Source organism: Haemaphysalis longicornis, unplaced genomic scaffold, assembly GCF_048455015.1.
Source record: "Haemaphysalis longicornis isolate Haplotype H1 unplaced genomic scaffold, Haemaphysalis longicornis Haplotype H1 scaffold_6, whole genome shotgun sequence".
In the NCBI taxonomy this organism is placed as follows: Eukaryota; Metazoa; Arthropoda; class Arachnida; order Ixodida; family Ixodidae; genus Haemaphysalis; species Haemaphysalis longicornis.
The window spans coordinates 136,458,989-137,035,704 of record NW_027526407.1 but is presented as its reverse complement, the minus strand read 5'-3'; the positions used below and the strand labels follow the sequence as shown (position 1 = coordinate 137,035,704).

Below are 576,716 nucleotides of genomic sequence, written 5' to 3'. Positions count from 1 at the left end.
CCTAAATGTCATCGAAGAAGCTTCTCACGGAGTCCACGCCATCCGATGCGAGTCCAAACCAAAAAGGATCCCCTGGGTGGTACTCGGCATCGAAGGTTGTAGCGTCCAGCATCCACCAGCTGCTGGTCCGTTATACGAACTCAAGCGAGCTGCCGCGCATCCTCCGCACGTTGAAGGTATCCTTGGACGTCGGTGTTGAGGCCGTCGTCTTCTACGAGCGGAAGCATGTCATCAACCATCGTAGTCGGCCGTCTATCGTAGACAAGCTCGAACGGTGTCATCAGCGTAGTTTCCTGGATAGCCGTGTTGTACGCAAACGTGACATACGGACGGACTTCGTCGCAAGTCTTATGTGCAATGTCGACGTACCGAGACAGCATATCCACGATCGTCTTGTTGAGACGTTCTGTCAGTCCGTTCGTTTGACGGTGGTACGCTGTTGTTCTCTGGTGATCTGTGTTGCTGTAGCGCAAGATTCCTTGCATGAGACCCGCATTGAAGGCCGTTCCGCGGTCCGTGATTAGGACTTCTTGGGCTCAATGTTGCAGCACAACTTGGTTTATGAAGAACTTCACGCCCTATTGTGCAGTCCCCCTCGGAAGAGCAGCCGTCTCTGCATTGCGCGTCATGTAGTCTGTCGCTACGACAATCCACTTGTTCTCTAATCGTGACGTAGGGAAGGGGCCTAGAAGGTCCATTCCAATCTGTTGAAAGGGCCTCGACGGGACGGCGATCGGTTGCAGAAGTCCGGCGGGTCCTTTCGGCGGCGTTTTTCGTCGCTGGCAGTCACGGCAATTCCGAACGTAGTGGGTGACGTCAGGTGCAAGGCGGGGCCAGCAGTACTTCGTCTTGAGTTTTACAATATTGGGAACTATGCCGAGATGTCCGGAAAATGGGTCGTCGTGGCACGCTTCCAAAATTTCGTCACGAAGGTCTGCAGGGAAGGAGGAAGATAATTTGTTCTCATTCCGGGACTGAAATTCTTCACAAGGACCGAATTTTTCAGGCTGAATGCTTGTGAATTCCGTTTGATGGCCCCAGGCATGACGATATTGCGTTTTTCGAGGTCGTCGATCATGACGCATAACTCGGGGTCGGCACGCGGCTGGGCAGGTAGGTCGCTTTCCGTCACAACTCCGAAGAATGCGCCGTCTTGGTCGGAATGTTTTGATGGTGGGTCGACGGGGTCGTGAGACAGGCAGTCGGCGTCGGAGTGTTTCCTGCCGGATTCAGAGACTACTGTAATGTTGAATTCTGTCAGGCGCAATGTTCACCTACCCAGACGTCTAGACGGGTCCTTCCAATTGGCGAACCAACAAAGCGCATTTTGGTCTGTCACAACATTGAACGTTCTTCTATACACGTGTGGGTGAAATTTTGAAATGGCCCTTATGAGAGCCTGGCAGTCTTTCTCGGAGGCAGAGATGTTTTTTTTCCTTCTTCGAAAGACCACGGCAGGCATAGGCGATTATACTTTCGCAAACGCTTTGCTTTGGGACGAGAACGGCACCCGTGCCTCTGTCACTGCCGTCCGTGTGCATTTTTGCTTCGGCATGTTCGTCGAAATGAACGAGCACGGGCGGGCTTTGCAGGCGTTGTTGCAGCTCACAGAATGCTTTCTCTTGGGCACTTTCCCAGCCAGAATGGGTGCAATTTTTCGTGAAGAGTGTGAGTGGCTCGGCAGTGCGTGCTAAGTTTTACACGAAGTGCCGGTAGTATGCCCACAGTTCTAGATACCTTCGCACGACAATCTTGTCTGTTGGTCTTGGGAAGTTAGCTATGGCTGAAGATGTTGCCGGGTCAGGCTTAACTCCCGCGGCGTTGACGACGTGGCCCAAAATCGTCAGCATCTCGTACGCAAACCAGCACTTTTCAGGTTTCAGCGTTAACCCCGACGTACGAATGGCCTCGAGTACAGATTCCAACCTTGTAAGGTAATCGTGGAAAGTCCTGGCGAATGCCACAACGTCGTCGAGGTTTACGAGGCATGTGTGCCACTTCAGCCCAGCCAGCACAGTGTACATGACTCTTTCAAACGTTGGTCGTGCCGTGCATAGCCCACATGGCACCATCTTGAAATCGTATACGCCGTCCGTGGTAATGAATGCAGTCTTTTCTCCGTCTTTCTCATCCACTAAAATTTGCCAGTAGCCGGTCTTAATATCCATCAATGAGAAGTACTTCGCATGGCAGAGGTGGTCGAGGGCATCGTCGATTCGTGGCAGGGGGTACACGTCCTTTTTGGTGATTTTGTTCAGTCGCCGGTAATCAACGCAGAACCTTATTGTGCAGGCTTTTTTCTTCACGACTACGACCGGCGCAGCCCAGGGGCACTTGGATGGCTGTATAATGTCGTCGCTGAGCATGTCTTTGACTTGCATCCGGATGTCGTCCAGCTCATGTGAAGACACCCGGTACGGTGACTGTCGGGTAGGTCTCACTCTATCTTGAGGTGATAACTCAGTGCTTGGCTATGGGTGTCTGACGTTATTTTGAGTTCGACGCATAACGTTCGCTGTGGCGAGGCAGCAAGTCTAGTAATTTGTCCCGATTTCCTGGCGGCAGCGCCGGGTTCACGTCGAAAGGATGCTCCAGCTTTGAAGCATCCGCGCGTGTGCGTTCGAAGTTGGCAACCGCGATAACTTGACTTGTTTCATGCGTTTCTTCGAGGAACGCAATTGCAGCGCACTTGTTTATAATGCTGGTACTCTACGGTGAAATTGGTGACCAATACATGGCAATTGCATTTCATAAAGCATGCAACACCTACGGCGATGGAGACTCCGTGGCCGAGAAGCAAACTTTTGTCACTCTACTATAGCGTCGATGTCAGGAGCAGCATCCTCACAGTAGACGGTGATCATCAAGCTTGAGCGGAGTAGCAGGGTGACTTGATCGTTGGCGATCCCTACAGCGACGTGGTTTTGGTAGTTCGGTAACAGCGTTGTGGAGTGATCGGAGGCAAACGTTATCGAGCTTGCCCACAGATGAATTATAGCACAGTTGTCTATTAAAAAGTGCATTCCAAGTATTACATCGCATGAGCCGTAAGTCAAAATGACGAACGCAGCAGAGTACGTGTTGCCGGCTATGGTGACGCGCGATGTGCATGTTCCACTTCGTGTTGCGAGATGGCCTCATTCGGTGCGCTTGTGCTGACCGTGCCATCTTGTCATAACTTTCTTCAGCTTAGACGCAAATGACCCGCTCATTACTGCGTAGTCGGCTCTCGTGTCGATGAGGGCGACTACATCAAAGCCATCGATGGACACCTTGACGTCGGACCCCACCTTACTAGAGTTCCGGGTGCGGCCGCGTGTCGCATCTCGGCTTGTGCGTGTTGACGGTGGGCACTGTGCGTCGTCGTTGTCGTCGTATTCTACGTGGCAGTCTCGGTGAAGTTGGTTACGCGTCTCGCCGTGTAGCCGTCGTCGTGTGTGGGGGTCTTGTCGTCGGGTCGTCGGGATGACGGCATGCCGTGAATCACGGTCTTCGGCGCGCCCTTGTATTGTTGGAGTGTTTCCTGTTTTTCGCCGTAGAGCAACTTTAGCTGCAGAAGTTGCTGCTTTTAGTTTCCTCGGCGTGGGCTGGGGGACCTTCCCCGTGCGAAGTCAGCATTGCTACGGCGTTTCGGCGACTGGTATGGGTAGGGCGACGGCGAACGGTTCAAACAAGTTGGTCCACGGGTGGTTTTGGATAGCTTTTCATTGATCCCGGGCGCTGGCCGTGTCGGGGACCTGATGCGTCGACGGAAAACCCTCGCCAACCGAGCCTCTTGTAGCTGGCAGCGACGGTAGGTGTGGTCGGCATCTCAGCGGTGGTAGGATAGCGGGCGATTATCGGCGGCACGCCATACGGCGGTCTTCCTTGGGGCTGGGGGTTGCACCACCGGTGGTCGGGCCGGCGACAGGGCAAGACGGTACAGAGCCCCGTGACGATACAGCGCAGGCGGGCGAGGGCGACGGACAGCAGCCCCGTAGGTCATGGCGTGCGGCGCGCGTGGTGCTACTGGCATCGTTGAAGTTCCCAGCGCTTGCTGCACTTCTTCTCTAATGACGTCGGTAAGGGAAGCAACTTGTGGTTGTGGCAGCGTTGGAAGCAGTTTCCGCCGCTACTCCCTAACTATTGCGCGGAGAGTCTAACCTAGGCTTTCTGCGGGAATGCGCATGCTGTCGACACAATTCGTATTTACCTTGCCAATAAAGTTGCGGTTATACTGCGTTGCACGCATTGCGAGTGCTTTTAAGTGCGAATGCACTTTATAAGCGACCCTGAATTCCGTTGACCCCCGTCCGTCCACATAGCAACCGCTGCGGGTGCGCGCGCTCCTCGTCTTCCTTGGCAACGAGGGGAGACGGCACATACCCGCGTGGGGGATTGGCCAGGAATCTCCTCGTCTTCCTTGGCAGTGGGGGGAGATGGGCGCGCGCTGCCTGGCCGCTGACATGGCACATACCCACGTGGGGGATGGCCAGGAATCGGGCGTGAGAAGGCCTAATGCACCCGCTTAAAGGAGTACTGACACGAAATTTCAAAGCTGAGATCCGCTCTAGCAATCAAGTACAACGACAACACAAATAGGTGTCTGTGCATGGCACATACCCACGTGGGGGATTGGCCAGGAATCGGGCGTGAGAAGGGCTAATGCACCTGCTTAAAAGATTACTGACACGAAATTTCAAAGCTGAGATCCGCTCTAGCAATCAAGTACAACGACAACACAAATAGGCGTCTGTAAATAAATGCATCTTTCTTTCTTTGTAGTTGTGTGTGTGTGTGTGTGGTCTCTCTTTCGCAAACATTACCGAACCTCGCAAATTCAACTCCTGCATTCGCACTTTCATATTCTTCCCCTCGGGGAAATGCGGGGAATTTTTTTCAGTGGTGCTGGCTTCGGTAACGAATTTGGTGAAGGTTTTGGGTGGATTACGGACAAACGTCGAGCAAACAGTTAATGCTTGACACCGCGCTTTAAGTAGCGAACTTCTTTTCTTCCGCCATGCAAAGGTCAGCACCCCTGAAAAGCCTATTCATCTCTTCGGCAAACACAACAACGCTTTCGTCAGGGCGTTGCGTCCGCCTTTGCAGCAAGACTTCGGCCCACTCTTTTCGCACAACCGTGGTGAACGTCGTTAAAAATTGCGTTCTGAAATCATTCCAAGTCTCTAGGGAGCTCTCATGGTTTTCGAACCAGATACGTGCCGAATAATCAAAGTAGAACACTTCACTCAGTGTCTCCGCGTGGTTCGATTGGTTAAACAGCCTGACTCATTCGAGGTGCACCAGCCAGTCTTCGGGATCTTCCGAAGGTGACCCATGAAAGGATAGTGGCTCCCTTGGTTGATGAAGAATGACGGCAGGATTGGAAGCACTGGCCATGGTGCCGGCGTTGATTTTGGTGGTTTTCATGACGTCTTCTTTCTTCACGTTATCGGGAACCATTCCAAAGTCTGGCTGAACGCCTTACTGTCGGTGGCTGACACGAATTCGGCTTGCTTCTCGGCTCGACGATGCCTTGGGGTGCATGTACCCAGCACCTCACCAGATGTCATGAAGTCAAAGATGATGCAGTCACCTGAAAGGAAAAACAAGTTTAGGGCAGTGAACTTGTGCTCCCCTAACAACTCAAAAAGTACATAGGCGGCGAAGCAGCAGTCAACAAAGTGATGTGCGTAAGCCAGCGTCAGTGATTGCAGTGCCGCGGCGTCTGCTCTGCAGGCTTTCATCTTTCGGCGCAAGCCTTTCTCGAACTATTGATTTACATCCAGAACATTTTTCCAGGCCAGTTGCGATAGGGCAAAACGCTCTCCTTATCCGAGTGAGATAACCCGTGCGGCATAAAAATAAAGAATTGGATATGCGCTTCGCTTGGGACACTGAAAACACAGCCGGGCGCAGCCGGGCAGTGAAAACAAACCATAAATAAACAAACCCAATGCGCGGTTTGCGGCAATATCACCTTATGTTGGCATTTCCACCCCATGGAAAACAACTCTTAAAATAATTGCTGCACTTGGAGTGGTTTAAGTCAACCGATGATCGATTACTAAAAAACTAAGATCAGAAATTGTATTGATAGTTTATTGTGCTACTTTCGCATGCATAAAACGGAAATTAGGTGACAGTTACCGTAAATTTAGGCTCAATAGCGACGTTACGTAGGGAGCTGCATGGATAAGGGTGGAAAATACGACGCAGCCGGAGACATAAATAAAAAGGAGACTGTATTCGGAGCAATTTACAAGCATTAAGAGAAGAAAAACAATCACAATACAGGGTGAACATAAAGACGTGGTTAAAAATGAATGCGCCGCAGCGAGCGAGGGTATCGCTGCACGTTCCCTGGGGTAAAATCCATAAACCCAAACAGGTTCCAAACCCAAACTGCCACGCGGTTGGAAATTTTTAAGGTGACAATCGGCCCCCAGAAGGCACCACGAAAGCCAGTCGTGCTGGCGGCCAATCATGAATGCACCTGTGGTTGAATTCGTTTAAGATTGTGCGTTGATTTACCAACCTGTCTCTCTCGACGACGCCACCACCCAAATTATGCCCGGCAACTTCTTTAGAGCTTTGACTTCCGCTCTCATCTGATCTTGACGGTCAGAATAAATTCAATGTACTTCCGTGACATTTCGGAGTAAACAAAACAGTGGCTCTGGTGGTTACCATTCTTTTAGCTTCAGAAGACGGAGTAAAACCAAATCTCTATGACACTGTACGTATGACACTGCAGAAGTGCTTCTCTGGTTGGGAGAAGGCAAAAGCTTGTCCGGCTTTCATGCCTCAATGACGACTTATCCACGTAAATATCACCGTCGGGCACTGCTGGTAATGCGTAAAGTACTCTGCGGCCTGCAGCTTGGTGCCGGCGAAGTTCATATCGCTCATCATGGGATTACCTGCCTGGATTAGCCCGCTTCTACCCGCTTCCAAGCTTGCCCGATTTCTACCCCCGGAAATGTCCGATAGATTCTGTGCCGCCAGCAACACAGTTCAGCCGGCTCGGACACGATCCTGAAAGGGTTTTTCAGCAGAAATCTGTTTATCCGCTGTCTCACCAAAATCGTCTGCTCTTACATTGGTTGCATTCCGTGAAGGCCCTTCCCCAGTGGTCTCTCTGTAAGAAAAGGAATATGTAGTGACTCTTTTATTATCCGCTTCCTACAGAATGCGCACTCTTCGGTTCCTTGCGGAACGAATGGCCAGAATCTTTTTAAAGGAAAGCGCCGGACCCGAGATCATCCTAATCTACAAGAAAGGTGACATGAAGAATTTGAAAAATTATAGGCCGATCAGCTTACTGTCACTCGCCTACAAGGTACTATCCAAAGTAATGCTAACACAGTTTCTCCAACCTTACATTTCAGTCAACCTAAAGAACAAGCAGGGTTTCGTAAAGCTTATTAATTCATGGACTATATTCACACGATCATTCAGGTGATAGAGAAGTGCGCTGAGTATATTCAACCCCTATATATTGCCGCGAACCATACATTGGGTTTCTTTATTTGTGTTTTGCTTTTACCGCCCGGCTGCGCCGGTCTGTGTTATCTCTGCGCCAACGAAAGCGCGTCTTCCATTCTTTCTTTCTGTGCCGCATGTGTTATCTGTCGTGACAGGGAGAGTATTCCGATCTAGCGTGAACAGCCCAGAATAATCTTCTTGGATTTACTATGTTCTCGATGTGAATCGACGTTTCGAGAACCACGCGCGCCGAAAGATAAAAAGCCTGCAGTGCGGACGCCGGGGCATTCGATTCGACGACACTCGCCTGTGCAAGTCACTTTTGTTGACCGCTGCTTCGCCGCCTCTGTATTCTTTTGAGTTGTTAGGCGAGCACAAGTTCGCTCCAATAAACGTGTTTTTCATTCAAGACAACTGCATCCTTCTTGTCTTCACGACATCTGGTAGAGGTGCGGAGTACTAAGTCTTTATGCCCTCTACGACATCTCGAAGCCGCCAAGCCAGTCCAACCAGAGAAAGCCCCCGACTGCAAGGATTGCTACCCGAGTTAGGGCTTCTGCCAGAAGGGCCCAAGAGAAGGAACGCTGCAACCTACACCATGGTGCAAGAAACAACGTCGCCAATCCTCCTGCAGCAGCCCCGAGAACCGCCATCGTTCCGGGGAGCCCCCGCTGAAGACCCCGAAGAATGGTTGGAGAAGCTGGAGCGCGTCCGCATCTTCAACAGGTGGGACGACGAAGAAACTTTCCGGCATGTCTTCTTTTACTTAGAAGATGCTGCTCGAACTTGGTTCGAGAACCATGAGAGCTCTTTGACCGACTGGACTTAATTCAAAAGGGAGTTCCTTAAGACTTTCACTACCGTGGTGAGGAAAGAGAGAGCTGCGCTTTTGCTTGAAACTCGAACGCAGCACCCCAACGAAGGAGTCGTGATTTTCGTTGAGGACATGAAGTGACGTTTTCGTCGTGCGGACCCTGAAATGACCGAGGAAAAGAAGCTCAGGTTTCTAATGCGAGGAGTGAAGCAAGAGCTTTTTGCTTGTCTGGTCCGTAACCCTCCGAAGACAGTGGCGGAATTCGCGTCTGAGGCGGCCGCGATGGAGAAGACGCTAGAAATTCGAACGAGGCAGTACGACCGCCCTGTCAACGCGCTGTTCTCGGAGACCATCGGTGCCGCAAATGGAAGCTCCGATACATTGCGAGAGGCCATCCGAGCAGTGGTCAGGGAGGAGCTTCGGAAGCTTTTTCCAACGACGCCGCAACCTCAAGTGGCTTCCCTGACCGACGTAATCCGAGAAGAAGTCCGAAACGCACTGGGAACTTCTACGCCACCGGAAGCACCCTGCGAACCACAAGCCATGACCTACTCCTCGGCTGTTCGTCAACCCCGCCCTGCTCCAACCCGTCGTCAAGAGGCCGAGCCATACCGCCGTCCAATGCCACCCGCCCGACGCCTTGTAGACCAATACCAGACGCCAAGGAAGACCGACGTGTGGCGAACGCCCGATAATCGCCCGCTGTGCTACCACTGCGGAGAGGCCGACCACATCTACCGTCGCTGTCCCTACAAGAGGCTCGGTTTGCGAGGGTTCTCCGTCGACGCCCCACGCCCCCGATACGGCCAGCGCCCTGCTGAGATCGAAGAATACCTCTCCAACACCAACCGAGGACCAGCCCGCTTCAACCGTTCACCGTCGAATACTTAATTACATTGATCTTTGCCCCCTTCTGTTCTTGATGTTTATGAGGAAAAAAGGGTAAAGGTTATCACGGAACAAACACTGGCACCACCAGGAGCCTTTCATTATTGCCTTGCCGACGGACGGGAAAAAACAAAACAAGCTGTCACAAACTCCTCCCCCGGACAATTGCGTCCGCTTGCAAATACCAAAGGAGGGGCGCGAGACAACAGTTATTTATATTTTAGCAGGGTGGCCGGCCCGTGAGTTTTCACGTGTGCCGAGATTGCTGGGGTGAATGAAATCACAACGGAGATGCTCGGCTACGTTTTGGACTATATAGGTTTACTGTACAAACAGAAAAAGACTACAGGGCAACGCCCGACACAAGAAGAGAAAAAAAAACCTTCACAATGCCATCGGCCTGTGCGCGCAGGCACTAATCCGCCGTGGCCTACGACTTAACCTCCTATCTCGAAAACATACTCAGACAGCCGTACGCGACACACTCTAGAGGCAAACACTTGTTTTAACCTCGACAACGCAACTACAACAAAAGTACTAACAAGTACGCAACACGCAAAAACACTCTAGAGGCAAACACTTGTTTAAACCTCAACAACACAAATACCAAAAAATACTAACAATTACACAACACGCAAAACCCTCTAGGGGACAAACATTGTTAGTTACGAGTGACGCTAGAAAAAAAAACTGAAGGCGGATACCTTAACCCGATACGACAAACAATTCCGAAGGAGGGGGCGCGGGAAGAGGAAGTCCCTATGAGGCAAGTAGAACCTGCCGGCTGAACGGCAGAAAGTCACGACGAGGTGGAGACGGCCTCGCCGGGCAGCAGCTCACGTGTTTCGGGGCTCCGGGGTGCAGAAGCTGGTCGGCCATGGGACTCGCGGCGACGGGCGAACTCGAGCGCTGAGCCGAGGCGTGGACCGGTCCGTCGCGAGCCTACCGATGTGCATCTGCTAAAGCGCGTCACCCCCGGGCCTTTCCCCGCGTAGCACGTTCTGAAATCTTCGCCGACTGCCCCAAGCAATTGCTTGCGTCCGCTTAAATAACCTCCGCCGGCCGTCCCGTAGCCCCACTTCGGAGTATTCCCATTGTTCCTCTTTTCCCCCTCCTGGGGGCCCTTGCTTCCTTCGCCACGATCGCAAGCGCGCGTCCACGCCAGCGACCGTGACGTCACCCTCGGACAGCGCTGGAATGCGGCAGCTCGTATTGTCATCCGAGCAGGCAGGGCTAAACAAAGGAGGTGCGCACAAAGCCGAAGGGGGCACCCCGAATTCCCCCGCGCGGCGCAAGATGGCCGACTCCGTCCGGGAGGCCGTCCGAAAATAAAAATGGAGGGTCTGGCCTGCAGTTTGTGACATTTGCCCCCTCCTAAAGAATATTATCCCAGAATATTCTACCACACACAAACACAGGCCACCACACATGCACACTGCTCTATACAGGCAATGAGAAAAAGCAACAAAAAAGTTCGTGTAGAGTCAGTGTCTCTTTTGGTCGCACAGCTCCGAGGAATCGTTGTAACACGCACTCACGGATCGGAGCACGCGCTCACCTGCAGAGCACTTTTGGGCGACTGCACTGCGCAAGTTCACGCGCCACCACATCGCGCACACAACTGTTCAAGTCTCTCTCTTGCACTCCCACACTAGTCTTAAACAGGGAGAACTCAACGCACAACACATCTCCTAAGGGGAACGAAAACAAAATTTTGCATTTCTACACCAACACTCTATCCACGTGCGGAGCAGAAGCACGCGGCACGACACACTCAATAAAAAGACTACACAGTAAATTCAAACATACAAAATTGTACCAAAGGCCACAAAACGGTGAACCCGCGATACCGTCTCTACCCGCCTAGGCAAGTAACTCTGCTTGTCGAACGGCTGGGGTAACTAGCCCCACGAGGGGGTACATACCGAGGGTCACCCGAAATGTTACGGAGCGTCGTCTGCCACGGCGTGGTCAGGCACAGCCGCCCATTTCCCTCTCTCGCGCGAAAATCGGAACTACGCGCGCGCCTTCCTTTACGCGCCTGCTGCAAAGCGACCGTAGCTCTCTCCCGCGCCGGTCGGAACTCGTCGTACCCGGCGCGCTTCCTTGCTGGCCTACTGCCTAACAAGTTCGGTATCGTGCCACTACGCACGCTAGGGGCCAAAGCCCTCTGCTCTCGAGGCTGTTTCTGACCCGCGGCCGTATGCTGAGAAACATCCCTACACGCGCCTGCTCTGTCGCACTGCTCCTGCAACGGCGGCACGAACTCAGGCGGCCCAGCATCGCACGCCCCCAAAGCTGTAGACTCTTCAGGTACTCCGCCTGGACCCTCGAACTCGCGCAGCTGCGAAATGGCATTCGTCCTATCCATTTCTTGGTCTCCCATCTCCGCCTCGCGATCTTTCCTTCCAAAGACTCGCGGAAACTCTTTCTTCTTCTGACCCTCTGGTTGAGTTTCATCAATCTGTAACTGCATCTCCGGTTGCGCTTCCTCCTGCTTCCGCTGCAGCTCTTGTTCTAACTCTTTCCTCTGGATCTCTTGTTCAGCCTCTTCCGGGCTCTTCTGATTCCCCTGTTCAGCCTCTTGCTGTTCTCTCATACTCTCTTCTTTCGCCTCATCTCTCCTCCTCTGTCTATTGCGTTCCAGCTCTTCCAGACTTCTGCACTGGCTAATTAGGTACATCTCCACCTTATGGTTCTCTATCTCTCTTTCAAACCTTGCCCTCTCTCTTTGCCCTTCGGCTTCCGCCTCCTCCTTCTTCCTTTGCCGTTCTTTATTACGCTCATCTCTACGCCTTGCTATCTCCTGCTGGACGAACTCCATCAACTTACTTCCTTCCAGTCCGAAAATTCGGCCCTGTTCGATCAACTTGTCAGTCTCCGCCATCTCGAGCGCCGGGAGAACACAAAAAAAAATCTGCTAGAAGCACCTTGTGTCGCGGCGGCTAGTTCAGCTACTGTGTAGCCTCAAAGAACAAACGCGCGAGCCAGCGGCTAGCGCGCTGCGCTACTACACGTGAGCCTCCCCGATTCCAGCAACCTCAACACGTGGCCGACCGGTCCTGCCGTGGACGCCACTTATTGTCACAAACTCCTCCCCCGAGTAATTGCGTCCGCTTGCAAACACCAAAGGAGGGGCGCGAGACAACAGTTATTTATATTTTAGCAGGGTGGTCGGCCCGTGAGTTTTCACGTGTGCCGAGATTGCTGGGGTGAAGGAAATCACAACGGAGAGGCTCGGCTACGTTTTGAACTATATAGGTTTACTGTACACACAAACAAACAAAAAAAGTACAGGGCAACGCCCGACACAAGAAGGGAAAAAAAAACCTTCACAATGCCATCGGCCTGTGCGCGCAGGCACTAATCCGCCGTGGCCTACGACTTAACCTTCTACCTCGAAAACATACTCAGACAGCCGTACGCGACACACTCTAGAGGCAAACACTGGTTTTAACCCCGACAACGCAACTACAACAAAAGTACTAACAAGTACGCAAAACACTCTAGAGGCAAACACTTGTTTAACCCTCAACAACGTAACTACCAAAAAAAATACTAACAATTACACAACACGCGAAACCCTCTAGGGGACAAACATTGTTAGTTACGAGTGACGCTAGAAAAAAAAACTGAAGGCGGATATTTTAACCCGATACGACGAACAATTGCGAAGGAGGGGGGGCGCGGGAAGAGAAAGTCTCTATGAGGCAAGTAGAACCTGCCGGCTGAACGGCAGAAAGTCACGACGAGGTGGAGACGGCCTCGCCGGGCAGCAGCTCACGTGTTTCGGGGCTCCGGGGTGCAGAAGCTGGTCGGCCATGGGACTCGCGGCGACGGGCGAACTCGAGCGCTGAGCCGAGGCGTGGACCGGTCCGTCGCGAGCCTACCGATGTGCTTCTGCTAAAGCGCGTCACCCCCGGGCCTTTCCCCGCGTAGCACGTTCTGAAATCTTCGCCGACTGCCCCAAGCAATCGCTTGCGTCCGCTTAAGTAACCTCCGCCGGCCGTCCCGTAGCCCCACCTCGAAGTATTCCCATTGTTCCTCTTTTCCCCCTCCTGGGGGCCCTTGCTTCCTTCGCCACGATCGCAAGCGCGCGTCCACGCCAGCGACCGTGACGTCACCCTCGGACAACAGCGCTGGAATGCGGCAGCTCGCATTGTCCTGGTAGCAGGCAGGACGAAACAAAGGAGGTGCGCACAAAGCTGAAGGGGGTACCCCGAATTCCCTCGCGCGGCGCAAAATGGCCGACTCCGTCCGGGAGGCCGTCCGAAAATAAAAAAAATGGAGGGTCTGGCCTGCAGTTTGTGACACAAGCACAAGTAGCGGGAAGACATTCCACAGCCATAGCTAATCAGCGCTGCCTTCAGTACAATCGTCTCCCAATATTGTAAACTAAAACAAAGTCTTGTTCTTTCATTTGTCGATAGACAGGAAGAACAAATATACCCTCCAAGAACTACAAAGTTTGCAGATGTTGCAGGTCTTATGGCCAACCCTTTATTTAGCTAAGGCAAAATATTAGAAGAGCCATGAAAAACGTCCCTCACAATTTTATTTCAACGATTGCGAGAACCCTATCAGTAGTGAAAGACACAGCGCGTGGTAATAAGAATTTTTTGTCGGTACCTGACTCTTTGATCAATTTCGATGGCTGGTAAAAATATTTGGTCAAACATTTACGAATCATCTATACAAATGTGTTGACGCTGAGGTATCAAAACAATGTTATGTGCTTATACTGCACATTTTATACTCTCAATAGAAGTGTAAATTAACTCTTATTTATTACACTTTGTATTAAGATGATTCGTGGGAGATTGCAGAAATCTTCCGTTATTTCGACGTAACCCGCGGCGGTGGCTCAGTGGCTAAGGCGTTTTGCTGCAGAGCCCGGCCGCGGCGGCCTCTTTTCTGCGGGAGACGAAAAGCAAAAACTCAAAAATCCTCAAAGATCCCTAGGTGGTCAAAATTAATTCGGAGCCATTCCCTACGGCGCGCCTTATCGCGTGCGTTGCGTCGGCATGGTAAACACTACAATCAATCAATCAACCTATCACTTAATTTTTCTGTGCACAACCTCATGCACTTTTTTTAATTTGCTTTGTCTGGTTTTCGCGCCACTGCTTTATTTTTTACGCTTTTAGCACATAAAAAGAAATGTCTACCTTGATAATGTCTTGCATGGATGTCAAAAAAAGTTCGGACTAAAATTACGCACTCGGTATTCCAATTTGCGAGAAATCAGGAGGTCGCGTTGAAGTTTTGCGTAACAGTTGAGATGGACTGTCATGCATCGTTGCAATCACGTTTTTATGAGAGCCACACATCAGGCGCTTACAACGCATAATTACTGTAAAATCCTACTTCGGTTGTCAATGAAAATAAGGTAAGATATTTTTATTTATAGTGGTATCTAAATTTTTCGCATCGGTGGTTGCGTATTGTCGTCTTGTCAAAGAGGTAAATCAATATTTAAACATCGATAAAATAGAACTAAACTGAGTTTATGCTATATCAGACGTACTGAAATTGTATATCTGCACTCAGGGCAAACGATAGAAAAAGGAGCAAGCTTAACGGGGATAAAAGTACTATCACAGTTTCTTGCCTCTCTTTTCTCTTATTGAAGCTGGTTCAAATACTAAACACAGTGAAGAGCAGCAATTGTACGAAGGTCAAAACAATCTACCCGGCTGAGAATAGTTTAATTTTTTGTGTGCCACCTAATTTTTGTGCCTAGTTACTGCAATTTCTTTTCTTTGTTGGCAGTTCGGCAGCATGCGTCACGCTGTTGTAATGATTTTGCTAGTTCTAAGGTTTAGTGAATTCGGATGTTCACGTTGGGTATGCTCCGTTCAAAACCCGATATTTTATTTTTTTTCTCTGTTTTAGTTTATGAACGAACCCGATCTTGTTTGGACTGAATATGCAAATGACACCCTGGAAAGAAAGTGCAAGGTAGACAAAGTGGTATCAGATTACAACGGCACATTTCAGTTTGAGAGAAACACAGGGCCATGTAAAGATAGGTAAACTGCGAAATTTCCCCTTACTGCCGACGGGGCGCGCCTGTATTATTTCCTAATGTTAGTTTCTTTTTTGCAGGTATAGTCGCACTATGACGGCAGTGATAGGTGGAGAAATTGGCAAGACCAACGAATATATGAACATTACTAGCCCAGGTGAAATATACACATGAAAAAACTTGCAGTTGTACTTTAAATAGTTACTTTCAATCTTTACATGTTTTGTTGAGTACATTAATTCGCTCAGTTGTACTTTAAATAGTTACTTTCAATCTTTAAATGTTTTTTTGGGTACATTATTTTGCTTAGCCTACTGTGTAGATTATTGTTGATCGAAAAAAAATTAAACTGGAAATTCATGAACTTAGGGCACTATTTGGCGTGTAAATGTAATACACCTTCACTGGCTCCCATCTGTAAGCCTTCTACTGGCAAACAACAACTAAACCTTTATGTATAGTAAGAGCAGTTCCAAGATCATCATCATCGCCAGCCTATCTACGCCCACTGCAGGGCAAAGGCCTCTCCCATTATTCTCCAATTACCTCGGTCCTGTGCCAACTGTGACCAATTTATCCCCGCAAACTTCTTGATCTATCTGCCCATCTAACTTTCTGCCGCCCCCTGCAACGCTTGCCTTCTCTAGGGATCCACTCTGTTACCCTAATGACCAGCGGTTATCTTGCCTTCGCAATTACATGCCCTGCCCACGTCTATTTCTTCTTCTTAATTTCTACTAATATGTCTTTAACACGAGTTTGCTCCCTGACCCACTCCGCTCTCTTCTTGTCCCTTAATGTTACACCTATCATTTTCTGCTCCATTGCCCGCTGAGTCGTTCTCAATTTAATTTGAACCCTCTTAGTGAGCCTCCAAGTTTCTTCCCCGTAGGTGAGTACCGGTAAGATGCAGCTGTCATACACGTTCTTCTTCAGCGACATTGGTAGGCCGCTACTCATTATCTGAGAATGCCTGCCATATGCACTCCACCCCATTCTGATCCTTCTAATTATCTCTGCCTCATGGTTGGGATCTGGGGTCACAACTTGGCCTAAGTAGACATATTCGCCTACCACTTCCACTGCCTCGCCACCTATCTGAAACTGCTGTGCTGTCCCGAGGTTATTGATCATTTCTTTAGTTTTCTGCATATTAATTTTCAGGCCCACGGTTCTACTCTGTTCGCCCAGTGCGGAAAGTATGCTTTGCAATTCTTCCCCCGAGTTACCTAGCAAGGCAATGTCATCAGCAAATCTGAGGTTACTAAGGTATTCTCCATTAACCCTTACTCCCACCTGTTCCCAATCCAACGTTCTGAATTCTTCTTGTAAGCATGCTGTGAATAACATTGGAGAGATTGTGTCTCCTTGTCTGACACCCTTCCTTATAGGTATTTTACTGCTCTCCCTATGGAGGATGATGGTACCGTATAAACCGGAATATAGGTCGAGTTTTAAAAAAAAAAATCCGCACAAAAGTCACCCCTTGTCTTATATAGCGGTCATTGGCAGAATGTAAATCATTGTCTGGCAAAAATGGCAACAATGGGCAAGCATAGTTCGTCGCCATCGCCATTCGTGTCGGGCTGCTCTCGCACTATCAGGCCTTTATTTGATTTCGCTTTTCTCTGGTTTTTCGTCTTTTACTCGTCTGTTGTGCGTGCGCGCCTACATTTCTGTACGTCTCTGTTCCGAGATGAGTGGCGGCATTCGACGCCAGTTCACCGCGGCGATTAAGCTGACGGTGCTGACGGAAATTGAGTCTCCGAGCAAAATTGGAATATGGCGGCGCAACGCCAGTTAGGCGTTTCTACTGGCGGAGCCAGAAAGCTAAGCTGTGCGCGTGCAACCCCCGAAACTGATCGTTCCGAGGACGTCAAGCGGTGCACCCCGAGTTGGAGAACAAAGTGGCGGACTTCGTCCGGGAACTTCGTCCGGGAACTTCGCTCACGATCGCTCCGGAGGCCATGCGCGGACCGGCTCCGCCAACTGTAGAATGAGTGGATAGCCGGCGACAACAAAAAGACCCATACGGGCCGGTTGCGACCGTGTCAAGCTGGGTGTCCTTCTCTGAGCAGTCGCTGCCCGACGACATGGTTACACGAGCGTTCAGGAAGTTCTCCATCAGCAACGCGCCTGATGGCATGGAAGACGACAGTGCGAAGCAGTCATCCTCGGACGACTCTGAGAGCTCGGACGAGTGACTTCGGCAGGCATAGTGAGTGGCAGTAACGGACGGGCGTCGAAAATAAATATAGACATTGTGAGTGCGCTTCTGTGCCGAATTATTTTTCTTGTCAACTTTTCCCACCTGAAGGTAGGGGGTCGACCTATATACCGGGTCGACCTATAATCCGGTTTATACGGTAGCTGTAGACCCATTGTAGATATCCTCTAGTACTCTTACATAATGCTCATTGATATAAATTAACAATAGGAGAGGACCTAACACCGACCCCTGAGGTACTCCAGAGGAAACGCCGACAGGATTAGAAACATGCTCATTTAATTTTACAGATTGCCATCTGTTTATTAAAAAGTTTTCGATCCAAGTTGTTGTTGTTTCATCAAGGTTAAGGTTCCAAATTTTAATCATTAGGCGCTTATGGGGTACTCGATCGAAAGCCTTCAACAAATCAATAAAGATTGCTTACACAGTTCTTGATTGCTTACACAGTTTTTAACTTAGTCCTCTTGACCACGTTCAAAAATCTAAAAATGCTCTAGCATGCAACTATTGTTATCTTTCTGGTTTTGTAAAATGAATTGAATGAATCTGTCTGGTTTTGTAAAAAGTGAAAATTTATGGGAGGCTTAAGTGGCTATATAAGTCTTCTCTATTGGCCCAATACCTTTCTGAGTGAATTCTGTTACTCTACGACACAAAGAACTGCGCCCAAGTTTAAAATAATACTATATTCAGATTCCTTCCTCTATCTAGCACTGTTCTTTACACTGCAAGGCAACAATATAATTTAGAATGCTTAGAGATGTAAATAATATTGTAAAACTAGCCTGTTCTACTTGTAAAATTTTGACAATTTAACCTTTCGAGACATATTTTGCTATTGACATAAAGAGGTGTCCATCCAGTTTTCTTAAATAACAGGCTCTATTTGGCTAAAAAATCCCAGCTCCTCGTGAAAGTACCAGCAATGTTGTTTGACTATATAACTACATTGCCTAATTAGAACACGTGGAACTGACAATGAATGTGAAGAAAAGCCAAAACATATTTGTACTTTGTTCTTCAGTTATGATCCAATCATTCAACAAACAAAAACACTAGTACTGCGCGTATTTTAAAGGTAAAGGAATGGTAACAAGCTAATAAACCCATTTCTTTTAGTTTGACTTCTTCAGCAGATTATTCATTGTTTTTTTCTGTTTCGTCGAGCCATGCCGAGAGAAACAATGGTGATGTTTATCGCCATATGTGTTCTTAAGAAAATCTGAGCAGCAAAATAACTGTATTGGTGTCATCTGGGCGCTGAAATAACTTTACCCTGGCGTCTCTATGATATGGCATGAAGTAGCAATTTGTTGAAGCACCGTTATTATTTGTATATCTATTGATGTCTCTGTCCATATACACAAATATATATACATCACTGGAGGAAACCAGCTCAAACCGTAAACCAGAACCGGACCTCCCTTTTTTCTATCACTGACAGAAACCCCACCACCCAATATGTTTAGACAACTAAACGCCAATCGGAATTGAAATATCCATGTATTAAAAATAAAGTTTGATAAAAGGTGCGATCTTTCCTTATGGACTATTCACGCTCATTGGAATTTAGAACTTTGTTTTTCACGTGCTAGGGGTTCGTATAAATTGGCCCTTAGGCCAAACAACAAACTATCAACGCTATATTTTGGTCCCGACATGAGGAAAGAAAGTTGCACCAATATTTTCATGAGATTTCGCTTGCATGTGGTAACACCTGTACAAGGAAAGTGAAACATCAATTGCGCACTACCAGAACTAGGTGTCACAGTGATTATTAAATTAAAGCTTTCTTGGTCTCTCTGATAGTGGCGTTACTACCAAGAAGCACTGCAGAATAGCCAACTTTACACAATATCCGGGCTAACCCTGACTAAACTAGAAAAAAAAACGTTTCCAGTTGTCGGAATTGAACCTTAATGCGTCGTTTTATAAAAAACCAACGCCAAAAGGATGGTACCATCATCGCATTTACGCCGCTGAGCATGTCATATGGCTTTCTTTCTCTGATGTTGGTTTTGGCATTTGGCTGAGTTGCAGTTGATTTAGGCTTTCTAATTAGGCAGACAGAATTTTGGTTTTAACCAGTGTCGATTTGGGACTTCATTGCGACCCAGTTTACATGAATAAAGCTTTGCATTTTTAGCAACTTTCTCCTGAGAAAAGGGCATTATTTCCCAAACATTAGCCGCTAAGGCAAAGGCAACGACGAACACCAGCAGAATATAGTTATTATTATTTTATATTATGTTTAGGGTTACATGCATGAAACAGCAAAAATTAAGGGTTAATTTACAATTATTTTTTTTTCTGGACTCAGAAGTCAGTTCTTTCTTAATTGGCTGGACTAATAAAAATTTCTGGTGTAGGGTGCGGACATTTTACAACGATCTTCAGGAGCCCTTACTGGAATAGATCTAAAGACTCGCACTTCAAATATGGTAGATGTACATGTTACAAGTTGGAGATTTCACACTTTTTATTGTTGTTACACTGAAGGCCGTGACGGGCATTACCTAGGGGGGGGGATAACAAATTCTCACGGTACACTAAAGTGTCACGAGAGAATACAGGTACTCAATTTCTGGTTAACTTGGGTTTAAACAAAACGTACAAAGGAACAGAAAACTCCGCCTATAAAATACCGTGCAATTACAGAACAGCAGAACATAACATTAGTAACCGAACAGCCCCAATCTCGCTACGCCACGCCTTATCGGCGTATAAACTCAACGTAAAAACGCCGTATAAACTCAACGTCATGAAGGCATCATATACAGTAAAGTGCGTGTTGTTTTCTAGAAAAGGTTGCTAGTAAGGGGAACTCGTAAATATTTAAATGAATAGACAGGCTCATTTTATTGCTAGGAAGGGAATTTTGGAAAAATATTACTTCATTTCGTGTGGTGAAGCGCATAACTTTAGTTTTTTCTAGTATAATACAAATTAGCCAGTCAGCACACCACTTTTTCAATTTACGTAAGTCATTTTGAAGTTCAATACAACTAGACAGTTTAGTTATACGCCGGTAAAGCACGGAGTTGTCTGCGAATTACCTAACGAAAGAAATATTATAAACAGTTATGTCAATATGTAAATGTAAACATGTAAGCCGTTTCACTCAACGTGAAAGCTGTCGGAAGTGGAGAGCAGACATTCGCAGTAATGGTCTCTAGCGCCGTTATACGCTCACATTTGCCACCCAATGAAATTCAAATTTCTCGCCTCCGCAGTGCTCACGCCCCCCTTGCCTGAAACAGCGCCGGCGGGAGTTCTCTTCTTTTTGTTCTTGCTTTTCCTGCCGCAGGTTCCGGCATTGCACTGCCGCATGTCTCACTTACTACCGTAAAAATCAACCCAACGAGTGTTCTGAATTGAATGAAAGTGGCCAATGCAGCTTATTAGCATATATTTTGCCTCAAATGTACCTGCAGTTTTGTTTGCGCTAAACAACGGGGAGATGTGTGACAAGCGCCAGCCGTTCACGAGTGTCGAACGGTTACGACTATTCAAACCGCTTGGTCTTCGTAGTCCTTGCGGGACGCCCTGCGATGGTATGCCGGACTCTACTTGGGTCCATTATCTCGCTGCGCCATTTCATTCAGACAGTCACTTGACATCAAGCGTTACAGCGATCTACGATGACAAGGCGATCCCTTAAAGTGCTCTGCGCATAAAAGAGCGTAGGGCCAAGCACCGACTCCTGAGGAACCCGAGATTTTACTACTTGGTATAAGGATTGTAGGTCCTATATAATAACTTCTTGACGTTTATTTGTTAGGTAGTCTGTAACCCATGTGACCACATTCCTTTCTATCTAAACATTATCCATTTTGCGTGTAAGTTGATTTTAAAGCACATGGTCGATTGCTTTGGAAAAATCAATAAAAATTGCATCAGTAGGTTCACGTTTGTGTTGAGAGTTGCGAATATCAGTTATTAGCTCGAACCGTTGAGTCTCGCAAGAGAGCCCGCGATGGAAACCGCGTTATTTTGGGCATAAAATGTTGTTACTTGTTACGCCTTTCATTAGTTGGGATGAAAGAATGTGCTCAGGAAGCTTACATACGACGGAAGTTAGGATGATTGGTCGGTAGTTGCCGAACTGGTTTATACCGCCTGATTAGAACATCAAAACTACTTGAGCTAGTTTGCAATCATCAGAAATAACTCCCGTGTCTAGAGATGGTTGAATGATGGGCACAAGAAGCAGTGCTGAAAACTCTTTTGTAATTTTTCGGAACTTCATGCTGATTCTTTCAGTACCTGGGCTTGAGTAGGTGGGCAATCGCTGAATCGCTTTCATGATTCCCTTGAAGTTCACCACAGTACAAGGCATGATGGAGTCAGGACAACTAAAAACGCTTGGAGATGGCAGCGTAATATCTTCGTCAAAAACAGTACAAAAATATGAATTGAAGGTGTCGGACAATTTTCGACGACTCGAACCCTATTCCGAGGTAAGCTAAGGCATTTACTTTAAAACGTATGGAGAAATAATTTTCTTGAATCTTTAAGGTTTGGTTTTTATAACACTGGACAAGTCAACATAAAGAATCTATTCTTGGCTTCATCACTGCGCTTCTTATATACTTTAGGATAACCAAGTTACGCAGACCATTCTCGTCTCTTTCCCTTCGCCTGACCTTGGTGTACAAACGTTTCTTCTTCAAACATCGCTTCATATCTTTCGAGATGCATCGCTTGTCGGTCACTACAAAGAGAGATTTACTTTTTCCTGTTGCGCTCTCAGCCTGCTTCGGAATAGCAACCAGTTCTTAGACGCCGAAAGATTTATGAGACTGTATGAGACTGTGAAAAGACGTGCAAAACTGCTCTAGGTCTCTGTTTATGCCGTCGTAGTGTCTTTGTGAAAAATCGTTCCACGCGTTCTTTCGGGAAGGCTTCTTTTTTCTAACATACCTGAAAAGACAATGCGCAATCAGATGATCGCTGATACATTCTAATAAATTCAGCTGAGCGCTGTCAGGGTGTGTGGTAGGAGCCAAATTAAGTACAGCGTCGGCGCGTGTAGGCGTGGTTACCAATTGGGTTAATTGAAAGAACGACACAAAATCCAAGAATTTGGTACATTCAAATATTGGCTGTATGCCATGGGAGACGTTTAAAACGCTTAAGTTAAATCCACAAGTCAAGATAATCGGAGAGTTATGGTATCTGTTTTTAATTTGAACGAGAACGTCGTAAAGTTCGTGAAGGAAATCTTCGGATACGTCTGGAGGTCTGAAGCATGCACCAACAACTATTGTTATGCTTCGCAGATTAAGGGCGACTAACAACATTTCAAACACACAGTTCATATCAATAGACCAAACCGCAGTATGTTCCTTCGTCGTTATTAAAACACCTCCCATTCGCCTACCATCCCGATCTCTACGGAACACCGTAAACGACTTCGAAACTTCAATTTCGCTACTGTCGATCAATGGCGTCAGACCCGTTTTACGGCCACAACAATATCTGCGCTACACGCATGAATAAACGCGGCAAGTTTGCCCAGTTTGCTCATGATTCTGCGAGACATTAGGGCTCCTTGATTATGTTAAGACTGCTTCGTTACAAGGCTGCTTCATTATGGCAAGTTAAATATGTATAAACAATGCTCTTGTGCATAGTGCAAAAGCCGAATTTAATCATTCTTGGCCTTGTGAGTGGAGGCTGTAAAGAATGTTTTAAGCTTTCCAGACATTTTTAGATTTTCGTAATCAAAGCCACTTGGGGAGTTCTGCTTATGATTTCCCTCTCTTAGGCTATAACGATATTGCCTAAATTTGTGGGTAATGCTATTTTTTGCTGAATCTACCAGCATGCCTTGCCTGACACGTCAAAAAAGTAAGAAATTGACATTGAACTGTGATTTACCCAACGAACCTAGTGTTTTGTAAATCACTCATCTCTTTTTCTACCCCGTGAGAAGATGTTTTCACCGCAGTTTTAAAATAAAATTTCAAAACACTTAGGGTACCTATCCCACGTAACGCAGAAATCATGGGGAAAAGAATGCGTTTGCAGAACGCGGACATGACGTGCAAACACGTGCAAACGTTCGAGATTTTTGTCACGTAGTTTTGAACAACACCACACAATTCATACCGCACTGGAAATGTTTACGAAATTTTATATGAAAAAACAATTCAGCGGCTCTGTTATGTTTTAGAATCCTTTTGATGAAATATTGTGAAGTGCTCCACTCTCATCCAGCGTGTTTAGCACGCACAAGCTCTGGAATAAAAGTTTTCCCTCCTTCTCCTACCCATCATGCCAACTTGCAAAACTTGACTGCGCTACACTTTCCCTCTCGTTTCTGTGTGCATAAGGCTTTTTCCGCTATCAAGATCGCTCCCTCAAAATTCAAATGTTCAATATTCAATGGTCGCTTTACAAAATGCAACACACCTAAGTGATCTTTCCACTATTAGCCGCCATAAAATACTCAAAAAACAGAATATTTCCGACGTTTTCTGGGCATTGATTCTGCAGAAAAGCAGAACCAGTTGTTCCTTAACACGTTTTTCTCACTGCAAACTTTAATAAAAGCATTGCAAAAAATGTCGACAAAAAGCTAACTTCTGGGCAAATCCATGTTTAGAAATACAACAAATTCTTAAAGCCTCTTCAAACAGCATAATCGAATACATTCAATATAAGGCTCTTCCCACAGTACTTTTGGCGCACCTAATTCGTTCTTTTGTAATTCGAACTTAAAGGCGAAAGTGACTAATTTGCCGAAGGGCCTGGGTGATCAACGTGTTTTCAATCAAAAAAAGCATGTCGTCCTCACCGTTGACCGCCGAATGAAACCTACCCCAATCTCTAAATCTAGTATTTAGCCGTTGAGAGGTCCAACAGTACGTTCCTATTCCGCGAGTATGCTGCATGTTACCCGGCATGTTGCACGGCATATGCTGAACGGAAATTCAACACTCGGAGGAGACGGACATAACCAGCCTGATCACGACCACCCTAGAGACGGAAGAAATATAGAGGAGCCCTTCGAGCCCAATTTTGCAACTGTGGTGAGTTTCATCAAGAGCAATCGTTACGGAAACACCTCGTGCCTGGAAGCACGGAGATGCTTTCCTCTTCTGCTGTGCCAGGGTAGACGGAAACAGCTCGCTGGGGTGTTCAGCATCTGGTTTGGTGGCGACTAAGGACCGCAAAATGTGTCGCATACCTCCCGCGAACCCTGCTGGACTGCCTTCGACAGCACAAAACGTCGATACAACGGTTGCAAAGCGTACAGTGCCTGCGGTGGCCCTCCAGCCTCTTAGTAGCAATACCGCTCGTACCGTTCCCCTCCACATCCCCCTCTACACTCGGGGCGTGCACAACGTGGACTAGGAGGCACTTGCAGCACCTTCTTACCCTTCCCCACAGGCTGTGCTACGTTGGACACCACCTAAAACCAATCGGTGGTGGCAGCAGCAAAGAGCAAAAAAAAGGGTGCACGGCAAAAGAAACCGTATCCATCGGTAACTCCGATCACAACAGGGATGACAATGTCCTTGCCGTCATAGCAGCGCTTGGTGCAGGCTCTAGCATGGCGGGAAACCTTGCAACCTTGATGTATTTCTAACTGACCCAGCAGTTGCCGACTGCAGGGCACAAACGCATAACCTCCGAGATTAGCTTCCAGGAACGCGAAGCTGCCGGTACAGGTGCCAATTCGTTGTCGCCTCCGAATTCAATCTAACCCTCTTGAAGTATTAACACGCAGCAGCGGTCTTTTTGTTCATTGCACCAGTGTGTTTACAGTCAGGGTGGTGGTGTAACGTTCGAGGGTCTGAGCGTGTCGTGGTCTCATCGGGGTTGTGTCGTGGTCTGATCGTGGTCTGGTGGTCTGAGCTTGCCCAACGTGTCGTGGGACCTCATAGACCAACTCGCTCGCGAACGTACTGACTTCGAAGGTACCGCCATTGCAGTAAGGGCATCTCTGCGGCAAGGGAATACGACGGACGAAGACGACGGCAAGGGAAGACGACTAAGGAAAGACGAGGGTCACGTTGCCAAAGACGACGCAGTCGTCTTCAAGAACGACAAGTTTATTGGAGGGAACTTGTGCTCCCCTAACAACTCAAGGAATACAAGTCGGTAATACAGCAATCAACAAAGTGACGTGCTTAAACTGATTTCGGCGATTCGAATGCCGTGGCGTCTGCTCTGGCGGCTTTGATTTCTTGGCGCGAGGGTTTCGGGAACCGTCGATTTACATCCAGAACATTGTAGATCAAAGAAGATCATTCTGGGCTAGTAAAGTTATGGCAAGACAGTCTGCTTATCTGAATGTGGTAGCCCGTGCGGCATAAAAATAAAGAAAGGAAGACGCGATTCGCTTAAGACGCAGATGACACAGCCGGGCATGGCCGGACAGCAAAAACAAACAATAAACGTATACATGGTACGCGGCATTACCACTCTCTAACAGTGCATCGACCCGAGGCTCAAATAAAATACAGTCCAAATAATAACAACAAAAAAGCCCGTCATCTTGCATGGTAAGGTTTCAAATGAACCACGTGGACGACTTCGGGCCGCGTGCGTCGTCGCGATGTTCCCGAATCACCATCGGGGATCACCTCGTAGGTAAGTTGGCCGACACGTCGTAGACACTTGTAGGGTCCGAAATACCGTCGCAGAAGCTTCTCACTTAGTCCGCATCGTCGGATGGGAGTCCAAACCCAAACAACATCCCCTGGGTGGTTCTCGACGTCTCGGCGTCGGAGGTTGTAGCTCTCGGCATCCACCAGCGGCTGGTCTGTTGTACGAACTCGAGCGAGGTGGCGGGACTCCTCCGCACGCTGAAGGTATCCTTGGACGTCGGGGGTGAGGTCGTCGTCTACTACATGATGAAGCATGGTTTCAAGCATCGTAGTTGGCAGTCTTGCATAGACAAGCTCGAATGGCGTCATCTGCGTAGTTTCCTGGATAGCCGTGTTGTACGCAAACGTGACATACGGGAGCACCTCGTCCCAAGGCTTATGTTCAACGTCGACGTACACTGACAGCATATCCGCGATCGTCTTGTTCAGTCGTTCTGTTAGTCCGTTCGTTTGGGGGTGGTACGCCGTCGTTCTTCGTTGATCTGTGTTGCTCTGTGTTCCGTGATCTGTGTTAACGACTTCAGGGGCTCCATGTCGCAGCACAACTTGGTTTATGAAGAACTTGGCGACTTCTTGTGCAGTCCCCCTCGGAAGAGCGGCGGTCTCTGCGTAGCGCGTCAAGTAGTCTGTCGCTACAACAATCCACTTCTTCTGTGATCGTGACGTAGCGAAAGGGTTCAGAAGGTCCATTCCAATCTATTGGAAGGGCCTCGATGGGACGGGTATCGGTTGCAAAAGTCCGGAGGGTCTTGTCGGCAGTGTTTTTCGTCGCTCGAAATCACGGCAACTCCGAACGTAGTGGGTGACGTCGGATGCAAGGCGGGGCCACAAGTACTTCGCCTTGATTTTTACGATAGTGCGAGCTGTGCAGAGATGTCCGGAAGACGGGTCATTGTGGCACGCTGTCAAAATTTCGTCACGCAGGTCTGTGGGGACGACAAGTAGATAATTCGTTCTCGTTCCAGAGCTGAAATTCTTCTTCACGAGGACGTAGTTTTTTAGGCTGATTGCTGGTAAGTTCCTCTTCAATGCCGTGGGCACGGCGACATTGCGTCTTTTGAGGTATTCTATTATGACGCGCAAGTCGGGGTGGGCACGCTGCTGGGCGGCTAGGTAGCTTTCAGTCATGACTCCGAAGAACGCGCTGTCTTCATTGGAGTCTTCTGGTGGTGGGTCGACGGGGACGCGGGACAGGCAGTCGGCGTCGGAGTGTTTCCTGCCGGATTTGTAGACGATTGAAACGTCAAACTCTTGCAGGCGCAAGCTCCACCGCCCAAGAAGGCCAGAGGGGTCCTTCAAGTTGGCGAGCCAACACAGCGCATGCTGGTCTGTCACAACCTTGAATGGTCTACCATACACGTAAGGGCTAAATTTTGAACTGGCCCATATAATTGCCACCCACTCTTTTTCAGAGGCTGAGTATTTTTACTCCTCTTTCGTCAGATTAATGCTAGCATAGGCGATTACTTTTTCGAAGCCGCTTTGCTATTGGACGAGAACGGCTCATAAGCCTGTATCAGCTTCATCGGTGTGCATTTCAGTTTCGGCGTTTTCTTCGAAATAAGCCAGCACAGGAGGGTTTTGCAGGCGTTGTTGCAGCTCGCAGAATGCTTTTTCTGGGTGTTTTTCCAGGCGAAAGGGGTGCTATCTTTTGTCAGGGGCGTGAGTGGCTCTGCAATGCGTGCGAAGTTTGCGAAGAAGCGCCGGTAGTCTGCGCACAGTCAAAGAAATCTTCGCACGGTCTTTTTGTCTTTCGGTCTGAGGAAGTTCGCTATGGCTGATGTTTTCGCCGGGTCAGGCAGGACTCCTGCGGCGTTGACCACGTGTCCCAAAAACTTGACTTGCTCATAAGCGAAGCGGCACATTTCAGGCTTCAGCGTTAACCCCGACATGCGAATAGCCTCGAGTTCAGACTCTAATCTTGCGAGGTGTTCGTCGACATTTCTGGGGAATACCACAACGTCGTCGAGGTATGCGGGGCAGGTGTACCACTTGAGGCCAGCTAGCACAGTGTCCATGACTCTTTGAAACGTTGCTGGCACCGTGCACAGCCCAAACGGCATCACCTTGAACTCGTATAGACCATCCGGGGTTATAAATGCAGTCGTCTCTTGATCTTTTCCGTCCACATCAATTTGCCAGTAGCCGGTCTTCAGATCCATCGATGAGAAGTACTTCGCATGACAGAGTTGGTCGAGGGCGTCGTCGATTCGTGACAGAGAGTACACGTCCTTTTTGGCAATTTTGTTCAGTCGCCGGTAGTCAATGCAGAACCTTAAGGTGCCGTCTTTTTTCTTCACACGTACGACCGGCGCAGCCCACGGACATTTCGATGGCTGTATAATATCGTCGGTGAGCATGTTGTACGACTTGAGTCTGGATGGCTTCGCGCTCGTGTGAAGAGACGCGGTACTGTGACTGTCGGGTAGGTCGGGCTCCATCTTCGATTATTATCCGGTGCTTCGCCAGAGGTGTCTGACGTAACTGAGTTCGACGAAAAACACTCGATGTAGCGATTAAGCAAAGCCAATAACTGTTTCCTTTCTTCTTGCGGTAGCGCCGGATTCACGTCGAAAGGATGCGTGATCTTGAAGGTATCTTCGGTTGCACATTCAAAGTCTGCGACTGCGATCACGTCACTTCCTTGTTGCGTTTCTTCGAGGAACGCAATTGCAGCGCCCTTTTTAAATGCTGGTAGTCCTCGGTGAAATTGGGGACCAAAACGCGGAATCTGCGTTGCTTAAGCCGCACAATGCCATCTTGCGACAGACAAACCGCGATCGCGAAGCAACCTTTGGTCACTCTCCACGATAGCGTTGACGTCAGGAGCAGCACCTTCACAGTTGACGGTAATCATCAAGCTTGCCCGGGGGGCAGGGTGACAAGGTCATCGGCGATCCTTACAGCTGCACGGTGTTCGGGGTTTGGTTCCGGCGTCATAGAGTGATCGGAGGAAAAGGTTATCGACTTGTTCTGCAGATCAATTATTGCCCCGTTGTCCGTCAAAAAGTCAATTCCGAGAATCACGCGGAGGGAGCAGTTAGGCAAGATACGAACGCGGCAGGGTACGTCGTGCCGTCTATGGTGACGCGGGATGTGTACCTTCCACTGGGCGTCACGAGGTGGATTCCTGCTTTGCGTATGTGCGTAGGTCCCTGGGATGATGGGACCAGTTGGGACAGACGGACGGACCAGATTTGATGGTCTGTCCCATCTGGTCATAACTTTCTTCAGCTTAGCCGCAAATGCTCCGCTCATTATTGAGTAGTCGGCTCCCGTGTCTACGAGGGCAACTACATGAAAGCCGTCGATAGACACCTTGACGTCGGACACCGCCTTCCTCGAGTTCCGGGTGCGTCGGGGCGTCGCATCTCGGCTTCCGCGTGTTGACGGTCGGGCACTCTGCGTCGTCGTCGTCTTCTCCGCGGCAGTCTCGGTCATGTTGGGTACGCGTCGCGCCGTGTAGCTTTCGTTGGGTTCGGGAGTCTCGTCAGGGTTAGGTCAGGTCGTCGGGATGAGGCATGTCGTGAATCACTGTCTTCGGTGCGTCCTTGCGTCGTTGGATGGTTTACGGTTTTTCGCCTTAGAGCAACTTTACCTCCAGAATTTGCTGCTATTAGTTTCTCCCGCGTGGGCTGGGGGACCTTCCGCATGCGAAGTCAGCATTGCTACGGCGGTGCGACGATTGGTACGGGTAGGGCGACGCAGAGGGGTTGAAACGGCCAGGGCCACGGCTTGTTCGAGAGCGGTACTCGTCGATCTCACGTGGTCGTTGGCCAGGGAGAGGGCGAGCTGCGTTGATGGAGAATCCTCGCAAACCTACCCTCTTGTAAGGGCAGTGGCGGTAGATGTGGTCGGCCTCTCCGCAGTGGTAACACAGCGGGCGATTATCGGGCGTTCGCTACACCTCGGTCTTCCTTGGCGCCTGGTTTCGGGTTACAGGGGGTCGGCCGCGCGACATTGGGTGAAGGTACGGCGGGACCTCTCGACGACATGTTGGAACAGGGCGGGGTCGACGAATAGCCCTGGAGTAGGTCACAGCCTTTGGCTCGCGGGGTGCTTTGGACGGAGCAGAAATTTCCAAAGCCTGCTATACTTCTTCCCGGATCACTTCTGTCAGGGACGCGAATTGAGGTTGTGCACTCATCATCGGGAAAAGTTTCCGCAGCTCCTCCCTCACCACTGCACGGATGGTGTCGCGATGTGAGTCGGAGTTAATAGCGCCAGCACTGATCGTCTTGGAAACCAGCGCGTTGATCGGGCGATCGATCGTACTGCCTTGTTCGAACTTACAGTGTCTTCTCCATCGCCGCTGCCTAAGACGCGAATTCGGTCACTGTCTTAGGAGGGTTGCTGACAAGGCAAGCAAAAAGCTCCTGCCTTATTCGTCGCATGACAAACCTTAGTTTCTTTTCTTCTGTCATCTCCGGATCGGCACGTCGAAACAACCTCTTTATATCCTCAAAAAAGATCACTACCGTGTTGCGTGCGTGCTTCTAGCAAAAGTACGGCTCTTTCCTTTCGCATGACAGTGGCGAACGTTTTAAGAACTCGTTCTTGAAGGGAGTCCCGTCACTAAAAGAGCTTTCATGGTTCTTGAACCAAGTTCGAGCTGCATCCTCCAAATAGAAGAAGACATGCCGAAACGTTACTTCGTCATCCAACCTGTTAAAGATCCAAACAAGCTCCACTTTCTCCAACCAGTCCTCAGGATCTTCCGTGGGTGATGCATGAAATGATGGTGGTTCCCGGTGTTGCTACAGAACTACAGGATGGGCAGTGGTCATCGTGGATGCGTTGGTCATGGCAACGGCCTTGACGTTTTCCGCCTTCAATTTATCTGACAGTAGTCCAACCTCCGGCTCTAGGCCGTGCTGTGTGCTACTTGCGCGAGTTGGGCTTGCTTGACGACTTGAAGAGGGTTGAGGATGCATGTACCCTGCACCGCCACCAGATGACACATTGCCAAAGACGAAGCAGTTATCTTCAAGACAGACAAGTTTATTGGAGCGAACTTGTACTCCCCTAACAACTAAAAGAAAACAAGGCGGCGATACAGCAGTCAACAAAGTGACGCGCGTAAACCTGTGTCACCGATTCGAATGGCATGGCGTCGGAACTGCCAGCTTTTATGTCTTTGCGCCAGTGTTTCTGGAACCGTCAATTTACATCCAGAACATTGTAGATCAAAGAAGATCATTCTGGGCCAGTGAAGTTCGGGCGAGACAGTCTGCTTATCTGAATGGGATAGCCCGTGTGCCATAAAAATAAAGAATGGAAGACGCGCTTCTCTTGCGACGCAGATAACACAGCCAGGCATGGCCGGCAAGCAAAAACAAACAATAAACTTATACATGGTACGCGACAATATGTCATGTGCCCAGACATAGGATGGTCGAGCATCGCACATCTACGCACAGTCACCAGCGATACTGACGTCAGAACATAGCAACCCCGATGTATTTCTAACTGACACAGCAACTGCAGACTGCAGGGCACAAAAGCATGACCTCCGAGATTAGCTTCCTAGAACGCGAAGCTGCCGGTATAGGTGCCAACTCGTTGTCGCCTCCGAATTCAATCTAACCCACTTGAAGCCTTACCACGCAGAAGCGCTCTTTTTGTTCATAGCGCCAGTGTGTTTACGGACAGGGTGGTTGTGTAATGTTCGATGGTCTGAGCGTGTCGTGGTCTCATCCTGGTTGCGTCGTAGTCTGAGCATGGTCTGGTGGTCTGAGCGTGCCCCAACGTGTCGTGGGGCCTCATAGACCAACTCGCTCGCGAACTTACTGACCTCGAAGATACCGTCATCGCAGTAAGGGCATCTCTGCGGCAAGGGAAGACGACGGATTTTTTGCTGCCTACCTGCAAGTAAAACCTGTGTGCGTGCGTGCGTGCGTGCGTGCGTGCGTGCGTGTGTGTGTGTGTGTGTGTGTGTGTGTGTGTGTGTGTGCGTGTGCGTGTGCGTGTGCGTGTGCGTGTGCGTGCGCGTGCGCGTGCGTGCGTGCGTGCGTGCGTGCGTGCGTGCGTGCGTGCGTGCGTGCGTGCGTGCGTGCGTGCGTGCGCGCGCGCGCGCGCGCGCGCGCGCGCGCGCGCGCGCGTGCGCTTGAGGGCAATGCGGCGTAGTTGTTTTCCGTCAGCTATGTAGCCGCTAAAGAGGATTGTCGGTTAATCCTTACATCGTGTTAACTGCACCTAAATCTGTTCCTGGCTTGTGTTTTTGCCTAGGGATTCATTTCCCCAAAAAATGAGGGTTGATTTTTTATTTTCTTTTGTAACATGCGTTGTATAAAATTTTTAGAGAAACAAAATCGGGCGGTGCTTTTCAAAGTCCATTAAAATTTTACGAACCTTGCGACAGTGAATCCGGGTGAAAATATGTATCACAATGTGGTTTTCGTTTTTTTTTAGTTTAATGTACGAGATTCCAACCTCGAGTACTTCATCAAGTCATTTACAATATGTCGTCGGAGGCACTCTAGCGATTTAAATTAGGTAATAAAACTATGTTTGTGAAAGTGTGAGACTTCTATACGCATTTATTTTGGTGTCCCGCCATTTATTCACATTCGGACTGATGAATACAGATAATAATTTTCCACTCAGACAACAAGACATGGAATGAAAAACTAATATGGAATGCGGACGGTGAGGTGTGTGCCATATTCATCACAACATATCCGAAGGGAGGTAAGAACATCTACCCACGTTCTGGTAACATGAAAAGCGTTATCGGTAGTAGGCGACACAAAAGCTCAAAATAGCAGCTAATTTTTCTATATGGCGACAAGCAGCTATCCCAGACTTCTAACCTGCAGAAGTGAATTTAAATTCACTCATCTGTGGAAGTTAATCTGCACGAGCAGACGTTCAGCAGTAGTTTTCATCAAGGCATTGGGAGCAATTGAAAAGGCGTCGGCAGTTCTCTCCCTGCAATTTTTTTAATCCCTGGTTTGGTTCCTAATGCGCTATCAGTATGTAAGTTCTTGCTGTCTAGGCACTCAGCGTATGGTCGCAGTGGCTAGCCACCCCGTGCCTTGGAGCAGAAAAACCAACGCTTTCACAGGGCTATTTTCGATCTGGATGTTCAACTTCATGACCTTTGTGGGGTGAGAGGGGCAATGAAGCTTTTAGAGCTATAACGAAAACACAAACGCACTGGGTGCGTATCGAAATACCCGCACATTCATAGCAGCCGTGAATATCTTTTACTGCTGCAATAAATTTTTCCATGGTGTGGCGGGTCTTTACCTGTATCCTATTCGTGACAGGTACAAGCCACACTTTTATTGTTTACCGTTCAATGTCGTGGCGATAATTAGGTGCGTGTAAATTGTCGCCTCCAAATGCCCTAAAAGCCACACAACACTCTCGCATAAACTTGTGGCCGGCCATTTCTATGATGTTAGATTACGAAGTGAGGCTCTTGTGGTTCCATTTTGTTGAACACATCCGCGAAGCAAAACATGAGTGGCCGAGTGGGAGCCCGCAGCACCGCACAAAAATATGCCTCCATCCGCCGGCGTGGCTGGAGTGGCTGCTGTTGGCGTCCATTGGTAGCTGCTGGCTGCTGTTGCTGACGTCCCTGAGTGGCAGGAGGCTTCGGCAGCTGGCGCCTGTCCTGCTGCTGCCTGGAGCGTCGCCTGGCCATCTCCACATAGCTTGGTCGCTGCTCACTACGGACCGACGCTGCGGCCTCACCTCGGTCCAGTGACTGCAGTGCGCGTTTTATAACTGTGACCACCTTGCGTTCGTGCTGCGAGCAGAACAGCGGGAGTCGGTGACTGGGTGGTGTCCACTACAGTTAGTGCAGCGTGGGGTAGAGGCAGGGTACTGCTGTGCTGTGTGGCCTCCACTGCAGCGAGCACACCTCTGTTTATGGGGGCGCTGTGAGCGGTCGCCGGGAACAGACGTGTGTCACCTCGGCTCCGCGAAAAAAACGATATTTCTTGCGGAAGAATTTGCCCCAGCTTCTTCAATTTGTGAGTACTTATTCAGTTCGATCTTCGGCATCGCCCGGAGAAAGAATTTTGAAAATCCGACCATTTTGTTCGGGAATTTATGCCCGATCTCCAACAGCCGATGTGGCTGAACGGCTAACCTAACCGAGCGGCAACGAGGCCTAGCGACGGCTCCGGCCGCCGCGGTGGCAACCATTACTGACGCCGGCCTCGCCGAGACGGGAGGCATGCCTGCGGCGAAGACGGTGGCGGCGGCAACGCCGGAAGACAACCAAGCAGCGATGGAAGTGATTCCAGCGGATGAACTCGACGAATACGTGAACAGAGACTCTGGCCGAATGACTGTTAAAGTGCGCGGTGTGTCGACGGACGAAAATTCGTCGTCGCCGTCATCCGAAGATCATGCGGGGTGGATCGTCGCCACGCGGCGTGGAAGGAAGATTGAGAAAGATTCAACGACCGGGGATGCAACGCAAAAACAGCAGCATCGTCCCCGCTCTCCTGGTAAGCGTACGCCTGCTACGCGAGCACAGATCACGCAGAGAATTAACTCTAAGTTAGCAAGAACAGCACGCATGCCCAATTTGCCAGCCAACGGCCACAGAGTTATCGTCGGACCGCGTTGCGGTTTCGCGATGGGAAGACTAGATCTGCTCGAATTCGTGGCGGCCATGGCCACGTCAGCATGTATACCATTCGAAGCTATGCTCGAAGATACCGTATGCCCGAACTTTGGACAGAATATAATAGTCATCAGCACTCCTAGTCAGGATAGGGCTGGCAAATATGACGAAGTAAGAGAGATCACGATCCAGGGAAACAAGCACGAGATCTATGCGTACCGTGCTGCACCCGATAACACTACGAAAGGGATAATATAAAACATCCCGCTTGCATATACGCAAGCCGACATCGATGCATGCCTGCTTGGAGAACGAAACCCAACGGTGCTGGCCGCACACCGCATGGGAGAGACAACAGCAGTGATCATACTTTTTGACGAGGGCAGGGTCCCACAATACGTCAAGTTTGCGAGCCTCATCGTACGCTGTAAGCTGTACCAACAACACAAGGAAGTGTGCCGCTCGTGCGGTCAGGTCGGCCACCGTAAGGACGTTTGCCCCAGGCCTGACATAAATGTCTGCTTCGCTTGTGGGCTGCATAACCCCCAAGAAGGACACGAAGCAACGTGCAAGCCGGTTTGCAAGTTATGTGGCGGCCCCCACCCGTCCGGCACGGGCAAATGCCGAAACAAGTACAAAACGCCATTTGTCGTGCGGCAGCGCTAGATGGCGGCCAAAAAGGCGGGAGAACACAGGAGCCACGACGGCAAGGTCAGCTTCATGGAAAAAGAGGACTTTCCCCGGCTCCGGCGCGAGGGAAAAGAGAACAACGGGGGTACACGTCAGCGTATGCACAGCGGTAACCGGAGCAAGGGCAGAGAGAAAAGCGCCGAGCGAAGGAGGAGCTTATCAAGCCATCGCGAGACGTGGACAGGTGTCGCAGCACTCAGGAACGCCCCCCTGCCTGACAAGCGCACAGCTGCCGGAGAAACACGAGGTCGCGGGGGAAGGGACAAGTCACCCCTCTCCCATACTTCAGATCGCGCCGACAATGCAGAGGTCAAAGAGCTGCGCGAGCACGTGGCACAGCTCCAGGAAACGGCTAAGAACAGAAGAAAATGATCCAGCAACTTCTTCGATCACAGACTTCACCTGCCACGGCTAGCCAATAACCGTGGCGGTTGGGGAGCGTGCCGCGTCCACCCAGCCTCACCCCAACAGGAGAGAGCGGGGGCGGCCCACTGCAACCACCAGCCAAGATGCGCAAGAGAAATGATGTTGCGGAGACAGAAAACGAGGAACCATGAACGAAGAATCCGTTATGGAGGATAACGAAAGCCACAATGGCGGTAACGCCACAGACGAAAGTCGACCGGCACCGGACGAAACCGGAATCAACTACGGCGTCAGGATACACAAACTCGGGAAACGACTGGACAAGCAAGCTAATCAAATCAAGGTTCTTAGCGAGAAAATGACCAGCATTGAGCAAAACATAGCCAGCATGAAAAGGGAATTCACTGACCTCAAGCAGTTCATAATGGGCCAATTCGCGAATCTGGGAGGAAAAGAACACGGAGGGAACCAGGGAATCAGCGATGGCCCGTAATCAAAACTGCATCAGAATATGGCACTGGAACGCCAACGGTTACCGGTGCCGGAAGGTTCTACTACAGCAAGCAGTTCGTACAGCGGCAGAACCACCAGACATCATCATGATACAGGAGACGCACATGGAGGATCCCCCCAAGCTCCTGGAATATCGCACGCACGCATAGCCCCTTAGCGGCCGTACGCATGGCAAAGGCGCGGCGCAAGGAGTCTGTACATTCATACGGAAAGGCATCACCTTCACCCCACTCGACTCTCCGCTCGGAGGGGCGACATCACTTGAACTATGCGCCACTGAAATTGTGATTGGGAAGCGGGATCGGGAGTCTCTCACCTTCGTCAGCGTGTATAGTAATCCCCAACATAGAGGTCAACGTTTTAGAACTTTCTTCCAAAAGGTCAAGCAAAATGTAAAGGACGCCCCCTGTATTGTTGGTGGAGACTTTAACTCACCACACAAAGAGCTTGGTTATCCCCGCACGACGGCTAAGGGACGGAACCTCCTGGAAGAATCTGACGCAGCTGGCTTTAATCTGCTCACCGACGCCAGTCAACCCTCTAGAATAGGAGCATCCACGGCGCGAGACACGACCCCGGACCTCGTGTTCGCCCAACTCCCGGACGGCAGGTCGGTCACCTGGAAAAATACTGGTCTAAACTTGGGAAGTGACCATTACATATTCGAAGTGAGCCTGGAGCTGAGGGTAAGTCACGTTAACGCCCCCAGTCGCAAACACAAGCTCACGGATTGGGATGCTTTCCGCAAGCAAAACGTTCGGACCACCATTGACGACATCGAAGAATGGACAAGGGACATCACGGCGGCGGTGGGAAATGCGAGCACTGAGATTGACACAAGCGACTCCATTCCCACCATGGACCCGCACCTGGCTCATATGATAGAAGCGAGACAATCCCTTCAACGTCGATGGAAAAGGAATAGAACTAACAGAAATTTACGAAAGCGCATCGCCCGACTTGGACGTGAAATTGAGGCTTACAGTCAGCAACTCTGCCGACAACAATGGCACGCCATTTGTAAGGAGGCAGATGGGCAGCTTCACGCCAGTCGTACTTTGAAGCTCCTGCGTCACCTCCGAGACGAGACGCAGAGTAAATCTTTTCAACGCCACCGGCTAGGACAAATCCTGCACTCGGCAATCAAACATCGCGGAGAACAAGGGGTTCGAGACTACCTCAACAACAAATACCTGCCCAAGGCAGCGCAGTCCACACACCCGGGATATGCAGGAGCCAACAACCCCGAACTGGATGCGGACATAGAGGAAAGCGAGGTGCGTAGAGCCATCCAAGAGCTCAACTGCAAATCCGCCGCCGGCCCTGATCGAGTACACAATAAGACGCTCCGCAACCTCAGCGACGAAGCCATCTCGGCATTCACAGACTATTACAACAGGTGCTGGCGCTCCGGGTACATACCAAAGCAATGGAGAACGGCACGTACAGTTCTAATTCCCAAACCGGGTAAGCCGCCTAGCATTGACAACCTCAGACCCATATCCCTCACGTCGTGTGTAGGGAAGGTTATGGAGCATATACTTAATAATAGGTGGCAGGCGCACATGGAGGAATACGACAAGTACCCCCCTACCATTATTGGATTCAGAAGTAAACTAAGCACTCAAGACGCCATGCTCCTTATCCAGCGCGACCTACTGCACTGCCCGAGCAGCACGGATTGCCGGCGATCTTAGGACTGGACGTCAAGAGCGCTTTTGATAATGTACTCCACTCCGCTATTTTGGCACAAGTCACAAGACTAGGGCTGGGAAAGCGCTCTTATGAATACATCCGAGCCTTTCTCACCGATAGAACAGCGCAGCTCCATGTCGGACACCTCCAGCTAGAAGAGAGAAGATTGGGAAGTAGGGGAACACCGCAGAGAGCGGTGATCTCCCCCTTTCTCTTTAATTTAGTTATGATTCCGGTAGCCGACAGCCTGGCCGACCTGCCCCACGTCCGGCATACCATCTACGCGGACGACGTAACGCTGTGGGTCGCGGGTGGTGCGACCGGACATATCCAAGACCGGTTATAAGAAGCCGTGCACCGGATAGAGGGATGCTTACAAGGAACAGGACTACAGTGTTCCCCCCAGAAATCAGAGTTGTTGATCCTGCCTCCACCAGGGCACTGGAGGAAAAGCGCTGAGGAAGAAGCAGCCAATATCGTCCTCCGAACAGGGGACAATGGCATAATCCCTCACGTCTCTAGCATTCGAGTATTGGGCATGCACATCAACGCAGGCAAAGGAAACACGTTAGCGATTGAACACCTCATCACGAAAATAGGCATCGCCACTCGTCTCATTAAGCAAGTGGCTACGAAAACGCAGGGCATGCGAGAGACCAGCTTGCTGCGATTGGTGCAATCCTTCGTCACAAGTCACGTCGCCTATGTCGGAGCTTTCCACAAATGGTTACAGCATGAAAAGGATAAAATCGATGCGGCCGTCCGTAAGGCGCACAGGGCGGTCCTGGGTCTCCTCCCTAGCACTAGCAACGAAGCCCTAGCATGGCTAGGCGTGCACAATACTTTAGAGGAAATCGGAGAGGCACAGCGCATAGCACAGCTCGTCCGCCTAAACGCCACGAAGGCGGGCAGAATAATACTCCAGAAAGCAGGGATGACCGCACCAAACGAGTTTCCCACTGAAGAAGATCAACCGAACGTGGACAAAAGGCACATTGGCCGCTTGACCCGGCACTTGACCATACCGCCGCTCCCTCGCAACATGCACCCAGAGCAAGACAGAGGGCGACGGGAAGCTAGGGCCAAAGCACTGGCCCGAACGTATGAGGATGACGCCCAGGCATACTACGTTGACGCGGCCATGTACAAGAACAAGCGCCACACCTTCGCACTCTCTGTCATACGGGCCTGCGATGGCAAATGTGTCACAGCCGGTAGCGTATCCGCTCATACGGCAACGCAGGCAGAAGAGGCGGCTATCGCGCTGGCGCTAACTTGTGAGTTGGACAAGGCCATCACAGTATTGAGTGACTCACGCTCCGCCATTGTCGGCTACAGCAGAGGGATCATTGGGCGACCCGCCCATGGACTACTGCCCACAAATAGAATGGCGCGGGCCCACATTAGGTGGTTCCCGGCGCACATGGAAACCACTCTGGGAAGGACGCCAAACCGCAACGAGGAAGCGGACAAAACTGAGCGCGAGCTCGCACACCGCGCAGTCACCTCGCCCCCTCTCTTGCGATCGGAAGGCAACGACGAGGAGACGAGGAAAACGAACTGCACCTGGTATTGAGCTTCGGTGAAGTCCTTGCCTGGTATCGCGAACAACGCCGACAAGCACCAAAGCCTCATTCGCTTCTGAGTAGAAGTGAGGGAGTGTTTCTTCGGCAGCTGCAGACTTGTACAGCGCTCACGCCAGCTCTGGCGCGACACATCTGTCCGGACCTCTACCAGAGTGACGTGTGCTGTGTGTGTAGTGTGGTGCGCGCGGACCTGCCTCACATAATGTGGGGGTGTGACGAACACAGAGTGAGGGGTTACACACCGGAACTACCACAACTTGTCGTGCAAAATATGAACTCCCCGACTAGGGAGCTCCAACTCATGGTGATCCAGCAGCTGGAGACAGCTGTGGCCAGGCAGAAGCGCGGGCGGCTTTCCGATCACGTCAATGGTCGAAGCCCCCAGCGTCGACACCTCCGGCCGGATGCGGCCCCGTGTCCGGATCGGCTTTAACACTAACAGCCGACGGTGAGGGCGGAACCCTGTGTGATGATCCCCCTCACCGATAGTGCAGGATAACCAATAAAAGTCCTTTCTCTCTCTCTCTCACCTCTGTTTATCCCTGCAGTAGGCTGTCACGTGGTAGAGCCGACCACAGCGCGTACACTGCTTGTGCCGCGGCCGACATCCCCGCACAGACAGCAGCAATTTGTACACAGCTACAAACGGGGGAGGAAAATGTGCAGCAAACGTGAGCAGCACAGCCCCATCCGCCTTCCGTGCCACCCCACTAACCATAACCTCGCAGTCGATGTTGGCCTGGATATCCTCGACGGTGAGCTCAGAGTCCATGCCAAAAACAATGCCGCGGGTGGTGCATCGACTGGCGGGACGTCCGGCGCAAACAGAAATGCCAGCCACCCTCGAGTGGCCAGGAGGGCTGCCAGGCACTCGTCCGTCTTGGCGTCCGCAGCAACCACATTTAGTAAGGTATTCATACTCACTTGGGAGACTCCGAGAGTGGCGACGTGCTCGCGGGCGATGGTCTCCCTCGATGCCGTCAGGAGAGAGGCAGCTCGCGACGCCGGGCAGAATAGGCAGGTGCCGGCGGCCGGCCTCGCGATGTCCATCCACGCGGACAGTTTCCTTGCCTTCCGCCGCTAAACCTTGCACGGTTGGAGGGAACACGGGTCCTCGTGTTTCTCGGGAACAAGTTCGAGGCCGAGGAGCCATACGAAGGGCCGCCGCAAGTCGCGACCTCCGTGGGAAGTTGCAACATAGGGAAGTTGTTTTTGTCCTGTGCGCCGCCATTTGTGCGCCGAGGAGAGGGAGGCAGCAGCGGTGCTGCGAGAGGCGGCCGGCGGCGCGCGGCGGCTTGTGGCCCCACAGTGAGAGAGTGCAGAAAGGGGCGGAAGCTCACCCGGGCGAGCGGCGGAGTCGGCAGCTGTGTCGACCGGCGGTAGAGAGGCGAGGAGGGCCGACGACTGGCGTTGACCGCTTCCGCCGGCAGCGCTACAAGAAGCAGGGGCCTGGCGTAGCGCCCTAGAAGACGGCTCGAAGTGGACGCACTGTTCATTCGTGCCGTGGCTGGCAGTGCTGGCTGGTTGAGACACGATATTCGTGAGCTGGCTTGGCCCTGCAACGTCTTCTACAGGCTGTAATTCCAACCCGTCTCAGCATCTGTCCCCCCCCTCACAGTTTCGCCATCCTTTCCTCTTCACCTTTCCTGCTCTTTCTACCTAGTTTGTTTCCCGTGTCAACTTTTATGTTGGGGGGCGGGAGCAAGTCAAGCTGATTCGCGGCCGGTCTATCAACACAGCGCGCGCCGCCGCTTTGGCGCGGCCGTGGATGATTGTACGGCTTTTTTTCCCTGCCTCCCCCATCTCCAAGGATGGAAAATAAAGGAAATATTATTACTTCGGTCACTCACGTCAAAATACGCAAGCCGAAACCATTGGCAGAGCCTAGTAATATTACTTGCACCAAAAAGTACCCTGTTCATCGAAAGTTGATGCAACGACAAAACGGTGCAGTTTCAGAGGCGAGCATTAGCAGGAAGGATGATAATTAGCCCGTCTTTGTGAAAAATTATGCGCGCTGTAGCGCGCTTGTTATGTATATAGCACACCAATGTATAGGGACCTGAGTCAACTTCGCTCGTGGCAGTCTTGCATCGCATGGAAAAGACATGTTCGCGGTTCATCCATTAGCTGTCCAACAATACCAATACATTTTCATACGTTTAACAAGATTGCGTAATTGATGCCTAGCCTTCGTATACTCAACAGGTGGCTGAACCGACGTTTGTGGAAATTAAAGCTGAACCAGACGTTTTTATTTTGGGTCGCTGACCTCTGCCGGCCGTTTCTTGGCCGAGCAGGTTGTCGGCGTAACCAAGGCAACGATGGCCTGGACCAACGAATGAAAAAAACTCCCAAACATTTCCCCGAGGGTGAACATGGGGAAGTGCGAATGCACGGGGTGATGCTATGAGGGGGAGCAAAGTTAAAATCCGTTGGCATTCGCCCGTGAGCGCGCGCGAGCCGACCCACGGAGGTCTGGCAGTTTATCGCTGCATATATAGGGGCGTACGCCGCGCCGAGCGCGCCGAGCCAGGTGGCTGAGAGAGGGAGAGGAGGCGAGCGCAAGGGGAGAGGGACAGCGGCGAACGGCAGCTGCAGCCGAGCGAGGGGGAGAGGAGAGAGTGTGACGTCACGGTAGAAAGAGAGGCGCGCGGCAGCTGCTAGGGAGAGGAGGCGCGCTGTGACGTCATACCATGACGTCACGGCGCGAGGAGCGGTGCGGGGAGCGGCGCGCACCCGCGCAGCCACGGCGAGGAGGCGGAGCGAGCGCGGTCATGTGGTTAAGTGACGTCACCGCGCCGTTGCTACCGACGCTCCTCTCCGCTCCACGCCGTTGCTAGGGAGAGGAGGACTGCGGACACCGCCGCCGCCGGCGGTGGAAGGTTTGGGGTCGCTTATAAAGTGCATTCGCACTTAAAAAAGCGAACCATGACAGAAAGCAAAGGAGGAGCGGGTCGTGAATTTGGGAGGAGAGGGTTGTTGCCATGGCGGCGCGAGACAGCGCTCTCACAAGCTATGCGGGGGGGGGGGTGGAGGGGAGAGGGAAGGGAGCAGTCTGCTGTGCCCGCACGATGCGCTCGACGGCGCGACACTGAGGTGAAAACATGAGTGGGGCGTGTGCATGACTATAGATGTGCGTTCCCTTCCGACGCAGTTCGCGGTCCCTTCCTGAGGCGCACTTCACGCCGCTGCCGCGGAGGCTCACCACAGCTGCCTTCGAGAAAATCCGTGAGTGAGTGCTGCCTTATGCACTGCTGCTGCGCCCAAATACCGCATTAGGGAGTATCGTAATCGCCAGTTGCTTTTTAATTACTCAAACACGGCAGTGCCAGAAAATTTCAGGCATGAAATCTTTAGTAAAGCATGAACCAGAAAGAATTACGGCCCACAAAAGCGTAAATGGTAAAGTTGGTATGTCCACAACAGTAATCCTGTACAGTTTATATGATAGAACACAATTCTTTGGTAGCTGCTTTTACGCGGAAAAGAAATCTATTTTTCATATGAAGATTAATATTCTTTGTGGTAATCTTGTGATATATTGTTTATATGGTTATGCTGTTTTTGTTTTCTTTGCAAAACTACAGTAAGCACACCTTTATTGTATTTTGTTTATATTTTATAATTACTAATTTCCTGCCACGCAATAACATATTTTCCTAAATTCATTTATATATGTTTGTAATATATATCATTTTTATTGTGTCTTCTTATGCTAAATGTGCGTGTGCTTATTTCTAGTTCTTTGTGTTTGTATTAGGCCTTCTATGGTTGCTTCTTTTGTGTCGCTTGTGTAGTCTGGTGCTACATACTTGCTTAGGCGACAATAACCAGGAAATTTCGCCTGCGGCCCATAGCTACTTCTGGTTGTCAAAAGTTTATTCAAAAACCTTATCTGACTTTTTAACACGAAAGTGTTTTATGCTTTATACACCAAGATATCCCTCTCGTCATATCTGTCACCGAAGTGACGACGCCCGAAAAAGTAATCCCCATCTTCCTGTAGGGGAACCCTGAGTTGTATATGAAGCAGCCATGGGGTCGACTCAAGTTCCCATTAGTTTTCAGTTCGATCGCGGCGATAGCGCTCTACCTACTCCGCTACAAGCACAGACGTGAGCATGTCTACTAACGCGTCTAATGTCCTTCTCTGTCACCTATTCAGACGGTGCTGCCGAGTGCGAAGTTGCGCAGCATGGCGCTAATGACCACCCACAGTTGGCGTCTCGATGCCAGCGCCTTTGGTACGGTGGACGCGCGTCAATTTAGGCACACTCCACTGAGACGTTGTTCCCATGACCATTGTGTTCCATGTTGCTGTTTCTGTGCATATGCATTTATAGTTTGGTTGTCCCGGAATAAACCGGTTATTTTTTTGTTTCTTGCCTGTCGGTGTGACTTCCCCTGGCTGGGTCATGCTCCCGAACTCTTCGCACTTGTAGGAGGTTCCTTTAACATTCAACTGGTCCTGTGAAGCCACCTTACACTTTCGTGTTTTACCGATTCGTATGAAAGAGGAATCAGCCACATTTTTCATTCCTATTGATGACCTCGCTACGGTTGTCTTGACATTTATGGGTCAAGCCACAAAAATAGCATCTACGAGAATATCTACACTATTGGTCCTACCACCTCATCCGCCGGTGTATTTGTTGTCTCACCGCTCTTTATCTTCTCACGCTACAGTGATGTGCAAAGTTCCTTTGGAAGTTACTTTTTCTCTAGCAGCTTTTAACAGTATTACCTTGCACAATGAAAAAGCTGCCAAAAACCACCATGCTGAGGTACTCACTTCCAGGCTAGTATCAAGCTCCGCATCCGCAACGGCGCCAAAATATTTGTTGTAATATGTTAAGGAAAATCCAATTTTACCCCATGTGCACAATGTACTTTACATAGAGCATTCGGTTTGGATTTGAAAGACCAACCAAACCAACGTCAACTGCAAGAACAAGCTACTCAAAGACAAAAAAGGATTCCCCAACCAGGCTTTATGTGCAGTGGTCACTACTGTTACATCTTTGCCTGTGTGCATCAAATTCAGTGTCCTCACTGGTACGCTTTCCTTTTCAGGAAGGACTCTACCCTTGTGTGAGCTGCGAGTTCAAGGCATTGCGCGCTGCCATAGGCCACCATCATGTAATCAAATGTTTAAGAAGCTTTGTCAAGGTCATAATTACACAGTCGACTACGAAGATTGTAGAACCAGTGATCAGGAATTACTCGTGAAAAAGTGCTCCAAATGTAGTTCATCGCGCAATAAAAAGGTTTAGGCTGAGATTTTTTATGTGCTTTATAAAGACGGTCGCGAAGAAAACGGGCAAAAAAATATAATTTGAAATTTTTATGTGACTGTTTGGTTTGATGCCATCATTACTCAGCTGTTAAGGTGTCTAGATTTTTTAGCACGCCGGAGAAAAATTTAAACAATTGTTTACCTTTAGCTAACACAACCCTAAAACGATGGAATAAACAAGTCCCTACATTGACAACATCACAACAGTATTGATTTTAATATATTTTGATACTGTCAGCTCCCGTGCATATTTTATTTCTTCCTGCAGTTTTTCGCGCAAACGAGGCAATATTCCTTAGAAATAACTCTCACAAAAACTAGGCGAAAAATAAGCTTAGTAGAACTGCTACAGCATTAAGTCATTTCAAGTTGCCAAAAACGTCTTGTTTGACTGAAGCGAAGCCTTCTTCAACGGATGGTTTTGCTCTGGCATTAACCGTTTTTTTTATACAGCACCATAGGAAGGGAATATAAAAGCTCATCGACTTGAAACAAAACGAGACAAAATGAAGCTTAGGTTCGGTGTGGGCGAGAAGAGAAGAGGAGGCGAATGAAATGTGTTATCAGACGAAAGAAACAAACGGCAATTTGTTATTTCAAAAGACAAGGAATAGTAAAGTTTTGGGCCAGTTGAGGACACGTAATTGTAAAGGGAGAAAGAAGCAGGGGTGAGGTGTTTATTGCAATTTTTTGATGACCACAAATATGACGCTCGGCATTATCTCTGAAACTAACGCAGGGAAGAAGCCCTCCGAGCAAAAGCCCCTTATATACGAAAAACTAGCAAGGCGCACTATGATGGTGCTCCTATAAAAGAAGGTACCCTCGTGCTATACGAGCAAAAAGCAGTCGCACAGATGCGGGAAGAACAGGGCATCATCATCAAGCGTGTCGGCAGGTCGCAGAGGAACGAACAGTAGTTGCCACTCCCGGCCGCTTCGTAAACCTACGGTGTTAACTGCCACTTTATAAATACGGTGCCGAAGACATGTTTCGAAAGAGGTGCGAGATGGCCGCATAATCCGCATGAGAAACCCAATTCAGTGTGAAGGCACGTGCACGTCTCGGGGATACGCACGAGGCCCACCCAAGGGCAAACACCTCTGGCAAACAGGCCAGTCAGAAATCATCCCTCTCATGAGTGATCGTGCTCCCTTATGAGGGATGATGGGTACGCATGCCACTCTAGATCATGCTTTAATAAAGCGCCACTTCCACCAACACCACAGTAAAGCAGTTGATCTACCGCCTCCATAAATCATCCAAAATCAGTGCTGGTCCACTCAAAATCCAGTGCAACACAATCAAAACTGTAGAATAAATAATACTGCTGCTGAACTCTCAGCCTGCCATTATGGGGCCGGGCTGCCACTGCCGTTAATTATGCCTCAGCTTCGAGGTTCGCCATGTCGGTCTCCATCCAAGCAACGATACGGGCTGGCCCAACAAGAAACTGGCGCCTGCGCCGATTTCGCCCCTCCCGCGGATATCTGGGGAGCATAGACATCGTTATTGTTCTCCGCGCGTCAGCTCGCGTAGCTTCCATTTTTCACGACGCGCGCTGACGCGCATCGAAGCGCGAGAACGTCGGCGTGTGAAAACCCGGAAGTGCGCTGGGTGTCGTTGGGCCTTACACAAAGCCGCTGAAACTAGAAAGCACTAAGCTTTATTGAGAAATATAAATCTTTATCTCTCGTTCGTCCAATATACTATGACGTATATGTACTTAACTTGATATGAACCGGTTCCTACAACTGGCCATCGACATTCGCGCCGATGAAGACGGAAGGCTGCGTAGTGGCTGTAGTGCGTTCTGGGCTGGCCTAAACGGTTCTGTGCTGCTACAAACGTTACTTGTGCGCGGTAACACTAAAACACGGCAACGAAGATTTCGAAGTGTTTAGATGGACCTAATCGACACTTCGGTATTGCGTTGAAAGTGATTTTCCTGCGTACGTTACGCCCGAAACACAAAGTAGCACTGTAATCACAAGCAGATCATGCAAAGTCACTCGAGAGCACAGTGGCGCAGCGGAAACTGCTTCTCCGTCACGCCGGGTCCTTCTATGTCTATCCGCGTAGGAACGCGAAGGTGTACGTGTTGCGACGCGCTTCTCCATTTCGGTCAAAGGTCTGCAATATTGTGTTGTAACCCTGAGTAAGCTGTGATGAACGCACATGCGATTTACACATGCGAGGGCAATTAATGTACTGCGAACGTCGAGGAATATTGTTGCATGTGTAGGTATGTAACTACGTATGAATGTATGCACAATCTATGTCAAATTGTTCCAGGCCAAACCCAAGCCTCCTGGACAACAAATATTTTAAAGAATTAGAATAACCTTTACCTGCAACAGACATGTGTTATGATAGTAGAAAAGACTTGTATTTTGTGTTGCTTTACGGCATGATACCTTGAAACATCGTTCGAGACGTAAGCTTATACATATTTGTTGCGGCGTATGCACGTTCGGCGTGGCCTAAAATTTGGCAAAGGCTACGTACGTATGCTTGTGGATGCATATGTGTAGCTCTGAATGCATGTGTGTTTATGTGTGTATGTATGTATTTCTGTATTTATGTATGTGTATTTGTATGTACGCATGTATGTGTATGCTCGTTTGTATTTATATACGTATGTGTGTATGTACGTATGAATGTCATCATCATCATGATCATCACGAGCCTATCTACGCCCCCTTCAGGGCAAAGGCCTATCCCATCATTCCCCAATTACCCCGTTCCTATGCTAACTGCGACCAATTTATCCCGGCAAACTTCTTGATCTCATCAGCCCATTTAACTTTCTGCCATCCCCTGCTACGCTTGCCTTATGTAGGGATCCATTCTTTTACCCTAAGGACCAACGGTTATCTTGCCATTGCATTACATGCCCTGCCTACGTTCATCCATTTCTTCTTCTTAATTTCTACTAATATATCCATAACACGCGTTTTTTTTCGTAACCCACTCCGCTCGCTTCTTGTCGCCTAATGCTAGACCATACTCTTTCCAAAGCCTGGGAAACCGCCACACATCGATCATCTCAGACCCATATCCCTAACATCGTGCCTAGGGAAACTACTAGAGCATGTTGTTTTGACCCGACTCACGGAACACGCCGAAGAGACCCAGCTGTTCCCTCACACCATGCTAGGATTTCGCCCTCGTCTATGCACTCAGGATCTTATGTTGCAGCTACATCACATTTTGGATTCGGCATACGCGCCAAAGCACACAACTAAGGTTATCCTCAGCTTATATCTCCAGGTTATATCTCCAAAGCCTTCGACACTGTGCGACAGTCGGCCATACTACAGATGTTGAACAAGAATGGCTTTGGAGAGCGCACGTACAACTACATTATATCGTTGTTGTAATCTCGTATACTCACTCTTCATTTCGGAAACATCCAATGGGACCCCATTAAACTGGGTAACCTAGGAACATCCCAAGGATCAGTACTGTCACCTTTCTTGTTTAACCTCGCCATGAGGGACCTTCCGGCCCTTCTCGCGGACATACCCTGCCTACATCATTCCATCTATGCAGACGACATCACCCTGTGGGTTGCTCGAGGCTCCGACGGCCAAATCCAGGAAGCCCTGCAACGGGCAACCCAAACCGTTCATGAGTACGCAGCCGTGCGCGCCTTGTCGTGTTCCCCCCAAACATCGGAGCTTTTCATCTACAAACCAAATCATAAAATTCCACCGATAATAACCGTAACCACATCATCAGGAGCCAACCTTCCCATAGTTCATTCGATAAAGGTTTTGGGATTCCGCCTAAATGATAATCGCCGGCATACACATGCACTCAAAGAGATCGAGAAGGGGGTATAGCAAACCACGCGACTCATCTCCATGGTTTCGGCGAGGCACAAGGGCATCAAGGAGTCTAACCTTATAAAGATGGTGCAGGCCTTCGTCATCTCGCGCGTTACATACGCATTGCCGTTTCTCACCCTGCGGAAGACGGAGCAGGAGAAAGTTGATAGCCTCATCCGTACGGCACACAAGCGAGAGCTCGGCGTCTCCCAACACACATAAACTGCAAACCTACTGCTCCTAGGGATACACAATACCCTCTCCGAACTTATCAAGCCACACCGAACCGCACAGCTAGAGAGGCTCTCTCGCAGCTCTGCCGGTCGGTGCATCCTGAGGTCTTTGGGTCTGGTCCCCGAAACACCACACTACACGCGACTTGTTGCCATTCCGTCTCCTCTGAGGAATGTCATCAGAGTGTCCCCAATGCCTAGGCGAATGCACGCCATCCACAATAAGGAACACCGTGAGGCAAGAGCGAGGCCCTTGCCAAACAACACCCTCTGGGGTCTCCTGTGGTAAACACCGATGCCGCCCCATACCAAGACAGGAACGCATCGGTACTAGCGGTGGTCAACTCCAAGGGGAGCCCCCTCGCCACAGCATCTGTAAGCTGCACTTCCTGCACAGAGGCAGAGGAAATGGCAATCGGTCTAGCCATAGCCCACAGCCGGTCTCCGCATCTTAACATCACAACCGATTCTAAATCGGCCGTACTAAATTTTTTAAACGGCAGGGTATGATCTAGAATCTTGGCAACCCTCCCGCAAGGGCCCACACCTCATAGCCGGACCTTCCGCATCATCTGGTCACCGGCACATTCTGGCCGGATGGGAAATGAGAGAGCCAATGAGACTGCTCGAGATTTGCCCAGGGAGCACAGAAAACGTGGCCAGCCTTTGGCTTATTTTTGGCCGATGCTTGGCCTGTTTGGCCATTGGCAAAGTTTGGACTGCCAGAGAACTTATGTTCTTTGGCATGCATTTTGTCACGAAATACTTGTTGTCTGTACGGCCAGCCGAGGTATTTACACCAAAGGCAAGCATCTGGCCACAGAGAACATGTTTTTTCATTGGTCACCATACGTCCGACGACAAACAGCACGTGCCTGGCCACAGATTACTTGTTTCCTTTTTGACCAGGTGAGGTCCGAAGACGAACTGCAAGCGTCTGGCCACGGTAACCGCGTTGTCTGTTTGGCCAATCTAGGTCCCCAGATGAACGGCAAGCATCTGCCAACGGAGTACACGCATTCTCAATTGCCACCACACGTCTGATGACGAACAAAGAGCGTCTGGCCACGCAGTAATCGTTTCCCATTTGGCCAGCGGAAGGCGGAACACGAAGGGCACCAGTCTCGCCACGAATTGCTTCTTTCCTGTTTGGCCAACAAACGTCCGAAGACGAACGATGAGCATCTGGCCACGGAATACTCGTTTTCTCTGCGGCCACCCAGGTAGAAAAGATCTCCGGACGGAGAATTGCGCGCGTGTACGTGACGACCTCTGAAAGAAGGGGTCGCGGTGGGCAGGAAATACAATGGTGCGGAAGAACGAGCCGCTTGTCCACGGGGACTCTATGGCATGCAGTAGCATCGTATGTAGCTTCGCGAGCGCCTGGCGGTGGCAGTGACCTCTACCACGAATCTCCCTTTCTGTAAGTCAGCTAATAATGGCCATTATAGGCAGAAGGATCTCTTCTTTAGTTTATAAGCTCTGATAAAGCAGGTACGGCTGCTGAAATGAGACTTGCTTTAACTGAAATATTAGTGTGAGGCTTGCTAAAGTCTACTTCAAACGTTTTTTCGCGCCAAAGCTGGCTTAAACTAAAAGGCACACCTAAATTCTACGTTTACATCACACGAGGATATTAAGTTAGCGCCGTGAGGGCATTCTTTAAAAAAACAAGAAAAAAACGGCAGCTGTTGCAATGGATCTAAGTAGCATTCGTGTTGTGTTTGGAAGCACCGCGCCACTCTGGTTACTTTAGGCGTGATACCCATTAATAAAAGCAAAAAACAGGCAATGAGCATGTAGACAAGTCATTTAATTTATTTTTTCCAGCCTACCAAGCACATGCATATGCTCCTAGCATACAGCTAAGTGCCCAGGATACACGTGGCGCTACTGATTCACATCAGCATTTCATTTGAGACATGTGCTGTGTTAATAAATAATATTAAATTTGTGTCGTAATAACAAAATTTCCCTTAGCCCTGCTATGCATGACTGCATACTTTCCTGTGCCACAATGTCTTATGACCCAGCTGCTTCGCCGAAAACACGATGTTTCGTCATTGCTGAGTGGAACCTTGACGCTTCATTTCGGCTATATTTACTATGGAATTAAGTATCTGGACAAAAAAAGAACCCTCCGAGGATTCGAAATATGGAATTTACGCTAGAGTCACGCCATGCTGAGGTTTTACGCTCTAATGTATATTTATATGAAACGCGAATGCACTGAAATGACGTGAGTTATTCATCAAAAGTGGTGGGAACCACGGAAAGTGGTGGGAACCACGGAAGTCGCCAAGCCCTATATTTCTGGCACCCAGGGCATAAGAACTCTCCTGACATGCACAGAGGATACAAGCGTTACGAGTTTGCACGCAGGTTGTTGAATCCAAGCTATACATTCGACGATTGTGAATACCTTAATAGTACGAAATCACGTGCTGGGCGCGTCCTGAATTTGGAAATAATGTATTCCGTGGGTGTGATGAAACGCGTATGCGTGTTATAACATAAAGATTTAAAGGAACATTACGCGGTGTTTCCCTGCAACGTCATAGCATGCTTTCAATTATCGCTGTAATAATCTTGTCCATGTCTTTACATATTCTCACCCAGGCAACGTATGTATCACAGCTTTTTTTTCATAGTAGCGCATCTACCGCATTTGAACGGTTTGTACACGTTTTGACTGCCGCCATTTTAACGCAGCCGAGGTGATCAATCTGTCTCCAAAATGAATTATTACGAGAGAATTACGAATAGTTACTTCCGTACAATTTCCTTGTGAGGCTATCAGTTGGCCTAGTAGTTCAATAGTGTAATCGATATCGTCAGTAACATGCCATCTATAAAGTTAACGACACACCAATGGAGGTTACTGGTGACACTGCTGATGAAACACGCGGCATGACGTCGCATCTTGCCTAAACAGAAAAATGTTTGCCCCTACGCCTCCGTACCCCCATCAGGTTTCGCCCACAAGCGCGCTACTCTTGCACCGGTCGCTTCCTAGTTTTTGACGAACATTTCCGGCCTAGCGGACCTATGTGGTTACTAAAACGCTTTTGAGCTACATCTATGGATTTTTCCTCACTCGAAACATAGAAAAAAGAAGCATCGGTTCTGTGCGGGACTATATGCTTGTTTAAAAACTTAGGGCAGGAAGTGAACGTGTACCGTCACTCGTCGCGATGGCTCCGTGGCTAAGGCCTGGCGCTGCTGAGCACGGGGTCGCGGGTTCGATTCCCAGCCACGGCGGCCGCTTTTCTGATGGGGGCAAAAAGCAAAAATGCCCGTGTGTAGAAGATTTCGCCGCACGTTAAAGACCCCCAGGTGGTCGAAATTAATCCGGAGCCCTCCACTACGGCGCACCTAATCGCCTGCGTTGCGTGGGCGCGTTAAACCCTACAATCAATCAATTGAAAGTCTACTGTGGGCTCAAACATCGGGCTGAGTGTTACTGAGGGAAGAGGAGCGGCAGGAGAGGGAGGATAAGGGCCCTTAGCGAAAAGTAATACGTTTTAAATAACTACGAGTATGCTTGAAGTGCACTTCGAATATGCTTTGTATTTGTACATGTATTTCAAGTGCATTAAAAATTGCATTTTCTTAATTTTTAGTAAATATTGAAAATAAATTATTAAAAAGGCTCAGAAAATCCAGTGCTTTTAAGTACTCTGCAAATAGATTAAGAGCGTACTGAACCTCACGAATGCGCGCTTAAGGCATTCAATTTATATTAAAAATGTATTTGTTCCCGCCAAACTATCACGGTGTAAATGCACCTTAAATATTGTAAAAATACCCTTACCTAACTACAATTAGAGCAGCACTCTGAGTATACTTTTAAAGTTTGCTGAAGCATAGAAATATACTCCGAATATATTCAAAATATATTTCAAATGCATTTTACGTTTGTGGAATGAACCTGGCACAGATACACTGTCAATGCAGGAAAAATATTTATTGAAAATACATTTTAAATGTATTAAAAAAGCTTTGCTGAAATACATTTCGAGTACACTACAGTCTCTACTTCAGTTGCTGTGTCGTAAGATTCACGTAAAGCATATCTTAAGTGCCGGAAAAATACATCTCAAATGAATAAACGTACTGAGAATTTCTCCTCGATGTTTACATATAATAAAAGAGACTGAGGGAGATACATTCACTTACTCCGCTCTCTAAGGCAGGCATACATATAAGCTCTCTGTATTAGAGACAAACTCGGCGTACAAATATGTAAGCGGCGGTTTTCCATCGCAATCGGCAAAGCAAAACCATCTAATTAAACTAGTATATATATATATATATATATATATATATATATATATATATATATATATATGTATGAAAACACTAGCACTTTGCCAGCGCTGTTACGACAGTATCGCTATGGAGGCTTTGAAAATTTTGTTTTTCTGAAAAATATCGGCTTTAGATGGACAACGCTGGCTCTGCTTGCGAGGGGAGCAGCTCGGCGCCTCTCACGGCCGCTCCCAACCTCTTCCGGTGTGCCCGGTGCCTGGATTCAGCGGCGCACCCCGCTTTCACGTTTTGTCTGCCCTCACTGCGTTTCTTTTGGCTGTCTTGTGGTGTTACAAGTTTTCGACTCCTCAATGCGCGGCCGTCGTACGGACGGAGTCTCTGCTTGGAGGGCACGTATCAGCGGCGTTTTTATCAGGATTGCCGTCTAGCCAAGGTAAGAACGATTTACCGGCAATTTGCGCGTACGGTGCCGCACAACAAGTAATTGATGTACGTTTGCCTTGGAATAAAAAAGTGTTAATGCCTTTTATGAAATCCGCACGTGGTTGTTAAGCTAACCTCCACCTGCGAGCAAGATTTCCTACCGTAAGTACTCCGTGCAACGGAATGTACCCACAAATCAACGACAGCAAGAAGACGTAAAAAACGGATTTTAGTGCTTCCCTTTTTGCGCCTAATTTTTAGCTCGTGTCCGGCTGAGTTGCCGGGGGACTGTTGCTACGAGTTTTCTTCTAGATCGAGTTATTCTGTTCTGAGCTTTTTGAGGACTAACACTCGCAATAAACAGATAACAGCCAGGAACTTTTTTAGCACAGACTGTTCACAGAAAGTCCGGCATCCATGTTTACGCGCTTAAGAAATTTGCGAAGTGTATTCTTGCTGGGCACGAGGTCGCGGGTTCGATTCACGGCTGTGGCGGCCGCTTTTCTGATGGCGGCGAAAAGCAAAAACGCCCGTATGTACGAGATTTCAACGCACGTTACAGACCCCCAGGTGGTCGAAATTATTCCGGAGCCTTCCACTACGGCGCGCCTCATCGCCTGTGTAGCGTCGGCGCGTTAAACCCTACAGAGTGTGAGAGGGAAAGAGGTTCCCCGCCTGCTCTACATAAGTATCTCACCCTACAACCGATCAACTTAGTGTATTCAGGGACGCAGCTTTCTTTTTTTTTGTCCCCAGCAGCCGCTCACAGCTGCGCATGTTCACAGCAGCCGCCGTTGTACGGGGAAGGAACCCAGTTTGTGGCATACATGTATCCGAGTAATGCGCATGCTCGGGCCATACGGCGAGAAGCCGAGTAGCCTTCGCGATTTTTGTCTGTCGCATGTCGCCATTCTGTCAACCAAAGCCATGAAAGAGTTTATGCCGTCTGTTTGGAAGTGACCAAAAGTGTTAAAAGCCACCCACGTAATCTTCGGTGCAAGTGGCTGTAGCGACACTGAGTGCTGCATGCCCAGGGACTTAAAATGATTTCTCCATCTAAGACAAACTGTATGAGAGTCGCCGCTAAGTTACAATCAGTTTCCGTGCCCAGAACCAAGAACCAGCAAAAGAAGGACGGAGAAGGAAGGGGGGCGGCGAGGGGGACAACCAGCTTCCCGCACAAGACCCCTCGGTTCGCAGAACGGGTCCCCCGGCTGGGTCCGTCTCTCTTTGTTCCTTGGATCGCTCCCCCAAATCATCGTGAAACTTCAGGACCTTCCACCCTCCCTCTTTTGTGTTTCCTTGCAACTCTTCCAGGCCTTGCTGTATTCATTTTGTAGCGCATTTACGAACACGTGTGCGCGTTCCGAGGGGCCCTTAGGCCGCTCGTGGTCGAGTGAGAATTTCAAAAATGTGCGCTTGGGCTGCTTGGGGGTTGTGTGTGTTTAGCAGCCGCAACTGCTCATTTGCGTCAAAAGGGTGTACTTAAACGAGTTTCTTTTAGGTGTCTGGAGTATTTATGACGCCACTACTTTTTCTTGATGGTTCCTGACGTTAACAGGTCTTTATCGGTTTTTGTAAGATAACGACGCGAGCATTTACAATTATTTTCCGCGTTTATACATAATTAAATCATTACGTTGTCTGTGTACAGCAAAAAGTATAAAATTACCGGTCATGTACGGCAGTGAGCAAGAAAAATACATATGTGTGTAAGCAAAAATACACTTTTTATGCTTTGCTTGTTTTAATCGCCTCGGTTAGGTGCCCACCATATCACAGCTTGTAATTTTAAGGACGGCTTGAAAATTCTTTTTTTTTTCGAAATAAACTTACTTTGCCGTTGCCTTGAAGGCATTGTTGAGTGCATACGCCAATCTAATGACTTTTATGTAAGCTTTCTACTACAATCCTTCCCATGCATTTTTAAACTGTTTCGCTGCGCAGTAGTTTTTTAGCACGTAATCTCCGAAGAAGTTGACGCTGAAATACGGAACACATAACAAAAATTAGAGCCAATAAGATTACTGCTTATCTTATATTATTAGCGTCCTGTGAGGGCACAGTCCAGTTTTGTCCAAGTTAGTTCAAAAACTAGAATGGCCACCATTTCAAGTTAACTGAAGTGCCTAGGAAAGAGAAGTAGCGTAACGCTAAGAACTCTGTGGCATGTTTCGTAACGTTGTTATCTTAGCTGTGTCATTTTTGTCTCCTAATTTTCGCTAATTTTTATCCCTAGACAATGTACAAACATAAGCCTACCCCCAACCACCATCCTTTCTTTAGAATGGTAATAAAGATCCAATGTCGCTGCTGCATGATAATATAAACTATGCTTAACATTGCATACAACATCTTACGTCCTTCAAAGGGGCATTGCTTTCATAAAGGTTTTTTTTCTTTGAAGGGGAAACTGAGAAATCCTTGCTCACGAGGAACGTTCGCACGGCTCGAGAAAAGGCCTGGTTGATTTGACATTTATTTGCCTCTAAAAAAGAAGTGTTTCTCTAATATTTCCCCGTGTTTTCTTTTCTTTTCACTGCAGGTGCTGGTGAAATTTCCCGCGTGGAGACACCGAAGTACGAGGATTCTGATGCACAACGCTAAACCTGCGCTGGCTGCAGAGGTGGCTGAAAGGCATTCATTCGTGCTGCTTAGTAATGGTGAAATTCGCCACTTTACTGAGGTGTACAATAAACAAGTTTCAACCTGCCAGTCTGTGCGCATACCTGCAGTTCTTTTCAGTCATTTGCTGGCTCGATATCAGAGCATGGCCAGTTTACATTTTCACAGTGGAGCATATCTTTAGCATAGAGCCTATTAAACTTTTCGAAACCACAAAATGAAATTTTCTAGTTGAACGTTACCAATTCTCCCTGAGACAAGTTGCAAGGCACCTCTCAATGTATTTAGGGTTTTATGTAGTATACACAAGAAACACATTTTGAGTACGTGGGGTACAGAAGAGGACACCCCACGCCTTGTTCTGGGCCTCTCGCGCCCGCCTACAGTCCTCATTCCACCACGGCCTCCGCTGGTTGCGCGGGGCACCAGAGGCGTGGGGAATGGACTTTTCGGTGGCGTCGAGGATGTGCGCCGTGAGCAGTTGGGTAGCTTCTTCAACGTGTAGGTGTCCTATGAATGTGTGGTGTAGTTTGGATGTCTCTGTAAATGTATTCCAGTTAGCTCTTGCTTCATTAAACCTTTTATGGGAAGATGGACTGCTCGGGCCTGTGCCTATATACGTTAATGAAGTAGGGAAATGGTCACTACCATATTGGTCCGTGCCCACACCCCACTCAAGACATGGAAAGAGAATTGCAGAGCCAATAGCCAGGTCAAGGTGTGAGTATCTGTTGTGACCTATGTTATTGTATGTAGGCTGTTTATTGTTGAAAAGGCATGCTCCAGAGAATGTAAGAAACCTCTCTATCAGGCGACCCCGGAAATCCGTACGAGAAGAGCCCCAAAGAGAATTGTGAGCATTAAGGTAGCCTGTTAGAATGTATGGTTCGGGTAGCTGGTCAACCAGCGCCTGGAAGTCAGCGCTCAAAAGTGTAACATCAGGAGGAATGTATAGGGAGCATACCGTTATCAACTTATTAAATATTATTAGGCGTATTGCTACAGCCTCAAGGATAGTGTTCAGGGTGACAGGGTGGCATGCTAAGGATTTCCGGACGATTATGGCCACACCGCCAGAAGAGTGTGTGCAGCCATCCCTGTCTTTCCTGTATACCAGGTAACTATTCAAGAAATTTGTGTGTTTAGAATTCAAATGTGTTTCCTGAACACACATTACATTTGGCTGATTGTTATGCAGAATCTCATACACGTCGTCAAGATTATTCAGAAGGCCTCTGCAGTTCCATTGAACAATATTTTCTCTTCCCATTACTTAGTGTGAGAGCTACTGGAGTGTGTATGTTTATTTGTCGTCTTTCGTGGCTGTGACTCTTGGATTGGGCTTTTTGGGCGGCCTATCTGTAGGCTTGGACGTTGGAGGCCGCTCCTTGCGCTGCGTTGCAGGCAAGAACGGCACGACGTCCATCTCGTCGTCCGATGTCCTGGGTGTGCCCATCGAACCGGGCCCCCCGGACTTGGCCCCTATTCGGGGGCCCTTCGTTTGACCCGCCACCGCCGGTGGTGTCGGAGGCACCAGAAGTGGCACGGGCGGTGCGGTGGCGGTGGGAGCCGGTGCTGGGCTCGTGGTGTCCATGGCACACTCCAACGCACATGACGATGGGGAGGCACGGACGGGAGCGGCACCGGTCCCGACGGAAGAGGTTGCCACCATAACCGCTGGTGCCTGAGCAAGCGGCGTGGTTGCGGGTTGGGCTGCCAGAGGCAACCCAGGGGGGGCGCGGGCGGGACCAGGTCCGACTCGCGGTACTGGGTTCCCGCCGAAACTAGACGCCGCTCCGCCCCCCGGCGAGCTGCGTCGGCATACCTCCCGGGGGAGAAAGAGGCGAACCTCTTTCGCGTCTATGTGAAGGTAAGATTCTCCGTCACTTTAACCTTGATGATCTCCTTCTCCTGTTTGAATTTCTCGCATGTTATAGAGTAGGCCCCGTGGGGTCCCTTGCAGTTAGCACAGATGAGGGTGCGATGGGCAGTTGTCAGATGCATGATCATGTTGTGCAGACTTGGCGCATGTTAGTCGACCACGACAAGCATTATAGCCATGTCCAAACCGCTGTCACTTGTAGCAGCGGCGTGGGTTTGGCACGTAGAGTCGGACCGGACATCTCAGGAAACCTGCGCTGACCGACTCAGGAAGTGTTGAGTGGTCAAATGTCAAGATTATGTGTTTAGTAGCTATTATTTGGTCGTTTCGGCGTATAGTGATTGGCCGCACAGCTGTTACGCCCTGATCGCTAAGGCCGTCCAGCAGATCTGCTTCAGTCTCATTTATTAGATCTCTATCAGAGATCACGCCCTGGCAGCTATTAAGACTGCGATGGGGCGTGATTTTGATGTCGACATCGACCATGCGGGTTTGCTTCAAGAGGTTACAGGATTGCTGTTTGTTTTGGACTTCAATTAGGACTTCTCCCGTTGTGAGCTTTTTAGCTTTGTATGATTTGCCTACAAGCCTTTCAAGTAACTTGGAAATGATAAAGACAGACTGGGAAGTGATGTGTTTTGATTTATGCAGGGATTCCATTACCAGGAAGCGCGAGAAATTATCGGGCTTTTGAATAGAGATCGAAGACAAAGGAGGAAAAGATACTTCGGTGCGGCCCCATTTCAGGGACCGATCACGTTTGGGAGGGGGTTTAGAAAATGCCATATGACACATTGGAAAGCAGGGAGACGGGGGTACTTTCTTTTTCCACCTTAACCTGGTAGTCAAAGAGGTCCCGGAGCTCCGTGCCTGGTAGACAGGCAGGGAGCCCATCGGCCGGAGCTCGACCAAGGCTCCGACGGCCACCGTTCGCGGCTTCTAACCCTTCACCTATAAACACATTGCCACGATTGGATCCAGCGTATGTTTGGGGGCTCGGGGTCCGCGGTATCGCCAGTACCGTCACCAAGATTGCTCAAGGTGCCCCGTGCGGGGTCTATGAAAGAAGCATACTGTTGTTAAAACCACAGAATCCCTTTAGAAACTTTTTTACTTTATGCATTCGTTGAAGTTTGTCCAATATCATGCACGTTTTCTGGGATATATTCAGTTACTTGTCCAAACAACGTACCCAGCGGTCTCTCGGAAATAAGTTCCTAAGAATTATATAGCCGAATTAGGACCAATACGAAAGCAAGCTGTTAAATGTACAACTAAAGCATACGGCCGGTGTTACATTACTAGTCTTCTTAACGGAGTAGACTGTAATTATTTTCTGAAAGAAATCAGATTTGTCATTTATTATATCTTTTTCAGTTCGTAAAAGGCCCATGTCTTGGAAACAGTGCCATATTTGTTTATATCGTGTAGGTTCTGCTACAAGAACACGACACTGGCTCATGATTAAACAACCTGTCCGGCGAAAGGACTGTTTTATTTGTTAACACCTACCACCTTGGAATAGCCTTGAGTTCGCGCTCTGCGAAAAGCTCAATGTTCCTATTTGTGTAGCATTTATTTCCTTTTTTTTAGTTCGTACGGACCCCGTTTCTATAAAACTGGGTTTTTTTCATGTACACATAAAAATGTTGTGCTTACCCTGCTGAACTCGGTCATCCAGATTGGAGTATCTAAAAACAATTAAAGGATATTTTTGTTTTATTGGTGCGTTAATATTTTATGGGTTTATGAAATTTTTGTTTTATTGGTTCATATTTGTTTTATTGGTTAGTCATTTGTTTTATTTTGGTTCAGCTCGTGCCTCGGACTACCCAATAAAACTTTTGTAGGTTATTTGAGACATTTCCAAAACTGGTGCTGTGTGAGGACTACCCTTCCCGAACCCTCGATAGTAATGACACAAACATTTGAAGCCCTGTCCAGATATTTACAGAAATCATGACCGTGATTACTCACTCGGTTGGCAGCAATTCCCCATGCGCAACCACTCAAGCTTTGCAATAAGTCGGGACATTGCAGCAATTCAAATGAAGGAATGAGAGAAAGTCATTTCGAACGTTTGAGCTTTGAGCCGCTGACAACCGCAAATGATGCAGAAACCCAGCTGTCAGAAGGAGAGTTGACGTGCCCTGAACGATATTTATTCTGAATGCCACAGGATTTTGAAAATGAACAAAGTTAACACGTTATGATTCCCCGTTTTTTTTAAGTTTGCGGTGGTTAGATGGATCAGGAAGCAGTGGATAAGACGGTCGTTGCTGGTCAATCCAGCAAACTTGTTTCCAAGTCAAATAAACCATAATTTCAAGAAACTCGTACAAAGTTGCACTAGAATTTTGTGATTAAAATCCGAAGGCTTCAGGAAGTCGCTAAAATATCCCTGTATCGTTTGTTCAACAGCCACGCCCGCGGATGGAGGCACAACCTTCATGGGTTCCCCCGTCTCACCAGCGAATCATGGGGGAGCAGTACTGCCGACTACTGCCAATCAGTTGGAGCTACTGTTCCCATTAGTGTTCCCAAGGTATATACTGTTGCACTTCCCTTGGCATCCCCAGCCGCAATAATCAGTCCACTGACATGCGCTGAATGTGTTACACATCCCGCACAATCGTTTACCGACTTCCTTGAAGAAACCATACCAGTGCATGTGTCGTTCAGACAACAGCACGTCATTAACTTTCAACGTCCCATGCAAGTGCGCGCATAGCAATCGAATCGGCGGCACACACCTGTAAATATCCCTATATGCTACGCCTGGGGACACACGGGACATGTTGCAGACTTCTGTCGTCGTTTACTGCAACGTTGTTAAGTGGTCAATACCCAAAGATACACGCCCAGGCAAGTTCAGCATCGCGTATCATTGCGACCTTCCCTAAAATCATTTGCGCCCGACCAGCTGACGTTTACCACTCGTCGATCGTATTCTCCCCGTCGCCGCTCCCTGTCGCCTATGCGCCGTCAGCCCGCTTTTTTGAAGTGGGAATTTATTTACCGCAGTTCTGGAGGCACGAACGGCGTATTCAGTGAAAATGCGAAGTCCTCGCGGTATGGTATAGATATAGTTGTTGAACGAGACCCTGCCCTCACGCTAGAAGACATGGGTGCAGCCTTTTTCTGTTAGAAATGATGAAAAAATAATACCGCACTTGATCAAAAAATAATACCGCACTTTGTGGAATTTTGCTTCTGGCTACAAGTGCAGCCCACGTGTCCTCGATAGCAGCCTGTGTAGCTGGAGAGGGTATTCAAAGCACTTTCTGCCGCTTAGGATTTGTCGTCTTATCTTCGTGCTCACGTGATGTCTTCCTAGGCTGGGACTTCATCTCATGCCATCACGCTATGATTTACTGTGCCCGGCCTGAACTGCAACTTGTGTGATATCTCGCCGTTTGACACTACTTGTTCTGGTAAAACGGAAATCGTATTTTCCGAAGACGCCACGAAGTTTGGTGTTTGTGGCGCTTTCTTCAATTTCTATGTTGAACAGACATGTTCTATTTATGCCATCCCAAAATTTTGTTCTGAGAAAGGGTATACCTCTGCCTTTGGCCATTCTTAAGCAGCGTGGTGAATAAAAGGATTTTCATTACTAACCCAACAAATCACTCTGTCAGTCTGCTTCAAAGCGAAATAATTTGACAGATGGAACCTACTTCCTCCATTCTCAGCTTCAACATTTGCGGTTATCCGTCTAGCCTGCCGGTAATCGTTCAGACATCATCCAATCTCACTGGTCAGCTTTTATCCGAAGATGTGTCTACGAAGTCTCTTGATGTCAATTTTTGCCCAACCCGGTGTACGCAGCATCTGAACCTTTTGCACGGGTTCCGCTCTTCATTTAACTGCCAAAAAGCTCCCTTGATTAGAACATGGAAGTTAGCCTAACATATCGACACTGGTACGCACGCTTCTTTGAGGCAACGAACTTATTCAGTGTCGGTGTCAAAACGCGGAATTGATTATGAACACGTCACTGACATGCAACAACGCTATGTCATTCGTCCGACACAGCGCCCGTGGTTATCGCCAGTAGTTTTTTTATGCAAAAAGGTGGGCCTTAAAGGTTCGGTGTTGACTGTAAATGCCTTAACCAGATTACCCTTAATGAGCTCTATCCCTTCCCTCAGATTGATGCATCTCTCAATTGTCTACATGATACCGAAATATTTCCCTCCCTAATTTTTTTTTCCGACTCGCAGGTGCCGGTTGCTGAGTGTTACCGGCCCGAAATAGCGTGTGTGACCCCCGATGGTCTGTATAAATTCAACATCACGTCGTTTGGGCGATGCAACGCGCATGCTACGTTTGCAAAACTCGGACATTTTGTGCGGGCTTAAATGGCACATTTGCCTTTCCCGTACACCTGCCATATTGTTGTGTTGTTTTCTAACTTGGGAACATATCTTGCTCGTTTGCACCAAGTACTGACCTGTCTCGCTGCTTCTGTACGACAATGCAATGTTAAAGAGTGTCCTTTTGGTGCACGTATATTCACTATCTTGTGCCAGGTTTGTTTGGAAAAACGGCGTGTCACCCGATCCAAACAAACGACGTGCCCTCGCCAACCTTCCAAAGCCCAAATTCATGAACACCCTCCGCGGCTTGGACAGCGTTGAGTTTATTTCCGGTGACAAACACCCCTTGTTTCTCGAATTCACGTTAGGAGCATCTTGCTCGTTTCGAAAAAAAGGCCTATAATTATATATACATATATATATATATATACATAAATAAAATTCAGGAAGCAGTAGAACTTTGAAGAAGGTAGAGAACACAAGCGAAGAAAAACTTCGAACAAGTTAATAGCGCGATTGTGGCCTACGTTTCAGCAAAGAGAACTTGCTTTCCTCAGGGCCCTGAGGTAAGCAAGTTCTCTTTGCTGAAACGTAGGCCACAATCGTGCTTTTACCTTGTTCGACGTTTTTCTTCTCTTATATATATACATATATATATATATATATATATATATATATATATATATATATATATATATATATATATATATATATATATATATATATATATATATATATATATATATATATATATATATTTATATATATATAATATGGTTTGGAAATGAGGGGCTCGTTAGGAAATACAGAAAGAAATGCCGGCAGTCTACAACGCCAAAGAAGGCATAGGGAAACAGTTAGACGATTTTATTACCGTTAGTGACGTTACATTATTTTTTATTTTATTATTAATTGCGTGAGAAAGAAAGAAAGAAAAACACGCGCCCAGAGTGGGGATTGAACCGATCGAAAGGCGTGGGTTCGGTCCCCACTCTGGGCGCGTGTTTTTCTTTCTTTCTTTCTCACGTAATTAATAATAAAATAAAAAATAATGTAACGTCACTAACGGTAATAAAATCGTCTAACTGTTTCCCTATGCCTTCTTTGGCGTTGTAGACTGCCTTCATTTCTTTCTGTATATATATATATATATATATATATATATATATATATATATATATATATATATATATATATATATATATATATAGTTTACTAGTTGACCGGGCTCTGAGCAGTCGTAAATACAAAACCCCGTCGTATAGTCGAGAAGGGAGTCGCCGCGGAACTAGCTCAATGGTAGAGCACAGCACGCGTTATGCGGAGGTTGTGGGTTCGATTCCCGCTTCCGGAAAAAAATGCGGATTTTTTCTCGGCTTGAATTTTCAAATATTTCTTCCTGCAAAAAAAAAAACACGCAATCATACCTCATTCGGCACTATAAAACACTGTTAAAACGACAAACAGCATTGGCAATAAGCACTGCAACTTAGATATGTATCCTTACGGAATCCCTCGTCCCGTACGTCTCTGTTCTACAAAATGCATTACGAGGGTTCTGGCTTCAGCAGTCTGAAATGCCTTTGCCTATCCCCGACTTCCGACAACGTCTTACGTGCGGCCGCTGGGAAAAGACGTTCTACGTCTTCCCGCGTTGGTCGAGGGGCGGCGCTAGTTGACCGGGCTCTGAGCAGTCGTAAATACAAAACCCCGTCGTATAGTCGAGAAGGGAGTCGCCGCGGAACTAGCTCAATGGTAGAGCACCGCACGCGTTATGCGGAGGTTGTGGGTTCGATTCCCGCTGCCGGAAAAAACGGCGCATTTTTTCTCGACTTGAATTTTCAATTAGTTATTCCTGCAAAAAAATGCAATCACACCTCATTCCGCACTATAAAACACTGTTAAAACGCCAAACAGCACTGGCAATAAGGACTGCAACTTTGATATATATATATATATGTATATATATATATAGTAGAACTTTGAAGATGGTAGAGAACACAAGAGAAGAAAAACTTCGAACAAGGTAAAAACACGATTGTGGCCTACGTTTCAGCAAAGAGAACTTGCTTTCCTCAGGGCAATCTCTTGCCTGGCAGGCAGGGTTTATATAGGGGTAGGACCCCAGGTGAAAGGAGAGGGAAAGATGGAAGGGAAATTGAGCAAGCTGATTGGTTTCGGAGTGTGTCGGGGGAGAGATTGAGGGGCCAAGAAGGTTGTCTAGTTTAAGCCGCGAAGTAGGTCACACGGAAGTCAGCTGGTGGTTGATATTCGTGGAATTTTCGGACAGAAAGGATGAGAGGGTGCTTATTGACCCGCCGCGGGGTATAGGAAAAGGATCTCAGAACCGCCGGAAGCAGAGCAGGCGGTGAGGGTGGGGTCCTTATCTTGCAGATAGTTTCTGATAAGGACCCCACCCTCACCACCTGGTCTGCTTCCGGCGGTTCTGAGATCCTTTTCCTATACCCCGCGGCGGGTCAATAAGCACCCTCTCATCCTTTCTGTCCGAAAATTCCACGAATATCAACCACCAGCTGACTTCCGTGTGACCTACTTCGCGGCTTAAACTAGACAACCTTCTTGGCCCCTCAATCTCTCCCCCGACACACTCCGAAACCAATCAGCTTGCTCAATTACCCTTCCATCTTTCCCTCTCCTTTCACCTGGGGTCCTACCCCTATATAAACCCTGCCTGCCAGGCGAGAGATTGCCCTGAGGAAAGCAAGTTCTCTTTGCTGAAACGTAGGCCACAATCGTGCTTTTACCCTATATATATATATATATATATATATATATATGTATATATATAGCGAATCAGAATAGGAAATGAGGGGCTTGTTGAAAATAATAAAGAAATAAGCGCAGGAAACAAAAACACCTGAACGTAAATACCCCAGAAAGTGGAGGGTAAAGTAGCCCCGCGGTTATCGCACCAGACCGGTATTCTGGAGGACGTGCGTTCGGATCCCACCTGCCGGGCATTTTTTCTCACTTTCTTATTTTCCAAATATCTATCTTGAGCTACTACATCCTTCCCTTTGCTTTCCGAGGTCTTCTTGACTGCCTATTCTTATTTCTGTCACACACACACACACATATATATATATATATCTATATATATATATATATATATAGCGCATCAGAAAATGGGAAATGAGGGGCTCCGTGAAATAGACAGAAAATAACGGTTGGCAGTCACGAAAACCTCGGAAAGCAACGGGGAGGTTGTGGTGGGTCATAGAAAGAGATGCAGAATTTTTGAGTCGCAAAGAAAGCGGTGAAAAAATGCCCGCCGCGTGGGATCCGAACCCACGACCTCCAGAATACCGGTCAGGTGCGATCATCTCTTCAGCTCTTTCTATGACCCACCACAACCTCCGCTTTGCTTTCCGAGGTTTTTTTGACTGCCAACCCTTATTTTCTGTATATATATATGTATATATATATATACAGAAAATAAGGGTTGGCAGTCGAGAAAACCTCGGAAAGCAAAGGGGAGGATGTGGTAGATCATTGAAACAGATTAAGAATTTGGAAAGAAAGAAAGAAAGTGAAGAAAAAATGCCCGCCAGGTGGGATCCGAACCCACGACCTCCAGAATACCGGTCTGGTGCGATAACCACTACGCTACCGGCGGGGCGATTTTCCCATTCACTTTCTGGGGTATTTATGTTAGGTATGTTTGTTTCCTGTGCTTGGGGGTGGTAGCCAGCGCCATTCGGACTAATCGGGGAGAAGGGGACCTTCTTTTTAACCCCCGGGTCGTGACTCGAGTGTCTACGACATGTCCAGAGTGGTCGACCAGCTTTGAACCCTCTTAAGCTCCCTTTGGCAACAAGACTGCCAGAACAGAGGCCCTCGCTATGCATGCAGCGAATCAGAATAGGAAATGAGGGGCTCGTTGAAAATAACACAGAAAATAAGGGTTGGCAGTCGAGAAAACCTCGGAAAGCAAAGGGGAGGATGTGGTAGATCATTGAAACAGATTAAGAATTTGGAAAGAAAGAAAGAAAGTGAAGAAAAAATGCCCGCCAGGTGGGATCCGAACCCACGACCTCCAGAATACCGGTCTGGTGCGCTGGTACCGAATGGCGCTGGCTACCACCCCCAAGCACAGGAAACAAACATACCTAACATAAATACCCCAGAAAGTGAATGGGAAAATCGCCCCGCCGGTAGCGTAGTGGTTATCGCACCAGACCGGTATTCTGGAGGTCGTGGGTTCGGATCCCATCTGGCGGGCATTTTTTCTTCACTTTCTTTCTTTCTTTCCTAATTCTTAATCTGTTTCAATGATCTACCACATCCTCCCCTTTGCTTTCCGAGGTTTTCTCGACTGCCAACCCTTATTTTCTGTGTTATTTTCAACGAGCCCCTCATTTCCTATTCTGATTCGCTGTATATATATATATATATATATATATATATATATATATAGATATATATCCCGTATCACGCATATCACCCGTTTGGACACAACAGTTTCGGTGTTACACACACCTTCTTACGCCTGCCTTTATTCTGGTAAGATTTTTACAATTTTTCTTAAACGACACGTTATTTGACAATGGTGATCCCACTGATTCCTTCGGAAAAGGGCGCAAATATGGTTTAAAATGTCGGTATTTAGCAATGTCCATTTTCGTCGACTCTGCGAGAGCCATGAATGTTCAAAAAACCTTAAAAGGCGAAGACAAACACCATGCAATTTTAAAAACCCATTTGTTGAACACGCTTGCCTCTTCAGTACGGAAGGTACATTTGACAATTTTTACGTTCCAAGACACTTAAGGAGCTCTGCACATTAACAGTGTTCGTCGGGTAAAGTAACTATTGGTAAAACTGCTTCAAATGACTCCTCCAGCCCTCACTGTTCAAACTGCCAAAAGAAGACTCCTTGGTGAGGAATCATGGAGTCCTGTCATATTTTTAGAAGCGAAGTACGCGACGTGAGGAGCCTTTGCGTGTACCTGAAATACATGTACTACTCCCTTCCTTCCTTCCATATGCCCTTGTGTTGCAACCTGTAATGAGGCTATCGACGTGTACGGAAACACAACGTTCTAAAATGATTGGCGTTATGACATGGACGACTTGCTGGTGGGCCCATTATTCTGCTTCGGCATAACTGTCGTGATGCGCAGCAGTGAGGATTACTTCTAGCGGAAGGCGTGTGCGTAGGGTATTCTAAAGTGTCTCCGCATAGTGATATTCTACCTGCTCTCTACTACCGCGGTTTGCAGTTCCTTCTATTGACCTGGCAGTAGTGAAGCCATATTTTGGGTGGACGATTTCATTTTTCTCTGCAAGGGAGCTTGAGGATTTACAAGCGAAGAAGGCAGTATTCTGGAGGCATTCTCAACGGCTCGGACAATGTTCACTCTAACCAATTATTGACAAAAAGCAACGAGGTAGAAATCTCTGTCCACGAATTTACTTTTGGGAGTACCGTGTGCTGGAAATATGCACCACGGTCGCAAAAATGTATCATCCCATTCAACTCCGCCCAATCAAAGGTGGTGAAACGACGTATTGCCGGTGCTGCCTCACAGAATACGGTGTCACGTTCCGGTAGTCACACGACGACAAAGAGCCTCGATTGCCAAGACATCAGTGTGAAACCTGATGGTTGTCCAGTTTCGTTGCTGCGCAGATCCGGGGAATCGGTTCATAGAAGACTTTTCAAACAAGCCAGCAAAATAAAAGCAGCCCGCAGGGGGCCACCTTACCGCATTCTGCACATGTGCGGCATTTCGCACGCCCTCAAGACGATCGACGGAAAGGTTGGCGCCCCCGCACAGGGCACCTTGAGAAATCTTGGTGACAGTACTGGCGATACCGCGGACCCCGAGCACCCAAACATACGCTGGATCCAACCGTGGCAATGTGTTTACAGGTGGAGGGTTAGAAACCATGAACGGTGGCTGTCGGGGCCCAGGTCAATCTCCGGCGGATGGGCCTCCGCCCATCCGCCTGTTCACCAGGCAGGGAGCTCCGGGACCTCTTTGGCTACCAGGGTAAGGTCAAAGAACAAAGTACCCCAGTCTCCCTGCTTTTATACTATGCTATACGGCATTTTCAAACCCCTCCCCCAAACGTGATCGGTCCCTGAAAAGCGGCCGCACCGAAGTATCTTTTCTCCAATTGCCATCTTTGACATTTCCTGAACCGGATAATTTTTCTCGATTTCTTGTGATGGAATCGCTCAATCCAACCCACCCTCTAGCATCTCAGTCAGTCTTCTTGATCGCCAAGTATCTTGAAGCCATAGTAGGAAAATCATATAAGTGCAAAAAACAAAGGTCTGGTGAACTCCTCATCGAAATAAATGACAAGCAGCAGTCCACGAAGCTTCTAGCTCAGACTAGACTGGCTGATCTAGACATCAGGGTCACACCCCATCGGAGCCTCAACAACTCCCAGAGTGTGATATCCGAGACGGATCTCCTGAACGAAACGGATGCGGATCTCCTTGCCGGCTTGAAGGATCAGGGCGTCACTGCCGTGAGACGCATCACTATCCGCAGAGAGGACAAGGAGATTCCCACCAAGCACATTATCTTGACTTTCGACCACGCAGTTCTTCCACAACACATCAATGAAGGTTTTATCCGTTGCTCCATCCGTCCGTACATCCCAAATCCACGGCGCTGTTTTAAGTGCCAGCGGTTCGGGCATGGTACGAACTCTTGCCGTGGCCGAACGACGTGTGCGAAATGCGCGGCGCACTATCATCCGACTGACAACTGTCCATCCGAAACCCTCACTTGTGTGAACTGCGGCGGTCCGCATGCAGCGTACTCCCGCAAGTGCGAAAAATTTCAAATGAAAAAAAGATAATTAACATCAAGGTCACGGAGAACATCACCAGAGGCGCGAAAGAGGTTCGCCTCTTTCCCCCTGGGGAGGTACGCTGACGCGGCTCGCCGGGGGGCGGAGCGGCGTCTCGTTTCTACAGGGACCCAGTTCAGCGAGTGTGACCTGGTCCCTCTGCCGCCCCCCCCCCCTGGGTTGAGTCTGGCAGCCCAACCCGCCATCACGCCGCTTGCTGAGGCAGCAGCGGTTGTGGTGGCAACTTCTTCCGTCGGGACCGGTGCCGCTCCCGCCTCTGTCTCCCCGTCCTCCAGTGCGTTGGAGGGTACCGAGGTGATGGATACCACGGGCCCCGCACCGGTTCCCACCACCACCGCACTGCCCGTGCCACCTCTGGCGCCCCGGACGCCCTCGGCGGGGGCGGCTCCAACGAAGGGCTCCCGAGGGGGGGCCAAGTCCGGGGGGCCCGGTCCGTCGGGCACCCCTCGGACATCCGACGACGACATGGATGTCGGGCCGTTCCTGCTTGCAACGCAGCGCAAGGAACGCGTCCCGACGCCAAAGCCTCCCGACAAGAAAAAAGGCGAGAGTCACAGCCCCGAAAGACGACACATTAACAAACACACACACTCCAGTAGCTCTCACACTAAATAATGGGAAGAGAAAACATAATTCAATGGAACTTTAGAGGCCTTCTTAAAAATCTTGACGATGTATACGAACTACTGCATTCTAATCAGCCAAGTGTGATGTGTGTTCAAGAAACGCATTTGAATTCCAAGCACACCAATTTCTTGAATAGTTACATGTTGTTCAGAAAGGACAGGGATGGCTGCACACACTCTTCTGGCGGTGTGGCCATAATAGCCCGGAAATCCTTAGCCTGCCACCCTGTCACTCTGAGCACTATCCTTGAGGCTGTAGCAATACACTTGATAATATTTAATAGATTGATAACGGTATGCTCCATATACATTCCTCCTGATGTTTCACTTTTAAGCTCTGACTTCGAGGCGCTGGTTGACCAGCTGCCCGAACCATACATCCTGACAGGCGACCTTAATGCTCATAACACTCTTTGGGGCTCTTCTCGCACCGATGCCCGAGGTCGCCTTGTAGAGAAATTCCTTACATCTTCAGGAGCATGCCTTTTCAACAATAAACAGCCTACATACCATAGCATAGGACACAATACATACTCATGTCTTGACTTGGCGATTGGCTCCGCAGTTCTTATTCCTCTCCTTCTTCCCCACCTCACTCACCACTTCCCCACCTCACCACTTCCCCACCTCACTCACATACATAGAGAAAGGCCCATGCAGTCCATCTTCCCATAATAGGTTCAATGAAGCAATAGCTAACTGGAATACATTTACAGAGACATCCAAACTACACCACACATCCATAGGACACCTACACGTCGAAGAAGCTACCCAACTCCTCACGGCGCACATCCTCGACGCCGCCGAAAAGTCTATTCCCCACGCCTCTGGTGCCCCGCGCAACCAGAGGAGGCCGTGGGGGAACGAGGACTGCAGGCAGGCGCGAGAGGCCCAGAACAAGGCGTGGGGTATCCTTCGTCGGTACCCCACGTCGGGAAACCTCCTCTTGTTCAAACGGGCCAAGGCATTAGGAAAACGTGTGCGCCGGGAAGCAAAACGTGAGAGTTGGCGTACATTCATAACATCAATAAACTCCTACACAGACACACGGAAAGTATGGACACGAATACGCAAACTCAAGGGACAACAAACACACAGCCTGCCTCTGGTCAGCACTACAGGGGACACACTCCAAGACCAGGCTGACACACTCGCACAACACTTCCAACACGTTTCTAGTTCAGCACACTACACAAACACTTTCATGAAACACAAACAAACGGCCGAAAAGAAGCCTATACTAGATAACAAAAGGTCAACATCTTCTTATAACTCAGAGTTTTCTCTGCATGAGCTGAGGGCTGCTTTGAGCACGTGTAAACCCTCAGCTCCAGGTCCAGACAACATCACATACACAATGATACAACACCTGCACGCAGACCCTCTTCTAACACTGTTACACCTATATAACAAGATTTGGCTTTCGGGGATCATTCCAAACTCTTGGAAGGAGGCTATAGTTGTAGCTTTCCTGAAGGAGGGAAAGGACCCGTCGTCCCCCTCAAGTTACCGTCCTATTGCCCTGACGAGCTGCCTGTGCAAGCTCTTTGAGAAGATGATAAATCGCAGTCTCGTGTACTGCCTTGAGTACAACGGTCTTCTCGAGGGCTGCCAGGCAGGCTTCAAGGCAGGGCGATCCACGAATGATCAACTTGTAGCCCTTGAATCGTATATTAAGGATGCTTTCGTGCATAAACAGTATTGCGTAACTGTTTTTCGACCTCGAGAAGGCATACGACACCGCTTGCATTATGGAATCCTTAGTGACCTCAAGTCATTCGGTGTTTCGGGTAACATGTTGAACACTCTTGTTAGTTACTTGTCAGACAGAACGTTTCGAGTAAGAGTTGGTTGTGCACTCTCAAACGTTTATGTGCAAGAAAATGACGTTCCACAGGGTGGCGTGTTGAGCTGCACTCTCTTCGTAGTAAAAATGAACTCTCTTGGTAAGGCACTGCCACCCACAATCTCTTATTCCATGTATGTAGATGACGTCCAGATATCCTTTAAATCATGTAATATGTCAATCTGCGAACGTCAAGTCCAGCTTGGTGTCAAGAAACTTGCCGGCTGGGCAGACAAGAATGGCTTTAAATTGAATCCTGCAAAAAGCTCCTGCGTTGTGTTCTCCAGAAAGCCCGGGGTCCATCCGGACCCAGACATTACTCCTAATGGTGAGCCGCTTCCTGTGAATAAGGAGCACAAGTTCTTAGGTGTGGTGTTTGATCACAAACTCACATTCATTCCGCACATCAGGGAACTTAAAAATAAATGTCTCAAAACAATGAATATACTTAAGGTTCTTTCCCACCAATCCTATGGTTCCGACAAAGAACTGTTGCTTCGCTTGTATACTGCTTTGGTTGGGTCTCGTTTGGACTATGGCAGTGTGGTGTATGGGTCGGCGACTAAGACAGCCTTGCGAATTCTTGACCCAGTTCTACACCTGGGCCTTCGTCTTTCGTCGGGTGCTTTCCGCACTAGCCCTGCTGAGAGTCTTTATGTTGAGTGTAATAAGTGGAGCCTTGAGAACCAACGAACATACATGGACTTGCTTTATGCTTTTAAAATTTCATCGCTGAATAATCATCCTTTTTATCCTGTCTCTAACGACACATCCACATCTCTGGTCTTTGTAAATCGCTCATCCGTTCCTCTGCCCTTTTCACTTAGAGTGAACGACCGAGCCTCGGATCTTAGTGCTTCGTTTTTAGATGTGTACAGGTAATCCTTTTCGAACAGTTTACCGCCTTGGCAAGTTGGTCCTGTGTCGTGCGACCTTTCTTTTATGAAACTTCACAAAAATCGGGTACCGCGAGCTGCAATACTGCAGCACTTTCTGACTCTGCAGTTTAAATACCCACTTGCAGAATTTTACAGTGACGCGTCTAAGACCTCCACCATGGTCTCCTGCGCTGCTCATGGCCCGGAGTTCAGTGCAGCCAGAACCATGAGCGTCCACACAACGATTTTTTCAGCAGAAGCGTATGGAATTTTACTGATTGTACGACACATACTTGAAAATCATATTCCAAAGTCTATCATCTACACAGATTCCTTGAGTGTTGTTCGCGCACTGTCTTCGCATACACCCCCCAAAAACCACATAGTTAATCTTGTATTTAACACTATCATGTCTGTGTATGCGCAGAAGAATCAGCTGCTCCTCTGCTGGGTCCCAGGACACGCTGGGATCACTGGAAACGAGTTGGCAGACGAGAGGGCAGCTGCTGCTGCACTCAGGAACACTGTAGACATAACAACCGTACCATATACAGACCTCAAGCCACACATAAGACAACACTTGCGTAGAACATGGCAAACACACTGGAGTGAACAGACAGACAACAAGTTACACGCTATAAAACCAGGCTTGGGACCGTACACCATTGACACACGCAACAGACACACGGAAGTCGCCTTGGGTAGGCTGCGGATAGGGCACACCCATGGGACGCACTCGTATCTGCTGACGGGATCTTCTAGACCCCAGTGCAGCAGGTGCGGAGAGGCCCTATCCGTAGTGCACATACTAAACACATGCAAGGCACTTCACACAACACGACACACACACTTCAGAGAACTCTACAGACAACATATTCCCCTACATGCATCGTTTTTCCTAGGTGATGATGACATTGTTTCCGTGAAACGTGTGTTTGAGTATTTGTCCGACGTCAAGTTTTTAAACCTCATTTCCTATCACGCATCATGAAATCTGGCCCTATACACCAGCCATGCTCATTGTCGTGTTGTGATTTTACTTTTGTTTTTGCTGATTTTACTTAGTGTTTAAGGTTTCATCCCTATCACCGAATATTGTTTTGGCGCTCTTTGCCCCAGTTGGCCTTGCGCCATAAACATCCAACGATCATCATCAAAGGTTGGCGCAATGATGGTTTTGTCTGCGCCGAACTAAATAGGTCTCTCTGTGCCATGGTGAACAATCAAAATGGACACAAAACCACGTGCTGAAAAAACAACGCAAAACAATAAGGGAAACGTCTGGATTTCGTAGTATATGAAATCTCCGTCGAGGACATTAGGGTCTGCACAGCTCCCACGAGCAGGTGCATGAACGAACGTGTAAGGGAACACCGTTTCTACATGTGCACAAATGCCGGTAGCAATCTTGCCGCAGACTGGGGTAAGTGCAAATGCAATGCAAAGAAACACTAAACGCGAATCTTGAAACGATACCTAGACACTCAATCCAGTGAAAAAAACCAGGCATTGGCCATTGGGATTAGGGCAAGTGGTTCTGTAAGTCCGGCTTCTGTGGCACTCATTAGGTAGGAATATACCTATATTCGCGCCTAAATAATAAGAACGACTATTTTTAGATACTGTGTATTTTTACGCAATCCATGGTATTAGTTTTTCCCTTTACGTGTTTTTGACGTACTGTTTGAGGTTACACATGCGCCTGCTTATGTTTTGTGACTTCGAATAAAATTATTGTTAGTTGTTCATAAGCACGTGCTGTACTGTTTTTACGACGTCCTATATTTTCTGCGCTGTTTTTAGCTTCAAACCTAAATTATCATAAGCGCTCGCCAGTATTCTCACATTTTATTACCTCAATGTTATATACCTTAGGGGCCCGCTACAATTATCAGTGGTAGTTACAATATTCCTCATAATCCTTATTGTCATCGCTGTGCTCGAGTACCTCAGCTCGAGTGCCAACATTCGTGTGCCCGAGTGCCTATTTAGCTAGCTGAATCTCCTAGCAGTGCATCGTTATTTTTTCTAGATAATTTTAATGATTCGTTCGGGCTACATCGACGCTATTGATGTTGCTATTTGAGTAACTAAAAAATGTGAAGCACAATGCCTTCGGAATTTATTGGAGGACTTTGTCCCCGCTTGTGTTGTGATTAAAAATGCCTTGTGAACAGAAACCGTGCCTGCAGGCACTTGAACGGTTGATGCACTCCAAACCTGACGACCTCCACTGACGTGCCAATCAAGGCAATCAGTCGAAGAATTTCTACGGGGCAAATACCCAGCATAAGCGAACTTTTCCGACCTTAAAGTAAGCGCAATGACCCTGTCCAAAAGGCAACCTATATTCTGTTTTTCCATCTTAACAGTGTTAACTGCATATGCAGAGGTTTCTGCGAGTTCAACCTACGTTTCAGGGACGGCGTCTCAGAGGACGCACTTTACATGTTTTGTGCCAATAAATAGCTTGCACCTGATGATGGTTGGTATGGACAAGTTCTGAGAAGCTGACGTTTGTTTCGCGTTTTGCCTCGTGGCCGTTTCTAAGTTTGCCTATGTCTGCACTTCTCAGTTAAAGTTCACATGCCCGCCAGGCCCAGAAAGCTCAACGGAATGTTATTACGATGTCGTATAAAATGTTGGAATTAAATACTGTCACTTGTTGACCGAAAAACAAGATGATGAACATTGTGTTCCCAACCTTCCTTGTTTATGCTCCCGCCATCTTTTTGTGCACGCCCATCGTCCGAAGTCCCCCTTGCGTCATATACGCCTGGGTGGTGCTTCTTTAGCCTAATGCTTTTGTGCCTGATTTTAAAGGCAGGTTGAGAAATTTATCTTACCATAGTATCGCTTATCGACACGATTTGTAAAGCATAGAAAAAAAATGCAGGTGTTCACTCAAGCATGCAGTGAAATAGCCACTGAGCTCTGCCGCAATGCTTGAGCCGGTTGATAATTAAATAGGCTTAAACTGTAGTGATGTTGAAATAATTGAACTTTGCACAAAAATTATACAAGCGATGGTCCTATACAACTACACTTGATATGAACGTCGTAAAGCAGGTAAAGGCAAAAACATTTCAGTAAAAAATATTTATATTCAATCACACAACTGGTGCACACAATTTGTGGTTAAGTTCAGTTTAATAAAGGCAGGTTTAAAAACAGAGGTAGTTCATTGTGTGTACTTTGTTAGTAAGCGCAGTTCTTATTACAATCAGCGCTACGGTGTCAGAAGTGTGGTAAGTGGAGATTGGTTGGACTCTCCCGTATGAAGAACGGAAATAATATTGTATGACGAACGGAAAGCTGACCAATGTTCTTAAGAGAAGTTCCGTTCCCCCATGTCGGATCGCACAGTGTTAAACAGATGATCATAGTACCACAGGTGAATGCTTCGTGCACATATTTATTTATCAATTGTCCATAGTTATTTCTAAAAAAACGTTGCTCGTACTCCCGTAGGCGCAACAGCGACAAAAGGTTTATAGGTAGGTACGGGTCATGATTCTCACGGATATAAACGTACTAAGAAGGAAATCCCCGCATCGAGACGCAGGCAGGCGGGTGCCCTACGCAACCTCTCCTCACTAAGGGTACTCAAGTTTTTCTAGAGATATATTTGCTTTAGTCTGACTTTCTCAGCCCAACCAACGCAACTAAAAAGTGCTGCGTGATCCCGAAGTAGCCATCACCCTGAATAGGTGAGAGGCTAAACTAGATATGTTCAACAACGCAGGGAAGGTTCTTTGGTTCACAAACAGCCCTCCCTATTGAAAAAAGGATATTGTCGACCTAGTGCAGTAGTTGCCCGACTTTTCCTGCGACTTGTCAAAGCACATTTTGGTCCGAAGTATCCAGCGGATATACAGCCCCCGACCACGGCAGTAATCATGCCAGCGCTACAGCAGAAGGTGCTAAGATTCTCAATGTCCAGGAAGCCCGCCTGTAGAACATGAATATTGGAACCTCCAACACGAGAACCCTGTCTCCTCAGCGATGCTTTTCGGTACTACTGTAGGAGCTCTCACACATTACAGGAGATATCATTGGGTTAAGGAAAGTTAGAAGAACAAAAAAAACCCTTCATGGAGCTGACTAGCGGGCTTATTTTGTGCTACAGAGTACTATACAGGACGAAAAAAACTTTGTGGGATTCTTAAAATATAAATATTCAGCAGGCAACATTAAAAAATTCGTCAGCATTAACGAAGTTGCAGCTGTTGTGTGCAAACAAAATAGGAATTACAGGCAAAGATACTACAGACTTAAACTCCAATGCCTAGCTACAATGACGAAGCCATAGAAATTTACTACGAGGACGTGAGATCTGCAATAAAGGACCCAACTAAACGGTTCCCGTTTGTGATGGGTGAATTTATCGCAAAAGTTGTTAAGATGCGTTTCAGATAACGGTCAGTGCGACAGTTTGGATTAGGCAATCGCAATAGTCGAGGATATACACTGGTGAGATTTGCGTAAAGGAATATACTGCGGTAGATAAACACACTTTTCCACAACTGAATGAAGAGGAATTGGGCATTAAAATTCCTTATGCTACAACAAAAAACGGAATTCACTTCATCCTAACTAACAGCCCAGGTGTTGTGCCCAATGTCAAGATTCTAAGTAATGTTCAATGCAGCGATCATGGAGGGTTAAGTGCAAGATCAGCATGATTCTCAGAGAGAAAGAAGGACGCTCTCGAAGCGTAGACCAAGCCTGGAGTCAATCATAGCCAGTAAGAAGTTTAAAAACTGTGTGGAAAACAAATGCGCACTTCCAGATGAGGAGAACCAAGCTAGTGTCGGCAATTTAAATGACCGCCTATGAACTGCAATTGCAGAATCGGTAGCAGCTGTTAGAAAAGAAGCATTTAGAAACAAAACAGGAAAAGTGACCAAGGAAACGTCGTAAGTAATGGCGAACTGTAAGCACACGTATGTGTCATGTCCGCCGAATCTAATTGAGTTTGAAAGCTGCCTAAAGTGATAGGCAGAAATTAACAAACTATATTCCTCACATACCATGGCACTCAAACGAAACGCTGCAATTAGGAGGAATTTTGAAAGCAACTAAGCGGAAGCTTTCCATCGAAAATATACAAAATGTACGCACTCAGAGACTAGCAGACTAACATTACGCGCAATATTGACAAGATAATAGGTGTAACAGATCAATTCTACACCTGTATATTCCAGCTACGTTACATCGGGCGAGACACTAGTTCTTGAACAGGAAGTGAGAAAGACTTAGGAACATAAAAAGAGAAAAGGCTGCAGGTGACGATGGCATAAGCGCGCCTTTCTTAAGGAGGGAGGAGACATCGTATTGAAGAAGCTTGCTCACCCTTTTTCGGAGTGCTTAAAGACTCTCAAAACGTGCCCACGGCACAGAAAAACACCAAATTTATTCTGAATGGCAAAAAGAGAGATATCAAGGACTTTATTAAAGCAGCCATGAAGACAAATACAAGTTTGTGTTCTACAAAAGATTAGTGTTTTATAGTCCCTCCAGCGGTTGTCCGAATGCAAACGATGCTTTATTCACTGAGAAATTATTTGATTTAAGTTAAAACTTTGATTTTCCCGCTAAATCGTGTGTTTTCGTGGTCTGCAATGACATCACAGGAACCGACCGCTCTGCAGCCAAGGTCCCTTAATTCACGCGTGCCCCGTCAGGGTGGAGACACGTATACGCTGGCGCCGCCATTTTGGTTCACTCGCTCACGGCCGAAACAAGTCATTGTATCAAAACCGCGCTGAAATTATCACCGCAACGCGGTTAACTGGCGAAGTTTGAATCGTCTTGTCTGTTTCGCGTTGCTGGGTCTCGCGAAAAACAAAGAATGATGTAACAGCGAAAAAAGTAGAAAATACACGAAAGAGGCCATTTCTAATCATACATAATTATATTGATTAGCATCTGCGTTGTTTGAATTGTATGTTTTCCAACTGGCAGGGCAACTGCTATTATTTCTATGCACATAAGATGCCCATGATGTTGCTCCAGTATGTGAATCTTAGGTGGTTACATGCTGATAAAATCCCGGGACGCTCACCGCAGAGTCTGTACACAAAGCAGCCGCATCGGCGGATTGCCTCGAAAGCGCGTCATCCCTATTTCTTATTTGCCGCGCTTTCGAAGCGCTTTTTCAAAGAAAGTGCTACGAGTTGTGCCGCGCCTCTCCCAGATGGCGCCACGGGTCCCGCGACCGAGAGAAGACACAATGAAACATCCCCCTCGCGAGGGGCATGATCAAATGCAGAGCATTTCTGGGGGCACACGACGTTAAGTAGTTTGCGTTACGTTAATGTTGTTGCACTTGTGGCAACTGCTGACGAGAGAGCGCTCGTCAGCAGTAATTTGAATGAGTAAAAAATATAAGGCGCGTTCGTAGCGTCCCATTCTGTGTCGGCTTTGTGGCGCAGTGGGTAGAGCACCATGTACATTGCGTTCCGCCCGCAGGGTCGAGGGATCGAAAACGGGTGCCGGATAGTATTTTTTTATAGTAGGTAGGGGTGCGGTGCGGACTACGGACGTCAACGCGGGTGACATGGTGAGTTACTGAAATGCTCTGCATTTAAAAGAAAAACGCGTTGAACACGTTGATCAAATTGCAGCCGCACGGGACCGTTCAAAGGGGGTCTCCACCCGGTACGGCATTGCTGGCATCCTGGCATCGAGGTAGTCGCGCGTTTGTTTATGTTACGCATGCCATGACTGCTACGCATGCCATGGCACAACGAAGCCTGACCTTCCGCACCTCGTCTGGTCTTGAACGGGCCTTGCCGTGCTTCGCGCCCAACACCGCCCGGCGTGGGTTCATTCCTACGAAGAGTGGATTCGGCCCTGTTGGCGTGTCAAGGACACCTTGACAGCACTCTGGAGCTTTGTCTGTGCGGCGTCGATTGCTGGACAATATTAGCGTCCTTCCTGCCCTCCCTCTTCCCCTGCGGCTTCGGGCCATCCTTTCTTAATAAAGTTTTCTTCCTTCCTTCCTCATGTTACTGCACCTATATGGCGCCACCATACCATGGCAAGCTGTTTTCTGCATTTGATTTTTTTTACCTTATTTAAATCTGGCTTCTTATTGTTGTGGGAGAAGATTGCTTTGCAAAACAGTGCTCGCTCGACAATAATGGTTACGTAAAACACCATTGCGTCAATGGGCAAGTGTCGTCTGAGACAACCCCAAAGTGCAGCTGTGCAGCTGTGCAGTACTGTGCAGCTAAACAGGCATAGTGCGCGCGGTACCAACAGCAGTACGCATCGGTATTTCTACGTTTACATGTGCCTTCGAAACTTACAATGTTTGTTCCACCATTCTTACGGCTTTTAAGAAAATGGGCCCTAAATATAAGCGCGAAAAGTTTGTTCGGCAAGCTTATAAGCTCTGTCTAATTTGCGTTTGCTTTTTTCGCCCTCCGCCAATCCCAGAGCTGTCACATGTGGCATAATAGGTTCTGTTGCAGTAAATGAGCTAGTGGGTCGCATGGCCGTCCATTTTTTTCCTAATTATGTAGCTCATTTGAGCGAAGATTGCATTAAAAGCTGTGTCAGTATGATTTTAATGAGGCAATCTTTTTAATAAAACAAACGTTTTTTCTCTTTATGGCTCCTTCAACCACAGACGCATCAGCCTACAGTCAGTTTTCGGCAGTCGGCAAAGTATAAAGTAACAAAGTAACAAAGTATACTTAAGCGCATTGGAGATAGCCTGAATTTCCAACCCCGAGAGCAGGCTGGGTTTAGGAAGGGGTACTCAACCATACATCACATCCTTGTTGTCAGTCAAGTCATAACAGAATCAACAGAATACACCAAAATCTTTCACACTGAATTTCTCGTCTATTGGAAAACGTATTACTCAGTGCCAACTGCATCTGCCACACAAGCATTAAATAACTACGTAATAGAAGAGACATGCATACCATTTCTATACGACATATAAAGGGGATGTGCGGCCGGGATAACACTTCACACGCCAAGCGAATAATTACCCATGGAAGCGGTAGTAAGACCGATACACTATCTCGCCAAAACTGTTCACAGCATGTCTGGACGGAGTATTCAAAAACCTTGACTTAAATATACCGTGTTATTCATAAGCAGGGAATACTTGATTCATATAAGGTTTCCAGATGACATAGTATTGTTCAGTGAGACTGCAGAAAATCTGCACAATTGCTTGAAGAACTACAAGGAGATAACATGGTCATGGGGCTAAAACCAAATATAAATATATCTAACGTAATGAAGAACAAGCATACAGTAAGCGCCCTCTTCAATTTACGAGATTATGGCTCCAGGAAGTACTAGAACATAATTACCTCGAATAGATGGTTAGTGGTAACCCAAACCACGAGGAACAAATGCGGTCCAGAATAGGTATTGCGTCGAAAACAGTCGGAAACCACTTCGAAATAATGAAAACCAGGCTACCTTTGTCACTCAAAAGAAAAGTAGGCAACCAGTGCACCCTATAGGTTAGGACATTCGTAGCTGAAATTTGTCGCCCTAACAACGGGAAAGCAAAACTTTCATCGGCTAAACGTGTCATGCAGGGAATAATTATTAGAGTAACTCTGGCGCACAGGAAACTAGTTTCATGGATCAGGAAATAAACTCGAGTAGATCATATCTTCGTTCGCGTAACGAAACAAAATGGACTTCGGCTGACGAGGTAGAGAGCCGAACCGACGAAGCGGTGTTCAACTAGAGCCAGAGAGTAGATACCAAAAGATGAGTATAGAAGCACAGGACGACCAATAACACGATGGAGGGATGAATTAAGGACATTCGTTGGCCAAGATGAGACCCTAGCTGCGCAGGACAGAAGCCTTTGGAAGTAATTGGAATGGCTGTCGCCCGGCATAGGCTAGAGCAGGCTGTGATGATGAGGATGAGCTTCATCTTACAGACCACCATTGCCTTTCAAAGAAATATGAACACCAGGGAACGTGATAACAAGTTGTGTCCTTCACTTAGTGCTGTTTAGGTATGGTTCAGGAATATAACATTTATTTGTGTTGCTCCAGCAGACTTGTGAAACCAGAGCGGAGCTACAAATTCCATCGCCTAAGGTGTATATGTCGAAAAAAAAAACAATTCGCCGTCTGTGAATATGGGTCTGCTTTAAAGAAATTCACGTTCTTCTGTTGAAACCCGTTTTTTGGGCCCACTTTAAAGATATATTCTCTTGGCGTGGCTTTTATTTATGGTTGATATGATCAGCTGTTACCAACCAAGGCAGTGTGAGAGGCCTGCTTTTTTCTTAGAGTCTCTGTCACAAGCGTTGCGGCCTTACGGCAGCGTTAGGTTCATTTTAGCCCGTTATAATTTAGTGCTTTTAAGTGTCCAATAAACTCACCCGACCTGCCTTTCTAAAAAAGCACGACAGTAATGTGTTTTACTTTGGGAAGTTACCAAAGCGGAATGTCAAGGGTAGTAAAGAAACGCTGCGAGCTTTTTTTTTTCACATAAGCATTAGAGTCTTACTCAATGGCGATGAATAATGATATCGACGAAAGATTTCACACTACAGCTCAGATATTCGCCTTAGAAAATTTGTTTGATTTCAGTCTCTTCTGAGGAAAATACAAGCCGTTGCATGCGGCTTTCTGGTCGCACGTTTCCAACGGCAAGATCGCTAAAAAAATTCAGAGGTGAGCAAAGATTAGTACATGCTTCGCAGTACCTAACAAGAACAGAAAAATGAATAAAAAAAGAATTTACTACTGTTTTTTCACAAAATATACGATCCATTAAAATGACGTATCGCTGACAATGAAGGAACTGCAAAAGGAGTGTATATTTGAGGGCAGGCCGGATCACTAATGCTAGGTCAAGCTGAATCTTGAAAACGAAGACACAGAATATGTGTTGTTGGCTACAAACGGTTTTAAGCTGTTGTAAGATAAATGATACTGTTTTAGAGATCACAAATAAAGCAAAACGGGATACTTGGTACACACATAATTAGCGCTGAATATAACTTGCTTCTGCAAAAAAGGGAACGTCGAGATCAGAACAAAAAACTCGGTTTTATCTTTGAAGCTTGCTGGAGGTTTCGTTGCCGTTTTGAGTGTGCTAATGAATGTTTAGAAAGCGCTTGACTTGCTCCTTGTCGTTCCAAAATCTGTTAAGGATTGCTTTTAAAAAACTACTCTAAATTCACACGATATCACCGCTGTGATACTTGGTATCCATTCGTCCAATGATATACAGTGCGGATTCAACGAGCTGAGAGTTTGTTTTACCAACAAAAACAAGCTAGCGTGGCTCATGAGAACGTTTTAGGTACTCTTCGACATCGGCGTAGAGGTCTTTGTTACCTTCTACGTGCGGCAGCATGACGTCAAATATTGTAACAAGCTCTGCTCCGTAGACGCGCTTAACCGGAGGCCAACATAACTGCATTGTATGCAAACATCAGCAACAGCTGAATTTTGTCGCATGTCGTACATTCAACGTTGATGTACGGACACAGCATATCCAAGATGGTTTTTTTCAGGCACCCGGTTGATGTGTTCGTGGGGGAACGGTATCTTGCGATTATGCTGTGGGTTGTGTTGCTGTACCTGAAGACTGTTTACATAAGTAGTCTTGGATGTTTCCGTGGGCGTAAGACCTAAAGGAGTCGATGTCACTGGGTAACGTGGTTTCTGCAGACGTTAGCAGCCGTTTCTGCAGTGCCATTAGGCAGTGGGGATAAGTCTCTGGTATGACAATGCACATCTTGACTCCTGACCTCCGAAACACGTCTATATGTTTCATTCCAACATATTTCGAGGTTAAATAAGGTGCGGTCATTTCCGATGGAAGCCCGACAGTTGTCTTCGTTGGTATTTCACAAAACTGGAAATTTCATTGCACCTTGGACAAGCTGAAACACGGAGAAAGTACGCCGGTATAATGGTATTTCGCTTTCGTTTTTTTTTTCAAGTGTGCCTCCTTTGCCGAGGTGACCGGAAGACGCGTCGTTTTAGCGCACTTCAAAATTCGTTCTGGTATCTCTGCGGGCCACACTAGAAAAGCGCATCTTGATCTCAAGAAAAACTACCGTAATATGAGGCGTGGTGTTTTAGTCCGAGAACTGGAAACGGTTTCATGAAATACCATTGGAGCGTCCGTGGTGCATCCTTCAAAGTCATCTATTATAGCGCGCACCGCGTGGTCGGTGCTCTCCTCAGTTTTTTTTTATTCGGCATCCACCGTATGTATAACAAAATGTGGCCTCTTTATTAACGCCCTGTGGTCATGGGTCTTCTGATAACCGAGATGTGGTCTAGTACAGAATGTGTCAACGGGATTGTTCCGATCGCCCATGCTTTGCATCTTTGTTATGCGGATGATAATCGTTACTGAGTTCATTCTCTGACAATTACGAAAATACGGAATCAAGTCAGATCAAGCTAGTAATTTTTTAACTTTCTCACGTGGAGAAAAAAGGCTAAGTCCGATTGCGTAAACTTGCGACTGCCTTAGGCTGCTCTTCCTTGGCTACAGGAATTGCTCGAGCTAGGAGCCCACGTAAGCGGAGTTCGGCGTGCTTTGAAAACGCAAACTATAGGTTAACGCGCTAAATGGATCGAGTTTATTTGCGAGTGAACCTGCAGCACCGGGCCGTGCACTATCATGCTCGGCAGACTGTCAACCGAATTGTTACGTCCAATGCCTGCGCGTTCAGGGCTGCTAAACCAAACGAAGTTTTTATTCCAATGTCTACAATGCCTACAGGCGTATTTATTGTCGTCATCTCAGCTCTCTCCATAGTTTCTTTCCGTTCTCCCGGATTTAGATTTTTATACCTTGGTTGCCTCGAAGCAAAGGCGGAGACTTGCTGATAATTGGACACCATTATTGGCTATGCGGCATAAAACTCATAATCACGGTCCTGTAAACTCTTGCTAGCTTTTCCCTTCCTTTATTTCATTCGCTCATATCTATTTAGAGTTATAAGTGGCTGCGTAAGGGCTGCTTTCTGTCTGTACGGTAAATTGAACCCGCATCGCGCCAAAGAGAGCATGTAATGCAGCTAACCTTAGCTGTGTTATGGTATAGGCCAGACTACAAACTTGTTCTCGTCAATTCTTCCAATTCTAGCTGGTATTCAAGGTACCGCTTCAGTGACAAAACGGCCAATATTTTTTTGGTGGTGATGGTTTAAAATTCTAAAGCGGAATGTAGGTCATGCATATCTATGAACAACTATTGTTGAATAACCAGTACGCAGATGGATATATCTACGCTTTAAAAGTCATACTGCCGACAGACTCTGCGGCGTGCTTTTTTATTAAAAAATTGTTCGACTGCAGAACACCTCTAAATGTTGCTGTTTAAATGTGTTGAAATATATAGGTTGTGTGGGAACGACATGCCCTAAGAATTGTGGTATCATCAGATACGACAAATTTGCTAGGCAGTTTAACAAAAGTTCATGTGTCAGAGCGTGTCCATTGTATCATAAATAAGCCTGTCCCATGTGTTATATTGATATCTGTTTTTGCTTCGGCGTAATTCATTGGCATGCGAGAGACACACAGAAGCGCTATTATGATTCAGAATTTTCCGCCATGACACATTCTTGTTGACGCCTGTTTCACTACATGCGTCATTCGCGCGTTTTTAGACTTAAGCCAGTGCATCGCGACTAGTTGTGAAGTTTTATGGGGAAGATATCACGGCTACGTTCATAGTGTTTGCGTCTTTGCGCTATCACAGACAACATTTTTAACGAGGCTTTAACGTTTATTCGTCGTCGGCAGTGGCGTGCGTCTGTGAGTCTCGGCGGGCTGTGATTAAAAGCAGCCCACAACCATCCGGGGAACGTGCATCGACGTCATCTTCAGCAACTTTAGGGTTCATCCACTACAACAGCCCTTGACTTTACATTTGATGGACCATAAGGCGGTCATAATCAAAGCGGAACGCCAAAACACAGCTCGACGTCACCTACGTTGAACATGATGATGGTCATGCCTAAATAAACACGGACTCATACTACGTACACCGTCTCTTTCTCTTTCTTGATTGCCTCGGCACCCCCTGGGGAGGATTAAAGAGGGAAGGCCGACCCAGACACACGTGCTCGTAAGGAGATGGAACATACTCTGAACAAGGCAGTGGGCGCAGCCTCGTCTTCTTTACCCAAGCTATCGCCCTCGGCCTGCGCACATCTCATTTATTTACAACACACTGCTTCCGGCCAGAAAGCCAAGGACTCGCCTTCAAGCAGACCCTTCTTGTGGGGCGCCTGAATATTGTCCAAGTGATCAGGCGAAAATAAATGATGTCAGACTCTTGTTGCGGACGGTGCTTGAAGAAATGGTTCTCATCTGATGCTGCGTCCCCCATTCCCGGCGCATCAGGATCACGCGCTCCGCAATACAGGTCTTGGCGTAGCCACCGGGGTCGTAAGGGAATAGGATAAGTTTGGGTAGCTTTATGTGATTCTTGATAACAACGACGTTACAGAAAGTGAACTGCTTGCTCGGTGGGCAAACGAGTGTAGCTGCGGCAAACAAAAGAAGTCTAGCATAATTCGTGGTGTTGTTACGGCTGCCACATACGGTTCTCAAGAGGTCTAGTTGACCTGGTGGTGGTTCCGCACTGTGCCGTATTGGACCCGGTCGGGGGAGGCGCCTGACTCGGAAGTGGGATGCGGGCTGGAGCTTCAAAACTTTCCAATTACTCGATTTGGGCAGGCATCTATCGACTCGGTGAAATATCCGGCGTCTAGCTAGGATGTGGTTCCGGTTATCCACGACATGAAGTAAGGCGGTTCTAGTCATCTTACTTCGGGTTGGTGGGTATCGATTCACCTCCTTCTGTCGCGACTTCAAATGGATGGTTTTCTGACCTCTAGGAGTGTCATCTAATTGCAATCTCATGGTCATGTCACCAAGCGACGACATCTTGGTTTGGCAAGAAATCTCGCTGTTATTGCTTTCGCCAGTATCACTGAGCTCCTGGATCTGGTTCGGACGCGGAGATACCTCACAAGAAGGAGTGAAACCATGATCATCGGTTCCAGACGAGGAAAAAAGGAACGCGTCTGCCTTATCGTCACCCTGCTTCCTATTCTTGTCACTCGAACGCAGCGTGCTCTCAATGCCGGGGAAGACGCCAAGGCTTGTACTTAGGGAGAAGATCGGGCCAGTCATTTTACGCTGGGTGATGTCATCTGCTTTTACTGTGCACTGTTTTGTTGCATTATACTCACCGCGAGTGGCGATGACGGCGGAGTCACCAGGCGCCATCCGAATGGATGAACTCATGTTGGCTCTGTGTTTGTCGCGCATGGTGTGCTCGAGCTGTTGTTGGCGCGCCTCTGGCTGAACCGTCGGAAGGGGGACAAAGTGGGTGTTTTGCGGTACGACGAAAACACCCATGGCGTCACGATTGTCACTCCTACAGGTGCTTCAGACGTAGTCACTAGCGGCTGAATTCATAGTGGCTTTGCCAAACGGGTGGGGCAACACGCGCATTTGACATGAGCTTATTTTGCTGTTGAAATGCTTGGATACGGCAATGTCTTTCTTCAGCTTGTCACCGGTCAGGTTTCCTTGAATTGCAGCATCGATGGCCCGTATCTCGCTCGGCGTGTCGTGGAAGTAGACAATCTTGCCGATCAGATCGGTCACGTGCGGAGCCGTGTCCTGGAGAAGGGCGGTGATTGCCGTAATGAGCCCTGTGATTTTCTATCACAGGAGCCAGCGGCGTAGCTTCCGGCGTTCCAATGAAAGGGGTGCCATAGAAAAAACGAGGGTCGGCTGGGGGACGAGCCATGGTGGGCAGCGGTCGAGGGCAAGGCCTCCCGGAACAAGTGGCGCGAAGATTCCAGGCCTCGCGAGCCTCGCAGGCGCTGCGCCTCCAAAGTCCGGTCCACTCGTGCCTCGAATCCCGTGTTTCACGGTATTCGAGAGGAAAGGCCGAACCAGAAACCCGTTCTTGTAAGGCGATGGAACATACTCTGAGCGAGGCACTGGGCGGAGCTTTGTTCACTTCTGGGCCAATGGAGTCCGCCGCTTCATTCAAACCTGTCCGCTTGATTCGCTTAGGCTCGCCTCCGTCGGGGTCATCATTTGATAGCCCACGCTTTCCCGGTCGAGGCAACTTTTTCCCGGTGTCGGATACCTGTCCGGGGGTTGCTAGCCCATGCTCTCCCGGGTGAGGCAGATTGCCCATGCCGTCAGGTTCCTGTGCGGTTTTTTCCTTGATGAAGCATGAAAGCCTAGTTCGGAGGTCCCTGGGCGCCGTCATCACAAAGGCGATCACTGCACTTTACGCTCTCCTCGAGGATCCCGCTGCCCGTGAGACCGTACTTCAGTGCTACGTCACGCTACTTAAAAAGAGGCAGACAGAGCTGCGTGCCCTGGACGCCAAGATCCAGGCTCAACTCTCGCACGAGACCTTTCAGGCGGACTAATCCACAGCATGGGACTACGAGCATAGCATTTGTGAAATTCGGGACCGCGTGCACACCACCTGATCATCGCCTTCTGTCGTGTACGCATTCGCTACATGCATAGTGAGGGCCTCTGTTCTGGCAGTCTTGGTGCCATAGGCAGCTGGTCGACCACGCTGGTCGACCACTCTCGACATGTCGTAGGCACTCGAGTCATTGCTCGGGGGTTAAAAAGAAGGTCCCCTTCACCCCGAGTAGTCCGAGTGGCGCTGGCTACCACCCCCTAGTGCAGGGAACAAAAAATACCTTAAGATAAATACCCGAGAAATTGTTGGGGAAACAGCCCCACCGGTAGCGTAGTGGTTATCGCACCAGACTAGTGTTCTGGATATGGTGTTTTCGGATCCCACTCTGCGGGCATTTTTTCACCACTGTCTTTCTGACTCAAAAAATGCTTTATATCTGTCTATAACACAAGCGCATTCTCCCCTTTTCTTTCCGGGGTTTTCTTGACTGCCTACGCTTATTCTATCTATATATTTACATGTATTTAATATATATATATATATATATATATATATATATATATATATATATATATATATATATATATATATATATATATATATATATATATATATATATATATATATATATATATATATATATTTATATATATATATATATATATATATATATTTATATATATATATATATATATATATTTACATATATATATATATACATATAAATATCAGGTAGCAATAAAACTTGCAAAGTGGTAGAGAACACAAGAAAAGCAACATCGAGCGAGGTAGAAACCTAGCTTGTTGTCAACGTTGTAACAAAGGGACTTGCCTTCTTTAGGGTAAACCCTCGCCTTGCTGGCAGGCTTTATATTGGTGGGGAGCGCGAACATGGTCGGTGCTGCTAAGCGCACCTGCTGACGTCGGCTTAGGGATTCTGGTATTTCTACTCTGCTTCCCTCAGGCTCGCTCTCCCTGCTGTTTCTTAGCCCTCTTTCGGCGTCTGATGCTTGTCCACACAAGAATTGGCGTGTGCATATTTTTTGTCACTATTATTAGGCTTAAAATCGCATACACTAGCTCAACGTGTGAGTTAAAGTAGTGTTTTGGATACTGCTACGGAAGAAATATTGCCGTAGTCTCCCCATATTTTGCGAAGGAGGTCCTGTACGTAGTGCGAAGATTCCGAGCTAGGCGTCAGATTCTGCATTAGGCAATCTTTCGAATAATGGGAATAGCCAGCTGCTAGTAAGCAACAACAGCCAAAATACAAGACCAAAATAATATGTAGGCCTTCAGGGCTCTCGGCTTTGACAGAAGGCATTACAATTCCTGGTATTCCTGTGTAATGTAAAACCTGTTTTGCAACCTGGCCGAATGCTCGAAAGTATTAAACCACATCACCTTACGTTGTCATTGCATGAACGTAAGCCGACATGCACTATGGGCTGCAAAAACTAGGCTGAGTTCCAAATAACGTGCTGTGTGTATGGCTGGTTTCATATCAGGTATCAAACCAGTATGGAGGAATATTGAGCAAACGAGTCACGTATACGGTCAAGATAAAGTAACAATATGTTTGTTCAGACCTGGAAGGATGTTTGGGTACATTTTCCACAGCCATACCTTCCCAATATTCGGGTATGCGTTACAGAAAAAACGCACACGAGAGCAGGAGGATTCGCAGGAGGATGACAAAATTTTATTTAGCAATGAAATCGAGCTGATAAGTTTGCCGGGTCCTGAGTCCAGTACAAGAAAGTAAGAGTACTTTTCTTTAATTCGTAGAACGCCATCCTGAGTAAAATAGGACTTGTTCTTTGCTCCTCGAAGGTTTGGAATCCAACTAAGATCTGCTTGGAAATATTCATCAGTTTGGAATCTTGTAATATTGTTGTGATATATGCCGGTATATTATTTGTAGAAGTAGTTAGCTAGTATACCTTGCCTGCAACTCTGTAATCATGTTATCATTGCTCGCGTTGATAGTCAGGTTGTTATGATAACAAGGGTTTCGATAGAAATTTGCAGCACAAAATCCACCGTGGAGTACTCTGAACAACGTTACCTGGGGCACGATCGCGGTGGCGTAGCAGAAACATTCTCATTGTATTTGCATGTGAATAAGCAACGCAGGCTGCGGATATTAACCTTCTTGCACGTAGTTTTAAATAAAGCCAATTTGTCAAGTAATCCTGAAGAAAATGCCCATACATTTCTTTGTGGCGTCCCAAACATCCCAAACATCCTAATAAGACGGTTGTGAGGGTGAAATCAATAATGCGTTTGGCACAGAAAAAAAAACATTCATCTGATACAAGGCAACAACACCGACAGAAATAGACGACAGAAGTTTTATTTCTTGCTTTGTGATGCACGTGTAGGGGCCTGCTGCTTGGTACGTAGCATAAGACTATTGACCCTTCTTAAAAGCGTCTCAAAAATACTGGAGAGAAGTCTACGCATTTTGAATACTTATCGAGGAGCTGTAAACGCTGATTCTCACGAATGAGCTCGAAAGAGGACGTGCTACCCTCGATCATCTTACCGATGCTCTGAAGAAAGTTGTTCTCTATCTCCTCCTGTGTTGCAGACTTGTGCGAGATACAGATTGGAAATATTTAGATGTGTCAGAAGCTGGCAAAAATAACTGAATTAATATAACTATGATTTTATTGCACTAAAGCAACAAAGCGGGCGATTTCTAGCATAGACACTGCTGCTCCTCACCTGCGGAGTGTAGCAAACGACAGCTGCGCGAGTCCCTAAGCCGACGTCAGAACCCGTGGGCGCCACTCAAACATCTCACAGATAATAGGGGTAGGTCCAGAGGTGAGAGGAGAGAAGGAAGTTGAATACAGAAATCTTATTGGTTCGGGAGTATGCAAGAGGAGATATTGAGTGGAAAAGAAGGTTATATACTTTGAGCTGCCCAGTCGGTAACAGATAAGTCAGCCGGGGGTTAATATTCCCGGACATTCTTGGAGCGAAAGGATGAGATGGTGTGTGTTTCCCCGAGGCGCGCCTTACGGAAATGAACAGGAGTAGCGTAGAAAATTGGCCTAGTTGCTACAGATTCATCTTCGAAGCGCACAAATAACAGGAAATGTTCTTAGAAGCACCGGAAGAACAACAGGCGGTGACAGGAGTCCTTACCAGAAGCTCTCTGCAAGCACCACGTCAAAAAAGGTTGAGAAGAGTAAAAATAACTATTTCATGAAAAAAAGAAATACCACACACACACACACACACACACACCCACACACTAAATAAAACGCAGTAACAGTCCAACTGATATGGCACGTGTCGCCAACAGCAACATTCCTGGAACAGGCCGTTTCTGAAACTCAAAAACAGAAAGATAAAGTTACAGCGACGTAGGGGGTGCAAGACTAAGCGGAGAAGAAAAGACAGAGAAAAATAAAAATAAAATGGAAATCCGGAGAAAAGTTAGAAGGGATGCATGCGTGTACTAAACAGGAAGCTAAGGAATGAAAACAAAAGGAATTAGGTTGCCAAATAAGGAGCAGAGGGAGGGGTTATATTCTTCGGATAAGGCACACCCAAGACAGTGCATAATACTTTATCCCCATTGAATAATGCGAGGATTCCAAGTTTCCTCTAGACGGATTATTCAAGCAAGTTCCACGGAGTTGAATTTGTAAATTATACAAGATTCTAGGTATTTTTCGTCCCTAGAAGACTTAAAAGTGTGACTGAAGTATATAGAACTTAAGGTAATCAAAATTGTGGCCGTATTCGTTGTAATGCTGCGCTACAGCTCTGGAGGTTAGGATATGCTAAGAGTATCTGCCCGGTGACCATTAAGAGGTATGCTAATATGTTCACCTGTTTGTCCTATATAATGTTTGTGATTCGTCGAGCATTGTAACATATATACAATGTTGGATGAAGTTCACGTAAAACTTGAATTCTTTTTGCGAACATAACTACTGGCTGGGGCTTCTACAATGCAGTCGGTCTGCATATGCCTGCCAGTCTTGCATCTAGGTCGGCAGCGGCTGGCTATCACTGGCTTCTTTGAAGGCCTTGTTTTAGGGGGCACTACAATGTCTTTTAAATTTTCTATTCTCCAGTAGATAACCCTTCGGCTTCCGGGAGCGTTGTTGTCAGGCGGTCATTACTACATAAAATGAATAGTAATGGGGGCGTTTGAAAATCTAGGTATTAGGGTAGATGGCCTGGCACCTTCGTTTTTTCAGTGTTTGTTGAGCACGTCATCTCTTTTGAGATTAAATGCACATTGGTACGCCTGATCGAGCGAGATTTTGGGGTAGTTCCTGTACGTCCCTGTCACCATGCATACTTTCCTAATTCTGGTGGCTTTGTCTACAAAGATCTCTTGTTTGCAGTGTCCCTGGTGATGACTTCTATATCTAGATGCTGCCCTCTGTCGGTTGGTTTTCTAAAAAGCGTGGTTTTAGGTTTACTGTTGTCTGGAATGACGGTAGTATCCAGGAAGTTCATTTCTTTTTCAGAGTGCTGGCAGGAGAATTTATTAGTCGGATGCAAAAAATTGAGAGTCGCTCGACAGTGTTCCCAAATCATGATGTTGTCTATGTAGCAGAGGCAAACGTAGGGTTTATGCGGAGAATAGTTTAACAGGATGGCTTTATGTTGCCTCATACTTTTGGCATAGGTGGGGGCGAATAGAATACCCATGCTAGTTTTAAAAACTTGCAAGCAGTAAGACCAGTCAAATTCCCATTATTTGAGAGTTAAAACTAGTTTTAACAAAGGTATGTACACTTCTAGTGCATGTTGTGGTGGGTTCTCTGATAAAGCTTTTGAAATAGCTCAGATTTCTTTGATGGAATGGATACTTGTATACTATGCGGCAACATGAAGAGTAACAAGGAGGCTTCTACTGTGTTGGTGCCCACCATTATTTATCTCTTCTAATAAGCACAGGAAGTGGGCGGGGGTGTTCTCAATGATTGAAGGAAGAAAAGCCGGAATGTCGGATGGGTAATGATTCGTAAACAGAAATTACGGTTCGGATGGGGTATTGTTCCTGCGGCGACTTTGTGGACTTTTGGGAGGAGGGAAGAAATTCCTGCCTGCTTATTATTCGGTTTCAGGACGTTTAAGGCTATGGTCATTACTAATTCTCTCAATAGATCTGTGAAGCTCTGAAGGATTGTTAGGCTGCACTCCTGGCTGGGATCGTTATCTGAGGGCTTGTATTGGCAAGGGGTGTTGAGCTGCCTAGAAGCTTCATCTTTGTATTTTCCCATATGTAATAGAGCTACGCTACCACTTTTGTCGGCTGGCTTTATGAATATGCAGCCTATGACTGTGTCGGTTCTGGCTGAGAGGCTATTCAGGGTAACTTCTTCCTGCGCAATTAGGTGCTGCGCTTGTTAGATTGCTTACTTGCTGTCAATATTCCCTATGATACTGAATTTAATTATAAATATAACTCTGGAGATTGATCTACATGTGGAGTCTGAGTGCTAGGTGGGTGGAGGGTGCCTTCGTTAAAATCAGGTTGGTCCTGTTTTTCCGAAAAAAAATCTTTTTGTCTCATTCTCCTAAAAACTTCAGTGAGATCTTTATGTAGTTTGTATACATTTACTTCGTTATTTGTGAGACAAAAGTTATACCTTGTTCTAGGATGCATTATTCGTCGCCGGTTAGTGTTTTGGAAATGTCAATAACGTTTTCGGGGCAGGTACCGGGGGAGCTTTTGTCTTCAATAGGATAATTGCTTGGGGGAGGAGATTCCACTACGGCAATCTCTGTATCCACGGGGACATTACATGACGTAATACTTCATTGTCCGGAAAATTGAGAACCTGATGTTGTACAGTGAAAGCTGATTTCGCGAGGGAAGCTGGTTACTTTGAAATTTAACCGCTTGCTTATTGGTAAGATCGTTTTCTTCGCGATTTCTAAGATTAAGCTCTAGTTTCTCCTGCTGAGTAGGCACAAGAGCTTCGATGTGGTCATCGAAGAGGCTTATTTGGCTGGCACATTGGTTACTAAGAATTTCTATCAGGGAAAGCGAAGAAATATTCATAATACCTTGCAACATGGCCTCTAGTTCAGGAGGGACGCCCTGGGAACAACTAACAATTAGGCAAAGGCCTTTGGGGATCTTTTTGATTTGGAGATACCAGGAGTACGTTTTGAGGTTATATATGTAGTTGCTTTGCTTGCTGGCTAGTTTTTGAGCTTTGAGGAAAGAGCGGAATTTAGGGGTTGGAGCATCCCGCCTACTCGGTTGTAGTTATTTGTGTTTGTTTCTAGCAGACCTCTAGAGTGACACTTTTTTGCTTCAACTCTGCTGTTTAAATGGGATGCTATGGGTGAGGTACACATCGATGCCGGCTTGGGTGCTTGTCTGCGTTGTAGTGCGGGTTCGGGTTCGCGTGAACACTGAGCCCTTAAAACATTATCCGAGCCAGGTGCACAGCCTAACAATCCTTCAGACCCTCACAGATCTTTGATCTAAAAAATTATTAATGACCACCGACTTAAACTTCATGAAACAGAATGTTAAGCAGGCAGGACGTTTTTACCTCCAGCCAAAAATCCACAAAGTCGCCGTAGAATCATTGTTTACTGCCGAAACTCCCGGAAAAGCCATAGTTTCGAATAGGAATACCCCAACCGGAGCACTATCTCTGTTTCTGAATCATTACCTATCCAACATTCCGGCTCTTCCTTCATACGTTCAGGCTACCCCCAACTTCCTCCGTATAACAGAAGATATAAATAAGGGTGGGCACCTACTCAGTGGAACCCTCTCTTTTATCCTTGACAAGGCCGCATTGTATTCAAATATCTCTTTCGTGGAAGGAATGGAAGCTATTTCATAATATTTACCCCAGAACCCGCACCAACTTGCTCTAGAAGTGTACAAAATTTTGTTAAATCTGGGTTTAGTGTCAAATACTTTGCATTGGATTCGTCTTACTTTCAAGATTTTGGTACCAGCATGGGTACTCTATTCGTGCCAAACTATGCCAATTATTTTATGAGGGAAGTTGAAACTACCCTGTTAAGATCATTTTTCGCATAAACCTCATGTGTTACGTCCGCAACATAGACGTCATTTTCATGATGTGCGAACACGGTCACGCGACTCTAGAAAAATTTATCTCACCTCAATATTTCGCGTCCGAATAATAAATTCTCGTGTCAGCATTCCGAACAAGTGTACTTCCTAGATACTACGGTCAATCTAGACAACGGTAAACTTCAAACCACGCTTTTTAGAAAACCAACCGACAGGCAGGAGTATCTTGATTACAAAGCCATCAACGGAAATATTTTAGTGAATCCTAAAACAGGAAATTCAAAGCAACAAGTTATAGCCAGTTGCTCTGGTCACAGATTAACGACTTGCAGGGACCTGCAGACAGACTGCATTGCTATACGCACAGCAACTAAATAGGTTAACAAGATTAATTGAAATTTTAGGTGCACTTCATCCAATATCGTGTATATGTTATTATTCTGAATATGTCGCAAACAGTGCATAGGCGAAACGAGTAAACCTATTAGCGCACGTCCTAATGGCCACCGGTCAGACACTCTCAGAAAACCCTCCATAGCTGTAGTGCAGCATTTCAATCAACCAGGCCATAATTTTGATGACCTAATTTCTCTATATCTGAGTCAAACTTTAAGTCGGCTAGGGACAGAAAATACCGAGACCGCTATTTAATTCCCAAATTCAACTCCATGGAACCTGCTGGAATATTGCGTCTAATGGAAACCTGGAATTCTGGCAATATTCACAGGAAATACAGCATGAGGCACTGTAGTGCTAGCGTGGGTCTTATCCAAAGAATATGACCCCTCCCTCTGTTCCTTATCTGGCAACCTGATTCCTTTCGTTTTCATTCCTAAGCTTCCAGTTTAGTGCGCGCTTGCATCCCTCAAACCTTTTCTCCTGAGTTTCATTTTTTTATTTTTTTGTGTCTTTTTCTACTTTGTCATGTGCCCGGTACGTGCATCTAGCTTTATATTTTAGTTTTTGTGTTTCAGAAAAGGCCTGTTCTACTGTTCTATGAAAATTGCTGTTGGCGACACCTGCTATTTCAGTTGTGGGATTATGCTTCGGATTTTGTGTTTGTGTGTGTTTTTTGTTTTTTTCCGTGATCTAGTAATATTCCCCCTTTTCGACCTTTTCTTTTCACTTGGTGATTGAAGATACCTTTTCATAAGGACACCTCTCACCGCCTGTTGCGCTTCCAGCGTTTCTGAGAACCTTTCCGTGGGCCGCGTGGTGGGGCAACCAACACCCTCTCATACACTCTCTTTAAGAATTTCCCAGAATATTAACCCCGGCTCACTTTCCTCTTACCGATTTTGCCGTTCAAACTATACAACCTTCTTTATCCTATGTATCTCCCCCTGCATTCTACCGAACAAATCAGCTTCCTGCATTTCACTTCGTTCTCCCCTTCTCACCTCACTCCTGGGTTCCAGCCCTATAAAAATCTTCCCAGCCACAGCCAGGCAAGGGTTAGCCCTCACGAAGAAATCTCTTTGCTGAAATTTTTGCAACAATCGTGGTTTCTCACTTGTTCTAAGTTTCCTTTTTCATCATCATCATTATTATCATCATCATCCTCATCACCAGCCTATTTACGCCCACGGCAGGGCAAAGGCCTCTCCCATTATTCTCCAATTACCCCTGTCCGGTGCCAACTGTGACCAATTTGTCCCTGAAAACATCTTGAACTCATCCGCCCATCTAACTTTCTGCCACCCCCTGCTACGCTTGCCTTCTCTAGGGATCCACTCTGTTACCTTTAATGACCAGCGGTTATCTTGCCTTCGCATTACATGCCCTGCCCACGTCCATTTCTTCTTCTTAATCTCTACTAATATGTACTTAACACGTGTTTGTTCCCTGCCCCACTCCGCTCTCTTATTGTCCCTTAATGTTACACCTACCATTTTATGTTCCATTGCCCGCTGAGCCGTTCTCAATTTAAGTCGAACCCTCTTAGTGAGCCTCGAAGTTTCTGCCCCGTAGGTGAGTACGGGTAAGATGCAGCTGTCATACACTTTCTTCTTCAGCGACACTCGTAGGCTGCTATTCGTTATCTGAGAATGCCTGCCATACGCACCCCACCCCTTTCTGATCCTTCTAATTATCTCTGCCTCATGGTTGGGATCCGGAGTCACAACTTGGCCTAAGTAGATATATTCTTTTACCACTTCTACTGCCTCGCCCCCTATACCAAACTGTTGTGCTGTCCCGAGGTTATTGATCATTACATTAGTTTTCTGCATATTATTTTCAGGGCCACGGTTCTACTCCGTTCATCTAGTGCGGAAAGCATGCTTTGCAATTCATCCCCCCAGTTACTTAGCAAGGCAACCTCATCAGCAAATCTGAGGTTACTGAGGTATTCTCAATTACCCCTTACTCCCACCTGTTCCCAATCCAACGTTCTGAATACTTCTTGTAAACATGCTGTGAACAACATTGGAGAGATTGTGTCTCCTTGTCTGACGCCCTTCCTTATAGGTATTTTACTGCTCTCCTTATGGAGGATGATGGTAGCTGTGGACCCATTGTAGATATTTTCTAGTATTTTTACATATGCTAGTCTACTCCCTGATTCCGTAATGCCTGAATGACTGCTAGGGTTTCGACTGAGTCGAATGCTTTCTCATAATTTACGAAGGCTATATATAGGGTTTCAGAATACTCAGGGCACTTCTCTATCAACTGAGTGATCGTGTGAATATGGTCTATTGTTCAATAACCTTTACGGAACCCGGCTTGTTCTTCAAATTAACCGAAATCTAAGGTAGCAGAAACTCTGTTAGCGAATATCTTGGTGAGTATCTTGTAGACAGCTTACAGTAAGCTGATCGGGCTGTAATGTTTTAGGTCCTTCATGTCCCCTTTCTTATGGATTAGGATGATGTTCGCGTTCTTCCAAGATTCTGGTACGCTTGCGGTAATTAGGTATTGCGTGTACAGGTTTGCCAGTTTTTCAAGTACAATTTCTGCTCCATCCTTCAAGAGGTTTGCTGTCATCTTATCCTCCCCAGGTGCTTTGCCTCCTTTGATTTCTTTCAAAGCCTTCCTCACTTCTTCGGTCGTTACTGGTGAGATGTCTATCTGCTCTGAACTACTTTCTAGTTCGGCATTATCCTGGATGTCCTGGCTACTGTACAGATACCTATAGAACTCCTGGGCCACTTTGACTATGTTATCCCTACTTGTGATGACATTGCCTTGCTTGTCCTTAATTGCATATATCTGATTTTTCCCCACGCCAAGACGCCTCTTTACTGCTTTCAGGCTACCTCCGTTCTTTACAGCGTATTCGATCCTCTCCGTATTATACCTCCGTATGTCAGCTGTCTTGCACCTATTTATTAACTTAGAAAGCTCCGTTAGTTCTATTCTGTCAGCTGGGGTAGAGATTTTTATGGTTTTCCTGTTTCCTAATTAGATCTTTCGTCTCCTGGGAAAGTTTACCAGTATCCTGTCTAGCCATCAAGCGTCCGAGCTCTACTGCACACTCCGTGATATGCGTGTAAGGTTGTCGCTGGCTTCCTGTGTCGTAAACTCGGCTTCCTCGGAAAGAGCTGAGTATCGGTTCTGCGCCGCGATCCTGAATTCTTCTTCTTTATGCCTTACTGTTAGCTCATTAATCGGCTTCTTTCGTACTAGCTTGTTACGGTCCCTTCTCAAATCTAGCTTAATTCAAGAGCTTACCATACAATGGTCACTACACCTTACCCTTCCAAACACTTCCACATCCTTCACAACGCCAGGGTTAGCGCATATTATGAAGTCTATTTCATTTTTATGGTCCCCATTCGGGCTCATCCACGTCCACTTCCGGCTCTCACGTTTACAGAAGAAGGTATTCATTATGCGCAGGTTATTCCGATCTGCAAGCTCAACTAGTAGGTTCCCCCTGCTATTTCTACAGCTTAGACGATATTTCCCAACTGCCTTGTCTCCAGCCTGATGCGTGCCTACTTTAGCATTGAAATCTCCCGCAACTACGTTATATTGTGTTTTTACTTTAGCCAATGCCGATTCCACATCTTCATAGAAGCGTTCCACTGCTTGGTCGTCGTGGCTGGAAGTGGGCGCGTAGCCCTTCACCACCTTGAGCTTGTACCTCTTATTGAGCCTAATTACAAGACCTGCTGCCCTTTCGTTAATGCTATAGTATTCGTCTATGTTGGCAGCTATGCTTTTATTGACTAGAGATCCCACTCCCAGTTTTCTTCTGTCCTCTATACCGCGGTAACATAGAACGTGTCCATTTTTCAGCACCGTAAAGGCTTCACGTGTTCTCCTAACCTCGCTAAGCCCTATGACATCCCATTTGATGCCCTTGAATTCTTCGAACAACACCTCTAGACTCGCTTTACTAGATAAGGTTCTCGTGTTAAACGTTGCCAGTTTCAGATTCCAATGGCGGCCTGTCCAGGTCAAGGGATTCTTAGCACCCCGTGTTGCGTCACAGGTCTGACCGCCGCCGTGGTCAGTTGCTTCGCAGCCACTGGAGACTGAGGGCCGTGAGTTAATTGGCGTATTCATGGGAAGTTGGGGCCGTTACTACACCAGGGTGGGCAATCCTGCTCTGGTGAGGGAGTGCTTTACTGGCAATGGTCGCCGCTGTCAGGCCGCACCAAAAGCCCCAGCTGCAATTCCAGAATATCAAAGGTTTTTTTGGGGGGGATTTTTAAGCACCACGATTTGAACCACAGTCTCTCTACACGCGAGGCGGAAAATCAAAAGTTGCCCGGGAGACATGTGGTAACAAAACACGCAGCTTATTTTCTTCCCCGTCAGAGACTGAATGGGTCCCGGGAATCAGTGCGAACGCGAATGCGCCCGGGGGCACATAACGTAACTTTGTTCTCTGAACACGTGGCGGAGATTGCATGAGCTGGGTCCTTGGCCTCTGTGCGAATGCGAATCCGAGAGACATACCACAGCGTTGATATCTGCACGCGCAGCGTATTTCTTCCCCGCGACGGAGACGATGATGGGCCCATGAAGGCACGAGAACGCGAACGGTTAGTTCGGCTTTCTGAATTTGCTTTTAACTACTCGGCGGGAGGTTGGCGCGTGTCTGGATTCTTCAAAGTTGGCATTTCTAAGCGGCGGGGTGAGATCCCTTGCGAGGAAAAGGAAAAATAAAAAGTTGCGCGAGGCACATATCACCGCTGTGATCTCTGTACGCGCAGCGTATTTCTTCTCCGCGACGGAGACGAAGATGGGCCCACGAAGGGCCCACGCGTTCTGATGCCTTCATGGGCCCATCTTCGTCTCCGTCGCGAGGAAGAAATACGGTGCGCGTGCAGAGATCAAAGCTGTGGTAAGTGCCTCAGGCAACGTTTTATTTTTTCCTTTTCCTCACAAGGGAACTGACCCCGCCGCTTAGAAATGCCAACTTCGAAGCATCCAGGCACGCGGTAATCCCCGCCGAGCAGTTAAAATCCAATTAAGAAAGCTGAACTAACCATTCGCGTTCTCATGGCTTCATGGTCCCATCTTCGTCCTTTCCTTATATGTATATATATATATATATATGCAGTGTGTGTCTGTGTGTGTGTGTGTACACACAAAACGTGGGTTGGCAGTTTATTATGCCTTGACAACCTAGAGGAAGAGTGCGACAGGGCTTTGACACCGATGAAGAATTTTGAAAGACAGAAAAAAAACAACCAGAGGCGTATTCTTGGGGTCGGGGATTCAGATCCCACCCGGCGGGCTTTTTTTGTCACTTTCTTTCTGTCTTTCAAGTCTGTACCTGTTTCATTGACCTACAGCACCCTCGCGTTTGCTTTCTGAGGCATTGTTGACTTTCAACCCTTACTTTTGTCTTAATCAAACGAGCTTCCCTTTTCCCATTCTGTTTCACTATCTATCTCTCTCTCTCTCTCTCCTTCTCTCTCTCTTTATATATATATATAAATATATATATAAATATATATATATATATATATATATATATATATATATATATATATATATATATATATATATATATATATATATATATATATATATATATATATATATATATATATATATATATATATATATATATATATAAATATATATATATTTATATATATTGTTACGAAGCAGATGCGGGCTATTTACACGCTGTGCTTAAAAGCGCTCTATTTTCAAAGAATGAGGCGTGTAGTCCGAAGCCGAGGATACCAGCGTAGCTCGAGCCGGTCTGTCTCTGCGCGACCTCTTCGTCTTCGCTTCGGCTTGCCTTGCACGACCCACTGATGCGGCACGCACCCATAGATGAAATGTACGATGGATTGACCACCAGGTGATCCAGTGCATTGCCATGTGAAATGTCAAGAGGGCCTGACAAGAACCAAGGAGCCGGGCGTAAAGTGGGCGGTGCGGTGTTGCTCGTCATAGCGGTGTTTCTGGGAAGACTGGGAAGCCGCGAGCTTGGAACGAGCAACCTGGCGGGCGACATCAGCGTGAGCGACAGCATCGCGGGCATGTTCGGTAGTCGGAGGTGTCGCATCAGGAATTAGGGTATTTAAGGGAAGAGAGGGTTCACGGCCGTAGAGAAGAAAGAACGGTGAATAACCGGCGGTGTCATGGCGGGATGAGTTGTATGCGAACGTAACATGCGGCAAAGTGATGTCCGAATCCAGTTGGTCCGCGAAAACGTACATCGCGAGCATGTCGGTGATGGTCTTGGTAAGCCTTTCCGTCAAGCCATTAGTGTGGGGATGGTAGGCGGTGGTCAGCTTGTGCTTCGTGTGGCAAGACGGAGGAGGTCGTCAACAACCCGAGACAGGAAGTACCGGCCACGGTCGGTAAGGAGCTGACGGGGAGCACCGTGTTGTAGGATGACGTTGTGAAGCAAGAAATCAGCAACGTCGGTGGCACAACTCGTGGGGAGAGCACGCGTAATAGCGTAGCGGGTCGCGTAATCGGTCGCAACAGCGATCCAGTGATTTCCCGAACGAGAGAGAGGAAAAGGGCCGAGCAGGTCCCAACCGACCCGAAAGAAAGGTTCGGAAGGAATCTCTATCGGTTGAAGCATTCCGGTTGGGCCCAAGGAAGGGGTTTTCCGGCGCTGGCACGGGTCACATGCCGTTACGTAGCGGCGGACTGATCGGTAGAGTCCGGGCCAGTAAAATCGCTTACGTACACGGTCGTAAGTTCGTGCGACGCCAAGGTGGCCAGCCGTCGGCTCGTCGTGCAGCTGATGGAGGACGTCAGATCGGAGGTGTTCAGGAACAACGAGAAGCTCGTCAGGGCCGTCTGCGCGAAAGTTCCGGCGGAACAGCACGCCGTCGCAGAGCAAAAACGCGTTCAATGCAGGGTCTGACGGCATGGTGGTGAGACGTGCAATAATCGACTGCAATGATTGGTCGCGACGCTGGTGGTCGGCGATGTTGAGAAAGTCAGTCACTGCAAGGACACAAGAATCAAGGTCGTTGCCAGCTGTATCAGGTTGGTCGACTGGTTTACGCGACAGGCAGTCGGCGTCACTGTGGAGCCAACCAGACTTGTAGGCCACGGAGTAGTAAAACTCCTGAAGGCGTAAAGCCCAGTGACCAAGACGACAAGTGGGACTTACAAGGAAGCAAGCCAGCATAGGGCATGGTGGTCAGTTACCGCAGAAAAAGGCCTTCCGTATAAATATGGGTGGAATTTGTTCCCGGTCCATACAAGAGCCACGCATTCCCGCTCGGTGATCGAGTAGTTCCTCTCGGAAGGTGACAAAAGGCGACTGGCATACGCTATCACTCGTTCGAGATCGGCGTGTTTCTGAACCAGTACAGCACCTATGCCGTGTCCACTCGCGTCCGTGTGGACTTCGGTCGGAGCGGAAGGGACAAAGTGCGCCAGAATAGGTGGATTAGTGAGATAATTGACGAGTGTTGAAAAAGCGGAAGCTTGCTCAGGGCCCCAGGAAAACGGGTTATCGTGCCGAAGCAGATCCGTGAGGGGCCTGGCAATTTCAGCGAAGTTCTTGACGAAGCGCCGAAAGTAGGAGCAGAGCCCCACAAAGCTTCGAACTTCTTTCACCGATCGAGGAGCAGGAAAGTCTTTTACGGCTCGTATTTTGTCTGGATCAGGTTGGACTCCGGTAGCGTCGACGAGGTGCCCAAGGATCTTTATTTGGCGACAACCGAAGTGGCACTTTGACGAATTTAGCTGAAGTCCAGCTCGGCGAAAAACTGCCACGATGTCGGAAAGGCGATGCAAGTGTGGGGCTCTGCTCCTACTGTACATACCCCGCACCTCCACCATAACAATGTTACGAGGCAGATGCGGGCTATTTACACGCTGTGATTAAAAGCGATCTATTTTTAAAGAATGAGGCGTATAGTCCGAAGCCGAGGATACAAGCGCAGCTCGAGCCAGTCTGTCTCTGCGCGACCTCTTCGTCTTCGCTTCGGCTTGCCTTGCGCGACCCACTGATGCGGCACGTACCCATGGATGAAATGTACGATGGATTGACCAGCAGGTGACCCAGTGCATTGCCATGTGAAATGTCAAGAGGGCCGTGACAATATATGTATATATATATATATATATATATATATATATATATATATATATATATATATATATATATATATATATATATATATATAGCACAGAGACGTAGGGGACGAGGGATTCCGTAAGGACACATATCAAAGTTGCAGTCCTTATTGCTAGTGCTGTTTGGCGTTTTCACAGTGTTTTATAGTGCCGAATGAGGTATGATTGCATTTTTTTTGCAGGAATAAATAATCGAAAGCTCAAGTCGAGAAAAATGCGCGTTTTTTCCTGAAGCGGGAAGCGAACCCACAACCTCCGCATAACGCGTGCGGTGCTCTACCATTGAGCTTGTTCCGCGGCAACTCCCTTCTGTTTTGTATTTACGTTTTGTATTTGTATTTTTGTATTTACAGGGTTTTGTATTTACGACTGCTCAGAGACTAGTTAGCTCTGAGCAGTCGTAAATACAAAACCCCACCGTATAGTCGAAAAAATATATATATATCATAATAAAGTGTCCGATACACAACAAGAATTACTACAAGGAATGTTTACTGACGTAGCGACAACACGACGCCTTTACCAGAGTACAGTTACATGATTTTGCTGTGACAAGCATTAAAAACATATTTCTTATACACAATTGCAGAAAATGTGAGAAGGAGCGCAAGATGTTTCCAAAACAGATGGTATGCATGCTGCAAGGCTATGCCTACGTTACAACAACAAAAAAAAAGTAAAGGAGAGAGGGAGAGAGAGAGAAAGGGCCGAATTAACAAGGGAACTCTCTAAGTTGCACCCCGACGGGGCAACGTACGTGGCGTGGGCTGCAAGTTCAGGCAGCGCGGAAGACTGGGCAATCGCGGCTTCAAAAGGAAGGGATAAGTATACAATAAGATATTCAGTGGGTGGGGAGACTGGCTCGGACGGATCTATACAGGCATGAACGAAGATTGTGTTTTGTGTGTGCTCCCCGTGGATGGATAGAATAGCTACAGTGTGCACAAAAGAGCATTGCACACGAGCTATCTACTGAACAGGGAATAGGTATGGTCCATAGATAACTAAGGATTAAGCGTTTCTAAGGGTGGGGGTACACAGCCTCCTTTCCTCAGACAAATCACATTGTTGAACCGCATTAGAATAATGAAGCTGCGTTATTTGGAGAGTTTCTGCAAATTCTGATAGGAAACTCATGGGTTGGAATAATGAACAATGTGACAACAATTAAGGTCGCCAATTTCAATCGAGGGATAAGCACGTTCGTTTTGAGTAACACTAAAATAATACGAAGCGTCGCTGACCCAACCTTTAGATAAGATTCCCGAACATGGCGGTCTTGGTTGGTTTTCAAGGCCGAGCGGAATAATGTTGCTTTAATATGTTCACATGCATGACCGGCACCATTCACATATCTTGACACGGGCAAATAAGGAGAGCTTTTTGCATGAGAGCATTGAATATTGAACCGTATCCGGACGATCGTTTCAGTTTGGCGAAATATTGCTGTGAACCATATATGGGTTTGTTTATTTATTGTTTGTTTTTACTACCGGGCCACGCTCTGCTGTGCTATCTGCCTTCCAAGCAAAGAGCGTCTTGCATTCTTTATTTCTATGCCGCACGCTCTATCACATTCAGATAAGCAGAGTGTTCTGCCCTGACGTCGCTAGCCAAGAATAATCTTTTGTGATCTACAATGTTCTGGATGTGAATCGACGGTTCTAGAAACACTCGCACAGAAAAATAAAAGCCTGCAGAGCAGACGCCACAGCATTCGGATCAATCACACTCGCCTGCGCAAGTCACTTTGTTGACCGCTGCTTCACCACCTCTGTATTCTTTGGAGTTGTTAGGGAGCCCAAGTTCGCTCCAACAAACTTGTTTGTAATGCAAGACAACTGCGTCGTTCTTTGCTTCGTGACGTCTGGTAAAGGTGCTGCGTACGTGCACCCTAAACCCTCCTCCAGCCGAGAAGCAAACCCGACTCGTGTCAGCCGCCCACAGGAAGGTCTCCAGCCAGTGTTTGAAACCATGACCACCACTCCCAGTCCTGCCTGCCCTCGTTCTACAGCAACCAAGGGAGCCCCCAGCATTCCATGGGTCACCTTGGGAGAACCCCGAAGACTGGTGGGAGCTAGTCGAACGGGTCAGGCTGTTCAATCGATGGGACGACACGGAGACACTGAGGCAAGTGTTCTACAACCTTGAGGACTCAGCAAGAATCTCGTTCGAAAAGCATGAGAGTTCCCTAGAGCCTTGGAACAATTTTCGAACGCTAGATTTAATGACGTTCACCACGGTTGTGCGAAAAGAGCTGGCCGACGTCTTGCAGAAAACGCGGGCACAACACCCTAACGAAAGTGTTGGTGCGTTCGTCTAAGAGATGAAGAGGCTATTCAGGCCGGCTGACCCTTACATGGCGTAAGAAAAGAAGTTACGCTTCCTAATGCGCGGTGTGAAGGAGGAATTGATCGCTGGACCGCACCTTTGTTGGCGCGGCCAAACCGAACTATGTCGACAGCATGCGGATTTCGGCAGACAGCCTACGTGAGACTATCCGCACAATAGTGAGGGAGGACCTGCGAAAACTTCTCCCCACGCCGCCGCAGCCGCAAGTCGCTTCCCTTACCGATATGATAAGGGAAGAAGTGCCGCAAGCGCTTGGTACCTCAACGACGTCAGAAGCACCCCACGACCCGCAAGCCACACCCTACGCGGCTGCTGTTCGCCGGCCTCCCCCACCTGCGCCCTACCGTCACGAGGCTCCGTATCATCGCCCCTTGTCCTGTCGTCGGCCCGACCACCTTGAATGCAAATCCCCGCCCCAAGGAAGACCGAGATGCGGCGAACGCCCGATCATCGTCCGCTGTGCTACCACTGCGGAGAGGCCAACCACATCTACCGTCGCTGCCCCTACAAGAGGCTCGGTTTGCGAGGCTTCTCCATCGACGCACTACGACCCCGACCCGGCTAGCGCGCTACTGAGATCTAAGACCACCTGTCCAACACCAACCGAGGATCAGCCCGATTCAACCGTTCACCATCACCTTACCCGTACCTATCGCCAAACCGCCGCAGCACTGCTGACTTCTCACTTGAAAGTCCCCCAGCCCACGCGGGGGAAACAAAAAGCAGCAACTTCTGGAGGTAAAGTTGCAGGACCGCAGAAAAATGAAAGCCCTCCAACAACGCGGCGACTCATTGAAGACCATGATTCCCTACATGCCCTCAGCCCGACTACCCGATCTAACGCTGACGTGACTTCCGAGCACGACGACAGCAAAATGGCGCGACGCGTACCCGACGTGACCAAACCTGCCGCTGAGAATACGACGAAGAGGACGAAGCATAGTGCCCGACGGTCAACACATATAAGCAGAGACACGACGCCACGACGCACCTGGAACTCGAAACAGGCGGCGTCCGACGTTCAGCTGTCTATCGACGGCTTTGATGTAATCGCCCTCATTGACACGGAAGCCGAATACTCAGTAATGAGTTGCCCATTTGCGTCAAAGCTGAAGAAAGGTATGACCAGATGGGAAGCTCCGCACATACGCACAGCAGGAGGCCACCTCGTGACTCCAAGGGGAACGTACACATCGTGCGTCACCATAGACTGCACAACGTACCCTGCGGCGTTCGTCGTTCTGCCTAACTTCTCCCGTTACGTAATTCTCGGAACTGACTTTTTGACGGACAACGGTGCAATAATTGATCTACAGACCAAGTTCATACATTTTTCTTCCGATCACTTCACGAAGCCGGATAGAATCCCCGTACACCGTGCTGCTTTAAGAATCAGCGATGATCATGTCCCACTGCCACCTAGCGCGAGCTTGATGATCACCGTCTACTTCAAAGATGCCGTTCCTGACGTCGAGGCTATCGTAGAGGGTGACAAAAGGTGTCTTCTCGATTGCGGTGTCTCCGTCGCAAGAGGCATAGCGCCCGTTGCGCAAACCAAATCCACAGTTTTGGTCATTAATTTCAGCGACGAATACCAGCATTTGAACAGGGGCGCTGCAATTGCGTTCTCCAAAGAAACGGAAGAAGCAAGTGACGTGATTGCGGTGGCTGACATTGAACGCGCACCCGAAGATACCTTGAAGCTTCCGAATCACTTCGACGTTAGTCCGGCGTTATCGCAAGAAGAACGGAAGAAATTATTGTATTTGCAGCGTCGCTACAGAGAGCGTTTTTCATCGAACACAAAACTACGTGAGACTCCTCTAGAAAAGCACAGAATATTAACTCAAGATGTAGCCCCACCTACCCGACAGCCACCGTACCGTGTCTCTTCACACGATCGGGAAGCCATCACGACTTAAGTCGACGACACGCTCATCGACGACATTATACAGCCATCGAAAAGCCCCTAGGCTGCACTGGTCGAACTGGTGAAGAAAAAAGACGGCACATTTATGTTGTGCCTTGACTACCGGCGAATGAACAAAATAACCAAGAAGGACGTGTACCCGCTCCTCCGAATCGACGACGCCCTCGACCACCTTTGCCACGTGAAGTACTTCTCATCGATTGATCCGAAGACCGGCTACTGGCAGATTGAAAAGGAAGTGAGACCGAGAAAAGACTTCATTTATAACCCCTGACGGCCTGTACGAGTTCAAGGTGATGCCGTTTCAGTTGTGCACGGCGCCGAAAACGTTTCAACGAGTCGTGGACATGGTGGTAGCTGGCCTGAAAAGGCACACAAGCCTCGTATACCTCGACGATTTTGTGGTATTCTCCCGGACCTTCGGCGAACCCATTGCAAGGTTTGAGTCTGTTCTCGAGGCCATCCTTACGTCGGGGTTAACGCTGAAGCCTGAAAAGAGCCGCTTTGCGTACGACGAACTCACGTTTGTGGGCCATGTTTCTTGACCTTGATGTAACTGTACTCTGATGAACGCAAGTCCCGTTGACGCTCCGTAAGTAAACGTTCTTTGTTAGTGTTCTAGCTGTGTAACCGATTATTTGGTTGTACTATTTCTGAACGCTTTGTGAGTTTTATCTTTCTCTACATTTGTTTCTACCATGAGCGCTGAGAGGACCATTGCAAAGAGCTTCACCTAGAAATTTCGACAGACCGTAACCACAACACCTTTGATCGGGACTCCAGACTAAGTATTTGTATTATCACTTAAATCACCTCTGCCCTAGAACCCCCGCTTTTGTATTACTTCCTGGCGCATGCATTGCTGACGCATGCTCTCTGATCCACTTAATCCCTGCCGGCCAATACAGTTTTTCTGTATGTCTGCACTAATGATCTCAGCTCTACTCCCGCTGAACACGCTTTCTCTGACTACCGCTTACTGACTGACCTCATTTTTGAAGCTCGGCCGAACAGTTCCACTATCTGTGCCAGTCTTATTCTTCCACGCTCTGCTAACCGCCGCCGCAACTACCGCATCTCTTGCTTCTCGCGCGACTCCAACCAGAAGGCACGTCGTTCCACCTCACCTCTCCGGGAATTTAGCTACCCCTCACGCTTTGTCAGATTGATCGATCATGGCTTGGAGATCCTCCATGGCTTCCGAGTCCTCGCTGCTGATGGCTTACACCCAAGTTTCGAGGGTGTGGCCTTGCTGCCTAGCCACATTCGTGCACTCTGCTTAATGCAGCAGCGCGGCAATCCCCTGGGGTGGCGCGACTGCGCATGCACCGCCAACAGAGTTGCAAGCCCGGCTGTCTTTTCAAATGACAGAGACTTTTGACTACTGCCTCCAATTCAATCCAGTGCGAAATCCCCGGAGCAAGATTGGGCCAGCAGCCGACCGCCACTGCGCCCTAGATCCACGGCAACCGCGGTGCCTCGGGTGAACGCCAGCAGCCCTTCCCAGGAGGAGCGTCGCGTGAGCGGCATCCTGCCACACCCACCAAACCTGCAGAAGCCACAACGCTCCCAGCGAACACTCGCGGCGATACTACGAAGCTCCCCTACCAGTATCGCACTGGCACCAAACCACGCCCAACCTCCGAATCTTCAGCGACCACCGAGCCCACGAAAATCAACAGCAGCGTGTCCAAGGCCTTCCGGGGTCAAAACTCCAGCCCTCCCTGCCTCATTCCTATACAACCTTCGCAAGAGTCAGCATAGCAACAACTGATCACAACACAAAAAGCGGGTAACACGGCCTCCTTCCTCGTTTCAAGACAGTTTTTGAAGTTAAAAATATCGCTGAAAAGCGCATACGTTCCGAATTCCATGTTTCTGCTCTCGCATAGTATTTGACTGCCGTGGTGGCTCCCAGGGATCTCAGGATCAGAATAAAACCTATTACTATTGACATTTTCCCATCCAACATGGAAAAGCGGAAACAGGTACTGGATAAGACATCTTTAGAACTAACTCAAATAATCATCAATCACAACGAAACTACGGCCCATTTTCTACAATAGAAACAGGAACTACTCAGTCAGGAACTAGGCAAAAGAGACTTGAACCTATTAGCAACTACGAATCAAGGAATGCTTCCGCCATATCCCGAACAAAAGCCCACACATTTTGCCGAGATCAGATTTCTGACGCTGGCCACACGCGTAAGAATCTAACAAGCTCCAGCACTAGTAACTTCCTCCACTCTGGAAATACAACCGCTAATGTCCCTGCCACTCTAATTATTGTTTCGACTACTGCACCTCAACCAGTTCGGTTATACACCAACACTTAGAACTTTCCCTCGTCGGCCGTCACAAAAGAAAATCTTACCGGGAATTTAATTACCGTTTGAAGTATAACGCTCTCTCCAGTTCAGAAGAACGGTTGTAACAGGTGCTAAATTTCTGCCCGGCCACTGGTGGTTTTGATGAATTCAAACTTTTAAGGATTTCGATAACTTCGCTAGAAACACAAGGCTACGAGAATACTTTTACGAACCCCCTGCGACGGAAGAAACCCGCAGCACCCTACCTAGCTTTGAGCACTGGACCCCTCCCACACAGGATGATAGTTTCCTCGAAATTTACATCAAAGCTGTCCAACCCGATGCGCGAACAGCAAACTAAACACAAATTTCTTTCCACCATGACATGATTACCAACGAAAAGAAAGCCCTAGAGGAACTCGCATGTGGTCCAGACATAATATTAAACCTTCCGATAAGAGAGGCGCTATCGTAATCCTTGAGAAAACCGACTATGTTAACGAGGCCAATAAGCAACTCGCGGTATCGACGTTCTAAAAAGCACTATGCAATTATTACACTCGAGACTATAAGCAAATCGTCAAACACAAACTAGCTAAACTTGTTTAAAATAACACAAAAAATAAAACCACGGCTCGTTCCTTGATCCCTTTAGGCGCAGTAGCTGGTAAATTCCATCTTCTGCAAAAATTCACAAGGTGAACAACCAAGGGCGCCCCATTGTTTCTGTCATTGGCCCTGTTACTGAAAACCTATCGTGCTATGTCGATAATCTCATTTGCGACATTCCGCCACCTTTCCCTCCTTCATTAAGGATAGCAATGATTTTCTCTCACACATGTCAAAAAAGCAAATTCCTGATAACTGCCTCCTAGTCACCCTGGATGTTGCGGCCCGGTATAATAACATACCCCATGAAGGTGCCGTCACCGCTGTATCGCTCGCGTAGGAGCAGTCATCATGCGACAAACCTATCGATTCTTCTACTCTCAAAACTTTCCTTAGGCTTATTCTTCAAATTAACAATTTTGAGTTTGACAGAGTTGATTACGTGCAAGTTAGCGGAACGTCAATGGGAACTCAAATTGGACCCAACTACGCCATTATCCTTGTGGTTCACCAGGAATCAAACTTTCTTTACAGTCAAAACCTAAAGCCACTGTACTATAAAAGGTATATTGATGACATATTCATGATCTGGCAGCACGGTGACGCGGAGCTCCTCACTTTCTTTCAGGCATTTAATCTAGACCATCCCACTCATTCCTATTCGATTCATAGTGTAAACGTTCTGGACGTCAGCGTAACTACTTACAAAGGTCGGCTTCAAACTAAACTGTATAGAAAACCGACAGACACGCGGCAATATTGGCACTTCCAAAGTAGCCATGTCAGACACTTTAAGACAGCAATACCGTGCAGCCAAGCCCATCCTTTTACGAGAATTTGCACGAACCAAGGTGACTTTGACTTGAACTATCGAGAACTCAAGACCACCGTCCTAAACGAGAAATACCCGGAACAAGTTATGGACGACGCTATTGTGCGAGCCCCCCAAATAAACCGCAAAGAAATCTGTTAGAAAAAATCTATGACCCTTAACCCACCCACAAACGTCGTTCTAACAAACCCAGCCCCTGCTCAAATAGTGTCAACCGTACTAAGAAAACATCACAATATCCTAATTCAAAGTGAGCGCTTAAAAAGCGTATTCCCCAAACCACCACGCGTTGTCTACCAGCGCAATAAGTATTTACGTGACTTTCTTACTAACTCTCGTGTCTGCCGACCGGAAACTACTGGTTGCTTGCCCTGTAATAAACCTCCATGTAAAGCTCCCACACAAGAGCACCACACAGCGTGCCACCAGCACTGCTTCAGACTATTACGTAAATATAAAGGGTAATTTCAGCTATGACTCTGCTATTGTCATATACCTTCTAGAGTGCACAGTTTGTAGTCAGCAACATATCGGCCAAAGTGAAACACCCTTCCGCATACGATTCAATATACACTTCTCTTATGCAAAAAGGTGTCCTTCTAGTCCAATGTCAACACATTGGAACGGTCCAGGTCATGCATTTGAACATCTTAAAGCGACAATTTTAGAATCCGCTTTCAAAACACACCACAACCGCGAGGTTCGGGAATCTCATCTCATTTATAAGGTTCGGTCAGTGACGCTTGGTGTTAATTCCTCGATTGATATTGGCAACTGAATAATAATTTTTGTCACATCATTTATTACCCTACCTTTGAGTTTCCCACCAGAACTCGCAGAACATCCGCAAATACTGTACCTTTATCAGCCAGATGCAACTTAACAATGCAATTTGTTTCTTGGAAGGAGGCTGCGTTCCCCCCACCGCTTAAAAACGTTCACCCCTTTGTGATATATGGACCCTACCTTTTTCCTTTTGAGTTGCTAGCTCTTCTGTGTGCTGTATCTATTCTATCCATACGCTGGGGACACTCCCAAAACACACTATCCGTTCATGCCTGTATGGATCCCTCCAAACCAGTCTCCCCACCCACTGAATGCCTTATTGTATACTTTTCCCTTCCTTTTGAAAGCGCGATTGCCTAGGATTCCTCACTGTCTGTACTTGCACACCCTGCCAGGTACGTAGCCCCATCGTGGAGCAACCTTGACAGCTGCCTTCTTAATACGACCCCTTTCTCTCTCTCTCCCTGTCTTCTTTCTTTATTATGTTGTGGTTATTGTCGTATCATTAACCTAGCCCGAAGGCATGGATCTTCTTCCGAACATCTTCCGATCGTTCTCAAAGTTTTCTGCGAATATATCTAAGAATATTGTTCCAAATGTTTGTTACCGCAAAATCATATCACTGTACTCTGATAAAGGCAAGTCCCGTTGCCGCTACGTCAGTAAACGTCATTTGTTATTGTTCTTGCCGTGTATCCTACTGATTACTTATACTATATATATATATATATATATATATATATATATATATTAAAATATATATATATATATATATGTACATATTGTAAGGGCCTTGAAGGACAGCCGGTACAGGACGTTTATTAGGCGTAGCAGCTCTCGCGGAACACACACTGAGCTGGCGGCGAAGAGGCGGACACGAGCCCCGAGGTGGAAGATGATGATGAGGGTGACTGTCAGAGGAAGATGAAGTATGGGATAGTTAACTGTGGTAGCGGTCAATGTACAAAAGGGCGGGCGCACGACTAACTGCTCACATCAACTCCCCACTGTGGACGAGGCGGCCGCCCGGCCGCAAGTGTTGGGGAAGCGCGGCGCACGAACGGCTTGAGCCGTGAGACGTGCACGACTTCCGTACCTTGGTAGCGGCGGTCCAATGGGGCGGAATTAGGGGCGACACGATAGTTCACTGTGGAGGTTTCTTCAAGCACTGTGTAGGGACCCCTGAAGCGGCACAACAATTTCTCACATAATCCTGGCCTACGCGTCGGAGTCCAAAGTAGAACCTCCTCGCCTGGCAGGAAGCGAACAGCATGGTGAGAGGCGTCGTAGCGATTCTTTCGATCCTGTTGGCGGGTTTCTGTATTCAGACGGGCAGCTCGGCGGCAGTGGTTAAGGCGGGACACGAACTGCTCAGAGAGCGGGCTTGATGCGGATACAGGAGCCGATAAAAATGAAGCGTCGAGCATGAATGGTGGGTCGCGGCCGTAGACGAGGAAAAATGGAGAATAGCCGGTCGTTTTTTGAACTGCAGTGTTATAGGCGAACGTAACGAACGGGAGAATCACGTCCCAGTTGGTGTGGTTAGGCTGTATATAAATTGAAATCATATCAGAGAGAGTCCGATGAAATCGTTCAGTCAACCCATTGGTCAGTCGATGATAGGCGGATGTAGTCTTATGAACAGTGTTCGACGTACGCAGAACTTTTTCAACAATAGCCGATAAAAATGTCCTGCCCCGATCGCTTAAAAGGACACGAGGGGCACCATGACGCAGTAGGATGGAACGCAAGAAGAAATCTGCGACCTGTGAAGCACATCTAGAGCGACTGGGTGCTGTCTCCGCATAACGTGTTAAGTGGTCCACGGCGGTTACAATCCAGCGGCAGCCAGAATATGTGCAGGGCAATGGTCCGTAAATGTCTATGCCAATGCTTTAGAATGGCGTAGAAAGGCAAGGAAGTGGCTGCAACAGTCCGGCAGGTGGTGATGTGGATCGTTTGCGCTGCTGACACGAAGTGCACGAAGCGACGTAGCGGGCCACGTAGTTAGAAAGTCCCTGCCAAAAGAAGCGACCGCGGACGCGATCATATGTTTTGTCGAAGCCTAGGTGACCCGCTGTAGCATCGTCGTGAAGGGCTTCGAAAATCTGGGGCTGGATGCCGCGCGGTGCAACGGGAACCCATTCGTGGCCAGATACGTGATGTTTAATACGATGCAGCACACCATTGAAAAGTCGGAAGCTCTGAAGTTGACGACGGGACCGACTGTTGGGAGGCTGCGTTGAGCCGGTAAGACGGTCGATTATCGTACGGCAGTAGAGGTCTTGTCTTTGAAGTTCTGGGAGGCGTGACAGGTCAACCAATGTGCAGTTGATAGGTGCGACAGGGAGCACCTTGTGTTGTGGTGCCGATGTTGAAATAGGGTAAGGCGGCTGCAGTGGGCAACGCCAAAGAACATCGGCATGGAGGTGCTTCTTCCCGGATCAGTACGTGACAGTGAAGTCATATTCCTGAAGTCGAAGTATCCAGCGTCCGAGGCGTCCTGATAAATTCTTGAGCGTCTGCAACCAGCATAGCGTATGGTTGTCCGTCACGACAATAAAGTGCCTGCCGTAGAGGTAGGGTCGAAACTTCTGAACGGCCCAAACCACGGCAAGACACTCCTGCTCGGTGATAGTATAGTTCTTCTCCGCTGAACTGAGGGAGCGACTGGCGGACGAAGTAACCCGCTCCCGACGCTATTGATCCGACTGCAAGAGAACCGCACCGATCCCATGGCCACTAGCGTCAGTATGAAGGATGACAGGCTTCGATTCATCAAAATGACACAGTATAGGCTCTGAAGTGAGCGCGGCCTTCAGCTGCTGAAAAGCCTCTTTACAGTGGTCCGACCACTGAAACGAAGTTCCGGAGTGGAGGAGCCTGTTGAGCGGTGAAGCAACTGTTGCGAAGTTGCGTACAAAACGGCTGAAGTAAGACACAGGCCAACAACGCTACGCAGCGCCTTTTGTTGCTGAGGACGCGGGAACTCGACGACAGCAGCCACCTTCTCTGGGTCAGGTTGGATACCCTCCTTGCTCACGACGTGGCCTAAGACTTGGATACTGCGGGTGGCGAAATGGCATTTATTAGTATTTAGCTGAAGGCCCGCACTGGCGAGGCACGAGAGGACCTCATCCAGCCGTCTCAACTGCTCAGCAAAGCTTGAAAAAAAAAATAACAATATCGTCCAGGTAACAAAGGCAAGTCTTCCATTTAAGGCCGCTGAGTACAGTGTCTATCATACGCTCAAACGTTGCAGGGGCGTTACAAAGTCCAAAAGGCATCACATTGAACTCGTAGAGTCCAACAGGGGTGGCGAAGGCTGTCTTTTCTTTATCGGCCTCGTGCATTGGATTCCGCCAATAACCAGAGCGGAGATGGAGGCTGGAGAAATATTCCGCTCCTTACAGACAGTCCAAGGCATCATCAATGCGAGGCATTGGGTATACGTCCTTCCGGGTGATTTTATTCAGTGCACGGTAATCGATGCAAAATCGAACAGACCCGTCTTTTTTCCGTACCAATACCACAGGGGATGACCAAGGACAATTAAATGGACGTATAATTTTGCGCTGCAGCATGTCGGCAACATTGTCGCTGATGATTTTTCGCTCAGATGAGGATACCCGGTATGGGCGGCGGCGAATAATAAGGGATCCGTCTGTTTCAATACGATGCGTTGCCACGGATGTCTGACCAAGTGTAGGGCATTGAGAGTCAAATAAAGCTTTGTGCCGGTGCAGGAGAGTCAGCAAGCAGTCGGATTGCGGTGGGGAGAGGTCAGAGCTGATTCTCGCGGCAAGGTCAGGGTGGGGAGGCATGGGGCGAGATTCGGAATTGGAGGAAACAGAACAAAGAGGAAGAAAAGAGACGGCTTCGGAGTCCGCAGCGGTAGCGATCGTGGTGCCTTGACGTAGGAGGATCGTTTCCGGTGTAGTGTTCGTGGCGACTAGCAACGCAGACCCATGCGGGAAACGTACAAGACAAGTTGCGACAACGATTCCCCTTGGTAGAAAACGAGCGCTGGGAATTAAGAGCACGTCTCCATCGCGGAAATGGCCACCACAAATAGAAATTCTTGTCTCACAGGCAGGCCTAAGAACAAAATCTGCACTCGCCACCACGCGACACTGCGGAACATCGGGGTTGCTGTCCGTATGCCCGGTACGGTCGATCGCAATGTCCAGATTTCGGCAGGAGATGACAGCAGACGCCGACGAGAGGAAATCCCACCCTTGAATCAATTCATTGGAGCAGCAAGACAAGACCGCGCACTGGATGTGGTGTCGAATTCCCTCAATGAAAAGGCGCACTGTACAGAATCCAGACGGTTCTAGCACAACTTGATTGGCACCACACAATGAGGGGCCAGTGTACGGGGTTCGTACCTTTCGGAGCCGTGAACACAAATTTTCGCTAATGACGGATATGCTGGCTCCAGTGTCAACGAGGGCATCAACATCACAACCTTCAACGTTCACATGTAATGTATTCGACGGTCTTGTTGGAGGAGTTCTTCGCTTTTCGACTAACGCAGTTTCCCCTCCAAAAACTGCAGGCGCTAGTTTTCCGATTGGTAGTTCGTGGGGTCGGACGCGGGTCGTAGGGGCGAGACAGAGCGACGATATGGCGAGGGAGATCGGCGGTGGCGTGACGAACGCTCGTTGTAAGGTGTATCAACTGGGGCCGGAGGCGGCGAGTACCGTCGCGTTGGAGAGACGTACTGGTTTCGCGGAGTGCCCTAGGCAAAGCGGATGTCACGTTCAAAAGGTGCATATCCTCGCCTCTCATCCTGCTGACGTCGTCGACAGAAACGGGAGATGTGTCCGCGGTTCCGCAATAATAGCAGACAGGTCGATCATTAGAAAAAGCCCGGCTGACAGGTCGGACGCCGTTGTAGTAAGTCTGGAAGGGAGCTTCCGATGAGATGGCACTCAAGTGTCCTTGAGCCGGCGGGACTACCATTGGTAAGGGTGGTTTCGCCGCGATCGCCGAATATGACGGCATGGTTGGGACTGGAACCGAAGGCATCGTTGGGACGCTACCCGCCATGGACGCCAACGCCTGTTTTACAAGGTCGCACAAATGAGGGGCGTCCGAGCGAATGCTATCCCGTGAGGAAGCAGGTGGGTCACGCAGCTGCAGCTCTTCACGGATGGTACTGCGTATGAGGGCGCGAATCCACGTCTTCCAGCAGCTCATTGGGGCCAGCGTCCTGATACAGACGAATAGAGTGTAGCTCGTCCAAGCGTTGGCACGTTGTTCGCACATCGCTGACGCTCGCAGGATTTTGGACTGCAAGAGCGTTGAATGCGAAAGGAGCGATGCCCTTAAGGAGGTGGCGAACTTTGTCGGTTTCTGGCATCGCAGCATCCACTCGGCAACAGAGAGCAAAGACATCCTCAATGTATGAGGCGTACGTCTCTTCAGGGTGTTGGACACGGGACGCTAGCTTCCTTTTGGCAATGGCCGAACGGGTGCTTGGAGTGCCGAAAATCTTCCGAATCTCTTCCTTAAAGTAGGTCCAATCAGTGATACGGCTGCCCTCATTTAGGAACCACGTTTTTGCCACCTTTGTCAGGTAGAAACCAATGATGTAGAGCTTGAAGGAGTCGTCCTATCGGTTAAATGCACTCACCCTTATTAACTGGTCCATCCATGTCCTCACCGCGGAGCCCGGCGAAAAACGGTTGGTCGCGCTGGTGGCTGGTGATCGTAAATATCGGAGCCGCAGCAGCGGCGGCGCCAGCGGTTTGGCTCGCGGCTTCACGCTGCATAGCCTTTGGTGGTAAACGGCGTCCGGAACGGAGCTCCAGGGGTGCATTGGGCAGACGTAGAGGTACTGGGATCGAGGTAGACCTCCACCACTTGTAAGGGCTTTAAAGGACAGCCGCTACAGGACGTTTATTAGGCGTAGCAGCTCTCGCGGAACACACACTCAGCTGGCGGCAAAGAGGCGGACACGAGCCCCGAGGTGGAAGATGATGATGAGGATGACTATCAGAGGAAGATGAGGTATGGGATAGTGGCCCCTAGGTAACAGTGGTAGCGGTCAGTGTCCAAAAGGGCTGGCGCACGAACTGCTCACAATATATATATATATATATATATATATATATATATATATATATATATATATATATATATATATAAATATATATATATATATATATATATATATATATATATATATATATATATATATATATATATATATATATATATATATATATATATATATATATATATATATATATATATATATATATATATATATATATATATATATTTATATATATATATATATATATACAGAGAGGGAGAGAGAGAGATCATGAGGTTCGATGGGCCAGTATAAAAATAGTGAAAGAAGTCGACTGACATGAGCTGCCGAGTGATTTGACTATTGGAAGAAGGTGTTAGACAAGTGAGGGGCGGTAGGCTCCCAGCTTGAATTGTCGGGACCCGAACTTCGGGAGTGGATTGAAAACAACCGTGCGGAGGAGAGGGGGAGAGTGGCATTAAAAGGAAAGAGTGGCAGCGGAAAGAGGGAGAGAGTGGCAGCGCAATGAAAAAACAAGCCAACAAAAGAGAGATAGCACTCCTCAAACTGAAGTTCCACTTGCATGTAGGGGCGCAAAACACACCAGTAGTGACTGGAGAGAGTAGCGCTGGACTCAACACACTTGTAATCCACAGAAGTGTTGCGGAATTACCACTCCGGACTTGGAATCACGCCGCATTCCTTCCACCTTTTTGAGGTGCCCGAATGGAATGAGAATAGAATGTGGACAACGGTTGGTTTAATTAAATGGGGCTTGGAAACAGCGCATCATTCCCGAAATGGAATTGGAATTGAATGGTGATTTTTAAACGATCACGTCACCATCGCTGGCGCATTGCGGCTACCTAATTAGTCTGTGTCGATGACTGCGTCGGTACATGGGAAATGGAACTCTGGCGACGAAAACGAGATCGCATACCCGGCATCTGGAGTAACCAAATGCGCTCAGCCTGCGGCAGCGCTGGTGGTATTGAACCCTGAGCAGCGCACGCGCGTCTTCCACCGGGCCGGTGTCGATGTAACGTAGGCTCTTCGTGGTTTTGCCCGATTTTTGAAGCATAGCCTTCTCTGTAAAACTGTCCGTGGCGCCGATGGCGGACCGGGGTTTTAGTTGCAGGCGCAGTGTGTGCAGGCTATCAGGCGGGGATATCGTCGAGAAGCAGGGGGTGAGGAATACAAACGGCACGCATCCGAAGCCGCGGTGTTTCTCACAGCAGCTCATGCTGCAAAATCTTGGAGCTTTCAATATAAAGCGATCGCGCATGATACATAAAACAACTAGACTGCTTAATGTTCTCCTCCGAGTATCCGTCCCTGGCGCGTAATCAATATAGGTGTAGCTTGTACGCCGACCTGGTAAGCATCTCCCCGGAATACTGCGCCAAACTGTGAACCCCTTGTCAGTTGACTGGGCGCCGGGTCTCCAGCAAATCAAAACAGAGGCAGCAAAAAGAAAATTGTCGGTGAGGGCCCTGCGTGCCGGGCACCCGCAATAAACAATGTGTTGCGACGGTAAATGGAACACTTTAAATTTTTTTCCTGAGCGAACCGCCGCTCTGTTCGCGCTCAAACTTGACACGAAGGTCGCATTTTGTGGTTTATTGTGCTTGACACCGACACAACGGCGGTACTTACCTGTTTCTCCTGAAAATAAATAAACACGATTTTCGGCTTTGGGAAAATAGCGGCGATTTGGACGTGTGAGCCCGAAAACCGGCCTTTCTTATCTTCTGTAAGCTCATCTATAGGAGCATTTTCTGATCGTCTGCTCCACTATTTGGCTCCGTACGTAAATCCCAAACGTGAGTTTCACTCTGCAAGTGGTTCCGTCGTTTTAACATCAACTTGCGCTGGCTCACACGTCCAAATCAGCAGCCATTTTCCCTTAGGCGAAAATCGTTTTTATTTATTTTCAGAATACACAGATAAGTACCATCGTTGCTCCCGGAATCAAACAATATAGAACACAAATTGCAACCTTCATGGCAAGTTTGAGCGCGAATAGAACAGCGGTTCGCTCAGGCAAAATTTTTAAAGTGTTCCAATTATCGTCGCAACACCCTGTATAGGCATATGAAGCGGGCTTCGGATGTGTTACTGAACTTTCTATCTCCACATTAGGGTACGGTGGTGGGCAGATGTGATACACGATTTCATTAGATAATAAATACGACAAAGCAGGAGACACGGCTGCCAAAGGGTATTTGTTTCCAACAGTTCCGGCGTTAGCAGGGCCCTTCTTTGCGGCTGCTTTGCCAGCTATCAGCAGTGCGACACCGTGCTTTGCTTCGATCCGAAAGTGCAGAAACCCGCCTAGGTGGCTCCGTGGCTAAGGTGTTGCGCTGCTGAGCACGAGGACGCTGGATCGAATCCCGGCTGCGGCGGCCGCTTTTCTGATGGAGCAAAAGCAAAATCAAAATCAAAAGGAAAAACGCCCTTATGTACGAGATTTCGGTGCACGTTAAAGATCCCCAGTTAGGCAAAATTACCTAGATTCCTCTACTATGGCGCGCCTTATCGCCTCCATATCTCAAAAGTTCGGCCTTCTCCTGAAGTTGCTTCAAACAAGTTCATGGTTTGGTGCCTGTGTTTCTATGCACGTGGCATTTGCGCCCGGGAACAAACGACCTTAATACTGAAGCCTTAGTAGTGGGTTTGAGAGTTGGAGCACCACCACTATTCAGGTAGGGAGGCATCATTTCAAAATTTTGTTCAGGTCCTCGTGCATATTGGTCGCGTGTTAACGGAAACAAACTGTTTGACCATACTTCCTTATTTTGTCAGCGATCTCATCACGAAATGGTTCTCATCTTTGCCAGGGTTCTTTGCCAGGGCTCTCATCACGAAAACAAGACAAATGCGCTCACGCCAGTTCTATGTGCTTGCCTGGGGAGCCGATTTTAGTTCTCGGCAGGCTAACTGGAACAGTCGTTAGTCTATGCGAAGGTCAAGAACGCTCCGTTGCAACGGTTTACGTTTTCTGCGCAAGGGTGCAAGCATTGGTTCCACAAAGCACGAGCTCAGGAAGGGGAAACAGAAAGGCCACTGGCAGTAAGGATATTCGGTTATTTCGACCAATAAATTGAAATGTCTAAGATGAAAAACACGTTTTAGGGTCTCCACGTTCACGTCATTGCGAAGCGGTTGCTTCGCTGTTGCCATCCCAAGCTTGTGGTCTTTTAAAAGAAGCCACTGTGCAAAGCTGTCAATGACTTAGCAGAATATACCGACCGGTTTCTTCAAACTGAAAGTCTCTCAAAATTTGGGAAAGGCCCATGTGACGGGGAGAAACCGCCGAAGAATGCGCAAGACGAGCAGAAGAAGCAACCTGCCAAAAGCTTCCTGTGCGAGCGGCCGCGACAGCGCGCATCACACTTGTGCAGCCCTGCAAGGGATCAACTAAAATGCAGCGCCTGTGGACTTGTCGGACAAAAGTTACAGGATTGCAAGCGCAGGTCAACCGGCAAGGAGCAGGTTTCTGCATGCGCCCTAATAAAATATGTGGGGATCATCCGGTGGCAACCAGCAGAGCTTTTTCTGAGGAAATGCGGATCCTTCACCCACAACCGTGGTAAAGTAACTGAAAAGGATGCGTTTTGCATGAACGGCATGCCTGCCGTCAAAGACCGCGTCCAAGAGAAACCTGCCACAGTTATTCGGGATACTACTGTCACTTGGTTGAAGACAGTTGTTTAACTGGTAAAACTACTGGCTTCTTGCTTCTAGGCGGCTCTAGTAAAGAACTAGCACAGGGAAGGATCCAAGTCGACACTCCGTACTTCGTAGGTGAAAGCACCGTATCCTGTATGGAGCAGCCGATCTAAGATGTTGTGCTCGTGAACCTTACAGACGTGAGAGCGGTGGGAAACCTGGACCTTCATTAGAAAAGTGCAGATGGACGTTCACCCATTTTAGTCAAGGATACCGCTAAGGAGATTCGCTACATGAGAAAAAACACTTTGGTGTTGGCCATCGCCAACGTCACCCCATTGAACATCAAACACTGGAAAGAGCTTGTGGTTCTGACCACCAGCATTGACCTAGAAACGCTGGCCCAGGAGCAGCAAAGCCATCCTTTGCTAAGAAGCTCTCAAAACAAGCTACGTAATATTTCGTCACCTCCACCTTTGAAATGGTAGAAAATTCTAACATTTCGTCTTGCTGAAGTCAAAAATTGAACCAATCCTTGGTTTTGAACAAGAAGACAGAGGTGCTATACATCAGGACCTTCGAAAAACGGCTGGCGCATTTTAGTCGAGTTTTAGAAACGCTTCATGAAATATTGCGACAAAAGAACATGTACGGGGAGGTTATAGAAGCTCTAAAATGTACCCCGAGATTACCTCACATCATCATGTTTCTGTGGGCAGGCCAGAAAATAGCGACATCGGGGGCAATAATGTTTTGCCTAAGGGACAAGACAAAAAAACCAATGAGTTTCCAATATTCGTTTTCGAAAACTTCGCGAAAGCCACGTATTTTTACCAAACCTTCAATGACAAACACAGACCCCATTCAATTTCGCTAAACTGGTGGGTTGAATTCGCTTCCTTACTACATCAAGAAGGCGAAGGGTATACACATTAGGTATTTTTGGTGCCATGAAAAGCACGCTGGTGGGCCCATTTATAGTGTTGGTAATGAAAATTGCACTTGGCGAAATTACTTTGGATACTTCCTCTAGCACTGGGTGTCAAAACCTTCCATAGAAGACTCCTTCTCGGTGAGCAATCGCGGATCTGTCCCCAGATTTTCGGAAGCGCACGCCGCGGGGCTTTTGAAGGGCCCTTGACGGTACCTCTAAGATGTGTACTACTTCCTTATGTCCTGGTACTGCAAGCTGTGACTGAGGCCATCGACATGTAAAAAAATACAAATTTCTAACCTGAATGGTGTATCCCCTTCAGGGCTTTTACAAGGCCCGGTATTCTACATGCGGAAAATTTTTCCGAGGCACGGCAAGGAGCTTTACTTGTAGCTGGAAGGCCTGTGCGTAGATTCTTCTGTAGTGACTGTGATCAGTGGCCGTCTACGTGCTCCGTATCACCGCGGTTTGTATTCCGTTCTGTTTGAAACGGCAGTAGTGAAGACATTTTTTTCTCTGGATGACTTCCTTTTGCTTCTAAAGGGATGCCGAGTAACGCATCCAAAAATCAGGATATTGGCGGCATTCTTATCAGTTAACACGGCGTTCACATTAATCACCCATTCAAAAAGAGCAACGCAATTATAGTATTGGTTCACAAATGGACCTTTGGGAGTTACGTAAGCTGGGAATCGGCCCCACGGTCACAAAAAGGTATCCTTCTGGTAAACTCCGACTAATCAAATGTGGTGAAACAAGGTATACGTGTTGCTGCCATACCGTAGCCGATGTGAACGTCGCGTATTCACACGATTGCAAAGAGCTGAATTTCCAAATCAGCAGGCTGAAATCTGCAGGATATCCGGTTTCATTGCTGCGCACCACCATGGAGTCGGTTTAGAGAAGACTGAGTTCCTCCAACCACCTATGTAAAAAACTGGTTCAGCGAAGACTGAGTTCTTATAACCTGCAATGTAAAAGAAGCCCACCGTGGCCGTCTCACCGCATTACGTACGTGCACGGCGTTCCGCACGCTCTCAAGAAGATCGGAGGACAGGTTGGCAGCGGGACGGTTTTATCTGCGCCAAACAATATGACCACTCTGTTTGGCATGGTGTACAAGCCACCCGAAATAACGCGCAGCAATACCCATGCAAAAGCATACATGAAATTTGTCGATTCCGCTGTATTTAAAGTCCCACTGCCATGCAACCTGTTCTTCATTGAGATATACGGGCAGGTGTATTAACAAACGTGTTATGTTGAATTCCAATGGCACATCCGAAGCACTTTGGGAGCAACTTTTCTGCTCTCTCTGGAGCAGACGCGTTCCCATGGCAGATCGGTAGCGACCAAATCCTGTTTCAATGGCTGATCGGGAGCGCCGTCGCAACCGAGATCGCTCCTTGGAGCACAAAAAGTTGCTCCGCCGCAATCGGCAGAGTCAGCCGGAACTCCCTAGGGCGCTTACGTTTGCCGCGTGACGTCGCCAATGTCGCGGCCGTCTGTGCTTCCGGTCAATGCTAGCCTCCTCTCCTTCCTCCAGCCGCGCAGCGCGACATCAACGCGCTCGCGGGAACCAGACGATTTTGGGGAAGGCGATATGCAAAGGATGCTGGGGATATTGTGCTCCCGTCACGGTTCACCACTTGCTCCGGCGGGAGCGGCTGCGTTTCAAAGGCAGCTTCGGACTACCTGATCTTCGCGGAGTCGGTGCGCTCCGCAGTGGAGCACGGCTACCGTTCCTTGTCTTCCATTGGAATTCAACAATAGAGAACATCCTTACCCCATTTGAACAAATACAGGAAACAATCTTTCAACACACTGGGCTAAGTCCAAATGCCATTCAAAGCTACACCATAAAAGAATCGTGAAACAACAAATACCCAATCCTGTTAATCATGCTAGGCATTGCCTATTGGCAGTAGGTTTATGTTTATGTAATTTAGGCTTCGGTGACAATCACTAAGCGAGATGGCCTAACTTAGCGCCTAAAGAAAAAGAATGGCTCGTTTTAGAAAGCAATACTTTTTAACGTAGTTTAAGATGTTAGTTTTCCTTCATTCTTTGTTCTCGTACTTTTTAAGATTACAAGTGTGCGTGTCTGTATTTTGTCCATTCGAATAAAGTTATTCTTAGTTGTTCGTCAGCACCTGTGGCTTGCTTTCTACGAAGTCCCACTTGTCTGAGCTGTTGTTTCTGGCTTCATCTCCAAACTATCGCCAGTGCTGGCTTTCACTACCTTAACTGTTTGCCATTATTAACAGTTTTATTTGCAACGTTCTCAATCATCATCAACAGAGTCATCATCATCACTTCAACATAAGCGGCAATGTGTAAGGCTGTTTGTGAGCCCGAGCTCTAACTGCTGGCTGACTCATTTATAGCGCACTTTGTTTTGTACAAAAAATAAATCTATTCCAACAGGCTACGTCAACAATATAGATGTCTCTGTGTTCGTAAATTTATATTCAAACAACACATTCGTGATTCATCGAACGACTTTGTGAGTGTTTGTTGTGATTAAAAATTCTTGTGAACAGAAACCATGCCGGCAGTCACTTGACCGGTTGACGCATTCCAAACCTGAAATCCTCTACAGATGTGCCAATTAAGACAATTAGTGCAGCATTTCTACTGTGCAAACAGCAAACAGAAATCTTAAGCGAACTTTGACGGACGTAAAGTAAGCGCAATGACCGTGTCGAGAAGGCAACCTTTATTCTCTTTTTCTACCATGATAGCGTAATTGCACACGCTGAGGTTCACTGACGTCAACTTAAGTTTAAGTGATTCAGACTCAGAGGACCCACATGACAGGTTTTGTGTCAATAAATAGCTTCCACTTTATCATGGCTGGCATGGACGAATTCTGCAATGCTGACGTATGCTTCGCGGTGTTTCTCGTGGCCTTATCCAAGCTACCCTATTTCTACACTTATCAGTTAAAGTTCCCATGCCCGTAAGGCACACATCGCTCAGTGGAATGTTATTCCGCTTTTGTATAAAATGGTGCCATTAAATATTGTGACGTGTGGGCCGAAACACAAGATGAGCAGTTTGGTGTTCCCACATTTACTAGAATATGCGACCGCCGTCTTATTGTGCACGCCCTTGTCCGAAGTCCACGTTCCGTCATATAACCCTGGGTGGTGCAAGGCGATACTGGGTGGTGCAATGCGCCTGCTTTTAAATGCAAGATTAGAAATTAATCTTACCCTTGTATAGCTTACCGACTCATGTTGTAAAGCAGAGAGAAGAAAAATTCAGGTCTTCGCCCAAGCATGCTGTGGAATACTGTCATGAGTCAAGGTCAACACCGCAATGACGCCCGAAAGAATAAGGTGGAGGAAGACGAGGAAGAAAAAACCTCAAGGCAGATGTGGCGGGAAACACCGGTTTTCTGAAGAGCCGAGCTGAAGGTGACGCGACCCGAGGTACCGACGTCGCCACACAAGACTCGGCGGGAGCGGGCCGACGACGCATCAGCTCCGGTCTCGCGACACTCTGCCAATGAACGCCTTGGCGGTTCCAGCGGCGACGGGCGCGTGTTCTCGGCCAGCAGCGTCGAATCGTCGTCCTCTGCTATGACGGCTCCGACAACAGCAACGCTCTCCAACTGAGTCCCACTCCGCCGTTCGCACATCATCGAGACGACAAGACCACTACCTCTTCGTAACATCTTCACGGTGAGTGGTTTTGTTTAAGGTGCTTTGTTTGTTTCGAGGTTTGCATCAATTGTAATAAATGTGTTTCCTGAAGCCTGCACCCGTTTCCTTCTTCTCTGTCGTTGGAGACGTGTGCAAAATAATCCTGGCGGGCTCGCCAAAATTTTCACGTCCATTACCATGCCAAACTAGATGCAGAAAACGAGAAGTTCAATATGTAACGACAATAACGCGCGCGATTCCACACGTCACACCGGTCCACCTGCAGTAGTGTAAAACGCCATGGACGCAAGCACAATACACAGTTAGCTTCCGGTCACTTTCCGATTGATGTCCGTTCATGGTTGTAGCTGTAATCAGTAGGGTCTGGTAGTCGATGACCACTTGAGAAGCTTGCAGGACACGCTGCCGAAGCCCATGGTGTGCAGACCCTGGTTGCGTGCGCTCCTTGTCTCGAGCGTTCAAGCCAGGCAGACCCCTGGTGGTCGTTTCTTAAGCCGCCAAGATTGCAGTGTTCTGCTCACGATCGTTGTCGCGCTCAAAAGGCTGGCTGGGCGCGTTTCCATTTTCGGTACCGAGGGCTTCCGCGCAGGCGTCGCGATTCCTCGCTCTCCTCGCTCAACGCGTCTCTCTCCCTCCTCGCCTTGCTCCACCTTGTTCCTACGGGCATCATTGCGGAGATGACCTCGACTCATGGCAAATACCCACTGAGCTCGTACGCGATGCTTGAGCGGGTTAAAAATAAATAGGCATGAAATCTACTGATGTTGTAATAACTGATCCCCACATAAAAATCATAAAAACGGCCTTGCGCAGCGGCTCTTTTTATATACGTTATTAGGCAAGGAAAGGCAAAGACCATTCCTGTAGAAAATATTTATATCATATGAAACAAACTGGAACATGTTGAATAAAGAGAACGAAGTGTGCCAGCAGCGCAGCTAGTGGGAGCTCGCTCCACAAGCCCGGCTCACGTGGCAGTCGGTCGTAGCCACCTTTGATAGCCGTACGTCTGGTCTCCTCGTTCCCTTTCGCGACAAAAATCTCTTGTGCCGAAACCCCCAGCCGTGCGGTCCCGCCCACTCGCGCCATAAACCGCTTCGACGCCGCGGGGGGTTCTCTGCACCACTGTCACGACGAAGATGGCGGCACTCCGCGCGCTGCTGTAAACTCGGCGGCACCGACCCTCGACTTCAAAACGCATCGGTACATCATTCTTGACCAACAGCGTGCTTTCACTAGTTGGATAGCCAGATTCAGGCGAGTCTCACAAAAGACGAATTTGACGCCGATGTGTTGGGCACAACTGACTACGACGAGCGCATCTGCGGCCTTCGTACGCGCGTGTGCTCCGTTAAGAGCCTGGCCCCTTCAGCAAGCGCAGCTACAGCCGAGTCTGGTTAGGCTTGCGGGAGTGCCCCTCAAAGCCGTGACCAGGACCCCGTCAGGCAACGCAAGGAACCCGCTTCGCCGCACTCCTGAAGCTTCAGATACCGAATTTCGCGGGCTACCATAAGACTGGCAAGGGATCTGGGACCAGTTCTATTACAGCATCCACTAGAGCGCAACCTTGCCACGAATTGATAAGTTCAAGTAAGTGCTGTCGTACTTGACTGGCCCCGCCCAGGACACGATAGATGACTTAAGGCAGGCCAACGACAACTACGACTTCGTCGTCAAAATATTCGTCAACCAATTTGGGTGGAAAGATATTCTCGTGGACGACCACCTAGACAAATTGCTCGCTCTTGAGCTTGTGCAGAATTCGACTGACACCGACTAATGGCGGCTCCACGACAAAGTCACGTTTCGCATATACGCGTTGGAAGCCCTGAGGATCTTCCCAGACCAGCGCTGTGTGGTGCTCCACCGCGTTTTGCTAACGGCCTTACCACACGTCCTGAGACTCCTGTACCAGCAAAAGATGGAGTCGCAGCAAACCTTATCCGACATCTCCGCGTCCCCTTCAGCCAGGTCTAAAGAAATGAAATTCATCTAGGAATTCCTCCGCGCACAGGTGGAAATTCGAGATGAGAGCGCGTTCGATTGTTCTGGCCCATCAACGTTCCGCGTGCAGGAGAGGTGGCAGTCGTCGCCACTGCGTGTCGATCCTCCAACGGCTACGACTCTGAGCGCCCGATGTCCGTTGGCCGGGGGCGCAGGTGTCAACTTCCCGCCACTGAGGAGCGCGTTCTCCCCCACTGCAGAACGGCGGTATCACCAGAGGAGAAGCGTAAGCGACTGCAGGCAAGCAGGTGCTGTCTTACTAGCAAAAAGCACAACGATTTTCAAGACACTGTAAAACAGCAAACAGTCTTGTAGGCAGCCACTGTTCCCATCGGCTCTTTACGTCTCTGTGCGACATCCAGCTCCCTGCGGAAAGTTTTGGGTTCACCAGTCCAGAGTAGGAGAAGCGCCGCAGAAAGGGCAGATATCAATAATGCCAGCGCGGTGTCATCCGCATTGACCCAGGGCGCAGGACCCATGTAAGTGCTCCTTCAGACAGGCCGTGCATGGGGCCTCAGCAAGATTCGCCAGCTGCTTTTTAGCTTCTTCTGAAACACCGGTAGCCAGTGAACGTTCATTCCGCAAGACCTGTCCCGAGCACTTGGTTATAAGGTAAACGTTGTCGAACGTCTAATGCTTGCCATGTTCGGAGACAATACTCCGAGAGCACCTGTTATGTGCAACAGAGTCTCTTTGGCGCCTAAAATCCAGCATGACGACCAGATTATCACAGTTGAGGCCCTCGAGGTACCCAAAATCTGCACCATTTCAAAGCCGGCCATCAGCCAAGAAATCGGTCATGCAGTGGCCGCTTAGTGTCAAGTTTCTGTTGGTACCCGGCTTTCGGCCGTGTTTCAGGAGCATCAAGTGTGCGTGCTGATTAGGTCGCACGCCTATTAGAAGGTGGCAACAGGACAAATTTTTCGAATATCTCCCTCTCTCACGGTCGTGGAGACAGTTAGAGGCTGGACTCCACAAGGTGCCCAACTCGAGGACCCAAGCTCTTCGACCCCTCACTGAAGCGCACTCTTTTGGTACCTTGAAGAATCGCCCTCCTAACGCACCATCGCAGACGTTGATCTCTCCTCCATGTGCCGCCTTGCACCCATCGTAAATGAGTGCACTAGGGCCAACATTATGTTTAACCACCCCGCCGTCCACACCATTCAAAATTGATGATACCGAAATAAACCACCCGGTCGAAGTGCCGCTTTTAAATGAAGAGCCGCGACGTGACGTATCCCACCTTTCTTCATTTCGACACTATTCGGAGCCTGCTTTCAGTGTGCTAGAAGTGGAGTTGAAACGCTCAGACAACAGCATCATCGTCAGCGCGGACGACGTTTAGCCGCAAAGCAGCGCGCAAATGTTTGGTAATTATAACTAGAAAAGGATTTTCAACAGTTTATCAATATGTCATGCCATTACCGCTTGACTTTAAAATTGAGGGCACCTACCTACGTTGTCTTGTTAACGTTTCCTTTTCCGTGCCCTATTTTAGAGCCAATAACCCTTCGAAAGTCTGTGTTTATTTTTCTTTTGATAATATTGTAGAGTGGCTCTTTATGCTTTTGAATATTTGTTTATTTTTACTCCAGCGACTATCCGTAAGAGGTATTAGTGTGCTAACTGTACATTTTTAGTGTCAAGTAAGAGGTAACATGAACTTTTGTATTTCGATTACATGTCTTTATGACGTCGCTCTCTTTACCCTACACAGTGTTGTGTTTTTGCCCGTGCAACTGCCAAATGTAAAGGCGGTTAATCAGTTCTATACTCCAGATCACTTGACACTGGCATGTACGAGGGCCCGCAAGCACTGTTAGCCGCTGTTGCTTGCAGCGTTTTCGATGAGAGACTCCTAAAACTGCTGGAGCTGTAAAAAATAACTGATTTTGCTTTGTTTTTGTACGCCTTACACTCATTTTGTACTTGATGCAGTTGATCCTTTACTGTGCTCAGAAGTCGTCGGACTCACTCATGAGTCCACTCACAGGCTCACTTTAATCTAACTCACGCGTGAGTTTGAGTGAGCGCGAGGCTAGTGTGGCATGGTTAGTTTGAGCGCGAGTGATTTGGAGCCAAACTGAGTTTGAGTACGCCTGAGACCGAGTGAGTTCTGAAGTCCATGTTTAGTAACGAGAGAACCGATGGGAAGTCCGGTTGCCCTAACGGCCTTCGTTTCGAAATTGTCGTCCGCCAATTTTAGATTGAGTTCCCGCATCTTGTCTTTGAAGTTTCTCTCGGGTAGTTAGAGATGGTGGTGTGATATGCTCCTAACTTCGACGGCTTCGACAGCTAAAGCTGACTCTTTTTGTCGACTTATTATCATCACCTTCACAACATCCATAGATTGCAATTTTTTGTTTCCCCCAAAGAATCCATTTCTTTGCTTTTTGTGCCATATAGTTTTTGCACCGATCTTTTTCCCTAGAGATGTTGTGATGAAGGTTTTTTGACTACCTCTATCAAGCAATACTCGACAGGTGTCTTCTGATGCTTCTCCTTGCACCCATGTTATGGCTGTCAGCAGCAACACGTATTTTCTGGTCGGGTTCCCCACTGATTGCAACAGGGACGTTGCTGTTTTTTGTACTGTGGTGGATTCTTGTCTTTTTTTCTTTTGTCTTGCATATTGATGTTGAATGGTGGCCTTTGCATATATTGCAAAACACATTTACTTTGAAAATCCGCACCGTATGCTTCGGCCGAGAAGATCTGAAGGATGACCTGTTCTTGGTTAGCAGCTTTTTTTTGTCTTCCATAGGTATGCTTTGCGTGCAGTCTTCAGTCAGGTAGTTAGATTGCTTGCAGAGGAAGCAGGTCTTGTGTGCCGAACCGTAAAAACTAGCGGTCGGGATGTATGGTTTGTCGTTATCCTGCTTAGGTCCCGTACCTGCTGTCTCCAGCTCCCGCTGAGCTTTCTCGTTTATGCACACCTGTTCCCGAAAGAATTCCATCATTCTTTGCAGCGCATCGGCAGTTTTCTTTCCCACCGATGACGTCGTTTCTTCGCTGTTACCCGTCGACCTGTTTTCCGTTGCCTTCTTTGTCTTGAATTGGTTCAAAATCTCTGCTGGCATCGCCTTCACCAGTCCTGGCATCGACATGGGGTCGTAGCTGTCTGTGTTCACTCCGAGAGCCTGCAGTGCCACTGTGTGCATCTGCACCTTAAGAAAAAGCTTTCGCTTGCCTTCCATGGGATACACTGACGTTACCTTACCATGTCGTAACAGTTCTTTCATGTGAAGGTCCACCAATTGCTTGTGCCTCCAAATGGTTCTTTTAGTATCATGATCGCTTGTTCATAGTAGCTTTCGAGTGAGAACTGAAGTACTTCAATCGCTGCTGCTTCTTTGCCGGCTAGTGTCGACATGAGGTAGTTGAACTTTTGTCCATTGCTCATATTAGGCCTCAAGTTACCTGCTGATTCGTATTGAGTCCAAAATGAAGTCCACTCACAAAAATTTCCTCTCAACCTAATCATTTTTAATTGCGGCAGCTTCAGAAGCTCCGTGGAGTCTGGCGCACCGTGCGTTGCATGAGTCGACGATGTGATTCTCTGTGCTTGCGTTTGAGCTGACAACATGCCTTCCATTGGCTCATTTAAATAATGCTCGAGCTTTTAAGAGATAGCTGCAATTTTCAAGTCATATTCTGTCACTCTCTGGAATTACTGTACTCCACCTCATCGGGTAAATAACCTTCCATCCGCTCGTTGGACTTCGCTAGGCTTGATGCTATAGCCTTCATCTCGGCTTGCGTGGAAATCACATGCTCTCTGTCGAATCGTTGCTGCATTGGAGTCTCCGCCGCATTAATTAGCTGCCTGACTTGGGTTCGCAACGCCTTTCTCTTCTTCCACACGGCTTCCTAGCTCATTTTGTTTTCCGAAGTGAAAATTCCGCTTACGTTCGGGGATCCGTTGGCTCCATGGATGTTCGGCCTGCTGCGATCTTCCCGTCTTCGCCAGGCTGCTTCGCCACTCCTACTCCGTTGTCTTCATGGGGCATGATGGCAGGTTGTCTTCGCTAGGTTGCGGGGTGTTGTATCCTGGTTACGGCGCCATCTCGCCCACCACTCTTGCGTAATGCGACAACGGCTCCTCCAGGCTTCATTATTGTCGCCTCTCTGTTTTTTGCCCGGCGAGTCATGAAGCTGCAGATTGCCGCCAATTATTTCCCCTGGTGTTATAGAAGTGGCTCATCGGCATCGCCGTATACGTATGTCAGTGGACGATTGTTTAGAGCTCCTTCCACCTCGGTTACCACATACCACAATCCGCAGCTCCCCAAGACATCTGATTATCTTGGCGATCACATTGCGTATGGATGCCTTTGTGCTTCGCATGACGAGTTCATAGAAACTGCCCAACCATGGTCCAAACTCCTAAATGTCCTTCACTTGATCTTGTGCACACTGCTGTAACTGGTCACTGGATTATTCACTAATGCGTCAAGTGATGTGTTGATGTCCCTTTCAGCCCGTTTGAAGCTCTTGGTATTGTCCGAGTATATGACATCTGGGATTACGCTTTCAGCTACAAATCGTCGAAACGCTTGTAGGAAACCGTTTGTGGTCACGTCATCTGTCAATTCTTAGTGAACTCGTCTCGTTACTGCACAGGTGAAAATAAGTACATATTGTTGCACTTTTTGTTGGTGTTTGTACGTTGCATAAAGTTCTCCTGTGAAGTCTACTTCGATTACTTCGTATGGCTTCGCTTCGTTTACCTTATCCGCTGGCAGTGCAGGTACTGGCTGTTCTACATGTCTTGCGTTGTGCCTTTTGCATGTAATGCATTTGCTAATAATCCGCTTCACCGCCGGCCATCCTTGTACGGCCCAGAACTTGGTTCGAAGTCTTGTCAGAGTTTCCTGAACACCCCCGTGCAGCACCAGGTTATGAAAGTGCGGGATTACAAGATCCATCGGTCGTGCATCCTTTGGGAGTACTATGACATGCCGATTTTGTAAAGCGCGGAACGGTAGTCACCCTTTGTGTCGTGTCTGCGTCGTCCAGGCACACTTCCTTTCCATGCAGCATAAAAATTCTGTTCTGACGGACGCCTATGTGGGTTAGGAGAGGTTTACAACACTTTTTAGCTTCCTTAATCCAGTACTCTTCGGCCATTGTTATTTCCTCTGCTGTTAGTGCGCCTTTCATACACCTCCTTTTTGTATATCGTACGAAACATCCAGGCTGTCACACGTAGCGGCTTGTTGTAAGAGCCATATCTTTCTATCTGGAGTATTGATGATGCTGCTGAAATTTTGAGTATATTTTGATTTCTGCGTACATTTTGAGTTCTGGGTATATTTTGAGTTTTTAGTACATTTTGAGTGTGAAGTACATTTTGGTTTGGAGAAATTTTTGAGCTTGAGCACATTGTCAGTTTTGAGTACAATTTGAGTTTTGATGCCATTTTGTGTTTTAGTACATTTTGAGTTTTGAGTACATTTTCTGTTTTGAGTACATTTTCAGTTAGAGTCTATTTTGAGTTCTGAGTACATATAAATTTCGAGTTCATTTTGAGTTTTGAGAACATATGAGTAGTCTGGAAGGCAGCTATGGTTGGCTGTTAAGTTTCATGAGTAGGTTTGGGCTCGCAATTCAGGTAACCTGCGGGTACGGCAGCATTGGCGATGTGCATGATCGGTTGGTGGGGAGGTGGTCGTTTGCGGGGTGGGGGTGCCTGATTTTGCGGCTGGGCGTGTGAATGATAATCGACTGCTGAGATCAAGAAAATGGTTATGTCACCTTTTCCTCCTAATGAATCCTCTAAGAAGGTGGGAGAGGGTAGTGGGAAAACACACGGTGATGCTTGCCTGCAGGTTGTTCGCCTTCTTCTGTTAACTGTTTCGCTCAAAAAGAAAGATGTCAGCGCCAGGGGGGGAAGATACGGTGGCGGAATTTCCCTGCGCTGTTTAAATGAGTTTTCAACTGAACTGACTGGGCACCGGCCATTTATATAGAGAAATGACCCTAATATGAGACAGATTGTGTGACAATTCATACTGACATCGCTCAGGCGTGTAAGCTATCAAGGTGAAGGTACCGATTACCAGAATCGCGCAAGCTATATAAAAAATGCTTTATGTGTATAGTCCTCAGGCAGTCATTATAAGTCATATATTAGGTTCAAATTAAAATGTTGCCACGAGGGCGTGTGAGAAATAATATTCAATTTGTAGATGAGGGCAAGACAGAAATGCGTTATGGCTATAATGCCGTGGACCATGCATTTGATTTGTTTATTCTAGGTGTGTTTTTACAGACCCGCAGCGCCCGGCTGTGTAATCTGTGTCCCAGGCGAAGCGCATGTTCCATTCCTTACTTTTTTCTCGCACGGGTTTAACTCATTCGGATAAGGGGAGCCTTTCGCCCTAACGTCCACTGGCCTGGAATAATCACCTTTTACCTACAATGTTCTGGGCGTGTATCGAAGGTTCGAGAAACACTCGCGCCGAAAGATAAAAGCCTGCCGATCAGACGCCGTGACATTCAATCGACTCACTGATGCTCGCCTACGCACGTCATTTTGTTGCCTGCTGCTTCGCCAACTGCGTACTTTTGGAGTGGTTAACTCCACTAGACGTTTTTCCTAGAAGACGACTGTGTCACTTTGGCTTCGTGACACCTGGTAAGGTGCTGGCTACGCACCTTTTATGCTTCCTTCCCCTTCTGGAAACCGACAAGCCAGCCCAAGTGAGCAAGCCGCTGACTTAAATGTTTACTGGCCGAGTTTTGACTTCTACCGGAAAAAAACCAAGAGGAAGACATCCGCATTCGAGAAGATGGTGCATGAAGCTACTTCCCATCATCTTGCAACAGCACTGGGAACTATTATCGTTCCGCGGATCTCCTGGTGAATACCCTACATACTGGCTACGTAAAGTGGATCACGTCCGGATCTTTAAAAAGTGGGGTGACGCCGAAACCTTTCGGCGCGTATTCTTCTATATAGAGCATGTAGCTCGAACTTGGTTCGACAACAACAAAAGCCCCCTGACTAACTGGATCCTCTTTAGGAGCGAGTTTCTGAAAACATTCGGCAGCGTCATGCGGAAGGAGCGAGCCACATCTTTGAAGGAAACGCGCTAACAACTCTCCAACGATGAGTTCGTGATTTTTGTTGAGGGGGGATGCAATTATTTCTCGACCCGGACACCGAAATGGCAGAAGGAAAGAAGTTATGCCTCTCAATGCGCGGTGTGAAGGAGGAATTCTTTGCTGGATTGGTCCTCAATCCGCCCCAAACCATCGCCGAATTCGTGACGGAAGCAAGCACTATTGAAAACGCTTTTTGAATGCGTTATAAGCAGTACGACCGCAACTTCGTTGTCGCTGCCAATGCCAACTACGTCGACTACATGCAGATTGCGGCTTATAGCATATGCGAAACTGTCCGCGAAGTAGTGAGAGAGGAGCCGCGGAAACTTCTCCCAAGGATGCCGCAGCCCCAAGTTGACTCCATTACCGACGTGATTAGGAAGTGCAACACGCGCTGGGAACTGCTACACCGTCCCAAGTACCCCTCGAGCCACAAGCTATGACGTACTGCCGGGCTGTTCTTCGACACCACCCTGCTCCAACACGTCATCAATAGGCCCCACCATACCGCCCCCCACTGTTGCCGCCCACCCCCTGTAGTCGGAAACCACACGCCGAGGAATACAGACGTACGGCGAACTGCCGATAGTCGTCCTCTGTGCTACCACTGCGGAGAAGCCAACCATATCTACCATCGCTGCCCCTTCAAAGGGCTCGGATTGCGAGGGTTCTCCGTCGACGTACCTCGACTCCGACCCGGCGAGCGCCCATCTGAGATCACAGAATACTTCTCAAACACCTGCCGTGAGCCAGCCAGTTCCAACCATTTGCCGTCACCCTATCCAGTCGCCGAACCGCCGTTGCAATGCAGACTTCGCACGTGGAATGTCCCCCAGCCCACGTGTGGCAAACGAAAGGCCGTGGAGTCTGGAGGTGAAGTTGCACAACGGCGGAAAAAAGAAAATCCTCCAACGACTTTATTTATTTGAGTATACTGCAGGTCTTCTCGGTCCAAGCAGGAGTGGTACAATGGGTAGTACAAACAATGTCACGTACAGAAAGGCACAGACACAATCAAAGAAACAAAAAAAAACAACTATTCAGTTCCCAGTAGTAAAAACAACAGTGTTAGAATGCAAAGTTCGGTATTATGCGGAAAAATACAATCCAATCCAAGGGAAAAAGCTGCTTACATTAAATCCCATATTAGTATATTTGCGTCTATTGTTCGAAACTTATAGTTTTATTCGTTTTATTAAGGTATCTACTGTGTCACAGTTCACAGCTATTGATGGAAGTTGATTCCAAAATGCAATTGATGACAGAAAAACGGAGGTTTTGTGGATGTTGTTGTGACTTAATGGCAGTCGTAATTTCTTATTGTGTTTAGTTCTCATGGAATGTCTGAAAGGTTCAAGACGTTGGTCTGATCTGGATATGGTAAAATTCTCATGATGGAGAAGATACAGGAATTTAGGTTTGGAATGTATTCTCCGTTCGGAAAGACAATGAAGTTTGGCTCTTTTACGCAGATTAGTAACACTGGCATACCTGGAGTAATCGGAAAACACAAATCAAACTCCTAAAATTTGCACTCGCTGACTTTTATTATTAAGAAATTTTTGATAAGGACTCCGAATTACATCTGCGTATTCTAGTGCTGGTCTAATCAGTGCCCTATAGGCGGTTAGCTTTACTGCAGGGGAGTGTTACGGAGTTTTCTCTTTAGGAAACCCAGTTTACCTTGCGCTTTTGAACAAATAGCAGTTATATGTGGTACCCAATTAAAGTTGGATTTTAATGCAACTCCCAAATATTTAACTTGATCGCTTTTAGTATTTTACAAATTGTTTATTGTATAGCAAATTTGAGTGTTTTTTTCTTATTCCTGAAAGTTATAGCTACGGTTTTTCTCGCATTCAATGTCGTTCCCCATTGGGAGAACCAGGCTTGAATTTTTGTAATGAGTGATTAAGGTTAATCTGGTCCTCAGTTCGATTTACCCTTGTGTACACGACGCTGTCATCTGCGAAAAGCCTTATTTGAATGGATGAGTCAATGCCCGTAGGAACGTCGTTGATGTACATGAGGAATAAAATTCGTGCTAAGACTGATCATTGTGGTACGCCCGAAAGGACGTTCATGCTATTGGACGTGTGGTTGTTCACAGTAACAAACTGCTTGCGGTTGTGTATATATGACGTTATCCGTGTAATAATGTTATCTTCAATTCCAATTGCGTGCATTTTTGCTAGTAGCTCAGGGTGGCGAACGACGTCAAATGCTTTTGCAAAATCTAGAAACAGTCATCTTTTTGTCCTCTTTCAGTGCATTCTCAATGTCGTTGGTACTCTACGCTAGCTGAGTGACTGTTTATGACTGCGTGACGGAACCATTCGTCGAACACAAGAATCTATGACATACCCTAAGCCCGATGCCCCGAACTAACCTTCATGTGACTCGCGAACACGACGACAGCAACAGGGAGTGACGTGTCCTCGACATGACTGATCCCGCAACTGAGAAGACAATGATGACGCATATGGCCCAACCATAAACACGGAGAAGCTTAGATAAGACGCCGTGATGCACCCGGAACTCTAAAAAGGCGGCGTCCAACGTGCAGTTGTACATCGACGGCTTAATGTACTCGCACCCATAGACATGGGAGCCGACTACTCAGCGATGTGCAGATCATTTGCTTCTAAGCTGAAAGAAGTTACAACTATATGGAACGGTCCACTCATACGCACTGCAGGAGGCCATCTCGTAACGCCAAGTGGAACGCCCACCTCATGCGTCATCATAGACGGCACCATGTACGCTTCCACTTCCGTCATTTTGCTGCACTACTCCCGCGGCGTAATGCTTGGAATGGACATTTTGACGGACAGCGGGGCAATAATTCATCTACAAACCAAGTCGATAACTTTTTCCTCCGATCACTCCATGACGCTGGAGTCAAAACCCGAACACCGTGCCGCTGTTGGAATCGGTGATCATCATGTCACCCTGCCAGCCCGCGCAAGCTTGATGATCACCGTATACTGTGAAGATGATGCTCCTGACGTCGACACTATCATAGAGAGCTACCAAAGGTTGCTTCTCAACCGCGGTGTCTCTGTCGCAAGACGAATTACGTGTTATAAGATATGCAAATTCCACGTTTTCGTCATCAATTTCACTTACGAGTACCAGCCCCTAAACAAGGGAGTTGCAATTGCGTTCCTCGAAGACACAAAGCAAGCAAGTCAAGTGGCCGCGGTTGACAGCTTTGAACGCGCTGGTGCAGATGCTTCCAAGCTGTCGCATTGTTTTGACATTAACCCGGCGGTGCCGCAAGAAAATCGGCACAGATTACTGGATTTGCTTCGTCGCTGAGAGAGTGTTTTTGTCAACCTCAAAAACCTCTGACACCTCCAGCAAAGCAACGAATTATAACCGAAGATGGAGCCCGACCTACCCTACAGTCATCGTACCGCATCTCTTCACATTAGCGGGAAGCCATGCGTACTCAAGTCGATGACATGCTGAGCAAAGACACCGTACAGCCATTGAAACAACTCGGAAAAAAAAGACGGCACATCAGGGTTCGGCGTTGACTACCGGCGATTGAACAAAATCACCAAAATGAACGTCTACCCCCTGCCACGAATGTACGACGTTCTCGACCACATCTGCCATGCGAACTACTTCTCATCGAAGGATCTGAAGACCTGGATGGGTCTGAAGCTTTCATTGTACGTTTCAGAAGATATCGCATGTTTCACTCCGGAATATGTTTCACTCGCATGTTTCACTCGGACTTTCCACCACCCGCTACCTGTTCCCGCCCTTTCACAAGAAGGGTGACGAAAAAGGTGAACTGGTTGTTCTTAATTGTATGGTGAAAGGTACGCTCCACAATTTTGTATTTTATTGATTGTTCAGCTGATTTTCCCTGCCAATTCTTAGGTGGCCGTTTTTCGGCATCTGCGTCGTACACTAAATATTCCATTCGTAGGCAACTCTCGTCATCCACATCCGCTGAATACAAATTTTTCAACGCAGTTTGTTCTCGCAGTCTTTGATATTTTGCAATGACATGATCGTTTATTTGCGTCCCAAAATGTTCCTTTTCGTTCACTTAGTCCTTCCACCTGCAATTCATCATCGCACTTAAGTCATCCCACTTGACAGCAACTTTTCCTCCTGTTTCAATTATTTTTCTTCCAGCGCAAAAATTATTTATAGGAGCATGTAAAACAGGTGCCCTAGAGGGCACTGTAGTTACTTTATTTTCTTTGTGTACGTCAGCGCACAGCTCAATAGGAAAAGTGCGCTTCAGTGGAAATAAAACACTCTTCCGGGGAAGTGTTCAATGTCGTCCAAGTAGGATTTAGCTAAATGTGCTGCATCCATTACCACATTTAATTCCATTTATGTGTCCTGTCAGCCGTGTATAGCCGGTTACAGCAGCCTCTGGTGATCAGCGTGATACACGTAAGTTGACGTGCATGTTGTATATATCACCCTTACTCTACCTAATTACGATGATATTCTGCAATCGAGATTTTTTTATAAAAAGAATTTATTATGAGAAAAACTGCAAATACATACGTCGTCCGCCCTCGAGAGCAACATCGGGTGCTTGGGGTAGTCCATTAGAGTAAACCTGTAAAAAACTACGCAAGAATATTACAAGGCGCCGTTAAACAGAAGCAGGGATATAATCGTGAGTCGGGGAATGTATTGTGGCGCTTGATGAATAAAAATATGACAAAGGACGAGAGAACCTGGCCCGCAGGAGAACTGAACATGGCTGCTCAGTCTCATCGCCTTTTTTAAACTGACTGACCACCGTCACCAGTTGGCGGTGACGGTGGTCAGCCTAACGAATCTAATAAATGCACTAAAAATAGTTCATTCCGACAACCTAAAAGCGCTAATAAAGAAAGTAGGGCAGAACTAAACCGGTAGGGGGACTCCTCTAATCGTTGGAATGCTGGAAAAGGAGCCTCAGGTAACGCATTTTGCAACATTTGTAAGGTGTCTACACCAGACGAAGGGGCTGCGGATTCTGTCGTGTGTTTTCCCGGATCCAAGCTCTTGTGTGGTAACTTCATCAACCAAGCTTTTATAATACAATGGTTGAGCGAACGGGGCATGGCAAGAATGCACTTTTGGCCAGAACCCTTGTAATGGCGCCGAAGAAGGGTGGCTAGGAACCGGTAGAAGTTATCTATTTCACGACAAACATAGCCGTTTGGAGTAGGTAGCTGCCTGTTAAGACGGTAAATGATAACATCAGAACGTAAATTAAAGAAAAATGCAGAATTTGAGACAGCCACAAAAAGGAAAAAGCGCAGCACAGGCGAACACTTGCAGCTGACATTTATGACACCGTAGTCACATATTAGTACAGCTGGAGGCACCGCCACTGCGTATGCGTTAAAACGTTTCCTGTGTTTCCTCCCTCTTTGTGGCACTCTCAAATTTCGCAGTTTTCTACTTTATGATGAAGATGCACCAACTCGCCCACAAATATGTTCTGCATAACATCACAGTGCATGCTCTCTGCGAAGTAAATAGCTTGGAAAGTTTAACTACCCCAGCAGAAGTTATGGTGCCTCAAACACTACGGGGTACGATAGCTGCAGTTCAGAATAAATGAATTGGGAGACCGTGAGGCTAGAGAGACATAGACGTTGTCGAAATGCTTCCGTTCAGACTTATATGTAACGCTCATATTGTGCTGATGAAAGCGGAGAAGCCCGGTGGTCAGATGTCCATACAAGTTCTTGAAAGAAGAAAACCAGCACAGAAAGTCTGGCAATAGAGATAGTAAAATAATGGGCGTGAGTGTATGGGCGCAATATCTGAGCATCATGAACCACTCCTAGGTAACCTTGTTCCTTTATGGCGTAGTTCTACTTCTCATTTGTTGTAGAATAACAAGACTACACAACTACTCCGTTGATACATTGCGTCCTGAAAAAGAAGGGCAGGACTTGAAGCAATATTGCTGGCGCCCACTCGAAATGCTGTGTATTAGCAATGTCGAGGTGAAGCAAAACTGGCCGACACCTGAGAGTATAGTAATGGCTTATAAGGCTCGTAAACTCACTTGTCCAGTTCTATGGCGCTGAAGACTTCATAGGTTACGCAGAGGAAAATAAATCGCCGAAAAGGTCCGCTAAAAAGGATGATTTTGAGCGAGCCCAGGCCAAAAAGACTTTGAGACCTTTTTTTAGGAGTGAGCAAAAAATTCATAACGGGCAATCTAGCCAGGATGGAGCTGTATTGCCTATTTCATCAAGACATTGTCCTGTACCTTTTTCATCTTTTTGCAAGGCAGTTTTCTTCGCATTAGGCTGAAGTGCAGTGCAGGCAAAGCACCCTAACATTTTCTCATGACGGTTCAGGTGGTAGTAAAACGTGGACGATAAAATATCTCTGCCATCAAGGTAATTGAACTACCGCAAGATTTCAAGCAACCGCCCTTCACCACAACAAAGCCAAGAACCCTATACGGATGAAATATTTATTATAATAAAATATCATAATGATCCCCCACCTAAAAACGGTGACTGCTGTGCCGATGTGCTAACAAAGTTCACGCGAGTCATCTATTCACGTGTTGATGCGGCCACTTGTGTCCTTCCTGCACTTGACTTGAAAGTTCGCCCATCAACTATCTTTTTTGTATTATCTTGGCAGTTTTAGAGGCCGGGCTGCACTTTTAGTTTTTAGCGCCTTACTTGAAAGTTCGCAAATTTTGAGGTTTTTACTATAATATATGTACGTTCAGTGCACGTTTTTTCGTTATGTTTAGGTTTTATTCTGTTGCACTTGATTCATTGAACAATGGCAGGGACTCTGTACACTCTCAATGACATCACCATCAAGGCATAGTAGCTCTGGTCGTCGCATATGCAGTTTTATCAGTAGGATTACCCAGTAATCCGACTGAAGATCAAGCCAAAACGGGCAATTGACTTATTGAGGCGCTCAATATCATGGTCAAGGCGTGGTAACGGAATTTATATCCGTCCAAACATTCCAATTAGGTGCCGTGTAACCAACGCAAAAGTGCATTGAACCGACTTTTTCTCCAACAATTTGGGAATTGAGAACCGGGAACTTGGCATGTACTGGATGATGTTGCACATGAGCAACTATGACAGATTCTTTGCAACTGTCTTTCCCGGAGTGATGCGGTAAACTTTCTTTAATTTTAGGACAAACGTGCAGTATGTCGCAAAATATCTTTCGCATGCCGACTCGTTCTGTAGTTGTTTGAAAGTGAGTGCAGTAACTGAAAGACTCGAAAAGATTCAAAATGTAATTTTTTGATGTGGTTTGACTGCTCAAATTGGGATAACTGGTAACTCTCAATGTCACGCAGTCTGAATTGGAAGATATTGATCCCCACACCGAGAAAAAGCACGTCACAAGTGGTTTCAAAGACGCAGTTTACTTGCAGGTCGCCTGCAACCTCTGTGAGTGACGCATCAAGTTGCCAAGCACCGTTGTTGAATGCAGGACTCTATAGGAGCAGGATGTCTCGGTGGCTGTAACTGAGTTCTTGGACAACATCAGATTTGTCCAGTTTGGGTACGGGGAGAGTAAAGACGTGGGTACTATGTACAGTGCGCGCTGCGTGGGGTGGTTACAGTACAATGCGTGCGCGACTAACTCACTTATACACATCAGCCCACTGCGTCCCATGTGCGGCGTGCGCGTATGTAGAATAAACATTGAGCGGTTAACGAAAACGTGTGTAATGGGCATCAAGCCTGTTATATCCGCGCAACGAAAACGTCTCGTAGAAAACCGCACTCGCGTAGCCGGCGAACGCAGTACTACCCAACAGCCCGGCGGCAGCGGATGATCAGCATGGGTGCAGCAAGCAGGATAAATCCGAAAATTAACGTCAAGATTGGGCTAACCAACACATGTGGTTGCACGCACCGTGTGTGGATTGGTACAAGAATTCCGACATGGTCGTCAGTGTGGAGTGAAGTGGCATATAATTTTTTTTTTCACAAATGGTGTTGTGCATTTTTGAGAGTCGCATGCTGTGACGACCATAATCATTTAAAAACCAAGCCTATTTTTCAGCGAATGTCGTCTTTGTTTAGTATTGCTGCCATAAACCGGGGATTTCTGATGTTTCGCTTGTCGCCAAAGTTCGGCTAGGTAAGGTCAGTCTCGGGAACTTTTCGCACATGGAAGAGGTTCCTTCAGGGTGTATAAAAAAGGCTGCTTTTAGAAGGATGTGTCATCATTGATGCGATTTTATGTTTATCAAAAGGCTGACTAATGTTCCGTCATGTGCAAGGCTCTATTTATCTTGTGCGACTAAGTGGCTTTTGACCGCGCACGTGCTGACAGCGCCAGCACATGGTCAAGAATTTTCTGGGATGATTTAGTAGCTGACCTTTAAACAGCAATGTCATATACCATTCGTGTTTCTATCAACATATAATATACACGCAAGAACAGTTGTTCTTTAGCCATCATTTCACCATCATTTATGTTCACCATCACTAGAGAAGGCCGTAGATACATTCTATCGCAGCCACCATCATGTTGGACGGTCTTCCGTATTCAAGGGGAGCACTTCAAAGTTTACAACGTGCTAGCTATTTCGGCTATCACCAAAGTGTTCACCACGACGTAAAGTATTTGTACCATCTCGCATGCGTCGCTGGACATCGGCGTACCTTACAATGAATTCCAGGCTACAGTGTCACCATGGGAAACAAGAAAGCCGATGAGGCTGCCCGTAGGAACCGGCACACGAGAAAAAGAAAGAATTTCTTCCCGAAGCATGATACCGCCACAATGACAAATACACTAGCTCTGACAGAAAGGAACCGTTTACGGTCTTTGCAGCAGTACCATCACGGTTTTTACATTGCATAGACCGGTATATACGAGAATGCGGCAGCCAGAACGTCTACCCTGAAACTTGGAGACGTTGTTTCATACGTTTAGTCTTAATGCAGCGCTAAACAAATTCCAATCTACATCTACATTGGATCGGCGAGGCATCAAGGCCATATTGCGATAATTGTTTGCTTGAAACTGTAAACATATGTTACTGGAGTGATCTGCTTATGCAAACTCTAGTTGCCGTTTACTACATAAAATATTTGCCTCCACTATAGAACATTGACACTAAGATTGGTGCTTCTTCCACCACCCTCTCCCCCCGCTAAGCACAGACATCGTCTGCGCTATTTGAATTTCCCCAGGACATTTGTGTGTCAGCAAAATTGTAGTCGTCCTTTCATTTAAGAAACTTTGAACTCAATGCTGCGTTCTCCTGGCCTTCTGTCGACTTAATTTCTGCTATCACCCTAATTACTGAGTCAACCGACTAACAAAATAAAACAGCGCATCATGTTTCTCTCCCCAATAGCCTTTACAAAATGTTAAAAGCGGCGCTCACCTAGACTTTTAATTCATCTCAACAATCTTTTTGCTGACAGCGTGTTTTCGGTTTACGGACTTTTGAAAGACTTGAGCAGTGTGCGTTGCTGTTCCAAGTGATTTCTGACATCTGCGAAAAAAACGTAGCACAAAACACTACGTTTAAGCAGTGGCTAGAACAGTTTGTCCGCAGCGAAAATAAATAGTTCTGACAAATGGCGGCCTGTACACCATTTGCGTTCCCGGCCATGGAATTAGTGCTGTCGTGCCGCTGCCTAAGAAGGTTGTTGATGTCAGTACCAACGCTCAACCCAAATTTTATAATTTCTTTTTCGAGGTTCGAAACGCTTGGATCATGTATGAAAACGAAGCCCGAAAAACGTTCTCGACCTGGTTTCTTTTTTTTCAGGTAATTCGAAGATATCTAAATTTGTTGAATCCCTGCAAAATTGGCCGTCTCATCTCCGAGTACGATAAAGGAATAAGCGCATATTTATTTAAGACGATATTCTCTCTGATAGGCATAACGGAGATACCAGGAATCTGATTCCTAACTGTTGGGCATAAGTAGGAAGCATTGCCAGAACAGTTTTTGATATTTTTAAGGAAGGCGTCGCTACAAATAATCCGCAGGGGCAGCACGGCTGTAAAGGTATCGTGTTATAAGATAATACAGAGCTTAAATCTAGTCATTCGCTGTCATTGTGGAAACTAAGCAATAGACGTTGCCTTCCACAAAAGTTTACTGTCTCAACGATTGGTGCCACTCGCTTGCGGTGTTCCATGACATTGCAAGAACGCGCAAAGTTTCATATAGACCGCGTACTTTCTTTTGCCAACTTCAGGGCGAGAAAAGATCGCACAAACGCGGGAAAATGGGTCCTACCACAAAGTCTAGCTCTGCGCCTGTACTTTTCACGCCACGCCAGCTGAAATGTCCGCTTTTGTTGAGAATCAGGCATGCTGTTGAAACCGTACGTTCGACGAGAACGCCACGGGAATTTGAGGACCTGGTGCATTGTGACGTCTTCGCATTTTAGGCCATTATGGTTCAGTCCGAGCAATATGGTACCAGCAATATGTAAGAATACTAGAGGATAGTTACAATGGGTGTACAGCTACGATCATCCTCCATATGGACAGCAGTAAAGGGCGTCAGAAAAGGAGACACAATGTCTCCAATGTTATTCCCAGCATGCCTACAAGAAATATTAAGAACATTGGATTGGGAACAGGTGGGAGTAAGGGTTAGTGGAGAATACCTCAGTAACGTCAGATTTCTTTATGACATTGCCTTGCTAAGTAACATGGGGGAGGAATTACAAAGCATGCTTGCCCCATTGGGCAAACAGAGCAGAACCGTGGGCCTGATAAATATAATGCAGAGATATAATGTAATCATCAATAGCCGCGTGGCGCGACAGTGGTTTGAGACAGATAGAGAGGCAGTGGAAGTGGTAAGCGAATATAAGCCAAGTTGTGGCCCCAGATCGCAACCATAGGGCAGATATAATTAAAATGATTAGAATTTGGTTGAGTGCATCTGGCACGCATTCTCACATAATGAATTACCGCCTACCATTGTCCCTAAAGAAGGAAGTTTGTGGAAGCTGCATCTGACCGGTACTCACCTACGGGGCAGGAATTTGGAGGCTTTTTAAGAGGGTTCAACCTAATTTGAGGACGACTCAGGCAGCAATGCAAAGGAAGATGACATGCGTAACATTCAGGGACAAGAAGACAGCGGAGTAGGGGAGGGAACACACCCGTGTTCGGAACACGTAAGCAGAAATTAAGAAAAAAATGGACAAGGCAGGGCTTTCAATACGAAGGAAAGACAACCGTTGGTCATTATTGGTAACAGAGGGGATCCCTAAAGATGCCAAGTGTAGGAGGGGGTGGCAGAAAGTTAAATGGGTAGGTGAGATCAAGAAGTTTGCGTGAGAAAACTTGTCGCACTCAGCACAGGATCGGTGTGATTGGAGGTTGATAGGAGAGGCCTTTCCCCTGCAGTGTGCGTTGATAGGCTGGTGATGATTGTGGTACAGCCCGGTGGCAGGGCGCGTCTCCAAGGTGTGGCATGAAAGAGGGGTATGACACCCGGCAGCAAGTGTCGAAAGGCATAATTGCGCACAGGTGGATGCATCTCCCGACGTCCTTTCCGCATCTGCCGTCGTGTACGTCAAACAGGAAGGCAAGACGATTGGGTGATTCAGGAGAAGTGTGGGATTTCAGTGGTGGTGTGCAACGTGGACTAGGCACTACTTAGGATATTTTCTCGGGTTCGCATCCCTGAAGAAATGCTCGGTGAATGCGGGGCAACTTTACGTACGACCTAATGGAACAGGTTGGCCGCTACCTCTTTAATAAGCTGTACCATACTAACCCTTACCCCGCTATGGCGAACTGCCTCGTTGAAAAGTTCAACGGCACACTGAAAAGAATGCTGAAGACGATGGGCCACGAAAAGTCCTCAACCTGGGACTGCTGCCTTGTGCCTCTTGTTTCCCCCTACCGAAAACGCTGCAGCTAAGGAAAGAAATAACATTCCCTAAGATTAGCACACGCCGCATACTTCAAAAATTAGTAACGCTTGAATCATTACTTCATGGAAACGAACCGAACTTGGTAGCCTGAGCAGAAACGTGCCTGACAAGAGAGACAAATGATTTTGAAGTAACATCCTCCAACCATGTAAGCAATCGTAAAGTCAGGCCGACAGTTGGGGAAGGCGTGGCCATTTTGATAAGGAAAGACATGTCCTTTGAAATACTTCCGTAGGTTGCGTGATTCGAGGGAATATTTTGCAAGCTTCTATTCACTTCTTGACCAGTATTTGTTACCTGTGTTTATCGCAGCCCATTTTCAGACAAAGATAGCTTGCTAGCATTGTACACTGATGTGCATACAAAAGTACTCAGAGCAAGGATAATCTTGCTCGGCGATTGTAACTTACGCTATATAAACTGGCAAACAATGCAACACCACACCACATGCTCGGACGTACTCATTGTAATCATGTTGACGTTTAATCTCTTCCAAATTGTAAAACAGCGTACCCGTGTTCAAGGGTGTTGTTCTAATGTACTTGACTTGGTGTTTTATGTGACTATTTTCCTGCACATCAAGCACAAGTCCAAATTCTTGAGGGCATAAGAGATCACGAAATTCTTCAAGGCTCTGTTTCTATATTTTACATTCCCATGCTCTTATACTGCTTCGCTGAATATCTCGACTTTAACCATGCGGATGAATCCTGCATACTTGATCATCTTTCTCACGAACTCCCTTCTTTTCAGCTACTGGTGAAAGATACAAACACAAATATAGAAATACTATGGGCATGGTTCAAAGCGATCGCAGCACACTGCGTACTTAATTATGTGCCGTCGAAAACAAAGGAAACAAGAAAATATAATCTCTGGATAACGCGTGAAATCATTGATTCCAAAGGTAAAGTAAAACGCCTCAGTAAAACTCTAGAGTCCAAAACCTACGCCTTAAATTCTGAACAAATAAGTGAAGCCTATAGTCACATGAAATCAAAATTAAAAATGTCCAAGGCACAATATTTCTCAAGTACGCCCCCAATTTGTAAAAACGTCCCCATAAAAGTTCTGGAACTACTTTAATCTCAAAATTCGTAATAGGGCTACGCCACCAGAAGAAAGCAGAAGTACAGCCAACTCGCGAAAAAACTATTTCCACTGTCCTGACAATTCATGACTGAAATGTGCCTCGTTTTGACGTTTGCTACAGCCGCCATGTTGAACTGTTTTTTGTGACAGAGACCGGAGAGCTAAATTTGGTGTTAAAGTTCGATACCAAAAACAGTGTGCCGGTCCAGAAAATGTGTCGAATTCACTGGAGATATGCTAAATGGGTAGGCAAATACTTGTGAATATTTTGAATAAGTCGCTAACAACCGGTCCTTCCTAGAGAAGGGAGAATCGTTCATAAATCTGGTAGCGAATCTGACCATTTAGACTTAAGACCTATCTCAATAACACTTAAAACGTGCATAATATTGTAACACATAATTCTTAAACATTTAACGTTGTGCCCTGACAACCAGCACATCTTATCGGCATTACAACACGGCTTAGGGGAAATACAATCTACATTTACCCAATCGGTTAAACCATCTTCCTCAATGTTGACCGTAAAAAACACACTGATATATTTTTACAAAACACCGAGCCTTTGATCGGGTGCCACTAATAAACCTTGTAAAAAACTGGGAAGCAAGAATAGGCACAGGCCCACTTACTAACTCAATCGACTATCTGAGTTACAGGACGCAGTACGTGCAAGTGAATAGCGAAAATTTCACCCTAGCCAATGTTGTGTCAGGTGTACCCCTCTGCTATGTTTCGACGCCCATTTTATTCCGCGTTTTCAATAATAAATTACCTGCTGGTATTGGTGTTATTGTAATGCTTTTCGCCGATGGCTATATTTACCAGGAAAGTAACACCCGAGAAGGTCATGTAAATTTGAACAATGCCTTACCGTAAATATCTTAATCGCTTGGTCTCTGGCAAGTAATCTTGAATGTGAAAAATCTGCTCTCTTGAGGATAACCAGTAGAAAGCATGTATCTGAAATCACTTACCTTATAAAAAACTCTCCACTTCTGATAGTGAATATACACAAATATCTAGGCTTAACGATATCAAAAAATCTTAGGGGGGTATCCACGTGAGCCATGTCACATCAGCTGCAATAAAACGACAGTTTTTTCTTCGTCGAAGTCTCGGTTCAGTACACATTAAACAAACTTTCTCGCCCACAAAACACTCATCGGATCTGTTTTAGAGTGTGCAAACGGGGCGTGGTTTCCCTCTAGAAACAATGTCATATATTCCATTGAACGGATACAACAAAAAGCGATCAGGTTTGTCTATACAAAGTACACTATAAGAGCCGCTTCCACAGAACGTTTTATAAAGTCGGGCATTCTAGCAATAAAAAACCGCGCTAAACTTGCAGGTAAAAAATTTCTCTATCAATTCCCTTACGAACAGCTGAACAGGGATGGGTTAAAGTATATCATCCAAGAAAACACGGCCGACACGACAAAAGCTTTCACAGACCCCGAATGAATATCACTGCCGGACTGCACGTACCCAAGTTTCTTCTTCACCAGCAAGTAGAGAATGGTAGTATTTTCCCATCAGAACAATAAAGAGTCAATCATTGGAAGCCTTTTTATCCTAGCGCGAATGTTATATTTTGCCTTTCGAATTATGATTTTAGGGGCGAAGCTCCTTAGGGCGTGGGTCTGTTCATCCTCGACGTATGTATGTAGCCACCTCTAGTTTAGTTCTTGGATTGTTTACTAGATGGCGTGGCTACCTGTAGTTTAGTTCTTGGATTGTTTACTAGATGGCGGTACTTGTATATAATGAAAAGATGCGCTTGGATTGTTTACTAGATGGCGTGGCTTCCTCTAGTTTAGTTCTTGAATTGTTTACTAGATGTCGGGGAGCGTTGTAATAAAATCCGTTCGCTGTTGGCGCGCGCTCGGAGTCGCCCGATGGATAAGGCTGCAGATGTGCGAGCCCGCGAGGCAGAAGCGCTCCGTGAAGCTGCGCGACGCCGCCGCCAAGATCCTGCCGTACGAGAGCGGGAGGCCGAAGCGTGTCGTCTGGCTGCACGACGACGTCGCCAAGATCCCAGCGTTCGAGAACGAGAGGCCCAAGCGTCACGGCAACGGCGCGAGGACCCTGCCGTACGCGAAGCGGCACGGCTGCGGCGCGAAGAGGATCTCGAAAACGTCAGAGAACGGGAAGCGCCGAGAAAGCGCGCGTATCGGCAGGCAGACCCCGATGCAGTGAGAGCTCGTGAGGCGTCTGCAAAACGCATCAGGCGACCTCAGCCCCAAGGTGCCGACGCGCGGTTTAAGCGAGACTTTCTAGTCGTTACGTTCGGACACAGATGTAGTGGGCGAACTTTCACTGAAGAGTCACGGTTTTACCGATGATTTCCCCTCAGGAGCTTCGCCCACTCATCATCATTCACCCCGTGGATATGCTGTGAATTTTTTTTTCTACTGTCTCAAGTGCTCACTAATATTCTTTAAGCACAACTTGATAGGGATGGGGATGTACAATGGCATTGATGTAGTTATTATTGTCATGGTACGGATGTAGTCGTAAAATGTATTGCTGTTACATTTGCCTCATTCAGTAATGTAATCTTTCACTTGTGACGTGAGTACCCTTTGCATAAATCTTGTCATTTCACAATGAACAAGCCCTTCCGGCAATATTCCCCAATTGGGATTGGCAGTATATGTAAATAATAAATAAAATATATTATTCGTCCATCGACAGAAGATATGGACACTACCAGATAGCCTTCGATAAGCAATGCCGCATAAATACTGCTTTGGCGACACATGGCGGCCTTCATCAATTCTGACTTATGCCCTTTCTTCTGTGCAATGGTGCGGCTATATCCGAGATAATGATGAGCTCTTTTTTCCAAGGTTTCAAGTAGAACACATACTTACGCCACGTAGACGACGTCATTGTATTCTCACTGTTTTATGACGTATCTAGAGCTCCTGCCGGAAGTACTAAAAATATTGAAACGTGCTGGCATCCGGCTACCCTCTGTAATCGCCCCTTTGCCGCCGCCAGTTTACAACTTTTGGCAACCCTGTCAACACTTCTGCAGTTCAATCTAACCCCGAAAAGGTGGGGCAGTCTCCAATTCCCTACGCCCTATTCGACTAAAGATGTTCCCAGCTTTTCAAGACCCTGCTTTTCTTTCTGTTGTTTTATAGAAACTGTGGCAATGTAGCTATCTCTACACAGGCTGTTTGAAGAGAAGCTTTAAGTGTAGTCCCGACCACGACTCTGACTTCGCTCCTAACCTGAACAGGATTTTTATTGCATATCAATGGTTCCGCTTGTATCGAAGCGCGTACGGAATGAAATCGCCAATGGACCAGCGGGCTATTGGCACAATCTCAAGCGGGTTAAAACCGTTTAACTGCGTCTGTCAGATGCTTGCTGGCCAATTGAGAGTGCACCTAATAACATACAGTTAGTGAGTGTCACGCCCTTGTGTGGGCCCTGGCAAACTTTCAACAACATTTGTATGGTTCAACTTTTACAGTTACAACCGAACACTATGCGCGGCTCTGGCTTACCAACTTGAAATGCCAACTGCACGGCTTCGTTCCTCGGAATTACGCATAGAAAAAAATAGATTTCCGGTCGTCTGTAGCTCCGGTCACTTGCATAAAGACGCCTGCTGTCTTTCGCGTCATCCCGTTTATCCCCTCACACAACCCCGCATGAGGGTGTTCGGTGCGTTTATATAACATCTGACTTTCTCAACATCGGTGACGATGAGTGCCGTAACCCTTTGCTACGTTCAATTATTCATCGTCTCAGCTGTCTGCCACCAGACCGTTGCGTGCGCGCAGGCACCCTCCGAAATAGTGCGTTTATTGCCAAAACTTCCGTTCTGACGATTTTCACTTTCTTCTTCCTGTTCCCAGCCCACCTGCGTTCGACCCTCCTGTACCGCTTACTCGACGTATGCGCACCTTTGCTACTCACGATGGCTACAACTTTTGACCTACTGCGGCGGCGGTTCTTATGACCTGACCTTTACCAATGAGCATGCCGCTACGTTTCCTCTGTAACTGCTGCGACGTTGAGAAAAAATTCTTCCACGCATCCTTCTAGAGAACTTCCACTCATCTACATTCCCCATGAGCCGTTCTTTCTCTTGGGCCTGGAACAACGTGGTCCTTTCCCACTGTCCACCTCAAAAAACAAGGGGTCACCGTTGCGACGAATTGCACGATGTGGCACGGAGCCACACATGCCCTAGCAGCCAGCTGCGCAACTGAGGTCGCTGACCTTCTTCTCCAAGGCGTCCTCCTTCATCAGGGCTCTCCCCGTCGGCTTCTAACTCACGGCGGCGGGGAATTTTCGTGCTAAGGTATTGACAATATTCTGCGCTCTTGCTGGACGATACACAAGCTTGCCACCACCTATCACTCACAAAAAAATAATGCAGTCGCGGAACGCTTGAACCTGACGCTGACCGATGTCTATGTAGAGTATTGTTACCCTACAGATTGAGGCCTTGTGTTACAGCTTTACTTTCGCTTAGAAAACCTCCCGCCATGATACCTCCGACCTATCCCCACTTTATCTACTGGTTGGCTATGAACAGGATCCGTACTTTGTGCGTCTTTCTTTCAATAGGCTCGCGAGGCTATTGCTAGGGTCCAACAAGCCTATCAAAATGGTCGTGACAAATTTGCTTCTTTACAGGTATCCCAGAAGACACAATAGGATGATTGTAGCAGCTCTGTCCTCTTTTTTTGGGCTCCCTCGTTCTGTTCTGGTCTCCTGCACGCCATGAGGGCGTCTCCAAAAAACTGTTTCAGCCCCACTTTAAACCATACAAACTATTGTGTTGTGCCATAGACATGCCGTATGAGATCATTGCTACCATCTATCTGGGCCTCGTAAAGCACTGGCCCGCGTACCACAATTTTGCACGTAGCCCGTCTAAAACTCTATCATCCACCTTCTTCCATGCGATCGTAGGAGCAATCCTTGTTTTAGGGACAAACATACAATCTGCACTATGTCACTGGTTCCAAAGCGTACGCTGGGCTCTAAACTCGGCTGCTTGTTACGCCAATGCTTCCTTGGTAGCACAATGCTTTGCAAATAGTTATGAATACAAACCTCCTTGTCCCGTACAATATAAAATTATTCACGGGCCAAATTTTCAGGAGATAATTATTCGTTGCAGACAGCACATTTTTGCTCAATAAGGCATTTTATGCTCCCGAACTAGAAGGGCACTGTAGGTGTGCTTCCTGTATGTGACATAGCAATATCAATAGATAATTACAAGCCACAGGACATGCTGAAAATTTGGTCGTGTATTATTATTTACGCAAGAAGCTTCAGTGCGTAAGCCGAACTATATTCATGACTCCAAAGAGCAATAGAGCATTGGGAATAAACTTTAAATTACTCACTAGGGATATGGACTCTTAGAACACTTTGTGTTAAAAGCTGTCTACAAGAATCATTTGTAGCCCGGAATTCCAATAGCTTGTTTTATTGAAGCACATAAGTGAAACATTCGGGAAAACCCAGCAAAGATTTGCCAACATTGCAGTTCGCTTATTTAAGTTCTCTTTAAATGTGCCAATTCAGTTGGTGTATACCCTATGTGATTGAATATGTTAGGTTAAAACCTTTCTGTGCTCTTAAAGCCGGTGAATAAATTAATTTTTTCAAATCGTTTGAGACAATTTGGTTCAACTCACCTGCTTTTAATTGGCCAGAATAGTTATTATTTCGGTGGAAGTGGTCAATAATTTCTTCTGATACGGCTTGTTTGTGTCTTGGTATTTGACGTTTTTCTTTTCTGGATTTTCTCGAGAATGAGGTTTGCTTGTCGGATTTGCGCAGTAGTTTATGCTAAGCGATGAAGAAACTGGATTTTACACTGACGTAGAAGCCGTTTTGATCTCCCAACAAGTGCGAAATAAATCAAGAAAAGCTGGTGGCATGTTCTTGCAACACAGCGCTGGAACCAGCGTCCTTCGTTCTTGGGTGTACGTATTCTGTTCACATGATCACTTCAGCACTTCTTCATGGGTGGAGCGGCAACAAGCTTCATGGCGTGCAGCAGGCCAGATGCATTATCATAGTTAGTATGCTTGTACTTATTTAGTCACATAGTCTGCGTCTACATTATTTACAATACTGCATGCTAACACTCGTGTGTTCCAGGTCCGTATTTTAATCCTTCAATGTTCAAACTCGGCGGGGTGTCACTCTAGGCAGCTTTTTTAAGTCTGAAGCATGACTGCTATTTAGGCGCTTTTGAAAGCCGATTGTACCCAGCGGATTGCACAAGTTCGGTGAGCAAAAAATCCAACAATTTCTAACGGGTATTTTACCATTTGGAACACAAAAACAAATTTTTTTATTGTAACTCAATTCAAATTTTTGGTCTCTTCTCTCTCTGGTTCTCTCTCTCTCTCTTTCTCTTGGTCTCTCTCTTCTGACGCGTTTCTTCTTTTACCTGAAGTAGCATGTCATAATCTGCGTTAGACAATAGTGTCAGCAATATTAAATAACGTTGTCCCTTTCTCTCACTTGGCATACTTCCTGTAAGACAGGCGAGTGGATCTTGCATGGCACCCAGGAACCGGACTTGTGTAGCGCCATGAACACACAGGTTTCAGCCACACGCGGATCTAAATCATCCAATGTTCTTAGAAAAAATTCCATAAATTGTTTTCATACAACTTTTTGACGAATTGAAATTTCGTGCAAAATTTTGTACGAGCTTTTTTCTTTCCGCTGTCAGCAGTTCCCGTTTGCTTATACTTTACCCGATCGACAACGATGCACGATTTTTTACAATAATGCTTAATACGGCGCTGTTGCAGTGCTAAAACTGTCGACTTAAGCAATATTTGAATTTATTTTCATGACACTCCCTTTATTTAAAAATCATTCCAACTAAGGAACCAGTTTTGAATTGTTCTTACAGCTGTGCACCAAAAACTTTCAACACCATCTGCTTCTGCGGGATGTCTGGCGCTTTTTTTTGCACAAATGTATTTTTTTCTGTCACACCTTGACTCTCAATAACGAGAATAATTACTCAGTTTAGACCACGCGCGGCGGGGTTCAAAAGCTACTCCTATTGAACGTTGCCTACTTCAGTATTTCAACGCGCCTTGGTGGTTCCTTGCTTGTGACGCTATGCTTCTGAGTCAAAGAACGGGTGTTCAATTCCAGCTACGGTGTCTGGTTTTCTGGTGGAGGCGAAAAACTCGTGTGTTTGGAGATTTCGGCGAGAGTTAAAGATCTCGGGTCTTTTAGGCCCAGGTGTAGCTTCGGCGCGATAAAACACTCAAGAAATTCATGAAGCCTTGCGATGCCCCTCCAGTCGCCGCAAAAAGAATACCAAAAGCAGTAATCGCGCCATCATTGACCAGCATTTCACGCATGCAGCATCGTTGTAAAATACCTGTACTTGACATTTTGATTTCGGCGTGGTCTCACAATTTCTCGAACCACAAAGTTACTCGGTCGTCTTGTTAAAGTCATCTTGACGCCCGAGTTTAACTTTCCCGTCCCAAGAAGTCGCCGGTTGTCCACACTTCGGTTTACCAATGACAGGCCTCCTAGCTCGACCGTAACTCTCACCAATCAGGATCAAATAAATGTGCATTCTGTTGAACTGCTCGATCTCATTCAAAACTTCGAGGCACCTTTGGTTGGCCGGGAATTCCGGCTCGGAAAGGCTCACTGCATAAGACTTTTTTGTCAAAATACTCTTTTTTGTAACATGCTCATGCAGTCAATCGAATGTATATCGCCCGAGCAAACACTCGCAGCAGCCGTTCCAACGGCGCTCTAGGTAAGCTCTTTGCTTACCTAGAGCGCCGATGGAACGCTCTAATGGGGTTTATTGAGAACGCGAAGAGGACGAAGATTTGTTTCTTTATTTTTCTTAATCCCGTCACCGTGCTTTCCGAAGCGCTGTACCGATTTGTATAACTATACGCTGTACCATAAGAAAACGCATGTACTACCGGTGTAACTTTTTGATCAGTTGTAAACGTTTTGTTGCTTTTTGTTGGTATCGCTTGTATCAGCTGCTTTATATGATGTGTGAACTTGCTCGTGTATATAGTGGATGTAGTTATTTCCTTGATGTTCTTTTACTGGAGAAGTTGCTTTATATTTTTTGCAAACTTGCTCTGTACAGACACCCAAACTCTTTATATCTTTTGCGTAAAATGCACACGCACCGCTGTTACCCTTTAATATGTCCCTGCAGCACACTATGTATTTGAGTTTCTTAGAATAAAGGATATATGAATAAATGAATGAATCAACGACAGATGCATGTGTGTAAATTGAGACCCCTTGAGATATTGTCAACCTTCTTTTAAAATGTGGCGGGCGCGTTGCAGAGGTCAAATAGCATGACAAATTTACATAACCCAACTTTAGTAACACAGGCTGTTTTCGATTAGTCACATTCAGCCAGTGGCTGCTGCCCAAAGCCAGAAAGTAAATCTAGAGAAAGGACTCCAAACGATGCAAACATTGACCGGCATCGTCAGTTCAAGGCAACGGCTAGAAATTTTAGTGGTGACAATGTTAAGCCTTTGATACTCAACAGACAAGTGTGTGGAGCCACCTTTTTTAGTTACGAGAAACTAACTGCGATCTCCAAGGGCTTCGCGAAGGTTAGATAACACCTCGCCGGCGCATTTTATCCAATTACTCAAGTGGACGACATGTGGCATCCAGAAGGGGGTACATTGTACAAGGGTGGTGATGACGCGGCGTTCAGACGGTGATACAGGATATGAACCTCTGTGCAATGGGGCTGTGCGCCAGTGTCAAAGTGGTCAAAGTACTTGACGTCAGTCCCAAGGGTGCCCTCAAAAGAATGGATGGAACTTAGGAGTGCGACATTTTGTGTGGTTCCATTTTCTTTGCTTGCGTCATACAGAACCATGTTGCACGTATTTCCATCGTATGCCATTCTCATCCCGGCGCACTTTGTGTCGCTGTCAACTCGGCCGTCGTTGGGGTCAAGAGAGGTGAATCCTGTGGTTTTTTTGCCTAAGTAGAATAATTTGAGCTGAAGGTTTCTCCTTCATTAAAATCTTTAAATTTACCAAGCCTCACAAAGCTCGATGGCAAAACTCCTGTTCCTCAAACCCCTAATCAAGTTTCTGTGATGCGGTAGACCACATCGGGAACTGTTTTGTTATAACTGGTTCATTTCCCCGCGCCACCATAAGAAAAGTACTCGACGGTGTCGCACAAAAGCACCGGCTAAGTGTTGACAGAAAAAGTACTACTTTTGTGTGTGTTTTGTTGGCGCAATGTTTTTTTTGTTTTTTTTCTGGTCTGTTGTAAATTCCCGGGCGATTATTGTGATGTACTTGGTAAAAATAATGTATACATCTGTGTAAAGGGCCCGTACGCTAAGAAGCGGAGATGATTAAAATGACGCGTAATGATCACAATAATTAAGTGAAATAATGCTGGGGAGTCATAACATGCCCCTAGCTTGAGCCCTGGCCGTGAAATCCCTGGCACGTGTTATGAAGACGCGTCGAGCCACCGTCACTTCCATCGGTGGGCATGATGTTACACATGGTTTGAGATGAGGGCACACGATCCGCTCTCAGCGAAGTAGGCTAAAAGGCGTTCGCTTATAATCGGGGGTTGATCCGATAAAAACGGCGGAGCTGGTAAGGGTATCATGTAGGCGTATACTTCGGGTAAGTGTAGTTTCCTTGCATCATGCTACGGCAAACATTCCCACAAAACGTGGAGAACTGTAAGTACTTGCCCGCACTTCTCACAAGGTGGTGGAGCGGTTTCCTTTAATAAACATTCGTGTGAATATTCTCCATGTTGATTTTTTTAACCTGTTTTGTTGTTATGTGTTCTATTTACCTATTTGTGATTTTATAATGTGCACTTTGTTTTCGATTTGTGTATCCCACTGTGCCTGCCGGCACCTCCTGAGCATATTCCAAACTAAAGGCTTCAAGTCTAGGTAGAGACAAATGGGATATCTACACCACTGCGCAGAGCAGCAACAGCAGCATTCTGGTCAGCGATTTTCTTGCACAAAATGCCGCTGTGCCCATGTACCCAGTAAACTACTAAAGTCAATTTTCAAGCGTAGGCGAAATTATAAATTTTATTGGGGATTTTAAATGAAGTTTCTGGTTTGTTTTCTTAGTTAAAGAGATAGTATAACGTTAAGGTCGTCTGCAAAAATAACAGAATTTTGTATTCTGCTTTGTTTAATGTGCTTTTGGTGGTTCAAATGTCATATGCCTCTGCGGTATAAATACTTGTACTGTTTATTGTCTTTGTGATCGGAAAGTTTACGTCAATTGCAGCTCCCGACACTGAATAGGGGGATTTGTGGGCATCAGGGTAAAACATGGTGTAAGATTATGAGTGCCGTAGGTGTAGCACGTGCTCTAAGATGAGATCTCTTGGTGTTGTTCTTTTGTTAATGGATCTAAAAGATATAAACCCAGTGATGGGAGACATTCCCCCCACACAGCAACAAGGTCTGTGATCGAAGTTTTGTAAGTGTCGCAATCAGAAATCGCAAGCTTCTCACCTTGCCATTTCACCCGCAACTAAAAGGGCAGAGATAAACAGGACCGATTGAAAAACTAGCGCACGGCAGTAGTGTCGTTGATAATAAACGAGGAAGGTTAGTTTTGTATCGATGTATGGCACTGAATAGATATGTATAGAAGCGCCGGTGTTCCAGGCACCACTGGTAATATGGCACGCATAGGCTTTGTTCAGAACACGCTCGGAAGGCTCCTGACGAAAAGGGAAGCCCCACGTGCGGAATAAGGCAAGCACTTTTAAAGCGGTTTTCGAATTTAGCTCGTATACTACGCTTATTTAGTCCAGCAGTGACTTCACTAAACTGTTGTAGAGACGCAGCTGGCACATCTTATGTGCGCCAAAAGAGTGGTTGGATGGGACGTTTAGGATATTCATTGACTCTATACATTTTATTTTGAGTAGCTTCATATATAAAAAATGAGACTTTCTTATCTAGCAGAATGCCTAAAAACTTGTTCGCTTTTTCCACAGCAACGGTTGTTCCCCTGATCATAATGGCAGGCTCGTGGTTAATAGCATGCCTCTTGAAAAATGCCACACGCTTACTGTTTTGGGGCCTTAACGTAAAGGCATTTTCGTCTGCCCATTTTACAAGAATGCTGGTGCGAAGTGGTAATTGGCCTTCGCAGATATACAGGTGACAGGATCGGAAACTGCTGTGAACATCATCCACATAAATGAAAGAAAGTATTGTACGGGCACGGTTCTTCCAAGTGTGTCAATCGTAGCTATAAAAACTGCGTAACTACATTCTCCACTCTGAGGAACGCCGTTTTCTTGCATATACAGTCCGGCTACTACCGAACCAACCCTCTCTCTCCATGTTTCTTCAAACACGCAGCTGCCAAGGATATTAAGCATGTTCCGACAAATGCCAAACGAGTTTAGGTCCCACAGGATGCCGTAGCACCAGGCAGTGTCCTAGACTTTTCCTAAGTAAAAAATGTGGACATTCAATTCTGTCTGTTAAAAAAGGTATTTTCACAAAGGATTCAAAAGCAACAAGTTCGTCCGTTGTTGATCTTCCCTAGCGAAAGGCTGCCTGACAGCTTTCGGGATTACAATTGTATTCCAGAAAGTAGAGTATACTTCTGTTGATTATATTTTTGACCAGCTAACACGAGCAGCTGGTCAGGGCAATCAGGCGATAACTTAAAACGCACGAAGAATCCTGTAGGCGAAGCGGGGCTCCATGCTGCCGATGTCCGGGTCACCAGTTATGTAAGCGGCAGAATAAAGTGGTGAGGACTAGCCCACATTTAGTCACAGTTTTGTGGGGATCACAACATGAGCCCGAGAATCGAACAGTGCCCCTGGAGTACGACCGAGCAGCGCGGAACCCTTCAATGGCGAAGATGGTTCGGTGTTGTCAGATTGGCCATGTGGCTCGTCCAACTGGTCCATTTGAGTTACATGACTTGTGTCTCGTGACCTTTGCGTCAGTCAGCCATGCTCGTCCCGTTAGAGCTGCACCTTAGAGTCGTGTGGCCGTGGTGTGTTGTGTGAGCCAGAGGGTTGTCGGTGACACAGACCTTGATATCGGCTCGGTTGTAACGGCTGGCCAAACGGGACTGGGGCAGCAGCTCCTCCGAGGATGGGCTTTTACCGTCGCCGGTAACGAGTACCACAGTGTGCTTCTCGAGCGTACAATGCAGCGACTGCAGTGGAGCTAGAGTAGACGCGTCCGCCACATCACAGATGGTAGACATGCGTCGTGAAGCGACGTCTTCGACTGATGCCTCCAGCTGTGTCGACGAAAATGGTGCGGTGGTTGCCGAAAATACACTTGTGTCGACAGGGGTAGCTTTCGCGAAAGGTGGTCAATGCGGTTGCCTAAAACTTCACCCTGGTGGCTCAGCAGGACGTGGAGGCAGAGCAGCTGCGGTGGTGGACAGACTGCTGCACGGGCGGGGGGCACAGTCTGCTCTACACACTACCGCATCGCAGTGGTGCGTGAGGCATGACGGCGCTATCTTTGTCATGGCATCGTTGCTGCATGGCAACGCTGTCGCTGTGAGCGGGCTGTAACGGCTGCAGGTTGGGTGGGGATTGTAATCTGCCGGGTTTTCATGTCGTAGTGGTTGAGGACAGTGTCTGTTATGTCGTCATACCCACTGGGGCCTGGGGTCGGCAGCTCGATCTGCTGAATGAGGTTAGAAGGTAGCATTTGAAATGTTGCGACGTACCTGATTTCCGGGGACCAGATGTCAATCACATAAAAATGGCGCTCCAGGATGACGAACCATGCAGCGTGGTTTGTGAGGGAGTCAAACGGAATCAGCAAGGGAAGGTCTAAGAAGGCACGCAACGTTCTTCACACGCTGTCGTCCACGTTAGGGTTGGGGAGACAGCGTTGTGAAGCCATGGCGAAGCCGCTTTTCTGGGTCACCAAATTGCCGGCGAAGCGGGGCTCCATGCTGCCGACGTCCGGGTCGTCAAATATATAGGCGGTCGAATAAAGTGGTCAGGCCTAGCCCACATTTATTCACAGTTTCGTGGGGACGACAACGTGGACCCGATAATCGGAGAGCGCCCGTGGAGTGCGGCCGAGCAGCGTGGAAGCCATGAGGTTCTGTCTCGCGTGGCTCCCCGTGCCTCTCTAGGCTACGCGCTCCTGACGATTCAGGCAGCAGCCAGTGATGGCAATGGTGGGCGCTTTCAGTCGATGGCGAAGTGGCCGCTACGATCCTTTCCCTCTTTCAGCAGTAGCACAACTACAGCCTGTTTTCATGGCTTAGGAAGGTGCCCAACTTGCCATATTCTGTTGCAAGAGAGGACAGTATTGATTGTTTCTGCATGAAGTTTTATCATGCTGTAGGCAATGGAATCTGCACCTGGCTCCTAAGACTTGCTAGCAGCCAGAGCAGTCATGAGCTCGGGACAAGAGAATAGAGAGTCATTTGATTGCTTGTGTCCACACAAGAACTTCCGCTAAGCTGACTTTTTGTATTGTATAAACATGCTTATGTAATGTGAAGTGCTTGAGACGAGTTCGAAGTGTTGTGCCAACGCATTTGCGTTGTCCTCTAAGGTACCGCCAATGGCGTTAACAGGGGGTAAGCAATGTCCTTTATTCATGATGTTTTCTTCTCTCGCAAACCTTTCGTGTACAGGTGAAAGAAATTATGGAATGGCTATTACTTTTCGGCCTTACGGCGAACGCACGTGCCAAAGAATTTGGTGCCGTTGAATGCAACAACATCTTCCGCCGGTGGGTACCAGCGACGAATGTCCCATGCCTTTTTCTGTGACTTGTGCGCTTGTCGATACTCTTCGTTCCACAAGGCCCGCCTTAGGTTACATGTGTTGCCATAAGTCTGAGGAGTGAAGTTCGCTGCCGCATCAAGAATGTGAGCGATGTCAAAGCTACAAGCTTCATCTACTCCTAAGTGGTATTTGGGAGTGTGTGAAAGCTGAGATTTCTGCTTGAATTTCTCCCAGTCTGCAGCAGTTTCTTTAAACCTTCCAACTGAGGTCTTCCGTCCCATAGGTCTCCCGTTCCATAGTCTGTCCGTCTGAGGTCTTTTGTCCCATAGGTATTCCGTCATGGATCCAGGTGTGTTGACCGGTTTCGCCAAAAGCGGCTTGAGTGGTCGATCGCACTGCCCCGAACGCATGTCCAGCGTCCTAACTAGGGGTTTTGCGCCTCGGTCACGAACTCCGCGAGAGTTTTTTTGTAGCTTGGGAACGGGTCCAGCGAAGACCTTTTGTTTAGCACACCACGTAAGTAAGCGCAGCCTCTTTTGTTCTGCCATTTTGGGGTCTGCGCTTCGCAACAGCATCTCCACCTCCTCAGCGAAACCTACAGCTTTATTGGGCTGTAGAATTCGCTACTGTAACATTAGCTCATCTGGTTCTTTACGCACGACCGTTGTGAACATTTTCAAAAATGTTTGTTTGAGATGCTCTATGATCTTATCATACTCTGGTGATTCCAAAACTAGACTCGCGCCGAATCTCTCATGTAGAAAACACTTGCTTGAAGGTTTTTCGTCATCCCATCGGTTGAAACATCAGACGCGTTCCAGCTTCTCCAGCCACTCTTGCGGGTCTTCACCAGGTTATCCTCGGAATAATGAAGGCTCCGAAGTTTTCTGCAGATTGACGGGAGAATTGGCTTGCCTAATTATGTTGCTGATCGCCACGTCCTCCTTCACTTTCCTTGGTAGTAGACCGTGCTGGGGTGCGAAGCCTCCACCCGAGCACCTCACCAGATGTTACGAAGTCAAAGATAACTACTTGAGTGAACAACAAGTAGTTTGGGGCGAACATGTGCTCTCCTAAAAACTCAAAAATACTCAGGCAGCGAAGCGGAAGTCAACATAGTGACGTGCGCATGCGCGTGTCGGCGAATATAATGCCTCGGCGTCAGAGCTGAGGGCATTTTTCTTTCGGAGAGGGTGTTTCTCGAACCGTCAAATTACATCGAGAATACTCTAGATAAAAGAAGACTATTCTAGGCTTGTGGCCTAGGGCGAAACATTTTTCTTATTAAAAAAGATAATCGGTACAGAATCAGAAATACAAAATGGACCATGCGCTTCACTCACAATACTGATACTACACCCAGGCGCAGCGGGTGGTAAAATCAAGCATATTGACAAACAAATCCAATGCATGGTTTGTAAAAATATGCTGGCTGTTTTTTGTTAAACAAACATGCACCAGACAATTCTAGGAAGTGTTCAATGGGCATCAATTCTCCTATAAACCCACAGTTTGTAGTGTGCATTCAGCTCATCCACCAGGGTCTCGATTTTAGATGTCGACAAAATATGATACGGGTGAATGTGTAGGGGACATACCGCTTTAATCGGAACCGCTTCAAAGCTGATAAGTCGTCTAAACGACTGGGATAGGAAGAATTTTCAGGTTAGAATGGCTGTCTCACCATTTTATTGAGTAAAGGCTTGTCTAGCTTGCTTTGGCACAGTGTAATATTGAAGTAGGTAACTCTGTTCGGGACATAATACTGAATTCAAATTTATAAATGGGTTCACATTTACCAACCACGTTTTTATGATACCCCTATAGTTCCTTATACTTCTGCTTCAAACAGCAAAATGGATTACAAATAACAAATGTAGTTGTCAAGTTGCCTATTTTGGTCCCTGTCAGTGAAGCTTGGTTGGGCGATGTGAGACAAAGAGGTTCTTTGCCCCGCGGCCAAGTGCGCTCCAGCTCTCATTTTGTGTTTGCTGGGCAAGTTGAGATGCTCAAATGTTCACACCCTCTTGTTACAATTCCGGAGTCACCAAAATGGTACCCTCCCGACATTCACCTTGTGGATTCTTCTCTCGTGTTAACGCAGGCTTCTTGGTTGTAACCTCGGCGTTGGGAAGGGAAGGAGTACGCCTGGGGCCTTGTGTGTTCCTGCTCTCAATGCCCTCGGGTGTCGTTTGTGCCAGTAGCCCTGTCTGGAAGAGGACGGACTAGCGTTAACAGCGCACGTCGCCACATCCTCCACGGGCTCAGCAGAAATTGCGGTGCAGTGCTGGACTATTTTGGCAGCCCAGCAGGTTCCTCAACCACCAGGGCGTTCTGCTGTAGAGGCAGGAGGCGGTGGTTCCCCGGAGGCGGGTAACGACAGCGACACATCAGCAAAGCAGCACTGTGTAGCCGCACTAACGAAACGTCGCCCCAAACCCGTGGCGCGCGGTGTCTGCATAGCAGGCAGCATAAAATATCTTGTGCTTTTGGCGTACGTATGGGAAACTGGTGGTTTCGGTTACTTTGATCTGCATGATCCCTTTTTCTTTCTTTAGAGGTAAGCAATATCATGAGTATGCAGCGTGTGAGTGACTCGGCTCGCAGATTTCATCCTTGTGTTTAGGCATTCATCAGAACAGTGATAATTTTCGCCGCATTTAGCATAGGTGCGCTTGCCACGGCAAGATAGTGTTCCATGACCGTAGTGTTTGTATTGAAAAAATCGTCTCGAGTTATTATTGTAGGCGCGTACACGACAGTTAATAAAATCGGCCTTCACTGTCTCGGGTAGGCTAGATCTAGCAAATGTTAGAATGATGCGTCGGGTCTTGATTTCGGCTTCATGTCTTCTCACAACAATTCTAAACGCCAAAATACATTTGTCATGCAGTTCCTCAAGAAGATCATCATCTCCCTCAGGCCGGATTTTTCTGTCGAAAATAACACTTTGTACAGCGTTTAGCTTGCAAGGCGGCATACTGGTCACGTTAAAGTTGGCAAATTATTTCTTGTTTCAGGAGGTTCTTATTTTGTTGTTTTTTTTCGCAACACTTGAAGAAGGAGGTCTCCAGAGGGCATTTGTTGGCGTTTTATACTTTACCAACAATGTTTTGAATGCACTTGGCAATGACTAAGACTAACAGGTCAGTGATAGGTTTTTTGTCGGTCGAGTACCACTGTGTATTTGCTGAAAGCTGCAGGAGGTATTGGATTCGGAGTACTTTGGTGCGACCCCTTTTAGGACATACATCTGTTCGTTTTCTGAGAATGGTGAAGGTAACCATAGAACATGGAGTCACTTCGTTAGCGAGACAACATGTCCAGCACCGAGCCCAACAGGGGAACGTGGCTCTCCAGCAGTTGCAACTGTACCTCGCCACTATAACCTTGTGTTGGGAATCTAACGCTATATCCTCGCAAGGGGTTACCCCTCAGGGCCTGGAAAAGATTGTAGAAATGTTGAATAGAAAAGGCGACCGGAGAGCGTTAGAAAAAACCAGGTAAGAAAAGAGTAAGAAAAAGGACAGGAAAAGGCGACTGGGTGATAATCCCAGGGTGGGTGTGACCTGGGGCATCGTCCACGAGCATCGGGAGCAAACCTGGCGTGTTGCCTTCCCCAGGGGGCCACCAAAGACGAACAAATTTCACCATCTTCCCGCAGAGGAACCCTGAGTAGTATGCAAAAGAGTCGTGGGGTCGGCTCATGGTCCCATTAGTTTTAAGTTCGATCACAGCGATGCGGGAGGAGTATGAGCGGAGTGGAGCACGCGCGCGTGTCATTTATACCGCGGAGCTACAGTGGCGTCCCCAGCGAAGAATGCAGCGTCTACCGTCGCGTCTCTAACCCCAAGCTGCTTCACTTCATCGCACGTTGAGCCGCAGGTCTTGCCATTCGTTGCGCAATCCCGCAGAGGAAGGGAGCTTTGGACAGGACCGAAGGAATGCCTCGCATACTACTCAGTGTTTCCCTACGGGAAGATGACGACGGTCGTTGAACGCGAAGCTATCTAGTGAAGGATTGTTTAGTTGGCCAATCTCTAGGGACATCCTGCCACAATAATCATCAGCGGTGCCTGGTAATGCATAAGCAGTGGGTTCGTGGTACTCAGGGTTCCCCTGTGGAAAGATAACGACGGTGGTTGAACGCGAAGCTATGTCGTGATGGATTCTTTGGTTGGCCCATCCCTAGGTGCATCCTGCCACAATCATCACCAGCGGTGCCTTGCCAGGCATGCTTAGTGGTGGTGCTGACGGCGGACAACGACGAGGGAGGGAGGGACACAGCCCTGAGCATGAGATTCTTCCATTTTAACCAATGTCGACATTCACTCAGACACCAGGATGCCCTTTTCCCCGGACACGGCAAAGCCAGGCACAGCATATGGTGAGCGTGGGCCGAATTTTACCATACCGGTCACTAATTTGCCCAAACCTTGAGTACGCTTCCGCAATACGGGATCACCGGCAGCACACACTATTCACTACACCAGAATCCGTTTAGAACCCTTAGGCTAGTTTATTTGTTCTAATTACTCCCGTACTGCGAGGGTATCCCCAATGGAAACTAACCCTGAACTACCACACCTAACTGTGTAAAGGAAATTGGCACGACTTCACATTTTTCATAAGATAGTCTTTCACAACTCATTATTGAGGCGAGACCTTATTTCAGAACCATCATACCGCTCATCACGCAGTGATCATAAGCATAAGGTTGCCATTCCTTTTTGCAATACAAAACTATTTTCAGCTGCCTTTTTACCCAGAACTTGTGCAGAATGAAACCGCCTAACCTCTTCCATCGTAACCATTCAAGACCCTTCATTGTATAAAATTGTCTTTACTCCGGACTTTTTGTAGCAATTCTGCACTGAACGTTTTCTGTTGTGTTTGTTTTGCTTGTCTGCTTTTTTACATATCCGTTATTTTTGCAGTTTATTTCTATTGTTGTTCTTTTCGCTTCTTCCTTCTTTTCTTGTATTCGATTCTCTTTTTTTCTTTGCGTGTTATAAAATACTGTTACCCACCCCCTCTGTAACACCCCATGTGCCTTGAGGGTATTCCAATAAATAAATAAATAAACCCACATTCGCTCGTGGTCCTGTGTGTCGCCACTAAAGTTACCTTCAATAGACAAGGTGCCCCATCAGCCTTTACAGAAAAAAAAAACATATATTACTGCTTTTATGGGTACCATTGTCTTCCCATCCCGCAGGACCACTCGGTTCGCTCCTCCTTCTTTCTTTGTAATAAAGATATTCCACCAGGCATACCTGTAAAAGTAGCATGGGGAATTCCTAAATTTGAGTCCATAGAGCTTTCGCGCCACACCAAATGTCATGATGCGTCATCACTCTGTAGCATTACAGAACTCATCAATCCCAACAGCTTTTTATTACAACAGCATAAGTGATCGCAACCGTAGGCAAAATACCAGCTAACGGGCTCGGCAAAGTAAATGACTTCGCGTTCAAGCAAGAAGCAGCAGAGACTGCTAACCAACATAAACCTGACCCAACTTTCACAAGTTAGAAACTACATTCTGTTCTGATGATGTCAGAGTCCGGGTGTTGATAAACAATGAGATCCGCACTCTGGACGGGAAAAGGACGAGAGACAGCACGATTCCCCAGGAAACAAAAGTTGCACAATAATGTGAAGCAGCAAAATACCTAGAACGCAAGCAACCAAACAAAGCACACAACTAATAAATATATATAGGAAAACCTAGAACTACGGTATAAGTAGCGACCGTCGTAGCAGTACCCAGACATAAACAGCTAAACAAGTGTCTGCATTTGAACAATGAGAACGGGCTGGCAGAGATCTTCCGATAGAGCTAGTGACGGTCACGGGCTGATTTTCTTGATACGACGTGATCCGATGGCGATGTCGACGTAGACGGATGTGCAGCATTGGTGCCGAAGCCGCTGCCTTGCCTGGCCGGGGCAAGTGATAGACCTGTACAGCGGCAGGAAGAGAAGACGTTCCGGCTTCAAATAGGTCGCACGAGTAGAGGCTCCCCGGCGCACAGCATGGGTACCTCAATGTGTGGGAGCAGCAGGTGGTTATCCCGACAACGTGGCGGCCACCGCAGGAGGGAATGAAGACCAGGCTACTAGGCGAAAAGCTCGGGTGCCTGGAGGTGGGCGGGTGTCCGGCCTCACGGCGCGGGCCCCGCTGTAACGGCAGCAGCTGTCGATGTTGTAAATTGTTGTATACTATACGATATCGGCTGCAATTTCGGCGTAGGCTAAATCTTTCATGTAAACGCAGAAATGTGAATGCCCAAGAGCGCTTCTCTTGGCCATTGCGATACAAACTCTTCGCAGTTCTGAATTATGTTGCATTATACTAATACAGTGCTTGCGGTGCTGAAGGTAGAGTTGTAGGAGCTTTAGAATGCATCTCTTAAACGGCAATGACAGAGTTTCTGTAAAAAGGTTTGGTCGTTGATTATGGCAAATGCCTTAGCCTAATCTACGAATATGCCTAATGTTGACTGTTGTTGAAAAAGATCTTCTTTATTTCCAACTGCGGACGTCTAAGATAAGCCGCTGCTAGATCGGATACTGTAGATGAGCTCTTCTTAAAACGAGATTGAGTAATTGTTACTATTTAGGCCTAATATTAGCGGATGTGTTTAAGCCAAGGTTATCGGTACGTCGCACCAACAAAACTCGCGTAGCCTTAACGTCACCTCGCATTGCCTGGCAACTCCTGGTGCAACTGTGCATAGCTTCACGCTCACTTGGCTAGGGTAGCCATGGCTCCACCCAGCGTAACCAGCGCCGGTTGTAGGGACGAGAGTCACAGTGGCTGTCGGAACACGGAGGTTTGAGAAGGGAAAATGGTATAGATAGCGCTCTAGCGCTGCATGAGCAGGTCTTTCTTCTTTGTCTTCTCCTCGTTCGTTGATGAGAATGTTCTACAGGTTCCCACTCGCGCCAACTAATCTGGGAGCCAGCGCTTCTATTTAAAACAATCATCGAGCGGGTATGTGTTTTTGTAGAGTCAATTAGTGGGTCGGTGTGGCTATTGCGGAGTTGGCACAGCGTAATTACACCGTCCTGTCTGTGATACAACTTTCCAGTTCGACACATCTCCCAGAATTTTTTCCGTCCACGACAATCTAGGAGAACTACGTCCGCTACTGACAGGCCTCTGTTATTGCTGTCTTGTTAAGAACAGTCGCTTCAATCTCCCTCTAGTACTCCCGGTGCAATCTATTCCACGAAGGTCTAATGGTACGAAACCAGCTTTCTGAAGTCGTTTGGATATTCGGGCTTTGTTTCCACCTTCCTCCCTCATGAAGTTTTATTCTTCCTCCAATCACAACCTCCTGTGTTATAGGCAGGAATTCGTCAGGTTCACCGTGCACGTAGGTAAGAGGACGGTTGTTTAGCCGGCTTTCTACTTGGGTGATTATTCTCCCAAGTTCTTCTAAGGATATTGTTGCTTCTCCTATTAACTTCCTGATTCATATTTTGAGGCTCCGTATTAGGCGTCCGTAAAAGCCTCCCCACCAAGGGGTGCACTCCAGGATGGTATTTCGCTGAATCTTGCGTGCAGAGCAGTAATCCTGCGTTGTCTCGTCCTGGACAGCTTGAATCATTCTGTTGACGTCTTTCGCTGCTTTCTTGAATGTATTTGCACTATCCGTGGACTACTGCTGGTGTACCTCTTGTCGCAACAAACTGTCGGAACGCTTGCAAAAAATTGTCGGTGGACGTGTTGGGTACGAACTCTAAATGTACACCCCTTGAGACAGCACAGGTGCAAATGATGACATACACTTTGACCTGCCCGTCGTTCTCTCGGGCGTGTAGTATTCCTGCAAAGTCACCAGCACCTATTTTTAGTGGCTAAGTATCCTTTGACACTTCTTTATTGTAATTGTCACTTCTTTAGATGTAAAACTTCGGCGTACTTCCTCTCACATAAGTGTTTATTCCCTTCGTTTTTATTTCCTTTTTTGTTCTTCCTTCGTAAAACTTGTGATCATTTTTACTTTTATGAAGTTGTGCAAAACTCCACATACGCCGTCACTTCGGACTCATTCCAGTTTTTTTATTTTTTGTTGTTCCATATTACCTCTTTCTCCGGTAATACTCCGGGCCCTTAGGAATGAAAAAATTTCGCCACCTTCCTTAGGGTAACCCTGAGTAGTATGCTAAGCAGCCTTGTCGTCGACTCAAGTTCCCATTAGTTTTCAGTTCGATCGCGGCGTAGCGGGAGGAGAATGAGGGTAGCGGGGCGCGCGCGCGCGCGCGTCATTTATACCACGGAGCTACAGTGGCGCCCCCCGCGGATTATGCAGCGGCTGCCGTCGCGTCTCTAACAATAAGCTGCTTCGCATTATCGCGCGTGGAGCCGCAGGTGTTGCCATTCGTTGCGCATTCACGAGAGGAGCGGAGCTTCGGAGAGGAGAGCAGGAATGCTGGACAGGAGATGAGAATCGGAGAGGAGAGAAGGAATGCCTCGCATAATACTCAGAAGATGATGACGGTGGTTGAACGCGCAGCTATCTTGTGAAGGAGTATTTGGTTGGCCAATCCCTAGGGGCATCCTGCCACAATCATCATCAGCGGTGCCTGGTCAGGCATAAGCAGTGGGTGTCTGGTACTCAGGGTTCCCCTGTGGGATGATGACGACGCTGGTTGAACGCAAAGCTGTCACGTGATGGATTCTTTGTTTGGCTAATCCCTAGGAGCATCCTGCCACAATCATCATCAGCAATTGCTGGCAAGGCCTGCGCAGTAGGGGTGTGGACGGCGGACAAACGAGGGATGGAGAGACACAGCCCCGAGCACGAGATGCATCGCATCTAACAAATGAAATTTACTCAACTGCTGGAAATGGTAGCGTAGCTTGTGTCAGAGGTCTCAGGTTCTGCCTTTTTCAAACAATGCCTTTATTCGCAACTTTCTTCTCCACCTGACGTCTTTTTAGTACCCAAAATCTCCTTTAGGCAACACAATTAGATGCCGGTAAGGTAGTTAGCTATACTTTAGTCGTCCTTTGTACCGAAGCCCCTCTTCATCACCCGAATATACTTCAATTCCACGCAGTGAAATTATTTTTCTCTTATTCTTTGTCTTGCTTGGACTTAATTCAATAATAGTTGATTCTGCTTGCTTTATCCAGTAGGTTTCTATCTGGGCTATCTCAGTTGACTTAACGGCCCGTGTTGGTGTTTTCTTTTCAGACGATTTTAGAATCCAAAAACCGAAGCAGTGACGAGTATTATGCGGTCATATGAACTATTAAGTTCTATCTGCATCACGCACTGTGTAGGTGGATGTGCTCAACATTGATTACATTGGGCGCTTTCTTTCATTTGTGAAGCAGTGCTTAGCTTGGCGATTTCTTGGTTGTTGACGGCAGGTGCAGTCATCCAGCATGGGCTTCTCCACCACCGATCTGAACCTATCAAGGCCTTCGCGCTGATCGCGCGTGTCACAAGGTCCGCCTGGTTATTTTCCCACTGCACGAACAACCAGCAGTCGGCCTTCGTCGTTCTTCGTATTTCCGGCACCCGGTTTTTTACCTATGGCTGTCTATTACTGCTTTCTTTTATCCAATGTAGGATTACCATATAGTGAATCCAAAAGACAGTTTTCTCGAGTCTTCCGATGTAATGCTTATTTATGTATTCGACCAACCTAGCAGCCACCACGCCGCCCGGAAGCTCTAGCCTTGCTAACGTTTGAGTTTTCTTAGGAGCCACTCTGCTTTTTGCTGCCATTAGTTATACTTCTCTTGACCCGTCGTTGTAAGCAAGGACGATGTACACCGCCGGCTCTTCTGCAACAGGACTTGCATCGGCAAACACACGTAGAGTCCTGGTCACGAAGTTTTTTCTTTATGGCCATAACATCGGGACACTTTAAAGTGTTTTAGATTCGGTCTATCTTGAAACAAGAATTTTCACTTTTCCATTTATTCTGCAGGTAGGGGGTCGCCCCAGGCCTCTGCTAACTTCCATAACTTCTGAAATGCTGCTTTCTCTCTGGCGGTGACTGGCGATAAACACCCAAACGGGTGAAATATTCTTGCCGTAGACTGCAGCACGGCTTTTCTTGTCAAAAAAACTTTTTTCTATTGGTGACGCCCTTTGCTCTACTGGAAAGATAGCTTGTCTTCTGAGTGGTGCTACACCATCCAGAGCAATATCCTTATTTCTTTTGATCAGACCATCTCGTGCATTGCATACTTTTCGTCCTTATTAAATATTTTGTTCATTTTATCGTAGTATTATGTCCATTTTTTGAGGTTCTTTGATGGGCTCCAAAACAGTTATTTTGCCTCCTTGTACAATTGTTTGGCTTCATCTATCGTTGATGCACCCAAAAGCACGTCGTCAACGTAAATAGCCTTCAGCCGCTTGTTCACCGTGTCAGAATGTTAGGTTTTCATTGTCTTCAAAGGGGATTGATTGTGGCTGCTAGTGGGGCCGTGCTCCGTGTTGTTCCAAACGTTACTCTGGTCACGTGGTATGTTTCCCTCTCATCTGCCATATTGCCTTCGTCGTCGTTCTTCCATCACAAGAATCTAAGGCATGTCTATCTTCATGAAAAAAACCAGCAAGAATGCTTCTTGAAGTGTGATATGATCGCCACTTTGTAGTTTCTGAAGGCTTATCAGCAGTGATATTACGTTCTCATTCTGAATTGGCCCTTTTTACAAGTAGCCATTCACAGACTTTCCTTTTGTTGAGCAATGTGACGTGTCGAGCATGACTCGGACTGTGGTGGTTTGTATTCTCGAATGGCGGCTTGGTGTGGCATATCGTAGCAAAGCGCTGCGAGCCTTTCTTTTTCACCTTGGACCCTTTCTTCTACATTCGTCATTGCGTTGTCGTAGCGAATGAGCGTATCTCCATTTTTGCTTGATCTTCTTGTTAGCTGCATCAGCCTCTTTTTCGTGATGTCGTAATTAATATTCAATTTGACGTTTTCTTTTCAAGGTAAACTTACTGAATATCTGTCTGCAAGCTTGAATCTTCTATTCTCGAACCCTTCAATTGTGCGGTCATGGTTCATTGAGTCGTTGGTCTTGCTTTCAACTCCTTTTGATTCGAGGCTCCAAAACTTTTGCATTTATTCCTGAAGTCCATCCGCGGTGGCTTCCACATAGAGTACGATCAGCCTGCGCTTGCGTTAGCGTCACTCTTCTGTTGGGCTTGTCCTTGCATAAAATAAGCAAGCTTTGTTTTAAGGACCATAATCTTTCCAACTCGCTTTGATGTTCGCGTAAAGAAGTCCGATTAAGAATCCCATCCTACTAGCATGCCAACGCACTGAAATGCTGCGGGTTGGTCACTTTGATTGGCACTTTGCAAAATTCACGGGCAATGCCATTTTTACACCACCATGATGTGTTGCCTATTACGGTTTTCATATTATTATGGTCATCAGCGTGAACAGTTTGTACCAACACCAATTAGCCGCAAATTGTTGTTTTGCTCAGGGTTGTACGAAAGGGAGTTCCAAGGAACGGTGTTCCTAAAACTAATTCCTTATCGGGGGAACGGAGGAACGCCAGCATTCTATTAGGGGAGGTGGAACAGTAAAGGTAACTCTTTTGTGGTTTTTGAAGGAACAGCCGGAACGGCGTTCTTTCTGCAAACGTGACAGTCATCTAATTTGGACATTGTTGATGTCAAGGCTCGAGTACAAAAATCCAAAAGTCGCTACTGCGTTTTTACTCCTGCAAGCTGGCCAATTCGTCCGCCCCCTTCACTGGAACGTGTTTCATCGAAAGTCAAGGGCAGAAGAATAGCCCCGCAGCGGGCCGCAGCTTGTGCTTGCTTTCGTGCTGGTTGAGCTTACGCTATGTTTGACATGTAAATTACACTGCCACGAGAATGCTTTTAAACTGTCATCTTTCGTCTGGCGAGGCCGGGATGCGCGTCTGGCCGATAGAACTGTTCCCTGCCGAGGAAAGGTTATCCGAGTCCAGGTGGTGCTCCTGACCCCTTGTGAAACCAACGCATCTGTATCATAAAGACTAGTAAGAGAAGATACTTCCATAGAGCCAAGCGGCCGAATTGACTGAGGCACCAAGCGGGTGGACACACAACTGTTCACTTTCGGCTTCTGTTTCGCCGATACCAATATTAGCGGATAGTTTGAATGACTTGAAACAGCTGCACATAGCTACTGGTATCGTTATGGTATTAAGTATATTTCATACAGTAGTTGGCGTTTCTTTGAATATATCTTGGTTAGCGTTGGTGCCCGCATGCTTTTAAAAGAAAAAAATTTTTGGAAATTTTAACTTGCAATTTACAATACTGTTTACGGCCGGTTATAAATTCTGTCCCGTGTTCACATCTTGTCAGGCCACATAGAAGAGACACGCCGTAAATTAGGTATTTTTACTGCATGGTACTATACAGAACGACAAGTACAAATTGTTATCATTCTTTGCAATACACATATAATATTTACCATGGGTATTACACTACAACCGAGACAATAACAACAGTAGTGAGAAGGAAACACGTTTCTAGGAATGAAACAACATGCACAAGTAAAGATAACACAACCACAACGAATTTATCCTCATGGTAATTTAAAACGCTGAGAACCCTGAAGAATCAGCGATCCACAGTTTTACTTTGCCGACGAAACCCTCAGACTGTGTTCGCTGGTGCACTCATACACAAATATCAACCAGAACAAAATGTAGACACTGGGACATTTGCAAGCGTTGACGACCGCAATGTCTGCAGGTAATTTTTAGTGTGGCAATATCTCCAGTTAAGATGTGGAAGAACGGAAACACTTGCGCCCCGCGGCATTTAATTGCTTGCTTATTCGAACTTCAATGAGGTATATTGCTTCTGGGCAACGGCAAATGAATAGCACTAATGCAACAGAAATCACATTTGTTTGGTCATGCACGCGCAAAAATGTTACGAGGAAATAAATGAACTTCCTATTGGTTCTTTGTAAGGGTGGAATTTTCAAAAAAAAAAAAACAGGTTAGCTTACCGAAGCGTTGCCTTCAGAGTAAAGGTGAAGAGTCAGGAGGGGATATTTTATGTCTGTGCACATACTTAAACGACAGGTTCCACTCCACGCACAGTCTAATTTAAGAAACATGGAAACAGTTTATGCTTCTTGTATGTGAGACAATGGCGACGGCACATTACACTGCTATATGGTAACACGAAAACATTTGCGGGACCACGTGCCACATTTTTGTCATTTCGAACACTCATTCGAACACAATTTCAACAATGACGCCCACATACGCGCAACTGGGCTTGACATTACTATGCTTTGCACATCACAATCAGGCACCAGACAGTGAGGAACTACTACAGTACACTTTACACCAGGCATGTTACGCATTCTACCACTAGCTATGAAAAAGGGTAAAAATGTCTTTGCCGCCTATATGCTCGGGGATTACACGGATTATGTGCATTCAACATGGCCTTATACATTTTATCTTCCCTATTACACCCAGAAGAAATACAGTGAAATTTTATTTACGAGGCACATCATGGCAGCACTGCGTATATTAGCAAGCTGTGCTTCGTCTGAAGCAAATAGTCCGGAAAAGGACCACCACACTACACAGTCAGCATACACTGCACTTACAACAGGTGCATATATTTAAAACGATGCGAGTACACAATTGTCCGGAAAAAAAACACCCGAATGAAGTTTTCCCCGTTGAGGGGTTACACTAAGTACCGACGAACTTCTAAAGTTTTGCAAGAGAGCCCTCCTTGCTGAAGATGTTATGAGAGAATTTTACAACGTAGATGCCCACATGCTTTTCTTCCATCTACACCACACCAACAGCACGCGACACGAACGGTGATAAACAATACCATTTTGCACGACCTCTTACCGTGGCAGTCTTCGCATTGTCAAAGGGTATTCGTGGATGTACTGTTTCACAATATAAGTGCTAACAGCAACACTAATTCGGAGTGGAGTTTAGAGACTGAACGCTGTTGTGAGTGGTTTTGACGAGATGGGGCACGTCAGAGATAAAAAACAGTCTATTCCTTGTGTCAACGATATGCTTTTCAGTTGCCACGGCTTCTTGATTGGCGGGACTTGCGTTCAATTAGCGGATTCAATTGCAAGGTTCAAAAGATGGAATGGATTTGCCATACCAACCAGAAGCATCAATCAGGCAGCCATATGCACTGCTGGGAGTCATTATTACAACTAAATAACACTTGGAAACAGTTGGCTAGGCCATTTTTATGAGTCGTGTGAGGGCAGGATCTATGACGTCCTGTGCCATGTAGTGCTTACACCATGTGTGGTATGACGAATGAAGCTGGCTAGTTCACTTCGTATTGATGGCAGAGATGACCTATATTCCTGCTGTAGACCTGTGCAGGTGATAAGGGAAACAGTACACACACTTTGCAATGACACGTAACCTGCGAACAGTCTGTAAATGCATTTGCAACTTGTACTCAAATATATGCTAATTATATAAAAAATATGCGTCTTTGTAATTGCGCAACACTGGATACGCAAATTCTTCACTCAATTCAGCTATAGTTTGGTATACCAAAAATGATAGTGCTGCTCACATTGCCTTAAATTTCCTTGTATTTTTATATTTCCTTGTATTATATTTTCTTATATTTATATTTCCTTGTATTGTATATTTCCTTGAATTTTCTTGTATTTTGAATTTCCTTGTATTTTTCCTTCTACAGCGAGAGCGAAAATAACGTAATACAAATCCCAAACACACCTGTTGCCTCACGTACCCGAGAAAGAAACTCATCCTGAGAGCGGGCACCTCGCGAAGGTTTATTGGCCACCGTGTGGGCACCATGGCCAGCAGTGGTAATAGCCGTACAGATGACTCCCCGAGGTTATGTAAGAAGAACACACACAGCTCAGAGTGAATAGGTGCGATATGTGCAATACGTGTTTAATGAAATTAGCCGAAGCACGACTAGAGGAAAAAGAGCAAACGCTGAAAACAAAGGGCAAGTGTGAAATAGTTTTATGCAATGCCTCCAATACCAGACTTGATATGCAATGTAGAACTAAAACCAGACTTGAAGGTTTTAATTCACCCATCCCGCTTCGAGCAAAGCTGGTATTTGCCAACTATAGACGCATTTTCACCTCACTTGACGCGCCAAAGCGAAACGACGCGTGCATGTCTTTGGCGTCGGCGAGTGGGCTTGCTTGGTAAGCAGGCAGCTTGGTATGCAGACACGTGTAAAACTTTCCTACGAGTCGCTGCTCCGAAGAGGGCATGCGGAGGTGTCGGTGAAGCTCAGAGAGAGAGGTAACAAAGGTGCGGGACAGTCAGGCGATCGGGCGAAGTTTATATAAGTGGTTGCGAACGGTACCTTAGGTGGTTGACTTGAGATTTTTCATCGTTTAACACGGCATGAAGGGTCTGGGGGGACGCGGCTTTAGCTAATTCGGTCCGTAGGACTGCGGCGGAACGACCAGCACCTCATCTACGCGATCTAGTTCGCCTCGTCGTCGCGGTTCTCGAGGCCGGCCAGACTCCGCACCCTGGGTTCCCGCAATACGTAAGCGGCTGTGCGGCGAAGAGGGGTCGACTTCGCCGTGACTTTCCGTCATTGAGCTCGTGGTTACCAAGACCCACCCCAAGAGTTAAGACATATGCCTCCTCCTGGTTTTTCTCGTGTCGATTACAGCTTTCGTACGTCCTATGTTTTTGTTATTGTTGTTGGCGAAGTTTAAGCGGTAAGCTTTCCCGAGAGTGTGTCTGTGCATTCCCCCCATTGTGTATTGGTTTTTTTGGTTGCCGCTTGTCTAGTTAACGCCCTGCGCTAGCTGCCCAGCGCGCGCGTGCGCACATTGCGGTGTCCGCTCCGCGCCTGTAATAATCTCTTAGCGCCCCAGCTGAGTGCCTGCGCGCGCAGGACTGATGTCCACGTAAAGGTTTGGGTTTTAGATGTGACGCTCAGAGCATCTCTGTTCGGCGGCCGTGTCCTTTCTGCGTGCGTCCGTTGTTGTCCCCAGCCACTCTCCCCCTCTCCTCTCCGATAGGGGCATTGGATTGAATTGGATTGGATTGGATTGGATTGGATTGGCTTGGCTTGGCTTGGCTTGGCTTGGCTTGACTTGGATTGAATTGTATTTGGATTGGATTAGAATAAAGTGGATTGTGTTGTATTGTGTTGCGTCATAGCCACGGCACTCTCTCCGCTGTCTCCTCTCTTTCGGGCGCGCTGCGCATATAACCGGTGTGCCGCTCTCCGCCGGCCTTTCGGTCGACGGTTGCTCTCCGTTTGCGCTTGAACCCCCCTCAGCGTCGCATACACCAGGGTTCCCGCGAGGGGAGGTGGGCGTAATTATTTTCCTCGTCAAGAGTTGTATGTTCCCATGTAATCTATGCGTCTTTAGCATGCAGTAAAAGTCTTTTGTTTAAAACTTACTCGTGCAGCCGTGTACCCTCTCATTCACTCCATGAACTTTGGCACACGTCCACACGCACACGAGACTTCGTTATGGCTTCGGCACTTTCATATTCAGGGATTTTGTGTATCACCCCTTTGGCGGTGTTTTCCGGTGGTGCCACGTACGCGGATACCTCATAGGTCTTCTGTCCGATGCGGAGGACTTTGATTGCATTGTACTACTCTACCCGCTCCATGCAGCCGGTACTTGCAACGATGATGTTCTTGGTGGGGTGGGTGCGGAGGACGTCTTCTTCCGCGTCCTCGCATGCGACGCCAGTCGCGTTTAACACGCCGTCGCGCAGACCAGCGAGGCTGATCTTGGTCACGTCCACTGCTTCTTTTGGCCGCAGCACGATCTTTATGTCTTCCTTGGGCAGGTGCGGTTGGCGAGACGTTCGCCGTTGTCTGCGCAGTTGCTGTTGTGCACGTGGCCTGTGGTTCGTTGACCGGGCGCGGCCAGAGTCTTGCCCCCGAGAGGTTAGGTTCATGTTAGTGATCGCGCGAGTGCACGTCGACGATGGCTTGTGAGCCGGCGTGCCTCCTCCGTAATTTATTCTGGCGAGATGGGCTCACCTTCCATTTCGACGCCCTCCATTTTGTGACTCCGGTGCGCCGGGGATGGTCACCCGTGAGTCAAGGTGGGGAGGCGGCCGTCGCCGCCGTTCCTCGGTGCGACGATGTTCGAAGTAGGGTTAGCTTGGCTGAGTTAGCAAGAAGGATGGGCCCTACAACTCGGTCATCATCGCTTTCGAAGGCGATAGTGTACCCCAATACGCCTATTATCGCGGAGCCGAGTACAGATGCTTCCTGCACAAGAAGCAGCATGAGGTATGCGACGCATGCGGCAGAGTGAGACATCGGTCCGATGTGTGCAACATACCAGACAGCAAGGTATGCAAAAACTGTGGCAGTAAAAACCCACCAGAAAACCATCCGTGCGAGACAAAATGGGCTCTGTGTGGACTGGATCATCCCACCGGTGACAAAGAATGCCCGCAACAATTTTCTACTCCCTACTTTATTAAAAAACGACAGTGGGAAAAGAAACAAAGCCAAGAGGACAACGAGAAGGGAAAACACTGCGACCGACGTGGGGACACCTCGTCCATACTCAAGCACAGCAAGAAGTAGGACAAGTTAGGCGATAGGCGTGATGGTTCCAGCTCCTTCCCGCGTCTCAGTCTTCACGAGAGACAGAGCCGGAAGGACTCAAGCCGCGCAACTGTTGTCCGAGGTGATTCCACTGGGAGACAGCACCGGTCGAGATCGAAGTCTCGACGCCGAAGCCCCAGTTCTGTGGGCCGCCAGGACTCGGGGCATCGATCAAGGTCTACGTCTCGTAGCGGAAACTTTCCACAGAGTGGAAACCCACAAAGCAAGGTGAGCTGGGCTACCGCGATCTCCAACAGCGCAGCTCCGCGGACTAACGGGGAAAACGGCGGTAGCAAAGCTACCTCGGCAGACGTAGAACAATCAGAAACCACAAGAATCAAACAGATGATGGAGATAGTACTTAGCCGGGGATAGCGACGGCCGGGGATAGCGACGGCCATGAACAGGACACTCTACAACGGGCGATTGAGGCTGTACAGGGGTATGTAGAACCGACAGGCTTGAGTTGCTCCCCACAAAAATCGAAGCTGCTTATATACCGTCCGACCACCAGAGGGCGCAAAATCGACTCGAACCTGTACCTAATGTATGCAGACGACATATTGTTGACGGCGGACAACCGGACATGTATGCAGGGATTGATGGATATATGGGGTGAAGAAGCGACGCACCTAGGGCTATCCTTTGGCAGAGAAAAATCGGGGATCATGGTCTTTAATGACGGCGAGGAGCACAAAAAAGTATCAGGGCGGCAAGTCGAAATACAATTAGTGGAAGAGTATAAATATTTAGGGGTATGGCTGGACAACAGCAAAGATTACGCGGAGGCGCATAAGGCTCACCGAAAGACGAAAGGAAGACAAAACGCGGCTATAAGGAAGCATACAGCACTCTGGGGATACAGCCAATACGAGGTGTTAAGGGGAGTCTGGGAAGGGGAGTCTGAAGCCAGACACCAAAGCCGGCGTGGAACTAAATCAGAGGGCGGTAGGCAGATTGGCCATAGGGGCCCACAGTAAAACTACAAATGAAGCGGTACAAGGGGATAGGGGCTGGTCGTTTTTTCGAGCCGAGCGAGGCGCAGAGCAACATAAAGTTTGAGGAGCGACTTCGTTACATGGAGGACAAAAAATGGGCCGCGAGGGTGTTTAAGCACCCGTATATGAGGAGCGTAGACACACGGTGGAGACGTAGGACCAGACAGCTGACCAAGTGGTACGGAAAGTCGGTAGATGAAAGCGGGGTTTACACAATAGTTAAAAAGTAGGTAAAGGCAACAGAGACGACGAAGTGGGCACAGAGAATAGAAGCGAAATAAACCCAGAGACGTATAGGGCAGAGAAACGGGGAATTAAGAAGGATGGATTCTATGGCAATACGAGAGGCAGTGCGTTGCTCTTCGAGGCACGGGCAGGGTGGCTGAGAACCCGGGCATACACGGGTAGCTACAGGCAGCAGGTTGAAACGTGTGCATGCGGCGGCAGTAATTGGGAAACTATAAACCATATTGTGAGCAGCTGCACAGAAATACGGCCACCGCGGGGTAAGGGGGAAACGAAGCTGCCGGAGGCTTTGGGATTTGGGGCGAGGGGGAACCTCAACTTCAAGGCCATCGAGGTGGCAAAGAGGCAACTGGAGTGGTAGTGGAAGAAAAGCAGGGAAGGGGTGGATGTGCAGGCAGAGTAATCATACGGATGAGAATTTAGAAGAGCGAAGGGAGAAAAAAGGGGTGTGGGGGCGATGAGTTTAAAACAGACAAGACGGAGAGATGGGGGGAACAAGCGAATCTATAGGTTAGCTTAGAGTAGATCAAGCAAACGTAATAAAACAGGCAAGTCGGTTGCTGACAACCAACGCCCCGAATCAAAGGGAAAGCCACTAATAATACTAATCATCATCATCACTGCAAACATTCACCTTTTTGCACGTGCTACTGGGCGTATTCCTACAGTTCAGAGCATCAGGGTTCTGGGCCTCAGAATTCAGGCCAATGGGCGCAACGTAGAAACCATGGGCCCGCTGAAAAAAAAGCGTCCATCAAGCAATTCGGCTTTTCTCGCGCATCGCTAACAGGCACCACGGAATGAAAGAGTATAACCTAATAAGTTTGGTGCAGGCTTTGGTTTTAAATAGAATCACGAAAGTTACCCCTCACCTGAAGCTAACGCGGGATGAGGAGAACAAAATAAACACTATGATAAGGAGAGCGCACCAACAAGCCCTCTGTATACCTGTACCTGCATCGAACGCAAGCTTTGAAGCGCTCGGCCTCCATAACAACCTTAGTGAGCTCATAGAAACCCAGCTAACCTACCAAAAGGAATGGCTCTCTAAGAGTCAGACAGGAAGGGCAATACTAGATTCTCTCAACATAAACCACAGAGGAGCGCAAGGCGCGAAAGTTGAAATATTGTCACGAATGACACTCGGTACTTCTAGCGATCAAGGCTATAAGGAAGATTTAATGCGTCTAAACTCAAAGCTGCAGCCCAGAGCCCGTGAGGACAAGCGTTTTCCCGAGAGTTCTCGTCTTCTTTTCTACTTCGCTGATGGTGATAGTCGCGGCATTTCTTCCCTGACTTGCTGTTGATGATAGTGGCGGCATTACTCCCCCCCTTCTGAGAGGGCATCGACTCGATGCTACGGAAAGCGAAATGACATTGTCCAACGCGGATCAACATCTGCAAGACGGAACACTTCCAGTTCTATACGTGGGTGCGTAGTCCGTGCCTCAACGTTCGTAGTAAGGCTTGAGCCGCACGACGTGTACCACTTCGGATCTTGGCCTTCGACAGGAGGCTGTGCGCGCTGTGTCAGGTTTCACTTCATAATTGAGGTCACCAATGCGGCGGAGTATTGTATAGGGGCCGAAGTACCGCTTCATAAGCTTCTCGCTCAGACCACGGCGCCGTACCGGTGTCCAAACCCAAACTCGATCACCAGGGGTGAAATGTATTTCTCGTCGACGGAGGTTGTAGCGGTTAGCGTCGATGGATTGTTGATTTTGAATCCTGATCCTTGCGAGTTGTCGTGCTTCCTCAGCGCGCTGTGAGACAACTTCCGCATCTTCGTGGGTCTGGTCGCTGGGCAAGTGGGGCAACATTGCGTCGAGCATGGTGTTTACGTGCCGGCCGTGCGCCAAATAGAATGGAGAAAATCCCGTCGTTTCTTGGATCGCGGTGTTGTACGCAAAGGTCACGAATGGGAGCACTTCGTCCCAAGTTCGGTGCTCGACGTCTGCGTACATGGCTATCATATCTGTCATTGTCTTATTGAGGCGCTCTGTAAGTCCATTTGTTTGGGGATGGTACGGCGTTGTTCGACGGTGGCTGGTGTTACTCAAGCGGAGTATGTCCTGCGTCAGTTTCGACGTGAACGCCGAGCCACGGTCAGTTATTAACACTTTGGGAGCCCCATGCCGCAAAACAATTGACTCGATGAAAAATTTCGCTATTTCAGCGCTTGTTCCGAGTGGCAGCGCCTTAGACTCTGCGAAGCGGGTTAAGTAATCCGTTGCTACCACAATCCACCGATTGCCTGAGTTGGACATGGGGAATGGGCCCAGAAGATCCATGCCAATTTGTTCGAAAGCTGTTAGTGGGGGCTGGATAGGATGTAGGAATCCGGCCGGCTTTGTTGGCGGCTTCTTCCGCCTCTGGCATTCTCGGCATGTTTGCGTGTAGTGACGGACCGATTTCGGAAGACGAGGCCAGTAGTACTTTTCTCGTATCCGGGCTAGTGTGCGGCTATATCCGAGATGTCCGGCGGTGGGGTGGTCATGAGAAGCCTCGATGATTTCGTCGCGAAGGCTGTCTGGCACAACGAGAAGCCACGACCTGCCGTTTGAGTCAAAGCTCTTTTTGTAGAGGACGCCCTGTCGAAGACTGAACGAGGACACGTTACGGGAGAAAACTTTGGGAAGGTCAACTTGTTGGCCTTGAAGGTATGCCGTAAGTTTTTGAAGCTCAGGGTCCTGTTGTTGCAGTGCGGCCATATCAGAGCCATGTAGCACTCCCAGGAAGGCGTCGTCATCATCGACTTCCGGCCGAGCGCTTTCCACGGGGGCCCGAGACAGGCAGTCCGCATCACTGTGTTTGCGGCCCGACTTGTAAATGATGGAAAAATCAAATTCTTGAAGGCGTAGTCCCCAACGAGCGAGTCGTCCGGATGGGTCCCTCAGGTTGGCAAGCCAGCACAGTGAATGATGATCTGTGACTACACGGAATGGACGACCATACAGGTAGGGACGAAACTTTGTAACTGCCCAAATGACTGCAAGGCACTCCTTTTCGGTGGTTGAATAGTTTTGCTCCGCTTTGGTTAGCGTACGGCTCGCGTAAGCGATGACTCGCTCAGCTCCATCCTGCATTTGGATGAGCACAGCACCAAGTCCCGCGCTACTTGCATCGGTATGAACTTCAGTTTCAGCCTCCTGGTCAAAATGGCCTAAGACGGGCGTCGTTTGCAGAGCGGATTTTAAGTCCTCGAATGCGCGATGTTGTTCTTCATTCCACTCGAACGGGACCCGTTCTTTTGTAAGGTAAGTCAGTGGGGCAGCTATCTGGGAGAAGTTCTTAATGAAGCGGCGATAGTAAGCGCACAGACCCAGGAACCTTCTCACTGCCGGCTTGTCAGACGGTGTTGGGAAGGCGCGAACCGCGGCTGTTTTCGCTGGGTCAGCACTTACACCTGCACTACTAACAATGTGGCCTAGGAACTTCAGCTCATCGTACGCGAACCGGCATTTTTTTGGATTGAGCGTAAGGCCGGCAGTTTCTAGAGCCTTCAGTACCTCTCTAAGTCGTCGTAAGTGTTCGTCGAACGTACTTGCAAAGATGACGACGTCATCGAGATAAACGAGGCACGTCTGCCATTTAAGGCCGGCGAGAACGGTGTCCATTACACGCTGGAAGGTCGCTGGTGCTGTACATAGACCGAAAGGCATCACTTTGAACTCATAGAGCCCATCTGGGGTAATAAAGGCCGTCTTTTCTCGGTCCCGCTCGTCAACCTCAATCTGCCAGTACCCACTCTTCAGGTCTATTGACGAGAAGAAGCGGGCATGGCGGAGCCGATCGAGAGTGTCATCGATGCGTGGAAGCGGGTACAGGTCCTTCTTCGTTATTTTGTTTAACCGCCGATAATCTACGCAAAACCGCAGTGTCCCATCCTTCTTCTTTACAAGCACCACTGGTGCAGCCCAGGGACTGTTAGACGGTTGGATGACATCGTCCTTGAGCATGTCTTTCACCTGGGTTTGTATTGCCTCTCGTTCTTTGGGCGAAACTCGATACGGCGGTTGGCGAGTTGGATGTGCGGCGTCATCAGTCAAAATCCGGTGCTTAGCAACGGTGGTTCGGCCAACTCCGGACGGCGTAGCAAAGCAGTGACGAAATTCGTCGAGCAGTGAAAGCAACTCACTCCTTTGTTGACCCGAAAGTTTTGAGTTCACGTCGAGTTCCAGACTTGCTGCCGTTTCCGGCAGAGACGATGTATCGGCGTCGGACACCACGTCAACAGCTGAGATTTCCGCGATGCCTTCCACGTGGGCTACGGCCATGCCCTTGGTCAGGTGCTGCGACTCGTTTCGAAAATTTGTCACCAGAACTTCTGCGCATCGATTTTGAAGCCGCAGTAGGCCTCTGGCGACCCCTATTCCCTTCTCCAGAAGAAGCTGGATACTTCCTTCTAAGAGTGCTTCCCCGTCTGGGAACGTGTCAACTTGCACCAGCAAGAAAACACTGGCCAGCGGAGGCAGCTTCACGTGCTCCTCTAACACCCTGGCCGAGGCGAAACGTGGCGAGGAGTGACTCCGTGGTGCATCCGGCATCCGCAGCGTGAGGCTGTTCGAGCCCAGGTCAATGACGGCACCATACTCGTAGAGGAAGTCCATACCTAGAATGATGTCTCGGGAGCATTTCTCCAGAACGACAAACTTCACAGGGCATGGCTCTCCGTGGATCTCGACGCGGGCAGTGCACAGTCCAACAGGCGTCACCAGGTGTCCTCCGGCGGTACGTATATCCGGGCCATCCCACGCTGTCATCACTTTACGTAGGTGACGGGAAAGCCTACCGCTAAGAACGGAGTAATCAGCACCAGTGTCAATGAGCGCCGTCGCGTCGTAGCCGTCTATAGTGATCGACAGGTTGTTCGATGGCGCCGCAGTACGGATGAAAGGGTTGCGGGAGTCGGAGTGGGAGCTTCGCGGCGTTTGCGGAGGTTCTTGATGGCTTTCGTCGTCGGCAACACCACCTCCAGGCGTTGCCGTACTTAGTTTTCCCGGCGAGGTACGGGCGAAAGGCTTTCGCGGCGAGACGAGCGGAGAGGCGAAGGTGGGCGACGGGGCGACGGCGAACGGGGTCCACGAGGAACGGCTGATAACGGCGGCGTTGAGCGTCGAAGGTATTCTTCGATTTCGCGGGGTTTCTGACCGTAACGTGGGCACGGATCGCTTGGACGGAACCCTGGAAGTCCAAGCTCACGGTAGGGGCAACGGCGAAAGGTGTGGTCTGGCTCCCCACAGTGGAAGCAGAGTGGTCGGTTGTCCCGTGTTCGCCAGACATCCGTTTTTCGCGGGCGGAGCTGCTGTGGTCCCGGCGGGGGAATATTCGACGACTCACCGGCCACCCGCTGTGGTACCAGGTTTGAGTAAGGAGCGGCGACTGACGAGGGCGGCTGGGAAGCCGGCGCGACGTACGTCACAGAGGGACGTTGGGGGACAACGTCGACCGGAATTATGGGTGCAAAGGTCCGCCGCACTTCTTCTCTGACAGCCTCCGCAACCGATACTGAAGCAGGCCGCTCGCGCATTGGGAACAGCTTTTGTAGCTCCTCTTGGAGCACGCCGCGGATGATCTCGCGGAGACAACTATCATTATTGGTGTTCAGGTCGAGGCGAGAAGTAGTAGTGCAAGCAGCAATTGTGAGGGAAGCCACTAACCTGTGGTAATGGTTACTCCTCGCCGCTAGCACCTGTTCAATGTTGGTGGCTTCCGTCACAAACTCATCGACAGTTGTCGGTGGATGGCGAACGAGCCCTCCAAAAATGTCGCTCCTCACGCCTCTCATAAGTGCCCGCACCTTGGTTTCCTCAGTGGCCAGCGGATCCGCCCGTGTGCTCAATTGCAGAACGTCTTCCACGAAGCTCGTCACGCTTTCGGTAGGCCCTTGGGCCCGGGTTCTTAAACGTTCCTCGGCCATCTGACGTCGAAAGCGGTTAGGGAAGGCTCGCCGAAGGTCCTCCTTGAAGGACTCCCATGACTTCAGGCCCGCCTCGTGGTTATTGTACCAGATGCGAGCAGTCTTCTCCAAAGAAAAGTAGACGCTCTTGCGGCACTGGTCTTCCGTCCAACCATTGTGGCGAGCTACACGCTCGTACTGCTCAATCCAGTCTTCTACGTCCTCGAAGTCTTCGCCATAGAACGGGGCAGGATTACGGGGCGCGATCGGCCAGAACATAATCGGAGGCCCGAACGCGTCAGTCTGCTGCGACTGCGACGTCATGCTAACTGCACGTGTCACCTGTGTCCTTTTGGGATTCGCCGTCAACTGCCCGTATTCCGGTGCTTGGCCTTGGAGACGTCGACTGGTGCGGACACCGGGCTCTTCGAGGAAGGCTCGCCGGCCCGGACTCAGTATCGGGCTTGGCTTACGGGGCCTTGAGGGGGTACTCAGCATTAAGGGGGTGTACCCCGGCTCCTCCACCACAAATGTCACGAATGACACTCGGTACTTCTAGCGATCAAGGCTATAAGGAAGATTTAATGCGTCTAAACTCAAAGCTGCAGCCCAGAGCCCGTGAGGACAAGCGTTTTCCCGAGAGTTCTCGTCTTCTTTTCTACTTCGCTGATGGTGATAGTCGCGGCATTTCTTCCCTGACTTGCTGTTGATGATAGTGGCGGCAATATCAGCGGAGATAGGGACCCACATACATATCCCTTCCCTCCCTAAGGACATGCATCCGGTACACAACAAGGAGCTACGACAGGCCACAGCCAGGGCTCTGCTAAAAAGATACGCGAAATCCAAGGACGTTATGTACCTGAACGCCGCCGAATATACCAGCCGCGACGCTATGGCCTTAGCAGTAGGGAATCGACAGGGCCATCGCATCGGTACCGGCTCGGTCTCGACGACGTACCCGAAGGTTGGCGAGGAGGTGGCCATTGCCCTGACAATGGTCGCGTCCTCCAAGACCAAGGTTATAGTAAGCGACTCCAAGTCTGCTAATGCTAAACTACGCGAGGGGCTGCATCTCACCCGAGGCGTTTCGTATTTTAAAATCCGGCTTGTGTATGGAGCGAGACAGTAGAATACAACTGATATGGACACCGACCCACTCTGGCCTGTCCGGGAATGAATGTGCGCATGACGCGGCTCGAGACTTCATTGACCGAGCCGATCTCGAAACTTCTGACACAGACGCGCATTCGATACGACGGTCATGAAGGGACAGGCTGGTGGTCTACAGAGACATAGTTCAGCACTATAGACAGGAAAGGGCCAAACACCCAGCCCCAGACAAGACACTAAGCAAATGGCTGTAAGTACCGTGTCGACGGCTGGAGACAGATTGTTTCCCCAATCCAGTGGCTTACAGGCGGTGTGACCCAGGGCTCTGTTCAGATAAATGCAAGGCGTGTGGTGAAAGGGCTGACCATCACTGAGTAAGGTCTTGCCCTTTCCGGAGAAATGACCCCCAAAGCCGTAAGGCAGGGCAGCCTGCACTCAGCATAAATTCGAAGAAGCAGTGGGAGACCGCGCTACTCAGCTCCGAAACCAGGTATTCAGACCCGGCTCCTCCAGATGGCCACGACTTCCGCCAGGGACCAAGGACTCCTGACCGACGGCTAAGCGACAAATCTGGGCAAATAAAAAGTTGTTCAATGAATCAATCAATCGACACGCACAGGCCGGCCACCCTGCATATAGAAATAACTATTGCGCGCAGCTGGCTAAAGGGGGTTTGTGACAATGAGTGACGTCCATGGCAGGACTGATCGGCCACGTGTCGGTGTTGCTGGGGCCCCAGAGGTTCATTCATAGTTGAGGTAGCCGCGAACTCTGAGCCCTTTCTAGTCAACATGGCGCAGGCAAAGTTGGACAGGTTGATCTCCCTCAGACGGGTGTTAGACTTGAAGGGAGTGTACTTACTGGCATGGTGGGATAGCGAAATAGCACGTGAGCGCGGATGGCGTGATGAGGATTACGAGTATGCGGCACGGCAGACTAGCATCGAACAGACGTGATCCGATAGGGAGCTAGATATTTGGATGGAGCAGGATTGGAGAAAAGAGCTCGGACTAGATATCAAGGGTTACACGCATGTGTTACAGCAGAAAAGGCAGAGATTCGTGGAAGAATGCGAACAAGAGCAGGGAAAACGTTCTCCCCAGAATGCGCATAGAATTCTCCGGGATAAGAGAAAGCTAGAACTAGAGTGTCCAAGAAAGGCTACCATTATAGCACAGGCAAGATTAGACAGTTTGCTCTGCATAGGACAGTTTGATTTGAGGGGAGCGCTTTCGCTGGCATAGTTGAATAGCGAAACAGCACGTGAGTGGGAGTGGCGAAATGAGGATTACGAGTACGCGGGGCGACTAACCAGTGACGAAGAGAAATTATTTGACATGAAGCTAGACATGTGTACTGAACAGGACTGGAGAAAGGAGCTCGGCATATGCGCCATGGGGGACATGGCTGTGCTAGAGCGAGGAAAGGCAAATTCTCTGGGAGAATTACGAAGAGAAGGAGAGGAAACGTTCGGCATAGATCAAACAAAAACGGAAAAGGGAGAAGGAAGTGGAAGAACTAGAGAGTTGAAGGAAGGAGATAGGGTTGGAACAGAAGGTGGAAATATTCCACCCAGAAGCGTTTGAGCTGGAGCTCTCGAGGGAAAACTGTGAGAAGCAGTTCAGAAGACAAGGAGAGTTTGAGCCAGTGTTCGAGAGCAAAGACTGTGAGGTGCAGTCAAGAAGCCAAAGCGAGTTCGAGCCGGGACTCGACAGAAACAAGACTGTGCGGCGCAGTCCCAGAGCCAATTCATGTTTCAGCCAAGGCTGGAAAGAAAAGACTGAGGCGCCGCTAAGGAGCCGTTGAAAGATTGAGCCAGAGGGAAAAAAATAATGTAAGGGTCAGAAACTCCGTCGAGAAGAGTGGGCAGAGGCCCCGAAGTTTCGTCTTAGTGGCGAGCTGCTGATTGTGTTCACCTGTGTTCCGGAACCTGAGGTTGTGTATACCAGTTGGTACATGCGCGTGATTGGGCGATGCTCGCTAGGCGTAAGGGACGTAGAGCCAGCGCTCGCGGTGTTCAGACTCCCGCAGGACAGAGAGATGAGGGCCTGTGGCTGTCAGTCATGCTGGCCACGTCACCACACGTGAGGTTCAGGATTCAGCTGGGTGACTGCTGCTTTGTGCCCCCTCGGGGGACGGGTCAGGTGAACCGTTTGCCGAGAAGTCAACCCTGACCGATTGTGTTGAGACAGCGGGCTGTAGCTTGAGTGTGCATGTTTGGGTATGCTGTATTCTTTTCTTTGTAAGCGTGATGCTGCGTGTGTCTCAAAGCACGAGAATGGAGTTTTGGAGTAGGGTGAATGTTTTTGTGTGTGTATGGGGATGAGTGTTCTTGTGTAGTGCGATTCCTTTCTTTTTTGGGAGCAGTGTAACGTACGTGTATCTTCTAAGCACGTGCATTGTGCTTTAGCGGCGGATGTGTTTGTTTTCTTCATTTCCATGGAGAACGTAGTGTGCGGAGTTTTTTGTTTGGCGTGTTTTTGCGTACGTGGACCTAGGGTTTCTCAGTGGTGAGCACCAACGGTGTCGAAAACCTGGAACAGTTGCGTGCCCGAGCTGGTGGCGTGTCAACTTGCCCACTACAGCCTACTGAAAGAGCTTTTGTGGGGCCGTGCTCGCGTGCATTTTTGCACGCTTCAACTATGCATCGGAGTTGTGCGACTACAGGAACGCTAACTCTCGTTGCGGACTTTTTGCTACTTTTTGTAATTACCTGTATTGTTTGTAGCCTGCTGAGGCCGTGTGTAGGTCTGGTGGCCTGTCGTTGGTCTAGGTTAGAATGTTCTGGTAGAATATTCTTTAGGGGAAGTAGTGTCACAAACGGCTAGCGAGGCCCTCAATTTTTTAGTTCGGGCGGCCGACATGAGTGATTCCTCAGCGGGGGACGACCATTTTTTGTCTCGCTTCGGTACCTGAATCACCCCGTCCGCTTTTCCCACGTTTGTTTGTTTTTCTTTTCTCCTGCCTGTCGTTGTCGCTGCTCCGAAGAGAGCACGTGGTGGGATCGCCGGGGCCCAGGGAGAGATGTAAGAAAGGTGCGGGACAGTCAGGAGATCGGGCGAAGTTTATTTAAGGGGTAGCGACCAGTAGCTTGGGGCGGTCGACTGGAGATTTTGCAAAGTGCAAGACGCCGGGAAGGGTCCGGGGGTAACGCAGCGTTACCGAAGTCCGTCGGTAGGCCCGCGGCACACCGACCAGTGCCTAATCTTCGGGATCGAGTTCGCCTCGTCGTCGCGGGTCTCAAGGCCGACCGGTCTCCGCATCCCGGATCTCCGCAAAACGTCAGCGGCTGCCTGGCGGAGCCGACTCGACTTAGCCTTCACTTTCCGTCATTCAGCTCGCAGTTACTCATAGCCACGCCAAGGGTTAAGGCGCACGCCTCCACCTAGTTGTTCTTGTGTCGCTTACATCTTTCGTACGAGGTATGTTTTGTTGTTATTGTTGGCTAGGGTTAAGAGGTAAGCTTTCTTGAGAGTGTCGCAGTTTTCCCCCTATTGTGTATCGTTTTTTGTGTGTGCGGATGTTGTTGGTGTACTTAACGCCGTGGATTAGCCCCTGACGGCGCACGTGTGCCCATTGTTCGGCGTCTCCCAGATTAGTGCCTGCGAGCACAAGGTTGATGTCCGCGTAAAGGTTTTTTTCTTTTTTTTTCAAGTGCTGTCTATCCCCATGTAATCTCATATTGCCAATGCAGTAAACATATTCAGTTCAAAATGTACTCGTGCACGCCTGTACCCTGTCATTCACTCCAGCAACTTCGGGACACGAGCACACACATGGGCCGCCAACCCTGTAAATATAAGTAACTGGTGTCATGCCTCCTTTGTTTGCACGACCGCGCAAATGGGGCGTGTGACACGTTCTCATTATGATTTCGCAACTTTTGAGACCGCGCCTTTCCCCATCGATGAAGTGTTTAGATAACAAATTCGGTTAGTAATTCCATCGGGGCTAATGAAGACATCTGGGAAGCAGTCGGGTGAACTAGTAAAAAATTGTTCACAATGCTACCACATTGATTGCTCTCAATTGGTTCACCGTCAAATGTTGAGAGTTTGTGTTGTTCGGGTCTGGAATTGGGGGACAGCAATGATCAAAAATTTATTGGAATTTGTTTTAATAAGTGACAGTGGACTGGTGGGAAAATTGGCTTCGTACGTTCGGCAAGTGTTTTAAGTAATATTTCTTGATAACGTGGTTTTTCTGCCATATTTACAGGTTTTTATTTCGAATTTGTAGTTTCTGGAGCCGTTCCTGTTTCCTATAAGATGTATTAAGGTAGCCTACTTGTCATTGGTTGTTTCAATCAGAGGTTACTATCAGTTTTTCAGTCAGAGGTTACAGTGGTACTGCTACCGTTGGTACGAATTTATTCTGTAATTGAAGAACTTGTTTTTAATACAATTCCTCATTGGCATTCATATTTCGGAGCTAAATGCGAGTCCCTAAATGCGTCTTAAAACTCGCATTGAATGCTCAATTGTCCGCTCACTTAGGAATTTCTTTTGGCTTTTTGTTCCAACTGTATGATGAGAGAAATGTGCACATATGCAGTATATCATGGCCACTCAATTGGAACAATGATGTCACACTTATGTAATGGCAGATCGACCTTAATATTCTCTTTGGCCGCGCAGGTTATGGCGTGTTGAAGGTTGAAATGCAATAATAGGTTTGCAAATGAATATGCTTCGTTTCATTTAAATCTGTTCGGCATGGATATATATATATATATATATATATATATATATATATATATATATATATATATATATATATATATATATATATATATATATATATATATATATATATATATATATATATATATATATATATATATATATATATATATACATATCTATATAACTTTATAAAAGAAGGTGCCCCTACTCCAGGGCTCCGGGTATGGAGTAAACAGCCAACTATGCCCGTTCCCTCAGCTGTCGCGTCGCTGGCCTTGAGCGGTGTAGTCGGTCAGCCACTCCTTCCACTTGGCGAAGGTGATGTCAGATATGGGCGGGAGAGCGGGATTCTGTGTGCATGTCTAAAGTGTGTCATACATGTCCGGGTATTCCCCGTAGTGGGGACATTGTGGGGTACCCTCCATTTTAGATGCACCGCAACTCTTTAACTCGCCTTGTCTTGCGTCGTTGTCGCGGCGTAGTCCGCATCCTCGGCGCGGCAGCTGTGCTCTCCGCCGCTCTCACCGCAGCGCCATCTGTGCGTCAGCGCGGTCAGCTCGCTCCCGTCGCTGTGCCAGTTGTGGGTTAGCTCGCAGCTTGCGCTCGCACTTGCGCTCAGTTAACACATGTGCATGCGCTCCTATGCGCCTCCATGCGCTGCTCTCCCGCATTCCGCTGCATATTGGCGGGCAGCGCGAACACGGGCGGCGCTGCGAAGCGCGCCTATGTGCCGTCAGCTTAAGGATTCTCGCATTTGTCTTCTTCACTCAGACTCGCTCTCCCTGCTGTTTCTTTGCACTCCGTCAACTTCTGATGCTTGTCCACACAAGAATTGGCGTGTGGGTAAATTTTTATCATAACAATAGGCTTAAAATGGCATACACTAGCTCATGGTGTGAGGTAAGGTTTAGTTTTGGATACCGCTACGGAAGAAACACTGCTGGCGTCACCCCCTTCCTTGCGAAGCCAGTCCTGTGCGGAGCGCGAAGAGTCGAAGCTAGGCGTACGCTTCTGTATTAAGCAATCTTTCGAACAAAGGGAACAGTCAGCTGCTCATGACCGACAACGGAAAAAATAGAAGACCAAACCGAAATGTAGGCCTTTAGGGCTGCCGGCTTTGGCAGAAAGCATTATGATTCCCGGTAGTTATATCCTAGGTAAAACAGTTTTCGCAACCTTGCCGAACGCTCCAAAGTATTGTACCGCATCGCTTTACGTTGTCACGGCATGAAAGTATGCCGACATACACTATGGGCTGCAAAAACTGTAGGTTATTGAGTTCCAAATAACCCACTGCGTGTATAGGCGCGTGCTAGTTTTCTACCAAGCTTCTAACCAGTGGGAGGGTTATTGAGCAAAACGAGTCACGTCTACGTTAAAGATAAAATAGCAGTATGTTTGTTCAGACCTGGAGGGATATTTCGGTACAGTTTCTACGGCCATAGATCTTCCTGATATTCGGATATGCGTTATAGGAAAACTGCATTCAAAAGGAGGAGAGCGAGAGGTAGAGGAGTAGAAAACTTTGTTGAACAATGAAATTGACCTGGGTTGTGGTCCGGGTCCTCAGACCAAGACAAGAGAGTAAAAGTAATTTTCTTATGTTGATAGAACGCCATCCTGTGTGAAATAGGATTTGTTCTTTGCCCCTGAAAGGGTTGGAAAGCAATAAAGACCTGCTTGTAAATATTCATAGGTTTTGATTCTTGTTATATATGCAGGTATAGTATTTATTGCGTTAGTTAGCGAGTATTTCAGGCCTTCAACACCGTAATCTAGTCATAACTGCTCAGGTTGAGAGTCAGTTCGTTATGACAACGATGGTTGCGATAAAATTCGAAGCACAAAAGCCGCCTTCGAGTACTGCGGACAACTTTATTCGGGGCGCGATCGCGGTGGGGTAGCACAAACCTTGTTATTGTATTTGCATGTGAATAAACAAAGCACGCTGCGGATATCCACCTTCTTACACGCAGCCGTAATGAAAGCCACTTTGTGAAGAGTCTGATGTATGCCATACAACCTGAACGAAATAACCACAATGTGAGACTCCCAAACACCTCCAAACCTCCTAATAAGACGTTTGCGACGCTGCAGAAAATTAATTCGTTGGGAAGAAAAAACGAACCAGAAACATTCATCTGATACAAGACAACGGAAGAAATAGAAGACAGTCGTTTTACTTCCTGCTTGGCGATGTGCGTATAGGGGCTCGCTGCTTGGTAGGTAGCATTAGACTGTGTAGTCTTCATTAGAGCATCTCAAAAATACTGCAGGAAAGCCTACGCATTTTGGATACTTATCGAGGAGCTCTGAGCGCTGATCCTTGCGTGAATAAGCTAGAAAGGACGAGGTACACACGATCTTCTGAGTGATGCTGTGAAGAAAGTTGTTCTCTATTTCATCTGGTGGTGCAAACTTGTGGGGGATACAGCTTCGAATTATTCATATGCGTCAAAAGCTGGAAAAATAACTGAATCACTAGAAATACGCTTTTTAATGCACTACAGCAACAAACCGGGCGATTTCTAGCACAGACACTGCTGCCCCTCACAAGCGGAATGTAGCAGACGACAGCGGCGCGAGTCCCGAAGGCGACGTCAGAGCCAGGGGGCGCCATTTAAATATCTCACCGCCAATAAACGCGGTAAGTGCGTCGCTCCGCTCAGTCGTTTCGCCACCGGCGCTCTGATGACATCGTCCGGTGATTTGAACAACTAACGGGAACCTCCGATGCGTCGCATCTACCCCATGGTTCCCCTCGCGGGAAGATGGTGTAAACGTTTGGAATTTCTGTATCATGTAAAGCGAAGGAAGCGTCCGGCTCTCTATTTGTCGAAGTATAGCTGAGTGCCATCGGGTTAGTGCGCTGTGAGGTGTCGGAAACAGCTGTTTGGAAAGGCATGCCTTTGTTATATCGATGTAGCGGATTGCTGAGAAGGGCATTGCACTTGGATGACCATTAGCTGGTGCGAAGCTGCTTAGTTCGCGGGCAAGAGTACTAGCGCGCTAATTTCCAGGGATGCATTCGTGCCCAGGGACCCAGAGCTGCCTGAATCGTGTTGAGCTACCCAGTATCACTTGTTCTATTATCTGGGCTGTAGTTGTGTTCAGCTGGTTGTGAATAGGCTGGCGACACCCCGCTTGCGAGTCGCTGAAAATTACTGCACAGTCTTTCTGTGTGCAGCTTTCAAAGGCTCTTGCCATAGCTCTTGATTCAATGTCGGCTGCTTTTTGCAGTGTCTTTTCGGTGGCTGCTGTGACGAGCTCTAATTCCCTATGGACAGCAGTTATGACACCTGTCCCGTTGGTGAAACTGGCGTCCGTGTAGAGTATGCCGGGGTCCAGATCTGTTTTGTCAATAATTTTCAGAAGTGCCTTTGCGCGCAATGCTCTCCGGTCCTTAATCCTTGTCCTGCTCATGTTATTCCACGCTGTTTTTTCTACGAATCTAAATTTGAACGACCATGTTGACTATATTCAATCTAACATGTCTTCAGCGGTTGGTGTAATGAATAGAATGCGGCATTTTCTTCCTGAGAAAATCAAAACTGCTGCTCTACAATGCACTGGTATACTCCATTCTGCAATACTGCAGCTTAGTTTGGTGTAAGACAGGAATCACTAACTTGAAAATCTACACCTGCTTCAAAAGAGAGCTATTCGGTGCATTTCAAATATACCCTTTCTTTCGTCTACCAGCCAGATTTTTCTTAAATATGACATGCGTCCTGTGTTTGCATTATATAATTGCCAATTACTAATGAGGTACAAATCGTTCACTAGTAAAAATGATAACTTCATTAGATGTTTGTCCAAATTGACAGAAAAAAGTTCAACTCTTCCGACAAGGCATGCAAAAAAACTGTTTGTACCTACTCCCCGAACAACTTATGACACACAATCGCTAACCTATATTCTGCCGGTCCTACTTAACAGGCTGCACTCAGAAAAAGTTGACGTAACTTTTCATCCCAACCCGCATATTAGGTTACATTGCCAGGAATTGTGTAGCACCGTCTGAACTCACTTATTTTATTGACATCAGTGTGTTCCTTGGATTTCCCAGAATCATTTTTATTCTGATGCTCAATACCTTTTTGTTGCATAAAAAGACCCTGAACTTTTAGTTAACAGCAAGAGTATTTATTATGCCTATATTACGCCTTTCAAAGTTTGTCAGCCACATTATATAGTATCCTAAAAACAGTCTTAGGCGGTTCTGCTTTCGATATGTGTAATGAATTTTTTATGTTATGTTGAGTGTTTTTGTTGTGGAATGGTTATTTCAAATATGTTTTACCTATGACGAGTGTCGCACCGCGGACACTGATGCCATTGTATACGGGGCTGGAGCCTTTGTCAAGCTGCACTCACAGCTTATAGCTCCAGCCCCTTCCTCTCAAAAGAAAATAAAGAAAAGAATTGGTAGGGGGCTATTTCCATCCCTGGTCTGGTCTTTGGAGTGAGCTGCGTCTAGCGCTGATATTCTTCTCTGATTTCCAAAGCGAGACCTCAAAATTTGCATGCCCTGCTCGGAATCCCGCATTCGTTGAAGGTGGCTGATCTTGTGCGCAGTGATGAATTCGTAGAGCGTGTTCGGAGTGCCTGTGTCTTCCAACGGTTGTGTTGCCGCGTAGGCAGGAATGCCTATCGCTACTTTGTGTGCTTTGCGGAGAACGATTTCTAGTTTATAGGTTCTGTTTTACTTGGATTTTGATACGGCAGATGGCACAGTAATCTCGAATGAATCAGCGCCTCTTTGATTCGCAAGACGTCACTTCTCTAACACCCCTGTGTCTGTTGGTGATCCTAGCCAAAGTTAATAATTGGTTGCACTGATTTACGGGTTTTCCAATTGTTCGGTTAGCTTTGCCGTTGTTCTTAATTGTCAGTCCCAGAACCCTTCTGGCTTCGTGTTCCCAGGGCTTCGGGTTACGTTTTTGTGATTCCCGTTGGGGAATGGGTGACCAGGTCCCAAAAGATCAGGTCTTCGTGAGTTGATCAATGCGATATGAAGGATACTTGGCTTTTGTGAATGGAGTCCAACCAAGATTTCTTGAGGACGGTCGTCAAGACGTTTAAGTGACAAGGGTATGGTCCTTTTGACATCAATGAGAATGCCTCTGGGTTCTACGACGAATTCGTCTGGGCGATACAAGATGAAGTTACGACAAAGCGGAGAGACTGTGGGGCAAAGAATGTCGCCATGCAGCCCCGCGGATTTTAAATTGACGATGCCTTCGTTTTGCGCCGCATATGAAACTGTTTAAATTCTGACAATATTTATTGGGCTGCTGATGTGGCGGCATGTTATGTTGTGCTTCAAGGCATACAAATGACAGGAGGGTTGGTGGCGGTTGGGGATTGGCGAATTGTGGTATTTACAGTTTTTGGTGATGTAAGTGGTTGATGAGCATGTTCTGTTACATTTCAAATGGTCGGTTGCATTTTTGACCGGAGCCAGAGGCGGATTTATCACAGTACAATGTTTTGCCGACATGCAGCTTCTCAACAAATTTTAAGTGCATATTTGACAGGAATTATTAAATACGAAGCTTTGATCGAGCAAGACGATGGGCAGATAAACAATTGGATCAGTGTGGTTTTTAGCTTAAAACCGAATACAGTATTTCAATTTTGGTGTGGAAGACTATAATTTCGGTCGTTAAGTGTGGCTTTTTGTAATAAAAGGTGTGCCGATGAGATGCGACGGTGGATATTCCGACTGTAAAATTTTATATCACATCTTTTTGAAAGACGCCGAAATGTTAACTTCTGAGTTTTATCAATTTTTTTTAACAAAGACAAATAAAAGTCAACTGTTTCTCTGCATTTAGCAGCTAACGTTAACAATCGCAGCCTTGGAGGCTGCGGTAATGTTTTACATTTTATTATTTTAGAGCAATGGATACAACATTGGATAACTTGCATGAATGTAATCAGTGCAGAGATAGGTATATTCACTGTCACTTTACTTTGTTTTGCTCATTATAGGCAGGAAAATATTCTTTTACATTTGCTCTTCATTGTAATCTTGTACAAAGTTATGACATCCTATGTCATTTGGTTGGCTCGCATGAAAGTGGTGAAGTTGGGAATGTTTTCTTCGCAGCACACACAGCAAGCTGCGTGGTTTGGCTGTGAAACAACACATAAATGTGTTCCCCAATGCCATGAGAGAATTACTGCGGACGGGATGTGCATTAACCTTCAGTATGGTTGAACAAGGGTCATTTTTTCACAATGTGACATCAGTGTTTTCCTACATTCGGCCCCGTGCAATGCTACGTTGATCTTCTTTCCTTCAATGACGGTGTTGTCTTTTCTTTCAAGGCCACAAAAGCAGTCTCGCCATTGTTTCTTTCCGATGCTTTCATCACAGAGACGTCTTCCCAGTGCCAGATGATGTCGTTGTGTTTGAACAAACAATACAAACAATCCTCTATGTTGCTGTGACTCATTATCCAGTTTTTTTAGGTTACGTTATTTTTTTTAGTTGAGCCCTTTTTAAATTGGAGCATGCTGCTAATTTTTACGTAAACCGCGCCGTTTCGGAGATATTTTCCAGGTACTTAGAAACTTTCGATGCTGAACGGCATGTCTACGAAGGCGTCTGTGTTTTCCGAAAACTTGATTTTACGAAACTGTTTTTACGAAAGGCAAAGGCAACTTGATTTTACGAAAGGCAAACTGTTTTGTTTTGCGAATCGCTGTTGTAATAATTATAACTAAAATGTCTGGTGGTACAAAAACTCGCCAACTAAAGATTTGTATGCGACCACAACATCATTTGTACAATTCAGTTCAATTGGCACATGAAAGAAACGTAGGGTTCCCAATTACAACTCTCAGACATGTAAAAAAAAGACAAGTCAGAAGGCCCTGTTTAAGTGCAGAAATTATCAGTTCGCATATTTATTATTTTTAGAGCTCCGAGAAGTCAGTAGGATATTCACACTAAAATATGATTTATTTTAAACCATATTATTTTCGGTCAATCCTTTTTTGCTTTGCTAAATGAAGTTTGCAAAGCGAAGTGCAAAAATGAACCATTATTACCTGTATAATGTCCATAAAATTTTGTAAAGCGCTTGATTGATGATAACTTTTCTCAGTAGATTAGTGCAGTACTTTATTCATGCTGAATGTTTTTTTAGGGCTGTACCTGAACAATGTATTTGACTGTTAATCCGAAAACCAACACGTACGTAGCAGATCACATTATAAGGATTCCTCGATATACCCTCCTAAAGTCATCCTTTACCACTCTGGCACCTGTGATGATGGTATTATGCTGCACACACCCTACGCTCACTAAATTATGCGATAAACGGAAGACATTACCATGCTCCCTTATATTCGAAGTAAGTTCAATGCTTTTTGTGAACGCTTAATAGAATTTTATTTTCTGTAAAAAAACATTTTACTTGTCGCTCACGTGTTTCTAAATAGATATGAGATTTAGTTTACGGCCAATATTTCTGGGGATATTTTTATGGGGAATTCTTGGTATAAGTGAGCATTCATTGTATCGCGCCAACCAGAGATCTTTTATTTATCTTGGTGCAACTTGATATTCATGTGGTATGTGTGACTTCATTGAGAGTTGCTTTTGATTTCTGTCGTAAACTAGGGAAACACACATTCCTGAGTAAGGTTATTTTAATCCTAGCTCAGGATATTGCCTAAAATGTTTACGTATTTTTTTTCAGTCTGTAATACCAAGCAGTAGATATTTTGCCACCTTGAAGTGTACTTCTGCTTATATATTTAGAGGATTACCAAATTTCATTCAGTAATCTACAATTACGTATCGTTAGGATACAATAGGAAACACCTGAACTTTGAATATGAGAAATTGCACCTTACGTGCAAGTTTACACGAAATGTTTAGTACCTGCGTTCAGAATATGCACTCAATCCTCACGTTTGCCGGCGGGTTGGTGGTGGTGGTGGTAAACCATTTTAATTGAGAAATAAGGAATAGGGGAAATGGATGTGGTGAGCCTCCCGTGTCTAGGAGAACGAGAGCCAGCGCCGAATTCAGGGCTCATTGCACCACGGTATTTGGATTTTCTGGTGTCGAGCTGGTCAGCCCAGACGGCTAAGGGTAAGCGAGTGGACGGGGTAGGAGTGCACCTTTCATAAATAAAAAAGGCTCTAGCTTGTGAGAGGGGTGTCACATTCTGGGTAGTTTTGGGGGGAATGTGACGGATTTAGGTGGGAGAGGATATCAGTGTTGTAGAAATTTTTTTTTGTTTGTAGACGCCCATATGTGTGAGTGTGAGCCTAATCTTTCAAGATTGTGCTGTAGGGGTGGGTATGCTCCTCTGTCTGTGCGCAGCGCGCGAGGAGGGAGCTGTAGTTAGAATTCAGTGGAGCTAGGACTTCATGGTCACAGATAAGGCGCCCGGCGGTGACTAACCTTGCTAATCGGTGTGCTCGGAGAGAAAATCGCGGGCTCCAGCATCAGCCGCCTCATTCGCTGCGAGGCCAGCGTGTCCTCGGGCACTCTTGATCGAAACTACAATATTTACCTGAAGCTGTTGCAGCACGGGCAGGGCCTGGGTGGTGCAAGGCCAGCTTTATAGAGACGACAAGCGTGTTGGTAGCCTGTATGGATAGTCAAGTCTGGTTAATGATGGTGGGTGATTGTTGCATGGGCACGTGGAAGCGCTTCGGATGACGTGACTAGCAGAAGTTGATAGTTGACTGCTGTGGTGAGATGCCTGTACGAGTCGACAGTTCCTGAAGTGGTACACGTGTGGTCTGTAGTTTGCGCAATGTCCGTATATCGTGTTTGGAAGTAGGTACCGTAGCGTTTGTCGATTATCTTGAACCGGGCTTTGCGTCGTCCCCGATTGAAGTAAGGGTGCATTTGTTTGGTAACGGGCACGTTGGACTTCGTGTTAAGAGAAGGGGTAGGGGGCCAATGTTTGAAAAACGCCTCAACCTGAGCAAATCAGGGCTAAGCGATGGAGGTGAGGTGTGCGCTGTGGTTTTAAAAGTGACTGAAGGTGTTGTGCAGGGCGAGGCGTAGCAAACGCTCAATCGAAGTGTAAGTTGGAAGTCCACGGGCAGCTTTGTAGGTTTTTCATAATAGAGAACTGAACTTTTTGGATTCCTGAAGTTTTAGGGTGACGAAAGGACTTTCGGCCTACGACCAGTGCCGGCACCAGTCAGCAGTGGTTTAGTTTTTTGAGGCGTGAGCGAAACTTTATCTGTGGTACAAAGTAGGTGGGTAAGCTGTGGGACCGTTTTGTGTTGCTCAGGCAGGAGGTGTGTGCCGGAACAATCAGTGTATACGCACACCCATTAATATAGAAAGTTGGTACCTAATGAACCGGAGAGCCCTGGATAGTAACTTGCGGATGAGGAGTAGCTACAGCAGGCCGACCTTGTGTGTGGGCGCGAAGGCATAAAATAGCTGATTTTTTAGGTTTGCATATCAAACCTTGGCGAAGAGAGCCGACAGTGTGTCGATCGCTTGTAGGAGGGCGTCATAGTGCACGCCGCTGGAGTCCTGCAGTGTCCCAATAGGCAGAACATCGGCGAAAAGAGCAATGGAGTAAAAAACAATGGCAAAATATTGGAGCCTTGGGGGGTGCTTTTGGCATACGTCTGAAAGGTGGTCGATAGAAGGGGCAAGTTTCAGTGCTGCGGTTTGGTTTCCGAAAAAATACCTTACAATTGTGAAGATCTTGATTCCGCGTATGCGGTGTTGAGGTTTTCCAAAACACCTTGATGCAGGACGAAGAGCGTCTACTTTTCGATGGCCCTAGGAGTGGCTGTAGTCAGATGATGTAACACCTGGTTCGTGAGCTAAATCATTACGTCTAGCTTGGACAGATGCTGTCGAAACCGGAACATGGGCAGGGTATACGTCTTGTGATATTCCAAGTACGTGGATAGGCGTTGATGATCTAGGTGTTCAAATAGTTTTTCGAGGCGGGACTTCAGGTAAATGGGCGGAAGCGTCTTGGGGGAGAGCGACTTGTGTGTTGCCAGGATTATAGCGATGTCCACATACCACCACTGTTTAAGAAAAGTGCCTTCACCGCAGTGTCCGTTATAGAGGTCAAGGAGCGCCTGTAGCGTGTCTTCCCACAGGCTTTAGAGAATGCGATATGTGATCTTATCCTTGCCTGGTGTACTATTGCGTTTCAAGCGGGACAGTGCAGCGTGTAGCTCGGCCATACTATGCGGTTTCAAACTGGGCCCTATGAAAGGACTTTATTGCACCTGCATGAACATTCACAGCGGCCAAAAGAGGAGTTACAATAAATTCTCTAGTGAAATGAAAGAGGCTTTGAATCCTTATAAGGATATTCTGCATGTTAAGAGCATGAATACGCCCCACCCAGGATGATCAGCCTTGCTTCTCGCCCGTGCTAAGTGTTTGGAAAGGGCCACTACCGACGCTTTCGTAGCTGCAACATCTACCGTATGTTCCATTGAAAGGTTAGTGCCTACCCAGTACTTATATAGTGCCTCCGCTTGTTTTTTTTCACCGGAAAATTTCCTTGAGTCCCCGTGCTTCCGACTGATGACTCGTCGGTTGAAATGGGTCTTACTCTTTCACTGGGAGAAGGCGCTACCATGCCATATTCCGAAACTGTCTGTAACACTGTTGGTATTACCACTAAACACGCGCTCACCACCTGAACGCACACAAAACAGATCGTTGTAATTATCTTACTTCACCAAGGCAACCTCGGTTCCACGCTACGTGTTTGCGACTTGGTAGCCACCATCGCTTCCGCTATACAACTGTCCCCGAAGACCAGTTAGGAGATCACCCTTCAGGCGAAGCCCAATCTGATCCTTGAGTTTCTGAAAACCCACTAGCCACACACTGTTCCCCTCCTACTCACTGTCTCTCACACGTTACACTTGATGGTAAGAAAATTACCTGCACACTTCATGCTACCAGCCTACCGTCTCCTTCTTTGATGTCATCAACAACGTTGGTAGTCATTTTTATTTTAAGAGCAGTGCCGACTGTCTGGCGCACATTATCTGCAGCTAAATAATAATAACAGAGTCAGAAGGCCCTGGATTGGTTTTGATGTCCCCAGACAGTAATATCAATAAAGGGTGGAAGACGCCAATGCATTAAAACGCCAAGTATACACAGCACTGCCGGCTCGGAAGCTAGACCAAACAGTAATTGCTTAATTGTTTTACAAAATACAGACCTTTGTGTACACACCGGCGTTGCCAACAAGATGAGTATTCGGTGGCGCAACTACCGAGCCCACAGAGTGCCGCGCCGGATGGTTGCCGCTTTATTGTTGGTGCTGATTTTGCTGAAGATGATACGGTAAGTGGGTTTTGAAGTCATACTCCCCCGGAGTGGTCACCGTTTGACAGGCCAGAGAGTTTACTCTGAAGGCGCATTGGGTGCGGGTACCCACGCTGATGTCAACCGACAAAAGCTCGCCGGCTCTTCGGTGAGTTGCAGAATCCAAAAGGCAGACGAGAGTACGTGAATGATGAACGGCACATACACATGCGAACTCGAGCGGGTGAGATTGCTTTTCCGTGACGGAGCCACCGTCCCCACCAAAAGTATCGGTACAAGAATTGTGTGTCTCACCCTTTCTAGCTTATTCGCGAGGTTCAACGCTCAGAGCTCTTCGATAAGTATTCAAGTTGTCTAGGCTTCCCTAAAATTTTTGTGAGATACTCTTATGAAGACTCAACAGTCTATAATTATACGCACCAAGCAGCGGGCCCCTACACGCGCGGCGAAGCAAGAAAGAAAACAGGTCTACTTTTTATTTCGTTATTGACTTTGTTGAGGTGAATGTTTTTTCTGTACCCAACGGTTTAATTTTTCTGCACCGTCACAAACGTCTTAATAGAAGCTTTGCTGATGTTTGCAAGTGTCAGAAATTTCGTCTGGGTATTTTCTTCATGCTTTATGGCATACATTTCTTTCTTCACAATTTGGCTTTCGTAATGGTTGCGTGAAAGGTGCATAACACAGCTTGCTTTGTTTATTCACGTGCAAATGCTATAAAAAAGTTTGTGCTATGCCACAGCGAAATGGCGCAGACAACGTTGTCCAGAGTACGCGAAGGCTGTTTTTGTGCCCCGAATTTATATCTAACCATAGTTATCCTAACTAACCGACTATGAACTCGGGCGGCTATGGCACACTTTCGGTGATGAAGGTTTGGGTTTGATTATTCGCTAACGAACGCAATCAAAAGTATTCAAAAGTATACGCGCCATTTCCTCTATAACAAGAGTGAATAGCAATGAATATGTCCCAGCAGGCATTTAAATTTTCCTATCCCTTTATGTATAACAACACATACTGGCCTACTCGGGGATGACGAACGATGAATTAAAAGAAATTACTCTTGCTCTAGTAAGTTTAGGTTGAATATTACTCATGTCTGAAAATGAAGAGCATATGGCTCAAAGACATGAACCTTGCATATCGCGCCAGGTCTAAAAGCAGTGTTACTGGATTTTTACCGTATGCGCTATTAGCATGAGTGCATGCGCGTGCCATATGTGCGTGTGCGCACGTGGGCGCGTTTGCGCGTGTGTTCTTGCGTGCGTATGCATGTCTTGTGCGCATTTATGTGGGTGTGTGCCTGCCTATGCGTGTGCGTGTGTGTTGTGGCGGAAACATGCTCTGGCGGCGCACCGTAGAATTGTTGGAATCCGACCAGCACAAGCTTCTCTCCGTACTGACCTTTTAAAGTTTTTTCTGACTTGTTATCAGGACAGAAAAGCAGTATTGAAACATGCATGTCTCACTCGTAAGTCTCTATGACTCGGTACAAAAATCAGACGAGTTTTAAACCATAATTGCTTTGTGGATGAAGCGGTTATGGCGTCGTTACCTGTATACGATCCCAGCCTCTGACTTCATACCGACAACGTTGCTGGTATTGTTTGGAAATGCTAAAGTTTAGCTCCAGAAACCTCCGTGCTGGGTAGAAGCCTGGAGTAAAACCAGTAGGCGTATATACACACAGCAGGTTATTTGGAACTCCAACTACATATATTGAGCCCCATGATGCAGGCGGCACAGTCTTATGTCATGACAACGTAAAGTGATGGGACGTAATGCCTTCGAGCTTTCGGCGAAGTTGCCAAAACTGTTTTACCATCTACTTCCACACTAATACCGGGGATCATAAGGCCTTCTGCAAAAGCTGACAACTTCCAATGCCTAGAGTTTGTTTTCGTTCAGCATTTCCGTAGTTGTCGGTTATTAGAAGCTCGTTACTGCATTTCCTCGAAAGACTGCTCGATAAAGAAGGTGACGCCTAGCGCCGACGTTCCGCGCTTCCCATCGGGCCGGCTTCGCAAGGGATGGGGTGAGGCCATTATTTTTTCTACCGGAGGGATATCAAAAACGTTCTTTTAAATCACTCCTTGATATACTGTATGGGATTCTGAGTATTTTGTTGTAATACAAATTTAAGCACACGGAAAATTCGCTGCGGTCAAGAATCAAAAGTCAACCAAGCGCCAAAAAACATTGGGAGGCCGAGCCCCAGTGACACAGACGGCAACTGCAGGAATACCCAAGCCAACGTTACGAGGACATGCTTCGCAGCGCCCCCTGTGGTCGCGATCACCGCCAATTCACTACTACTAAAAGCCTTTGGCTGTAACTGCTCGGTGCGCGTATATATATATATATATATATATATATATATATATATATATATATATATATATATATATATATAATGTGTCGGGTATTTGTATATATTGTTTTGATCCGTTCTTGCTACATTCCTTCTCGCAGACTTTCTGGCGGTTTCCTTTCGCGGAAATCAAAGTGCCTATAATCTAGAGTGTTTTATAAATGGTTACTATTCTATGTTTTATTGTCAGTGATGTTAATTTTGTATGGATTTTTATAGTGTGGAATTCAGCGCGATCCCTTGCTCTGACCATGGGATGCTTGTCTACTTCTATATTGGGTCGTTCGTATTTTGAGGCAGTTTACCAGATTTGTTATCAAATTGATTTCCTGCTTCTAATGTTGGCTTAAGCATTTTCGTAATCTGGATATTATACACAACGTGTATTCTAAATTCCAATTGCTTAAGGCACACATTTGTTGTGCATAAGCAACTTTATTTCAGCCCTCCCCGCTGGCTTAGTGGGTATGGTGTTGCCCTACTGAGCACGAGGACGAGGTTTCGATTTCCGGCTTCGATTCCCGGCTTCGGCGGCCGCTTCTGTGATGAAAGCGAAGAGGAAAAACGCCTGTGTGTACGAGATTTCGGCGACAGTCAAAATTAATCCTCAGCCCTCCAGTACTGTGCGCCTCAACACCTGCATTGCGACGGCGCTTGAAATCCTACAATCAATCAATCACAAGTTTATTTCCGAATATTTTTCATCGCTGCTCCTAAAACTACCGCATCAAACTATATTTTTTTTTCAAATGCACCAGATATATATTCTTGAAATTTAAAGTATCGATGACCTCCAAAAATAGGCTACCAAATACTAGTGTCTCTTCTAAAGACCTCCGTTTTGTACCGAAGTGACGTGTAGATAAACTCTAAAATATATTGCAGCTACAAAACAGTTCGTGCTCACAACAAGCTTTGACACCAGCGTATTCCTAATGTTTCCACGTAAAAAAATACTTTTCGCAAACTCCCTTGTTGTGCAGCATAAAATGACCTAATTGGAAATAAGCGTTCACTAACAGTAACAGCGATTTCAACATATTTACCCGGGTCGTGATTTGTGAACCGTGCAATTAAACCTTGTAGACGTACAACAAAATGGTTTCTGTGTTTTAGCACTCTATTTCTTGCAAGAGAAGGGCTGATATTTGTTACACCTTAATGCAGCGAATAATGCAAAGTAGGCTAAGTACTTAACAACGTTCCTTGCGTGAGACTGGAGAGGAGAGCTCAAGCACTTATCGTGCAAAATTGGTGCTGAAGAAAGAATTGTCTACTCTTTTACAGCTCTAAAATCCCCAAAAAATGTCCTTAATGGCGCGTCAGTTTAAATTAGATCTATCAATTTTACACCCCAAACCGCTTGATCGGGCCCCGTCATTCATCGCAGCGAAGAATGAGCACTTTGACTGCGTCTACTTGAAAAAAATTATAAAAACTCAAATCCCGTCAGTCTTCGAACGCTGGTGATTGAAACGCCAAACTTGTTTTGCGCGAGATTATCAAATGGAGAAGTGCCAAAGTTAAAGCAGCCGCAAGTAAAGTAAAAGCATTAACGATCAACTTGCGAACTACTGGCGAGTCCTAGTACAAATTCAGACGACGGCAAACGAAATGCTCAAGAGAAAGCTGACTTTTTTTCCCTCCTTCCCCCCACCCCTACGCCTAGTTGATTATGTCAGAACTGCCAAGTGTGCAATTGGCTTTGTTTTCCCTGCATCAAAAAGCTTCAGAATGGCGCAGTCGAGATGGCTGTTGTCTTGATTAATACGAGGGACCGAAGTACAATTCCGAAAACGGCAACATTTTTTTCATGGGTCATCATCATCATCCTCATTGTATGTACCTCCTTCTTGTGCAAAACTGCCTCGCTTGCATGTGTTCCGGATACGACACTAATTTTACGACATTCAACAGGACACTATTTTAGTAATTTATTAAACTAATTTACTAAACAGCACACTAATTTCACCTCACTAATGATTTCTATCTGCGACAATAATGCTACGACAGCACTATATTTTTTTATCCACCTCTAAACAATACAGCTGATTTTTGTCGACCTCAAATATGTTCAATAAAAAGAGTCATCACCGATGCTTCTTTTTTAGTTTATGAACGTGGAAGATCAAGTGTGGACTGAGTACGGGAATTACCCCCAGACTCCAATTTGTAAGATCGACCAAGTTAAAACAGAATATTATGACACTAATACATTCGAGTTTAAAAGACGCACAGGACCCGATTTTAACATGTAACTACATCATTATACAATTGTTCTACGAAATTCACGGGATGTTTTTCTGGATAAGCTGGCGCTCCTCTTTTTTTGCAGGAGTGTTTTGACTCTCCAAGCCTCAATAAAAAACCCTACAGGAGCTGCCGGGGAACAAATGGATGTCACGGACCCAGGTACTGGACCTTCTCGTATTGAAGCTATCATCTAGGGCACGTGATTGCTTTCGAAGTCTGTTATTGCACCAGATATATATGTGCAGTTGCGTAGGAGTTTATGGTATTCCAAAACTAAGGTGTACAATATTGTTGAAATCTTCAGACCATACAATTTGGGCATTTTACTTCAAAAGAGTTTTTGTTGGAAGTGGAAGAGGTTGAGTTGAGGTTGACCTTATCGGAAAAATAATTATGCAGCAGTAGGAGCTGACGGGGTTTTATCGAGTGTGATTAAGGGCGTGGCACTAGAAGTAAGTTACTTGTTAGCGTAAGTAATTTTTTTTTGTCTGTCCATCGCCGTATTTCTCGACGAACTTAAAGTTGCTAGGGTGGCGCTGATTCATAAAGGGGGAACACACGGCAATGTATCAAATACATGAAGGAGTAATATATAATAAACTATCCACTTTCTTTCTTAAACACAACGTCTTTTGAAAGAATCGGTATGGTTTCCGAGAAACCAAATCAACAGATCAATCATTACTGTAAAAAAAGATAATATATTTGCAAAGCTTGAAAACAGGTAGTTCACATTTGGAGGGTTTGAGAGCGTAAAATACATTTACTTCGATCGATCAGAAAATTTAGTAAACAAAGTTTAGATATATGGAATACGTGGCGCATTCGGCAACCTTTTAAAGAGCTATTTGATTCAGAGAAAGCAGTTTTGTCAACTTAACTCCATTACATGCAACATGCTAGAGCTAAAATAAGGTATGCTGCAAGGCTCCAAGATAGGTCCGTTACTGTTTATAGTTTATGTAAATGACGTAATAAATATAGAAAGGTCCGCAAAAACTTGTAATGTATGCAGATGGCACGAACGTATTCTTCACATCTGATAATATAATAAACGTCACTCAATGGGGAATGTTCACGTGAAAAAAATATAAAAATCGTTATTAGATAACAGACTGCAACTAAACGCTACAAAGGCAACTTACAAGATATTTAGGTCGTACAATAAGGATGTCGAGAAAGAAATCTCGATTATATTCAACAGAACCAAGTTAAACCGTGTGACAGAACAGAAGTTCTTAGGTGTTTGGTTCTAGACCAACATTCGTGGAATACGCATATTGCTCACCTGTCCACCGAACTTTTTAAAAGTATAGGTCTCATATATAGAATTTGCCATTTGATGCCATTGTGTTGATACAAAACCTATACAAAACTCTCACTTATTCAAAAATATCCTAGAGGATTTTGGTATGGGGGACCACAACTAAAACTAATTCTAACATGCTCATTGTATTTCCAAAAAAAATTTTCCCATATATTTAGATTATCATGGCTGTTATGCACATTTGAGGACAAGTCCTTAATTTATGTAATAATCAATGCTTGCAACAGAACAAATCTGAACTAAACTGAACATGAAGGTTCTGAACACCATTTATAAGCAAAATACCCTCAAATAAGTTAGCAATAAATCTTCTCGCTACCATCGGAGTCATACATATGGCAAAATCCAAAAGTAAGAACGAACTATGGTGAGCACTCTTTTCTGTACCAGTCAACTCAAATAATAAAAAATTGGGAGAAAAATGAAACTTCAGCGCCAGTGATGCCACATTTAAAAAACAGGTTAAAGAAATGTTACTTAAGCAAACGCTTGCAATACAGATATATAACTAGGTGTTTGAAGTATATGTCTACATTTTCCCCGTAAGTCAGAAATTTAAAACAGTTACAAACTAAATTACAATATTACGTAGTTATGACGTAGCAGTTTATTTAGGAAAGTAAATTCATAAAAATTACTGCTTTTGTGTGTACGCTATGACCCTTTTGTGAATTGCAGTCCTATGCTTCGTATAATACATAGTGAATTTAGTAATGACTTACCTTTGTTCTTTTTTTCTATTGCGATTCTGATATTAGACCTGAATGTATGATCAGCCCTGTATAACGTACACTGTAAATCGGGTGACTGAGGCCTCCGTCAAACCACGTCCGCCTTTAGTCTCAGCCTCCCCTCGGTTTTGCCTAGAAATAAAAATCAAATAGAAAAGCAAATCAAAAAGTAAAAATAATAACGCAGTTTTCACGTGAAGGCTGTACTCTTGTTCCTAATGATATAAGCACCTTATCTACAAGCGTTAAACGTGGGATCTCCTGCAAACTTGGCATGCGTTGCTTCTTATAAGCGCATTCCTCTATCACTAGCGGGGTCATGCTCACTAATTATATACGGCAGTTTTGTATTACAGAATTATTGTGCTCGTGTAGACCACAACACGCCTAACCTAGTACGTCAACGACTACTCAGAAGTTCAGGCACAATAGTGCTTTAATTATGAGTTCAAGTTTCAACAATTTTCTTTGAAGTTAATCGTAAGTTCTACTGCTTAGGTTTATACCTACAGTTGGGCCCGTTTGAAGGTTAATTTAAAACCAGCCAAGCAATATCATACTACGTGTAGGTTGGCCGGGGTATCTGTTACTGAAATAACTGTTACTGAAGGTTACTGAAATAAGCGCATGATGTTGAGCCCAACATACGGCGCTTGGAGTCAGCGTTTCCCTGCCTTCGCTGTGGTTCGACATATGTACAAGCGGCATACAACCACAAATAAATGGGAGGCTTCCAAGAAGAGACCTTACGAATTTTTCGCGAGGCCTTTAAATGTGCTTTAATAGTACTTATGCAATAAAGTAAAGATAATGTTCCAGAGTCTGCTTATTGGAGAAATCTGCAGCATTTTCGCAACATTATTTATTGTCATTGTTTTCGCTACCTAGATTTATCTCGCGAGGTTAGGCCGATTGCAGCAGATCTTAAAAGTTTCTTGAGTGCGCCACGATTTGCATCTTTGACGAGCTTCTTGTGGGTCCTTATGTTTAAGTATGGTTTTGTGGAAGGCTGGCTGCTTGGACGAAAGCGTCCGCAAGAGATTCTTGGGCCATAAACGTGAGGATTAGTCGTCTTCTGTGTCGCACACATACTGGCGGAGTGCACTAAACTCAAAGCCCCTATACCCCCCAACCCTCCCTCCACCCCCCCTACCCCACTCCACGAGCGATGGGAGACCTTGCGGTCCAGCCCCGCCCTGCCGACCCAGCTCGCGCTGACGGCCAGGGGCCAGGAGCTGCTGGCCCAATACGGTTCCCGCGACCTGGGAACCGCTCCGTCTGGCGTCTGAAAACGCCTCGAGCTCAAATAAAGTTACTACTACTACTACTACTACTACTACTACTGTGTCGAAAAACCGCTGTGATGTGTGTGTCCGGTAATTGACTCATTGAAGGGCTTTGATGGACAAAAATTTGTCCCAGGGTTCTTTAGCATGGTGTTTGCTTGTAACGGCAAGGCTTTGTAGTTCGGATTTCGGCACTCTGAAATCATGCGGTTGCCTGCGTGGTTGCTTCCAGTTTCTTCTTCCTCTGTGCCACAAGAAGTTTGCGAGAAAGAAGAAGGTGGGTAAGAGAGAAATAGAGTAGAAACTCGATTTGCTTGAGTATAACGAAATAACAAGGAACGGAAATCTGCTTCGGGACAAGTGGTCGGGGCAGAGCCGCGAAGGATGTTTTGAAGAGATTCTTTAGGTTGGGAGCAGGCCATATAGGATGTGTTGTCGCGACTGCGAACGCCCATAACCGAGGTGTTCCGGAAACCCAGAAGTATGCAGGAGACCCGAGGGAGATGTAACGACATTTTAAGGGTTTGAAAATTTTGCTTTTTTGTGTGAAAAAGTGCAAAAAAGCTATCCAAGGTAAATTATACGCGTCTACCTAAATGTGACTATGCGAACGAAGCTGGGGGCAAAAAGTACTTTATCCAGGTTTCAGCTTAGAGGTGGCACGTCACAGTTATCCAGGTAAAATATATGAGGTAACAGCTTTAGGCTTTCTGCAAAGACAAAAACAAGCAAGAACGAAAAAGGGAAAGTAAGGAACTACAAAAGAAAAGAAGACAGAAAGAAGAAAAAAAAGGAAAGAAAGAAAGAAAGAAAGAAAGAAAGAAAGAAAGAAAGAAAGAAAGAAAGAAAGAAAGAAAGATGTAGAACACTGGTAAACGACGAAGAGTGAACGCCATGAAAACCCCAAAACACTGACTCTGAACAATGACTTTGAAGCGCCTCCCATTATCACAATCATCATCATAATGAGAAACATATTTGTCGAATAAATAAAAATCAATGTATTTTATGTACCTTGGAGGTCTAAGGTCGGACGGTAGTGCATACAGCTACTGGTTGCCAAAAAAGCACCCGGAAGATGGAATGTTCCGGGACAATAGTTGACTCTTTATTCACAGTATCTTCGGAATATCATTCAGGTTTGGTTTCAAACGCTGACTATTTTCGCCGTTATAAGGCCGCCGACAAAATATTCCTTGTACCACGTTGACAATGTTCGATAACGTGGACGTAAAACGGGAATTAATCATGTGAACGCCTTCGGCTGCTTTGTATTGAACAATGCAATTCATCTGAAGATTATTGCAAGTTTTTTAAGGATATAAAAACGCGGTGTAATTTGTTACTGACAAGAACCAAATTGGAGTGCTCTTAAGTATGTTTTCGGCTCTTGATTTTCAATACGGCCCGCCTGGTGGTTTATGTAACTTTCATTTCGATTGTCATTCCTAGCTGAAATGGGGAAGTGCTTCCAAAGTATATTGCTTAAGTCAAGGGGACGCTTCAGAACTGATTATTTGGGCAAGGTTCAGGCCGTCTTTGATTTAACTCTGTTTAGTCATTTCAGCATCCGTTTTGAGCTGGATGCACATTAGATGGCTTGACCAAACGAGCCTACAATAGAACACATGCATGCTAGAATAACCTTAGTTTGCCGAGATGTATTGCGCAATGTCTGCCATTTCTGAATACTTTTGTAGGTGTGGCTGCGTGTGCCTTAAAAATTCGTTCTTTGAAAGATCGCGGGTTTTTGGTGTTATTGTATAGGTACTGCGGACTGGCTGTCGCTTTCTATAAATATTTTCCTTGAGGTTGCCATTCCCTTGAGCAAATGTAGGATTTGCAGGAATTACTGGAATATCAATACTACCATCAGAATTTATGAGACAGATGCGGAGAGTTAATAGGCGACACACGAATTTCTGAAATTGCGAAGCAATGCTCCCATTTCAAGACTATATTGGTTTATTGGGTATATTTGAGTTTTACGAATTGAAGTGTTCAAAAGAGCAGCTCCAAGTTGTCGCATAAAATGTAGGCAGAGGACGGCGAAAAACGACTAATATTGCTTGACAAAATGCTTGATAGTAAAAACAAAGTTTATTAAACTCAGGTACATATCTGGTGTATGCTGTTGGGCCCTTTCTGCGAAAGTTTCTGGTGTAGGTTCATCCCTTCGGTGGGAAAGATCTACGTACACAGGGCAAAAAAGTCAAGACTGAGTAGAGGGGCGCTTTTGGGTACGCCTCGTTGCTTGTAATCTCCTCTAACATGGGGATGAAAAGGGTGTATTGAAGAAACAGGGGAAGGCAAGTTCGCATGTTTAAAAGGTAATGTTTTAAAAGCACAAGGACAGATTTCTTAGAGGTGTTATTGAAGGCTCTGTCGGCGCAAAATGTCTGGTGTAGAAAATGATCTTGCGAAGACCTTATGAATTCTAAAGAGAAGGTAAACATTTTCTGATTACAAAGTATATACTCGTCTGATAATTCAGGACGTCACTTCTGAGATAAAGTAGATTATTGCTACAACGTACTCCTGGCTAGAATCATGATTTAAGGGCTCGTACTTGTCATGCTTTGTAAACAGCCATTAGGAACCATCTTTATATTGTTGCAAGGCTACACGCAGTTCTCTGCCACGAAGAATTGTACGTGAATGTCAAATAAGGCAGCGAAGCGGCTCAGTCCCGGTGGTAGGGCAATACATACATTGATAACTTATCGGTGATAATCCTGTTTATCCATTCTGTAAGTCCGTGATTTATGGATGGTATGTGGGGGTCATTTTGTGTTTGACAGACTCGGGTCGTAGAAGATCGTCGATGACGCGAGATAGAACCAGGCGGTCACTATCCGCAAGCAGCTTTCGGGTTGCACCGTGATGCAGGATCACTTCGTGCAGAAGAAAGTCGGCAACGTCCGTGGCACACGCATTCGAGAGCGCTCGTCTGATGGCATAGTGAGTCGCATGATCGGTAGCGACTACAAGCCACAGATTTCCCGGTGTTTACAAAAGGAAGAGGCCAAGAAGGTCCAAGAAAACGCTGTAAAATTGCTCTAGTGGTATGACGAGTGGTTGAAGCTGACGGGCCCAAAGTACCGGGGGTGTTTTCCGGTTTTGGCACAGGTCGCACAATCGAACCTAGCGGCCAACCGTGCGAAAAGGCCAGGCCTAAAGGAACGGCCCCGGACGTGGTCGTAAATACGAGCCCCTTACAAGTGACCAACCGTAGGCTCGTCGTGAATCTTGTAATGAACGTCAATCCTCACGTGTTTGGGAACACCGAGAAGCCAGTGAGGCCCGTCTGGTCTTAAGTTTCGACGGTATAACACCCCGTTGGGAAGTACGAAAGCTCTGTGTGTGGGGTGACGTGAGTGCGCTGGAGACGGTCTATTATTGAACGTAATGAGGTGCCGGTGCGTTGTTCGACGGCTTTATGATGGAAGCCAAATTGCACGCACACAGGTTTCAGAGTCTTCGTCAGTATTGGTCAGTGGATCGACCCGATGGCGAGGCAAGCAGTCTGTGTCTGTGTGAAGCTGGCCTCACTTGTACGCGCACGTGATCGTGTACTTTCGGAGACGAAGTGCCAATTCAACCCACGCACCCGATTGTATGTTTGAGTGACGTAAGCCAACATAGAGCGTGGGGATGAGTCATCATGTTAAATGGCCTGCGTTGTAGGTAAGTGCGGAATTTATCTACAGCCCACAGAAGTTCAAGACACTTACGCTCTGTTTTTAAGTACTTGCGTTCACACGGAGACAGGAGACTGCTGGAGTGAGCGGTTTCTCTGCCATGACTGTATTGCCGTTGAGCCAAAATGGCCCCTATGCCGTAGCCACCGGCATTAGTTCAAATTTCAGCCGGAGCCGACGGATCCAAGCGAGCAAGGAAGGACGCAGTAGTGAAGTGAGAAACGAACGTCGAGAAGGCAGCGACTTGTTCACGGCCCCAGGCTAATGTCGCATTGGTCTTAAGTAGATCTGTTAGGGGGTGGGTTATGGTTACAAAATCCTGTATGAAGCGGCGAAAGTAAGAAGAGAGTCCCACAAAACTACGGAGGCCTCTTGACAAGACTGGCACACCGAAGGTTTTGACGGGGTAAATCTTGTCTGGATCCGGCTGCACACCAGCAGCGTTGACGAGGTGGCCAAGGATCGGCTGGTGAAATGACAGTTCGCAGAGTTCAGTTGAAGCCCCGCCTTGCACAAGACAGTGAGGATGTCGGAAAGGCGCTGGGGAAGTGTTACAAATGTGGAATAAAACCTTATCACATCATATAGGTACATAAACACGTGGACCATATGAAATCAAAGAGTAATGATTACATCATGCGCTCAAAGGTTGCAGGGGCGTTACACAACCCGAACGTCATGACCTTAAATTGGTATAGGCCGTCCGGTGCATTTAAAAGCCGTCTTCTCACGACCCATTCTGTCTGCAGGTATCTGCCAGTATCCCAGTCGCAATTCAATCGACGATAAAAATGTGGTGCCATGCGGACCGTCGAGTGTGTCGTCGATCCGAGGTAATAGATAAACGTAGTCCTTAGTTATTTTGTTGTGATGACGGTAATTGACACAAAAGCGCCATGTGCCATCCTTTTTTTCTAGCACGACTGGCGACGCCCTAGGACGGGAGAAAGTTTCGATGATGCATTTTGTAAGAATTTTGTCCACTTCCTGTTGAATAGCATGCCGTACCACTTGGGAAACAGGGTATTATTTTCTGTGGATTGTGCTACCATCGCCAGTGTGAGTTCGATTCTTGACAGCTGTTTTCGGGCCCAAGGGTTGGCTGCCGAAATAAAATAAGTGTTTGTAGGGGGCCAAGAGATACAACAACTCCTGGGCATGCGCCACCGACAGATCTGGGGCAATCATGCGCGTAACTTTGTCGGCTTCAATTACAAAGGTGTCAAGACCTTCAGGGCCTTCCGAAGGTAGGGAAAATACCTTCAAGTCCGATAATGGGAACAGGACCGCCAACAAAATCACTTGGAGAACAGCTTCGGGAGACAAACAGGAGTTTATGAAAGGAAGATGCGCGTAGTTTTCGGTCTACCTAACTACGTTGTGAGGACGGGTGACCCGTCGCGTAAGCAACACATCGGGGATTTGTGACACGACGTAGTCCACGTCCGGAACAGCCCGGCACGCATATTGACGTTGGTCGCAGTTTGCCGGGGCAAGCCAACATACTTAGTGGAGTAGAAACGACGCTGGGGAACGTCGGTAGTGGCTGAAGCAAGAGAGAGCTCAAGAAGGAGAACCTCTTTTGAACAGCCAATGAGACGTGTGTGGGCGGAAAGGAAATATGACGCAGAAAGATCAGGTCAGGGGGTAAGTGTCTAGAGCAGTAAACATCACCGGCATGGTGGGGTCAGGAATTCGCCCCCCAGCAGTACACAAACTGTTAACAAGCGACCGCCCAGCGGCGACTCGCACACCTGTAACGGCACCGACGTCAGGATCTTGTGTAGACTGCAGAGAAGGTCAGAACTCATCACTAATATGTCTGCTTCAGGGTCAACTAATAGAGTAACCCGTACACCATCAATGTGAACGTCCAGCAAGTACTTTCTCGTCGGGAGAGTAGGCAGAAGGTTTTCGTGCGGGGTCGGGAATGCAGCGGCATTTCCGGAGCTACATGGCGTAGGTTTCCGAAGAAGGCCGATAGTAGTTGTACGGGGACTTGGTTGGGCAGTGAGCCTGCGACGATCGGTACTTGCGGTGTTGGCGCGACGGCGATCGGCAGAATAAGGTGTTCGGGCTGTTAGGGTTCGTTGGCTTAGGCTCGGTAGGGAAGTGAAGTGGTGCTGCCGGTCATCGGGCTAGCCATAGGGTGGTCGAAGACTACAGCCGGCATATCTGTTTTAGAAGAACGAGACCCTGTGAGTTCCACAGTACCAGGCAATATGGCTAACTACGGATCAATTGAAGCAAATGGGTATGTCGACCGGGATACGCCACTCTGCTGGGATACGGCTTGAGTAGGGCGGAGGAGGACATTCGTTGTGGTTACCGGGTGACATGAACGCTTGTTTAAACGGAGAACTAATTGCGCAGAGAGGGTGAAGGTTCATGTTTTGTTATTTTGTCGCGGACCACGGATGGGATGATGGATGTGGTGTGGAGCTAGTTCCCGTCGGGCATGTATGGCGCTGTAGTTGTAGGAGCTATAGTCTCCAGTTTTCGACGCACAATTCTAAGTGCGATGCACTTTATAAGCGACCCTGAATCCGCCGTCCGCATTGCTCCTCCTCGTCTCCCCTAGCAACGGCGCGAGGAGCGGAGAGGAGCGTCTGTAGCAACGGCGCAGCGACGTCACACCCCACGTGACCCGCGCGCGCTCCGCCTCCCGCGCCGTGGCTGCGCGCGCCCACGTTGGCTCCCGCACCGCTCCTCGCGCCGTGACGTCACACTCCCACGTGACCGCGTGCTGGGGCCTTTGCGTCTGCTCCCCCTTTCCTCGCGCCGTGACGTCACATGCTCTGCAGCTGGCGCGCCTCTCCCCCCGTTAGGTTTGCACTCACCCTCGGCGCGCGCCTCTCCCCTCGCCTGACAGCTCCCCCTCGCCGGTACTGCGCCTCTCAAGGCGATGGCAGAATTACTACGCCGTGTACTCTCGGCGCAAGAAATGCATTCGCACTTCCTCACGATACCCTTCGGGGATAGTGGGGGCAATTTTTTTGTTACATCCCCTGAAGACAGAACGGGATCTTGTATGCGTAGAAGGCATGCTGCTACGCTGCATTTTTCACTGGAAAATGTCGCTGCTTTGTGCGGAATTCGCGTGAAGGTTTTAGGGATGTGGTGCCCTTTGGCCTCCTAAAACCGCCGACCTTCTTTAACAATAGAATCCACACGGATGGTCCTTCAAAATAAGCTGGAAGGCGCCATCTGCCATGCCTTTCAGCATGTGGCCCACATTATCTGACTCCACCATGGTGCTTTGGGCATTAGAGCAAAGGGCCGAGACATCCTGGAGGTATGTGACCTATGATTTTGTCGAGGAATGGGCACGTGATGCCAGCTCCTTGCGGGCAGCAAGCTGGCGACCAAGTGGCTTTTCTAACAAGACCCTCAGTTTTGTTTTGAACACATCCCAGCTTGTAAACTCGCTCTTTTTTATCTCGAACCACTTGCAGCCAGGACTTTCGTCTTTACGGTAAAAGATGGCATCGTAAGCATGAGGGTGGGATCCCACCAGTTGTGAGAGCTGACACTCTAGAAGAGACTGAGCCAGTCCTCCATATTAACGTCGTCTATCCCGGTGAAGATTCCAGTCTCTCGCGGATGAGAATCGATGACGAGGGGTGTCATCGACGCGGTAGCTGTACCACCAGGCATCGTTGAACAAAAGAATGGAGCGTCCACTCCGAAGCTCGGTGGTGGATGGAGCACTCAGGGGTGAGCTTTACGGGATGAGCAATTGACACCAACTCCTCATCCTCCACCAAGAATGTTACGAGGCGACGTAGAGACGTCGTGTGACGATGTAGATGTCTTGCGGAACGTTAAAGCGATGAGGGGTAGTGCCGCAGCAAACGGCTCGCCCAACTGAGCACCCAAAGTTCTCGTTGTCGTTGTTTACGTGCGATCACAGCGCGCGCTCCAAGGTTTCTTGTGCTCGTCATCTGCGATGCTTCCTCACATAGGATATGTTACATTATTGTTCAAATGGTAAGATGAACGCAGCGCCTGCTCTGCCAGCAGGATTATTGACGATGTCGGTTCTTCTCCAGAGGCCGTCTGTTGTTGTCTTCCGTTTTATTCGGTTTTATTGCTTTGTTGCCGTCAGCTTATATTTAGATTCAGGTTTAGACTCAGATTTATATTCAGGTAAATAATTTGAAAGACATCAGGAAACATGCTAAAGATTCCTCCGGATGTGTCCCCTCAGTGCTTGGTGGATGAGGTGTGCTTGTTGAGGTCGTTATGGTATTCCTTTCATAGACAATTATGTTAGCCTCATTCCACAAGAAAATTTAGTTAGATCCTTGGGGATTTGGTGTTTATCTGTACAGCTTTAGGAATAGACAGAAAAACACCTTGTTGAAGGACACTTTTGACCTCGTGCTATGGATAGGAAAGCCGTTACCGTTGTCTTTCCTCTTTTCGAGGGACCTGGATTGCTAATTTTTATTTCCAATAGACGTTACCCTATTTTTTTCTAATACCTTGATCTTCACTACATGTTAGTTCGTAGTACTTGAAATGATCTCTAATTCTGCAGTTCCTGATATCCTCCGAAGTAAGAATAGAGGGCACAATATATTGTTACAAGAAGACGACGAGGATGAGAAAAACAAACGTGGTACTTTGGTGCAACGTTCGAGGAAGCAGAAGCTGGGCAGGCGCGCAGAAAGCACCAGTTCTGTCTCGTGGCCGACCTCATGTAAATGATGTAAATACATTGTCCACCGATCTCACTATTCACGTGCCTTGCCCTGCCACAACATAACATTTGGTGAGTGCGGGATACGACGTTCAGTATTGTTACTTGAGCCTTTCAATCGGGCAGCTCCAGGCAGGACCTGGACCACAAGCCGTTCAACCAGAATTCCCATTTCTTCGCGCCAAACCTTTTCCCGTTAAGGGAAATCCGTTGGGAGTTACCTGCGCGAGCTCGATGATGCCGACGCGCAGCGGGAAAGTATTGACGTTGATATTAACGGCGAGTGCTAGATGGGATGCGTATATACAGTGAAGTCCTTGCCGCTACAGATGATGGTGATGGTCGCAATGAGCACCGACCCGGTGCGGTGTAGCTGTGATGTGGAAGGTCAATCAGGGGAGTAACACGGTTTTAGACGGGCGACGAGGACAATGTCGCTCATAGGTTGAGAGCTGCAAGGGACGAAGGGGACGATTTTATACATAACGTCTGTAACTTGACGGAGTACTTTGTAAGGGTCAGCATAGCGGGAAAGCAGCTTTTCAGAAAGTCCGACACGACGATTCGGACACCATAGTGAGACGATGGACCCGGGGGGGCGGTAGAGGGGGGTTGAAAGTTCCACACGACGAGTCGGACACCATAGTAAGACGAGAAACCCCGGGAGGGGAGGTAGTGTCATAGGACTGGTGGACAATGCCTCACAGCGGAATAGCTCGCCTTCGAAGACGACGAGAAATACGGCGCGTGCAGACTGAGGGGACTCGGCCATGGCCGCTTGTAAATACTGCAAATAGATCGTTCCTCATTCTTCGCCATGGTTTGTGTCATCTGTCCTGCCGCCTCGTGTTAGTATTTTATCAGAAAGCGGGAGTTCTACAGAGCAGTGTTTTTGTGTAAAGAAATGCCAGTTACGTTAGATTGGGGTAATCGCATATTGTGAACTCCGTGTTTCTTTCCAGTGATATGTACAACAATGATTGCTTTCTCTGTGTCCAGTAAGTAAAGTGATTTGTTTGATCATTTAGTACACTGAGTTTTGTTCGCAGTTATCTTTTGTGTTTCAAAAACAAAAAGAAATGAAGAGTTTTGACTATCTAGCTAACCCGCTTCGTTGTCGGCAGAAGAACACCACGCGAAGATGAATATTTGGATCAGATAAGGTCTAACTTAAAGTCATTTGGTTTTGCTGGGCAGATGAATTCGTTTTTGTGGAGACATGTATATATGGTTTTTTGTTGAATATTGAAGTTCTAAGAAGAACTTCAGATTGGGAATACCCGCAATCCTCCCGACTTCCTTTCCGTCATTTGCGTTATTTGAAATTTAATTTCCGAAATAATACTTCCTTGCTGTGTGTTTATTGTAATTTGGGCTCCCACAAGGTTTTACAAACTTTCTCCACAATGTGGAATTTGACGCTCTTTCAAAAGCCTTTTCTTCGATATAAATATCTACACACTATAAAGCGTTTTGTCGTTTATTTTCCCGTTTATCGTATTCGACATGCATTTATACACAAGTACAGACTAACCCATTCCGCTAAGCGTCCCTAGGTGCTGTAAAGTGCTTGCCTTAGGTTCTGTGTTTCCTCAACGAGATCCTAACTGCTAACCATTTTATTACCCAAATGCAAAACAAATCGAGGGCGTCCAATGTGCTGCCTTGATGCCGATAGGTAGCATAACAAGATTTACTTCATTATACAGCTAAGGACAGGTTGTAGGCGCTGGACTCCAGCCCGAACATTGCAAATGTACCCTTCACCCCACGTTGTCTGAGTGCCGCTGACTACAGAAGCAGTTCTGATAACTATAAATGCGGCAGGAAGTCACTAAATCCACAGTCGCCGAGATAGCGGAGTTGGTTAGGCATGAGACAACTATTTCAAGGTGGCGTTCGCACCCCACTATAAAAGGAGTTTCAGCGGCGAAGCTCCTCTTGCTTGGGCCCTCTCCGGGCCGTACACTACAGAATTATGATGATTATGGCAGGATCCTCCTAGGAATGGTCCAACCAAAGAATGGCCGAAGAAGTCTAAACGTTCAACGCGCTCGTTGCTACCCAACTAGAAGGACAGGAAGAAGAGGTTGTCGTTCGTCACCTGCGAACTCAACGCACGCACCGGGGATTCGTGACACAAAACGATTTGCAGAAGGCGACGGCCAAGGTGGCTAAAATGACGCACACCGAATTCGCCAACTTACCCATGAAGATTCTCATCGTCCCAAAAAAGCCCTGCATAATCACCACAAACATCGGCGTCGTTGACGGGCTTGTCAACGGAGTGGTGGAATGCTTGACGTGTCGAGTCTTTATATGATGTGTGAGAGTATGTTTCACTTATAATATATAAATAAAAAAAATCATAATATTTTATTGGAAACAAGAAAAGCAGTGCTAAGTACACATTTTGCCAATTTTTTTTCTTTTTATCTATTTTTTTAGGTAGCCATTTTTCCAAATTTTGCCTTCTGAGGTTTTCTTCACTGCCAACCCTTATTTCTGTCTTATTTCAACGAGCCGCTTATTCCATATTATGATTCGCTACATTTGTAGCGAGGACCTCTATTCTGACAGTCTCGGTGCCATAGCGAGCTGAAGAGGGTTAAGCAGTGGTGTACCCCTCTCGATATGTCGTAGACATTCGAGTCAAGGCCCAGGGGTTTAAAAAGAAGGTCCCCTTCACCTCGTGTACTCCGAGTGGCGCTGGCTACTACCCGCAAGTGCAGAAAACAAATACACCTTAACATAAATACCACAGAAAGTAGAGGAGAAAATAGCCCCGCCGGTAGCTTAGGGTTATCGCACAAGACCGGTATTCTAGAGGTGGTAGGTTCGGAGACAACATGGCGGGCATTTTTTCTTTATTTTCTGTCTTTCCGAATTCTTCATCTGTTTCAATGACCTACCAACCCTTATTTCTCTTCATATATATATAAAAATATGTATATATATATATATCTGTACAATAGCCGGGACATACAGGATAATGCCGAACGAGACAGTAGTTCAGAGGAGATAGACATCCCACCAGTAACGACCGAGGAAGTAAGCAAGGCTTTGAAAGAAATGAAAGGGGGCAAAGCACCTGGTGAGGATCAGATAACAGCAGACCTCTTGAAGGATGGCGGAGAAATTGTACTTGAAAAACTGGCGAACCTGTATACCCAATGCCTAATGACCGCAATGGTACAAGAATCTTGGAAGAACGTAACATCATCCTAATCTATAAGAAAGGCGACATGAAGGACTTGAAAAATTACAGGCCGATCAGCTTACTGTCAGTCGTCTGCAAGGTATATACCAAGATAATCGCTAACCGAATCTCTGCAACCTTAGATTTCAGTCAACCTAAAGAACAAGCAGGGTTCCGTAAAGGTTTTTCAACAATGGACCGTATTCACACGATCAATCAGGTGATAGAGAAGTGCGCTGAGTATACTGAACCCCTATATATAGCCTTCATAGATTATGAGAAAGCATTTGACTCGGTCGAAACCCTACCAGTCATTCGGGCATTACGGAACCAAGGGGTAGATGAGCATTATGTAAGAATACTAGAGGATATCTATAATGGGTCTACAGCTACCATCATCCTCCATAGGGAGAGCAGTAAAATACCTATAAGGAAGGGTGGCAGACAAGGAGACACAATCTCTCCAATGTTATTCACAGCATGCTTACAAGAAGTATTCAGAACGTTAGATTGGGAACAGGTGGGAGTAAGGGTTAAGGTTGAATACCTCAGTAACCTCAGTAACCTCAGATTTGCTGATGATGTTGCCTTGCTAAGTAACTCGGGTGACGAATTGCAAAGCATGCTTTCCGCACTGGGCGAACAGAGTAGAACCGTGGGCCTGAAAATTAATAGGCAGAAAACTAAAGTAATGATCAATAACCCCGGAAAATCACAGCAGTTTGAGATAGATGGCGAGGCAGTGGAAGTGGTAAGCGAATATTTATACTTAGGTCAAGTTGTGACCCCAGATACCAAGCATGAGGCAGAGATAATTAGAAGGATCAGAATGGGGTGGGGTGCATATGGCAGACATTCTCAGATAATGAATAGCAGCCTTCAATTGTCGCTGAATAAGAAAGTGTATGAAAGATGCATCTTACCCGTACTCATCTACGGGGCAGAAACTTGGAGGCTCACTAAGAGGGTTCAACTTAAATTGAGAACGACTCAGCGGGCAATGGAGCGCCAAATGATAGGTGTAAGATTAAGGGACAACAAGAGAGCGGAGTGGGTCAGGGAGCAAACTGGTGTAAAGACATATTCGTAGAAATTAAGAAGAAGAAATGGACGTGGGCAGGGCATGTAATGTGAAGGCAAGATAACCGCTGGTCATTAAGGGTAACAGAGTGGATCCCTAGAGAAGCCAAGTGCTGCAGGGGGCGGCAGAAAGTTAGATGGGCAGGTAAGATCAAGAAGTTTGTGGGGATAAATTGGTCACAGTTTGCACAGGACCGAGGTAATTGGAGAATAATGGGAGAGGCCTTTGCCCTGCAGTGGTCGTAGATAGGCTGGTGATGATGATGATGATATATATATATATATATATATATATATATATATATATATATATATATATATATATATATATATATATATATATATATATATATATATATATATATATTTATATATATATATATATATATATATATGTATTTATATATATTTATATATATATTTATATAATGTTACGTTGCGGCAGATGGCACGGACCATGTAGCGATGAAGCGATGTATTTACATAATGGTTAAAGAACTATTTACATACTGCCAAAACGGAGCCCGGACTGGCAGCGCGGCGCACACAGCTCTTCTTCGTCGTCACCATCCTTGGTGGTGGGCCATGGCGCCACAGGGATTGTCCGCCACGTCCTGTAGACATCACCCCGCCGGTCGAAGATGACCGTCCCGGTCGACGCCGACGCCCGTTGGCGAATGGATGCGGATAAGTGTGCGATGAGAAATGCAGACGAATCGCTTGCCGCCACGAATGACGATGGTGGTGTTGATTGATGCCTGGCCAAGCAACAGCAATGGCTTCAGCCGTGACGAAGCGCCAAAGGTTCTAAGGCCACGTCGGACGGAAAGGCGGGGGAATTCATCTCCGGCTTGTATGGGCCCGGCTCATCTCGGCTTGTCGTCACTTGGGTCTTTCGGGCTGGGGACACATGGCGGGGGACATCGTCGTGTGGAGGTCTCTGCTGGGTTGGTCCTTCCCGGCGCGGCTTTGATATCCCTGGCGGCAACGTCCATACGGATGCGATGCGATGCTGGGACCAGGATGGGGATGACGAACCTGCACGCTCCACCAAATATATATGTAGATATATATATATATATATATATATATATATATATATATATATATATATATATATATATATATATATATATATATATATATAACAATACAGAAATAAGGATTGCAAGTCAAGAATGCCAAGGAAAGGAAAGGGGAAGATGATGCTGCATGCCATTGAAACAGATTAAGAATTTTTAGAAGAAAGTAAGTGGAGAAAAAATGCCCGCCGGGTGGGACCCGAACGCACGACCTCCACAATACGCGTTGCGGTTTACCGTCAGCAGCGGAGTAAACACTTACGTTTCTATTATTGCATAAGAAAGTCAAGGAGAACACAGCCCAACATGTAGCGTAGTGGTTATGCCACCAGAAGTCAATTCTGATCACTGTGGTTTTGTGTCTACTTTGATTTGTGTATTTCTGTATCGCAAAAACCGGCGACTACCTCTTCCCGGGCTTTACACTACGCTCAAGTAGCCGAATAGCACTGCCAGTAAAAAAAAGATGTTTGATGTGCGTTCTCAAGGAACTTCTCGTCCCATATATTTCTGTCCCGCATATATAAAAATAAATATATTCCGGTTAGTTTCCCTACCACTATTCCACACTGAGATAGCTAAAATGAGCCTAAAAGTCACGACACTTCTGCGTGTTATGACCCGACCTATGTAGAGCAATTTCTGCACGAGGCGTTTAGTTTAGAACTGTAATCTTGTAGCCTGCTTAAAATGCATTGTGAAGTACAAACCTAAATATTGCTATTCCTTAAGCTCACTTTCCTTTGTTTCTCTACAGGTGGCAAGTCTTGGACAGAAACTTTAAAAGCCATTCATGACGGCGAGGTGTGCGCAATATTCATTACTGCTAACCCAAAAAACGGTAAGAGCAGAACGCGCAGAAACGGAAGCAATTTTTTTGGGGGGAGGGGGGGAAGGCTGTAATAAACAAGACTTTCTCGGTGACAGATAAAATACTTACAAAAAAATATCACCACTTCCAAGACGGGCAGTATTTCAGCAGTGTTACAGGGTATAATATTTTAAGAAGCTTTTTTTAAAACGCAACTTATTTTAAAGCGAAGGTATTATTGGTACATGTAAAAAGCAAAATTCAGAGCCTTCTTTTTTTAAATAATTGCGAAGTATTTTTTGTGGGATTTTCGGAACGAATTATTGGCAAGAAATTAATAAAAGTGTAACGTATTTTTTATTTATTTTATTTATTTATATACATACCCAAAGGGCGCATAAGCTTTACATAGGGGGGAATAAATTATACACAGATAAAATCAGTTCTTGGCAACACAGTTCAAATTATTATTTACTTTGTAGCTCCACAACATAAAATAATTTACTATGATTTACGAAGCACCGATTTCCTGCATTACGACCGTGATTTTACGACCTGCATTACGACCTGCATTACGACCACTACGGCGCAGTAATTAGTCCACGTGTTGCTTCGGCGCATTCATCACCACCACAAATCAATTTTAGTTGTGCCATGAATTTGACAGGGCCAAGAAAAAGGAGGCCAGCCATATCTGAAACCAGCAGCTCTCTTTTTTTTTGCTGTTAGCCACACAAACAAGTCACAAATTTGGAAATACAGGTGATACATGGGCTTTGTTGCTTATGTGAAGATAAAGCGTATTATATGGAAACATCGATTTAGGACAATGAATCTAGACTTCAGGAATTAAGGCATTGGGAGCAAAGAATGCGGAAATAGAGCTACTCGCTAAGCCAATCAACAGTAAATGCAAGCAAACAAGCCGTCAACGTAGTCGGAAAGCCTTTATGCATTGCACAAACATAAAAGATAAATTCATATTTCGAAATCAACGACTCGACTTTATTCATTTGTTATTGCTGAGAGTTAATTGCACGCCTCATGGTATGGAGGTTAGGCATCTCTATGCCGAATAGTCATACCAGCTCGCCCATTCACCGGTCAGCGCAATAGAGCGCTGAATAACCCCAGCGCGTGAATATATCTAATATTTTCCGACAAGATTGCCAATCCAGCGGCCTGTATTTTTAGGGCTTTTGGTTACGGTTGAGGGAAATTTCTCGAAAGTTTTTTTTAAATATAGATTTGTCATTATGTACCAGGTTTTGATACACTTGAGTTTGGAAGCTAAGTTTGTTTTGCGTTCAGCGAACCAGTTTCATTCTAGTGGTTATGCTCCACTCAAGAAACCGAAAGGGCATCTTTTCTGCCACACATGTTTACAAGGACGTGTCTGTTTGAAGTTATTCCTATTCTCCGCGCATAGTCTTACGCTAATACGTTATCTACAGTTGCGCACCTTACAACGCCCACAAGCTGCTACATATATACGCACTGTTTAAGGTATTTTATTCACAAAATGTTTTAAGTGTGGCTTTTTCTGAGTCCATGCGCGTTGTTCAGCTTTTGCGAATGCTACTCAGGTGTAAAACCTAAAACTTTCCGTTAAGTACAAGAAATAAGGCATTCCAGTACAAAGCTAGCATCTGGTATATTCGCATGTGATATTACAAAACTGAGACTACACGCTATGTTTAAGATTTGTTTGTACTTACTCAATATTGACTGCGACACACAGGTACATATTATACATTTTTTAGGCTTATATGCTTGATACGTTTATGTTGTGTTGAATAATAATGACGCCACCGTGTATTTCTGTTTCTGAAGTACTGCATCACTGTGAAAAAAATTTTATTGCTTTGCGAATTGAAACCACTATCTTGAAGAAACTAGGTGACTTTTGGAAAAAAAAGTTTTCCGGTTTTTTTTCAATTGCAACCCCAGAAAAATGAGTTATTAAAATATCTAAATTCCAGTTTTCGTTTTTTTCCGCAGAAGCGCGTAGCGAGAATGTGACCGCTAATGATGCAGAAGGAAACGTTGCGTATATCGTTTTTCACCTACACCATCTGCTCCCGACACAGCTAACGGAGGGCAACCAAACATCACTCTGATACCTTTCACAGTCGTTTCGCAACTCCTAACACCCACGAAGGCATCACAACAAAAATGCATTAACCAGATTTCTTGCAGTAGTCCCGGCCAAGGCAAATATGTTCTACTTTTCCCGCATAGGCAAAGGTAGTCGTAATGAAACCGCCTTTGGCCATATAATATTTTCTGCGCTGAAATTCAGGGAGAGTCGCTGTCATGGTAAATTGGTGCAGACCACAAGCGTTATCCGTAGGATTACTTTATTATTTTCGTCGACGAAGAACGGCATCATTATTTCTGTTCTGACGTAATATACATGTATGTTGTCAACACCGACAAAGGCAGACACTACCAGCCGCATGTGGACATTTTACTTTGTGACTACGTGCAAAATGCTGTGCCCCACCTTCTCGCAAGAGGCAGTCAATGCCACAAGTCTCGCTTGCCCCGCACGTCGTCCACGCTATACTCCTCGGTGTGTGTTCGCCGATCTCTGCCCTGGACCTGAGCAACTAGCCGGCCGCTCATTCCGAGAACCACCTTATAAACCGTAGCCCGAGGACACCTGGCCTCTGGCTGACTATATATATTGAGAGACGACGGTTTGCGTGGCCGTTTATTCCAACGCTCGGGCCAAGGAAGAAGATCAAGCGATGATGATGATTATTTACAAGTGATGATGATGCCGAGCCCATCGGGGCTAGCACTGATGATAGTGGGTGATTACGAAGAAGCGTCCGTAACATAACGCAAAGTACTGGGAGCGTAGTCACTGGGTCTCACATAATTTCCCCTCCGCGAGCGGAAGCGGCCTCCTGGCCGCGAGTCAGTCGGTGGTACGGCGGTTGAATGGCTTCAGGCGGGATACATGAACGATTTCAGTGCCACGGCGACGGCGGTCTGTAGGCGGAGTTACCGGCGTGATGCGATAATTGACAGGAGAAGTCTCTTCTAAGATTTGGTATGGGCCAAGAAAACGGTGGAGGAACTTCTCGCACAGTCCGGGGACGCGAACGGGTGTCCATAGCAACACTTCATCCCCGGGACGGAACCGCACAGAGCGATGCTTCACGTCGTAGCGGGTTTTCCGTTCGTGCTGCCTAATTTCTGTTCGACGTCGCGCGAGGTCTCGACAGTGGGCGAGCCGCGAAACGTACTGCTCATGCGATGGTGCATCAGAGGCGACAGGAGCGTAGAAAAAACTGGATTCAAAAGTAATCGTTGGGGAGCGGCCAAAGACGAGAAAGAACGGTGAATAGCCGGTAGTCTTTTGCTTTGCGGAGTTGTAAGCGAAGGTTACAAAGGGTAAGATAACGTTCCAGTTGCGATGATCAGGACTAATATACATGGAGAGCATGTCCGACAGTGATCGATGAAAGCGCTCAGTCAGACCATTCGTCTGGGGATGGTAGCTGGACGTTGTTTTGTGTGCCGTGTTCGAAGCACGCAGAAGCTCTTCAACAACGGTTGAGAGAAAAACCCTGCCGCGGTCGCTCAGAAGGACGCGTGGAGCTCCATGGCGCAAAATAATGTTGTGCAGGATGAAGTCTGCCACTTCTGCGGCGGTGCCAGAGCGAATAGGCGCAGTTTCGGCGTACCTAGTCAAATGATCAACAGCCGTAACTATCCATCGGTACCCAGATTGGGTCGCAGGAAGCGGCCCATACAAGTCAATGCCCACGGTCTCAAAGGGAGCCGAAGGACAAGGAAGAGGCTGCAGTAGTCCGGTCGGCGGAGTAGTCGAACGTTTGCGGTGCTGGCAAGAGGCGCACGAGCCGACGTACTTGGCCACAGCTGCAGAGAGGCCAGGCCAAAAGTAGCGGCTACGTATTCGCTCGCATGTTTTTGCGACGCCAAGGTGCCCAGCGGTTGCTGCATCGTGATATTCTTCGAGGATACGACGTCGAAGTGGACCAGGTACTACAGGGACCCATTTGTTGCCATTGGGATGGTAATTTTGGCGGTAAAGGACACCATGGAGGAGTTGAAACTTGGCGAGTTGACGACGTGCACGGCTGGTCGGAGGCGGCACACGGCCGTCGAGGTAGTCCATGATGGGGCGGCAGTATGCGTCTGCTCGCTGTAGCGAGGGCAAGTCACCGTGTCCAGCAGAGCTAGGGAAAGTGATGGGTGCCAAAGGGACATCGTGGTCGAGGCTTTCCTGGAGAGCAGTCGACGGAGAAGACAATGGGCAACGAGACAGAGCGTCTGCGTCCGTATGCTTCTTTCCGGACTTATACGTCACGGAAAAATCATATTGTTGGAGGCGGAGAACCCAGCGACCAAGGCGCCCAGACAAGTTTTTCATGGAAGATAACCAGCATAGTGCATGGTGATCTGTGACCACTGTAAAGTGACGGCCATGGAGGTAAGGCCGGAATTTTTGAACAGCCCAAACGATGGCAAGGCATTCTTGTTCTGTAATGGAGTAATTCTTCTCGGCGGGTGTCAACGAACGACTAGCATAGGAAACGACCCTCTCCCGGAGTTGAGCATCACTTTGAAGGAGAACAGCGCCGATTCCGTGGCCACTTGCGTCTGTGTGGAGGATAGCGGGCTTGCTTTCATCAAAGTGGCAGAGCACCGGGCTAGACGTTAAGGCGGCTTTCAATGCCTCAAAGGCTTGTTGGCACTCATTCGACCAAACATAAGCTACGCCGGACTGTAGGAGCTGGTTGACGGGGGCCGCAATGGTGGCAAAGTTCCGGACAAAGCGACGGAAATACGAGGCCAACCCGAGAAAACTGCGCAGATCTTTTTGTTGGCATGGACGCGGAAATCCGACAACAGCAGCGATTTTGTCGGGGTCGGGTCGTATCCCGTCCTTGCTAACGACATGGCCGAGTACCTTGATATTTTTGGTCGCAAAACGACATTTTTTTGAGTTGAGCTGTAGTCCAGCATTGGAGATGCACGTAAGCACTTCGTCCAAGCGTTGGAGATGCTCAGCAAATGTCGAGGAAAAGACAACCACGTCGTCAAGATAGCAGAAACAGGTCTTCCATTTTAGTCCTCTGAGCACTGAGTCCATCATCCGCTCAAAAGTTGCCGGGGCATTGCACAAGCCGAACGGCATGACATTAAATTCATATAGGCCGTCGGGAGTAGCAAACGCCGTCTTTTCCTTGTCGGACTCGTGCATCGGTATCTGCCAGTAACCAGAACGCAAGTCAAGGCTCGAAAAGTACTCGGCTCCTTGAAGGCAGTCCAGGGCGTCGTCGATCCGGGGCATAGGATACACATCCTTTTGGGTAATTTTGTTGAGGGCCCGATAATCTACACAAAAACGCACGGAACCATCCTTTTTCTCCACCAGGACGACTGGGGAAGACCAAGGACTAGATGAGGGCCGAATAACGTTACGACGCAGCATATCGTTCACGTTCTCCTCAATTACTTGCCGTTCTGATGAGGAGACTCGGTACGGGCGGCGGTGAACAATAGTTGATCCATCAGTTTTGATGCGATGCGTAGCTGCAGGGGTGCGAGGAAGGAACTTTGAATGGGTGTCGAACGAGGCACGGTGCTTGTGTAAAAGTTCCAGTACTGAAGATTTCTGGGATGGGGTAAGGTCCGGACCGATGGTGACCGCAAGAGACGGCGTAGAGGAAACGGTCGTGGAAGGCCCACTGCCTGTGGAAAGAGTACCAGACGGAAGGATGGACACGTCGTCGGCAGAAACAGAAGCAATCGCACAGCCTTGCGGGAGCAGAACCGCTTCGGAGGTCGTATTACGCACAGGGATAAAGGCGCGCCCTTGGGAAAATCGTACCAGACAAGCGGCTACTGCAAGACCTCGTGAAAGGAGGCGGCCGCACGGAATGGCCAGTACATCGCCGTCAACGATTTTGTCAGCGGAAACTGAAAGAATGTGCTCTTGGCGGGCGGGCACAACGTGATCGGTACGTAGCACCAGACGAGGCGTACTTGTTTCCGGGACAGCTGAGTGATGAACGTCTGTGATGCTAATAGCAGGAGTGCGGCAACAAATAACAGCGGAAGTCGACGAAAGAAAGTCCCAACCAAGAATAAGCTTATAGGGGCACTCCGAGATCACCGCACACTGAATGTGATGACACAGCCCGTCGATAGAAACGCGTACCGTGCAGAATGCAGAAGGTTGGATGGACGTGTCGTTCGCACCACGTAATAAATGGCCACTGTATGGGGTTTTTACCTTTCGTAGTCTCTTACAAAAGTCAGCTCGAATAATAGAAATACTTGCTCCAGTGTCCACCAAAGCTCCGATATCGTTACCTTCAACTGATACTAACAACAAGTTCGATGGGTGTTCTGGAGGAGTTGCTAATTTACCGATAGATGCAGTTTCCCCTCCAAAAACTGCATGACTTAGTTTTCCGAGAGGTGGGTGGGGTCATGCACGACAGGGCGAAGCGGAGACACAGATCGTCGAAATGGTGATGGGGAACGACGTCGCGACGCACGAGAATTGGTCGGGGACTCGGAAGTGGCAGGAGGAGAGGACCGCCGTGGCGGAGATGGGTAACCCCTCTGGCGGTAGTCGTAACGAAGGTTTGGTCGGTCACGTTCGTACGTGTCGTAGCCACGTCGCTCATCAATTAAACGCCTCCTACAGAACCGCGAAATGTGCCCGCGAATTCCGCAGTAGAAACATACCGGCCGGTTGAAAGAGGGCTGAGGGCGCTGCGGTCGCCATGCTGGATAGTAAGGCTGCGGCCCAGGGACCGGGTTGACCGCTGCCACATAGCCAGGAACTGGTTGGGCGGGGACGCCTGCCACGGACAGAGGCGGCCTGCCAGCCACTTCGGAATAGGATGGCGTGACTGGAGGAGGGGTAAGATCTGCGGGAAGTCTTCCGTGAGTACACGCGGCAAGCTCCTCTCTAATGATCTCTCGCAGGTTAGGTGTAGACGAGTAGGGACTGGTAGAAGAGACGTGCACAGAGGTGCGGCCGTCAAGTTCTTCCCGGATGAGTTCGCGTATTAGAGCTCGGAGGTCCTCATCGCCGCTGTTGCGGGCCATGGTGCCCTGCTGGAGACGGAGCGACTGAAGGTTGTCCAGGCGTTGGCACGTTGCCCTCACATCCGAAACGGTAGTCGGGTTCTGAAGGGCCAGGGCATTAAAGGCGAACTGGCCGATCCCTTTCAAGATGTGGCGTACGCGATCAGCCTCCGTCATGTCTTTGTTGACCTTTCGGCACAGGGCCACAACATCTTCAATGTACGACGTGTACGTCTCACAAGGATGTTGGAATCGTCCCTCCAGCTTCTTTTTCGCGATGTCTGAGCAGGCCGAGGAAGAACCAAAAATCTGGCGCAGCTGGGTGGTGAAATCGTTCCAGTCATCAATGCGGTGCACATTGTTCCGGAACCACGTTTTGGCCACTTTGTCCAGGGACCACGAGACGTTTTCAAGCTTCGCGCGGTCGTCCCACCTGTTAAAGGCGCTGACGCGTTCGGAGGTATCAAGCCACTCGTCAACGTCCTCATTACGAAGGCCAGCGAACATCGGTGGATCCCGCTGGCGGCTGGTGACGAAGTACGGTGGGACGGCGGCTGAGCCCGCCCCACCGGTTCCGCTGCCGGTTCCACTGCCGGTACCGCTGCCGGTTCCGGTGGCACGTTCCGCTGTCATAGGCATGGCGTCTCGCAGCAGGCGACGACCCGAACGGAGCTCCAGGGGTACACTCAGAGATGAAGGACGAGGGACCTAGACGCACGCTCCACCACTTGAGAGACGACGGTTTGCGTGGCCGTTTATTCCAACGCTCGGGCCAAGGAAGAAGATCAAGCGGTGATGATGATTATTTACAAGTGATGATGATGCCGAGCCCATCGGGGCTAGCACTGATGATAGTGGGTGATTACGAAGAAGCGTCCGTAACATAACGCAAAGTACTGGGAGCGTAGTCACTGGGTCTCACAATATATATATATATATATATAAAGAAAATAAGGGTAGGCAGTAAAAAAAAACACGGGAAAGCAAAGGGGAGTTTGTGGTGGGTCATAGCAACACATGAAAATTTTATTTAGTCAGATAAAAAATGGTGAAAAAATGCCTGCCGTGTGGGTTTCCAACCAACGCCCTCCAAAATGCTGGTCTGGTGCGATACCCACTACGCTACCGGCGGGGCTATTTCCCCACCACTTTCTCGGGTATTTGTTTTAAGGTATTTTTCGAAAAACTTCGAACAAGGTAAAAGCACGATTGTTGCCAACGTTTCAGCAAACAGACGCTTTTGTCAGGGCAAGCTCTGCCCTGGCTGGCAAGCTTTACATAGAGGTAGGTACCCAGGTGAGAGGAGAGAAGGAATGAAGGAAGTAAAATTGATAAAGCTGATTGGTATGGGAGTATGTCCGGGGAGGTATTGAGGGGGAAAGGAGCTTCTATAGTTTCAGCAGCGAAGTAGGTCACAGGGAAGTCAGCCGGGGTTGACATTCCGGAAATTTTTGAAGAGAAAGGATGAGAGAATGTTTGTTGACCCGTTGCCCCGCATACCGAAAGGCTCTCAGAACCGCAAGAAGCAAACAGGCAGTGAGAGTGGGGTCTATATCAAAATATACCTTCAAGCCTCATGTCAAAAGAGAAGGTGAGAAGGGGGGAAACTAGTTCAAGGAAAAAAAAAAAGAAACAGAAAGAGAACGAAAAACGGAAAAAGAAAAAAAGAAAAAAAAAAACAAGCAGGGAAACCACACAAAAGAAAAAAGAATTACCCGACAACTCAAATGGCACCTGTCGCCCACGGCAACATTTCTGGAACAGGCCTGTCCTTAAACTCAAAAACGAAAAGAAAAAGTTAGAGTTACGTAGGGGGCACAAGACAAAGCGGAGCAAAAAAAAGAGAGAAATAAAAGAAATAAAATGGAACTCCAAGAGCAAAGGCAAGTGGGTTGCGGGAGCATACTTAGCAGGAGCTAAGGAATGAATGCAAAAGGAATTAGGTGACAAGCTAAAGAGCAGATGGAGGGGTCATAGTCTTTGGATAAAGTATATGCAAAACAATGCCTAACGCTGTATTACCGGTGAATATTGCAAGGATTCCAGGTTGCCCCTAGACGCATTAATTCCAGCAGGTTTCATGGAGTTGAATTTGTGAATTAAAAAGGACTCTTTGTATTTCCTATCCCTAGAAGTTTGACTGACGTGTATACAATTAGGGTAATCAAAATTGTGACCTGGTTGGTTGAAATGCTGCGCTACAGAAATGGAGGATTTGCTAAGAGTATCTGCCCGGTGACCATTAGGACCTAGGCTCACAGGTTGACTCGTTTCGCCTATATTCTGTTTGTGGCACATTGAGCATTCCAACATATACACAATGTTAGAAGAAGTGCACGTAAAATTTGAAATATTCTTCTGGACATAATTAATGGCAGTGCATTTTACAATGCAGTCTGTCTGCAGGTGCCTGCAAGTGTTGCATCAAGAACGGCGGCAGCTCGCTATGTCTGGTCGCTTTCAAGGCCCTGTTTTACTATGCACTTAAATATCTTTTATATTCCTGTTCCTCCGGTAGGTAACCCTTGGTGCTTCCGGGAACGTCTTCTTATATTCATCGTTACGGGCTAAAATGGCATTGTACTTCCGCAGTATATTGTTTACGATTGGGAGGGCGTTTGAAAATTTAGTTATTAGTGCAGGCAAGATGGAGCTTTCGTTTTGTCGCTGTTTGTTGAGCACGTCATCCCTTTTGAGATTAAATGCACGTTGGTACGCCCGATCAAGCGAGCATTTTGAATGGTTCCTGTTCATAAGGGTGGCCTTGACTTCGTCTAGGTGCTCTACGTAATCACTGTCATCACTGCATACTCTTCTAAGCCTGGTGCCTTATCTACTAAGATCCCTTGCTTGCAGTGTCTTGGGTGATGGCTTTTAATATCTAGGTACGGCTGTCTGTTGGTTTTCTAAAAACTGTGGGTTTAAGTTTACCTTTGTCCAGAATGGCGCTAGTATCAAGGAAGTTGACTTCCTTTTCCGAATCCTGGCAGGAGAATTTAACAGTCGGATGCAAAGAATTGAGATGAGATACAAACGTTTCTAGATTAGCGCTACCATGTTTGCAAATAATGAAGATGTCGTCTATGCAGCGGAGGTAAACCTGAGATTAATGCGGAAAAGAGGTTAAACAGGGTGGCTTCTAGTTTCCCCATGAATATATTAGCATAGGTCGGCGCGAATGCAGTACCCATGCTGGTTCCAAAACCTTGAAAAAAGTAAGAACAGTCGAATTCAAAATAGTTGAGAGTTAAAACTAGTTTTAAGAAAGTTATGTACACTTCTGGCGCATGTCGGGGCGGGTGCTCTGATAGAGCTTTTGAAATAGCGTCGATTCCTTTGACGAAAGGGATGTTTGTATACTATGTGGCAACGTGAAGGGTAACAAGGTGGGTTCCACTGGGTAGGCGCCCATCTTAATTTTTTTCCTTCTATTATGCGGAGGATGTGGGAGGTGTCCTCAACGGATGAAGGAAGAAGAGCTGGAATGTCGGATTTGTAATGATTCAGAAACAGGGATAATGTTTCGGTTGAGGTATTGCTATTCGAAACTATGGGCCTGCTAGGAATGTCGGCAGTGAACAATAATTAAACGGGGACTTTGTGCACCTTTGGGAGAAGGAAAAACGTCCTGCATGCTTATTATTCAGGCTGTATTCCTGGCTCGGATCGTTATCTAAGGGCTTGTAGTGGCAAGGGCTATTGAGCTGCCTATAATGTTCATCTTTGTATTTTGCCATAGGTAAAACAATTACGCTACCACCTTTGTCGTCTGGCCATATGACTATGCCGGTTCTGGCTTGATAGGCTATTCAGGGTAACTTATTCCGATGAAGTTAGGTTCTTGTGCTTGTTTGATCGCTTAGTTGTTGCCAATATTTCTCTTGATACTGATTTTAAGTACAGATATAATTCTGGAGATTGATCTGTATATGGGGTCCAAGTGTTAGAAGGTGGAGGGTGCGTTAGTTATTGTCAGGTTGGTCCTGCTTTTCCGATAAAAAGTCACTCAGTCTCATTATCCAAGAAAATCCAGTGAGATCTTTACGTAACTCGTATACATTCACATGGTTACTTGTCGATAGAAAGTTAGACCTTGTTCTAGGATACCTTTTTCGTCGGCCGTTAGTGTTTTGAGAATGGCAATAACGTTGCTTGGGCAGTTACCGAGGGAGCTTGTTTTTCCTATAGGAATATTGGCTGGGTGAGGAGGTATTACAAAAGCAATCTCTGTATCTAGGGGGAACATTACAAGAACTAATACTCCATAGTCCGCGCTATTAAGCGGCTGATTTTCTACAGTGCAAGCTGTATTTCGCTAGTGAAGCTGGTCACGTTGAAACTTAGCCGCTTACTTATTGCTAAGATCATTTTCTTTGCGATTTACAAAAATATTGAGATCTAGTTTCTCCTGGTCAGCGGAAGAGCTTCAATCTGGTCATTGAAGAGGCTAAGTTGGCCAGTACAGTGGTCTCTAAGAATTTTTAGGAGGGAAAGCGAAGCATTATTCACAATATCTTGCCCCCTGGCAGCTAGTTCAAGAGGGAGCTCACCAAGGGAACAACTAACTTTTGGGCGGAGGCCTTTGAGGATCTTTATGCTTTGTAGGTACGAGGAGTACGTTTTTATAAGAAATCTGTAGTTGGTTTGTTTGCCGGCTAGTTTTCGAGCTTTGAGGAAAGATCGGGATTTAGGGGATGGAGCATTTGGTTGACTCGTTGGTAGTCATTTGTGTTTGTTTCGAGCAGACCTACCTCCGAGGTGACACTTTTTGCTTGGAGTCAGTTGTTTAGGAGGGCTGCTGGGGTTGAGGCCCAAATGGATGCCTGTTTGAGTGCCTGTTTGCGTTATACTGCGTATTGGGGTCTGCGTGAACCATGAGCATGATGTCTTTGGTGGGTCCAGTTGTCGTTCGTCAGCGTGCTGTACAGCTGGTGTTACGGCCACGTCCACGGTTGGTGTGCTGGCGTCACATGTGCTGCTTTTAGGTTGCCATGACATTCGCTACTGTTGGGGTTGTTGGGCTGGTTCTGTTGTTCTGTGCTGGCCGGTGACGGGAGGCTGATACGTAAACTTGAGAGCGCCACCCTAAATGAGTTTCTTAGCCTATGCTTGATGTTTTCGGAAATCAGCAGGGCGCCTAGAAAGTTAGGGTGTAGTCCATTCTTGGCCAGGTGTCCTAGGGGGTCGTGGTAAATTTTTGCGTGGTGGATGATGTCAACGTTTCTTTTGTTGTGTCCAAGGTACACGAGGAAGTCGTTAAGCTTAGCTGACCTTTGTGAGTGGGCTAGAAGTTTATGGCTGTTGAATGTCTGGCTTGTGTTTGTTTTCGATCCTGGGAAGTACTGTTATGAGGGTAATCTTTGCTTTAGGCCTGTTGGTTCGAACATCGTGAAGAAGAGTTTTGGTGGCATCGATGATGCTTTCAGCGGTGTTGTTCTTTCAGTAGTTAGTGCCAAAGTGAGGAATGAAGTGAGTAATGTCGTGTGGGGCGGCGTCAAAAACTTTTCTGGTGTCATGGGTTGTGGCGCTGCTTTGAAAGCTGATGTATGGTGAATGTTCTCCGGAAGGGAAGTGGTCGTGAATATACTTAAAGTGGCTATCAATGATCAGAGCTACGTGTGCCAGGGAGAGGAGAAGTGCCTTACGTTGTTCCGGCATCTTTGTACACGAAATCCATGGAGCAGTAGAACTTTGTACATGGTAGAGAACACAAGAAAAGGAAAACTTCGGACAAGGTAAAAGGACGATTGTTGCCAACTTTTCGGCAAGAGACTGTCTTTCATCAGGGCAACCTCTCGCCGGGCTGGTATGCTTTATATAGGGGTAGGTCCCCAATGTGACAGGAGAGAAGGAAAGAAGGAAGTGGAATAGAGAAATCTGATTGGTTTGGGAGTATGTCTGAGGAGATCCTAAGGGAGGAAGAAGGTTGTATAGTTTTAGCCGCGAAGTAGGTCACAGGGAATAAGCCGGGAGTTGACATTCCGGGAATTTTTGGAGACAAAGGATGACAGGATGTTTGGAAACCCGAAGCCAGCCATACCGAAAGGCTCTCAGAACCTCAGGAAGCAGAACAGGGAGCGAGAGTGGGGTCTTTATCAGATAAAATCTGCAAGCCTCAGGTCAAAGAGTGAAAGTGAGAAGAGAGGGAAGAAATAGGTCAAGAGAAAAAGAAAAAAGAGAAACAGAAAGAAAAATACAAGAAAAGAAAAGAAAACAAAGGGGGGAGGGAAACCACACAAACCGACACACAAAAGAAATAGCAATAACTCGACAACTGAAACGGCACGTGTCGCCCACGGCAACATTTCTGTAAGAGGCCTGTCCTGAAACTCAAAAACGAAAAGATAAAGTTAGAGTGACGTACGGGGAACAATACAAAATGCAGCAAAAAAAAGAATTAAAAGAAAACGGAATTCCAAAAGCAAGCAAAAGTTGGAGAGATGGGGGCGCGTACTAAGCTGGAAGCTAAGGAATGAAAACAAAAGGAATTAGGTCACAAGGTAAAGAGCAGAGAGTGGGGTCATAGTGTTTGGATCAGATATGTGCCAGACAATGCCTAATGCTGTATTCCCAGTGACTGTCACAAGGATTTCAAGTTGCCCCTGGACGCATTTTTTCAAGCAGCTACCCTGGAGTGGAATTTTGGAAATAAATAGGATTCTTGCTGGTTCCTGTCCCTAGGAGACTTAAAGTTTGACTGAAGTATAGACAACCTAGGGTCATCAAAATTGCTACCTGGTTGGTTGAAATGCTGTGCTACAGCTATGGAGGATTTCTTAAGAGTATCTGCCCAGTGACCATTAGGACGTAGGCTCATAGGTTGACTCGTTTCGCCGACATACTTTTTGTGGCACATTGAGCATTCCAACACATATACACAATGTTGGATGAAGTGCACGTAAAACCTAAATTACTCTTCTGGACATAATTATTGTATGATATTTTTACACTGCAGTCTGTCTGAAGGTACCTGCAAGTCTTCCATCTGGGACGGGAGCAGCTGGCTATGACTGGTTGCTTTGAAGGCTCTGTTTTATCATGCACTAAAATATCGGTTCAATTCCGGTTCCTCCTGTAGGCAACCATTAGTGCTTCCGGGGAAGTCTTTTTAAGTCGGTCGTTACTGGCTAAAATGGGGCAGTTCTTCTGCAGTGTACTGTTTACGTTTAGGAGTTCATTCGAAAATTTAGTTATTAGGGCTGGTGGCCTGCCGCTGTCGTTTTGTCGCTGTTTGTTGAGCACGTCATTCCGTTTGACATTTGACACACGTTGGTACACTGGATAGAGCGTCCTTTTGGGATGGTTGTTGTTCGTAAGGTTGGGCGTGAGTTCCTCTAGGTGCTCTACATAGTCACTGTCATCACTGCATACTTTTCTAAGCCTGGTGGCTTGTCCTACAAAGATACCCTTGCTTGAAGTGTCTCGGGTGATGGGCTTTTATATTCTAGGTACTGATGCCTGTCTGTTGGCTTTCTGAAAAGCGTGGTTTTAAATATAACATTTTCTTGAATGGTGGTAGAATGGAGGAAGTTTGCTTCTTTTTCAAAATACTAGCAGAAAACATTATTAGTCGGATGCGAAGAATTAGGATGAAACATAAACGCTTTTAAAGTCGCGCGACCATGTTCCCAACTAATGAAGATATCGTCTATGTAGCGGAGGTCAACCTGAGGTTTATGCAGAAAAGAGCCTAATAGGGTGGCTTCAAGTTGCCCCATGAAAATATTGGCATAGGTCGGCGCGAATTGTGTACCCATGATGGTTGCAAACACTTTCAAAAAGTAAGAAGAGTCAACTTCAAATAATTGAGAGTTAAAACTACTTTTAACAAAGTTTTGCAAACTTCTGGCGCATGTCGGTGGCGGTGCTTTGATAGAGCTTTTGAAATAGCTTCGATTCTTTCGACGAAAGGGATGTTTGTTTACAATGCGGCAACGTCAAGTGTAGCAAGGATGGTTCCACTGGGTAGGCGCCTACCCTTATTTGTTTCTTCTATTTTGCGCAGGAAGTGAGGGTGTCCTGAACTAATAAAGGAAGTAGAGCGGAATGTCGGATAGGGAATGATTCAGAAACAGGGCTAAACCTTCGGTTGTGGTATGTTTCTCGAAACTATGGGTCGGCCAGGAATGTCTGCAGTGAAAATTATTATACGGGGGCTTTGTGAACTTTTGGGAGGAGGTAAAAACGTCCTGCATGCGTATTAATCGGGTGCATAAAATTTAAGTCAGTGGTCGTTATTATTTCTATAGATCGCAGATCTGTGAGGCTCTGAGGGATGTTAGGCTGTATACCTATACATGGCTTTATCTATATATAATATATATATGTATATATATAGGAAATGAGGGGCTCGTTGAAAATAACACAGAAATAAGGGTTGGCAGTCGAGAAAACCTCGGAAAGCAAAGGGGAGGATGTGGTAGATCATTGAAACAGATTAAGAATTTGGAAAGAAAGAAAGTGAAGAAAAAATGCCCGCCAGGTGGGATCCGAACCCACGACCTCCAGAATACCAGTCTGGTGCGATAACCACTACGCTACCGGCGGGGCGATTTTCCCATTCACTTTCTGGGGTATTTATGTTAGGTAGATTTGTTTCCTGTGCTTGGGGGTGGTAGCCAGCGCCATTCGGACTAATCGGGGTGAAGGGGGCCTTCTTTTTAACCCCCGGGTCGTGACTCGAGTGTCTACGACATGTCCAGAGTGGTCGACCAGCTTTGAACCCTCTTAAGCTCCCTTTGGCAACAAGACTGCCAGAACAGAGGCCCTCGCTATGCATGTAGCGAATCAGAATAGGAAATGAGGGGCTCGTTGAAAATAACACAGAAATAAGGGTTGGCAGTCGAGAAAACCTCGGAAAGCAAAGGGGAGGATGTGGTAGATCATTGAAACAGATTAAGAATTTGGAAAGAAAGAAAGAAAGTGAAGAAAAAATGCCCGCCAGGTGGGATCCGAACCCACGACCTCCAGAATACCGGTCTGGTGCGATAACCACTACGCTACCGGCGGGGCGATTTTCCCATTCACTTTCTGGGGTATTTATGTTAGGTAGATTTGTTTCCTGTGCTTGGGGGTGGTAGCCAGCGCAATTCGGACTAATCGGGGTGAACGGGGCCTTCTTTTTAACCCCCGGGTCGTGACTCGAGTGTCTACGACATGTCCAGAGTGGTCGACCAGCTTTGAACCCTCTTAAGCTCCCTTTGGCAACAAGACTGCCAGAACAGAGGCCCTCGCTATGCATGTAGCGAATCAGAATAGGAAATGAGAGGCTCGTTGAAAATAACACAGAAATAAGGGTTGGCAGTCGAGAAAACCTCGGAAAGCAAAGGGGAGGATGTGGTAGATCATTGAAACAGATTAAGAATTTGGAGAGAAAGAAAGAAAGTGAAGAAAAAATGCCCGCCAGGTGGGATCCGAACCCACGACCTCAAGAATACCGGTCTGGTGCGATAACCACTACGCTACCGGCGGGGCGATTTTCCCATTCACTTTCTGGGGTATTTATGTTAGGTAGATTTGTTTCCTGTGCTTGGGGGTGGTAGCCAGCGCCATTCGGACTAATCGGGGTGAAGGGGACCTTCTTTTTAACCCCCGGGTCGTTACTGGAGTGTGTACGACATGTCCAGAGTGGTCGACCAGCTTTGAACCCTCTTAAGCTCGCTTTGGCAACAAGACTGCCAGAACAGAGGCCCTCGCTATGCATGTAGCGAATCAGAATAGGAAATGAGGGGCTCGTTGAAAATAACACAGATATAAGGGTTGGCAGTCGAGAAAACCTCGGAAAGCAAAGGGGAGGATGTGGTAGATCATTGAAACAGATTAAGAATTTGGAAAGAAAGAAAGAAAGTGAAGAAAAAATGCCCGCCAGGTGGGATCCGAACCCACGACCTCCAGAATACCGGTCTGGTGCGATAACCACTACGCTACCGGCGGGGCGATTTTCCCATTCACTTTCTGGGGTATTTATGTTAGGTAGATTTGTTTCCTGTGCTTGGGGGTGGTAGCCAGCGCCATTCGGACTAATCGGGGTGAAGGGGACCTTCTTTTTAACCCCCGGGTCGTGACTCGAGTGTCTACGACATGTCCAGAATGGTCGACCAGCTTTGAACCCTCTTAAGCTCCCTTTGGCAACAAGACTGCCAGAACAGAGGCCCTCGCTATGCATGTAGCGAATCAGAATAGGAAATGAGGGGCTCGTTGAAAATAACACAGAAATAAGGGTTGGCAGTCGAGAAAACCTCGGAAAGCAAAGGGGAGGATGTGGTAGATCATTGAAACAGATTAAGAATTTGGAGAGAAAGAAAGAAAGTGAAGAAAAAATGCCCGCCAGGTGAGATCCGATCCCACGACCTCAAGAATACCGGTCTGGTGCGATAACCACTACGCTACCGGCGGGGCGATTTTCCCATTCACTTTCTGGGGAATTTATGTTAGGTAGATTTGTTTCCTGTGCTTGGGGGTGGTAGCCAGCGCCATTCGGACTAATCGGGGTGAAGGGGACCTTCTTTTTAACCCCCGGGTCGTTACTGGAGTGTCTACGACATGTCCAGAGTGGTCGACCAGCTTTGAACCCTCTTAAGCTCGCTTCGGCAACAAGACTGCCAGAACAGAGGCCCTCGCTATGCATGTAGCGAATCAGAATAGGAAATGAGGGGCTCGTTGAAAATAACACAGAAATAAGGGTTGGCAGTCGAGAAAACCTCGGAAAGCAAAGGGGAGGATGTGGTAGATCATTGAAACAGATTAAGAATTTGGAAAGAAAGAAAGAAAGTGAAGAAAAAATGCCCGCCAGGTGGGATCCGAACCCAGAATACCAGACCGGTATTCTGGAGGTCGTGGGTTCGGATCCCACCTGGCGGGCATTTTTTCTTCACTTTCTTTCTTTCTTTCCAAATTCTTAATCTGTTTCAATGATCTACCACATCCTCCCCTTTGCTTTCCGAGGTTTTCTCGACTGCCAACCCTTATTTCTTTGTTACGTATATATATATATATATATATTAATATATATACAGTGAAAGAGAAGACTAAAGGGTAACGAACGAAAATGTATTAACGTTTCGGCTTCGGAGAAGCCTGACGAAGGCTTCTCCGAAGCCGAAAGGTTAATACATTTTCGTTCGTTACCCTTTAGTCTTCTCTTTCACTGTATATTTTTTACCGGCCCCATCGTACTTCATTCATACGCTATATATATATATATATATATATATATATATATATATATATATATATATATATATATATATATATATATATATATATTGTCACGAAGACAAGGACGATGCAGTTGTGTTGAATGAGAAACACGTTTATTGGAGCGAACTTGTGCTCCCCTAACAACTCAAAAGAACACAGAGGCGGCGAAGCAGCGGTCAACAAAGTGACTTCCACAGGCGAGTGTCGTCGAAGCGAATGCCCTGGCGTCCGCACTGCAGGCTTTTTATCTTTTCGCGCGTGGTTCTCGAAACGTCGATTCGCATCGAGAACATAGTAGATCCAAGAAGATTATTCTGGGCTGTTCACGTTAGATCGGAATGCTCTCCCTATCACAACAGATAACACATGCGGCACAGAAAAAAAGAATGGAACACGCGCTTCCCTTGGCGCAGAGATAACACAGACCGGCGCAGCCGGGCGGTAAAAGCAAAACACAAATAAACAAACCCAATGTATGGTTCGCGGCAATATATATACATATATATATATATATATATATATATATATATATATATATATATATAGTAAAAGTAAAGAGTCGGATACACAGCAAGAACAATAACAATGTTTACTTACGTAGCGGCAACGGGACTTGCCTTCATCAGAGTAAAGTTACAGGATTTTGCTGTAATATATATATATATATATATATATATATATATATATATATATATATATATATATATATATGTACCGCGGGAGACGTTCTACGTCTCCCGCGGTAGTCGAGTGGCGGCGCTAGTTGACCGGCCTCAGAGCTCTTGTAAATATAAACCCCCGTTTTAAAAAGTCGAGAGAGAAGCTGTTGTGGGGATAGCGTAATGGCCAACGCACCGCACCGGTTATGCGGAGATGTGGGTTCGAGTCCCGCTCCCGGAAAAACGGCGGATTTTTTCTCGACTTATATTTTCGCTTATTTATCAATGAACCAAAGAAACTTGACGAGCACACGTCATTCGGCCCTATTAAATATTTTGAAAAAAGCCGAATAGCACTGGCAATGACGACTGCAACCTTGATATGTATCTTTACCGAGTCCCTCGTCCCGTATCTCTCTGTTCTGCTACATGCATTACGAGGCACTGGCTCCAGCAGTTCGGATATGCCAATTGCTAACCCCGACCTCCGACCACGTTCTACGTGGCGGCCGCTGGGAAAGAAGACGTTCTACGTCTCCCGCGGTAGTCGAGGGGCGGCGCTAGTTGACCGGCCTCAGAGCTCTTGTAAATATAAACCCCCGCTTTAAATGTCGAGAGAGAAGCCGTTGTGGGGATAGCGTAATGGCCAACGCACCGCACCGGTTATGCGGAGATGTGGGTTCGAGTCCCGCTCCCGGAAAAACGGCGGATTTTTTCTCGACCTATATTTTCGCTTATTTATCAATGAACCAAAGAAACTTGACGAGCACACGTCATTCGGCCCTATTAAATATTTCGAAAAAAGCCGAATAGCACTGGCAATGACGACTGCAACCTTGATATATATATATATATATATAAATACATCGAAATCCTGGTTATACGACTTTATGGGACCTCGAGAAATCGGCGTACGACATGGGGTAGCACAACCAGGGTGCATGTAAATGCCGTTCTAGGCAACTGTGTCACGTGAAAGGTGGGCTAAGATCCTAATAAACTACTATATTTAACGCGTTCTCCCGTGGGTTGCGTACCTTTAGCTGTAACGACAAGTTTAAAAAAACAACACCTATGTTGTGCCTCCTTCCCCTGCATGCGTCCGAGCTAGCCCGCCAGCCGAGCGCCGTGAAATACACGAAGCCCGGGCCGTCCGGCGCTCATCAACCCGCCAGAAGTGCGCCTTCTGCACTCGAGATAAGCCGAAGCCGAAGTGGTCTAGAAAACGTAGAGGGGAAAGGCGAGTGCAAAACTGGCAGGTCGTACTGAAACGAACGGTAGTGCAATGCGGAGATGGAAAAAAACGGTATTCCCATACATGGTGGAGACAGTCTCTAAACGGTCCCGCGCCGTCGCTACAGGGTCAAAGTGCTCAACACAAGCGGTTCCCGTTTCCTCAAAGATTAAGCAACGCGAAGTAGGTCAGATGATTCAAACTTCATGAGTACACCGGGTTGCATGGAAAATTACAGCGAGGACTTGCTGTGGGGACTTGCTGCGGCGGCCAGCGGTTCAGTCAAAATGGCGGTGCCAACGTATACGCGTCTCCACCCTTGTGGTGGACGCGCGTGAATTGAGCCACTCTAGCAATGAAACGAGCAGAGTGACAACGCTACTTTGAAAGACACTGACAAGCAGAGATCAGAGATATCGGCAGAGAGAGCGTCGTGAAACGAAGTAACATCGATCATGCAGGTGGGGAAAGCGGGTGTTCGGTCATCGCCCTGGGGTTGCATCGTACGTGTCTTCACGTTCATCAACGGCATGACGGGAGCCTCAAATTCACGTGGGCGTTCCAGATGAAATTCGTCGGGTTTGGCGCGTTGGCGTACTGCTGCAGCGTAAGACCGCCGCAGGTCAAATCTCGCTCACGAGTACCCGCCATCTTGCTTGCGTCTGGCCCGCCTGCGAACGTTTGCACATCAAGAAGTGTGAAACGGGGGTTAAGAATAAAGGTCGGGACAAGGTGGCGAAGCGCTGTAAAAAAATGAAAAAAACACTGGTTTATCCGTGGCCGTCATATGAAGCGGGTAGTCGTAAGTCCGCCGTACGTCGTATCAGCGAGTTTCCACTGTGTGTATGTCAGTATATATTGTAACTTGGCGGCAGGACAGACGACATGAACGATAAGACAGTCGAACGATCTATTTACAGATTATTTACATGGCGGCCAAGCCAGAGCCCGCGCAGGGAGAGCGCACTAACACATCTTCTTCGTCGTCGTAGGCTCGGATTACTGAGCCACGCTGCGTTGCTCTCTTCATCGTCTTCTCGTCACATGGCCCCCCGGTTGAAAGCGACCATCTAGGTCGACGCCGCCGTATTGCGTGATGGCGTGAGGACGAAAGATGAGATGACAATGTACAATGAATCCCTTGCCGCCACATAGGATGATGATGATGTAGGCGATGCCTGGTCCCACGACACGACCTCGTGAAGGCACCGACGAAAGGTCAAAGGTATCCGGAACCACGTCGTACTACTGGGCTGGGGACACGTCATCGTCGTCTGGTAACGTCATCGGTTCTTGGCGGTTTTGGATCGGCTTTTCATGGGCTGGGGATACGGGGCGGGGGGAACGTCGTCGAGTGCTGGTAGCGGCGGGGATGGGACTGCCCACGTGGGTCACGCCCCCTCGAAGATTGTCACGATGCCGATGAGGTGTGCAGCTGCGGCCAGCACGGGGAGGGACCCGGACACTCCACCAAAATGTAACGTGGTGGCAGGACAGATGACATGAACGATGAGACAGTCGAACGATCTATTTACAGATTATTTACATGACGGCCAAGCCAGAGACCGCACAGACAGATCTTCTCCGTCGTCGTAGGCTGGGATGACTGAGCCACGCTGCGTTGCCCTTTTCATCGTCTTCTCGTGACAATATATATATATATATATATATATATATATATATATATATATATATATATATATATATATATATATATATATATATATATATATATATATATATATATATATATATATACACATATATATATATATATATATTTTATATATATATATATAGATAGAGAAAGAAATGCTGACCGAATAGTCAGCTCCCGTGTCTACGAGGGCGACTACGTCAAAGCCGTCGATGGACACCTTGACGTCAGATGCAGTATTCCTCGAGTTCCGGGTTCGTCGGGGCGTCGTATCTCTGCTTGTACGTGTTGATGGTCGGGCACTGTGCATCGTCGTTGTCGTCGTCTTCTCAACGGACGTCTCGGTCAGGTCGGGTACGCGTCGCGCCGTGTAGCTGTCGTCGTGTTCGGGAGTCTCGTCAGGGTTAGGTCGGGTCGTCCGGATGAGGGCATGTCGTGAATCACTGTCTTCAGCGCGTCCTTGCGTCGTTGGAGGGCTTCCAGTTTTTCGCCGTAGAGCAACTTCACCTCCAGAAGTTGCCGCCTTTAGTTTCCCCGCGTGGGCTGGGAGACCTTCCACGTGCGAAGTCAGCAGTGCTACGGCGGTCCGGCGACTTGTACGGTAGGGCTACGGCGAACGGTTGAAACGGGCTGGTCCCAGGCTGGTGTTCGACAGGTATTCTTCACTCTCGAAATGCGTGCTAAGCAGTATGACCGGAACTTTGTTGGCGCGGCCAGTGCGAACTACATCGACAACAAGCGGATTCCGGCTGATAGTCTACGCGAGACCATCCGCGCAGTAGTGAGAGAGGAGCTGCGGAAAGACGTTACAGTCGTTTATAAATCCGGCAGGAAACACTCCGACGCCAACTGCCTGTCCCGCGCCCCCGTCGACCCCCCACCACAAGACTCTGATGAAGACAGCGCGTTCTTCGGGATCGTGACGGAGAGCGAGCTAGCCGCCCAGCAGCGTACCGACCCCGACTTACGCGTCATATTCGAGTATCTCGAGGGATGCAACGTTGCCGTTCCTAGAACCTTCAAACGCAGCTTACCAGCATTCAGCCTGAGAAACTCCGTCCTTGTGAAGAAGAATTTCAGCCCCAGAACAAGAGCGAATTACCTTCTCGTCATCCAAGCGGAGCTTCGTGACGAAATTTTGGAAGCGTGCCACGACGACCCGTCTTCCGGACATCTGGGCACAGCCCACACTATTGGAAAAATCAAGGCGAGGTACTACTGGCCCGGCCTTACCTCTGACGTCACCCACTACGTCCGGAGCTGCCGTGACTGCCAGCGACGAAAAACGCCGCCGACAAGACCCGCCCGACTTCTGCAACCGATCGCCGTCCCATCGAGAACATTTCAACAGATTGGAATGGACCTTTTAGGCCCGTTCCCTACGCCACGGTCACAGAACAAGTGGATTGTCGTAGCGACAGACTACATGACGCGCTACGCAGAGACCGCCGCTCTTCCGAGGGGGACTGCACAAGAACTGGCGAAGTTCTTTATAAGCCAAGTTGTGCTGCGACATGGAGCCCCGGAAGTCCTAATCACAGACCGCGGAACGGCATTTACTGCGGAGCTGATGCAAGGAGTATTACGCTACAGCAACACGGATCACCGAAGAACGACGGCGTACCACCCCCAAATGAACGGACTAACAGAACGCCTGAACAAGACAATCGCAGATATGCTGTCAATGTACGTTGACGTTGAACATAAGACTTGGGACGAAGTGCTCCCGTATGTCACGTTTGCGTACAACACGGCTATCCAGGAGACGACACAGCTGACGCCGTTCGAGCTTGTCTACGGTAGAAGGCCGACTACGATGCTCGACGCCATGCTTCAGCACGTAGAAGACGACGACCTCAACGCCGACGTCCACGGATATCTTCAACGTGCGGAGGAGGCCCGCCAGCTCGCCCGAGTTCGTATAACGGACCAGCAGCTGGTGGATGCGGGCCGCTACAACCTCCGACGCCGAGACGCCGAGTACCAACCAGGGGATCGTGTGTGGGTTTCGACTCCCATCCGACGACGCGGACTCAGTGAGAAGCTCCTGCGACGGTATTTCGGACCCTACCAGATTCTACGACGTGTTGGCCAACTTACCTACGAAGTGATCCCCGATGGTGACTCCGGCACATCACGACGACGCACGCGGCCTGAAGTCGTCCACGTGGTTCGCTTAAAATCTTTCTACGGACGATGACGAACTTTTATTTTCATTTGTTCGGACTGTCGCTTATGTTAGCATCGGGTCGATGCACTCTTAGAGGGGGGGGGTAATGCCGCGAACCATACATTGGGTTTGTTTGTATTTTGCTTTTACCGCCCGGCTGCGCCGGTCTGTGTTATCTCTGCGCCAAGGGAATCGCGTGTTCCATTCTTTCTTTATGTGCTGCATATGCTATCTGTTGTGATAGGGAGAGCATTCCGATCTAACGTGAACAGCCCAGAATAATCTTCTTGTATCTTATATGTTCTCGATGCGAATCGACGTTTCGAGAACCACGCGCGCCAAAAGATAAAAAGCCTGCAGTGCAGACGCCGGGGCATTCGATTCGACGACACTCGCCTGTGCAAGTCACTATGTTGACCGCTGCTTCGCCGTCTCTGTATTCTTTTGAGTTGTTAGGGGAGCACAAGTTCGCTCCAATAAACGTGTTTCTCATTCAAGACAACTGCATCGTCCTTGTCTTCGTGACAATACATATATATATATATAGGTTAGTAAAGACAGAGGCCGACGAGAAAGACGCAGAAAATAGAAATAAGTTTACTGACGTTTCAGGCAGAGGACTTGCTTTTTTCAAAGTACAGAATAAGTTCGTTTGAGAGTTATATAAACATACAGAAAATGTAGCAAGGGCGAGGGCAAGGTAAGAGAAAGAAGAGTTTGTACAAGTGGATCATGGTTGGTGGGTAGCAAAGGATTGAAGAGAGAGTGTAAAAAAATTATAAAAACGATAATAAGAACACACAGTCACGCGGCACGCAAATGAGAAATAAAGAAAGAAGAACCGAACAAAAAATTAACCAGGTAGTTCCCCCCTACCCTATGGCAACAGGATTGAATGAGGGGTCGAAACAAGGTATGGCCATGCAGGTGTTTGACAAGGGCAAAAAAATTAGTCACGTGGAACGAAGACGCGGAACGAAACGTCAATAAACTTATTTCTCTTTTCTACGTCTTTGTCATGTGTCGGCTCTTTACCCAGCTCCAAGCACTGGACGCCACCGACTCAGCGCGATAAATGCCTAGATCTATATATTAAAGCAGTACATGACGTGCTTGAAGCCTATAAAAGCAGACGCCTTTTCGACCCAACCTTTCAATTAAAGAGAAAGAATCACTCGAGAAGTTGGCATGTTGCCACAAAATTGTAATCAAGCCTGCAGAAAAAGGTGGAGCAATAGTGACAATGAATCGAGATGATTACATCAAAGAAGCAGACCGAAAATTATCTGACACATCCTTTTACAAAATTCTTCCATCTGATCCAACTTTTGAATATAAAGAAATTGTCAAGGAAACCTTCGAAGCACTACTGGAGGCCAAAGAAATAGACCAAACGACGGTGCATTCTCTGATACCACTCAGCCCAAAAGCAGGCAGGTTCTACCTCTTGCCCAAAATTCACAAGGCACATGTCCCTGGTCGCCCAATCGTATCTGGCATAGGCACGGTTACCGAAAATATTTCCCTCTATGTCGACAACTTAATCAACAAAATTCCCCCTAACTTTCCTTCATACATACGAGATACCAACCACTTTCTCTCTGCAATATTAGACCTTGAGATTCCCAGTGGCTGTCTGCTTGCCACTATGGACGTCACGTCACTATATACCAATATTCCCCACTCTGATGGAATGCAAGCGGTGATCCACGCTTACAGTGAATCGCGGGAGCCTAAACCCTTTGAGAATTCAACATTGGCCTTATTACTGAGATTAATTCTTGAGCTAAACAATTTCGAGTTAAATAGCAAACACTATGTTCAAGTCAGTGGTACATCCATGGGCACAAGAATTGGGCCAAATTATGCCAATATTTTCATGGCCGTTCTCGATGAGGAGTTTCTTGCAAGCGTCGACTTGAAGCCATTTTTAAAAGCGCTTCATCGATGATGTCTTTCTCATTTGGCCACACGGAGAATCCAGTCTCCTAAGATTTATAGCCGAGTTTAACGTGGTCCATTCTAACATTTTTTTCTCACACCAATTTTCCGCTACCAGCATCAACTTCCTCGACGTGACGGCATCTGTCTCGCAGAACAAATTAGAGACCACCCTTCACCAAAAACCGACGGAGTCCCATCAATATTTGCATTTTCAAAGTAGTCACATTAGGAACTGGAAAACGGCCATACCCTACAGTCAAGCGCACCGCTTCCGCCGGATATGCTCCAAGGAAACAGATTTTCTTTCCAACTGTGAGGGACTGAAAAACGATCTGCTTAAACAAAAGTACCCCCTCCAATTAATTGACGAGCAGGAGCGATGAGCCGCAATGAACTTCTTAACTCCAGGAAGCCAGCCGACCGACGCCCATCAAGTAACCTAGTTCTCACTCACTCCGCATCTGTGTCGAATGTTTCTGGCATACTTCGAAAGCATCACAACATATTAAGTCAAAGTCCTCGACTAGCATCTATATTTTCCGAACCACCACGTGTTGTCTACAGGCGCAACAAAAACCTGCGCGACATTCTGACATCTTCGAGACTCAGCCATTCACCAGTGACCGGTTGTGGGCCCTGCAAGAAGCCTCGTTGTCAGGTATGCCACCCATGACGAAAACAAAAACCGCCTCTAGAACCGCCTCGCACTTCTCTGTAAAACTGAACGGAAATTTTAACTGTGACAGCGCCAACGTAGTTTACCTGCTCCAGTGCAATACCTGCCACCTGCAATATATTGGCCAGACGGCGAACGCTTTTAGATTAAGGTTCACCAATCATAGTGCGCATGCCAAGTCTCTTCCATACTTTCCTTTGTCCCGTCACGTCGGAATCTCGGGTCATTCATTTATTAATTTGAAGGTAACAATAATTGAATCCAATTTCAACAGGAACCACGCACGCGAAGTTCGCGAATCATATCTCATATTTAAGTTCAAAACCGCATCCTCTTGGTTGAACGAAGGCGTGGGGGCGCTGAAATGTTTGTCACAGTAATTACTAGCCTTTCTTGCGTGACCAATCCTCTTTTTAGGCATACCAGCGCCGGCTTCATCTCTCCAGGTTCACTCACTTAGCCTCTTAGCGCCGGCTTAGCCACATAGCGCCGGCTTCACATGACACATTCCTAAGACGAAAAGCGAAGGCGTGCTGACGCGTGCTGCCCAGTTCCTTATCTCGTTCTGCCGCCTTTGTTCCTCCCCGCCCCCGCCTATTCTGTTAATTCCTATGAGGAGAGGCGCCAATTTACCTCCTTCCTAGACGTCCATTTGCATTTTTCTTTTCTCTTTGTGTTGTACCGCTTGCCAATAAATAATGCTAAACAGGGCGCATTGTAGCGCACCTTTTCTCCCAAAAAAAGAGGGAGGGCAGTGCATTCCCTCTCATGTGTACGTCTTGCGTTTTTTTCTTGTTTCGCTGAATGATGACGTATGATTTATTTTAAAGAGGACGCACTGTAGCTCTACTTCCTCTCTCTACACGCACCTATAAAAGCGTTCTGCAGTGTACTGTAAATGTCACTCCGATGAAGACTGGACCACCAGTCAAACCGTTAGTCAACATGTTTGTTTTTGTTTTGTGAGACTTGCGCGTCGAACTCTACTTTTTGATATTTCTTCTGGACCATTGAAAATTTTTTTTTCGACCGTCTATATATATATATATATATATATATATATATATATCAGTGCGGTGCACCGAAACAAACTACCTGTTCGGTTACGGTTCTGGTACCATTCGACAAAATCACGTACCGAAGAGGTTCGCCAACCGGTTCGATGACTTGAGATGTCACTGAAATTAGAAAAAACAATGTAGTAATTTTCCATAGCGAACTCGGATCAAAATATATAAAGAAAATTTCAAAATTCAGCTGTTACCCCAGGGCAAAGTGCAATTGCAAGGCAAACTTTAAACAATTACGAGATATTAGAAAACCACATGAAGTCGCGACGATCTACCACCTACTTTCTCGCCGAGATTTTATGTTGTCCTAGCGTCTATTCATAAAGCCACCGCCAATGGATATGCCGGTGGGAATAGTTTCTGCCCTTTGCTTTTTTTGTTGAAATCGCAATCGTCGCTATGGAATCGCTCATCACGCTAACACTGAAGCCTTAAATTTAGGCGTGCGTGCTGGCGTGTTCACATAGCAGCACTTAATACTAACGGCGCACAATTTTTTATATTTGTAACAAAAGATAAAAAACCTACAACAGCGACGTATATACTACCAGTGAGTTAGATTATTTTGTCACCCTGAATAATTTGTTACATGCCACCTTATCGATTGTGTTAGCCACACTTTTGTTAAAAGTAAGCTTCAGTTAACGCTCAGTCACTCCAGTGTTGCTCTGACCACTGAAATACATTATGCATTATCTATACCGGATGTGTGCATTACAATCAGTATGTCTTCGCACCGCCTGACCCCCGGCCATCGTTCCGTGTGCTACATTGTGGAATCTTATAACAGATTGTGTTGTTACAAAATGAAAAGGAAAGTTGACGCGCAGAGTGTGAGATCGGACTTTAATGTATAGACGCTCCTTAATTTGTCCACAGCAGTAGTCCCCTCCGGAACGAGTAGCAGTAGAAGTAATGTTACAAGTTGGGCAGTCAGTACAAGTGCATCTTCGAAAAAAAGCACATCTAAAAGAAACAAAACTGCAAAACAAGCAGAAAAGAGGCTCTATTGGCGAATGGGGCAGTGTCAGGTACCCTCCAGCGTTTCTGCACGTGTCAGCTGCTTTATTACTGTTTCTGGTTCCAAGACAAGGTCGAGGGCTGCAGTTCCTTTCCAAGGCATAAAGTTCGCACTTTAACAGTTTTTTCCTGACATATCTGTTGTTATTTGTGTCTGTAAAAAAGGAAATTGTCTACTGTACTCTCCTCAAATACTGACAAAACTCGCTTCCTTCACATTGATGAAACGTGGGGTTGTGAAAGGCAGGGCAAAGAAAAGTTAGAGCAATATCTACGTTTTGGGGCTTTTTTGTTAACTTATACAGTTTTGCTTACTTTTTGCGTAATATTTTAAAACAACGTGATCCGCCTTTTCTTTTTTGTCGTTTTCTGCGTAAACACACTTAAAAAACTTGCGCATTTGATGAGTCGTGCTATATCTCTGCTCCGAGGCGCAGCCTATGTTGCAGGCCGGAAGAGCTATGTTCTCCACCTGGTGATATCAAACGTGGATCAAATGTCCATACGCGGACGTTCTCGATTTCTATATACTTCAGGAAAATGGTCATGGCGAAGGGAGGTAGTGGCCACTTGTGGTGCGCAGCAAATGCCTTAGCAACTGAGTAGCTCCCGCGGTCACACTTGCCAAGTATTAACAATTTGCAGGTGTCGGACCTTAACACAAATCACAAAATGCGAAACATTCTCACACATCGGGTGTGAGCTTTCGCTGTTCTGCAGTGTAGACCGACTGCAGCTTCATTGCTCCAATAAAGTCGCAGCCAGGAAAGGGCAAACTAGTTTTAAATCCCCTGCAAGCTGCTATGAATGACATTTTGTTTGTTCAGCTTGCACTAGGCTAGCGCTTCCAGCAGCAAAAAACCATTGCTACCTTGGTGCTCATTCATTTCCCCAGTTGTTAAATAGAGCGTGATAGTGTTCGACTGTCCCGACGGAAAAGCGGGTAAGAAGTTGATGGTACGTGGAAAAAGGGCTGAATTGCATTGACTGTGCAATATCAACAAGGGAGGGTCGGACCGTTTAGGCAAGAACCGGCAACCATTATATCTTTTTTTTGTTCAGTTCTGCTTCGTCGGTTTCAGCGTGCTCAAAAAATAAGGGTTCCGGTTCGGGTTCAGTTCCGGTTTCGGGACGGTTCGGTTCCAGTTCGGCAGCCTGTTGTATATATATATATATATATATATATATATATATATATATATATATATATATATATACATATAAATTTTGATACATTTTCCCTCGAGAGAAAGATACATCACATTCGTCTCTCGGTGTTCAGGGCGTGTGGTGGTGCACTGCGGCGGTGGGCGGTGAAAGAAGAAAGCAAAGGAAAATTAGAGAGGTCCAGCGCACCTCGTCCCAGAGTTCACTTGTGTGGTTGACTTTTAGCGGGAATTCAGATTCCTTGAGTTTACTGTACCAAACTGTACTAAAAAGAGGCAAGAATGATTGGCACCATGGCTGCCAAAAACATACATGAACGTTTTTTTTAACATCTGTATGATGATAACGATGTACGTGATGATGATTGTGCCGCATTCCCAGTAAGAGGTTTGAGATCCACGTAAAACAAAAAAATATTTTGAGGGTTTAGATAAGCTTACGCAGGCCAGCTGGTGCCAGCCGTATTAGCAGCCCATTCCGCCAGAATAGGAGTGGCGCGCCGAAGAAGAAGCGCTCTGATAAAAGCAGCGGTGCACCGAGTGGTAGGTGCAGCGCCTGCGGGTAATTGTCGATGCGCCTCTTGTTGCGGCTGTAGTCGTTATTGCTACATAACGAAGTGTAGAATCAAAATTAGGCTCCTAATTCCTGCTACTGATAATTATTGTCGTATCCATCTGACAGGGCTTAGTAAGCACGAGAAATGTACAAAATAGGTGAGGTGAACATGAACCCTAGCGCAGTGAAAGCATGAAGGAATGCATTACGCAGACAGCAATGAAGCCATGCTATCTGTGCTGGCGGAGAGCAATAAAGAAAAATCGAATAAAGAAGATACATGCAAAGGTGTGTCGCCTTTTCTTGTTTCAAGCTGGTACAAGATCTTTTACCTCTTGAGCAATGTTTCCCGACCAAACATTACATGTGATTGGCCGTAATTTTCTTGGCTTTGCTGTTGTTCTCACTGCACAAACCATCAGAGTAGCTCCATTCTGAGATTTTCGTACCGATTCAAAGTTTTGCAGAAATTTCTGGATTTTTGCAGGCAAGGACTATTTAAGGGGCGGGTTTCACGGGCAGCGAAATTTTATTTTTTCTGGGGACGCTGATCCGGTGATTCGAACTTTTGAAGCTAAAGCAGCTACGTATTGCATAAGCGAATGCTTTAAAAACTTGGTGTCCTCAAGTTACTAGCCCATGAAGCTAGACTAAGTTGCATATTTGGGAAGTAGGTTAAGAATTTTTTTTTGGGATGCCTTTTTTGGGGTGCTATTTTGTATGTTATATTTACGCGTGTCTTTGTTGTAGTTTTTATTGATTGGCAACATCTACCTTTCAGAGATAGAGCTCTGGTGTGAACTGCGTGTTCAAGGAATTGCGGAATGCCATATTATACCATCGTGCATGGATATGTACGAGAAGTATTGCGGCTTAACTAAACACAGAATCGACTCCGAAAATTGCTCAATTGAAGTAGAGCCCACGGGAGAAAGGAAATACCAGAATCCTCGTTGGGAACAATATATAAACACTGTTTGAGAAAACACTTTGAACGATATTGCATTGAAAAGGGTCATGCATGCCAGGAGTTTTGAAGAAATAAAGAATGTCATTGCTCATGAACACAGCTGCTGCAGGGTACCGACAGTTTCTCCTAATTACTTCTTAAGCGAGCATCCAACCTGAAAGAAACTGTTTTAAGTTATTACCACTCTCATGTAGATAATTTTCACAACTCAGATAATTTTTTCTACAAGACAGAATCACTCGGTCCCGATTTTCTTTACTGCCAAAAAGACCTGCTTCGCAGCCTATGTGTAGCTGCTTTAAGAGAAATTATTATAAAAATGAACTCTATATTCACATTGAAAACATTGAACTACCAGTCGAATATTTTTGGGGTGCGTTATAAACTGTTACACCAAAAATATATAATTTCTTGAGGTGTTTTTCCAAAGCAAGCAATCATATTTAGTAAAATAAATTCGGCGTAGTTAAAACATCGCACGTCGGCTTGAAGGCAGAAAAAACATAGCGATAGGAAATTTAAACGAACGGTGGGCGATTGGGCCATGGAACGAGAGGGATGAAGCGATAAGAGAAACCGAATATGAAACTCAGGACCAGGGCTGTGTTGAGCACTCCTACAATTAAATGACGACACATTTTCTCCGTTTATCAACCAATGACCTGAGGTCTAGCGAAAATGTCCTCCTCTACAGAGATTTCTCACCCTGGCCGCATTGGACGAGAAGAACTGTAGGCGACAAAGGGGTCGTCAAAGGAATGCAGGCGCAAGTTGCAGATCCTCCCAGGAACACAAAAACTGGCTTCGCTATCGTCGAACAAAAGCCCCAATGCCACAAGAGCCAGCAGTTCTCATCATATTAGCTTCGCCTTTTTGAATTAGCATGCAAACACAATTTAGAGAGCGATTGGTTGCTTTTGATTACCGCTACCTCAACTCTGGGATTGATTCTCTATAGGTATCCTGAAGTGGTTTCCGTGAGGTCTATACCTACCACAAAGGTGCGCAGACTTACAAATAAGTATATTCTGTCCAGGTGCTACTCGCTGAGACTAGCAAACAAGTTCATGGACCTCCGTCTCTGGTAGGCACTACCCAGTGCATCATCATCACTTAGTTTGCGAGCCTCAGGTCTTCTTACTCGAGCTTGAGTTAGACGAAACGAAAGTGGAACCCCCGTAGACCCAACGTAGGCGGAAACCTCACAAACTTGGTGCGTCTGCGCCCTCGTGACATTACGCGAAGCTAAGCCCGCATGAGCCTGCGTGTTATGCGGTATTCATGCACATTACCTAATGGCGCTATATCATATTTTATTGGTCTTAAAAAATATGCCTGGCCCACACAAACGTTATAAAACTTCAATGTATGATGTCACAAGCCTGCTGGGTTAGAGAAGCCAACTAAGACGTCAAAACAGATCAGCAAAGCCGATTTATTTACTTATTTATTTCCGGTACCCTCATGGCCCAAAGGGAAATAATGAGGGGAGTGGTACATCTGGGTGGTCGAATTGTACAGACATTGTAAACAAATGAAACAATATACACAAACACTAAACCAATAAGTATGCTGCAGTGCGCAGGTATATACAAAGTATTTACACAAATCTACACAGGTATTGCCTGTAGCATAAAAAACTAACAAAACTAACATTGACTATTGCATGCAAACATAAATACCAAATTGAAAGAAAAATAAACAGTGTGGCAAAAAAGGCCACAAACTAGAAAGAAGTTCAGACACTTCTGACAGACACTTTCATCCGACACTTTTTTTCAAATCAGACACTTTTTTTTCTCAACTGGTCAATGTTGTTAGTAAGCATTAGGGCTCGTGGCAAGCGATTCCACTCCGCTGTAGTTCTAGGAATAAACGAATTTGAATAAGATACAGTGCGGCATTTGGGGATACCAACTTTGCAAGAATGATCTATGTGCAACGAAACCTGAGTGGGGGGGTGGTGAGTGGGCATTTTTAAGGGTGGCGTTTAGTTTATAAATTTTAAAGAAGAGGCACATGCGCGATACCTTTCTGCGCAGTGTGAGTGGTTCGAGAGATAGAGTTGTTTTCATTTGCTTTACGCTTGATAAATCGCCGTAGTCATGAAGGATGAAACGCGATGAACGGTTCTGGATTGCTGCAATGACATTTAATAATTATTTATTGCATGGATCCCACACTGAAGACGCGTATTCGAGTTTTGACCGAACAAGTGACTTATGCAATAGTAGTTTAACCGAAGCGGGGGCTAAGAAAAAATGTCGCCTAATAAAACCAAGCATTCGGTCAGCATTAAAGATAATAGAAGAGACGTGCATATTCCAACTAAGGTCTGCTGTTAAGATAACCCCGAGGTATTTATAAAACGACACTGGTAGCAATGAGGAGCTGCTTATACTGTAAGAGGAAGGGTGTAAGTCACGTTGGCGTGAGAACCGCATTACTTTACATTTATTAATATTAACTGTCAAATGCCAAGTCGAGCACCAATTATCGATAGCATCATGATCTTGTTGAAGCAAAGAAACATCGTTAGTATTTTTTATTTCGTGGTAAATAACACAGTCATCGGCAAAAAGTTTTACAGAAGAGGTCAGATTGTTGGGCAGATCATTATTATATATAGGAAAAAGCAACGGTCCCTAAACTGAACATTGTGGAACGCCTCAAGTGACAGGAAAAGCGGAATTAGCATGAACAAATTGAGAGTGATGTTTTAGAAAACCTTTATTCCACTTAACAACATTACGGTCTATATTCAGGTGGCTTAGTTTGTGAACAAGCAGGCTGTTGGGCACTTTATCGAAAGCCTTACAAAAATCTATAATTATGCAATCAGCCATGGAACCGTTATCAAGTACAGAATGAAGGTCGTTTGTGAAGGCTACAAGCTGCGTTTCACACGAAAATAATTTTCTAAAGCCGTGTTGCTCAGGTTTAACAAATGAGAATGATTCAAGAAAACTGGTCAAGTGAGAAGCGATGACGTGTTCAAATATTTTACAAGGAATACTCGTTACAAGGAAGTTCTCTATGCGTGGGAAGGTTGCGCTGGAGGGGATGCTGGAATCGCACTGGTCCCACAACCCTTGCCAGTCGCGTGGTAGCCCACGATTTTCGGTATCTTGAGATCCGGAAGAGCGGCGAAGCGGGTTCCTTGCGTTGCCTAAGGGATGCCCCGTCGCGGCTGTGAGGCTGCGCTTTTGCTGCGGCCGCCGACTGGAAGCAAAAAAGAAGCGCAAGGCTCGTTTGGAGAGAATATCATGGCGCTATAGGAATCGTCTTGTGCAATAAACTATATATATATATATATATACATGTATATATATATATATATATATATATATATATATATATATATATATATATATATATAGTTTTCTCGACTGCCAACCCTTATTTCTGTGTTATATATATATATATATATATATATATATATATATATATATATATATATATTTATATATATATAAATATTTATATATATATAATTTCTAGAGAAAGATAAACTCACAAAGCGCGCAGAAATAGTATAAGTAAAGAGTCGGATACACAGCAAGAACAATAACAAACAATGTTTACTTACGTAGCGGCAACGGGACTTGACTTCATCTGAGTAAAGTTACATGATTTTGCTGTCGCAAACATTTTGAACACATTTCTTATATAGGTTTGCATAAAACTGTGAGAAAGAGCGAAAAATGTTTCGGAAATGGGGAGTGTGCATACAGTCAGGCTACGCCTATGTTACAACATCAACAAACAAACAAGAAAAATAAAATGGGGAGGGGGGAGCGAGAGAGAGAAAAAGGGGTCGTGTTAACAATGCAGCGTTCAAGGTTGCACCATGACGGGTCAACGTATGCCGCGCCGGCTGCAAGTTCAGACAATGGGGGAAACTGGACAACCGCGGTTTGAAAAGAAAGGGAAGAGTATACACTGAGGTATTCAGTGACTGCTGAGACTGGCTCGGGGGGAAGCGAAGATGGGTGTGCCCCCCGCTGGGTCAAGAGAATAGATAGGGGGCACAAAAGAGCATTTCACAGAAGCTAGCAATTGAACAGGAAATAGGTAGGGTCACAATATATAGATATATATACAGAAAATAAGGGTTGGCAGTCAAGAAAACCTCGGAAAGCAAAGGGAAGGTTGTGGTGGGTCATAGAAAGAGATGAAGAGCTTAAGAGGGTTCAACGCTGGTCGACCACTCTCGACATGTCGTAGACACTCGAGTCACGACCCGGGGGTTAAAAAGAAGGTCCCCTTCACCCCGAGTAGTCCGAGTGGCGCTGGCTACCACCTCCAAGTGCAGGAAACAAAAACACCTTAACATAAATACCCGAGAAAGTGCTGGGGAAACAGCCCCGCTGGTAGCGTAGTGGTTATCGCACCAGACCGGTATTCTGGAGGTCGTGGGTTCGGATCCCACCCGGCGGGCATTTCTTCACCACTTTCTTTTCGCCTCAAAAAATTCTTCATCTCTTTCTATGACCCACCCCAACCTCCCCTTTGCTTTCCGAGGTTTTCTTGACTGCCAACCCTTATTTTCTGTCTTATTTCACGGAGCCCCTCATTTCCTATTTTCTGATTCGCTACATGCTTAGCGAGGGCCTCTGTTCTGGCAGTCTTGGTGCCAAAGGGAGCTTAAGAGGGTTCAAAGCTGGTCGACCACTCTCGACATGTCGTAGACACTCGAGTCACGAGCCGGGGGTTAAAAAGAAGGTCCCCTTCACCCCGAGTAGTCCGAGTGGCGCTGGCTACCACCTCCAAGTGCAGGAAACAAAAACACCTTAACATGAATACCCGAGAAAGTGCTGGGGAAACAGCCCCGCCGGTAGCGTAGTGGTTATTGCACCAGACCGGTATTCTGGACGTCGTGGGTTCGGATCCCACCCGGCGGGCATTTTTTCACCACTTTCTTTTCGACTCAAAAAATTCTTCATCTCTTTCTATGACCCACCACAACCTCCCCTTTGCTTTCCGAGGTTTTCTTGACTGCCAACCCTTATTTTCTGTCTTATTTCACGGAGCCCCTCATTTCCCATTTTCTGATTCGCTATATATATATATATATATATATATATATATATATATATATATATATATATATATACATATATATATACATACATACATATATATATATATATATATATATATATATATATATATATATATATATATATATATATATATATATATATATATATATATATATATATATATATATATATATATATATATAGTCGTGAAGTGGAGTCCTTAGTTGCTGCAGGAATACGCACAAAGTAGAAGTACGCTCTTCGGAGACTTTATTTCCAACGTTTCGACCTGAGACAGGTCTTCCTCAGGAATGAAGGTAAAATCGTACGGACTCAGAGTGGGGGCCACATGGGAAACAAACAAACAAACGACCACACACAGTATACAGAGCTTATTCTGCCAAAGGCAGGCGAAAAAGAGCCTTCAAAAAAATAAAAAAAGGCGAAAGGAAGAGGGAGGAACAAGGTGGTAAGGAGGAGGCAAGAAAGAGGCAAGGAGGAACACACTGCATGAACGCGGGTTGTGGGGATAACAGAAAATGCGACGAGTTCACGGGTGGCGAAAGGCCCAAAAAACATCCGGTGTCTCCGGGAGGGAAAAACTAGAAAGCACACGCCGCCACGAGCAGTGAGTTTACATGCGCGTCACCGGTAACAAGGATTAACTACTGACCGTCTTCAGCGGCATGGTCAAGAATGCAAGCGGGGCCAATTACTGCGTCTGAAGCGCAGGCAGCCTCCACGACTTTGGGGGGTCCCACAAAAGCCAATGGGGGAGCCCATTTGAGGCGTCCCCTTCTCCGCCTAAGCCTCCATTTGTACACGGCGTCGCGTCGTGTCGCGCCAGGTCAATGTACGGCCTGTTAACTGTTAGTGCTCGGCTGTCGCCGGCACGCGTGGAGCCCTGGGCCCAATTCACGAAAATATGTCGGAGCGCGGCAATTTAAAAAAAAATGAAAACAAGAAGAGAGAGGCGACCGTCGGTATGTGCCGTTCCTCTGGGGCAACCAAAAAAAAGAAAAAGAGGGAAACAATTAAAAAGAGAAACAAAGCAAAACATGAGTGGAAAGACAGGAAGGACGCGTGCACTCCGTGAACACCAGCATTGGGGATCACAATGTGATTACAAAACACCCGAGGCATAAGCCACACTAGGCACCAAAATAAAATACTTCTTACACGCTCGGTTGGAACTAAAAGCTTCAACATTCCGTTTCACATTTCTCAAGGATAAAATGGTTATGACATATGGTGATATAAACAGGCAATGGGTACCATCTGGTTATTAATGAGGCATGTTATGCTTGCTGAGCGTTGAGACAAGGAAATGAGAGGAAAAAATATAAAAATAAAAATAGCGGGGACGGGAAGGGAAGTGTTGGTAGGGGGCCAGGAGCGGACGAGATAATTGTAGTGACTGCGGAACATAATGGTAGGTTGTTGGTGTTACAATGTACAACCTCACACCTGGAGCAACAGGCTGCCCGTAAACATCAGACCGTGCAATGCCCTGCGCGGGAAGGGCCGATAGCAAAAGGACAACAAAACTACAAGGTCTCGTATGTCCCGGGGTCACTATGCTTAAATGGTCATGCAGCGTACGAATTACAGTCATAGTCCCAGGACTCTCATTGAGACCCCCCTTCAGGGTGTTAAATTTGTAGATTAAGTAAGACTCACATTGTTCTCGCTCCCTACAGCTAGAAAAACTGCTCTGTAGAAGCGTGACTTTAATGTCATCGAAAGAGTGATTTTGCATCGCTAGGTGTCTGGACAAGGGAAGGTTTGGGAGTGCCTTGGTGTGATAGCGGTGATTGCTAAACCGCATTCGCAAAGGTCCATCCGTCTGTCCTATGTACTGCATATTACATCCGCCACACTCCAATAGGTAAACCAAATTTGACGAGTCACAATCGAATGACCCACGTATAGAATATCGGAAGTCCGAATGTGTGCTAATTGCCACCCTCGCGGTCTGCACGTGTTTACACACCAAACATCTGTTTTTGCCACATGGTCGGCAGCCTAATTGCTGGGCGTCCCTGTCTTTGGCGTGGACAAGATAGTCCCCTATGCTTTTTGCGCGCCTGTATATTACACGCGGAGGATCACTGAAAATTTGGGAAAGTCGTTCGCTCTGCTGAAGAATGTTGAAGTGCTTTTTTAAAATTTTATTCACGTTCGGTGGGCTACTAGTAAAAGTTAAGACCAAATTAGCGCGGGAATTATTCTCATCATTCACGTGCGACCCCTGTAGCAGTGTGTTACGATTTAAACTTGCCGCCCTAGAAATGGCATCGTCAACAAGGGCCGGCGGGTAACGCTGTTTGACGAGGACGCCCCGCATTCGGCTGGCGTTCGAACGAAAGTCTTCATCCCTGGAGCAAATTCTTCTAAATCTATGTGCCTGGGAATAAGGGATAGCCGTTCTGCAATGGCGTGGGTGGCAGCTGTTGAAGTGCAGGTACTGTTGGCGGTCTGTAGGTTTCCTGTATACACTCGTCTCCAGTGACCCCGCCCGCACATGAACCTGAACGTCCAAGAAACTAATTTCGGTGCGAGAGTACTCGTATGTGAATGAGATATTAGGATGAACTGTGTTGAATTCTTCTATAAAGGAAATAGGTCGTTGCTCAGTGTCTGTCCAGATCATGAAAATGTCGTCAAGGAATCGCTCGTACAGTGCAGGTGAACTGTCTGAAGTAGAGAGGAATTTGGTTTCAATATTGTGCATGAATATGGTGGCATAATTAGGGGCCATTTTTGTTCCCATCGCAGTAGCACTTGTTTGGAGAAAGTATTTGTTTTCAAATTCAAAACTGTTGAGTTCTAATACGAGACGCGTTAATACCTCAACAACCCTCGGGCTGGGAGAGTCTTCTTCGCGGTGTTCGTTGTACGACTGAATGAGGGCACTGATGCCATCGCTGTGCGGAATGTTGGTATAAAGGGAGGTCACGTCCAATGTTACGAGAAATGCACCGTCCGGCAGAACCATTCCCTCGATTTTTTGGAGGAAATGGTTAGTGTCCCGTAAGTATGATGGAAATTGAGGGGGTATATCGCGACTGAGGTAATCTATATAACCTGAAATTGCCTCTGTGATGGTGCCTATTCCCGATATAATTGGGCGGCCGGGATTTCCAATTTTGTGTAATTTTGGAAGCATGTAAAAGCGGCCAACCACTGGGTGGGCCGATGTTAGTGCCCTGGCAAGTTTTCTATCAATTTCTCGGGCCCCCACAAGTTGCTCCAGCACGTTATTTACAATTTTTTGGTGTTCTCTAGTAGGGTCTGATAGAAGGGGCTTATAGAATTTCCGGTCGCCTAATTGCCGATCCCCTTCTTTGACGTAATCATTCCGGTCGAGAATAACAATCCCCCCTCCCTTGTCAGCTGCTTTGATTACAATGTCCTGTCGGTTCTCAATGCATTGAGAGCATCCTGTTCGTTTTTTGTGATGTTGTGATCACGGATTCGGCGTGATTGGTATGCTTGGAAAACGTCTCTCTGGACGGCACGAATATACAAGTCGAGATTTTCCTCCCTTTGTGCACTGGGGGTCCAGTGGTGCTTGGCGACGAAAGAAGGTTTGGCGTTCTCCCCATCACTTCTATCGAAGAAGTACTCTCGTAAACGCAGAGTACGGGCAAAATTATCTAAATCTTTCAGGAGTGTTAATTCTGAGTACTTCCCGTTGCTCGGGCAAAATGTGAGACCCCGGGACAGAACAGATATCTCAGTGGCGCTTAATTTAATCTTCGATAAATTAACGATTTGCCCGCCCCCGTCGCCGCATTCAACCCCCAGCGGCGGTTCCCCCGGCATGCTGTCAACACCCTCCTCGCGGTCAACCGCATCCACAAGAGGCAGACACGGTTGTTGTCTGACGCCCCTCGCATACGACCCGCCATGCCCCGGGACGTTATCCCTTTCGAGTTTTTTTAACTTTGTCCTTGAAACCTCGAGGGTTTTTTTTGGCCTCAAATAAATTCAGCTCCTCGAGTTCCGGTGCTGAAAGTAAGGCACTTTCCCGGACTCGACGTTCCTCTCCCAGAAGTGACGTTAACATTACTTCAGAGTGCTCTATTGTGACCTGGAGTACTTCTAGAGAAGCAGTATTTAGTATTCGATTCCATTTTTCTACATTCTCATTAGATAGGTTCTTCATTGAAGGAGGCAGTGAAATACGGAGCCCTTTGGGTACAATACCTTCTAGCTTATATGTTTGAAGGGTACGAACATGAAGGTCATGGCGTACGCGCTTGTCTACAATTTTCCTGACTTTTAAGAATTCTTTCGATTTTAAGGTTACGGCACCTGAGGAAGAGGAAGTCGGCTTGGGCTCGGGGCCAACACGTCAATCACTCTGCACTCGGCGGGCCGATCCAGGGCATTTCCTAAGGTTGTACCTTGGAGCTGGAGTTTTGACAGCGTCCTCACTGTCCCCCGTGGAAAGTGTGTGCAGCGCTGCGCGATCTTGCGGTGCTATCCCTGACAGGGGTTGCTGCGGTGTTGTCTGGTGGGTGCTCGTTGTGGGTAACTTGGGAGACGTGCGTCCATTTCCCCGTCGGAGCTCTGCGGTGGGGCCAGGGCTGGAACACCTTCGTCGTCGGAGACGTAGGAAGGGTGACTCGGGTGCTGGTGTCGGGTCCACTTGATGGGGTTCAGGGCTGGCACTCTGCTTACGTGGTCGGCGTGGGGGAAGTACCTCCGGTTGTGGAGCTGGAGTCTCAGGAATGGCAGTTGCACCTCCGGCGGGTGTTGCGTCAAGGGAGTTGTGAGGGTGAGGACCGGTAGCTGGATTCGGGGAAGTCACATGGGTCAGTGGGGGCCAGTCCAAGTCCAAATGCCGACTTGGTTCAGTTTGCAGTGTGGCCTGTGTGGACGTAGGCTCCTGTTGCGTTTCACGAGCTGATGATGGTGACGCATAATCCTGCCAGTCTGCAAACCTAGGCCGTCGGAGTTCTAGGAGGAAGGTGTACAAGTTCCACGCCATAATCGACACACCACCAAAGCTTGGGTGTAGACCGTCGGCTGCCAGAACCATTTTTGGGGGGAAGTGATGCAGGCAGTGGTGCAAGAAAAAGACTTTCTCACGGTTTTCGCACAACTCGACCAAGAGGCAGTTGAAGGCGTCGGCTTCTCTGTTGAATCTAGCTGCAGCGCTCCAATCATGGGGGTTCCGTCGACGGTTTGGCGACCGTGGGAGCACCAGAGTTACAAATGTTGCCTGGATATCGGGTCTTTCCTTTGCAATGTGGTCGAGAAGATTCGAATATCTCTCCTTTGCGACTTGGCCGTTTGTGTTGGCTACGTCGTTTGTCCCAACGTGTAGGATGAGTTCTGTCACACCTCGTGGCACGAAGTCCAACAAGTTCACAACGTCGCGGATGCCGGCTCCCGGTAGCGTGATAAACGCCGGTGAGTGAGGACTAGATGGGTCGAAGTTCTTGTGTAAATATTTGGTTTGCGAATCCCCAACGATGGCGCACGTGGGAGCATGGGAAGGGAATTTCCAGATGAGTCTCGAAGAGGCGCACGCAGCAGACATTGTAGAAAAAGTTGTGAAGTGGAGTCCTTAGTTGCTGCAGGAATACGCACAAAGTAGAAGTACGCTCTTCGGAGACTTTATTTCCAACGTTTCGACCTGAGACAGGTCTTCCTCAGGAATGAAGGTAAAATCGTACGGACTCAGAGTGGGGGCGGCGCCCCGAAACACAAGCCACATGGGAAACAAACACACAAACGACCACACACAGTATGCAGAGCTTATTCTGCCAAAGGCAGGCGAAAAAGAGCCTTCAAAAAAATAAAAAAAGGCGAAAGGAAGAGGGAGGAACAAGGTGGTAAGGAGGAGGCAAGAAAGAGGCAAGGAGGAACACACTGCATGAACGCGGGTTGTGGGGTTAACAGAAAATGCGACGAGTTCACGGGTGGCGAAAGGCCCAAAAAACATCCGGTGTCTCCGGGAGGGAAAAACTAGAAAGCACACGCCGCCACGAGCAGTGAGTTTACATGCGCGTCACCGGTAACAAGGATTAACTACTGACCGTCTTCAGCGGCATGGTCAAGAATGCAAGCGGGGCCAATTACTGCATCTGAAGCGCAGGCAGCCTCCACGACTTTGGGGGGTCCCACAAAAGCCAATGGGGGAGCCCATTTGAGGCGTCCCCTTCTCCGCCTAAGCCTCCATTTGTACACGGCGTCGCGTCGTGTCGCGCCAGGTCAATGTACGGCCTGTTAACTGTTAGTGCTCGGCTGTCGCCGGCACGCGTGGAGCCCTGGGCCCAATTCACGAAAATATGTCGGAGCGCGGCAATTTAAAAAAAAATGAAAACAAGAAGAGAGAGGCGACCGTCGGTATGTGCCGTGCCTCTGGGGCAACCAAAAAAAAAGAAAAAGAGGGAAACAATTAAAAAGAGAAACAAAGCAAAACATGAGTGGAAAGACAGGAAGGACGCGTGCACTCCGTGAACACCAGCATTGGGGATCACAATGTGATTACAAAACACCCGAGGCATAAGCCACACTAGGCACCAAAATAAAATACTTCTTACACGCTCGGTTGGAACTAAAAGCTTCAACATTCCGTTTCACATTTCTCAAGGATAAAATGGTTATGACATATGGTGATATAAACAGGCAATGGGTACCATCTGGTTATTAATGAGGCATGTTATGCTTGCTGAGCGTTGAGACAAGGAAATGAGAGGAAAAAATATAAAAATAAAAATAGCGGGGACGGGAAGGGAAGTGTTGGTAGGGGGTCGGGAGCGGACGAGATAATTGTAGTGACTGCGGAACATAATGGTAGGTTGTTGGTGTTACAATGTACAACCTCACACCTGGAGCAACAGGCTGCCCGTAAACATCAGACCGTGCAATGCCCTGCGCGGGAAGGGCCGATAGCAAAGGACAACAAAACTACAAGGTCTCGTATGTCCGGGGTCACTATGCTTCAATGGTCATGCAGGGTACGAATTACGTCATAGTCCCAGGACTCTCATTAAGACCCCCTTCAGGTGTTAATTTGTAGATTAAGTAAGACTCACATTGTTCTCGCTCCCTACAGCTAGAAAAACTGCTCTGTAGAAGCGTGACTTTAATGTCATCGAAAGAGTGATTTTGCATCGCTAGGTGTCTGGACAAGGGAAGGTTGGGAGTGCCTTGGTGTGATAGCGGTGATTGTTAAACCGCATTCGAAAAGGTCCATCCGTCTGTCCTATGTACTGCATATTACATCCGCCACACTCCAATAGGTAAACCAAATTTGACGAGTCACAATCGAATGACCCACGTATAGAATATCGGAAGTCCGAATGTGTGCTAATTGCCACCCTCGCGGTCTGCACGTGTTTACACACCAAACATCTGTTTTTGCCACATGGTCGGCAGCCTAATTGCTGGGCGTCCCTGTCTTTGGCGTGGACAAGATAGTCCCCTATGCTTTTTGCGCGCCTGTATATTACACGCGGAGGATCACTGAAAATTTGGGAAAGTCGTTCGCTCTGCTGAAGAATGTTGAAGTGTTTTTTTAAAATTTTATTCACGTTCGGTGGGCTACTAGTAAACGCTCAGCAAGCATAACATGCCTCATTAATAACCAGATGGTACCCATTGCCTGTTTATATCACCATATGTCATAACCATTTTATTTTTGAGAAATGTGAAACGGAATGTTGAAGCTTTTAGTTCCAACCGAGCGTGTAAGAAGTATTTTATTTTGGTGCCTAGTGTGGCTTATGCCTCGGGTGTTTTGTAATCACATTGTGATCCCCAATGCTGGTGTTCACGGAGTGCACGCGTCCTTCCTGTCTTTCCACTCATGTTTTGCTTTCTTTCTCTTTTTAATTGTTTCCCTCTTTTTCTTTTTTTTTTGGTTGCCCCAGAGGCACAGCACATACCGACGGTCGCCTCTCTCTTCTTGTTTTCATTTTTTTTTAAATTGCCGATGTCCGACATATTTTCGTGAATTGGGCCCAGGGCTCCACGCGTGCCGGTGACAGCCGAGCACTAACAGTTAACAGGCCGTACATTGACCTGGCGCGACACGACGCGACGCCGTGTACAAATGGAGGCTTAGGCGGAGAAGGGGACGCCTCAAATGGGCTCCCCCATTGGCTTTTGTGGGACCCCCCAAAGTCGTGGAGGCTGCCTGCGCTTCAGATGCAGTAATTGGCCCCGCTTGCATTCTTGACCATGCCGCTGAAGACGGTCAGTAGTGAATCCTTGTTACCGGTGACGCGCATGTAAACTCACTGCTCGTGGCGGCGTGTGCTTTCTATTTTTTCCCTCCCGGAGACACCGGATGTTTTTTGGGCCTTTCGCCACCCGTGAACTCGTCGCATTTTCTGTTATCCCCACAACCCGCGTTCATGCAGTGTGTTCCTCCTTGCCTCTTTCTTGCCTCCTCCTTACCACCTTGTTCCTCCCTCTTCCTTTCGCCTTTTTTTATTTTTTTTTGAAAGCTCTTTTTCGCCTGCCTTTGGCAGAATAAGCTCTGTATACTGTGTGTGGTCGTTTGTGTGTTTGTTTCCCATGTGGCTTGTGTTTCGGGGCGCCGCCCCCACTCTGAGTCCGTACGATTTTACCTTCATTCCTGAGGAAGACCTGTCTCAGGTCGAAACGTTGGAAATAAAGTCTCCGAAGAGCGTACTTCTACTTTGTGCGTATTCCTGCAGCAACTAAGGACTCCACTTCACAACTTTTTCTACAATGTCTGCTGCGTGCGCCTCTTCGAGACTCATCTGGAAATTCCCTTCCCATGCTCCCACGTGCGCCATCGTTGGGGATTCGCAAACCAAATATTTACACAAGAACTTCGACCCATCTAGACCTCACTCACCGGCGCTTATCACGCTACCGGGAGCCGGCATCCGCGACGTTGTGAACTTGTTGGACTTCGTGCCACGAGGTGTGACAGAACTCATCCTACACGTTGGGACAAACGACGTAGCCAACACAAACGGCCAAGTCGCAAAGGAGAGATATTCGAATCTTCTCGACCACATTGCAAAGGAAAGACCGGATATCCAGGCAACATTTGTAACTCTGGTGCTCCCACGGTCGCCAAACCGTCGACGGAACCCCCATGATTGGAGCGCTGCAGCTAGATTCAACAGAGAAGCCGACGCCTTCAACTGCCTCTTGGTCGAGTTGTGCGAAAACCGTGAGAAAGTCTTTTTCTTGCACCACTGCCTGCATCACTTCCCCCCAAAAATGGTTCTGGCAGCCGACGGTCTACACCCAAGCTTTGGTGGTGTGTCGATTATGGCGTGGAACTTGTACACCTTCCTCCTAGAACTCCGACGGCCTAGGTTTGCAGACTGGCAGGATTATGCGTCACCATCATCAGCTCGTGAAACGCAACAGGAGCCTACGTCCGCACAGGCCACACTGCAAACTGAACCAAGTCGGCATTTGGACTTGGACTGGCCCCCACTGACCCATGTGACTTCCCCGAATCCAGCTACCGGTCCTCACCCTCACAACTCCCTTGACGCAACACCCGCCGGAGGTGCAACTGCCATTCCTGAGACTCCAGCTCCACAACCGGAGGTACTTCCCCCACGCCGACCACGTAAGCAGAGTGCCAGCCCTGAAGCCCATCAAGTGGACCCGACACCAGCACCCGAGTCACCCTTCCTACGTCTCCGACGACGAAGGTGTTCCAGCCCTGGCCCCACCGCAGAGCTCCGACGGGGAAATGGACGCACGTCTCCCAAGTTACCCACAACGAGCACCCCCCAGACAACACCGCAGCAACCCCTGTCAGGGATAGCACCGCAAGATCGCGCAGCGCTGCACACACTTTCCACGGGGGACAGTGAGGACGCTGTCAAAACTCCAGCTCCAAGGTACAACCTTAGGAAATGCCCTGGATCGGCCCGCCGAGTGCAGAGTGATTGACGTGTTGGCCCCGAGCCCAAGCCGACTTCCTCTTCCTCAGGTGCCGTAACCTTAAAATCGAAAGAATTCTTAAAAGTCAGGAAAATTGTAGACAAGCGCGTACGCCATGACCTTCATGTTCGTACCCTTCAAACATATAAGCTAGAAGGTATTGTACCCAAAGGGCTCCGTATTTCACTGCCTCCTTCAATGAAGAACCTATCTAATGAGAATGTAGAAAAATGGAATCGAATACTAAATACTGCTTCTCTAGAAGAACTCCAGGTCACAATAGAGCACTCTGAAGTAATGTTAACGTCACTTCTGGGAGGGGAACGTCGAGTCCGGGAAAGTGCCTTACTTTCAGCACCGGAACTCGAGGAGCTGAATTTATTTGAGGCCAAAAAAACCCTCGAGGTTTCAAGGACAAAGTTAAAAAAACTCAAAAGGGATAACGTCCCGGGGCATGGCGGGTCGTATGCGAGGGGCGTCAGACAACAATCGTGTCTGCCTCTTGTGGATGCGGTTGACCGCGAGGAGGGTGTTGACAGCATGCCGGGGGAACCGCCGCTGGGGGTTGAATGCGGCGACGGGGGCGGGCAAATCGTTAATTTATCGAAGATTAAATTAAGCGCCACTGAGATATCTGTTCTGTCCCGGGGTCTCACATTTTGCCCGAGCAACGGGAAGTACTCAGAATTAACACTCCTGAAAGATTTAGATAATTTTGCCCGTACTCTGCGTTTACGAGAGTACTTCTTCGATAGAAGTGATGGGGAGAACGCCAAACCTTCTTTCGTCGCCAAGCACCACTGGACCCCCAGTGCACAAAGGGAGGAAAATCTCGACTTGTATATTCGTGCCGTCCAGAGAGACGTTTTCCAAGCATACCAATCACGCCGAACCCGTGATCACAACATCACAAAAAACGAACAGGATGCTCTCAATGCATTGAGTAACCGACAGGACATTGTAATCAAACCAGCTGACAAGGGAGGGGGGATTGTTATTCTCGACCGGAATGATTACGTCAAAGAAGGGGATCGGCAATTAGGCGACCGGAAATTCTATAAGCCCCTTCTATCAGACCCTACTAAAGAACACCAAAAAAATTGTAAATAACGTGCTGGAGCAACTTGTGGGGGGCCCGAGAAATTGATAGAAAACTTGCCAGGGCACTAACATCGGCCCACCCAGTGGTTGGCCGCTTTTACATGCTTCCAAAAATTACACAAAATTGGACATCCCGGCCGCCCAATTCTATCGGGAATACGCACCATCACAGAGCCAATTTCAGGTTATATAGATTACCTCATTCGCGATATACCCCCTCAATTTCCATCATACTTACGGGACACTAACCATTTTCTCCAAGAAATCGAGGGAATGGTTCTGCCGGACGGTGCATTTCTCGTAACATTGGACGTGACCTCCCTTTATACCAACATTCCGCACAGCGATGGCATCAGTGCCCTCATTCAGTCGTACAACGAATACCGCGAAGAAGACTCTCCCAGCCCGAGGGTTGTTGAGGTATTAACGCGTCTCGTATTACAACTCAACAGTTTTGAATTTGAAAACAAATACTTTCTCCAAACAAGTGGTACTGCGATGGGAACAAAAAATGGCCCTAATTATGCCACCATATTCATGCACAATATTGAAACCAAATTCCTCTCTACTTCAGACAGTTCACCTGCACTGTACAAGCGATTCCTTGACGACATTTTCATGATCTGGACAGACACTGAGCAACGACTTATTGCCTTTATAGAAGAATTCAACACAGTTCATCCTAATATCTCATTCACATACGAGTACTCTCGCACCGAAATTAGTTTCTTGGACGTTCAGGTTCATGTGCGGGCGGGGTCACTGGAGACGAGTGTGTACAGGAAAACTACAGACCGCCAACAGTACCTGCACTTCAACCGCTGCCACCACGCCATTGCAGAACGGCTATCCCTTATTCCCAGGCACATAGATTTAGAAGAATTTGCTCCAGGGATGAAGACTTTCGTTCGAACGCCAGCCGAATGCGGGGCGTCCTCGTCAAACAGCGTTACCCGCCGGCCCTTGTTGACGATGCCATTTCTAGGGCGGCAAGTTTAAATCGTAACACACTGCTACAGGGGTCGCACGTGAATGATGAGAATAATTCCCGCGCTAATTTGCTCTTAACTTTTACTAGTAGCCCACCGAACGTGAATAAAATTTTAAAAAAGCACTTCAACATTCTTCAGCAGAGCGAACGACTTTCCCAAATTTTCAGTGATCCTCCGCGTGTAATATACAGGCGCGCAAAAAGCATAGGGGACTATCTTGTCCACGCCAAAGACAGGGACGCCCAGCAATTAGGCTGCCGACCATGTGGCAAAAACAGATGTTTGGTGTGTAAACACGTGCAGACCGCGAGGGTGGCAATTAGCACACATTCGGACTTCCGATATTCTATACGTGGGTCATTCGATTGTGACTCGTCAAATTTGGTTTACCTATTGGAGTGTGGCGGATGTAATATGCAGTACATAGGACAGATGGATGGACCTTTTCGAATGCGGTTTAACAATCACCGCTATCACACCAAGGCACTCCCAAACCTTCCCTTGTCCAGACACCTAGCGATGCAAAATCACTCTTTCGATGACATTAAAGTCACGCTTCTACAGAGCAGTTTTTCTAGCTGTAGGGAGCGAGAACAATGTGAGTCTTACTTAATCTACAAATTTAACACCCTGAAGGGGGGTCTTAATGAGAGTCCTGGGACTATGACTAATTCGTACGCTGCATGACCATTGAAGCATAGTGACCCCGGGACATACGAGACCTTGTAGTTTTGTTGTCCTTTTGCTATCGGCCCTTCCCGCGCAGGGCATTGCACGGTCTGATGTTTACGGGCAGCCTGTTGCTCCAGGTGTGAGGTTGTACATTGTAACACCAACAACCTAACATTATGTTCCGCAGTCACTACAATTATCTCGTCCGCTCCCGACCCCCTACCAACACTTCCCTTCCCGTCCCCGCTATTTTTATTTTTATATTTTTTCCTCTCATTTCCTTGTTTCAACGCTCAGCAAGCATAACATGCCTCATTAATAACCAGATGGTACCCATTGCCTGTTTATATCACCATATGTCATAACCATTTTATCCTTGAGAAATGTGAAACGGAATGTTGAAGCTTTTAGTTCCAACCGAGCGTGTAAGAAGTATTTTATTTTGGTGCCTAGTGTGGCTTATGCCTCGGGTGTTTTGTAATCACATTGTGATCCCCAATGCTGGTGTTCACGGAGTGCACGCGTCCTTGCTGTCTTTCCACTCATGTTTTGCTTTGTTTCTCTTTTTAATTGTTTCCCTCTTTTTCTTTTTTTTTGGTTGCCCCAGAGGCACGGCACATACCGACGGTCGCCTCTCTCTTCTTGTTTTCATTTTTTTTTAAATTGCCGCGCTCCGACATATTTTCGTGAATTGGGCCCAGGGCTCCACGCGTGCCGGCGACAGCCGAGCACTAACAGTTAACAGGCCGTACATTGACCTGGCGCGACACGACGCGACGCCGTGTACAAATGGAGGCTTAGGCGGAGAAGGGGACGCCTCAAATGGGCTCCCCCATTGGCTTTTGTGGGACCCCCCAAAGTCGTGGAGGCTGCCTGTGCTTCAGATGCAGTAATTGGCCCCGCTTGCATTCTTGACCATGCCGCTGAAGACGGTCAGTAGTTAATCCTTGTTACCGGTGACGCGCATGTAAACTCACTGCTCGTGGCGGCGTGTGCTTTCTAGTTTTTCCCTCCCGGAGACACCGGATGTTTTTTGGGCCTTTCGCCACCCGTGAACTCGTCGCATTTTCTGTTATCCCCACAACCCGCGTTCATGCAGTGTGTTCCTCCTTGCCTCTTTCTTGCCTCCTCCTTACCACCTAGTTCCTCCCTCTTCCTTTCGCCTTTTTTTATTTTTTTTGAAGGCTCTTTTTCGCCTGCCTTTGGCAGAATAAGCTCTGTATACTGTGTGTGGTCGTTTGTGTGTTTGTTTCCCATGTGGCTTGTGTTTCGGGGCGCCGCCCCCACTCTGAGTCCGTACGATTTTACCTTCATTCCTGAGGAAGACCTGTCTCAGGTGGAAACGTTGGAAATAAAGTCTCCGAAGAGCGTACTTCTACTTTGTGTGTATATATATATATATATATATATATATATATATATATATATATATATATATATATATATATATATATATATATATAGTATAAGTAAAGAGTCGTATACACAGCAAGAACAATAACAAACAACGTTTACTTACGTAGCGGCAACGGGACTTGCCTTCATCAGAGTAAAGTTACATGATTTTGCTGTCGCAAATATTTCGAACACATTTATTATATAGGTTTGCAGAAAACTGTGAGAAGGAGTGGAAAATGTTTCGGAAATGGAGAGTGTGCATACAGTTGGGCTACGCCTATGTTACAACAACACAAACAAAAAAAAGGGGGGGTGAGCGAGATAGAGAAAAAGGGGTCGTGTTAACAATGCAGCGTTCAAGGTTGCACCATGACGGGTCAACGTATGCCGCGCGGGCTGCAAGTTCATAAAATGAGGGAAACTAGACAACCGCGGTTTGAAAAGAAAGGGAAAAGTATACAGTAAGGTATTCAGTGGCTGGGGAGACTGGTTGGGGGGGGGGGAAGCGAATATGGGTGTGCCCCCCGCGGATGAAGAGAATAGATAGGGGGCACAAAAAAGCATTTCACAGAAGCTAGCAACTGAACAGGAAATAAGTAGGGTCACAAAAGGTTAAACATGCATAGATCACAAAGAGTTACACATACTTAAGTGGTGGTGGGAACGAAGCCTCCTTCCCCAGGACAAATGGCATTGTTGAGCAGCATTAGGCTAATAAAGCTGCGGTATTAGGAGAGTTTCTGCGAATTCTTATGGGAAACTCGAGGGTAGGAATACTGAACATGGTTATAAAAATTATGAAGCCACTAGTTTTAATCGAGGGATAAGCACGTTAGTTTTTCGTAACTTTCATTAATTCCAAGTGTGGCTGACCCAAACTTATAAATGAGATAACATTCCCGAACCTCGCGGTCGTGGTGCGTTTTGAAGGCAGATTCTAAAATCGTTGCTTTGAGATGTTCAAATGCATGCCCGGGACTGTTCACATGTCTTGACAGGGGTAAATAAGGGCAGCTTTTTGCATGAGAGCGCTGATTATTGAACCGTATTCGGAAGGGCGTTTCAGTTTGGCCGATATATTGTTGCCTACAAACAGTGCACTCTAGAAGATATACGACATTAGCGGAGTCACAGTTAAAGCTACCTTTTAAATTTACGTAGTAGTCTGAAGCCGTGCTGGTCGCGCGCTGTGTAGTGGTCATGTGTGGGCATACTTTACATCGGGCTTTATTGCAGGGCATGCGGCCAGTAGTTGCCGTTCGGTTGATACGAGAGTTAGTAAGAAAGTCACCTAAATTCTTATTACGCCGGTAGACAACGCGTGGTGGTTCGGGGAACATGTTTTTTAAGGGGTCTCTTTGCATTAGGATATTGTGATGTTTTTTAGCACGGTTGACACTCTTGGAGCGGAGGATGAGTGGGTTAAAACTAAGTTAGTTTGCGGGTTCCCGTTCCTGGCTTTTTTCTTGCAGATTTTGTTACGGTCTAATTGGTTGGCTCGCACAATAGCTTCGTCGAAGACGTTTTCCGGATATTTTTAATTCAGGAGGGTGGTCTTGAGTTCTCGACAGTTTGAGTCAAAGAAGGCTTGGTTTGAGCAAATTCTCCTAAATCGGTGGGCTTGGTTGTAAGGTATTGCTGTCATTTTCTACTCCTTCTCACAGTTTTCTGCACAACTATATAAGAAATGTGTTAAAAATGTTTGCGACAGCAAAATCATGTAACTTTACTCTGATGAAGGCAAGTCCCGTTGCCGCTACGTATTTAAACGTTGTTTGTTATTGTTCTTGCTGTGTATCCGACTCTTTACTTATACTATTTCTGCGCGCTTTGTGAGTTTATCTTTCTCTAGATTTGCTTCTACCGTGAGAGCTCACAGGACCACAGCAAAGAGCATCATCTGGAAATTTCCGCAGACTGAAACCACAACAGTTGTGATCGGAGACTCCCAGACCAAGTATCGGTATCATCACTTCGATCCCCTCTGCCCTGGAACCCCTGCTTTTGTTTCTCAGCCTGGCGCATGCATTGCTGACGCACGCTCACTGATCGACTTTATCCCTCCCTCTGCCACTACAGTTTTTCTGCATGTTGGTACTAATGATCTCCGCTCTACTTCCGCTGAACATGCTTTCTCTGACTACCGCTCCCTGACCGACCTCATTCTGGAATCTCGACCGAACATTTCCACTATTAACGCCAGTCTCATTCTTACCCGCTCCGCTAACCGCCGCCGCGTCTATCGCATCTCTCGCTTCGCTCGCTGCTGCAACGAAAAGGCACGCCGTTTCAACTTACTTCTCCACGAATTTAGCCGCCACTCACGCTTTGCCCGCTTCGTTGATCATGGCTTTGAGAACCTTCCTGCCTGCCGAGTACTCGCTGCGGAAGGCTTAAACCCGAGCTTCGAGGGTGTGGCCCTGCTGGCCGGCCACATTCGTGAACTCTTCTTCAATGAAACAGCGCTGCAATCGTCTGGGCTGGCGCGACTTCGCATGCACCGCTGACCCAGTTTCAGCCCCGGCTATATTGCCAAATGACAGCGGCGTCCCACCACTGCCTCTAATTCTATCCAGTGTAAGGCCCCGGAGCAGTGTCGTGCCAGCAGCCCACCGCAACGCCCCCCAGATCCACCGCAACCACGGCGCCCCAGGCGAGCGCCAGCGCCCCAACCCCGAAGTCCACGGACGAGCGTCGCGCCAGCGACATGCCAACCCCTACTGGCAAACCTGCAGCGGCCACAACGCCCCGAGGGAACGCTCGCGGCGACACTAAGAAGCTCCCTGACCAGCGCCGCACCAACAGCATGCCACTCCCAACCTCCGCATCTTCAGCGACCGCCGAGCCCACGAAAACCAAAAGCAGCGCGTCCGCCGGACCTTCCGGGGTCCAAAATCCTGCCCTCCGTGCCAGATACCCTTACAACCTTGGAAAGAATCGGCATAGCAGCAACTGACTACAACACAAAAAAATAGGTAACGCGGCCTCCTTCTCCGTTTCAAGACAGTTTTTAAAGCTAAGAAAAATCACCGAAAGGCGCATTCGTTGCGAATTGCACGTTTCAGCTCTTGTACAGTACTTGACTGCCGCGGTCGCTCCCAGGGGTCTAGGATTAGAATAAAACCTGCTACTACCGAACTCTCCCTGTCCAACATGAATAAGTGGAAACAGGTACTCGATAAAGCATCTTTACAATTACTGAAATAATCCTCAATCTCTACGAAAGAAAGAGGAACTACTTAGTCAGGAACTAAGCAAAAGAGAGTTAAACCTTTTAAGCAACTACGAATCTAAGACGGCCTCCGCCATATTCCGAACAAAAGACCGAAAATTTAACCGAGATAAGATTTCTAACACTGGCCACATGCGTAAGAACCAAACAAGCTCCGGCACTAGTAACTCCCGCAACTCTGACAATACGGCCGATAATGTCACTACGACTGTAATAAATGCTTCGACTACTGCACCCCAAACAGTTCAGTTAAACCCCTGTACTGATATTTTTCCCCCGCCTGCCGTCACAAAAGAAACCCTTATCAGGAATGTAATGAACCTTTCAAGTCTAACCCTATCCGCAGCTCAGATGAACGTCTTGTCAAAGGGCCTAAACTTTTGCCAGATACTATAGGTTTTGATGAATTTCAACTTTTTAAGGACTTAGATAACTTCGCCAGAAACATGAGGCTACGAGAATACTTCTACAATCACCCCGCGACGGAAGAAGCCCGCAGAACCCTACCTCGCTCTAAGCACTGGACCCCTCCCACACAGCGTGATAGTTGCCTCGACAAGTACATCAAAGCTGTCCAACGCGACCTGCGAAAAGAATACCAAACACAAATTTCTTTCCACCACAACATCACTACCAATGACAAGAAAGCCCTAGAGAAACTCGCGAGCTGTCCCGACATAATTAATAAACCTGCCGACAAGGGTTGCGCAATCGTAATCCTTGACAAAACCGACTATGTTAACGAGGCCAATAAGCAACTATCAGTATCGACGTTCTCTAAAGCACTACCCAATGATTCCACTCAAGATTATAAGCCAATTGTCAAAGATAAACTTGCTGAGCTTGTTATAAATAAAACAATAAATAAAACCGCGCCTCGTTCCCTGATCCCCTTGAGCCCAGTAGCCGGTAAATTCTATCTTCTCCAAAAATTCACAAGGTGAACAACCCAGGGCGCCTCATTGGTTTTGGCATTGACACTGTTACCGATAACCTCTCGCGCTATGTGGATAATCTCATTTGCGACATTCTGCCCAGATTTCCCTCCTTCCTTAAGGATACCAGTGACTTTCTCTCAGACATCTCAAAAATTGAAATTCCTTATAACTGCCTTCAAGTCACCCCTGATGTTGCGTCACTGTATACTAACATACCCCATGAAGATGGCATCGCCGCTGTATCCCTTGCGTATGAGCAGTCATCGTGCGACAAACCTATTGATTCTTCTGCTCTCCAAACATTGCTTAGTCTTATTCTTGAACTTAACAATTTTGAGTTCGACGGAGTTCATTACGAGCAAGTCAGCGGAACGTCAATGGAAACTTGAATCGGACCTAACTACGATAATATCTTTATGGCTCACGTCGAATCAAACTTTCTTGACATCCAAAATTTAAAGCCAATGTACTTTAAAAGGTATAGTGATGACATATTCATGATCTGGAAACACGTTGACGCGGAGCTCCTCACCTTCATTGAGGCATTTAACCTAGGCCATCCTAGTATTTCCCTTGCTCATTAATATTCGGAACACAGTGTAAACTTTCTGGACGTCACCGTCACTACCTTCCAAGGTCGGCTTCAAACTAAACTGTATAGAAAACCGACAGACACGCGGCAGTATTTGCACTTCTGAAGTAGCCATGTCAGACACAGCAAGACAGCAATACCTTACAGCCAAGCCCACCGATTTAGGAGAATTTGCTCAAACCAAGCCGACTTTGTCTCAAACTGTCGAGAACTCAAGACCGCCCTCTTAAATAAAAAATACCCCTAAAAAGTTATCCACGACGCTTTTGGGCAAGCCAACCAATTAGACCGTAACGAAATCTGCAAGAAAAAAGCCCCGAACGGGAACCCGCTAACTAACTTGGTTTTAACCCACTCATCCTCCGCTCCAAGAGTGTCAACCGTGCTAAAAAAACATCACAATATCCTAATGCAAAGTGACCGCTTAAAAAACATATTCCCCGAACCACCCCGTGTTGTGTACCGGCGTAATAAGAATTTAGGTCACTTTCTTACTAACTCTCGTATCAACCGACCGGCAATTACTGGCTGCATTCCCTGCAATAAACCTTGATGTAAAGTATGCCCACACATGACTACTACACAGCGCGCGACCACCACGGCTTCGGACTACTACGTAAATATAAAAGGTAACTTTAACTGTGACTCCGCTAATGTGGTATATCTTCTAGTGTGCACTGTTTGTAGGCAACAATATATCGGCCCCACTGAAACGCCCTTCCGAATACGGTTCAATAATCACCGCTCTCATGCAAAAAGCTGCCCTTATCTGACCCTGTCAAGACATGTGAACAGTCCCGGGCATGCATTTGAACATCTCAAAGCAACGATTTTAGAATCCGCCTTCAAAACGCAACACGACCGCGAGGTTCGGGAATCTTATCTTATTAAAAAGTTTGGGTCAGCCACACTTCGAATTAATGAAAGTTACGGAAAACTAACGTGCTTATCCCTCGATTAAAATAAGCGGCTTCATAATTTTTATAACCATGTTCATTATTCCTACCTTCGAGTTTCCCATCAGAATTCGCAGAAACTCTCCAAATACAGCAGCTTTATTAGCCTAATGGAGCTCAACAATGCCATTTGTCCTGGGGAAGGAGACTTCTTTCCCAGCACCACTTAAGAATGTTTAAATCTTTGTGATCTATTCTTGTTTAACATTTGTGACGCTACTTATTTCCTGTTCAGTTGCTAGCTTCTGTGAAATGCTCTTTTGTGCCCCCTATGTATTCTCTTCATACCAGGGAGGGCACACACATCTTCGCTTCCCCCCCAACCAGTCTCCCCAGCCACTGAATACCTAACTGTATACTCTTCCCTTTCTTTTCAAACCGTGGTTTTCCAGTTTCCCTCATTGTCTGAACTTGCAGCCTGCGCGGCATACGTTCACCCGTCATGGTGCAACCTTGAACGCTGCATTGTTAACACGACCCCTTTTACTCTATCTCGTTCACACCCCCCCCCTCCTTGTTTTTTTTTGTTTGTTGTTGTTGTTGTAACATAGGCGTAGTCCAGCTGTATGCACACTCTCCATTTCCGAAACATTGTCCACTCCTTCTCACAGTTTTCTGCAAACCTATATACGAAATGTGTTCGAAATGTTTGCGACAGCAAAATCATGTAACTTTACTCTGATGAAGGCAAGTCTCGTTGCCACTACGAAAGTAAACGTTGTTTGTTATTGTTCTTGCTCTATCTCCGACTCTTTATACTATTTCTGCGAGCTTTGTGAGTTTATCTTTCTCTAGATTTATATATATATATTGCCGCGAACCATATATTGGGTTTGTTTATTTGTGTTTTGCTTTTACCGCCCGGCTGCGCCGGTCTTGTTATCTCTGCGCCAAGGGAAGCGCGTGTTCCATTCTTTCTTTCTGTGCCGCATGTGTTATCTGTCGTGATAGGGAGAGCATTCCGATCTAACGTGAACAGCCCAGAATAATCTTCTTGGATCTACTATGTTCTCGATGTGAATCGAAGTTTCGAGAACCACGCGCGCCGAAAGATAAAAAGCCTGCAGTGCGGACGCTGGAGCATTCGATTCTGCGACGCTCGCTGACGCAAGTCACTTTGTTGACCGCTGCTTCGCCGCCTCTGTATTCTTTTGAGTTGTTAGGGGAGCACAAGTTCGCTCCATTAAACTTGTTTCTCCTGCAAGACAACTGCGTCGTCCTTGTCTTCGTGACATCTGGTGGAGGTGCGGGGTACACACCCTTCATGCCCACTGCACCCTCGGGAAGCCGCCAAGCCAGTCCAACAAGAGCCAGCCTCCGCCTGCAAGATTTACCACCCCAGTTCGGTTTTATGCCAGAAGGGCCAAAGAGAAGGAACGCTGCAACCAACACCATGGTACAAGAAACAACGTCGCCAATCATGCTGCAGCAGCCCCGGGAACCGCCATCGTTCCGGGGAGCTTCCGCTGAAGATCCAGAGGAATTGTTGGAGAAGCTGGAGCGCGTGCGGATCTTCAAAAGGTGGGACGATGAAGAAACCTTCCGGCATGTTTTCTTTTACTTGGAGGATGCAGCCCGAACTTGGTTTGAAAACCACGAGAGCGCCTTGACCGACTGGACGCAATTCAAAAGCGAGTTCCTTACGACCTTCACGACCGTGGTGAGAAAAGAACGAGCTGCGATTTTACTGGAAACTCGAACGCTACACCCGAACGAAGGAGTCGTAATCTTCATCGAGGAAATGAAGCGACTTTTCCGCCGTGCGGACCCTGGAATGACGGAAGAAAATAAACTACGGTTTCTGATGCGAGGTGTGAAGCAAGAGCTCTTCGCGTGCCTTGTTCGCAACCCCCCCAAGACCGTGTCCGAATTCGCGTCTGAGGCCGCCGCGATGGAGAAGACGCTCGAAATCCGAACGAGGCAGTACGACCGCCCGATCAATGCGCTGGTTTCGGAGACGCTTGGTGCCAGCGCTATCAACCCCGACTCACTACGCGACACTATCCGCGAAATAGTGAGGGAGGAGCTGCGGAAACTGCCCCCGACGCCGCCGCAACCACAAGTCGCTTCTCTTACCGACGTCATTAGAGAAGAAGTGCAGCAAGTGCTGGGAACTTCAACGACGCCAGTAGCACCTCGCGAGCCGCAAGCCATGACCTACGCGGCTGCTGTACATCGCCCTCGCCCACCTGCACCCTATCGTCACGAGGCTCCGTACCGTCGTCCCCTCTAGCCGGCCCGACCACCTGCGGCGCAACCCTCTGCCCCAAGGAAGACCGACGTGTGGCGAACGTCCGACAATCGTCCGCTGTGCTACGACTGCGGAGAGGCCGACCACGTCTACCGTCGCTGCCCCTACAGGAGGCTCGGTTTGCGAGGGTTCTCCGTCGACGCACCCCGCCCCCGAACTGGCCAGCGCCCGTCGGAGATCGAAGAGTACCTGTCCAACACCAGCCGTCGACCAGCCCGTTTCAACCGTTCGCCGTCACCCTACCCATACCAGTCGCCGAACCGCCGTAGCAATGCTGAGTTCTCACGTGGAAGGTCCCCCAGCCCACGCGGGGGACACTAAAAGCAGCAACTTCTGGAGGTAAAGTTGCACGATCGCGGAAAAATGAAAACCCTCCAACGACGCAACGACTCGCGGAAGACAGTGACTCACAACATGCCCTCATCCCGACGACCCGACACAGACCTGACGAGACTCCCGTACACGACGACAGCTATACGCCGCGACGCGCACCCGACTGGACCGGGACGTCTGTTGAGAAGACGACGACAACGACGATGCACAGTGCCCGACCGTCAACACGTACAAGCAGAGATACGACGCCCCGACGAAACCGGAACTCGAGGAAGACTGCATCTGACGTCAAGGTGTCCATCGACGGCTTTGACGTAGTCGCCCTCGTAGACACGGGAGCTGACTATTCGGTAATGAGCGGACCATTTGCGTCTAAACTGAAGAAAGTTATGACCAGATGGGACGGTCCGCACATACGCACAGCAGGAGGCCACCTCGTGACGCCAAGTGGAACGTGCACATCGCGCGTCACCATAGACGGCACAACGTACCCTGCGTCGTTCGTCATTCTGCCTAACTGCTCCCGCGACGTAATTCTTGGAATGGACTTTTTGATGGACAACGGTGCAATAATCGATCTGCAGACCAAGTCAATAACTTTTTCCCCCAATCACTCCATGACGCCGGAACCGAACCCCGAACGACGTGCTGCTGTAAGGATTGCCGATGATCATGTCACCCTGCCACCCCGCGCAAGCTTGATGGTCGCAGTCTACTGTGAAGATGCTGCTCCTGACGTCGACGCTATCGTAGACACCGACCAAAGGGTGCTTCTCAACCGTGGTGTGTCGGTCGCAAGAGGCATTGCGCGCTTCAAGGAACACCAATCCCACATTTTGGTTACGAATTTCAACTAGGAGTACCAGCATTTAAACAAGGGCGCGGCAATTGCATTCCTCGAAGAAGCGCAAGAAGCAAGTGACGTGATCGCGGTCGCCGACTTTGAACGCACACCCGTAGAAACCTTCAAGCTCCCGAGGCCTTTCGACGTGAATCCGGCGCTACCGCAAGAACAACGGAACAAGTTATTGGCTTTGCTGCGTCGCTATAGCGAATGTTTTTCGTCGAGCGCAAAACTACGTCAGACCCCTCTAGCGAAGCACCGAATAATAACCGAAGATGGAGCCCGACCCACCCGACAGTCACCGTACCGCGTCTCTTCACACGAGCGGGAAGCCATCCGGACTCAAGTCGACGACATGCTCAGCGACGACACTATACAGCCCTCGAAAAGCCCCTGGGCTGCGCCCGTCGTACTCGTAAAGAAAAAAAGACGGCACAATAAGGTTTTGTGTTGACTACCGGCGACTGAACAAAATCCCGAAAAAGGACGTGTACCCCCTCCCCCGAATCGACGACGCCCTCGACCACCTCTGCCACGCGAAGTACTTCTCATCGATGGACCTGAAGACCGGCTACTGGCAAATTGAAGTGGACGAGAGAGACCGAGAGAAGACTGCATTTATAACCCCAGACGGCCTATACGAGTTCAAGGTGATGCCGTTTGGGCTGTGCACAGCACCAGCGACGTTTTAAAGAGTCATGGACACTGTGCTAGCTGGCCTTAAGTGGCACACCTGCCTCGTATACCTCGACGACGTAGTGGTATTCGCCCGGACTTTCGACGAACACCTTGCAAGGTTGGAGTCTGTACTCGAGGCCATTCGTACGTCGGGGTTGACGCTGAAGCCTGAAAAGTGCCGTTTCGCATACGAGGAACTCAAGTTCTTGGGCCACGTCGTCAACGCTGCGGGAGTCCTACTTGACCCGGCAAAAACTTCAGCTATCGCGAACTTCCCTAGGCCGAAAGACAAGAAGGGCGTGCGAAGATTTCTCGGGCTGTGCGCATACTACCGGCGCTTCGTCGCAAACTTCGCACGCATTGCAGAGCCACTCACGCGCTTGACGAAAGACAGCAGCCCTTTCAGCTGGGAAAACGACCAAGAAAAAGCATTCTCCGAGCTGCAAAAACGCCTGCAAAGCCCGCCCGTGCTCGCTCATTTCGACGAAAATGCCGAAACGGAAATGCACACGGACGCCAGTGATATAGGCTTGGGTGCCGTCCTTGTCCAAAAGCAAAGCGGCTGCGAAAGGGTAATCGCCTATGCCAGCCGTGGTCTGTCGAAGGAAGAGAAAAACTATTCTGCCTCTGAGAAAGAGTGCCTGGCTATTATATGGGCGATTTCAAAATTTCGCCCATACGTGTATGGAAGGCCATTCAAGGTTATAACAGACCACCATGCGCTGTGTTGGCTCGCCAATTTGAAGGACCCCTCTGGCCGTCTTGGGCGCTGGACCTTGCGCCTGCAGGAGTTCGACGTTACAGTCGTTTATAAATCCGGCAGGAAACACTCCGACGCCGACTGCCTGTCCCGCGCCCCCGTCGACCCACCACCAGAAGACTCTGATGAAGACAGCGCGTTCTTCGGGATCGTGACGGAGAGCGACCTAGCCGCCCAGCAGCGTGCCGACCCCGACTTACGCGTCATAATCGACTACCTCGAGGGATGCAACGTTGCCGTTCCTAGGACCTTCAAACGCAGCTTACCAGCATTCAGCCTGAGAAACTCCTTCCTCGTGAAGAAGAATTTCAGCCCCGGAACAAGAGCGAATTACCTTCTCGTCATCCCCGCGGACCTTCGTGACGAAATTTTGGAAGCGTGCCACGACGACCCGTCTTCTGGACATCTCGGCACAGCCCGCACTATTGGAAAAATCAAGGCGAGGTACTACTGGCCCGGCCTTACCTCTGACGTCACCCACTACGTCCGGAGCTGCCGTGACTGCCAGTGACGAAAAACACCGCCGACAAGACCCACCGGACTTCTGCAACCGATCGCCGTCCCATCGAGACCATTTCAACAGATTGGAATGGACCTTTTAGGCCCGTTCCCTACGTCACGATCACAGAACAAGTGGATTGTCGTAGCGACAGACTACCTGACGCGCTACGCAGAGACCGCCGCTCTTCCGAGGGGGACTGAACAAGAAGTGGCAAAGTTCTTTATAAGCCAAGTTGTGCTGCGACATGGAGCCCCGGAAGTCCAAATCACCGACCGCGGAACGGCATTTACTGCAGAGCTGATGCAAGGAGTATTACGCTACAGCAACACGGATCACCGAAGAACGATGGCGTACCACCCCCAAACGAACGGACTAACAGAACGTCTGAACAAGACAATCGCAGATATGCTGTCAATGTACGTTGACGTTGAACATAAGACTTTGGACGATGTGCTCCCGTATGTCACGTTTGCGTACAACACGGCTATCCAGGAGACGACGCAGCTGACGCCGTTCGAGCATGTCTACGGTAGAAGGCCAACTACGATGCTCGACGCCATGCTTCCGCACGTAGAAGACGACAACCTCAACGCCGACGTCCACGGATATCTTTAACGTGCGGAGGAGGCCCGCCAGCTCGCTCGAGTTCGTATAACGGACCAGCAGCTGGTGGATGCGGGCCGCTACAACCTCCGACGCCGAGACGCCGAGTACCAACCAGGGGATCGTGTGTGGGTTTGGACTCCCATCCGACGACGCGGACTCAGTGAGAAGCTCCTGCGACGGTATTTCGGACCCTACCAGATTCTACGACGTGTCGGCCAACTTGCCTACGAGGTGATCCCCGATGGTGATTCCGGAACATCACGACGACGCACGCGGCCCGAAGTCGTTCACGTGGTTCGCTTAAAACCTTTCTACGGACGATAACGAATTTTATTTTTATTTTCGGACTGTCGCTTATGTTAACATCTGGTCGATTCACTCTTAGAGGGGGGGGGTAATGCCGCGAACCATACATTGGGCTTGTTTATTTGTGTTTTGCTTTTACCGCCCGGCTGCGCCGGTCTGTGTTATCTCTGCGCCAAGGGAAGCGCGTGTTCCATTCTTTCTTTCTGTGCTGTGTTCATTCTTTCTTTCTGTGGTCACACTGCTTAGTACGCATTTCAAGGGCTTTCTCAACGGTGCTGGCTTCGGTCACGAATTCGGCGACGGTTTTGGGCGGATTTCGGACGAGTCCAGCAAACAGTTCCACCTTCACTCCGCGCATTAAGAAGCGCAACTTCTTTTCTTCCGTCATTTTGGAGTCCGCGCGGCGAAATAGCTGCTTCATCTCCTCAACGAAGATCATGACGCCTTCGTTGGGGTGTTGCGTGCGCGTTTCCAACAAAAGGGCGACTCTTTCTTTCCGCACGACGGTAGTGAAGGTCTTAGTGGACTCGCTTTTGAACTGAGCCCAGTTTGTCAAGGAGTTCCGGTGGTTCTCGAACCAAGTGCGAGCCGATTCTTCCAAGTAAAAGAAAACATGCCGGAACGTTTCTGCGTCGCCCCACCTGTTGAATTTCCGGACGCGCTCCAGTTTCTCCAACCATTCTTCTGGGTGTTCTGCGGGGGCTCCTCGGAATGATGGCGGTTCCCGTGGCTGCTGCAAAACGACAGGAGGATTGGCTTGGTTGAGCATGGTGCTGGTTGCGACGTCTTTCTTCTCCGTCTTCTCCGGTAGTAGACCGAACTCGGGTGGTAAATCTTGCACGCGGAGGCTGGCTCTTGTTGGACTGGCTTGGCTGCTTCCAGAGGTTGTAGTGGGCATGAAGGGTGCGTACCCAGCACCTCCACCAGATGTCACGAAGACAAGGACGACGCAGTTGTTTGGGAAAGAAACAAGTTTATTGGAGCGAACTTGTGCTCTCCTAACAACTGAAAAGAATACAGAGGCGATGAAGCAGCGGTCAACAAAGTGACGTACGTGCATCGGCGAGCGTCGCAGAATCGAATGCCCCGGCGTCCGCCCTGCAGGCTTTTTATCTTTCGGCGCGCGTGGTTCTCGAAACGTCGATTCGCATCGAGAACATAGTAAACCCAAGAAGATTATTCTGGGCTGTTCACGTTAGATCGAAATGCTCTCCCTATCACAGCAGATAACACATGCGGCACAGAAAGAAATAATGGAACACGCGCTACCCTTGGCGCAGAGATAACACAGACCGGCGCAGCGGGCGGTAAAAGCAAAACACAAATAAACAAACCCAATGTATGGTTCGCGGCATATATATATATAAATATATATATATATATATATATATATATATATATATATATATATATATATATATATATATATATATATATATATATATATATATATATATATATATATATATATATATATATATATTTATATATATATATATAAATATATATATATGTTTACTTACGTAAGTAAACAATGTTTACTTACGTAGCGGCAACGGGACTTGCCTTCATCAGAGTAAAGTTACAGGATTTTGCTGTAATATATATATATATATATATATATATATATATATTGTGAGGGCCACAAAACTATCTGAGAAGAACAGGTGAAGTGCGGCCAGCCTGCGGATAATCTGCTGAATAAGACTATGCACCGGCACCTGAGTGGTGATGTAGACAATAGGGGAAGCGGGGCTCACAGAAAATAGTTTTTTGTTTAACGCAATCGCAACCTTCAATTTTACCAATTCTTTCTTCTAATGACGCGCTGTTACCAAAAGCAAATCGATAGGTATCCACCTTTATTTGTGACCAGGCCCATAAGCTCCTTCATGCCCTGTTCCTGGCCAATCCTCCAGCGTGGATATTCGCTATAAGATGTGGGGACATCCACAGCGTACCTTTTGGCTACCCTGTCGTAGTTTGTCACAATCGAGCACCCAGCAAACTTTCCCTGGATCCGAAAGATGTAATTAGGAAACGTGAAAGCATGACGATCTCCACACCAGCTGATAGAATCAAATAGCGGAGCTTTTGAAGTTATCAATAGGCGTTAGACAGCTGAGATACGGAAGTATAATATGGAGCGGATCGAATATACTGTAAAGAACGGAGACAGTCTGAAAGCGTGAAGAAGCATCTAGGTGTGGGGATAAATCAGATGTATGCACCTAGAGACAAGCAAGGTAATGTCGTGACAAATAGGAATAAAGTAGTCAAAGTAGCCTAGCAGTTCTATTTATATCTGTACAGCAGCCGGGACATCCATGATAATGCCGAAAGAGAAAGTAGTTAGGGGAGATAGACATCGCACCAGTAACGACCGAAGAGATAAGGAAGGCTTTGAAAGAAAAGAAAGGGAGCAAAGCACCTGGTGCAGATCAGATAACAGCAGACCTCTTGAAGGATGGCGGGCACATTGTACTAGCAAAACTGGCAAACATATACACTAACTGCCTAATGACAGAGAGTGTACCGGAATATTGGAAAACGTGAACATTATACTACCCATAATAAAGATGACATGAAGGACTTCAAAAATAAAGGCCGATCAGCTTACTGTCGATCGCCTAAAAGGTACTTACAAAGGTAATCGCTAACACAATTTCTACCATATTACATTTCAGTCAACCTAAAGTTCTGCGAAAATTCGTGGCTTTCGCGAAGTTTTCGAAAACGAATATTGGGAAACTCCTAAGTTTTTTTAGGGCACTCGTGCCCTTTCCTGGTGGAATAAAAGTTATCACCATTCCCATATTCCTTGTTGTATAAAGACAACCCTCACTACAATGAGCGCTACCGTAAAAAGGTGTGTCGAACACTGAAATTGTTGTCTCTAAGCAGGGAGCATTAAAACCAGCGTATGAGCGCGTGTGTGGGTGTAATAAATGGTAACAAAATTTGGCTGACGCGGTTCCCATTTCTCTCTCCGTTTATATAATATATATATATATATATATATATATATATATATATATATGTATATATATATATATATATATATGCATAAATATATATATATATATATATATATATATATAAATATGTAGAAATATATATATAGATTTATATGTGTGTGTGTATTTGTGTGTGTGTGGCGAATGAGAATAAGAAATAACGGGCTCGTTGAAATAGGACAGAAATAAGGGTTGGCAGTCAAGAAAACCCCCGAAACCAAAGTGGGGAATGCGGTAGGTTATAGAAAGGGATGAACAATTTTTTGAGTCAGAAAGAAAGTGGTGAAAAATGCCCGCCGGGTGGGATCCCAACCCACGACCTCCGGAATACCGGTCTGGTGCGATAACCACTACGCTATCGGTGGGGCTATTTTTCCCCTTCACGTTCTGGGGTATTTATTACAATGTAATGTTTTCCTGTGCTTGGGGGTGGTAGCCAGCGCCGCACCAACTTCTCGGGGTGAAGATGACCTTCTTTTTACCCCTGGGCCATGACTCGCGTGTCTACGACATGTCGAGAGTGGTCGACCAGCGTTGAACCCTCTTAAGCTCCCTATGGCACCAAGACTGCCAGAACACAGGCCCTCGCTGTGCATGTAGCTAATCAGAATAAGAAATGATGGGCTTGTTGAAATATAACAGAAATAAGGGATGGCAGCCAAGAAAACCTCGGAAAGTAAAGGGGGAATGCGGTAGGTCATAGATACAGATCAAGAATTGTTTGAGTCAGAAAGAAACTGGTGAAAAATGCCCGCCGGGTGGGATCCCAACCCGCGACCTCCAGAATACCGGTCTGGTTCGATACCCACTACGCTATCGGTGGTGCCATTTTTCTCCTTCAATTTTTGGGGTATTTATGTCAATGTAATTTTTTTCTGTGCTAGGGTGTGGTAGCGAGCGCCACTCCTACTTCTCGGGGTGAAGTTGACCTTTTTTTTATTCCCCGGGGCGTGACTCGGGTGTCTATGGCATGTCCAGAGTGGTCGACCAGCGTTTAACCCTCTTAAGCTCAATAGGACACCAAGACCGCCAGAACAGAGGCCCTCGCTATGCATGTAGTGAATCAGAATAACAAATGAGGGGCTTTTTGAAATAAGAGAGAAATAGGGGTTGGCAGTGGCATTTTTTTATAACTTTGTTTTATGACTCAAAAAATTCTTCATATAATATAATAATAATAAAATAATAAGCTTTATTCAATGTTTTATATACATGATATATTTACTGCCACACCTAAGCACGCAGTGCTTAGGTGTGGCAGTATGGCAGTGTGTGGCAGTGGGCAGGCAGAGCAGAGGCGCAGCGACCGTGCGATAACGCAAAAAAATTGAAATAAAAGAAAACAAGGGGAAAAAACAAAGAATCAAAATACATCCATGTATGCCCTCAAACATCATTTCATCCCTTAGAAAACACTGCTAGTGAAACAAAATCAGCAACAAGAACAGTATTGCCGAAAAAGATTACACAATACCGATATCACAAATATACAGGGGCGTACGACACAATTGACGCATATCAATGTATGCTGCACTGAGAGCAGAATACATAACGTCATAGCTGCAAGCAAATAAAGAAGACAATTTTTGCATAAAGAATGAACCAGGACGGGAAAGAAAGAAAAGGTAGGCAACAATTCGCAAAAATATGCGAGGGAGGGAGAGAAGGAAAAAAATTACAAAAGATTACAAAAGAGATATACTGACTTGTATACAGGTAATTGCCATGATGCACAATAACGCCACACTGATGAAAATGTAGATCACAATTTGTGCAACCCAACCGCGACCACCACGATGCATTGAAATGGGCCGCGAAGTTCTTTTTTCCACTATAGGTCTACTTAAAAATCTAGACACCAGTTTTTCAATTGCTTTTTTACTTCCTTAAGACTGGTTAAATAAGAAGTTCGTCTGGGACCCAGTTAAAATGGATGGAACATAAAATTGTCTATTCCTTTATTCAGAATTCGTAAAAAGTCTAGGTATGTGGAATAGTTCTGTCTGCCTTAACGTTCTAGCTTTAGCTACAGGCATTTTGAATTCCACGAGATAGTAGCGCGTAATAAAGACGGTATAACGAAACAACTGACCAAGATTTATATTCCCATTTCATTCATTATATCTGCTGTTTTCTTTTCATGCAGGCTTGGAGCATATACAATGTTCCTGACGATTCGGCGAACAAGCTTATTTATCTTTTCCTGTTTAGAGTTTGGGCAGCTTCCGTACAGAGTTATGCCGTAGCGAAGAGTGCTTTCCACAAGTGACTGGTAAACACGATATCGTGTATCTATATTAGTGCCGTCTCGCAATTTATACATGTAGGCAGATATAGTCCTCAGTTTTTTACAAACGTGATTTATATGTTTATTCCAGATAAAAAACTCGTCTATGCACAAGCCTAGATATTTTACACTTTGACTGTACTCTAAAGTCGAGCAAGAACAATCATTACAGTTTTCTAAGTGTAGAAATACCTTTCTCTTCAATTGAATTTGCTTATAGGGGCTCCTAATGCAAAAAATTTTCGTTTTGGCTTTGTTAACGTGTATGTAGTTCTCAAGTATCCAATGAAGTACTTTGCTTATATCCTTTTGAAGAGCTTCAACGGCGTGTTCGTACACCGAATGTTCAAAAACTAATGCTGTATCAACAGCATACTGATACAGCCTGGACGAAAGAGTTAAATTCCTAATGTCGTTCGTATAAATATTAAAAAGTAAAGGGCCAATTGTAGAACCCTGTGGAACCCCATTTTAATTAGTAATTTCCCGCTCATGGCATTTCCTATTCGAACAGAGTGGTACCTTCCTGTAAAGTAGTTCTTGAATAATTGGCTATATTTTCCTCTGAATCCCATGTGTGCTAATTTCTGTATCAATATTTCATGATCAACAGTATCAAAAGCCTTTGACATATCCACAAACTGAGCTAACACTATTTTATTGCTATCTAACGCTTCAGTGATAGAATCATTAAAGTCTTTTAAAAGTAATTTGTGCTCTTGCCCTGTCGAAAACCATATTGCGTTTCAGATAAAAGGGAATGTTTGCAGCCAAAATTCATCATGACTGTCGAAAGATACTTTTCAAGAATATGGGACACAACAGACAAGATGGCTTCTGGCCTGTAGTTCGCAGGATCGTCTTTAGCACCGTTCTTATGTATAGAGCGTACTGCAGAAATCTTAATTTTTTCTGGAATACTTCCGGTCGTTAATATGCCATTAAGTATCGACAAAATCACCAAGCCTAATCTGTCTATGTGAACTTTTATATCTCGTGGTCCGATCTTATCATATCCCGCTGGTTTCCTAATTGAAATCGTATCCACAATACTATATATATATATATTATGTATACTATATAATACTATATATATACATATATACATACATATATATATATGTATATCAATATATTTATAAAATTATAGAAATCAGAGTTGGCAGTCAAGAACACCTCGGATAGCAAAGGGGAGGATGTGGTAGGTCATTGAAACAGATAAACAATTTGGAAAGACAGTTGAGAAAAATTTTTTGCCAGGTGAGATCTGAACCCGCGACCAGCAGAACACCGGTCTGGTTATATAACCACTACGCTACCGGCGGGCCGATTTTCCCCTCGACTTTCTGTGGTATCTATGTTAAGGTATTTTTGTTTCCTGTTTTGGGGTGGTAGCCAGCGCCACTAGGACTACACGGGGTAAAGGAAACCTTTTTTAAGCCCCGGGCCATGACTCGAGTGTCTACGACATGTCAAGAGTGGTCGTCAAGCGTTTATTTCCCATAAGCTTAATATGGCACCAAGACTGCAGAACAGATGCCCTCGCTATGCATGTAGCGAATCAGAATGGGAAATGAGGGGCTCGTTGAAACTAAGACAAAAATAGGAGTTGCCAGTCAATAAAACCTCGGAAAGCAAAGGGGACATTGTAGGAGGTCATTGAGACAGATAAAGAATTTTCAAAAGAAGAAAGAAATTGGAGAAAATGCCCGTCAGGTGGGATCCGAACCCAAGACCTCCAGAATACCTGGTATATATATATATATATATACATATATATATATTTACATATATATATTCTTAAGAAGACACCCGACACGCCGGTAGCCGGTTGACGTTGTTTAATTGCAGGAGCGAAGCCGATGGATAACGCAGGTCTGAGCGTTGCGTTCACCAAGCTCGTTTCTGGCGCATGCACGTCCTGTGGTTCATCGTCTTCCCTGACACCTCTTTGGCGCATATCCCCGTGTGTGGATTGGGCATAATCGTATATGGGCTATGCTGGTGAGGCACATACTACGATGTCTTGATGGCATGTTGCGTCTATTGCATATGTTCATTACCCTCGTTACAATCACCCCCCGGTGTAGAAGGAGCCAACCTGGCGTCTTAGGGTGATGTCGACACGAGCGGGTCGTAGTAAGGCTTGAGCCCATCAACGTGGACTGTTTCACGGCCACGGCGGCGAAGATCCGAGGACGGAGTAACGGGCTCAACAAGGTAGTTCACTGGCGAAGTGCGGGCAATGACCTTGTATGGACCGTCATATTTGGCCACCAATTTTTGGGAGAGACCGGGTGTTGGGCAGGGCACCCAAAGCCCCACATGCGAACCAGGATCAAACGTCGTAGGACCGGTGGAGTCGTCACGACGATGCTTCTGGCGCTGTTGGTCAGCAGTTGTAAAAGAACAGGCTAGTTGTCGACATTCTTCGGCGTGCTGCGCCATTTGTGATACCGGTGTGTATTCTGTGGCATCGCGGTTGTAAGGGAGTATGGTATCCAGGGCGCATGTCGGCTCGTTCCAGCCGGGGGTGCGCATTGCGCCGACTCACGTACCATCACGACCACTTCCAACCCCCATCACCAGTCCTTACGATGCGAATGCGTGGCGCACACCGGACAATCGGCCCATCTGTTTCGCGTGTCGGACACCCGGACATGTCGCCCGCTACTCTCGTCGTCGTGTGCTGCAGCCCGCAAACATTTTTCAAGCACCTTTTTACGCAAGCCCCCACATCCCATCTTATGTTCCGCCGCAAACTCCGCAGAATTTGCCCACCGAGTCTTCTGAACAGCCGCCGTTCGCCAGCCGCCGCTCGTCCTCCACACGTCGCCGCTCAGTTTCCCCCATGCGTCGCCGCCCGATCAGTGACGGGGAGGAAAACTAACAGCCGCAGTTCCTGAGGCAAGAGCTGCGTCACCGTCGAACTGCACAAGTCCTCAATTTTCACCAAAAAATGTTATTGCCGTGATTGTAGAAGGTGCCCCTACTGTTGCGCTAATCGATACAGGAGCCGCTGTTTCTGTTATCCATGCCCGTCTCTGCCGCTCTCTACGAAAAGTGATGACGCCATTTTCTGGACTTTCATTACGAGCCGCCAATTCGCAACCCATTAAGCCGCTTGCTGCCTGCACTGCACGGGTCGTCATCAAGAACATCTCTTGCATCGTTGAGTTCATCGTCCTGCCATCCTGCTCCCATGACGTAATCCTGGGTTGGGACTTTCTTTCCCGCCACGACGCTATTATTGACTGTGCTCGGGCTGAAGTTGAATTTTCCACTGACGTCTTAGAGGATTCCGGTGATGCCCCTACTACCAAGCTACTAATTGCTGAAGACACTGACGTTCCGCCAGGCTCCTCTGTCCTCGTTCCATTATGTTGCACCACTGTCCCAGACGCAACTGTTCTCTTTACGCCCTCAGCCATTTTCCTACGTCGGAAATGTCTTCCTTTGCCCGGTGCCATTTTACAACTCGTGATGGCGCAAGCACTATGTTAGTCACGAATCCGTCGGCGACTCCGTGTTCCCTTTTTAGCGGAGAAACACTTGGGTTTATCGAGATTGTGGATGCCCGGCTAGTCGTCGACGTACCTCACCATTTGCACCATGTTCAGATTGACAGACTGAGTGTTAGTTCCGGCGTACCAGAACAATTGCCATCTGCTGCTTTCCACCAGTGCATGGACGAAGACCTTGACGCAACCCAACGATCACGACTTGCTGCATTGCTTCGGAAGTTCTGTTCGTCGTTTGATCACGTGCAAAGCTCGCTGGGTCGCACGTCCGTTGTCACGCACTCCATTGATACTGGTTCGCACGCCCCGCTTCGACAGCGCCCCTATCGAGTGTCACCGTCTGAGCGCCAAACTATTGCAGACAACGTGACGGATATGCTCAAGCGAGGTGTTATTCGCCCTTCCAAGAGTGCCTGGGCTTCGCTGGTGGTGCTTGTTCGGAAGAAAGATGGCTCCATTAGCTTTTGCGTAGATTATCGCCTCTTGAACACCATTACACGCAAAGACGTATACCCGCCACCTCGCATCGATGATGCGCTTCATTGTTTGCAAGGAGCCGAATTTTTCTCATCCCTCGACTTACGATCCGGGTACTGGCAGGTCCTAATGGCGGAGGCTGATCGCGCAAAGACGGCATTCGTCACCCCTGATGGCCTCTACGAATTTAACGTTATGCCGTTCGGGCTATGCAATGCCCCAGCCACGTTTGAAAGAATGATGGACAGTCTTTTGCGCGGCCTCAAATGGAAGACGCGCCTTTGCTACTTGGATGATGTAGTCGTCTTCGCTCCAGATTTTAAGACGCACCTGGTTCGCCTAGAGCAAGTTTTGACGTGTCTCGCCGCGGCGGGACTGCAGCTCAATCTGAAGAAGTGTCACTTTGCCGCGCGCAAACTGACCATCCTGGGTCATGTCGTTTGCAAGGAGGGCGTTCGTCCGGACGAGACCAAGCTTCTTGCCGTCGCGGAGTTTCCGAAACCGACCACCCTAAAGGCACTTAGGAGCTTTATCGGGCTGTGTTCATATTTTCGGCGGTTATCTTCATTACCTTCGTTACTATATATATATATATATATATAGTAAGGAAATGAGGGGCTCGTTGAGGAAATACAGAGAGATAGGTCAGCAGTCTGCTGACCTATCTTTCTGTATATATATATTTATATATATATATATATATATATATATATATATATATATATATATATATATATATATGTATATAGTTAAGAGAAAAGGTTCCTGGATATAAGGGTTTGATGTACGATAGAGAAGTCAAACTGAAAAACATAACATTTATTCTAACGTTTCGACCGGGGCCGGTCTTTTTCAAAGATACAAATAGTGCAGATCAGTTGGGTTTAAATACATTTCAGTTGTGGGCGGGGCACGAAAACCATAGGCCTACGTTTTTTGTTCTGCTTCTACATTTTTGTTGAATGATGTAACAACAGAAAAACTCTCTTGTTATGTCGTCGTTTGTTTTAGGTTTGTGTTAGTGGGAGTGCTACAATGCCTTAAGTGTGCATTCAGGATGTTTTCTCCTATTTTTGTAAAAGGCAGCTGAGTATAATGCTTCCAGATGCTTATTCGGCTGTGTTCTGTCCGCCGGGTTGTGCAGTGCAGCCTATTTGTGCTGTAGAGTGACGGGTTGGAGGTTTGTAGTCATCGTCATACAATTTTCTTTCCGTGTGAGTACTTTTTTCGAAAGTGCCAATTTTATATGGCTGCACAATAACACTGTTAAAATGTCCTATTGTTTGACGGTAAAGTTTTCTTGACACCAGTAGCGCCGTCACACCGGCATCTGTAGCAGCCCTCTTAGCTACATTGTAATAATTGTGATAATTCAGGACTGATGATGTTACACCTGATCCTGCGGGACGTTTTGGTAACCAAGTTGAAACTGTATAATTGCATGTGATGGTGGATTTCTTTAAAACTCGGTAGCACTGTAACCAACCTAATACCAAGTTTTGTTTTTATCAATATTGCGTTATTGTTGTTATTGTATAACTAATGTTTTCCCAGTCAGATGTACGTTGTCTATAACGGATTGAAAGGTATATTTCATTCTGATATGATCCTTTCGTGGTTAACGATTTGAGTGAATCAATACACAACTTCGTTTCAAACTTCCGTTTCTGTGGTAATCTTTCCAGGAGACCGTTTGTTTTGTACGTTTTCGGAGTGCCCTCCGGAATTTGGGATTTATTCTCCTGCGCATTCCTTGCATTTGTAATTTTACGAGTCTGCCTAAACTGCGAATTTTTGCGCAGTAGAGAACAAAAGCGGGAAATGGAAAATTTCCCGAGTCGTCCTACGCTTTGTGGTATCCGTAACCTTTTTGTAGTTGCAGACTAGTGCTCATTTTGATTGCTGCAGAAGCTGTTGAAGGGGCCACGACAACAAAAAAACAAGCTGGTATTAAAACAACGGCTTTATACCAATACAAAGATACCAATTCTAACGCCATTTAAATAAAATGGTGCAATTATTTTTGAAAAAAGATCAATCAATTGCAAGTCCATTTTTCGCGAGAGAATAACCTAGGTCATAAAGCAGCACCTGATAGTAACCGCTTGGTCACTGGAACAGAAGTGGTTACCTTCTCCGGCATCCCTTTAGACGTCCAGGTAATATAGTGTGCGGTGTAGTAAGTTTTGTTCGAGTGGTGGCCGCTGACGAAAGCCAGCACCACAATGCATCCGGTTTCGTATAGCCACTTAGAAGCTAACATATTTGTGAGACAGCGAAGTCTTCTTTTTGAATATTTATCCTATTACATCCTTCTGGCGTTGCGTTCGGTGAAGTGTTTTTCATCTTCCGTATCTTGTTTATTGAAAACTTCTTTAAGGGTATAATTTGAGTTACCGAAGGCTAGTTCAGATAAAGAAAGCTGTATTTTCTCCCCACTGTTCCTTCAATTGCTTACACGCCGATGTGGCGGGATAGTTAGCCAGTTCTACTTGTAAGCGGAATTGTAAGGAGGTCGCGGATTTTACAGATACTGCGTCGGACCCAATTAGATGAAGTCCAAATGCGTAAAAGTCGGTGTGTAACCTTTGAGTGCGCATAAAGAAACCATTCCTCGTAGAAATCCCTGAGCCTTACACTACCATGTATCCCGTTTCATATGTCCTACTTCAGATGTTTTATTTGTAATTTATTGTGATGTTGCAATTTGTCATTTATAATTTCCGAACCGGTTGGCGAACCGGTTCAGCGCCCCGTACGGTTTCGCGAACCGCTTCAGCGCCCCGAACGGGTTCGCAAACTGGTTCAGCGCCCCGAACGAGTTCGCGAACCGGTTCGCGGATCGAATTACTCGAACCGGAACTGAACCAGAACAAAAGAAATTTACCTGAACCAGAACCGTAACCGAACCCGTATTTTTCTCGGTTCGAGACACTGATATATATATATATATATATATATATATATATATATATATATATATATATATATGTATATATATATATATATATATATATATCTATATATATATATATATATATATATATATATATATATATATATATATATATATATAGATAGTATAAGTAAAGAGTCGGATACACAGCAAGAACAATAACAAACAATGTTTACTTACGTAGCGGCAACGGGACTTGCCTTCATCAGAGTAAAGTTACATGATTTTGCTGCCGCAAACATTTGGAACACATTTCTTATATAGGTTTGTATAAAAATGTGAGAAGGAGCGGAAAATGTTTCGGAAAAGGAGAGTGTGCATACAGTCAGGGAACGCCTATGCTACAACATCAACAAACGAACAAACAAAAAAAGGGGGGGGGGAGCGAGAGAGAGAAAAAGGGGTCGTGTTAACAATGCAGCGTTCAAGGTTGCACCATGACGGGAACGTATGCCGCGCGGGCTGAAAGTTCAGACAATGGGTGAAACTGGACAACCGCGGCTTGAAAAGAAAGGGAAGAGTATACAGTAAGGTATTCAGTGGCTGGGGAGACTTGTTCGGGGGGAAGCGAAGATGGGTGTGCCCCCCGCGGATGAAGAGAATAGATAGGGGGCACAAAAGAGCATTTCACAGAAGCTAGCAATTGAACAGGAAATAGGTAGGGTCACAAAAGGTTAAACATAAATAAATCACAAATAGTTAAACATTCTTAAGTGATGGTGGGAACAAGGCCTCCTTCCCCAGGACAAATGGCATTGTTGAGCCGCATTAGGCTAATAAAGCTGCTGTATTAGGAGAGTTTCTGCGAATTCTGATGGCAAACTCGAGGGTAGGAAAAATGAACATAGTTATAAAAATTACGAAGCCGCTAATTTTAATCGAGGGATAAGCACGATAGTTTTCCGTAACTTTCATTAATTCCAAGTGTGACTGACCCAAACTTATAAATGAGGTAAGATTCACGAACCTCGCGGTCGGGGTGTGTTTTGAAGGCGGATTCTAAAATCGTTGCTTTAAGATGTTGAAATTCATGCCCGGGACTGTTCACATGTCTTGACAGGTTCAACTAAGGGCAGCTTTTTGCATGAGAGCGGGGATTATTGAACCGTATTCGGAAGGGCGTTTCAGTTTGGCCGATATATTGTTATATACGACATTAAATATACGACATTAGCGGAGTCACAGTTAAAGTTACCTTTTATATTTACGTAGTAGTCTGAAGCCGTGCTGGTGGCGCGCTGTGTAGTGGTCATGTGTGGGCATACTTTACATCGGGGTTTTTCGCAGGGCCTGCAGCCAGTAGTTGCCGGTCGGTTGATACGAGAGTTAGTAAGAAAGTCACCTAAATTCTTATTACGCCGGTAGACAACGCCTGGTGGTCCGGGGAATATGCTTTTTAAGCGGTCACTTTGCATTAGGATATTGTGATGTTTTTTTAGCACGGTTTACACTCTTGGAGCGGAGGATGAGTGGGTTAAAACTAAGTTAGTTTTCGGGTTCCCGCTCGGGGCTTTTTTCTTACAGATTTCGTTATGATCTAATTGGTTGGACCCCGGAGCAGTGTCGTGCGAGCAGCACACCACGACCGCCCCCCAGATCCACCGCAGCCACGGCGCCCCGGGCGAGCGCCAGCGCCCCAACCCCGAAGTCCACGGACGAGTGTCGCACCAGCGACATGCCAACCCCTCCTGGCAAACCTGCAGCCGCCACAACGCCCCGAGGGAACGCTCGCGGCCATAATAAGAAGCTCCCTGACCGGCGCCGCACCAACAGCATGCCACGCCCAACCTCCGCATCTTCAGCCACCGCCGAGCCCACGAAAACCAACAGCAGCGCGTCCGCCGGACCTTCCGGAGTCCAAAATCCAGCCCTCCGTGCCACATGCCCTTACAATCTTCGAAAGAATCGGCATAGCAGCAACTGACTACAAAACAAAAAAACAGGCAACGCGGCCTCCTTCCCCGTTTCAAGACAGTTTTTAAAGGTAAGAAAAATCACCGAAAAGCGCATACGTTCAGAATTGCACGTTTCCGCTCTTGCACAGTACTTGACTGCAGCGGTCGCTCCCAGAGGTCTTAGGATTAGAATAAAACCTGCTACTACCGAACTCTCCCTGTCCAACATGAATAAGTGGAAACAGGTACTCAATAAACCATCTTTACAATTTCCTGAAATAATCCTCAATCACTACGAAACTACGGCCCATTCTCTCCGAAAGAAAGAGGAACTACTTAGTCAAGAACTAAGCAAAAGAGAGTTGAACCTTTTAAGCAACTACGAATCTAAGACGGCCTCCGCCATATCCCGAACAAAAGACAGAAAGTTTAACCGAGATAACATTTCTAACACTTGCCACATGCGTAAGAACCTAACCAGCTCCGGCATAGTAACTGCCCCCACCCCTGCCAATACGACCGAAAATGTCACTACGACTGTAATAAATGCTTCTACTACTGCACCCCAAACAGTTCAGTTAAACCCCTGTATAATAATTTTCCCTCGCCTGCCGTCACAAAAATAAACCTTACCGGGAATAGAATGAACCTTTCAACTATAACCCTCTCCCCAGCTCAGAAGAATGTCTTGTCAAATGGCCTAAACTTTTGCCCGGCTACAGGTGGTTTTGATGAATTTCAACTTTTTAAGGACTTAGATAACTTCACCCTAAACATGAGACTTCCAGAATACTTCTACGATTACACCGCGACGGAAGAAGCCCGCAGAACCCTACGTAGCTATAAGCACTGGACCCCTCCCACATAGCGCGATAGTTGCCTCGACATGTACATCAAAGCTGTCCAACGCGATGTGCGAAAAGCATACCAAACACAAATTTCTTTCCACCACAACATGACTACCAACGAAAAGAAAGCCCTAGAGGAACTCGCAAGCTGTCCCGACATAATTATTAAACCTGCCGACAAGGGAGGCGCAATCGTAATCCTTGACAAAAGCGACTATGTTAACGAGGCCAATAAGCAACTATCAGTATCGACGTTCTATAAAGCACTACCCAATGATCCCACTCCAGATTATAAGCAAATTGTCAAAGATAAACTTGCTGAGCTTGATAAAATAAAACACTAAATGAAACCACGGCTCGTTCCCTGAACCCCTTAAGCCCAGTAGCCGGTAAATTCTATCTTCTCCCAAAGATTCACAAGGTGAACAACCCAGGGCGCCCCATTGTTTCTGGCATTGGCACTGTTACCGAAAACCTCTCGCGCTATGTGGACAATCTCATTTGCGACATTCCGCCCAGCTTTCCCTCCTTCATTTAGGATACCAATGACTTTCTCTCAGACATCTAAAAATTGAAATTCCTGATAACTGCATTCTAGTCACCCTTGATGTTGCGTCACTGTATACTAACATCCCCCATGAAGATGGCATCGCCGCTGTATTCCTTGCGTATGAGCAGTGATCGTGCGACAAACCTATTTTCTCTTGCTCTCCTAACATTCATTAGGCTTATTCTTGAACTTAACAATTTTGAGTTCGACGGAGTTAATTACGTGTAAGTCAGCGGAACGTCAATGGGAACTCGAATCGGACCTAACTACGCTAATATCTTTATGGCTCACCTCGAATCAAACTTTCTTGACACCCAAAATTCAAAGCCAATGTACTATAAAAGGTATATTGATGACATATTTCTGGTCTGGCAACACGGGGAGGCGGAGCTCCTCACCTTCATTGAGGAATTTAACCTAGCCCTGCCTAGTATTTCCCTTGCTCATTCCTATTCGGAACACAGTGTAAACTTTCTGGACGTCACCTTTACTACCTTCCAAGGTCGGATTCAACTAACCTCTCTAGAAAACCGACAGACACGCTGCAGTATTTGCACTTTCGAAGTAGCCATGTCAGACACTGCAAGACAGCAATACGTTACAGCCAAGCCCACCGATTTAGGAGAATTCGCTCAAACCAAGCCGACTTTGACTCAAACTGTCGAGAACTCAAGACCGCCCTCCTGAATAAAAAATACACGGAAAAAGTTATCGACGACGCTATTGTGCGAGCCAACCAATTAGACCATAACGAAATCTGTAAGAAAAAAGCCCCGAGGTCGGCTTGCCTCACTCTCTGCCCGTGTCTCTAGCAACACCTCCGGTTCTCTAACTCAGCGGCCCTCGCTTAGTGTTGGAAGCTTCGTCTTTTAAGCGTAGAATGCGGTGTTATTACCTTCCACGGGTATGTTCTATGACATTACCCATGGCTTAAGAAAGTTGTTTGGGGAACAACAATTCTAAAATACAAAGACCAGTCCCCGAAAGTCCAACACGCCAACAAACCCCAAACACGCAAAGCCCTCGCGAAGAAATTTTTTCTACGGAAGCATGCAAGTTGCTAAGGTATGTCAAAAGAAAATAATAAGGTAAGCTCCTACAGTAGGAGAGCGCATGACAGAATCAACAGAAAATATTTTCGTAGATTGGGAAGCTAAAGTGCAAAACTCTGTAAACATGCTTGGTTGATTGTAGGTGTTGTAACAGCTGTTGATTCCCTCTGTGCTTCGAATAGGTATATGTGACGCTATAACAAAGGCAACAGGTTAACAATTGAATTTGACAGCTGGTTTATTTCGGCAAGAGCCCGGCCGAAGAGTTACAAGGCATTGCTACTATTATGGCCTAGAAGAGAGGCATCCATGTTAGTATTCGAGGTGTAGGTTCTGTTTGAAGCAAAATGGCTGACCCTCGTCAGGTACTCCTAGCATTCAACACAGCAAATATTTTCTTTCAGTCTATTGAACGCCGACTCGTGAGACTCATCGGAAGCTACCCTTTGTTGTTTCCATAAGGTCAGTTAGGGGTTTCGAGATGTCGCCATAAGTCCTTATAAAGTTCCTGTAGCACCCATTCTAGTTGAGAATGTAGTCCAGGCATTTCTGGGTGATAGGTCTCTTAAAAGCCATAATTTTCTCAAGGGTCCGTCGACGAAGTACTTTCAAGCCACTGATGTCATGGCCCTGACACAAAACATTATTGCCCCCGATGTCGATATTTTCCGGCCTCCCCATAGCAACACGAGGAGATGAGGGAATCTCGGGGTAAATTTTGGGGCTACTCTAAGCCTCCCTGTTCATGTTCTCTTGTCGCATTATTTCATGAAGCGTTTGACGTGTCCGCGCCCACCAGGCCACTAAACCGCGTCTAAAATGTGCCAGCTGTTTTTCGAAGGTCCGGTTGAATAGCACGTCAGCCGCCTTGTGCAATCGAAAGATTTGTTGAATTTTTGACTTGAGCAGAACGAAATGTTAGATTCTTCTAGCATTTCAAAGGTGGAGGTGACGTTATAAGACGTAGCTTGTTTTGACAAAATGGTACCTATCACCTTTCTGTGATGAAACTGTTTGTCCTTTCTTGCAGAAACAGCTTCTTAGCGAAGGACTGCTTTGCGGCTCTTTGGCCAGCTGTTCTAGTTCAGTGTCGGTGGTCAGAACCACAAGAGCTTTCCAGTTCTTGATGTTCGATGGGGTCGCGTGTGTGCTGGCCGACACCGAAGCATTCGTGCTCAGGTACGCGAACCTCCTTGGTGGTATCTTTCACTAAATTTGGTGAACGACCATCACCACTTTTCTAATGAAGGCCCGGGTTTCCAACCGCTCTCACACCTGGAAGGTTCACGAGCCCAAGATCGTAGATCGGCCGCTCCATACAGGTTGCGGTGCTTTCATCTACGAATTACGGAGTGTCGACATGGATCCAGTGCTAAATGTGCGCTAGTGTTTGAATATTGTAGTCGATGCTTGTGCTAGTTGTTTAATAGAGCCGTCTAGAAGCATGACGCAAGTTGTTTTACAAGTTACACAACTGTCTCCAACCAAGTGACAGCGAAGAATGGCACTATTGCTCCCGGTATCCCGAAGCACTGTGGTCGGTTTCCCTTGAACACGGTCTGCAATGTCAGGCAAGCCGTCCACGCAAAACGCGTAGTTTTCAGTGACTTGACCACAGCTGTGAGCGAAGGATACGCATTTCCTCCGGAAAACCTCTGCTGGTTGCACACCGGATGATCCCCAAACGTTTGGTTAGGGCGCATGCAGAAACCTGCTCTTTGCCGGCTGACCTGCGCTTGCAATCCTGTAACTTTTGGCCGACACGTCCACAGGCGCTGCATTTTATTGGATCCCTCTAGGGGCTGCACAAATCTGATTCCCGCTGTCGCGGCCGGTCGCACAAGCTTTTGGGAGGTCTCTTCCTCAGTCTGTCTTGCGCATTCTTCGGCGGTTTCTCCCCGTCATAAGGGCCTTTGCAGAATTTTGAGAGACTTTGAGCTTGCATAACCAGGTCGGTATAGTCTGCCAAGTCATGCAAAGTTTTGCACTGTGGCTTTTTTAAAAGACCACAAGCTTCGGATGGCAACCGCTTCAAAATGACGTGATCGTACAGACCCTATAACGTTCTTTCGTCGCAATCGTTTCATTTTAGTTATCGAAATAACCGGATATCCTTTCTGTCAGTGGTGTCCCTGTTTCCCCTTCCTGAACTCGTGCTATGTGGATATTATGCTGGTACCCTTAGAAGTAAATTTGAACCGTTCCAGCAGAGCGTTCTTGAGTTTTCCATTGTCTAACGACTCTGTTGCAGTCCTCCTGCAGAGAAGTGAAATTGCTTCCCCAGGCAAGCACATACTACTGGCAAGACCCGATTTGTCTGGGGACCCCCTGACCGATTGCTACCCGTTCGAACCTATCAAGGTAGGTGCGGAAGTGGTAGGTTTGCCAAACGAAATGCTAATAGATAGGTTTGCGAATGAAAGGAGCAGATACGCGGCCAATTTTTTGACAGAACACCATCGGTGCCACTAAGAAAGCTTTCGCTCTAAAAAGGGGGAGTGCCATACTGCCCTTGTGCATAATAAGTAGACTGATCACGCTACTATTTTGGTGTTTCAACGTTAGCATGTCTTAACGGTTTGTTCTCTCACGTCCCGAGGAGAGGCAGCTATTACGTGACGTCCGTTTTGTTGCACATTCTGTCGCCTTCTATGTTGTACAGCTTTTCTTACCCTCATGTCAGCGTAATTAGTATGCTGTGATTTACTCACATGTATGACGCGGAGAGAATTCGTACATTTACCCGCATTCCTAATACTTACTTGAATGTTTTCAAGCTAATTTACAACATTGAGCACAAATACTACTGTATAAACACGAGAGACGCGAAGGCAGCGTCACGAAACACCGTTAGGGGTTTTGCATCCAGAGTAGAAAAGTTGCCACCGCTCCAACGTTGACCTGCAGTTCGCTTGTTTATTTCCCGGGAAATACTTCAGCCCCATTCGTTAAACACATTGAAATATTTATGACTCCCAATTTAAAGTGACCGAACCATATCGTGATGAGACCCCTGGCAAAATAAAGAAGTATGGTGAAACAGTTTGTGTCCGTTAACCCGCGTCCAAGATGCACGAGTACCTTATCCAACTTTTGAAATGAGGAGTCACTACCTCAAGAGTGGCGTTTCTCAAACTTTCAAACCGACGACTAAGGATTCAGTAGTCCGGTTGTTTGTACCCCGCACGCAAATTCTACGTGCATAGTAACACAGCAACCAAACCACGAACATGTTTGGAGCAAGTGGAGTGAAGGCCGCACTTTCGATATGACTGATTATAGGGTTTTACGCGCCGACGTAGAGCAGGCGATGACGCGCGCCAAAGGGGAGTAATCCGGGTTAATTTTGACCAGCGGAGTTTCTTTAACGTCTACGGAAATGTACACACGGGCGTTTTTCCTTTTTGTTTTGCTTTTGCTCCATCAGAAAAGTGGCAGCCACGGCCGGAATTTAAACCAGCGTCCTCATGCTGAGCAGCGCAACGCCTTGGTGTCGCTCTGCCGAGAGCGGGCAAAGCACTCGCAGACAAGGGCGCTGGTAAAGCCGGAACTGTGAGACACAAACGTCCTTTGGCAGCTGTATCTTCTGCATTGCCGCATTTATTTTTTTTTAAATCGTATATCACAGCTGTCCACTACCGTACCATACCGGGGAGGTAGAAAGCTCAGTAACACTTCTGAAGCTCGCTTCATATGCCTCTATATTGCAGGTGCCCGGCAAACATTGTATTTACCGACAATTGTCTTTTTGCTGCCTCGGATTTGATTTGCTGGAGACCCGGGGCCCGGTCAACCGAGAAAGATTCAATTGGTTGGCGCAGTATTTTGGGGAGATGCCTACCAGGTCGGCGTACGAGCTACAGCGTTAATCATAGCGCGCCAGGGACGGAGGGTAGGAGGAGAAAGCCAAACAGACTGGTTATTTCACGTTTCATGTGCGATCGCTTTCTATTGCTAGCTCCAAGATTTCGCCGCGTCAGCTTCTGTGAGAAACACCGCGGCATCAGATGCGTGCCGTTCTTATTCCTAACCCCCTGCTTTGTCACGATATCCCCTCTTGATGGCCTGGGCACACGGGGCCCGTAACTAAAATGCTCGTCTCCCATCGGTGCCACGGACAGTTTTACAGAGAAAGCTATGCCTGAAAAAGTTGGCAACACCCCGAAGAGCCTACCTAGCATCAAAACCGGCCTGGTGGCAGATGCGCTTGCGCTGCTCGAAGTTCAGTCTCACCAGCGCTACCGCAGGCTGAGCGAATTTGGTTAATCGAGATGCGAGGTATGCGTTCTCGTTTTTGTCACAGGGGCTCCATTTTAGATGTTGCGATGGAGTAATCGACACAGACTAATTAAGCAGCTGGAAGCAACCAGCGATGGTGGCGTCATCGTATAAACATAACCATTCAATTCCCATTCTAATCTGGAAAAATGCGCGTAATTTCAGTCCCATTCTATTCCGCCAGCCGTAGTCCGCGTTTTATTCCCAACTCATTCCGACACATCAAAAAGTAGCAATGAATCTGAAGTAATTCCGATTCCGGGGTGGTAAATCCGCAACACTGCTGTGGATGGATTACAAGCGTGTTGAGGCCAGCGCTACTGTCTCCAGTTACTACTGGTATGTTTCGCGCCCCTAAGTGCAAGTGGAACTCAAGTTGGAGGAGTGCTATCTCTCTTTCGTCGGCTTGTTTTTTTTGCGCTGCATCTCTCTTCCTTATTGCTGCAGTCTTAAGGTACTCCCTCACGGCTGCCCTCTCCGCCTTCTCCTCCGCACGGTTGTTTTCCATGCACTCCGACAGTTCGGGTAGCGACAATATAGATGGGAACTTACCACCCCGAACCTGTCTAAATCCATCTTCCAATAGTGAAATCACTCGGCAGCATACAGCACTCAACCGATTTCCGGATATGTTCTTGTTACGATCCTTGCAGGTTCGCCACTTTCTTTAATGTTGGGGCCAGATCACTTGATGGAAACGGAATGCTTTTTGTGTGAACGTGGAGACAGTATATTTCGAAGATGTGGCGGAGATTCAAACCAAAGACGAAAGGTTGCCACTACAGAAATTCGAGGAGAATTCTGATAAATCAAAATATTCCATCTGTTCTTCTCTACTGCCCACAACTAGAAGGTGTGCGAACGTCCCCGCATAACCATCCTGGGGACAGAACACGATCATGGTCCGTCGTATGAGAACGCGGGGCGCTGGTGTTGCCGGCGTAACGGTGCTTGCGCAGTCGGGGTTTACTTCCCAGTTTGCGATGCCGGAGAAAAGATCAGCCGGATCCGTCGAAGGGCTCGACACCGCCTGGCGCCCGATCAACTACTGTTGGGCACTCCGGAGCAAGGAAGAAGTTAGCGCAGGCCCAATCCATGCTGTCGGATACGCTCAGGGCCTTGGTGAAGACGTCGGTGCAGTGGTTGGGGCTGGCAAACGACTTTCCTCGCAGTGAGACGTAGACAAGGCGTCTTATGCGGGCTTCCCCAGTGCCATGCCCCGTTCCATAAGCCTTGTCTCGTTCCGGATCGGTGTTTCTCAATCTCTGGGCATGCCTCGTGCCACACTTCCCTTTCCTCTACATAAGCAGTCCCCGCTTGGTCTTGTGGGCTTCATCTTTTTAGCGTAGACTGCGGTGTCATTCCCCTCCTCGGGTTGTTTCGGTCAAGCTCCTGCACGGGCGCAAATATTTCGCAGACGGGCGCAAATTGTTGCTAGTCATTCCTCGTCATTTGCGTTCTGCTATCTGTTTATCCTAGTATGCTGAAATGCGATGTTCCCACTCTGGCTTCCTAAAAACGTACCAGCGTCTGCGCATACATTACTACTGGCGTGGCATTTAAACGTTTGTTACGAAGAAGATCCGCTCGGGTCCCAAATGCCAGCACCGCAAGTCTCCACCGCTGCATCCTACCGGACCCCTGCAGACACCACAATGCCCGGCGAGCCGTTTCTATCGCATTGAAATCGACATTTACGGTCCGCTCCCAGCGTAATAGCTAAAAAATCTTGGATTATCGTTGCAGTAGATTATCTTAGAATCTATGCGGAAACAGCCGCAATTCCCGTCGTTAGAGCCGGTGATGTGTCAGAATTCCTTCTGCAGAGGTTTATGTTGCGTCATCGTGCGCCTGGAAAGCTTTTCAGCGACAGAGGACGTCTCTTTCTGTCGGATGTAGTAGAAGCCCTACTAACACAATGCCAAGTAGTTCGTATAAAAACTATCTCGTGACAAGCGGAAACCAATGGGTTGACCGCAACATTTAACAGCACGCTTGGCGACATGCCCTCGATGTATGTCTCTTCAAACCATTCAAACTGGGACTTAGTTCTGCCAATTATCATACATGCGCATATTACGACGCCTAAGAATACGACGGGCTTCACGCCATTCTTTGTACTTTATGGGCGTGAGCCTTCCGGCACGCTCGACACCATCCTGCCCTACCTTCGCGAAGTCTCCGAGTGCAGACCCGAATCCAAGTTAGCTAAGCAGTACTATTTACATCAATTATGTTTACTTGTTTCTGTCACTTCAAAACACACCAAAACTGCCGAACATTGCCGTCAACTGGCTCCATTCTTACAGCTGCGAATTAAGGGCGTCAAAAATTTCTCTTGACAATTCAGCCGCCTCACCTACCTATGCCTTCATATCCCACCTGTGGCTGTGGACTCCGTCCAAGATACTCGGTCTTCCGCTGAAACTGCAGGGTAAATACTATGAACCCTAGTGAGTTCTCGACAAAACGTACCCCTTCAATTACGTCGTTCAGCCGCAAACTTCCGCGACCGAACTACGTCACCCTGGACGTGAAACCATTCACGTACTCCACATGAAGCCTGACTATTACCTCTTCATTGCAGCATAGACCTGAGCCGTCAAGAGGGCTCTCATATTTGCAGGGTGGTGATTGCAATAAAGATATAAATGGCAGCAAGCACTCTCTTAAATGAGTATGTGCGTACGCACCTCAAAACAAAGACAATTTATGTGCTTGGTTCTGAGACAATGCACCAAATGTAGGTATTTTTATATCTGGGAAAATCCACTATACGTGGGTAAGCGTTTGGATCCGGACTAGGTAGTTCCTTTGAGAGTGCTGGGCGCGCAATCATCTCCTCGTAGAGCCGCCGGATTTTTTTTTAACCTTTCGCCACCCGTGATCTTGCCGCATTTCCTGTCATCCCCACCACTCGCGTTCATGCAGTATGTTCCTCACCGCCCCCCACTCTTTTTTTTTGTTTATGTTGATTTGTTTGTTGATTTGTTTGCTGATTTGTTTGTTTTGGGAGGTCTTTTTCACTTTGATTTGCAGAATAAGTTGTGTATGGTGTGTGTGGTCGTTTGTGTGTTCGTTTCTCATGTGGCTTGTATTTCGGGGCGCCGCCCCCACCCTGAGTCCGTACAATTTTTTCCCAAAGTTTTATTCCTGAGGAACACTTGTCCCACGTTGAAACGTTGGAAATAAAGTCTCCGAAGAGCGTACTTTTGCTTTGTGCGTGTATGTATGTATATATATATATATATATATATATATATATATATATATATATATATATATATATATATATATATATATAAACACAGAAATAATGGTTGGCAGTCATAAAAACCTCGGAAAGCAAAGGGGAGAATGTGGTAGGTCTTTCAAACAGATAAAGAATTTGGTAAGACTGGAAGAACCACCCCCAAGCAGAGGAAAGAAAAATACCTGAAAATAAATCCTCCAGAAGGTGGAGGACAAATCACCAGAAGGTGGTGGAGAATGGTCGACGTGCTCCCCCAGGCGGTCTGAAGGCAGTAGAAGGATTGATGGAAGCGATCGAGAATGGCAAGGAGTACGTCGAGTTGTGCTGGGGTGAGAGCTCCATCGATAGGTTGTTGAAAGACATGGGGTGTCTACTTTGGGATGATTACTGAGGAACTCACAAAAACAGGATAATTTCTCTGGTATGGCCATAACCAGAAGGAGATCGAGAGCTTCCACGTATCCGAGACTTGCTCCGCAATAGAATGCTGAAGGGCAAGATGTTGGGTTGCTCACAAGCATAAGCCAGGACCCTGATTGGACGTCAGTTCAACGAATACAAAAAGGCCCTGAGTAGCGTCAAAACAACAAATGTACTAGGGGTGACGTCACACAAAACAGGTACAAGCACAGAGGAATGGGGGGAGGAGTGACGTGTCATCTGTCACCATAAAGCTGATGGAGAGTTCACTCGATGATGGTTTGCATGATCGAAATAGTTCGACTTGAACACAAGCACAATCAATGACGGCGTGATCACGTGATTAAAGGCACCATCTGAGGATGACGTTGTGAGAGCATGACGGAAGGACGTGAACTCGATCACGTATGTGAAATTTTCGATAGCTACACGGGCGCGCACATTGCTAAAGGTTCCCTATTTGGCGCCTATAATTAAGGATGGAGAGTTGCGTTGTCACTTTTCCCAACGCGTTGGACAGGCGTTAATTTAACACGAATGTAGCTTCACCAGATCAATACCCGCTAATGCGGCTACGACACCTTCCACAGCCAGTTCAGTAACACTGATTGGTGAGGAATGAGAACTTCGGCTGTTAGACGTATTTGCTATTCTTTCCTCGGCAACTGCAGCCTTTTGTGTCCCTTGGTGGTTAGATTCGGGCGAGGGCACCCGGGGGAGGGCAAACGGTTGGTGGGAGGGAGGACCTGTGGCGCGAAAAAGGCGGTTGGTCAGCACGATACGAACTCGGCGTCATGGCCGTGCAAACGTGAGCGAAGTACTTCTGAGGTATATAGGACGATGAGGGACGTGGGAAGGAAACCATGGCCGCCAGCGGCACAATCGTGCCACATACCCTTGAATACATCCGGCGTAACAGATCGGGCGGTTATCGGGTTTGCTCCAATAATTCGGTGCTTCAGGTGGCAGTCGGTGATGAGGCATTGTCCGCAGCTCTATCGTGCGTAGTGAGGCTGGAAAGCGCTGAGTTTCAGCTATCGTATAACTGCAGCGTAACTTATCGGCATCTTTCCAGGAGGCGCGACAGAGGTGAGGCCACTGTTGCCGCAACGGGCGTGGCCACTTGTGGTTGGACAGACGCTACTACGGCCTTTGCGAAGGGCACCATGCAAGGCGCAGCAAGCGGGTGCTGGTACGGCAGAAGTCACGGCGAGTTGAAGAGAGCGTCTCGGTGACTTGTTCCCGGAATATGCGATTCTCACTCGGAGGGAATGTACGCACCGGCTTAGAAGGACTGTGTGCAGTGATGGCTGCCGCGTAACTTTGTGTAAGAAGTGGTCGATGTGATACAAAAGGCACGCAGAGAAGTCGTCAATTGGCGACGGACGCTAGTGTGTGAAAAGGCGCTGCTTTCACAATTCGTCGTGGCTCAGGCACAAATTTGTGACTTCGTTCACAGTCTGCGGATACTTTCACAGGAGCATCTTGAAGGCGTAGTGATCAATTGCCTTTAGAATGTGCTTGGTGTTATCGTGATGGCGCATCGCAGGACTCACTCGCCTGCTCAGCTCTATAACGTCCACTATATAGCTCGTGTATGTCTTGTATTCTGGCAGGGCTCTTGCGCGTAGGCGTTGTCCACCGATTAGCTCGCGTAAAGCAACTAGAGCGACCGCTTCCAGTAAACTACATTTGATATACAACCAATTTTGCGCATAGGTCGTATGGTTGCAGAGCCACAACTGCGCGACTTCGTTTAGATACAAATCGACATTGTTCAGCTTCGTGGCGTCATCCCATTAATTGTTAAGGCTCACCTTTTCGAAGGAGGAAAGCCACTTGTCTGCACCCCTATCATTATTGTCGGTTTGTAACACCAGCAATGACGGTGTTTCGCGAACATCGATGTCGTTGTAGCGTTGTCTGTGACCACCGCGAACTCCAGACCGAAGAAGTAATGTAGGAATTTGTCGTAGACGAATGAGACAATGGATAGGCACTCGAGCTCTTTGGAATGGTAATATCACTCCGACAGTGCATCAGACAGTTCATTCAACAGTTCGACCGATAGTTCATGGCTAGCGACAGCTCACGGCTAGCGTAGGCGAGGACGGGCTCCTTGCTGGCTAGATCGCGGTGTATAATCACAGCCCCAAGTCTTATATGGCTAGCTTCGCCAAGAACTTCTGTGAACAAATTCTTCATTGAAATGGCTTCGCACGGGGAAACGGGTGAGCTGCTGTTTGAAAGCGAAGGAAGCGTATTGTGGAGCAGCTCCACACACAAATTTTGCGTTCTTTTGTGCTAGATCTGTAAGGAAAGCGGCAGTCGTAGCAAAGTGGGGAACAAATTTAGTAAATATGAGGTTACGCGAAGGCATGACTGAACCTTTTTCAGGGTGGCTGACGTGGATTAGATTTATCACAGCGGCGATTCGTTTTGGAAGCGGCTCTATCCCGCCTAAGAAATCTTGTACTCCAAGTATGGTATAGAGGTCAAGTCGGGGCGACTTCACCTCTATATTCAATCATCAAGTCGGGTTCAGGCGGAAGCCAGCCTCGTACTGCAGGGTGCGAACTTGGTCTAGATTTCATAGGTGCCCTTGAGGTGTTGAGCCAATAACTAAGGTATTTACACGAGGCACCTACAGGCAATAACAATCTATGTGGTTAAGGGGAGATTGGCCACAGGTCAAACGAACGGGGATTGTGCGACTATTTCCCGTGGAAGAAGAGGACGAGGTGTGATGGTTGTGCTTCCCTAAGTGTGTACCAGGGCACCAAGCCTCTTGCGTTTTCAGTATTGCAAATAAATTTTTCTACGGCATCCTTGCCCTGTAACATTTTGTGGTGAAGGTTTTGGGCCTTCTCAGCAGACGAAAATGACGCAGAGGTTACCAGATTTCGTTCACCGAGCTTCAGCCCGACGACCCAGCGGCTACTGCAGCCCTGACAATTCCGCTCCACAACAAGGCCCCAGCGGCTACTGCCCCTTTGACAAAACCCACATTATTTTGTCGCACTCCCAGGACCCTCCCTTCTATGGTAATGCTGGCGAGGATATAGAGGACTGGATCATGATGTCCGAGGGCGTCACTTGCCCCAACCGCTGGGATCCCACCATTATGCTCGCCAATCTGTCTCTCTGCCTCAAAGGTACGGCCCAAACATGGTTTCTCATTGATGAGACTCGCCTCACCAGCTGGGACGTTGTCCAAGAAGACATCAAAGCCATTTTCTGTACTTCCACAAGTAGGCAGCTCACAGCAAAGACCAAAGTCGCTTCTCGCGTGCAGAGCTCCACAGATTCCTACGTCGCATACATCCTCGATGCACCGGCGCTTTGTCAAAAAGTTCACCGACAAATGTCCGAGGAAGACAAAGTGCAACACGTTTTGAAGGGGATAGCGAACGACGCGTTCAACCTCCTGTTTGTTAAGAACTGTGACAAAGTAGACAGTATTATCGCCAAATGTCGCCGCTTTGAGCAGGCGAAAAGCCGTCGCATCGTTCAACATTTCACTCGACTTCCGTCTTGCATCGTCTTGCTCCGACAACATATTGCCAACACCAGCTCAGTTTCGATCGACAGGGGCAGCCGCAACTTCCAAAAATGTGACCAGAATAGTGCGTCGTGAACTTGACGTCATCGCTCTAGCCGGGGTTCAGCATAACCATGGACACACCAAAGTGCCTGCTGTATGTTTTATAACGGCAGTTTTACGCGACGAGCTGATCTATCTCAAATTGCAGCCTATTTGCGCCGTCACTCATCCACATGATCGCCCTGTTCCTTCCTTTCAAGCGCCTAGACGCGACAATATACCGCCGCTCTTCTGGTACCGCAACCCACATGAATGTAGGACGCCCGATGACTGGCAAATTTGCTTCAACTGCTGCCGACCCGGCCACATTTTCTGCTACTGCCATAACCGCTCGTTCCAATCGTGCCCGACCAACTTCTCCCGGTACACCGACGAGGGAAATCGACGCTTTGACGCCAGCCGCCAGGCGGCACAACCCAACTTCTCGAATTCTACCGACAGTCACTGGTCCGGTCACTCTCCGTCATCGCAGGCGCGTCAGTCCCGTTCGCCCCGCCGCTCTTCCTCGCCACACCCACGCTCCAAACAGGAAAGCTAGACGATGCAGCGCCGACGACCCGAAAATGCTCTAACAACGCTGCCTGCCAAAAAGAACTTGTTAGAAGCTAAATTTGACGGTGTCCCCGTGAGTGCGCTGACAGACAAAGGGGCGCAGGTGTCCGTGATGAGTACGGAACTTTTCTCCCGCTTGCGCAAAGTTTTCACGCCAGCCACTTCTTGTCTCCGAGTCGCTGACGAAGGAACTGCTGCCATCGCGGGAATGTGCACTGCACGCGTCACGAGTGCTGGTCATGATACCTCCATCCTGTTCACCATTTTAAAACATTGCACCTATGACCTCATCCTCGGCGAAGATTTTCTGTCGGACCATTTTGCGCTGATCGATTGTTATCTCGGATTCGTCCACCTTGACCTACCCCGGTCGCCAATCACAGTCGATGAACCCTTGCCCCGTCTCTGCGGCCTCGAAGACACCTGTTTGCCGACTCAAGCGCTTTCTTACGTACCACTGTGTGTATCTCCCTCTGTTCCTCACGGCGATTACGTCATTTCTCCAATACCAGCCGTTTTACGGGAGCACAAGGTGACCCTCCCACACACAGTCGCCACGATCACGAAAAACCGGACATATCTTCCCTTACTAAAATTTCTTTTGCTACCTAACGTCTGCCGCAAGCCGTCACTCTGGGCCTCCTCTCCGCTCCAGAGGAATGCCACGTTTGTGCATGACGTCGACTGCGAACGAAATACTGGCCCTCACATTCCATACGCGACTGCCCCGACCGAAGCTTTTACGAAAATGTTCGCCCCAGATTTGCTGCCTGCCCAAGCCAATCAACTCCGCTGCCTCCTACCTTCATTCTGCAACATTTTGGACCTGAACAATCGCCCTCTAGGAAAAGCCTCGTCAGTCACCCACCGGATCAACGCCGGCAGCGCAAACCCCGTTCACATATGCCTTACATAGTCTTTCGTGCAGAGCGGCGAATTATCCAACAGGAAGTGGATAAGATGCTAGCGAAGGACATCATTGAAAGTTCTTGCAGTCCATTTGCCTCTGCAGTAGTGCTGGTGAAGAAAAAAGATGGCACATGGTGGTTTTGTTTCGATTATGGACATCTCAATGCAGTCACAAAGAACGTGTATCCGTTCCCAAGGATAGACGACTCCCTTGATTTCCTTCAGTCTGAATATTGGCAAATCGCCGTAGATTGTATGGACCATGAAAAAATAACACCCGTTGGTGTGTACCAGTTCAAAGTGATGCCTTTCAGACTTTGCAACGCTCCAGCCACATTCGAGCAGATGATGGTCTCGCTGATCCAGGGCTTCAAGTTGTCCAGCTGCCTCTGTTACCTGGATGGTGTTATCGTATTTTCTCCCCAATTTCCTACCCACGTGGAAGACCTCTTAGAAATTTTAACCCTTTTCCGACGCGCCGGTCTTCAGCTGAATTCCTTCAAATGCCATTTCGGACGTCAGCATTTCACAATCCTCGGACACCTCGTCGACGCGAAGGGGGTTCCTCCATACCCTGATAAAGTTCGCGCAGTTCAGGACTTTCCAGGACCGCAGTCGACGAAAGCCCTTCGGAGCTTTCTCGGACTTAGTTTGTATTTTCAACGCTTTATCAAGATACTACGCACAGATGCCAGTGGGTAGGCAACCGGAGCTGTCTTGGCGCAACGACAGGAGGGTCTTGAGCGGGTTATTGCCTATGCCAGCAGCCTCTTTTCCGCACCAGAGCGCAACTACTCCATTACAGAAGAGAATGCCTCTCCCCCGTTTGGTCTGTCGCCAAGTTTCGCCCTCATCTGCATGGCCCCTCATTCGCAGGCATAACAGACCACCACGCGCTGTGCTGGCTCTCTTCCCTAAAAGATACGGTAGGCAGGTTAGGTCAATGGGCACTGCGCCTACAGGAATATATATTTGACGTAAAATACAAATGTGGACGCTTGCACCTAGATGCTGATTGCTTGTCTCGCGATCCCGTCGACCCAACAGACGCTGCTGACGATGACGACGCAGTCTTTCTGTGTGCTATATCTGGACTCCTCCACATTCCGGAAGAACAGCGGCATGATCCAGCATTACAATCGATCATTCACAACATAACTCTGCCTCACCTGACGCGTCGACAGGAATGTTTGTGCTAGGCAATAACATTTTGTATATATGCAATACCCGTCCTGACGGGCCGGCACTTTTGCTGTCTGTTCCTGCGCATATCGTCCAGCAGCTTCACGACATGCCTACTGCTGGTCACCTCGGCATTTCTCGAACGCAAGAACGCGTACGCCAGCGTTTTTTTCTGCCCGGCCTCTACCGTTCTGTCCGCCACTACGTCAGTTCTTGCGATCAGTGTCAGCGCGCAAGACACAAATATCGCTTCCAGCGGGAATACCCAGCGGGTACAGCCAGTCGACATCCCATTAGAACCTTTTTTCCGGGTAGGCCTGGCCTTGCTTGGCCCGTTTCCCCAGTCGACACCGGAAAACAAGTGGATTGCTGTCGCTATGGAACGTCGCCACACGCTACGCCATCACGCGTGCTTTGCCGACTAGCTGCGCTACTGATGCGGCAGATTTTCTTCTTCACGACCTCATTCTCCAGCATGGGGCTCCATGTAAGTTATTCACCGACCGTGGCCGTTACTTTCTCTCACAAGTCTTTCACGACATCCTCCGATCCTGTTCTACTTACCATAAGATAACTATGGCGTGCCATCCCCAGACTAATGGACTTACCGAACGCGTAAATTGTACCTTCACGTATATGCTTTCCTGCTACGTTTCCGCTCATCACCACGAGTGGGACGTCTCGCTGCCGTACGTGAGTGACGTTCGCCTATAATTCGTCGCTGTATGATACGGCTGGGTACTTACCGTTCAACCTCCTTTATGGCAGTTCGCGTCTTGTGCCAAGTTACCGACGTAACGTAAGATATCTCTCCTGTGGCGTCGACACCGCTGAGTCACCTTACTTCTACAGACATTGTACATGTACGATTGAAGCAATACTTTCCGCCGGTCGCGGTCACCCCATAGTACCGCGACGGCACTCGTTCAGCCAGGGAATTATGACACGTGGCACCGACAGGCGATAACAAACTATGTGGTTGTGGGGGGATTTGCGATAGGGTGAACGAAAAGGAACTGTGCGACGAGTTTCCGTGGAAGAAGAGGACGAGGTGTGATGGTTGTGCTTCCACCACCACCACCACCTCAGTGTGTACCAGAGGCACCAAGCCTCTTGCGTTTCGAATATTGCCAATAAATTTGTAACAGTATCAATGCTGTGAAGAGGACGAAGCACGACTGTGGGGGTCACTGCGCGAGCCTTGTGGCGCGAGCAGTCAGTGCTCCCGGGAACTCTAAGCACTCGGCCAGGCGTAGCTGCCGCTGGCCCATCAGCTGCTGACATGTTCGTAATATATGTGTTCTGTGGCTCGGCGTTTTTATTTCCTCGTGTTGCCGCAGAATTGGTGACCACGGACATCGGACATGGCAGCCGACAATCAAACCACTTTGGATACCCAGCTCAGAGCCACTGCTGGAGATGACAGCCATTGAACATCCTCCGCCGCTCAGGGGGACGTGGCTGCACTTTCGCTGAAGCTTCCCCAGTAGTGGCCTGAGGACCCACAGCTCTGGCTCACCCAGGTAAGCAGCCGGTTCGCCGTTGCTCGTATCACGTCGCAGAGCAAGAAATTCAATCATCTTGCGTGTGCGCTGCCTCCTGAGATCGCAACCGAGCTTCGCGACCTCATTGTTTCAACGCCGGCGACCACCCCGTTTGACACCCTGACAAGTGAACTAATCCAACGGATGACAATGTCGGAACATCGACTGTTGCAGCTTCTTCAACCTGAAGAACTCGGTGATCGCCAACTCTCCCAGCTACGGCGTCGCCTTCAACAGCTCAACGGAGAAAACGAAGCCACGTTCGATCAAGCTTTGCTTCGAGAGCTTTTTCTTCAACACCTGCCAACCTCCATTTGCATGGTGCTGGCCACCGCGAGAGGTTTATTTGTTTCTCAGCTGGCCCAAAATGCCGACTCCGTCATGAACGTTTCCACTCTTGTCGAACGTCCCGTGTTCAACTTATCACTCCAGGAAGGTTCCGGGCCCACTAAAGCAGCACCCACAACGCTGTCTCCTCCTGCGCTGCAGAGCATGCGTGAGGAATTTCGTGGGGAGATCACCAAGCTATCAGATCAGATCGCCGCTCTTTCAGCTCAGCGCCAACACTCTCTCTCGGGTGGCCGCTCATTCTCGGGCCGCCTTTCGCCGTCACCTTCATGTCAAGGCGTATGCTGGTATCATCGCAACTTTGGCAAAGCAGCGCGGCAGTGCACACTGCCCTTTTCATGAAAACTCCCCGGCGCAACAATAGAGGCGGTGGGTGGTGTCTGTTGCAAAGTAAGCCGCTTGTTTTTTGTGACGGACAAAACCATCGGACTGGGTTTTCTTCTCGACACAGGCGCTGAGGTCAGCGTAATACCGTCCGCAGCCGTGTTTCGCAGGCGCAGGGAAACCACAACCAGCTTACAAGCCGCCAACAAGACTCGCATTGCAACCTACGTAGAACAATCGCTGTCACTAAACATTGGCCTCCGGAGAACATTTCGATAGATTTTTTCTTATCGCTGATGTGGCCTACCTCATTCTTGGCGCAGACTTCTTGCGTCACTACAACTTGTTAGTTGACATGCACAGCAAGCGCCTCATTGGTGGTATAACGCACCTCTCTGTGCTTGGTATGGCATCAAAGGAACCGCTCTTGGCGGTCGCAAGCACCTCGTCGAAGTCGGTCTATGACAAGTTTCTTGAGGAATTCCCGTCCCTTCTGCGACCTGCCAACTTCCTAATCTCTATCGACATGACTCATCACATTGTCAGTACGGGCCCACCCATTCACGCTCAAGGTCGACGCTTACAGCCTGATCGCTACACGATCGCACGTGACGAGTTCGAACACATGCTTGAGCTCGGTACGGTTTGACTGTAGTAGAGCCCTTAATAATCCCCGCTGCACATGGTTCCAAAGCTGTCACGTGGAGACTGGCGTCCCTGCGGAGACTACCGGTTGCTCAACAACGCCACTGTTTCTGATCGTTACCCCCTTCCGCACATATCAGTCTTCTCAGACCACTGAATGGGGCGACGATTTTCTCCAAGATCGACCTTGGTAAGGCCTACCATCAGATTCCTGTGGAGCCAGCAGATATTCCAAAGACGGCAATCATCATGCCCTTCGGACTTTTTGAGTACGTGCGCATCCCTTTTGGTCTACGCAATGCTGCACAAACTTTCCAACGGTTCATTGACACCGTCACCCGAGGATTACCTTTCTGCTTCGCTTACATCGATCACTTCCTTGTGTTCAGTAGCGACGCAGAACAACACGGCCAGCACCTTCGCCAATTCTTCAGTCGCCTAGCCGAATACAGCCTTATCCTCAATACAGCTAAGTGCGAGTTCGGTGCTCACGAGCTGGACTTCGTCGGCCACCATGTAGACAAGAATGGCATTCGGCCCTTGCCTTCAAAAGTACAGGACGTCGAAGACTTTCCGCCACCATCTTCCATATGCACACTCCGCGAGTTCCTTCGCCTCCTAACTTTTACCGCCGTTTTATCCCGACCTGCGCCGCTCTCCTCCGCCCTGACAGATATGCTAACAGAAAATAAACCAAACGCATCTCCACTCACTTGGCCTCCAGAAGCACTAATCGCTTTCAAGCATGTCAAGACCTAGCTGTCCCAGATAACCCTTCTCGTTCATTCGAGACCGGGAGTTCCGCCTTGCCTAATTACCGATGCATCTGACGCAGCATTCGGACCTGTCCTGCAACAGTTTGTGGACAATGCCTGGCAACCCCTTGCTTTCTTTACCCGCAAGTTGTCAGCCCCGGAATCACGCTACAGCACTTTCGGAAGAGAACTCCTTGCAGTGTACATGGCTGTACGTCACTTCAGGCACTTCTTGGAGGGTCGAGAGTTGGATATCTAGACAGACCACAAACCTGCGACCTTGGCCATTCGGTCGAACTCCACCTAATATGCATCCCGTGAAACCCGCCATCTGTCTTTTGTCACGGGATTCACAACGGACATACGGCACGTGCAAGGGCAGGACAACACTGCCGCGGATGCACACTCACGTGTCGCCGCAATCCCCAGTCCCCACAACTCGGCTAACATCGAATTCACCGCACTCGCATCAGCGCAAGAAGATGACGCCGAAATAATAGCCCTTCGAAAAAACCCTGGCGCGCTGCAATTTTCTGAAGTACCCATCCCATCGTTTGCTGTCCCGGTGCTTTGTGATGCTTCTACGCACACCCCGCGTCCACTGGACCCGGCGAATTTCCGACGCATTGTTTTAGATACGTTCCATTGACTATCGCACCTTGAAATACGAGCCAAGTAACATCTGCTGACGCAGCGTTTTGTTTGGCCGGCAATCAACAAGGACGTACGCTTGTGGACGCGCTGCAGTCTCGTATGCCAGCAGTCAAAGGTGAACCAGCACACCAAGGCCCCTCTCGGATTGTTTACGGCACCAAGTGAGCGTTTCGACAAGGTGCACGTAGACGTTATGGGGCCCTGGCCTCCTTCAAAAGGCAACAAATACCTACTAACGTGCATGGATCGCTTCACGCGTTGGCCGGAGTCGTTCCCGCTTCCCCACTTTCGTAGTGAAACCATCGCCAACACCTTCATTGACGGCAGGGTTTCCCGTATGGTGTCGCATTAACACTCACCACTGACCTTGGGCGCCAGTTTAAGTCGGCAATTTTCAAGAACCTTCTGACCCTTCTTAGCACTTCCCGCATTCGGACCACAGCGTACCACCCCATTGCCCAAGGCCTTGTTGAGCGTTTTTACCGCTCCTTCAAGACTGCACTCAGGGTACAGCCGGACGCTACCCATTGGCCCACCTCCCTTCCGTTGCTTCTGCTGAGTATTCGAGCTACTTTAAAGCAGGGCCTACACTGCACGCCCGCAGAGATGCTCTTTGGTGCGTCGCTCCGCCTGCCGGGAGAGTTTTTCAGTGATTCCGAATCATCACCGTGCCCTGATCCCACCGACTACGCGACCAATCTACGAGGTTCGTTTCGCTCACTTCGTGCGCCCGCCGCACGCGCGGATACCCATGTCCCCACCAAGCTGACAACGTCTCCCGGCGTTTTTGTCCGCCGTGACACCGTGCGGAAACCACTTCAGCGCCCGTATGACGGACCCTACCGCGTCATGCACCGTTCTGATAAGCATTTCACCATGGATCTGGAAGGTAGACACGACACTATTTTTATTGATCGCCTCAAACCACTGTTCATTGAAGAGCCGCCCTCTACACAACAAGGCGAATCCACAATACTAAGTGCGGATCACCCTCTCCAGCCACCCCAGTCGCAACAGAACACAAAACACACACGACAACCTAAAAAAGTATCCTTCTGGCTTACCCCAGGGCTCCGCCACTAGAGGGTGGGGGCTCCTGTAGCAGCATCAGCACAGCGAAGACGACGAAGCACCATTCTGGGGCTCACTGCGCGAGCCTCGTGTCCCGAGTAGTCAGTGCTCGCAGGAACTCTGAGCGTTCGGCCAAGTATAGCTGCAGCTGGCCCATCAGCTGCGGACGTGTTCCTAATATAGGTGTTCTGGTGCTCGGCGGTTTTATTTCCTCGTGTGGCGACACATGTTTCTACGGCACCCTCGCCTCGTAACAATATAGTCGAAGTAAACGACGGAGGCCTATCAATGGCGCTCTCAAAGGTACTGAATGCTGTTCGCAATCCTAATGCCATGCAGTTGAATTCGAAAAGGTCTTCTGTTTTTGAATCTTTCGGAAACTGATATCTGCTAGTACCCAGCACTTAGGTCCAGGGATGAAACGAACTGAGCCTTTCGGGCCATGTCTAGGGCCTCGTTGATACTAGTCAAGGGGTAAGAATGAGGCCTGGTGTGCTTGTTCAGCTCGTGGTAGTTGTAGGAAAATCAGAGCGCCCCGTCCCTCTTCCAAGCACGGACAACAGTGTGAGTCCACGGACTGGAAAAGTCCCTTAAACGTTTGCATTGAGCATCTCAAGGACTTGTTCGTCAATCACTGTCTGCTCTTTTTCCCCATAGTGACGTATCGGTACACAGACTGCAGATTATCGCCCGGGGGTATGTAGTGTGCAAGAAGGTTTGTATCGGGAAGTTGCGCCGTGTTCTCGTCGCCCATGGCTTTGTGGTGCTAGAGCAACCACGCCAGATCTTCGGGAAACGTTTACTGAGTTTCATCGATGGTGGGCGACAGCTTTCCAATGGTAGAAGGACACAGATGGACTTGTACTCGCTCAATGTGTATTTCTGCGTCACTTAAAATGAGGTAGTTCGCCCACAGGATGATTTCTGCTGGCAGGTCTGCAAAGACCGGAAGAGCCGCGAATGCCCTGCGGCCAGGTCACGCTCGTACGGTCAGGTCAAGAGGTCCGACAGGAACGACAGAGCCTCCAAGGCGACGTAGCGGTGATGGGGTCTACAGTTTTATGAAGTCGTCCAAAGTATAGCATTGGTGGATGGTAGTGCGTTCAGCCCTGGTGTCAACCAGGGCCGTAATATTGCCGACCCCGTCGACATGCACCTGGGACATGGGTAGGGGAGGAACTTGGTAGCACGTCAGCGGGCGTGGCGCTTGACAAGGCCTGCAGAAACGGCGGGGTGCATGCAAGCAAATCATGCCCAATGCGCGCTTTCCCTAACCTAGACGGGCCGTTCAGTGCCACGGTCACTGTGTTAGCGGAAGGAAGCAGGTGAGTGACACCATCCTGCAATTCTGCGACCAGATGGCCGAATGCTGGTGGGCTCACACCGAGCGGTTGCGCGGGCGAACTCGCATCGTGGACGCGGTCCGCCAGTCAAACTAAGACATACTGCCTTCAGTGAATGACCGCTTTAGCGAATTATCGCTTGACGTTCCCAGGCCATGCATGTAGAGTGGCAAAGGATACTATTTTCTGCGTGCAGCCCACCGGGTCGTCACAAATGCATGGAACTGTATGGCAGCGGCATCAACCGATGTAGCCACCCCATTCAAAAGCGAACAGGAGACGGAACCGGTAAGGTCGCCCAGCCATCGGGTCAACACGTCGATGGATTGGAGAAAATCAACAGAGCTTGTTGGGTCCGGTGGCGTGCTGGTACTCATTTCTTCCCTGTGCACGCTGCCATCGAACGAAGACACTTGAATCTCTGGGATTATTCAGCCTCTTCGGAGCGCCGTCGCATAGGCCGGAACGCCGGGATGGGGTTCATTTGTACAGGTGGGGTGCCTGGACTTTAGAAGGTTCATCATTCCCTCATTCTTTCATTCATTCCCCACCAGCCCATCTCCGCCCACTGCAGGGCAAAGGCCCCTCCCATTAGGCTCCAATTACCCTGGTCGTGTACTAACGACCAATTTATTCAGGCAAACTTTTTGATCTCATCTGCCCACCGAACGTTTCGCCGCCCACTGCCCAACTTGCCTTCTCTAGGAATCCACTCTGTTACCCTTAATGACAAACGGTTATCTTGCTTTTGCATTACATTCCCTGTCCACGTTCCTTTAAATATTACTAATTTCTACTAATATGTCCATAACACGCTTTTGTTCCCTGACACATTCCGCTCTCTTGTTATCCCTTAACGTTACGCCTATCAACTTCCATTCCATTGCGCGCTGCGTCGTCCTTGAACCTTCTTACAGCGCCTCCAAGCTTTGGCCCTGTCGGTGAGAACCAGGAAGATGCAGCTGTCATAGACTTTTTTCTTCGAGCACAATGGTAGGCTGCCATTCATTACCTGAAAAGCCTGCCGAATTCACTCTACCGTATTCTTCTTCTTTGGATTATCTCTGCCGCACGGTTGGGATCTGGCGTCACCACTTTGCCTAAGTAGATTTATTCGCTTACCAGTTCCACGGCCTCACCACCTAAATCAAACTGTTGTGCTGTCCCGAGTTGTTTGATCACTACTTTATTTATCTGCATATTAATTTGCAGGCCCACGATTCTACTCTCTTTGCCCAGTGCGGTAAGCATGGTTTGCCATTCTTCCCCCCAGTTACATAACAAGGCAACATCATCAGCATATATGTGGGTACTGAGGTATTCTCCATTACTCCGTACTCCCACCTTTTCGCAACGCAACGTTCTGAACACTTGTATATTTTAAATCCTTCTGTAAAGCCTGTAAGTTTCAAATCCTTCATGCCATCTTTCTTATGGATTAGTATGATGCTCGCGTCCTTCAGAGATTCCGATACACTCGTGGTCATTAGGCAGTGAGTGTACAGGTTTGTCAGTTTTACTAGTATAATGTGTCCGCCATTCTTTAAGAAGTCTGCTGTTATCTGATCTTCACCAGGTGTTTTGCCTCTTTTCTTTTTCTTTCACAGCTTTCCTTATCCATTCGGTAGTTACTGGTCGGATGCCTATCTTCTCTGAACTACTTTCTCTTTCGGCATTTCAATGGATTTCCCGGCTGCTGTACAGATCTCTATAAAACTATTCGGCTACTTTGACTGCTTTATTTCTATTTATGACATTGCCTTGCTTGCCTTTAGGTGCATGTATCTGATTTTTCCCACACCTAGATGTTTATTCACGCTTTCAGGCTGCTGCGTTCTTTACTGCATATTTGATCCTCTCCATATTATACTTCCGTATACGCCTATTGATAACTTCAAAAGCTCCGCAATTTCAATTCTATCAGCTGGTTTGGAGATCGTCATGCTTTCACGTTTCCTAATTACATCTTTCGGATCCTGGGAAAGATTGCTGGGTGCTCGATTGTGACAAACTACGACAAGGTAGCCAAAAGGTACGCTGTGGATGTCCCCACATCTTTTAGCGAATATCCACAATGGAGGATTGGCCAGGAACCGGGCATGAAGGAGCTTATGGGCCCGGTCACAAATAAAGGTGGACACTTATCGATTTCCTTTTGGTAACAGCGCGTGATTAGAAGAAATAATTGGTTAACACTGAAAGTTGCAGTTGGATTAAACAAAAAAACTTTATTTTCGGTGAGCCCCTTTCCTCTTTTGTTTTCGTCACCACTCGTGCGCCGGTGCGTAGTCTTATTTAGCAGATTGTTCTCACGCTCGCCGCACTTCCACCTTTTGTTCTCAGGGAGTTTTGTGTCCCTTATAATATATATTGTAACGGACAAGACCGATTCATAGGACGTCCTCTTTATTTTCTTCGAATCGAGCCTCGTGCTTCTTCCTTCGCTTCCAAACCACGGCCGTCCTCATAGCTTCAGTGTGGATTGGCCAATACCCACACTTGTAGATTCAGCTTTGCTAAGCTTTGCGCCTTTACGCTCGGTCACACTGCGGTGGCTTGTACCAACGAGCTCTTTGCATCGGTCCCACTCTTCGACACCTAGATTGTTGTACGTAGTTTCTCGGTTAGGTTCAAGTTGTTCTTTCGAGTTTAAATCAGGTCCATGTAGATTTCCGAGACAACTGCGTTCTGCGTGCCCAAGACACGCGGCATGCCGTCCTTGTAGTCAGTTTTTGTTAGGCTAGTATTGTCAATCTTGCAGAACTGGTCGTTGTTTTCTTTGCTTAGCGGCTTCGTGTGTTCTTCAACGTCCTTGCCTTCCGCACGTTAGTTGTCGCATGCTCTAAAAAGTGTTGCTCAAAGGTGCTTGTTTCCGACAAGTATTTCTTTGTTGTCTTCGAGCTTTGTGTTACCGGGTTGTACGCTCGGTGCGGCTTGGTGGCTGGTGTCCGACGGCATGTCTCTGAGGTCAACTACATTAGCTTTAGCTGAAACAATGGGTTCTTCAATAACAGACACTTGGCAGGTGTCAGTGGAAGCGGGGTTCGACGTGTTCATCTCAGTCATTTTCTCGCGTTTGGGTTGGGACAAAAAGCGCTTGGTGCGGTTGTTGGTGTCGCAGGTCGCGGTGAATGCAATGTGACCTTTCTCCGTTAGCTTAGAGGAAATTGAAGCTCTCTACTGGACTTTTAAATCTCACGTTATCCTGGTTCAAGGGCACGAGTGTCGTGATTACGGAAAAGTTGTTAGGCCACTTCTCAATTCGTTTGCTCGGCGGGGTAGGTGTGAACGCCGGCACATGTGGCTGCTGCTCCGCTACGCCTTTGAATTCCGACTGGGACAGCGATGAACTTAGACCGGGGCTGCTAACGTTGATGTCGTCGAGCTGGTGAGCGGTGCCGTGGCGCTCTTCCTAGAGGAGCTCTTCGCGAACCCACATCTGGCGGTTCTTGAGCCCGGTGGCCATTGACCGCTTTCGCTGGCCTTCTAGCTGGAAACAGTTTAACGATGGTGGGTGAATGTTCTCCGAGGTCGCTTTCGGGAAACCTGCGCGAACCGAAGCTGGCTCGAATACGCGGCAGGCCTCTGTTGGCGTAGAGGCCTCATCAGTCACCTTCTCATTCTCAGCGGAATATTGCGCAATTCGGGATCAGGGTCACGGCTCTGCGCCCGGGTCTGCGCCACGCCTTGCAGGTGAGGGCCTGCAGTTGCCACCGGGCCGTGCTCTACGGCAAATCATTTGCCATGCGGATGAATACTTGTGGGCGTTCTTCCGGCGGCTGCACGCTCAGAACTGCGGCATGAGTGGGGTCGGCCAGGCGGCCAATACCATACTGCCTGGCAAAAGACACCCAGGACAAATCACAGTCTGCGAGATCCGCAGCTTGTCGTAGATATACATCATGACGTTTTCGCTGGGTCCTTTTTGACGAGCACGCATTTTTATGAAGCGAGCGTCGTAGCTGGCTGTCCAGTTACCGAATGCTGCGACTAACGCTCGACTCCAGGTTTCTCAGCACGAATGGGTGTGACCTTTGTAAAGGTGCCATGCTCGAACACCACACGCAGACGTTCCTGCGCAACTTACAACCTGGTGTGCTAGGGCCAAGGGCGTCGATAAGCTTTACCCAACACACAGCATCGTCCTGGAAACCTCGGAAGACCGGGACGACTGTGTGGGCAGGTGATAGAAACGGCCTGTAAATGACGTCGCGAAACTGGCGACACATTTTTGTGAGGGCCTGGACAGCTCAAAAAGGGTGGCCGGCATTCAAAACAGTGGTTCAAAGTGACCGGTAGGCAGGTTCGTGTGTTTTTTCTTCTCGAGCTCCCGCCTATTTCTTCTCGAGTTCGCGCCTGAAACCTTGATATGTGTCCTTACTGAGTCCCTCATTCCGTATTTTTTTGTTCTGCTACATGCATTACGAGGGCTCTGGCTCTAGCAGTTCGGATATGCCAATTGCTAACCCCAACCTCCGACCGTCTTACGTGGCGGCCGCTGGGAAAAAAGGCGTACTTCTGCCGCGGTGGTCAAGGGGCAGCGCTAGTTGACCGCCCTCAGAGGACTTGTAAATATAAACCCCTGCTTTAAAATCGAGAACGGAGCCACTATGCGATAGCATAATTGGTCAGTGCACCGCACGCGTTATGCGGAGATGTGGGTTTGTGTCCCGCTCCCTGAAAAAACGGCGGATTTTTTTCTCCACTTACATTTTCGCTCATTTATCACTGTGTCAAAGAAACATGAAAAACACATGCCAGTAGGCACTAATAAATATTTGGGAAGCACCACACGCAGACGTTCCTGCGCAACTTACAACCTGGTGTGCTAGGGCCAAAGGCGTCGATAAGCTTTACCCAACACACAGCATCGTCCTGGAAACCTCGGAAGACCGGGACGACTGTGTGGGCAGGTGATAGAAACGGCCTGTAAATGACGTCGCGAAACTGGCGACACATTTTTGTGAGGGCCTGGACAGCTCAAAAAGGGTGGCCGGCATTCAAAACAGTGGTTCAAAGTGACCGGTAGGCAGGTTCGTGTGTTTTTTCTTCTCGAGCTCCCGCCTATTTCTTCTCGAGTTCGCGCCTGAAACCTTGATATGTGTCCTTACTGAGTCCCTCATTCCGTATTTTTTTGTTCTGCTACATGCATTACGAGGGCTCTGGCTCTAGCAGTTCGGATATGCCAATTGCTAACCCCAACCTCCGACCGTCTTACGTGGCGACCGCTGGGAAAAAAGGCGTACTTCTGCCGCGGTGGTCAAGGGGCAGCGCTAGTTGACCGCCCTCAGAGGACTTGTAAATATAAACCCCTGCTTTAAAATCGAGAACGGAGCCACTATGCGATAGCATAATTGGTCAGTGCACCGCACGCGTTATGCGGAGATGTGGGTTTGTGTCCCGCTCCCTGAAAAAACGGCGGATTTTTTTCTCGACTTACATTTTCGCTCATTTATCACTGTATCAAAGAAACATGAAAAACACATGCCAGTAGGCACTAATAAATATTTGGGAAGCAGCCGAATAGCTCTGGCAATGATGACTGCAACCTTGATATGAGTTCTTACCGAGTCCCTCGTCCCATATCTTTCTGTTCTGCTATATATATATATATATATATATATATATATATATAATTATAGTATAACTACAGAGTCGGATACACAGCAAGAACAACAACAAACAACGTTTACTTACGTAGCGGAAACGGGACTTGCCTTCATCAGAGTAAAGTTACATGATTTTGCTGTCGCAAACATTTCGAACACATTTCTTATATAGGTTTGCAGAAAATTGTGAGAAGGAGCGGAAAATGTTTCGGAAATGGAGAGTGTGCATACAGTCGTGCTACGCCTATGTTACAACAACAAAAAAGGGGGGGAGCGAGACAGAGAAAGGGGTCGTGTTAACAAAGCAGCGTTCAGATTGCACCATGACGGGTAAACGTATGTCGCGTGGGCTGCAAGTTCAGACAATGCGGGAAACTGGACAACCGCGGTTTCAAAAGAAAGGGAAGAGTATACAGTAAGGTATTCAGTGGCTGGGGAGATTGTTGGGGCAGAAGCGAAGATGGGTGTGCCCCCCGTGGATGAACAGAATAGATACGGGGCACAAATGAGCATTTCACAGAAGCTAGCAACTGAACAGGAAATAGGTAGGGTCACAAAAGGTTAAACATGAATACATGAAAAATAGTTAAACATTCTAAGTGGTGGTGGGAACGAGGCCTCCTTCCCCAGGACGAATGGCATTGTTGAGCGGCATTAGGCTAATAAAGAAAGCTGCTGTATTATGGGAGTTTCTGCGAATTCTGATGGGAAACCCAAGGGTAGGAATAATGAACATAGTTATAAAAATTATGAAGCCGCCAATTTTATTTCGAAGGAAAAGCACGTTAGTTTTCCGTAACTTTCATTTTTTCCACGTGTGGCTGACCCAAACTAATAAATGAGATAAGATTTCCGAACCTCGCGGTCGTGGTGCGTTTTGCAGGCGGATTCTAAAATCGTTGCTTTAAGATGTTCAAATGCATGCCCGGGACTGTTCACATGTCTTGACAGGGGCAAATAAGGGGAGCTTTTTGCATGAGAGCGGTGATTCTTGAACCTTATTCGGAAGGGCGTTTCAGTTTGGCCGATATATTGTTGCCTTTAAACAGTGCACTCTGTGCGCTTTGTGAGTTTATCTTTCTCTAGATTTGTTTCTACCATCAGCGCTGACAAAACCTCAGCAAAGAGCATCATCTGGAAATTTCCGCTGACCGAAACCACAACAGTTGTGATCGGGGACTCCCAGACCAAGTATCTGTATCAGCACTTCGATCCAGTCTCCCCTGGAACCCCCGCTTTTGTTTCTCAGCCTGGCGCATGGATTGCTGACGCACGCTCACTGATCGACTTTATCCCTGCCTCTGCCACTACAGTTTTTCTGCATGTCGGTACTAATGATCTCAGCTCTACTTTCGCTGATCATGCTTTCTCTAACTACCGCTCACTGACTGACCTCATTCTGGAATCTCGACCGAACATTTCCACTATTAACGCCAGCCTCATTATTCCCCGCTCCGCTAACCGCCGCCCCGACTACCGCATCTCTCGCTTCGCTCGCTGCTGCAACGAAAAGGCACGCCGTTTCAACTCACTTCTCCGCGAATTTCGCCGCCACTCACGCTTTGTCTGCTTCGTCGATCATGGCTTTGAGCACCTTCCAGCCTGACGAGTAGTCGCTGCGGTCGGCTTACACCCGAGCTTCGAGGGTGTGGCCTTGCTGGCCGGCCACAGTCGTGCACCCTGCTTCATGCAACACCGCTGCAATATTCTGGGCTGGCGCGACTTCGCATGCACCGCCGACCCAGTTGCAGCCCCGGCTATCTTGCCAAATGACAGCAACTTTCCACCACTGCCTCCAATTCTATCCAGTGTAAGGACCCCGCAGCAGTGTCGTGCCAGCAGCCCACTGCCACCGCCTCCTAGATCCACCGCAACCACGGCGCCCCTTACGAGCGCCAGCGCCCCAACCCCGAAGTCCACGGACGAGTGTCGCACCAGCGACATGCCAACCCCTACTGGCAAACCTGCAGCGGCCACAACGCCCCGAGGGAACGCTCGCGGCGACACTACGAAGCTCCCTGACCAGCGCCGCACCAACAGCATGGCACGCTCAACCTTCGCATCTTCAGCGACCGCCGAGCCAACGAAAACCAACAGCAGCGCGTCCGGGGACCTTCCGGGGTCCAAAATCCAGCCCTCCGTGCCACATGCCCTTACAACCTCCGAAAGAATCAGCATAGCAGCAACTGACTATAACACAAAAAATAGGTAACGCGGACTCCTTCCCCGTTTCATGACAGTTTTTAAAGCTAAGAAAAATCACCGAAAAGCGCATACGTTCGGAATTGCACGTTTCTGCTCTTGCACAGTACTTAACTGCCGCGGTCGCTCCCAGGGGTCTCAGGATTAGAATAAAACCTGCTACTACCGAACTCTCCCCGTCCAACATGAATACGTGGAAACACGTACTCGATAAAGCATCTTTAACATAACTGAAATAATCCTCAATCACTACGAAACAACGGCCCATTCTCTCAGAAAGAAAGAGGAACTACGTAGTCAGGAAGTAAGCAAAAGAGAGTTGAACCTTTTAAGCAACTACGGATCTAAGACGGCCTCCACCATATCCCGAACAAAAGACCAAAAGTTTAACCGAGATAAGATTTCTAACACTGGCCACATGCGTAAGAACCTAACCAGCTCCGGCATAGTAACTGCCCCCACCCCTGACAATACGACCGAAAATGTCACTACGACTGTAATAAATGCTTCTACTACTGCACCCCAAACAGTTCAGTTAAACCCCTGTATAATAATTTTCCCTCGCCTGCCGTCACAAAAATAAACCTTACCGGGAATGGAATGAACCTTTCAACTATAACCCTCTCCCCAGCTCAGATGAGTGTCTTGTTCAAGGGCCTAAGCTTTTGCCCGGCTACAGGTGGTTTTGATGTATTTCAACTTTTTAAGGACTTAGATAACTTCACCCTAAACATGAGACTTCCAGAATACTTCTACGATCACTCCGCGACGGAAGAAGCCCGCAGACCCCTACGTAGCTATAAGCACTGGACCCCTCCCACACAGCGCGATAGTTGCCTCGACATGTACATCAAAGCTGTCCAATGGCATGTGCGAAAAGCATACCAAACACAAATTTCTTTCCACCACAACATGACTACCAACGAAAAGAAAGCCATAGAGGAACTCGCAAGCTGTCCCGACATAATTAACAAACCTGCCTACAAGGGAGGCGCAATCGTAATCCTTGACAAAACCGACTATGTTAACTAGGCCAATAAGCAACTATCAGTATCAACGTTCTATAAAGCACTACCCAATGATCCCACTCAAGACTATAAGCAAAATGTCAAAAATAAACTTGCTGAGCTTGTTAAAAATAAAACAATAAATAAAACCTTGGCTCGTTCCCTGATCCCCTTAAGCCCAGTAGCCGGTAAATTCTATCTTCTCCCAAAGATTCACAAGGTGAACAACCCAGGGCGCCCCATTGTTTCTGGCATTGGCACTGTTACCAGAAACCTCTCGCGCTATGTGGATAATCTCATTTGCGACATTCCGGCCAGCTTCTCCTCCTTCATTAATAATACCAATGACTTTCTCTCAGACATCTCAAAAATTGAAATTCCTGATAACTGCCTTCTAGTCACCCTCGATGTTGCGTCACTGTATACTAACATCCCCCAGGAAGATGGCGTCGCCGCTGTATCATGAGCAGTCATCGTGAGAAAACCTATCGATTCTTCTGCTCTCCAAACCTTCCTTAGGCTTATTCTTGAACTTAACAATTTTGAGTTCCACGCAGTTCATTATGTGCAAGTCAGCGGAACGTCATTGGGAACTCAAATCGGACCTAACTATGCCAATACCTTTATGGCTCACCTCCAATCAAACTTTCTTGACACCCAAAATTTAAAGCCAATGTACTATAAAAGGTATATTGATGACATATTCATGATCTGGCAACACGGTGAGGCATAGCTCCTCACCTTCATTGAGGCATTTAACCTATCCCATCCTAGTATTTCCCTTGCTCATTCCTATTGGGAACACAGTGTAAACTCTCTGGACGTCACCGTTACTACCTTCGAAGGTCGGCTTCAAACCTAACCGTATAGAAAACCGACAGACCCGCGGCAGTATTTGCACTTCCGAAGTAGCCATGTCAGACACTGCAAGACAGCAATACCTTACAGCCAAGCCCACTGATTTAGGAGAATTTGCTCAAACCAAGCCGACTTTGACTCAAACTGTCGAGAACTCAAGACCGCCCTCCTGAATAAAAAATACCCGGAAAAAGTTATCGACGACGGTATTGTGCGAGCCAACCAATTGGACCGTAACGAAATCTGTAAGAAAAAATCTTCGAATGGGAACCCGCAAACTAACTTAGATTTAACCCACTCATCCTCCGCTCCAAGAGTGTCAGCCGTGCTAAAAAAACGTCACAATATCCTAATGCAAAGTGACCACTTAAAAAGCAAATTCCCCGAACCACCACGCGTTGTCCACCGGCGTAACAAGAATTTAGGTGAATCTTATTAACTCGCGTATCAACCGACCGGCGACTACTTGCTACATGCCCTTCAAAAAACCCCGATGTAAAGTATGCCTACACAAGACCACTACACAGCCAGCCACCAGCACGGCTTCAGACTACTACGTAAATATAAAATGTAACTAACTGTCGTAATGTCGTATATCTAATAGAGTGCACTGTTTGTAGGCAACAATCTATCGGCCAAACTGAAACGCCCTTCCGAATACGGTTGAATAATCACCGCTGTCATGCAAAAAGCTGCCCTTATTTGCCCCTGTCAAGATATGTGAACAGTCCCGGGCATGCATTTGAACATCTTAACCAACGATTTTAGAATCCACCTTCAACACGCACCACGACCGCGAGGTTCGGGAATCTTATCTTATTTATGAGATTGGGTCAGCCACACTTGGAATTATTGAAAGTTACGGAAAACTAACGTGCTTTTCCCTCGATTAAAAATGGCGGCTTCATAATTTTTATAACTATATTCATTATTCCTACCCTCGGGTTTCCCATCAGAATTTGCAGAAACTCTCCTAATACAGAAGCTTTCTTTATTAGCCTAATGCAGCTCAACAATGCCATTTGTCCATGGGAAGGAGGTCTCGTTCCCACCACCACTTAAGAATGTTTAACTCTTTGTGATCTATTCATGTTTAACCTTTTGTGACCCTACCTATTTTCTGTTCAGTTGCGAGCTTCTGTGAAATCCTCTTTTGTGCCCCGTATCTATTCTCTTCATCCGTGGGGGGCACACACATCTTCGCTTCTGTCCAAACCAGTCTCCCCAGCCACTGAATACCTAACGGTATACTCTTCCGTTCAGTTTCCCGCATTCTCTGAACTTGCAGCCCACGCGGCATAAGTTGACCCGTCATGGTGCAACCTTGAACGCTGCTTTGTTAACACGACCCCTTTCTCCTTTTCGCCCCCTTTTTTTTGTTGTAACATATCGTAGCCCGGATGTATGCATACTCTCCATTTACGAAACATTTTCCGCTCCTTCTCACAGTTTTATGCAATCCTATATAAGAAATGTGTTCAAAATGTTTGCGACAGCAAAATCATGTTACTTTACTCTGATGAAGGCGAGTCCCGTTGCCGCTGCGTAAGTAAACCTTTTTTGTTATTGTTCTTGCTGTGCATCCGACTCTTATACTATTTCTGCGCGCTTTGTGAGTTTATCTTTCCATAGATTTATATATAAATATTTATTTTTTTATATATATACAGTCGAACACGGATATATCGAACACGGGTATATCGAATTATTGTCTATATCGAACTCATAAATTATCCCCTTGAAAATTCTGTGTAAAAGTATAGGAATTCGTACGTTTATATCGAACCGTATTTTTCCCGACATCGGGTATATCGAACGCCGCGGGAGCTGGTAGGTGCCCTTCGGCGGTCGCTGCACCCCCAATTGAGGTGAGGAGGATGTAGAGGAATGCGCGGGCATGGCGAAGGTCGGGTACAGGAGGCGACTCTTCGATTGGCTTTTGATGAACATCCGCGTGGGCACCGAGCTTAAGGTCGACCTGCTGGGAGCCATACATATGAGGACAAGCGCTTGGAATGGCGTGAAGGAGGAGACCATGGCCAACTGCTTCTGGAGGGCAGGCTTTGGGACGGCCGAACTTTCCGAAGCTTGCGAAGACGGCGACGACGACGACGAGTGCATGGGCGACACGTTTCGTCAGTTGTCGTCCCTTTTCCCGGCTGCTGTTCAAGCCGGAGTGTCTCCCAACGACTTCGTGAACGCTGATACCAATGTTCAGGCTGTTTCGAGCATCGGTGACGAGGATATTGCAGCTGCGGTCGCAGGAACCCAGGCCGATAGCTCGAGTGGTGAAGATCGTCCGGTCGAGGAGGCGGCTACAGGATCGTACTCCGCGGGAGAAGTGGCCGCTGCATTCAGCTTGATTCGCCGTTGTTGCGGTGACATGGAAAGAACTGGGTTTTCGCACCTGGACGGCCTCGAGAAGAATGAGACCAGCGTCTTAATTTCATTTCCAGGATGAAGAAGCAGGCCAAGATCAGCGTTTCTTTTTTTCACGGAAATAAAGCGTCCTGTTGCGTCGTGAGTGCGGAATTAGCTGTCTTTATTGAATGCGCCCATCGGTAAGTGATGGTTCGCCATAGGTGAAGTCCCAGAGCCCATATTTTTTATATCAAATTTTCATATATCGAACTATTTCGCGATGCCCTTGGAGTTCGATATATCCGTGTTTGACTGTATATATATATATATATATATATATATATATATATATATATATATATATATATATATATATATATATATATATATATATATATATATATATATATATATATATTTATATATCTATTTTTACGGATCCAAAGATGAGGCAGTCGTCTTGAAGGAAAAACACGTGTATTGGAGCGAACTTGTGCTCCCCTAACAACTCAAAGAATACAGAGGCAGAGAAGCGACGGTCAACAAAGTGACGCGTGCAGGCGAGCTCCGGTGATTGGAATGGCGCGGCGTTTGTTCTGCAGGCTTTTATCTTCCGGCGCGACAGTTTCTGGAACCGTCGATTCGCATCCAGAACATTGTAGATCACAGAAGATTTTTCTGGGCTAGCGGCGTTAGGGTGAAACACTCTTCTTATCTGAATGAGATACCCCGTGCGGCATAAAAATAAAGAATGGAACACGCGCTTCGCATTCGACACGGATAACAGAGCCGGGTACGGCCGGGCATTAAAAACAAACAATAAATAATCAAACCCCTACATGGTTCGCGGCATTACCCCCCCCTAAGAGTGCATCGACCCGATGCTAAAATAAAACGACAGTCTGAACAAACAGCAACAACAAAACAACAACAAAAAAGTTCGTCATTTTGCGAAGTACGGTTTGAGGTCAACCACGTGGACGACTTCGGGTCGCGTGCGTCGTCGTGATGTTCCGGAATCACCACTGGGGATCACTTCGTAGGTTAATTGGCCAACACGTCGTAGAATCTAATATGGTCCGAAATACCGTCGCAGAAGCTTCTCACTGAGTCCGCGTCGTCGAATGGGAGTCCAAACCCACACACAATCTCCTAGTTGGTACTCGGCGTCTCGGCGTCGGAGGTTGTAGCGGCCGGCATCCACCAGCTGCTGGTCCGTTATACGAACTCGAGCGAGCTGGCGGGCCTTCTCCGCACGTTGAAGGTATCCTTGGACGTATGCGTTGAGGTCGTCGTCTTGTACATGCGGAAGCCTGGCGGCGAGCATCGTAGTCGGCCATCTTCCATAGACAAGCTCGAACGGTGGCATCTACGTAGTTTCCTGCGTCGCTGTATTATACGCAAACGTGACATACGGGAGGACTTCGTCCCAAGTTTTATGTTCAACGTCGACGTACATTGAGAACATATCCGCGATCGTCTTGTTCAGCCGTTCCATTAGTCCGTTCGTTTGGGGGTGGTACGCCATCGTTCTGCGGTGGTCCGTGTTACTGTAGCGTAGGATTCCTTGCATAAGCTCCGCAGTGAAAGCCCTTCCGCGGTCCGTGATTAGGACTTCCGGGGCTCCATGTCGCAGCACAACTTGGTTCTTGAAGAACTTCGCGACTTCTTGTGCAGAACTAATCGGAAGAGCGGCGGTCTCTGCGTAGCGCGTCATGTAGTCTGTCCCTACGACAATCCACTTGTTCTGTGATCGTGACGTAGGGAACGGGCCTAGAAGGTCCATTCCGATCTGTTGAAATGGCCTCGACGGGACGGCGATTGGTTGCAGTAATCCGGCGGGTCTTGTCGGCGGCGTTTCTCGTCGCTGGCAGTCACGGAAACTCCGAACGTAGTGGGTGACGTCGGATGTAAGTCTGGGTCAGAAGTACTTCGCCTTGATTTTTGCAATAGTGCGAGCTGTTCCGAGATGTCCGGAAGGCGGGTCGTCGTGGCACGCTTCCAAACTTTCGTCACGAAGGTCTGCGGGGTAGACAAGTACATAATTCGTTCTCGTTTCGGGGCTGAAATTCTTCACGAGGACAGAGTTTTTGATGGTGAAGACTGGTAAGTTCCTCTTGAACTCCCTAGGCGCGGCGACGTTGCGTCCTTCGAGGTAGTCGATCATGACGCGCAGGTCGGGGTCGGCACGCTGCTTGGCGACTAGGTCGCTCTCTGTCACGACTCCGAAGAACGCGCTGTCTTCATCGGTGTCTTGTGGTGGTGGGTCGACGGGGGCGCGGGACAGGCCGTCGGCGTCGGAGTGTTTTCTGCCGGATTTGTAGACTATTGCAACGTCGAACTCTTGCAGGCGCAAGCTCTACCGCCAAAGACGGCCAGAGGGGTCCTTCAAATTGGCGAACCAACAAAGCGCATGGTGGTCTGTCACAACCTTGAACGGTCTGCCATACACATATGGGCGAAATTTTTAAATGGCCCATATGATAGCAAGGCACACTTTTTAGGAGGCAGAGTAGTTTTTTTCCTCCTTCTACAGACCACGGCTGGCGTAGGCGATTACATTTTTGCAATCGCTTTGCTTTTGGACGAAAGGGGTGCTATCTTTTGTCAGGCGCATGAGTGGATCTGCAATGCGTGCGAAGTTTGCGACGAAGCGCCGGTAGTATGCGCATAGCCCGAGAAATCTTCGCACGCCCTTCTTGTCTTTTGGTCTTGGGAAGTTCGCTATGGCTGATGTTTTCGCTGGGTCAGGCAGGACTCCCGCGGCGTTGACGACATGTCACAAAAACTGGAGTTCCTCGTAAGCGAAGCGGCACTTTTCTGGCTTCAGCGTTAACCCCGACGAGCGAATAGCTTCGAGTACAGACTCCAACCTTGCAAGGTGTTCATCGAAAATCCGGGTGAATACCACAACGTCGTCAAGGTATACGAGGCAGGTGTGCTACTTCAGGCCAGCTAGCACAGTGTCCATGACCCTTTGAAACGTGGCTGGTGCCGTGCACAGCCCAAACGGCATCACCTTGAACTCGTATAGACCGTCCGGGGTAATAAATGCAGTCTTCTCTCGGTCTCTCTTGTCCACTTCAATTTGCCAGTAGCCGGTCTTCCCATCCATCGATGAGAAGTACTTCGCGTGGCAGAGGCGGTCGAGGGCGTCGTGGATTCGTGCCAGGGGGTACACGTCCTTTTTGGTCATTTTGTTCTGTCGCCCTTTGTCAACGCAGAACCTTAATGTGCCGTCTTCTTCACGAGTACGACCGCCGCAGCCCACGGACTTTTAGATGGCTGTATTATGTCGTCGCTGAGCATGTCGTCTAATTGAGTCCTCATGGCTTCGCGCTCGTGTGCAGACACGCGGTACGGTGACTGTCTCGCGAAGGTCGGGCTCCATCTTCCGTTATTATACGGTGCTTCGCCAGAGGTGTTTGACGTAACTTTGAGTTCGACGAAAAACACTCGCTGTAGCGATAACGCACAGCCAATAACTCGTTCCTTTCTTCTTGCGGTAGCGCCGGATTCACGTCGAAAGGATGCTGGAGCTTGAAGGTATTTTCGTGTGCGCGTTTAAAGTCGGCGACTGCGATTACGTCACTTTCCTGTTGCGTTTCTTCGAGGCACGCAATTGCAGCGCCCGTGTTTAAATGCTGGTACTTCTCGGTGAAATTGGTGACCAAAACAATGCACCGGCGTTGCTTAAACCGTTCAATGCCTCTTGCGACAGACACACCGCGGTCGAGAAGCAACCTTTGGTCACTCTCCACGAAAGCGTCAACATCAGGAGCAGCCCCTTCACAGTAGATGGTGATCATCAAACTTGCGCGGGGTGGCAGGGTGACATGATCATCGGCGATCCTTACAGCTACACGTTGTTCGGGTTTCGGTTCCGGTGTCATGCAGTGATCGGAAGAAAAAGGTATCGACTTGGTCTGCAGATTAAGTATTGAGCCGTTGGCCGTCAAAAAGTCCATTCCGAGAATTACGTCGCGGGAGCAGTTAGGCAAGATGACGAACGCGGCAGGGTACGCCGTGCAGTCTATGGTGACGCGGCATGTGCACGTTCCACTTGGCGTCACGAGGTGTCCTCCCGCATTGCGTATGTGCGGACCGTCTCATCTGGTCATAACTTTCTTCAGCTTAGACGCAAATAGTCCGCTCATTACTGAGTAGTCGGCTCCCGTTTCTACGAGGGCGACTACGTCAAAGCCGTCGATGGACACCTTGACGTCGGATGCCGCCTTCCTCAAGGTCCGGGTTCGTCGGGGCGTCGCATCTCGGCTTGTGCGTGTTGACGGTCGGGCACTGTGCGTCGTCGTTGTCGTCGTCTTCTCAGCGGACGTCTCGGTCAGGTCGGGTACGCGTCGCGCCGTACAGCTGTCGTCGTGTTCGGGAGTCTCGTCAAGGTTAGGTCGGGTCGTCGGGATGAGGGCATGTCGTGAATCACTATCTTCGGCACGTCCTTGCGTCGTCGGAGGGTTTCCGGTTTTTGGACGTAGAGCAACTTCACCTCCAGAAGTTGCTGCTTTTATTTTCCCCCGAGTAGGCTGGGGGACCTTCAACGGGCGAAGTCAGCACTGCTACGGCAGTTCGGCGACTGGTACGGGTAGGGCGATGGCGAACGGTTGAAACGGGCTGGTCCACGGCTTGTGTTGGACAGGTATTGTTCAATCTCAGATGGCCGCTGGCCGGGTCGGGGGCGTGGTGCGGCGACGGAGAAACTACGAAGTCCGAGTCTCTAGTATGGGCAGCGACGGTAGATGTGGTCGGCCTCTCCGCAGTGGTAATACAGCGGGCGATTATCGGGCGTTCTCCACACCTCGGTCTTCCTTGGGGCCTGGTTTCGGGTTACAGGGGGTCGGGCGGGCGACATTGGGCGGCGGCAAGGCGGGGCCTCTTGACGACGTGTTGGAACAGGGTGGGGTCGAAGAACAGCCGCGCAGCAGGTCATAGCCTCTGGCTCGCGTGGTTGCTTCGGATGGCATAGAAGTTTCCATAGCATGCTGTACTTCTTCCGGGATCACGTCAGTCAGGGAAGTGACTTGAGGTTGTGGCGTCGTCGTAGGGAAAAGTTTCAGTAGCTCCTCCCTCACCACTGCATGGATGGTGTCGCGTAGTGAGTCGGAGTTAATAGCGCCGGCACCAATTGTCTCCGTAACCAGCGCATTGATTGGGCGGTCGTACTGCCTTGTTCGGAATTTGGGCGTCTTCTCCATTGCAGCGGCCTCAGACGCGAATTGGGCCACGGTCTTAGGGGGGTTGCGAACAAGGCACGCGAAGAGCTCTTGCTTCACACCTTGCTTAAGAAACCGTAGTTTCTTTTCCTCCGTCATTTCTGGGTCTTCACTGCGGAAAAGTCGCTTCATCCCCTTGACGAAGATCATGACCCCTTCGTTGGGGTGCTGCGTTCAAGTTTCAAGCAATAGTGCCGCGCGTTCTTTTCTGACCACGGTAGTAAAGGTCTTCAGGAACTGTCTTTTGAAGCGAGCCCAGTTGACCAAGGAGCTCTCGTGGTTCTCGAACCATAAGCGAGCTGAATTTTCCAAGTAAAAGAAAACATGCCGGAACATTTCTGCGTCATGTCACCTGTTGAAGAACCCGGCGCGCTCCACTTTTTCCAGCCATTCTTCTGGATCTTCTGCGGGGGCTCCTCGGAAGGATGGCGGTTCCCGTGGCTGCTGCAGGACGATTGGTGATGTTGCTTCTTGCACCATGGTGGTGGTTGCAGCGGTCGTTCTTTTGGGTCCGTCTGGCAGGAGACCAATCTCGGGAGGGAGGCCTTGTAGTGGGGGGCTGGCTCATGTTGGACTGGCTGGGCTGCTTTCAGAGGTTGTAGAGCTCATGAAGGGTGCGTACCGAGCACCATCACCAGATGTCACGGAGCCAAAGATGAGGCAGTCGTCTTGAAGGAAAAAGCACGTTTGTTGGACCGAACTTGTGCTCGCCTAACAACTCAAAGAATACAGATGCGGCGAAGCGGCGGTCAACAAAGTGACGCGTCCAGGCGAGCTCCGGCGATTCGAATGCCGCGGCGTCTGCTCTGCAGGCTTTTATCTTTCGGCGCGAGAGTTTCTGGAACCGTCGATTCGCATCCAGAACATTGTACATCACAGAAGATTATTCTGGGCTAGCGGCGTTAGGGAGAAACACTCTGCTTATCTGAATGAGATAGCCCGTGCGGCAAAAAAATAGAGTGGAACACGCGCTTCGCATGGACACAGATAACAGAGCCGGGTGTGGCCGGACATTAAAAACAAACAATAAATAAACAAACCCGTACATGGTTCGCGGCAATATTTATATATATATATATATATTTATATATATATATGTATATACATATATATATATATATATATATATATATATATATATTTATATATATATATGTATATACATATATATATATATATATATATATATATATATATTTATATATATATATGTATATACATATATATATATATATATATATATATATATATATATATATATATATATAAATTTATATATATATATAAATTTATATATATATATATATATATATATATATATATATATATATATATATATATAAAGAAATTCCGGCAGTCTACAACGCCAAAGAATGCATAGGGGAATGGTTGGACTATTTGTTACCGTTAGTGGTTAGTGATGTTACATTATTATTATTATTATTATTATTTTATTAATTACGTGATAAAGAAAGAAAGAAAAACACGCGCCCAGAGGGGGGACCGAACCCACGCCTTTCGATTAGATCTCGAATGCCTTACCAACTCGGCTATCTGGTCGACTGTGTTCTCCTTCGCTTTCTGGGTTATTTATATTTACTACAACTGTATCCGACGCTTGAGGGCGGTAGCCAGCGGCACTCAGACTACTCGGGGAGAAGGGGACCTTCTTATCTACACCCGGGGCGTGACGTGAACGTCTACAGCCTGTCATAAGCGGGCAACTAGCGGGAAACCTCCTTATGCTACCTTGGCATCAAGGCTGCCAGAACCGAAGCCCTCGCTAAGCTTTCGCACGATAATAGGGTTTAGAAATGAGGGGCTCGTTAGGAAATACAGAAAAAAATGCCGGCAGTCTACAACGCCAAAGAATGGATAGGGGAATGGTTGGACTATTTGTTACCGTTAGTGACGTTACATTATTATTATTATTATTATTATTATTATTATTATTATTATTATATTTTAATAATTACGTGATAAAGAAAGAAAGAAAAACACGCGCCCAGAGTGGGGACCGAACCTACGCCTTTCGATTAGATCTCGAATGCCTTACCAACTCGGCTATCTGGGCGACTGTGTTCTCCTTCGCTTTCTGGGCTATTTATATTTACTACAACTGTATCTGACGCTTGAGGGTGGTAGCCAGCGCCACTCAGACTACACGGGGAGAAGGGGACCTTCTTTTCAACCCCCGGGGCGTGACGCGAACGTCTACAGCCTGTCATAAGCGGGCAACTGGCGGGAAACCCTCTTATGCTACCTTGGCATCAAGGCTGCCAGAACCGAAGCCCTCGCAAAGCTTTTGCTCGATAATAGGGTTTAGAAATCGGGGGCTCGTTAGGAAATACAGAAAGAAATGCCGGCAGTCCACAACGCCAAAGAATGCATAGGGAAATGGTTGGACTATTTGTTACCGTTAGTGACGTTACATTATTAATATTATTCTGAGCTTCTGAGTTGGTTGTGGTGCGCCGACCGCCGAGCTCCAGGGCCATCTTTGTTTCGAAGTTGTCGGCTAACACGACATCTGGGTAACTGTTGGCCCACTTGTCGAATGTGCATGTCACGCCATTGTCGTGCAAACGCCTTAAAACCAAGCATGACTCCTATTCTTCTTTTTGTGTAACTGTTGACGCAGAGTGTTTCAGGCGCCTGTGCGACCCGTCTATGTGGCCAAAGGGCTGCCTCTTCAAGCCGTTCCAAGGCAAGCTCCACCCTGGCATCGTGCACAGCTGTGAAACTTCTGAGAATGACCAGTAAGAATGACACTCTCGACATCTATTATCAAAATGCTCTGGGTCTACGTACTAAGTCCTCCGAATTTCTTAGAAATGTTGTGTGCTCCAAATTTTCTATTATTGTTATTACTGAAACTTGGCTTTGCGATGATATCTCATCTTCCGACTATTTTCCTCCGACCTAAGACATTTTTAGAAGGGACAGAAAGTTAACTGGGCCTAAGCAAAAGGGTGGCGGTGTTCTCATTGCCATCGATCGCTCAGTGCAATGCGTGCGGCGTGTAGACCTCGAGACTGAGGAATCAGTCTGGCTTGAGGTAGGCCTCAAGAGGGGCGAGAAGCTGCTCATCGGTGCATTTTATATAACCCCGAATATTTTACCGGCTGAATATAATCGAAAGCTCACATCTATTGAAAATGTTTCCAATTCACACTCCAACCATCAGCTAATTAAACTTGGGGACTTCAACACCCCAGGTATTCACTGGAACAGTCTTTCATTTCAGCATAAAAACCATTATGCAGCGCAGAAATGCCACATGTTTTTAGATTTTCAATCATTCACCTCCTTGCAGCAGTTCTGCCACATAGAAAACTTCTGTGGTAATGTCCTAGATGTGTGCTTCTCGAACTTGAAAAACGTACAAGTGTGTTCCTGCGAAATATCTCTTGTACGCCCCGACAAGTTTCACCCCCCTCTTATTCTCTCTATCTCTTTCGCTGCCCAGCGTTGCTATGGTGGTGTTGACGATTGTGCAGTCCCGCGATATGCTTTCAAGCGTGGAGATTATGTTGGGCTCTATCACTTTTATTCATCTGCTGAATGGTCTAGTGTTTTTGATGTCAATGATGTTGACGAACAGGTTCGACGTTTTACCGAAATTGTCAGGAGTGGCATGGAAAAGTACATCCCTTGTTATAAGCCTGTTCATTCCAAATTTCTCCACTGGTTCTCTAAAGAACTTCGAAGTTCGCTTAAACTTAAGGACAGCACCCACAAAAAGGCCAAGCGCTCTGGGCTTGACAAGTGGAAAGCGGAGTTTAGTCGGTATCGCTCACTTTGTAAAAGCCTCTACCGGCGTAACCACCAGCTTTATATAGAGTCGTTAGAGGCTTCTGCGTCTCAGAAACCGGCTGACTTCCGGAGGTAAGTACGCGGCCGTTCTAAGGCGTCTAAAGAACACATTAGCCTGCTTAATTCCGATGGGGAACAGGTTGAGGATGTCGCCACGAGCTTTGCTCAGTACTTTCATTCTGTCTTTCAACTGCCAGATGGTCACAGACGAACGCCTATCGTTTAATATTATGTCTAATTTTAGTACACTTATGTTCGATGAAAAACTTGTCAATGATAGCCTTAAACAGATGAAACCGTCATTTTCCTGTTGTGCAGACGGAATTCCAGCAGCCCTCATGAAGGCTTACGGCAACATTTTTGTGCCTGTCTTAACTTCCATTTATAATAACTGTTTGCTTTTCGGCAAATTTCCTCGTGCATGGAAGATTGCTCGAATTTGTCCAATATTTAAGTCTGGTGATAAGTCAGCCGTTACCAACTATCGCCCAATCTCACTCCTTTGTGTCCCCTCAAAACGCTTTGAGTCAGCTCTGCACAACGTTCTTGCTGCCTGGGTCAAGAACGTTGTGATACCAAATCAGCACGGCTTTTTCTCGGGTCGATCGACGGTTACAAATCTTGCAACCGTTATGACTCAGGCTTCGGCTGCAGTTTGTGAAAACGGCCAGTTGGATGTTGTTTATTTTGACCTCAGTAAGGTGTTTGATGTAGTCAAGCATAAATTAATAATTACAAGCTTACTATGTCCGGTGTTGATGCAAGTCTTGTTGCCTTGTTGTCCAACTACCTCCTTGATCGGTGCTTTTAAGTAGATGTAAACTTCAATAGGTCTAGTGTTTACACTGCAACGAGTGGTGTACCACAGGGTTCTGTGCTGGGTCCACAATTGTTTTCTATCTTTATCAATGATGTGTCAACAGTGTTAACAAAATCTTCATTTCTTCTCTATGCTGATGATGTCAAACTATTTAGGCACATTAGCAGTTTTCAGGACTGCTGTGCCTCGCAGAGGGATGTGTCGGAATTATCGGTCTGGTGCAGCAACAACTGTCTAATTTTAAATCCAGCTAAAACAAAGGTTATCACGTACAGCTGGAAAACCCATCGTCTACTGTTTTCCTTCAGTATAGCGGGAGCTAATTTGCAAAGGGTTGAGGAGATTAGGGACCTCGGGGCTCTTTTCGACAGTACCCTCTCTTTTTTTTCTCATATTAGGCTCATCACCCGGCGAGCGCTCCGAAGTCTTGGAAATGTGTGTCGAATTACAAAGGAATTCTCTTCTCCAGATCTATTTCTAATGCTATACAATGCAATATGTATCCCCCAGTTAGAATATGCTTCTGTTGCCTGGAACGGCATCTCCAAATCTAGTAGTGAATTAATAAAACGTGTGCAGAAGAAGTTTTTATCCATATTTAAGCACCGTCATCACAATCACAGTCCGGGTACTGATTCTGACTTACCCATAGTTCCTTCTATTCCTACGTTGACCTGCAGACGTATGCGTGCAGACCTTACATTTCTTCACAAAAGTGTTCATGGTGACCTTTCTTGCGCAGACCTGCTTAACTGTTTAGAGTTTACTGTTCCACAGAGGCCCTCCAGGTCGCATCGCCCTTTCTTGACCGCTGCGCGCCACTCCAATCATTCTCCTGTGCGCAGAATACAAAACTGCTACAACCGCTTCGCTGAACTCCTTGACATCTTTCAAAGCTCCTTTACAATTTACCGTACTGCAATGTTGAACACAGTATGTTAAACATCTATGATATCTCTGTCGTTCGTTTTTCGTTTTTTTATTGCTGAAATTTGGTTTCTCTGTGGTTCTGTTTAACCGATCTAGTTGCCTGTTTTTGAAACTGTTTACGCTTTGAAACTGTTATCATGCTTCGGTTCTGGCAGCCTTGATGCCAAGGTAGCATAAGAGGGTTTCCCACCAGTTGCCCGCTTATGACAGGCTGTAGATGTTCGCGTCACGCCCCTGGGGTTGAAAAGAAGGTGCCCTTCTCCCCGTGTAGTCTGAGTGGCGCTGGCTACCACCCTCAAGCGTCAGATACAGTTGTAGTAAATATAAATAGCCCAGAAAGCGAAGGAGAACACAGTCGCCCAGATAGCCGAGTTGGTAAGGCATTCGAGATCTAATCGAAAGGCGTTGGTTCGGTCCCCACTCTGGGTGCGTGTTTTTCTTTCTTTCTTTATCACGTAATAATTAAAATAATAATAACAATAATAATAATGTAACGTCACTAACGGTAACAGATAGTCCAACCATTCCCCTATGCATTCTTTGGCGTTGTAGACTGCCGGCATTTCTTTCTGTATTTCCTAACGAGCCCCTCATTTCTAAACCCTATATATATGTATATATATATATATATATATATATATATATATATATATATATATATATATATATATATATATATATAAATATATATATATATATAGACATATAAATATATCTATATAACAGTGCAGGGCTTGGCAGCTGAATAGTATATTAAATTAGAGTCACCACGAAAACCATAACAATATTTAATACGACTTTTCGGCTGGAAACCAGCCTTTTTCAAGTGAAGAACATAGGTCGAATACAGGGTATATGTAAGCTCGCAAGGAGCGCTGTGAGCACGTGGGCACATTATTTCAAAAGTGTACGAGAAGGAAATACAGCAAGAAACAAGTGGAAAGAAACGTACTGCACGGCTGGGCGCGCAGGTAATACATTTCAATATACAACGCGGCGAAAAGCAAACGCGAGGCACTTAGGAAGCGTGTTTCCCTCAGCCAACGCCCACCCACACACACCAATATTAAGAAAAGTAAACAAATAAGGAATGGGTACTGGGCATCTTACTCCAAAGGAGCGGAAACAACCTGCCGCATAAGGCGGAAGCGTAGAATCGACAAATATTCATCCAGACACTGGGGAAAGCAAAGTGGCAGAAGGGGACGTTGAATTTCAAGAATGCAGGCGGGATGATTAGCGAGGGGGCCGAGTCCTCAAAGGAAAGTGCCGCCGCTTCGGGAGGAGACCTGATAATAGCCACAAATGGCTTATCCGCGTCCCGCGTCCGGGGCACAAGGCGGACAATGACGACTCCTCGAAGGGCGCCGACGCGGACAAGAGCTGTGCGTGAGCCACCCAAGAAGTGCGCAGGCTGTGCGAGGATTTTGAGAAATGACACACAAGTCAGGAACTAAACAAAGAAAACCGCACACAGAACAAAGCAGTTGAACGAGCCCCCGGCTCATGACATGAAGTGCATAGATACAGCAAATTGTTAGCTTACATTTGATATTTTTTCAAGTAACAAGGGTTTGCACATCATGAAAAAAGCAAAAAAAGATGTAGCGCACGTACGAGAACAAATCTCCAATGATCTAAAAAAAAACACCTCGTAGCTAGTCATCACTGGCAGTATAAATTCGCACACAGCATTCTTTAAACAAACTGCCAAATGAAAGAATACAAAGAATACACGTGTACAAATCGTAGAACATGGGGAACCATAGCAGTGAACAAAAATAGCTTACAAAGTGACATTTCGGGCAAAAGAGCAATGAAGCATACGCAGAAATTAAGTTATTCACAACACTAGACAGAATAGTGCTTGGAAAGTGTAATGACGGGATACAGCAAGATTTCGTGCAGGAGAAGCAGTAAAGCTAACGGAAAAGTAACCCGCTGACAACGACGAACCATCCAACGGTTGAGAAGTGGTAACGTGCGATACGTGCCGCTGCAAGGTCTAGGTTTGAAGGCACGACAGCCTTCCCTCAGACTCATTGATACCTTTTGTGAAGGTGTTATATTTGTGGATGAGATAAGCTTCGCAGGCTTCCCCGTCGAAATGGGTGAGACCGAATCTCACAGGAAAGGAACAGAGGGCACTAGAAATCCTTAGCACCCGCTCTGACATCATTATAAAGCCCGCGGACAAGGGAGGAGCCATTGTTGTCATGAACCAAACGGAATATAACACTGAAGCGCAAAGGCAATTAGGTGACACGTCTTTCTACCAGCCCCTTGCGGCCGATCCGACATTAGAATACAAAGAACGAGTCCGCAGTACCATAATTGAACTTAGGGATGAAAAAGTGATAGACAAAAAACTGCGCGAGCTCTTATTCCATTGCACTGCACGCCAGGACGTTTTTACCTCCTTCCCAAAATTCACAAATTCAACAATCCGGGCAGGCCCATAGTCTCTGGCTTAGGAACCGTGACCGAGAACATTTCTAGCTATGTCGACAACATTATAAGGGAAATTCCGCCCACATTCAATTCGTACATAAAGGATACTACTCATTTGCTAAGTGAAATAAAAGACCTCACGATACCGAATGGCTCCTGCCTTGTAACATTAGATGTAGCCCCTTTGTATACGAACATACCTCACGCCAGTGGAATAGAATCCGTCATAAGAGCCTACGAAAATTCACAAGAGGACAAACCTATTGACAGCAACGCTTTGGCCCAACTGCTAACTTTAATACTTGAATTAAACAATTTTGAATTCAATAACCAGCACTACGTCCAAATAAGTGACACATCTATGGGGACAAAAATAGGCCCAAATTATGCAAACATATTCATGGGAACCCTTGAGACACAGTTCTTGGAGAACTTCCCTTTAAAACCACTGTTTTACAAGCGGTACATCGAACACATTTTCTTAGTTTGGTCTCATGGTGAGGGAGCCCTGAAACAATTCATATCCGATTTCAACAGTGCTCACAGTGATATCTCATTCTCACATGGGTATTCAACCTCTACAATAAATTTCCTTTATGTGCAGATGACAACTAATTGGACGCAGACTGGATACTTCTGTGTACAGAAAACCCACCGACCGACACCAATATTTGAACTTTCATAGCAGCCATGTGAGACACTGCAAAATGGCCATTCCATACAGCCAAGCCCTACGCTTCCGCAGAATTTGCTCTAACCAAAATGACTTCGCTTCTAATTGTGATCAGCTCCGCATTGACCTCGCACGACAAAAATACCCACTACCACTCATTGAAGATTCAATCAGGAAGGAATCAGAACAGCAGCGTTCTAGCCTTATAGTGGCAATAAAAGCTCCGCTTCGAGGTCACAAACCAATCTGATTCTGACATATTCGGCATCTGGCCCAAACGTCAATGAAATTTTAAGAAGACGCCACAACATCTTGCTCCAGAGTGAAAGAATGAAGCAGGTCATTCCAGACCCACCACGCGTGGTGTATCGCCGGGCAAGAAACATCAGAGGCATTGTAACATCATCTCGAACAGGAGAAACTAAATTCACAGGTTCCACACCATGTGGAAAACCCCGGTGCAAATTGTGTCTAATGATGACACCAACAACAAGCGCTCAGATCAGGGAATCTGACTTTTGCATGCAGATCAGGGGCAATTTCAATTGTGACACTGCAAATATAGTTTACCACCTAGAATGTGGTGATTGTGGTGCGCAATATATTGGACAGACTGAAAATTCTTTTAGAACTCGCATCAATAATCACAGGTCCGATGCAAAAACAAAACCTTATTTCCCCCTTTCAAAACATATCAACTCTTTGAAACACCCGTTCGATCAATTTAAGGCCACAGTGCTCCAATCAGGATTTAAAACCCATTTCGACAGGGAAGCCTGCGAATCTTATCCGATCCACAAATATAACCCTCACAAAAGGTATCAATGAGACTCAGGGAAGGCTGTCATGCCTTCAAACCTAGACCTTGTAGCGGCACGTATCCCACGTTACCACTTCTCAACCCTTGGATGGTTCATCGTTGTCAGCGGGTTACTTTTCCGTATGCTTTAATGCTTCTCCTGCACGAAATCTTGCTGTATCCCATCATTACACTTTCCAAGCACTATTCGGTCTAGTGTTGTGAATAACTTATTTTCTCCGTATGCTTCATTGCTGTTTTGCCCGAAATGTCACTTTGCAAGCTATTTTTGTTCACTGCTATGGTTCCCCATGTTCTACGATTTGTACACGTGTATTCTTTGTATTCGTTTGTTTGTCAGTTTGTTAAAAGAATGCTGTGTGCGAATTTATACGGCCATTGATGACTAGCTACGAAGTGTTTCTTTTTTTTTAGATCATTGGAGATTGGTTCTCGTACGTGCGCCACATCTTTCTTTTACTTTTTTAACAATGTGCAAACCCTTGTTACTTGCAAAAATATCAAATGTAAGCTAAAAATTTGTTGTATCTATCCACTTCATGTCATGAGCCGGGGGCTCGTTCAACTGCTTTTTTCTGTGTGCTGTTTTCTTTGTTTATTTCCTGCCTTGTGTGTCATTTCTCAAAATCCTCGCACAGCCTGCGCTCTTCTTGGGTGGCTGACGCACAGCTCTGTCCGCGTCGGCGCCCTTCGAGGAGTCATCATTGTCCGCCTTGTGGCCGGGACGCGAGCCGAGGATAAGCCATTTGTGGCTATGATCTGGTCTCCTCCCGAAGCGGCGGCACTTTCCTTTGAGGACGCGGCCCCCTCGCTAATCCTCCCGCCTGCATTCTTGAAATTCAACGTCGCCTTCTGCCACTTTGTGTTCTCCAGTGTCTGGATGACTAATTGTCGATTCTACGCTTCCGCCTTATGCGGCAGGTTGTTTCCGCTCCTTTGGAGAAAGATGCCCAGTACCCCTTCCTTATTTGTTTACTTTTCTAATATTGCTGTCCGTGGGTGGGCGGTTGCTGAGGAAAACAGGCTTCCTAAGTTCCTCGCTTTTGCTTTTCGCCGCGTTGTATATTAGGATGTATTACCAGCGCGCCCAGTCGTGCAGTACGTTTCTTTCAACTTGTTTCTTGCTGTATTTCCTTCTTGTACACTTTTGAAATAATGTGCCCACGTGCTCACAGCGCTCCTTGCGAGCCTACATATACCCTGTATTCTACCTATGTTCTTCACTCGAAAAAGGCTGGTTTCCAGCCGAAACGTCGTATTAAATATTGTTATGTTTTTCGTGGTGACTCTAATTTAATATATATATATACATATATATGTATATATATATCAATATATATGAAAAGTCGAATACACAACACAAGAACAATAACAGAGAAGATTTACTTCTGTACCGGCTACAGCACTTGCCTTCATTAGAATTCAGCTACATGATTTTGCTGTTACAAACATTTGGAACACATTTCTTATATAGATTTGCTGAAACCTCTGAGAAGGAGCGAAACATGTTTCAGAAACAGAGCGTATGGATGCAGTCGGGATATACCTATGTTGCATGGCGGAGTGCAACCTTGGCATGGGCCGGGGTGGCATGGCCCGCAAGTTCAGACAGTACGGAAGACTGGACAATGGCGGTTTCAAAAGGAAGGGAGAATTATGCAATAAGACATTCAGCGGGTGGCGAGACACATTCGGACGGATCAATACAAGCATCCACCAAGATTGTGTTTTGGGTGTGCCCCTCGCGGAAGGGAAGAATAGATACAGTGCACAAAAGAGGATTGCGCCGGAACTACCAACTCAGCCCTTCCTCTGGCCTACAGTCTATTCGTCCATCCTTCAGTCTGTGTCCTTCTTCCGTGTATTCTTGCGCCTAGTGAAGATGAATGGAAACCAGGTCGCCCAGTTATCTGTTTTGCTGCACGTTGCTCCCTTTGGATTCAGTACTACATCAGCGTTACTTACCTATCAAGGCTCAAACACTGACACCGATGCCCTCTCTCGCACCTCTCTGGCGGAATTCCAACAGAATGGTGGTTCAACGTAGGCTATCGTCTGTGCACGCAGGGTGATTGACATGTAACTTCCCCCTGCAACAGGGCATGTGTGTCTTTTCTATCATTACTTCCCCTGCCGCAATGGTGCCTACATCCTAACCTTGATCACGGCGATGGCAGGAAACACATTTCACTCCATGGGATGGAATATATACCATCGTAACCACGTGTGCGATGGTAGACAATGGTTGCACCTGATGCAACGTACAAGAGTCGAAAGGTGCCAACTTTTTACGCTACCCTAGTCCCCTTACGCTGCTGGTTTCAACCTTTACCCCGAGCTCTGTTAGTGCTATTACTGAAGGCAATGTACGGCTCCGCCCGCAAGTATACCCGCAGTTGTCAGGCCTGTGAGCCCCACAAGCTACCCCATCTGCAGCCTGCAGCAATGAAATCGGCCTACCATACCTTGCTGGCCAATTTCATTTGTGTCGGAATATACCTTTAGGGACTCTGGTATTGGAGGCCTACTGGGAATAGGGGGATTTTCATTGCTGTAGACCACCTTAAGCGTTACACGGAAACCTCCCCGCTTCCCAGCACTACGGCACCCAAAGTTGGCCTGTTCCTCGCTCCCATTTTCATCCTATGGCATGGTTCCTCAAGTAGCATCTCAGAGAAACACGACAACCCTTTCTCTTCAACGCTTTGGAAGCTCTCCTCTCTGTATGCAACATCACCGACGAGTACATCCTACTACCCGCAGACAAAGGGATACACCTAACAGTTCAATCACACGCTTTGTGACATGCTTGCCATGTACATAGTATCAGACGACTCGAACTTTAAGGTGCCATGATTTGAAGCAGAACAAAAACACACGGACGAAGAGCAGTGTAGACGAGACAGGCGCCAGACGAGTAGACGAGTAGCGCCTGCCTCATCTACACTGTTCTTCGTCCGTGGGTTTTTGTTGCGCTTCAAATCATCAACGCATCTATTCACCAACTAGCCCAGCAAGAAGTTCACAACTTGAAGATGACGCTTCTTTTAGATGAAGAGCATCTCTTGCTCGGGGCTATGTCCGTCGGCGTCCGTCCGCACCTCTCCCCATATCCCTACCAGCTGCGCGATAACGCCGCTCTCCTACTCTCCCTCTCTCCACGCCAGCTGTGCGATAGCGCGTGCGCTGCTACTCCTTTCTTCCTACCTTCAGCAGCTCTACGATAGCGCGCGCGCTGCTCCTTCTCTCCTCCTCTCCGCGCGCTACTCCCTCAGTTGCGGCTTGTACGATGAACTGAAAGGGGGCCAACAATTCTGTCAGTAAACTGGCTGGCACACCTTCAACCAGCGCCAGCCAGCTCACTCACAGAACCGCGAGCACCTCTGAAGACAAGGCTGCGCAGAGGAGAGCTCGAGATGCAGAACGCAAACGTTGACACCGAGCAGCGGATCCAGATGGCATTTGGCCGCGCGACGCCGCTTCGAAACGTCGACGTCGTGCAAGGGATGCCACAATACGAGAAAATGAAGCCATTTCGAAACGCCAGCGTCGAGCAGCGGATCCCACACGGCGAGAAAGCGAGGCCGCTTCGGCACGTCAACGTCGCCAAGCGGATCCGGATGCCGGTCGTCAACATGCTTTGCATCACCACATATTTCCCTTCGGGTAGATGATGTAATTTTTTTATACTTTTGCGTACAATACCGATAGGCGAACCACTCGTGAGTTTTGCCTCTTGTTTCTTCACTACGGACGCGAGCCCTTCTGCACCTTGGACACCATACTCCCATAGAGCATCACTGCTTTCGAAAACAAACTGTCTCCAAGCTAGCGCGACACCCGGGACAATGTCTCCAATTATTATCTCGCTTCTTCTCGTCAAGTGAACAAAGCCGCCAAAATTATCAACACGACCTAATTGAGTCTCCGCTTTCTTTTTCCATGTGATCTCTCGTTTGGCTACGGCTCCTACTTACAACGCCTTGTCTGGCATCTGAAGTCGCAATACATATCACTGCCCGTTCCGCATCATAGAGTGAGCATTTTGTATATTTTGTTTTCCCACCCTACAAACCGATCCTTAACCTATGTTTGCGTACGAGCACTTAATTCCGTCGGGTGCGGGTTACCCAGGAGGTGCTATGGAACAAGTTAATAAAGCCGTGCAACGGCACCACTGAATTGACGCAAAGCTGCACCGAAAAAATGTCAAAACAACTGCCGCTGAAGCAGGCGACAAAGTCGTACCGCAGACGCTGCCACCGGAGAGCAGGCACTCCCGCGGAGGGAACGCCGGGTGCGTTCGAAGCGCCATTTCTAGTGTTCTTCGTGAGTAAAGGCCTCCGCCCTTCCTTCCTGCCTCCCCGGCCGCCGCCTCCGACGCTTTAAGAATATATTCTACCACACGCCACGGAAGAACCGTTTGCTGGTAGAGATAGAAAGCTGTGCTTTAAAAAGAATTATCCTAAATATATCTTCCTATATTACGGTGTACTTTGGCAAGGCAAAAAATTGATTCAAATTCTCTTTATTGCCATTCAGTAACGAAGCTATCGAATACAGGAGCAGTAGTTTATTAACCAGCGTTAGAATAAACACTGAGACCTTACCCCAGATTGAGACAACATGTATTGCAGAAGTGCGAAAGTTTAACAGAAACAAAAAAACGTGCCATCATTTTCGGATACATGCTTCGAAGCGGCAATACTTTTATGCTGCAAGTAACCTTTACGAAGAGCAACTTACGTACCTTCCATTCAATTTTTTGGTAAGAATGGGCGACAATTTATTGCTTTCAATATAAGATCACAAGCCTTTTGTAAAATGTTCGGTATGCACTCCGGCTTAAAATTCCATTGAGTGTCTTTGAGTCTCTAATTACTGAACATAACAACTGCTCAGTTGTTTTTTAAAAAGTGCTCAATAAATCCCGACTGGTTGTTGGAACAACACACGCGTTCTCCCAGTTGCACTGTAGCGGCTGAGTTGTATTATATATATATTCCGTGTTTGTATATGTGCTAGTTTTTATTATCTTACAAGGTAAATATTTATATTGTCACGTAGATATTTATCAAGCAGTGACCCCTGCTTGCGATGTGAGTGATCGCCGTGCAGTGTTCAATCCCCAGCGAGTGTTACGTTCCCTCTCCTTGCCAGCCAGGTGTTCGAAGGCGACGACGCAAGTGTGTGGGTCCACCGCTCGCGGGCCAGAACGATTCAGCCTTCTTTGCTGATACTCGCCGTGGTGGTTGTACCCTTCGGTGTAGCGCTACGCCTAATAAATAGGTACATCGCCATCCTTCTGCTGTCTACACCTCCGTCTACTAAGACGCAACACTGGTGGAGGAGCCGGGTTTTCGGATGCCTGGATCCCTGTCCGGCTCTAGCCAAGAAATGCGGTGTCTCATCAACACGGAGGTCCATCGGAACGGTCGGGGCAAGCTCGGTGTCTCTCCTGAATTACCGCGCCTTTCCAACGTCCGCACCCGTAAGGCCTCGCAAGCTCCCATTATGGGCGCAACACAGGTGGTAATTCACCAGCCTCGCAAACCCAATAAATTCCACGGGGATGCCTTCGAGGACGTGGGAGACTGGGTTGCTCACTTCGAGCGTGTTGCCACTTTTAATCAGTGGGATGATGCGCTAAAACTACGGCAGGTATACTGCTCGTTGGATGACGGCACTCGTATTTGGTACGAGAACCATGAGGCTACATTCACGACGTGAACCGACTTCCGCCAGGAGCTTCAAGAAGCCTTTTCCTACCCGGGACGTCCTGAGCGCGCGCTGCGGTTGCTGGAGTCGAGAACCAACAAACCCAACGAAAGTGTCACCATGTTTGCCGAGCACATGGCACGTCTTTTTCGCCGCGGTGATCCTGCCATGTCAGACGCGAAGAAACTTCGCTACCTTATGCATGGCGTCAAGGAGCAGCGTTTTGCCGGCCTTGTCCGAAACCCGCCACGCACTGTGCAAGAGTTCATCAGGGAGGCCACGGCTATCGAACGGGCTGTGCAGGAGCCATGTCGTCAGCATTCTCGGCGGTCCGCCAACGCTCACGGAACCGTTGCCAGCCTGGCGAGCGATGACAGCTCTTTGCGGGAACTGATCAGGTTGGTCTTGCGCAAACACCTAGGTGGGCTTTAATTTGCGACTCCACAGACGACACCCTCCGTGGCCAGGATTGTGCGTGAGGAGCTGCGGCAAGCATTCTCGGCTCCCGACCCACCCGTGCAAGAGAGCCCCGCAAGCTGCGCAGCAGCCATGTGTCAGCCCTATCAAACCTTCCGACTGTCCCTTTTCGTCAGCTACCCCCGCCTGTGCAGTCGTTGCCCACTTCGCAGGCGAAATCCTCACGAACCCGGGTTCCCAAAACGGTTTTATGGCTCACAGCTGACTGGCAACCCCTGTGATATCACTGCGGTGAGCCTGGCCACGTCTACAGACGGCGTCCCTACCGTGAGATCGGACTACGTGGCTACTCTCCGGCTGCTCCTCCTCCCTGTCTTGGCCAGCGGCCGACCAAAATCGCCGACTACCTCTCCGCACGCAACACCACGTCCCCTACTCGTCGATCTCGCTCACCTTCTCCGGCACCGCAACTCCCACCGACCCGTCGCGCCCCTCGAGACGACCCCGACCTCCTGTTTTCCAGCCCCTGGCAGGGAAACTAGACGAAGCGACCTCGGGAGGCAAGGTTTGTGATTGCAGAAGCTCGAAAGACCTCCCACCGCCGCCGACATCAACCAATCGTTTCGCCGCGACCACTAGACGAGAACGAAGCGCCCATAGAGTATTGCCGCTTTGTAAGCACATGACGACGACGACCCTTAATGCTGACGAAGGCGCTAATGCTGAGCTCAGCGTTACTATCGACGGGCATGAGGTGACCGCTTTGCTGGACACCGGAGCAGACTATTCTATCTTGAGCCAGCCATTTGCCGAGCGGTTGCGCAAGGTAAAGACTCCGTGGGACGGGCCTCAGTTTCGGTCCACCGGAGGCGACCTGATGACACCAGTCAATAAATGCACGGCTAGGATTCGTCTAGGAGGCACTGACTTTGTTGGAACTTTCGTCCTTCTACCTCGGTGCTGCAAAGACGTATTCTTCGGCAAGGATTTCTTGCGGGCATATGACACCGTTATAGACATAGGCGAGGGCAGGGTGAGCCTATCGACGCACCTGCCTCCAGTACAGCCTGCCGAGAACCGACGCCTACAGCTGCGTATCGCCGCTGAGGACGTAACTGTGCCGCCGCAATCCTGCGCGTTTGTCGCAGTAGAGTGCGACGATCCTTGCACTGCCGATGGCTTTGCCGAGCTGCACACATCGCTCTTCCTCGACCACGGCCTTGCCATGACGAGAGTCCTGCTGCACCTGTCCTGTGGCCGTGGAAATCACCTGCACAGCAATTTCGCCAATGAACGGCAGCACATCCTGAAAGAGACTACTGCAGCCTTCTTCGAAGCTGTCGACAACACAAAAGGCTATTTTGTGCTTCAAACTAGTGCCACCGCAACAGCCGGCACTAAACTCGCAATAGACGTCAGCACCAACCTGTCATCGGAAAAACGCTCATCGACCTACTGAAACCATATGCGGACTGATTTTTCTCCACGTCCTGTGTCCGTCAGACGCATCTGACAAAGCACAGAATAATTACCGAAGAAACTACGAGGCCCATCTGTCAGAACCCTTACCGTGTGGCCCTCAAGGAGCGCGATGCAATACGACGGCAAGTACAGCAAATGCTGCAAGACGACGTCATCGCACCGTCGAATAGGCCCTGGGCGTCGTCCGTCATTTTAGCGAAAACGAAAGATGGGACGTTGCGGTTTTGTGTGGACTACTGCAAAATAAACGAGGTTACAGAAAAAGATGTCTACCCGTTGCCTCGCATTGACGACTCCCTTGACAGACTACGACACGCACGTTATTTTTTGTCTATCGACCTTAAAAGCGGTATTGGCAGATGGAGGTCGATGAACGGGACCGCGAGAAAACCGCTTTTGTGACCCCCGGTGGGCTGTATGAATTAAGGTGTTGCCGTTCCGGTTGTGTTCCACTCCAGCCGCTTTTCAGACTGATGAAAACCGTGCTGTCGAGCCTAAAGTAGCAAACTTGCTTGGTGTATCTGGACGACGTGATCGTCTTTTCTACCACGTTTGAAGAACACCTCGAACGCCTCACGTCGGTCCTCGAGGCAATACGATCGGCCGGACTTGCGCTAAAGCCTGATAAGTGTCTTTTTGGGCACGAGGGACTCCTGTTCCTCGGCCATGTAGTTAGCATTGCCGGAGTTCTACCTAACCTACTAAGACTGAAGCGGTATCACAGTTCCCTGTGCCAACCAACAATAAAGCCGTGAGGCGCTTTTGGGGCTATGCTCCTATTGCCGAAGATTGATACAGAACTTCGCCCGCATTGCTGCTCCGCTGACCAACCTTACGCGGGATGATGTCGCGTTCCTTCGGAATGACGAGCACCAGAGGGCGCTCGACGAGCTGCGCCAACGGTTGCAAACACCTCCGGTCTTGGCCCATTTCGACGAAAACGCCACCACCATGCTCCATACCCACGCCAGTAACGTTGGACATGGAGTGATTCTTCTGCAATTGCAAGACGACCTCGAAAGGGTGATAGCGTGCGCCCGCCGAACGTTGTCCTCTTCGGAAGCCAACTACTCGGCCACCGAAAAGGAGTGCCTCGCCGTCGTTTGGGCAGTACTTAAATTTCAACTTTACCTGTATGGCCGTCCATTTACAGTGGTCAGTGACCATCACTCACTCTGCTGGTTGATGGGCCCAAAAGACCCGTCTGGTCGATTAGCTCGGTAGAGCGTTCTGCTTCAAGAATTCGACGTCAAAGTCATTTACAAGTCCGGCCTAGAGTATGCCGACGCCGATTGTCTCTCGCCAGCACCAGCTTGCCATGCGTCGGCGAATGACTATACCAATGACAACGCTTTTCTTGGAGTGCTGGACACATCCTCCGTGTCAGAGCAGCAACGGGGGGACTCCGAGCTACGGCCGCTGATTGATTTCTTGGAGGAACGTTCACCCACTGTGCCGCGGGTGTTTTCAAGAGCGCTGTCATCCTTCAGTCTCCGCGGTGGTGTCCTGTATAAAGCGAACTTTTCTCCGCGTGGCCGAAGCTACCTGCTTGTTGTACCTGCAGTACTTCGTAACAAGGTTCGGCTGGCTCGCCACGATGAGCCGACGGCGGGTCACCTCGGCTTCACCCGTACCCTGACTAGGATCCAGCAGCCATACTACTGGCCAAAGCTTTCTGCAGACGTGCTGCATTACGTGCGCACGTGCCGTGAATGTCAACGATGGAAAGCGCCACCACTCCGGCCAGCGGGCATCCTACACCTTGCCCAAATCCCCGAGAAACCGTTTGAACTGGTCGGGATGGTCCTGCTTGGACCATTTCCCACGTCTTCCGTGGGAAACAAGTGGATTGTAGTCGCCACCGACTACCCCACTCAATATGCAGAAACAAAAGCTCCCCAAAGAGGAACTGCATTTGAGGTTGCCAAGTTTTTTATGGACAACATTGTTCTCCGGCACGGTGCCCCAGCCATTGTTATTATGGACAGAGGCAAAGTGTTTACTGCTGGCCTTGTCAATGCAGTGATACAAGTCAGCGGTACTTCGCATCGGACCTCAGCAGCGTACCACCCACCGACAAATGGGTTGACTGAACGTCTCAACAAGACAATAGCTGATAGGCTAAGCAAGTACACCGACGCAGAGCACAAGACTTGGGACGCCGTATTGACACACATCACATTCGCTTACAATACGGCTCAGCAAGACACGACCCGGATGACGCCGTTCTTCCTTCTCTATGACCGACCCATGAACACTATGTTGGACGCAATGCTGCCTCATGACTCCAGTAACGACAACATGCAGCTAAATGAGTTTACGCAACGAGCGGAAGAGGGGCGTCAACTGGCGCGCTTACAAACAAGGCTGCAACAGCGCTACGACACACACCCTTACAACCTTCGTCACTGGACTTTCGTTTTCAAACCCGGCGAGCGAGTCTGGCTATGGGCTCCTGTTCCACGTCGAGGACTTTCTGAAAAGCTCCTCAAACGCTAATTTGGTCCCTATAGAGTTTTGCGCCAACTTAGAGATGTAGCCTATGTGGTTGTGGATGATGGAATCGTTTCTCAACGCCAACATAACCGCTGCCCCGACGTTGTTCATGTCGTGCGTATGAAGCCCTACCTGCAATGTTTAGGGACAACGCCTCGAGCGCATTCATTTTTTTCCAGAGCTTTGCACGCATCTGGACGATGCTCTCTCGACGGGGGGGATATCACGTGGATATTTATCAAGCAGCGATCCCCTGCTTGCGATGTGCGTGTCGCGTGCAGGGTTCAATCCCCAACGAGTGTTACGTTCCCTCTCCTTGCCAACCCAGGTGTTCGAAGACGATGAAGCAAGTGAGTGGGTCCGCCGCTCGCGGCCAGAACGATTCAGCCTTCTTCGCTGAGACTCGCCGTGCTGCCTGTACGCTTCGGTGTAGCGCTACGCCTAATAAATAGTTACATCGCCATCCTGCAGCTGTATACACCTCCGTCTACTAAGACGCAACAATATAGCAAAAGTTATGTTTATCTCCGTAGAAAAAATGTTCCCGTCCTGGGCACACTTAATTTTACCTGCGTTTACAGTTCTGTCTATCCACGCTTGAAGTATGTTGGCAGGGTGTTCAGGTACTCGTTTACACGTACAGCCAGGCTTCCGGCACAATAATAGTGAGCAAATTGGGTGTGGGAAACAAAAGTGAATGTGGTGAATAGGCTGGCATTCACAAGACAATGACTTCTATTCAACGTTTTCGTCTGGGTTGAGAGTATGACTTCACCAGTTGAAACGCATGGGCACTAATCTTGCGAAAAACTACAATCCATGCGGACGATGGCAGTGATCTGGTGCATTTGAGACATTTTTTTGCTTCTTTTTGCACTGAACTTCATTGCGGTTCAAAACCTAGTGACACGTGAAAAACAAAACATTTTTAAGATCTATTGCTATAAAACTACAACAGTATACGTATGCGTTCTGTAGCATGGACCTCGAAATTAGTTATACCACGATGGATCCCTCTATGTGCAGGGGAATTTCAATGCAGCGAAATATTAGTTGTTCGCTTCCATCACAAAAACTACCCCCACACCAATGAACAAACTGCATACTTCAGTCCAGAAGCGTGACACCTTAGCGTCGAAAAAACTACAGATAAGGAGTAGTTTAAGATATCACTCCATTTAGACACCATGGCCCGTGTTCCCTACAACGTACGTTTCTTTGTCAGTTTTCTACAGACCGTACCCGGCAGGAAGAAAGAAAGGCTTTGTTGAATGCCTGCAACAGACACAGTGGGTACACTGCGCCCGGACGTAGCCACTCGTCGATCCCGACGTCACCCCTACTCAGACCACACTTAGCAACTCCTTACGGGGTTGGACGCCGGTGCCCAATAAGGGAGGGCGTCACCCCGCAGCTTTCGCTCCGGTGCTGCTTTTCGAGAGCCGCCTGGACCTGCTGGACGGCTGATAGTTGGGTGTCCTTGTCACAACTGCGCATTGCTTCTTGGATCCACAGCGGTAGGTCTGTCCTGGTTGCCGCTTCGTTAGGTCGCACTTCACATTCCCAGAGTAAGTGGGCGGTTGAGGCCCTAGCATTGTTCCATAATACGCACGTGTCGTCCATATAGAGTTCTGGCTGTATGTTCTTCATGACGACCGGGGTCATCAGTGAATTCGTCTGCAGCGGTCTGAACGTGGACGCTTCCTCCCTGGTTAGCTCGGGGTGAGGCGGTGCCAGCACCCTCCTACAATTTCTATAATATTTGGTGATACCCTGAAGGGTATCGTACCTGTCCTTCGTCTCGGTCCACTACTCTGAGCAACGGTTTCAAAACTTCTTACACAAACTTCTAAGGAGATCCAGGTACGTTAAATACAAAGAAAAAAAACGTAAATTATTTTGTACCCAGTACCTCATCCACCACTGGATGGAAATACAGTGCAATCTTGTTGATAACACAATTGTGGGTGGGCGATCTTCAAGGGGGGAATAATTGTGCTCGACTGTGGCAACGACAATACATTGGTCGGTGTTCTATCTAGTCCTCAGCCACATTTTGAAAGTTTGTCGATATGATGTTTGGCGTCTTCACTAATATTGATGCCGTAGCTTCAAATATCCTGTTATAGCAATTGCTTATTTCTGACCATAGCTAGTGCCAAAGGGTATCCCTGTGTTTTCCTACAGCCGTCGCGTATAGTGTTTCCCAAGCAATTTTGTTGCGGTGTTTCGTGCTCTTGCAGTTGATTTCATTTGGTATAGTTGGTTCACGTTTGCACTTGCATTGGAACACCTTTTGTGAGAATGCTTCGTTAGAGTTTAACGAGCCAAATGAATGTGTTCTGGTAATTCAAATTTATGCCCGTTGTGTACATTCCTTTTTGGGGGGTAGTGTGTACGGGCAATGTTTACTCTCTCTTATTTTATACAGGAAAAGCTTAGTTTCAGTTAGTCAATCATAAAATACGAACAAATATATGCAACGTAATTGTGTGCTTGACAGCCACAATAAAAAAAACCACGCCCACACACCTTTTCTTAATAGATGTCTTTCAATAAAGCAAAGGCTTAGTATAGAACTTGAAAAAGGTGCTAGTGGAGGCTTCTTGGGATACAATAAATAAAACAACCACGCTTAAACTGGGAGAAGAAAGGTTTAGACTATGTGATGTCTTGTACCTTCTTCTCTCCAGTTCAAGTGTGGTTGTTTCATTCGATAATAGTTGCAATATCCGAAGAGGTATGATGCAAAAAACGGTTGCCAGAAACTGCTGGTGAGGACAACGTTACTGAAATGCCACCCAAAAAACAGTTCAGCTGCAGTGGCACCAGCGCAATGATCGCCTGACCCGTTAACCTTGTGATCTGCGATAACATCATCTGCATTTCAATAAACATGGCAAGGCAAAAATAAAGGTAGGTAAATTTCCAATCTATCACTCGCTGGACACACCAACAAATAAAACAGGTATTCATCGACCATATTTAGGAGAAATCCACAATGTAGACTACGTTTCTGTGAAGCAGCGGGTTTTTCAAGTTCAATTTTTCAATTTCCACCTCAGTTTTTCAAGTTCCATATTTGTAATAAAGCTGTACAACTTTTTCTTGCAGCCGCGTGGCTCCACTGGGGACGTATCAAATGTTTCCTAGCAAATTCTATATATGGTGGTATTTGTATCTACAGTAATATCTATAGTTACTACAGGAGTAATATTTTGGGGTTCCACCCAAACAATAATTATAGGAGGAAATAAAGAAATATCGCCTACAGAAACAAACGTCCGCAAACCCTCCCTGCAGAAGTGGATTTCCAGCAAAGCTTTTGTAAACCAGTATTCATGCTGACGTGGAAAGGTATGAAATGTTCTTCATCGCGAAGGCAGGCCTTTCACTTGCTCTTGCCTTCTTGCCCGGGAATGACGTCAAACTATTTTTTGCGAGCAGCTGCAAACCCAGAAACACAGGTGCTTCAGCTAAACAGTAAATTTGCAGTAAACACATAGGTAAAGTCATAGGTGGGTCCCATTGTTGATAGGCGTCTTACCGCCTATCGTGCGGTTTTGATGCTTGTTATTGTTGATGTCTAACGAGTACTGAAAATTATGCTGCCTGGCTGGTTGCAAAAAAGATTGCGCTGCGAATCTCTGGTGGAAAATGAAGGCTCCAGCCTAGCTCGAAGCATGCGCTCGGCGTCTTTGGCGAGAGCTGCTGGACCCTGCCAGGGTTTTTTGTTTAGGACACGAAGCTTGCGTACCAAAGAGAGGCTAACAGCTTCATCCTAAAGAAATTTAATATGCGTCGTCTCAGCTGGCGTATGAAGATTGCTAATTGGCTATCGTTTTTCTACGGACGAAAAAAATTACGGGAACTTCATCATACGTATACTGTCGAATAAGGTGGAGTGTAAAGCCTGCATTTCTTACCATTTGAAACCCATGATTTGATTTCGTATCAGCCGGGCCCTTTTTATTCGATCAGAAAAAAGGAACCACTCTTTTTTTCAGAACAAAAACTGGCATTCCAAAACCGGCGACGCATGCACAAAACTAATTGTAGTTAACAAATTGAAAAAAATTGGTTAGTTCCTAACAAAAGATTACAACATTTGTGTTTTTATTTGCTGCACTGTGCCACAGTGCATTTTATAAGTTTAGTTGGACAGACATGACGTTCGTGCATTCAGGTGTATTTATTTGGAACAGTAATGGCGCTACAAGTTCCCATGTAGTTAGTCAGATGGAGGTGACCGAAAAAAGTTCATAAGAATAGAGGAAGTAGCGCAATACTGGACGAAGTGGTGAACATAAAAAGGGAAAGTAAAAAAAAAACACCTGAGTTCTTCCTTCGCCTAAAATGCGTGCAATAAAGCCTTACCTCCGAAAACAATGGGACAGGCGGCTTCTTCTCATACCGTACCACTTTAGAATGGTTTGGAGAAAATTTATTTTGAAATGAACTTTTTACTGCCAGTTTTGCTGCATACATCTACTAGGTGGGATTGTAGTTCCTCGTGACCAACATGACTTTGGCAAAGTACTTACTGACCTGGAAGTTCAGTGTCATAGGTATATGATGCTTCTGCAGCGTGGAAATAGCTGTTCGTTCCTCTTTGACACCTTGGCAATCTTCATGACGACTCCCGATTTTTTCGGTGTTTCTGTGGCGTATGCTACATATATACCATGAGAGCAACTTCGTTTGTGCAAGCATAACCATAAACCCTATTGTTCCTTTCTCCACGTTAGTTGCTTTTTTGAAGAGTGATTAGCCTAGAGTCAGATAACTGGATGGTACAAATGTTGTATATTTTTGTTAAGAATTTGTGTTAATAATGAAGTTGCATATTTGTGTTAAGTTGCCCGCAACTTCTTCTCTTTTCAAATGATTATCCTGAACTGACCTCCCCGACTACTGATTGTGCAGGTTTAAATAGACATTTTCTCTCTATTTATTCCGCGCGATCACACGTCTCACGAACCTTTCGTTCTCTTCTCGTGTTACCGAACCTAAGTGTCTTTTTTATATCCTTTGTTTGCACTTAAACTGAGTTTTGGTGCCATTCCTCGACTGGTAGATAAAAACAAGTAACACTAGTTAGAAACCCCCACATACTTTAGGAGAACGCTTTTGTTGCACCAGTCAAATCATTTTTTAGATCTTTTACTGGTAAATGTTGCAAAAGTTCTATTTCGCGCAATAGTTGTTGCAACGCCTTTATGTGAAGGAATATTTTCGTGTGAAAATTGAATCAATTGCGATTGAGATGGAATGGCTTATAAAAGAAGATAATACATTATAATGTGGGCTGACATTGCCGTTTTCAATGTTGTTAAAAAATGGAGTTGTTTCTTCAACATTTACAATTTTTGTTGACGCAAACTAAAAAGAAACGCTGTTTTAAAGTCTTTGCGGTGCCTGCTTCACTGTCTAGAGCCTTCATAGCGGACGAATAATCGTTTTGAATAGTCCCTGAACAATTTCAAAACATTTTTCTACGTGTTTTGTTTGTGATCGTGTTTGTAAATAACTTAAAAAGCTACAAAAATATTTTATTTATTGAGCAATAATTAACAAACGGGGCATCTTTTTATTATCTCCATCTCAGTTCTGTTTCCACAATCATCGGCGTCGATTGTGTGATTACTACCTGTGCAAAGCGTAGTATACATCTTATTACATTCCTCTGGCCTGCTGCACTTCGCAATTCCTTGAACTCGCAGTTCACACAAGGGTTGATTTTGCCCTAAAACATTGAGTGTACCAGTGAAGAAAATTGAATATGACGCACACAGACATATGTGTACAGTAGCGGAAACTAAATAAAATAATTCTTTTGGAAAATCGTTCTTTAAACTGATTCTAATAGTGAAGATCTGTTTTGTTGTTCCTTAAAATCTGAACCGATTACTTTAGTGGTGAAATGTAAACATGGTGCGGAATCAGAATTCATTGATATATTTTGTCAAATATTCCTATCGTAGGTGGGAGTTCTCACAGTATTATTATATTTACAGTGAGTATATATGGTTTGTTTAATGATTTCGGGCCATTTTTTTATTATCCAAGGTGTTCTTGTTAACTAGCTGCTATGGAAATAGAAACTCAGCACAAAATAGTACCATGCTGGCATATGGAGTTGTGAGACTGCAAATACATCGATAGATGCAGTGATAGTGCAACTAGTGCAGATGTTTGCCTGGTAGCTAAATTTGTACCCAAGCTCGGAAAGGACAATACAATTGTATTCATGTTGGAGTGGGATTGGGGAATGGTATACAAATCATTTTAGTGAACTTCTGACATCCTCTAATTGTCATGGTGTTGAGGCAAAGGGTCCCGGTACTAGTCATCGCACTAAGGCCACAGCACAGGACAGCACAGGCGATGAGAAGAAATTGTACCGTACGTGCCTTATACATACCTAAATAAATACTAATGCACGCATACACGTTTACCTGAATAAGAAACAATAAAAATGTTGTATAGTACAAAGATATAGAACTGAACGTGGATAATGTTTTTTTTCGTGAACTAAGAATAATCAATTTAAAAAAACAAAATATTATCACCATCCACATATTCCGTTTTTTAAAGGAAACAAAAATATCCAAAGCATATACAGAAAGTAGCGCCAAAATACAACAGATTATTACTTTTTGTGTAAAAAACACATTTTTCTTTTCGGTCTAAGAGCAGGTACCGAGGAAGGGCATTCTATCATGTCAAACTGTATAGGGACTCTGTTCAGGAGATAACGTGTGTACCATTTAGGTGTTTATGTTCCGGAATCCATTTGAGTTCGTATTTTATAAAGTGTTTACAGCGCAAATTATACGCAAATCTAGTGGTATGTATTTCAAAAACAAATGCTCTCCGTCAGCTTTAATTTTTTAAATGGTTTGAGCCAGTCGTCGAATGTCAAAAGACAGAACATGAAACATGCCACCTTGTTGAACATGTGGAAATGTATTGGCATTGTTGTAGAGGTGATGAATAAACTGCAAAACCTTTTTCTTTACGAGATGCAGGCCCGCCATTAACAATTTGATATGCGTCGCTATACGTTGACGCACTATATTTATAAATTGCGCACCAAAGGGCTCCTGAATTTTTCGCATATCTGGTCTTCTTTCGTCATGACCGCTAATGCTAGTCTGTCAACGTGCATCCTTCTGCCATTGGATCGACTGTCGAGGAACTGTTTTAATTTACCAGTCGAAGTAATGTTACAGATCTGCCCATCTAATTTTGGGTTGTGTGTTTTTACTAGGTGAATGAAGACGACACCAAATAGAAAATAGACAAAACGAGCAGTGAAGATCAAGAGGGAAGATTGGCGAAAGGTTGAAGGTGAGGGAGGTAGGAGGGCGCGAGAACATGCCTCCGGTAGCGACACGGTGTGACATAACCGAGAGAACAAAGAAGCCACCGACGATGCAGCGAGAAGGAAAGCAGCGGAATAAAGACTGTCAAGGGTGCGAGACATATTCTCTCGCGGTGACGCGCCACAAGACAGCGCCAGGTATATCACGCACCTTTGTGCCCTTGATGATGCGGCCATCACTTATGATACGAAGAAGGTATATGCCGTGACCAAGATGACTTCAGAATGCTGCAAAAAAATATTCTCTGCGTTTTGATAACTGACTCTATTCAAGCAACCAGGAACAAGGGAAGCAGAAAACAAACAAGGAAATAGAGGGACCGGTAATTGGGGCATGTACATTTGAAATTGTGTAATTACAACTGTTTACAAGTAGCAGGAAAACAAACAAAAATTGCTTTAAACATAGCAGGACGATTGGAAGGATCATTACATAAGCTTGGTATCCCGCTTAAAAGTAAACGTTGGCTACGTGATCTATCTGTTCTGAACATCCGAAATGTTCGGAAACTTTTGTTCGGCACGTCGACATAGCAGCGTATAACCAGGATTGCACACAAACCACTGTCATGAGTACGTTTACAAAAAAGATCTGAGCGGCTTGCCTTTCTTTACACAATATATAGGGAAAGCATTTGGAAAACATATCCTACCGTTCGCGTCTGGTTGCACATGACCGAAACAGCGCTTCTGAATTGCCTGAACCCCTTTCGATACGGTCGCTGTTGCACTTGCAAGTACCTTTCTTAACAACTGATCCGTATTATAGACGAGGAAAACACGGATTGGAATAGAATAGTACGGGCAGAAGAGTTACCTCAAATTCCCTAGAAGCTCTGCAAAAAGCTCCCAATCATCGAAGAGAGCGTCAAATATAGATGCAACGCGTGACGGGAAAGTCCGAGAACAAAAAAAGTACCCCAAGTCTCAAATTTAGGTCACTTGCGGCAGTCCTGTGCTTGCCTTTTTTTTAATTACAAACCTTCATAGAATATTTGAGCGAAACAAGGCTTTAATAAATGCACAGACGGCCTGACGGAGGTCCAGTGCACCCTATACAACGTGACAGCAACGTATCTATCACTACACCTTTCTGTCTATACAATCAAACAGAGCAAATCGTTTTCGCAGATTAGGGGTTAGGAAAATTGATAACGAAACTGGTAATAGGGCAGGAAAATGGGTTTGGCAAAAAAATAATACTGCAAAAAGCCTAGACAACTCTCATCAAACCAAAAATAAGCACCAATGAATATTTCTCTACGTATGCAAATACCGCACCGATCCACAGTTTTACACAGAAAAAAACACGCTGAAACACTAACTGCAAGACAGAACGAGAAAGAAGCAACTTTTAATTTAAGAACACTTGTTGGGAGGCTAGTTGGTTCATGATTCCTAAAGTATTTGTTTAGTGCAAAAAACCAAAGACATCAATTGTCCCCTCTCCATTCTTGTGTACTGCGTTTGTTTTTTGCTCTAAATATATTTTTTTACGAATCAGAAACAGCTTCTCTTGAGCCTATTTTAGGTGACGCTTGCAGGTGTCAAACTGGGTTGAACCCTACTCAAGACGTTCATATGAGTTGAATAGCTCCTTCTCCTGGACGAGATCTCTTGCTGCGTCTACAGGTCGGGGCTGGACATCAAGATGTACGATCGCTCGAGTAGGGAGAGGGAGAGTGGTAGGGTATCTTGAGCTGTGTGCGCTCTGCCAGTATGCGCGGCAAGGTGCCTTCAGTCTTATTGCAGAACGGGCAGATGGGGTCGTGCTCTGCCGGGAGCATCTTGTGCAATAAATCTGGGTGTGCGAGCGACCCCGCTTCGGCGGGGCGCACGATTGTTGGCGTTCGAGTTGCTGGTGCGGCCGGGAAGCCTGAAACTGGCACTCCTGTACAGCCGGTTAAGCTCGTGAACCTCGTAAGCGGGTGCGGTAGCTCCTACTCCTCCTCGGACCGGTGAGTTAGATCACGGGCGAGCGCGTTGCCTTCCACTGTCGAGTGTGCTGGATCCCACACGAGCTCTATGGCTTGTCCCGGTGTGCTGCAATTTTGGAAAATTGCTAGGGCCGCGTGGGAGACGATCCCCTTGCTGTAGTTGCCGTGAGCCGCCTTGGAGTCCGTGACGATTTAAGTCCACATGAATGAGGGCGAGAGCATCGGCCAGCTATTCGTCTTGGTTGGGGTCTGTCACCCGTACCGACGCACTGGTCATCAACCTGTCGATGGTCGTTACAGAAGCCGCTTCGTTGCTGCTGTGCTGGGGAAGTGACGCGTCAGCGTAGAGGATCCGGGAGTCTGCTTCCAGCTGCCGGGCGAGTGCCTGTTTCCACGCGCCGCACCTCTGGTCATTAATGCCCACCTGAATGTTGCGTAGCCGTGGCTTGGTCATGATTGGTTCCCTCCACGGCGGAGGTACACGTTGCTTGGCTGTCTGTAATTATCCAGAATTAATTATCTAGCCCCTTGTCTAGAAGCTTCTGCGGAGACGTGTACTGGGGCAGGACCATATCCGTCTTGGGGGCTTTCCTACCGATCGTGTATAGCGTGTTCCTGTGAGCCTTCGTTAGCTGGAGATACGGGGAATAATATGTGATGCGAGAAACGATCAACGCCCTGACCATGCGAAAGACGTCATCTTCTTTAGGTCGTCTGGTCCGGTTCGCAACACCTCGGATCAACCCTGTAACCTGTTCGGAGGTACTCAAGACCTTAGCGATGACCGCTGCCACCTTGCCGTCCTGTTGCACCAAGATACCGAGGATGCGCATCTGCTACGGTGGCTTGATGTCTACGGCGTCAATGAGAACGACCACGTGCGGCTTAGGATCATTATTGTGCCTTCGGGGCGGCACGATGGCAGCTTCGACTTCAGGGGTGAGCCGCAGAAGCCGCAGGTCTTGGCGTATTCGTGGACTATTGTTGACGCCCTCAGCACGAGCTCCTCAATCCAGGCTTCACACCCCGCACAACTCGGCCACACCGTTGATGTCAGCGGCGTAGATCGCGTGGTCCACGCCGTCGATATGTTTGAGTAGTTGTGGCAGAGGAGGAGGACCAGGTTGAATAAGAGTGGTGACCGGATGGAGCCCTGTGGGGTGCCGCAGTCTCCCAGCTCTGTAGGTTCCCAGTTTTCTCCTCCAATCTGTATGACCGCCGTGCGCTTGCTCAGGAAATCTTTGACGTAGCCTAAGGTGCTTTGACCACATCCCGTCTTCATGAGGTTACCAAGGCCGCTTGAATGGGACGGTTGTCAAATGCCCCATTCTATTCGAGGGAGTATTACGCGCGGCGAACTCTGAGTAACTTTCTTGTTCACGAGCTCTTGCAGGTGCACTCGGATGCTGTGCGTGCGGAGGTGCTGCCGGAAGCCATACTTCGTTTTTGGGCAGGTGATTAGTATCTTCTAGGTAGCTTTGGAGTGTACCGAGGACCATGCGCTCACGTACCTTCCCTACACATGACGTGAGGATGATGCGTGGATTGTTCTCGATCGTGAGGGCTTTGCCTGCTTGGGCATGTCCCGGACATTCGAATCTTTCCATTTCTTAGGCAGCCGCATTGTATCCCAGGACGCGTTGATGTGGCCCGGGTGCTTCTTGCCACCCAGTCGCTCGAATTGCCAATCAACTTGTAAGTAATCGTGTCTCCGCCAGGCGCCCTGCGTCTGTTGCTGTTATTGATGGCATTCCAGAGTTCCGCCAGCGTGAATGGCTCGTCGAGTTGGTTGTTCGTCGGGACGTCGTACGTCTGAGAGATCTCGAACTTACTGCTACCTGTCTTGAGGTAACGCGCCGTCACGTCTGCCTACGACGGCCATCTCTGGCGTAGGTATTTAGACCCTTGGTGAGGCTGCCATACGTTGCGGTCTTGCTACCCAGTGGTCAATCATGTGCTTCAGGAGGCCTCACAGCTTTCCCGGCAGTCCGTCGCAAATACTCAACCAGTTCTCTCGGCTGATCTTGGCGGCGTACTCTCCGATATCCATCTTGAGGACTGCAATTTGACACGCGCGCTTCTTGTTTCTTCGCTGGTGCTTTCACTACCTCTTGAGCGAGTGCCGACCCTCCCATATGTTTGCCAGCCTCGCGTCGACGAAGGACGTCGGAACCGCTGTTGTAACCTATTGCAGAAATTTGGCGAGCGCCATCTTCTGATTACACTCCCATTTCGTGTACGTCTCTGTCTTCTGTGGGCTCCCCTTCGTTGTCCTTGTTAAGGGCTTCAACATCTAAGAGCTTACGCAGCTGGTCCCACTCCGCGATTCGCACTCTACTTAGCCCAGCCCAGCAACGCATTCCCTTGATTTTTATGCTGATAATGGTGTGGTCGGATCCGAGGTCCGTGCCTTCGTCAAGCCGCGTCGCGTTCAGGTTACCCTTAGGCCATGTCAGATCGGGTGTGGTGTCATGGTTAACGCTGTCCTGTATTTTCTTGGCCACTCGGGACTCGTTCATTAACCCGAAGTCAGGCTCCTGCATGGTTCTGGCAAGAGATTTCCCTCGATTGGATTCGTACTTGTATCCCCATAGTATGTGGGGGCTTTGAAGTCGCGGAGGATAAGAAGCGGCCTCTTCTCCGCCAGCCTCTTCGCCTGCCCCAACGTTTTGCCAAAGTCGTACTGCCGCTGTGGCGGCGGTCTGCAGTATGCGCTTATGATGACTAGAATATTCCCCTGGCCAATCTCCCGCGTGTGAATTTAAATGAACGTGTGCTCGCCGCCGCGCTCAGGCGTTTCGTGTGGCTTGGCCATGATGTTGTTGCATACCAGGATCGCCGTGCCCTTTTCGGTCCGGTCAGTGTATGTAACCTATCCCAGCAGTCGTAATGACCCATTCGTCTTCTGCAGCGCCACAACTTCTGGCATGTGGTCTAGCCCTTCGATGTGTATAAACAGTTCGGAGACTTTTGGCCTGATACTCCGGCGGTTTCATTGGTAAATGAGTGTGCTTTCCGGAACTCCAGGAGCCCTGTTTTAATTCTTGTTTGGATTTTGAGCCATCATCGTTTTCCGATTGAACGTGTCCTCGCCCCTTCGCGATGCATTCCTTGACACGATTTACCTGCTCCTAGAGGAACAAGGCTGTGTTGCGTGTGGTCGCTTGGGATAGAGTGGAAAACTTATCCACCAGGCGTTCCTTCCGGACCGGCCGCACCTCCACTCGCTCTTACATATGCCTAAGGCCCTCTTGAATTTGGTTATTTGCCTCCAGTATGTTCTCGCTGTCCTGCTAGGATGGTTGTTTCTGAGGTTGTTCCGACGCGCTGGCGTCCGTTGCGCTCTCCGCGTTGCTCTCCGTGTCCACGCCTTCTTGGTTACTCGAGTGCTCGGTGTTACCCGTCTCCAACCGCTTTACGTGGATGGTGGCCCATGTCGCCGCGGCAATTCGTGCTTCTCGCTTGCGCCGTCCGACACCTCACGGTTGGCGGAGCTGCCACTCGTCAGCGCCTCTGTCGTGTTCATGGCAGTGCGTAGTTGCGTTCTGCTACTTGATTTGGGCTTGTTGCCGTTCGATTATTTTATTGAGCTCTATACGTTGGCTGTAGTCTGACTTCGCTACAGCGCCCTGACCGGGAGGGGGAGTAGAGGAGGGTTGAAAGGAGGAAACTCTTTGTTCTTCTCGAACGCGATGGGAGACCCGTTCACCCAGCCAACCTGTTCGTCGGTACTCTTCCCTCGTTGCCGCTATCACAAATGGGCCCAGTACCTCTACATCGGTGCTCGGGACCGGGCCTCTGGCGTCTTCCAGTTGAGCTTCGTTTGCCGCTCCTCCCCCTATTGACGGTCTAACAGCGGCAGTTCCCCTTGAACCCGGCCGATGGCGCCCGGCCGGTCCCCTCCTTGGGACCGCCTCAGGAGCGGGATCTCTAACGCTGATTGCTCTGGTAGCTGCCCTTGCGGGGCAGCGTTCTCAATCGGCTCGGCGACGATGTGCTGCGGCGACGTCGCCCGGTATGATGACTTTACTCCTCACTTGATTCGCCGTCTTCTGCTCGCCGGCGGCGCACCATATGCGGCGTTTTGAAGCGCGCCTTGCAGGCCGGGTCAGCGGTGAGGTGCTTTCCGCCACACAGGATGTATTTCGGCATTCACGAGTGTTCAAACTCGGGTTGGCTGTGGTCCCAGGTCCGAATCCTGGATGTGGTCCGGGGGGTATGGCAGACGTCCATCCTGTGAACTAGCCGCCCGCCCATGTAGCACACATCTGCTTGTGCTGTAGGGCACACTCCATGAGCAGGCTCCCATAGCGTACGTAGTTTGGCGCTTTGGTCCCCGCAATGGCGATGACCACGGACCGCTCCTTGCCGATCCGGTTGCCCTGAAGCGCCGCGGGATTTCGCTTGTCTACTACATGCTCCGGACATCTAGGGCAGAGTCTTCGAACGGGATGTCCTGAATGACACCTTTGATTGTTCTATGTGGGGCAGACTCGTGCTCACTGACTTGTGGGAACAAGTAGCTTTCTTTTATTTACCATAAATTTTTGCACAGTTTATTTATTTATTTATTTACTTACAGAATACTTCAGGCCCATGTAGGGCCGCAGAAGGAGGTGGAAGAATATAACACTGCACACAACTTTAAATCATCAGGAACAATAAAAAGATACAAAAAGATACATCGTGGGTCATGGTTCAATACGATCAAGTGCTTCTATAGAGCCACTTAACGACTGAGGTAGGCCGTTCCAGTCGTTTATGGTAAGAGGAAAGTACGAGTATTTGAAAATTTTTCTTCTGGCGAAATACGGTGTCAAAGTTGCTGAGCTAAAAGCTACAATAGCAGCTTGACGAGGCCCAGCAAACAGTTACATGGCAATATCGACCGACATCAACGCTTTAGGTGGTTTCGTAACATAACAGAGCATGAAATACATATATCCAAAATACGGAATTTGCAAACAACAAAGCCGTAAATCTGATTAAGCCATCTTTCAATTCAATGGCAGGTTACATACATTGGTAGGCAGGATTTGCTTTCGGATGTAAATTATACAAAATCAATCCCAAACAGCACAACATTACATACAAGGATTAAAAACAAATCAGCACAAACATTTCCAATCTGCAGAGAGCAAAAAACAAAACAAAGTCTGCAACTTCCATGATAATTACAAATTTGTCTCTAAGGTCACAAAATATTTTCGCAATTCTTGAAAATTGCTGTGTGCTTATAGCAGTTTAGAAGGAAGGGGAGATTGTGTTGTAGGGGTTGTAATTTATGATTGGTTCGGAAATGCGGGATGAACCAACGCTCAGAACTGCGGGTGCTAACCAAGTTTGCGCTTTGCATCAAAGAAGGCACGTGAGTAATATAGTCTCTGCATTGGGGGAAAGGTAATAAAAAGGAGAGCAAAATTCAATATTCACAAATGCGGTCCTTTTCCGAAGGGTTGTACATAGGAAATAAATTTTCTGTTGGGCACAGATAAGGCTCGATGGTGATTAAACGGATGATCTTTTTTTTGCAGAAGAAATACTTTATTGATGTTTCTTTTTGTTGTGGTAGCCAAAAGTAACTACAATAATTGATATGCGATGCAAAAAGCGCCTGGTATATGTTCAGTTTCCCCTTTCTCGGGAGCAGCGCACGACAGCGAGACAGTTGTCCAGTCGTGGCAGGAAGGTTTTTTACGTGTGCTGTTTACATGAGCATCCCAACAAACCTGAGCAGAAAAAATTGAGCCGAAAATATTATGCTGAGACACTAAGTCAATTTTGCACCTGCATATACAAGTGAGTGTTGAAATTTATTTGGTTTATTTCTTGCTCTGAAAACAATTGCTTTTGTTTTCGCTGTATTATCTCCTATTCTATTTATTTGCGACCATAATTGGAGCTTCTCTCGCACGTCATTACAGCTAGCAATTAAATTATTTTCGTCTTTGTCAGAAAGTAATATGTTGCTGTCATCCGCATTATATGATAAATTTAGCTGCTGCATCTACCTGCACAATATCATAATTATAGGCATTAAAGAGCAGTGGTCCCAATACGCTCCCCAGAGGCGCACCGGTTGTTATCGGTAAAAACGATGATCGGAAGGTGCCTATGCATACGCACTTTTTCCTATAGCCTAAGTATCATATCAGTAGTGCAAGTGGTTGATCTATAATTCCAAAAGACGAGAGTTTAATATTCAGTATGCTATGATTGAGGCAATCATATGCCTTGGTAAAATTCTGAGCTTTGTAAAACATTTTGAGCTTTTATCATACCCCAGAAGCACTTGAGGGGGCCCGCTGCACTTTTCTTGCCGAATACTGAACTGAATTGTTAAGCAATGGCATTAGGAACGTCAGGAATGCTGTCACCCCTCTTGTCAATTAGGTTAATATTTCTTGGGTTGTTTTGAAAGTTGGCGCACGAACATGACCCCAGAAACTATTAGCGTTGCGTGGCGCATTAGCGTCAACCGCGGCAATGTATCTAGAGGTCTCGCGCTTAAGCAGATATTTACAATGCGACCTGAGTTGACGAAACTCACTCTGCCGCCTCTCTTGGCCAGTTTTCTTTGCTTGTTTCTGAGCTCGATTCTTTTTACCAAGGACCTTTGTAAGTTCAAATCAAAACCAGTACGGATAATTGCAGCTTTTAAAATGTTTAGGTACAAATCTGCTTACACCATCGTGAGGAACTTCGGTGAAAAAACTCAGTCATTTCCTCAGCGTCAATGAGGGTGTCTAATGGTGACCAATGTGTCTCACGGAGGAAGTGAAACATGCCAATATTGTTCCCACGAGCGAAGTTTTAACCACAGACACATGGTGTGTTGATGAGAGCACTGTGGTGGGCAAGGGATACGTTATAAATTTACATGATTAAGGGGGGGGGACCTGTCAGGTTTTACGAGGTCAATATTACTACGCGGCGCCTGACCGTATTCCATCTAAGTAAAAGATAAGTCCAAAACGTTTCAACGCAGATTCCTAATGAAGTTGCATTGCTGTAACTATGTGAAAGAAATTAAATCTAGCAAATATTCACACTTCTGTGATATTTATTGGGACGCTCGATCAACCAACGCAGTTTCCCATGCAATTCCGGGTGCGTTAAAGTCACCAGTTATCAGAAAATTATGATAACTGTAAGAGGTTATAACATTTTCTATTGAATTTAGGGTGTGTTTGAAGTCAGTGGCGTTTGTCTCGGGTGGTATGTAGTAAGTGCATAGTAAGAGGCGTTTACCCCGAGAGCAAAGCACCTGTCACTAGATAAACGATTCCAATTCAAGCTACAGGCGCTGTTTGCATTTAATCGAATTGTGTAGGGCAACCAATACGCCAGCTTCCCGTTATTTCATTCTGAGGGAGCAGCGCAAACTAGACAGGACCTGTCTAATTTGCGCTGCTCCCTCCTGTCTAGTTAGACAGGAGGGAGACAGAACAAAAACTAGACAGGACATCTAGTATAGATGTCCTGTCTAGTTTGCGCTGCTCCCTCAGAATGAATGTATACCAACTGGCCCAGTTCTCGACCTTGTTTCCCGTTATTTGCCGCGAGAAAGTTCATGGTCATGACGAAAGACTAGGTAGTTATGGGAAAAAAAGAAAGAGCTAATGTCCAGGTACAGCCTGGTTTCTCTAAGACTTTTTACTGTAAAGCAAGAAGAAACAACATTAGAAAAAAATTCCACAGATTTTGTACTTAGCCCATGGACATCTTGGTAGAAAAAATCAAAACTGCAGTTACACGCCATCGAAACGGTTTTCCTCGACATAGATCATTTCTTCACACAACTCACCGCCGAAGGGTTTAAACAGGAAATGCCGCGGCCAAAGCGCAGGGTATCTCAGTTTCTCCAAACACACATCGTCGACGGCGACGTAGAAGATGGCGTCCGAGTAGTGCCTCTTTTTCAGTCGCTTGCACAAGATCGGCACTGCAACCACAGAACACAAGTGCGTGGCTACTTGCGCCAGTGTTGTAGAAGGACTCAGCTTGGTGAGAAATATAGCTTTAGGGGGTCATGGACGGCCGACCTCTGCAAGTTCAGTCCCATCAGAAATGCCAAACACCAGCGGAAGCGGGTTTTGCTTTGAGCGGCGTTGCTGCGTCGGTGGAAAGTTCTGGGGAGACCGAGAAACCGAATTCACCAGCGTCGGGCTTCGAGAGGCAGAGGCAGGCAGCACGGGATTCTGCGAAGAGCCGAGCTCAGCGGGGTAGAGCGTTTTGTTTCGGCGACCGTCCTTCTGGGCAGCGGTGGGAAATCAACCAGCCGGGGCGTACCCCTTTGCTGAGCTAAATCACTGCGCAGAAAATGCACCTCTTTGCGCAGCGATTTAAGGGCCATCGGAGTGGGCGTCGACCTTTTTTGCGCCTTCCCGGCGGAGCTGCTCGTTGTCCTCCCCCATCCTAGCAACCTGGTCGGACAGGAAAGAGATTCCCCCCAAAGCGTCCACGAGAACGGCACGGAGGGAAACCAGCTCGGCGGGAAGGTGAACGAGCTGCGTGGCGGCGGCTGCGAGGGAAGGGCTGGACTGAAGGACCGGCGACGCGGCCGCTTCCGAAGAAATGGCGTGGTCGATGTTAGGGCTAGCCGGTGACGAAGCAGTCTTGCATGCCTCGCAAAACGAAGCGCCGGGCAGCTGACCTAAGTAACTGGAGGTCGTCGTCCGGTAACGTGATACATTTCACGTGACCACGTTTGTTGCACTGGCCGCAACGCAGAAATTTCTCTTTTCCGAAGAAAACACAGGAACAGAGAACGCATGCCTTCTTGCTTGGTACCATATTGGAATAATCGATCAGTCAATCAACCTTTAGAAATGCTTTTGGAAACTTGTTTCCCTCTAAACGTACACTTAAGGTAATACAATTACTAGCACAAATTACTAGCAGGAAGCAACTACCGACGCTATTGTAATTTCTAGTCTTGTAAAGACAACACAGGCGAAGCAAAAAAAGTTTGGCAAAAAGTAGCAAGAAGAAACAATGGAAGGAGTATGGATATGAAGGATAAGATGAACGATTCACAGAAAACAGTGTCAAAATGTGCAATTATTAGTCGGTTGAACACAACCGCAGGGAACGTACATTGCAGCAATCGAATAAACAAGAAAAAAATAATAATACTAAGAAAACAACAGAGAAATCATAGATGTGAAACATACTGTGTTGAACTATCCAGTACGATAGATTTTAAAAGACCCATGTAAGATATCACAGTGTTCAAGGATGTGGTTATAAAAATTCTGCATTCTGTTGACAAGGCAGTGGTAAGAGTTGCGCGCAGCGGTCAAGAACGGGCGGTGTGACAGCGTAGGCGTTTCAGGAACACTGAAACCCTAAAAGGCAAGAAGGTCTGCATACAAAAGCTCACCGTGAGCAATTTTCTAAAGGTAAGGAACTATGGCTAAATTAGATTTAAGACCCGGATTGTGACTGTGATGACGGTGCTTAAATCTGGATAACAACTTCTGCACACGTTCTGTTTCATCGCTACTAGATTTTGAGATGCCGTCGCAGCAACATAAGCATATTTTACCTCAGAGATAGAAAAAGGAGAATAATAATCAATATATTATTAATAATCGATCAATCAATCAATATTGTTTCTTTATTGTACAAAGGAACAGCTTTGATACCTTAGTACTGACGCACAGAGGGATACAAGTTCGAAACAAGGCACTGCAAACATAGACAGGACACGTCATGATAAAGTGCAGGCAATGAAGACAGAAAACGAGTAAAACAAAAATTTGACAAATGTATGGATGAGATAATAAAGAGAGAAGTAAAGCAACCTTCACACTGTATATGAACAACCTATAGGTACAAAACAGTACAACACATTGGATAATACACACCGCACTCACAATGAACATAAAGAATGCTGACATGACACAACAGAACTGATTTGCAGTGAGCAGAACTTAAGAAGCGGGCAGCCGAGCAAGCGTCACACTCACAGTAAGAGGATGAATATGTTGCTACGGAAGAGAGAAACGTACGGTATATTTTAATGACGGACAATATGGGTGAGTGTCTAAGTGAGTGATAGTTCTGGTAATGTCTGCACTGAACTTATGGAGGGAGCTGGTAAAAATATCTGTCTAGGAGCAACTGTGGTTATATGTGCTCCGCCACTGGAACAGCAGGCAGTGCTTGTTACAGGGGCGGAGAGTAGGGAAAAGATGACATTTCATGGCGGTTGTTAGAGGAAGTGTGAGATATAACCAAAAGAAAAAAGAAGCACTGTTAATTTGCCCACATATTAGCATAAAAAGGAATGCGTCCCTCCTAGCCTTTAGATCAAAGAGTCAAACAACCCCATCTCTCCGCACCCCCCCCCCCCTGAACACCTGGGTACTGAAACAAGACGGTATCAGTCGTGAGGAAATCAATGTCTGAGTATGAACCCGAAATTATTTTACACTGTATCAATAGCCACGCTCTTAAATCTGCGCCTGGCGCTCCATACAACCCAGGCATATTCGAGCAAGGGCCAACCCACAGTGCAGTACAGTTTCAGGATAGGTGCTGAACAACGAAACTCCTTATACATCCTGCACACTATGCCGAGCGCTAGAGAGGTCACTGTCTAATTGATCTAACATGGGGTGTAACTGTCAGCGGGTTGTGACAAAGCACACCAAGAACAATAGTTTTTGAAGTGCGAGACAAAGTACAACAATAACACTGCATTGAAAAGGCGGCCAATCTGTTTCAGAGTGTATTACCAGACCTTGCTTGTCGCTGCGTTTACTATAGGTTTTTTGCTCTTTGTACCAGTCTCCAAATGCATCAACGTGTCTTTGCAAATTTTACCAGTCACTGATGCACGAGAGCTCTTTGAATATTTGGATGTGTTTCGCGTAAAGTAAAAAAGAGGACTGCGTTATAGCGGCCGAAACCTTATTTACGAACTAAGCGAACAATAGTGCGCCCAGAACCGGCCCCTTTATCACTCCACTTGACGCACAGTAGCGATCAAGGTGCTGCCGTAAATGTTTACAAAACAGTGGCGGCCACACAAGTAAAGGATCACAAATCACGAAATGAGTTGTGATTTAGAAGTTTAGTTAAGTTTCGAAGTTAACGGCTGGTGTCTAACAACACCAACAGCCTTGCTAAGGCACACAGTACACAGTACACACTTTTACTGTACACAGTACAGTCAAACCCGGTTATAGCGAACTGCAATATGTGTCACAATTACTTCGATATACCCAATAGTTCGAAATAGTGAAACCCGCCTAAAATGACTTCGTTTTTTCAAGACATCGCAATATGCGGGACCTCCTCAACGCTCTTTTCCAGCCATCCCCGCATGCTGAAACAAAGACAATAAGGTATGCCATTACCACACACACGACTACCTATTCATTGCAAGCGATAAAGCTACTTTCCGCTGTAATTACCTACTTTTCCAAAAAGCGGTGAATTTGCTGTGACTTTCGTTTTGGTGGCGCCAACAAGCACAGGTTTCTCTACATCAGATATCATTAGCATCAGTTGCAGTTTGTGTCCTTCAATATCAATGCAATATTGGTGTAGCACATTGTCTGCCGAAAGCGCTTCATTCCGTTTCGGACGGCTTTCGCTCGCAATATCCTCCACCTCTTCGGTGCCTCAGGCGCAAAAACTCTGAATCAAATTTACTCCCAAGTCCCAACGACGACACACACTGACGCAGCCTACTACAATGGTAAAAGAGCCATGGTATCCCTGGTTACGGACGGGTGTAAGCATTTGACCAGTGCATCCACTCCAATAGTCACAGACAAAGAAACTGAAGAACTTCCCACGGCTCTCGCCGTCACGCAAACCAATACCACGACCGTTGTCACAGACTCACAAGAGTTGCCGGAGCTTCATGTCGGAATGGGTGTCACCCGTGACGCTACGCATCCTTAAAAGCAAGACGCCGGACAGGAAAGTGGCAATTGTGTAGACACCAGACCACTCATTCATGATAGGCAAGGAACACGCCAATCTCATGGCCCGAGATCTCGCCCACCAGGCCGTGGAGGAGACAGCGGAACCCACGCCACTCAGAACCTTCCACGAAATTATCCAACACTACAGGCTCAGTAGAAGAACATTCCTGGCACCACACCCAGTGCTCTCAAGGAACCAAGAAACCACACTCAGACTAATACAGACAAATACGTTTCCACATCCAGTCAGGATGCATCTGTTATTTCGTGCACAATTGGACGCACAATGTTAATTCTGTACTAGACCAGGCACTCTATGGCACATAATATGGGAGTCTGTCAAGAACCCAGACCTGCCAGCCCCTTTTCCTTCCCCTACCCTTGAGCTTGGGAGATTGTCCCTCCAGCTCCCTCCCTCAAGATTAACTTCTGCTGGTCGAGAGGGCAAGTCGAGCAGGGACGGCACATATTTACCTAAAATTAGGAACCACCCCACCTCAGTTCAATCAAAAAAGTTTTGTCTCTCTTTCGCTCGGTGCCTCCAGCAGCGGCAGGAGCCGTGACATCAGTGACGATATAGGCGTTCGAGGGGCTGACAGTGAAGGCAACGTCGTCGTCCACGCTCATGCAATTCTTGAAGGGCACTCCTTTCATCTCAACAGCGGGAACGTTGGCGAGCTCTTCTCACAGTTCATCGATGCTTCTATCTTGGTCCGGACTCGCTGACTGGGAGGGTTTAATCGTGCGTCAGGCTCGTCGGAAATAGTTACGAAAATTGCCGGGGTTCATGTCGCTCCATAGGACGCTCACCATCTCCATCGCAGTCAATCAATACCTCAATCCCCACTCCGAGTTCATGCATTTTGGTGGCAATTCTAGGCGTGCCAAGTTCGATATATCAGATGTCAAAGTCTTTATAAGGAATACGTTTCACGTGCATTTTCGTAACTGGTATTTTTTTTGTTCGATATCTACCATATTTCGCTCTATCCGGGTTTGCTATGATCGCGTTTGACTGTATAAAGCTGCCTCCTACAATATACTGTTTCTGACACTGGGATCATAAAAGCAACAGGTTTGTAGTTGTGAAATCACCAGACAGAAACCCGTGCTGTTTGGAAAGTAGTATGCCTGTAACACTCCATGACCAAGCATCATGACGAATAGTCTGAACGAATTTAGATGCCTCCCAGAGAAGCAAAATACGCTTGTAGTTACTGGCATAATCATTATCACCAGTTTTAAAAACACGGACCATGCGTGCTGTCTTCGAGGCTAATGATAAAGAAGCAGGTCGAATTGAAATAATAAATATGGCCGTTAGTATTTGAGTCATGAGCTCCCCAAACGCTTTTTTAAAATGCAGGTGGAATAGCGCCAGTGCCATAAAATAATGATGGTTTGAGGCGCTTGAGTGCTTTCCGAACGTCGTGCTGGGTAATTCTGGAAACATAAAAATTAGACGAAGCCGAAGTGTAGTTGGCCAGGAGGTACACATCACCTTTAATGAACCGAGAACTGAATTTATCTGCAAAGGCATTCGCAACCTCTTCAATAGGGTTTTCATCGTTATCCGAAAAGTTCATGGTTCCGGCCTCCGTGCCGACAGATCGGGAACGAACGTGTTCAAGAAACTTTTCTGGTCACGTGTAGCGCTGGTTTTTTTGCTAGCTATGTATTTCGACCTAACACTAGCACAGAGTTCTTTACTCTATGTAATACTACTAGTACTATTAATAATAATTGAGATAATGAATATAATAATAATATTAATCATCATAATCAATCACTCAATCAATCAACCTTTATTTTCGGTGCCCAGGAACAACCCTACGGTCTCGGTGCTGGCAAGCCATATACAACACATTATTAAAAGAAACGTAAGACAGCACACCACAACATTCAAAATCCCCGATATGACAGAAAACCAAACAGAAAAAAAACAGCGTTGCAGGCTATGGCACTCGGCCAGCGAAACTTTCAAGGCACTTGAGAAAAGGAAGTATACAACAAAATACACAGTGCACATGATAGAGACAGAGTGTACACATAAAACGAGAGTTTTGATTTTTGAACAGTTACACTGCAACAAACTATCATTCAAAGTTTTTTAAAGTTGCCTTTTTCAAGAGGCCGAAAAAATTTCTTTCGGCAACTCAATAAGTAGTCTTGCTAAATAAACACATCTTCGTGCCGTACAGTTAAAAGACCGTACCGTACAGAACTACCATACAGAACAGCTAGCAAAAATAGTGAAGCGAAATCTTAAAACACAATATGCGAGAGCATGTGTTTTAAGATTTGAATAAAGCAAAAACCTAGTTGCGCTGTATGAAGGAGGATGGTTAATTGTAAAAAGTACCATAGATATTGCGCCATTTGGCAGTTTAATGGCTAAACATTCTGCATGAGCGATGGTTACATCAATATCAGTTTCATCGAAATGATCGCGAACAAAGATACAATGCCCCCGCCTCGGCGGCCTGTTCGAGTTACAAAGGGGAAACGGTAGCTTGACAAGTTGAACAAACTAACACAAGATTTTGGAATATATATTTGGCTTATAACACATCTATAAGCTCAGATGCCGATTCAGCGATATGTTTGAATTCGTGCCAGCATTTTCGCATGCTGTGAATATTTATGTTAATAATTGTAAACTCAAGAATTTAACCCGCTGCGGTGGCTCAGTGGCTAAGGCGTTGCGCTGCTGAGCACGAGGTCGCGGGTTCGATTCCCGGCCGCGGCGGCCGCTTTTCTGATGGAGGCGAAAAGCAAAAATGCCCGTGTGTACGAGATTTCGGCGCACGTTAAAGATCCCCAGGTGGTCAAAATTAATCCGGAGCCCTCCACTACGGCGCGCCTCATCGCCTGCGTTGCATCGGCGCGTTAAACCTCCACAATCAATCAATCAAACTCAAGACTTGCTTTACTGCTGCGAAGCGTATCCCGTAGGATGCTGAAGTTGGCGAGCTCTTTAGAAGCAAGAGCCATAAAATTTATTGTATTTTAGCAATGTCGGACAGTTTGCTTATTCGGAGGAGTGGAGCATCTTCATTCTTTTTAACATAACTTTTTCCCGTATTCACCCAAGCGAATAGATAGCCATTGTCTTTTGCTGCAGTCGTCGCGTGCCAGAACAGATCACGATTGAACTTTGTCAGGTTGTAATTGAAAAACAGTTTAGGCAGTGCCCCAGACTGGTGCAAATGCCTGAGTTTACCGCGAGCAGCAGACCAAGAATCCATGACCGAAAGTGACGCGAATCACGCGAGAACTACAGACACAGTATAACGTTTAGAAGGAAGCCTGTCAATTGCCAACACATCGGAGGGGGATACGTTTGGAAACTTCAGTGCGAATGCTAGTTTCGAAAGCTCATCTTTTAAGTCTTCATCCTGCTCGAAAGGCAAACCACGGATCTCCAGGTTTGCTCTGCGACTGCACTGTTCGCTTTCGTTCTGATCTTCCTGTAGCCGCTGTATCTGCATTGCTTGCTCAAACAGTATTTTTCAAGGGATCGATCTCTTCCTCCCCTTTCGACATTTGCTGTTGGTTAGGTTTCACTTGATCTAGTATAGTATAATACTGTTCGGAGGTGAATTCCACCGATTCCTGCAATTCTTGGACATGCGTAGACAGCCCTACAAATTCCGTTTTGAGGAGGAGCAGCGAATCTACGTTTGCATGCAGTTCTGGTAGAGATTCTAAACTTTTCCTAATTTCCCAGAGTTCTGACAGCAAAGAAGATTCAGAGCAAGAACTGTCGCCGGCTTGAGAACCATCGTACTGAGAGGACGGACCTTGACGATTCTTAACTGAACGACACGTCTTGCACACCCAAGCGTCTCGTTTTGCCGGACCCATAGTTGTTAAAGTGCCAGAAGAAATGTCCGAGCAAGTCCGGCCGAGATGATCACAGTGGTTGCATTCCCAACACTTCATAAATTTGCCATCGTCCGGTATCAGTTCATGGCACACAATACAACTGTCCTGGTCAGAAATAGTGAATAACTCCCCCAAAAAGACAGTAACACAGTGCAGTCAGCAGCAAAAATTAAGCAAAGTAGGCTAAATGAACAAAATACTTTGACTACCTGTAGGAGTAGACGCCGTCAGTCTGTGGCAACCTTTCGCCGCTGACTGCTACGAACCGCCGAGATAAGGACGATCACATCGCCTGGGTTTCCAGCTGCTGCGCAGACTGCCGCTAGACGAAGCATATTGGTCTGGACAGGCGAAGAACAGACAATGCGCCAACGAAAAAGCGACGATGTGTCGTATGCGTGAGCAGGCCACCCAGGTCCAGAATAACCACGAGCTTGATCGGACAGCGAAGCCACGGGGATAATCTGTAGGGGTAGGTGCCGTCAGTCCGTGGCAAATTTTCGCCGCCGACTGCGACGCCCCGCCGATATCCGCCCCCTTTTAAGGATGATCATATGGCCTGGGTTTCCAGCTGCTGCGCAGACTGCCACCAGACGAAGCAGAATGGTCCGGACCGGCGAAGAACAGGCACAAATGCGCCAACGAAGAAGCGACAGAGTGTCGTATGCATCAGCAGGCCACCCAGGTCCAGAATAATCTCGAGCTTGATCAGAAAGCGAAGCCACCGGGATAATCTGTAGGAGCAGAAGCCGTCAGTCTGTGGCAAACTTTCTTCGCCGACTGCCAATATAATAAGAATAATAATAAATAAATAAATAAATAAATAAATAAATAAATAAATAAATAAATAATAATATTAATCATAATATTAATAATATTAATAATAAACATAATACTACTAATAATATTATAATAATCAATCAATCAATCAACCCTTATTTTCGGTGTCCAGGAACAACCCTAAGGTCTTGGTGCTGGCACATCATATACAAAACATTAATAAAAGAAACGTAGAACAGCATGGCACAACACACAAAATCCTCGATGTGACAGAAAAAATAAAGTAAAAATACTTACAAAAATTGAGAAAAAAAGCAAAAAAAAACAGTGTTGCAAGCTATGGCCCTCGGCCAGCGAAACGTTCTAGGCACTTGAGAAAAGGAAATACACAACAAAAGAAACAGTGCATATGATAGAGACAGAGTGTACATACAAAACGAGAGTTTAGATTTAGTTACACTGCAATAAAGTATTAGCGTAAAACGAGCGATGCCTTAGCAATGTCCCATCTTGTCGAGACACACAACAAACATAGCAGCATGTTTGACAGAAAAATAGCGAAAAACAATGGCAGGAGTGTAGACATAAATGATGAGACCAACAAATCGCAGAGATAAAAAAATAAAAAAATGAATCGACCAATTATTGTTTATTAGTGTGTCCAGGAACGATGTGCTGGTGCGGAAAGAAAAGTGCATATCTCAGAAAAAGTCTCTGATTTTGCATACCCGATTCAGATCTTCGTCACTTATACCATGTGTGAAATTGATATCATCTGTTTTACGGGTATACGACACCACTTTGGTTTTTGCACTGTAGTGTCAACTTATTTCGGTTGCACCGGTCCGAAAACGCGGCGATATCACATTGCAGTTTACTGATCTGCTCCTGATGATGATGATGGTTAGTGTTTACTGACGCAAGGCCAACGAGGGCAATGAGCGCCAGAGAAGTGGTTATTTAATAAAGAGAAGTGATTACTACTCAAGGGTAGGTATAAAAACGTGTAAGCCGAACATAGTAAAATCAATTAAAATAATAGTGATGGCTGGTGTACAGGGCCAGATTTGATTATGCATGATAGAAAATGAGGTTTAAAAATTTGACGTCCGAAAGATACTTAAACACACGTTTCACGGAAACCATTGCATCGTCACCTAGAAACATTGATGGATATAGGGGAATATGTTGTTTGTAGGGCTCTCTAAAGTGTTTGTGTCGTGTATTGTGATGTTCCTTGCATGTGATTAGTATGTGCACTACGGATAGGGCCTCTCCGCACCTGCTGCACTGCGGTCCAGAGGATTCCGTCAGCAGATACGAGTGCGTTGCATGGGTGTGCCCTATCCGCAGCCTACCCAAGGCGACTTCCGGTGCCTGTTGTGTGACTCAGTTGTGTATCGTCCCAAGTGTGGCTTGATTACGTGTAGTTTGTTATCTGTTTGTTCATTCCACTGCGCTTGCCATTTCCTACGAAGGTATTGTGGAATTTGTGGCTTAAGGTCACTCCGTGGTAGTATGTTAAATCTACTGTGTTCCTGAGTGCAGCAACTGCGGCCTTCTGATCCGCAACCTCATTTCCAGCAATTCCAGCATGGCCTGGAACCCAGCACAACACCGGAACAAGTTTTTGGGCATATATAGACATGATAGTTTTGAAAGCCATATGAACAATCCTGTTTTTGGATGGTTTGTATGATGCCAATGCGCGCACAACGCTCAAGGAATCTGTATATATGATGGACTTCGAGATTTTCTGTTCAAGAGTGTGGTGTGCAATGAGTAAGATGCCATATGCTTCAGCTGAGTAAATTGTGGTGTATGTGCTCATGGTTCTGCATGCATCAATGTTTGGTTCACTTAGCAGCGCAAGACACTGTGGTTGCAGTTTTTGATGCGTCACTATATAACTGTGCACATTGGTACTTGTACTGCAGGGAGAAGAAGTGCTGCAAAATTTCAGTTTGTGGTACCCTGGTTTTATCAATATAAATGAAGGACAAGTCACAACACACAAGTTGAAGCTGCAAGGGTGGTAAAACGTCCGTAAAAGAAAATGTGTAAATGTATGAAAAGGAGATGTTGAAATCCGAAGCTTCCTGTCTCACTCTAAGTGAGAATGGCACAGGAACGGACGGGCGATTTACAAACACTGGTGATGTGGATGCATCATTAAAAACAGGTTTAAAAGGATGGTTATTCATCGATGAAATTTTGAAAGCGTAGAGCAAGTCCATGTACGTTCGTTGGTCCTCAAAGCACCATTTGTTACATCCAACGTATATACTCTGTGCCGGGCTAGTGCGGAACGCACCCGACGCAAGGCGGAGGCCCAAGTGGAGTACGGGGTCAAGCATTTTTAGTGCGGTTCTTTGATGCCGACCCATACACGACGCTGCCGAAGTCTAACCGAGACCCGACTAAGGCGGTAAAGACAAGGAGAAGTAGTTCTTTGTCTGCACCATAGGATTAGTGGGAGAGGACCTTGAGAATGCTTAGTGTTTGAGGCATTTATGTTAAAGTGCTTTGACGTGAGGTATTAACGTGAGCTTGTCATCAAATATGACACTTAAAAACTTGTGCTCCCTTTTAACAGGAATAGATGCACGGCCAAGAGCAATCTCAGGGTCCGCATTGAGCCCGCACTTGCGGGAGAACAGAACACAAGTACTTCTACCCGGGTTCAGTTAAAAACGTTAAGGTCCGCCCATCCAGCAAGCTTCTTAACACCGAGCTGTACTTGACGTTCGCAAATTGACTGGTTCGATGATTTAAAATATATCAGAACATCGTCTACATTGATGGAACAGGAAATGGTTGGTGGCAATGCCTTTCGGAGGGAGTTGATCCTAACTATAACCAATGTGCAGCCAAGAACTCCTCCTTGTGGCACAACATTTTCCTGCACACGTATCCCGGACAGAGATGAGCCAACGTTAACGCGAAATGTCATTATGGACATGTAACTAGAAATCGTATTTAACATGTTACCTGGCATACCAAAAGACTTCAGGTCGCCAAGGATGCCATGTTACCTGACATACCAAAAGACTTCAGGTCGCTAAGGATGCCATATCGCCAGGCTTTGTCGTAAGCCTTTTCAAGATCAAAGAATACGGCAAGGTAGAACTGCTCATGAGCAAATGCATCTTTTATGAAGGATTCCAACGCAACATGTTGATTGTTGGTAGATCGCCGCACCCTAAAGCCTGTCTGGCAGCTCTCGAGAAGACCGTTGTACTCAAGGAAGTACACAAGAATGTGATTTACCATCCTATCGATCAGCTTGCACGGGCAGCTTGTTAGAGCGATGGGACGATAACTGGCGGGAGAGGAAGGGTCCTACCCTTCCTTCAGGAACGCCACTACTATGGCCTCCCTCCAAGAGTGTGGACTGTGCCCCGAAAGCCATATTTTATTGTATAGGTGTAGGAGTGTTTCAAGAATGTCTGGGTGTAGGTGTTGTATTATGGTGTATGTAATCTTGATTGCCCCTAGAGTTTACATGTGCTAAGGGCAACCCTCAACTCATAGAGTGTAAATTCAAATTTGTAACCAGGTTTTGACCTGTTATTGTTATGTAGGGACTTTTTTTGCAAGCGGTTTTATGTTTCAGGAAAGTGTTTGTGTAGTGTGCAGAGCTGGAAACGTGTTGGAAGTGTTGTGCAAGTGTGTTAGCCTGATCTTCTAGTGTGTCCCCTGTTGTACTGGCCAGGGGCAGCTGTGTGTGTGTTGTCCTTTTAGTTTTCGTATTCGTATCCAGACTTTGTGTGTGTCTTTGTAAGAGTTTAGGGATGTCAAGAAGGTGTGCCAACTCTCTTGTTTTGCCTCACGGCGCACACGTTTTCCTAACGCTTTGGCCCGTTTGAACAAGAGGAGGTTTCCCGACGTGGCTTACCGACGAACGATACCCCAGCCTTGTTCTGGGCATCTCGCGCCCACCTACAGTCCTCATTTCACCACGGCCACCGCAGGCTGCGCAGGGCACCAGAGGCGTGGGGAATGGCCTTTTCGGCGGCGTCGAGGATGTGCGCCGTGAGGAGTTGGGCAGGTTCTTCAACGTGTAGGTGTCCTATGGATGTGTGGTGAGTTTCGATGTCTCTGTAAATGTGTTCCAGTTAGCCCATGCCTCATTAAACCTATTGTGGGAAAATGAACTGCTTGGGCCTTTACCTATATATGTCAGTGAAGTGGGGAAGTGGTCACTGCCATATGGGTCGGTGCCCACACCCCACTCAAGACATGGAAAGAGAATTGCCGAACCAATAGCCAATTCAAGATTTGACTATCTGTTGTGTCCTATGTTATGGTATGTAGGCTGTTCATTGTTGAAAGGCATGCTCCAGAGGATGTAAGAAACCTGTCTATGAGGCGACCCCGTGCATTCATACGAAAAGAGCTCCAAAGAGAATTGTGAGCATTAAGGTCGTCTGTTAGAATATATGGTTCGGGCAGCTGGTCAAACAGTGCCTCGAAGTCAGAGCTCAAAACTGTTACATCATAAGGAATGTATACGGAGCAAACCGTTATCAACCTATTAAATATTATTAGGCGTATTGCTACAGCCTCAATGATAGTGTTTAAAGTGAAAGGGTGTCATGCTAAGGATTTCCGGATGATTATGGCCACGCCGCAAGAAGAGTGTGTGCAGCCATTCCTGTCTTTCCTGTATACCAGGTAACTATTTAAGAAATTTGTGTGTTTAGAATTCAAATGTGTTTTCTGAACGCACATTACACTTGGCTGATTGGTATGCAGAATCTCATACACGTCATCAAGATTATTAAGAAGGCCTCTGCAGTTCTATTGAACAATATCTTCTCTTCCCATTATTTAGTGTGAGAGCTACTGGAGTGTGTATGTTTATGTGTCGTCTTTCGGGGCTGTGACTCTTGGATTGGGCTTTCTGGGCCTATCTGTAGGCTTGAACGTCGAAGGCCCATCCTTGCGCTGCGTTGCAGGCAAGAATGGCCCGACGTCCATCTCGTCGTCCGATGTGCTGGGTTTGCCCGTCGAACCGGGCCCCCCAGACTTGGCCCCCCTTCGGGGTCCCTTCAATTGACCCGCCACCACCGCATTTATCGGGCGCACCAGAAGTGGCGTGGGCGGTGCGGTGGTGGTGGGAAACGGTGCGAGGCCCGTGGTGTCCATGGCACCCTCCAACGCACTGGAGGATAGGGAGGCAGGGACGGGATGCGCACCGGGCCAGACGGAAGAGGTTGCCACCACAACCGCTGCTGGCTCTGCGAGCGGTGCGGAGGCGGGTTGGGCTGCCAGAGGCAACCCAGGGGCGGGGGGTGGTTGCCTTCCACCGTTCCGCCCGCCGGCAAGCTTCGTCAGCGTACCTCCCCAGAGGGAAAGGGGCGAACCTCTTTCGCGCCTCTGGAAGGTGATGTTTTCAGTGACTTTGATGTTGAATATTTTCTTTTCTAATTGAAACTTTTCACATTTTCTGGAGTACGCCGCGTGTGGGCCCTGACAGTTTACGCAAAGAAATTGTTGAACGTTACAGTTGTCGGCCGGGTGGTCGTGCTGGGTGATTTTGCGCAGGTAAGTCGGCCGCGACAGGAGTTTGTGCCGTGCCCGAACTGTTGGCACTTGAAACAGCACCGCGGGTTCGGGTTGTACGGCCGCACTGAACATCGGATGTAACCAGCGTTGATGAATTGTGTAAGGCTGGGCTTGTCAAAGGTTAGGATGAGGTGCTTTGTCAGTATTTGTTTATCGTCTCTGCGGATGGTTATGCGCCTGACCGCTGTTACGCCCTGACTACGAAGGCCCTCCAGCAGGTCAGCTTCATATTCATTTAGTAGGTCATACTCGGAAATCACGCCCTGGGAGCTGTTTAGGCTGTGGTGGGGCGTGACTCGGATTGGCAGATCGGCGATGCTGGTTTGAGCAAGAAGTTTATTGCCCTGGTCCTGGCTACTGACCTAGACAAGAATTTCACCGGTTCGATGTTTTTGCCCTATACGACCCTCCTACCATACCGTCAAGGAACTTTGAAATGAGAAATACCGACTCTGAAGCAAAAGGTTTTGAGTGGTCTACAGATTCCATCACGATGAAGCGAGGATAGTTGTTCGGTTTCGGAGGCCTCAAGTCAGTAAGTGGTGGAAAAGAAACTTTGGTGCGGCCCTTTTTCGGGGGCCGATCACGTCTGGGGAGGGGTTGAAAATGCCATATAGCTTAGTATAAAAGCAGGGAGACGGGGGTGCTTTCTTCTTTCACCTTACCCAGGTAGCCAAAGAGGTTCCGGGGCTTCCTGCCTGGTAGACAGGCAAGGAGCCCATCGACCGGAGCTTGAGCAAGGCTCCAACGGCCACCGTTCACGGATTCTAACCCTTCACCTTTCAACTTCTAGCCACGGTAGGTAATGTTACGAATGGGCCAGCGCCGCAGTACTTCCCCGCATCACTCCTCGGTTGTGCGGCGAAGCCACTCGTGCGCCTTCGAAAACAGGCGCAATCATGTCGGCAACAAGTTGCGACAAAGCCTCGTCAGACGCTTCGCTCTTTGCGCATTCGGCGGCTGCCTACGGCGGCTGAACTTCGGCGGCTGCCTGCGTGGCTCGTCTCCACGCTCTTCAAGGACAGAGGCCCCGGTGATCGCAACGGAGTCCTCCTCTCTCCCCTCTCTCGGACTCAACGTGCCCGAGGCTATGAACGGCTTACGAACTCTGGAAAGAGTGTTGTGCTTGTTCCCACTTGTTTCGATTGACCGTTGTCGCTCTTGGGTATAAATAGAGCTGCCGAAGCGTTGTAAACCATTCCTGTTAGAGCAGCGAATCGATGTTGTCGCTCTGCTCGAGTCCTGTATTGTAACCTCGCCCGTCGGGGCATGGTTCTTTGGCTTCGGCTCACCTCTCGCTATGAAGTAAACAGTTACGTTAGCTATCAGCTCTGGACGTCTTCCCGGCTGCAGTCGGCCTTCGCGGTCGCAACAACTGGTTGGCAGCGGTCGGATGACAACTTCGTAACACCTGAAGCCAGCGGTGCGAGACCCAACACAACGGACGTCAAGGCGGCTTCGGACTTCGCAGAATTCACGGCGGTCAATGGTGAGTGCGGGACTTGTCTTCACTGAGTTTTACCAGGCTTCTGAGGATAGCTGGTAGGGCGTGTGTTTTTGTCGCGTGGGTTATTCGCGCAAAACATTTTTGGAGCAGTGGGAAAGCAGTACTCTAGACCGGCCATGAATTTGAAAGCGTTGAAAAAACCGAAGTTGTTGGAGCTTGCAAAAGAGTTGCGCTTGGATGTTACGGACGCGCTGAGAAAGCCAGAGCTGATACAGGCTATACTCGCTGTCGGGGCTGACGATGAGGAGCTGTCGGAATGCATTGAGCTGATCAATGGCAGGGAGACCGCGAAACGTCAGGCCGCCGAGGCAGAGGCAGAGGCTGAGCGCCAGCGTAAGGAGCTCGAGAGGCAGAAACGACAGCAGGATCGCGAGGAAAGAGAGCGAGAACACGAGGAATTGATGCGATAATACGACCTCGATATCGAGCGAATCCGAAGGGAAAGAAAGAAGCTCGAAAGAGAGAGACTCCAACGGGAGAACAAGTACCTAGACCATGAGATTCAACTCGAGCAGGAAGAAGTGAAGCCCGAGTTGGAATTGTTGCTCGGAAAAGACCTCGTTGTCGAGGGAAGCATCGTGCCAGCGCTGCCAGTAGCAGACGCTCGGGAGCGCGAGTCGGAAGCGACCGTTGCTGCCCCGCAGCGCGTCAAGGTTGCTGAGAGAGATAACGATGGGGCATTAGCTCAGACTGTCGGCAGAGGCGGCAGAGGGCAGTGCGTGTCCACTGAGTGCGAGAATGCGTTGGAGTTTGTTTTGGAGATCTCGGCGGAGTGTTCGCACGGTTCAGTTGTGAGAAATGACGATCTCGCCACTGAGCAAGCCGATTCCGTCCTGCTACCAGCTCAGGAGGAATGCGTAACCGATGAGGTTACCGAGAGACCGCACGAGTCCGCTGAAACAGAGGTTCTTTCGTACGGTAGTGCAGAAACGAGCGACGTGGTGGCAAAGCCTGCAGTCGAAGCAGCGAGCGGTTTGCACAGCTCAGCTGGGAGTCATGACGATCTCGCCACTGAGCAAGCCGATTCCGTCCTGCCAACAGCTCAGGTAGCTGACCTCGAGCAACAGCCAGCCGAGCTCGTAGAGATTCAGGTGTCTGGGGCGGCTGAGCAGTCTTTTGAGACAGGGCAGCTTGGATCTAGTGTAGCCTTGACAGCCGCAAAACAGAACGAAAACACCCTTCGGTGTTCGCTTGCTGAGGCTGTCGCCGTAAGCGCGAGGGGCAACGAGGTAGTGACTGTTCGAAGCTACCAGGTGTCTAATGAGCACGTCGTGCCCTTTTCACTCCCAGCTGATGCTCCCGATGATAGGCCAACATCGGCTAAGCTAGTTGAGATTTCGGTGGCGCCTGTGGCTGAGCCGAAGTCGGGAACCGATCAGCCTAGAAAAGAGAACGTGAACACGTTCCGATGTTCGCTTGCCGAACGCGTTCGTGAAAAGGCGAGAAAGAAGGATAGAGGGAAAACCTCTGCGCGCACTTGCGACGCGTGTTTCAGTGCAGGCACGCGAAGGGGCGAATCCGCGAGCTCGCATCGCGCCAGGGGGACGCCATCTCCAAAAAGGAGTGCACGCCTTACGTTCGAACGCTGGAAAATCTCGCTCGCTTCTCCGCGCGCTCGGCCTTTGTCGAAAACAACGGCCGGTGTCATTTCACGCGGTCGCAGCAACGTCGAGGGAACTGCTGCTGACGTGAACGTGAACACTTCGCGAGATAGCGACGTTTCGCAGGAATGCGTAAACGATGAGCTTTCCAAGACGCCGCACGAGTCCGCTGAAACGGAGGTTGTTCCTTCGGACGGTAGTGCGGAAACGAGCGATGTGGTGGCAAAGCCTGCAGCCGAGGCAGCGAACGGTTTGCACGGTTCATTTGGGAGAAATGACAATGTCGCCACTGAGCAGGCCGATTCCGTTGTGCCACCAGCTCAGGTAGCTGACCTCGAGCGACGGCGAGCCGAGCTCGTAGAGATTCAGGTGTCGCGGGCGGCTGAGCCGTCTTTTGAGAATCAGACAGGGCAGCTTAGTTGTAGTGTAGTTCTGGCAGTGAGGAATAAGAACGGGAACGCGCTTCGGTCTTCGCGTGCCGAGGCTGTCGCTGAAAGCGCGAGGGACGACAAGGTAGTGACTGTAGGGAACTACAAGGTGACTAAAGAGCTCGTCGTGCCCGTGTCACTCCCAGCTGATGCTCCCGATGATAGGCCAACATCGGTTGAGCTAGTTGAGGTTGCGGTGTCGACTGCGGCTGAGCCGAGGTCGGGAACCGACCAGCCTAGAGCAGAGAACGTAAACGCGTTCCGGCGTTTGCTTGCCGAACGCGTTCGTAAGAAGGCGAGCAACGAGGAGATAGCGAAAACTTCCGCGGGTACTTGCGGCGCGTGTTTCAGTGCAGGCACGCGAAGGTGCAAAGCCGTGAGCTCGCATCGCGCCAGAGGGACGCCGCCTCCAAAAAGGAGTGCGCGCCTCTCGTTTGAACGTTGGAAAATCTCGTTCGCTCCTCCGCGCGCTCGACTGTTGTCGAAGCGAACGGCCGGTGTCCTCTCACGCGGTCGCAGCAGCGTTCAGAGAACGGGTGCACCTAAAGTGCGATACAAGAAGGGGAAAACTCGGAGCAATGATGAGAGCTCGAATCGCAGCTCTCAGCGCGAGAAGTGGCCTGTAGACGCCTGACTTTCTCAATTTCATTGTTTTTCCTGGAACAGGTTTCGCCCTTTACGATTGCAATTTTTTTGTGTGGGACATTTCCAATCAAGCGAAATGTCACCTTTCAGGTTTGTCACTTGTCTAAAGTACTGCTGGGCAAAAATATAACTAGAGTAGTTAGTTATTAGCGTATTTTATCGCAACTAAAAGCCTGGTAGATCTTCAGTGTTGATTTGTCTTCGCACTTGCCGGCGATGCGGTTGTGTCTTCCTGTGTTGTTCTGTTGCTTGCCTGACCAAGCCAGAGACGTTCTTGGGGAGCCACTACTCGTCCAGTGACCCGCCGGTGAAGCTCCAGCACGGTGTCGTACAGCCAAGGCCTGGAGTCGAGCGTCTGCCGAACACTTCACTTCGACAGCATCCCTCCGGACAACGGTGGCAGACCCTTATCCATCGGGATCTCGGACCCCCGGCGGAGAAGCTGTTACGAATGGGCCAGCGCCGCAGTACTTCCCCGCATCACTCCTCGGTTGTGCGGCGAAGCCACTCGTGCGCCTTCGAAAACAGGCGCAATCATGTCGGCAACAAGTTGCGACAAAGCCTCGTCAGACGCTTCGCTCTTTGCGCATTCGGCGGCTGCCTACGGCGGCTGAACTTCGGCGGCTGCCTGCGTGGCTCGTCTCCACGCTCTTCAAGGACAGAGACCCCGGTGATCGCAACGGAGTCCTCGTCTCTCCCCTCTCTCGGACTCAACGTGCCCGAGGCTATGAACGGCTTACGAACTCTGGAAAGAGTGTTGTGCTTGTTCCCACTTGTTTCGATTGACCGTTGTCGCTCTTGGGTATAAATAGAGCTGCCGAAGCGTTGTAAACCATTCCTGTTAGAGCAGCGAATCGATGTTGTCGCTCTGCTCGAGTCCTGTATTGTAACCTCGCCCGTCGGGGCATGGTTCTTTGGCTTCAGCTCACCTCTCGCTATGAAGTAAACAGTTACGTTAGCCTACGGCTTCTGGACTTCTTCACGGCTGCAACAGTGGCTGGCCGCTCGCATCATACACGCTACCACTCGTATGTCGGAGGCCACGGAGCTCGGATCGGGTGCCCCCGCCCGGTCGCAACAGTAACAACTTAAGTATAGGGGGCTCGGGGTATGCGGTGGCGCCACTCATCGTCACCAAAATTACTCAAGGTGCCCCGTGCGGGGAGTACTGATCTGCTGTGGAAACATCATTGACAAAGAGTGAATAGAAAAGAGGTCCAAAGACAGACCCTTGAGGCACAACGCTGGTGGGTAAGTACGTTCCGGAGTGTAGCCCGTTACATTGAACGTACCAGTGACGACTGGTAAGGTAGTCACGCAGCAGATCTAGCAATGTATCAGGAATGTCAAGCTGGGAACGTTTTTTACACAACAATGAATGGGAAACCACATCGAACGCCTTGATAAGGTCACAGTATACCATGTCAAGTTGGCCTCGGTCTTCCACTGCCTTTGACGCACGTTCCATAAAAGAAACTAAGTTTCTAGTGGTCGAGCGGCCCCGTATAAAACCATGGTTATTTGGAATAATTTTATATCTTACTCTGGATGTAATGAGGGAATGAATTATATATTCAAAAATTTTAGAAGCACTGCACAGGAGGGAAATCAGTCTATAATTTTTTGCGTCTGTTTTTGATCCGGATTTGTCTAGATGTACAACTTGAGCAATTTTCCAACAGTTAGTAAACGTGCCAGTGCTAATACAGTTGTTAAACACATGCAAGCACTGGAGCAAGGATACGACTGAAAGCCTTGAGTAGAGCCATGGGATAGCCATCTAGGCCACAGGCTAGTGAGGGCTTCCCGTCCCGTAGGCTTTTCATCACGATTTCCTCCCCTACAAATGCCGTGCTCTGTGCCGTACCGCGACAATTGGACATAGCAGCTGACGGAACGTCGCAGGTATCTCTATACACCGTTTTAAACTGCTGAGCGAACGCTGCAGGGACGTCATCAATGATTACTCCATCGGAGTTAAGAATAATGCATTCAGGGTTATGCTGGGCTGACCCACTGCGGTTATATTTCTATAAATATTTGGGGCTCCTTTTAAGATTGCTTTTTTTGGACGTATTGTATGCAGCCCAATATCGATCAGACAGTGTTTTACAGAGTGACCGGTATTCTTTAAACTGTAGCTTCCATTTTGTCTCCCCACTTTTTCTAGCTTTCCTGTGGGCACACTCTTTGCCTTTTAGTGCTGACCGGAGTTCACTCGAGAACCAGAAAGGATACTTCGAATATTTAGATTTATTTAGTGGTATATATCTCCGTATACCTTCTTGAAGTACTTTGGTTAATTCACTGGCTGAAAATTTGGGTCATTTGACGCGAGGATTGCCGACCAATCAAAATTCCACAAGTACTGGTAAAAACTGATGTAGTCACCTGCAGCAAAATTTAAGCGGGGGAATTCTGAAACACTTGGCTTGTCCTTTTGTACATCACTTTGAATAGGTAGTACTATGGATAAAGGTGGATGGTAATTGTCCGGGGTAACCAAACCAGTATGGCATATGTTGACAGTGAAGTTTTCGATGTTTGAAAAACAAAGGTCAAGAAGGCCCCCAGCAGAGTTAACAACGTAGTTGCACTGTTCAAGTCCAGTAAATGAAATGAAGTCCAGTAAGGCTGAGGCATTTTGAAGAACGTAGTTATTGTAATGAGAAATACTCAGGTCACCCCATTCTAGTCCCGGCGAGTTAGTCGCCAACAATCACGATACGGTGTCTAGGACGAGAGGAAATTACATTTTCAATCGATGCTAAACAAGTTTGAAAAGAAACTGAAGCTATGTTGGAGCTCAGTAAAATGCACTAAGCAGGACGCGTTCGCCAACGATGCAAGAAAAGTCATCCCAGACAGACTCATCCTCTGTCTCTGGGTCTGTGCGCCTCACGCACCTGAATGAGCTATGGAAGGTTATCAAAGCTGTGGCACGGTCACAGCGGAACACATTGTATTAAGGCGGAAAATAATCTTTTCACGAGATACTGGGTACGAGGCAGGTCTACGTAAAAACAACCGCAGAAAAAATTGAGGAAGATACATTACAAAAGAACTCGTTTGCTTTAGTCCTTAGACCACGAACAAAAATGTTGATACAAAACGTTAAGGGACGTATTCATAAGTGACCTGTTCTGTTGCGTGCAGATGGTGATCTGCACGCAGTGCGTGCAGTTCGCCATCTGCACGCAACAGAACAGGTCGTGCAGATGGCGATTATGACGACTTCCCTGGAAAGGTTTAAAAAGGCCGTTTTTCGGCCATATGCCCGGGTCCTGCAGCTTCTGAAAAGCTTCGTCGTCAACTCCAACGTTAAATGAGGCATAAGATTCATTCTTCGTTTTCAGCCGTTTGCACAATAACGGTTCGATCGCGACGCTAGAAACATATTCCGACACCTGGGAAGACGATGTTTCAGGAGCCAGCTTTGTCCCGAACAGTGCCTTCGATCGCCGATGTTGACTGGCGACGGACAACGTTGTACGTGTTGCCAGTCCAATGCACGCCGATGATCGTTCCTTGGTTGGACGACGAGAGCCTGTTGCCTGTAGAAGTGTGGGCTCTCACCAGTGGTGGACGATACCGAAGGCGTGTCCGAGGCAGCAGTTCCGGGCGCTCTCGGCTGCACTGGCCCCATGGGCCCGCATACAGACGGCGAGAGAATCGGAAGCGGCGACGGTTTGTTGCCGGGCGGGAGAGCGCAGGCGGACGACTTCGGCGACGCTAACGCACCAGCAGAGCCCGGCTGCGCAGGCCACACAGGCCTACTGGTAGTGGCCGCCAGAGTAGGAAACGACGTCGATTCAGTGCGTTGACGCGTCAGCTCGTTGCGAAGCGTATGCGCGTCCTGCCGCAGCGATTTAACAGCAGGCGCATGTGTATCAGCCTTCCCCGCCGCCTCTCTGCGCATCCGTTCATTCTCCTTCAGTTGGGAAACCTGATCTGTCCCAAAGGAGATTCCCTCGAGAGCGCGAACGAGAAGGCTGCACAGGGGAACCTGCTCGAGGTCAACCGGTTCCTTAGGAGGGGTGGCCGCTGCCGTTGTCGCCGCCGGTGGGGTAGGGGAATGCGCCCAGGCTGATTCGGCTCCATCGGTTAAGCCGATGTCGCGGGTAGGCCTAGGCGAAGCGGCCGCACACTCACACTTATTGCAGGTAACCTACCGCTCCCCAGACGTCAGCATGTTGACCTCATCGTCCGGCCAGGTAACACACTTCACATGAACACGTTTCCGACAGTCAGCACAACAAAGAAACTTTTGTTTGCCGTAGAAACACTGTGAGCAGAGGGAACACGCATCCGTACTCGGTGCTATCTTGAAGGAAATGATAATAATAATAATAAAAAAATAATAAAACAATATAATAAATCAACGTGTTTCAAGGTGTTTAATATAGTGCCAAGGTACAGCCGTAGCTTTTGTTCCTACTACACGCAAATACATCACATATGATAATACAAAACACAATATAAAAGCGAAAAAATATGAAAAAAACTGACAAAAACAACTAAAGCTCGCTTAAACAAAAACAATGACTTGGGTACCATAAAGTTAAAATATCGTGAAACAATCAAACACCGCACAACTTCCGAGGCAAAGGTCATAAAATACACAAGATTCGTAGTATTCGAATGACAATATAGAAACCGTGTTGGTCAGGAAGGAACATGGGTTTGACACTACTCGACAACACCAGGTGCAAAATTGTCCCGCGGTTGTCGGTTCGCCTCGCTGTTGGCCAGCCCAAATCCATTTCTTTTAAAGACGATAGTCGTTCTTGGGCTACCTAAACCCAGATATATTGGTCTGGCTGTATGTCTGTCTGTCTGTCTCACTGTGCGAGATTCATCCACCCACCTAAAGAAAACAAGGCCTGCGCAATAGTCGTGTATAGTCACCGCTAAATCTACCATTCTAAATCAGGTGTAGTGTTCATATTTGTCAACATTGTTGAAGAACAACACATTACGCAAATATAAGACAACAAATTAATACAGAAGTGCTATTTGCAGTGTTCTTTTATAAAAAAATCTACATGAATAATTTTTGCGAAATAAATCCTTCATCAACTGCAGAAGAAAAATTTCCTCCATCGTCTCCTGCTGTCGCCCGCACCAGTATTTGCTTTTGGCGCCATTTTCGGAAATCAACTAAAACAATTACGAAAGCTCCCACTAGATAGGTTCCATATTCTGCTTGTAACGCAGGTGGAGTGGGGCAACGAGGTTCTATCAACGTTAAAGTAGGGCCCCTCGATTAACGCTCGTCTCCGCCGGACGGCAGCGTTCGCATCGAGACACCCGACCTGGAGCAGTAGAACGCGGTAAATTTAAAATGATTACCTTCAGCGTCTCTACCTTGGGCGGAGCGCGACGCAAGACGAACAACATGAGAGGTGAGCGGGAAAGCGAAGGGGGGCATTTACTTGGCAAAAGTAGATAAATACTATCGTCTTTTTTAGACATTTGCACCGATAGTTGCTAATACGCGGCCAATTTTTGCTTTACTTGAAATATATTATCATATACCCGGGTATGTACCCTGATCCATGACGCTCGTTTCCTGTCCCTAATTGTTTCCAGTCTCATAATTGGTTCCATGGCCCGTTGAGCCGATCTACTCTTGCTTCTTGGTTTTAGTTGTATAGTAAGAGGCCAGTTTCAGCTCCTTATAATTTTACAGACAGTATACACATTTTGTATGATTTTATTTTGAGTATTAGGGGTTCCTTATTTTATATTAATTAGGAGTGCTTGTCCAGGGCTCTCCAGCACATACCTATTTGGCACCGGACCTTTCCCTCGTGGTTGGGGTCAGCACTATACATCTGTACAACGTAGCTACATTCCCTTACTTCTAACGCCTTTCTCTTATGCAGAACAGGGTACTTACGGCAGGACTACTGTAAAATTGTTTGTATTTATATTTAGTCCTCCCACGGCCATGCTTTTTTAGTGTTGTTCCTTAAGCATTTTTGTCGGTGTTCTGCAGTCTCACTCGACTAATCTCCGTTTATTCTTAATACTGGTTTTAACCAGTGGCGCTTTTTTAATGCCCCATCCGGACATGCTATAAACTGCCTTGCTAAATTTTGTATCCCCTGTCTTAGTTACTGCTTGGTCCGGAATTTCTTGCTTTGCTTGTGAATTTTTACCTGCCCAGAAATCCCTTAAATATCTCGCTTAAGAATCTTCAGCAGATCTCTTCAATTTCTTTGTGACTTCGGCTGCGGTGAGTGCTAAGTGAATAGCTTTCTCATATTCTATAAATTCCATCTGAAGAGGTTTATTGTATTTAGCGGATCTTTGTATTACTTGTTTGTTGTCATGGACGGAATTCATGATTCAGTAACCTTTCCTAAACGCAGCCTCTTCTCTGGATTGTTGGGAATACAGGCTATCTCCAGAGCGGTTTACTATAAGTTTGAAAAACAGCTTGTAAACAACTGAGAGTAAGCATGGGGGTCTGTAATTTGTATCGTCTTTAGTATCACCTTTTTTGAGGATCAAAGTAATGTTGTTGCATTTGCCAGCAATCGGCACTTTCTCCGTTTCTAGGAATTGTGAAAATAGTGCAGCAGGATTGTTCTGTACTGTATCTCCTCTCTCACTGAATTGATTCACAATTATGCCGTCGTCGCCTCCAGCTATTTCTCCTTTCCTGTCTTTGAGGGCATTTCTCTCCTCTTTTGTAGCTAGTAGAATTACGCAAGTTACGGTGGTACTCTCAGTGGTGTCCACCGATGCAACGTCGCTGGCGTACAGCCTGATGTGCAATCATTGTGTTAACTTTACTACCTACCTTCTTTATGTGCGTAATTTTAGCGCGCTTGTGTTTGAGTGCGCACATATTTTATTATGTATTGCTTGCTTCCGGCCTCCCCCATCGCAAATTTTTTATCATGGCGCCAATAAGTAACAAACAAAAGATATTTAATGGGGCAGCTCAACAAAATATGTGCTGGGTATACTGTGGATCAAGAACTAAGGTAGATATGCGATTATGATACATCATACTGCGTGCGTGTAGGCGAGTGTGAACGCCTGCGCACGTGTCATTGTTGTGTGTGGGTGTACCTAGTTCTGTCTCTTTCTCCCTCTCTCTCTCTCTCTCTTATATATAAAAATATATATATATATATATATATATATATATATATATATATATATATATATATATATATATAGGGTTTCGAAAATGAGGGGCTCGTTAGGAAACACAGAAAGAAATGCCGGCAGTCTACAACTCCAAAGAAGGAATAGGGGAATGATTATACTATTTTTTTGCCGTTAGTGACGTTACATTATTTTTTTGTTATTAATTACATGAGAAAGAAAGAAAGAAAAACACGCGCCCAGAGTGGGTAACGAAAGGCGTGGGTTCGGTCCCCACTCCGAACCCAAGACCTCCAAACCCACGACCTCTGGAGGTCGTGGGATCTGAACCCACGACCTCCAGAATACCGGTCTGAGGCGACAACCACTATGCTACTGTCGGGGCGATTTTTCCCTCCACTTTCTTGGGTATTTATGTTAAGGTATTTTTGTTGCCTGTGCTTGGGGGTGGTAGCCAGCGCCATTCTGACTATTCGGGGTGAATGGGACCTTCTTTTTAACCCCCGGTCCGTGACTCGTGTGTCTACGACATGTCAAGAGTGGTCGACCAGCGTTGAACCCTCTTATGCTTCCGCTGGCACCAAGACTGCCAGAACAGGGGCCCTCGCTATGCATGTAGCGAATCAGAATGGGGAACGAGGGGCTCGTTGAAAATAAGACAGAAATAAGTGTTGGCAGTCATGAGTCATCCTCTTCGTTTGCTTTCTCTTCGGTGTGCTTTCACATCCGGTCCCAGTCTGTTACCCTGGCCTTGCCCAGCACTGCTGAGTAACGCGGTCCTTGAATTTCAATATCGATGGGGTAGTGGTCGGACACAAATTCTAGGTGCTCGCACTGGCAGGATGCCGGTTCCATTCCCCAGAGCCACAATAGGTACGGCGTGGGGTCCTGCAAAGTGCTGTTTCCGGCCCCCGTCTCGTTCAGGAGTACCATGTCTTCGTCTTCAATTACTTGTTCGAATTGTATCGCTGTGTTGGTCTGATGTTTGTAGTTCCATTTCACAGAGAACTGTTAAAGTCGCCGAGTATCAGGAGTGTTCTACTCCGGCAATCTTCTTTGCTTCCCACCCTATCTTGTCCAAATCGTACTGTTTTTGCGAGGGCCTGCAGTACGCGCTCATGATGAACATGTTTCCGGCATTGCCCATCGTTCTCGAATGTACCGCCATAGCACATGCTCGCAGCCGCTGTAGGCCTTTACATGATGCGTTTTTGCCTCGTTGTAACGCATAGGCACCCATGCGGCGCTCTTTCGGTTGTGTGTAGGATACGTACACAGGCATGCGCGGTTTGGCGTGCGTTTCTTGCAGCGCAATCACGTCTGGTTTATGGTGTAGGCGTTAAATGTGTTGTGATTGTTCAGTTTCTTTGACAAAAATTCCTCGGCAGTTCCATTGGTATACTTTCGTGGTATCTCTTCCCGACTCCTGATTCTTCGTTCTTTTATTTTGTGTCTTCATCTTCTTGGCAACCACGCCTGTTCGCGGCCTAGTCTTTGATTGTGTCGATTCGTTTCCTGCGTAGAGCACCGAGCATGACCTGAGCTGTGTTGTTGGCGGCAATGGCGTGCATGCATGCCGACAGTCGTTTGTGCTTTGCGGATAGTGCTACAACCTTTATCTTCAGGTTGTCTGCCCTGACGCTAACTAGGCTATGTGCGGCGAGGATCGCTTGAAGCTTCTTCTCGATCATCTTGTCGTGGTCTACTGTCGTCGTGGTCGGCGGCCTGTCCCTTGACGTTAATACTGACTTCCAACTAGGCCTTGGTGTTATCATGGCTCCCTTTTTTTCGGCGCGGTTGGCCTAGGTCCATGGCGCCGTTCTGCTTGATTTTTCAACAGCGGGTTTCCATCCGTGGGCTCTGGTCACATTTTCTTGCAAAAGCCCAACGCCGACAGCTTCTACACGCATTGCAGCCGCTATTTTAGGTAAAAAATCGAGGCCTGGTTTACAAAATCGGAAACGTTGTCTTCGGTTCGGCGGCCCATAGAGCCCTGCCTACCGCTTCCCTCTACGACGCCGACTTCCACGTCAGGCCTAAAGGTGGGCGCTCCTCGCGGGAAACAAAATCGTCTGTAAATTTTGAACAAATGTTCCTCTACTTAACATTAGGGTGTTCACAGAGTCCTTGTAGTTTCGCACATTCAGCCGATTCGCTTTCGTAATAGCTTGGGTGAATTACCCTCCACCATTAGCAGAAAACAAACAACAACGAGAGACAAGCGCAGCCGGTAGAACGCGTCTTTTTCCTCGTCCTGCTCCCCTTGCTCTGGGAGCCCTTCTTCTCTGGCTTTTCTTACAAAGCGACATTGATATGCTGACAATTCGGCTTATATTGCATTCTTACATAAATATGCCGCTGTTTGGTTTAAACTGAATGGTGATCTCTTCTTTGGGCACAGTGCGTATCAAGTGTGCATTGAAACAAGGAACGTGTCAAGACCGGAACTGGCTCATATTAACAATGTCAAAATTTCAGTTTGGCAAAAAGCGTATAATTTCCCTTTGCGGAAATCATTCAACTCCACAGTTCAGTTCCGTACGTCACTTTGCTAATAGCGATGCCACCCTGCCCTCTGCAATTGCTCAGTTGAAGCTGCCGCTACATCCTAAAACCATGTCGCCAAGGCAGCTGCCTGCAGGACGACGGAGCGAAATCACCTGGACTATTCCTACACCGTGTCATCCTTACTGTTCTAAGGCAGCAGAGAGCGCCGCTGCCACCCTACCCCACTTATCGGCTTCTGGCACGCAACCCTGTGTTCACCTCACCAAGACTCAGTGCTGCGACGAGAGCCGTTGCATCTTTTAATCTTTTGCATCTCATTCAGAGAATAGGCCGTTCCCACTCGGTGCACTGTCTCTATATAGGTCCTCAAACATTTTTACAGTGCAATGTTCTGTCTTGGGCCAGGCAAAGAGAGCACGAAGTGCGTATCTGAGTTACAAGTAACGAGATACGCTGTAAAAGGTGTTCAGTGTCAGTACAGCGTGTACGGTTGGTATGCTCGATAATATATGCGGGATCAAGATTGGCAGTGCTCCCAGCACATTGATACATATTGCATGGTTGCGCGGTTGAGGGCAGACCGCCTAGAGCATCGCCATCTGTATATCTCCTGCAGAGCACCTTTAAAGTGCTCAAGGCAGAGCCAAACCTGCAGACATGCCAGACTGAGCAGTGTGTTTACGGGGACTAACTTTGGGGTAGTGGGAAGTTGACCTATATAAATGATGACCTGTGACCACGGCGTCTGTGATAACAAACTTTTTAAGAGAGTCTTGTAAACGAAAGTACATAGAAGCAAGAAGATTTTTAGCTGCTCCTCTTACGCATGAAGTCGTCTATTACGGGTAATGTTATTATTACTGCCATGCCTCTGGATGCTCTTACCGGACTCCAGACCGGTGGTAATAAATATTGCGCAGACTTCACCTTCTCGAATCCATATTACGGTTTCAGTCCATTTCTTGCCATCTGAGTGAAAAATCAGTATTGGTATTGATCAGTCCAAGTGCTCTTTAAACTGGCGAATAAGAAAACTAATTGTGAATACCAGTGTTCCATTTTTGCGTAAGTGGTTTCCGACTCTAGTTATCTATCAAGAGCGCACCCGATGACATATAATGCAAATGATGTACTTGAGGCTCGACTGTTTACGTTGCACTTGCAGGATAAAACCGACTTGTGCAAAACATTTACACCATCTTTCACTGTCATACGGATAGCAAAATTCAGATAGGGGTAAGAAAGCTGATTTCAAATGTACATTTCTCTTAACTGTTTACACTAATAATTGTTACAAGGTAAAGAAAAAGAATACTCTGGTGCTAAAGCGCCGACGGCAAAAGCACACCACTCAGACGTATTACCGTTAGAAGCGAACAAATAAACTGTAAATATTTCTAGAGAAGGTAGCAGGCCGAATGTTCCGCCCAAATCCATTGTTTGTGAAAGCAACGTGTCTTCTATGCACCGCCGAATCTCCACAACAACCCAAATATTTGTCTGTGTGCTGAAGTTTACCTTCTCTCAGCTTTTTTGGGCAATCTTCGCTGGTTGGTCGTGGAGAGCAGCATGTGTATGCAATTGTAATTCAGTAAAAGGACAAATAAACAATATGCAATAAGGAATAGGCGTTTACCAAGGCAGCGCAGGGCCCTCCGAGCCTATTAGTATTATGTTGGGCATCCTGCGCACTTTATAACCCACGAAAAAGTATTCTACAAGCACTTTGGTCAGTACTGCCAGCTTTACGTATTCTTTGATATAGTCGAACTCAAGTTATAACAAGGAATTCTCACTACTCTAAAGCAAAAACTTTTTGTAGAGTTCAAAGCGGTTTCTGTGCACGCTGTGACGTTTACTGCGGGTATTGTTTTAAATGCCCGTAACGTGATGCGCTGCCACAGACGCAGCTATATGTAGGCCTAAAAAATCTAATAAAATAAGTCAATGGCGCAGTATCTGCTGACTTAACTGCACATGTCGTCGTGCACGATGGTCTTATGCCACCCGCGCCACGTAAATAGCTCTCTTCCCTCCAACGCCACTCTATCCCATGTCACGCCACGCAGACTAAACAAGGTAAAGGTGTGCGTAAACCAAGGCAATTGTCCCGCGTACACTGCTCACTTGACATGTATAAAAACATCTCTTTGCTTTTAGATGACCATTTAGGGCAGCAAAGATGGCTATGGAAATACATCGCAAGAAATGGCGCTACAACGAGAACGAGAAACACATTTTTATAAACGAGAACGAGAAACACACTCACATTACTGTAAACGTTCATCACCCAACTTGGCAATTCAATGCGAACCACCTCATACACGCATGTGTCAAGTGGTTTCATTCTAATCGACCAGTCTCTTCAAGATGAAAAATCGACCGTTCAGCTACACAATCAGTCCCCCGCTGCATTTCCGAGACTGAATTCCCGCGCGCCATTGTGGCTGGCGCACCGTGTCCTTCACACACGTGTATGACGTCGCCTAAGTATATTGGCGTCTTGTCCAGACCCTTGCGCGGTCACGGAAACTAAGGCAATCGCTGTATGACACTTCTGTCACGTCGGCCCATACCAGCCAGCTCAAGCCCACGTGAGCCTCGGACATGGCCATCGCCAGCCCTGTTTCACCAGGCAAAGAGTAGCCGAGACATGCCCACGTCACCAACGGCGACCTGACGTAAAACTGAAGACGTTCCCCTTTCTCTGATTGATTGTAGGGTTTAACGTTCCGAGGCAACCTAGGAGACGAGGCGCGGCGTAGTGGAGGGCTGCGGATTAATTTTGACCAACGGAGGATCAATGAGGTGTGCCAAATTCTCGTGCACACTGGCGTTTTTGCTTTTTGCCTCCATCAGAAAAGCGGCCGAGGCGGCTGGGAATTGAACGCGTTCCCTTTTCCTGTCCTCCAACTTGTATCAACGTGCTTTGGACGCTGCTCCGCTGCATCGGCGGGCACCGCTGTTCAGGGCCCGCTCCTCACGCCCGTACTCTCCATCTTCACTCCTTTCTCCACAAACCTTACCCGTGGTGTCTCATATCATGCTTATCTATACTGCCCGCGAACCTTAACGGCTGCCTCAAGTGGGACGGCCACTTTGGACGCGTAGGATATCTCCCGAGAGGATGAAGAAGGGGGCAAAAGGGCACTCTTTGTTGGTCATGACGATCCGCAACAAAGCTGTGGGCGGGAACGCCATCCGGCGATCGTTGTGGCACATTGTAAATGCTATGTCTCATCAAGCAATTACATCAGTTGAACCCAACATTGCTACTGTCATCTGTTGGCTTTTGTTACTCTTGGAATTTCGATTTCTTAAAATAGTCCTCATTTTTCTATTTGCTGCTCCATGTTGGCCATTATAAAGTGTTGTTCTAAACTTGGCCGCCTAAAGTAGTTTCGGCGATAAAGATTTCTCGTTCCACAGGTTTGTGAGTTTTCGCCTGCAAGTTTGCTCAAGAGACCGACAAACAAAAAGCCCCACAAAAGAAATTTTTCGGCTTTTGGTAGCCTTTAGGAAAATTAGCGTTTAAAAACGTCTTAAGGCTTCCCTTCGTGCTGCCATCTAAGATGTCTTACATTGGCCCTAAAATGTGTTACCAGCAATGCGTAACTGCTTGGAGATAAGCCGACTTTAAGCAGATTTATGGCTGCCATGTTTTTTGCAAGAAGGCTTTGCGACATTGGGTCTTGCGCATTGAAGCATGGCTATCTATGGAGAAATATAGTTACAGCCCCAATTTACACTACCCACTAACGCCGCCGGCTGCTTCCCTTGTCGTGTATTCGGCTCACAATGGTGGCGTCTCGCATCCGGCCATTACCGAATGCCGCGTGATCTTTGGCCGTCACATGTGCGCTGCTCTGGAGTCAGCACTGTGGTTGAAGTAGCCGAGGTATAATGAAACGTCATTAGCTCTATGTAGCACTCACGTGTTCTTTTAGCCTGTGACGTATAGGTAAGAAAGCTTTCCTTACAATATAAATTAGGAAATTGCAATATAGCCAAACACGAACAATGAAATTTCAACCAGTCCCCCAGCGAAGCCCTCTGAATTCCTCTACCGAGGCAAGTATTCCAGGCTGCAATAATTGCGCTCCGACTGCTATAGAGGACAAAGGATAAGGCGGACTATCAACTTTTTAGTTGAGAGTCCGTGTCGCTCCGCAAAAAAGTAAAAAAGCAGGAAAGAAGTAAGGTAAAGAAGACTGTCAGGATAGTTGTAACGTAAATTGATTATACAAGTTGACCGTGCAGCAGCTTAGCATCCAGATTTTTTTTCACTGTTTGAAGTCCCTATCGCAAAAACCAGTCCCTTTTCAACACTGGGAGGCAGTAGATAAACTGGTATTGGCAATAAAAGCGCGGAAACTAGGCAGAAGCGCACTGGCAGAGGCACTACAAATGCCGACGCTAGGCTGAGAGCCACCGGTCGTGGCACTAGAGACACTGAAACTAGGTTACGCCGCCCTGGTGGTGGCACCTGAAACTCTCGTATTACTAGAAACACTGCAATTCACCACAAGGTATGCCCATTGGCGAATTGCCTTTTGGTATTCCGAGTGTCGCCGCGCCAAATCAGTAGTTCACTCTTTTGCGGCGTTAGATGCCCCTAAGTCGCTGCAGGCGCGAGTAATTAATTTTTCGTTTGTTTCTTTCGCCTGAACGTTCACTTACTCGTGTGCCTAGTCTGCTATGCTCAGCAGAATGCTTAGGGCGTGACGCTGGGACCAATGGGAACATTGCGACCAGGCCTGAACAGTTTTTTTTTTCTTTTTTCTTGCCGCCCAGCAGTCGGCCGAGGTAAATATGCAAGTGCGTTTGAATGCAGGCATTACATTTATACATGTCCCGTGCCTTGACCTACAGCTGTCAGAGCTGTAGGTGGGGAATAGGATGGTAAGTACCCAGCTAAATTCATGTACAGAATAAATTTGTCATTTTTAGTGGCAGTTTGAAGTTCCCAGATTGCGGCCTGAAGCTCAAGAACATTTGACCACACGGTCCAGAGCCGCAGGGATTTAAGCAACCCCCTTCCACTCCCCCGACGGATTTCGAGACCTTGAAGTAAAAAGGTGCGCTGCCTGACACGAAAACTTAGAACAGGGTGAATTACAAAAAAACTGACAAGGTGATGCGCTAACGCTCCACTGTTTAAAATCATTTGAAGGGAAGCGGTTACATATGATGGAAATGAAAACACACGCAAAAAATAGCACTAACACGCAACACGTGAAATGATCTCAATTCCTCACTTAGAAAACTTATTTCACTGGTCGAAAGCCGGATTTAATTGGCCCTAACGCAATCTCCCTCCGCTGCTGACAACATTGCATATGCTTCGTAGATTTCGCGGGTAATATTGTGTTTGGAGCAGAACAAGATGGTCTTCTTCTCAAAATTATGCGAACAACTCTTATCGCAACTTTTAACATGCGCAGCCAAATTTCCAGTTACCGCCATTTGCGTACAAGCGTTGTGATGTTCCAGTAATCTGTCGTTGAGACAGCGGCCTGATTGCCCCACGTAAGACCTACCACAGGAAAGGGGGATTCTGTAGACAATACCCTCTGCACAGTTGACGAACTCGCGTCTGTGCCGTGTGCCACATTCAAAACCTTTTTCCGTCTTCTCACTTGCAGCCTTGCACAGTCCCTTTAGTTTGAACAGGGCAGAAAATAAAGCAGGATATCATGTTTGGTGCCCACTTTTTTTAGCCGGTGCGAAACCCTATGAATATAGTTCATGGCAACTGGTGGAGTCTTAGGTCATTCTGTGTTCTTCTCTTGGCTGTTCGCGCTTTTCACGTTCTTTAGCACTTTCTCTGCAACCGATACAAGGACATCGATATGGTGACCTCCCTTTTTCAGCTTTGTGTATTAGCGGTGTAGGTGGTCCATCACGGTGTGCAGGCCCGATTTCGTGATTGCCTGGGTGATGCAGGAAGTTAAAATTCCACACTTCATCAGTTTGGTGTGGGAAGAGTCGCCGTTATTTTTCCCCTCGCCTGTGGTAGGCGCAACATGTGTGAAATTATTCTTCTTTTAGAAACACTTCAAGAAGTTGCAGTCCCTTTTTTCAGACTTTTCGTATGTGAAATCTAGCCCCAGATGGCACCGCCTGAACTGTTCCATAATTTTAGGGATCACACTGTCGAGGTTTGTTCGTGAAGGCATGCATACTAAAAAGCCTTCAACATAGCGGGACCAACTTGTTTCACCAAGTGGTGCCAAGTCCTCGAGAAGATTCACATCCGCTTTACCAAGTAAATGCCTACCATCACCGGAGGTATGCATGAACCAGTCGTGATCCCGTCTTGCTGGAGATTAAACAGATCTCTCGAATTCAATGTACACGGACTGCAAAGAAAGCCTTAGCTGGTCCAAGAAAGAAGGAACGCTAACAAGGTTTCATTCGAGAAGTTTACTACTCCAGAAGCGAGTATGCAGTCCTGTACTTCCAATTAAAAGACTCTCTTGCTGAACACTGTAGAACAGGTCTTTTACATCTACTGAAAAACAAGACACTGCGAATGGAGGGGGGAACTGTCTACATAACTTATATTGCCCTCGGAGTTGCGGATGGCGAAGGGGTCGTTCACAAGTAGTTGGTTCAGTTGGGACTAGAGTTCCTGTATATCGCTTAGAGCAAGAGTCGTGCGTGTGACTGCCACATGCGGCGGTTTCCAGTTCGACAGGAAAGCCCGCTTTCAGTGCTACTCTAAGACCAGGCTTCAGTCAGTTCTGCTCCACTGAGGATCAGAGGTTGCTGAAGGGGCGGCCGCGGCGGCCATTCAGCTGATAAGCACCCGATTACCGTGCGCGTTCTTGTGCGCGCTGCTCCGCGCCACCCCTTTTCTCCGCGCTGGCGCGGCGGCCCGGCGGAAGCTCCTACATGCTAAACGTGTGGCTTTCCCGCACGACCTGGAGCTCAAGAGCTTCCCGCACGACCTGGAGCAGCATGCTTCGGGTTCGCAAGACCGGGTGTAGTACGGCTTGATGCGCGTACCACATGAACAGCTTCTGGATCGGAACTCCGTCGTGAAGAACGGGCTGTTGTGTCCTCGGGTACGACCTCGTAGGTAACGTCGGACAGACGGCGAAGAACGCGGTAAGGCCCAAAGTATCGCCGACGCAGCTTCTCCGAAAGTCCTCTGCGGCGAATCGGCGCCCACACCCACACAAGGTCGCCTGGTCGATAGTGGACGTTACGGCGTCCCTTGTTGTATTTCTCGGCGTCGATTTCTTGTTGATGTCAAATGCGAACGCGGGCTAGCTGGCGTGCTTCCTCCGCCCATTGGGTAAAAGCCTCGGCATCAGTGCTGATCACGTCGGTTGAATCGACAGGCAACATTGCATGTAAGGTTGTCGTTACAGAGCGTCCGTAAACAAGTTCAAACGGTGCACATCGCGTTGTTTCTTGCATAGCAGTGTTCTAGGCAAACGTTGCGTAGGGAAGAATTTCGTCCCAGTTTTTGTGCTGCAGGTCCACGTACATAGATAGCATGTCAGTTAGGGTTCTATTAAGGCGTTCGGTAAGGCCGTTGGTTTGAGGGTGGTAGGCAGTGGATTTCCGGTGAGTGCTATTGGTTAGCTTGAAGACGTCCTGTAGGAAGGTGGCAGTAAAAGCGGTGCCCCTGTCTGTTATTACAATCGTCGGCGCGCCGTGGCGTAGAACAACGTGTTCAATGAAGAATTTGGCCACTTCAGAAGCGGTGCCGTTGGGAAGGGCCTTGGTCTCGGCATAACGCGTCAAGTAATCAGTGGCTACTACGATTCACTTGTTCCCCGACGCCGATGCTGGAAAAGGCCCAAGGAGATCCATCGCAACCTGCCGGAACGGCGCGTCGGAAGGATCCACTGGTTGAACGAATCCCGGTGGCCTGACGGGAGGCTTCTTGCGGCGCTGGCAATCCCGGCAAGTCCTCACGTAGTGTCGTACTGATTGGAGAAGGTTGGGCCAGTAATATCGTTCATGAATCCGAGCGAAGGTGCGACAAACACCGAGGTGCCCGGCGGAAGGCTCGTCATGACAGGCTCGTAAAATTTCGTTTCTCAGAGCAGACGGCACTACCAGAAGAAATTTCTCCTTGCTGCCGTAGCTTCGTTTGTACCGTACATTGTTTCGCAGGGAATACGAAGCCAAACCTCGAAGAAAGAAGCGTGGTGGCGTAGTGTTTTCGCCGCGAAGGTGCTCAATCAGTGGCGGTAGGTCTGCGTCCCGTTGCTGGTAAAGGGCCATGTCCGCAGTATGGACGACCCCGAGGAACGGGAAATCCTCTTCCGTTTCATGTGCTTCATTCAGAATTGGCGCCCACGACAAACAATCGGCATCACTGTGCTTCTTTCCAGATTTATACACGACCGTTACGTCGTACTCCTGCAGCCGTAGGCTCCATCGAGCAAGTCCACCGCAGGGGTCCTTGAGGTTGGCAAGCCAACACAACGAATGGTGATCGCTTACGGCTCTGAAGGGCCTTCCATACAAATATGGCCGAAATTTAGTTATAGCCCATATCACGGCAAGACATTCCTTTTCTGTCGCCGAATAGTTGCGTTCAGCTTTAGACAGTGTGCGACTGGCGTAGGCTATAACTTTCTCGGCACCCTGCTGCCACTGAACCAAGATAGCTCCAATGCCGACGTTACTGGCGTCAGTTCTGATTTCTGTGTCGCTATCTTCATCGAAGTGTGCCAAGATTGGGGCCGTTTGCAGGCGGCTACGCAGTTCATCAAATGCCACTTTCTGCGCTTCCGTCCAAACAAAGGGTACGTCTTCTCTTGTAAGGCGCGTAAGTGGCTCCACAATTCCAGAGAATCCTTCGACAAAGCGTCTGTAATAGGCACAGAGACCTAGGAAGCGTCGGACAGCTTTTTTGTCGGTTGGTACTGAAAAGAGCTCACGGCCGCTGTTTTTTAAGGATCTGGGCGGACGCCTTGAGCACTAATCATGTGTCCAAGAAATTTCAGCTCCTGGAACCCAAGGTGTCATTTTTGAGGCTTATAGTAAGCTCGGCTGTAAGTAAGCCATCGGGTGTAACGAATGCTGTTTTCTCACGGTCCCTTTCATCAACTTCTATTTGCCAATAACCAGATTTTAAGTCCAGAGACGAGAAGAATTTAGCGTTACGCAAACGGTCCAACGTATCGTCTATTCGGGGAAGTGGATAAACATCGCGTTTAGTGATACTGTTCAGCTTGCGATAGTCTACGCAAAAGCGAATCGTGTTGTCCTTTTTCTTTACGAGTACAACTGGGGCGGCCCACGGACTCTTGGATGGTTGGATAACGTCGTCGGGGAGCATCTCTTTGACGTGCGTCTTGATGGCCTCCCATTTCTTTAGGCGACACGCGGTAGGGTTGTTGACGCATAGGTCTAGTCGATTCATCAGTCACGATGCGATGCTTCGCGAAGGGAGTACGGCGCACTTTGGAAGACGTGGCGAAACAGTCGGCGAAGTCGTGCACTAGCCGTTTTAGGGCTTCTTTCTGAGCGGTGGGGAGGTCGTTGTTTATTTCAACTGGTATGACGGTGTCAGCTGTGAGCGAATCAGGAGACAGCGTCCTGAGCACGCCCACGTGCGTAACGTCAGCGACTTCCTCAATGAATGCTATTGAGTGCCTTTCGCAAGATGTCGACGTTCGTTGAAAAATTGGTGACCAAAACTTGAGTGCATCCGTTGTGCAAGTTGACAAATCCTCTAGCTAAATAAACACCCCTATCCAACAATAAGTGAATGTTGTCTTCAGCGATGCCTTCACAATCCGAGAATTTGTCACTTTTGCGCCTTTACAAAGAGGCTAGAACGAGCAGGCAGTGTAACGTCGTCGTCAACAATGCGTAGTGCTCCGTCGCGCTTGTCTTCGATGTTGCTTGCTATAGCTCCCTTGGTCGAGAAGCTAATTTCCGATTTTTGCAGGTCGATAACTGCCCCATTTGTCTGCAGAAAGTCCATTCCCAGAATTAGGTCCCTCGAGCAATCAGGAAGCACAATAAAGTCGTTAACGTAGGTGAAACCGTAAATTTTTATGCGCGCGGTACACCTACCCACTGCGGTGATCAGATTGTTTGCAGCAGTGCGAACTTGCAGGCCAGTCCAGGATGTGATGACTCTCTTTAGCGTAGAAGCCAGAGTTTCACTGATGACTGAACGATCAGCACCGCTATCGGCCAATGCAGTCGTCGTACAGCCGTCGATATCTACCAGCACTTTGCAGGCAATCGGTCGAGTTACACAAGTTTCAGGCACTGGCTGATCGTCGTCTCGTCGTAGCAGTTGTTGCAGTGGAGGATCTTGGCAGTTTGTGACATCAGCGGCCTCACCTACGCAGTTCATCAAATGCCACTTTCTGCGCTTCCGTCCAAACGAAGGGTACGTCTTCTCTTGTAAGGCGCGTGAGTGGCTCCACAATTCCAGAGAATCCTTCTATAAAGCGTCTGTAATAGGCACAGAGACCTAGGAAGCGTAGGACAGCTTTTTTGTCGGTTGGTACTTGAAAAGAGCTCACGGTCGTTGTTTTTTAAGGATCTGGGCGGACGCCTTGAGCACTAATCATGTGTCCAAAAATTTCAGCTCCTGGAACCCAAGGTGGCATTTTTGAGGCTTAATAGTAAGCTCGGCAGAGCTGATTGCATCGAAAACGCTTCGCAGTCGTGTTAGATGCTCTTCGAAAGAACTAGAAAACACGACTACATCGTCCAAGTAAACAAGGCAAGTCTGCCATTTCAATCCAGCGAGTACGGTATCCATCATACGCGGGAACGTTGCAGGGGCAGAACAGAGGCCAAACGGGAGGACTTTAAATTCGTATAGGCCATCGGGTGAAACGAATGCTGTTTTCTCACGGTCCCTTTCATCAACTTCTATTTCCCAATAACCAGATTTTAAGTCCAGAGACGAGAAGAATTTAGCGTTACGCGAACGGTCCAACGTATCATCTATTCGGGGAAGTGGATAAACATCGCATGATACTGTTCAGCTTGCGATAGTCTACGCAAAAGCGAAGCGTGTTGTCCTTTTTCTTTACGAGTACAACTGGGGCGGCCCACCAACTCTTGGATGGTTGGATAACGTCGTCGGCGAGCATGCCAGGGGGAAGTCGCTGGCCTCAGTTTCCCCGGCCTTCTGGGCGACCAGAGGGCCGACTGCCAGGGTCCGAGGAAAATCGAGGGCTGGAGGACCTGCGTCGCATCGGGGACGGGGACGTAGACTGAGGGCGTTGCGGGTAATAAAAGTTACGGCGTCCGGCGATGTAGTCCACGATTTGTGGGGTCTCTGTCCGTTTTGCGGCCGTGGTGCATTCGGCGGAAATCCACGCAGACCAGCTCGGCGATAGGGGCAGGTCCGGTAGATATGCCCTGCTTCCCCGGAGTGGAAGCAGAGAGGCATGTTGTAAGGGGTGCGCCACAGGTCACTCTTCCGGCGACCCGTTTCCGTAGAGTAGGGTGTACGCGGCGTCAGCTCCAGGGTACGTTGCGGTGTGACCGAGGCAACGACAGGAGGAGCGCCATAGACGGGCTGACGCAAAACTGCTGAATATGAGGATCGGGGTTCATCCTGCCGGAACACGTCAACTTGTTCTGGTACCCGAACAGCCTGCCTTACCTCCTCGCTAACTAGTTCTGCTATGGACAGCGGAGCCGGTAGAACCTGTCCTTGCTGCAGCCTATGAAGCTCTTCGCGAACAATGTGTCTCACGAGCTCCTGGAGACCGAGGCTGTCCATCCCGGATACGTTGGGCAGGGCTGGTTCGTTGCGACTGTAGTGCCGCGCCCTTTGGCGGAGCGCCCTTTCAATCGTGGTAGCTTCGCGGACGAACTCGGAAGCCGTTGTCGGGGGACTCCGCATCAGCCCGACAAAGATGTCTTGCTTGACGCCGCGCATGAGATGTCGAACCTTCGTGTCGTCTGTCATTGAGGGGTCAGCACGCTTAAAAAGATCAGCCATGTGTTCGGCCTACAAGGCGACGCTCTCGTTCGGACGCTGGTTTCGGGTTTGAAGGGCAGCCTCAGCCTTCTCCTTGCGGTCACTGTTTGGGTAGGTCGCTAGTAACCGTTGGCAAAACTCCTCCCAAGACGACATCGTGGATTCATTATTTTCATACGAGGTTCGGGCGTTCTCTTCCAGTAAAAAGTACACATTTTCCGCTTGAATCTGTTGTCCCAGCCGTTAAACGTTGCCACGCGCTCGAAGTGCTCAAGCCAATCTTGCGCGTCTTCATAAGGCTCTCCGTAAAAGACTTTTGGTTGCCGCTGCGGCGGAACCAGGTACTGAAAAGGGCTGCACGTTGGAGTCGTGCTCACAGCGCCAGCGTCCCGTCCTGTCATCCTGGTTGTGCGATCAGGTAAAAGGCCGCACTCCGCTGGAAGTTCGAGTAGACGACGGCTGGTTCACCAGCGGACGGGCGAAACTTCTACTTGAATTGGCGACCCCGAGCTGTGCGTCCTTGACGGATGGGGTATCATGTACCCAGCTCCTCCAACACTTATGTAGCGATGAGCTCCAGTAAGGACTGTAAAAGCGTTTATTAACAGGGCGAACTTGTGCCGGCCAACACTGGCATTCCACAAGCAAGCTAGAGCAAGCGAGCTTGGTCTTCTTTCTCCTCCGTCCACCAGTCAGCACATACGCATTACTAGAAACCGCCCCGTTAGCCGGTCGGGGATTGCTCCCACAATAATAAAGTCGTGGCAGTATGTAAGTACGTATATTTTATTAATACTTGTTGCCATTGTGTCTCCCTAACAAGTCAAGTCCTCACCCCTGCCTCGCTAGTCAATCATGTAACTATTACGAGTTAGGACTTGTTGAATTTGCCTGGGGCAGAAAACGTATGAACCGTACAAAAAAAACTATTATTCGGTCGTTGGTGAATAGATCGAGGTGTAGATCTGAAATAAGTGTTTACTGTTACCCGCCATTCAGTGTTACATTGCTTCCATAGTGGAATACGGCTGAAGCGCGTGCTTGAGCAACGCAATGTTTGTTTACCGAGTGAAAATGTCCGTCCGAGATCGCTGTTTTTGCATCGGGAGTATAGCGTTAGCCATAATTACCCCTTCAGGTTCGCCGGTAACTGAGTGCAGACATCTGACCACTGCATTAACCTGAACTATAAAACTGGATTCGTGATGGTGATTACGAGGCGGCATTATGAATACGGGCTCGCTTTTTGAAGTCGCCGTGACTGCGATTCTTCTATGCGCTGTATTGGCGTTTTTTTCCTTGCCGAGGAGTGATTAGGCTTACATTATGAATGTTTTTGTGCTAACTGAGCATCGTTGTTTTTTCTTTAAGGTTTCATTGCATTTTTTTTATTGTGTGCCTTCTAAATGGTGCAGCCGTGTTTGGGCCACTGATCGGGTCCCCTCGCGCTGTTTTTATGTTCATGTGACTACAGTACATGCATTATATTCGTAGGTGCCAGACTGTTTTCAAACTGAATATCTTTTTGGAACCCAGTACCATTTTCTATACACCAATCAAAACTGCATCGCGTGGCCAGATTGGTCGTCGAGTCGTGTTGTGTCACGAGCCTACGTTGTAAAGTATGGTTATTTGACCCTCGGTGTGTGAGTGGACGCGGGCGCTATAATTTATAGCCGTTTCCAGAAGCGCATTATGTTTGTCAAAAATAAGGTCGGCCGCGCCTGGCTGCTTCATTTCATTTTGCAAGATTGCACCGAGTAAAATACCAAAATGACAGAAGTTGAATAGTAGAATGATTGTGCATCATTCTTTTCATTTTTCTGTGCCTACCAACACAAAAAAAAATTATTGGAAATAATTTTTAAGCAGCCTTGGTTAGAAACAGATATGTAAAAGTGTAGCATGATGTTCGATTGGCTAACAACAGAGTTTGGATAATTACTGATGCACTGGAGTTGTAGAGGGGGTGAATGGTTTCGTTCAGAATTTGGTTAGGTGGTTTGATGTTGAACTTTTACGCATAAAACTGAGAGATCATGGGGAGAAAAGTCATTTTTAAAGAACATACTTTCTTGGCGTAAATTTGCCATTTCCCCAAACAAAGAATAGGTATCTTCAAATTCTCATAAATTCATAGTGTTACGGGGAGGTATTGTATTCACCAAAGGTATTTACAGGGGGAAAAGCCAAAGTAGGGGGTTTGTATGCGCGAACAAACCTAGTCGAGACTGATTGGCGTCGACTTCCTCTTCCAGCTGCTCAGCTCTCATCAGTCCCTCTCTCCAGCACAGACACCGACGCATACCCGTCGGCTCAGTACATAGCCGAACATCCCTGTCACATAGCCCCCCGGCCGGGAAAGCACCGACTCGGTGCTGACTAAGGTGTTGCGTCCAAGCTGCGAGAATTGTAGGGCTTCACCTGCAGCACATGCACGATGTCGGTCTTCGGCGTGTAAGACGATGTGGACGCTGCAACAGGACGGATCTCATACGTCACATCGGTGACCTGCCGCAGGACCTTGTAAAGGCCATGATAAGGCGAAAGAAGATTTTCAGCGAGGCCCACACGGCGAGGAGGAGACCATAACAATACGAGCGTTCCTGGAGGATAATAGACGTTGCGGTGCTTAAGGTCATAACGTGTTTTCTGCGACACCTGCGAGGCCGAAAGGCGGGTGCGGGCGACTTCACGGGCTAGAGTTGCTCTAGAAATAGCTTCGAAGGGATATTCATTCGGTGGAGAGATCGATGGCGGTAGCAAGGTGTCAAGCGGCAAAGTGGGCTCACGTCCATAGAGGAGATAAAAGGGTGAAAAACCAACCGTATCTTGGCGCGAGGAGTACGCAAACGTCACGTACGGCAACGTCAAGTCCCAATCTTTGTGATCCGCTGAGACATACATAGACAACATATCCGTAAGGGTGCGGTTAAAATGTTCCGTAAGTAGTTTGGTTTGGGGATGGTAAGCAGTGGTGAGCTTGTGTGCCGTGGAACTCAAACGAAGGAGATCCGCGACCAATTTGGGCAAAAAGTATCGTCCCCGGTCGGTGAGAAGTTGACGTGGAGCGCCGTGGTGTAAAATGACGTCGTGAAGGCGGAAGTCAGCGACATCAGTAGCACAACTTGTAGGAAGCGCCCTGGTAATAGCAAGACGGGTAGCATAGTCCGTTGCTACGGCATCCAGTTGTTCCCGGAGGCTGAGAATGGAAAGGGACCAAGAAGGTCCATCCCTACACGGTAGAACGGTTCACTCGGCACGCCGAGGAACTGTAAGGGACCAGCCGGTGCCGTTGTTAACCTTTTCCGTCGTTGGTAGGCGTCACAAGCAAAGACGTAGCGTCGAACCGACCTATAAACGCCAGGCCAGAAGAAGCGCCGCCTGCCGCGGTCATAGGTGCGTGTCAGACCTAGATGGCCTGCAGTAGGTGCGTCGTGCAGTTGGAGCACGGACCGTCGAAGGTGTTGCGGAACAACCAGGAGCAAAGCAGCGCCGTCACGGCGAAAGTTGTGGCGGTAAACCACCCCATCTTGTACTAGGTACGTCTGCAGCGAAGGATCATGTGCCGATGACCGCAGATTGTCTATGATCGCTCGTAAGGTAGTTTCATGACGCTGTTTGTACTCAGTGTGAATCAAATCACAAACAGCCAGGACACTAGCGTCGGAATCGTGGGCTGAGGAACCAGATGGATTGACGGGATGGCGGGAAATGCAGTACGCATCATGGTGTGTACGACCAGATTTGTAGAAGACAGTGAAGCAATATTCTTGTAAGGTCGAATCCCAACGCCCTAAGCAGCCCGTGGGGTCCTTTCAGGAGGACAGCCAGCAAAGGGCGTGCTGATCGCTGACAACTGTGAACGGCCTCCTGTAGAGGTAGGGACGGAATTTTCCTACGGCCCATACAGGAGCAAGACATTCGCGCTCCGTGATAGCGTAGTTCCGCTCTGATGACGAGAGAAGACAGCTGGCGTAAGCAATGTCTCGGTCGCCGTTGTCCGGTCGTTGCGCCAAAACAGCACCAATCCCTTGTCCGCTCGCATCTGTAGGTACTTTAGTGGGTGCCGCCGGGTCGAAATGTCCAAGAATGGGATAAGCAGCGAGAAGGTTTGTCAGCGTTTTGAAAGCTGCCGTTCGTTCTGATCCCCAAGAGAAGGTAGCGTTCTTGCGAAGATCAGTGAGTGGCTGGGCGTTAGTCGCGAATTTTCGAATGAAGCGGCAGAAGTACTAACACAGGCCAATGAAGCTTCGGACGCTTTTGGGAGAGCGAGGCTGAGGGAACTCTTTGACATCCCGAACCTTGACAAGGTTGGGGCTGACTCCCGTGGCGTTAACTAGATGGTCGAGTACTGTGATTTTGTGACGCCCGAAACGGCACATCTTGGAATTAAGCTGTAGTCCTGCTCGTCGGAAAACGTCAAGGATCACCGCAAGGCGTTCGAGATGGCTTTCAAACGTGGGCGAGAAAACAATGACGTCATCAAGGTAACAGAGACAAGTAGACCATTTAAAGCCATGTAGCAGGGAGTCCATCATCCGCTCGAACGTGGCTGGTGCGTTAGGTAAGCCGAAGGGCATTACCTTAAATCGATAAAGACCATCCGGCGTTACGAAAGCTGTTTTGTCGCGATCGAGCTCATCAATGGCAAAATGCCAATATCCAGTTCGGAGATCAATGGAAGAAAAGTACTTGGCTGCGTGGAGGCAATCCAACGCGTCGTCAGAGCGAAGAAGAGGGCACACGTCTTTAGTAGTAACTTTGTTCAGATGACGATAGTATACGCAAAAGTGCCATGTACCATCCTTCTTCTGGACCAGGATAACGGGGGATGCCCATGGACTAGTGGAAGGCTCAAAAATGTCCTTGCAAAGCATCTTGTCCACATCCGCTTGAATGGCTTGGCGTTCCGTCATTGACACCCGGTAAGGCCGTCTGCGTACGGGAGAGGCATCCCCTGTGTGAATGCGATGCTGAACAGTAGTGGCATATCCCAGACGGCGATCGTCAAGGTCAAATATGTCTCTAAACGATTAAAATAAATCACGAAGTTCCCTTGCGTGTACAGTTGGAAGATCCAAGGCTATCATAGGTTCGAGATCGAGCGGCAGGGTTGCAGTGGGCTTGTGCTCGCGCTGACAGTCTAGGCAGGTGACGTCGGCTAATGCATTCACGTCGCATATTCAAAGGGGAGATAGTGTAGCTAGCGACATTCCTTTTGGGATAACCTGTGGTGTATAGCCAAGGTTGGTGAACGGCAGTCGGACGCGACCATCCAAAACCGTTACGACAGCCTGCGGCGTCATCACATTACACTCGAATAGTACGTCAGCAAGAGGTGAAGCGAGGTAATCACCATCAGGGACAAGGGGAGACAGTTGCAAGGACACGAGTGTAGTGGCTAGGGGCGGTAAACGAACGTCGGCTGAGGAACAGAAGTGCTGCCGCGGGACATTGTCGTGGCCGTGATAAGAAGGCAGCTCCAAGTGGCGGACTCCAGCCGAACAATCGTTGAGTGCTGAATGGCCCGCGAGAAAATCGAGGCCAAGAATAACATCGTGAGAGCATTGGTATAGCACAGTAAACAACACGACGGTTTGTCTGCCAGCAATAGTAACACGCCCTGCACACATCCCGGCGACAGTGGGCGTACTTTCATCAGCGACTCGTACAACACTTGAAGTGGGGGCCGTGAGCACCTTGCGAAGGCGGCGGCGAAGCTCCGAGTTAATAATAGACATATGTGCACCCGCGTCTATCAACGCAGTAACGGCAACTTCGTCAGCTTGAATCTCCAGTACGTTTTTCCGTATACAAAGCGTCAACAGAGGATTTTCGGTGGTCGTCGGGCATGCAGCATCACCTCTGAGTGCTGCATCATTTAGTTTTCCGGGCGGCAGTTGTTATACGGCGTCGGCGAGACGGGACGCCGGGGCTGTGGCGAACGGGACTGACGGCGCTGGGGTGGCGGCGATCTGCTGTATCGGCGGAATGGAGCGTTGTCGTCTACTGGTTGGGGCGGAGGTGGTGGAGTAAAGCGACGAGGCATCTGATCAGGGTACGTGTAGCTAGAAAGGACTTGCCGGACCGGGAATAGTGAACGCCTCTGGCAGTACCGTGCAACCTGCCCGACTCGGCGGCAGTGGAAGCAAATTGGCGTTCGTCGGGTGTATTCCATTCCGAAAGGTAGCGGCTACAATAGGTGGACGGTTGGTATTCATTGCGGCCGCCGTAGCTCGAGGGCAGGTGAGGCTCGTTAACGCCTGGGCCTCTCACAGCACAAACAGGCTGAAAGGTGAGCTTAGCTACTTCTTCCCGGACGACCGCTTGGATCAGAGGGATGGACGGCAGGCACGTTTCCGTCTGGGGAATCGTTGTGGGGCCTCGTCTCGTCTTATAAGCCTGGTCAGACTTCCCGTTGTAGCTGGGCTCGTGTCAGTCTCCGGTGGTCGATAATCAGAAAGACAACAATCCTCGCACGACGACGTTGGAGCGGTGTTCGGAAGTCGGGTAAATTTTGTAGTCAGGCGACGTCCTTTCGCCTGCTCAAAATGGCGGCATTCCGTAATGACTGATTTCCTGGTTGTGCAGTCCCTCCACATGAGTAAATTAAAAGCGTCGTCCGCTATTCCCTTGAGCATATGCGCGAAGTGGGCCGCTTCCGCCATTTGGTCGTCAGCTTTCTGGCACAAGGATAGCACGTCCAGAATGTACGCCACATAGGGCTCGGTAGGGTTCTGTACACGGGAGGTCAGTGCCTGCTTCGCGGCAGTTTGGCGGTCTGTAGGATTTCCGAAGAGCTCGCGCAGCTTGGATATACAGTGGTCCCAACTTGTTACCGTCTCTTCGTTAGTTGGAAACCAACTCCTGGCCGCTCCCCTCAAAGAGCTGTCCACGTTCGCAAGCATGATTGTGGGATCCAACCTGTTATGAGCGCTAACGCGCTCATACGTCTTCAGCCAGTTTTCAAGGTCAACTCTTCAACATTATCTGTGCCGCAGAACGTGCTGGGGTAACGCTGCTGGGAGATAACGATGAATACAGATGCAGTCGCTGTAGCTCCCTCGGGCGCGATCGTCGGTCGGGGAACTTGCCGTCCGCTTCGGAGCTCCGTGCTGCATGTGTCGTATCCCCACCTCTACCAAACTGTTACGGGGAGGTATTGTATTCACCAAAGGTATTTACAGGGGGAAAAGACAGAGTAGAGTGTCTCGAATCACGCAGCAACCTAGTCGAGACCACCGATCGTCGTCGACTTCCTCTTCTAGCTGCTCAGCTCTCATCAGTCCCTCTCTCCAGCACAGACTTCGACCAATACCCGTCGGCTCACTACGTACCCCAACATCTTGTCACAATAGCTTTTTTCTTTACTAAGGAGGGTTGTGGGAATTTAACTATGTATTTTCTCTGCACCATTTAGTACATTAAACAGCTGGAATAACTACAATGCTGGCCCAAACGCCAAGCTGACAAGAACCCGTAGTTTACTCATACGACATGAATATCCTGTAACGTGCGGCAATAAGATGTTATAAAACAATCAGCTGCACTTGGTAGCTTCCAGAGTAAAATGGCTAGTTATCAGGTTAGTGCCGAAGTCGTCTGATTTTTCGGGTTCCTGCCACAATGTCGTGCAATACCCTGGTGTGCTACGGACATTAGGCGATTCTGATTACCATGAGGACGAATGACTTGCAGGCGCGCGTCTCACTTATGGTTAAATACTCTTGCTTTGACTCATTCCTTTCGTGTTCCTGTCACATACTAAAACGCGTTAACAGGGCATCAGGTTGAGCTTCTACTGGGGCGCGGTCGTCTAGATGAGTTGAAGGCTTTCATTCTAACTGGCCAAACGGTAATTGGAACTGTTTTTACATCAGGAGGTGCGCCTTTTTGACGAATAATTTGCTGGCACCCACTTCAGTCTCACCTCGACTTCATCGTAGCTGTAAAAAAGTAACCTCATGCACCGGTGGTGACAAGTGACGTGAAGATCATAACTCAATGGTTACAAAAAACAAATACTGCGGGGAGCACCGACGAGCGAACCCATTTTTACACAATTCATGGGGGGCAGCGGCAGCGACCTCATCTTCGCTTGCTTTTTCGCTGGCTCGAAGCAGCCCAGAAGCAATACAAGTGATAGCGACGGAGGGTATTACGGGAACTGCATTAACGTCTTTCGCTGTGACTTGTGGTACAAAATTATAACGTCAACGTTGCTGTTGTTGCTATAATGGTAAATAAAAAGCTTGAATGAAAACTAGGAGGCGAAGAAGCTGAAGGTAGCTTAAACTGTAAAAAATATAAAGCAGCCACTGTTGCCCAAGTGACCTCGGTATACGTTCACGGCTAATGTAATAGCTTGGGCTAGTTGGTGAAGCATGATGGAATAAAAACAGTGTGAAAGATGGGGATGAGAGCTGTAGACACAGCAGCACTCTGGTGTGTTCTCCACTTCTCCTTCCGGCCTTTCGCGCTGTTTCTAGCCCTTGAAATTCACAACGTGATCACCTAAGATTACAAATAAGTTGCAAACTTCGTTGTTCATTCCAGCTTTTTCTTGGAGTCGCAACTGAAGTCAAAATGCCTGGGCGCCTTCTGGAAAGCCTTGTTCAGCAGGTGACCAACAGTAGTTGCTCCGATATTCTTGAATGTAGGCGGGTTTCTGAAAAAATATCTACGTCTGGCCAGTAGTTCGTGTTGGCATAAGTTGAATGCAGAATGGGACACACGATTGGAGCATGGTAAATATTCTTGTCTTCCCATTTGATGTGCAAGAAGTTCTTCGTTTTAAAAATCTCCTCTTTGCGAGAAAAAAACAGAAGGGTTATATAATTGGGTATGCGACATAAAAAAAATTTTCGGGTAGTTCTACGCTGTCAGTAGTTAAAAAAAATGTCACATCAGGAAAACAAAGAATGAGTACAGGCAAAGGAGGCATCTGCTGCAAGTAGTTTTAGAAGCAGTTTAGGCAGGCATATTTGGATTTATTCCAAATAAATTTTTGTTGTAAACGATTGAGGACTAGTCACAAACATGAATGAACGCGCGTCCTTGTTTTGGTTTTCGTAGCCCATGTTGATTTAAATGGGCCCTAACTAAGGTTGTCAAGGCAATAGTGCCAGTAGGTTTTGCTCTTTTGCTGCACCTCTAAGCTCTCTGGATGCTACGAAAGAATGAGCCTGGTGCACGACAACCTAGAGACCCTTTTCATAGCCATTGGGCTCCAAAATACGCGCAGCCATTGGCTCCGCTAGGCTGTGTGCTACGTTTTTTTAGCTGCCGACGGGCATGCTCGGCCGACTATTGGATAAGAGGCACTGCTTTTTGTGTCAGCCGTGCTAGCTTCGCCACGTCACATCTAGAATAGGAAAAACAAGCGTTTGGAGGACATTAGAAGCCCCCAAACACAGAACACTCGCTAATGACAATACCTGAAGACGTTCAGCGATGACTAGTGGCCAACTTGCGTTTGTTGCATGCAGTGGTGTCACGCGAACAGGTCCTCTCGAGGTCGGGTCCCGCAGTAAGGCTTAGCATAGCCGCAGTTCTTCTGTCACTACTCTGCGAAGTAGCGCCGTAACCTAATCCCAGCGCAATTTTGCGCACACGATCACCCACTTCATGCATTTGTAACTTTGTTTTCAGCAATAGTGCTGCTCTGGTGGGTGGCAACAAGTTATAGCTGCTGGGGTATGTGCCAATTTGGGCGGGCTCTATGCTCACCGTGTAGGCAGATTGCTCCGGTCGCGTGCATAGCGTTCCGGCAGGCAGAAGACAGTCCGTGCTTTGAAGCAATATTCTGATCTTATAAACGACACGCTATGTCAAGAAACTCAGCTCAGCTAATGTGATGGACATTTGTTGCTGCAAAGATATGCTCCACCGGAGTGTCGCTCGCATTGATGCGAACCAAACAGCCGAAACCGCTGGCAGCTTCCCACAGAGTCAGAATTGCCCATTGGTGGCAGCATTTGATGGAACCCGCCAGTAGTGGTGCCGTAGTATTCAGCGTCAGCTGCGTCATATTGGCTACATAACACGCGAAAAGCTAGATCACTGCTCCCTTCAGTGGCGATGAGAATTTACACGCAGTCAAAGAAACAAGTTATCTAGAGAGAGCGTGCTTAAAATTTTGACCTATTTATGGTCCCTTTAATGTAAAAACTTGTGATAAAGTGGGCTGCTGTTTTCTATACTTCGTAGCTTTTTTTGTTCATCCTTGCTAATGGTAAACCATATCCATCTTTTGAATAGTACTCCTGTGCAGGTAACCTTTGTTAAGGAGTGTTACTGGCTAGTTGGTAGTTGTTGGTTAAATTTTAATGAACTGAAAGAGTGACAGGGGTACACAGGACTCTACAAATACTACAATCACTTCAAAGATGAGGCACCATATATGTGCAAAAGGTTGCTACGTGTTGAAGGCTGTCACTTTTTGCTTACAAGGAAAAACTGACCTGCCATGGATAGAACATGCAGTTTGAAGGCTCCAGTGCCTCAAATGTTTGCTTTCTTATTTTATTTTCAAGAATGCGGTACTAATCAGCTGACCACAGCACAACATGCAAGTGTAGGACGGTTTCAATACTGCGATAGTACTTGTGGAAAAAATAAAAAAACTGGTTGTGCTAGAAACAGTGAAGCTTCTTGAGGGGCACCCAGGTCTACCGCACTTGTGTCAGCCGTACCTCAAGTGGGATGATAATGTAGGAAATTATTACGCTAAAGAAGAACGTGGGTTATAAAGGCAAGCAAGGTGGCTTTCAGTGCATGTTGAACGTTGACTACATATATGTTGAGTCATTTTGTGATGTCAGTAAGCATGGGCTGTATATGTGCGGTGTTTATTTTTATTGCAAGAATTAGGCAGTGTTCTTGCAGTGACATGATGCAAGGCCTCTCGTGTTTGAAGTAGCAATTGGTGGCGCTTGCACCTAATTAATGCGACTTATTTGACACTTTTAGGCTGCGTGCCTCAAGAGTGCAGGTCTTACAAGGCTTGTGTAGTGTGAAAAAAGGCCTCCTTTGTGCATAGGGAGCATCAGAAGCGTGTGCCTTGCCTTAGGTTGTATGGACTGGCCATTCGACCACATGGCGGTTCTACCTGTTTGGTGACCCCGACTATATTAGCGCACATAACGTGGTTTTTCTGCTAGCTAAGCGTCATCCCTGTGCACTATTTTTCTTACTATATGTGTTGCTTGAAACTACTGCTTCTCTAGTTACAAAAGTTTCTCCACCCGAGCATGCAGCAATTGGTTAGGTAATCGTGGCATGCGGAACGAGGCGCTGGTGTTACTGTGCTACCCAAGCCTGCTGTGCACTTCTTGTGGAGTGTGCGAGGTGGTGAAGGGCTCTGACAACAGGGTTCTGTTGCGTTGAACGCGTGACTATCTTTAATCTGATCTCCCAGTGAATCTGAATGATTACGCAAAGGTGAAGTGATGCCGATGTATGTACGTGTTAAAAATTTGGTACGGTGGCGCACACCCTTTTGGGTTTCTCACATGCTCTGGGAGGCTCAAATTTTGATGGTTTTGTAGGACTGCGTGCCAGAAAACAGAATGTCGTGAAAACGCAACCGTGTTTAGCCAAATTTGTCTTCAAATCTGGCCACATCGCACCAAAGCTGGTGTAGTTGCCCATGCGTAGAAATTGAACTGGTGAGTAGTGCAGAAACGCTGAATGCGAGAGGCAGTTATTAAGCATTGCAGAAAAAATTGCACCCATGTCTGACAACACTGGTTCACGTTGTTTTAGTGAAGTGTTGCAGAGCGAACATTGTTCGGCTTGGCAGTATTCCCCGGAACTTTCAGAAAAGGGCAGAAGCAGCCACGTTGAAGATCGAGCAGGCGACCAGTGTTAAGGTTGTTAGTAGCTTACACGGCCCAGTCTGCTTCCTGCTCTATAATAGAAAAATTAAAACTTAGTGTAAATATTTCTTTCTGTGCCTACTAATACTCTTTCCATCCTCCAAAGCCGCGCCCATCTCAGATTTTTAATACCATCTTCGTGGACCTGCCTTGCAAGCATAGCGGGCGACTGCCTATCGACTTGGAGCGAGGAAGATTCCACGGATGAAATTGTTGTGTGTATTTTTTGTGTCAACGATTCAGAACATATTACCAGAGCCGGCTGACAGAACGCACCTGGTCATTTGGAACTACTGGAAGGTGAAAATAATAGGTTAAATCTCAAAATTACCTGACGAGTGCCCTTTTGCAGCGGTGTAACCTGGGGACCCTACAAATACCCTAGGTTGAGGCTGATTGCCAAATCGGGCTTGCCTCATTCATAAGTACAACAGCTGGATTAAATAGTGAAAATTTCAAGCTATATGTAAGGTTTAAAGCATCATGACAAGGCATAAAATAAATGCTTTTGTGCCACATAGTCCTCACCTGCAACGAAATGCACACAGCGGATATTGTACTGATTGACACCATCATCAATACATTCTTTTTGATTTTGTTGAATGCAGCCAGATCACTGAGCACTGCCCTAAACTTTGCTTCGAAGCAGCAAAGTACCCGATGTGGTCGAGTCATTTTTTTTGTGCCGCTGGTTTAGGTTTCACGCTTATAAAAAGCGTGAACGCTCTCTAGTAATAATGAAATGCTTAGAGTGGCTGTTTCATTTGATGAATAAATATTCTTTTGGAAGAGGAAACAGTTTTTAACAGTCAGACAAGTTATAATGTTTTGCACATTCTCATACTGCAAAGCACCAAGGTGCTGTAAAATTTCGTGATTGCTGCAGTACGCCAGCCTGCCCCATGACTTGTGTTGTTTATTTTTGCGCGATCAGTGTACATTCAGTTATTCTTTATTTCCATGTATAATTCTGATTTGTCTTTGCTTTCTTGCTGGCGAAAAGTGTGCCATGTCGGAAAATAGTACCCTGCTCCCAATTGTATTGCAGATTTTCAGCACTGTAGAAGTTTTTCACTCTAAACTGGGCTGAATTGTGGCGCGTTCAAACTTGCAACGAAGCGAACAAAAGAAACAGAAGTAAGGCGATTTCTGTCGCTCTTGTCGTACGACATCGATTTCATCTCATTACAAGAGCGACTTGTCACGACCAATCTTTGTTGGTGCCATCACCCTTGACACAAAATAAGGAGGCAAGAGTAATGTTATCATACCCTGCCATTGCACTCGCGTACTGTGCGATGTCGAATTCATAACTCCCGAGAAGTCTAGTTCTAAGCGAGAGACAATAACAAGAAAAGCACAAATATGTCGCACCTTCGGTCGTGTCTTGTGATAAAGTGAACACCGTGGCTGGCGGTCGCTTTTTATGATCTCCCGCTTTTGTCACTACCGTAGGAAATGTGACGGAGTTTTTTCCTCAGAGCAGTGTGGAGATGGTGATTTAGGGGTCCTTTGTACTTATACAAAGCCACTGATATGTGGCCCAGGGAAAGCTTCATATACAACATATAGTGCTCGTTGTGGTTGGCCCAGATTTCTGCGTATACAACAGGCGTGGGCGTACCCCACGTACCCCACTAGGTGCCATCAGTTACTGAATAATTGTGCCTGTCAAAAGCATACCGTGCGAGAGGTGAAGAGTAAGTTGTTATTTTCAAGCCATTCTACCAAAGGACCTACTTTGTGAATCTACTTTGGAATCTAGAGTGATTTACCCTTTTCATGGAAGATTCGCGTTTAGAATTTGGCGGCAAATTTCAGAACTGTTAAAGAACTAGAAAAAAGGTAGGGGGTAAACAAATGAAGTTTTCTGAATGCACACAACAAAGTTTACATGAAGGCAACCCTATCACCCAGAAAACAAACTGTGTGACTGTGGCACGCAGGATCTTGTGTTGATGGATGGCCAAACACTGTTTTGATACACAGGACGCTACTACTAATACTACTAAACATCTGATTGCTAAAATGTAACAAAAAGAGCTCCCGCTAAACAAAAGATTTTCTAAACAAAGTTTTCAAAGTTTTCTGTCTTGCAGGTTAACCTGCATAGGCTCAAGTGCTTTTATAGTATTTGGGAATGTACCAGTCATGCATGTATGCATTCTGTCGCCTTGGCGTTCAGTCGCTGAAGGCCTGATGCGGCAAAGTGATAATTCTAGCCATCAGAAAGTTTTGCGGATTCGAAATTTTTTAAAACTTGACAAAAATATTTTGCAAAGTTATTTCAAGAAATGTTCATAAAACATTTACTCCTGTCACTTCGTTAAACAGAGCACAGATGTGAGAAGGCCCCTTGGCTTTTTGGGCGTGTGACCTGCTTTCGCTGAACCATGGCTCTGTGAAAAACATAGGTATTGTATCCGAGGCATCAATTCCTCGCAGGGGGAATATTTCCTATCAGCTCTGGTTGGCGCCGTGCGATAGGGCGACAAATTGTATTCATTTTCGCGACTATTGTATCCCAACTGTTTCTTAGTGGGTGCTGCCCTAATGGGTCACTACGCTATAAAACATAGTTGGCTTGTATTATAGAATAGAGTTTCACTTGTACAAGTACAGCACTTGCAGTCGCAACAGTTCCCTTTATACACAGAGTGCTCAAAGCATGAAAAAAGCTGAGTCCCTCCAATCACTTCTCAGCACTGCGATTTGTTACATCGCCAATCAGGAACCATGAAAGAAGATGGTTGGACTTGCCTAAGCGTTCTCCTAAAATTAATCTTGAGGCAAGGACATGTTATGAGACACTATTGTTAGGCCCGTTATTTTTAAAAGGCAGGAATATCAGCTAGCAAACATCAAATGGGATGCCTTAGAACAGGCGCTCAGCTTTGTTTCCGTATTGATTTCCGATAAGTGCTTCCCTGTATTGTTGTCACAAGATGCATGCCGGTAAATGTGTGAGCCTACCATACCTACTTATTGCTAGCCCAAATGTGCAGAGAGCCAGAGAAATAAAAGACAGGTTATGAGCCCTATCGGCAGCTGTGATCGCAGAGAGAAGCCAGTATCCCTGTCCATGTGCAATTGCACAAGTATTTTTTGTAACTTTTCCCAAGTGGCACAACCTCACATGAATGCTCATCTATGCGTGGCTCGTAGGAACGGCACTTGATAACCGTCCCTTAAAGAGTGCCGCCATACCAGGAGGACCTCAGGAATACCCCTTTCAAATGACTTTTAATCTTTGGGACGTTAGGCAATGCCAATCAGTACATGCTTTTAAGGAGGTGGTTGTAATGCAGTATAGTAGAGAACAGGACCCCGTCTTGCTCACAGCACCCAGTGATGTCCTCTTTAGGCTGCTTCGGTGGCTCAGTGGGTAAGGCGTTGTGCTGCTTAGTACGAGGTCGCGGTGGAGAAAAGCAAATATGCCCATGTGTAAGATGTCGGCGCACATTACACATCCGGAACCCTCCAATGTTAAACCCTCCACTCACCAATCACGATGTGCTCTTCGATGTCACAAAAAATGGTGAAAAAGATAAAGGAATACCAGCAATATTTTTCTGCAGTATACAACACATCATTGGTCATTAAGGAGAAGCTGGGAAAAGTGTGAAACGAGTTCTTTGGTCTTTTTATGTGCAATGTAAAGTATTCACATTTCTGTATTTGTTTCGCCTTTCTGATTCCTTTGTTTAGAGTACATTGAGGCAGAGACCACCCCTATTCCAAGTGAGAGGCATTGCTCCCCATTCAGATCTTGGAGCAGTAGAAGACCTTGGCATCTCGGCATGGTCACTACGGAAATAGCCAGGTGATTTAAAGAAATAGCGGCCGTGAGGTGCGATGCAGATACGAAGGCAGTTCTAGCGGTGTTTCTGCATGGCGGGTAGCGTAGAAGATAAAGTAAAGTACACTCATTGTGCTGTTCTAGTAAAACAACAGGTTATTAGGATATTCTCGAAAAAAGTGGCTTCATTCAAAGCTGTGAAGTGGGATGGAAGGTGAAGCTTTAACGACACCCACAACAATTACCCATGCGACATCACTTGAATTCCCATACGTGGCTCTACGCTGTGAAGGTGGTTGGAAAGCAAAGATTTAAACGACACACACAATAATTGCCTATGGGACATCAGATGAATTCACATACGTGGCACTACAAAGATTGAAACCCGAAATACTGCCAGCCGTTACCTGCAATTCGAGGGGGTGGCGCCCCGAACGCAGCAGCAGCGTCAGCCACGGCAGGGCTAGAGCGGCGGGCACCACCGCTGTAGCCCGGCCGTGAGTCGTGAGAGGGGAAACGGAGAGGAGCGTCTTTCGAAGAGTGCGACAGCGGAACCTAGCCATCCCGATGTGCTAGCTTGGGGCTACACCACCGCGCTACGCAAGCGCAGACAACGGAAAAATTCGGAATATGAGCTGTGATTCAAATTTATACCGATATAAACTAGTCAGTTTAGTAAGTTTGAGAACATCGACAAAACTGACCGAATGTATAAATTTCTTTTTATCACAACTGTTTGTTGCTACTCCGCCTTTTGTATTACCTCCTAATAGACAGCCGAATTCGTAATCACCAATTTAGAAAACGTAGCCTCATTCGTGCCAGTAGTGCGCAAATGGTAGAGTTTCTCTAGCGGCCAGATGTCTGTATGTGGTTTGTACATTTTGTTTTCCCGCCCTGCAAAGCACTCCTAACGTATGTTTGCCGTACGACCTCTTAATTGCGTCCGGTGCGGGTTACCTTGGAGGTGCTGTCGAACAAATTAGTCAAGCCGTGGGAAGGCACCTTAGCATGGATGCGAAGCTGCACCAAAACAGGCCGTAAACAACTGTCATTAAAGCAGACTACAATACCGTACCGTAGACGCCGGCGAGCAGGCACTTCCGTGCGGGGAACGCTGGGTAAATTCGACGCGCCATCTGTAGTGCTTTTTTTGAGTGAAACCCTCCGGCTTCACCCCTCTCCCCGCCGCCACCTCCGGCGCGTTGGGAGCTTGTTGTCCCGCACCCCAGGAAAGAACCTTTGGCTGGTAGAGCTAGACAGCTTTGTTTTAAAATAAAACAGCTCCACTCCGTAAAGAAGGTTTTAAAGAGAGCTCTACAAAAACCTAGGCATAACATTTTCGACATTAAGCTAGGTCGTCTACAAATACGTCTTCCTGTGCATAGTTGTTGTATTCAAGAAATCCTTGTAGTGATACGGCTTGCTTCTCTCATGCCGATCTTTTATAACAGCCTGATCCTGCTTATTATATAAGCAATGCAGCTAGATCAGCTTTATAACGTAACAAAGCAACACATGCCTGTTTCCACTAAAGAAGCGAAGGTAGACATATATAGGTTGAGATGTCCTCAAAAATGACTTGTTTTTTTGTAGTGGCTTTCCAACAGAGATCGCTACAATGCATTTGTCTAAAGCAGCTGTATACCACTAGTGAAAAAAGTGAGTTTACGGCTTTGCAATAAAAAAAGACTCAAAAGCGTTTTCTGTCAACGCAAATTCGAAAGCGAGCTCTTTCGTTTCTTTGATTTGCGTAGCATTGTCGCTCATTAAAGCAATACTGATGACTTGTACCATGCTTGGGGCTGGGACAGTGTTCACTTGAGTAGACAGTGTAATTTCCTCAAGTGCTATCTTATTTACTTTAGGTTTATTTAACGGGGCCTTGAAGACACAAGACAAATTGGTTTTCTTCGAGAAATGTGGTATTTTATAATTCATCGAGCATTTGTCCGGCCGTAAACCATGCTTTATTCACTAAGTTGAACATTTTAGGTGTAAATGTGTATTCTCCTACTAAATTGTGTTTCATGATATCGGTGATGACGTACCATATTAGTGCGAATATTGGTGAAGCTGGAATGTAGGTCGACCCTTTTGCAATGCATCGAAGAATTTGGAAAATCTATTACGTACACCGCGTCGTTGTATTGAAGCTATAAGCACGTTTTTCTTCTCGGTTTACTCGTGATAGCTGTCCAAGGGGGACAGTTGGGGAGTAATCATATCGTCGGACGATTACTTCCACCTGGTGTCGTTTTATTGAGGCTATAAGCCATTTTTTCTTCTCGGGTTATTCGTGAGAGCTTTCAGAATCTTGTAGTATGGTAACTTCCGTTTGCTTCCCTGCCACGCAGTAAGTAGTCCTCGGTGGAGTAGAGAGAACTGCTTATGAAGAACTTTTTAAACACTCACAAAGTTTTCTTGACGAAGAATAAAATACCACGCACAAGCATAGCAGAGCATAGCTTTGTAATTTGAGTGTTATCCACCAAGAAGGCAGACGAAGTATTGAAATCAATTTGCGACGGTGAAACTTCTGATATTTCGGACTCCGATAATGAAGACGATGTCGACGACGTGAATGCTGCGTATTATTCCGAAACTGAGGAGTATGCTCTTCCATCTGCTGAGAGTGACGACGACGGCTCCAGCGGCGCTAGCATTTGGCAAAGGCATCCTCTGTGGAGGGCAGCAATTTCTTTACCAGCAAACAATGTGGCTGTTCTCGAGACGTGGTGTGTTTTTTCGGAAACTAGATTGGAGTTTTCGCCTGCTGGCTACTACAAGCAGTACGCAGATGACAACATGCTCGAAAACATGTGCGAGAAAACAAACCCGAGAATTCGGAGAGAGCGTGGAATTATATCTAAAATCACTGGTCAGGAAGGTAAACAGTTTCAGTGAGGTTTCATGCTGATGGGAGTGAATGGCTATCCAAGAATACGATTTTTTTTGAAGAAGGGCCCGGCTGTCAGTTCAGTAGCCGACACCATGCCACGGGATCGTTTTTTCTTACTGTGATCTAACCTGGGCTGCCAACTTGGCGATAACGTCGGTGAGGACGACAAGAAGAGCGAGATACTTTGGAAGGTTGCGCCTTTCGTTAAAGTAGTGCCAAAGGGCTATGATGTACCAACGAGCCCTTCAGTTCGAGCTCTTCAGTTCACCTTTTTGCCAAAGGGCTGCTTGGGCTTGACAAGGCCTAACTGCTTCTGTGTGGATGAACAAGTCATCCCTTTTTCAGGACGCTGTCTTATGAAGCAGTATATCTCTAACAAACCAAACCCTGTGGGCCTAAAAAACTTTGTTCTCGCTGGAAAGGACGGGTTGATTTATGATTTTGCAATTTACAAAGGCAAAGAGACGTTTCCAGACTTTGGCCTTGGCATATCGAGCAACACAGTCTTGAAGCTGGTTGTGACAGTACTTGCGTGCTCCACGCCTAATGTGACCGTTGGTTTTTTTCGGTCGGTTTTATGAATGAGCTCATGAAGAAGGACATTTTTGGCACAGGCACTCTGATGAATAACAGAATGCCAAAAGAGGCCCATTTCACAAATGACAAGGATTTGTTGAAGAAATCTCAGGGCACTTCGGAGCAGCAACTTCGACAAGACAGCACGCTTGCATGCACCAAATGTGTCGACAAAAAGCCCATTGTGTTGCCATCGGCTGCCTTTGAAGTGGAAGGTGAAGATAAGCGCAAAAGATGGTGCAAGAAAGACAAGGAGTTCCTCGATGTCCCGCGCCCATTCGTCATCAGAAACTACAATGCAAATATGGGTGGTGTTGACTTAGCTGAAAGAATGCTCACCCTATATGCTCAAAGGAGCCGCACAAACAGGTGGACACTGCGTACAATTCTTCACATGTGTGTACTTGCTTGCGTAAACAGCTGGCTTCAGTACAGAGCAAACAAGAAGGCAGAGGGCTTCCAAAGGAAAATCATTCTGGACTACTTGCATTCAAGCTCTCCTTGACAGAAGCATCGATATGGCAGAAGGTGACCGCCACTCGTCCAGATGACGAAGATAACGTACACATCCCGCTACGCAAAAGGCCAAAAGCTCTGCCATCAGATCTTACTTCCGCAAAACAGACGCCCTTCATTTGCCAATGAAGGACGACTTGCCAAATGGAGCAAGGTGCCGGAACCCTGGCTGCAGCATGAAAACACGCCAAAGATGTGCTCGGTGCCACGTGTACCTTTGCATAGAAGTTGGCAGAAACTGCTTCTATGAATTCCATTCGTGAGTTCTGTCGCAAAGGAATTGCGCTGATAGCTTGACTCACTAGTGTGTTTCGTTAAGAACACCCCAAAAGTGCTATTGTTGTGTTTGAAATGTGTAACAAGAGCAAATAAAATCAATTTAATCGCTCTTTCTCTAAAGTTCATCTTCGAAACAGTTATTTGCGGCCCTTTCCAATTACGCAAAAACGTATACGTATTCCTTGCCCTGCCGAAGGATAGACCCAGTGTCCCTGCAGGCGGACAAGCACTTACTTGTTGTTAGGCTCGGCGCACATTCAAAAGCATTTTTTGTGGGTTTTATTCAGCACAAAAGTAAGTATAAGAACTTGGTCAAAGTTATTTCTTCGTGCCCTGATTCTCGGGTCTGCGGAGTTTAAGGGACAAGAAGAGAGCGGAGTGGGTCAGTGAACAAACGCGTGTTAAGGACATATCAGTACAGATTAAGAAAAAATGGATGTGGGCAGGCCTTGTAATGCGAAGGCAAGATAACCGCTGGTCATTAAAGGCAACAGAGTGGATCCCTAGAGAAGGCAAGCGTTGCAGGGTGCGGCAGGAAGTTAGATTGGCAGATGAGATCAAGAAGCTTGTGGGGATAAATTGGTCACAGTTGGCACAGGACCGGGGTAATTGGAGAATAATGGGAGAGGCCTTTGCCCTGCAGTGGGCGTAGATAGGTTGGTGATGCCTCTTCCGTAAAAATACTCGCACACACATTCATACTTTTACGTACAGTTAAGCTGGATTTGTGAGCAACAGAATACCCAGTGGGGGCTGGTTTAGAGGCATCTGTATAACATTCTGCACATTTGTTTTAGGGCTGAGGAGATAGGGTATGTTGCAGAATCGCAGTTCGGGCACTCATTGGTTGTCGATACGTATAAAAACTACGCCAAATGATATAGGGCAACGATGCAGTGGGGCTACACAGTTCATGGCAGGCGTTTTTATGGTATTCACAGAAAAAACAGTGTTCCGACGCTGTAGCTTTATACAATTATGACAATGGAGCGGAAATATACGGGCAGTTTAAAAGTAGCTAAAATATGGTTGTATTTTAAAAGAATAACTAAATGCTTCGTTAGGCATTGTTGAGATTTACTAAGCATAAGGAAGCACACTTAGTTACGCTGGCGCTCTAGGCTACACTTGTTATATTCTACATAGAGGTATTCGACTGGGCTACTCCAGATGGCCCAGCATTTCGAGGGTGTCTTAGTCTCTTAGAGATTATTCTCTATCGAGAACCGAAGCTGTATAGAGAGGTTAAGTTTTTTTTCTGCGCGGTGGAATTGCTGTGAGAGAAGATTAGAAACATTCACTGCTTTGAGAACATTTTGCTGAAGTTTGTTTATATAAGAAATAATTTTATGTTATTTTCTATTATGAATTATTTGTTAGTTTGCTGTCTAATACCAGGCCGAAAATGTCCTCCCCTCTCACAGGAACCACTACACAATTAAGAGTGATATCAGAGTGCGCATGATTGCCGCGTGTGCTGGTGAATACAAGTGAAGTGCTTTTTTCAGGGTTCACATTCAAACTGTTTGTGCACGCCCAGCCAGAAATTGTCACATCAATCTTCATTTGATGGGACATGTTACGTGATTTTAATAATATTGGCACATCGTTCCCTTACAAAGAGGAGAAAATTGCAGGCGACTAAGATTTCAAAGGAAGTAATTTGTAGTATACAGCGTGTAGCTTAAAATTCCCCCTTGTGGCACGCCATGTTTCAGCATGTGAGCCTTTATGTCTACTACGAACCATCACGCAAAACTTTCTCCCCGGAAAATAACTAGTAAAAGTGTTGATCATGTTTCCCGAAACACCAAAACATTTTAGGTCGCTGAGGATATCTTAGCGCCAAGTGGTGGCAGAGACATTCTCCAGTTAAAAAAATGTGATTGAAGGCATCTTTTATGTACGTCTTTAATGCCACAAATTGATAATTTGTTGATCGTCCGGCCCTGAAGCCAGTAGGGCAGTACTCCAGACGGCCATTGTACTGTAAGAAGGGGAGAGTCGAGTCTCGAATGGATTACCTTGAGAAGCTTGCATAGGCAGCTTGTCAGGACGATGGGGGATTCCCAAGAGCGGAAGAAGGGTTCTTCCCCTTCTTCAGGATTGTCACTAGTATGGTGCACCTGCAAGATGTTCGAGGCTACCCGAAATCCACACTATGTGTAAATAAAGATGTCTGTCAAGTGGGTGGGTGTTCGTTTTGTATCCCTGAGAAACTAATGCTGTATGTGCCTGTGGCAGAAGGCTTACATGTTCGCACAGCTCTTTTAAGCTCATGAAGATAAAAGGGGGAGTTGTGCAACGTGCATCACTTAGTATCGCCAAGGACTTTAGTTTATTACATAAATGTTTTGGGTTTCATGAAAGTGTTTATGTAGCGTGGGGAACTGGGCGCATTTTTTAAGGTTTTGGTAAGTGGGTTAGCGTAGTTTTCAAGTGTGAACCATTTTGCAGTAACCGGGGCGGGCTGTGGGTTTGTTGTCCTTTGTGTTTATGAAATGCCTGTCTGTGTATAAGGTGATGGATGATAGAAAGGTGCGCCAACTCTCTCGTCTTGCCTCATGGCGCACTGGGTTTCCAAACTACTTTGGCCATTCGAACAATATGAATTTATTGGACCTTCGGTACTGACGTAGGGTACACACGCCTTGCTCTGGCCTCTGACCCCCGCCTAATATCCTCGTTACACAGCGGCCTCTTTCGATAGCGCAGGGCACCAAGAAAGTGGGAGTGGATTTTTCGGCGGCGCCGTCGCTATGCGCCATTAGCAGTCTGGTTGTATATATAGGCGAAGGTGTCTTTTGCATGTATAGCATAGTTTGAAAGTGCGTATATGTATTTCAGTTTGCTCTTTATTCATTCAACCCCTTCGGGGAAGATAAACTCACCGCGTCTTTAGCTACAGTGAGCTGGCACTTACCAATATATGGTTCCTATGCACCAATATATAGTTCCTTAATGCCAATAATGGTTCCTATAAACCAATATATGGTCAGGAATTGGTTCCTACCTTATGTGTCTCTGCCCTCATCTCACTACATATATAAAAAATATAACTGCAGAACCAATTGGCAAGTAAAGGTATGATAAGTGTTTTTGTATTTTAAGGTATGCTGGATGTTTCTTGTTGAATAGGAATGCTCCCGATGATGTTCCGACTTTCTCTATAAAGGGACCTCTGTCATCAGTGCGATAAGAGCCACAGACTGGCATACGTGCATTGGGGTGGCCTAGAAGAAAGGAAGGTGAAGGCAGCTGATCTACCACATTTTCGAACAAGGAACTCCAGAGTTTGACATCAGCAGCGATGTAAGTGGAGCATACTGGCATTAACTCAATGAAAATATGGTATATTAACCAAATGGCCCCAGTGTCAACGACGTTGTTCAATAAGATGGTGTAGCACGCCAATGATGTTTGGGCAATGATGGTCACTTCTCTTGAACATGTACTAACATCACCCTGTTATACCTAATTACCATGAACAAAAAATAAATTTGTGTTTGCATTTTAAATGTCTTTCATGGAGACACCTAACTCTTGACCAATTGGAATTTAATATCTGGTAGACATCACCTAGATTTTAAGGAGGTGTGTACAGTTCGGTTAAATACGTTCTCTCTTCCCGTTATTCGGTGAGTGAGCTCGTGTAGTGTGTACGTTCATGTTCATGCCGTGTCTTGGGTGATTCCTATGACTTCTGTCTATTTTGGCTTATCTGTGGTTTGGACTAGGTAATCTGTTCCTTTCGCTGTGCTGCAAAGAGGAAAGACCCGACGGCCATGTCCTTGTCGTACGTCTTCAGGTTATCCGACAGACCGGGCTATTCAGACCGCACACCCTTGTGAGTGCTGTTTGCGTAAACCGTTACCACTCATGTCGTCGGATCACAAAGCATGGCGCTGGCGGGGTACCGCAGCTGGCAGCCGTGGCGAGTCTCTCCACGAATATATCTTCGGTGCCCTCAAGTGTAATGAATGCTGCAGAAGCAAACGCTGAGTCAGCGCCATTTCTTTCAACAGTGTTTGTGGTCACCGCAACCACTTGCGGGCTTGCGCTTTGGTGTGGTGGAAGTTAAGATGCCACAGGCAACCCGCAGGGGGGGGGGGGGGCACGCAGGTGCTAGATCAGCCTTATTGGGCTGTGTGGCCACAGAAAATGAACGGTGGTGTCCCTCGGCAAACTGCATCGGCGTACCTTCGCAGGGAGAAACACCCGAACCTGTTTGGCGCCTTTGGGAAGGAGATATCTGGTATTTTCACGGTGATCAATTTTTTAGCACTTCAAATTTCTCGCAGGAGTGCCAGTGGGCCGCAAGGGGTCCCTGGCAGTTAGCACAAGTGAAGGTGGTGGAGTTGCTTTTGTCAGAGGGGTGGTCCTGTGTGGAGAATTTCGCAGAAGTTTATTTGCCTGTCAAGAGTTTTCTCGTGCACGAACCACTAAGATTCGAAGCAGTGGTGCGGGTTAGCTTTGTAGGGACGTATTTCAGAACTCATCGAGCCAGCGTTGATATTCTCAGGAAATTTCAATCTGGTGAAAGGGAAGATCATTTTGTTGATTGGTATTTTTAGATGCGAACGCATCTCACTCACTTGCATTGTCGCTGCATCCATCCGGCGTTATGGGCGTCCACCCCTCCCCCATTCTCCTCGCCGCGCCAGCTGCGCTCTCCGCCGCTCACCCCCTCTCCTCTCCGATAGAGAACACTCTCGCGCGAGGGGCATTGGATTAGATTCGATTGGCTTGGCTTGGCTTGGCTTGGATTGGATTGGACTGGACTGGCTTGGATTGGATTGGATTAAAGTGGATTGTGTTGGATTGTGTTGTGTCATAGCCGCGGCATACGCACTGGCGCCGGCGCATCCCCTCACCGTTAGGCGCGCTCTAAAACGCGGTGCATGCGCCGCTCCACTGCATCGTTTCAGCGCCGTTCCTCTGCTGTCCAACGCTGCAACGTGAACCCCCAATGCGTCGCATCTACATAGGGGTTCCCGGGAGAGGAGGTTGGAGTTTTTTTTTTTTTTTGTATTGTCTCTGCGGGTGGTGGTTCTCTTAACGGCTGTAATGCATTGATTCTTCAGGCCTTCCAGAAGGCCGTGATTAGTTTTGTGTAGCAGATATGGCTCAGATATCACGCCCTACGAGCTGCCGAGGCTTTGTTGTGGTATGATACGGATGTGCGATCTTCCACGCTGGTTTGAGTAAGGAGGTGTGTGGTGGCTGTTCAGTGTTTACCTGGACTTTGTCGTGCAGGATTTCTATGGATCTCAGATTCTTTGCGACAAATGACTTGTCTAGAATGCCATTAAGTAATTTGGTATTAAGGAGTAGGTTGCATTACTTCCAAGTAAACAATGAAGTCTTGAAAACAGTCATCAAATACGTTTGCCTTGGGCACGTCATAGCATCTGATCCCAACTATGAACGCCATTTTACACGCAGAAGAAGCGAGGCTGCGTTTGATAAGAACTCCGACATCCTGTCTGGTAAGCTTCGTCTGTCATTTAAAACGCCTGTATTTATTCAATCCGTTCTTTCAGTAATTAAGTACGGGGCAGAAATTTGGGTTCGCACGTAAAGACTTCAACAGAAACATATTGGCACAACGCGCCAAAGAAGGCCGAATTATAGGGGTCACCGTGGAGGACAGAAAAACAGCCGCATAAATTAGACCAGACCAAAGTAAGTGACATTCTAGTTCAAATTAAGCAAAGAAAATGGGCATGGGCTGGTCACGGAATCCGAATGAGGGACAAAAGGTGGACAAACGGTTTTACCGAGTGGCTGCCAATAGACTGCAAGCGCAATGGCGGTCGGCCGAGAACTCGTTGGCGAGATGCGCTAGGAAAATGTAGTGATAAAACATAGACTGAGCTGGCAATCGATAACGGTGGCTGGAAGTTGTTGGGTGAGGTTGTGGTCCTGCAGTGTCCAGAAACATTCGTATGATATGATTATGAATAGGAAATGGGAGGAAATATGATTTCACTTCTCAATTTATGCGATTATCAAGAGGCGTGGATATATGTCTGGCTTGGAGAAAGAAATCGTTGGAAGGGGGAAATAAACCTTCTGTATGCCTCGGTTTCTGGGGCCAATCCAGTTTTGAACGGGTTACAATTCATCATTTGGCATAGAACAAAAACAGGAACACAGGTATTTCTTTTAGAGCCTTACCCGGATAGATAGAGGGGTCTCGTAGCTCCCTGGCTGGTAAAAAAACAGGCAGCCAGTCGGCCGGCCTTCTACCAGATCTCCAGCAGCCACCGGTCCTGTTTTCTTATCATCTATAATAATACCTTGACACGGTTGGCAATAGCTTAGGTTCTGGGGCTTGGGGTCCTATCTGTCGACAATACCGCCACCATAAATGCTCAAGCTGCAGCGCATGCGAAATATTAACAGGCTTACGGGTGGAAGCCAGTGAGGGGTTATGACGCTAGACGGCAATTTGAACGTGCCGAGCAACCCCGATTTTCATATTGAATTAGTGTTTTGAACAACAAAAAGAAGCAGTAGAATGTTTACGAATACACGGGCTAAAACAACCCCCGGAAATAAATAATTTTGTGTATTCCTAATAGAAGTACATACTTTACCTGGGTCAGTAATGTTCATATACTCGCCCTTCATGCCAATTTCTCCACCTATTTCCGCGGTCATCGTCTGAATGAGCCTGCAAAAATGAAAAGAGCATTATGAAGTAATGCAGGAACGCTGGTGCCGCAGGAAAGAAAAGAGCATTACGATGTAATTCAGGGATGCTGTGGCCGCAGTGAAGTAGAATATCTGATTCGTTTACCTATTGGTGAATGGTCCCGTGTATCTATCAAATTGAAATGTGCGGTCTTTTAAACCCGTAACAACGACGTCTACCTTGCATCTCCGTTTCAGTGTCTCGTTTGCGTACTCAGTCCAAACAAGATCTTCTACGTCCATTATCTAAGCAAGGGAAAACATAAAAACTGTGCTTTGTATGCAGTACAATTCAGTAGAATTCGCATTCATAAAACCTAGAGCTCAGCAAAAGCATTCGCAATAACTTACAGTACGCTGCCTAAAGATCAACGAAACAGTTGCGGGATGCATAGGATAAAATTAAATTACAATACCTACCCACAAACAGAAAACAATCAATACAAATAATTTCTACAGCATGGAAGATTGTTGCCGACGTTTATATTGCAGCAACAGAACCATGTGTACTATTTCTACAAGCAGCAAGGAAAGGAAATCAACGCCCAAAGTTGATTCACCCGTAATAAGATTGCACATTTCGTGTCATTGGTGCTTACTGTAGCTTTTTATCTGCATACAGCTGCATCATCAAAAATGTAACTTACATAAAGAACGGCCTTAAGTGAACACCAATGTGGAAGTTTCAAAAAACACAGTAAATAAAAACATCTCTAATTTTATTCATTGACAATCTATGTAGCATTATCAAGCTATTTCTCTTTGTAATTGCCGGATATTTTAGTGTCATAAAAACGTGATGGCAAATGCTTATGGAGTTTCCGCAGTGAACGAAAATAAATTTAGGCGAGTTCATTGCCGGAAAAAATTCATCACTTGTGCGATGTTGTAGTCTAAAGCATTCTCTTTGGCATTCTTGACAGGCGTTTACTGGTGAGATATAATTTTAAATATGCACATATGCCTAAAACAGCTTGACCTTGCTGCCTTACCCAAACAAAGCAAGGGTGCCAAATTTGTGGGTGCTCCGAATACCCGGAGTGTTTAGCAGAGTACTGTGAGTTTGGGAATTTCTCTGTTACGAAGAAAATAAAAAAATGCAAGTATAATGCCGCAAAATATTCATGGGGTTTGTTTATTTATGGTTGGTTTTTACTGCCCGGCTGCGCCCAGCCGTTATCTCTATCCGAAGCGAAGCGCATGTTTCAATCTTTATTTTTGTGCCGCACGGGTTATGTCATTCGGAGTGCGTTTCCCCTAACGTCGATGGCCTGGAATAATCTTCTTCGATCTACAATGTTCTGGAAGTTAATCGACGGTTTCGGAAACATTCGCTCGGAAAGATAAAAGCCTGCAGAGCAGACGCCGTGGTATTCTAATCGCCGACACCAGTCTACGCAAGTCACTTTGTTGACTGCTGTTTCACCGCCTGTGTATTCTTTGAGTTGTTAGGGGAGCACAAGTTCGCTCCAATAAACTTGTTTTTCTCCTCAATATTGCTGCGTCGTCTTTGGCTCCATGACGTCTGGTGGAGGGGCTGGGTACGCACTTTATGCTACCAACAACCTCTTGAAGCTACCAAGCCAGTCTAACTAGATCCACCCGCTGACTACAAGGCCTCCCGCCCGAGGTTGGACTACTGCCAGATAAAATGAGGGCGGAAGACGTCACGACCAGTACCATGAACAACGCATCCACGATGATTAACGCATCGGGCACACCCGTAGTTCTGCAGCAACCTTAAGAACCACCATCATTCCATGGGTCACCTACGGAAGATCCTGAAGAATGGCTGGAGCATCTTGAGAGGGTCCGAACGTTTAACCGATCGGATGATGTCAAAACACTCCGGCAAGTGTTTTTCTACCTTGAAGACTCCGCACGTATTTGGTTCGAGAACCACGAACGTACGCTGACAACCTGAGAGGTATTCAGCACGGAGTTCTCGAAAACGTTTACCACTCTGGTACGCAAAGAAAGGGCCGAGCAACTGCTGCAGACACGCACGCAGCATCCCAATGCAAGCGTGCTCGTGTTTGTTGAGGAGTGGAAGCGACTTTTCGCCATGCCGACCCAGAAATGAGCGAAGAAAATAAAATAAGGCTTCTGATGTGAGCGGTTAAGCAAGAGCTTTTCGCATGCCGAAGACTGTTGCCGAATTCGCGTCTTACGCGGCTGCGTTGGAGAAGACGCTGTAAATTCGTACTAGGGAGTACGACCGCCCAATCAATGCGCTTACTTCGAAGATGATCGGTGCCGGGGCTATTAGCTCCGATAGACTAGCGAGACCATCCGCGCAGTCGTCAGGGAGGAGCTTCGGAAACTTTTTCTAATGATGCCGCAACCTCCAGTAGCTTCTCTGACGGACGTAATCCGAAAATAGGTCCAACAGGCATTGGGGACTTCTACCGCATCGCAAACACCCAGCGAGCCACAAGCTATGACATACTCCGCGGCTGTTCGGCGACCCTGCCCTGCTTCAACACGCCGTCAGGAGATGCCGCCGTACCGCCACCCACTGCCGCCCGGCCGAACCTCTGTTGTCCACAACCATACGCCGAGGAAGGCGGACTTATGGCGAACACCGGATAATCGTCCTCTGTGCTAGCACTGCGTAGAGACCGGTCACATCTCTCGTCGCTGCCCATACAGGAGACTTGGACTTCGTGGTTTCTCCGTCGACACACCTCGCCCTCTGCCTGGGCAACGACCACGTGAGGTCGATGACTACCTATCTCAAACCAGCCGTGGCCCAGCTCCTTTCAATCGTTCACCGTCGCCCTACAGATACCAATTGCCGAGCCTCCATTGCAATGCTGACTTCACACGTGTAAGGTCCCCCAGCCGACGCAGGGGAAAATAAAAGCCGCAACTTCCGGAGGTGAAGTTGCACAACAGCGGAAAAACGAAAACCCTCCGAAGACGCACCGATTCTCTCAAGACCGTGATTCACGACATACCCTAGGCCGACGACCCGAACTAATCCGGACGTGACTCCCGAACACGATGACAACGACACGGTGCGACGCGTACCTGACATGACCACACCTGCCGCTGTGAAGAAGACGCTAACGATGACGCATAGTACCCGACCGCCAACACACAGAAGACGAGATACGACGCCCCGACGCACCCGAAACTCGAGAACAGCGGCATCTGACGTCCACTTGTCCATCGACGGCTTTGACATAGTCGCCTCATTGACACGGGAGCCGAGTACTCGGTAATGATTGGGTTACTCGCGTCTAAGGTGAAGAAAGTTACGACAAGATGGGAATGTCCGCATACACACTCAGCAGGAGGCCATCTCATAACGCCAAATGGAAAGTGCACATCAAGCGTCCCCATAGACGGCATTACGCACCCTGCTGGGTTCGTCATTTTACCTAACAGCTCCCGCGACGTATTTCTTCGAATTGGTTTTTTACAAGGGCGCAATAATGGATCTGCAGACATAGCCAATAACGTTTTCCTCTGAGCAGTCCACGACGCTGCCACCGAACCCCGATCACCGTGCTGCTGTTAGGATAGCCACGATCACGTCACCCTGCCACCCTGCGCAAGCTTGATGATCGCCGTCTGCTGTGAGGATGCTGCTCTTGAAAGCGACGCTATCGTAGAGAGTGGCCAAAGGTTGCTTCTCAACCGCGGTGTTTCTGTCGCAAGAGGCATTGCGTGCTTTAGGCAATGCAAATCCTACGTTTTCGTCACCAATTTCACTGAGGAGTACCGGTATCTAAACAAGAGCGCTGCAATTGGGTTCCTCAAAGAAAGGCAAGAAGCAAATGAAGTGATCGCCGTCGTCAACTTGGAACGCGCACGCGCAGATGCCTCCAAGCTGCCGCAACCTTTCGACGTGAACCCGGCGCTGCCGCAAAAAAATCGGTACAGATTACGGGATTTGCTGCGTCGCTAAAGCGAGTGTTTTTCGGGAAACACAAAATTAGGTCAGACACCCCTAGCGAAGCACCGAAGTATACCGGTAGATGGAGCCCGACCTACCCGACAGTCACCGTACCGCGTCTCTTCACACGAGCGGGAAGTCATCCGGACTCAAGTCAACGACATGCTCAGTGAGGATATCATGCAGCCATCGAAAAGCTACTAGGCTGCTCCGGTAGTACTTGTGAAGAAAAAACACGGCACATTAGGGTCTGTGTTGACTACGGCAACTGAACAAAATCACCAAAAAGGACGTCTACCCCATGCCGCAAATCGACAATGCCTTGGACCACCTCTGCCATGCGAAGTAATTCTCATCGATGGATCTCAAGACCGGCTACTAGCTAGTTAAAGTGAACGAGAGAGACCGAGAGAAGACTGCATTTATAACCCTGGGTGGCCTATGCGAGTACAAGGTGATACCTTTTTGGCTGTGCGCGGTGGCACAAATTTTTAAAAGAGTGATGGACACTGTGCTAGCTGGCCTGAAGTGGCACACTTGCCTCGTATACTTCGACGACGTTGTCGTATTCGCCCAAATTTCGACGAACACCTCGCAAGGTTGGAGTCTGTACTCTAGGCCATTCATACGCCTGGGTTAACGCTAAAGCCGGAAAATTGCCGGTTCGCGTACGAGGAACTCACGTTCTTGGGCCACGTCATCAACGCCGCTTCAGTCTTTCCAGACCGGAAAAAACTTCAGCCATTGCGGACTTCTCAAAGCTGAAAGACAAGAAGGCGTGCGACGATTTCTCGGACTGTGCGCATATTACAGGCGCTTTGTCGCAAACTTCGCACGCATTGCAAAGCCACTCACGCGCTTGATGAAAGACAGCACCGTTTTCAGCTGAAAAAAAGATCAAGAAAAAAGAAAATGTATTCTACGAGTTCCAAAAACACCAGCAAAGCCCGCTCGTGCGCGCTTCATTTTGATGAAAACGCCGAAACAAAAAGTGATATAGGCCTGGGTGCCGTTCTCGTCCATAAGCAAAGCAGATGAGAAAATGTAATCGCATATGCCCGCCGTGGTATGTCGAAGGAGGACAAAAACTTTTCTGCCTCTGAGAAAGAGTGTCTGGCTATTATATAGCGATTTCGAAATTTCCCCCATACGTGAATGGAAGACCATTCAAGGGCTGTGAAAGGCCACCACGCTTTGTTGGCTCGCCAATTTGAAGGACCCCTCTGGCCGTCTTGGGCGGTGGAGCGTGCGCCTGAGGAGTTCAATGTTATAGTCGTCTAGAAATCTGGCAGGAAACACACCGACGCCAACCGCCTGTCCCGCACCCCCGTCGACCCACCCCCACAAGGCTCTGATGAAGACAGCGCGTTATTCGGAATTGTTACCGAGAGCGACCTAGCCACCCAGCAGCGTGCCGACCCCAACTTACGCGTCATAATCTACTACCTCGAGGGATGAAACGTCGCCGTTCCAAGGACCTTCAAACGCAGCTCACCAGCAGTCAGCCTAGGAAACTCCGTCCTCGTGAAGAAGAATTTGAGCCCCAGGGCAAGAACGAATTACCTTCTTGTCATCCCCGCCCACCTCCGTGACGAACTTTAGGAAGCGTGCCACGACGACCCGTCTCCCGGGCCTCTCGGCACAGCTCGCACTATTTGAAAAATCAAGGTGAGGTAGTACTGGCTCCGCCTTACCCCTGACGTCACCCACTACGTCGGAAGCTGCAGTGACTGCCAGAGATGAAAAACACCGCTGATGAGACCCGCCGGACTTCTGCAGCCAATTGCGGTCTCATGGAGGCCCTTCCAACAGATTGGAACGGACCTTCTGGGCCTGTTCCATACGTATCGGTCCGAGAACAAGTGGATTGTTGTAGCGACAGACTACATGACGTGCTACGCAGAGACGGCCGCTCTTGCGAGGGCGGCAACACAAGAAGTGACGAAGATCTTTATAAACCAAGTTGTTCAGCGACATGGAGGCCCTCGAGACCTAATCACGCACCGCGGAACGGCCTTCACTTCGCAGCCTATGCAAGGAATCTTACGTTACAGCAACACAGATCACTGCAGAACGATGGCGTACCACCCCCAAACGAACGGACTTGCGGAATGTCTAAATAAGACGATCGCTGATATGCTGTCTATGTACGTCGACGTCGAACATAAGACTGGGGATGAAGTTCTCCCGTATGTCACGTTTGCCTACCACACAGTGACCAAGTAAACTACGCAGATGACACCGTTCGAGCTTTCAACGGAAGACGGCCGACTACGATTCTCGACGCCATGCTCCCGCACGTACACGACGACGACCTAAGCGCTGACTTCCAAAAATACTTTAAACAAGCGGAGGAGGCCCGTCTGCACGCTCGAGTCCGTATAACAAACCAGCAGCTGGTGGATGCCGGACGTTACAATCTCCGACACCGAGACGCTGAGTACCATCCTTGGGATCGTGTGTTGGCTTGGACTCCCATCTAGCGACGCGGACTAAGTGAGAAGCTTCTGCGAAGGAATTTCGGACCCTACCGGATTATACGATACGTAGGTCAACTTACCGACGAGGTGATTCCCCGATGGTGATTCAAGTACATCACGACGACGCACGCTGCCCGAAGTCGTCCACATGGTTCACCTCAAACTGTACTGCGCAGATGATGGGCTTTTTCGTTGTAGTTGTTAGTTCGCCCTGTCATTTTATTTTAGCATCGGATCGATGGACTCTTAGAGGGGGGGAATTGCCGCGAAACATGCATTGGGTTTGTATAACTATGGTTTGTTTTTACGGCCCGGCTGCGCCTGGCTGTTATCTGTAGCCCAAGCGAAGTGCATGTTCCATTCTTTATTTTTTGACGCACGGGTTATATCACTCGGAGAGCGTTTTGCCCTAACGTCGTCCTACGTCACCCTAATAATCGTCTTCAATGTACGATGATCTGGAAGTAAATCGACGGTTGGAGAACCACTTCGCCGAAAGATAAAAGCCTGCAGAGCAGACGCCGCGGTATTCTAATCGCCGACACCAGTCTAAGCAAGTCACTTTGTTGACTGCTGTTTCCCCGCCTGTGTATTCTTTGAGTTGTTAGGGGAGCACAAGTTCGCTCCAGGAAACTTGTTTTTCTCTTCAAGATAGCTTCGTTGTCTGTGTCTACGCGACAATATCCACGGAAACGTTCTTGGAAGTCTCGGAATTAAGCAACTTTGTTAAGAATATTCACAGGTTTTCTTCCTTATACATACAATCCCCACATAACAAAGTTATTTTATACAGAACGCAGGCAAAAAATTTGATTACCCCACTGAGAGACGCCTTCAAGTGGAGATGGCCATCTCAAAATCATTTTAAATATATTTCCAGGGAAAGCTTTTAATTGTCCCTTCTAGCTGTTTTTGTCTTGGTCATTTGAAATGAGCGCTAGCCATATGACCTGCCCAAGTTTCTTCTTGAGGTGAATATTTCATTTTGCTATATCCCGCATGCGAAAAAATGTTTTCAGAATTGATAATAGGAGAAATTTGTACTGGTGGTCGTGCCGAAGAGGCGAAGGCAGCGAAGGCGGTGCGCCACATATAGGGTCACCTAGGTACCTTCGCCTATACAGCACGTGCGGAGAAGCGATGTCGTGTTGCCGCAGTTTGCTCTAGCGGAAGCCGATGAGCCGGCCAGTAATGATGAGTCAAGTAGAGAACCCGGTGTAGGAGCGGAGGCTGTTATCAGGCACTGGACCACCACTTTGCTGTCATAAGTTTTTTTTTTTTTTTAATTTCACCCTAGCCATTTCAAACGGGTTTCTGGCCGATGACGTTCTCTCGGACATTTTCGGTGCTAGATATCCTGAAAGCGCGGAGGCGGAAAGGAGCGGGCCAATGCAGATGGCGTAGCCCTGACGAGATCATAGTCTCGAATTTCACCAAACCGCTTTAGGCGCAGGGCGTTACGGCACTGAAAAAGGGTCCCCCGCCTTTACAAATCTGCGTTGCCATGTCGCCAACGAGCCGTAACAAAGTGCTGCATTGTGCGGAGGACAACGGTTGGGGGCCGTCTGACATTAGACGAGGTTGTCAGGTTTTCGGCATTGCAAATTAGGGGATGGGGCAATTACAACGCTCTAAAAAAGGTGGTGGAGATCAATATTCCAAGCGCTACATTACAAGCTCAGAGAAAAGAGTATAAGCGCCTAACGCCTCCAGTCCAGGCCATTATTGTGCTGATGAAGCATAATGTTCCTTCAACAAGATTTGCAGGTGTGGATAACCTGACTCCTGTAAGAGTGCTAAAAACCGGAGTAGGTTCAACAACCTGAAATTGAACTCTGACCTCGGAGCTTCGCCTGCAGACGTCGAGTACTTGATGTGGAAAATATGGAAAACGTCGAGTACAGTTCATACCGCTGCTTCTTTTGTTTAAGGTGCAACGCATCTCTTTAACTCGACTTGTCCGTCCCGCGTCGTTGTCGGGGCGTAGTCCCCATCCCTCCCCCCATTCTCCCCGCCACGGCAGCTGTGCGCTCTGCCACTCTCACCGCAGCGCCATCTGTGCGCAGGCGTGGTCAGCGCGCAGCTGGCGCACGTTTAAAAATTTACACCATTTTCCCGTGAGGAGAACCATGGGGTAGATACGACGCATTGGGGTGAACATGCTGCGTAAATGGGATACACAACAACAGCAATCTACACGCTGACATGGCTAACATAACGAAAACGCAACGGCAGCCCGAAATGCATTGCATCTACCCCATGGTTCCCCTCGCAGGAAGATGGTGTAAATTGTTTTTCATCGCTGTGCTTCCAAAGGAGAGTAAAGTTTCTCCTATATTTTTGTTTCGCAATTGCGCTGTTCATGGGGTCGCCGTTTTTTATTTTGCGCGCCTTCAGCAAATGAACCAGTAATCATTACAGTTTGGCGTTCTACTCGGCGCACAGATATTTTAGTGGCATCAAAGGGTCCCGTGGGTGTTGTATTCATTGTTTGTGGGTTTTTGCCTCCGAGTGTAACAAATATTATTTTCTTTTGTTTTGCCTTGTAATATTTTCCTTGCTTGGTTGGGGTTTTTCTCTTAACTTTTGCGTGTATTTTTATTTGGGTGATTTTTTAGGCAACCACTATCCTGCGGTGCCTTAAGTAGTCGGAGCTGTCCAGACACAGGCTTTTGAGTGGCGGCTGTTTTTACAACAGGGCCTCTGAGTCAAAATGGGGCTAGGTTTCCTCCTTTTTTGTGCTTGTATTGCTAAGTTTCTTCCTGTCGACAGGACCGAAAGGTATGCTGGACGCTGGTGGCTATTTTTTTACGGACTGTCTTTACTTCTGAAGATCAAGGACGTATGGGGGCGGAGGTCAAGGCTAAGTAGCAGTTAACAGCTGCAATGCCAAAGCTGCTTCGTCGAAGGAGACAAGCCGGCGAACGGATGCGCAAACGTGAGCGAGTTGTTTTCAAACTTCGGTCGTCAGGAGCCGCAAGCAAGGCTCGCCTATGTTATGCCTTCTGGGCGCCAATTTTCAAAGCAATTTAACGTTCCAACTGTCACTTGGTTTGAAACAAGTTTGGTTTGGAGATCTCGCCCCTGACATTTTATTTGATTTTACTTGGGGTTTTATTTCATGGCGAAACCAAAGGGAGGGGGAGACTAAAGGCGTCTGACGCCTGATTGCGACCACACATACCCTTTAACTAGTGTATGCAATGAAAGTGATGTTCACAAAGTTAAACAATTGTACATATATTAGCAAAACCATAACCCCAAAATCAGACAAAATAACAGTCATGAATACATCAACACATTGTGCCTCAACACTGTCTTGCGCTTCGGCGGATTTTATTGTAACCGAGTTTTTAAGTTCTTTTAATGTGCTTTTATGCCTTCTGAAAATTCATTAATTTCATTCATTTATTTATCCGTCTTCTGTACAGGATTATTTTCGGGTCAATCTAAGCAAGCAGGGCATGTAAACTTACCCTGCAGTTGGTAAAACAACAACAACACATTTTCATGAAAAGTAACGCAATAATACTTTCGTATATGCACTGAACACTGCGCAGTGCATACAACAAAACAACACTTAAAACGCACACAAGAAAGGAGCGTCTTCTTGCTCCCAAAAATTCACCAAACAAAATAAAATGCTACAGAACTCCTATGAAACTAACAAACCAATTGCACACTCACCGGGATACAATTTAAATTCTACGTCGAAAGCGTACAGACATAAAGAAACATGAATACAAACATAATGATCACAAGGCGGTAAACAAATCCCCACATGTCAAGTGGCATTACCTACTCAGTCTTTATTAAACCTTTACACCATTTTGTAATTGCCTTGTTCAGTTTCTATATCGTGTTTATCGTGCACAGTTCGGTTAATTCATTGAATATTTCCCGAACGTAGTAGTTCCGTACTGTTCTTCCATAGCTAGTCTACACTTGTGGTTTTACATACCTTTTGGTTTTTCGCAGTGCCGCACTTTCTTACCGCCACTCCAAACACTTTAGTGAAATAATGATTCTTTAACACTACACATTTAAACAGTTCTTTTATTAGTGGTATACCCAGGGCTTGGTATTTTTCCTTGGTACCAACGCTATGTAGCGCTGTACCGTATGTTACGCTTTTGCCTATTTTTCGAATTACTCGAATAATTTCTTGTTTTATTGTATTCTGGGAAAGTACCGCATAATGTGATCCCATACGAGAGTAAAGATTCAGCTAGTGCCTTATACACTCTATGCTTAACTTGGAACGGATCTCTACTTCAGAGGTGATACGTCATTGCAGCAATGGACCTTAGCTTGTTACATATATGTTTAACATGGCTTTGCCATGTTAGACACTGATCAAAACACATACCTAATTACTTTACAGTTGTTGCAAGTGGTAAAGGCGGGAAATGACAGGGGTTCCAGTCAGAAGAATGCAATAAAATCCTGCTATGTATGCTTAAAACTTTATGTGGATTCCTTTCCTATAGCAGATAAGATTTATGATGTGCTTATTTACAAAAATACAATTTTCCTGAAACCAATTTGATAATGCCAGAATATCGCTTTGTGGGCGTTCAAACTCTTTATGAACGTTGGCAACATCTATAGTAATTGCTGTGTCGTCCGCATTCTGTAAAATGTTTGAATTTAAATGTGGAAGTCCGATGTCTGTAACATAAATGATGAAAAGCAATAGCCTTAATTTACTTCCCTTAGGTACTTCATATTTTAGTGGCTCAAACCTGCTATACGTTTTTCCTCGTCTAACGCACTGAAGTCTCTCAATGAAGAATATTGAGACAAATTTTGAAAAAATGCCCCCTAAAGACTAGATATTGCAACTTACTTAGCATAATATCGAGGTCTCGTATCAAAAGCCTTTGTTATATCAAACATTAGAGCCAAAAAAACTCGGTTGTTTTCCATCGAAGTGTTGATGTAATCGGATGACAGTTCTAACAAAAAAGTAGCATTTTTGTTTAGTATAAGACGAATCCAGCATTGTTATTTAGTGAAAACCGATCGCATAATGAAAGTAGCACAGACGCTACTTACTTCTTCATTATGTGTGCAAGCGCTGACTGGATGAAAATTGGTCGGTGATTTCCGCAGTCACTCCTTTTTCCGTGTTTCTAGATTGACCTGACAACCAAAATCTTCAATGCTTTCGGTATATCTCTAGTGTGGAATATTCCATTATATTATTTTAATAGTGCTTCTGTAAGCACCGTGAGTTACTGCGCAAGACTCGATTACTGATGCTGTCGAAACCCGGTGGCTTCCGTCCCTTCAAGCCGTTGATAATCCACAATTCGACCTCGCCTATATCCAGAAGTAAAGCCGCGTTCGCGCATGTGCGTTTAGGCTTGTATTCAGTTGGCCTATCGCAATTTCATAGTTTTAGGTACTTCCCCAACAGGTACTACCCCAACATGCGCCTATCCGACTGCATGTTATCTGCCACCCTCATCCACAACGAACCGTATCTGACCTCACCATCATACCTAACCCTACTTCTGCCTTATCGCATTTTGAATGATTTCGTTCAGAAGTAGCATAATAAACTATGATCAAATTGATTCTGTTGATAGTTGCATTATTAAGGCGCAAGGCCAACTGTGGCAAAGAGTGCCAGTTGTAAAGAAAGAGGAATTTAGATTTAAAAACCAAAATCGCTCAATGAGAACGAGAACACAACTAGTGGAAGCGAATCATGGTGGCTGGTGTGTGGGCCCACTTTTGATTGTGAATGATATAAAATGAGGTTTAAAAATCAACTTTTGACACATGCTTATTAGCGCGTTTAATGAAAGCCATAGCACCGCAACCGAAAACAACAGTGAGGGAGATGGAATGTGTTGCCTTTAGAGCTTTGGAAAACAATTGTGTATTTGTATTGGTTTGTGTCACGTGCCTTTCATTGAATGAGGATGTGAAATACGAATAAGGACACTCCGCACCTTCTGCACTGGGGTCTTAAAAATCCCGTGAGCAGATTCGAGCGTGTAGCTTGTGTCTGCCCTATCCATAGCCTAGCCATGGCGACTTCTGTGTATTTGTTGAGTGTGTCCGAGTTGTATTGTCCCAAGTGTGGTTTTATTGTGTGTAACTTATTGTCTATCTGAATATTAGATTTTGTTTGCTATGTTTTGCTAAGGTGTTTTCTGATGTGTGGCTCGACGTCAGTGTATAGTAAGGTTGTTATGGCGACAGTCTTTGAAGTGCAGCAGTAGCTCCCTTTTGATCTCCTGCCTCATAACAGGCGATCCAAGAAACAATTGGGTACCCAGGAAAAAAAAACGTCACGTTTTGGGGATATACACACGTATTGGGATTGAGAACGAGATTGAAAACATGGTTTTTGGAAGACTTTGAGAACGACAATTTCAGCACAACACCTAGAGAATCTGCATAGATAATGAATTTCATACTGTGACTTTGTATTGTTTGAATACAATAAAAAATATACCAAAGGCCTCTGCCGCAAAGATGCGAGTATTGCTTTCTCGTTTAAAGCGCAGACAGACAATACACAAGAAGAGTACAACACGTGGACAGCACGTATGTAGAGTGCAAGAAATGTGTTGTGTACAACTTTTCGTTGGGAAAGTTGTACTGTGGAAAGCACTATATCGGTTAAACCGGTCGCTGCATGAATGTTAGACTGCGCGAGCATGACACAGAAAACGGGTACAAAGATTAAATGTGCTGACTCAACGTTGGAGCTGATAAAATACGGAAATCATGAGACACGTGTGTCGCCCAGCTGTCGATAACACTGCAAGAGAGTGCAGTAATTTTTGAATGCAACATTAGAGTGTCATGCGGGATGATAACTCATAAAAAAAGCTATCTTTATGTTTTTTTCGCATATATTGTGATTGAACGATCGAGTACGAGGTGTGTGTGCGTTTTAATTGAATAAACAGTTGATAGAAACCGATCATGTTGTACTCTGCTTGTGTATCGTCTGCCTGCGCTTTAAGCATGAACCAGAAAAAACCAACTCAACTTTCTGTTCTACTGCAGCTTATTTATATTTATTTGAGCCTTTTTCTCTATTTTCTTTTAGTTTGAATGACCCGTCAGCATTACCAGCACTAATGGCATTGTCAGCCGGCAGGCTGAGAACGGCGTAGTGGCATGTTAGGTACCATCACTGCCGGGTGGATGTACAGGTCTTGCGTGGGTGGCTGTAGCCTTCCCCTGGTCATGCAAAGAGGCTGTACCATATTGTTCGGCCAGAATGGTCCAGACAGTTCAGGCTGTGCAATTGCAACCTACGTGTCGTGTGTGCCACTGCGGGAGGGCCGCATGGCACTACCAGATCTACCAGCAGTGGTGCAGAACGGCGGGCCAACTCACTGGATTTTTGTGGTGCAGTGTCAGAGAGGAACTACCGACAAAGCGGACGGAGACTACATCAATTCCGGAAAGTCCTTGTTCTTGGAGACCAAAGACTTGAAGAACCCAAGAAAGACGTTGCAGCTTGGACCAAAATTCTGCTTGAGTCCTTTGATGACGCCAGTTGAAGTTCTCTCCATGTTGTGTAAAGTGTCAACACAAGTACCAGCAGAACGAAAACCCCGGTGGGTATCAGAGTGCGCATACGTGGTATCTAGGGCAGCGAGCTATATAAAAGTGAGAGGTATGTGGATAGGCCCTGTCGTGAGCTTTCTGGGAAATAATTGGCTTCCACCTTTAGAAGGCCGACCAGGAGGGATTTTTGTGGTGGCCTCGGTGGAGCAGTTCTCGCCGAGGGCAATCGCGTCCGTACAGAAAAATGTCAAGCAAGCGAAGGAGGTCCGAGGATGGATCAAAAAGCAAACAATGGCCCTACTACAAGAATGAGGGCTTGCATCCCTGAGTAGCGGAGTTAAGACTGCGAATGGTCAGGCTTGGAAGCTCTTTTTATTGCAAAGACACATAAACCGGGCTACTAATTTCATGCCGTTGTTTCGGGGCGACACACTTTGCAAGTTGTGGTGGCACAATTCTTGCAGATTCAGCTCACCAAACTCCGCTTCATTGAAGCGCTCTTGGTGCATAACGCAGCGTACATCATCGAATACTTGACAACAGATAAGCCGGTACTGTGCAGCGCAGTGAGCAATAATGTAAATGACTTGTTATACTCTATTCCCCATGACCGGCTAATGCAGTGTTATAAGTAATGTATTACTGATAAGAATCACGAGTTTGCCTTCACAACCAGCAGCGGTGCTTCTGTTGAAAGTTTTTCTAATAAATTTTACAGTGTTTGCGTGGGAGGGTTGCATTTACAAGCAAAAATCGCGCATATGCATCTAGTTCAAGAGTTGGTCCGATCCTTGGCAACATAGATCTAGCCAAGGTTGATAGGAGCGTGCACGAGGGGATGAAAGGTGTCACAGATAAAGGTTTCCGTTTTGTCGACGACTATCTTGTTATTGTGAATCCAAGCAAAGAAATGTGCAACAACACCATTCTGGAGTTATTTAAAAACAGTGGAAAAGGCTTACACTTCACAATGGAACCACCAAAGGAAGGCGGGATTCGGTATCTAGAGCTAAGGCTCAAGTTTGAACAAGACCACGTTTTCTGTTCGTATGCACGGACATCAGAAACGCCGTTGCTGAGCTGTTCTTCCAACCACTCGAAGTTGTTGAAGCAAGGCTTAGCCATGTTGTTCATGAAGGCCGCAATTAACAAGTCTTGTGCGGACATGATGCAGGCAAGTTCATAAGTGCAATTCGGGAGGCTGACACAAGCGGTTTTTACTTTGTCCTTGCTTTATGACAGCAGAACCAACTCTTACGCGAAATGTTGTCTCTGACAAGCAACTACCGAGGGTGTTTAACATGTTACCCGAAACACCGAATGACTTCAGGTCACTGAAGATCCCGTAGAGCTAAGCGGTGTCGTAGGCGTTCTCGATGCCAAGAAATACCTGAAGAAAAAACTTTACGTATGAAGGCCTCCTCGATGTGTACGAATAAAATTCCCACGAGTTTGTTGTTCATAGACCGCCCCGCCCTGAAACCTGCCTGGCAACTCTCCAGAAGACAATTGTCCACAAGGAAGTACACGAGTCTCGTGTTGATAATATTCTCGACAAGCTTGTACAGGCTCATGGACGATAGTCAGGTTGATGGACGATACCTAGCATTTGAGTAACGGTATTTCCCCCTCTTTCAGCAAAGCTGCAATAAACGATTTCTCCAATACTTTGCAATCTGCCCCGGAAGCCATTTGTCTGGTCCTGTCGCTGTGGGCTTCGACATGCTCAGAGCACGCATCAGCCCATAAAGCGAAAACTCGTGTTATAGAAAGTGGCTGACCTGTAGTTGTCACTTAAAAGGCTTCTTTTCGGCCAATAGATTGCGTTTGATCATAAAGTTTCTGTAGTGTGTTGAACTCGCACCTCTTGTAAGTGTTTTGTAAGTGTGTGAGCATTGTCTTCGATTGCATCTCGGTATAGCTGGCCAGAGGCAGGCTGTGTTTCTTGTCCTTTGAGTTTCGTATTCGTGTAGATAATTTTATGTGTCTGTAGGAGTACATTGATGATTTGAATGGGGGCCAACTAACTTGTTTTGCTTCACGGTGCAAAGGTTTTCCTAAGGCCTTAGCCCTGTAGAACAAAAAAAGGTTACCTGTCCTGGGGTACCACCGAAGGGTACCCCAAGCTTTGTTGTGTGTCTCTCGCGCCCGCCTAGAGTCCTCATTCAACCACGCCCGCCTCTGGCCTCGCACGGCACCAGAGGCATGGTGAATGGACTTTTCGGCGGCGTCGAGGATGTGCGCTGCGAGGTGTTTAGTTTCATTTTAAACGTGTAGGTGTGTTATGGACGTTTAGTGTTGTATAGATGTCTCTGTGAATGTATTGCAGAGTCTCCTGCTTCATTGAATATGCTCTGGGAAGATGGACTACTTGGGCGTTTACCTATGGATGTTAGTGCGGTAAGGAAGTGGTAACTACTTTTTGGGTTCGTGCCCACGCCCAACACAATAGTAACAAAGAGAAAGCCAGAACAAATATTCAAGATATGAATATGTGTTGGGGCCAAAATTATTGTATGGCAGCTCTTTTCTTCTTAAATAGCACGATGCCGAGGATGTCGGAAACTTCTCTATCAAAAGACCTTGGAAATCCGTGTGGGAAGACCCCCAAAGTGAGTTACGCGCATTCAGGTCTCGTAGGAGAATGAAATCTTTCTGTAGCTGACCTACCAGGGCCTCAAAATCACAGCTCGAGAGCTGGAAGTCACAAGAAATGTACAGAGAGCAGTGTGTTATAAGCTTATTGAAGAGTATGGTTCGACTGATAGCTGCCCCAACGGTGCTCTATTGAAGCATGGTGTGGCAGGTCAGAGATTTTCGGGCAATGATGGCCACACCACCTGAGGATGTACCGTCACCATCACGGTCCTTTCTAAATTCAACCTAACTATTCAAGACATTTGTATGCTTGGAGTTTTTTATGCATTTCTGTTGCATTTTGTATATTGTATTGCTTTTATTTGAATTTATTTTGTAGTTTTGAATGTTTTTCTTGGAGACACATCACACTTCGCTGCTTGTAACGCAATAGCTCATAGACATCGTCAAGATTTTAAAGCAAAGCTTTCTACTTCTACCAGCCAATGGTTCTTTCGTGGCGTGCGGGACAAGTATCTAACAACACGACTGCGGAGAAAGACGGAACACCGCGTAGATGGCGCTGGGAATTTGCACAACGTTCAACGCGCGCTCACAATGGCTTGCGCATCTGCGCGACCCGGATTTGTCGCATGCTTTAGCTGCGGTTGTTGGGACTTTTAAGCGCAGCATCACGTCCTTTGCGGCTGCCTTCTCACGGCTTGGTTAAATTGTTCCACAGCACCTCCTGGGTAACACGGACACAACGGAATTATCTGGTCATTAAAGATACGTTACAAATCGGTTTTCAGCGCACAAAAACAAAATCAGAGACAACATACGGACATCTAGCCGCTAAAGAAACACTCTTTTGTGCGCACTGCTTGACAATAATGAGGCTCCTTTTTCTAAACTGGTGAATACCAATTCGATTGTGTTTTAACAGGCGTTAGAAAAGGCGAAAATAGCAACTAGTTCTCATGAATAGCGATTATAAAAAGTTATCTACTCCTTCTCGAATTCACAGACTTACCATACTAACGAGTTTAAATCGGTGGAAATGGGAATCACTAAGCTCACATGCCGAATTGTTTTTCAGCCCGCGCTTGCGTTGCGCGGTGAGTTCGCACCGAGGTAGCCCATCAGGATGGCTAGGTTCCGCTGTCACACCCTTCCAATGACGCTCTTCGTCGTTTTTTTTCTGCGGACACACGTCCGGCCTACAGCGGCGGCGCTCGCCACTATAGCCCGGCCGTGGCCGACGCTTCTGCAATCGGCATGCCGCCCCTGCGAATTCTATGTAACGGCGGGCAGAATCACTTGTTACATTCTTCGTAGAGCCATCTTTTTGAATTGGAGTGGCGTCGCATGGGCAATTGTTGTGTCGTGTACAGCCTTTTCTTCCCAACCATCTTCACAACGTGGATTGGAGCAAAATTTTTAAATTGGAAAATACCGATTAGGTTATGTTTTAGCTGGTATTACGCAAAAAGAATGGGGCAACTGGGTCTGATAAATTGCGATTATAAGAGTTAACTCAGCGTTCTGGCAATTCTCAAACATACTAGTTTCAATACTCTAAATCGGTATAAATTGAAATCACTAAGTTTACATTGAGAATTGTTTCGAGTATCCGCGCTTGTGTCGCGCGGTGATGTATCCCCGAGCTAGCTCATCACGATGGCTAGGCTCCCCGGTCTCACCCTTTGAATGACGCTCGCTCCTCGCCATTTTCTTTCTGCCAATGCAGGTCCGGGCTACACCGACGGCGTCCGCCTCTCTAGCCCAGCCGTGGCCGACTATTGGGCGTTCGGGACGCCGCCCTTGCGAATCGTAGGTAACGGCAGGTTTTGTTTTTGTTCTTTGTAGAGTCACGTGTGTGAATTCTAGGGACGTCACATGGGCATTTATTATGAATGTCGTTTACAGTCTAGGCGGCCGATTAGACGGTGCAGCCGGGCCTACATTTATTTACAGTTGCGTTGTGGTGACAACATGGGCCCGAGAATTAGGGAGCGCCCATGGAGTGAGGCCGAGAAGACCAGAGGCCATGATGTTATCAGCTGCGTCATCATCTCCAATAACGATGATGATACGGCGCGGCTGTGGGCGAGGATAATGCCACCACAGAGCTTCCCCCCAAGCACGCAGTGCGTGATGAAATAGTGGGGTAAATAAATGCGCACAAAAATGACTGAAAATGGGGCAGAAGGAGCTATGTACACATACTAAAAAGCATCAACTTGGTTTCAAACAGCCTGAACAGGGGGAGAACTATGTACATATGTGCGTCCGTGGTCACAAAATGTTCGGTGGGCAGTCCAAGGTCACACCATAGGACTCAAAAGTCGCACAGACCAGGTCGGGGTTGAGTTTCCGTCCGGGGGAGCTAGTAGCTTTCGCAGGTCTAAAATATAAATTTCGTCGCGGTCGCAGGTTGACCCTACCTGACTGCCGTGCAAGAGAAAGCGAATATGCGGCCCAGCAAAGTAGGGCGCCCGCGAAACTCGAGACACTCATCCGGGCGCGTAGCTTGCATATGCGGCGGCGGGGCGGTGGGTCCAAAGTCAGTGGTGTCAAAGCTCGCGGAGTCGTTTTGAGCATGTCATACCGCAGCCTGTGACAAGCGTCGCCAGAGGGTTGGGTGCGGCGTGCTGTCAACAGTCCAGGTATTTTTCCTGGGTGAGCGATCCTTCTACTTAGGAAAGCATGTAACACACGTTGATGGGCGCGTGCTGTGAAATTGACCTGTCGCCTTAGCTGTGTGATGGGGCGAGCCATGATTAGCCCCCGCGATGATCGCGACAGCCCAGCACTGGTTGTAGGGGTTCGCTGATAAAGGCGAGCACAGGTTAGCATAACGAATGACGCCTGTTTTTCAGGCTGAACGCTCATCTGCGATACCGTAGAATAAGGATAGGTGGGTATAATGAGCGTCTCCGCGGTGGAATTCTTGCAATCCCTGTAGTGTGCTGCACTTGTCCTCTAACTGAGAAGTGGCGAGAGGAAACGATGGGATGTCATGGGACGACTTCAGTGCAGTGGTCGCTGTACCTACCTCGCAAGCAGGGGCAACGGGTGGGACAACAGCGTCTTTGACAGGCACCTCAAGACGCGTGTCTAAGCAAGGTGTGCTGGGTGCCAAGGTCTTGCCCATGTGTAAAGAAGACGTTTGCCTGAATGAAGGCAAATGTGGCTGCCTCAAACCCCAGCCTGGTGGCTTACTAAGGTGTGGAGGCAATGCAGGTGCGGTGGTTGGTGGACTGCTTTAGGGGTGGGGTGTACAGTCTCCTCTACGCGCTACCGCATCGCTGTGACCCGTGAATTATGACGGGGCCATCGTTGTCGTGGCATTTTTGCTGCACTGCAACGCTGTAGCTGCAAACTGAGTGGTGCTAGGCAGGAGGACCGTGACATCCCTGGGGCGAGGCTCAATTGCTGGCGCGGGTGGTTTGTGGAACCGACCGCAGCACGCGAGGAGAAAGGCTGTCAGCTCGGCGTAAGGCCGGGATCCAGGTTCTGGCAAGCTGGAGGCCAGGCTTGAATGCAGCAGCTTGCGGATCAGGAAGTAACGGTCCTGCTGCAACGTGATACCATAGAGGTCAAAGATACACTCCATCTGGCAAAGCCACACATTGGGGTTCTTGGGGAAGAAAGGCGGGCGAGGTGGCAAAGCCGCCATACTAAGAGAGAGTGTCAGTTTGTCGTGAGCCAAGTTGTTGGGTGCAGCAAGCGTTCAGGGGGCAAGGTGGACGACCGACACTTACTGAAGCCGGGTGGTGATATAACACAGCGCCGTGCTCCGACCATAGGTTCGTCGCAAAGATACTGAGCAGATTGCGAGCCGTTTAATGCACTCATCTTGGGGAACAGCGCTCACTAACAGGGATACAATAAGAAAGAAGTGGACAGGTCTTTCTTATTGTGTCCCTGTTAGATCGCGCTGTTCCCCAAAATGCAAGTACACCAACTCACCCAACTCGCCACCCTGCTACAGTTTAATGCACTTCCCGTTCTAAAGCGATGCCGAGTCTTTAAAGCAAGCAGGGCTGGTGCCCACCCGCACCATGACAAGAATCTGAAGGTCGTCGTGGGGTTGCTCACTGTATTAGATAATGTCGATGCGCAGGCCTTTTGGAAGCAACGCTGTGGCAATGCGCTACGGCTCATAAGTGGCTTTCATGGCTAACCTTGCACCCGGGGCGCCAACAAATTTGTTACCCCCCTCTCATACAAAATGTCAGCATTATCAGAACAAATCAGCACAATTGCCACTATTTTATTTTGTATTGCAGTTTTTTTCTTTGTTTTATTTCCTATAACTTATTTATTTTATTTCCTTTTTGTTTTATTATATTTTGGTTTATTTTATTTTCTTCACTTTATTTTCTCGAAATTTTCTAATTAAGTTTATCCAATTATTTTGTCTTGTAAAATAGAGTGTTGAAATAAAAACAAAAGACGTATCTACTTTTGCAAATAAAAAACAAAAACTGTGCAGGTTTTATTTAAGCTAGCGCTTTGGAATAGGAGCGTTCGATACAGTTACCCATACAGTTAACCAGTTTTTCATATCGCAAATTATTTTTGGTTTGTTGGACGAATGATGAGATGGCACATTCAGCGGGACAAAAACATTACAAACACTAAAGAAATACAATACAACAATACAAACAGCAATACAAAAACAAATACAAATACAACAATACAAACAATACAAAGAATACAGAAGGGGTGGCTTAACACTGCTTTTTTCTCGCTTCCCCAGTTTTTTCGACTTGTTTCTGTTTTTAGAAAAGCTGAAATAAAGTTTCAAAAAAATCTCTAATCTCAGGCATGTTGCTATTATTTAAAACAATGTCTGGGGTACTTAGTATTAGGTCGAACATACAGATGAAGAGGTCCTGTTTAACTGGTTAGTCGCTTGGGTTAAGTAAAAGTGGGCGCATAATGTTCTGAAAGTAGAGGATTCCGATAGCATTGTCACAGTCGTAGAGAATTTCCAGGTAATATGGGGGAAATTAAAACTGGAAAAAACAAACATGGCTTGATGAGAACATTTTGTAATAAACTACATATAGTGCGTCGAGCAGGTTATTAGAAAATCCCGTGTTAGCGGATGGTCTAAAATAGCAGAAAATATCCTCCTGATATCCTGCAATTGTGCGAAAGAAAGCAAGATTGAGCTTTGTAAAAAGATTCATTTGAAGACATTTAAAGATTTCGGCAACATCTTTTAGAACGCCACCTGAATGTCCCTTCTCTTTTTTTAAGTTAGGGCAATGCGTACAATTATTGTAACTCTTTGACCTAATAAGATGTTCTTTGACGTCGTGAAAACTAAAGCGAGGCGGTTTTGTTTCGCCTTCATTTCAGTTATTAGCGAAAAAAATATTTGGTGTTAATGGTTGGTCTTCGTTAGAGAGGAAACTTGCGGATCACAAGTAGAGCACAACTATTGGTTTTACGTTATAAAAAGTTTCGTTTCACGGAACTGTAGTCGTATAGGGGGTTATTAGGGCGAATGTAAAAATTTCTGGGAATTAGGGGAAATGAAGCATCAGGCCTTCTAGCCTAAATACATTCGGTGCAAATTTAAAATGTTTCAGACGCCTGCTACAGCGCAAACAACGCTTTCTTGGATTCGAAATTCTTACGTCTGTGGAACTCCGGACGCATATTTTTTGTCTTGTGTTTCTGGTTCCAGATGCCAGACCTTTTTGCAGTAGCAATCTGCACATGCACGGGCCTCCAGTCTGCCATTTTTGGCAGTAGCCTCGGGCGCAATAAACAAAAGGGCGCCCCCTCAGCTTGCAGCTTCGGGAGCAGCGGCTGTGCTTCCTGGGGCTGCACGTATTTATTGCCTCTTTTTGGGCCCTTTGCCGAGTTTATACGAGCACAGAACAAGGCTTTCAAAGGAAAGGGGAAAAATGTTTGAGGCTGACCACTCTGCGAGCACTTTGCTACCAGTGAGGGAAAAACGAAAATGAAAAAAAGCGAAGAAAAAGTGGTGATTCGGTCACTGCAAACTAGTCATGCGAGCGAGCACCTCCTACTGTGACATGCATGGGAAAGGCATGGGTAACGTTGGGTGCTGGAGAGCTATCAGGACCAGGAAGTTTGTGCACGGGTTCCCCGAAAACCAAACATTTCTTGGGGCGTGCCTTACTGCTAGTTTAGCTTCGCCGGAGCGGCTGCTAAAAGGACCGATACCGAAAAAAGGTCTATTGCAATTGAGAAACGAAATTTTCCACTTCCTCGGAACCGGAGGTCAAAATAGGGTCTAATCTCCCTCTCTCTCTCCTTGAGAGCGATTTTCTGAGATAATGGGGAGAGGCGTTTCTCTGCGTGCAGGTAAAGCACCGACGCTACAGTTCACAAGTTTCCCGGTATACATCTTTGTCAGGTCTCATTGAGGACAGAGGACAGCATTCCAGAAATTATTGGAAACGTGTGTGTCTCCCTTTCTTAGATTCGAGAGGAGACTCATCTTCGTTGTGCCTTCATGGGCAATGGAATGCAGACACGTCCACCATCAGAGGCACGGCGTTACCGTGAAGCTCTGGGATTCAAATGAATTCTGTAGACAATAAAAGCCAGGCTTGGGTGGCTGGTTTACAGATGAAGGCCGAAAGCTGAACGCCAAGTGAGTCAAAATTTCGGCGCTGGAAAGCGCCGCCGGGAACACGAATCTTTACTGCCCCCCTTCTCGTCTCCGCCCCGGGAGGAACAAGCTTGCTTCCCACAACCTCCCGTTGCATCACGGTAACTCTTCATGCCAAGCGCATTATCGAATAATCCCCACCGCATTTTTGAATGCCACGTTTCTTCTTGCCTTCCCTCATTGTACTGAAAATAGAAGAGAATTTGATGGCAGTCGCCCTTGCAGTTTTCGACGTCCACAAAAGACACTGGGGAGGCACGAGTGGCACCCCCTCCTACTGAGGCGGCTAGTACCCGGGGACCAGCCACCCCATAGCGGTGCCACTGCCGCTCAGTCTGCGAGTCGATGCGCCGTAGCTCAAAGTACGTCGCTCTGTCACGGAACCAGGTTCCGGGATTACCGTGCTAGAAGGCCGGGTAGGGGGGCTGACTGCCGACGAAGCGGGGCACCATGATGCCGAAGTCCGGGTCACCAATTATGTCGGCGGCCGATGAAAGGGTGTGGGAGGGCCTAGTTTATTTACAGTTGCGTTAGGGCGACAAGCGGCGCCCAAGAATCACAGAGCGCCCATGAAGTGCGGCCGAGCTGCACGGAGGGCATGATGTTCTGAGCTTCTTGGTCATATAAATAATAATGATGATGATAGGGCGTGGCCGTTGGCGATGATGATGCCACCCCAACAGCTTTGCTTTCCAACCACCGCCCCAGCGGGGTTTGGAGCCATTTTCCAAGAGGCCTCTGCATTTTCACTGGATGATTTTTTCGCTTCACATTCGAGCTATTTAAGAACTAATGGAGTGTGTGTTTGTTTGTGTTGATATCTTGCTTTTGGGGTTAGTACTCTCGCAGGGGCCTTCCAGGCCTTTTACTTGGCTTAGAGGACGGAGGCCGTTCATTACATTACGTTGTAGGAAGGAAGGTCCCAACATCTACCTCGTCATTGTACGCCTTGAGGGCGGGAGCGGCGCGGTCAAATGTCTTCGAGTTGGCACCCGTTCGGCTGCCCTTGTTTGATCCGCTACCACCAAAGGTGTCAGGAGCGCCAGAGGAGAAGCGGGCGGTACGGCGGAGGTAGGAGCCCATGCGGGACCCTCATGCCCTTCTCCTCTCCAGACTCCAGTCGAGGCAGGGAGGTCCCGCAGGGAGTGTAAGGTCCCGCAGCAGCAACTGTAACAACGGTGACGGTTGTCACCACAACCGCAGCTAGCTCAGCCTATCGGGCGGCCTGAGGCAGCCTGAACGGGCTGTCTGATGCAATGGATTGGGCTGCCTGAGGCACCGCAGTGGGGAGGGGGAAAACAACTCCCGGTACTGAGTCCCTGCCGAACCCAAACGCCGCTCCGCCCTCCGGTGAGCTGTATTGGCATACCGCCCCAGAAAGAAAGAGGCAAACCTCTTTCGCGCCTCTATAAAGGTGATATTATCTAGGACCTTTACATTGATGATGTAGTCCTTCTGTTTAAAATTTTCACATTTTTGCAACTGGTCTGCGCGGGGACCACGGCGGTTCACACAGGTGAATGTGATTCACAGCTGTCAGAAAGATGGTAATGCTGGCCGCACTTTGCGCAGGTAAGTCGGCCACGGCAGTAGTGGGTACCAAGCAGAAACGCTGACACTTGAACGAACGCCGTGGGTTCGGGATGTACAGACGGACAGAACAATGTATAAAGCCTGCATATATGCATTGTGGAGGGTGGATCGGTAAAAATGCGGGATAATTGGTATAGTTGCTATTTGTTTGTCACCGCAGCGTATGAATGTGCGCTTCACAGCAGTGACGCTCTCTTCCCTTCGGTCCTCCAAAAGGTCATAATCGGTTTCATTTTCAGACAACCATAGGAGATCACACCCTGTGAGGTGTTCAAGCTCCGTATGGTGGGATCCTGATATCGAGATCTCCAATGTGCGTCTTCTCCAAGAAGGTTTTGCTAGCTGCTGGGTGTTAACTACAACAAGGACTTCACTTGGTTGGCGTTTTGAGCGCTATATTTCTTGGCAAGGACTCTTTCAAGCAATTGAAAAAATAGAAATACTGACTTGGATGCAACCGAATTTGATTTGTCGACAGATTCTACAACCACAACCGGGGATACATATCTGGCTTACGGGAAAGAAATTGTCGGGAACGGCGGAAATGTACATTGGGTGCAGAATTGGCAGGGCCCAATCATGTTTGGGGAGGAGTGTTTCCGGTTGACCAGCAGACATAATAAAGACGGAAAGGGGGGTACTTTTTTTACAGGCCTACGCTGACAGCTAAGGAGGTCTCTGAGCTCCCTGCCTGGTAATCAGACATGGAGCCCATCGGCCGGAGCTTGACCACACCTCCGAGCTCCATCTTTTGTGTTTTTTTCTCTTTACCTATAAACACATCGTCATGGTAGGCTACAGCATATGTTTGGGGGCTCGGAATTCAGGGTGCCTCCAATATGGCCTCTAAAAATATTCAAGGGGCACCTTGAGGGCCATCAACATATTTTGCGAGCATTGAGGTATTCATCTATGAATACTTACTTACAAGTTTCTTTGACTCAGTGCGTACTGCGTTCACCATAGCGTAGTGCGTACTGCACGTTTTTAGTCGACTGATTAAAATTCGAAAGTGGGGACTATATTCTGTGAGCGTCACTATTCTGGATCCATAAAACAATGGACTCGGAGGCGCCTTGCGAGCTTAAGCATTCTAACTATGTTTTGCAGTATGAAAGACTTTAAGGTTTCCTGAAATCTTTTTCAGCCAGAGTAAAAAAACGAAGCTACAAGTAAAGCTTCCCGAAATATTGACAAGGTTTTCTCTTTTTTTATCAATAGGCAAACTAGAAAAAGAAAACAATGCAAACAATTTTCACACAGTCTATATTATGCAAAGAGTGCTCGAAAGGGGTTTGTTTATCCAACACCAGTTACACTCCTAAGGATCATAAGAGCAAACCGTGGCTAGAACACAATAATTGATGCTAGAGGTGTAGCGCTTATATATGTAGCAAATCGAATTCTATGTTAGGGTGTTGCACCGATGGGGCGGTGCGGTGTTCTAGAAGAGAGCGAACTACACACAGAAAAAAAATTCCCGATTAGGCTATACCCGGTTCGTCGGTAGGAGAACATCACTGTGGCTCTTCTACCAACGATGGCTGATAAAATCAATGGCGGGTTGTTTTTATATATATTTTGGTTGGTTATAATAAAATAAACATGAATCTCTTGTGTGGGTAAAGTGTCTCGCATTAATTTTAAAAAGTTTTAATATCTTTCCGGTAGAGCTTATACAGAAGTACAGAATGAAATGTGCACAAAAATAGTAAAGAATTTATTGTGCCAGCGAAGTGAGTTTGAGGAAGCCAATTTGTTGATAGTGCACTCAGAAATACCTGTTTTAAAATCCATGACAAATAACATAAACCAGCTTTTTTCAATTAGTATCTAGTATATGGTGTTGACAGAGACTTTTGTCGCATAAAATGCGTTGCTACCTGTTTGTTTTCACGGGTACGCATTCCGAATTGCTCGTTATACCACGAAATCACAACCCGTTTAGGTTTCTCTAAAAAAAATTTATGCTGCCTTCGTCAAGAATGCAGAGGTAGAGGGGTGCCAATACACTTGGTGTCTGATGAATACCTGAAGGCCCAATTTAGCAACAAAAGCGAAAAATGCAAGGTGTTACAGTTAAAAAAGCACTGAAAGAAAAAACACAACTGCACGTTAGTAGAATACACTTATAAAAATAGTTTTTAACTTACTTCGTATATTACGGAGTAAAATTGTTGTTTTGCAGAGCACATCTGTTTCCTAACATGACCTTCTGCTACTACAAGTAATGTTACCACAATTGCAGCAGTGTACGGCGGTTGCTGAAATGTCCAACTATGGCAGTTTTCCATTGTGGAGGGAGAGGCAGATAAGCTTTGTTTTTTCTTCGCCGTGAACTATATCACTCGAACAAATTCCTGAAAGCATGTGGCAGTTTGTAATACAGCCACAATTACGTTTTACAGCAAATATTCATGAAAATTTATGTTACCTATACTGTGAACCATGACATTTATTGTACGAATATTATGTAAGCTAATACGTTTACACAAAGCCTGAAATAATAGCTAATACGGCTCCTTCCCATGCTTTGGTATTCAAATCTGCACGCTTTTTTTTCATTTTTTCTTGCCCTCAGAGTTGACATATTTTAAAATAATTTATTAAAACGTTTATTTATAAGCCCGAAGAAGACCTGGAAAAGCTTAAACAAAGAGCGTTGAAATGAACAATTTAATGTTATTCTACCTGGTTGTCAGAAACTTCGCACGCAGCAGCGGCAAAGCGCGGACGCTTAAACTCTGCTTAATTTTGCCCAACTACTGTGCAGAACCATGTACTATTCTATCGGCGTTGCCTGATCTACAGATTGGATAAGAAGCTGCCGGCTCCACGATTATCGGCAATGGACGCTGGGAGCGTCTAAAGGAATGCTGCACAGGGGCCCTGGCGTTTCGCCTGCAGCGGGGGCAACGGACGCACGCTTCAACACTGCTAAATTTTGCTCAACTACCTTGTAGGTTGGTTGCGTTTAGTGCGAAATACCGTAGGACAGCCAAATGTGAGCATAGCATTTACAATCGCAAAAAATCACGCAGGCACCGGCAGGATTCGAGCCTACGTCTGGGAAACTAGACAGAGTTAGTGTCAGTCTTCTTACCCATTGGGCTACGACCGTGAGTTAGTACCCGAGAGTGAAGCGGCTTACTCCCCTGTCTGCAAAAATGTGGAGTATCTTAGGACCCCGCCATGTGCGTCCGCGTCCATCTGTGCGCAAAGCATTATCAAGTGAAATCTGGCGAAATTCGAGTTCAGCCGTGCGTTTCCGTTTCATTTAGAAAATAATCAAAGTGCAACTCACGGCTCAAGTCCAATGACGGTAGGGGCGCAAATCGGATGTCACTCTGGGCGCACCTTGTATGTCATTTGCTGTCCCCGCACTCCTCAACCTCGCCATCATCCCCGGAGTGGAGCTGCTGCCATTTTCGACAAATTCTACTGTAAGTTATTTCTTGTGATTTTGTTGCTGGAGCTGCTTATGCTGTTGCTGCCGCTGTCGTTTCCCCTGCTGGTTTCTCAGCACTCTCTGAGGAAAGCTTGATAAGTGCCTTGAATTTTATGGCCAGCTGCCTCAGGGTGACATGTTCGTAACATATGTTTCCTGTAATTGCCCTTATCACCTTGGAGATTGCTCTGGCTTAGAGCGTCTAACTTCCACAAACGAAATTACTTTTTGAAGGCTGCTTGGAACAGTGCAACCTCTGTAACAGCTAGTAGAAGAGGCGCATCTGTTCCTAGTGAATCGAACGCGTCCAACACTGAGCACAAACTAACTGAACCTTACGATGAGTTTTCTATGCTCTTTGCACTTGTCGCAAAAGTAGATGCCCTTTCCAAACTGTTCACGAAAGGTAACGGTATTGAATCGCAATCGCTCACCTCTATGATCTGCACGGCGAAACACTGGAAAGGCAAGACAAGCAGAAAAACGATACTGCTTCTTTGAGGAAGAGTAGAGAACACATTTAATCGGGCACCTCACCAGTAGTATCGCAAAGGAAGCATCTGCTAAATAACATGGAGCGGTACATCTGACCCGAAAACATTGAAGTTCACGGCTTTGCAAAAACTGAGAATGAAAACTTGCTCGAAGCAATGAACGACTTGGCCCGAAAACTGGCGATGCTTGAGATAACGGGGACTGACGTTGACGTACTTCACCTACTACCAACACGTGCCGGTAAAGTCTGTTGCAATGCCTCGGTTTTGTTAAACCACATTTAAGGAAGCTAGATTCCAGAGCCGCTTTGCCCCTAAAATAAAAAAACCTGACATGCGTATCTTCTCACGCTGATTACATTCAACAAACATCTCCTCTGGCTTGCGCGGAACAAGGCGGAAGAAAAATCCTACCGCTTTGTGTGGCAAAAGAACGGGCACGTGCTCGTATGTAATTACGTGGGTGATGGTGTCAAATTATCTATGGTGAACGCGATCTCGAAAAACTGGTTTAGACGTTTAAGCGTCCCATCTGCGACAGGGATTTCAATGCCCGTCGCCAGAGATTACTGCTTTTATCATGATATTTATTCTTTCCATAATGTTTTATCTGTGCAACAGAAACAAACATGTGTTTTCCTTATTACTATTTGAATGCGCAGGCTTACGGACCAAAGGAAGAACTCGACTCTTTCTTACCTTCTGTGTACTACAATGTCGAGGTGTTGGGTTTTGTGAAATTGGTTTACCGGTGAGTGTTATGTCGTACAGTACAATGGCTGTAATTGCGAGGCGTCGTGTAGAAAAAATTCGAGGGATCGTGGCGTGACATCATATATAAAAATAAATTTTATGTATTGCTATGCTCGAATACTCTGTTATGAATCCACATTTTGAGTCCCTCTTTATTACAGCGGAGGTATTAACGCTTGGAATGATTTACTGCCTGCCCTCTGGATGCTTATAACTTTAACTTTTTGGACAAATGTTGGAATATTTTTCATGTTTAAATCAACAGTAAGTATTCTAGGTGATTTCAATACAAACATTTTAAACCAAATTGATTCAGTTAGAGACTTTATAGATGTTACCTCACTGTACGGTTTTTCGAATATTGGGTGCTTGACAATTCGGTGCTCTTTGGCGCGCGTCGTGCTCGACAAACCCACACAGGCAACATGAGTGCTAATGCACACTGTCTGATAGAGATACCCGAAATCACCAAAGTACAATACGTCAGTCTACAAACACAAATAAACTTGACTGCGTGTTTGAGTTCTAGAATAAGCACACTAACATACAAAATTATTTTTATCATTTATGAAAGACACAAAATTTGCACGTGATCTTGCTTAACACGACATTGATTGTCACAAACAGGGCAAGATTGGGACATTTCCAATACCAATCAGTACACCACGAAAATAAGGAAAGTTTATAAGACAATGCCCTCCATATAATGAAATTAACAGAATCAACAACTACGATAATCGGTATCCGTTCATCCTAAACAGCGCTTGACAACACAACGACGGGGAAGAGGAGACGCAAGACGGCGCTTAAAACTAATTCTTTATTTGGAAGAAAACACACCTATACACAAATATACACGACACGTGTATCTACACGTCATCACTACACAGCGGTGCGTGAACAATCTTATAGTAGCCCACTCCTCCCCGAAAAATGACCAGTTGACAAGAGAGTAAGTGGAAGCGTTTTATCTGAGAAAAAGTGGAGAGAAGTACATTAACCATGCTTCTGTGACACTGTACGATAAGGAATTTGCTTTCCTGTCAAAGACGATGCCTTGGGTTGTTTTTTGGGGGGAGTGGCCTACGATAATACTGTAGGTGCACCCATGTTCAGTGACGACATGTAGAGGCACGTGTGGTGTATGATTGTACATTTGTCTTTTCTTCAGAAAAAAAGATTTAGTTGAGAGTTAGCACCTCCCTTTGTCCCCTATTCTTCGTCGTCGTGTTGTCAAGCGCTCTTTAAGATGAATCAAATTAACTTGTAATATGGAATTATTTAGGCCAACATTATGCATAACAGCCACTTCCGATAGTGTGATTGACTTCTGTCTAAGAAATCTTCATAAAAACGGTGTACTGGTGCTGTACTTACAACGGATATCGGTGACAAAATGTCTGTTTTTTGTTTTATTCCGAAATACTGGGGACATAATAGGGTGAAAACAACAGGGACAAGTTATGCTAATAGGCCTATAACATCGAGTTGTATTGATAATTCTATACAGCTTGTATAGTCGATATATTGGTGTAGAATAATGAAAGAGACTGATCCTATTCCCATCTATGATCAATGTTTTTGTAAAGTAATTGCACAATACCATCGTGCGTTTTTGAAGAAAATAAATACAAATAGTAAGAAAGCAAGAAAACTGCGGAAAATTTGACAACTTCTGCATCGAAAAAATAAAAAGATAAAAAAACGCCTCACTCTCAAATTAAAAAGTCTAAGATACCTAGTAGGCTAGTAAATTTCCCTACATATATTTTGAACATGACAAAACTTTGCGCACTTCAAAAATCTACTTCGTAATGGGCGAACTCACTCTCCTAAGGAAATTAAAATAGATGTCCAGATATTAACTGATAAGTCTTGCTAATGACTTCAACCGTCATTTTTTTACTCTCGGAGCGTCGGAGGTGGGCATTTGTTATAATTTTGAAACGTATATGGAGCGGAATCCGCCACAAACAATTTTTAATTACCCGGTTACCCAAGTTGAAATTGTTTGTGTAATTAACACCGTTAAAATAATTTTAGTGTAGTTTCGACGGCAATAAAATGGCTAGCTTTAAAGTGGTCTCGGATTTGTATGCGACGTAATTTGCACCTGATGAATACTATTTTGTTGATAGAAAAATTTCCAGATAAAATAAAAATTTCTAGGGTTTCCGTTTTACATAAGGGTGGTGCTCTTGACTGTATTTCTAACTGGAGATTAATATGAGCACTTCCCCTTTTTTTCAAAATAGCAGAGCAAGTAATAAATGCTAGAATTGCTCAGTATCTTTGAAAGAACAACATAATTACCAAATATCGGTATGTGTTTTGGCAATGTATATATACTGAATTTCATTTCATTTTAAGTTCCTTAAGGGCCTGAAAGCATTAACTAAAGAGGGAGAGGTAATGACATACATTTAAGACAATGACTAAGTATAAAATAAATAACACGTTGCATCGCAAAAAATAAATATAACGGTGAATGACATCCATCAGTCAGCACAACTAACAAAAAGAAATACGGTAGATAACATAAAACTAATACCGAATACACAGGTTGAGTTACAAGAAATAAAAAGGCCAGAAAAAAAGAAGACAAGCAAGAGCGCTTGAACAGGTTCAAACTGGTAAGGCGTACGTATGAGTCAGCATTGATATTCGGAGTTGTGGTAATGGTCGTCCAATTTTTTTTCGAAAAGATGCGCGGTCAGTGCATAATACTAGATTGTCGGGTAGCGAATTCCAAAGGGTTATTGCATTGGGAAATAATGAACTTGAGAATGGTGATGTTCGACAGGGTATGTGTGCCATTGGGTGGGTGTGATTTAGGCGTGCTCTCGTGCAGTGGGATGGTATTATATAGTCAGGGCCTTCATTTTAGATGATAGTACGCCCATGAAGGAAGTATAAACGTGCGCTATTACGGCGCGATGGTGGTATGATGGTGGTACCTAATTCCTAATCACAGTCTGATGCATGATGGAGCGTACAATTTAAAAAAAGTGGACTTGAGGTAGTTCTTTAGTAGAACTGCCATGAAATCAGAGAAAAATTGGTTGAGTCAGACAAGTACGTGGTTTCTCTCGAGTACAAACCAGGTGTAATAGCTCTGGAAGAGCAAACAAAACACCCAGGTTCCAAGAATTTATATTCGACACATATCCTACCGAGAGAAGCAGGGCCGTGTTACTGCGTAAAAGCATTGCAGGCACCCAACACGCGACTGCCGACAAGGCCAGTGAGCACACCCTGATTTAAATAGCAGAAGTATCGCAAGCGCAGAAATCGTGTTTGTGTTCAACGAGTATTGCAGAACAAGAAGGGTCTACGTAACACCGGCACAATTCTAGACGGCGTGACGAATACGGGCTGTCAACCCCTGCCTAACATGGGGGACTTTAACGCTCCTCACATTTTGTGTGGGTAAAGGTTAGCTCCAAGAGGGAAGTCCATTGGCTAACATTATTGAGGAATTTGATCTAGCCCTCCTCAATTAACAATGCACCCTTACCCACACGGGCAAATCACTTGATATATAATTCTTAGCTGGAACCCTCGATTCTACATGGAGTGAACCGGGCTCGGACCATGATGTGCTATGTATTATGATCAAAGAATCGGTGCTGCGGGCGAGGATGGCGATGATACTAATCAAGAACTGGGACATGCTAAGAAAAAGAGTAGGAAGACTGTTTCGAGGTGGAGGTTCAGGGCCGGCTGTACGAGAACCGGGAAAACTTGGAAATGGTGAACAAGCTAACGCAGATGATTACCACGAGGCACCATACTTTATTCATCGACGCGTGGCTGGCGTACCTCTGGGAAGCCAGACGCATCTTCACCAAGCAGGGAAAACCGCAGCGGCATAATAGGGAAAATCAGTAGAAAATAACGAAAGTCGCAGGAAAGCAGCAAGGCATGCTGCCCAGCTAGGTAAAGAGAGTGGTCAGAGCCTCTGTGACGGAGACGCTATCTACCCGCGAGACTTGCCAATGGCTCTGTCATCTAGTAAGCCTGCGGGCCAACAAAAGCACGACAAACCGAAGCATGGTTCGTACGTTAGGCAACTACGCAGGAGTCGCGAAAAACTCAGGGAAGACCTCAAAGACAGGTACCTGAAAACGAGTTGTGTGGGCAACCTGAACAGTATAGGTGTAGATCTTCAGGGCCGCGCACTATTACTTACAGACTCCTCAACAACTTAAGCGAAAAAGCCAAAAATAGCTCCTTGAACTGGTGAACAGTGCCAACCTGATGGAAGATGCGGAGGTCATGCTCATCCCGAAGGATGGGAAGTCATAAACATAGGTAACTTACTGCCTACCTCTCTCACGTCCTGCGGGGGCAAGGTTATGAAAAGAACGGTGTTCAATACGCTGCAAATATATCTGGACAGCACTGATCAGATTCCAGACCTTATGTTCGGATTTTGGAGGCACTTAAGCACGCAGGGCGTACTGCTGCAACTGAAAAAAAGGGGCAATGAAACAATCCACATAGCAATCACCCAGAGCCATCTTGGTGCTGAACCTGAAAGGAGTGTTTCACAACGTCTCCCACGTTAGCATCGTAGCCAACCTTGAGGCCATAAGATGTGGAGTGTGGCCGTACATTTACGTGCGGGATTTCCCGGTGGGCCACCGCAATCGAATCACAGTGGGGAAACAGGTATCTCCATCCATAGTTTTGATAAGTTAAGGGGCACCACAGGGATTCGTTCTGTCGCTTCTTCTATTCACAATGTTATTCGTCGGTCTGCCCATAGTGCTCGGAATAGTGGACGGTTCGGGGCACGTGTCCTACAACGACGATTATTCGGTCTTGATGACTCTGGCGTTCTGGTCAACATGTATTCACGACGCGCTGGAAGCAGGTGAAGATGTGGTCGATAAATACTCGAATGAGTGTGGATTACGATGTTCGCCTCGAAAGTCTAAACTTGTAGTTGCGCACACTCCGGTGCCAAAGACAAAGGTGGAAGACCTAAAGGTGGTCTAGAGGGCGATGACATTGTTCCGGAACCCAGGGTAAAGATTCTGGGGCTCACCATTGAGGCAGATAAGAACGCCACTACGTCCATGCGGAAGAATATAAAATCCGCGGAACAAATCCTCGACATGCTTTGGGGCCTGGCAACCAGCTGGAGAGGAATGAAGGAGAACAAAAATGTGAGGCTGGTCGAAGCCTTTGTGGTGTCAAGCATAACGTGCGCCACACCATACTTCCCAATTAACAAGAGAGAAGATAGTTAGGTGGACACAATAATACGCAAGGAAGTAATCAATCCATCGGAGTTCCCTAGAGTGCGTCGACTGAGAAGCTTCTGCAGATGGCTCTACACAACAAATTCGACGAGCTAGTTGAGGGCCATCTATCCAGCCAGAACCATAGGCTGACTCACGTTAACACCTGGAAAGAATCGGCTGGAGCGTGGCAGAGGTGACCGATCGAGAACAGCTTGCAGACAAATGAATAGACGCAATCAAGACAAGGCTCTTCCACAGAACATCAATCCGGCTCAGAATCGCGGGAGGCGTGTGGCGAGGGTTTGTGCTCTAAACAGGTTACTGCTGGGCGAAGACGGTGTCGTCTGCGTGACGCCTCCAAACACAAGGGGACGACTGGAGCAGTGGTGGTAGGGACACCCACGAGCGAGATGCTGGCAAGAACATTGTTTCACATCAGAGTCGTGGAATAAGATAAAAAGTTGGCGATTACCAAAGACCTCACCTTTATAGGCATTTCCAAGGTTGTCAACGTCTTATCGCAGCCGTACAAAAACTTCCAGTCAGGATGGCTGCCCTGGCAGGTGCTTCGCGTACTGAGAGACAAAACGCCTCGGGAGAGCCAAGTTGAATTAGTATGGGTTCAAGCCAACTGTTTGGTGGAGGGCAATTACTTTGCCCACCGGCAGTCCCGCGCGTTAACATACCGGGCAACGGCTGAGAAGGATGCCAGAAGTCAACCTTTGGTCACTTACAGGGAAATATTGCGGTACAATCGAGAGGATAGGCGAAACCTACCTACTCCGCTCCCTGAACTCACGCGAGACCACGAAGTATTCTATGGAGTTTCAATGAGAATCCTTGATCTACCCTCTCCCACTGAATGGCTTGTGTCCCTTTCAGTATGACAGGACCGGCCCATTACGTAAGCATCTCATCACTCTTTGCCACATGATGGGAAAGTGCGAGTTCAGCCCAAAACACCCACCCCCATCCAGATTCCCTCCACTAAGAAACCCATTATTACCAATAGCGAATGACGACCGATCTTGCTGTCTACCCCCGCCTTGAAGGATCAGCTACGGCTAGTTACCAGGGGCAAGGTGGCGAAGACAGCATCAGGAAAACGTGAAGGGGGAACCACTCTCTAAAGCACGTATGGCTCTGAAATGCTCTGAATTGGTATTTTTTCTCGTTCTCCTCCTCTATCAGCCCAGATTGAGAGTGACATAGAGGCTTGGCATATATTGTGAGAGCGTGTAATAAAACACAATTCGAACAGTCAAACCATTGAAAGAATGACCTATTCAATCTTAAGGAGTCCTAGACTCACTGTACTCCGTTACAAAGTTATACAGAGAGAGGACGCATGCAAAAAATATTTTATAATGTACTGAACGTTTATGCCGCATTCAGAGTACGTTTACCACTCCACTCTAATAAATACAGTTTAAGAGAATGTTTCCGAACTTGCTAAGCGCACCACAATCCGCCTCTTGTCAAGTTCATGGTTCTCAACTGTCATTTTATGGGAAGGTAAAGATGGTTCAGCACAATTGTGCATTGATCACACGGAACTAAACACAAATATTACATGGCTCTATATCCGATACCAGTACATGACCACCATCAATGCGAAAAGTAGTTTTCTTGGATACATCTGCAGTTCGGTTACTGGGTACTTCCGCACATAAAACGGAATTAGCGAAGCCCCAGAGCTCATATGCATTCTTGGTGATGTCGTTCATAGTGTTGGCTGTCGCGGCCATTATTTATTGGAATATGCACCATGAAATAAAACGAAAACATATCGAAAGTAATCCCACCGAAGATGCATTGAGGCCAAGTGAAAAATACAGAATGGGTGTCCTTTCGGGCAAGGCGCGAAAAACTACAAATAAATGCCACACAGCCAACCAAAACTGCCGAAATACGCGATTTGCGACATTTAACTCAAGTGCGGGAAGCACACATAAGTGACCGCATCAACACGTAAATAGATGACTCGCGTCGGTTCTGTTCCATCATCGGCATTATCGCCATCGACTTTAGGGGGTGAGTCATCTCTGGGGTCTTTTCGTAAATTGAATTTTTCACCCTCGCAGGTTGTTGGGCGATGTGTCGGGGAAAGGCGGTCACTCCGACCTTTAAAGAGCATGTATTACCTTTATAGCATCGATATTCTCTCGCCACGTTTTTCCGAAAATATCATCCCTCCTAAGAAAAGTTTAGAGCACGTGGCCCTCAGTGGGCTTTCCCTAATGCGAGGAATTTCTGCCTTGACAGCGAGAGCACAAAGGTATTCGGTGATGTCGTCACGAAATGGGCAATACAGCCCGATCCTGGGGAGATTGTCTCTCTTATCAATTTTTTTCGCTCATTCCATGGAAAGGGCCTCGTAGTCGTTTCTGTTTTGGCCCTCCTAATTTCATCATTTTCTGCGGAACTTCCCAAAGATTCTTTCATTCTCTGCACAAGCTTTTAAAATTTGCAACGCCCTACAACTGAAAGAGTATTTATAAACCAGACTTTCAAGCCACTAACGATGCTCTCATGTCTCGGCAGTTCTGATCTACCTGAATATTACTGCCACCCAAAAGCTCGCATAGCTTCCAGCATAATGACCCAGGTATTGGCCTTTTTGAACAGGGTGTACAGCATCAAATAAGAGTATTTTCCATTTATTCTCCAACAATTACTCAGCAGGACTGCAGCATCAAGCAAAAAGAATGGTAATTTCTGATAACCCTCCAATACTTTCATGGAGGTAATTTTGCTATCGCTATTGCCGAATACGTTCTGTGCTGGTTTTCTACTCCGAGAACCTAATTCGACGTATGAGCATCGGGGTTCGCCACCTCCATCTGCACAGTATGAGCGTTATACATCAGTATGAACGAAAACATTGTGACGCCGACTACCTGTTACGCAACCTACTGCCTTCGAATTCATTAAATGCTTACCTAGAGCTATCGTAACCCGTAGTCTTTGTGGCACCTTCACTTCTCCTGGTGTAGATAACTTTCCCAACTCTTAAATTTGCGAAGGAGACACTTACTGTTACTTTATCTTTGACAACCTTACCGCCAACGTGCCCCCTCCAAACAGCCATGCTCGTCTTGGACTCGATAAATTCTAGCGCCTCCCCCCAAAGCTTACTCGTCGCAATCACAAGGGTTCTGCCCACAAGTGCACCCACCCTCCGTATCCTGTTAGTTTAACCATTTTATTCTACAAGCTATGGGGATGAAGTAACCGCACCACATCCTGGATTCTCGAAAATATCCGGCACAATCCGAAGCAACTTGATCTGGTTTAGACACTACAACTGTTGCAAACCGCGTTACTCAGGTTCCTCTTGCTACCATGGCAAGGATTTGCGGGTTCCGTCTACGGGTTTAGGTCTACCGTACTTTCTTTCGGCGTGCTTAGTATCAACGCTTTTATGAGAATCGATCCGCCTACCGTTCGATGGTGATGGCGCTCACTCACTTGACGAGAGGCGAAGAGACTCATCGGCGCTGTTGGAGCCGAACCAACAAAGTGCTGAGTCAAGCGGGTATTGTCTTCATGCCTTTTGTCCTGTTCTTATTCGCCAAACGCCGCGACAGATTCGATAACCTGTAATGTGTCTGCATCGTTTTTAAAGGTTCATTCTAATGACACCCATAAATCCATTGTTGCTCTCGACTTCGCACGACAAACATGTTTGGACATTGAAACATATGAGTTCTTTACCATAAAAATCCCCATTGCGTAACATTATCGTAATTTTGTAGAGAAAGATTGAAATATAATATCGAAGGCAACTTACGTATATTCCTCTGAACACGAGAGGGTGATGTGACCTGCTATGCACGGCTAACATCACACATCAGTGGGACATTTAGTGGCAATGGCTGCAACACACATAGCTATATCTTACTTCGATGACTGAAACACGTCCGCACAAATTGCTCTACTTATCAAGAATAGCAGTTTTCTTATAGCGCTGTGCGTTGACGTAAACAAAACCAGTTACAACAGTGCTGTCTATGACAACGGCTTTAAGAGGCTACTAAAATATTTGCTTCCCAGGAAGAAAAAATAATTGGTGCCAGCGCATAATTTGCCGCCAAGAGAAGCGACTAAAGTCCGATGATGTATTGCTGATGAAATAGGGAACCGAAAGTAAAGAGAAATTTTCGTATGCATAGAAACAGTCACGGAACTGAAAAAAACGACTCAGAGAACAAACCATGATGAATTTGGATTCAGCAGGCCAAAGGAGGAGAGTTGCGGACGAAGGGATTGTTTGTTTTACAGCGCAGATGCCGAAGAAGGGCAACCTAATTATTTTCAGGAAAATACCCGTGTCATCGATGAAACGGAAGAATGTGGCTCGTATATTTAACAATATGATTTAGAATACGCAGTTTTTCTTTAAAGGGCGGATGCAGGTATCGGTTTGTTGTTACCCCGAGTGCCGTAAAGAGAATTGTGCTACATCCTTATGCACGTAAAATCTCACACCTGTTGGTAAACGTTTCTCCGCTTGGAGCACCTTCAGTAATATTGGTGTCGGTATTGGGGACACTAAGGACCCCGAACCCCCATACTCACCCTGTAACCGACCATGGTAATGAGTTTTAAGGTGAAGGGTAGAAACCTCAAACGGTGGCTGTCGGAGCCCAGGTGAAGCTCTGGCGGATAGGCTCCCTGTTTTTTTAACAGGCACGGAACTCCGGGACCTGTCTCGCTATCGTAGTAGCCTGAGCGAAGAAAGTAGCCCCGTTCCCTGCTCTTATTCGTGATGTATGGTTTTTGCTAAATTCCCCAAAAGCAATGATCGGCCCGTAAAAGGGGCCGCACCGAAGTATCTTTTCCCACCCTCTATACCATGACAATCCCAAAATCTGATAACTACAGCAGGGTTTGTAGTTGGCCAAGTTGGTACATAACTTTAACAAGACAGCGTGAAGCACGGGACAAAGGGAAGCCGAATACTACACAAGCGCTGACTAACAACTGATTATTTTAAAGCAAAGAACGAAATATATAGGCGAAGTGTTATCAAAGTGTAGCCGCGCGCATGATCAGTGAACTAATTAGGTTATTTGGTAACAGAGGGAAAGTCACAATAATGGAAGGCGCTATCTTGACAAGTCTGATATTTCTTTTTCCAGGACCGCTACTGAAAGGGTGCTTACACACGAGGTTCCTCTTTTGTGTACCGCGAACGCTTCACAGATTTCGGGCGCGTGCTGGCCCTTGTGTCTTCGTAAGATACTACATTTGTCGAACTGTGGTGTACATCGGCAATACTTGACGTTCTTTGCTTTCAAATAGACAGTTGTTAGTCAGCGCTTGTATAGTCTTCTTCTTTCCTTTGTCCCATGCTGCCCCCCCCTTCTTTAAAATTGCATCTCCTAAAAAATTCAGGTCTATGGCTTCACAGTCCGTGTTCTTGATTTCAAATTTTTTAGAAAGTATTATAGAGGAATCCTATAACGCTAAGAAGCAAAGAACCGCTGAGAACTTGGTCGAGGTACACACTCAACAGAAGTCCGGAAAACTCTAGAAAAGCAGTCCCGAATTGCCGATCTTTACATAATGGTCAAGCTCCACTGCAGCCTCAACGGCTCGCAGGGCGTGATCTCGGAGCCAGATCTAGCAAATCAGAGAGAGGCCGATCTTTTTGAAGGCAGGAAAAGTCAAGGTTGGCGGCTGTCAGCGCATAAACTCAAAAAGACACGATAAGGTTGTACCCACTAGACATTAAATCCCGACATTTGACCGTTATGTCCTTTCAGACCACATCAATGGTTGTTCCATCCAGTGCTCTGTCCGAGCGTACATGCAGAACCCGCAGCGCTGTTTCAAGTTCCAGCAGTTGGGGCATGATACTAACTCATGTCGGGGTCAAATAACCTGTGCCATAGTGCGCCCAAGATGACCATACCTCAGATAATTGTAGTTCACAACAGCTCATCTGCATTAACTCGCAGTGCCTACATGCATACCACTCCTGGAAGTGTGAAAAGTTTCAACTTCAAAAGAAAATAATAAACTTCAACGTCACAGAAAACATCAGCTTCGCGGAGGTGCGAGAGAGGTTCGCCTTTTTCCCCCTGTGCAGGTACGCCGACGCGCCTCGCCTGGCGGCAGAGCGGCGTCTGGTTTCGGCGGGGACCCGGTAGGGCATGTCGGACCTGGTCCCGTACCCGCCCCCCATCGGGTTGCCTCCATCGGCCCAACCCGTCACCACACCACCTGCTCAGTCAGCAGTGGCTGTGGTGGCAACCACGTCCGTTGGGGATACTGCTGCATTCAATGCATTCATTTTACCATCCCGAAGCACACGAGAGGGCATGAAGAAGATGAAGACGGAGGAAACCACACATGTTCCCACCCCCGCTGCACCGCCTGTGCCACCCGATGCACTCCTGACGGCCTCAGCGGTCGCTTCTCGAACGAAAGCAATGGAAAGGGTGCCAAGTGTGGGGAGAATGGAGGGTCCAGTCCGCCGGGTACCTATTCCAAATCTGATTCTGCGATGGATGTGGGAGCTCTCCTGTAAGCTTGGCAGCGGATGGAGGCAGTCCCTTCGTTTAAAACTCCAGAGAAGGTAAGAAAATCTTCCAAAGAGTTCAAGAACCAAAAGACCTTGCGTAAATAGTCACACCATAGTAGCTCTAAAATATCGTAATGGGAATAGAAAGTATTGTTCAATGTTTTTGCAGAGCATTCTTAATAATCTTGACGATGTATACGAGATCCCGCATGCTCATGAGCCAGGTGTAATGTGTGTCCAAAAAAAATTTAAATTTATTCAGACTAATCTATTAGGTAGTTATATGGTATTCTGAAGGGATATGGATGGCTGCAAACCCACATCGGACGCTGTGGCAATATTCGCCCTTAAATCTTTAGCGTGTCACCGTATCACTCTGAACACTGCCCTTGAGGCAGTAGCAATGCGCACAATAATATTTTATAGTTTGATAACGGCATGCTCCATTTACTTTCCTCCGAATTTCGCACTTTCGAGCTCCGACATTACGGCGTTGGTTGACCAGTTTCTCGAACCATGCATCATCACAGACGACCTTAATGCGCACAAAACTCTTTGGGGCTCCTCCCGAACGGGTAACTGAGGTCGTTGATAGAGAAGTTTTTAACATTCTCTGGAGCACACCTTTTCAACAAAAAAACAGCCTACATATCATAATATTAAACACAACACACACTCACTTCTTAACTTGGCTATTGGCTCCGCAGTTCGCTTTTCTTGTCTCGAATGGGGTGTGGGCACTGCCCCATACGGCAGTGACCACTTCCCCTCCTCACTAACGTAAGAACAAACAAAGCAAAACACTTCCATTGCTTTTGGTAAATGCCCATGCAGTCAATCTTTGCAGAACAGGTTCAATGAACAAAGAGCTAACTGGAATGCATTTACAGAGACATCGAAACTACACTACACAACCACAAGACACCAACACATTTAATAAGCTTCCCGTACTACTCACGCCGCCTTCCTCGACGCCACCGAAAAGTGCAGTCCCCACGCTTCTGGGGCCCTGCGGAACCACAGGAGGCCGTGGTGGAATGAGGACTGTAGGTTGGTACGAGAGGCCCAGAACAAGGCGTGGGGTATCCTCCGTCGGTATTCCACGTCAAGGAAAATCCTTTTGTTCAAAAGGGTAGAGGCGTTAGAAATACCTGTGCGCCATGAGGCAAAACGAGATAGTTGGCGCTCATTCAAACATTATTAAACTCCTACACAGACACAGGAAGAGTATCAGCACGCTTACGCAAACTCAAAGGACAAATAACACACAGCCTGCCTCTGGTCAGCACAACAGGGGACACACTCGAAGACCAGGCTGACATACGCGCGCAACACTTCCAACACATGTCCAGTTCAGCACACTACACAAACACTTTCATGAAACACAAAACAGCGGCCGAAAAGAAGCCTATACTAGATAACAATAGGTCAACATCTCATAATTCAGAGTTTTCACTGCATGAGCTCAGGGATGCTTTGAGCACGTGTATACCCTCAGCTCCAGGACCAGACAGCATCACATATATATATAATGATACAGCACGTACACGCAGACACACTTGAAGCACTTCTACATGTATATAATAAATATGGCTTTCAGGGCACATCCCACAACCTTGGATGAAGGCCATAGTAGTGGCTGTCTTGAAGAAGAGAAAGGACCCGTCGTTCCCCTCAAGTTACCGTCCTACAGCCCTGATGAGCCGCCTGTGCAAGCTTCTCGAGAATATGATAAATCGCAGGCTCTTGTACTTCGTTGAGTACAACGGTCTTCTCGAGAGCTGCCAGGCAGACTTCAGGGCGGGGCGATCCACGAACGGTCAACTCGTATTCCTTGAATTATGTATAAAGGATATCTTCGTGCATAATAATTATTGCGTAACTGGGATTTTCAACCTCGAAAAGGCCTACGACAACACTTGGCATTGCTGAATCCTTAGTGACCTGAAGTCGTTCGGTGTGTCGGGCAACATGGTAAACACTGTTGTTAGTTACTTGTCGGAGAGAACAGTTCGCGTGATAGTCGATGGTGCCCACTCAAGGGTTCACGTGGAAGAAAGCAGCGTCCCTAAAGGTGGAGTGTTGAGCTGCACTCTCTCCACAATACCGATGAACACTCTTGAAGAAGCATTGCCACCTAAAATCTCTTATTCTATGTATGTAGGCTACGTCCAGGTATCCTTTAAACTATGTAGTTTGTCCATGAGTATGATGGTTGGATGTAATGGCGCAAGGCCAACTGGCCCAGCAAACCACTAACATCTCTGCGACGTCCCAAAAAGATCCGAACATCTATGTCCCAGCATTATCTCTATTAGACATCCGTACAACGTGCAATATTTTAATAAAAAATTTTGGATGTTGAGATAACGTTGCTGGTACCTTAATGTCGGACGTTCTTTCAACTTCGCTAAAGACGTACTCTCGATGTTACAGCTGCTTCATTTTGGGGACAGAATTTAGACATATTTTGCTGACGTTGTTCAGATGTTGCTGGTATGTCCGTTTTTAACTTCGAACATGTTTATCGCGGTTACATTTATTTTAGCTATATCTGCTATACTTTATTTTCAAACTCTCCGCAGGCGTACTGTATTGAAGTTACCGAGGGGTTTTGTATGTGTTTTGTAAGGGTTTTGCACCGAGGGGTTTGTGCAAGTATTTTAATCCACCACTATTGCTTTGAACCTTTGACCTTCAAAACAGTAGCGCAGTACCGAACCTCACCGAAAGAGGCAGGGACTTAGTGCAGAATTCGTTTACAAGCGACGTTGCCAACGAGCCTTGTAAGGTTTTTTTTTGGTGGGGGGAAGGGGACGGGGCGGGGGTCATTGCCGTCAAATCTGAACAAAATAAGATAAGATGATGAACGAAGATGCAATTAGCACAACTTTACTTGCTACTTGATTTAACCTTGATGTTACGTACCGACTGCAGCTTCATGAATTGAAAGTGTGAGCAAAGCAAATTTCGGGGCTCCCTTGATACTGAGGTTACCGTCAAACGTCACTTGTAGGTTAAACCGCAAGCTACTCTGCCTTTTTTTGCCTTGAGAAAAAAAGTAAATGACACCCTCAATGGAAAAAAAACTAAAACAATCCGTCAGGTTTTGCCAAGATTCGAACTATATTATTTCAAAACACAGCACCAGCAACTAAGCTCCAATCCACTCGACCACGCCGCGAAATAGGACCCAAGAATTTCGTAACCTAACAGAGGCTGCCAACGAATATTGTGGGGTGATTCCTTTGGGTACTATTTGACAAATTTCGGCAGTGCTAACACTTGTTTCTTCCACACCGATCTTGGAGGCGAGGCTAATACTGCAAGTGATGTAACCAAATCTCCCTTATTTAAGCCAAGAAAAGCTATCGCGCTTCATTGTTCCCCCTATACAAGCTACGGTAGCCGCGAATGAAATTGCACGCACCGCTAGATTTCTGGCGTTCATAAACTTTGTTCGTTACGCACCGATGTTGCAGACAAGCACATCATGCTAGCAGTACAAGCGATGTAGCCAGAGCTCCCGTATTTTACTCGGAAACAGCTCTCCCAAATCCCCGATCTCCCCGATGAAAGCCAAGCTAGCCACGGAGGAATGCGCACTTTCGAACAGAAATAGCTTGTAATTTGCCTCAAGGCACCAAATTACCGCCCGTTAAAAGAATTATTGTTTTCTGCGAACGCAATGACCCCAAACCAGGAGATAGACATGGAATCCGGACAATGTAGCCTTCTTTCGCATGCTTTCTAGCGCTGCGTCGACGCTGATATCTGGCGAGCAGCATAGACATCGGCCTAGCTACAAGGAGCAGTGGGAGAGTGAACTTGTCAGCTCGGACCTAAGTAAGCAGCTTTGGCTCGCTAAAAGGGCGAAGGCGGCTGGCCGCACCAACGGAGTCCTGGACTGAGGACCCCGCCAACTTCGAAGCTCGATCTACCTGTTCAGTAAAGTTTTCTCCTCCTCCTCCTCCTCCCGCGTCGGCTCACGTCGCCGTCCATTTTGCCGACGCCGTCAACGCGTGGCGATGTCGACGCGCGAAAGCGCGGAAAATACGCTGCAAGTGGTTGCGGCCTCAGAACAAATTGTAAAATTACGGCGCCCACAACCCTACGGTAACTGTATTTCCACCGCAGACCCTGAAATTGCCTTAAAATCCGTAATCTAGATTATCGGTACAATTACTGTTTTCTTTAAAAAATACCCACGTTCAAGCTTTTCTTGTATACAATTGGCAACTAATATCTGTATTTACCAACAACTTAGGCATCTATTTCGCAACGCGTTTTATCAAGGTGGGTGTCTTTCAGGAAGTAGTTTTTCCCTCGGACGAACACGAGACAGGAAGTCGCTTCGCGGCAGGTCCGATCGTCCTACAGTTCATTAACTGCACTCCGTATCGATACGCGTGCTATAGGCCGGTGACGGCACGGCTGTGCACGCCTTCAACTTTCGTTATTTCGGTTATTTGACTACCATGGATTTAGCTACCGGACGACGAAATGCTGCCAAGTAGTGGAGGTAAGTGAGTACTAGTGAACCTTGTTTTCTGGTCTTATGTTTTTAACGTAGCAGAGTTGCTCTCGAACTTTGGTACGCGTAAGCGGTTAGCCCTAACGATTTGTGCGACTCGCTTTGTGCGTTGCGGAGATTTGTCGGTAGACCTTTGTACCTGGCTGCTGCGTTTGTAAACAGAAACAATTCTCGCGCAATTTCTAGCCCTGTGTTTGGTGAAGTGTTTGTGTTCTGTCCTGTTTTGCTAGGCGAATGTTTTGATATGAAATCAAATAAGGGACGCTGGAGAGTGCGAATATAGTACGTGTGCGAATATAAGCTTGTATACGTTACACGCACATTGTGTATTTTTAGCGTGATATTGGTTTTTGTTTTGTTTCTGCAGATGCCGTTTTTTTTTTTCGTCATAATAGTTTTCGGTTAAACAACGTGCACAATAAATTGAATGATGGCCGTGCGGGTAGCATTAAAATAAAATAATAAATCGAGTGAATTCCCAGAGGACAGCATTAGATTAAAATGCCATTTTTATGCTTTTTTCCCGAAAGTGGTCTCGCACTACCACTGGATGACAGTGCTCCTACTTCTGTTCAACCACTGAAACACGCCTGCTCAGGAAAGGGCACTTTCAGAGTGCTTTTGAGTGCTCCTGCTCTCTCAATAGAATTCACCATAAGTGTCATTCCCTATCAGTTTGGTAGCAAGGACAAAGAACTACTGAACGTTATTCAGGATCTTCATATTGCAAGCTGTGCTGCCAAGGTACTGCCCCCCTACTCGAGCCGGAATAATGCCCTCCTCAACATTACTTCGGGCAAGGTACGCGGCTGCGATTACGGCCCTTTGCACAAAACAAAATGTGCTTCTAGGCAAAACGACATCAGGAACAAATGCTTGCAATCTAGGTTATGACTTTTTGGAAGACCTCACTCATTAGCTCAATATGTGTTGCATAGAGGCCACATTCCGAAACAGTGGAAAAGAGCCAAAAATATTTTAATCCCGAAACCTGAAAAAAAGCTTACGATTGAAATTCTCCAGCCATTATATCTCATTCCACGCATGGGAAAGGTTTTTGAACATGGAGGAAAACGTTTTCTGCATACCATGATCAGTTTCAGACGTACACTTTCTACAAAGGTTAAGGCAGCATGAGCTTTAGACAAGGAGTCGCATTTTAAGCACATTGGACATTACCTTCATTGCAGCACGACTTTACAAGTAGCTATTCCAACAACGCGGAGATTGCATCCTGATTCCCCCTCTTCTCGTGAAACGCACCCCAATGACAACGACGAGCGACGATAGGCCAGGGCGCAAGCTCTGCGCAAACGCTAAGCAAAATGTAAGGACGTGGTTTACAGGGACGCTGCCAAATATTTTCGTCTCGACGTAATATTAGTTGCTGTAGTCAATAACCAGGGAAACTCCATTGCCTCTGGCCCGCTTCATACCCCAGTGGTGTATGAAGCAGCAGCCATTGCACTGGCAATGGTGGCCTTCACAAAAATCAGAACAGTAAAAAAATTCAGGAAGGCTTGCACTCACGTGCAAGACTTGATCATTGACGGACACAAAGTTGAGTTTTATTGTCATGGTGCCGTGGTTGACGTCGGCGGGATGGCATTTCATTACCTTACGTTGAGCAACGCCAGAGTGAGCTCGTCGTTTTGGTCGACGTTTTCTTGTGCCGCCCTGTAAGCATGACTTATCGTCTCTAGCAGATGCTTTGCACGCCGAGCCTGTCGAAGCACACCGGCCTCTTCCTTTCCTCGGCCATGCCAACTATCTGCGGCCTATCCACTATCCGCGACAAACTATGTACACGTATCAAGGCACGCGAGCATGAATGGTGTGCATTTTCGTAGTATTTTAAAAGCTGCGGACACCATACAGAAATGATTTGCTCAACAGCATCGCTGGTAATTAAAACCTCCTAGTCTGCAATCCTAAATTTCTGCCGAGGGCAGATCTCCGAAGAGGTGTCCGTACCTCTAACTTTTGCCTTCGACACCGAAAAACGAACCGGCAAGTTACATCTAATGTGGACAGCTGCCCTCTTTGGCATGGCCAGGAGTGAATCCGCACACAACCCCGCTCGCGGCTTCACCGACCTAGCGCACGGCAATCAGGACGGTGGCTTCATCTCACTGTCAGGCAGGAACAGAGTAGTGTCCTACACGGATATCCCCAACCACTGTCGGCTGACCTGAGCCTGTATCCCTCCCAGGAATCTGTGGTTTGGAGACACCTCCAGACAAATTCGTGTCGGAGCTTAATTGTCTACAGCTACTGTTACCCAGGACAGGTACCAGTAGCTGTCCCCCCACCCCCCCGGCAGAGTGCCACAGGTGCCAGGAAGGAGCAGGCCTAGCACACATGCTATGTCAGCGTCCTCACACAGCCACACCACGTTGCAGTGTTAATAGCAGTGGGAGACCGTACTGCACAGCTCCTACTTGGGGAGAGTAGAACAAGGGTAGGAGCACTAAGCACCCTCGAACTATCATCACATCTGTCTCTGGCCCTCCAACACCTTTCACCGTATGAAAAGTTCCAATTTTTACTGCCCCATTTGCTCCATTCTTAGTTCCTACCCCATTTTAATAAAAGGTGTATTGAATGTAAATACTCCAAATCTTTGTGCATCAACCGTAAGTGCATCGATCGCAAGTGCAAGGGGCATGAATAAAAGGGGATGCTTAGAATAAAAAAAAAATTACAATGTAGCAGTGAGTGTGAATTTTAGCATGTTTAGCTATGATGGGCATGTAAATTGCTTTTCAGTGATGCTGTGTGCCAGATACTAAGTTCCCTTCTATGTACACAATGACGAGTTTTTCCCAGCAGAGTCCTGGGTATCGCGTTTACAATAGTAAAAATTCACTATCTGCTACTTCATTTTTTTAGGTCTTTAGGCAAAGCCTGCAGAGCTGTTAGTAGGAAACAGGTTAGTGGGCAACAACAGAAAAAGTTTATTCAGCACACAGTATGTCATTTGTGATGTCACTGCTTAAAATCATATTTGCATTTTCCTCGTGTTAAAAAAATCACAGCAACTGGGCAGTATCATACACAGAGAAGGGTTAAAACAGTTCAAAGAAATAGGGATTTAAAGGCATTATACCGACAGGTAATAGTTTTCTGGTAAATACACAAAGTAATGCCACACTCTTAAAGTAAAAAGATAATTGAGATTGATGTGATTTCTCTAACATGGCACGTTAATATCAACTGAACAAGACGACGAGCTGCAGGCTTACAAAATTGCTTAACCGATGCAGTTGTTGGAGTCAGAAAAGAAATCTGTAAATACAGGATGTGTTGAGGACAAATGACCATCAATACCAGACGTGCCCAGTACGTGCAGTCTTCTGCTGAATGGCAAACACGCAAAAAATGACATTATACACTTAATTTACAACTAAAAACAAACTGCAAAAAATGTGAGTATAATCATATTGCAAGGTAAAAGTGACAGGACTAAATTCCTTGGCAAGTTGCAGTATTCCAAAATGGTTTTACCAGTGCTGGAAATATAACCCGCCGCGGTGTCTCAGTGGCTAAGGCGTTGCGCTGCAAAGCACGAGGTGCAGTCACTTTCATTTCCGAGGGTTGGGGTGGTCGGACCAGCGACAAGCGCCTTACCGAGTATTGCGGCATCTTAAATAACCTTGTACCAGGTGACACACTGTTGGCTGACAGAGGATTCACAATAGGTGATGCTGTTGGCATCCACTCAGCCAAGCTAGAAATACCGGCTTTCACTAGGGGGAAATCGCAGTTATCGGCTTGGGACGTCCAAAAAACTCGAAAATTGTCTAATGTCCGCATTCATGTAGAACGGGTGATTGGGCTACTTAGAGCACGATAGGGAATCCTGTCAAGTGCTATTCCAATTGATCTTGTGACTGTGAAGCACAACGAGAGGCTCACCCAGCTAGACAAAATTGTAGCTGTCTGCGCAGCTCTAGCAAATCTGAGCCAGTCAGTTGTGGCATTCGAATAGGCATTTTCCAGCAAGCCGTGTGCATCAGTTTGGCTGAGACAACAATGTCTACCAGTTTCCCTTATTGTGTGGGAAATAGGTGGGTGAGGGACGCCGTAGTGGAAGGCTCCGGAATAATTTTGGCCACCTGGGGCAAGAAGGGGGGATCTTTAACGTGCGCCGAAATCTCGCAGACACGGGCGTGTTGCTTTTCGCCTCTTTCAGAAAAGTGGCTGGGAATCGAACGTGCAATGTCCTAGGGCCCAGCAGCACAACACCTTAGCCACACAGAAGAGGATGGAATGGGAATGGCCGCAATGAAATGCCAATACTGGGCAACAGTGACAAGAGCAGCAGGCATCTAATATCACTGGTTAGAAGGCGAACATGATCATTAGGACAGCCAGGATGCAATGCATGGTTAGTGTGGTGTGTAACGGGTGTGCAAAAAATGTTGTGTGGTGGGCATCTGAAATCGCCGGAAACCATGTGTGTTTATTGGAAGTATGATTTAGGGACTACCCAGCGATGGGCATAACAGCACAATGCATAGGCTACTGTACCAGGTAGTGCAATTCCTGATGATTGACTTATGGATGCAATTTTTTGTTTCGCTGTAGTATCTAAATGCACAGATGTTTTGGTTTTCATTGTGTGATTTGCAGTTATGTTCTGTCATGAAGATTTTAGCCCTGGTCATCTGTATGAATGCACTCTTCTCTTCAAACAGAGCATTATGAGGAATTTGATCCTGTAGACATGAAAAGCTGTTTCCTGGACTGTTGACCGACGATTTAACTAATTTCTTGTCGGTGAAAGTTTCGATGTGCCGTAATGTGTAAAATAAGCCTTCTGAATTTTACATATTGTGAAATGCTATTCCACGCAGTGAATGGCAGCACCCATTGCGAGCCTAAAGCAATGGGAGTCTAGATGAAGACATCAAGCCCGATTTTGAACTGTCACGCTCGTGATTTTGATTCCAATGGTTTAGGTAGGTTATTTTTTGTCAGTTGTTACACCACTGTCCATTTTATGCTACTGCTGCTGTTCTAGTAAACGTTCGTCAGCTTAGTTCTGTGTCTTCACAAAAAACACACGGTGTTTGTAATGCTGCCCAATGTCAGTATTTCTTTCCCTTTTTTGTTCAAACTGACATTGATGATTGTCGTCGTAGTATGCAAGTTTTTAAGAGTTGTTAATGTTTTGTGCAAAAAAAATTGTGCATCTTAGTTAGTGACATGAGGGGTCTCAATTCACATCAGTGAGCAAGCAAGTCACAGTCAAGAAGTTCAGTCCCACATGGGAAGGTTGCAATGCAAGAAAGGCAGGGGGAGGGGGGTGTAACAAATTGTCACCTAATGCTGCCATTCAAACGAAACAAGTCCTTTCCCACACATTGTAAATATGCTTGGTCATTTCTGTATGAAATTTGGTGTCACCATTCGAGAAACATATCAGTACTGATCTCCAGGATGACTAAAATCTAGGCACTGATATTTGTTTTACGGTAATCCTTTATTACATCAAAAGGTAAAAAAAATCAAAAGGTTATGCAGGCCACATGTGGCCCGGGTGTTTCACACCCTCGCTTTAGATCAACTGTGCTCAATAGGGCATGGCTATGTGTATCAATCGCAACACAAAGAATGGAAGGTTACAAGTGGAAGCACCCACACACAAAAACCGAATGGAATGGGAAAAAATGGTGTTTCCGTGTTCTAGATGCGGAGTGTCTTATGCTCGGAGGTATGTCACTTGTTGACCGGTGGTGACCGTCCGCACACCATCTGTGCATGCGCTCCTCTCCTCCTTTCCAAACAGCTGCGTACTCTCCTCTCCTACCGTCTGCGCGCGCTCCTCCTCCGTTCGCTTCAGCTCTCTCACGCGCATGCACGGCTCTCTCTCTCGTAGTCTCCTCTCTATACAGCTGTGAATATAAATGGGAACTAGCAGAGCGTCCGTTCAGTGCTGCGCTTGCTTCGCTTGACTCCGTGCTTCTTCAGATGAAGTAGGATGGAAGCAACAGTCCCGTCAGCGGGTGGGCTGATGCAATTAAACATAACGGAAACGCAAACGAAACCCCCATGTCACTCCGCATCCTACTCATGGTTCCCTTCGGGGAGATGGGTGTAATTTTTTTTGTACCCCATTAAGGCTCCTTGTCTCTGTTTAGCTCCAAGTAGTAGTGCAGAGGTAACAACAAAAGAGAATCGGCAGACTGCATCGGTGCTCCTGTGACCTACTGCAAACTATCACTAATATTTAACTGAAGGGTAATTACATTGTGAACTGTAGGTTGGGTGGTGTTTTATTGATGTGTAATAAAATGTTTCTTGATAGACATGTTCTCATCATGCCATTTTTAATAGTGTCCCAAGCTGCGGTTAGCAGTTACCCTAGGTGTAAGTAAGACAAGTTAACTTAACAAGCCTTGCTGCTGATGCCCGGAAACAACAATGTTAAGCTTTGGTTTTGCACAAAGAACATTGGTTGGTAAGCTAGTCGGTATTGCATAATGAAAAGTGGGTCTTACAAAGCAATAAGAACAAAGGCAGGACAAAGCACTGAACTGTGACTGATTGTTTATTCAAGGAATAAACATACCAATGCGATTAAAACCAATTAAAAAGCTAAAAGCACATCGAAACCTACACGTCATCTCGCCCCTTCCCTGCTACATAGCAAGGTTTTGATACACGATTTCTTTTTTTGGGAGTGCAACTGAAGGGTCTCTAATGCACACATTATTAAACATTTAATTTCAAGTACGCCTATCAATTCATTTGTGAACTTTTCCTTTTCTTAGCAATGAACGCACTTCCCAAAAAGTGGAACGCAAGCGTAGCTTTTCGCAGTGTGACAAAATGTGGCCCGATAATTCAATGAAGTCCTTGTGCTCACTGTACAGATCACCATTTCATAACAGTTGAATTAGCCAAAATGAAGGCGATAGCCATGAGTTATCATTTCCTGGCCAGAAACCACGTCTTGCAAAAAATATTCTAGCACATAAAGAGTATGACTACAATGTTTTTTTTATATTCTAGAACATGAAGAGCATGACCAAAATGTGTTTCTTTTTTTTCCACCGTCATTGTAAATTCAAATAGCAGCAGCTGAAAAGGCACCTAAATGCACATAAAAGGGCACCAGTCGACCTCGCTATTTATTTCTGAATATTTCTGTAGATCAGTATCGAAGTGTGCTAAACACCATCACTGTATTTAAACCTGCTGCTGCTCACGGATGCCGCAAAAAACGGCACTCTTGAGGCTTGCCCCGCAGTACGCACACCAGCTCTGTGAGGGCGCCGTATTTCTTTTCTAGCAGCTGCATACGCCTGCAATGAAAGAGAAAAAAAAAAACGGGCTAAAGTTCGGGGTAAAGCGGGGTGAACCATTATGTGCACAATTAGTTTTTCTAAACCAAACAGGAGCTACAAGTTTTGTACGGAGACTTAAATGGCAGTACTGCTGCCCCTCAAAACACACAATAGTAAGTTTCGCTAAGCGCTGCTGGCGCAAAACAACAGCTTGAGACGACGTTCGTTTCCGGACGGCGTGATCGAACAGCAATTTCTCTAAAAGATATATCGGCCTCAAAAGTTCGCAGGATAAAGTATCCGAGGTTTTGACCTTTAACTGATGCTCGCCGGTTTCTTCACTCCACCCAAGGACAATCGAAACACAGGGCTTTATGCCCTGCGCTGAGATTGACAGAAGTAAATTGATCGCTGCATGCGATCCAATCACCGCACGAGAAAAAACAAGAAAAAAACAAGTTGCTGCTTACGTTCGAGTTATTATCAAAAAAGCAGCCCTAAAAACGGCTTCCCTCAAGATGGCACGGGCGACACATTGGCACTGGGTTTCTCGTGCGCTAAATGTTTCACACTCACCAAAACAACTCACCTGTGACATTAGAGCGCGGCGGCTGGCCATCAGCTGATCTGCGGCGGCGACTTGATACGCGTCTGGCGATAGGTAGATCGCCCTGTACTCAACAGTACTTAGCGTCGAGTTATTACTTTGCGTTCAGTGGGCATCAGTTTGGAAACGACCATTGCGCTAACGATGCAACCTTTGCGCCCCGACCGACTCGCACTCGCTCGTAGGTGTGCGGAGAGGCTGGGGTTGAATTGCAGATAAGGTTGTCACACTCATGAGGGGAACCATGAATTTTCGCGTAACCAACGCTATCGCGGTGCAACAGACTATTAAGCCACTCGCACACGCCTTGCACGGAAACACAAGCTCATATCGCGGACCGCGACCGGCCGGGCTGCCATGAAGGCATGGGGGAGAAGAGGAGGGCCTGATCTGCGGGCCGTGCGCACAACGTCGCCTAGCAACAGACGCTTGGCCACAGATATGGCGGCGCACGCATGGTTGCCTGTATGTATGTGAATACGCTCTATATGGGATAAACGAGTCAACGTATGAGCCTACGTCCTAATGGTCACCGGGCGGATACTCTTAGCGAATCCTTCATAGCTGTAGCGGAGCATTTCAACCAGGGAACAATTTTGATGACCTTCAGTTTTATATATTTCAGAAGTGTCCTAGGTACAGAAAATACCGAGCATCCTTTAAATTCCACAAATTCAACTAAATGAAACATGCTAGAATATAGCGTGTAGGGAAAACTTGAACACATTGGGATGTTCACAGGGATTAAACCATTAGGCACTGTCTTGTTTGTGCCTTATCCGAAGAATATGACCCCTCCCTCTGCTCCTTATGTGGGAACCTAAATCCTTTTCTTTTCATTCCTTAGCTTCCAATTTATTACACGCATGCATCCCTCCAAACTTTTCTCTGGATTTCTATATTTTTTTTTCATTCTTCTTCTTTTTTGCTTCTCTTTGTCTGGCGCCCCGTACGTCTCTCTAACATAATCTTTCCGTTATGGAGTTTGAGAAAAGGCCTGTTGCAGGAATGTTGCTGTTGGCCTCACGTGCCACTTCAGTTGTGCGGTTATTGCTTTATTTGTGTGTGTGTCGTTTTCCCTTGTTTTATTTTTTTCTTGACCTAGTTATTTTTCCCCTTCTCTACCTTTCTTTTCACGTGGTGCTTGCAGATAGCTTCTGATGAACACTCCCCTCACCGCCTGTTGTGCATCGTTTCTTTCTGAGAACCTTTCCGTTTTCGTTCAATGTTCTCCTCTTCTTTTTCCTGTTACCTGCGCCCTACCAAAAAGAATCTGTACCAACTAGCCCGATTTTCTACGCTAGTTCAGTTAATTTCCGTTGGCTGCGCCTCGAGGCACCACAACAACTCTCATCCGTCTTCTCCAAGAATTTCCCGGAATATCAACCCCCCCCCCCCCTGACTTCTCTGTTAGAGTTCGCTGCTCAAACTATACAACCTTCTTTCCCCCTCAATATCTCACCCTGCTTACTACGTAACCAATACGCTTCCTGCATTTACAGACGAAGGCAAGTCTGTCTGTTGGAACGTTGGAAACAAGCGCTGCTTCCACCTTCTTCGATGTTTTCTTTTCTTGTGTTCTCTACAATCTTTTAAGTGTTATTGCTCCACGAAGTATATATATATATATATATATATATATATATATATATATATATATATATATATATATATATATATATATAAGGTTAGTTGAGACAGAGACAAACGAGAAAGATGTAGAATATAAAAATAAGTTTACTGACGTTTCAGGGAGAGGACTCTGAAGGGAGTCCTCTCCCTGAAACGTCTGTGAACTTATTTTTATTTTCTACGTCTTCCTCGTTTGTCTCTGTCTCTACTAACGTTATTTTTCTCGCTCTCTGTGTGAGTTTTTATCTTTTCAGTCTCTCTCTCTCTATATATATATATATATATATTAATATATACCCGAACAGAAAGATAAGAGATGAAGGACTCGGTAAGGACACATCAAGGTGGCAGTTATCCTTGACAGTGCTTTTCGGCTTTTTTGGAAATATCTAAAAATATTTATAGTGCCGAATGACTTCTGTTTGTCCTGTTTCTCTGATACAGTGATATATATGCTAAAATATAAGTCGAGGAAAAATCCACCGTTATGCAGGGTAGTGGGTTCGACTCCCTTTTCCGGAAAAAAAGCGGCGGATTTTTTCTCGACTTTTTTTTCGCCTATTTGTCACTATATCAAAGACACAGGACTAACACACGCCATTCTGCAAAAATTAATATTCCGAAAAAAGGCGAATAGCACTGGCAATAGCGACTGCAACCTTGATGTGTGTCCATACCGAGGCCCTCGTCCCCTATCTTGCTGTCCTGCTACATTCATTACGAGGGTTCTGGCTCCAGCAGTCCGCAAATGCCAATTGCTAACTTCGACCTCTGACCACGTCTTACGTGGCGGCCGCTGGCAGAAACACATTCTACGTCTCCTGCAGTGGTCGAGTGGCGGTGCTAGTTCACCGGCCTCAGAGCAGTTCTCAATATAAATACCCTGGGAAAGTCGAGAGCAGAGCCGTCACAGAATAGCAGGATGGTTAGTGCACCGCACGCGTTATGCGGAGATGAGGGTTCGACTCCCACTTCCGGGAAAAAAACGGCGGATTTTTCTTTACTTTTAGTTCCGCCTATTTATCACTGTAAAAAAGAACCGCGACAAACACACCCCGTTCGGCACTATTAAATATTACGAAAAAAGCCGAATAGCACTGGCACTAACGACTAATATATATATATATATATATATAGATATATATATATATATATATATATATATATATATATATATATAAGACAGAATTTCACGGAGCCCCTCATTTCCCATTTTCTGATTCGCTATATATATATATATATATATATATATATATATATATATATATAACACAGAAATAAGTGTTGGCAGTGAAGAAAACCACGGAAAGCAAAGGGGAGGCTGTGGTAGGTCATTGGAGTTGATAAAGAATTTCGAAAGAAAGAAACGAAGTGCAATCAAAATGCCCGCCAGGTGAAATCTGAACCGACGACCTCTAAATTACCGGTCTGGTGCGATAACCACTATGCTACCAGCGGGGCGATTTTCTCCTACACTTTCTGGGGTACCTATGTTCAGGTATTTTTGTTTCCTGCTCTTGTGGGTGGTAGCCAGCGCCTCTCGGACTACTCGCAGTGAAGGGGACCTTCGTTTTTTTTAACACCCGGGCCGTTACTCGAGTGTCTACGACATGTCAAGAGTGGTCGACCAGCGATGAACCCTCTTAAGCTTCCTATGGCACGAAGACTGCCAGAAAAGAGTCCCTCGCTATGCATGTCGCGAATCAGAATAGGAAATCAGGGGCTCTTTGTAAATAAGACAGAAATAAGAGTTGGCAGTCAAGAAAACCTCGGAAAGCAAAGGGGAAGATGTGATAGGTCATTGAAACAGATAAAGAATTTGGAAAGACAGAAAGAAAAAAATTCCATGCTAAAGATGTCCGTGTATTCTGCTGATTGTGTTATCACTTGACTGACAAGAACGATGTGTTGTATGAATGAGTACCCCTTCCTTAAAACAGCCTGCTCTTTGGGTTTGGTGGAATTCCGGCTGCCTGTAATGCGGTTAACTATACCTTTGTTTAGCAGACTGCAGAAAACGTACCGCAGGCCTATACTTCTTTTGTAATAAAGTTCTTTATACCTCTCTTTGTCATTCAGAATAATTTTGGCGTTTCTCTGTGCTGTGGACACCTTTTGAGGTGTTAAGCACTCCGAAAATGGTTGAGCAAGCTTTTCCAGTTCGACGTATCCTCCCTCATTAAGAGAGCCGCGCTTATGCCATCGTCACCTGCAGATTTTCCTCTGTTCGTTTTCTTGAGTCTTTCTCACTTCCTGTCTGAGACTAGTGGGACATCGCAACTAAAACTTGTACTCTAAGAAGTCTCGCCTGATTTAACGTCGCTGGCGTAGAAAGATGTAAAATCAATCTGTTACAGTTATTATCTCGTCAATGTTGTGCGTAATGTTAGTCTGCTAGTCCGTCAGTGCATACATCCGGTATTTTTTCGATGAGAAGCTTCCTCTTAGTTGCTTTCAAACTTCCTCGAAAATGCAGCGTTTTGTTTCATTGCATGTCAAATGAAGAATATGGTTTGTTTAATTCTGCCTACCACTTTAGGTAGCTTTCGATCTCAATTTGATTCAGCAGATATGACAATTACATGTCCTTACGCCGCGCCATCATTTCGTGCGTTTTGTTCGTCACTTTTGCCGTTTTGTTTCTAAATGCTTCCTCTCTAAGAGCCGCTACTGTTTCTTTGATTGCGGTTGATAGGTTGTCATTTAAATTGCCTTCACTGTCCAGGTTCACCTCGCCTCGAACTGCCATTTTGGACATTTATCTTAAATTCTTCTTAGTGGCTCTGGTTGACTCGAGGCTTTGTCTACTTTTCGAAAGTGTCCTTTTTTATCTCTGAGAATTATGCTTATCTTGCACCTAATCCTGCATGCTCACTGCATCGAACAATACTTGGAACACTTACAATGCGCACATTACCTGGGTTGTCACTTAAGATGAAGTGAATTCAGCTTTTTTTTTGTACCATCAGGACTTTTCATGTTCAAGGCGTATTCGTCTGTTTGTAGAAGAGTGTGCTGATCAAGCGCAGTATATTTCCATACACAAATCCAACCAGTGTATATCCTCATCTATTGTGATTATCTAATCCAAAGTATCCTACTGAGCCTTCTTGGAAACGCTTCTTAGCGAGTTTTGCGAAAAAGTCCCCTATTACAAATGGGAACCGTGTTGTTGTGTCCTTCATAGCTGATTTTACGTCCACGTAGTAGATTTTCATGGCTTCGTCATTGCAGCTAGTTATTGGCGCTTAGGTGTGTACTATATTTGCCTGTAAAGCCTATTTAGTTCGCACACAACAGCTGCAACTCCTTTGTTGAGGCTTAAAAATTTTTTAATGTTCCTTGCTGATTATTTCTGTTTTAAATATCTTACCATATTTGTTTCCTCCCATATAGTACTCTGTAGCACGAACTACACCAGCTATTCAGCTCCATGAAGCCTTTTTATATGCAAAGCATCGCTCAGTCGACCCTCCGCGTCCGTCCGCGTCCGGCGTCCGCACCTCTCCTCTGTGTCTCAAACTTCACGCCAGCTGTGATAACGCCGCTCTCCTCATCGCCGCTCGGCGCGTCTCGTGTCGGCTCAGGAAGACACCGGCAACACTGTCGCTCCTAGAGTCCTAACCAGCTGTGATAACGCCGCTCTCCTCCTCGCCACTCGTCGTCGTCGCTCGGCTCCTCTCGTGCCTCTCACGAAAACATAGGCAACTCTGTCGCTCTAGGAGCCCTAACCAGCTGTGACAAGGCTTCTAGCCACCTTAACGAGGCCGCTCTCCTCCTTGCCGGTCGGCTTGTCTCGTGCCGGCTCAGGAAAACACCGGCAACGCTGTCACTCCAGAAGCCCTTAAAGGGGAAGCGTGCTCGTCTCGTGCCGGCCAGAAAGGCACCGGCGACACTCTAGCTCCAGGAGCCATCTCATGGTCGGGGCTATGTCGCTCCCTTGTTGTGGCGCCGTCCACAACCCCACAGCGCATGCGCGTCTATCCTCCATTCGCCTCTACTCCAGTTGTATAAAAAGCAGATGCACGCGCTGCACGGCGTTCAGTCTGCTCTGAGACACCGCCGGCGCCGGTTCTGCTCCGGTGTGGAACCTACACGGAACACCCCCCCCACCTGCTTTGCTTCACCACATAGTTTCCTTCGTGGAGATGGGGTAATTTTTTTTGCTCTTCTAACTTCCCTTAACCCAAGTATATCTCATCTAATGTCTGAGAGTTTCTATAGTAGTACAGAACAGCTTCTTTCGCAAGAGAGGCTTCGCGCGCTGAAGTTTGCGATAGTCAAGTTAAACAGGCGGACTTTCTGGACCATGATAATCTTAGCACCCCCTGCTGTAGCGGTGGCATGATCGCCGCCAAGGTCCGGTGCTGTAAATCCGCTGGGTACTGAGGACCAAAATGTGCTTCGGCAAGTCGCAGGAGGAGTAGGCCAACTACTGCACAAGGTCGGCCATATCCTTTTCTCAAGAGGGAGTGGTGTTTGTGTACCAAAGAACCTTCCCTGCATGGTTGAAAATATCTTTTTTAGCCTCTCAGCTATCGAGGGTCATGGCTACTTCCGGAGCACGCAGCACTCTTTACCTGTGCTTGTCGGGCTCAGAAAGGCAGACTAAAGGAAAGTTATCTCTACAAGAACTTGAGTACCCGTAATGCGGAGCGGTTGCGTGGGGAGGAATACGTGGCACCCGCCTGCTTGCATCTCGATGCGGGGATTTTTTTCTTAGTACGTTTATGTCAGTGAGAATCGAACCCGTACCAACTTTTAATCCTTTTGGCGCTGTTACGCCTTCGGGAGTAATAGCAACGTTTTTTAAATACCTATGGACAATTGATAAATAAATTAATGCACGAAGCATGCCCCTATAAAACTGTGATCATCTGTTGGACGCTGTGCAATCCGACACTGGCGAACAAAACTTATCTTTTGAATGTTGAGCAGCTTTCCGTTATTAATACATCGATGCGCGGGAGAATCGCATCCGTCTCCACTTACCACCTTTCTGGCGCCTTAGCGCCGATTTTAATAATAACTGGGCTTTCTTACAAAGTATCCACACCTGACTACCTCTCATTTTTAAACTGAACCTAAACACAAATTGTGTGTATCGGCGTGCGTGATTGAACATAATTTTTTTTACTAGAATAATTTTTGCCTTTCCCTGCTTAACGACGTACATATCAATTGGAATTGTGTGGGACCGGCTTGTATAACTTTTGTGCAAAGTTCAATTATTTCAACACTAGTACAGGTAATGCCTATTTAATTCTCAACCGGCTCAAACATTGCAGAAGAGCTCAATTGGTGTTTTACTGCATGCCTGGGCGAAGAGCTGTATTTTTCTTTTCTATGTTTACAAATCGAGTCGATAAACTCTACAGAAATGAAGTTAATTTCTCAACCTCCCTTTAAAAGCAGGCGCAAGAGCATTAGGCTGAAGAAGCACCACCTTGCACCAACCAGGCGTATATGACGTAAGGAGGACTTCGGAAAATGGGCGTTCACAATAAGACGGCGGGGGCATATACTAGAAAGGGTGGGAACACAAATTTGATCTTCTTCTTCGGCCAATACGTGACACTATTTCATTCCTCCATTTTATACGAAATCCAAATAGCATTCCGCTGAGCTTTTCGGGCCAGGCGGGAATGTGAACTTTAACTGCGAAGTGCACAGGAGGCACGCGGTAGAACATGCGTCAGCTTCTGAGAACTTGTCCATGCCAGCCGTCATAAGGAGGAAGCTATTTATTGACACAAAACATGTCAAGTACATCGTCCACGACAGAATCTCCTAAACATAGGTTAAAGTCACAGAAACGTCAGAATGTGCAAATGACGCTGTCACGATAGAAAAACCCTACAAAGGTTGCCTTTCGACAGGGTCATTGCGCTTACTTTAAGCTCGTAAAAGTTTGCTTAAAACTTTTGTTAGGCATTTGCTCAGTAGAAATGCTGCAACTGATTGTCTTGATTCGCACGTCAGTGGAGGTCAGGTTTGGAGAGCATCAAACGTTCAAGTGACTGTAGACACGGTTTTTGTTCACAAGGCATCCTAATCACAACAAAGAGGAACAAAGTCCTCCGATAAATCCCACATGCATTGTGCTTCACATTTTTAGTACGAAAAATACCGAAATCAATAGAATCGATGTAGCCAGAACGAATCATTTGAATTAGCTAGAAAAAATAACGACGCACTGCTAAGTGATTCAACCAGCTAAGTTGGCACTCGGGCGCACGAATGTTGGCACTCGTGCGGAGGCTCTTGAGCGCAGTGATGTCAGTGAGGATTATAAAGAACATTGGGACTACCACTGATAAAAGTGGCGAGCACCTAAGGTAGAAAATATTGAGATAATATGGTGGGAGAATAGTCGCGAGCGCTCTTGATAACTCAAATTGGAAGCTAAAAAACAGCGCAGACAACATACGACGTCGTAGAAATAGAACAACACGTGCTGACCAACAACTAAGAAAAATATTTTTCGAAGTGACAACGTATAAGCAGGTGCATGTGTAATCCTAAATAGTACGAGAATTACGGGTAAATGAAAAAATTGAAATCATGGACTATGTAAAACTACACAGTCAGAATCTAAAAACAGCCATTCTTTATATTTAGCCGTAATATAGGTATATTCCAGCTTAACGAAAGCCACTGCAGCCGAACTCACAAAATCATCTGCCCTAGTGCCAGTGGCCAAAGCCAATGGCTTATTGTTTTTTCAAAGGATTGGGTGTCTGTGTCTTGTTTCAAGATTCCTGTTCAGTGTTGCTTTGTATAGCATTTGCACTCACCCCCGCCTGCGGCAAGATTGCTTCCGGTTTTCGTGCACATGAACACAGCATGTTTTCTAACACGTTCGTTGATGCACCTTCCCGTGGGAGCTATGCAGGTCCTAATGTCCTCGACAGAAAGTTCATATACTACGCAATAGACATTCCCCTTATTATTTTGCTTGTTTTTTTTAGCACGTAGTTTTGGGTCCATTTTGATTGTTCTCCATGTCACAGAAACAGCTATTTTTTATGCGCAGACAAAACCATCATCGCGGCAACCTTTCTTCCGATCGTCTTGAGAGCGTTCGAAATGCCCCGCATGTGCACAATGCGGAAAGACGGCCCCCCGCGGGCTGGTTTTACATTGCTGCCTTGTGTGAACATTCTTCTCTGAACCGATTCTCCCGAGCTGCACAGCAATGAAACTGAATAACCTTCAGGTTTCAGTCTGATGTCTTGGCAATCGAGGCTGTTTTTCGTAGGGTGACGACAGTACCTTGAGACCATGTTCTGTGAGGCAGCAGCATTTATACCTCGTTTCACCACATTTGACTCGGCGGAGTTGGACCAAATTATGCCTTTTTGCAAGCGTGGTACATATTTCCAGCACATGGAACTCCCGAAAGTACATGTGTGAACCAAGATTTCAAACTCCTTTCTTTCAGTCAATAAGTGGTTAGAGTAAACATCGTCAGAACCGATGAGAATGCCTCCATAATACCCTCTTCTTGGCATGTAGATCCTGAACATCCCGTGAAGACAAAACTGAAATCGTCCACACAAAAAATGACTTCACTACTGCCAGGTCAATAGAAGAAACTGCAAACCACGGTATTAGAGAGCAGATAAAAAGTCACTAAGCGGAGACACTGTAGAAGACGCAGACGCCTTCTGCTTGAAATAAACCTCATTGCTGTGTATCACGAAAGTTTTTGGGAAGCAAAATGGGCCCACCAGCAACTCCTCCATGTGTGAACGCGGATCATTTTAAAACCTTGTGTTTCCATACACGTCGATGGCCTCCTCACAGCTTGTAATACCACGGCGTAAGGAAGGGAGTAGTACATGTATTTGAGGTACACGCAAAGGCTCCTGACGCCGCGCACTTTGCTTGTTGCAAAAAATATGACAGGACTTGATGATCCCTCACCAAGAAGGAGTCTTATTTTGGCAGTTTGAACAGTACGGGCTCGAGGACGCATCTGAAAGAGTTCTGCAAAAAGCACCTTTACCAGACGAACACCCTGATTGAGCAGAGCCCGTTGTGTGTCTTGGCACCGACAAAGGAGTCAAGTGTACACCTGTGACCTTCCGTATTGAGGAAGCAAGCGTGTCCCACTCATGAGTTTTAAAAATTGCGAGGGGTTTGTCTTCGAAATTTGAGGTTTTCAGAAAATTTATGGTTCTCGCAAAGTTGTTGAACATGAATATTGGTATATACCTAAGCATATTTGTAAGCATATTTCTGCCATTCCCCGAAGGGGTGAGGGGGATCACCGCTGGCTTGGGGGGGGAAGCGCTGGCTACCACCCCCAAGGAAAGGAAAAAATTACATTGACATAAATACCATAGAAATTGGAGTAGGAAAAATAGCCCCGCCGGTCGCGTAGTTGTTATCGCACCAGACCAGTATTCTGGAGGTCGTGGGTTCGGATCCCACCTTGCGGGAATTTTTTGTCCTCTTTCTTTCTTTCCAGATTATTTATCTGTTTCAATGACCTACCATATCCTCCTCTTTGCTTTCCAAGGTTTTCTTGACTGCCAAACTTATTTTCAGTCTTATTTCAAAGAGCCCTCATTTTCAATTGTGATTCGGTATATATATATATATATATATATATATGTAGCAGAACAGAGAGATACGGGACGACGGACTCGGTAAAGATACATATCAAGGTTGCAGTCGTCATTGCCAGTGCTATTCGGCTTTTTTCGAAATATATAATAGGGCCGAATGACGTGTGCTTGTCACGTTTCTTTTTGATTCATTGATAAATAAGCGAAAATATAAGTCGAGAAAAAATCCGCCGTTTTCCGGGAGCGGGACTCGAACCCACATCTCCGCATAACCGGTGCGGTGCGTTAACCAATTACGCTATCCCCACAGCGGCTTCTCTCTCGACTTTAAAGCGGGGGTTTATATTTACCAGAGCTCTGAGGCCGAACTCGAGGCAGAACTCGAGGGGAGGCGCTAGTTGACCGGCCTCAGAGCTCTGGTAAATATAAACCCCCGCTTTAAAGTCGAGAGAGAAGCCGCTGTGGGGATAGCGTAATTGGTTAACGCACCGCACCGGTTATGCGGAGATGTGGGTTCGAGTCCCGCTCCCGGAAAACGGCGGATTTTTTCTCGACTTATATTTTCGCTTATTTATCAATGAATCAAAAAGAAACGTGACAAGCACACGTCATTCGGCCCTATTATATATTTCGAAAAAAGCCGAATAGCACTGGCAATGACGACTGCAACCTTGATATGTATCTTTACCGAGTCCCTCGTCCCGTATCTCTCTGTTCTGCTACATGCATTACGAGGCACTGGCTCCAGCAGTTCGGATATGCCAATTGCTAACCCCGACCTCCGACCACGTTCTACGTGGCGGCCGCTGGGAAAGAAGACGTTCTACGTCTCCCGCGGTAGTCGAGGGGAGGCGCTAGTTGACCGGCCTCAGAGCTCTGGTAAATATAAACCCCCGCTTTAAAGTCGAGAGAGAAGCCGCTGTGGGGATAGCGTAATTGGTTAACGCACCGCACCGGTTATGCGGAGATGTGGGTTCGAGTCCCGCTCCCGGAAAACGGCGGATTTTTTCTCGACTTATATTTTCGCTTATTTATCAATGAATCAAAAAGAAACGTGACAAGCACACGTCATTCGGCCCTATTATATATTTCGAAAAAAGCCGAATAGCACTGGCAATGACGACTGCAACCTTGATATGTATCTTTACCGAGTCCCTCGTCCCGTATCTCTCTGTTCTGCTACATGCATTACGAGGCACTGGCTCCAGCAGTTCGGATATGCCAATTGCTAACCCCGACCTCCGACCACGTTCTACGTGGCGGCCGCTGGGAAAGAAGACGTTCTACGTCTCCCGCGGTAGTCGAGGGGAGGCGCTAGTTGACCGGCCTCAGAGCTCTGGTAAATATAAACCCCCGCTTTAAAGTCGAGAGAGAAGCCGCTGTGGGGATAGCGTAATTGGTTAACGCACCGCACCGGTTATGCGGAGATGTGGGTTCGAGTCCCGCTCCCGGAAAACGGCGGATTTTTTCTCGACTTATATTTTCGCTTATTTATCAATGAATCAAAAAGAAACGTGACAAGCACACGTCATTCGGCCCTATTATATATTTCGAAAAAAGCCGAATAGCACTGGCAATGACGACTGCAACCTTGATATGTATCTTTACCGAGTCCCTCGTCCCGTATCTCTCTGTTCTGCTACATGCATTACGAGGCACTGGCTCCAGCAGTTCGGATATGCCAATTGCTAACCCCGACCTCCGACCACGTTCTACGTGGCGGCCGCTGGGAAAGAAGACGTTCTACGTCTCCCGCGGTAGTCGAGGGGAGGCGCTAGTTGACCGGCCTCAGAGCTCTGGTAAATATAAACCCCCGCTTTAAAGTCGAGAGAGAAGCCGCTGTGGGGATAGCGTAATTGGTTAACGCACCGCACCGGTTATGCGGAGATGTGGGTTCGAGTCCCGCTCCCGGAAAACGGCGGATTTTTTCTCGACTTATATTTTCGCTTATTTATCAATGAATCAAAAAGAAACGTGACAAGCACACGTCATTCGGCCCTATTATATATTTCGAAAAAAGCCGAATAGCACTGGCAATGACGACTGCAACCTTGATATGTATCTTTACCGAGTCCCTCGTCCCGTATCTCTCTGTTCTGCTACATGCATTACGAGGCACTGGCTCCAGCAGTTCGGATATGCCAATTGCTAACCCCGACCTCCGACCACGTTCTACGTGGCGGCCGCTGGGAAAGAAGACGTTCTACGTCTCCCGCGGTAGTCGAGGGGAGGCGCTAGTTGACCGGCCTCAGAGCTCTGGTAAATATAAACCCCCGCTTTAAAGTCGAGAGAGAAGCCGCTGTGGGGATAGCGTAATTGGTTAACGCACCGCACCGGTTATGCGGAGATGTGGGTTCGAGTCCCGCTCCCGGAAAACGGCGGATTTTTTCTCGACTTATATTTTCGCTTATTTATCAATGAATCAAAAAGAAACGTGACAAGCACACGTCATTCGGCCCTATTATATATTTCGAAAAAAGCCGAATAGCACTGGCAATGACGACTGCAACCTTGATATGTATCTTTACCGAGTCCCTCGTCCCGTATCTCTCTGTTCTGCTACATGCATTACGAGGCACTGGCTCCAGCAGTTCGGATATGCCAATTGCTAACCCCGACCTCCGACCACGTTCTACGTGGCGGCCGCTGGGAAAGAAGACGTTCTACGTCTCCCGCGGTAGTCGAGGGGAGGCGCTAGTTGACCGGCCTCAGAGCTCTGGTAAATATAAACCCCCGCTTTAAAGTCGAGAGAGAAGCCGCTGTGGGGATAGCGTAATTGGTTAACGCACCGCACCGGTTATGCGGAGATGTGGGTTCGAGTCCCGCTCCCGGAAAACGGCGGATTTTTTCTCGACTTATATTTTCGCTTATTTATCAATGAATCAAAAAGAAACGTGACAAGCACACGTCATTCGGCCCTATTATATATTTCGAAAAAAGCCGAATAGCACTGGCAATGACGACTGCAACCTTGATATGTATCTTTACCGAGTCCCTCGTCCCGTATCTCTCTGTTCTGCTACATGCATTACGAGGCACTGGCTCCAGCAGTTCGGATATGCCAATTGCTAACCCCGACCTCCGACCACGTTCTACGTGGCGGCCGCTGGGAAAGAAGACGTTCTACGTCTCCCGCGGTAGTCGAGGGGAGGCGCTAGTTGACCGGCCTCAGAGCTCTGGTAAATATAAACCCCCGCTTTAAAGTCGAGAGAGAAGCCGCTGTGGGGATAGCGTAATTGGTTAACGCACCGCACCGGTTATGCGGAGATGTGGGTTCGAGTCCCGCTCCCGGAAAACGGCGGATTTTTTCTCGACTTATATTTTCGCTTATTTATCAATGAATCAAAAAGAAACGTGACAAGCACACGTCATTCGGCCCTATTATATATTTCGAAAAAAGCCGAATAGCACTGGCAATGACGACTGCAACCTTGATATGTATCTTTACCGAGTCCCTCGTCCCGTATCTCTCTGTTCTGCTACATGCATTACGAGGCACTGGCTCCAGCAGTTCGGATATGCCAATTGCTAACCCCGACCTCCGACCACGTTCTACGTGGCGGCCGCTGGGAAAGAAGACGTTCTACGTCTCCCGCGGTAGTCGAGGGGAGGCGCTAGTTGACCGGCCTCAGAGCTCTGGTAAATATAAACCCCCGCTTTAAAGTCGAGAGAGAAGCCGCTGTGGGGATAGCGTAATTGGTTAACGCACCGCACCGGTTATGCGGAGATGTGGGTTCGAGTCCCGCTCCCGGAAAACGGCGGATTTTTTCTCGACTTATATTTTCGCTTATTTATCAATGAATCAAAAAGAAACGTGACAAGCACACGTCATTCGGCCCTATTATATATTTCGAAAAAAGCCGAATAGCACTGGCAATGACGACTGCAACCTTGATATGTATCTTTACCGAGTCCCTCGTCCCGTATCTCTCTGTTCTGCTACATGCATTACGAGGCACTGGCTCCAGCAGTTCGGATATGCCAATTGCTAACCCCGACCTCCGACCACGTTCTACGTGGCGGCCGCTGGGAAAGAAGACGTTCTACGTCTCCCGCGGTAGTCGAGGGGAGGCGCTAGTTGACCGGCCTCAGAGCTCTGGTAAATATAAACCCCCGCTTTAAAGTCGAGAGAGAAGCCGCTGTGGGGATAGCGTAATTGGTTAACGCACCGCACCGGTTATGCGGAGATGTGGGTTCGAGTCCCGCTCCCGGAAAACGGCGGATTTTTTCTCGACTTATATTTTCGCTTATTTATCAATGAATCAAAAAGAAACGTGACAAGCACACGTCATTCGGCCCTATTATATATTTCGAAAAAAGCCGAATAGCACTGGCAATGACGACTGCAACCTTGATATGTATATATATATATATATATATATATATATATATATATATATATATATATATATATATATATATATATATATATATATAACACAGAAATAAGGATTGGCAGTCAAGAATACCTCGGAAAGCAAAGGGGAGGTTGTGGTAGGCCATTGAAACAGATCAAGAACTTGGAAAGAAAGAAAGAAAGCAAAGACCGGTATTCTGGAGGTCGTGGGTTCGGATCCCACCTGGCGGGCATTTTTTCTTCGCTTTCTTTCTTTCTTTCCAAATTCTTGATCTGTTTCAATGGCCTACCACAACCTCCCCTTTGCTTTCCGAGGTATTCTTGACTGCCAATCCTTATTTCTGTGTTATTTCTACGAGTCCCTCATTTCCTATATATATATATATATATATATATATACATATATATATATATATATTTAGTTTGGAAATGAGGGGCTCGTTAGGAAATACAGAAAGAAATGCCGGCAGCCTACAATGCCAAAGAAGGCATAGGGGAATGGTTAGATCATTTTTTACCGTTAGTGACGTTCCATTGTTATTGTTATTATTAATTACATTAGAGAAGATAGAAAGAAAAACACGCGCCCAGAGTGGGGACCGAACCCACGCCTTTCGATTAGATCTCGAATGCCTTACCAATTCGGCTATCTGGGCGGCTGTGTTCTCCTTCACTTTCTGGGGTATTTATATTTACTACAACTGTATCTGACGCTTGACGGTGGTAGCCAGCGCCACTCAAACTACACGGGGAGAAGGGGACCTTCTTTTCAACCCCCGTGGTGTGACTCGAACGTCTACAGCCTGTCATAAGCGGGTAACTTGCGGGAAGCCCTCTTATGCTACCTTGGCATCAAGGCTGCCATAACCGAGGCAGTCGCTAAGCTTTCGCACGATAATATGGTTTGGAAATGAGGGGCTCGTTAGGAAATACCGAAAGAAATGCCGGCAGTCTACAACGCCAAAGAAAAGAAGTTCCCCTTCTTCCCGTGTAGTTTGAGTGGCGCTGGCTACCATCCTCAAGGGTCAGATACAGTTGTAGTGAATATAAATACCCCAGAAAGTGAAGGAGAACACCGTCGCCCAGATAGCCGAATTGGTAAGGCACTCGAGATCTAATCGAAAGGCGCGGGTTCGGTCCCCACTCTGGGCGCGTGTTTTTCTTTCTTTCTTCTCTCACGTAATTAATAATAAAAATAACAATGGAACGTCACTAACGGTAAAAAATAGTCTAACCATTCCCCTATGCCTTCTTTGGCGTTGTAGACTGCCGGCATTTTTTTCTGTATATATATATATATATATATATATACATATATATATATATATAGCGAATCAGAATAGGAAATGAGGGGATCGTAGAAATAACACAGAAATAAGGTTTGGCAGTCAAGAAAACCTCGGAAAGCAAAGGGGAGGTTGTGGTAGGTCATTGAAACAGATAAAGAATTTGGAAAGAAAGAAAGAAAGCGAAGAAAAAATGCCCGCCAGGTGGGATCCGAACCCACGACCTCCAGAATACCGGTCTGGTGCACCAGACCGGTATTCTGGAGGTCGTGGGTTCGGATCCCACCTGGCGGGCATTTTTTCTTCGCTTTCTTTCTTTCTTTCCAAATTCTTTATCTGTTTCAATGACCTACCACAACCTCCCCTTTGCTTTCCGAGGTTTTCTTGACTGCCAAACCTTATTTCTATATATATATATATATATAAATATATATATATATATATATATATATTTATATATATATATTTATATTTATATATAAATATACATATATTTATATGTAAGTGTATTCATATACATGTAGGAAGGGTTTTTTCAAAATGGGCCAGATTCTTGTAAGGTAATACGGAGAAAAATGGGGAGTTTGTAACAGGAACTAAATGCAACGCTGTCAAAGCTGCGGAGGGTGTTCATGAAATTGGGAATTGGAAGATTAGCAACGGCACGTCGTTTGTCGGGATCGGGTGACACTCCGTCTTTCCAAACAACCTGGTACAGGATGGTAAATTTACGTGCACCAAAACGACACTTCTTAAGGTTGAGGTGTCGTACAGAGGCAGCGAGACAGGTCATTACTTGGTGCAAACGAGCAAATTATGTTTAAAAAACAGAAAACAAAACCATATGCCAGGTATGCCGGAAAGTCAGATGGGCCATTTAGACCTGCGCAAAATGTCTCTTATTCTTGAATACGTAGCATGCGCGTTGCACAGCCCAAACGACGTGGTGTTGAATTCATATAAACCATTGGGGGTCACAAACGCCATCTTTGGCCCGTCACACTCAGCAACTGGCACCTGCCAGTATCAGGAAAGAAAATATAGGGAGGGAAATAATTTGGCATCATGTAGACAATTTCGAGACGCATCGATCCGAGGGAAGAAATAGACGTCATTACTGGTAATCTTGTTAAGCCATGGATGGTCGACACAGAACCTGTAAGACCTCCTTTTTGCGTAACAAAACTACTGGCGATGACCAGGGGTGCCGTGATGGCCTAATGAGGCAGCCTTGTCGCATATCATCGACGTGTTCATTATTAATCTCCCGTTCTGACGCTGGTACTCGGTAAATTCACTGTCTCAAAGGGGCGTGCGTATCTGTGTCGATATGTTGGGGTAAGTTCGATGTTCTACTCCAGGGAGCGGTTTGGTTGTTAAATCAAGAGCTGAACCTGTGCAAATGGTTCAGATGCTGCACACTGGGTTGGGTCTAAATCGCCATCAAGAGACTTCGTAGACTCATCTTCGGATAGAAGTTGGCCACTGAGGTGGGATGATGTCTGAACGATTACCGACAGGCTAGAGGGATATCCGAAAATATTGAAGCTGAGAATGGAGGAAGTAGGTTCTCTCTGGCAAATTAATTCCCTTTGAAGCAGACTGACAGAGTGGTATGTTGGGTTAGTAATGAAAATCGTTCCGCTCACCACGCTGCTTAAGAATGGCCAACGGCAGAGGTATACCCTTTCGGATAACAAAATGGTCGGATGGCGTAAATAGAACATGTTGGCTCAGCGTGGAATTTCAAGAAAGAGCCACCAACACTGAATATCGCGGCGAAATATGGGCGTCTTCGGAATGTACGACTTCTGTTTCACCAGAACAAGTAGTTTCAAGTGGCTAAATATCACACTTTGGGAAAAGTTGCACTTCAGGCCGGGCACAGACAATCATAGGGTGATGGCCTGAGACGAAGTCGCAGGCCAGGAAGACATCATGTGAGCACGAAGATAAGACTACAAATTTATAGCGATAGCATGTGCCTTGAATACTCACTCGAGCAGTAGAGGCCGCTATCGGGGACGCGAGTGCTGCACTTGCAGTCCGAAGCAAAGGTTCATAAAATGCGGCATTATATTTTCATCAAGCGGCAGAGTTTACCACTTCTAACAGATAAGGCTGCAACAGTGTATTCCAGCGCTGGGGAAGGGGCTCCTTCAACAACTACATCTAAACCATTTTGCGGGTATGCGCGAGGAATTTGAATTTTCACTGAATACGCAGTTCGTGCTTCCGGGACTGCGGTAATTAGTTTCCCACTTCTAAAAAGCGGGATGACCGCGCATAGGCGACAGGGAGCGATGACAGGGAGAAGACAATCGACGAGTGGTAAACGCCAGCTGGTCGGATGCAAATGATGTTGGGGAAGGCCGCAAAGATACGCGATGCTGAATTTGCCTGATCGTGTATCTTCGGGTATTGACCACTTCATAACGTTGCAATAAACGACGACAGTAGCGTGCAACCTGTCTGGCATGTCCACAGGAATTGCATATGGGGGTATTTTCCTGTGTGTGACGCGAATTCGTTTGTAAGCGCCACTTGCATGAGACGTTGAAACTGAGTGACTCGCTGATATCTGAACGACACATGCGCTGTTATGGTTCGTTCAAAGAAGTGGGTAAACGGTTGTGCGGGCTCTGTAACACATTCAGTGTATGTCAGTGCACTGGTTAATGCGGCTTGGGATGCCAGGGAAGAGCAACAGTATATCCCTGGCGAACAGTAAAAGGAACAGGAGCTCCTACTCGTTGGCAGTAGTTGGCAGTAGGCAGTATTGCTCCCTGATTTTTCGCTGCAGTGACGGAGGAAGGCATGAAGGTAATGCCTTCATCCGCGAGCGTGGCTGTTGAATAAATAATACAGTGGTATTTCTATCAACTGCCTAAAGCCTTCGGAGTTTAGGCACAAAAGTTCAGTGCACTTTTGTACAAGTTTCTTGATATTAAGCATTATTTGACTGGGAAACATGTGTGCTGGATTGACCAGCCACGGCTGCTAATCCTCTGCTTCCTGATCCCTCTAACCACCCCACACTTCTAAAACGGGGCACCATAAAGTGTTAACTTAAATTTTTTTCTAAATCTTGTGTCCATTCAGCATAAATATGTTTCAGCGCAGGGTTAACTCTCCTGTTGACAGTTATGTTTCAGCACCATTTGCGGTTGTAGTGGCTTGATGCGTAATTACTAGGTTCAAACGTGCCTACCACATCTTAGAGGGGATAATATCAAGGAAAGGAAAAATTGTTGTGGTACCATATATCCACGAGATTGCGCGTAACCTTAAGAAGATTTGTATGCGTGCAGGCGTTCCCCCCATTTTCTCTGCCCCTAACACACTTCGTAAGCTGTCTCAGATGGTAAATGGAGGGTTGCGAGGAACAGTTTGTTTCTTGAGACCCGCAGGTAGCAGGTTGTACGATTTATTTAAATGGTTGACTTATCTACTCCGTTGTACTGTGCAAGACGTATATTTGCAAGGCGGGTAGATGAGCCAAAGATGTGCAAAGGGAGCACAATAACCTACCAAAAAAGGCTCTTGTTTTGAGCCGCTTTGCTTCTCGCCGTAAAATTGTGCTGGTGATCTGCTGTTTCGAGAGTGCGAAGGGGTTTCTAGAGAAAAGTATAAGCACACATCCGAAGTATCAACTTTCTTAAAATTGAACGCCCTAATCAGAACAGTGTAATCGTGCCTTCGGTACCGTTTTCGGGAAAAAAATATCTGGTGCAACGATTTCAGCATGTTGAGGCCAGGGGATATGTCCTGGCGTCAGGTGGTTTAGACTGTGCTGTATAACATTATGGGGTTTATATTTCTTGCTTTTCTGAACAAGGAATCAGTTGTAGTTTGGCGTTTTTTGCAGTCGTTCCTTTCTTTTGCGTCCTAGGCCATGTGCGCCGGCAACCCCCTTATTATGCATCCCCAACTAGGCCAACAAGCCATGCTCAGGATAATGCATATTTGCCAAATAAACGTCTCGTGGGTGCATTTGAGTGTTGCTTTAAAATTAATGGGAATGGTTTATCGTTGCCGTTAGCAGCAAATTTAACTTCTGTATAACCGACGCTAACTGAAATGAGTGTCTCTGTGTAACCCTATTGTTCTGCTGTAACAAACATTTTGGAAAATTGGAAAATTCTTCCCTCCCCGAATGGCAGTGGCATTAGGACTGCTATTTTCAGTACGCACGTGTATTTTTCTATGGTTTGCCATTCCTCCGATATAGTTTCCAATATAGTGCTACGGGCTTCTTGAGCCACCGGGAATATCCGTAAAAATGATTCTCACATTTGACATTTATCTGCAGGCATCCTTGCGCGGGAAGCTGCTGCGCGTTCCCTGTCTATAAGACCTGCAACACATTGACCTTTTGTGGGGAATATACGAAGGTCTACATATATTTAAAAAGCTGGTCTTCTGTAGTTTGAGGTATTGGTAAGATTTTGATGTAAAAAAGAGCTGTTTCTCGTAAACAATCATAAGCTACAGCTACAATTCAGAAAAACCCCAAGGGCAGGCTTCTTTTTAGACGACCTAATTTAAGAAAAGGGAAATAAAGGCAAACAAAAATATCGTATACCTAAGTAAAATGTATTTATTTCTTTATTTTTTTCTTTGTATGTTTAGTTATTTTATTTTTATTTTATAACTACTGCGCCCTGCGGCCTTTCAATAGGGAATGCATACGCAACAAAAAACAAATGAAACCCAGTCACAGGAAGAGCTGGGATGGAGTTCGAAATAAACACAAACCAAACAAATCAGTTTTTTATTTCTAAAGGCCACATAAATAACATGACACGTATTTATAAAATACACCATTCTTATATTAGTTGCAAATTTATAAAAATAACAGGTGCGTGTTTCTGCACTGGAGAAAACACAACTCTTCGAATAATATAATTGGCTGTAATTTTATTACAGCCAATTATATTATTCGAAGAGTTGTGTTTTCTCCAGTGTACCTCCCAGTGTACCTCCCAGTGTTTTCTCCAGTGTAAGGAATTGCTGTGTAACTTTCCAGGTTTTCGGTTCAAAACAACGGGAAATGCACAGAGTATACAAACGACTATGTTAGTTGGTCGAACTTAGTCACTTGAATGGTGGGAAACGAGAAAAAGAAACCAGGTCCACTCACAAATGTTTTAAGGAAAAGAGTTAAAAAACATGATAGATTTGGAAGCAGTCGCGCAAAACCTAGGAAAATCTTTGTGGCGAAGAGGTATGCGAAGCGTAGTCAAAATGTGTTGCTCGCAGTATACCATTTTGTTTATATATTAACCGCCATCAAACATATAGAGCTAACACTGCTCAAAGATGATCAAGTGACTTCCATTGATTTAAACGTCAATTTCCAAAAAACCTGGCCAGAAATAGTCCGCCGCCTAGTCGCACCGGCGACAAGTGGGGTAGGCTATCGGAAAGTGAAAGTGAGAGTGATGATGTCTCAGTAGGTAGACAAGAATACCATTGTACGGAGAGGCAGCTAAAATAGTAAGTTATTAGGGAGGGAAAAAGACAGGATGGCATGTAAAACAAAACAAACAACAGAAACGGGGAGAAGGGCAAGGCCAACAGACGCGCACATGCACATACATGCAGTCAACGCGCAGAAACGCCCCAGTGGCAATGGAAAGAAAAAAATACGACCAGTGGCTCGGCCGATTCCCCAAAAGAACGAAATCACCCACGTGGCCGATAAAACAAGCGCGATAAAGTGACAAGACCACTTTTTGATGCGCGGGTACACGGGGCGAGAGGAAACTTGATCAATGGCCTCATGAAAAATGACGTATAGAAACAAGCTTGTGCTTATACCAACACACACATACACGCACAACTGCTAAAGTATGCAATGTCTATACGTAATTACAATGAGCAGATTTTTTACATCCCCACTGCCTACCTACTCTAAGGGTGTGTGTATCTGTAAAAAGGTAACAGATGTGTGCGGTACGGGACAAGAATGAAAACTTGCCCTCTTGTTCATTTATTCCACATGCAACCGTGTAGAATTTGTAGATTAAAAATGAGTCAAACATCTCTCTTTTTTCGTGTGTTCTCAACGTCGATTTCGGAAACGTCACGCTAAATTTTCTGAGCAGCGACCCAGGCAGGTGTCGTGCTTTGAGGCAGGGAGGTGAGCGAGTGTTTCGGTGTGAGATCTGTTGCTATTATTCGTACTCGCTGTGTTGTTCCGTGTGTATTTGCAATGTGCGCTCCATAGAATGCGCAGAGGAAGATACACAACATTAGCACTGTTACAATTGAAGCTTCCCCGTATTTGAAATTAGAAGCTAGAAGCAGTGGTTTGAGTGACACGCGTTTTTGGCATCATGAGGCACAGGTTACAGCGGGATTAGTTGCGTGGTGCAGTGCATAAAAATTGGGGGTTTACTTTTTGAAGAAGTTACGATGTGTGAAGGTTTCGTGGTCGCATTTATAAAACACGGGATCATGCGTTCGTACGACAACATCGTTGGCACACCTCTCCATCGTCGCTTGGACCTGCATCTCGGGAAGAGACTACAAAGTAAGTACTGTAAGTAAACGCACATCATCGTCGAGAGCACGACAGGGGACGTTGCTAAGATATCAATTCGGGGCGCGTTGATAATGCCCAGGATGTCTCACTGCCTCCCCATAAAGCTTCCTCCATGCGTCGCCACCGAGTAGCGTGGTCTCGTGCGAGCTCCGCATATTCTGTCATTCACCGTTTCGCCGTGCTCTCATGCTCCATGTTCTTTCTATCTTGGTTCACCCATTCAGGGCGCTGATACCGATATCAAACTACAGTAACGGCCACCAAAGTGCTCCGCACCAAGACGCTCATTGAAACTGCGTTCCCGATGGTGACCGTCTTTTGTCCGAAGTAATGCGTTACAGAGTGGAAATTGTTTACACACCGGCAAGGAACTTGAGGCTCCATGGATGTTCGCGTATGTTTAAAAACCAAGGAATAAAAGTGCAAAAAAGAAGAAATAAAAGTTGGAGAGATAGACATAGACGTGGAAAGAAAAACGAGAAATGAAGTAAAATTAGAGCTACCGTGAAGGATACTCTAGAATATTAGGCCTTCTGGCTGGAGAGTGGTAAGGGAGACAAAATTGTATGGTGGGCACGCGCGACGAGCTGTAAGTACCGTCAGTCACTGCCAGTTTTCTGAGGTCTTGCACGAAAGACAGGGCTTGCGTATTGTTACTACCTGAAATCCAGCGCTGAGCAATGGAAGATGCATGGTGTCGCCCCTGTAAATCGCAGAGAGAAAAAGAGGCAGAAATAGCTTGGAAACGATACAAGGCTAACGATTCGTGTACTTTTGTTTCTTTGTGTCATTTTTCTCTATGGTCTTCAGGGAGGTGGTTTTTTGATGTTCTCTTTTTTTCCAACGTCAAGAGGAAATGAAGAAAAAAAAAACAACAGCTGATTGAAAATCCTGCTTTTAGCTATTCACAATGAAAAAAGTTCTCAAAGGTCAAAACATAGTGTAGATAACACAGATATCCGATAAAGTGGCGGGAACTCCATAACGACTTTCGGGTGATGTGTATATTATGGCCCAGTCCTGTTATTTTGCGATCAGGGGCGGCCGAACAAGGCCCACGCCATTTAACAACACAAGGCGGTTATAGGGGTGGGGGGCACGTAGCGCAGTTTGATTCTTGTTATTACAAGCGTGGGGCCAACAGCGTGATAAACGTGTCACCTGTCCAATACAACGCCGCTGGAGAACAAGTAAACTATATTTCTTGCGTTTTCAATTAAAAGAAAGTTTCCATTTAATGGAATTGATCCCAGTTAATAAAAAGGCTAATTCTTCCAAGTTGACCCAACTTATATATTTGAATTTTTTTTCTGCAGAAAACTTTACATGTATTTATCGAACTACATATGTATCTCTTTATTGAAGGAGACATTCTTATAACAGCGCGATATCGCTACGAGAGGAGAGATCTGTCCAATGTAAAACACACAAAAGCCGATTGAACACCAATGAGGTTTCCCCACCCTTATCCGGCATGTGCTATCCTTCGTCGCCGGCAGCAATAAACTGACTTAACACTCCTCATTCCGATAGAGGAGTAAGATAAGATGTCACTGTGACATGGAGTGCTGTAGATTAGTTTTTTCACAACCAGATGGGACAAACATTCCAACAAATCTGTTTATTTACGGATTGGTGTGGTGACATCGAGGAAGTAAATGTAAAAACAAACAAGATAGCTCTTTTAGGTTGTGCATGCCAGCTGCTTCAAAAGGTTACAAACGACTGAAATTGTCTCGCAAAAGGAACAAGTATATAAAAAAAGCAGACTGCTTACAATAATCAACATAGCTCTTATAAGTTGTAGATGCCAGCGGCTTCAGAAGCTTACAAACGACTGAAATTGTCTCGCAAAAGGAACAAGTATATAAAAATAACAGTTTGCTTACACTGGCGACAGCTGGGCTGGTGGCCGAAAATAACTTCCTAAAAACGGTGGTACCATCCTAAGCAAATCGCTGAGCTGGGCAGTTTGGTGCAGCGATACTTATGCAGAATGCCTACAGAAATGTGATTGGCAACGCGCAGAAGAACGCAGACCTAACATGCGTTTGGGACCAAGTGAATATTCCAAAGCTGAATATAAAACAGGAAAATAGTCGCAACCAAACATCCAAGGGTTCCGTAGACACGACATTATTATATACATTTTTGTTCAGCACAACCGTGTTCATTTGTTTAGACCACCAGTGAAAGACTGCTTACATTCTTGCACATCTTTCAGCAGTGCTATTTTTAGTACACATAGAACATGAACTTCGAAACCACTTACGGGCATATCTGGTCGTTAGAGCTCGTCCGGGATCACGGTGTCGGGCACCCAAACCGAGCCTTCCAAAAGAAAACTGGTTCCACTGGCAAGGACCGCACCTTGGTCTATTGCATTACGAAGAACATGTCCTTCCCAATGGGCCATACAGGCTCACGTTGCTTCATGAAAACTGCTGGGAGTTATCTTTGCGCAACGCCATTTAAACGGACGCGGCCGTCGCTAGCCCGTAAATAAGTAAACACTATACAAAAACAAAAAAAGCTGATGAATTCGTGCAATAGATAGACAAACTTATCGAAAACTCAATATAGTTTTTATTTATACGCCTTTCCACTGATTTCAGGTTCATCCCTTTATTACTTCTATTATCAAGGCTAGGCTCATACTGAATAAGTCAAAAAAGGGCGCCACAGCCGCTTTGGTCCCGAGAGCAAGAGCACCGCCGCCTGTAGCAGGCAAGGTGATACAGGTAAGGGTGTTAGCCTGGGCCTATAAATACAACGTGCGAGCATATAGTCTTTCCCGCCATGGACTCCCAACAGTTGGCTCGGATCGAGCAGAAGCGGCGCGTTCTTGCCAAATACAGCAAAAACAGAACGTTTAAACCATGTCACAATTGAAACATCAACACAACCAGCAACAAAAGGAAAACACAATCGAATCCCTGCTCCGCATTTACGACCGGTCTCACAATGGCGGCAATTCGTTCTTCCTCTTTAGCATATTTACGGATTTGCTGAGGGCTTCTGTTCGTTCAAACACAGGTACAAGTGCAGCGGCGACAACGATCCACCAAATGCACCCCATTCTAGAATGATTGTTCCGCAGCTGTATCCTCTAGAGTCGAACATTTAAGCCATGGCCAGTTTAGTGGACGTATTGTTTGCGATAGCATAGTAGCATATCCTATATCACGCGAAATCTTCACTCGAGCAATCGAGCCAGTATTTTTGTCTGGCTATTTGCATTTTCACAGTCGTTGTAATGACGTAAACATGTCACCACCGGTCATTGCTAAATTATGCCTGTGACACCAAATTTTCCAGCCGCATTCTAGAGGCGGTACGACAATTGCTGCACACACCGAACAGGAATTATGTGCGTATTGTGTATATCAGGTTTCGTGCTTGCCGAAGCGCTCACTGTCTGACCGCTTTTGCGAACTTCCCCACAGCCATACCTATGTTGTCTTCCAGATGACGGACAGAAATCAGGATTTGCCCCTCTCCCTGTAAACGGTAGACAATTGTTGGTACCTGGATTTCTTTATAGCTCCTGCGCAGCCGTACTGGTGAACTGTAGCCCAGTGGTGAGCACGTGGGTATTTAGTACACCGACTCCTCACTAACCTATAGCACTTCTGCCGGATGAGTTCAAAGATGGTTATGTTTTAAGTATGACTGTATATTCTCCACAACAAAACACTTGCTTATCCGCCTTTCTGCCCTCATTTTCGATAGGCAGGAGCAAACCGGATAATTGTAGAAGGTGCTTCTAGTGCCTAGATTATAAAAAAATACTGTCAAAATCACTAGAGCCCTTATGTAGGCTGAATAATTATCCATGCGCAAGCAGTTCGGTGAACACTATTCACGAAAGGGACTGGCTCTTTATACTGCAGCGGTTGTCTTCACTATCCGTTCCAGCTTAGTGTTTAATAGGCCGTAACAGTGGATGGCAATAATGAATGAACCTTGCAATTCTGTAGAGGGCAGGAATGGTGCCTCTCCAATATTATACTAATAGTTAGGCGTCAATTGCATGCATGTTTCCCAGCTCTAAACTTGGACGTTTTGCATATTTGTATGGTAACTTGTTGGAAGCCAGACCAGACACATGAAATTTAGCAGCAAGGTATAATGGGAAGAATACGTTATTTTTGCAACCACAGCCCCTTGACAAATCTAAGGTACCTATAAATTTCTGTTCTATGTGAAGCAAGCTTAAAATACCAAGTACGTCACTTGCGCGGTACTTTCCGTACCAGGGTATTACACTTTCCGGCCCCTGGCGGCCACTGTACTTGTAATTGGTGAATCATGTAGAGCAGTTATGTGAACTTCTAGAAGATAATTCGGAATACTATAGTGAGATAATTCAAAAGTTGATTTTGGAAGGCATATAAAACCAACAATGAAAACAAGCAATGTAGCAATAAATACCGCCAGGTGGTGTCATAACCCCTTCGCGTCCAAAGCACGTAAGCCGGCTTGTTTGCGAGTACAAAGCTTTGGTTCTCATGACATAAATGTAGATATTCGTTGCATCAACCCTTGACATCTTGAGATGCTCCTACAATGAGTGATCAAAGCGATCTCTGACCGGGGGCAGGATTTAACCGAACAAAGCAATAAGTGTTATTTAGGACTCCATAGAGTGAATGAAGAGCGGCGAGCGAGAGAACGCCTACAAGTCACAGCATCACTGCAATGCATTACAGAAAAGGACCGACGCTGCGTGAGATGAATACCACACCAGTAATTTGTGGTATAGTAATGTTCAGTCTCGGCGCACTGCTTTTTATTACTAAAGAGTTTAAAACGCATTTAGGAGCGGATGCGCTCAATTTCCCAGGGCTGGGGTACAAACAGTGTGAGCGCAACTGTCGGAGCCTTGTTTTGCAAAATTTTGTAGACGTCCTGGGCATTCAGTACACTATCAGCGTTATTCTGAGTTCCTCCTACACTGTGTTTACTTGATCTAGTACGTTGAGGTCAGGATTCTGCAATTATTAGGCATGAGGAAATCGATTTCAAAAAATGTGTTCAACTGGACGATGGAGTGGAGGAATTATTCAGCACAGCTGGGAAGATAAATAGCAACAAGCAAGTGACAAATTTCTGGAACCTTTATGAGCCGAATATCACGCACGGTATACCACTGAGCCGATTTTTCAGGTAACTACTGTCAGGCGACTGCTGTTTGTTGTTAAGAAGCTTTTAGGTAAGGGAGGTTGCAGATTTCAAAGGCAAATTATTCCAAAAAACAATGAAGGTTACAAGATCTCGGGTATTTGCTACGAAGCAAAAAAATTGTTATTGCTGCTAAAACAAATTCCACAGTTACAAAATATAGAGGCACGTACCGCCGTGATAGTGTGCACTATTCTAAGCGCAGAAAAAAAAGAAGCAGTACAAATTAATAAATGGAACATAAAAAGTGTCAACAAAACAAATCAAGCATGAAATACATCAAATGAATAGAGTTCATAACCAGGCGGTGTATATAAATTAAGAAACAGTATAGCAGGCAACAACACAGGAATTCCTAGGGACGTGTACAAATGAAAAAGCGCACTTAAGTAAAATCAAAGTAATTTCTACGGGATGAGGTTAAAGCTACCTTAACACATTAGCCCGTGAGTGCGAAACACCCCGTGACAACCGAAAACTAGCGAGTTAAGTTGTTACGGATCTCAAACCAAAAAGTGAATACAGTGATTCTGTAACAAGGTGCACCACAGGTATTCGGCTGCAATAAAACCGGCAATGCTCATTACGTAACAATTAAAAAAAACCCAAAATTTGTGTTTCAATGTGAATATAATGCCTAATTCAAAACTAAGCTACAAACATTTTCAGATGCCTTTTATATGCATTGCCGAAGGGCGTTCTGAAAGGACGGTTTGCTCATTTTAGGTTCAGTAACATAGCGCAGGTGTAGGTACTGAGCAAAAACACTTTACAATACAGGAGGCGGTATTTAGAAAAAAATGTGATTTAGGGTAATTGTATCTTGCAGGGCATTCTGATTTAGATCTCTGGAAATTAATAAAAACGTCAGTTTTCTGTAGTTCGAGCAAACTAATGCAAGAAAATACTCCAAGTCGCAACAAATCCCGTCGCGCAATGATTGGTGAGAAAACTTAAACCAAAAGTGCAAAAGAGGTTGCTTGTTAGTAGCTAGATTATTAGTATTTCGAACAATAGCGTAACTATGTTATATTAAAAGAGTTTGTGAACACTCAAAGATAGGTTACACTGACGGGAAGATGTGGTAGCGTCGAAATAGAAACAGCTCGTAGTGATATTCCTCACGGTTTTGTTCTGAACTCGCTAAGCTTAGCATATGCGACAACTACACGTAGTATGCCAAGCAACAATCTGAAATGACCGATGTCTGTGAATAAAGGCAAGCCCAAATCTCCAGAAGTGCTCCGAACAAATGGTCAGTCTTCTGCCCTCTGAAAGTGGAAGTTGAGCGAACCTGTTGGAAACCACTACAAATGCTGATTGGGGATAGTGTAAAATTTTCATCGCCGTATCTTCGAGCTTCATTGTACCGCATGGCTTTCCGGGGGCAAATGGGTGGTCCTGACTAGCTTGACACATTCGCTTGGTGTCTTGGGCAAGAGCTGCTCTATTTAGTGATGGTAGCACTCCTCAGCCTTCAACCTTAACCCCCAACGTATTTTGTTTATTAGGTTTGCGTGGTGCCGGGTACTCTCTGTGCACAGACGCCTCATCAACCATAATGCGGTGTCGATGCTCTTTATGCCTAATTGAAAATAAACTGAGCTATATGCCTATGGATGATTAGCCTGACGAATGCTCTTGGCGTCTTCAGTGAGAACTGCTGTGTCCTAAACTAGAACGGTCGAAAACAAAATAGCTCAACCAACTAGAAGTAACAGCTTCGCTGCAAAACTGCAGAGTCCTAATAAGTGTTGTAATCCCGTATGCAGCATTTCTCTTAAATGGTTGTAGTGATTATTGTAGACCGTGATTGAACCTTCTTAGGAACAGTTACCTGATTGAAATTAGCGACTCCTCGAAGAGAAGACGAAGGGAAGAGCGCATGCTGCGGTTTTGTGCTTTGTGAACTTGAAAGAGCAAGACGCTCGCGCTATAGGTGCTTGGTTGTTTGTATCCTTTCTCGACCGCACCCAGATGCCGAGGCGCGGCTTCTTCTAATCTGGTGCCTGAACTGGGGGATCAAGCAAACGGAGCTAGAGTTTTATGGCTGGCATGGTGTTGCTGCACTTTCCAGCTGTACTGGTCGGTAGCGAGAGAAGACCAACGTGGTCCTCATGACGAGACATCAGCACGAATGTTGTCAATGAGTTAACTAAGTGCTGCCGTCTCATCAGTTCGATTTTTTTGGGCTTCAAATTCTCTACGGCGGAATGCACGTTAGGAACCTGATATTTCGATCCTTGAACAACGAGGTTGAAACGCACCTGAGCAACTACCTAGCGGAAGACAAGTACAACGTGGTCATGAAGTACGACGACGCTGCGAACAAAATTTTAGATTAGCTTGTGCACTTAGTTTAGCTTGTGCACTTACACCAAAACTGTTCCAAGCCTTTGTGAATTCATTGCGCCATCAGTAGCGGGCAATGAGTCTAGAACTACAGAACCAAACGGATATAAATTGTTCACACGTAAGCTCGGCGCGACGCTTAAGAAGGAGCTCCTTCAGTGCTCCGCAACAATGACAGGGTTCCAGCCCTTTTGCGACATGTTTCGGAGTGCAGGGCACAGAAGCTCTAAACTCTCCGCCGCGGATCGGTTCCATACTTGAATTCTCATTTGGACGGATGTTCTGCGCAGTCGTTTCTGACACTCAGGAGACCCAGTCCTGCTATATTGATGCACTCGAATATCTCAAGCATCGTTTCACAAAGTATAAGTTGAGGGAGCAAAAATACACGGAAAATTTCCGAATGCTACGTGGCCTTTTACGCAAGCTTTGGATGTGGTGGAACTGAATAGGAAAGGACTGCATAGCCTCGCCGTCACACAGGCTTCATACCCAGCTGTACTAAACGAGGTGCTGCTCATGGTGATCCGAGCGGACATCATAGTAGAGTACAACCACTTTTTCGAGAGCCACCGGGCCAGACCGGCCATACAAAATTTGGTAGTTCCCGCATCGTGGTCAGCATATGAGCCGTTATGTCGATAAGAAACCTATATTCATGCCATTTATATATAAAAAGATGCCTGAAATTGCGAGTAAAAGACGCCTTCTTCAAGTCATAGTTGCCGAAGGGGAACAACAAGCAAATACCGTCTTTTTTTTGAGCCTGGATTTGGCGGTATGTGGGAGTGTATTAATCCGCTGTACGTAAATTTGGTAGTTCACGCCGAAGAAAAGCGAAGTAAATTCGGACTATGCTGCCTTATCACCAATTACCCGAAGGAGGGGATGGACTATATGCGATTTTTTTCCTGGGGCGGGAGCACCGCGTGATGCAAAAAAAGCAGCGAAGTTCGCATTTTTGAAACATGTTGGCAAGACGCCGAGGGTATGTTTCAATTGCAAAGAAATCGGGAATTCGGTGCCATCGGAATTACGGACACACCAAGTTCACCGCGTAACGCAAATACCTTGGCACAATTTAACAAAGAGCAGTATCAGAAATGAAAGCTATTTGGTTCCGCTGCCTTCAATATTGCCTATTTTTGACATCGCTTAGTATGGGTAAGTACCCCTATGAAGTCTTCGGGGAGTCGTCAGGGGTCTGTCATCTAACGACAAATCAATAACAGCCCAGGACAAAGGTAACATAAAGTATGAAATGGCTGCACACGTAGAGAAATTTCCATATGTTCCTTTGTCCTAACAGCATCCCTGTCCGGCCAAGCACCTCGAGAAAATGTGAGAAACGTTTATGAGGAAAAGTCTTTCCTTGACGTATTGGTGATGTTAGGTTACGGGATACTCAAGGCGAGGTAATAGTAACGCAGGTTAAAGGCGAAAACGTGAAAAAGATTTAAATGGGTTCACACAGGAATAGACGTAGGCAGAGAAATGCACAATAGAACACCGATATACACAACGGTAGAACGGCCCGGGTTGCAGGAAATGTTATAACATTGTAAATACCAATAGTGTGGTCTTACCAGGGGAAGAAGTGGCTCATGGCGGAGAGGCACGTGAGGGTTAGGCGGTAGGGGTGCACCGATGGTAGAAGCCTTGCGAGGTCAAAAAAAGAGGCGAACGGCAGGGGAAGGGTGGCCGCACTTAAACACTTTTTAGAAGCTCACAGAAACACAAGCTGGGTTTTAATGAAATGGTGCTAATAAAACCGATGTTCCGCTTCTATAAAGAGAGGTTTTTTTTCTAAAAATTACCCCGGATACTCAACAAAGATGTTCAAAAATTGGGAGCGACTTGCGCGTCAGCCAACATTTTGTTGCTTAGAAGAAACTGCTGTCCGTAGATATATCAGAACGGCGTCTATGATTAAGCGTTTGGGAAGTGGTCCTTATTGCAAAACTGAATGCATATTTTACTAGGTATTGTTGAACAGGCATTAGTACTGACTAGAAATTAAAAAAAAATATTCATAAACACAGCAGGAGCAAAATAAATCTCTTAACGGTCGGCATTGTTTTTAAAGCCGCACGATCAAATGGTACAGGAAGCTTTTCAGTCATGTTCAAGAGCAATAAAAATGGAATATTTCCGGTGTCAAAACTGATAAAATTCGATACGCAATTGTTTGCCAGAGCGACCCCATAAGTATACAAAATTTTGTGGCCATTGCATCCCCACGCACACTTGTCTGTGCCGTTTCAGCAACTCCACAGCAGATCAGACGACATTCCAGTTATCATCAGCAACAGTTTTATAGGGGCACTAAAGTGTCCCCAAAGTTGAATCTGATACGGGGCGGTGAAGTTTGTTTCTTAATGGGGTCATGAAGACAAGCTACAGTTAAAAATTGGCGGGGAGCGCCCTGGTTCAAAAGGACTCACCGAGGGGATGGTCAGTGACATCGGTTGCGCCGCTGGTTGGAACGTCGTATGTGACGGCATACCACATCGCATAATTCGCCACAATGGCGACCGCCTTAAAGGGACACTCAAGTGATATGTAAACATTGCGGGATTACTAGCGCAAATTGTAGTCCGGAGTCCACAGGCCATGTTTCGACCACTCTAGGCGCGTTTACGCGATTTTATTTAGTAGAAAAACGAATTCGAAAATGCTGTCCTCCTCTCTTTACGCTCGCCCATTTTCTGTGGCGTTTTCGTGTGACGTCAGGAGGGGATGAGCTGGCAATTGGCTGCGCAACTGCACGGCTCCCCGGCCTTCAGACAGAGTCAGTCGGCCCAGCGTTTCGTCTGCTGGCCGCCGACGGGTCGTCGCAATTCGTTCGCTTAGTTGAAACGAAGCCAGGACACGTTTGTGAATGGAAGAATGTGCCTTTCTTTACTTGGTTTGTTTGTACACTGTATCTAGCTCCAAGTCAAGGTCGCTTCACACAAGCGCTGCACAAGCCCACATGCGACGCTTCGCTGACTGGTACGCCAGTAGGAAAATATAAGGCCTCTTGAAGGCGGGAGAAGAGTCAGCGAAGTCAATATAGGTACTAAGGAAATAAAATCAACTGATATTTTTACCGTACAGCGTGAAACTAGGGCGCGGGAAGCACTTTTTTGCGCTGGGCGAACAAGCACAGCGGCACAGAGCAAGAGTGCACAGCGGTCAGCAGCACGACTACGCATCTGCGAACGCTTTTACGTCTACAAAATGCAATTGCTAGACGTGAGCTACTGTGGAAACTCGGGCGGCGCTTACTGCACGAGCGTAGTACAACAAATAGTCACCTACACTGCTTGAAATGCCAAAACTAAATAAAAGTGTAAACTGGTTGTACAATATATACCCTATATTAGCAAAGCTTTCGCATCCCGCTCCATGGCTCAGTGGTCTGGGGCTCTAGTTATGTCACCGCAAGTGTTTTGCAAGTCACGAGTTCGAATCCCCGCGGGTACATGCTTTTTTTTTTGCAAGTTAACTTTTTTGTTTTCCGCCGATGTTTTCTATATTGAGATCACCTTTTTTTTGGCCGCAACGTTCATGGCTACACGAACTAGTTCACAAAACGCGCGCAGGCTGGCACTGGCGCGCTAGCGAGTTCTCGTTGGTGTGCTGTTGCCATAAGCACCGACTGCTTGCAGGCAGTGTGCACAGGCCAGAATGAACAGACCCTTGGCCTGGTGCGAACACGCTTTTTCCGATACAGGCATCAGGGAGGCAAGCTCCAAATATGGGGGAAAAGCGCATGACATTTGGGCGTCTGCGGGTACGCGGAGGGCGTTCATGCACTGCGTAGGTCTCGGCTAGTGAATGCTACGACTACAAGCCGTCCTGGGAGGCTTATCTTGTGCATTTTACAGCCGACAACATGGCAGAAGCGCGGTACGATGATTACTGAGATATTGAGAATGCCCATCCAGCAACGCCATTGGTTATGTTTTACAGAACCGAAACCGAAACCGAAACTTGTTTGATTGCTAACCTTGGGCATCGTCCAATAACGGCGCCCCTCCTCCCAACGTCATAGCCTTAGTTGGTGCGGCCGCCGCAAACTGCGCATGGTAGTTTTTCTTCTTTCGCGCTTTGTAAAATAATTACGGATTTGTCAACCGGATAAACGATGAAAAGTGTGCTAATTTGAGCCAGTCTACGCAGTGCAAGCAAAAACGGGAGCTTGACAAATTCACTTCAGTGTCCTTTTAATTTCAGGGAGGACAATGGGAAAGCACTATTTTGTTCATTTACCCTAAAAGCCCTTACGGGCGTTACATAGGGGTCGCAATGAAAAAAAGAGCACATTGCAACATTAAAAACAGCAACACCAAAATAAATGCGTATACAAATACATTCATGTCGAAATGCATAGTTTCAAAAAAAGGGTACACAAAAGACGCACAACAGTTATCCAATTCCTAAAATGCGAGGGTAAAAATAACCCAGGTTCAAAGTAACACAAACATCGAACATTGAACCAATCTAAGAGGTTCAAAAATTACACAAACACTGAAAAATGATTATTACATTGAGGAATAACTGCAACTCTTTGATAAATGAGTCGTGATTACTGAGGGTGACGATGTTACCTTGGAGCTGATTCCAGTGACGAATAGCAAGTAATAGTGGCGAAAAGAAAAATAGGTTGGTACGTGCGAATATTGGTTGAACTTTGAATGCATGATCTAAACGGGAAAAAACGCGACGAGCGGGTCTTATGTGCGAGGCAGCGAAAGAAGACTGGCTGTGGTATAGCCTATGAAAAACCGATAAAAGACTATAAAGCCGGCGTTGTTGTGGAGGTGGTAAGTTCAGGGATTGTTTCATTTCTGTTATACTTGATGTTCGTTAGTAGTTCCTGAGAATGAATCGGGCAGCTTTATTTTGGAGTGCCTCAACTTTATTTACGAGATACGACTGATGGGGGTTCCAGATTAGCGCTGCATATTCAATCTTTGATCGAACAAGTGTTTGGTAGGCCAGAAGCTTTATGGATGTGTTAGCTGAATGCAGATTGAGCATAATGAATCCGAGTGATTTAGAAGCTTTGCTGGTTATTGTATCGATATGGTGATTCCAGGTTAGATCAGACGTTATGTGGACCCCCAAGTATTTTACCATGGTTACGGTTTGTACAGGCATACTATTGAAAAAATAGTGACGGGGCTCAGACGCGCTAGTTTTGGTAAATGTTATGGCGTTAGTTTTGGGCACATTTACTTCCATCTGCCAATCCCAACACCATTTCGTCAGTTCATTAAGGTCTGCTTGCAAGGATAAGAAATCTTGGAGGTTTTTAATTTGCTGATAAATGACGCAGTCATCCGCAAATAATCGGATAGTAGAAGAGATATTAGTGTTAATTTTATTGATATATATTAAAAATAAGATAGGACCCAAGACGGAACCCTGTGGAACACCGGAAAGTACTTGAGCTAAAGAAGAGGAATGATCAATAATGGTTACTGGCTGAAACCGATGGGTTAGGAAGTTCGTAATCCACCTGTTAACCTTAGGGTTGATATTAAGAGCAGAACGTTTTTCCATTAGACGGATGTGAGGGACTTTGTCGAAGGCCTTGGCGAAATCTATGAATATAGCATGTATTTGTGAGGACGAATGTACTGCATTATGGAGATCAGTCATTAATTTGAATAACTGAGTTTCACAAGAACGGCCTCTCAAAAAACCATGTTGATTAGAAAAAAAGAAGCTCTGTTTTGTTAGGTAGCTCATTACAGCAGATGATATTATTTGTTCTAGAAGTTTGCAAACTATGCTGGTTAAGGAAATCGGTCTGTAGTTAAGAGGCACAGATGGGTCGCCTGACTTGAAGATGGGGATAACACGGGCAATTCTCCAAGCAAACGGTACGCATCCTGAGTCTATCGATTGCTGAAATAAAGCAGCTAAGATAGGGGATATGACCACTTTAGTCATTTTTATAGTTTGGTGCATATTTCATCGGGGCCTGGTGCAGAGTTGGTCGGGAGTCTATCAATGGCTGCCGCAATACCCTCCTGAGTGATAAGCAAGTCATCTATTGCTGAATCTAATGACTGTATATTAAGAGTGGCTGGTAATGGGCTTTCATTTGTAAACACAGAAGAAAAAATAGAATTGAATTCCTCTGCAGTCTCTGATGAGGAAAGGTCTGTACAATTTTTAGACAATGATATGGACGATGATGATGAGTACTTTGGATTTATCACTTACGAAAATTTTCTCGTGTTGGTCTGCAGTAGGTTTGTTATATCGTTGTTGAAAAAGTTTTCCTGGCTGTCTCGATTTCTGCTTTGCACAATTTAGAGTGTTCTTTGTAGCGCTTCCAGTCATCGGCTGAATCAGATCGTCTGGCCTTGGAATAACGTCGCTCTTTCTTATTGATACAGCGTTTAACGCCGGTCGTAAACCACGCGCTTTGCGTCGATGACGCGATACTGATTCTTGGAACGTATTTTTCTTTCAATTCCAGAAGCTTATCGGGAACAATTTGCCAGTTTTTATTTACATTTCTGAGAGAAAAGGAAGTGAAGAACTGCGCGGAAAATGATAACAATTTGGTTTCTATCATGGCACGGTTCGCGCGGCTGTAATCAAAAATTGTTTTTGTTTTATTATCGGTTTTGGAGCTTTCTAATGTTACCTCACAATGCACTACGTTGTGATCGCTGATTTTATCTGAAACATGTACGAGCATATTGCTTAATTCTGTGGTCAGCACAAGATCTAAAATTCTGTTGACACGTGTAGGCAATCTTTCCATTTGACTCAAACAAAAGGCAAACAACACATCGAGATATTCTTGACATTCCTGCCTTATTTTGCTGCCATGTGGTATGCCTGACTGCCAATCAATCCCTGGGTAATTGAAGTCTCCAGCAAGAATTATTGAGTATTTTGGGTACTTGTTTTGTATAAAGCACCGCGATTGGTGTAAGTGCTGAATAAATTCGGGGGAAGAATCTGGCGGACGGTAGCAGACCCCGAAAGCACAACGCACAGATGCAGATACGCGTGCTATCACCAATAGTATCTCTATACATGAAATTGTATTGACTAAATGGGCTTGCAAATTCTTTTTAACGGCCACAATAACACCACCACCCCGAGACACGGTTCTATCTTTCCTAAATACAGGAAAGTGTTTAGCCAATGACAACTCGTAATCACTAACATCCGAGGAAAGTCACGTTTCAGTTCCAAGCACAATATCCGCCGAACATGATTCAGTGAACGCGCATAGGAGGTCCTGTTTATTAAATAGGCGTCGAAAATTTGCCAGGAGGATTGGCAGCTTTGAGGACGAACGATTTTTCAGTCACTTTTCTTTAGCAGCTGTGGCGCTTGACTCCTCTAAAAGTGTCTCACCCTGTTCCGTAGCAGGGGTTCCGCGCCTCGGCAAGGACACGACAGCATTAGTTACCGGGTCGAGGTGGTAAAGTCGGCCATTAAGGAGAAGTTTATCAGAAAGTACCTTGTATTTTTCACCTGGTTGCTTCGTTGCGTGGGCAAAGTATCTGAGCTGTTTTCTGTATAATTGCATTCGTGGAGAAAAGTCCTTCTCGATCCATACACGTGGCGACAATACGTCTTTCAGCTTCGATGCATTCTTTAGGGTGTTATGTTTGCCTTTAAAGTAGAGAAATTCGACAACTACACGGCGGACAGTTCCTTCTTTCCATTCACCTATTCTGTGTGCCCGCTCGATCTCACCGACGTGTATGTCTAAGTTTTCGCTAAAAAACTTGGTAATCGTTTCTTGAGTCTCTGCCCACTTTTTCGGGCTGGTCTCAGGAAGGCCCTTAAATATGAGGTTATTGCGCCGTATGCGGTTGTCTAGGTCGTCCACAACAAGGCTCGATCGCTGAGTTTGCCTTGAATCAATGTTCCTAAGCTGATCGCATGATTGCTTCAGAAGGGAGCTGACACTACTGACGTCTACACGGAGGTCCCTCACAGAATCAGATTGCTCGAGCTCAGACAGGCGTCTTTTGATATCCGTCACACTGATCTGGAGGTGTTTCAATCTGCCAGATACCTCCTCCTGAAATTTGTCGTTTGATGTTATCAATTCCTTAACAAGTGTCAACACCTGATCTAATTTCTCCGGCCCGGGGTTTGTTTCCCCGTCGCCAGCACAGACAAGCAAGTGGGCAAGACAAAACAAGACCAGCAAGAACCTTGCCCCAGTACTCAGATGTCGAGTAAGACTTTCGGCTTGAAGCCACACCGGACAATCATTGCGCGTAGAGCAATCGGCGCGAACAAAGCAGCCCACTCTAATACGGTACTTGCACAGATCAACGCCCATCGCGAAGCCTTCGGCGGTCAATGGTCTCCCTTTGAGCCACAATCGCACTCACAGGGTCAGGCGTTGGAGACCACGCGTCCACCACAGGCAGCAGAAAACAGAGACCACAAAATACGTCTGCAGTGGGCACTCACATCGAAAGTGGGCAGCCACAGCTTGCGAGAGAGACGGCGAGCACCGAGCTGCGAGGTGTCATGTTACCTCACGGCGGAAGAGAACGGTCCCGTTCGTTCCCCTCGGGGGGCATCGAGTAGCTTCGGAGGCTGGAAGATCGCACCCGCTCGAGAAGAAGCGCCTGCTGATGGCGTTGTTGGGTCGCGGTAAAGGCCTCGCCCGTAGTACGCGGCACGCGTGGACGACGGGCGCCGCGGTGGGGACGAACCCAGGTGGCGGGCACTGGCGGGGCGTTGTCGGCTTGAAGCCTGGCGGGGATTTTGCCTCGCCACGCGGTGTCTGGTGGTGTGTACGCAGCCACTTCTAGGTACCAGCACTACGGCGCAAATGCTCAGGGAGGCGGGTGAAGATGAGAGCGGTGGCGGCTGCACCCATATCGGATCCATTAGGCTTACTGAGTTTTGAGACTTTCAGGGCCTTAAAAGTCTGCGGTACTCACGGTGCGGCAATAAATGTGGAAACAACAGGTGCCGGTTACCTTGCCCGCGCTCCGGGAAGGAACTACTTGACGCACACGTCACGTATCGGGCACATTCGAGGAAATATCGTGGAGCGACGCGCACAAGCGTTCGCGCACAGTGGCGACTGTTATCAATTGATGTTATCAATTCCTTAATAAGTGTCAACACCTGATCTAATTTCTCCGGCCCGGGGTTGGTTTCCACGTCGCCGGCACAGACAAGCAAGTGGGCAAGACAAAACAAGACCAGCAAGAACCTTGCCCCAGTACTCAGAAGTCGAGTAAGACTTTCGGCTTGAAGCCACACCGGACAATCATTGCGCGTGAGCATTGTACAGACGAGAGTACATAACCCGGAAGTGATAAACGCCATTGAGTGTAACGAATGCTGTATATTCGCGGGTTTGCTCGTCGAAGGCTATCTGCCAGGATCCAGAAATCCTGTCGATTGAAGAAAAATATATGGCACCATACAGGAATCAACAGCGTCCTCAATGCGTTAGTGTGTAGACATCTTTTTTGTGTTCTTTAAATGTCTACAACGAATATAAAAGTACAGAAAAAATTTAGCGGGCGCTGAGATTTTGCTTCGCCACTTCAGAAGGCCATTCTAATAGGCGTCCCGAGATCAATCCGCGAATCTCGTCTTTAGCGAAAAGAAAATGGGTACCTAGTGAAAGCATTTTGGCCAGCGACATTGAAATGTAGGTTAGTTACTTATGGTATGGCAAAAATGACTCACATTGATTGCAGATCTAGAAATAAAAAGATGGAGGTTAAAAGCTAATAGAGAAGGTTACGAGGCGAAAAAAGAACAAAACAAGAAAAAACCTCTCCCCTTTTTGGGAAAGCGCGAGCACGCTAAAGAAGAATATAGAAAAAACGAAAACGAAAGAAAACCATGACCAGCGGAGGCAAGGAGGTCCGCAGAAGAGGAAACAATTACAAAATACTACATTACACAGGGATCGCAACGCTTAAAAAATGTTATGCTATTGACTTGTACACTTATGCAGTCCTAACCAGCTCCCTGAATATTCATTTAAACTTCGGTATTCACCGAGGGGAAAGGCGCGGCTTTCTTGTCGCGTAGCCTGTTGCATCGTTTGTAATATTGGGTGTGCCTTTTGTGGTTGTGTAGGTTCGGCGCCGAATAAATTTGATTATTTGTATTTCTTGAAATAAAGGTGGCGTAATATTTTCTTGATGTCGCGAATTTGGTTTTGCTCATAATTGTTGAAACAAATCCGCAGATAGTACTTCCCGGCTGGGAAAAAAAATCATTTCTGGACCATGCTAAAGATATTGCGAATCTATGAGCATTTTTGCGCTTTACCGAGAAAGGTGAACAAAAGCATCCGACGAAAACTCATTAGAGGGTGGTGGCCGTTCCCTTGTAGCGCGACCGCCGAAATAAGGGAAATGCTGTTGTTGCGGTTGGAATAACTTCTTCTGATACCCCACGAACTTGTTTAAAAGTGCAGTGTACCTATGATTACAGAAAAAAAATGTCCCCTATTTACATTTATGAAAAAAATGACGGCAATATAGCTGCAAAAACCGCTGTAAATTTAGATATATATTGTTCTTACAATTGCACAACTTTCTACCACGACTTTCTGCTTTTTACCGCGGTGTTCAGTGCCTAAGGCGTTCCGCTGCTGAGCACGAGGTCGTGGGTTTGATTCCCGGCCGTGGGGGCCGCTTTTCTGATGGAGGCTAAAAACAAAAACGCCCGTGTGTATGAGGTTTCAGCACACGTTAAAGATCCCAGATTGTAAAAATTATTCCGGAGCCCCCACCACTGCGCACCTCATCGCCTGCGTTGCCTCGGTGCGTAAATCCCAACAATCAATCCACTTTCGCCAATGACTTTTGCAGGTATGCAGTGAATGAACAGAAACATAATACACCCACTTCAGAAACCAGTCACAATATGCAAAGAGAACTACCTCCACATGTTCACGATACCACATGTTCACGATACCACATGTTCACGATTAACGATGCCTTTGCAGTTTTCGTGTGGCATTGTACACCCGTATTTGATAGCCACTGGTTTGCGAGACCGCAAATAGTACATCTTTGTTCCCTAATATTGATTCCCTGGAAATTCCCCTGTAGTGGAAAGATTTGCGAGGAGTTCTACGGGCACAACATGCGTATCGCACAATCTTTAGCGCGCACTGTCAATACAGTGAAATTGCGGCTTAACGCCACTTGTCTGTAGGACGACGAGTGTTAGGATAAAGAGGGGGAAAGGATAAGTTCTGCTAACAACGAGCACCGAAAAAATGCATTAACGGGACAAATACCAGACAAAGTATACAAACAGAAGTCAAAATTAAAGTCATAGCCAACAACTTAACGCTTTAAAAAAAGGTCCCACCAATAACTTTCGTCAAATGTATCCACTGCGATCTTTGTATCAGTAAGCAGTTTGTTAAAATAAATATTTCTTGTTCCAGCACCCTCTCAGTTCACTCCGGTGTTCCTAAGGGCAGCGTACCCGGACCTGTACTGTATACAATTTACATATTGTTAGTACTGAGTGTATTGATGCATCATCGACTGATTTAAAATGTTTTTCTGACGCCTGTGTACTCTTGAAGCATATTCAATCCCTTTTTACCAGTTTAACCTCCAATGCATCCTTGATGGCGTCGCTGAATCGTGTGCGAAATGGGACATGAAAATGAACTGCGGTATATGTTTATTGCTTGAAGTACTTAAAAAATACGTTTCTAATATTTTTACAGGCGTAATAAATACGCACTGCAACAGTGGAGGCATATAAATATTTAGGTTTGCTATAACTAACCGTGTGACGTGGTCAGGCCACAATTAAAATTTGCCCGTCAGCCTCTATAAAGGTCGGGTACTTAAGCAATAAAACAAAAGCAGAACCTACGCACGTGAAATCGCTAGCCTATAATTATTTTCCGAGGCTTCAACTGGAATACGAAGGCGCCGCATGGGATGCGTTTTTAAAAGGATATTCATAAACTAAAAACAGCACAAACGAAGTGTGATTTTTATCTATATCTCTCATAACGGCAGTACGTCGCCATCGCTTCTTACGTATAACAACGATATAATAACTTTGGAAAAGAGGAGAGATATTGCGGAGCTCAAGTTTCTGTTTTCATTATTCTCATATCAATTCCATTTGAACACAGAATTTTACATACAGCCCTGTTTATCTCGCCATACTTAACAGATTCGAAACCGCACTTAACGCCAATTTTCGCGCGCAGTAACGTTTTGAAGTATTCTTTCTTCCCCGTGCAAGGGATGAATGGTAGGTTTTGCCGGCGGAAGTGTTTTCTCCGCGGGATGATTCCGATTTTGGAAAAGGTTATATTGGAGTTCACTAGGATTTACACCCTGCTGCTGTCACTGGTGCATGCTTTTTCTACCAAGGCATGTTCTCTTGTTCTTGTTTTTCATTATTTCAAGATTTGATTACCATTTTGTAAATGCGTATCACCTACATCGTTTTGACATGCTTTGTTTTAGATGTAATACGCTGGGTACTTGCCTACTTGCGTTGACTTCAGACTGCGGAATATAATAAATACATCAATAGGAAACAAGTAAACACTGCTCCTACGAAAGTACTTTCGGCCATCAGTTATCCCTTGACAATAGACTATCCATCGGAAACAAACACAACTAAACACGTGCAATACAATCTTTTTTGGCCTTTTGGTGCAAACCGAAACAAAAAGTAGGTAATAAATGGTGAGTCCCCATGTGGATCGGTTGTTTCTCCTGAACTCGAAGTAATGAATTCATCAAACTAACAATGTTTCCCCGTCTATGTCACCCGTGGTTTCCAGAGTGCCACAGGGCAGTGTACGTTGCCCTCTTCTTTTCACTATTTATATAAATGGTCTGCCATCTAACATTCTCTCTAACGGGAGTCTTTTTTCTGATGATTGTGTTATTTATCGTCCTGTTAATAGCGAACATGATGTAGATATCCTTCTGTCAGATTTACCTTATTATGGAATTGTGCGAGAAATGGTTATTGACCATAAATGTTAGCAAAACATCGCTCATTTCTTTCTATTGCCGCCAGACGTACCCATTACATAACTGCTTCTTGAATGGGGGAGTTATATCATTTGTTTCTTCATATAACTACTTGGCCATCACCGTTTCACAAAATAATTCATGAGCTGTCCACATTACACGTATAACAAACGAAGATAACAGGGTACTTGGCTGCTTACGACGTACCCTCAAAAGCTCCCCCGCCGCTGTTATAATGATAGCCTATACAACTCTTGCGCGACCCAAACTGGAGTACGCACTGGCAGTTTCGCGCCCTCGTCAATATAACCTTTCACCATGCATTGAAGCAGTCCAAAATCGTTCCGCCCGGTTATTTTAATGACTACTCATACACACCAGCGTGGCCGACCTTAAGTCTGAAGCCCACCTACCACATCTTCGCAACAAGACGCAGAAGTGCCCGCATATGTCTGTACCGTAAATTCTATCACTCGTCTCTTGGCAACTCTGTCATCACGCATTCTCATTACCACTCTTGGCGTGTGATTCACCCAAAAGCAATTGACCCACCGTATGCCCATAATTCTGCGCATGTTCATTCTTTCTTTATGCAAACAACCATAGACTGGAAGCCACGAACTACTCCTCTGCCGGCAATTTCAAATCAGCCATCGAATGCATCATTCTTCTAGAAGATTGATGACCTCATGTAATAGCCCTTCCTTGGGGCATTTGAAGATGTAATAAATAAATAAAAATAAATAAATAAATAAATGCTTCACCTTCGGTTCCTCTTGCTACCATTGCAAATATTGGAGGACTCCTCCCACTGCTTTGGGTCGGCCGTAGTTTCCCGATTCGCGCTTTTAAATTTGTCGGAATGAGCAAGTATGGGCGCTTCTATTACACTCGATCCGCCTGCGCAGGATGGGGATGGCGATCTGTCACTTGACGGGAGGTGGTGCGACTCAGCTGGGCTGTTCTTCTGTTCTTCGGCGGGGCGTGTCTCCTCGCCCTGCGTCTTATTCCTATTGATAAAATGCAGCGATAGATTCCCTGACTCCCGACTATATAGCTGCTTCTGTTTGACTGGTACTTCGAAGGTTTCTGCGTAGTTTTTGAGAGATTTTCTCTAATGAACTAACCCGCAAATCTGATGCTGCTTTCGACTTCGGACGAAATAGATATTTGCAGTTTCTATATTATAATGAGTTTATCTTTATGAAAAAAATCTCGTTTGCAGAACAGTATCATAATTCTCCACATAGAGGTGGAATATACAATATAAACGCAAACTTACCTATATTCAGCTCAACGCCAGAGGCTGATGGAACCTGCAATGCACGGCTAATGAAATTAGCTGTGCATCAATGAAATTACACGTGGTAATGGATGCCACACATACAGCTAAATCTCACTCGGACAACATTGAACACTTCCACGGAAATGTGCTTTACTTCCACCGAAGCGTAGTTTTTTTATAGAACAGTGTACTGAGGTGACCAAAGAAAATAAAATAAGAACAGTGCTCTCTACGCCAGCTGCTTTGACAGGCTACTACAAACATTACTTGCACAGGAAGAAAAGACAATTGGAACACGCGCACAAGTTGCTGTCAAGAGAAATGACTAAAGTCCAATGACAAATTGCAGCTGGAAGGAGGAAGTGAAAGAAAAAAAAATTTCAGACGCATATAAACGATCATGTCATTGAAAAATATCAAAAACTGAGAGAACAAAGTACGTTGAACAATTTGGATGCAGCAAACCAAATGACAAAAGTTGCGGCCGAATGGAATATTTAGTTAAGATGCAGATGTCGGGAAACGGCAACATAATAAATTTCGGGGAATGGAACCGAATGATCAATGAAATAGAAAATTGTTGAGCGCACAGTTAATTAATACAAGGCCTATTTAAGGGCGGGCGCATGTAGCGGTTTGTTGAAAATCCGAGTGCCGCAGAGTGAAAGATGCGATATCTTCTTACAGATACAAACTCACACCTCTGGGTAAAAAACGTACCTTCTTTTGGTAGCTGAAAGGGAACAGGGCGCTACCCAGGCGGCACCGAAAGTGTGTCCCAAGGCCGGCCCGTCTATGGCCGCTTTCTGGCATACCCGGCCAGCATCCAGGTTCTGGCAGCCAGTGATCATACGATGAACGGCCAACATTCGGCTACCAGCGCTTCGGTATTTCTCCGGCCGCCCGTGTTAAGACGCACAACGGCAGCTGCCCGGCTGCCAGATATTCAGTTGCTTTTCGGCTGCCGATGTTGAGAAAGAAATCGGCCGGAGTACGGCTTTAGGGCAACCGTTTTTTTCTTCGGGAAGCGGTGTTCAGCCGAAGCACGGCAAGCGACCAGCCACCGGATATCCGTATTCTTGTGGCAGTAGGTGTTCGAAAGGAGACCGGCAGTAGCGCGGCTACCGCGCATCCACTCTTTCAACCGTGAACCGCGCGTCCGGTTGCAGAATATTCGGTTTCTTCGGGCAGCCGGTGTTATAAAGGAGACCGGCCGACTTACGGCGTCCGAATGTACGTTTTTCATTTGGTTAGCGGTCCTCGGCCAAGCGAACGGCCGCAGAATTTTCGGGAACCGGTTTTCGAGAGGAGACCGGCCTTCGTAAGGTATCAGGTTATACGTCATTATGCGAACAACGGCGCGCGCGTCTGGGCGCCGAGAATTCATGCGCAGACGTGCTTGGAAGAAGACCCGGTTTTTCCCGGACCGGTTTTTCCCTGGGTGAAGCGCCGTTAGGGAGTCGAATTGCGCAGACACGTTTTTCATCCGCTCTTTGTTTCTACGTTTAAATGAACGAACTACGTTTGTCAAACGGTAATGAGTGTTCTAGGTGAACGGGCAAGGTGTAAGGACCCACTGGACATTACCAGGGAAACGTTTAGGCCATCGAAATGTCATTGATTGCCACAAGAAGACTGCCACACCTACGGGTGAGCTAAACCTCGCCAGTCCTATCCGCTGAAACGCTTCGCCCGTCGACTTCGTCGACGCATCAGCTCGAGACTATTCGTCCACTCAAGAAATGGAGACTATTGGAGACATCGACGCAGCAGCGATATCCGACCCGAGATGGCGGTGGTTGACCAAAATAAGTGGCCTTAAACGGTGTCGAGCAAGCGGCTACCACGCAGGAGCTGAACCGGAGCCATGTCAAGGAATCCCCACCAAAGAAAGGCAAGGGCGCGCAAAAGCGCACGTTTCCGGCTATTCTCACAATAATACTGCGAAAAACAATGTGCACTATATTGTTTGTGATCAACGTAGAAGAGGGTAAGCTCATGCATTGGTAGGCTCAACTTTGTGCCCTCCACTATGTTACTTCATGGGATTTTATGACTGACTGCCTATTTAGAAACAAGTGTAATTTTGAATTTGCCTTAACAACAGATCCTTGGGAATGACGAAGCCTGTATGTAATTTAGTTGCGGTGTTTGAAATTGAGATTAGCTACACATGGGATATGACTCATTTGGTTAAATATAATCGCCAGCATCCTAGCAAACACGGATTTCGTCGGGTTTTTCTTCCTTAACGCATCTTGTTGAGTTCACGCCCGATTTGGCTCTAGCAATGGATAAGCTTAAAGTAGCTGACTATATTCTTGCGCGGCAAAAAAGCATTTGACGGTGTTTCATATCACCTTCTTGTTAGTGCATTGCAGGAAATACACTGAATGAATCGGTTATTGCATGGATAGCCGAGTATATCTCTCTAAGACAGCAGTTGGTCGCTCTCAATGGTTGTTCGTCCAGATATGTCCCGCGACCTCAGGAAATCCCTAAGACTCAGTTTCGGGCCCTCTTTTTTGTGTGGCCTCAAATCCTTTGTAAAACTGTTCGCGAATGACTGTGTAATTTACAGGACTATAGCGCATGAACGTGATTCCGAATACTTGCAGCATGATTCAAATTAATAACATCCTGGGGTGCTGATTCAGAAAAGTCGTTGAATCTAAAAAAGTGTGTTAACGTCTACTTTACAAGAAAACCTTCATTCCAATTGAATGCGTATACAGTAAATTACATTGCTTTAAGAACGGCCGGGGAATATAAATAACGAGGAATTTATTTAACGAGTTGTTGGAGAAATAGGCACATTCACAACATAAAAGTTACGGCTGCACGTGTTTTTGGCTTTCCGAGATAAAATTTCAGCGAACCTCCACGTAAGTTAAAAGAACAACCGTATTTCGCTGATGTCACTCAATGTAGGAGTACGCATGTGTTTTCTGGGATTCCCACAGCAAAGAGCTGGTTGATACGCTCGAAAACATACAGAATAGGAAAGTGCGATTTGTATTGTGTATTGGCACTGTCAACTTAGGATGAGGAAAGTAAAAGTAAAAAGTAAACTTAAATGGTAAGACGGGAAAGATAGACGAAACCTGAGTTTGAAATTTTTTCGTAATATTTATCATTCGTAAACTGGAATAGAAGGGGAGAAGTATATCCAAGAGCCATTCTACATATCCCAAAGTTGAATCGCTAGTTTGAAGCAAATTATTAACTTTCCTTTAAGGTGACGCCTTGCGCGATTCATTTTATTTTAGAAGAATATGAGAGTGTAATTATCTTTCACGTATGATTTTATCCACTGTTTATAATGGCGATTTTCACCGCGCTTTTTAGAATTATTTTGTTATTTGGTCTCATATTTGATGCTTAGTGCTATGTATCTCGCTGCTGTAATGCATGCAAGGGCAAGCAGGTATCAAATAAATAAATAAATAACTGAACAAATCAATAAACAAAGAAATAAATATAGAAATAAAAATAAATAAATAAATAAATAAATAAATAAATAAATAAATAAATAAATAAATAAATAAATAAATAAATAAATAAACTTGAGGAGCCGCAAGTTCGCCTCCGACGGGTTGAGAACCCTACGCATTCGAACTTGACCAATGAAATCTTTATTGCTTTATTCGTTGCAGTATGCAAGGTTTGCTGTATGAATACTACAATTGCTAAGGTATTTATTTGAAAGAAAATATGAAACTCTTGTCCTACGCCTTTCCTTGCGTGAACACAGAGGGATACAGCTGCAGCCATCTGAAGAAGGGCGTCATTCGCAACACGTCTGAAATTTGCTTAACGTAGCAAATTAAGTTCTTTTGGACTATTAAGGACTGTGCGCGTAACTCGTGAAAACAACAAAAAAATATATTGAAACTGAAAGTACTTCTTTGATCTCTTCTAGGATCAGCTCTGTGAAAGATCATCAGAAAAGTTCATCGAGTAGAAAATTTCTTTTCACGAAAAATGGGCAAATATTGGACATACTTTTTCTATGAAGTAGTAAATTATATTGAATGCTGCTGAGTCTTTTGTGGAGTACCGAACCGCTTCGTAAAGGCATTCACACCGGATTTATATAGAAAAAACTGGTCAAGCAGCTGTTGTAAAAATAGTTGATTTAGTCAGAGCATGAAAGTATTGTCTTAAAAAAATTGATTAAAAGCGGCACTTTCATCTGTGTGAAATTTAACCCACTAAAGTACGCGCCTTCCGCCCCCCCCCCTCCAATCCTTCCTTGTTTATTACAGGTAAGCCACTCCGTAGAAGATATCAGGACATGGACAATACATCTATCCCAGCTCTGCAAAGAAATGAATATTTGCTGTATTCGACCGTAAAAGAGGCTCAGCAAATACAAGAACGACCATTTGTGAGCACTATTGAATAAATTAATTTCGGTGTAAAGTGACGCTGATAATTAAGCCAGGCTGCGCTGAAGGCTTGAAGGCTGGTGGTTGCGCGCGGGCTCACTTTGATATGGGTGTAGTGGACCCAAAATGGTGGATTTGTGCTGCTGGACAGCGCGATTGAGTCATCTGCTTGCGCTGCATGCAGTGGTCGTCCACCGGCCTGAGTACATTTAACGTACTGTGGCTGAACTACAATGCCCGTAGCACGGTCGAATTTCCGGCAGCTTTAGTCCGGCTGGAGTCCGACGGCCGCATCTCGGCTGTCCTCCCGTGGCCGTACTTCGGCCGCACACTGGTGGCTTTGGGATGGCCGGAGCCCCACGGCTGGAATCTGGCCTATGAACGTAAGCCGGTCGACTGGCCGACGGACACTGGCCGTTGGACAGTGATGGGAGTACGGCCGTATACGGCCAAAAGGCCCACATTTGAACACGGTCCGAACATGGTTGCCGGAGAAAGGCCGGTCAGAAAATCACCGGCCAAATTTCACCGGCTTGAGTAAGTCCGCACAGTCCTGTGCTGCCTGGGTACATTAATGCGTATTGTACGTTGGAAAGGCAGGACTTTGTGTGAATCGATCATCATTGTGGGACTTTGTCGGACGCGCTTTTTTCATAGTTAAAATTTCTGCTTTCTCTATGCCTTGAGACCAAGCGGGCTTCGCTTGTTGTATTCTGATAGCATTGGCTAAGGCGTTTGAATTTCTGTACAAGAACAATATTTTTTGGCACTTCTATATATGCTGCTTTCCAAATTATTGTGTTACAGGAACGAAAGAAGAAAAAAATCAAGTTGAGCAGCAGGCGTCTTCCTCAGTGAATATTGTAACGCAGGGCTGTCCGAGGGAATTAAAAAGTTTAACAAAGTGTACTGTTGGGCGAGTTGGTAGTTCATTGTAAAAGATGCTACAGCGCGAAATAAAACACGGGCATGAAAAGACGAAGGGACGAACAGGACGAATGTAAAAGTAACCAAAATTCATCCTGAATGTACTTTTTCTGTCGGTTGGGTTTGCTGTATGACAAGCACGTATGGTCACCAGTTTTACTTACACGTATTTGTGCCTGGGCAGTTCCATCTACTGCGTTCTCTTGAGGTAGCCTTATAAAAAGAACAGAACTGTACCCATTTGGTTTCGGTTCCTCGTTTGGTGGTCTTGGTATACATTGTTTATGTTATCGTTTACAGAGTACACTAGCCACGGTGTACAGACGAGGACTATGTGCTTTACCAAAAGCCAGTTTACCTTCCCGTAAAAGGTAACAGTTACATCGCTATCCAAAACAGGGCGAGGAAAGCTTGACAAACGTACACACGTACAGGGCAAAAGCATACCAGTAATAACGAGGATTTACCACTAAAGGATCAACTCCATAAAGAGCAAAATAGGTGTAAGACGAACAAAAACAAATCAAAATCAGGTTAATTTAACGGCTCCTACAATTTTGGGAGTCCCTCAGGGGAAAAGCGACTAGCAACACTTTGGAAGTTCCGAGAGCCGTCGTATATGCCAGTGTTAATTGATCTAGGGAGCAGAACTTATTCACCGTTTTACATTTGTCAGTTGCACGAGAAAAAAGAAAACACTGTGCAAGGTAAAGAGAGCGACGTCATGAAGACGTTGGTTCAAAAGACAAAATTGCAGGTTCACCCTCACTTGACACGAAAAAATTACTTTGACGCACTAAAATCTCTTACTGATATTGTCAAATGTACAAATAAACAAAAAATTAACACCATAAACAGCTGGTCTCCCATTTTATCCGGAATAAAATAAATTTACACTTTCAATGGGTAATTGGCTAGTACACAGTGTACACAAAAGGGAATGAAAACAAAACAACATAAGTTGATACACTCACTTTGGAAGTCAAATGCAAACGGCATAACGTGTTGATAAATTGTCAAAAGCCTTCTCTAATTACAATTACCAAACATTCGCGCGTTGCTTTGCGTGTAAAAGCATTGCAGTTCAGTTCATCGTTTCGTTATATATTAAAAAGCACGTTTTTTTAAGGGACTGCCGCATGCAGCTTCTGCGCCGGCACGGATCCAGCCACGTATCACTGCACGTGCTTCATAATAGCTTCTTTTAGTTTTTGTGTCCATGGTTATTCTAATAAAGGCTTTATACTGTTTATTCGAGAAGAGTTGGGAAAAGGGAAAGCAAACGTCAGGCGTACCCGAAAAAAGAGTCAGGGAATAATACCCTTGTTTAGTGTGTTTTTGCGAATTAGCGAAATACCTATTTGTGACTTCAAAACTTTGAATAATTTTTATGGTCGTATTGTCCCAGACAAGCGCACAGTAGTAATGTGTAACGAGTACAAATTACGGTCGCTGTGTGACTTCTACCCGTGACTACCCCTGACAGAAATGATTCGGTTTGTCGCTCAACATGACAGCTCCACGCCATATAGGTAGAAAAGTCTACTGCTAATACGTTATTTTGGTTAACAACGACAGCAAGCAAGCACTCAACTAATAATTGTCTTATGAGTTGAGCTTGTTTGTTCTTTGCCCTAAATATAGTTGACTTCATATACCGGAAATATTTTAGGCCGTTTGACTTCGACGTACGATGTATAGTTCCACCTGACCTTTCGTGCACAATTTGACTGAATTCTACGTGAAAGGAAAAAGAGAGTATTGTTGCCATTCAAATGAATGATGCATCACTAACAAATTTTGATGACCCCAGTCAAAGAAATATTGATAAAAAGGGGCCCAAATGCGGCATCTGGAGGAACAGCATTTAAAACTGATAATTAAGGGGAAACAAAGTAGTATTCAGGACGACTCGTTGTGTTCTGCAATGGAGATAGAATGAAAAGAGCCGGTGAGAAGCCATTGTTTTGCCAAATGGGAATACATACTAAGCAATATGTTTTGACCAACGTAGTCAAAATGTTTGCAAGCCGATGAGTTTTCCGAGCGTTATGTTATTTTATTGTGCATCTATATGTATGGGTTATTTCCTAGTTTGAAGGGCATTGTTCATAGATTTGTATTTTAGAAAACTCTGTTGTTTATGCACCAAACAATGAAGCTTTAAAAAAAATTTGTGCGGGTAAAAATATTGTTATTGTCTCCTGGAAAAATTTGGAGGTGGCCACAACACAATATCAATTTGGGAGGTTTAGCCTTACTTTATATATTAGGGTTACCTTAGCCACGTTCATCGCTTCCATGCCAGTGACGTCACGGGCCCTTTTATTTTTAGGAACATGAAAGAGGAGCCAACTTTGGTTTATTCTATTGGTTCGAGAAATGTTGCCTTAGAATGATAGTTAAAGGGTGACTGGACTAAATCACCTGGGGGTTCGACCATCCTTACAAAATTACAGCGGAAACATTCAGCTAACTGAAACAAGAGATATTTTTCTATCACAAGATGTATCCCCTTTGTGCCTGGGTGACCTAATGGCTCGTTAATAGATTTCTATAATTGGTCAAGTTCCTGTCTTCGAATCAGAAAGTATGTGTTTGGAGTTTTACACTTTGCCTAAAAGCGACTCATTAAGCAGGTATTGGGATTGCTTATACTCTGGAAGCATGCCGGAATTCTCCGTATTGTAATTGTTTTGAAAAATTCGAGCTTTGTGTGCTAACATTTTTAATATTTAGGGTCCTATTTATGGCTTTTGTGTCGTTCGTATCCTACAAGATTTCTAAGATGAACGTAGAATAGCCGTGACCAAAAAGTCTCCGGAATATATCGTGAGCATCGTTTTCCTCTTTCTTTTTGTGGATAGGTGACCGGTTGGCATTTACGATAAGTGTGACACAATACTTCAATGAATTGCTAAAAAGGCATGGGTTTTTGTCAATGCTTCGCTCGCGTTCGTTTTCCTGGTGCACACTTGGTGTAGACGATTAAAATGGGGCAGTATTTCTTTGTATTGTGTCTTATAGTAGCGCATACTCTCTACGCTTACAATAAAAAACAAAGAACAGTCTGTACAAAATATGTTACGCGGATAGCAGTTGTTGTTACATCTTAGAATTCATGAGCACTTACAATGTTTTTGAAACCGTTGGAAGTTGAGGCGTCGTTTATTATATCTAGGGTAAGATCACAACATATTACCTCGGGGTAGCCATGAATACAAGGATATTCCAGTATATCTGTAATAAAATATTAAAAACGGTGATGTTACCGGGTGGAGTGTGAAAACGACAAAATACCTTTCCATATCAGATTGACAGCTTAGGACTGCGTAATCGTTGCAACAATTGTGTATTGTTGCAGCACTTCGCAGGTTTCGTAAAGTTTCACCTATATGGCAACTGTGCCACCCCATTTATGTTTTGTAATACTAAAGCACGGAATATAACCGTTGACGCACCCCATTTTCCGCCCAACAATACCAGGTCTCTGAGAACATGATTACGTAAAACATCATGCATAAATTAGACAAAATATAGCGAGTTCAGCATTCTTTGGGGCAGCAGCGTGCGCGTTAGTATGAATAGCGGTGGCAGTTCATCTTGTATTTCGCAAAACAATGTGTGAGGACAAACCACATTTCTGCTACATAGTTGTTGATAAAGGTGAACAGGTTTTAGTTCGTTGCCATTTTGCAATCATGCTCAGGTCACATCACGTAAGCTGACGCTAGATATTCAATTTCGAGTGGTACTTCAACCCATTAGTTTCCAAACATGCCGACATTGGCATTCCAGTTTGTTGGTTAATGCTTCACAAAATAGCTACTTGTGAGGAGGGTATCAGTGTTCTTTCACGAATATCACAGTTCATATACGGAGTACGAGAGCGTTTGCACGAATACCGTTGTTTTGGGCCTTTCAGACGACAGCGTCTTTCTTCTGGTGGCTTTGGAACAGGGCTCCAAAGTGTGACTTACATAATTTCTGAGTGTATGCCCGGTGACACACCTTAATATTATCGGCTGGTATGAATGTGTCCAACCATGCATGTGAGTTCAGTCAAGTTTTTGTTTTCCTCTTGAGCAAGCGCATTGAACTGAATCTTCGACCTTCGCGAGTACTCCTCGCCTTCCCCCTGTTGTTAAGGACCAAGCCATTTTCATGGCACTGACAACCCAGTTTGTCATTTTATTTCTTAAATTCATCCCGCTCGACGCGTGCTTTCTCAATCTGACTCTTCATCTCGTCAAATACTTTTCAAAATAAATCGTGCTGCTTTTTTTATCGCTCGCGCTTCTATCCAATGTTCCCAAAGGTCGCTGCGACTCTCGCTGTCTGAAGCAGCCGCAGGTTGTGCCACGGTCGTCAAAGAAAAGAAGTGCACAGGCTTCAACAGAGTCGTTTACAAAACGGTAGCAATCAATAGTTCAGCAGCACCGACAGCAGCAGCGAAAGCACCACCACATATGACCTTTTGGGGAAAGAATATATGAGCATTAAGCGTGAAAGATTAGATTACACGATGCGTAGGCTATGATGTTGCAGCTGCTGCTGAAGGCTGGCGTCCATTAAAACGGCCCCCTTTTTCATTGATCGGCCTTTCCTCACCGTCCTTCTTACACGAACTTTTGGGTCTCTGTCGCTTCCCGCGAAGAGGTGTCGCGTTAAATGGTTCCACGCGCAGGCAGCCGTAACAGCTAGAACTGATCACGTCTGCGGTACGAGATTTTTTGTAGTGCCAAAGTGTAGATTAATCAATGCGTAGGTTATACCGTTACAACTGTCGAAACAACATGCGCGTCGAGAGATTCAGTTTGAAATAAGTCACATGAACATAAAATAGCCCGTGCAGAAATTGTTGGTTGAACACAAAATTGCAAACAAGTGTCTTGGAAATTTTGTTCTCACGAATAGTTTCCTTATCTTTGAGTATATCTGATGGACACGTTACTACTCCACTGGCTGAACACATTTTACCATTCATATTTCAGTACACACTGAGCCAACTTGGGGGTGAAGGGTATGCTCCTCTGTACTAATCTTATAAACCTGTTTATTTCGTTGAGAGAAATTTTGAAAGAGGCTCAATGGTTATGCCCAAAAATAAAATAGACACTCATAGTTTTAAAGTTGTCATGACCGTAATATCCTTTTCAGAAGACAAGATGAAGAAGTGTTGAGTCTTTTTTAAGTTTGTTTTTGCGGAGACAAAATGTATGTTAGATTACTGTTTGACCCCTCACTGAGACGTTAGTGGGAATTACCCCAATTTCTGCTGCTCCGAAGAGCATAGATGTTACTACCAGTTATTCCAACTCAGTGTATGGTTATCATCGCGTCCAAGAATATTCGTTTTACCTGGTTTATCTGAAGGTGACGTAAATATTGAGTTTATTTTCTAAGATGTTTTTACAGGTAAGACGACGTCGTGCCTAAGGATTAACACGTTCAATTCGCGACTCGTTGTGCCTGGAAGCAACGTCATTGAACGTGGGTATAACGAAAGCGAATCGCCGAGAACATCATCATCGTTATAATCATTATCTACAATCTACATAGGTGTACCAGAAGACAAAAGCATCTGAAATTGCCTTGCCGTCCATACGCTCCAACTGTCCTTACGCAGATATTTTTTGCATCCGAATTTAATGATTTCATCCCTCCAATCGCTAACGATTTCCCATCCTTTACGCTCCTCTCTAAGCTGGTCGTAGACGCGATGTCGGTTTTCGTACTGCATTTTTAGCATATAAAATATTTTTCCTCATTTGAACAATGATATCATCTTTTAAACAATGTTCCTGAATCAAAAAAACTCGTTTCCTGTCCCTATGCGCATATATATCACCGTTTGTTCTAATGCGTTGAACCGACCATAGTATGTTTTCTACCTTTTTAATGAGATGCTTGTTTCTGCTCCATATGACATCACCATCAGAGGGCCATATTTTTCACTAGCCATTTAAGAATAAACATCGGTCATATTTTAGTACTTGTGATTGCTCACACATTTACCTCAGTCCACTCCTAATCTGTTGAGTATTTCTCTCGCGCGCCCAGCAGGGGTACCTCATCTATTCAAGGTGACGATAGTGGTGACCCTGCGGACCCCGAGCCTGTGTGGGTTAGACCCACCCACCCCACTCTATAGGCTGTGCGAGGCATGGCCGCGTCCAGGGAAAAGGGCTACCTGGTGGCTGAGCCAAACCCAAGGTTGGTCTAGACCTTCAAGGCCCCTTGGGAGAGGCAACACGGTAATTTGGTCCTCGCTTCCGGTGGACGGTGCCCCCTGTCTGACCTGACCTGCGGGGAATCAGCCAGTCACTTTCCTGTCCTCTTCTTCATTCTTTTCTTTTCCCTTGGTCTTTCCTAACCCTGTCCTGTCATATTTTCGCTTCCTCATTTCTCCGCTTTTTCCAGGCAGCGAGGGTTAACCCTGTGCGAAGACATCACCCTAGATTCCGAGCTTAGGGTTATATTGGCACCGCACAGTGAGCGTGCGCTGCTATGCCATGTTTCGTTGGTTGGCTCGGTGGGGGGCGACTGGCCTTGCTGCTTGATGGCTTCATTCTCCACCACCACCCACCAAAAGAACTGACCTGCCCTCAAAAATAGGCCGTACCAAAGTACTGCAACTACAAATACGAAGCACTTTCTCTCTACATTCGTAGTAGTACATTCTGCCGATGAGACTGCTGTTTGTTTGTCCCTCCGGATATAGGAGCTGCTGAGTTTGAAAGATTAAAAAAAATCAGCTTTCACCCCTATTCATACTAGCAGGGGATTTTAATGCCCACCATAAGCTGTGGGGTTCTGCACATGGAGATGCACGAGGGAGACTGAGAAAACTTTTTGCTGTCATCAGGCACCGGCCTTTTTAACAAAAAAATTCCCTCGCACTTCCCCGAGGGGGAGAGTGTGTAAGTGCGAATGCACGGTTGCATTCGCACTTAAAAGAAAGATGCATTTATTCACAGACACCTATTTGTGTCGTCGTTGTACTTGATTGCTAGAAGGATCGCTTTGTGGTCGGTGAAATGAACCTTCAAAGGGTCTTGGAGGACGGTGCGGACTTAGCAGTTTCTCGCAAAGGCCAGGTCCATGAAACCGCCGTTGATGGTGGTGGGCGATTCGAGGGGTACGCACGACATGGAGTGGTGGCGTGCATGTAGTCGACCAACCACTCTCAGTCCTTGCGGACGTCGAAGTTGAAGTCGCCGACCAAGACGACGGGATCCGAGGGTTTGGAACGCGCGCAGACGCTCTCCATGGCCGCGTCCACGTACTGGAGGACCGCTTCGCGCGAGAGGTTGGGGGCGAGGTGTGCGGTTAGCACGAAGATACCGTCGCCGGAGTATGTGTTGGTGTAGACCATGCCGTACGGTGATTCGTCCCTGCCCTTCTCACGCCCGATTCCTGGTCAATCCCTCACGTGGGTATGTGCCATGAGGAGGTGGCCAACACCCGCAGCCACCGAGCGGAGAGAGGAGGAGAAGAGTAGCGCGCGCCCATCTCCCCCTGTTGCTAGGGAAGACGAGGAGAAAGACGAGGAGCGTGCGCACCCGCAGCTGTTGCTATGCGGACTACGGTGGCGGACGATTCAGGCTCGCTTAAGAAGTGCATTCGCACTTAAAAACACTCCACCTATTATAACACAACACACAACACATACTCGGCCATCGATGTGGCAATGGGCTCAACTGCTCTATTCCCTTTATTCCAGTGGAGCGTAGATGCGAATGCCTATAGCAGTGACCATTTCCCTGTTACACTAACTGCAGCAGAGAGCCTTTCAATTCCAAGACAAACAAAACGTTTCTTTGCAGAGGGTGCAGATTAGGAAAATATAAAAGAATGTTCCAGCTGTCGTCAGCATCTATAGAACAATTAGGTATCGACCAAGCTGCATAAATAATTGCTAGAGACCTAATTCATGCTGCGCAGTCATCCATACCTCAAGAATTCGGTACAAACAAGACGAAACGAAAGCCTTGGTTGACCGACCATTGCCAGATATCCGAACCAACAAGTGAACATATGTTTGCTTTTAAACGTGCAAAAGTGAAGGATAGAAAGACTAGACGTGCGGCGAAAACGTACATTTTTAAGACATTTCTTACGTCAATTACCTCATACATTAACGCACACAAAGCTTGGAAGAGAAGTATTGCAATACAAGGACGTAATACAAACATCCTTCCACTTGTGAGTACTGCTGGAGACATGCTTGGGGATCAAGCCAATACTTTTAGTGATCAATTTGAAGGCGTCTCCAGTTCAGCGCACTACCCATACAAGTCATACAACACAAAAACAGCATTGAACGGCAGCCACTACAAAAAAGAAAAGCAGAACTGAATGGCTACAACTGTCTGTTTAATGAGCATGAGCTAGCTGTGTCACTTTAAACGTGAGGTAAACGTGCCCCAGGGGCCAACAGAATTACTTATAAACTTGTGCAACATGTCCATGAAGACATAGAAGAGAGAATTCTCTTCCTTTTCAACAAAATCTGGTCATCTGCACCTCATCTTAAATCCTGGAAAGAGGCCATTGTCGTCACATTACCGAAAGAAGAAAATGACACTTCTTTAGCAGGCAGCTACAGGCCGATCTCATTAACAGTTTGCCTGTACAATCTTTTAAAAAAAAATTAATAAACAGATGCTTAATTGATTTTTTAGAATACAACGGAATTTTAGATAGCCGCAGTCTGGCTTCCGGTCGAGAAGGTCCACAGCTGACAGACACGTAGCATTGGAAGCTTACATAAAAAATTCATTTGTACATTAACAGCGCTGTGTATATACCTTTTTTGATCTAGAATTTTGAATAGTCCTGTCAGGTCTAGGCTTCACTATGGCTATATTATTTATCAGTCAGCCTCAAAGGCCGCTCTTAAACTCCTTGAGCCAGTGTACCACCTGGGCCTTTGATTAGCCATGGGTGCTTTCCGAACAAGCCTTATAGAAAGCTTGTATGAAGAATCTGATATGTGGTCCTTGGAAGATGGGCGTGCGTACACATCCTTGTTATATGCAATCAAAACAAATTCACTCGTAAAGCACCCATCAGGTATCCTAATACATCATTTATTCAGTGCAGGTCTGTTCCTAAAACGATCCTCTCTTGCGCAACCCTAAGTAATATCGGTAAACACTTTGACATCTCACATAAAAAATCTTCTTTAAAAACCCTTATAAAACCACCTTTACTGATGTCGTTGCACCATGGAAATGGTTGCCGGTTGCATGTTACAGGTCTTAAGCTAAATACAGAAGAACAAAGCTCCCTGTGCCTTAATACACCAACACTTTTAAGCCTTCAACACAAATACGATTGCACATAAGTTCACGCATACGCATCTAAAATCAACCCTGCTGTTTCTTGTGATGTTTGTGGACCCCATTACTCTGCCGCTAAAACACTCAACCCTAACACCAGCACATTCACAGGTGGAGCCCATGGTATTTTAATGGTGTAGAGCGCATTATACAAGACCAAATAAGCCGTTCAGTAATACATACAGATTCCTTGAGTGTAGTAACAGGCTTGTATTCCGCTAAGCCTCACAAAAAAGCAGTGCTTAACTTTCTTTTAAATATCATCGTGTCAGCCTGCTGCAATCTGCTGAGTACCTGGACATTGCGGAATGTGCTGGAAATTACGCTGCTGACAGGGAAACAGCTCCTGCAGTTCTTCGGGATGATGTGGACATTGCATCTCTACCTTACTTGAACCTCAAACCACTCATCAAAAGAAAACATGTGCTAATTGAATGTAGTGAACTCTAACCAGAAAGAAACACACACTTCGCAGACTTATACACAAAAGACATACCTGAACTCTTGCACACTTTCTATCAGACGACGCAATCGCAAAGTTTATAATGTATTTGCTTACTTGGCGGATGTTCATTTTTTGAAGTACATCTCATACAGTATATACCCGCAGCCTGCCCTCAATGATGAGGAGAGTGCTGAAGGCTTTCAGTGTGATGCTCAGGGGGCTTACCTGTTTGCCTTGGCAAAACGATCTCCCTTAGGAACCCTGTTTTTGAAGGCCCCACGTACCCGTGCTTCCTGAACTGTTTTATATCCAATTTTCTTCACTAACCATTGATTAACCATTGACTAACTTCACTAACCATTGACCCTATACACCAATTTTAGGCAAGAATTTCTAACTGAAACACCAGCATTCCTCCTGGCCATCTTTAGCCTTGTAGCCCTTGCGCCATTAAACCATACCATCATCATCAGTTCTTTCTCGCGGTTCTGGGGAGTACTCAAAACCTTTTTAAGGATTTTGTATTCTTCCACTTGCCCTAGCTATTTGATGCATACGCTAAAGAGGGTGCTTTTAGCTTGTTTTAATATAATTAATAATAATTATCATATTGAAAGTTTTGTATTTTTCAGCCCCACAGCAAAAACTGCTATCATATTGCCTCAAACAATTTTTGAAAGTATTCAGTCGACTTTCTGCGCAACAATGTATTTCCTGCAGACATCAAGTGTCTTAATTATTGGTCGTTTTTCCGCCATACTCGGTAGTCCAAATCAAGCTTCCGGAAAAGCCCTATAGACACGCTGTGAACAAAGCTGGCGAAGCTCCCCTCTGCCGTATTCACTTTCGGATGACAGGCTTTCCTCTTTGTTTCTCAAAGCTTGTCTTACTCGTACACCCATAATATATGTCGTCTAGGTGTTTGTGTATATATCCTCTTTCACTGTTGTCTGCTTGCAACAGGACCCCGCTTTTTCATAATCGATCAATCAATCAATAAATAATTACTTTATTTGCTTGGAGGAGGACATCCAGGGGGTTTGTCTTGGCTCACGGAAATAAAAAACCACAGAAGACATGTGCATATCCTCGAAGGTATAACAATACAATTTCAATTTCCCGATTCACGCGAGAGCGCCCGAAATAATTTTTTTATTTTCAAATGTCGTTATAAATGTCTTTTTCTTGCGGTTATAAGGACGTGCTTATACCTAGGAGTGAAAAGGCCGTACCTTGGGAGTATATGCGTAGGCACACGAGCAAACTCGCAAATCAGCACGTTGCACTCACTTCAAAGCAGCTTTCTTTTAATAAATGAGTTATTTTCCTGTGGTGAGCGTACCAATTCGCACGACGGATTCCACTCGGCGTAATACCTCACTGGGTGCATCTTCGAAACGAGTGACGAAAGTGTGGAGTTTGTTCATGTGCACTAAACATCAATTTTCGGTAGTATCTCATCGTCGGTGTTCTGTGACCCACAGAGGTCTTCGTTCGCGTCGGGGTGATAACAGCCGTCGCGACTTCTAAGTTGTGTCGCTAGGTGCATTTATCTTTCAATCTTGCACTAACTTCCCAGCAAGATCATACACACCAAAAAAATTCTGCCTGCACACGTGAATGCCGTGGAAAATAAGCCAGCCAATAACCAGCCATCGACTGACACCCTTAGCGACGAGACAAAAAACGGTCAAAGGGGGCAAGGCTGTCTAGGCTACTGCACGTTAAACCACGGCTTTGTGTTGGTGCTAGAAGTTCCCACTCAACATGTTTAATGACGATATCTACACCACTGAGAAACAGCGTTTTATGTTTCATGCGACAGCACAGAGCCTGAAATTGTAATACTGATGTTCCTCGACTGTAAAGGGGAAAATAGTTTAAGTGCGTTATTAACACAATTAATGTCATGTTCCTATATTATACCAACACACCAACTTAAAGACAAAACTTATAATCGCGTCCACTGGTGATCACATTTCATTCAAAAGCAATTCTGGTCTCTAAGACGAACCTCATCATTAACATCAACAGCCTGCTCTGACCCACTGCAGAGTGACAGCCTCTCCCAATAACTTACAAGAGCTCCTGTTCCGCCCCTCTCAAGTCCGCTATTAGCCACCAAATTTTCATATTTTATTTCTGCATCTGTTTGTTGGCCTTTCTGCGCTTCTAGACTCATCTACTGGCATCCACTGTGTTGCTGTAGGTTCCACCACTTGAAGGTTTGTCTCACTACATGGCCAGCCCAAGTCCAATTCTAGGTCTTCACTTCAGCTATGACATCATCTACTCGAGTTCGTTCACTGATCGTTAGGCTCGTTTCCCGTCCCTAGATGTCAGTGCAATCAATGTTCATTACGCGACCGTAGAGCCGAAGAAATGTACCATCAAGCTGTTTAGTAAGGCGGCTAGTTTCAGCTAAGGGTATAATAACCACGGTATGCACTGGTTGTATTCTTTTCTTTTGAGTGAGAGAGGTAGCTTACTTTTCTTTATTTAGGAGTGGTTTCCCAGTGCTTCCCAGCCCATACGTATTCTGGGTCGGACTTCTCTCCCGTGGTTTGGGTCAGCACTAACAATTTGTCTGAGGTAGTTGTATTCCTTTACTTCTTCAAACCCTTCGTCTCCGACGCTGAAGGGGACTTGCGGCATGGCTTGCGGCAAGGGGACTTGAGGCACGCTTGCGGCATGACTAGTCGTTTTGAAATTAAATTTATAATATTTATTTTTAGCCTCACGACCAGGTCTTTTTTGTTGTAATTCCTCAAGCTCTTGTGCAGATGTTCTGCAATCTCACTCAACAATACTCTGTCGTCTGCAAACCTCAAACGACTCAAGTATTAACCGTTTAAGCTTATTACTTGGTTTCTCAATCAAGCTTTCTAAATGCCCCCTCCAGACGTGATGTGAAAAGTTTTGGCGATGTATTGTCTCTCCGTCCTACTTTCTTTTGGGTTGGGAAATAATCGCTTTTATTGTAAAGTGTTGTCCTGCTCGTACACCCCTTATACCGTAGAGGTGTGGTGTGTAGGTCTCTTGTATTCTCTGACTCTTTAGTTCTTTTTGTAGAGCATCGGTTTGTACACAGGAAAACGCTTTCTCAAAGTCTATAAATGCTATGTAAATTGATTCAATGTATTCCGCGGATTTTATTATCACTTGATGGACAACATGAATGCGATTCATGGTTGAGTACGCCTTCCTATACCGAGCCTGCTCTCTGTGGGGTCGGGAACATAGGCTGTCGCCAGTGCGGATAATGGACTTCGGTAAACAGCTTTTAAAAAAATTCCAGGCCATCGCTGCTAACGTGAATTCTATGGAGGTGCAAAGCGCGCGGTGTGTATGAGTATTCTTACTGTCTCGGCCTTTTTGCCTACGGAAAAGAAATTATTGGGGGTAGAAGTTTACAGGCTTTCGGTAAAAGTGTCATGTCTATGAAGCAGGAAGCGTGCTAGCGCAAGGTGTAAACGAGTGTCCCAGTAATTTTTAAAATGAGTTACGTCCTAGTTCGAGGCGTAAACGAGGGTTCCGGTTTTTTGTAGCATGACTAGATGAGACAACGGTTAATATGACGAAGACATGAGCCGCCGAGAGTCCAAGCCCCTAAGGGGAATCTACCCAAAAACTGAGGGTAGGCTGATGGGTCTGGAACTATTTGGGTTCTCGGTATATATCCTTTTCTTATTCCGACTAATGTTGCTGTCTTTCCATGCTGTGGGCACGTTTTGAGTCCTTGAGCATTCCGAAAATGGTGGAGCATCCTTTTCCGGTACGCTTCATCCTGCCTCTTTCTAAAGCTCCACGTTATGCCGTTCTCAGCTGCAGCTTATTCTTTCTTCAATAAATTGAGAGCCTCCATACTTCCTCTTAAGTGACTAGTGGGGCATTAATAGTTAGTCTGGTACGGCAAGTAGTCTTGCCTAATATAACGTGGCTTGCATACAGTCTGGTGCGGAATCGTTCTGATGATCTTGTCAATGGTGTGCGTAATGTTACCCTGCTCGTGTTTGTGTGTGTACATTTTGCCTGCACCGATGGCAAGCTTTCTCTTAAATGCTTTTTTACAAACTTCCTCTTATTTGCAGCATTTCGTTGATCAGTGCCACGTTATATGCACGAATGTCGTTTGTTTTACTTCGGGTAATCATTAAAACCACTTTTTACTGAATTTGATCCACCGGATTACACAACCGAGTTTAATACATTTCATAGTTAGTTTCTTGGCTTTCTTAGTTTTACCTTTTACCGTCGAAGTTCCGCTTCTCCCACAGCTCTGCCCGTTTGTTATTGCCGTTGATAGCTTGCATTTTTTCGCCTATATTATCGTGGTTCTCCTCCTTTACAAGCTCATATTTGTTTTAGCGAGTCATTTTAAACTCCTTCGTACTGGCTCTGACTTGACTAATGCTTGGTTTAGTTTTCCCGAGTATACTTCTGTCTCACTGAGATTCAGGCTTACTTGCACGTAACAATCCAATGATCATTGCTTCAAATTTAACCTAGAACTTTGGCCCCCTGCACAATACTTGGGCTGCCACATTGAATGAAGCGAATTTTAGCTTTTGTTGTTTCATCAGGACTTTTCAATGTCCAATTTTCGTTCGCTTGTTTGTAAAAGAGTGTGTTTATCAGCCGCAGATCATTTATCTCCGGAAATCCCACCAGTATATCTTCTCGATTGTTGAGATTACCTTTTCCGAAGTGGACCACGAAGCCGATTTGCTTCCTAACGAGCATTGCATTAAATCTGGGAACCATGTAGTTCTCCGCTTAATTGCTGATTTTACGTCCACGTAGAGTATATCTACGGCTTCCTCAGTGTAGCTGGGTATTGACGCATAGGTATGTGCTACCTTTAGCTCTACGGTTATTTGCTTGATCCCAACAGCTGCAACTCTTTCGTTATTCCTGTAGAGTTTTGCCACGTTGCCTGCTAATTCATTATATATTAGGAATCCCACGCTGTGTTCTTGCTTCCCGTAAAGTATTTTGTAGCAAAACATATGCCCGCTTGTCACCTCCATAAAGCCCTTCCTGCTCTTCTAACTTGGCTTAACTCATTCATATCTCATGTAATGTCTCTGAGCTCCGCTAGTAGTACCGCTAAAATTTCCTCGCTAGACAGGGTTCGGGTGTTGAACGTTGCCAAGGGCAAGTTGGAGAGGCAGTCCGTCCAGACGCAGATGTTCTTAGTACCCTCTTTTGTTGCGCTGGCCTGACTGCCAACGTGATCGGATGTTTTACCGCTGTTGAGGACTGAGTGCGGAGATTTGCTTTGGTCAATCATGGACGGTGTAGGCCAACCACTACACCAGCTTCGCCATATCTTTTTCTCATGAGGAAGTACGGTTTATATACCAAAGAGCCTTCCCACATGGTTGAACCTATCCGGTTTAGCCTCTCAGGTGTACAGGTTGCAGGATACATCCGGAGCAGGCAGGACTCTTTACCTGCGTTAGTTTGGCTAAGGCCGCCCGACGACAGGAAAGCTATCCCCGGAACACATTGAGTTCATTTACTGCAGTAGCAGTAGCTTGGCGAGAAATACGTGGTGGCTGTCTGTCTGCCTCTCGAGGCGCGGCGTTTGTTCCTATTACGTTTCTGTGCGTGAGAATCGAACGCGTACTGGCTCATGATCATTTTGGTGTCACTGCGCCGATGAGAGTAAGAGCAACGCTTTCGAACGAACTATCGACAAGTGCCAAATAAATAAATTCCCTCAGCATACACACGTACGGTAGTGTGATAATTTTTTGGACGTTGTGCGATCCGGTACTGGCGGACGGCGCTTCTCCTCTGAATGGTTAGCAGCTATCCGCATAATTATATGTATGCGCGTTGGATTCAAACCTGTCTCGACATATTACCCCTTTGTCGCCGTTGCGCCGACTTGAAATAGAACTATGCTTTCTAACAAAATATCCAAAAATAAATGACTCACTCTCTGTTTATGCCTGGCCTAATTACACTAACACTAAACACTAATTGTGTGTGCTGAAGGGAAAGAGGAAGAGAAGACCAAATGTCCGGCTATCAAAGATGGCTACGACTTACTCTCGTGTGAGCCGCGATCTTGGAGCGAGCTCCTGCTGGTGGCGCTGGTGCCGCGCCTCCTTCTTTTTATTCAAGATACTCCCGCGGCCGCAAGCAGATTTTGGGCTTTCTTTCAAAAAGCACAGCCGCTGCACTGGACGATGTATTCCCGTCCCGATCACAGGCGGGGGAACACGGGCGCAGCATTCCGTCGCTTCCAGAAAATGGCTGAAGACGGCTGCGAAGTTGACAGAAGTTCGGGGCAAATTGTCCTGTAGAAGCACTTCGTCCGCGACTTGGGGCCTAGAGGGAAGCTGCGCTGTTGCCTCGTGAGACGATCGGAGCAACAGGCGGCACTGTCGTTTCTATCGACGCCGAAGATACTCTTACGATTCGACCGTGTCGAGCTTGTCTGTTGAGCTCACTGCCCGTAGAAAGTGGATCTGGAAGGCCGAGTTGCTGAGGCAGGCGCCTATTGCTTTTAGCTAGGCAGAAAAGCGCTAAGGTGAGCGTGTACTGCCGCGCTATCCGAGCCAGGCTTTTCCGATACAAAGGTGGTGACGTTTTCCGCGCTCCGTATGAGGCTGTTGTCTGAGTGCTTCAACGGCACTTCTAGTACGCTGAAAGCAGGATTAGAATAGTCTCCAAACGATGAAAGGTTGGATACGTTACGTCCTGGCTCTTCGTTTAGAAGGGGCACTTAATCACGGTAGTGTACATCGGGATGCTCAAGTTCGATTGGGCGGACGGCGGGGTCGTTAAACGTGAAGTTTGCAGTACTGCCCTGATTCACGATGGCTTCCAGGCGGCACGTGGACGAGAGATCAATTTCTGTGGTGGTGTGTTCGCAGGGTGATCCTCCAAGGGTAAAAAAGGATGAGCTTGAGGGAAAGGTCGCAGGGCTTGGATCCTCGAGTTGGACACCTTGTGGAGTCCAGCCAAGACATGTTTCCATGGCCGCCAGAAAAGAAGAATCCCAGAACTTTGTCTTGTTGATAACTTCCCATGGGCTTCCGACCCGATCAGCACGCTAACTTGATGCTCCTGAAACGTGGCCGAAAGCCGGGCACTAGCAGCAACTTGACACTTAGCGGCCATAGCATGAAGGTTTTCCTGGATCATGGGAAGGCTTGTGATGCTGCAGATTTCGGGAACCTCGAGGGCATCAACAGTGATGTTCTGGTCGTCATGCTGGCTTTTCAGGGTCAAGGAGACTCTGTTGCACGTAACAGGTGCTCTCGGGCGACTGTCTCCGAACGTAGCAACCGTTAGACTTTCGACACCATTGACCGGACAAAAAAGTACTGGGGCCATGTCGCGTCGAAGAAAAGTTGGCTGGCTACCGGTGTCTAACAAGAAGCGAACGAGCAGGTGGCGGCTCTTCCCGAGGCCTTGTGCACGGCCTGTCTGGAGGAGCACTGACGTGGGTCCTGCACCGTGGGTCGGCGCAGATGTCATGGCGCTGGCATTATTGCTGCCACTTTGCAACGAGTTAGCTGAGACTCTGGACTGGTGGGCCCGAAACATTCCGTATGGGGCTGGATGTCGCCCAGCGACGTGAGGTGCCCACGTGAACAGCGGCTGCAGACAAGACTGGTGGCTGTTCTGCAGTGCCTTGCGAAATGGTTGTGCTTTCCGCACCCAAAGCACCATCTACTGACCTGCAGCCGCTTTCGCTTTTCCTTTGGTGATACCGCCGATATGCAGTGGGCGAGGACGTCGTACTGAGCGTTGCAAAGTTGATACCTCGGCCGCTGCAGATGGACATTGGGCCATCAGAGTCATCGCCTTTTGAGGATCGACACGCGGTGGCGACAACTGACACCTCTCCTGGATGCGATGCGTTCACGGTACAGAACGATGGGGCGCGCTATCCTACTTTGGTTTCCTTGGACCTGGTTGAAGGGCACGCGGAGAACTCGGATGCGTCATGCTGCGTCTCTCACGGAGAGTGCGGCATAGGAGGCCCAGGTCGTGCGGCAAGGTCCGTAGCAAAACGCCTGGAGTACCACGAAGTACTAGTCCGGGAACATCCCTAGGGTCTCCAACGCGTTTATGCGAAGGTGACGGTGTCGTAGAGGACCCGCTATTTGTCGTTGTCAGCCGCATCCTGGGCCGGGTCCAGGGCGAGTAATTTGTGTATTTGGCCGTCTACGAGAATGTATTTCCGCCCAAATCGGTTGGTGATTATTTTGCGGCGAAGTCGTAGTCGTCGTCGACCCGCGTAAAGTCATCTATTTCAGACTTGGCAGGGCCGGTCAAGCACGAGAGCAGGTACTTTTACTTCTGGATGCGTGGTAAGGTTGCGTTCGAGTGGATGCTTGGATCAAACTGGTCCCAGAACCCTTGCCAGTCGCGTCAGTAGCCCCAGAACGTCGGTATATGGAGCTTCCGGAGTGCGGCAAAGCGGATTCTCTGCATTGCCTGAGGGATTCCCAGTCGAGGCTTCGAGGTTGCGCACCCGCAAGGCTAACCAGACTCGGCTGTAGCTGCGCTGGAGGAAAGGGCCAGTCTCGTGACAGAGCGCACGAGCGTGCGAAGGGATCAGATGCGCTCGTCGTAGTCAATTGCGTCCAAAACGTGGGCGCCAACTTCCTCTTCTGTAAGACTCGCCTGAATCTGGTGTCAAACTTATGCAAAGCCCGATGTTTGTCGAAGATGGTGACCAGATGCATGTCGAGAATCAGTGCCGCAGGGCTCTGCAGCAGCGCGTCGAGTGCCGTCATCTTCGTCATGCCAGTGGGGCGGAAAACTCTTCTGCTACGACGACGCGGGTGCATGCAGAGCGCCGGCGGGATCGACGGCTGGCGGTTTTAGCACCAGAGATTTCGGCACCATTGAATGGAACGAGAAGGCGAGATGTCCGGCTATCAGAGATGGCTGCGACCAACTGCCTTGTGAGCCGCACTCGTTGAGGGAGCACCCGCTGGCTGTGCTGGTGTCACACCTCCTCTTTGTTCAACATGTACCAGTTTGTTTTGTAGGATATAAGTATTTTCTACAGGAATGCTCTTTGCCTTTCCTTGCCTAAGTACGTACATATCCAGTGGCGCTGTGCAGAACCGCTTTGTATAATTTTTGTTCGGAGCTCAGTTACATCAGTAAAATGTTTGACTATTTTATTTTCAACCCACGCAAGGATCGCGGAGAAGCTGAGTGGGTATATCACAGCATATCTGGTCGAATCATTGTATTTTTCTCCTCTCTGCTTTACAACTCGAGTCGGTTAGCCATACGACGGAAAGATTATTTTTTTCACTTCCCGTTTAAAGCAGCGCAAAAGCATTACGCTGAAGAAGTAATGCTTTGCATTACCCTGGCGTATATGACGCAAGGTGGACTTCGGACAATTGGCGTGCACAAAAAGTCGGCGGACGCATAAGCTAGTAAGGGTGGGAACACAAAATTGTTCATCTTGTTTTTCGGCCAACAAGTGGCACCATTTCATTCCACAATTTTATACGAAAGCATAAAAACATTCCGTTCAGATTTTTTGTTCCTGGGTGGCATGTGACCTTTAACTTAGAAGTGTAAACATAGACAACATTGGAAACGGTCTCTAGGAACACCGCGGAACATACGTAGGCTTCTCAGAATTTGTCCATGCCGGCCTTTCTAAGGTCGAAGCTGTATATTGCCACAAAACATGTCACGTGCTTCCTCTGAGACAGAATCCCTTCTACATAGGATGAGGTCACAGAAACTTCCGCGTGTGCAATTACCTCGGTCAAGATATAAAAGCAGAATAAAGCTTGCCCTTTTGACAGGGTCATTGCGCTTTCTGTACACCGGTAAAAGTTCGCTTAAGGTTTCTGCTTGCTGTTTGTCTTGATTGGTGGATTTGTGCTTATGGTCAGGTTTCGAATGCGTCAACTGCTAAAGTGACTGCAGGCACGGTTTCTGTTTACAAGAAATTTATAACGACAACAAGCAACAACAGAGTCCTTCGATAGGTAAATCAGAAACGCATTGTTGACATTTCCAATTACAAACATAGCGACAACAAAAGCGTTGACGTAGCCTGTAGGAGTCAATATAATTTGGTACAGCAGTAAGGTGCACGACTAAATTACTAAGCGAGCTGTGAGCGCTCCACGTACAAACAGCTTTACACGTTGGCGCTGATGTTGAAATGATGATGATAGAGAATGTTGCCACTACAACGTTTATTATGCGAACTGTTACGGGGGTGTATCACCAGCACTGATAATAGTTTGGAGATGAATCCTGTAAAAAAAAGCGCAGACAACTGGGACACCCTAGAAAGTGAGCCACAAGCGCTGACGAAAAACTAAGAATATTTGTATTGGAATTGGCAACATACAGACACGCACAGGGGTAATCTTAAACAGTGCGAGAAGAAAACGTGAAGGGAAAAACTAAAACCATAAACTACGTTAAAAACCGTCAGTATTTAAAACAAGCCATTCTTACCCTTTAACCGCTACGGTAGGCCATCTCCGCTTTATGAATGTCACCGAAGCCGAAATTATATAAACTCCCCCTACTGCCAATAGCCGGTGCCTGGCATATTTCACAGGATTCGTTTTTGGGGTAGCTTTGAACGCCATTTGCACTTAGCCAAGTGTGTACCAGTTTTACTAGTACAATTTACCCTCCATTCTTCAAGATAACAGCAGACCTCATGATAGATGGCCGGCAAATTTTACAAGTAAAACTGGCTCACCTGTACGCGCAATGCCTAATGAACGCAAGTGTACCAGAATCTTGGAAGAACGCGAACATCGTCCTAATCCGTAAGAAATGCGACATAAAGGAATTGAAAAGTTACCGGCCGATCAGCTTACTGTAAGTCGTCTGCAAGGTACTTACCTAGGTAATTGCTGACAGAATTTCTCCCACCTTAGATTTCAGTCAACATAAAGAACAAGCTGGGTTTTGTAAAGGCTATTAGACAATCGGCCATATTCACACTATAGATCAGGTGATAGAGAACTCTGCTGAGTATACTAAACCCCTGTATATGGCCTTAAAATATGAGAAAGCATTTGACTCGGTTGAAACCTTAGCAGTCATTCAGACATTACTGACCCACGGTGTAGATGAGCATTATGTAAACGTACCAGAGTATATTTACAATGGGTCCGCTTCTACCAACATCCCCCGTAAGGGGGGAAGTAAAATACCTATAAGGAAGGGTGTCAGAGAAGGAGACAAAACATCTCCAATGTTATTCACAGCATGGTTACAATAAGTATTGCGAACATTAGATTGGGAACCGTTGGGAGTAAGGGTTTATGGAGAATACTTCACTAACCTGAGATTTGCTGATGACGTTGCCTTGCTAAGTAACTAGGGGGATGGATTAAAACGCATGTTTACCGCACTGGACCGACACAGTAGATAGGTGGACCTGAAAATAATATGCAGAAAACTAAAGTAATGATCAATAACGCCGGGACACCACAGCGAGTTGAGATAGGTGGTGAGGTAGTAGAAGTGGTAAGCGAGTATATTTACTTTGGCCAAGTTCTGACTCTGCATCCCAAACATGACACAGAGATAATTAGAAGAATAAGAATGGGGTGGAGTGCATGCGGCAGGCATTCTAAGGTTATAAATGGCAGCCTATCATTATGCAGGAAGAAAAAAGTTTATTACAGCTGCATCCTGCCGGTATTTACCTACGGGGTAGAAGCTTGGAGGCTGACTAAGAGGGTTCAACCTAAACCACGGACGACTCACCGAGCAATGGGACGGAAGATGATAGGTGTAACATTAAGGGACGTGAACAGAGCGGAGTGGATCAGGGAACAAACGCGTGGTAAGGACATATTATTAGAAATAAAAACAAGACATGGACTTGGAAGGGCATGTAATGCTAAGGCAAGATAACTGTTGGTCAGTAAGGGTGACAGAGCGGATCCCTAGAGAAGGCAAGTGTGGCAGAGGGCGACCGAAAGTTACGTGGACAGATGAGATCAAGCAGGTTTGGGGGATAAATTGGTCGTAGTTAGCAGTGGCACGGGGTAATTGGAAACTTTTGGGAGAAGCGTAAATCTCCCGCTGGCTATGCATTTCCGGCTGGTTATGTGCCAGTCTTCTTCATCATCATCACCTCGCCATGTAGAATATGCGAGGAAAGTGATCGTCCCCGCTAAGGGCAGCCATGGCGCAAGTCTGAATTGCATAGTTATTCCGCTACAGTTTTGGTGCCGAAACCCGGGAGGATGATCGCATGCGACCAAGGACACCACTGACATCCCCTCCGGCTTGAGGTTCCTAGAACCCCGCGATTTGGAGTGCTTCCGCTGACAAGCCCCGCCCTCAGTATGTCGGCATGTCGGCCGACCTCAGGAGGTCGGCATGTCTGACCCAGACCGTCCAGTGACGGCCGACAGTAAGTGTCCAATGGATAAAATGCGGCGGCAGCAACGCATCCTTCACTTCACTACTGCGAGAATGCTCAAGGCACTGAATGAGCTTCTTGAAGCCGCTTCTCCATCTTCGCATCGTTTACAAGAGTGCATTGACCTTTTTGTAAGTAAAGGTGCCACACTGTACGAGATCGAAAGGAGAATCTTAGAACTTCCACCTGATAAAATTGACCCGGACTACTTCGACGCATTGGCACTCCGAGGATTATTATGCCGTACCTTCATGCGGCTACACGATGCTTTGAAAGTCCCAAACAAGTCAGGCGACAGTCATCAGTCGACAGTCGACATTTGACCAGCATATCCAAGGGCGTTCGCATGGCAATTCGTCGAGGCGAACCCTATCACGTCCAGTAAAATTCCTTTCAAGGTCACCTCGTGATAAAGTTCTGCTTGCTGCCAAAAAAAACCAGACTGAACGCGTCAGTTCTGGGCTTTCAATCGGATGACCCCATTTATGTCAATGAACACCTCTGCCCTGAACATAAAGTACTTCTGGCCAAAGCTATCCAAGCGAAACGAGAAAACAACGGGAAGTTTGCCTGGGTGCGCGATGGCAGAATACTGATGCGGAAAGCGGAAAACACTAAGGTCCTTCACGTGACATGTGAAGATGATCTTGCGAAAGTCGCCTGACTCGTACCAATCGTATCTAGTCTCCTGCACTCATCACCTCCTTCGTCATGCTCCTTACCAGTAAAAAGGCTGATAAGTTATTTAAAAGCAAAGAATTTTCCATGTTTTATTGTAATGCTGGGAGCATAAGGAAAAACCTTAACTTGTTTATCACTTATCTTTCTCAACATGAGAAAGCGTCTGACGTCATCGCGGTATCGGAAACGTGGCTGAAACAAGGTGAAACCGTGGTCATTCATGGCTATTCCGCATTTTCTATCGCGCGTGCCACACACAGCTGCGGCGGGGGTGTCGCAGCTTTTGTTAAATCTGTGCATACTGTTACCACCCTGCCATCTGCATCCTGCAGCTGCGCAGATCTTGAGGCTATTTTTGTCAGAGTAGAATGTTCACTGACAATTGGCGTAGTCTGTCGCCCTCCAAATTCCAATCTAGCTTCCAGTCTTTACCAACTTGAAACCGTTCTGTCTACGTTAACTTTAAACAACGATGCACCTGTGGTGATTGTTGGCGATTTTAATATCGACTCCTGTGGTACAACGAATCGAGATTATCAGTATTTGGTAGATTCCTATAATTTTCGAAACCTAATTACAATGCCCACACGCATCACTAGTACGACGGCCACCCTAATTGACAATGCATTAACAAACATCTCAACTGGTATACGAGCAGGCGTTTTTAACGAGCCTATTGCAGACGACCTTCCTCTTTTTGTAAAGCTTGAACACAGAACAGACACCCAGAACAGTTGCTTAAAACATTCAGTTCGAACTAACCACCAACAATTGCGCGAGCGTATATTGGCTATTGATGCTGCTGATATTATTAATGAGGACGTTAACTCAGAGGTTGACAATTTCATTCATGCCCTTATGAATGCCCAGGCTAAAAGCAGTGTCAGGGTGCCCAAACATTCATTAGAGAACCCATTATGTCCGTGGATGACCAGGCAGATTATTGAAATGCTTAAACAGAAAGATTACTGGTACAACAAATGGCGACGTAATAAAGCTAGCGAGCATAACTTACGGCAGTACAAGGATATTCCCAATATTTGTGTATCTGCACTGAGAACGCAGAAAAAACAGTAGGATGCACACCTTATTCATCAAGCAGCCGGTGACACCAGGAACATTTGGAAGATAATTAGGGAAGCCACCGGGAAAGGCACTGCGCAGTGTATTGACCCAGCTAATATCAGTGAAAATACCGTAGAATCTTTTAACACATATTTTGCAACCATAGGCTTTTCCTTGTCAAAACATTTTCAGTTCCGTATTGATGAACCATCATTTTCGAGCAATATAGCTAACAGTTTTGTAATGCAGGACATAGAAGTGCGAGAAATAACGTCTGTAGTCTCCAATATAGGTCTAAGCAAAGCGGCCGGGATGGACAACATTTCTACGCGTCTAATCAGAGATAATGTTGACGTTCTGAGCCCCATCATGTGCCATTTGTTTCACCACTGCTTGCGAGATGGTGTCTATCCTACCTCGCTGAAGATGGCCAAGGTTACACCGATATATAAAGACGGGGAAACTTCAGACCCGTCAAGTTACAGGCCAATTTCAGTTCAATTCAATTTTATTTTTTCTCTCAACATAATACAATGTCGATGGTCTCCTTGGCAAGAAAGCTTGTGCTACAGCTTGTCGGGGCCAGGGAGCCAAATTGGCAGCTCAATGACGACTGTACAATGCGATTAAAACAAGGAAAACAGCATAACAGTACCTCTGAGAAGACCGATAACCTCACGAAAAAAATAAAAATAATAATAAAAACATTAAAATACTTGTATAGCGAGTTTGAACGCATTGTTTCGGCGTCACATAATCATATACAGGTAAAAAGAACAGACGAGACAATTCACGCATATTTACACAACAATATGAAAAATGGAATTCAAAAACAATCATTTCCGACAAACGCATCACGTAAAGAAGCCCGTGTTAGTGTTCCGTAATTGTCGCTAAGTACCTGTAATTTATTTAATATGCTTGGAATCTTGTATGCCAGTGACTGCCAAAGATAATTGGTTCGTGGGCGTGGAACGAGCCATTGTTCCGAGCCACGAGTTGTATAAGTGCTAATTCGTAGATATAGACAGCATAACTGTGTTAAGAATTTCTTATATTTATCATTTGAAAAGTGTAACTGATATACCAGACGGTAAGAATAAAGCTGCCTCATATAGATTATTCTATGCTGCTCAAACAATTGCTTAGTCGGATGAAGATACGGTACGTTATTTATACATCTCATAGCTTTCTTTTCTAACAGCAGTAACGTGTTAATATTTTTCTTGGTTGTCGTGGCCCAAACTAACGTACAGTAACTAAGGTGTGACCGAAAAAGCGAATGGTATATTTGAAGTTTAATGTTCAGCGGGAAGAAATCGCGGCATCGATACAATGCACCCACTGCGCATGAGAGCTTTTTGGCCAGTAATTCAACATGGGCGTCCCATGTCATGCGGTGCGAGAGCACCACCCCCAACACTTTGTGCTGCTTAACAATGTCGATTTGCGAGGCCCCCAAGATCAAGTATTCGGTTACATTTACATTTTTATTTTTCGGCGCGAATAAAATGCATTTGGTTTTCTTTGCAATAATTTTTAAACAGTTTTTGTTCGACCAGACGTGTAATTGGGCTAAGGTAAAATTGGCGGAGGAAAACAGGCGGGTTGCGTCAGCATTGCTAATAAATAAACTAGTGTCATCTGCGTACAACAGAAATTCGGCTTGTTTATCAATGGAAATTACGTCGTTAACGTAAACATTGAATAAAACCGGTCCCAGAACACTTCCTTGTGGTACACCACACAATATCTTTCTGAA

At 46.8% G+C, this 576,716-nt stretch overlaps 1 long non-coding RNA gene, 1 other non-coding gene and 1 pseudogene across 2 annotated transcripts; 2 read left to right on the top strand and 1 right to left on the bottom strand.

Moving 5' to 3' along the window:
- The first annotated feature begins 148,606 nt into the window (after nucleotides 1–148,606).
- LOC144141950 (uncharacterized) lies at nucleotides 148,607–258,509 on the top strand. Its single transcript, XR_013316770.1, has 5 exons — nucleotides 148,607–148,658; nucleotides 200,314–200,520; nucleotides 209,171–209,247; nucleotides 226,957–227,040; nucleotides 258,226–258,509. It is a non-coding gene; the product is annotated as an uncharacterized LOC144141950 (long non-coding RNA).
- Nucleotides 242,568–242,640, bottom strand: Trnat-ggu (transfer RNA threonine (anticodon GGU)). Its single transcript has one exon. It is a non-coding gene; the product is annotated as a tRNA-Thr (tRNA).
- Nucleotides 258,510–272,553: 14,044 nt separating the features above from the next.
- Nucleotides 272,554–440,037, top strand: LOC144143262 (uncharacterized; annotated as a pseudogene).
- The last annotated feature ends 136,679 nt before the right edge of the window (nucleotides 440,038–576,716 follow it).